This window comes from Gadus morhua, chromosome 16, assembly GCF_902167405.1.
Source record: "Gadus morhua chromosome 16, gadMor3.0, whole genome shotgun sequence".
Taxonomy (NCBI): domain Eukaryota; kingdom Metazoa; phylum Chordata; class Actinopteri; order Gadiformes; family Gadidae; genus Gadus; species Gadus morhua.
Window position 1 is genome coordinate 11,812,153 of NC_044063.1, and position 519,109 is coordinate 12,331,261.

The window sequence follows — 519,109 nt, forward strand, 5'->3', positions numbered from 1 at the left end:
CACACACACACACACGCACACACACGCACACACACACACACACGCAAACACACACACACGTACATACACAAATGTTATCTCTGGCCAAGCTTTCATTATTGCTTCATTACTGCTGTAGTTTTTCGGGGCTCCTGGGATCTTGTAATAAAGAACCCAAGCCAAAGTGAAAGGACCTATTGTGGAAAGGGTCTCCTTGTCCTTTAGTTTCCTGGATGTCGGACTCCTCCATGACATTCAATCTTCAAGAATAATTACGAAAATGATTGATTTAGGACAAGGAAGGATGTAGGAAAACCAACAAGCCCAAGGGATTTAATCTCAGAAAACTGGACAAAAGAAGAAATAAGCCTGCCAGTTTTTTTGTGGCGTTGTAAAGTTTGTGTATTTGTTGTGGTATGATTCAAAATAACTTGAACTGACTCATTGTACTAGCCAGATAATCCATTATTTTGTCTCATCCAGCATTGCAATACCCCCTTCCATTATATTCATGCTTTATAAGGCTAAACCTCACGTTTCTGTATTTGCTTTACTTTACAAAATAACTTCAGTGATCTAACAGTTTTCACCTATTTATCCAACCGATGCTTATCTGTTAACAGACTGAGAGTACATATTAATTTAATCCTACTTGGACTTTTTCTGAAGGGTTTTGTACACTTCAGAAAAATAATACGTTATTTTCTATCTTTACACAGCCTTTTCACACAGTGATAAACAATGAAGCCAAGATGGATTGTTTTACACTTGATTGGTTTTGACATTATCATAACATGTAAGTCGCACCAGAAACTAACAAAGCCCTTGTTTTCTGTATCCAGTGAAGACAGGAAAAGGGGGACACTGGAGGGAGAGTTTCAACAAGACCATTATGAACACAATCAATCCATCAATAAAACATAATTAAGCCTTGCAGTTGAATATTACGCACTAAGGAGTATGGAGAATAAAGTATGATAGATTTATATTTCCTATGCTACGAATGCATTTAGCCATTTTTTTCTTTTCCTGTTTGACATCTAACATTGTTTGCATACTCGCCGTCTCCTCGCTGTCTCGATTCATTTCTCGGTGACGAGGGATCCCCTGGGAAAACCGTTTTATCGGCCGTTTTATCTGGCATTTTATTTCTCTACTCAGAACAAGAACAAGAGATAACATCTCTGCTGGACGCTCAATATTATTTTAGCGACCGCTGTGGACTGGCAAAAAAGAGAATGCTGATATTTCTGTTGAGGTTTGTTATAATAGGGAACCACCCCACATACTGCTGGAATGTGAAAGGCCTTCAGAGTATAGAAGAGAGGAGATTTAATTTACCAATGACAGCTTAGATTTTTCCACAGCATACCTCAGCAGTCTATCTGGTCATATCCAAATGATCAAACTCTATAAGGTTAACGTTTGTGTGTGTGTGTGTGTGTGTGTGTGTGTGTGTGTGTGTGTGTGTGTGTGTGTGTGTGTGTGTGTGTGTGTGTGTGTGTGTGTGTGTGTGTGTGTGTGTGTGTGTGTGTGTGTGCATGCATCATTCATGTTGGTCATGAATCTTAAAGCAATATGAAGAAGGGACCTTTAGTGGCACACTATCACCATCCAGTGGTCAAATATAGCAAGTTTGTATAGCAGACTAATTGACATCCTTTCCTATTTGTCTTTCTTATTGTTCATTAAATCATACGATTGCAGGTGCAAATGCATTTTAATAAAACAAGCTAAAGCATGATTAAATGGTTTTGTGGGTGATTACATTGCTGTGCCAGCCCCTCAATCGTTCTCTTTCTCGCCAAGGACAGTTGCTTAACTCTCAAATGATCTGGTTTATGAGTGAGACTGTATTGCAGAGATCAGTCTTGACATACAGAGAGACATAGTAGGAATCCAATTAGCAGAGAACCATTTGGGGTCGTGTTAGAAATGCATTTAATTACATCATACACCAGTTGCTGGTTCATTTAAATCAATTCATTTAGTACGTGCTTTTACCAAAAGGTACAGACAAAGTGATTTTGTGAACCATGAAGGTATGCACAATCAGAACATGTCCCACAAGTGCTACACAACTAAGTTTCCAAAGAATATAGCTGGGGGAATGAAAAACTACCTTTTTTGTGCTGATTGCTTCTGGAAACGTACAAGTGCTTATAAGTCAGACAACTCAAGAACGCAAATGCAATCAGTGTCAAAGTAAGAGCAGATTCAGTTGCAGTTCCCGAATTACACTTTCCCCCATATCCTAGACAAGGTGTCATCATAGTTGCTCAAATACCCATCAATCATTATTGTCAGTTTGAAGATGCTCTTGGTGCCAGGTCCCTGGGGGTCTTATCAGCGGACAGAAAAAATCACTTCCCCCGTGGCAAGAGCAACTTTTTTCAAAGTAAGTACAGTTGACCTTAATGAAGGCACAGGGTTATGCCTATGTGAGCCTCAATCGTGCTTGACTCAGAAGAAGGTGGCATCCTAGTATAGAATACTCAACTAGTAGACTATGAGGCAGTCTGATTTGCTCTCCTGTTAATACTGAAAACAGCTCACTCTCCTTCTCTTGCAACTACTCACCTATTAGTATTCATTCTATATTGTAGCCTCTCTACATCAATGTGTGACTGTGTGAAATCTTTTCACATATAAGTCCATCACAGCTAATTAGCTTAGAGCTTGGCAGAATTTCCTTGTTGTGATGTTACAGATAGGTGCAATAATAGAAGAAATGCTAACTTTATCTTTAAGACTTTCCCATTCCCAATGGTCCTACGACATATTGCTTCATAACCACTTAACGTAAAATATGAGGGCAGCCTGAACACTGCATTTATGATAATAAAAAAAACATCACATTGCCTCTGCTTACATTACCTCAGCTTTGGTGAATTCTTTCGAAATAGATGATGCAAATGTAATTGCATCATCTATTTTGAAACAATTCTCCAAGGCATCTTCAATTAGGACACATGGGTTTGTCTCGATGACTTTGTTGACCTGAATTTACCACCTAACTTAATTCAATAACAAACCAATTTACTCCACAATTATAAGTCCCCCGGCCCGGGTTTCTGTTGTTTTCTCGAGGCAGCATTCACCCGATATCACAAGATGGTTCTTCTTCCCTGCTTCCTCTCTATGGTAAGAAATTACTTTGCACCAATAGACCATCCATTCCCCGCACAGAGTGGGTCTCTATGCTAATGCAATGTTTAAATCGATTTAGATAGCAGATGTGTTTAACAGGTGAAAGTTTAATGTTTTGTCAAATGCAGAGCATTTTTAATCGGTCATTTACCTGCCAAGAATTGATCTTGGCTGGTGAACAAATGGGTCCAAATGTCATAATCATGACATTTGGGAAACTCTAGTCCAACTCTAATGTACAGGATACATCTTTGCTCTTGAAATACAATTCGGAATATGGCAAAGCCTTATTGAATTTCTCCTATGTGCAAATAGTGTTTTTGTTTTTCATTATACAATCAATCTATATCTACAAGTATTTTGCTTGCTTTGTACTGATCGTGTCTGCCTGCCTCTCTACCATCCTCTCTCTTGCTGTTCCCTGAGGTGCCCTCTTCTCTCCAGTAATGTGTGTCTGCTCCTGGCTCTGGTTTCTCTGTGGCCTCCATGGGTTGGTCACAGGAGAAGGGGGGCCCTGCAAGCTGATGGCGGGGCCCGTCTCAGGAAGTGTTTATCAGAAAGGAGATATAGTGATCGGAGGTCTGTTTCCTGTGCACGTGAGGGCACCACAGCCTGAGACGGAGTTTGATAGCATCAGGTTAAATGCTACATGCTCTGTGTAAGTGGACCATTGCATGAAAACGTTTCTGACTCATATTCCAACATGTGATTCAATACTTGTATAATTGTCATATTTAATTATTTAGGTGATGTTGAATGTGTTATCTGCTCAACATTTCCCTAGAACTGTCTCAGTTTTCTTTCCCAAACTGCTGTTCTCCATCCATTCCAACCAGTTTTAACCAGCGAGCATACCGCTGGCTGCGCACCATGGTTTTTGCAGTGGAGGAGATTAACAGTGACCCTCACCTCCTACCCAACCTGACACTGGGCTATCTGGCAGCAGACACCTGCCTGGCTGAGAGCACCACGCTCTCCACAGCCTTGACCATGGTGACCGGCCTTCAGGTTTCTAGAGCCGGCGACGGATGCCAATCTGCCCCTGCTGTCCCAGTTATCATTGGGGACGCAAGGTCCTCCTCCTCCATGGTTATTGCAGACACTCTCGGGGTGTTTGATGTACCAATGGTGAGGACGATGTATTAACATTATATTAGTACCACCGGTAAAATGCTCATGGCCAGGCTAGCTCTCTCAGCTCTCTAGCAGAGTCACCTGATCTCTTTTCCTGCAGTTGTTGTCACGAAGGGGCGGTCGAAATATGAACGCCCATGATGAATATTGTAGATGTATACCTTTCAAAATGAATAATCAATCCTGCTATACGTATAGTTATCATACATTTGATTGATAGATTTAATTTATAATGTACCATTTACAGAATGTTGAGAGGGGGTGGCATGGCATGGTAGCCAGTGAAAAATTGGAAATGGAAGTGAAATCTTTTACCTTGGGTGCGACCTTGTTGTACATCACCAAATCATGTGTTATACTGATGTCAAAATGTTATAGGCTGTATTTTGCACCTGTTGAAATGTTACCACCTAAATGATCGCTTTCCCTTGTATCACAATCTATACACCCTGCCCATCTTCGGTTCATCCTCGTTTCCTTGTTTCTTTTTCATATTTCCTTAGGTGAGTTATATGGCTTCATGCGTGTGCTTGAGTAATAGTGTGAAGTACCCCCGATTCTTCCGCACAATGCCCAGCGATGCCTTGCAAGCCCGGGCAATGGCCAAGTTGTTGCAACTGTTAGGCTGGTCCTGGGTAGGCCTTGTCTCTGCAGACGATGACTTTGGCAGGTTTGCCATTCAGATACTAACGGAGGAGCTCAGGGGAACTGGAGTATGTGTTGCCTACCACCAAGTGGTTCCAAAGGTAAAGGAGGATACTTTCATTTTTCATACTTTTTTTTATACTTTCTTTTGATATTTTAATCACAAATGCAACAGGCAGACATCAGTGGGCTGTCAAGTGTTGGTGAGGGGGGGGGGGGGGTCACCCTGTCAACTTTTTGGGGCAAATTGGTAAATGGTTGGTATCTTACTGGTCTCTAATTGGCGTTTTCTCTCTCTGTCACTTTTATCTCCCCCTTTTTATTTACATAAGGGTTATGCAAAGGAGAAATTGAAAAGCATGGTGGAGACCATAAAGAGGTCCTCTGCTAAAGTGGTGGTGACATTTATCATCGGGCAGGATGCAAAGGTATACGTTTATTCAATTCACACAATTTACCTGCGATTAAAACAGATGACACTCTCAAGCACACCAAAAAGATGTGTGGGCACAATAAAGTGTGTTCTCTGTCCTCACAAGGCCTTGATGGAGGAGGTGGTTCATCAGAATATAACAGATAAACAGTGGCTTGCTAATGACGCCTGGGTGACCCTAGCCGCCGTGTCTGCTGCTCACAACATACCCTCTTTAGCCGGGACACTTGGATTCGCTCTGCGCAAGGCTGACATGCCTGGCCTGGGTTCGTTTCTCACTCATATACATCCTACAAATGCCTCACCTCATCCTGACCCGTTTAAGCCAGAACTGTGGGAAGCAGTGTTTGGATGTTCATTAAATATTAAAGGAAGAGCGAAAACTTCAAACCCTTGTTTGGGCTCGGAAGAGATAGGTATTTGGAGCTTGCTCTATTTTCATGAGTTACATACATTGGTTCCTTTAGTCTGCCCTGTGTTTATATTTTGCATGTGTCTTTGACATCGACTATCAGCTTTGGGGAAGAGTATCTATGCAGATGTGGCCCAATTGAGAGCAACCTACAATGTTTATAAGGCTGTGTATGCTATTGCTCATGCAATCAAGGATATGCTGGCCTGTTTGCCTGGAAGCGGGCTCTTAATCAATGGCCAGTGTCCTGATGTCATGAACTTTCATCCCTATGAGGTAAAATAATCCCGATCATATAAGTCAAGTTACCCACCTGATCCTTTATTTTCCAGAATATCAATAACCTCACCTTTTCCAGCTTTCTCAGTATATCGGACGTGTCAACTTCACCACACCATTGGGGGAACAGTTATACTTTGATGAAAACGGAGACCCGCCTGCCTCTTTTGACATTCTGAACTGGCACGTCACACCTCAGGGAAAAGTGGAGTTTGTCGACATCGGCTATTTTGTGTCGTCCGAAGGCTCAGGCGGCCGGTTTCACATCGACATGGACAGGGTTATCTGGGGTGGAGGACAGGGAGATAGGGTGTGTCTTTTTTTTTAATTCGAACATTGACCCTGAACGTTGAAATGTGTAATAGGGCATTTATTTATGCCTTTTAAAATGTAGGTACCTGTGTCTATATGCAGCACACCTTGTCCTGCTGGTGCAAGAAAGGCTGTGCAGAAAGGCCGACCGGAGTGCTGCTTTGACTGTGTGCGTTGTCCCGGGGGGGAAATCAGCAATGAAACAGGTACTGCAGAGAGACAACGCACACTGTGCTGGTTGTATCATTTTGCTCATGCACCATGTTAAAAAAAGCTCTTCCATGAATTATCTATCTGTAATGTATATTTGTACTTTCTACATATCCCCCACGTCTAGGATCGGTTGATTGCATTCGGTGTCCAGCGAGATTTTGGTCGGATTCAGATAATACAGTCTGCCTGCCCCAGCAGGTTGACTTTCTATCCCATAATGACATCATGGGTATAATCCTGTCAATTGTATCTGTTGCTGGAGCAATAATGACTGCAGGCACCTTGACAACGTTCTTATATTATCGAAACACACCGTTGGTAAATTCTAGTTATAGTGCCTTCCACATATTTGCATTGATTTTCAATATTTCAATATAACTGGGGCAACATTAAACTAATTTTACATACAATGCACCTCATTCATTTAGATGTGCAATATCTTACTGCTGTGACTTCACACTCCTCTCATTCCTTGCTTAAGGTACGAGCCAACAACTCTGAAGTCAGCTTCATGCTCCTGGTGTCACTGAAGCTGTGCTTCCTGTGTGCCCTGGCCTTCATTGGGCGCCCAGTGGCATGGTCCTGTGCCCTAAGACACACCCTGTTTGGGATCAGCTTTGTGCTGTGCATCTCCTGCCTGCTCAGCCGTACGGTGGTGGTCCTGGTGGCCTTTCGCTCCACGCTACCCGGGGAAAACCTCATGCGCTACTTTGGGCCGGCCCAACAGAGACTTGGCATCTCTTTCTGCACCTTGGTTCAGGTGATTTTGTTGCTAAAGGGATATTCATATAGATCCACTTTTTTAAAGAACACACAACAATTATTCCTGAACCCATTGTTGGGGGCGGCATGTGGCTCAGGAGGTAGAGCGGATTGGCTGGTAACTGGAAGGCTGCTAGTTCATCTCACGCTCACTGCTCCCGACGAGCTGGCTGTCGCCTTGCATGGTTGACACAGCCGACGGTGTATGAATTGTGCATGCATGGGGGAACGTTATTGTAAAGGGATTTGAGTGGCTACTGGTTAGAAAAGCGCTACATAAATGCAGTCCATTTACATTGTCTTCCAATTCCTAACCGATAGGTATTGATATGTGTACTGTGGCTGGTCCTGGCCCCACCACAGCCTGCAGAGAGAGGTGTTCGGGAGAATCGAGGACCCAAGATAGTCCTTGAGTGTGACGTGGGCTCTGTGGTGGGCTTTGGTCTTGTGTTGGGGTACATAGGCTTCCTGGCCTGCCTCTGTCTCCTACTGGCTTTCCTGGCTAGGAAACTACCTGACAACTTCAATGAGGCCAAGCTCATCACCTTCAGCATGCTGATCTTCTGTGCTGTCTGGGTGGCCTTCGTCCCAGCCTACATCAGCTCTCCAGGGAAGTACACTGTGGCTGTGGAGATCTTTGCCATCCTGGCTTCTAGTTATGGCCTGCTGCTTTGCATCTTCGCTCCAAAGTGCTTCATCCTCCTTCTAAGACCTGAGAGAAACACCAAGAAACACCTGATGGCCAGATAGAAGGATAACTTACTGAATGAAATACGTGATTCAATTTAAGTGTTCATTTATTTTATAGTTTAATTTGTGTCAAATTAATGAAAATACTATTAAAGGAAGTATATTGACATTTTTCCCATAATTGTTTGTGGCAATTTCTATCAGTCTTTCTCAAGAAATGAATCAGGCATATAAAGATATATTTTCAAGGTTGACGGTCACTGTTTGAGAATAAGACCAAAATGATGTCAACACATCATCATATAAATTATGTTGGAAGTAGGCTGACCCCATTGAATATCGGTTTGCATCTCCGAGTGACAAAATCCCACCGGACTATCTTTAAGGTAAGAGCAGATGGGGGAAGCTATTTTAGAGTCTACCTGCACCAGGTGTCAAGGATGGTTCGTTAACTTGCAATTGGTAATATTTGAACTGCAGCTATCACTCTGTACAGATAAATTGCATTCATAGAAAATAATCCTTGGTCCATTGAACAGGGGGTTGACAGGTTTCATTATTTGGAAACAAAGAACTTTAAACAATTTATTGATTTTCCTAAGAATCCCTAGTGAGTGATTCTGCTGTGAGACTAACCAAAATCAAGAATGTCGCTAACAATGAAGGAGAGCTGTTAAACATTTTAAATGTTTTATTTTGAACAACCACCACAACCATTGAGTTGTTGTAATGAACAATCCCCCATGGAACATAAATGTGAAGGGTTTGGCTGTGAATAACAGCTGGAATATAAACACAGGATATCTGAGGAACCAACGACGGATTTTCAATCCTCTCTTCTTATTGAAAGGATGTTCCTTTCAATAACATCCTTTCTACTGGTGGTCTAAGAGTGTTCCTCCATCCGTAAAATAATTGGACTGTCACGAGACAAGAATAAGCCGAAAAGGCGAAACCAAATATATACAAGACACCGCTGATATGCAGCCTGAACAATGTCATTTTCTAAATGAATCAATTTCTTATAGAAGGAGGTAAAGAAGGAAAGGAAAACACTTTTGGCAAGTATATATATTGTTTGAAAAATTGTTGAATAACAGACCAGGGACTTTATGATAAGATTGAGTTAGCAAATACATTTCTACAATGAATGACTGCAAAAAATATAAATAGTAAGTAATAAATATCTTTCCGATAGCAGCCCAAAAGGGGGGATGGAACTTAATCATTGCACAGATGTCTTTGACATTAGATGTTTTCGAGAGTTTTTTTCTGGCTTCAGCAAGATTATGTAACATTTGGGAGCAAAAATACAGGCTAACAGGCCATAACTCGAAGCCAGGATGGCAAAGATTTCCACAGCCACAGCATACTTCCCTGGAGAGCTGATGTAGGCTGGGATGAAGGCCACCCAGACAGCACAGAAGATCAGCATGCTGAAGGTTATGTACTTGGCCTCATTGAAGTTGTCTGGTAGTTTCCTTGCTAGGAAGGCCAAGAAGAGGCAGAGGCAGGCCAGCAGGCCAATATAACCGAGGACCAGAGCAAATCCTAGAGCTGAACCCTCGTCACATAAGAGTATAACGATAGCACTCTCTCTAGGCATCAGTTTTTGTGGAGTAGGAGGAGCCACCGTCAACCAAATTATACAAATAATAACCTGTATGGAGATAAATGTGTTTTATAATACATTAATAATTATTTCCAATGCACATTACCAATGCATACATTTATTGGATATCAACAAAGAAAAGTACAATTCTCACCTGGACCAAGGTTGAAAGGGTAATGAAGGCTCTTTGCTGTACAGGTCCAAACCATTTCATAAGATTGCTGCCTGGAAGTGTTGCCCTAAAGGCCATCAATACCACTATTGTTTTACCCAGAACACAAGAGATACAGAGGACAAAGGTGATCCCGAAAGCTGTTTGGCGAAGCATACAGGACCAGTCTGAGGGACGGCCGATGAAGGTCAGAGAACACAGGAAACACAGAGTCAAGGAGAAGAGAAGCAGGAAGCTCAGCTCAGAGTTGTTGGCTCTAACTATTGGTGAAGATATGTGACAAGAGAATATAAAGATAACCCAACAAGTGCACAAGGAGCCAAGCAGGGCAATAGTTATGAGGGTTATGCCCATGGTGTCGCTGAAGGACAGGAAGTCCACTTCTTTGGGAAAGCAGGCTGTTCTCTCAACATTGGACCAAAACTGTGGCAAGCAGAGTACACACTCTATGGAATCTGAGGAAAGGAGAAGACAGCTTTAGTTTCCAGGGCCTATGCATTTCATGGTTCATGAATCTCACTGTTATAGTTTATGAATAGAGACTTACTGGTCTGATTGCTAATCTCCCCAGCTCTACAGACCACACAGTCATGGCAGCATATAGGAAAGTTTGGTCGGATGGCCTTTCTGGTGCCTTGTAGACAAGGACTGCTGCATACTGACTCAGGAACCTGGGATATAATGGACAGAAACTGTCCAGTCAATAAAATTCCCAGCAGCACAGCCAAACACTGGCACACACAGGCGTCCCGTTGTGAGGCACAACCAACGCTAGGCTTGTGCAACGTGTGAGGAATATTATTCTTACTGTTGTCTTGTTGCCATTCCATATAATGTTCTCTTCTTGGAGCTTGAGTTTTTTCTGGTCAGCTGTTGCTGTCCCATCAAACATGCCAATGGTTACAATTTGCTCGCCATCAAATCCCAGTTGCCAATTGAGTAGATCATAAATAGCGACTGGGTCACCATTGTGATCAAACTTGGTCTCCTCACCAAACTGATTAATGTAATCCACCTCCTTAAGGTAATGAAGAAGCTAAAGAGAACCATCTGGTAACCATCAATTCATCAAAATGATAAACTAAAAGTATGCCGTGAGAATCTGTGCAGTAGCCTACCTGCCATGGCTGTATATTGGTTGCATCTGGACAAGCCTTCAGTGGAAATGGTCCAGCATCCTTCTTGCAGCTCATCATGGATTTAATCGCATGGGCAATAGCATAGACAGCTTTGTAGACATTGTAAGAAATCCTTAGTTTGGAAAAATCGGAGTAGATGTTTTTCATACTTCTCAGATCCTCTGATCCAGAACACAGAGGTTTATCATTTACAATTTGATTTCCAGAATTGGCACCTAAACGGCACCCAAAGACCTTTTCCCAGAAAGGAATCAGAAAGGGATTCTCAGAGGCATCAGGGTTTGAGGGGTGTAGACGCAGTAGAAAGTCTTGAAGGCCAGGAATGTATACTCCTCGGACGGCTAACCCTATAGTGCCTTGGAGGATTTGATGGTACTTGGGAGGGGTGGAGAGCACAGGGGCTGTGCTCCATGCCTCACTGGCCAGCCATTGTATCCCTGTTAGTCCCTGCCTGTAAACAGGGACAATAACAAATGTATTGTACCTTCAAACTGAATGCAATGGCTTACAAATTGCAGATCATGTTAGAAGATCTTATCAACCGGCATTTAATTGAAAGGGATATGTTTGCATGGTATTGTGGAGATATGCTTGTAGAAACGAGGCTTCATGCCTGAGTGCCTCATCAAACAGTGCCCCAGCATCTTGTTCCACCGCAAACACCAGGACCACCAAAGCCCCTGAGGATCGAATCCTGGAAACAATAGCGGCCAAGGCCTCTCTTGCATGGTTCTTGGGGATTATCTCTTGGAGGGCCACACAGGCACCAAACTTCTTAACCTTTTGAGAACAACCAAACATATCCGTCCAACATACCAACATTCATCACATTAAGTTGATACATTTCAGGAATGTTATAATAATATCAGCAAAATATAAAGGATATAGACAGTACTTACCTCATTAGCAAAGACAGCTGCACCACTACGACCATAAACGTCATCTCCTGCTATTACTCCTACCCACGTCCACTGGAAATGTTTGACGAGCTGAACTAGTGCATCAACCTTTTAAAGGAGAGGAAAGTATGAAACATTAGTAAAATAATGATAATAAAGACACATTTCAGGTTAGGCACAACATTATAAAGGGCAAATACTATATTCATGGAAAATAGATTAAATAAAGAAAATGTGTCACACATGAGACTCTAACCTGGAAGAGGTCACTGGGCATGGTTCTTAAGAAGGCAGGGTACTCCTTTTTGTTACTGAGACAAGCACAGCTGGAGAAATAGCTCACCTGAGAGGAGAAATGTGTAAAATAGACATCACAATCTCTCAGAATTTGTATACTAAAGTGGAGATGGGTTACATTCAAAGACAATGGTTCTGTCTGACCTGAGGCACATGGAAGGCTCCGAGGAAACGAGCTACGACTAGAGACTGGGTTGATCCGGCATCCCCTATCACCACAGGAACAGTCCCGGGACACATGTGATTATCCACCATCTCTACCTCTGAATCTTGCTCGGTTACCATCAGCTCCATGGCAGCCTTCAAGGCCTGGTAGGGTGTGCTGCATGAGTCATATATCTTATAGCCCAGAGTGACGTTTGGAAGGAGTTTTCCCTCCCTGTTGATCTCTTCAATTGCAAAGATCATACTTTGTGCCATGCGAAATATTCGCAAGCTAAAGCTAAGGGAAAAAAAGAGAGAATATTCACTGAATGTAAAGGTTATATTACGTATACCATCCAAAAATATGTACGTACGTGGAATACTCCTGTCAGAAATATTTTACAGGGGAAATATAAATCCCATCTGTCTCATGAATCTTTAACTCCTTTGAAATCAATGTGTCGAAAGATTGTTGATCTTACCTGGTGCAGTGTAGGTTTGAAGGCAGGGTGGTGAAGGAGCGATGTGGCTCCACTACCGTTTCATGAAGAGGGAACAGACCCCCTAGTGTGACGTCCCCAATCCTTTGCAGAACAGGCAGGGATAGGGACCCCGGCGTTTGTTTGCATTGCTGTTCATCCTGGTCGCAAATTACTACAGACATTCCCGACCACAGCAAATGTAAAAGCAGAAAGTCTGACCAAAAAGCAGAAGCCTTTGTCACAGCACCTTGCGGCCAATTCATTTTCAACCCAATCCAAAGAAAGGTTCTATGAGGCAAAGAAACTGTTGAAACAGTGAGGCAGTAAATCAGATCTGAAGATGGAAGTCTGGACAATCCATCAATACCAATGTCGATTCATTTAAATCTCATACATGTACGTCTATGTAAACAAATGAACTAGTCAATAGCCCTCAATATAAGATCTGTGTATCAGAAACTTTGCAAAAACAACAGAATTCACAAATGGGGCAAATGTAGGGGGGATTGTAGAGGCTCATAAATTTCTTCTAGCATATCCCAGTGAAACACCATGGACATCATATAACAACCTATGGAGATGCACGTGGGTACACCACACCTCGCGGTCAGCTCAGAGAGGCTTTATATGTGCTATCTGCCTCATACGATTGCTGGCAACGAAGGATTCATCTCCCTTGCGGACAGATCAATGGAGAGATTTAAACAGATGATTTCAATAGCGGGGCAAGGATTAAAAAAAAAGAATAGAGTAGAGTGAACGTCGGATCATAACAGAGAGGGGGGGGGGGTTGTTTTTAACTGTCAGCATGGATAGTTGTATGCTTGGTTGGGGCTCGCTTATGCCTGAGTGATGAAAAGAGGCACTAGCATGTTTTTCCATAAACACATCCAGACACATGCACAAACACACACACGCACACACACACACACACACACACACACACACACACACACACACACACACACACACACACACACACACACACACACACACACACACACACACACACACACCCACACACACACACAAACACAGACAGACACCCACAAACTGAATGTTATAAAATTCATTAAATGTTCAGAATCAGACTTTTCTTTAGCCTTTGTCACATTAGTTGGGATTAGTTAATTTAAATGCAAATTAGGCTTTTAGGATTTGTTTTTAAGAGTGAATTAGAATAATATAATACCATATCATTATATTTTATCATCATATTGTTAAATATGAATATTTGATTTCTCTGCATATACGGTCCATCCGATTCTTTCAGGGGTAAACCAATAATTAGGGATTAAGGAACAATATAATGGATTATGTGGTGAAGCTGGGGGGTTGAAGGGTTGCAAGTGTGTTGTATCAGCTCATCAAATCTTCAAGGTCATAGGTATAAATGTACTGGATTCGCCTTGCCTCATAAATAGGACTGAATTAGTGTCTGAGTGAATTAGTGGCTCATTTAGAGCAAAACCCCTGCAGGCTAGACAACAAAAAACGAACTACAGAGACTCTGGTGAAAATGAGCTTTGACATGTGTACATGTTTTGCTGCCTGAGGCCAGATTTTCCCATGCTCTCTTAATGTGTTCCCACTGGGGAGGATTGCAACCTTGTTTAGGTACAAAAAGCGCTTTCCTTTCTCTCTGAGCCCTGAGGGAGCTTAGATTCTGCATTGGCTCTGTATAGGACTGATAACAGGAGAACAATAATGCAGGTGATCACGTGGGCAATATACAATTACACATGTATATACCACATAAAAACAAGACAAAGTATTTGTTTCGAAAGCCTGAGACTCCCAAGTTCAAGTTTCTTATCACACACTTTTTATTCTAATAATAATAATAATAATAATAAATGCATTTTGTATAGCGCTTTTCAATGACCCAAAGACGCTTACAGTGTCAGAGACGTAAAAAAAATAACACGAAAAGGGTGATGACAATCAGGGGGACAAGCGGAAGACAGCACAAAAGAGAACAGAAGCAAGGTGGAGTGTGAAATAGATTGCAGTGGTACAGACAAAAAAAAGACAAAACAGGTATACAGCAACAGACAAATGGTGGCAAGGATGGATTGAAGTGTGGAAGGGGGGCAGATCAGGTCAAGGGGAGAGGGCAGGGATGAAGGGGGTTATAGCTAGGGGCGGTGATAGACTTGGGAAAATAGAGGTATGTAAACATATGCACACATACATATATCAATGGTAGGAGAAGTGATATTATAGCAATAAAGCAATAAAAAAAAGTTAGATCTTGCCTTGTCTCACCAACTTACCACTTAATCATCCATGAGACTTATAGGCCTACAATCTTCGCCTACTTTCTTATCTCCACACTGCAAGTTAATGAAGAATTTTTCCCGGGAAATATCTCAAACGTTCCTCTATTTACAATAACTAACTAAGCTTTTAACATAACGATAAGCATGCTAATGGATTTCTGTATTTACTACAGGACACTGCCAAATCCAAATAATCAAAACGGTCACAACACCCTGCAGGTACCTCAGCATGCATCAGCCTGCTCACTGATGCAGGGCTGCAGGAGAGTAACACGCTTCTGTAGCTGTTCAACTGCCTCAATTCATCAAATGCAATAAAAAATATACACATTTCACGGTTTGACAACGGTTTAAAATGTAATGGAACGACCCACAATGACCAATGAACCTATTCGATTTCTCAGAAATAGTATGATTTATGCCAGTATAGGGGACTTAATGAACACAAATCCTATGCTAAATTAAAATGTAATTCTGAAGCGGTAGAGAATAAGAGTTAGGGTAGAATGCCTTGCAACAGATTCGATAGAAGTTGGATCTGCTTCTCAGTGCTGTGCATTTGACATTCATTGATGGAAAGTTGTTCAATTCAATTTCAATTTCATATTATTGTATTTTGTGATTCTGTTTTGTTTCTTCTTTATTTGTTATTTTCATTTCTAAACACAGTCCAGTCATGCCCGTAGCCAGCTATGACCTATATCTTTTTTGAGCTAAGAGAAAATCAGAAACAAAATTGTATAAAACTTCAAAAGTGCTTGCTTGATTCAGTTTAAACTCGTAACTCTTTGTGCACCGTGTGTAACAAACGGTGGTACGTGTGCGAGCATTCCCCCCCCCCAACCAAACCAAACTGAATCCCTGCAACTGAAGCCCCTCAGCCCCTTTTTTCAGACCTTTTTTCCAACCCTGGCTACGGCCCGGAGTCCAACTGGGTTGTGAAATTGTTGTTTGCTTTAGCTTTCTGCTAAATCTTGAATACATTGCGTTTTCTACAATGCATTGTTTAACTTGGCCTTTGTTTTCTTTTACGTGTCTATTTTATTTGAACTCTATTTTATACAACATTTTATTGTATGTTTGCTCAAGATTTCTGCTAGAACTTAAATAAATTGCCCTTTCTACAATGCATGTTTTTACTTTGCCTCGTCTTCTTTGACCTTATTTTATTATTTCAATTCATTGTAAGACAATGTTTCTTTAAGAGGCACTATGAGTCTGCCTCGTGTAGGAAAAGTGCTATATAAATAAATTTGCCTTGCCTTGCTTTGAATAACCTTGGTTATTCAAGGCACGTTACCATATTTTTTGCCTTACTTCTGAATCACTGTGTTGTGTATGGCTCACTTATGTTTGGGCCTTGGGCCTGATTGGTGGCAGCAATCTTCAAGTTGGTGGTTTTTGTTATGATTGATTGATGTCTGGAATGGATTAAACCACTGACCATAATCTTTTGGTAATTGCCACACATTTGACATAGCCATCTATCAATATCTTTAATATGTGGATATGTATTTCAAATGTAGTAATGCCAATCCCCAAAAGAATCCCACCTGGCATGGATTACTCAGATTGTTATCTAATAATACGTTTTTGTTTTAAATGCAGATAAAAATGTTAGGAGAATTGTTATCTTATATGAGCAAAATCCTAAACTGTTTGGAGAACTGACGATAAATGGCAGTTAGATTGAAGAATATCGCATGATTAATCGTATTGCTTGAAAGACTTAAATTTTGTATATTTATAGAAGCATGCAACAAACCAAATTCAATATTACCACTAAAATGTGATCTTAACTGTGATATGTATGCATGTTAAACTACCACAAATCTGTGTCAATTAGTTTCATGGGTAGAAAACATTTAGATTGACAAGTAATTTACATTGAGACATTCCCTTAAGACTTAGGGATCAGCTTGCTTGTAAAGTCGACTGCATGCTGGGATGGTCCTTTGAGAGCATAGTGTAGCCTCCAGTGTTGTTTTAATCAACTGCAAATCGAAACATGCAGTCATGGGTAAAATAACCATGCAATCAAGCTTAATGGTTACTGTATATTCACTACGTAAGGATGTCATCATCCGAGAACTTCCAATTAAGCTTTCTCCCAGGTCACTGGGGCAGGAGGCAGGGTCTGGCTGGGCATGCAAAGGCAGGCCGGTGTCGTCAACACAGTGATGACACCCAGGCCTTGGGCTATGAGAAGGTGTTCACCAGGTGTGGTTTGGAGAATTCATTACTTTAGCATCTCCCAAAAGGGAGCTTGCTCTTTTCAAAAACATGTTGCAAAAATGATGCAAATTGACCTCAAATTGACCTCAGTACAAATAAAACATTCCATAAACACATTATTTATCTTTAGTTGTCAGTTCTAAAAAACTGCAACATTTATGAATATATATAGATACTAACATAGATAAAGTATAAAATAACTCAACCTAAGTATGAAATAATTAACCTAGCCAGCAGAAGGTCAATGATGAGATGAACCTAAAGGGACACAACATTTTGTTTTGTATTTTAATATAGCATCACAAATGTAGAGCTTCAGTCTTATCTGGGGTCACAAATGCTGTGAAATATAGAATTTTTGTAAGATCTTACAGACTCCTAATAAAGGGATATATTAGTAAACAAAACATGGAATTTGATTGTAAAATCATGCATATATATATATATATATATATATATATATATATATATATACATCATATCTTTGTTTGATTGTATTATAAAACAGTTCCAAATTACAGGCCATGGGTTCCTTTTCAGTGGTTTCCCTAGTATTTCTTAACCATAGTAGTTTGCTCTGATTAATAGTTTTTATATATAAGAGTATAATACTCTAAGAGTATATATTATTTAGATACTTATTTGCAAAAATATAGCTGTTACTATGGAACAATATATTAACTAAATTAAAATATAGATGATGAGATTTTCTTTAGCCTGTATGAGCTTCCTCTCAAGAGGTTGAAACATATTCATGATGTGTTTGTGTGCGTGTGTGTGTGTGTGTGTGTGTGTGTGTGTGTGTGTGTGTGTGTGTGTGTGTGTGTGTGTGTGTGTGTGTGTGTGTGTGTGTGTGTGTCTGCATGTGTGTGTGCGTGCATGTGTGTGCGTGTGTGTGTGTGTGTGTGTGTGTGTGTGTGTGTGTGTGTGTGTGTGTGTGTGTGTGTGTGTGTGCGTGTGTGTGTCAGCCACCTGGTAAATAGTTTGTTCTTTGTTTTCCTTGGGAGGCCTTTGACAGATGATCTTATATTTTTGTGATAACTCACAAATATCTGGGTTACAGCTTCTTTCGACCTGGTTTCCTCATTGCAATAATGTATTCCTATAATATTGGATTATAGTCATACAAAGGAATCATTCATATTGAATGCACAGATGTTACATTTAGGAATAAGTCTGAAACTGAACAAGATGGTTGATCCACAGGGTGGGCCTGAAAAGGCAACACCATTGGTGCTGCTTTTTCAGGGTTTTTGACATCTAATTCAGGGAAGTACAATTTACATGACAGATCTCTTCTTTATCGTCAGGTTTTGGAAACAGCATGAGCCGGCCGTACTATCCTACACGGGATATTTAAATTACGCGAAGCTTCAGAATTTTGTGGACCATTATATTTCTGTAGTGGCAGAGTTCTTCTGTCTTAGGTAAAGTGTTGCATTCAGATGTGCTGAGGGCTGGGTTAGGATTTCATGTCTATTACGGTTAAAATACATGTCAGTCCTAAAGTTCTGCAGTTATTCTTGGATGGCATTCTTGCATTTAAACTCTTAAGCAAATGAACATGGGAAACTAGCTTTTATCTGAGCTTTTATCACTAGTGACAATGCCAAATGTATCAGCCACCTCATATATCCTTTTCTACAAGGGCTACACAATAAGTCTATGACCTATGTGCGTCCTGGAGGGTATTCGTCATTCAACATTGCATCTGTTTCAAATGCTATCAGGCTGTATTTGGTGGTTAGCTCCTCCCATATACTTGGTTATCGATGTGCAGGGGGAGGGCATTCTGCAAAGGGGCGTGTCGAGGGAAAGGCCTGGTTTGATTGGCCACCCGGAGTGCCACCCCTACTAAATCTGACAGTTGATTGAATTTTAACATATCAATCAAAACCTGCATTTTCGACTAGCACAGCAAAACTTGCATGACTGATGCGCCGACAATTTTAACAACGCAACGCTTCAACGCTTTTTATATTCAAATGATCATACTAACTATCATATTCAAGGACAGAATGGCATGTGTCATTCTGTGTAATTACATTTCGGACTGGCCCTGGAATGGGACAGAATGGCATGGGTCATTCTGTGCCATTCCAGGGCCAGTCCGAATTGTAATTACTTTAGAAGGTGGGGAACAAAAACTGATCCCAGTATCAGGTGTCTTCAGTTACTACTTTAAGAATGGATCCCAGGGTTTTGATAGACAGAGGCATGCAGAGGATTTGACCTGTTTGTTATTCGCAAAAAGGTGTTTCATTGTTGAAATAAACACATTGTTGTCTTGATCTGTTTCCTTCTGTATCCATGTCTAAAAAAATTTGTAAAGGCTCGTTTGCAATCCCTTTTTTCATGTAACCTTTGTAAATGGACTTGACATACCTTATTGTATAATCAAGGAAAAGCATAATAAAATGGTGGCTCCTCGGGAATTTTAATAGGGCGCCTAGGGCCATTTCAATAAGTAAAAAGGTTTGGCAGTGCTTGAAAAACGAGCAAATGGGGTTTGGGCGCCATCTGCTGGAATTCTGAGCAGGTGCAACAATGTTACATGTTACAGCCCTAGTCACTTGATGACATTCTTTATTATACCAGTGTTTGTCTTCCATCAACACTTCTTAAGTATTGATGGAGAAAAAGTATTTGCTGCAATTAATTGAGGAAGAACAATCTATTGCAAAGGAAGATGCACTATCCCTGCATGTATATATATATATATATATATATATATATATATATATATATATATATATATATATATATATATATATATCGGTGTAGTGCCTGGCGACAAACTCAAGGTCTACATGCTGGTGCCTTGCTTGAGGACACAGGCAGGGTTATTAACCTAAGATGTAGGTATTTTGGTGTGGGAAGAAACCCATGTCAGCGCCGGGAGAACACAGAAAGCCCCCCCCCGACTCACAGTCAGTAGTGTAACCCCTTTACCACTGTGTCCACCCATAAACACAGCATACCTCAGGCATCGTTGCATCTGGCATGAAGGCCCATAATCAATCCTTTTGTGTGCTGGTATGACCTTTTCCGTCTGTCTGATTTGATTAAGCACTGAGTGATTCTCCAACCCTAAAACTCCAGGTCTGCCACATGGTTGGAATTAACCTAGAATAATATCAGTTGGATAGAATAATACATATACAGCACTACTTTGCCTGAATGTTCTTTTCTCAACCCATCAAGTTTGATTAGTTAAAAAAAGAAAAGAGACATTTGACAAGGTAAACCTTTAGTGAAAGACAATCTAGGAAATAAATATATAAAAAAATATTTTCTAAAGTATTTTCAGTCTGAATAATTGCTTTATTTCCATTGTTTATATCCAGCACACACATTTAAAAATAAGTGAAAGAAGTGCATTGGAATTGGGAGAAGGTTACTTGAAAATGTAAATGAATTAAACCCTCTCCCCGTGCAGAGATAAAGCTCTTTTGATTTGGCTCTTTCCGCTGTTCCTACGTATCTGTCCTTGATGATTTCCTAACTGACAAATGCACATGATTTACTCCTGTTAATGACTTTGAGAGCTGCAAAAGTACTTAATGCTAATGACTCATTGCACACCAAATTTGTATGTCCTCTCTAATGGTACATTAATGGCCAAGTAGTTAATATAACTAATGTTAAACATCTTGTTAGGAGGCAGTATTTAAAAAGAGGCTTCTACATGCCTCTGTAGAAGGAAGAATGTCATCAATATTATTAGATTTAACAGCTCAAAACCAGTAAAATCGACATTGCTATTGCACATTAGTATTCAACATCTGATGTTTCCGAGAGTTCTTCTCTGGTCTGAGCAAGATTTTGTAACATTTGGAAACACAAAGTACAGGCTGGCTAACAGACCATAAACTAGAAGCCAGGATTGCAATGATCTCAACTGCCACATAGTTCTTCCCTGGGGAGCTTATGTAGGCTGGGATGAAGGTCACCCAGACAGCAGAGAAGATCAGCATGCTGAAGGTGATCAGCATGCTGAAGGTGATGACGAAATATTCGTAAGCTAAATTTAATGCGTAGAAATAATCAGAATCAGGTTATTACATCAGGGTATATATAGTCTCCTAAAGCACAATGTAAACATGGCAGTCACAATTTTGGGTGTGGAGACTATAGCCTCAAACACCTCTTATGTTTAAAACTCATGTTAAAAGTAAAACATATTTGAAAGGAGAAAGATAAATCACATCCATCTCATAAATCTTCATGTTCAAATGTTTTATTTAAATTCTAGATTTGGTTATTTGTATTCGTTTTAAATAATGAATTAATATAATATAGTACCATTTAATTATATTATATCATGAGATATTTGATTTCTCTGCATTTGAAAATCCATCAGATTCTCAGCAGTATATCAGTATGTATTTTTCAAGGAATTTTACAATGGATCTCCCAGTTATGAAGTGAAGCTTGGGGCCGAAGGCTGAAAATGTGCTGCATCAGCTCATCAAGGCTTCAAGGTCATAGGTATAAATGTTCTAGAACTGGCTTGCCTCATAAATCTGAGTGATCAGTGTATGAATTAATTAGTGTCTAATTAAGAGCCAAAACCCTGCAGGCTAGACAACAAAAACCTAAATGACAGACTCTGGTGAAAATTAAATTGACAAAGGTAAGTGTTTTACTGCCTGAGGCCAAAGTTGTCCATGTTCTCTCAATGTGCTAAGTTAATGTGTGTCCCACGAGGGGCGATTGCAACCTTGTTTAGGTAAAGATTAAACTGTGCCATGATACTGTTTCCTTTCACTCTGAGTGCCGAGGGAGCAGAGACTGCATAGACTCAGTAAACCTTCATGTTGAAGTTTATTTATCGTAATCTTTATATTCTAATGATTTATATACACATCATATATGGATGGGAGAAGATAGAAAATCTGTTAAATTAAGTGATATTAGGGGCATTATTCACTCAGCCATTACAAAAATCAACACGATTTTGTTGCAACAAGATCAAGAAGAAAAACCAGAAAAAAAGAGAGCAGCCAGAAATAATGAAACAATTGTATGTATGATGTATTATTAATCATAATCGTAATTTGTATATTAGTAATTATAAACGCTGGCCATAAGAGGCAATTGCAAACTAACTTAGATTTTGCCTTGTCCCACTAACTTACCATCTGATCACAACTTCCAGATGACTTCCAGTTATTTTATTTGGTACTAGTTAATCATCTTAAATATTGTTAATTATCTGTTTTGTCGCCATCTTTCATGTAATAAAGTGACATAATGATGATTGAGCCTATGGCCCGCTGATAGAACACCTTGCATTTGCTATTAACCATAATTATTTTCTTGGTGTCCCTAAATTGTATACAAAGTTATCACCCAGAACACAATGGTTTGACAACAGTTTACTTTGAAATGGAACTAGGCAATGGCCCTATTACATTTCTATGAAATATTGCAATTATTTTAACAGGGAACCTAATGAACTTGAATCCAATGGCTTAAAGGAAAATGAAATAGGAAGTGGAAGGATAAGGATTAGGGTAAAATACCTTGCCGCAAATGGGATGAAGAAGGATCTGCTTATCAGTACCGTGCACTTGACATTCATTGATGTAAGAGTTTAATTAAATGTCCATTATTAGTGTCCTCTAATTCTCTTTTGCGATCTGATGAAACAGTGCAATCTTTTTTTTCTCAGTTTTATTTCTTTTTTCATTTAGCCTAAGAATAAACAGTCCAGTCATAATAGTCTGGGTTGTAAATAACAGATAGATATTTATAACAAATAAAAAAACGACTACACACACTTTACAACTTTTCTGTATTTCTTGCCTTACTTTTGAATCACCATCTTAAGTAGGTTGATTGCTGCTCACTTGCTCGCCTGGTCAATCCAGCAGTTGTTCACTCTATTTTTTTGAGTGTCGTGTAAACACAGTGCGTTTATATGAGACTCAAGAAAATCGAATTATTGGGTTATTCCAACTATGATTGGATTATTTAGATGCATGTATGCACCTTAAACTAAAATTGAATCAAATTGGGTTTCACATAGTCGGATTAACAAACAGACTATTTGATTGACAGTCGCATCAACAGTGCATGTTTACGGTCAATCGAATTTAAATTGGATTTTGCGTTCTGCGTATGCTCAAAATCTTTTCCGGGGGACGTGAGCCGAAAGTAGAAGGAGACGGTAGTCGTGTTGTTGTCGCTGTCGGAAAAACTGTGATTTATTTAAAAAGGTGGTGCAGAAGATGGAGGAAGGCGGTGTTGTGCCAATGTAGTTACCCCCTATAAGAAGTCTATCATCATCAACATGGTATCAGCACACACTACGCTTCGATTTCACCCAAGGCTGAATTAAAAGTAAAAAAAATTCTAAATGTTGGTCGACAACAAGGTTGTAAAGTAGTAACTTCAGGCACATCTGTCGAAATAAATGTTTTTTTCTTCCGACGTGTTAACCATCTTTATTCATTCATTGCGCCGCGGCCGAACTGACGGGGATATTCTCTTATATTATGAATCTTAAAGACTGCGTAGGGTTTTCCGACTCTGGCATTGACTCTCTGAAGTCTACAATGAACTGCGACATAGAGGAGAAAGGGATTGTTGGAGTATGCGGCCGGAGGAACTGCTCTGGCGGGATTTTGCATACGGTGACAATCCCTTTTCTCCTCCATGTCGCGGTTCAATCTGGACATCAGAGAATCAGAGAAATAACATGGACCCGAAGTGAACTGGCCAATGAATCGATTTTCTCAAAGCCATGAATAATCGGACAATTGCAGTTTTCCGATTGAGGAGCATAGTCGAACTATGGCTTTAATCGGATTAAGCTGTGCACGTAAACGTACTGACTCAGTACGTTTATATGTACAGAGTAATCTGATTAGTGTCACTTGGGCCTGGTTGGTTGCGTTGATGTTCATGTTGGTGGTTCAAGTTATGACTGATTGACTTCTGGAATGAATGAAACCAGTAGCCAATATCCTAAAACTACCTTTGGTAATCATCACATATTTGACTTATCCATATATTAACACATAATATGTTGAGACATTTTCTTGCCAATCCCCAAAAGGCATAAGCTAAATCAAAAAAAGGTTGGAGATAAATTGCGTATAATGTATTGTCAATCATTATATTGCTATAAAGACTGTGAGTTTAAACAATTGTAGACGCCTTTATTAAATCATGTATCAAAATAAATTAAAGATTACCACTAAAATGTGATGAAAACTGTGATATTTGGCCATGAATATCTGACAAATATTACAAATCTGTGTCAATTAGTTTCATGGGTAGAAATCATTTGGATGGACAAGTAATTATATTGAGACATTCCCTTAAGACTTGGGAATCGGCTTGTTTGTAAAGTCGACTGCATGCTGGGATGATCCTTTGAGAGCATAGTGTAGCCTCCAGTGTTGTTTTAATCAACTGCAAATTGAAACATGCAGTCATGTGTAACAAAACCACGCAATCAAGGTTAATTGTTACTATTTATTCACTACGGTAAAGATGTCATCATCCGAGAACTGCCAATTAAGCTTTCTCCCAGGTCACTGGGGCAGGAGGCAGGGTCTGGCTGGGCATGCAAAGGCAGGTAGATGTCGTCAACACAGTGATGACACCCAGGCCTTGGGCTATGAGAAGGTGTTCACCAGGTGTGGTTTGGAGAATGAATTAATTAAGCACCTCCCAAAGGGGGGATTGCTCTGTTCAACAACATGTTGCAAAAATGATGCAAATCGCACTCAACACCAATAACCTCAGTGGTATTAATGTTAGCATTGCATCATCAAAGATAATGAATATAGTCAATATGAAATACAATATAATAAATTAAACAATATAAACAAATATAAATACATATTTCATAACTTCAGACTTGAATAGAGTTCACAATCAAATTCCAATTTTAAAGTTCCCGTACCAACAAAAGCCGAATCAAAGATTAGTTAGTAGCATTTAGCATCAGATATGTTAATTTAGTTATTATTTTAATGATATTGTGGACAATACATCTGTAAGGCAAGGACTTCAGTAAACAGAAACGTGATGCAATAATTCTGTAATAGTTTCAACCAGGCAGTGGATAATCAGGCTACAAGGGTTTCCTTACCAATTAATTCGTGAACGGGCCATGTATGGAGCAGTCACGTGTCAAGAGTTCAAATGTCAAGTTCTTGTGGCAGAAACCTTGAGTGTTATCCAAGATATGTTTAAATATGTAAAAGACCACTTGATTAAATGTAAGAATGACCAGAATCATGCTGAAGTAGATCATGGAAATACATAAAGGGAATACAAAAACGCTTTTTATACACAATAATATACAGCACTTTTTAAGTATTGCATGAAGCTATTAAAAAATTACATTTGATTTGGTTTGTTTGTAGATTAAAAATTGTTTCCAAAATCCCCTTAGATTAAAAGGGATTTTGGAAAAATGTTTTATTGTAAATGTTTGTAGATAATGATACATGACCTCTGGTGTGGAGGGAGATGAGTGTCTTAAACCTGTGCAGATTGATCACAGGCTGGGTGAGGCTGCAACAGGTGTGCAGCCTCACACAGCCCCAGAGTCCAATCAGACCCTGGTCAGGTGAAGCTGTTTAAACCAGCCATCATCCACGCACACACTCCACACTATGTTCAAGGAAATATAGTTTAAATATGTTGTGTGTAGATTCGAATGACTTAAATTAAATAATATAATATCATATATAAATGAATGAACATGAACATTCATCAGGTAATGAGGAAACCATGAGTATGATTAGTTATACTGTTATTATAATCAGTATTGATGATATTAATATCATCAATAGTGTTGAAATATAGCCATAAAAAGGGTTACGTAAGGGTTGCGTTCAGATGTGCGCAGGGGTTGGTTAGGATTTCATGTCTAATAGCGTTAGAATACAGGTCAGTCCTCAGTTGCAGCAGTTATCTTGGATGGCATTATAGCATTTCACCTCTTAAGCAAATTAACGTGGGAAATTAGCTTAAATCTGAACAGGATGATGTATCTCGTCATTGACAGTGCCACCACTTTGACCAACTCATATGGACCGTTCTAGAAGGGCTAGAACTAGAACTCTTGAGGCTGGGCACCCCGACTATGAATGATCATTATCACATGCTCAATCAGGCTGTGCTTGGTACTAGTTTGCTCCTCCCATATACATCCGTAGGGATGTCCAGGGGGGAGGGCCTTCTGCCATAGGTGGGTCCAGGCGAAGGGCCTTATTTGATTGGCTAAATCTGTCAGTTGATAGAATTTAACCTTATCAATCAAAATCAAGGTGTTCCACTGGCAATACAAACACTATAGCAGAACTTGCCTGACTAATGCCCTACAGTTTTTAGTACTCAATGATTTTTATTCAAATTGGTAAAAGTTATCATATGCATTGAAAAAAAAGGGGATGCCTGGGTAATCTCTCTGACTTAAAAACAGAAGATGGGGAAAAAACTTATCACAGTACTGGCTGTCTTCACTATCTACTTTCCTTAGTATGGACTGCTGGGTTCTGATAGACCAAGGCATACAGAGGATTTGACTTGTTAGTCATTTCGGTAAAGGTCTTTCATTGTTTATCTTGATCTGTTTCCCTGGGTATCCCCATCGCTAAACATTTGCATCAATCCATATGTGAAATCCCCTTCCTTTTTATGTCAGGTGTGTAAACGGCCTTGACAACCAAATCACCTCATCAAGAAAAATCATATGAAATGAAATGGTGGCTCCTCCTTCATTTAGATAGTGGCCTTTGAAATGGGGTTTGGACGCCATCTGCTGGAATTCTGAGCAGATTCAACACTAATATTTTACATAGTTAGTAGCTTGTATTAATGGATTAATTATACCATGGTTTGTCTTCTCTGTACTTAAATGAGACTAACCTTGATAAAATAGCTGTGTACTTGATGTAATGCATCAATGTACTCAAGGCTGTCAGGAATAAATAAGAAGTAGCTGTTGAACTCTTATGGCACTATTGTTTGATGTTATTGATGAGTTTGTATTCAAGTTTGTTATTGTAAAGAATGAGTCATAATAGCAAGGAGAATAGTCTTTATTTGTTTCTCGTAGCAAGTATCTCTGCATGGGATCTCTACATTTAACCATCACTAGGAGTATAGGTGCATTTAATCATCACGAGCAGCAATAGAAGCAATGGGCAGCTGCAGTGCAGCGCCAAAAGAACAACTTCTATTGTGCCCCCTAGTGGAGAAATGGAAGAAAATAATCAATTGCGATTTGATTTAACAGCACCAAAAGCAGGAAAATCGACATGTTATTGCACATTGGTCTTTGACATTAGATGTTTCCGAGAGTTCTTCTCGGGTCTGAGCAAGATTATGTAACATTTGGGAGCAAAAATACAGGCTAACAGACCATAACTAGAAGCCAGGATGGCAAAGATCTCCACAGCCACAGAGTACTTCCCTGGAGAGCTGATGTAGGCTGGGATGAAGGCCACCCAGACAGCACAGAAGATCAGCATGCTGAAGGTGATGAGCTTGGCCTCATTGAAATTGTCTGGTAACTTTCTGGCTAAGAAGGCCAAGAAGAGGCAGAGGCAGGCCAGCAGGCCAATATAACCGAGGACCAGAGCAAATCCTAGAGCTGAACCCTCATCACATAAGAGTAAAACGATGGCACTCTCTCTAGGCATCAGTTTTTGTGGAGTAGGAGGAGCCACCGTCAACCAAATTATACAAATAATAACCTGAATGGAGAGACATATTTGTTCTTCAAAAACAATAAAATGGAATTTCTGTTTTCATCAAAAATCAAGCAATAGCACAAGTAGACATGACACGAAAGCCTCACCTGGACCAAGGTTGAAAGGGTAATGATGGCTCTTTGCTGTACTGGTCCAAACCATTTCATAAGATTGCTGCCCGGAAGTGAAGCCTTAAAAGCCATCAACACCACTAAAGTCTTCCCCAGAACACAAGAGATACAGAGGACAAAGGTGATCCCAAAAGCTGTGTGGCGAAGCATACAGGACCAGTCTGAGGGACGACCGATGAAGGTCAGAGAACATAGGAAACACAGATTCAAGGAGAAGAGCAGCAGGAAACTCAGCTCAGAGTTATTAGCTCTAACTATAGGAGTAGATATGTGACAAGAGAATATAAAGATAACCCAACAAGTGCACAAGGAGCCAAGCAGAGCAACAGTCGTCAGTGTTTTGCCCATGGTGTCGCTGAAGGACAGGAAGTCCACTTCTTTGGGAAAGCAGGCTGTTCTCTCAACATTGGACCAAAAAAGAGGCAAGCAGCGCAAACACTCTATGGAATCTGAGGAAAAGGATAAGACAGCATTAGTTTCCATGTAATGTTCCAGGTAGGTCACTGTGTTAATATATACATGGATACTTACTGGTCCGATTGCTAATCTCCCCAGCTCTGCAGACCACACAGTCATGGCAGCATACAGGAAAGTTTGGTCGGATGGCCTTTCTGGTGCCTGAGGGACAGGGACTGCTGCATTCTGACTGGGGAACCTTGGAGATAATGGAAGAGACACTCACAGGGTTCAAAATACACCTACAGCCACGTCACACATATCACCACACAAACACCACTTACCATTGTCTTGTTGTCATTCCAAAGAATGTTATTATCTTGCAGCTGGAGTTTTTTACGGCCAGCCGGTGCTGTCCCATCGAACATTCCAATGGTTATAAATTGCATCTCTCCATTTGATCCCAGTTGCCAATTGACCAGATCATACATAGCTACGGGGTCTCCGTTTTGGTCAAACATGGTCTCATCCCCAAACTGATTTGTGTATTCCACCTCTTTTAGGTAGTGAAGGAGCTGTTGAGAGGGGGGTAGGGGAGAAATCGAGTTCATTTGTCTTTCTAAGTGTAAAAATGGTATTCTAGAATCAATACATTCTAGATGTGCAGCCAGAATCTGTAAATCACCTGCCATGGCTGTATATTGGTTGCCTCTGAACAAGCCTGCAGTAAAAATGGCCCAGCCCCATCATTACAGCTCTTCATAGCTTTAATCGCATGTGCAATTGCGTAAACAGCCTTGTAGACATTGTAAGAAATCCTCAGCTGGGAAACGTCATTGTAAATGTTCTTTATACTTTTCAGGTCCTCTGTACCAGAACATGGAGGTTTATAATTTTCATTTTCCATTAAAGTCCTTTCACCTAGACGACACCCAAAGACCTCTTCCCAGAAAGGGATCAGAAAGGGATTCTCAGAAGCATCTGAGTTTGAGGGGTGTAGGCGAAGCAGAAAGTCCTGCAGGCCAGGGATCTGTGCTCTACGTAAAGCCAAACCTATAGTGCCCTGGAGGATGTGTTGGTACTTCTTAGGGGTAGAGAGGACAGATGCGGTGCTCCATGCCTCACTCGCCAGCCAATGGATCCCTGACAGCCCCTGCCTAACGACAGAACATATGACACATTTAGCGTTGAGCTTGTAAATACAATGCAGAACAAAGATCAGGTTAATCAGAAGCATAAGTGAAAAAGTGATTTCTACAGACAATGTGGTTGTAAAAACAATGCTTAATACCTGAGTGCTTCATCAAACAGCGCTGCAGCATCTTGTTCCACAGCAAACACCAGGACCACCAAAGCCCCTGAGGATCGAATCCTGGAAACAATAGCGGCCATCGCATCCCTTGCATGGTTCTTAGGGATGATTTCATGGAGGGCCACACAGGCACCAAACTTCTGAACCTTTAAGAGCAATGGGTCAATACAATTTTCAGAAAAGACAATCATTTTAGAAAGATAAAGACACACCTACCTCATTGTCAAAGATTGTCGCACCACCTCGGCCATATGCATCGTCACCTGCTATTACGCCCACCCATGTCCAGTCAAAATGTCTGACCAGCTGCACGAGGGCATCCACCTTGAAGCAGAGCAGCAAGTAGCAAAGAAAACATCAGCACAAGACAATAGTTAAGGTAGAAATTCTTGAATACAGCTTATTTATTTTGTATGATAGTACATTGATGCCCTCACCTGAAAGAGGTCACTAGGCATGGTCCTTAAGAAGGCAGGATACTCCATTTTGTTACTGAGACAAGCACAGCTGGAGAAATAGCTCACCTGAGAGGAGAAAAACAATTAGATATAACAGCTCTTTCCATTTGTGTTTTCAAAATGTTACCTCCAAAGAGTAGATGGTTTCAGGTGAATGGTCAGTGGGCATTTGACGTCTGACCTGAGGCACATTGAACGCTCCAAGGAATCGAGCCACAACTAGTGACTGTGTGGAGCCTCCATCTCCTATCACCACAGGAACAGTCCCGTGACACATGTGATTATCCACCATCTCTACCTCTGAATCTTGCTCGGTTCCCATCAGCTCCATGGCAGCCTTCAAGGCCTGGTAGGGGGTGCTGCATGAGTCATAAATCTTATAGCCCAGAGTGACGTTTGGAAGGAGTTTTCCCTCCCTGTTGATCTCTTCAATTGCAAAGATCATAGTCTGCATCCAGCGAAATGTTCGGAAGTTGAACCTTGAGGAAAAAAATAAACATTAGGTATTCCTATGTCCATTGCAGGTGGACAGTTTGTTTCACAATTAGGTCGCAATTTATACAGAATGAATAATGCAGGTAACAAATACTTGATGGGAAAAATAGATATCTTGTGCCTTAGGCTTGAGTTCCTGCCGGCAGAAATATTTCTGCAAAGAATCATCCTCTAAGCCTGAAGTTCTTACCTGGTGCACCTTGGGTGTGGTGGCATGGTGGTGAATAAACGATTAGGCTCCACCACCATGTCATGAAGAGAAAAGAGACCCCCTAGTGTGATATCCCCGTTTCTTTGCAGAACAGGCAGAGACATGGACCCTGGTATAAGTTTACATTGCTGAGCCTTGGTTTCTACCTGGTTAAACATAACTGACAATATCCCCCACAGCAGCACATGTAAATGTACATAGTCTGGCAAATTAACTGACGCCTTGGGCTTCATCAATGCAACTTTCAAGAAATTCATTCTCTCTACAATGCTAAAACAAGGGTTGTGCTAGACAAAGATACAGTTGAGACTGGTCTTAATATACCAGATTGGACAATGTTTTTTTAGACATTCCATCCATATTTTCAATAATGAGCTAAATCTCAACAATCAAAAAAAAAAGAACTGGAAACAAGTTCTGGATACAGAAAAAAATATCAAAGTATTAGACAATCTATTTAATCTCCCAAATTATGTACAAACATATACAAAAGAGCCAGCCCCTAAATGTTTCTAAAAAAGTGCCATAATCTTGTCATATCCTAGTCAAGCAGCTTTCCCTAAAGCCCCCTCAAATATCATAGCACAATATAAGGAGATGCACGAGTGTACACCTCGCTTCAGGGTCAGTTGAGAAGGCTTTATATGTGCTAACTGCTTCGATCGCTTGAACAAAATAGGACCCATCTCCCTTGCGGGATGATCATTGGAAAAATATATCACTCCGTTTTCCAAACAATGTGTCAGGGACAACTTTACGGAATGAACATTGGATCTTAATACAGAGAGAGGGGAGCTGTTGTTCGCTGTCAAAATACATAGTGTTATGCCTGAATGGGCCTCATGCTTTAGTGATGAACCGAGACAGAAGAGACATGTTTTGCTCACTACATAGGCAACAGCTTATGCCAGCTTAACTAACCCTCACCCTAACATCGCTGGTGTTCTGAAGTTGTTTATCAAGTCTGAATCATGATTTGATATGATATATGCATTTGGTGCCATTTGAATGCATCTTGTGACTATTCCAATCAGAATGTAATCACAGAATTTTCAGTGATCCGATTTTCTGCAAGGAGATTAACCAATGACATATTGGAAGATATTTGAAATGATACTATACAGTAAATAGCGAGAGACTCATGACCAACACTTGCAGGTATCTCACACCACCTGCAATCGCATTGGCATGATTGCATGATTTGGGATCTAGGGGTTCATCTTGCCTCTTAAATGTGGTGAAATTAGTGGCTCATTAAGATCAACACCCCTTCAGGCTAGACAACAATAAACTACAGAGACTTTTACGAAAATTATCCTTAAACATATAAGTGCATGTTTTACTGCCTGAGGCCTGTGCTTTCCATGTTCTCCTAATGTGCTCCCCACTGGTGTGATTTATGATACTCTTTCTCTCTGAGCCTTTAGGGAGCAAAAAGGCCTGATTTCTCAAGAGGGCTAGCTTCAGTGTCACTGAAAATTATCAGATCACGTAGAGTGAGCAATTAAGTCACTCAGGTAGGTGTCCTTGTGGGCCATTATTGGCAGAATGCGGTTTCCCTCTACAAAGTCAGTGAATGGGATCCGAAGCCAGCAAACGGAATGGATGCAATTACAACGAAAAGTGAAGGCTGTCAGAATTATCAAAAACGTATGAAAAATGTCAAGATTATTGATTATTCATCAATCACTTCATTTATTTATCAATGAACTACACCTAATGTTGGGGGTGATTGTAACAAATAATAACTGTAGATAGAAATAAGGTTCAATTTGAGGAAATTCAAGTTCAAATTAAGTATAAATAAATTATGAAAAAAACATGTGCATGTTATTTTACATTATTTTCAACTTATTCATTTTTACTACAGTAGTAACATACAAAAACTAACATAAGGAAGTCCCTGATTTCAGACTGGCTAAATATTGTCCACCATCATGTGTATGGGGCTGCAAAGCTTCAGCACAACAAATTCTTAATGTTTAGTTTAACATTATTTGAATAAACCAGTCTGAGTGGGGAAAATCTCACACAGTGTAGTCCTAAGCAGCACAACAGGTTAAGCCCCTCTCAGTATTGTATGTAGCTGGTTTGGGAAGTCCATGAATTGCTATACTATGTAGATGATAATGGGCTCCGTTTCTCGGATATAAATATTATTGCTATTATGTGCTATTACCACTCGGACAGATGAACATTTGAGTGAAGAGGCACAAAGTTTTAAATTATATTTGCGGTATATTTGTCGTTGTTGTAAACTAATAAGTGTTCACTTTTTTTCAAGCTACTAAAATAGTTTGCATAGATACAATTAGACTAATCTGAAATGGATAATTTGAAAATCATTAGAAAGTAATTGTTGGCGATTCATGCAAGAGAGCATTCCCAAAGGGTTTACATGAACAAAGGGTTTACAGCTACTGGCTTACACAGACAGAGTACCAGAAGCGGCCTTTTGGTGCTTGGTTCAAAGGTGATAGAAGAGGGAAGGCTGGTGTACCCACTCATGAATACCTTTTTTTGGCAGCAGAAAGAAAGAATGGTCCACAAACACACTCATTAGGGTAACGAGAAACAATATAGAGAAAAAATATGATCAATTACGAAAGCGAGAGTTTCAGGCTTTGAATGGATGGCATGGGCTCAGTAGCATCCAAACCCTGACACAGTGGTTTGTTAGAACAGAGAATAATGTTGTGTTGTTTGGAATGTGTAACTATAGAACAGAATGTGATGTGGTTCTTTGACATTTAAAAAAAGTAAATGAATTGCCATTAACATCAGAAAAAAAAAATTCATCAACATCTGCCAAGTGTTATTGTTATCAGTTGGATTCATGGATTTACACTTTAACGTGGGAGAACTAGGGAATGTAGCACTTTTTTTCTTGTTATTTCTTATACCATGTCAAAGAAAACATGTTTTACTATCCTGTACTGTCTGCTGTTTCAACTATTGGGGCTTAATACTGTACATCTCATCATTTATACTTCCAATATATTAAATATTATATATTTCTAATGATTTGAATGCTTGCTGTTCATTTTTTAAACAAAACTTAAGGTCACAGGCCATCATTTGAATGTTATCATTCTAGAATAATTGGTTATATTATTAAAAAAATACAATTATATCTAATTTATGAATTACATTATAGATGTGAAATTAAAACACAACAACAATTTACATCATTTACTGGAGTCGTAAACATTTAATTAGAAGCATGATTAAATTGAGACGTTCCCATAAGGATCAGGGATCGTCTTGTTGGCGAACTTGTTGACATGCCTTGAAATACCCCCTACAGCACACAGTGGATGCCCAAACAAGCCTGAATGTTGTGGCAGTCAAGTGTAACAAAAACATGTGCTATGGTTACTGTACTGACGAAAAGATTTCATCATTGGAGAACTGCTAATTTACCTTTCACCCATGTGACTAGGGTGGGAACCAGGGGGGCGGGCTGGGCAAGCAAAGGCAGGTAGGTGTCATAGACATAATGATGACACCTGGCCTTGAGCTAAGGGAAGGAGTTCAACAGGTGTGGTCTGGAAAATTCATTAATTTGGCATCTCCCAGGAGAAATGTTGCAATAATTAATTAGCAAGGTCCCTTGTTGTTAATTTCAAATTATTGTATGAAGCCTAATATGTGGAAAACCTTTTAATATAATGTTTATACTAATATATGGATAGAAAAGTAAAGTAAAAAATTCATGAACATTCATTTTATATTGTAGAAAAAAAACTAATTTCCATATTGCATTGTTTAAAAACAGAGATACACAGTGTTTGACAATGGTTAAAGTAATATATGTGTAATATAAATGTCTACATTTTTTATTAAATTCTAACTAAAGTACAACAAACAATTTATATAAAAAAATGAAATATAGTGGTAACAAAGTATTTCTTTCACATTTAACCATTAAGGAATTCAATATTGTCTATCGTTACAAATTTCTTTATATTCCTTTATGTATGTAATCATTTATTTCATTCTTTACTGATTTGCCTCAAGTCATTACATTTATATTAAATGTTAGTGTTGTCCATTGCTTACGTCAATGAGAGATACCCATCAGGCCTCTTTTGCAGATTTTACATATCACCAAATACTTTCATCTTGTATTCTTTTCTATTCTTTTGAATATACCTGATGGGTTTGACAATTTAAAACGTGAACGTTTATGAAAGATAATTATTAAAATGTTAGTTTGTACCATTATATTGGTGATATATATTTATAGATGTGTCATTTCAAATAAAAGAATAACATATATTTTATAAAGGATAATAATTATTCATATTTTGTCAGTCAAATCATTATCATTTAAAAGACCTTTGATGGATCTTGGAGGGATATAACTTGACTATTACAAAGTAATAACAGCAGAGGGCAACATTGCCTTACATCTGTTTGAGCTCCATCTCCAAAGGTCTCTCTCTCTCTCCACCTCTTTCTTTCTCTCTCTCTCTTTCTTTTCCCCCCACCTCCCCACCTCCCTCTCCCCCCCCCCCCTCCCACTCTCTCTCTCTCTCTCTCTCTCTCTCTCTCTCTCTCTCTCTCTCTCTCTCTCTCTCTCTCTCTCTCTCTCTCTCTCTCCCCCCCTCTCTTTCTCTGGCCTCTGGGAATATTTAACACCATCCAGTTTATACACTGATAACACATTTTAATTAGATTTTTCCTGGTACTCATTTTTTGTTATTTTTATTTCTTTATGTCTATTTAGAAAAAGGGGAATAGAAAGAGAAAAGTATAAATTGTAGCAAGTGGAAACCATATTGTATAATGTATAAAATGTGGCATAATATACACTATATATTTCTGTGGGAATGTTCATTTTGTAGTCAATATAAAAATATTATTGTAATGATAATCATATATTATATTATATTATATTACATATTCAATTATATCATTATTAGGCAAAAAGACAATTAGTAACTTTGGTTGGACGAGGTAGTCTATTGAGTTCACTAAATAACACACACACACCACAAATCTGTTTCCCGCCCAGGGACTTCAGATGTAAATTAGCTAATAGCTAACTTTGGAACTACTAATGAGCAATGCATTGTCCCTGTCAAATAAATAAATGAATAAATAAGTGCAACGTGACAAGATGTGAAAACACAATATGAAATATGAAAACACAATATTTAAGCTTTTTATTTCTCAATGTCTCTCACTGTATCATTCTAGATCAATTTCAAGTGGCTTCAAGGTCAAGATCATCCATCCTGCCATGTTCAGCCATCAGGCACCACAGTAAACAAGACTCATGATGCAACATGCATGAAAGGATGAATCCAGCAGGAGGAGTCGTGGAGAAGTGTGGGGGGCAGCTGTCCTCAGGGGGTTCTTCAGTTAGTCAGACATGTTGTGTGTAGGCCATGGGAGGGGAAGTCTCCCTTATGCTACAGGCCATATCGGTTCATCTGAAGTGTTCAAATGTCAAGTTCACCGCCCTTGTGGTTTATCCTCAACAGAGCCCTCAAGCGTTAGATGAGATACATGTCAACACGGATGCAAACAGAGTTCATTTTTAATTAGGCAAGGCTAAAAAGCGATACAAACAAACCATTAAACAGCTCCACAGCTGAAAACTAACAATAACATCCAATTAAAAATTACATGGGCCAGTAGCTTGCTAACTCAGGTGTGTTGGACTAATTGTTTATTTTTCCTCACTGTCAAAATTGTAAATATAATGCACGTATCCAAATAGAAATCTCCCCAAGAAAATATTGACAGTTTGTGGTAAAATTAAGCACATACTTGTATTGACATGTCAATATTGTTTTGCATCATTCAAGATGATGCAACAAGATCTGTTTGCAACAATACATTTTAAAAATACTTCCCATATTATTATGCATCCCAGCTCTCCTGCAGTGTTATATTTGGTATATTTTGTGCAGAACTACAGAACTTGTTCTTTTCCAATATAATTTTATAGGATGCATATTCCTTGTATGAGTTAGTGCTGAATACATTTTTTATGTTCTTTGTACTTTGTGGGACAGGATGAAGGTTTGGGGATTTCCTCAGCAAAAGTACAGTATAATTTAGCTCCAGAAATGTATGTATATTTTTGCGTTGGAAGTACAAAGACGACATGATACAATCAATAAATATATATACAGCTTTAATAAAACATTTAATCAATGAGTTAAAATACATGTTATCAACGTCAAACGTGCAGCACCTTGCAGTATGGTAGGCCTAAGGATATCCCTGTTGCGTGTTTTATTAGGGAGGAGGCTATGCAGTGTCTAGGTGAACTCTAGTGAGTCTTGAGCCTCTTGCGGAAGCTGGTGAGCGAAACTACGGTCCCGCTTCCCTCTTGAGTAAGGGCCAGATCCTGCAGATGTTGTGGAGAATAAATCTGCAGGTTCGGGCCAACACAATGATGTTCACGGTGCAGCATCACAGATTGTCCCATACCATGTACTGTTGGTGATGGAGATACCGCAATGTCACATCTTGAAGGTAGCTCATAACTTCTGACCATCAAGACAGAGATCATAGGACATATTTCCAAGGGAACTTCTGCAAGCCATTGCACTTGCCCCGGACAGGATAAGGCCAACTCCTGTTTCAACCTGGAGATGCTGGAAATACAATATATGGCATGCCTGTTTTAAGTTTTTCTTCATCATAAAAATGTTTTCTATGAAAAGATAATTGATAACATACAGATATAGTAACCCTCAATTATCAATAATCTATATCACCTACACAGATCAAATATAGGAAACATAGCTGGTCAAATGGTTGAATGCATGATGTGCACGAATAGCATCACTTCGCCTTCTATAAATAAAGAACCATTTATTTGTCAAATGAAATGTGTCGGAAATGACAGGGATGACACTATTGACATAGGGACAAGAATGGGCACCATCATTATAATTCCCCCTGAATTGCTGGGGTTGGGGTTAATTATGTTTCTTTAGATATTCAATTCAATTATCCAAAATTGCAAAATTGTATTCAAGGAATCCAACCCATTTTTAGGTTGCTTTACACTTCAAAATATAAACCAAAAGTTTCTGTCAAAAGTACTTGTTACTCAAAAGTACATGTTAACTCAAAACTATACCTGATACCCCATAGCAATATTTCTTGCACTAGGACCCTATAACAGGTAGCGTACAGCTTTTTTTTTTTTTTTTTTTTTTTCTACCTATCATCTTCTTTTTTTTTTTTTTTTTTTTGCTATTCTAGGTGTGTGTACTACATGTTCAAGTGGGTGGGGTGGGTGGGATGTTGTTTGTATGTGCATGTAAAAAAAAAAAACTATGGATATGTCTGTTAAAATGTATGCTCAGTGTATTCTGTGTTCATATACATTTCCAAATAAAAAAATTATCAAAAAAAAAAAAAGTACATGTTACTCAACAGGCTATGTGAGAGAACTTTGTAAATCATGCATTCTTGTTATATCACAATGATATTCAAATGTCTGCCACGTCCTGTTGAGACTCTCTCATCCAACCGGTCTCCCTGATTGGCTGCCAAGTGACCATGGCAACCTTCAAGGTTATAAGTTGACATTATAGAGACCAACATGTCCAGGTTGAACTGGGCTCGACTTGATGTGTAAGTGTGGTCACTTTCACATGACTTATAAACTGTCACTAGTGATGCTAGTGCTAGTTATCCTTTGGGTGGTGCGAGCAATCGAAGCACAGAGCAAGACACCCCTATGTAAGATACTGGGCAGTCCAGAGTCCCCTCTCCTGTCCAAAGAAGGAGATGTTACCATTGGAGGAGCCTTTTCTATCCACAGCAAAATCACTCAGCCACTACTGTCCTTTACAGACACACCCACACGGCTTACATGCTCAAGGTATCGTATGATTTCCCTGTATCAATTGCAAAATGACTCTAAACAGATGAATGTGGTTATATTGTGATTTAATAGAATAATCAAGCACTTTATGAATCATTTATTTTACAGTTTGAATCTGAGAGAGTTTCGATTTGCACAAACTATGATCTTTGCCATTGAGGAGATAAATAGCAGTGACTATCTTCTTCCCAATGTTTCTATTGGATATCGTATCTATGATAACTGTGGCTCCACATTATCCTCAATGCGTGCCGCCATGGCCCTCATGAACGGCGCTGACGCGACTTCGGAAAGCGCCTGCTCCGGTCAATCTGCTGTGCACGCCATCATTGGAGAGTCTGAATCATCCTCGACTATTGTTCTGTCACGCACCACCGGACCTTTCAAACTACCCGTGGTAGGTTGGCACCTCCGTTCAAATCTGTGCTTTACCGAGAACTGCTGAAACCACGTTCACACTAATCAACCTTTCCTTGCGTTTTCTTTTTGTCTCCTTCTTCAGATCAGTCACTCGGCCACGTGTGAGTGTTTGAGTAGTAGGACAGAATATCCCTCTTTCTTCCGCACCATCGCCAGCGACCTCTACCAGAGCCGGGCTCTGGCCCAGCTGGTCAAACACTTTGGCTGGAGCTGGGTGGGGGCGGTCAACAGTGACAGTGACTATGGCAACAACGGCATGGCCATCTTCCTCGCCGCCGCGCGGGAGGAAGGAGTATGTGTGGAGTACACAGAGAAGTTCCACAGGACGGAACCAGAGAAGCTCAAGAAAGTGGTGGAAGTTATTCGCAAGAGTACGGCCAGAGTGATTGTTGGCTTCTTAGCCCACGTGGAAATGAATAACCTTTTAGAGCAGCTGAGCGTCCACAATATCACAGGCTTGCAGTTCATTGGTGTGGAGGCCTGGATCACTGCTGACAGTCTGGTGACCCCCACCAGCTTCAGTGTGTTGGGAGGGTCCCTTGGTTTCGCTGTGCAGAAAGCTAATATCAGTGGCTTTTCGGATTTTGTGATTAAAGGGTTCTGGGAATCTGCCTTTCCATGCACACAGTCAAACAGTGAAATTGTAATGGATACACAATGTAAAGACAACCTTGATCTGATTGAGACAAAGGATTACAATGATGATGTGCCTGAGCTTAGATACTCTGCTAACATCTACAAGGCCATCTATGCTGTGGCTCATTCTCTGCACCGTTTACTCAAATGCAAAAACGTCAGTGGGTGCGACAAGATGATTAAAGTGCATCCCTGGCAGGTAAAGGACATTGGATGTGCAAATAGATTTTCACCCCTGACAAAAAAGAAATATCAACACAATCCATTCTCGTCTCCTAGGTAGTGGAAGCATTACAGATGGTCAATTTCACCATAAAGAACGGGGATCAGGTGTGGTTTGACAGCACAGGCGCAGCCGTGGCCCAGTATGAGGTGGTGAACTGGCAGCGTGGGGCCGATGGCTCGGTCGAGTTTAAACCGGTCGGCTACTACGACGCCTCATTACCTCCTGGAGAAAAGTTTGTCCTCAGGAACAAGGACATAATGTGGCCTGGTGGAAAGACAGAGGCAGATATATATTGTTCATATATTGTTTAGATTGTTACATATATGGATAGTATACACAGGGATGCATGTGATAAAGGTGTACACTAAATAAATAAATAGCAAATATACAGTGGCCATTAGCCACACAGAATTGCCTGGTCAAAATAATAATTTTGACTCAAAATCTCCCTACTCTTGTCTTTGAAAGTTGCCTGTGTCAGTGTGCAGTGAAAGCTGTCCCCCTGGAACTCGCAAGGTCCTCCAGAAAGGGAAGCCAGTGTGCTGCTATGACTGTATACTTTGTGCTGAGGGTGAAATCAGCAACACAACAGGTATGCATATCACACACCATGAAATACCTGTAAAGCACACGTCCTTTGTTTGTGTAACCCTATGCATAATACTGAAGTGCGCCATGGTACGGTCTATAATACATGTTTTCTTTTGATGAATCCTACCGCGTGACGAGTCACATTGTCATTGCAGATTCTAACGGTTGCACAAAGTGCCCTGAAGATTTCTGGTCAAGTGAAAACAGAGATAAATGTGTTCTGAAAACCGTTGAGTTCCTAACTTTTACAGAAGTAATGGGGATAGTACTGGTGTTTTTTTCTTTGTTTGGGGTATTTATAACTATAATTGTGGCAAACTTGTTTTTGATCAATAAGGACACGCCTTTAGTCAGGGCCAACAACTCTGAGCTGAGCTTCCTGCTGCTCTTCTCCTTGACTCTGTGTTTCCTGTGTTCTCTGACCTTCATCGGCCGTCCCTCAGACTGGTCCTGTATGCTTCGCCACACAGCGTTTGGGATCACCTTTGTCCTTTGTATCTCTTGTGTTCTGGGGAAAACTATAGTGGTGTTGATGGCCTTCAGAGCTACACTACCTAGCAGTAATGTTATGAAATGGTTTGGTCCAACTCAGCAGAGACTGAGTGTATTGGCTTTCACTCTCATACAGGTTGTAATTTGTATACTTTGGTTAACAATCAACCCTCCCTATCCCTTTAAAAATATGGAAATCTATATGGATAAGATCATTCTAGAATGTGCCCTTGGATCCCCTATAGGGTTCTGGGCTGTTTTGGGGTATATAGGACTCCTAGCTTTGTTATGTTTCATACTGGCTTTTCTGGCCAGAAAGCTGCCTGATAACTTCAATGAGGCCAAATTCATCACCTTCAGCATGTTGATATTCTGTGCAGTCTGGATCACCTTCATCCCTGCTTATGTCAGTTCTCCTGGGAAGTTCACTGTAGCTGTGGAAATATTTGCTATGCTAGCTTCAAGTTATGGTTTACTTCTATGTGTATTTGCCCCAAAATGCTTCATTATTTTATTCAAGCCAGAACTGAACACAAAGAAACACATGATGGCAAAATGTAAATAAATACCTCAATAAAGATATGACTATATATCTTAAATTAAATATTATTTCAAATTTTCTTTACTTCTCGCATTTGAATATTGTTCTTTTTTATTCTGAAATAATTGTAGAATAAATACATGAAACAGTATCAGATGTTGATTTAAATATTTATCATTAGATCCAAGATGTCCAGAAAATAGAGGCATGTTTTTTAAAGTTCAATGAAACGAACGTTCGAAGTTATTACATTGCACAAAAACTTACAGAAACAGGAACATGACATTATATCAATGTAATGTCGTTACTTTGTCAAAAGTGAATCAAAATAAGTGCATTCGACCATGACGATGCTACCAAAAAGTGCAAGATCATGCGATTACATACAATTAATCAAATTATCAAGCTGCTTCAAGTTCTACATCAGAAACAAGAGGAAGGGAGCCTCTCTCCATCTCCCTGCCATAGATTGATGCACTGGGATAACTGGCCATGGTCAATTTGAGCATTAATCAATTCACAAATGTCAGTGTGTGTGTGTGTGTGTGTGTGTGTGTGTGTGTGTGTGTGTGTGTGTGTGTGTGTGTGTGTGTGTGTGTGTGTGTGTGTGTTTGTGTGTTTGTGTATGTGTTTTTGTGTTCATCTGTGTGTTTCTCTGTGTCTCTGTGTGTGTAACCCCTGTGAACCTTAAGTAATACAGAATATGTGTATTCTACATATTTTGTGATAATTTTTGATATAGATACCGATACCGTTTCACGATAAAACATTAATCACTGATCACTGGTCTCTCAATCAGACTCCATTAACTATTAAAATCTTCGATGATCTTCAGTCAAACGCTTCACATTTCAACCGACTCGAAAACAAAATGAAAGAAAATAAAAGCACTGACAAATATGTTCAAACATACCATTGAGATATCTAAGATATCATAATAAGCCAATAAGGGCCACTAATATGGCCAAGTCACACACAGACTTGTCAAGGCAGTACTGCTTTACAATTTGGTAAACATGAACTTAAGACTACATTGTCCTCTATGTATTCGGAGTCTGGTTGAATAAAAAAAGTCAAAGTCGAATTCATTGTCAGCTTTGTCGTCAATTTATTCACATGTAACAAACATACAAAGCAATCGAAAATATATTTCTCACCATCCCACGGTGAAAGAGCTAAAGTGCACAGGCACAACAGATAGAGACAAGTAAACAATAAAGTGCACAACAGATAAAGAAATGTACTAGGCCTAATCTAAAAATAAACAATAAAATATAATAGTGCAAAGAATGTGTACACTTTCACTGAAACCTTTCCGGTGCATCTTTCCCCCCAACTGTAACTCTACTAAATCTTCAGTGACGGTGCACTATAGCGCTATCATTAAACAAATAAACCCTGAAGGGGGATGCAGTATCTTCATTAACCCTTTCTGGGTTAATTTAAAAATAATGTAGGCGCGCCGTACATTATCCTACTTATTACACAGCTTCTTACGAAATAAATCAATGATCGGACACAAAAATATAGCAACAAAAAATTATTCGATTTATTAAAATATGATTTGATTGCCTCCGCTTAAAAAAATTGTAAATTAGAAACGGTTGTAACTGTTTCCACAGCAGCGGCCGCGTAACAAAGAAAATGGCGGCCCGTTTTCCTTTAAGGGAACAGCAGGAACTTTTGGACGTCATTGAGCTCTGTTTTGGCCCCTCGCCAACCGGATGTCATCGACGTTCACAAATGTGTATAAAGCTTTAGTGTTAAACATGCATAACATTCTATTTGATGCGATTGCAGCGTGTGTCCATTGATTGGACTGCGTTCACAGCGATACTGTTCAACGTTACAATGCTGCTCCTTCTGCTTGGGATCCTAGGAGCCTTTGGGGCAGAAGATGGAGATCCACTCTGTCAGATGCTGAGGAGCCCAGAGCATTGCTTGCTGTCTAAGGAAGGAGACGTCACTATTGGAGGGGTCTTCTCCATCCATAGCCAGATCTCCAGTCCTCTGCTCTCCTTCACAGACACTCCAAATTCTCTAACCTGTTCCAGGTACTATATGGGCTTACTATATGGTCTATCCTCTTCCAGGTGCATTCTTAAAGCAACAGTTTAGATACAATTAAATAATATTTAAAAATAAAATCTTTACATTTCCTGACTGCGATAGATGCTCTGCACTCTTTACAAGACATGGTGGTGCAGCTCTGAGATCGTTTGAGAAGTCCAATATTGACTGTATGCTTTTATTGTCCCATAACTTCTGTTATGGTTTTCCTTGGTTTACAGGATTAATTTCAGAGAGTTTCGTTTTGTACAAACAATGATCTTTGCTATTGAGGAAATCAACAATAGCAGCTCTCTACTCCCTAACGTCACACTGGGCTACAAAGTGTTTGACAGCTGTGGCTCCATCATGGCATCTATGCGTGTGGCGATGGCTCTGCTTAATGGAAATGACACAGCGTATGGGAAAACCTGCTCTGAAATGTCCTCTATTCATACAGTCATAGGAGCCTCTGAATCTTCCTCCACCATTATCATGCTCAGAACATTAGGGGCGTTCCAGATACCAGTGGTAAATGTTTATAATTGATATTCATCAAACCATTGTACCATTGTATCGTAAAAAAATATTTTCCTCATTATTTTCCTTCTCATTTCCTATTTAGATCAGCCATTTTGCGACATGCGCCTGTCTGAGTGATAAAACCAAGTACCCTACTTTCTTTAGGACCATACCGAGTGACTACTACCAGAGCCGAGCACTGGCAAAGCTGGTCAAACACTTTGGTTGGACCTGGGTGGGGTCGGTCCGGAGTGACAACGACTATGGCAACAACGGCATGGTTGCCTTTGCAGACGCTGCCCGTCTGGAGGGGGTCTGCATCGAGTATTCAGAAACCATCTCCAGACTGGACACCAGAGAGAAGGTGGCCCGGGTGGTCAGTGTGATCCGCCGAGGAACCGCCAGGGTGCTGGTGGCCTTCCTCGCTCAGGGAGAGATGGACATCCTGATTGAAGAAGCGGTGAGGCAGAACCTGACAGGTCTGCAGTGGGTGGGCAGCGAGTCCTGGATCACGGCCGGCCACCTGGCCACCCAGAGAAACACCGCCATCCTGACCGGATCGCTGGGGTTCACCATTAGGAAGTCAAACATTTCAGGGTTGAAAGAGTTCTTGCTACGGGTGAGCCCGAGTCAAGACTCTCAGAGCAGCCTACTTAAAGAGTTCTGGGAGACGATGTTTGACTGCAAATTCGAAAGCGACTTGGAAAACCAGGCCAGTGACAGGCAGTGCTCTGGATCAGAGAAACTAGAAAACGTCGGTAATCCGTACACTGATGTGTCAGAGTTACGGATATCTAACAATGTGTATAAAGCAGTATATGCTGTGGCCCACACCATTCATAACATGTTAAACTGTGAAAAGACAGGGGGCAATGTCAATCCATCATGTACATGGACAAACAATTCAAAGAGAGAGCAGGTGAGATGACACAGATGTTACACAGCCACATCTATTAATATAAGCATCTGCATAAGTAAGATATATTATTTCATCATATATTTAACTTAATTTTTTTTTTTTAATTTCTGTACATTTTTTTGACGTTCACATTATTTTTTCATGTCAATGTTTAATGTAAATTGTTCTTTTAGGTATTGAAATACCTGAAGGTGGTGAACTTCCCTCTGAAGTCAGGGGAAAGGGTATATTTTGATCAGAACGGAGATCCAGCGGCCATGTATGAACTGGTGAACTGGCAGAGGAACCGAGCAGGCGAGCCAATGTTTGTTACAGTAGGGAACTACGATGCCTCATTACCAAATAAAAAGCAATTCACTATGAATGGCATTAACATCACATGGGCTGCTGAATCTAGAGAAGTAGGTCTTTAATTGTATAGATTATTAATTTATATCTTGTTTTTTCAAGTTCTCCAAAAATACATGACAAATACTTTGTATAATCCATTTTTTTAGTGCTTGTGTGCATACAAAATAAAATAATAGTTGATATAAGTGTTAGGCAAATAATCGTAGTATATACTGTATATAGCATAAATGTTTGAACAATTAAAATTACACTAATTAGTATAATAATATGACAGTAATGCTTTTTATCCATGTGAAATATATGAAGCCAGGCTGAGCAGTGTTGTTGTGGTGATGTTGCAGAGGCCTCAGTCTGTGTGCAGTGCCAGCTGTTTGAAAGGTTTCCGGCAGGCTACGATTAAAGGGAAACCTGTCTGCTGCTTCTCCTGCATTCCCTGCGCTGCCGGAGAGATCAGCAATGCCACTGGTAAGACTTCCTCGGCAGGTGACGACTTACATACAAAACACACAAATATGATTGAATATTTTCCCATCAGAATGTGTTGTATGATGCATATTCAAAATATGTACTTTACATTCATATAATTAAATATTTTCCCATAGGTTTTCAAAATGTGATTCTGGGATCTGTTAATACTAACGGGAAGGATACTGTCCCTCAAGTTTTTTGATATCTGTATTTGAAACTACATTCTTGCAGCCTGACTGTGGCCATCATTTAGCAAAATGGCTGTCCCCTACCTGCTTGTTAATGATCGGCATCTGAAATGCATGGCAAGTCAATGTATTTGTAAAATGTAATAACTCTAAAATTAGTGCTTCACTTTCAGATTCTGCAGAATGCAACAAGTGTTTGTTGCAATTCTGGTCAAATGAAGACCACAGCCTGTGTGTCCCCAAGGTGGTTGAGTTCCTGTCTTTTGAAGAAACTATGGGAGCCCTCCTCACTGCTATATCATTGTTTGGAACAAGTTTAACCTTGATCGTGTCAGTGGTCTTCTTCCACTTTCGACACACACCTCTGGTAAAAGCGAGTAACTCTGAGCTGAGCTTCCTGCTGCTCTTCTCCTTGACTCTGTGTTTCCTGTGTTCTCTGACCTTCATTGGCAGTCCCTCAGACTGGTCCTGTATGCTTCGCCACACAGCTTTCGGGATCACCTTTTCAATGTGCATGTCTTGTGTCCTGGCAAAGACTGTAGCAGTCGTGGTAGCCTTCAAGGCAAAACTGCCCAAAAATACAGTTCTTCAGTGCTCATTGCCAATACAAAGAACCAGTGTTTTTGGTTGTATCTTAGTACAGGTTATGGTGTGTGTGTTATGGTTAACTCTGGCCCCACCATTCCCATACAGAAATACTGAGCAGTCTAGCGAAAAGATCATCCTAGAATGTGCCCTAGGATCCCCTATAGGGTTCTGGGCTGTTTTGGGGTACATAGGACTCCTAGCTTTGTTATGTTTCGTACTGGCTTTTCTGGCTAGAAAGCTGCCTGATAACTTCAATGAGGCCAAATTCATCACCTTCAGCATGTTGATATTCTGTGCAGTCTGGATCACCTTCATCCCTGCTTATGTCAGTTCTCCTGGGAAGTTCACTGTAGCTGTGGAGATATTTGCAATTCTGGCCTCAAGCTTTGGATTGCTTTTTTGCATATTTGCTCCAAAACTTTATATCTTACTTCTTAAACCAGAGAGGAATACCAAAATGAATATGATGGGAAAAACCCAGCGGAAATCACTGTAACCCAATATTAAACACTAGACTTGATTGAATTAGCAGTATTAAACAATGAAAGATTATATATATATCAGTGTGATGTTAACTGTGTGCACAATGAACAGCCGTTTCAAATATTTTCAAATATATACCAGACTTATCTAAATGTTAGAATGAAATTCAAACCAATTATACCCTAAGTCTCTATTGACATCGCCATGGACTATAGATTGATTGACGGCAGTTATGTAATTGGAAAATGAGCATGGCGAATGGAATAGGCCTATCAATGGCTTCTGCTAATGCCACAACATATGTCATCATCATCATCGGTGAGGAAAACACTGACAGTCACTGACGTTTAAATTAATTCCCCAAAGTGTTGTGCCAATCAAGGAATAGAATATAAAACGCTTAGACTTGAGGGATTTGATGAACAGCTCCCTCTATAGGAGGTATACACAGAAAGCTAGCGATGCTGCAGTTAGCGAACCTGCTGCTTCTCTCTCTGCTGGCTGTCAGAGGCAAGGAATCCGTGTGTCGAACATACGGCACTAAAGAACTCTCTCAGTTTTCAAAGGAAGGGGACATCAACATAGGAGGCATTTTCTCCTTCCATCAGAATCCAGTCAGTGTCAACCCGTCTTTCCAGGTTGACCCGGGAAGCGTGCAATGTAATGGGTAAGTATTGATATTATAGAATGTAATTTATGCGGGATGACATATTGCCCTGCTTTTGCTACAGAATGAATTCACTAATGTCAGAAATAATCATCCAGGGGTACATTTTTGTAACCCTGAATGTAACAGTGAATGTCACAATCAACATTTCTCATCTCATGTATTCGTTTTGGAAATGATTCACAGACTGGATCCAGGTGAACTACAATATGCATACACCATGATGTTTGCTATAGAGGAGATCAACAACAGCTCTGAGCTGCTTCCAGGGATAACACTGGGCTATAGCATCTTTGACTCTTGCCCAAGCATCCCTCTCTCTGTCAGAGCCTCTCTCAACTTAATGAACGGATGGAATGGTATGGAAGGGGAAGGCAGCTGCAAGAAGCTAACCGTTCAGGCAGTCATTGGAGAAACCACCTCCACCTCCACTATAGGTATAGCGAGCACCATGGGGGCCTTCCATATACCTGTGGTGAGTTAGTGTGTCAAGGGTTCGAATTGAATGTACTAAAATGGTAAAACATCTATCATGAGATTTCTCTTTCTCTTTGTGTCTCTTTCTGCCTCCCTCTCTTAAAATCCTCTTCCCCTTCACTCTCTCCATCTCAGGCTGATTAAACATTGTTCTTAGATACGTTTCTTGCTTACTCACATATGTGAATGTGTAACGTGTTTTGCCAGAGGAAATAAGCATTGTTATGGTGTTGAAAATACTCATGAGGAAAATTGGCTTGTCTATCTAATATGTGTTTCAGATAAGTCATTCAGCCACCTGTGCATGCCTTAGCAACAGAAAAGAATATGAGTCCTTCTTCAGAACTATCCCCAGTGACCTTTACCAGAGCCAAGCACTGGCAAAGCTTGTGAAGCACTTCGGTTGGACCTGGGTAGGGGCGATCCGAACAAACAGCGACTATGGGAATGGTGGAATGGCTACCTTCCTGAAGGCAGCTAAAAAGGAAGGTGTATGTGTCGAGTACTCATTGCCCATTTACAGAACTGACCCAAGGAAGTGGTTCCTGAAGGTGGTAGACATCATCAAAAAGTCGTCCTCTAAGGTTATAGTTGCATTTGCTGATGGCACTGATCTAGACATCCTCATTAAAGAGCTGTACCTCCAGAATGTGACCGGACTTCAGTGGGTGGGCAGTGAGGGCTGGATAACATACCGTTACATTGCTTCCCCAGTGAACTATGCTGTGGTGCAGGGTGCTGTTGGTTTTGCTGCACACAATGCTCATGTCCCTGGACTACAGGAGTTCCTGGTCAATAGCAGGCCATCTACACAGCCATATGACCAGGGGCTGGTGGAGCTGTGGGAGAATGTGTTCAGCTGCACACTCATTCCTGGGGCCGAAGCTCCGGCCCAGGATTTAGTCACATCCTGCAGCGGGAAGGAGTCTCTGCGGGAGACACAATCCCGCTTCACAGATGTATCCGATGCTAGTCTGCTGAATAATATCTACAAGGCCACATATGCTGTAGCCCATGCATTGCACCAGTTGCTCACCTGCCAAGATGCAAAGGGTCCCTTTGAGAACAACTCATGTGCAGACAGGGGCAACATAGAACCATGGCAGGTGTGCTTTATGTACTGTTTACAATTTTCCTGTAGTGCAATTTAATGTTGAGAATCTTAAAGCACTAACGATGCAAATGCTTATCTGCAGGTGCTGCATTACCTGACGCAGGTGAACTTCACCACTAAGATCGGTGAGACTGTGTCTTTTGATGACATGGGAGACCCAGCGGCCCGCTACGCCCTGGTGAACTGGCAGATGGATGAATCCAGCTACATCCGATTTGAAACAATTGGCGACTACGATGCCTCGCAAGCTGAGGGCCAGCAGTTTAAAATGAAGCCAGCTGTCAGCGCTGTCTGGGCTGGTCAACAGACACAGGCAGGATAACTCTTAGATTGAATTACGACATGATACATCATCAATAAGTCTCATTGAATTGTAATCATTGTTTTCCATTTTAACATGACTGTTCTTGGGTTATTGTGGTGCAGGTTCCCCGATCTATATGCAGTGAGAGCTGTCTACCAGGGACTCGGAGGGCTTTCGTCAAGGGAAAAGCTATCTGCTGTTTTGATTGCATCCCCTGTGCTGACGGGGAGTTCAGCAACAGCACAAGTGAGACAGCAGGATTCCTTGCCTTTTCCTTAGCCTTCATCATGTTTCTGTTGGGCCGAATCCCTGCAAGCACTGTACTGGTGTCTCTGAGGTTGTCTCTACTGTGCAGCTTAAATATATCTATGCTTTCAGATGCAGTGAAATGTGACAAATGCCCTCCTGAGTACAAGTCCAACACGAAGAGAAATAACTGTGATTTGAAAGCTATTGAGTTTCTAACCTTCAGAGAACTCATGGGTATTTTATTAGTAACATTTTCTGTGTTTGGAGCCTGTTTGTCTATAACCATAGCACTGATATTTTACCACTACCGACTGACTCCAATAGTCAGGGCAAACAACTCTGAGCTGAGCTTCCTGCTGCTCTTCTCCTTGACTCTGTGTTTCCTGTGTTCTCTGACCTTCATCGTCCGTCCCTCAGACTGGTCCTGTATGCTTCGCCACACAGCTTTTGGGATCACCTTTGTCCTCTGTATCTCTTGTGTTCTGGGGAAAACTATAGTGGTGCTAATGGCCTTCAGGGCTACATTACCCGGTAGTAATGTTATGAAATGGTTTGGTCCAACTCAGCAGAGACTCAGTGTATTGGCTTTCACTCTCATACAGGTTTTGATTTGTATTCTTTGGTTAACAATTAATCCTCCATATCCCATTAAGAATATGGAAACCTATATGGATAAGATCATACTAGAATGTGCCCTAGGATCCCCTATAGGGTTCTGGGCTGTGTTGGGGTATATAGGACTCCTAGCTATGTTATGTTTCATACTGGCTTTTCTGGCCAGAAAGCTGCCTGATAACTTCAATGAGGCCAAATTTATCACCTTCAGCATGGTGATATTCTGTGCAGTCTGGATCACCTTCATCCCTGCTTATGTCAGTTCTCCTGGGAAGTTCACTGTAGCTGTGGAGATATTTGCAATTCTAGCTTCAAGCTATGGGTTGTTATTTTGTATTTTTCTTCCCAAGTGCTACATTATATTGCTTACACCAGAGAAAAATACAAAGAAACATTTGATGGGCCAGATAACACCAAGAACATTATAGATGACATTGCATTATATATACACACACTGTATTCAACAACATTGGAAATGTGGTTTTCTTTGAAGTTGATGTACATAAATATATATCATATATAATAACTACTGTAATTAAAGTATGACCACATTTCACATGCAAACTATATAACTATCTATAAAAGTCATGGCAACATAACGAATCTCCTTTCACCAAGCCATGAATGATGTTACTAGTAAAAATGTAAAATTAAGTTATGGGCCACTGTGTTTTTATGCTTGCAATGATAGTAATGTGCAAAAAATATTATTGAAGAAAGGATATATTATCAGTGTACATTATTAATACAATTTACATTATCTTGATGTCATATTTTTCATGTACTTGATTCCTTGTAAAAATACATGGGTAAAGTAGCGAAATAAAATAACCATGAAAAGTCTGTGCTTGTTGGGGCATAATTTCACCGACACAACTTTGAGTTACAGTAAAGTCTTTCACTCTAGATTGGCCAAAATAAAGGCTATAATACAATAAATAAATAAAAACTAGAAAAGCACTATTCTAGCGGCAGCCAGTAAAAATACATATACTATATGCTTTGAGTTGTTTCAATTGTACCACTATCATATCATCCCTGACATAGCCGTCATAATTAAAAGTAGCCAACAGTACTTGTAAAAAACAACCCCCATAAGTTCCTTATGAACATACGTCAGCCTTATGCTACACTGTTCCCTAGCGGCTTGGCTGTCCTGATTCATGGGGTCAGGTCAAATGTAGACACTACTGGAGCAGATTGCCAACCTTCCCTACATACTCTCTACAATGACTCCTGCAAGAAGAAGAGAGCTCATTCGTGACCTCACACAAATTAATGCATGTGCATGCACACACACACACACACACACACACACACACACACACACACACACACACACACACACACACACACACACACACAAAGAGACAAATGCGTTTGATTATTTTTGTTAAAGGAAAATGGATGGTTGTTGGAGAATATACTTTTTTTGTGCGTCACTCCGTCCCTTCTACCTGCCACGTGAGTTCCCGCAGTTATTTTTCACAGTGGTCTACATTCATCCCCAAGCAAACATTGCTAAAGCATCAGAGACAATATTTCACCTCTCACAAAAACTTGAATCTCTCTCCCCCGATGCTCCCAAATTTTTCTTGGGTGATTTCAATGACTGCTCATTGAGGAAAACTCTGCGCACCTACTATCAATATGTAAGCTGCAACACTAGGAAAAATAAGACTTTGGACTTGTGTTATGGCAGCATTAAAGGTGCCTACTCTGCTTCTTCCTTGCCCCCTCTGGGGGCATCCGACCACAATGTGGTACATCTCCGGCCTGTATACCAACGGCTTCTGGAGAGGGAAAAGCCCCAGAAAAGGACTGTTAAGATCTGGAATGAGGACAGCATTATGGCACTCCAGGGGTGCTTTGACTGTACCTCATGGGAGGGTTTTAAATGTCCGGACTTGAATGTACAGGTGGAGGTGATATCAGATTACATTACGTTCTGTGTGGACTCAGTACTGCCAACCAAGACTGTTAAAACGTATCCCAACAATAAACCCTGGGTATCAGGAAAGTTAAAATCACTCTCAAACAAAAAGAAACTGGCCCATATCCATAAGGACGAAATTGCTAAGAGAGATACACAAAGAGAAATTAAAAGACAGATTAAGATAGACAAGAATACTTATAAACAAAAAGTAGAGCAAAACATGGCCCTGGGTAATTCTAGGCAGGCATGGCAGTCAATCAAGGCCATGACCAGCGCCCCTCATAAGGGGAAGGGGAAAAACAACATAGCTCTTAAGGGTGGGGAAGGCCAGGATATGGCAAATAATCTAAATGTTTTATTTTCTCGTTTTGAAAAATGGATTGGAACTAACACTGACCAAAAGCAGCCTGATCTAACAAGTCTATCAATATCTCACAGACAGAAGTGTGTGCGATGTTCAAGAGAGTTAACACACGCAAGAGCCCCGGCGCAGACAACATCTGTGGCAATGTGTTAAAATTCTGTGCTGAACAACTGTCCCCAGTTCTCACAGATATTTTCCGGTCCTCTCTGGATCAGTGCATTGTTCCACTTTTATGGAAAACATAAACTATTATCCCCATCCCCATGATTCCTTCACCGACTGAGCACAACCACTACTGTAATGGCTAAAACTTGTCAATTGTTTTACCACTTCTTGTGAGTTCCGGTGTTTGCTTTGTTGAACGCGTGAAAATAGAGTCCATGAGACGTGGCTATAATGAACTTGACTTTGTTTATTTCTAACATCAGATGTAAATTAAAGCATTGAAGTTTTGTCTTTGTTTCTTTGTTTGTTGGTTCAGCTCAGTTGCGTTTCCTCGCCACGGTCCCGTCAGGTTCATGACAGGTTCACATCCAGTAGGCCCGTTCTGCTCACGGTCAATGATGGTATTCGCAGGCCGGAACTCTCCACTCTCCTTGGCCTGGCACACCTTTATGCTATAGTCAACTAGTGCCTGACCTATAGGGGGCACACACTCAGAAACAAATGACAATTTCCTAATTTGGGACAATTCAATACAAATAAGATCACTAATGATAATTTTGTCACACAAACTAAAATATCAAACTGAATACTCAAAAAAGGTCTCAAATGGCTCCTACAACTACCGTCCTATAGCATTAACTTCATTGGTAATGAAATGCTTCGAACGGATAGTAAAAAAATACATTTTACCAAGGATCAATCATCTACTAGACCCTCTGCAATTTGCTTATCAGTCCAGCAGGGGGGTTGATGATGCTATTTTAACCTTGCTACATCTTGCTTACACACAGCTGGAAGCTCCAAAAACACACATTAAAATTATATTCTTTGATTTCTCATCTGCATTTAACACCATCCACCCTAATACCCTGGCTCAGAGGCTGCAGGACGACTTTGAACTGGATGGAAGCCTGATACTCTGGCTCCTTGACTTCCTCAGTCAGAGAGTCCAACAGGTGAAGGTGGGCTCTTCTCTTTCTGATCAAATTATGACCAATATCGGCTCCCCCCAAGGGTGTGTGCTATCCCCCCTACTGTTTATACTATACACCAATAACTGCTCCAGCCCTCACCCTGGTAGGCATTTAATTAAGTTTGCTGATGATACAGCATTGGTCAGCCTCCTCCAAGGAGATGAGCAGGACCATGGCCCAGTCCTGCATGAGTTCCTTAACTGGTGTGAACAATCCCATCTCCTCCTAAACACCTCAAAGACTAAAGAGATGGCTATTGACTTTAGGAGAGACAAAGCATTTCATTCAACCATGAGTATAAGTATTTGGGGGTGGTTTTAGACCACAAGTTGAAGTGGGAGCCATACACGGAACTCATTCAGAAAAAAGGACAGCAAAGGCTTTAATTTTAAAAAAAGCTGATTTCATTTGATGCAGACCGTAAAATGGCTAAGATGTTCTACACTGCCTATGTGGAGAGTGTCTTGACCTTCTGCATAATCTGCTGGTTCGGCAGCGCAGCAGAAGCACAGAAGAGTAGGCTTAGGAAAATAGTGACCACTGCCAGCAAGCTGTTGGGTACTAATTCAAATAGTCAGGAAAACACCTACAGAGAGAGAGTTCAGAGTAAAGCAGAAATTATTTTAGCAAATTCAAAACACCCACTTTTCTCCACCTTCGAACTATTACCCTCAGGTAGCAGGTTTCGATACCCAGCCCTCTCCAAAAATAGAACAAAACAGTCAATCATTCCACAATCCATCAGCCTTTTAAACAAACATTTAAAAAGAAGTTTTTAATTGTTGGTTTAAAATGCCAACATCTTTAGATGTGTCCCTGAACTATGTGGAAAAAATGATGATTTGGGGGTTTTGTCCTGTCAGTGGTTGTTTATCTTTATTTACTTTTTTGTTGTTGTTTTTTTTATGTCGTTCATGTGTATCTGTCTTTTCACTGAGAACAATTTCCCCAAGGGGACAATACATTTCTAACTAACTAACTAACACACACACACACACACACACACACACACACACACACACACACACACACACACACACACACACACACACACACCTACACACCTACACACACACACACACACACACACACATACAGATTAGGATTATTGTCCCAATACATCATGTATCAAACTCCCTATAAAGGCCACTACTGTTTATGCTTTGTTCTTTGCTGCATGTGATGCCACCCATGTTAGTAATGCTCTCCACACAGAGGTGGTCGGAGCAGGGTTTGGCTCTTCTACAGCTTTTGCTCGTGGCGTCTTTCTCCAAGTCTGAGGAGCAAGTGTGCAGCCTGATGGGGGAGCCAGAGGAGCCCCAGCTCTTCAAGACTGGCGACGTCATCTTGGGTGGAATCTTCTCCTTCCAGAGCAACTGGAAGACTGTGGAGTTGACCTACGCGCACAGACCCCTACCACTGCAGTGCACTAGGTAATAAAAAATGTTGCATGTCTGTACATATACATTGTATTTCATCATTCAAAGTTTCACATCAAATTTAAAGTCATATGGGGTGGAACTAAATGCGTATTTGGATCCTTAACCATTTGATTCAAGTCTTAATTTCAGAGCGTTCCAGTATGCCCAGGCGATGCTATTTGCAATTGAAGAGATAAACAACAGCAGCGACCTTCTGCCCGGCATTACACTGGGATATATGATGTATGATACATGTGGTTCAATTGCCCGATCTGTGAGAGTGGCACTGGCTTTGACGGATGTTAATGAGGAAACAGCCTCCTTGTCAGATAATCCTTGTCGCGGCTCTGTCCCTGCCATTATTGGAGAGGCCTCCTCTTCCCCGTGCATGGCTATATCCACCGTCTTAGGACCTTTCTACATCCCACTGGTAAAGGGTTTCATAAAATAATCTCGAGCCTAATCATAGAAAATATTTCAAAAGCATTTACCTCCAAATTTGTATTTTTAATTCGATTTTTATAATTACTTTGTGAAATTTTAATCTATAATAATATTTTTTTTATATTGTTCCTCTCTATCCCCTAGGTTAGCCACTTTGCAACATGTGCTTGTCTTAGCAACAAAGTCCGGTATCCATCCTTCCTCAGAACCATACCCAGTGACTACTACCAGAGTAGAGCCCTAGCCCAAATGGTCAAGCACTTTGGTTGGACCTGGGTAGGGGCCATCAGATCTAGTGATGACTATGGGACTAATGGAATGGCCACATTCACAGACACAGCAACACAGCTCGGCATCTGCCTTGAGTACTCAGTCTCATTTTTCAGAACAGATCCATCAGAAAAGATACAGAGAATAATCAACATCATTAAGGGTTCCACTTCTCGGGTTATTGTCACCTTCCTGTCATACACTGATTTAGAAATACTCATTGATGAGTTTGCCCACCACAACCTCACAGGTTACCAATGGGTAGGCACTGAGGCCTGGATATCAGATTCTGTAACAGCTACGACAGAGGGTCACTACATCCTTGATGGCTCGGTTGGTCTTGCCATCCCAAAGGCCGAGGTCTCTGGGCTGAGAGAGTTCATGTTGGATGTGAAACCCCTAAACTCCTCTGGAGAGAAATTGTTCACACAGTTCTGGGAGACTGCATTTCATTGTAGCTTTAAACGGACAAAGGAAACAGCAGGAAGCCAGAAAGAGTGTACGGGTTATGAAGATCTCGCAGGATTAGAAAATAGCTTCAATGACATGTCACTGATGCCTATCTTTAACAATGTATATAAAGGAGTGTATGCAATAGCCCACAGTCTTCACAATATTCTTGGCTGTGGGCAAAAGTGTAGCAACACTGCATCACCAGATCCATTTACGGTGAGTTAAACACATAATGCTATATAATATAACTGTAACGTAAACGTTATTTGAAAAAAAAAAATCTCTTAATTAAGGAAATATATGATTAATAATAAATCAAGCATTTATTTTCAGATTTTGCAGAATATCAAAAATATTCATTTTAAAACCAAAGAGGGAGAGGAGGTTTACTTTAATGAGAATGGAGACCCAGCTGCAAAGTATGACATCATAAACTGGCAGCCCAAGAAGGATGGCAGTGTGGAGTTCGTTACTATCGGTCTCTATGATGCTTCTCTGCCTGAAGACAAACAACTCAATCTAGATAACAAGACGTTTAATTGGGCAAATAACTCAAAAAAGGTACAACTTGTTTTGGCACAATAATAAACCCAGGCCTCAGACCCCTTTATAAAATATGTTTTGCACATGCAGGTACCGGTGTCCATCTGCAGTGGAACCTGTGATTCGGGAACTCGCAAGGTCCTCCAGAAAGGAAAGCCTGTCTGCTGCTATGACTGTATACCCTGTGCAGAAGGCGAAGTCAGTAACACGACAGGTACTAGCATTGCTCTTAGTTCAATTAGGGAACCTTTTCACAAAAGTGTCAAGCAGATTAAAGACAGGGGAGGCTTATAACTTTATGTATGGACTGTTTCATAAAGGCAGTGTAGCTCGATCAGCAATTAGTGAAGCAGTCTAAATAATTAAACAGCCTAGCACTTTATGTTACCCGGCAGCTGTAAATCAAACAAGATAATGCTTTGAGACACTTCTATTTACTCATCTATGGCACATATCTTCTGCAAGTGATTTATCATGACAGTTAGATTATCTTTCCATTATGACTGTAATGTAAATATCCCAATCATGAACATCTATCGTCTAACAATCTACGTATGCATAAGATTACAATTTCATAATTGGCATTCACATTGGTCAGTAGCTTGAAAACAAACAGCCAAACTGGTTGCAGATGACTATTATATTCTTCTGTTTCCACAGACCATATGTGTTGACAACAAGTGTTTTGAAGGACAATGTGAAATGGCTTTTGAAGCTGTTTATAACCTGCATCTTGGTTCTTACCTTGCAAAGTATCAACATACTATGGGGTTTAGAATAGCATCAAAAGCTATTTTCAAGTGAATTAGAGTGGATCATTTTTTTTTTTATTGCGCCTTGATGGTTCAAAAGTGAAGGTTTTTCACACTCATTTTTATCATGGATTCTCATCACAAATCCAGAACACTTTAGAGGAAGCAATGCATATTTAGATTAAATTGTAAAGGTCCAGTGTGTAGGAACTATTGGCATCTAGCGGTGAGGTTGCAGATTACCACCAACTGAATATCCACCCCTCCCTTTACAAAGGTGGTGGGAAGGGTTACGGGGTCCTATACTTGGCGGTAATGTGTCAGTTGGTTCTACAAAAATGACTTCCTCATATAAAACAGCATCATGCTGCCGATTGTTAAGTGATGGGAATCGTTGATAGATTAAACAATTGTGTTTAGGTAAATTTAGTCCACAAAGGTATAGGTCAAAGCTTACAAGTAACATAGGGTATGATTGTCAATTTAAGATGCATAACCTCCAGTATTGTTTGTCAATTCTGGGCTTCTGTAGTAACATTCGGGTCCAAAGTTGAAGGCTCCATTGAAGATGACCTTTTCTCCGTGTAGATATAGAGGGTGCATTCTAAGGTTGCAAAAACACAACAATTCTTATTTCCATGGGATTAAACGCTAATTAAACATACTTAGCTATGATTATTATATTCCATTTGTCAATTCCGATCCTTATGCCACTTAATTCTATATACAGAACCTTTAATAATCATATGAGTGTTATGTATTTTACACAATGTTACTACTTTCCTCCAATTTGACATGAAATCTAATATTTATACCTTATTTTATTGAATTTTAGATTCTATCACTTGTGTGCGATGTCATCCTGAGTTCTGGTCCAATGAGAGAAGAGATGATTGTGAGAAAAAGGAAACTGAGTTTCTGTCATTTACTGAAATCATGGGATCAATTCTCACACTGTCTTCCTTGATAGGAGCCTGCTTGACAGCTACAGTGGCATTCATTTTCTTCAGACATAGGAATACTCCAATAGTCAAGGCCAACAACTCTGAGCTGAGCTTCCTGCTGCTCTTCTCCTTGACTTTGTGTTTCCTGTGTTCTCTGACCTTCATCGGCCGTCCCTCAGACTGGTCCTGTATGCTTCGCCACACAGCGTTTGGGATCACCTTTGTCCTCTGTATCTCTTGTGTTCTGGGGAAAACTCTTGCTGTGTTGATGGCATTTAAGGCTACACTACCAGGTAGTAATCTTATGAAATGGTTTGGACCAAGACGACAGAGAATTGTTGTTCTGGCTTTTACTTTTATACAAATTGGGATTTGTATTGTTTGGTTAACAGCCAACCCTCCTTATCCGTTTAAGAATTTAAGACATTTTAAAGATAAGATCATTCTAGAATGTGCATTAGGATCCCCTATAGGGTTCTGGGCTGTGTTGGGGTATATAGGACTCCTAGCTTTGTTATGTTTCATACTTGCTTTTCTGGCCAGAAAGCTGCCTGATAACTTCAATGAGGCCAAATTCATCACCTTCAGTATGTTGATATTCTGTGCAGTCTGGATGACCTTCATCCCTGCTTATGTCAGTTCTCCTGGGAAGTTCAGTGTGGTTGTTGAAATATTTGCCATCCTGGCCTCTAGTTTTGGGTTACTATTTTGTATTTTTTTCCCAAAATGCTACATAATATTGTTGAAACCAGAAAAAAACACAAAAAAGAACATGATGGATAAGAAGAGTTAGATTCCAAGCGCTACATTATATTGCTTACATTAGAGAAAATACAGAGAAACATTTGATGGGCCAGATAACACAAAGAACATTATAGATGACATTGCATTATACATACACACTGTATTCTACAACATTGGAAAGGTGGTTTTCTTTGAAGTGGATGTACATAAATATATATCATATATAATAACTACTGTAATTAAAGTTTGACCACATTTCACATAATGCAAACTATGTAATTATATAAAAATCATGGCAACATAACGAATCTCCTTTCACCAAGCCATGAATGATGTTACTAGTAAAATGTAAAATTAAGTTATGGGCCACTGTGTTTTTATGCTTGCAATGATACTAATGTGCAAAAATTATTATTGAAGAAAGAATATATTATCAGTGTAAATTATTAATGCAATTTACATTATCTTGATGTCATATTTTTCATGTACTTGATTCCTTGTACAAAAACATGGGTAAAGTAACGAAATAAAATAACCATGGAAACGTCTGTGCTTGTCCGGGCATAATTTCACCAACACAACTTTGAGTTACAGTAAAGTCTTTCACGCTAGATTGGCAAAAATAAAGGCTACAATAAAATAAATAAATAAAAACTAGAAAAGCCTTAATCTAGCCAGTTAAAATACATATACGGTATGCTTTGAGTTGTTTCAATTGCACAACTATCATATCATCCCCGACATAGCAGTCATAATTAAAAGTAGCCAACAGTACTTGTAAAAAACAACCCCCATAAGTTCCTTATGAACATACGTCAGCCTTATGCTACACTGTTCCCTAGCGGCTTGGCTGTCCTGATTCATGGGGTCAGGTCAAATGTAGACACTACTGGAGCAGATTGCCAACCTTCCCTACATACTCTCTACAATGACTCATACAAGAAGAAGAGAGCTCATTCATGACCTCTCTTCATGTGCATGTGCATGCACACACACACACACACACACACACACACACACACACACACACACACACAAAAACTATCACACACCCACCCCCACCCCCCCACACATACACATACACATACATACACACACACACACAAACACACACACACACACACACACACACACACACACACACACACACACACACACACACACACACACACACACACACACACAAAACACCATACAGATTAGAATTATTGTCCCAATACATCATGTATCAAACTCCCTATAAAGGCCACTACTGTGTATGCTTTGTTCTTTGCTGCATGTGATGCCACCCGTGTTAGGTATGCTCTCCACACAGAGGTGGTCAGAGCAGGGTTTGGCTCTTCTACAGCTTTTGCTCGTGGCGTCTTTCTCCAAGTCTGAGGAGCAAGTGTGCAGCCTGATGGGGGAGCCAGAGGAGCCCCAGCTCTTCAAGACTGGGGACATCATCTTGGGTGGTATTTTCTCGTTCCACAGCAACTGGAAGACTGTGGAGCCGACCTACGAGCGCAGACCCCTACCACTGCAGTGCACTAGGTAATAAAAAATGTTGCATGTCTATATACATACATATACATTGCATTTCATCATTTAAGGTTTCACATCAAATTTAAAGTCATATGATACATGCGTATTTGGATCCTTAACCATTTGATTCAAGTCTTAATTTCAGAGCGTTCCAGTATGCCCAGGCGATGCTATTTGCAATTGAAGAGATAAACAACAGCAGCGACCTTCTGCCCGGCATTACACTGGGATATATGATATATGATGCATGTGGTTCAATTGCACGATCTGTGAGAGTGGCGCTGGCTTTGACGGATGTTAATGAGGAAACAGCCTCCTTGTCTGATAAACCTTGTCGTGGCTCTGTCCCTGCCATTATGGGAGAAACCTCCTCTTCCCCCTGCATGGCTATATCCACCGTCTTAGGACCTTTCTACATCCCACTGGTAAAGGGTTTCATAAAATAATCTCGAGCCTAATCATAGAATATATTTCAAAAGCATTTGCTTCTAAATTTGTAGTTTTATGTTGATTTTTATATTCACTTTGTGTAACTTATCTATAATAACACATTTGTTATATCGTTCCTCTCTATCCCCTAGGTTAGCCACTTTGCAACATGTGCTTGTCTTAGCAACAAAGTCAAGTATCCATCATTCCTCAGAACCATACCCAGTGACTACTACCAGAGTAGAGCCCTAGCCCAAATGGTCAAGCACTTTGGTTGGACCTGGGTAGGGGCCATCAGATCTAGTGATGACTATGGGACTAATGGAATGGCCATATTCACAGACACAGCAACACAGCTCGGCATCTGCCTTGAGTACTCAGTCTCATTTTTCAGAACTGATCCAGCAGAAAAGATAAAGAGAATAATAGACATCATTAAGGGTTCCACTTCTCGGGTAATTGTCACCTTCCTGTCACACATGGATTTGGAAATACTCATTGAGGAGTTTGCCCACCACAACCTCACAGGTTACCAATGGGTAGGCACGGAGGCCTGGATATCAGATTCTGTAACTGCTACGACAGAGGGTCACTACATCCTTGATGGCTCGGTTGGTCTTGCCATCCCAAAGGCTGATGTCACTGGACTGAGAGAGTTCATGTTGCATGTGAAACCACTCAACTCCTCTGGAGAGAAATTGTTCACAAAGTTCTGGGAGACCGCTTTTCATTGTAGCTTTAAATGGACAAAAGAAACAGCAGGCAGTCAGAAAGAGTGTACTGGTTATGAAGATATCGCAGGGTTGGAAAATAGCTTCAATGACATGTCACTTATGCCTATCTTTAACAATGTATATAAAGGAGTGTATGCAATAGCGCACAGTCTTCATAATATTCTTGGCTGTGGGCAAAAGTGTAGCAACACTGCATCACCAGATCCATTCACGGTCAGTTATACACATAATGCTATATAATATAAATGTAACGTAAACGCTGTTATAAAAAAAACTTGTCTGAAGGAAATACATGATGAATAATAAATCAAGCATCTATTTTCAGATTTTGCAAAATATCAAAAAAATTAATTTTAAAACAAAAGAGGGAGAGGAGGTTTACTTTAATGAGAATGGAGACCCAGCTGCAAAGTATGACATCATAAACTGGCAACCCAAGAAGGATGGCAGTGTGGAGTTTGTTACTATCGGTCTCTATGATGCTTCTCTGCCTGAAGACAAACAACTCAATCTAGATAACAAGACGTTTAATTGGGCAAATAACTCAAAAAAGGTACAACTTGTTTTGGCACAATAATAAACCCAGGCCTCAGACCCCTTTATAAAATATGTTTTGCACATGCAGGTACCGGTGTCCATCTGCAGTGGAACCTGTGATTCGGGAACTCGCAAGGTCCTCCAGAAAGGAAAGCCTGTCTGCTGCTATGACTGTATACCGTGTGCAGAAGGCGAAATCAGTAACAGGACAGGTACTAGCATTGCTCTTAGTTCAATTAGGGAACCCTTTCACAGAAGTGTCAAAGCAGATTAAAGACAGGGGAGGCTTATAACTTTATCTATGGACTGTTTCATAAAGGCAGTGTAGCTTGATTAGCAATTAGTGAAGCAGTCTAAATAATTAAACGGCCTAGCACTTTATGTTACCCAGCAGCTGTAAATCAAACAAGATAATGCATTGAGACACTTCTATTTACTCATCTATGGCACTTATCTGCAAGTAATTTATCATGACAGTTAGATTATCCTTCCATTATGACTGTAATGTAAATATCCCAATCATGAACATCTATCGTCTAACAATCTATGCATAAGATCACAATTTCATAATTGGCATTCACATTAGTCAGTTGCTTGAAAACAAACAGCCAAACTGGTTGGAGGTGACTATTATATTCTTCTGTTTCCACAGACCATATGTGTTGACAACAAGTGTTTTGAAGGACAATGTGAAATGGCTTTTGAAGCTGTTAATAACCTGCATCTTGGTTCTTAACTTGCAAAGTATCAACATACTATGGGGGTTAGGAGAGCTTCAAAAGCCCTTTTCAAGTGAATTAGTGTTGTTAAAAAAATACTTATTGCGCTTTGATGCTTAAAAAGTGAAGTTTTTTTGCATTTATTTTTATCATGGGTTCTCATCACAATCCAGAAGACCTTAGAGAAAGCAATGCAGTTTTAGATTACATTGTAAAGGTCCAGTATGTAGGAACTATTGGCATCTAGCGGTGAGGTTGCCGATTACCACCTTCTTAATATCCACCCCTCCCTTTACAAAGATGTAGGAAGGGTTACGGGGGCCTGTACTTGGCGGTAATGTGTCAGTCGGTTCCACCAAAATGATTTCATCATCTAAGACAGTATCAAGTTGCCAAAAGTTAAGTGATGGGAATCCTTGATGGATTCCTTAATTGTATTTAGTTTAGCTGTCCGAAAAAGTATAGGTCAAAGTTTACAAGTAAGATAGGGTATGATTGTCAATTAAAGATGCGCAACTTCTAGAGTCTTTTGTCCATTCTGGGCGTCCGTAGTACAATTTGGGTCCAAAGTGGCAGGGTCCATTGAAAATGACCTTTCCTCAGTGTAGATATAGAGGGTGCATTCGAAGGTGCCAAAAACACAATTCTTATTTTCATGGGATTAAACACTAATAAAACAAACTTAGTTATGATTATTATATTCCATTTGTCAAGTCTGTTCCTAATGACACTCAATTCTATACACGGCACCTTTAATAATCATAAGATTGTTATGTATTTTACACAATGTTACTACTTTCCTTAAAATGTTCATGAAATCTAATGTTTATACCTTATTTTATTGAATTTTAGATTCTATCACTTGTGTGCGATGTCATCCTGAGTTCTGGTCCAATGAGAGAAGAGATGATTGTGAGAAAAAGGAAACTGAGTTTCTGTCATTTACTGAAATCATGGGATCAATTCTCACACTGTCTTCCTTGATAGGAGCCTGCTTGACTGCTACAGTGGCATTCATTTTCTTCAGACATAGGAATACTCCAATAGTCAAGGCCAACAACTCTGAGCTGAGCTTCCTGCTGCTCTTCTCCTTGACTCTGTGTTTCCTGTGTTCTCTGACCTTCATCGGCCGTCCATCAGACTGGTCCTGTATGCTTCGCCACACAGCGTTTGGGATCACCTTTGTCCTCTGTATCTCTTGTGTTCTGGGGAAAACTCTTGCTGTGTTGATGGCCTTTAAAGCTACACTACCCGGTAGCAATCTTATGAAATGGTTTGGACCTCGCCGACAGAGAATTGTTGTTCTGGCTTTTACTTTTATACAAGTTGGGATTTGTATTGTTTGGTTAACAGCCAACCCTCCCTATCCATTTAAGAATTTCAGACATTTTAAAGATAAGATCATTCTAGAATGTGCATTAGGATCCCCTATAGGGTTCTGGGCTGTGTTGGGGTACATAGGACTCTTAGCTTTATTATGTTTCATACTGGCTTTTCTGGCCAGAAAGCTGCCTGATAACTTCAATGAGGCCAAATTCATCACCTTCAGCATGTTGATATTCTGTGCAGTCTGGATGACCTTCATCCCTGCTTATGTCAGTTCTCCTGGGAAGTTCAGTGTTGCTGTGGAAATATTTGCTATCCTGGCCTCTAGTTTTGGGTTACTATTTTGTATTTTCTTCCCTAAATGCTACATAATATTGTTTAAACCAGAAAGAAACACAAAAAAGAACATGATGGATAAGAAGAGTTAGATTAGTAGATGTACTCGTTCATAGTTAAATAATATATATTTCATTAATGACTGTAGCATGAATGACTGGGACAAATTATATTTTTGCCATCTTTGCAGCTTGATTTGTGCTTTTCTAGCTTTATTCAAAAGAACAATAGCTATCATTTTAATTACTTATTAAAATATAATCATAAAGAGATTCAAATAACCACCCATCTTGCCTTTTTGCCAATTGCTCCCTGTTAAAAATGATACAACGAGTTTTAAAATGTTCAGTCAGTAAACTCAAAGGAAATGAAATAATGTTCTGCACAAAGATAATATGGTGCCGTCTCATTATCATCAAAGTGGATCATTTCTAATGAAAACAGAACAGAAACAAGACTGCCTCCTTCTACTGCTCTGACACACATTTTCTTCCCACACTGACATTCATATTCGTCTCAATGTAACAACACCATGTATATAAATACGGTGATCAATAGTAGAAATGCAAATGCTCCAATCACAGCAAAAACATGCAAATACTACGTCAAACTGCATCAAGAAACTATCTAGTTAAGTCCTATGTGCTATAGTTTGAGCTGAAACCTGACCTAGTTTTGAGACTTATTAGGCTCCATCACTTGGGGGCTGATAATCATAACAATAAAACAAATATAATATTGTCACATCATTTATGTTTGCGTTTCCATCATACTAACCTTAATCAACTTATGGGCATATCTGCCAGTTAACTTATCTAAAAGCATTCATAACGATTCCATTTTGCTTTCTCTGCATTACATTTTTATTAAATAAATGGGTAACGTTTGGTTTAACAAGTGTGCTCACCTGAACAAATTGTTTACCCCCTACCCCAGAAGGTTTAATACTGTCAGATTACTATATTTGATACACTCCTCTTTGATATAAATACCATTGCTGTATCAGCCTTGTTCTTTGCTGCATGTGATGCCACCCATGTTAGGTATGCTCTCCACACAGAGGTGGTCGGAGCAGGGTTTGGCTCTTCTGCAGCTTTTGCTCGTGGCGTCCTTTTCCAAGTCTGAGGAGCGAGCATGCAGCCTAATGGGGGAGCCAGAGGAGCCCCAGCTCTTCAAGACTGGAGACATCATTTTGGGTGGTATCTTCTCGTTCCACAGCAGCTGGAGGACTGTGGAGTCGTCCTACATGCACAGACCACTACCACTCCAGTGTATAAGGTAGTTTAAAATTGTATATATACATATAGATTTAACTAATTCTAAAGGACATGTTTTGATGTTATATGTAATAAATACCCTTTGGTTCAAGTCTGAATTTCAGAGCGTTCCAGTTTGCCCAGTCAATGCTGTTTGCCATTGAGGAGATAAACAACAGCACAGACCTTCTGCCTGGCATTAAACTAGGCTACAAGATGTATGATGTATGTGGTTCACTTGCGCGAGCTGTCAGAGTCGCACTTTCTTTGATCAATGGAAATGAGGAAACAGCCACCATGTCTGAGGAGCCATGCAGTGGATCTGTCCCTGCCATTATAGGAGTGACCTCATCTTCCCCCTGTATGGCTGTATCCACAGTAATTGGACCTTTTCACACCCCAATGGTGAAGTGTTTCAAAATAATCCTTGGTTGAACATTGAGATATCATGTGTCTTTTTTTACGGTTCTAGCTGTCTGAATCTTTTCATTTGTGTTAATTTCTCACTTTGTACGTTTTTCTGATCTGTAATAATGCATTTCTGATATTATTCTCTGTCCCCCCAGGTCAGCCACTTTGCAACATGTGCTTGTCTTAGCAACAAAGTCAAGTATCCATCCTTCCTCAGAACCATACCAAGTGACTACTACCAAAGTAGAGCTCTAGCCCAAATGGTCAAGCACTTTGGTTGGACCTGGGTAGGGGCTATTAGAACAAATGATGACTACGGGAACAATGGAATGGCCACATTTATAGAAATAGCCACACAGCTCGGCATCTGCCTTGAGTACTCATTGCCTTTTTTCAGGACAGATTCACCCGAACAAAAGCAGAAGATTATAGACACCATTAAGGGTTCCTCTTCCAAGGTTATTATTGGGTTCCTCTCTCATATGGATATGGATGTACTAATAGAGGAGTTTGCCCACCACAACCTCACAGGGTTCCAATGGATAGGCACTGAAAGCTGGATATCGGATTCCCAAACTGCTATTGCAAAGGGCAACTACATCCTTGAAGGCTCTATTGGCCTGGCCATCCGAAAGGCCCATGTCACTGGCCTGAGAGAGTTCATGTTGGATGTGAAACCACTCAACTTCTCTGGAAATAAATTATTCACAGAGTTCTGGGAGACAGCCTTTGGTTGCATTTTTCATCATAACAAGCAAACAGGAGAAAATCTAGAACAATGTACAGGTTTTGAAGACCTTACGGAGATAAAAAACAGCTTCCATGACATGTCACTTATGCCTATCTTTAACAATGTATATAAAGCAGTGTATGCAGTTGCCCACACTCTTCATCAAATTCTTGGCTGTGGAGACATGTGCAGCAACACTATAGCATCAGATCCGCAAGTGGTGAGTTATAAACAAATGTGATTAACTTTAAATTATTCTGTAGATTGGTGATTTAAAAAGGCACTGAATGCGAACATTGTGCTAAAATTAAGCATTTGCCATCAGATTTTGCAGCATTTAAAAAAAATTAGGTTCAAAACAAAAGAGGGAGAGGAAGTTTACTTTAATGAGAATGGAGACCCAGCTGCAAAGTATGACATCATAAACTGGCAGCCCAAGAAGGATGGCAGTGTGGAGTTTGTTACTATTGGCCTCTATGATGCGTCTCTGCCTGAAGACAAACAGCTACATCTAGATAACCTAACCTTGACCTGGGCAAATAACTCAAAACAGGTTAAGTTATTTTTTCCATTAAATAATGATCAGCACAGTCAAGTTCAGATCAGTACAGTGGAATCAACTCTGACTGTGTATTCACATGCAGGTACCTATCTCAGTCTGCAGCGGGACATGTACTTTGGGAACTCGCAAGGTCCTCCAGAAAGGAAAGCCTGTCTGCTGCTATGACTGTATACCGTGTGCAGAGGGGGAAGTCAGTAACACAACAGGTACTATAGTGTTAATCAAGATAATGTAGGGTAGTGCCATAAATATATGAATTAGTTGTCAACCATTCTTTTAGGCAGTTAATCATCACAAGAAAGTTACTATGAATTTGTTAATGGAGCATTTATACAGTAAATGCAGAGTAAGTAAAGTTGCATCCTATAACTTTGATATGTGTTTCCTTAAGGAAGTGGTTATTGCCAAGGAATGAGTGGAGTAGGCTAAGCAATACAGTGCTCAAGCCCTGTTGGTCTCTTGCACAAACAAGACCATTATTAATGCTGTGGGCCACAACTATGTTTATTTGACATGCATTCATGTGAAAAAGTCTCCATTACTAATATTACACTGATTATAATTACACAAAAATTAGATGAATACACTAAACATTCTAAGCAATATTAGAAAGTAAATAACAAGACTAGTGAGACAAAATACATTTATAAATGCTACATTTTTCCTCATCATGCTACATTCTTTCATAAAAAAATGTCTCTCAATAAATGTGATAATTGAATGTATATTTCATTTAATTTTAGATTCGATCACCTGTGTAAAATGCCATCCTGAGTTCTGGTCCAATGAGAGAAGAGATGAATGTGAGAAAAAGGAAACTGAGTTTTTGTCATATACCGAAATCATGGGGACAATTCTCACAGTGTCTTCCTTGTTAGGAGCCTGCTTGACTGCTACAGTGGCATTCATTTTCTTCAGACATAGGAATACTCCAATAGTCAAGGCCAACAACTCTGAGCTGAGCTTCCTGCTGCTCTTCTCCTTGACTCTGTGTTTCCTGTGTTCTCTGACCTTCATCGGCCGTCCCTCAGACTGGTCCTGTATGCTTCGCCACACAGCGTTTGGGATCACCTTTGTCCTCTGTATTTCTTGTGTTCTGGGGAAAACTCTTGCTGTGTTGATGGCCTTTAAGGCCACACTACCCGGCAGTAATCTTATGAAATGGTTTGGACCTCGTCGACAGAGAATCGTTGTTCTAGCTTTTACTTTTATACAAGTTGTGATTTGTATAGTTTGGTTAATAGCCAACCCTCCCTATCCGTTTAAGAATTTAAGACATTTTAAGGATAAAATCATTCTAGAATGTGCGTTAGGATCCCCTATAGGGTTCTGGGCTGTGTTGGGGTACATAGGACTCTTAGCTTTGTTATGTTTCATACTGGCTTTTCTGGCCAGAAAGCTGCCTGATAACTTCAATGAGGCCAAATTCATCACCTTCAGCATGTTGATATTCTGTGCAGTCTGGATGACCTTCATCCCTGCTTATGTCAGTTCTCCTGGGAAGTTCAGTGTGGCTGTGGAAATATTTGCTATCCTGGCCTCTAGTTTTGGGTTACTTTTTTGTATTTTTATTCCAAAATGCTACATAATATTGTTGAAACCAGAAAGAAACACAAAAAAGAATATGATGGATAAGAAGAGTTAGTTTTGCAAAAGTTTATATTCACAGTCCAAAAAATATGTTTTCCAATAAAGACTTTAGCATTCATCAGCGTAACATTTGTTCTTTGTGCCATCCTAGCCTCTTGGTTTGTTATTTTCTATCTTTATTTCAAAGTGCTATATCTATCATTTCAATAATTGATCATATGTAATTATATTAAGATTGTGACATTCAAACTAGAAGATGCATTTCCTGCAGAAAATGCGGTGGGTGCTGTAGTGCAAAGAAAGGTTGGAAATAAGTTGTAATAAAGCCACACCGTGTGTGTGTGTGTGTGTGTGTGTGTGTGTGTGTGTGTGTGTGTGTGTGTGTGTGTGTGTGTGTCCGGTGTGTGTGTGTGTGTGTGTGTGTGTGTGTGTGTGTCCGGTGTGTGTGTGTGTGTGTGTGTGTGTGTGTGTGTGTGTGTGTGTGTGTGTGTGTGTGTGTGTGGTAGTAACTTGGAAAAGTATGGTACTCACCTTATTCCTTCACATCTAGGTAATCGAGATAGGCTCAAAAAATGAAGAGGCTTATACTGTTGGACTCTATGTGGAGTCTTAGATTTTATATGACATAGCGTTTGTATAGATAACATGACGATAAAATGTTGTTTTAAAGCATTGTTTTCAGCATTTAGCTTCTACTGGAAGTACACCAGATATGTAGCAAGCACCTAGCCTCTAGCCATATGTACGGGGGTCGTCACATAGACGCCTGGTACTTAACAATCATATTTCCAATCTATTAATCATTGTAGCACCAGTATAATAAGAAAGACCGTAACTGTTTTAGTTCTACATTTTGTTTCTAGGTTTAATATTGACGTTAGGCTTCACAATGTCGGAAACGGTTAGCATTTGTTAAGGCCATCTCACCAGAAGACAATGAGACCAACTGAAAAAATAAGAAGCAGGTTTTATATTAAACAGTTGAATCATGAAAAAATTATTAATTATATTGAATATTTGCTATGATATATAACAAAATACAAGTGTGTTGATTGTATTTGTGATGCGAATAACGCCATCTAAATGACACATAACAACGTGATTGTTAACCCCCCCCCAGGAGGGATCAATACGGTCAGATTACTATATTTTTCACACTCCTCTTTGATATAAATACCAGTCCTGTATCAGCATTGTTCTTTGCTGCATGTGATGCCACCCATGTTAGTTATGCTCTCCACACAGAGGTGGTCAGAGCAGGGTTTGGCTCTTCTACAGCTTTTGCTCGTAGCGTCTTTCTCCAAGTCTGAGGAGCGAGTGTGCAGCCTGATGGGGGAGCCAGAGGAGCCCCAGCTCTTCAAGACTGGAGACATCATCTTGGGTGGAATCTTCTCCTTCCACAGCAGCTACAAGACTGTGGAGTCCACCTACATGCACAGACCACTACCACTACAGTGTATAAGGTAGTTTTAAATCATATACATATGTAGATTTACCAAATTCTAATGGCCATGTATTTGATTATATATGTAATCATAATAACCCTTTGGTTGAAGTCTGAATTTCAGAGCGATCCAGTTTGCCCAGGTGATGTTGTTTGCCATTGAGGAGATAAACAACAGCACAGACATTCTGCCTGGCATTAAACTAGGTTATAAATTGTATGATCTATGTGGTTCGATTGCACGGGCAGTTAAAGTCGCGCTGTCTTTGATTAATGGCAATGAGGAAATGGCCTCCATGTCAGAGAAACCTTGCAGTGGATCTGTCCCTGCCATTGTAGGAGTTACCTCGTCTTCTCCTTCCATGGCAATATCCACAGTTATTGGACCCTTTCACACTCCATTGGTAAAGTCTCTCCAAGTAACCTCTTTCCTGAACATACAAAATTTGGCTTTTTTTCTGCATGCTTCTAGTTCTGTTCTTTTCGCTACTTTTTTTCACCTTAGTTGCAATACTAACTTGAAAACTGCAATTCTGATAATTTTGTATCCGTCCCCCAGGTCAGCCACTATGCAACATGTGCTTGTCTTAGCAACAAAGTCAAGTATCCATCCTTCCTCAGAACCATACCCAGTGACTACTACCAAAGTAGAGCCCTAGCCCAAATGGTCAAGCACTTTGGTTGGACCTGGGTAGGGGCTATTAGAACAAATGATGACTATGGGAACAATGGAATGGCCACATTTATAGAAATAGCCTCCCAGCTCGGAATATGTCTTGAGTACTCATTGCCTTTTTTCAGGACAGATCCACCAGAACAAACAAAGAAGATTATAGAGACTATTAAGGGTTCTACTTCCAAGGTTATTATTGCGTTCCTCAATCATATGGATATGGACATACTAATTGAGGAGTTTGCCCACCACAACCTCACAGGTTTCCAATGGGTAGGCACTGAGGGATGGATATCAGATTCCCAAAATGCACAAGCGAAGGGACACTACATCCTGGATGGCTCTATTGGCCTTGCCATCCGAAAGGCCCATGTCACTGGCCTTAGAGACTTCATTTTGGATGTGAAGCCACTCAACTCCTCTGGAAATAAATTGTTCACAGAGTTCTGGGAGAAAACCTTTGGTTGTATTTTTAATCCTATAAATCAAAGAGAAGAAACGCTCAAACAGTGTACTGGTTATGAAGATCTGACACAGATAAAAAACAGCTTCCATGATATGTCACTTATGCCATACTTTAACAATGTATATAAAGCAGTGTATGCAGTTGCCCACACTCTTCATAAAATTCTTCGCTGTGGAGACACGTGTGGCAACACTATAGCATCAGATTCGCATGTGGTGAGTTATAAACAAAATGTTATTAACTGTAAATGACGACTGGTGATTTAAATAAACCCTGGATATGAACAATATGCTAAAATTAAGCATTTGTCATCAGATTTTGGAACATTTAAAAAAAATAAGGTTTGAAACAAAAGATGGAGAAGAGGTTTACTTTAATCAGTATGGAGACCCAGCTGCAAAGTATGACATCATAAATTGGCAGCCCAAGAAAGATGGCAGTGAGGAGTTTGTTACTGTTGGTCTCTTTGATGCCTCTCTGCCTGAAGAAAAACAGCTACATCTAGATAACCTAACATTGACGTGGGCAAATAATTCAAAACAGGTTAAGTTCTGTTTTTCCATTAAATATTGATCAGCACACCCCGTGAAGAATTTTTATCCATAATTGTTTGTTCAATTTCAAATACATTTGAAACTACTCTGACTGTGTTTTCACATGCAGGTACCTATTTCAGTCTGCAGTGGGACATGTGCTTTGGGAACTCGAAAGGTCCTCCAGAAAGGAAAGCCTGTCTGCTGCTATGACTGTATACCGTGTGCAGAGGGGGATGTCAGTAACACAACAGGTACTATAGTCTGGCTCAGGAGAATGTAGGATTATTGTCATGAAAATAATAATTTGTGTTTACTTTTACATTGCTGTCACATGAAAAATTGTCCATTATAAAAGATACACTTACTATAACAACATTTATTTGTATAAACATATGTATTGTTTAACATATTCAGGGATGAATAAACCGTCCATTCCAAAGAAAAGTAGAAACTAAATAAGAGAACTCGCCAAATAAGATAATTGAAAAAAATACTTATTTTATATCATCGTGCTACTCTCTTTCATAAAAAAAATATTTTAATAAATGTAATAACTCCAACTTATATTTTTTTCGAATTTTAGATTCTAACACCTGTGTGAGATGTCCTCCTGAGTTCTGGTCCAATAAGAGAAGAGACGAATGTGAGAAAAAGGAAACTGAGTTTTTGTCATACACTGAAATCATGGGGACAATTCTCACACTGTCTTCCTTAATAGGAGCCTGCTTGACTGCTACAGTGGCATTAATTTTCTTCAGACATAGGAATACTCCAATAGTCAAGGCCAACAACTCTGAGCTGAGCTTCCTGCTGCTCTTCTCCTTGACTCTGTGTTTCCTGTGTTCTCTGACCTTCATCGGCCGTCCCTCAGACTGGTCCTGTATGCTTCGCCACACAGCGTTTGGGATCACCTTTGTCCTCTGTATCTCTTGTGTTCTGGGGAAAACTCTTGCTGTGTTGATGGCCTTTAAGGCCACACTACCCGGTAGTAATCTTATGAAATGGTTTGGACCTCGTCGACAGAGAATTGTTGTTCTGGCTTTTACTTTTATACAAATTGTGATTTGTATAGTTTGGTTAATAGCCAACCCTCCTCATCCGTTTAAGAATTTAAGACATTTTAAAGATAAGATCATTCTAGAATGTGCATTAGGATCCCCTATAGGGTTCTGGGCTGTGTTGGGGTACATTGGACTCTTAGCTTTATTATGTTTCATACTGGCTTTTCTGGCCAGAAAGCTGCCTGATAACTTCAATGAGGCCAAATTCATCACCTTCAGCATGTTGATATTCTGTGCAGTCTGGATGACCTTCATCCCTGCTTATGTCAGTTCTCCTGGGAAGTTCAGTGTGGCTGTGGAAATATTTGCTATCCTGGCCTCTAGTTTTGGGTTACTTTTTTGTATTTTTATACCAAAGTGCTACATAATATTGTTGAAACCAGAAAGAAACACAAAAAAGAATATGATGGATAAGAAGAGTTAATTTTACAAAAGCTTATATTCATGGTCCAAGAAATATGTTTTCCAATAAAGTCTTTAGCATTCATCAGCGTGGCATTTGTTCTTCGTGCCATTCTGGCCTCTTGGTTTGTTATTTGCTGTCTTTATTTCAAAGTGCTGTAGCTATCCTTTCAATTATTGATCATATATTATTATATTAAGAATGTGAAATTCAAACTAGAAGATACATTTCCTGCAGAAAGTGTGGTGAGTGCTGTAGTGCAAAGTAAAGTTGGAATTATGTTGTAATAAAGCCACACACTGTGTGTGTGTGTGTGTGTGTGTGTGTGTGTGTGTGTGTGTGTGTGTGTGTGTGTGTGTGTGTGTGTGTGTGTGTGTGTGTGTGTGTGTGTGTGTTTGTGTGTTTGTGTGTGTGGTAATAACTTGGAAAAGTATGTAACCCTTCACATCTAGGTAATCGAGATAGGCTCACAAAATGAAGAGGCTATACCGTTGGACTCTATGTGGAGTCTTAGATTTCATATGACATATCGTTTGTATAGATAGCATGACGATAAAATATTGTTTTAAAGCATTGTTTTTAGCATTTAGCTTCTACTGGAACTACACCAGATATGTAGCAAGCACCTAGCCTCTAGCCATAGATACTGGGGTCGTCACATAGACGCCCGGTACTTAACAATCATGTTTCCAATCTATTAATCATTGTAGCGCCAGTGTAATAAGAAATAACGCAACTGTTTTAGCTTTACATTGTGTTTCAAGGTTTAATATTGACGTTAGGCTCCACAATGTTGGAAATGGTTAGCATTTGTGGTAGCCACCTCTCCAGAAGACAATGAGACCAACCAAAAAATATGAAGCAGGTTTAAAATTAAACAGTTGAATCATGAAAAATTATTAATTATATCGAACATTTGCTCTGATATATTACAAAATACAAGTGCATTGATTGTATTTGTGATACGAACAATGCCGTCTCAATGACATATAACTGTAGTCAAATATTGTGGTTAATAGTGCCAATGCAAAAGATCCACTAAGAACCAAAATATTACGATTTAAATACTATATTAAACTGCAGCAACTTACTACATTTCTAGTTTAGCTAGTCATCTATACTTTGGCTTGATCTAAAAAACTGACTGGGATTTCTCTGGTTTTTAGTTTCTTAGGGTAAATCATATGAGGGCTGATAATCGTGAAACATAGAAAATGCAATAGTGTTGAATGATTTGTGTTTAATTTTCAATACTGCATGGCTTGAATAACATTGATTCATTAATCACAGGAAATTTAATGGAAGACCATTAATCCATTGCGCTTTCACTGCATTACATTTTTATAAAATAAATCTTTGTTTCCCCCTCCCCCCCCCTCATATGGTCAGATTACTATATTTGATGCACTCCTCTTTGATATAAATACCAGTGCTGTATCAGCCATGTTCTTTGCTGCATGTGATGCCACCCATGTTAGGTATGCTCCCCACACAAAGGTGGTCAGAGCAGGGTTTGGCTCTTCTACAGCTTTTGCTCGTGGCGTCTTTCTCCAAGTCTGAGGAGCGAGTGTGCAGCCTGATGGGGGAGCCAGAGGAGCCCCAGCTCTTCAAGACTGGAGACATCATCTTGGGTGGAATCTTCTCCTTCCACAGCACCTTCAAGACTGTGGAGTCGACCTACGTGCACAGACCACTTCCACTACAGTGTATAAGGTAGTTTGAAATCATATACATATATAGATTTACCAAATTCTAATGAACATGTATTCGATTATATATGTAATAAAAACCCTTTGGTTGAAGTCTGAATTTCAGAGCGATCCAGTATGCCCAGGTGATGCTGTTTGCCATTGAGGAGATAAACAACAGCACAGACATTCTGCCTGGCATTAAACTAGGTTATAAATTGTATGATCTATGTGGTTCAATTGCACGGGCAGTTAAAGTCGCGCTGTCTTTGATTAATGGCAATGAGGAAATGGCCTCCATGTCAGAGAAACCTTGCAGTGGATCTGTCCCTGCCATTGTAGGAGTGACCTCGTCTTCTCCTTGCATGGCAATATCCACAGTTATTGGGCCCTTTCACACTCCATTGGTAAAGTCTTACAAAGTTACCTCTTTCCTGAACATACAAAATCTGTATATTTTTCTGTATGCTGATAGTTCTGTATTCTTTCAATTTCTTTCACCTTATCTGCAATTCTAACTTGAAAACTGAATTTGTGATGTTTTTTTTTCTGTCCCCCAGGTCAGCCACTTTGCAACATGTGCTTGTCTTAGCAACAAAGTCCGGTATCCATCCTTCCTCAGAACCATACCCAGTGACTACTACCAGAGCAGAGCCCTGGCCCAAATGGTCAAGCACTTTGGATGGACCTGGGTAGGGGCTATTAGATCAAACGATGACTATGGAAACAATGGAATGGCCATATTCATAGATACAGCAACAGAGCTCGGAATCTGTCTTGAGTACTCATTGCCTTTTATCAGAACAGATCCACCAGAACAAAAGCAGAAGATTATAGAGACCATTAAAGGTTCTACTTCTAAAGTTATTATTGCGTTTGTCAATCATATGGATATGGATGTACTAATTGAGGAGTTTGCACATCACAACCTCACAGGGTACCAATGGGTAGGCACTGAAAGCTGGATATCAGATTCCCAAAATGCACAAGCGAAGGGCCACTACATCCTGGATGGCTCCATCGGCCTTGCCATCCGAAAGGCCCATGTCACTGGCCTTAGAGAGTTCATTTTGGATGTGAAGCCACTCAACTCCTCTGGAAATAAATTGTTCATAGAGTTCTGGGAGAAAACCTTTGGTTGTATTTTTAATCATATAAATCAAACAGAAAAAACACTCAAACAGTGTACTGGTTATGAGGATCTGACACAGATAAAAAACAGCTTCCATGATATGTCACTTATGCCAATCTTTAACAATGTATATAAAGCAGTGTATGCAGTTGCCCACACTCTTCATACAATTATTGGCTGTGGAGACACATGTAGCAACACTATAGCATCAGATCCGCAAGTGGTGAGTTATAAACAAAATGTGATTAACTGTAAATTACTCGTTGATTGGAGATTTAGATAGGCCCTAAATGTGATCAATGTGCTAAAATTAATCATTTGTCGTCAGATTTTGCAGCATTTAAAAAAAATAAGGTTTAAAACAAAAGATGGAGAAGAGGTTTACTTCAATCAGTATGGAGACCCAGCTGCAAAGTATGACATCATAAATTGGCAGCCCAAGAAGGATGGCAGTGTGGAGTTTGTTACTGTTGGCCTCTTTGATGCGTCTCTGCCTGAAGAAAAACAGCTTCATATAGATAACCTAACATTGACGTGGGCAAATAACTCAAAACAGGTTAAGTTAATTTGCTCCATTAAATATTGATCAGCACAGTCTATGAATGATGTTTAAACATCATTGTATGTTCAATTTTAAATACAGTTGAAAGTCCTCTGACTGTGTTTTCACATGCAGGTACCTATTTCAGTCTGCAGTGGGACATGTGCTTTGGGAACTCGAAAGGTCCTCCAGAAAGGAAAGCCTGTCTGCTGCTATGACTGTATACCGTGTGCAGAGGGGGAAGTCAGTAACAAAACAGGTACTAAAGCCAGGCTCAAGAGAATGTAGGATTACAGCCATAAATATAATCATTTGTGTTTACTTTTACATCGCAATCATTTGACTGCAATGTATGCAGTCATATATCCATTATGAATTCATTTAGTCATAAAGGACACATTATATAATAATGTGTCCATTATGAAAGTTACACTGAATATGATGAAATATATTGGTAAAAACATATATATGGTTTACCATATATATGAATAATTGTGCATTCCAAACAAAAGTAGAAAATAAATGAGAGAACTGGCAAAACAAGATCATTAAAAAAAATGCTTAAATTATATAATGTTACTAATGCTATTTTAATAAATGTAATGATTCTACCTCATATTTTTTATTGAATTTTAGATTCAATCACCTGTGTTAGATGTCATCCTGAGTTCTGGTCCAATAAGAGAAGAGACGAATGTGAGAAAAAGGAAACTGAGTTTTTGTCATACACTGAAATCATGGGGACAATTCTCACACTGTCTTCCTTGTTAGGAGCCTGCTTGACTGCTACAGTGGCATTCATTTTCTTTAGACATAGGAATACTCCAATCGTCAAGGCCAACAATTCTGAGCTGAGCTTCCTGCTGCTCTTCTCCTTGACTCTGTGTTTCCTGTGTTCTCTGACCTTCATCGGCCGTCCCTCAGACTGGTCCTGTATTTTTCGCCACACAGCTTTTGGGATCACCTTTGTCCTCTGTATCTCTTGTGTTCTGGGGAAAACTCTTGCCGTGCTAATGGCCTTTAAGGCAACACTACCCGGAAGTAATCTAATGAAATGGTTTGGACCTCGTCGACAAAGAATCGTTGTTCTAGCTTTTACTTTTATACAGGTTGTGATTTGCATAGTTTGGGTAACAGCGAACCCTCCCTATCCGTTTAAGAATTTAAGACATTTTAAAGATAAGATCATTCTAGAATGTGCATTGGGATCCCCTATAGGTTTCTGGGCTGTGTTGGGTTATATAGGACTCCTAGCTATGTTATGTTTCATACTGGCTATTCTGGCCAGAAAGCTGCCTGATAACTTCAATGAGGCCAAATTCATCACCTTCAGCATGTTGATATTCTGTGCAGTCTGGATGACCTTCATCCCTGCTTATGTTAGTTCTCCTGGGAAGTTCAGTGTGGCTGTGGAAATATTTGCTATCCTGGCCTCTAGTTTTGGGTTACTTTTTTGTATTTTTGTTCCAAAATGCTACATAATATTGTTGAAACCAGAAAGAAACACAAAAAAGAATATGATGGAGAAGAAGAGTTAGTTTTACAGAAGTTTCTATTCATAGTCCAAAAAATAAATTTTCCAATAAAGACTTCAGCATTCATGAGTGTGACATGTGTTCTTTGTGCCATCCTGGCCTCTTGGTTTCTTATTTTCCATCTTTATTCTAAAGTGCTTTAGCTATCATAATTCATCATTTATAATCATGTTAACGTTATTACATACAAATAAACCCCCATCTTCCTTTTTTGGCCTTTACATCCTAGTAACTGTGATGAGGTGAGTTTAAAACTTTCAGTCAGTAAGTAAAACTGTAATCTATAACTAGGACTGCAAGCAGTCACCCAAGGTATTCACAGCCCATGCCCGCCAACCCCAGCGACCGGCATCTCAAACTGATTCACAGGTGCACATCATTACTCCTAGCCCCAACTACTCCTCTGAAAAGGGTGGGTCGTTGTACTACAGCCCTGTTTTTTTTTGCTCCCAAAAATGAATGCGCGCACAGACCGACACACACACACAGATAGAAATACTGACTCAAACACGCACATACACACACTCAAGACACACACAATGACCCACACTCACACAGACAAATATGGATACATACACGCACACACATACATACACACACACAAAGACACAAACACAAAGACACACACACAAACAGTGGTTTAAAGATCCCATGGCATGCTGCTTTATGGATGCTTATATATAGTTGTTAGTGTGCCCTTTTTACGGTATTTTGAAGACGTTCAAGAAATTCAGCCTTGGTGCATAATTACAGCCACTACGAGCCAGTCCCACAATGAGCTTTCAACAAATTTGCTGTTTTTAAGAGGCGGGTCAGGGTGGAGGGTGGGGTGTGGCCCTAAGCAGCTTGCGGCCACGGTACCATGGGCTAGTGTTGACAGTGGATGTATCACAATGGCTCAGATAAATAATATCATCCAGAGGCGCACACAGCTTTTGTCCGTGTTCTGTAAATATTCTAGAACACTCCGGGTGCTCCAGGCAGGAGTCCTGGAGCTCTATATCTAAATAATATCATATTATACATCGATATCTATATCATCTAATATATATTATGACCAAAAGCTGTGTGCGCCTCTAGACAATATTATGAATCTCAAACGACTGCGTCGGGTCCGCTGACGTCTCTGGTTCTTCCACTTCCACATCAATCTGACGTAGACTGAACCGCTCTATGGTAGCCTGGCTATTGCCAGACCAAGCTCAATCGTAGATTGCACGTTGGTCTGGGGAAGCTGCTGTCATTTTCTTCAGCACAAGCGGCGTGATCAATGGGCCTAATTCAAATGACTCTGTACGCAATTGGCTGCTTGCCGTCGCTTCCCTGTCGTCATTTTGTTAAACCAGCCAGTAGTGCGCCAGGGGGAAAAGCCAGCTTGGTGATTGGCTCCCGCAAAAACGTATCGGAAGCAGAAAGAAATGTATTGCTCTTCTCAAGACCCTTCTCAAATCGCAGACAGAATGGGCGGGGCTACCCAGTCTAGCGACATAGAGGAGAAAGGGATTGTCGCCCGCCGGAGCCATGCTGCCTGCTGCCGAGGTACCACCCCCTCGGATATCCATCCCTCAGTGCTCCCTCAGCGGGAAGCGGGCGGCGGGTGGTGCCTCGGTACCTGACCACGATTGCTCCGGCTGTGAGGTACGCAAGGTAGGAATGCGAGTTGCGTGATTGCCCGCTGCCGAGGATCCCCCACCTCAGAAGCGGGCAGCGGCACTCCTTCGGGGGACAATCGCGGTCAACAATCCCTTTCTCCTCCATGTCGCGGTTCATGTACTTCAGGGAGACAAAGCCTAAGTTCCTTTCCCCAAATTCCATCGCAACCATGGCTGAGATAACGCCCACTACAAGGCTTGTTGTGGAAATACCAGCGACGTCCGAGAACCCGACGTGTTATGCGCCATAACACCAACAGCAGAACGGTTATCCAAATAACAAAGAAGTGTACAACACTTGCGTTACACTGTGTGTATTCACACACACACACATGTGGTGCTCGCACGGTCGTAGCTCATTGTCTTATTGGCGGGCCAAATTCTCTGGGCGGGCAAGGCAGAGAAAGGGGAGTTTCTAGCGAACATAGGCAAGCTAGGGGAATTCATATTAATGTTAGAAAACCTCATAAAGGGACATTTTCATGCCATGGGACCTTTAATAGTAGATGCCGTTTTTTTGTGATCTTGGGCCGCCTGGATGTGAATTTGTGCATTACGCTTAAGAGCATTCACTGTAATTTGCACTGTGAAGTCATGGTATGAGATAACCACACCATACTTCATACCTCCTGTTAAGGGAGGTGGCCTCTATGTGCCTGGCAAGTTTCCAGTTCCTGCCACCTTCTGAAGCGGAATTGTGATCTATTTAGAGCATTATCGCTCAGCTTAGCATTTATTCAAATTTGCACTGTGACGCCATTTTTATCGACAGTTATTAAGGGGTATGTTCCCAATTTTTTTCCAGTCCCTTGCCTTTTCTCAAGTGTAACTAATTGATTGAATATTGAAGGATTTGGATTTCCGCATTAGGTAAGCCATCTTTTATGATGTCAAAAATCTTTGCTAAATTCAAGAACATACAAGTCACAAGTCTCGTTGTGGAAATACCAGCGACGTCAGAGAACCCGACGTGTTATGCGCCATAACACCAACAGCAGAACGGTTATCCAAATAACAAAGAAGTGTACAACACTTGCGTACAACACTTGCGTTACACAGTCCATAGATTGTGTGCATACAATCTTGGGTAATTTTGACTTTTGGTTGACTTTGAGAACATTTTTAAAGATTTGCGAAAATTCCATAGCACAAAAAATGAAACCCCAGACAGAAATTATGGGTCCAAGAATCAAAATGTTCAGCATGCAAAATAAGCCAGCTACACAGAGTTTCAGTATTGTAAATTTATTGGGAAGGCAGGGCTGATCGTTTGACTTTGACCACAAATTATAGCGCCCCCTATGGGAATTTCGGCCCAGTGAAAGGGGCACTGTCACACCAAAATTGTACCGGGGGCGAAAATTGTATCGCCTACGTAATCTGCGTTCGAAAATTCCAAACCTGCCTGGCAACAGGCGATCGCGTCGGACGTTGCCTGGCAACGGGCGATCGCGTCGGACGTTGCCTGGCAACGGACGATCGCGTCGAACGATGACGTAGGATGGTTCATGAACATTCGCGCTTATTTATTGAGCGTCACAAGACGAAATAACATCAAACAGATGAGAATTATTTTACAAATGACATTTATTAGCGTTGCTAACTTTATATTTGTATTGTATTTAATTGTTTAATCGCATCTAGCGAGTAAACTGAGTCTATTAACACAAGCTAGCTAGACTATGATACACTTTAAACACACAGTTTACTGGCTAAATTCAATACAATAAAAATATACAGATAAAAACAAGTGTTATCTGTATTATGTTATTTTGTCTTTGGCAACATGAGCGCAAATATTTTTTGAAACGTGCCTGGCAACAGACAATCGCGTCGAACGATGGCGTTATGTTTCGAACGTGGATTACGTAGGCGGTACAATTTTCGCCCCCGGTACAATTTTGGTGTGACAGCGCCCAAAATTAAAATATACAAATAATCCTGATATTGCATTCAATGCGTATCATTGCATTTCATATGCTTGTTACGAGCCAGGCCGTCTCAATGACTTATATGTATTCAAATATTGTGGTCAATAGTGCCAATGCAAATTGTCCACCAAGAACCGCAATATTAAGATTTAAATACTTGATCTGTTTGATCTGAAAACTCAATGGGATTTCTCTTGTTTTAGTTGCTTCGGGTAAATCACATAATGAAGTTGCATGAATTGTGCCTACCTGTTTCAATTGATTACCCCCCCCACCCCAGGAGGGATCAATACTGTAAGATTACTATATTTGTCACACTCCCCTTTGATATAAATACCAGTACTGTGTATGCCTCTTTCTTTCCTGCACATGATGCCACCCATGTTAGGTATGCTCTCCACACAGAGGTGGTCAGAGCAGGGTTTGGCGCTTCTACAGCTTTTGCTCGTGGCGTCTTTCTCCAAGTCTGAGGAGCGAGTGTGCAGCCTGATGGGGGAGCCAGAGGAGCCCCAGCTCTTCAAGACTGGAGACATCATCTTCGGTGGAATCTTCTCCTTCCACAGCAGCTGGACGAACATGAAGTCTACCTACGTGCACAGACCACTACCACTGCAGTGCACAAGGTACTTCAAAAGAAAACGTATAAAAATGTATATATACTTCACATTTAAATGCAAATGTATTGATCTTGGATGTCATATTATCCCTTTGGTTGAAGTCTGAATTTCAGAGCGTTCCAGTTTGCCCAGTCAATGCTGTTTGCCATTGAGGAGATAAACAACAGCACAGAGATTCTGCCTGGCATTACACTAGGCTATAAAATGTATGATGTATGTGGTTCGATTGCACGGGCAGTTAGAGTCGCCCTGTCTTTGATAAATGGCAATGAGGAAACGGCCTCCATGTCTGAGAGACCTTGCAGTGGATCTGTCCCTGCCATTATAGGAGTGACCTCGTCATCTCCTTGCATGGCAATATCCACCGTCATCGGACCTTTTCACACTCCATTGGTAAAGTCTTTCAAAATAACCTTGATCCTAAGCATAGAAAATAGTATGTCTATTTTCCTGTATTTTTCCAGAACTTTTTTTTTTCATCTGTAATTCTAACTTGAAAACTGCCTTTGTGTTTGTTTTTATGTCCCCCAGGTCAGCCACTTTGCCACATGTGCTTGTCTTAGCGACAAAATCAAGTATCCATCCTTCCTCAGAACCATACCCAGTGACTACTACCAGAGTAGAGCCCTAGCCCAAATGGTGAAGCACTTTGGATGGACCTGGGTAGGGGCTATTAGATCAAACGATGACTATGGGAACAATGGAATGGCCATATTCAAAGACACAGCAACACAGCTCGGCATCTGTCTTGAGTACTCATTGCCTTTTGTCCGGACAGATCCACCAGAACAAAAGCAGAAGATTATAGAGACTATTAAGGGTTCTACTTCCAAAGTTATTATTGCGTTCCTCAATCATATGGATATGGAAGTACTAATAGAGGAGTTTGCCCACCACAACCTCAAAGGGCACCAATGGGTAGGCACTGAGGGATGGATATCAGATTCTCAAATTGCTATTGCGAAGGGCAACTACATCCTTGAAGGCTCTATTGGCCTGGCCATCCGAAAGGCCCATGTCACTGGCCTGAGAGAGTTCATGTTGGATGTGAAGCCACTCAACTCTTCTGGAAATAAATTGTTCACAGAGTTCTGGGAGACAGCCTTTGGATGTATATTTAATAATATAAAGGCAGCGGGAGAAAACAGGGAACACTGTACTGGTCATGAAGATCTCAGAGGGATAAAAAATAGCTTCAATGACATGTCACTTATGCCTATCTTTAACAATGTATATAAAGCAGTGTATGCAGTTGCACACACTCTTCATAATATTCTTGGCTGTGAAGAAATGTGTAGCAACACTATAGCATCAGATCAGCAAGTGGTGAGTTATACACAAAACATTATATACTGTAAATGCTACTGTAGGCTGCTGATTTAATCAAGTATTAAGCATGATGAATGTGCTAAATATAAGCATTTCTCATCAGATTTTGAAGCGTTTGAAAGAGATAATGTTTGAAACCAAAGAGGGAGAGGAGGTTTACTTTAATGAGTATGGAGACCCAGCTGCAAAGTATGACATCATAAACTGGCAGCCCAAGAAGGATGGCAGTGTGGAGTTTGTAACTATCGGCCTCTATGATGCGTCCAAACCTGAAGAAAAACAATTAAATCTAGACAACCTAACCTTTACTTGGGCAAATAACTCAAAACAGGTTGTTATTTTTTCCCATTAAATAATGATTGGCACAGTCCATGAACAATGTTTGAACAACAATATTAAAATAGAGTTGATTAAATTCTGACTGTGTTTTCCACATGCAGGTACCTATTTCAGTCTGTAGTGGGACATGTGCTTTGGGAACTCGTAAGGTCCTCCAGAAAGGAAAGCCTGTCTGCTGCTATGACTGTATACCGTGTGCAGAAGGCGAAGTCAGTAACGTGACAGGTACTATAGTGTTGCTCAAGAGAATGTATGTTCAGTGGCATGATTGTATCTGTTAATCCTCACCCACTCTTTGAAACAGTTAATCATCGTAACAAAGTAACACTGAATTAATTTATCAACCTTTTACACAATTCAGTCAAGGTAGATTAAGTGAAGAGTAGGTACAGGTGTAGCTCATATGATCAAAAGCTTTATCATGAGTGCAGTGGTTCATTGATAACAAATTGGTTGAGGTAGGTAAGATACACACTGGTTGAGCCCTGTTGGTTCTTTTGCACAAACAAGACCATATTAGTGAGCCACACCTGTGTTTACTCTCACATGGCACTCATAGGAAAATGTCTCCATCATGACAGTTAGGCTGCTGTTCTCCTTTAACTTTGCCATTTGAATTTTAATATATATGGTAAACGATATACAATATATGGGAATGATAACACTTCAGAATTAAACAAAACTATAAAATACAAAATCTAAATCTGGAAAAACAACATCTTTGTAAGAAAATACTACACTTTCTCACCCTACTACGTTATTTTTTCCATTCAATGCATCTAATATTGAATAAAATAATTATACTTTCTTTCTTTATTCAATTTTAGATTCTATCACTTGTGTGCGATGTCATCCTGAGTTCTGGTCCAATGAGGGAAGAGATGAATGTGAGAAAAAGGAAACTGAGTTTTTGTCATATACCGAAATCATGGGGACAATTCTCACAGTGTCTTCCTTGTTAGGAGCCTGCTTGACTGCTACAGTGGCATTCATTTTCTTCAGACATAGGAATACTCCAATAGTCAAGGCCAACAACTCTGAGCTGAGCTTCCTGCTGCTCTTCTCCTTGACTCTGTGTTTCCTCTGTTCTCTGACCTTCATCGGCCGTCCCTCAGACTGGTCCTGTATGCTTCGCCACACAGCGTTTGGGATCACCTTTGTCCTCTGTATCTCTTGTGTTCTGGGGAAAACTCTTGCCGTGTTGATGGCCTTTAAGGCTACACTACCTGGTAGTAATCTAATGAAATGGTTTGGACCACGTCGACAAAGAATCGTTGTTTTAGCTTTTACTTTTATACAAATTGTGATTTGTATAGTTTGGCTAACATCCAACCCTCCTCATCCGTTCAAGAATTTAAGGCATTTTAAAGATAGGATAATTCTAGAATGTGCATTAGGATCCCCTATAGGGTTCTGGGCTGTGTTGGGGTACATAGGACTCTTAGCTTTATTATGTTTCATACTGGCTTTTCTGGCCAGAAAGCTGCCAGATAACTTCAATGAGGCCAAATTCATCACCTTCAGCATGTTGATATTCTGTGCAGTCTGGCTCACCTTCATCCCTGCTTATGTCAGTTCTCCTGGGAAGTTCAGTGTTGCCGTCGAAATATTTGCTATCCTGGCCTCTAGTTTTGGGTTACTATTTTGTATTTTTATTCCAAAGTGCTACATAATATTGTTGAAACCAGAACGAAACACAAAAAAGAATATGATGGATAAAAAGAGTTAGATTTGTAGATGTTCTGAATCAGAATGAAATAATAAATATTTTAATAAAGACTTTAGCATCCCTGGACGTGATTCCTTATGCCATTCAGGCCTCTTGATTTGTGCCGCTCAATTTTTAATTCAAAGGGCTCCATTAATCATTTGAATTTTGAATTCAATGCAATTATAATGGGTTTAATATGACTATCCATGGACCTATTTGTCAAATGTATAGCCTTGCCCATTGACTTCCATTGTGATTATTCTTTAAAAAGCTTAATAGTTGAAAAAGTTGAAAGAGTTGAAAAAAGTTGAATTTAAGCAAACATGTATTTCTATAATGGGATCAATAGTGGCAATTGAAATTCTCGATTGAGAACCAAATATTTCAATGTAAATAAGACATAAACTGTACAAATTAATTATATATCTAGTTTAGCTATTAATCTGTACTATAGTTCAAATATAAAACGAATTTCTCGAGATTTTAGTTTTCTTAAGGTTCATCACATTATCAAATGTTGATAATCATGAAATAGTTTATTCCCCACCCCAGAGGGATCAATACTGAAAGATTACTATATTTGTCAAACTCCCCTTTGATATAAATACCAGTGTTGCGTATGCCTTGTTCTATGCTGCATGTGATGCCACCCATGTTAGGTATGCTCTCCACACAGAGGTGGTCAGAGCAGGGTTTGGCTCTTCTACAGCTTTTGCTCGTGGCGTCTTTCTCCAAGTCTGAGGAGCGAGTGTGCAGCCTGATGGGGGAGCCAGAGGAGCCCCAGCTCTTCAAGACTGGAGACATCATCTTGGGTGGAATCTTCTCCTTCCACAGCAGCTGGAAGAACATAGAGTCTACCTATGTTCACAGTCCACTAGCATTGCAGTGCACAAGGTAGTTTAAAATCCTACATATAGAGATGGATTTATATACAATCATACTATGCATGGTTTTTATGTTATATGCCATAATAATGTTTTGGTTCAAGCCTGAATTTCAGAGCATTCCAGTTTGCCCAGGCGATGCTCTTTGCCATTGAGGAGATAAACAACAGCACAAACCTTCTGCCTGGGATTAAAGTGGGATATAAGATCTATGATGCATGTGGTTCAACTGCACGGGCAGTCAGAGTGGCGCTGTCTTTGATGAATGGCAATGAAGGTACAGCCACCATGTCTGAGAAACCTTGCATTGGATCTGTCCCTGCTATTATAGGACTACAATCCTCTTCCCCCTCTATGGCTGTAGCCACAGTCATTGGACCTTTTCACACCCCGATGGTATAGTGGTTCAAATAATCCTAGACTGAAAGTTTAAATAGCGTGTGTCTTATTTCTCATACTTATAGTGGTCTGTATATTTTCATTCGTATTTATTTTGTTCTTTGTAGGTCATTTTGATCTGTAATAGTGCATTTCTGATATTATTCTCTATCCTCCAGGTCAGTTACTTTGCAACATGTGCTTGTCTTAGCAACAAAGTCCGGTATCCATCTTTCCTCAGAACCATACCCAGTGACTACTACCAGAGTAGAGCCCTAGCCCAAATGGTCAAGCACTTTGGTTGGACCTGGGTAGGGGCAATTAGATCGAATAATGACTATGGGAACAATGGAATGGCCACATTTATAGAAATAGCCACACAGCTCGGCATCTGTCTTGAGTACTCATTGCCTTTTTTCAGGACGGATCCACCAGAACAAAAGCAGAAGATTATAGAGACTATTAAGGGTTCTACTTCCAAGGTTATTATTGGGTTCCTCTCTCATATGGATATGGATGTACTGATAGAGGAGTTTGCCCACCACAACCTCACAGGGTTCCAATGGGTAGGCACTGAAAGCTGGATATCGGATTCCCCAATTGCAATTGGTAAGGGCCACTACATCCTGGATGGCTCTATTGGCCTGGCCATCCGAAAGGCTTATGTCACTGGCCTGAGAGAGTTCATGTTGGATGTGAAGCCACTCAACAATTCTGGAAATAAATTGTTTACAGAGTTCTGGGAGACAACCTTTGGTTGTATATTTAGTAATATAAAGCAAACAGGAGAACATCTGGAACAGTGCACTGGTTATGAAGATCTCACAGAGATAAAAAACAGCTTCCATGACATGTCACTCATGTCTATCTTTAACAATGTATATAAAGGTGTGTATGCAGTTGCCCACACACTTCATAGTATTCTTGGCTGTGAAGAAAGGTGTAGCAACACTATAACATCACATCCGCAAGCGGTGAGTTACACTAAATGTTTATGTACCGTAAATTCCACTGTAGATTGGTGACTGAAAAAGCACTGAATGCGATCATTGTGCTAAAATTATGCATTTGCCATCAGATTTTGCAGCATTTAAGAAACATAAAGTTCAAAACCAAAGAGGGAGAAGAGGTTTACTTTAATGAGAATGGAGACCCAGCTGCAAAGTATGACATCATAAACTGGCAGCCCAAGAAGGATGGCAGTGTGGAGTTTGTTACTATTGGCCTCTACGATGCGTCTCTGCCTGAAGACAAACAACTACATATAGATAACCTAACATTGACGTGGGCAAATAATTCAAAACAGGTTAAGTTCTGTTTTTCCATTAAATATTGAAAAGCACACTCCGTGAACAATTTTTAACCATCATTGTTTGTTCAATTTCAAATACATTTGAAACTACTCTGACTGTGTTTTCCCATGCAGGTACCTATTTCAGTCTGTAGTGGGACATGTGCTTTGGGAACTCGAAAGGTCCTCCAGAAAGGAAAGCCTGTCTGCTGCTATGACTGTATACCGTGTGCAGAGGGGGAAGTCAGTAACACAACAGGTACTATAGCCTGGCTCAAAAGAATGTAGGATGACCGCATAACTTTACTGTGTGCTTCATGAAGGCAGTTGTTCCTGCTAAGGAATGAGTGAAGTAGGCTAAGCAATGCACTGGTCCAGCCCTGTTGGTTTTCTTGCACAAACAAGACCATTGTTAATGCTATGAGCCTCAACTGTCTTTACTCTGACATTGCTGTCATGCGAATAAGTCTCCATTATGAAGTTACACTGATTATAATGTAAATAATTATATATTATTTAAGATATTCAGGGGAAAATACACATTCAAAACAAAAGGATGTATAGTAGAATTGTGTATAAATGGAAAATAAATGAGAAAACTGGTAAACAAGGTAGTTACATTTTTCTTTCGATTTTACTCAACCTGCTTCTTTCTTTCAAAAAAAAATATGTCTCGTAATAATTCTACCTTTATTTATTGAATTTTAGATTCTATAACTTGTGTGCGATGCCATCCTGAGTTCTGGTCCAATGAGAGAAGAGATGGATGTGAGAAAAAGGAAACCGAGTTTCTGTCATTTACTGAAATCATGGGATCAATTCTCACAGTGTCTTCCTTGTTAGGAGCCTGCTTGACAGCTACAGTGGCATTCATTTTCTTCAGACATAGGAATACTCCAATAGTCAAGGCCAACAACTCTGAGCTGAGCTTCCTGCTGCTCTTCTCCTTGACTCTGTGTTTCCTATGTTCTCTGACCTTCATCGGCCGTCCCTCAGACTGGTCCTGTATGCTTCGCCACACAGCGTTTGGGATCACCTTTGTCCTCTGTATCTCTTGTGTTCTGGGGAAAACTCTTGCCGTGTTGATGGCCTTTAAGTCTACACTACCCGGTAGTAATCGAATGAAATTTTTTGGACCTCGTCGACAAAAAATTGTTGTTCTTACATTTACTTCTATACAAGTTGTGATTTGCATAGTTTGGGTAACAGCCAACCCTCCTTATCCGTTTAAGAATTTAAGACATTTTAAAGATAAGATAATTCTAGAATGTGCATTAGGATCCCCTATAGGGTTCTGGGCTGTGTTGGGGTATATAGGACTTTTAGCTTTATTATGTTTCATACTGGCTATTCTGGCCAGAAAGCTGCCTGATAACTTCAATGAGGCCAAATTCATCACCTTCAGCATGTTGATATTCTGTGCAGTCTGGATGACCTTCATCCCTGCTTATGTCAGTTCTCCTGGGAAGTTCAGTGTTGCTGTGGAAATATTTGCTATCTTGGCCTCAAGCTTTGGGTTACTATTTTGTATTTTTATACCAAAATGCTACATAATATTGTTGAAACCAGAAAGAAACACAAAAAAGAATATGATGAGTAAGAAGAGTTAGATTTGTAGATGCTCATATTCATGGTGAAATAATTCATAATAATAATTTGAATAAAAACTTTAGCATGTATGACTGTGACATGTGTTCTGTATGTCACGTGGGCCTCTTGAGTTTTTGCAACTATGTTTTTTTATTCCAAATTAATCATCATCAGTAATCATTTGAATTAGAAATTGTATACAATCATAATTGCTTTCATATAACTACTTATGGACCTATTATGGCCATGGCATAATTGTAACTAAGATAATATGAGTCTTAATACCCTTTGGTCATTAGGTTCAACTGAAACGTATAACTATTTTTGGCCTGCATAAGGCTAATATTGTGCAGTCTGATGATCATCCAGAAATATCATTGATAATTAAAATAGAAGGAGAACAAGATGGCCTCATTTCACTTCTCCCACACAGAGTTCCCAACACTGACATTAATAATCGCTCAGATATATTTTGGGAACCATGTCATCCCAATGTTTTAGACTGTGTATTAATATATTGGGATCAATAGTGGCAATGCAAATTCTTCACTCAGAGCTCAAATATATCTGTGAGTTTAGCAAGTAATCTGTACTATTTATGAATCGGAAACCTGACTCCGGTTCCTCTAGTCTCTCGTTTTTTCAGGGTATATCAAATCTGGGCTGATCATCATTAAACAAAACAAATACAATATTTTTGTGATATTTGTTTTTACTTATTCATCATACATACCTTTAGTATCGTTAATTCATATTGCCATGTAAATTCAGTGAAAGCAATCACTTTATTGATTATGCTTTTGTTGCATTAGATTTTCATTAATTAAAGTAGCAACCCTTTGTGGAACAAGTGTGCTCACTTGATAAAATTGTTTACCCCCCACTCCAGAGGGATTAATATTGTAAGATTACTATATTTGTCACACTCCCCTTTGATATAAATGACAGTGCTGCGTATGCCTTGTTCTATGCTGCATGTGATGCCACCCATATTAGGTATGCTCTCCACACAGAGGTGGTCAGAGCAGGGTTTGGCTCTTCTACAGCTTTTACTCGTGGCGTCTTTCTCCAAGTCTGAGGAGCGAGTGTGCAGTCTGATGGGGGAGCCAGAGGAGCCCCAGCTCTTCAAGACTGGAGACATCATCTTGGGTGGAATCTTCTCCTTTCACAGCAGCTGGAAGAACATAGAGTCTACCTATGTTCACAGTCCACTACCATTGCAGTGCACAAGGTAGTTTAAAATCATACACATATGGATGAATTTATACACAATTCTAATATGCATGTTTTTTATTTTATATGTAATTATATCCCTTTGTTTCAAGTCTGAATTTCAGAGCGTTCCAGTTTGCCCAGTCAATGCTGTTTGCCATTGAGGAGATAAACAACAGCACAGACCTTCTGCCTGGCATTAAACTGGGATATAAGATCTATGATGCATGTGGTTCGATTGCACGGGCAGTCAGAGTGGCGCTGTCTTTGATAAATGGCAATGAGGAAACGGCCACTACGTTTGAGAAACCTTGCAGTGGATCTGTCCCTGCCATCATGGGAGAGACCTCCTCTTCCCCCTGCATGGCAATCAACACTGTTATTGGACCTTTCCACACTCCGATGGTAAAGTGTTTAAAACATAGAAGATACCATGCTTATTTTTCGGAATACTTCTACCTCCCTCATCCGTAATTCTAAAATGAATAATGCATTTGTGATCTTTTTTTTTTCTGTCCCCAGGTCAGCCACTTTGCAACATGTGCTTGTCTAAGCAACAAAGTCAAGTATCCATCATTCCTCAGAACCATACCCAGTGACTACTACCAGAGTAGAGCCCTGGCCCAAATGGTCAAGCACTTTGGTTGGACCTGGGTAGGGGCTATTAGAACAAATGATGACTATGGGAACAATGGAATGGCCACATTTATAGAAATAGCCACACAGCTCGGAATCTGTCTTGAGTACTCATTGCCTTTTTTCAGGACGGATCCACCCGAACAAAAGCAGAAGATTATAGAGACTATTAAGGGTTCTACTTCCAAGGTTATTATTGCGTTCCTCTCTCATATGGATATGGATGAACTCATAGAGGAGTTTGCCCACCACAACCTCACAGGGTACCAATGGGTAGGCACTGAGGGATGGATATCAGATTCCCAAACTGCTATTGCCAAGGGCCACTACATCCTGGATGGCTCTATTGGCCTTGCAATCCGAAAGGCCCATGTCACTGGCCTGAGAGAGTTCATGTTGGATGTGAAGCCACTCAACTCCTCTGGAAATAAATTGTTTGTAGAGTTCTGGGAGACAACCTTCGGTTGTATTTTTAATCTTATAAAGCAAACAGGAGAAAATATTGAAACCTGTACTGGTTATGAAAATCTCACAGGGATAAAAAACAGCTTCACTGACATGTCACTTATGCCTATCTTTAACAATGTATATAAAGCAGTGTATGCAGTTGCCCACACTCTTCATAAAATCCTTGGCTGTGGAAAAATGTGTAGCAACACTATAGCAACAGATCCGCAAGTGGTGAGTTATATTAAAAATTGTATGTACCGTGTGTATGTATGTATATATATATAATAAACTGTACATGCTACTGCTCAATTCGGAAATAAAGAATATAACAAATTAAAATGAAGCTTTTCTCATCAGATTTTGCAAAATTTGAAACAGATAAGGTTCAAAACCAAAGAGGGAGAGGAGGTTTACTTCAATGAGGATGGAGACCCAGCTGCAAAGTATGACATCATAAACTGGCAGCCCAAGAAGGATGGCAGTGTGGAGTTTGTTACTATTGGTCTCTATGATGCGTCTCTGCCTGAAGACAAACAGCTTCATCTAGATAACCTAACCTTGTCTTGGGCAAATAACGCTAAACAGGTTAAGCATTATTTTTCAATAAAAAAATGATCAGCATGTTCATGAATAATGTTTCAACATCATTGAATGCATCTGAATGTGTTTTCCACACGCAGGTACCTATTTCAGTCTGTAGTGGGACATGCGCTTTGGGAACTCGCAAGGTCCTCCAGAAAGGAAAGCCTGTCTGCTGCTATGACTGTATACCGTGTGCAGAGGGGGAATTCAGTAACACAACAGGTACTATAGTGTTAATCAAGATAATGTAGGGTAGTGCCATGAAAATATGAATTAGTTGTCAGCCATTCTTTTAAACAGTAAATCAAAATAAAAAAGTAAGCTCGAATTTGGTAATGGACCCTCCTAATAAAAGTGTCAATGAAGAGTAAGTACAGGTGCACCTCATAACTTTAACATTTTTTATGAAGGCAGTGGTGGTTCATTGTAAGCAATGTCTGCAGAAGGCCCTGTAACACACAGGTCAAAACAAGACCATTATTAACACTATGAGCCACACAATTCATATGAAAATGTATCCGTCATAACAGGCTCCTTCTCTCCTTAAACATTGATGTATTAATATTATATATCATATAGCATATATGGGGATTCATTCCATACATATTTGGAACAGAACTAGAAAAAGTCAGACAAAATCTGGTCTAACAAGATATTTAATGAACAAAGATGCTAAATGTTCTCATCCTTCTGCTTTTATTAAATCAATTCATTCATATTTGTTTTGAATTTCAGATTCTATCACTTGTGCGCGATGTCATCCTGAGTTCTGGTCAAATGAGAGAAGAGACGATTGTAAGAAAAAGGAAACTGAGTTTCTCTCATTTACTGAAATCATGGGGGCAATTCTCACAGTGTCTTCCTTGTTAGGAGCCTGCTTGACTGCTACAGTGGCATTCATTTTCTTCAGACATAGGAATACTCCAATAGTCAAGGCCAACAACTCTGAGCTGAGCTTCCTGCTGCTCTTCTCCTTGACTCTGTGTTTCCTCTGTTCTCTGACCTTCATCGGCCCTCCCTCAGACTGGTCCTGTATGCTTCGCCACACAGCGTTTGGGATCACCTTTGTCCTCTGTATCTCTTGTGTTCTGGGGAAAACTCTTGCTGTGTTGATGGCCTTTAAGGCCACACTACCCGGTAGTAATCTTATGAAATGGTTTGGACCTCGTCGACAGAGACTCAGTGTTCTCGCTTTCACTGTTGTACAAGTTGTTATTTGCATACTTTGGTTAACAATCAACCCTCCCTTTCCATTTAAGAATTTTAGTCATTTTAAAGATAAGATAATTCTAGAATGTGCATTAGGATCCCCTATAGGGTTCTGGGCTGTGTTGGGGTACATAGGACTCTTAGCTTTGTTATGTTTCATACTGGCTTTTCTGGCCAGAAAGCTGCCTGATAACTTCAATGAAGCCAAATTCATCACCTTCAGCATGTTGATATTCTGTGCAGTCTGGATCACCTTCATCCCTGCTTATGTTAGTTCTCCTGGGAAGTTCAGTGTGGCTGTGGAAATATTTGCAATCCTGGCCTCTAGTTTTGGGTTACTATTTTGTATTTTTATTCCAAAATGCTACATAATCTTGTTAAAACCAGAGAAAAATACAAAAAAGAATATGATCGGGAAGAAGGGTTAATTTTATTTCACCAAATGTTATGGATGCTTTTGATGAAGTAAAGTGGTCTCTTACTCTCAAAAAGGTTTACATGAATCAATGAGTTTGTTTCAATGATAAAGGCAGTTTATCACTATTCATTCAAGGTTTTTTATTTCATAAATAATGTAACCAATAAAATGAATTATGATATATAATTTATTATCAGGTATAATATATGATATATTCAATGTTTAAGTCAATGTTTTTCTAATGAAGTCTAAAATCCTAGAAAAAAAATTAAATTATGTATGCATCTATATTTTTTCTTTTTTGTTATGTTTGGAATACTTTAAACTGTACCCATTGGACAACTTAGAATAGATGGATAATCATTTCACAAACTCTCCATAGCACAAAATGGTCTTTATTAAGTGTATTAAACCAAGTGATTATTTTGTGAGGATAATAATATTTCACACATAGACAAATGTATAATAAAGCCAGAGGCAGCAGTGATGTAATAGATTATCCATAGCATGATAAAATAGATGATAGAGCATGAGATGCATCATCTGCTGGTTAAAATATTTTTTTAAATAAAAATAAATAGGTCTGCATGGAATCTCAAAAAGTCATTTTTCAGAGGCTCTGAATAATATATCGGCAGATTGAACATCAGTATCGGACCTTTGTTATACTAAAACTATTCATGGTCCATGTAAGGCATGATTTATTTTGCAAAAAAAAATACTTTTATTTGAAACTTCTTCATGGATATCAAAGGCCTTAAAGAAGTATAAAAATTGATTGATAATAATTGACGGGTACTATTTTTCCCCAGGGTTGATTTCTCCCTGATAAACATGTCTCATTTTGTAATATTGAATAGGTAAAATAATCGATTATATATTGATTAAAAAAAAAGTATGATCCTTTCCCCTGAAGGATATTTTATGTGAATGTATATAAAAAATTCGAACAAACATTTGGAGCTCATCACATTTGTTTGTTGAACTGCTGTCTCCAGAGGCCCTCACATGATCATTAGTATCCAATCCATGCTAACCTTGTTCTATAAATGCTAGAAAAACACTGTTAAGTGAGACTAAGTGTGGATTAGTTTCGAGCAATGCAGAGCAAAGATATGTCATTGCTAAGAATGGCCTTTGTGGTACTGCTAATTGAGAGGGCATACACTGTCTGCCTGCTTCAAGGGATGGCAGAGGGGCCTGAGCTAGCCCAAAAGGGGGACTTGACAATTGGAGGCATTTTCTCATTTCGCACCAGGCAAAAATACATCATTGACACATTTGAGACCATTCCTCAGAAACGACAATGCCAGAAGTATGTAATTTGTTCTATATAGTCATTATATACATTTGATAACCTGCAACTAATGTAGAATTATTATTAAAAAAAAAACTTTCACAGCTTCATTTTCAGGGAATTTAAATTTGCTCAAACTATGATCTTTGCTATAAATGAGATCAACAAAAATCCAGGAATACTCAACGGTGTTAAGCTTGGCTATAAGATATATGATGATTGTGGAACTATGGATGTACTTAGAGCTGCACTTGCTTTGGTAAATGGACAAAGGAGTGAACTCATTGAGAAAAACTGTACTCGGAGTGAAACAGTACAAGCTATACTTGGACATTCAGGATCAAGGCCAACTATTCCAATTGCACAAACTGTTGGCCGGTTTCATGTACCTGTGGTAAGTTAAATATAACTTGATTATGTATTTGCATATGTTTCTTTCAGTACCGTGCACAACAATTTAAAATCCTCTGCAAATGCAAATTAATAATATGTTTGGACTTTTCTTACATTTAGATCAGCCACTTTGCTACCTGTGCCTGTCTAAGCAACAGAAGGACGTATCCTACCTTTTTCCGAACTATTCCTAGTGACTATTACCAGAGTAGGGCCCTGGCAAAGCTGGTGAAACACTTTGGCTGGACCTGGATTGGAGCACTAGCTGTTGATAATGAATATGGACTTAATGGTATTTCGGCATTGATACAAGCTGCAATTGAAAATGGTGTATGCGTTGAGTATTCTGAAGCCTTTTCACGAACGGTGTCATCGCATAAACTGAGCAGAATAATAGACATCATTAAACGCTCAACTTCAAAAGTGATCATGGCGTTTATGACACATCAAGAGATAAAGGTGCTGGCAGCAGAGTTGTACAAACACAATATTACAGGACTTCAGCTTGTTGGTAGTGATGCCTGGCTCACAGACCACTCTCTCACTGACATTGAGGGCCACAGGATCCTGGTGGGCTCCATCGGCTTCACCGTCAGCAGAGCTCAGATCCCGGGGTTGGGGAAGCACCTTAGGGATGTTCAACCCTCACAGTTCCCTGACAGCCAGTTTGTCAAAGATTTCTGGGAATATATGTTTAATTGCTCTCTCAATGGGATTGATTATATGAAAAGAAAACCATGCAGTGGGCTTGAAAGCTTACATGACATTGAATCACAGTTCACTGATGTATCTGAATTGAGATTTACTAACAATATATACAAGTCTGTTTATGCTGTGGCCCATGCTCTAAACAATCTATTAAAGTGTAGAGATACCCAGAGTCCATTTTCAAATGGAAGCTGTGCAGAAATAAAGTATATTCAACCATGGCAGGTGAGCAACATCCACTATGTCATATGACATATTGAATATTAAATTGCCATTTCTGGTAATTTGTTTCTGTCATTTTTCATTTTTGTAAAGGTCCTACAGCATCTGCAGGCTGTGAATTTCACGACAACAAACGGGGAAAGGGTTTATTTTGACAGTCAAGGAGACTCACCGGCGAGATATGATCTTGTTAATTTACAGATGACCAAAAAGGGAACGATGGAAGGTGTCACAGTTGGCATCTATGACGCCTCTCTTGCAGAGAACAATCAGTTTTTAATGAATAACATCTCAGTTGTTTGGGGTGATGGTCATACTGAGGTAACATTTTTTGGTTCCTGTTGTTAAGTGTTCATATCATAGCTCTGTTATGTGTTGTTACACGAGTTGTATCTATGAATGTCTGACAGGTTCCAGCGTCAGTGTGCAGTGTGAGCTGTCTACCAGGAACACACAAAGTGCTGCAGAAACAACGGCCGGTCTGTTGTTACGACTGCATACCCTGTCCCTTAGGCGAGATTAGCAATGCAACAGGTACATACAACTTGAATACATTTTTACATTCATATACAGTAACGTGAAATTTTAGGTCTTACTATAAATACGTAAATGTTAATTATTTTTCCACTTTTCAGATTCAATAGACTGCATGAAATGTCCATTAGAATATTGGCCTAATAAATATAGAGATTCCTGCATTCCCAAAGAAGTGGAATTCTTGGCCTACAATGAAACCATGGGGAGTGTCGTGGTCCTTTTTTCCCTTTTTGGCGTATTTCTGACCACCATTACAACGCTAGTCTTCTATTGCCACAGTGAAACCCCTCTAGTGCGAGCTAATAATGCTGAGCTGAGCTTCTTGCTGCTGTTCTCCTTGACTCTGTGTTTCCTGTGTTCTCTGACCTTCATCGGCCGTCCCTCAGACTGGTCCTGTATGCTTCGCCACACAGCTTTTGGGATCACCTTTGTCCTCTGTATCTCTTGTGTTCTGGGGAAGACTATAGTGGTGTTGATGGCCTTCAGGGCCACACTACCAAGCAGTAATGTTATGAAATGGTTTGGTCCAACTCAGCAGAGACTCAGTGTATTGGCTTTCACTCTCATACAGGTTGTGATTTGTATACTCTGGTTAACAATCAAGCCTCCATATCCCATTAAGAATATGGAAACCTACATGGATAAGATCATTCTAGAATGTGCCTTAGGATCCCCTATAGGATTCTGGGCTGTGTTAGGGTACATAGGACTTTTAGCTTTATTATGTTTCATACTGGCTTTTCTTGCTAGAAAGCTGCCTGATAACTTCAATGAGGCTAAATTCATCACCTTCAGCATGTTGATATTCTGTGCAGTCTGGATCACCTTCATCCCAGCTTATGTCAGTTCTCCTGGGAAGTTAACGGTAGCTGTGGAGACCTTTGCGATTTTGGCTTCAAGCTATGGGTTGCTTTTTTGCATATTTCTACCAAAATGTTACATACTTTTACTGAAGCCTCAGAAAAACACAAAAAAACATATAATGGGAAAGAATTAAAACCGTGAGATTCTTTAAGAGGATTAAAATATTGAATTTATGTGAATCTACTGATATGTGAAGTTATTATAAATGACTTATCAATATGAATAAAAACGATCAAAGTAAACTATGGTTATTAAAAACATGTATAGATAAATGGAGAGTATGTATTCATGCCACAAATTAACAACATAAGGATGCATGGAATTACATAAAATTCCATCTTTAAAATATTTAGTGAACTTTAGTTCAACTAAGTTCAACTGAGTGAACTAATTAGTAATTCATATTATCAGACATCAAAAGTCTAAAGCTAATTTCTTTGTTTAAAATGTTTAAACTCAACCATATTGAATGATCAGTTGAGATATGGCAGAGTAAATAAAAACATGATCGAACAGCTATGGATTTATATATGATTAAAACAGGAGCCTAAGCTAATTGGGATGGTTTGTATAAGGTATTAATCAGTAGGCCAAACATATTAGCATATGTATATTATAATATGAAAATTTACTACAATTGTAGTCAATTGAAAAAGTATTTATGTTGTCACACTTTAGCCCATATGGGAATTAATGAACACTTTCATGATTGTTTGACATTTCTTTACATTTCTGATTAATTAAAAAAATCTATCCATCTGGTGATATGTAGTGAATAGTAAAACTGTTGAGAATAGTCACTGAGGTAAACATGCTGAAAAGCTGTCAATAACAAACCACTGAGAAAAACACTTAATGGTAAATAGGTCACCATCTGGTGTAAATATGCCTCCATTACCCAGTGGCGGGCGTCCTTAGGGGTTGATGGGACTAGAGTCCCCAACCTCGACGCGGGGGGGGGGGGGGGACATTGTATCAGATTGCCTCATCTGCTTTCAACCAGCTGAACAACAGGTGACAGACAAGTCTGCCCAGGCATAACGATGGAGCATGAGTGGATTCTAATTATTACAATACATTAAGTAAGACATGGTTATTAAGCCAGGACACTATCCAATAATTGAATTGTCTATATTGTTTTTGATTATGGCCTTCCGGATTTCTGTGAACGCAGGCTTGTTCGAATGAGGAATGTTTGTGTTTCGTGTTTGCTTGACTTGGACAACGGGTCCATTATTACATGAGCATACAAATTAAAACTATATGATAATCTTAAAGTGAATATGAGAAAATGTCTTTGTGTTTTTTTTATGTAATTATTTGTCTTGTTTATTTTCCCTCCACTAAAACTAACCTGACACTATTAGGGGCATGCCTGAAAAATAAAGATCATAGATTATTATTAATGGTAATCATCAATTATATAATTGATCATTATATAAGAAATCTTCCATTTGGCAGTGGTAATATCCCACATGTTGGATCTTATCAAAAAAGAAACATGTAATGCAAACCATCAAAAATACCTATGCTTTGAATGAATGGTATAGTTCCATAGATATTTCTTGGTACAGTCATATCAACCAGTGGTACTTTGTGTCCAAGGTTTGATATCTGGTCACATTTTGTGATCATAGGATTCCCTTTTCATTATCCTTTGCGTTTCCTTGTTCGGGAAAAAACAAAAATTACCCTGACCTCCATCAGCCTTTCTATGATCTAGCTTAACAACTTAGTAAGAACTTTGCATTAAATTCCTGATGATTGATCAGCAATTCTACACAAACACACATCCTTTACATCCCATAGGGAGCATGCAGCAGTTGTTTCACACACCTGACTCCCAGGTGGTATGATGGGTTCAAGGGCATTGTGAAGATGACCTATGACATTGTTTTAAGCCTTCAGAGGCCTCTGCCGGAGTTGAGTCTTTATAAATATCTAGCGAGGTCTCCTAAGCCTAAAACAGCCTGTCATGCAAAGTGGCAGTATGTCGCTGCTGAAGCTAGTCCTCTTGGCTATGATTACCCGGATAGGGAAGGCGGTGTGTGTGTTGCAGGGGCGGGCACACCCACCTGAGCTCTTCAAGGCTGGAGATCTCATGCTAGGAGGCATTTTCACCTTTCGTACCGGGTTTAGAGGTAGCATACCAACCTTTCAGAGCATACCAATGTCACCGACATGCATGAAGTGAGTATTCCTTTTTGTCGTTTGAAGCAATGATTTTCCTTCGTTGAACTTGAACTTGTTTCACCCTTTTTTTTTTTTAATCGTATTCATCCTAGCAACTCTGTCTTTCTCTTTCTCCAGTATTAATCTAAGAGAATTTAAATTTGCCCAAACCATGATCTTTGCCATTGGTGAACTTAACCAAAGCCCTGACCTCCTTCCTAATCGCACTCTGGGCTACAAGATCTTTAATGCCTGTGGAATGTCCAACATCATGAAGTCAGCAATAGATTTAGCAAATGGCCAAAGAACTAAAATATATGAGGGAAACTGTACAAAGTCTGAGACAACGCAGGCTGTGCTAGGCCACTCCGCCTCTACTCCAACTATGGGATTTGCACGGATTATAGGAAGGTTCCAGATTCCTGTGGTAAATGTTTTGCATTGCAATTCTATATGAACACACATGGTCTTTGGTTAAGATATTTCTGATCCCTGTGGTGATCAACAATGTGTTGTCTTATATAACTATTGAAAGTATCTACGATGTATCGTATTTCATGAATCCTCATTGTTCCAAACTTATAATGTTGATATAATGTGTACTACAAATGTTATGACTTTGATTCTTTGACACAGATCAGCCATTTTGCAACGTGTGCCTGTCTGAGCAACAGACAGGAGTATCCATCCTTTTTCAGAACCATTACCAGTGATTACCACCAAAGTAGAGCCTTGGCAAAACTTATGAAACACTTTGGCTGGACCTGGGTTGGGGCCATAAGTAGCAGTAATGACTATGGTATTAATGGGATGACTACATTTATAGAGGCTGCACAAGAGGAGGGAGTATGCATCGAGTATTATGAAGCATTCCAGCAAACAGGGCCAATTCACGAATTAGCAAAAATTGTTGAAGTTGTCAAGCGCTCAACTTCCAAAGTGATCATGGCATTTATGACACATCGAGAGATAAAGGTGCTGGCAGCAGAGTTGTACAAACACAATATTACAGGACTTCAGCTTGTTGGCAGTGATGCCTGGCTCACAGACCACTCTCTCACTGACATTGAGGGCCACAGCATCCTGGTTGGCTCCATCGGCTTCATCGTCAGCAGAGCTCAGATCCCGGGGTTGGGGAAGCACCTTAGGGATGTTCAACCCTCACAGTTCCCTGACAGCCAGTTTGTCAAAGATTTCTGGGAATATATGTTTGACTGTTCTCTGAACGGTACCGCTAATATGCAACGAATGCCCTGTAATGGATCAGAGAGCTTACACAATATTGAATCATTCTTCACCGATGTGTCTGAACTGAGGTTCACTAACAATGTCTACAAGTCAGTTTATGCTGTGGCCCATGCTCTAAACAACCTGTTTGAATGCAAGGACGGAATGGGCCCATTCTCCAATGGGGATTGTGCAAACATCGACCACATTGAGCCTTGGCAGGTCAGTAAGTCTACAAGGGTAGTTATTATTCTATATTTATAAGGCGACAAGGAGTTTCAATAGCTTTTCATTTTCTCAAATTCTAGTTATTTTTTAACCATCATACGATACAAATGCATACATTGCTAATACAGAAGGATAACATTTATTTTGTATCCCCTCTACAGGTCTTACATTATTTACAGAACGTCAATTTCACAACGAAACAAGGTGAACAAGTATTTTTTGATGAGAATGGTGATTCTCCTGCCGTCTATGAACTCATCAATTTGAAAAATGTCACCTCTGGAGCGATGCAGATAGCCCAAATTGGTGTCTACAACTCAGCTTTGCCCAGCGATAACCAGTTTACTATGAATGGCATCCCCATTGTTTGGGGAGGCGGAATCTATAGGGTACATGCAGCTTTCTTCTCGCATTTCTGGCTAGTGGGGCAAAATGCCTTGCTACACAATATTTAGTAAGGTTGAAGGGATAGGCTATTCTACTGTCATCATCATCATCAATTAATTCATTTGTTCATCAAACCATTTCATATCTTAAATTATAGGCCATGTGACATGTATGCATGCATCCACTGAAGCTTGATTATACACAAATACATTGTTGAGGCACTATGAAATTATTTGCTTGTGGTGCTAAATTGATATATTATACGTCAGGTGCCTGCCTCGGTGTGCAGTGAGAGTTGTGTCCCAGGAACTCGCAAGGTCCTCCAGAAAGGACAGCCCGTCTGCTGCTATGACTGTATACCGTGTGCAGATGGAGAAATCAGCAATGTTACAGGTATCACTTTTAAAGCGACACATTTTTGGTTTAAATTACAGTTCATTATAACCATTTATGAACTTGGAAATAGTTAAATAGATTACGTGAATAGCTATTGATAACGGTATATGTATGAAATTGCTTATTCAATTAAACATTTTCATAGAAATGCATCAGAAATGACCATACATACATGATTTTGTACTGCAAACTCAAGCCTCCATTTTCTTCAGCACAATATCAATAATAGTGTTATTGATGTCTCTGGTTAAAAACAGATTCAGCGGAATGCCTGAAGTGTCATAAAGAATTTTGGCCCAATGGCAGAAGAGATACATGCATCATCAAAGAGATTGAATACCTTTCCTTCTCGGAGATCATGGGATTCATTTTAACATTGTTTTGCCTGTCAGGAGTGATTGTAACAGCAATTATAGCGTGGATATTTTTCCAATTCCGAGAAACTCCAATAGTAAGAGCCAACAACTCTGAGCTGAGTTTCCTACTGCTCTTCTCCCTGACTCTGTGTTTCCTGTGTTCTCTGACCTTCATCGGCCGTCCCTCAGAATGGTCCTGTATGCTTCGCCACACAGCGTTTGGGATCACCTTTGTCCTCTGTATCTCTTGTGTTCTTGGGAAGACTATAGTGGTGTTGATGGCCTTCAGGGCTAAACTACCAAGCAGCAATGTTATGAAATGGTTTGGTCCAACTCAGCAGAGACTCAGTGTATTGGCTTTCACTCTCGTACAGGTTGTGATTTGTATTCTTTGGTTAACAATCAACCCTCCCTATCCCGTAAAGAATATGGAGACTTATAGGGATAAGATCATTCTAGAATGTGCCTTAGGATCCTCTATAGGGTTCTGGGCTGTGTTAGGGTACGTAGGGCTCCTAGCTATGTTATGTTTCATAATGGCTTTTCTGGCCAGAAATCTACCAGATAATTTCAACGAGGCCAAATTCATCAACTTCAGCATGTTGATATTCTGTGCAGTCTGGATCACCTTCATCCCTGCTTATGTCAGTTCCCCTGGGAAGTTCACTGTAGCTGTGGAAATTTTCGCCATTTTAGCTTCAAGTTATGGGTTACTTGTATGCATTTTTATTCCTAAATGTGTTTTAATCTTACTACGGCCAGAGCAAAATACAAAAAAACATATGATGGGTAAGTCAACTGAAGTAAAGTACTGATTATTTGCTCTAACTTAATGTAATTATCACTTTCTTTCCAAATTGCTTGACTGTTTCTACACTACTTGAAATTCTTCATGAAATACAGAAAATACAAAAAGTCTTTTTTTTTTTTTTTTTTCTTGACTCGAACATCAAAACTCCTACTGTAAATAGTTTTGTATTGTACATGACTCCCTCTTCTGATTTCCTTCTAGAACAATGTTAAAAGAATATCATAAACAATTCTTCACCACCCTCTACTTTGAATGTCAGTTGTATGACAGCTAACTTTGTATGTACTTTTTTAATTTGTAATCTAGATCTACTCTACCTTGCGGTTTTCTACCAACAAATGTGTCATAGCCAAAATGAACAATATACTATATTAGTATTTTTACGCTTCTATTATTATTTAAAAAATATTGACAAGGTAATTAATGCCAATCTGCAAAGCGCAAAGTTTTGTAATTTTTCTATCAAAAGGTCAACAAGCTTGTCCTGATCAATATTGACCTAAATGGCAATTAAGTTCTAGAGGCCTTACGCAACACCATGTTTACGCACACCTCTGACGATGACTTATTGATCCGTTGTGCACACCTGGGTAGCAAGGACGAGGCTATAAAACACACATCATATCCTAGTGTCCTGGCTATGCCAAGGGTTAGGCTGTGAGATGACACCTCTGACACTCATCTGCTTAACACTGTACACTTGGATAGTGTCACCTGGCTCCCGGCTCAGCCTGGCATTAAGTCAGCATGAGCATGAAACAGAGATGTGGCACGCACTCTCAAATAGCTTGTATAATAAAGTGACCATTGAGGGGACGAAGAAGCTGGCGTTCACCTTTCAAAGGTGAGTTCATCGATTGCAAATTACAAGTGTAGGAACACTTGCTCTCTTGAAGGGGTTGCATTTCCCAAAGAAGATTTGATTGAATTCATCAGTGCTTAGGTTTTAATTGTTTTATTTCCTCAGCAGGTAACCATTTAAATTATTTGTTTAAACAGCAAATTGGGAAAGCAATCACACAATCTCTAGACTTGTTAAATTCATAAGATAGTGTAATTATCAAACCTTTGAAATGAAATTTCATGCAATGTAATAGGATTTTAAACATTTTATATCACAGGATTTAATACAGGACATGTTAACTTTTTTTTTTTACAAATTCTGAATCTTTAAGACGCTAACTATTATTTATTCATAATTACATTTAAATCTAATCTCAAGAAACAGTGCACCGTATATTCAATCATGTTATATTTTTTAGCAAGGAGAATGTCCAGGTGGACTCTGCATTCCTGTCCTGCGTAACTTTGAGATGCTTCACGTTGCTGGAGAACCCCTCACCTGAGGCCTGGATCGGGCCTGAACATCAACAGGTAAGGGGCATGAGACCATAGATTAATAAAAAATGTGGAAAGCCCAATGTCCTAATGTATTGAATGGAGAAAATGCTCGGATAATTCCTTCCACCTATAATTGTATTATTATTCGATATTGTATGGTCAGTTTATGGTCAAGCCTCAGAATGTGCACATGAAAGAAGACTCACAGCAGTTTTATAGAACAGCAAATTTACACTTCAAAAAGGCCAAGCTCAACTAGGCCAGATACTATCTAACAAAATAAATGACCACTCCATAAGGAGACTGTGGGCGGAATACTTATTTTGACAACGATAAGTAATGTGTTCAATAATCAAGCCCAATACAACAGATATGTAGATGTACATGAAACATGGATTATTTGAAGACATATCAGGTCATTATTCAGTATTTACGGTGATACTATCTCTGTTTTTTCTCTTTTTGTGAATCTGTGTGTATGTGTTTGTATGTTTTTACAGCACCACTTGTCAGCAATAATTTGTCCATCCAATCGGTCAAGAAAAACAACACCAAAAGGACCAAGTAAGTTGTACAACTAAACAAATGTTAATCAAACACGTCAACTAACAATTGAGCCACTTGCTCTAGAACAAACAAAACGATATACATGTATCAGTTTATTATATTATTGTTTTCATTAAATCTCACATTCTTCACAGGTGCAATCACTGTTGTTTTATTTGCTATGGAGTCAAGCGCAGTGAACAGACACCCCAATGGGATCATCTATAGGCTTGGGAAAGTACTTATATCATCTTTTCTGCTGTTGCTTGCAATCATTGTAATTCGATTAATATTAATCGTCTCAGATTTCCGATACAGCAACAACTCTTTTGTTGTGGGGCTTTTGACTCTCACGTTACACTGTTTACCTCCACCAGCCCTCCGACCCCCGGGATGGTCCTTTGTGCTGCGTCACACAGCGTTCGGGATCACCTTTGTCCTCTATATCACCTGTGGCCTGGGGAAACCAATCCATGTTTTGATTGCCTTCAGGGCCACTTGGACGGTTTTCCAATGGTTGTGTCACTCACATCAGCAGCAAGCATGTATTTTGCCACTATCTGCTGCACAGTTGATGGTTTGTGTTGTGTGGTTCTTTGTCACCCAAATGTCACCAAACAGGAATGGAAGGCAGTTGTGTTGTGAAAACATAATACGTGAAAGGGATGTCCAGTTTGCTCATGTCATTTACTGGGCCACATCGTATTTTTTATGTTTTTCATTTACCCTTTTACTGCGATCAATACAGGCTAAATTGAATGTATTTAGCGCTCCTATGCACATGCGTTTGCTAGCCTGTCTACAATATGCCAGGGTAATAACAAAGTATATCATTGTTATAAAACTCAACATGCCCCTGTGAACCTTATTTGTATATGGTATTATGATGCTACGATGATAAAGATCCTGAAACATTACATTAAATATATTAAAATGAAAAAAGAGTTGTAGGGAGACAACACTAATCGTTTCTTAAAATGTGCTAGGCTAATGCTTAATAGATGGATACAATTCTTAATTCATATTTTAGATTATTACGACAGATGGAACCGGGGTTTAAGTTAAGGCTCAGTTGATAACTTTGTTATTTTTCAACGTGGACCCTATTTTCCAATAGTTAGAGATTGGGCCAGTATTGAGCGAGCATGGTAACCCTTAAGAACAATAGCACTCAATTAATCAATAAATATTTTCAAGCCAGAGCCTAAGTCTAAAGAGCACATATATTGTAAAATCCAAAGCAATGATTCAAGTGCCCGGATCAAAAAAACGTATAATGTGTATCATTTCAAATAGCTCTACAGTTAACCAAAAAACATCCAAACATTGACATGATACATATTTTTGTCTTCTTAAAAAATATTGATTAGAGAAACAGGAAGATTTCTAGATGTTACCTTGAAGAATTAGTTAGTTGGTGTGTTTTTTTTTTAGAGATCTAGAAGTCTTGAGTGAAAACTGACAATATGTCAGGCTAATACGATCAGATTTGACCCATTTCCACCCTTCAGTTCAGCCTTGCCCTGTCACTCTATCCTGTCAACATCAAGATGTTACTTTATAAGGCCCATTACGATTTTTGTATTTTTGTGCTGTGTGGCAGTGTATACTACAGAAAACAACAAAGCCATATGCAAATAAGTTTAATATAAAGTCTAATGTACATTTTTGTAATGGGCAAAAGTTTTGTTACTTACAGTCTCAGAATGTGATGTACCCTATGTAATATGTTTTTTTCAAAGCAGAGACTCACTTCATTCAAGAACATTTAAAGATGAGTTTCAGATGATGAAAAGAATATAACAATATAAGTGTATATATTTGTTATTAAAATCAACGTGCCATAGCATACATTATTTGTTTATTGTATTTCATAGAGAAAAATAATGAAACAATATACATATATTACAATTTGATAATAATTGTTGAACATGCATTATGTAAACAATGTCTTCATTAAAACATACCACTAAATGTCTATTGATGTCAAATGCCTATAGGATGACACTTTACACATAACAATGTCAAAATAATACTTTGTCATAGCATGAAAAAAGGTTGGAAGCGCCCTTGCAAATTTACAGAGAAAATCATAAAAAGTGTTGGATGTCAAATATAAATAAATTGCCATTTACTAATGCTAAAGGTCATAAAACTAACGTAGAACATATAGTAAGCCTTTGAGATGTAACAATATTCAGTTCCTAATGGTTGTTAATGCTTACAAGCAATTACTGCCTGTTTTGCATTTGACAGAAAATGGCCAATACTCACTGTTACGCTCACAATTGTACATTAGCTCAGACAATAGAACTTGAAATTAATTTGGAATTGTGCCTGGTCTAAAGAGCAGTCAGGCATACAAATATGTCTATTGGTTGATGATTCTTCACAACAACAATACTATAAATGTTAGTGCAGGTAAGAATGGCTACAGGCTAGGAGATGGTTGCTGTGATGGGCTTGATCAGCGTTATCCTAATTACACTACTGGTAAAGGGGCAGTCAGAGGAACAGGCATGCAAACTGATAGGGCAAACAGGCTATTTGGAGTTTTCCAAAGATGGGGATCTTATTATAGGAGGAATATTCTCTTTAAATTCATCTCGAGCAATAGATAATTATGGATACCATGCATATCCCGCTCTTTTTTGCAGAAGGTAAAAGATTTTTATTCTGAAAAGCAATTAAATGTCATGCTACTTTTTCAACAGGCAGTCAAAGGCTGAATTATTCTTTATGCTGTGTGTATCCATTTGTATTGGTATTCAAATTGTTTGTATTGAATATTTTTTGGTATTGTTTCAAGGCTGAATCCCAGAGAGTTGCTGTTTGCCCGTGCCGTCATCTTCACTGTGGAGGAGATTAACACAAATTCAGCTCTTCTCGATGGAGTGACCTTGGGCTACAGGCTCTATAACGGCTGTGGGACTGAGAGCCTAGTAAGAGCAGCCCTTGAAGCTGTTACGGAAGGCGAAAGCTGCAGAAAACGAGTGCAGGCATTGATTGGCCATTCATCTTCTGGTGTTAGCAAAGCTATAAACCTTATAGTGGGAGAGCTGGATATTCCTCATGTGAGTTATATTTATATTTCAATTTAAATCTAATCTTAAGAAACAGTGCACCGTATGTTCAGTCATGTTATGTTTTTTAGCAAGGAGAATGACCAAGTGGACTCTGCATTCCCACTTGGATACATTTTGGGTTTTCTATGTTAATATTGTCTTTAGGTGTATGATTCACAATTATTTTATTTAAATATAAATGAAGTGATTAATATATAGGTAATTATTAATTATTACTTTTTATTAAACGTAATTATTAGTATACTTTTTGTTTTATTTACAGATCAGCCATCTTTCAACGTGTGCCTGTTTAAGTGATAAACGTATTTATCCAACATTTTTTAGGACTGTTCCCAGTGATCAGTTTCAAATTTCGGCTTTGGTACAGCTCATGAAACATTTTGGCTGGCAGTGGGTAGGAATAATTCACAGTGCTGAGGTATATGCATCTGATGGTGTAGCTGAGTTCATTAAGCAAGGAAAAGCTGAGGGTATCTGTGTGGAATATGTGATTTATTACAAGAGAACAGATACCAAGATAGAACATAAAGTAACAGAGCAACTGAAAGCCTCCACATCAAGCGTAGTCCTGCTATACATGTCATTAACCTACACAAGAGAGTTATTTAAAAACGTAGACGGGAATAAGTTACCTCGTAAACAATGGATAGGAAGTGAAGCTTGGATCTCACAGAGAGATTTGGCTTCCCTTGGAAGTAAGAACGTATTGCATGGGGCAATGGGGTTTGCTCTGCCTCAGTCTATTATTCCAGGTCTTTCAGAGTTTCTTCTGAGCCTGAAACTGAGTGATGAACCAGAGAGTGTTATGATCAAAGCTTTTTGGGAAAGTTTCTTTGACTGCAGCTTCTCTTCATCAAATACCACAAAGCTCTGTAGTGGGGATGAGGATCTCAGAACAATCTCCAGTGCCTACACAAACACAGAATTAAGATCTGTGAGAAATGTGTACACAGCTGTGTACTCGATTGCACATGCTCTTAATGCGTTATTGCAATGTGAAAATGGATTTAATCCCACCACAGGAAAACACTGTGTAAACAAGACTGATGTCCAGCCCAAACAGGTACAGAATGTTCGGATAAATAACTAAGTATGGTCTGAAAGTATGGTGTGAAAAGTATGGTCGTATTGTAAATGCAATTTCAATTTGCGTGAATTTATATATATATATATGTATATATACTTCCGTTTTTTTCCAATAACATATTAACATTGAATATTCTCTGCACAGGTACTGGAACACCTGAAGCTGGTCGATTTCACCGTACTGAATGGTCACAAGGTATCTTTTGATGAAAACGGAGACAATGCGGCACAGTATGACCTGTTAAATTGGCAGTACAAGGAGCAAGAATCTGTGAATGTGATTAACATTGGGCACTATGATAGCTCTTTACCTGAAGGACAGAGATTCAGGTTTACACCTAACATAACAATCGTATGGGCCCTTAACAGCACTGAGGTAAAATATAACTAAACTTAAAAAACGTTGCAGTGACTTGTTCCTCAGAATGTCTACTAGGGGAATGATTTGATATGTAAAACATACTCATAGTTGCATAACTATTGCCTCTTTTAGCCTCCAAAGTCTGTTTGCCGGGATGCATGCCCTGCCGGAAGTCGCAAGGCCGTTAATAAACAAGCGCCCGTGTGCTGCTTTGATTGCTTTAAATGCCCAGAGGGAGGCATAAGTAATGAAACAGGTAGGATGCGTGACTCTAAAGCTCACTAGGATGATGAGCCTAAATGCTAATGAAATGAGTGCTGTTCATCACTAATTGATTTTCTATACTTATTGGGTTGGGTATTTACTCTCTTTCAGATTCAACAGAATGCTTTTTGTGCACTGCTGAATTTTGGCCTAATGAGAAAAAGGACAAGTGCATTCCAAAACCGACTGAATTCCTTTCCTTCACAGAAATCATGGGGACTGTATTAACTGCGTTTTGTTGCTTTGGTGTATTTTTGTCGATTTTGATATTCATAATCTTCTTAGTTCATAAAGAAACACCTATTGTCAGGGCCAACAACTCTGAGCTGAGTTTCCTGCTGCTTCTCTCTTTAAAACTGTGTTTCCTGTGTTCTCTGACCTTCATCGGCCGTCCCTCAGACTGGTCCTGTATGCTTCGCCACACAACTTTTGGGATCACCTTTGTCCTCTGTATCTCTTGTGTTCTGGGGAAAACTATAGTGGTGCTAATGGCCTTCAGGGCTACATTACCCGGTAGTAATGTTATGAAATGGTTTGGTCCAACTCAGCAGAGACTCAGTGTATTGGCTTTCACTCTCATACAGGTTGTAATTTGTATTCTTTGGTTAACAATTAATCCTCCATTTCCAAACAGAAATGTTCAGTCCTTTAAAGATAAAGTAGTTCTAGAATGTGCCTTAGGATCCTCTATAGGGTTCTGGGCTGTGTTGGGGTATATAGGGCTCCTAGCGTTGTTATGTTTTATACTGGCTTTTCTGGCCAGAAAGCTTCCAGATAGTTTCAATGAGGCGAAGTTCATCACCTTCAGCATGGTGATATTCTGTGCTGTTTGGATCGCCTTTATCCCTGCTTACGTCAGTTCTCCTGGGAAGTTTACTGTAGCTGTGGAGATATTTGCAATTCTGGCTTCCACGTTTGGCTTGTTAACATGCATTTTTGTACCAAAATGCTACGTTATAATTTTCAAGCCAGAGCAAAATTCTAAAAAGCATATCAAGAGTAAAATGCAAAGCAAAGAAATCTAATGATTGATGTGTATATATAAACCTGATTATGTATCGAAGGATTTCAAATTATATATTAAAGATATATACGGCAAATATTGTTGTCTTTTTAAAATCTATAGATTAAAGGAACAGTTGACATCAACGATGTCAGCTGTTAGTAGATGTCTAGAAGCAGGGGCGGTTCTAGGGGGTGGGGGGGGGGGGGGGGGGGGGGGGGGCAGCAGGGGCCAGTGCTCCCGTAAAACTGAGCTTGCACCCCCCAGTCTGTCCGGACAGGGGGGGTCGATTTCTTGCGATGCCGTGGCACTGACGCACAAGGTGGAACTTGAGATATATAATATATCATACTGACTTTATTGCTGTTGGTGATGTATGATACTGAGTGGTTTGATGTCAGTGATGGAAACCCAACATTTTGTAATATTGACGATTGCTTTAACCAATGAAACATTTCAAATGTATACATTTGACAATTGCTGTAACTGAAGGAAACACTTAATACTATACTGCTGAACTAAATGGTTCAACGGGTTAAGGCAAATTATTGTATATTGTGATTTTGAATGCCGTTACTTAGTACTAAACTAAATATTTGGCGTCCCGGGTTCAATGTGCCCCTCCAACAAAACAATTGGTCTGGTCTGGCCCGGTCTGACCCCCCCATGAAAATTGCTCTAGAACCGCCCCTGTCTAGAAGTCTTCCATGTCCTTTTACAATAAAATACTTGAGTCACGTCTGAAACGTTGTTACTTTTAAATCCGATTAACATATTTTAACAGAAATAATTCTGTACACTGTATTGTAGTCCACACTTGTTGCGTATATCATTTTACAATTAACAAAACGCCTTCTAAAAATGTGTAATATGCAATCCAAAATCAACATTTTCAAAAAATTCAGATTGAAGGTTTGAATTTAAACATTGCTCTGAATCTGTTAAATAACATCTACAAATACTTTGATTGTATGGTAATAATAATATAATAAATAATAAACAAATAATTATTTTTACTGGCCCTCCCATCGTTTTTAAATCAATTTGTTTTTATTTCTTTTTGATAAATATCAAATTTAAATGTGTAAAACACATTAAAATATTGGCGGCCAATACTCACTGTAACGCCCATAAAAAATATATAATTTTGCCTGGTCTAAAGAGCAGTCAAGCATACAAATATCTCTATTGGATGATGATTCTTCCCAACAACAACAAAGATACTATATAAGTTAGCAAAGGTAAGAATGGCTACAGGCTAGGAGATGGTTGCTGTGATGGGCTTGATCAGCATTATCCTCTTTACACTGCTGATAAAGAGCAAGTCAGAGGAACAGGCATGCAGACTGATAGGGCAAACAGGCTATTTGGAGTTTTCCAAAGATGGTGATATTATTATAGGAGGAATATTCTCCCTAAATGCATCTCGAGTAACAGAGAATAATGGCTACCATGCATACCCCACTTCATTTTGCACAAGGTAAGAGATTTATGCTTAATTTTTCGGTCTAAGACTGCATGATTCTTTATGCTGTGTGTGTTAATTTGTGAATGCATCCAAAATCGTTTACATTAAATATTTTTTGCATTGTGTCAAGGCTGAATCCCAGAGAGTTGCTGTTTGCCCGTGCCGTCATCTTCACTGTGGAGGAGATCAACAAAAACCCAACCCTGCTCAATGGAGTGACGCTAGGCTACAGGCTCTATAACGGCTGTGGGAGTCAGAGCCTAGTAAGAGCAGCCCTTGAAGCTGTTACAGAAGGGGAAAGCTGCCGAAAAAGAGTCCAGGCATTGATTGGTCACTCATCTTCTGGTATTAGCAAAGCTATAAACCTTATAGTGGGAGAGCTGGACATTCCTCAAGTGAGTTTCCTTGAAGTTGCCAAATTGCAAAGTAATTTTTATTTGTGCTTTCTATGTTAAAAATGTCTTCAGTTGTATGTTTCACAATTATTTAATTTCAATATAAATATAGTAATTCATAAATAGTAAATCATTTTTTTATAATTAATATAGTCAATACAATTTTATTAAACATAATTATAAGTACACTGTCTGTTTTATTTACAGATCAGCCACCTTTCTACTTGTGCCTGTTTAAGTGATAAACGTATATATCCAACATTTTTTAGGACTGTTCCCAGTGATCAGTTTCAAATTACTGCTTTGGTACAGCTCATGAAACATTTTGGCTGGCAGTGGGTAGGAATAATTAAAAGTGCTGAGGTATATGCATCTGATGGTGTAGCTGAGTTCATTAAGCAAGGAAAAAATGAGGGTATCTGTGTGGAATATGTGATTTTCTACGGAAGGTCTAATACTAAGATAGAACATAAAGTAATAGAGCAACTGAAAGCCTCTACATCAAGCGTAGTCCTGCTATTCATGTCCTTATCTTACACGAGAGAGTTATTTAAAAAAGTAGACGGGAATAAGTTACCTCGTAAACAATGGATAGGTAGTGAAGCTTGGATCTCACAGGTAGATTTGGCTTCCCTTGGAAGTAAGAACATCTTACATGGGGCAATGGGGTTTGCCCTGCCTCAGTCTATTATTCCAGGTCTTCTTGAGTTTATACTGAGCCTGAAACTGAGTGATGAACCAGAGAGTGTTATGATCAAAGCTTTTTGGGAAGGTTTCTTTGACTGCAGCTTCACTCCATCAAATACCACAAACCTCTGTACTGGGGATGAGGATCTGAGAACAATCACTAGTGCCTACACAAACACAGAATTAAGATCGGTGAGAAATGTGTACACAGCTGTGTACTCGATTGCACATGCTATTAATGCGATATTGCAATGTGAAAATGGATTAAATCCCACCACAGGAAAACACTGTGTAAGCAAGACTGATGTCCAGCCCAAACAGGTATAGTATGCTCCGATAAATAACTAAGTATGGTCTTATTGTCCTGCTATTTTTGATGTGTAATTATATTTACACACATTTTGTATATGTTTACAATTAGAGAGTTCTCCAATAACATAATAACATTGAATATTCTCTGTGCAGGTTCTGGAACAACTGAAGCTGGTGGATTTTACCGTACTGAATGGTTACAAGGTATCTTTTGATGAAAACTGAGAAAGTGTGGCACAGTATGACTTGTTAAATTGGCAGTACAAAGATGATGACTCTGTGAATGTCATTACAATTGGCCACTATGATAGCTCTTTGCCTGAAGGACAGAGATTCAGGTTTACACAAAACACAACAATTGTATGGGCCCTTCAGAGCCTTGAGGTAAAATATATCTTAAAACTAAAAGTAAAAAAATTCTTTCAGTGACTTCATTCCTCAGAATGTCTACTACTGCTATCATTTGATTGTGCAACATACTCATATTTTTAGAACTCATGTCTCTGTTAGCCTCCAAAATCTGTTTGCCGCGATGCCTGTCCTGTTGGAAGTCGCAAGGCTGTTAATAAACAAGCGCCCTTGTGCTGCTTTGATTGCTTTGAATGCCCAGAGGGAGGCATAAGTAATGAAACAGGTAGGATACGTATTTCTAAAGCTCAATTGCATAATAAGTAGGATTGTTTTTGTTTTGTTTTCACAAATTAGCACATATCAGACACATACTCCTAAACATAGCCACACAAAATCACACGAAACAGCAGGGACAATACAACTAAATGTGTCCACAGGACAGGACAGAAAAGAAAGACAAAAAAATAATAATAATAATAATAATAACAATCCCTATGCTTCCATAGTCTGTGGGTTATCCATTATGCAATTGTGGTTTGTAATTTTATAGTCTCTATATAATTCAGTACTAAGGACCATGTAGATATGAAATCTTGCAGGATACGTATTTCTAAAGCTCACTTGCATAATATGCCTATTTGCTACTGGAATGAGTGCTGATTACCATTAATTGATTTTCTAAACATATTGGTTTGGGTATTTACTCTCTTTCAGATTCAACAGAATGCTTTGTGTGCACTATTGAATATTGGCCAAATGAAAAAAAGGACAAGTGCATTCCAAAACCAACTGAATTCCTGTCCTTCACAGAAATCATGGGGACTGTATTAACTGTGTTTTGTTGCTTTGGTGTATTTTTGTCCATTTTAATTTTCATAATTTTCTTAGTTCATAAAGAAACACCCATTGTCAGGGCCAACAACTCAGAGCTGAGTTTCCTGCTGCTTCTCTCTTTAAAACTGTGTTTCCTGTGTTCTCTGACCTTCATCGGCCGTCCCTCAGACTGGTCCTGTATGCTTCGCCACACAGCGTTTGGGATCACCTTTGTCCTCTGTATCTCTTGTGTTCTGGGGAAAACGATAGTGGTGTTGATGGCCTTCAGGGCTACACTACCAAGCAGCAAGGCTATGAAATGGTTTGGTCCAACTCAGCAGAGACTCAGTGTATTGGCTTTCACTCTCATACAGGTTGTGATTTGTATACTTTGGTTAACAATCAACCCTCCCTATCCGGTTAAGAATATGGAAACCTATATGAATAAGATCATTCTAGAATGTGCCTTAGGATCCGCTATAGGGTTTTGGGCTGTGCTGGGGTACATCGGAGTCCTAGCTATGTTATGTTTCATACTGGCTTTTCTGGCCAGAAAGCTGCCAGATAGTTTCAATGAGGCAAAGTTTATCACCTTCAGCATGGTGATATTCTGTGCAGTTTGGATCGCCTTTATCCCTGCTTATGTCAGTTCTCCTGGGAAGTTTACTGTAGCTGTGGAGATATTTGCAATTCTGGCTTCCACGTTTGGCTTGTTAATATGCATATTTGTACCAAAATGCTATATTATAATTTTCAAGCCAGAGCAAAATTCCAAAAAGCATATCAAGAGTAAGATGCAAAGCAAAGGAATCTAATGATTGATTCACATGTTCATAGGCAATATAAACCTGATTATGTTTACCATGATTTCAAATTATATATTCAACATTTATATAACATATTGTTGTCTTTTTTAAAAATCTATCGATAAAAGTAACAGTTGACATCAATGAAGTCAGCTGTATAATAAACAAATAACGTATAATAAACAAATAATTATTTTTATTTTCCCTCCCATTGTTTTCAAACCATATTGTTTTTTATTTATTTTTGATCAATATAATATTTTAATGTGTAACACACATTAAAACATGATATTTATATCTCTGCAAAATAGTAATATAACATTAGTAGAGGTTGGTAGACCAGTTATTGAGTTTTGCGGTGATGTAATCAAATTCATCCACCAATGAAATCATATGAACACACACACACAAACACAACCCCCACACCCACACACACACACACACACACACACAGGTAATAAATCCCAAAAAAATCATAACATGTCAATATATCACTATCAATATATACTGTATAGATATCAATATCAATATATATATATTTCAACATATCATATTAATTCATCTATAACATTTATGTGGTAGGATTTTAAATAAGGAGCCTAGACATGTGGGTAAGGCTAAAAAGCACACATATAAATAACTGAAATACTCAAATGTTATATAGATGTAATATTATATGATGATGTACGTATATTTAACAATTATTCATGGGGCCTGAAGTGAATTACTGTTTTAGTATATATTACACATGAAAGCTCCAAAAATAAATGAAATAACACTTTTTGCCGGGATTTATTTGTTTTTATTAGCGGTCTATTTGTTTTTATTAGCGTGACCAGACCACCGTCACACACACTACCCATTCGAAGCAATATCCAGAGTTTGAGATCTTAATCATCGGATATTGCGCAATATCCCGAGAAAGCGAACCAATCAAATTGTGCCATCTTAGGAGGTTCACGTGTAGAATATACTAAATATATTGATACATTGATGTATTGACGTGCACTTGCTGTGGAATTCTACTGCATGTATAATCCTCTCACATCTTCCCCTGTCCACGGGAATACTGGTCCAATGAGGGACGTGACGAGTGCCTCCTGAATGAAGTACCTGTCCTATCACGAGCCAATGGGAATAGCCTTGACAGTGGTGTCCCCGATGGGGGCTGTTTTGTCTCTGTCCACTGTGTCCATCTTCCTCTACCACAGAGAGACTCCTGTCATAAAGGCCAGTAACTTTGACCTCAGCTGCCTCTTGTTGTTCTCACTCTTTCTTTGCTTCCTCTGCCCCCTCACCTTCATCGGCAGGCCCACTGTTTGGACCTGCATGTTGCGACACACGGCCTTCGGGGTAACCTTTGCCCTCTGCATGTCCTGTGTTCTGGGGAAAACCATTGTGGTAGTGATGGCCTTCAAGGTCACGTTGCCTGGCAGTATAGTGTCAGGGAAGTTCGGCCCTGCCCAGCAAAGACAAATCGTTTGCTCATGCACATTGGTTCAGGTCTATGCATTCTGTGGTGGAGATTAAACCCAACTTTTCCAGATATGGTGTTCAGGTATAGCCAGGGCCGGCCCTGGGCATAGGCAGTATAGGCGAATGGGGCGCATCAATCCGCAGGGGGCCCCAATTTCTTTTTTTTTTTTTGCATATTGTATTCATCTAACTTTAACTTCAATGTCTATGTTACTTAGTACCAGTAGTTATGTCAAAATAAATATAAGACAACATAACATAACATGTAAAATAAAAGAGCGCCCTAGTTTCCGTGTCACCCCCCCCCCATAGACTCTACCTGAATCGGGAGGTTGGGAGGGACGAGTTACCTTAGTTACCCACTTGATACATCATTCTGACCGGAGAGGAAAAAGCTATCTATTTGCACATCACAATGTAAAAAAAACCTAAACACTCTGGCTCCCAGGGGAGGAAGAGAACAAAAGAAGAGGAGGAAGAACGGGAAAAGACAGAAATACAGTATCTTTAATTTGTTTATCTTTAATGTAGGCCTGGCTGGCTATAGCCAACTGGTCACTTTGTCTGGCCCTTTATATCTTTATTTCTCTGGAGCTAACTGTTCCCTATATGTAAATCCGCTTAATACGTGGCTATTGGTTTAATTTATTCACTTATCGAAGCAATATATGGTTTGATTATTTAGCAAATACAAATAATCCGCCAACAGTTGTCAGGGCATAGCGCGTTGCCAAGCAACGTGTAAACAACTTAACCGGAGTTAACTATTCATGCAGTGTTTGTTTTAAAAAAAGAAAAGGAATGGCAGCTTTTTACCTAGCTGTTCCGCTGCTCAATCCATCCAACACGCTTCAATGAAAATCAAAACATTTCAGCTATGTACATAGGTCCATAACAGTTCATAACCCACAGTAAAATGGGGGTATTATCCTTAAATGATCCAATACATTGTAGTAACCATTGTTGGAGCAGTGTTTAATTTCAAACTGATTTGGATGATGGTTTGTGGTTTGCATATCTGACATTTCCAATATCTTTCATATCATAATATATTATTGTTTTTTTTTACACTTCAGTTGAGTGCTTGTTTAATCTCTGGTTAGAACCAAACTAGATAAACCATATTTAATTGTATTTACAATAATTTGAATCTGAACTGTTATCTATTATTTTGCTTATGAATGCTTTTAGTAAACATCATGCATTTCATTGCAGTATTTTGTGCATACCTTATTGTATGAGTGATTCATTGTCACTTTTTTTGCAAGACTTTTTTTTACTGCAAAGTGTTTAATTATTAAAAGTTCTAACGTCTGCAGTATTTTATGCATACCATATTGTATTTATGATTCATTGCTTGTTACTTGGTTTGTAATACGTTTTGTGCGTTTAATTTTCTCTCTAAAATCAAAGAGTCTCAAAGACAAAGCTTTGTAGCTTCTCTGAGTTTATGAACATTGGTAGTCGAATTTACTGTGCGATCCAAAGGGGTAGGGGGCACCAGGAAAAATCTTGCCTAGGGCGCCAAATTGGTCAGGGCCGGCCCTGGGTATAGGAATAAGAAGATAATGCTAGAATGTAACACAGGTTCTGAGATTGCTTACTATGGTGTCTGAGGGTATATAGGAATCCTTGCAGTTCATGCCTAACGGCATTTACTGCGTGATTTGTAAAAATGTGACCCCACCCTTTACAAACAGAAAAAACTCATTGTACGCCCCTAAAAAAAATAGATTTAGCCTGTTCAAAAGAGCAGTCAAGCATACAAATATCTCTATTGGTTGATGTTTCTTCCCAACAAAAACAAAGATAATATAAAGGTCAGCCCAGGAGAGAATGGCTACAGGCTAGGAGATGGTTGCTGTGATGGGCTGGATCAGCATTATCCTAATTACACTACTTGTAAAGAGCAAGTCAGAGGAACAGGCATGCAAACTGATAGGGCAAACAGGCTATTTGGAGTTTTCCAAAGATGGTGATCTTATTATAGGAGGAATATTCTCTCTAAATAGATCTCGGGTATTAGATAATAATGGCTACCATGCATATCCCTCTCCATTTTGCACTAGGTAAGAGATTTATGCTGAAAAGTAGTAAAATGCCACGCAAATTTTTCCACAGGCAGCCAAAGACTGAATGTTTCTTTATGCTGCGTTTATCCATTTGTATAGGTTTCCGAATTGTTTATATATAATAATTTTTGCATTGTGTCAAGGCTGAGTCCCAGAGAGTTGCTGTTTGCCCGTGCCGTCATCTTCACTGTGGCGGAGATCAACAAAAATTCAGCTCTTCTCAATGGGGTGACCCTGGGCTACAGGCTTTATAACGGCTGTGGGACTCAAAGCCTACTAAGAGCAGCCCTTGAAGCTATCACAGAAGGCGAAAGCTGCCGAAAAAGAGTCCAGGCATTGATTGGCCATTCATCTTCTGGTATTAGCAAAGCTATAAACCTTTTAGTGGGAGAGCTGGATATTCCTCAAGTGAGTTTCCTTGAAGTATCATAATTGCAAAGTACTTTTTTATAGGTTATCTATGTTCAAATCGTCTGCAGTTGTATATTGAACAACTATTTCATTTAAATATAAATTTAGCAATTCATGATTAGTTGATATTTTTTTTAATTGAAATAATCAATAACATTTTATTAATCGTGACTATCAGTATACTGTTTGCTTTGTTCACAGATCAGCCACCTTTCAACGTGTGCCTGTTTAAGTGATAGACGTATATATCCAACATTTTTTAGGACTGTTCCCAGTGATCAGTTTCAAATTTCGGCTTTGGTACAGCTCATGAAACATTTTGGCTGGCAGTGGTTAGGAATAATTCACAGTGATGAGGTATATTCATCTGATGGTGTAGCTGAGTTCATTAAGCAAGGAAAAGCTGAGGGTATCTGTGTGGAATATGTAATTTTCTACAATAGGTTTAATACAGAGATAGAACATATTGTTACAGAGCAACTGAAATCCTCCACATCAAGCGTAGTCCTGCTATTCATGTCATTATCCCACACGAGGCAGTTATTTAAAAAAGTCGACGGGAATAAGTTGCCTCGTAAACAATGGATAGGTAGTGAAGATTGGATCTCACAGGTAGAATTGGCTTCCCTTGGAAGTAAGAACGTCTTACATGGGGCAATGGGGTTTGCTCTGCCTCAGTCTATTATTCCAGGTCTTGTTGAGTTTATACTGAGCTTGAAACCGAGTGATGAACCAGAGAGTGTTATGATCAAAGCTTTTTGGGAAAGTTTCTTTGAGTGTAGCTTCTCTCCATCAAATAGCAGAAAGCTCTGTACTGGGGATGAGGATCTGAGAACAATAACTAGTGCCTACACAAACAGAGAAGTAAGATCTGTGAGAAATGTGTACACAGCTGTGTACTCGATTGCACATGCTCTTAATTCATTATTGCAATGTGAAAATGGATTGAATCCCACCACAGGAAAACACTGTGTAAACAAGACTGATGTCCAGCCCAAACAGGTACAACGTATTCCGATGAATAACTAATTATGGTCTTATTTTCTTGCTATTTTGGACGTATATTTTTTTTTACACGCATTATATATATGTTACAATAAGAGTGTTTTACAATAACATAATAACATTGAATATACTCTGTGCAGGTACTGGAACACCTTAAGCTGGTGGATTTCACCGTACTGAATGGTCACAAGGTATCTTTTGATGAAAACGGAGACAGTGTGGCTCAGTATGACCTGTTAAATTGGCAGTACAAAGAAGATGATTCTGTCTCTGTGAACGTCATAAAAATTGGGCATTATGATAGCTCTTTTCCTGAAGGACACAGATTTAGGTTTACACCTAATACAACAATCGTATGGGCCTTTAACAGTACTGAGGTGAAATATAACTTAAAAAAAACATTTAATTGACTTTAGTCTAGTTCCATTTCGACTAGTGATTTGATTTGTTCAACTAACTCATAGTTGTGTAACTCATGGCTCTGTTAGCCTCCAAAGTCTGTTTGCCAGGATGCATGCCCTGCCGGAAGTCGCAAGGCCACTAACAAGCGAGCACCCGTGTGTTGCTTTGATTGCTTTGAATGCCCGGAGGGAGGCATAAGTAATGAGACAGGTAGGGTGCTATTTCTAAAGCTCACTTGCATAATAAGCCTAAATGTTACAGAGATAAGTGCTGTTACCATTGATACATTTTCTAAACATATTGAGTTTGGTATTAACTCTCTTTCAGATTCATCAGACTGCTTTTTGTGTACGGTTGAATTCTGGCCAAATGAAAAAAAGGACAAGTGCATTCAAAAACCAACTGAATTCCTTTCCTTCACAGAAATCATGGGGATTGTATTATCTGTGTTTTGTTGCTTTGGTGTATTTTTGTCAATTTTAATATTCATAATTTTCTTAGTTCATAAAGAGACACCTATTGTCAGGGCCAACAACTCTGAGCTGAGTTTCCTGCTGCTTCTCTCTTTAAAACTGTGTTTCCTATGTTCTCTGACCTTCATCGTCCGTCCCTCAGACTGGTCCTGTATGCTTCGCCACACAGCGTTTGGGATCACCTTTGTCCTCTGTATCTCTTGTGTTCTGGGGAAAACGATAGTGGTGTTGATGGCCTTCAGGGCTACACTACCCAGCAGTAATGTTATGAAATGGTTTGGTCCAACTCAGCAGAGACTCAGCGTATTGGCTTTCACTCTCATACAGGTTGTGATATGTTTGCTTTGGTTAACAATCAACCCTCCCTATCCCTTTAAGAATATGGAAACCTATATGGATAAGATCCTTCTAGAATGTGCCTTAGGATCCGCTATAGGGTTTTGGGCTGTGTTGGGGTACATAGGAGTCCTAGCTATGTTATGTTTCATACTGGCTTTTCTAGCCAGAAAGCTGCCAGATAGTTTCAATGAGGCGAAGTTCATCACCTTCAGCATGGTGATATTCTGTGCAGTTTGGATCACATTTATTCCTGCTTACGTCAGTTCTCCTGGGAAGTTTACTGTGGCTGTGGAGATATTTGCAATTCTGGCTTCCACCTTTGGCTTGTTAATATGCATATTTGTACCAAAATGCTATATCATTATTTTCAAGCCAGAACAAAATTCAAAAAAGCATATCAAGAGTAAGATGCAAAGCAAAGGAATCTAATGATTGATTCACATGTGTATAGGAAATATAAACCTGATTTTGTATGCTATGATTTCAAATGATATATTAAACATTTATATGAATGATAATGTTGATTAGAGGAGCAGGTGACATCATTGATGTCACCTTCAAGCATTAGTTAGTGTATTTGTAGAGGTCGAGAAGAGGTCTAGAAGCCATATCATTTCACAATCAAATACTTGAGAGCCAAGTCTGTGATGTTGTTACTTTAGTATCCTATATAAATGTAGAGCAATATAATTCAGAACACTGCATTGTAATGCACACTTGTGACATGTACAATTCAACAATAAACAACTACGCCTTACACAAATGTGTAATATTATTATTATTATTATTATACCTGGTTAAATAAAGGTTATTGATTGATTGATTTCTCTGAATCTGTTAAACATAAATGTATATTATAAACCATGGTAATTTATGAATTCCATACTATTGTCACAAAAATCTCAAATTTCTTGAATTAGTGTGGTTGCAACAGAAGCCATACTATTGCTTTCATGTTACTTATACATTGGTATTCACAGTGTTTCTGTGGATACCTTTTGTCATTCTACGAATTATGTATCATTAGGTATTCTAGAGTATCTGAGTTCATAATATCCATCTGGATCAGGGATGGGCAACTTTCATGATAAAGAGGGCCACATTTTTCATCATAACCATCGGAGGGCCACATGACTGCACACTTCAACTAAACGTGAGCTGAGAGAAGCTACACAATTTTGAATTTGGTAGATATGATTTCCTGTATTCTGGTGCATTTTGGGGATGGCCACTACCTAAAAAATCATCCAGAATCATAACCTATGTACGGTATGTTAATTGAACCAACATACATTCATTTCATGTTTTCCATGCTCAAACAGCCACATGAATGGTCAGTATTTTTATCAGTGCAAAGGGCTCACATACATCATCATTCATTGAAGTCAAAAAACTGAAAAACAGTGGCCCAACATTAAGTGCAACAACTCAATGAACTCAAACCCAACAAGCAGTTGTAGTAGTTGTAGCGGCGACTTAAGTGGATATCTTTAATGACTGATATCGCTTCTAAGCAAACTAGACGCATGGGTTTGCCTTCGAATTCTATGAATTCTTTCTTGACCAAGTTTTCTCTAACTCGATCAATTATTCTTCTTCTTTTTTTTTTTTTTTATTATGTGCGGGCCTGACTGAGTGAGGATGCGGGCCGCACTAAGTGAGGATGCGGGCCGCATGCGGCCCGCGGGCCGCCAGTTGCCCATCCCTGATCTGGATGGATTTAGCTGTTCAACAACCTCATACCCCGAGAACCAGACGTATATGCCCAGTCACACCACCATGCTGTCATACGGACTGCGGGAGTGTAGTCCCTATTTCCGGGGAAGAGTCAGCAGCCGGTGAATCTGTCTGCTGCATCTGGGAGAAGAACACATATCCATCCAGAACTTTATCAAAAAAGGGGATACCGAGCCAATCCACCAGCGGCCTAGACGATTGCCCAATTCAATTCAATTCAATTTTATTTGTATAGCCCTTAATCACCATTACAGTCTCGAAGGGCTTAACAGGCCAAATATTTATGACACTGTGCTTTACCCAGGCCCCCACAAGGGCAAGAAAAACTCCCTTGAAATTAGCAAGGAAGAAATCTTGAGAAGAAACGCATAGTAGGGGAGCCCTTCTTCCAGGGATGGTCAGGAGTGCAGACTTTTCGTGGTAGAGTTTGGTAGTCCTGAGAACAGTACATTACAATTATCCAGTCTTGATGAAGTCTTGATGAAACAAATGCATGAGTCAGTGTCTCTGCATCCGCTACAGATAACATTGGTCTGATTCTTGTAGTGTTTCTCAGATGGAAAAAGTTATACTTCTAACATGTTGGTCAAAGCAGAGTTGAGGGTCGAACAGGACACCAAGATTTTTGAGGATGCACTCTGTGGGATGGCTTCGCCATCCAACCACAGTGAGACATCGTCATATTCTCTCTGGTCCCGCTTTGAGCCGATAATTATCAACTCCGTCCTCCCAGTGTTAAGCTGTAGGCAGTTCTGTGTCATCCAGCTCTTCACCGCAGCCAGACAGGGCTCAACCCTCTGGATCTGGGCCGAGTCCCCTGAATCTACAGCAATAAAGAGCTGGGTGTCATCCGCGTTGCAATGGAAACTAATTCCAAAGCTGCGGATAACGTCGCCCAAGGGAAGCATGTAGATTGCAAAAAGTAATGGACCAAGGACCAACCCTTGTGGTACGCCAAAGCATAGTTTGCAGTGCTTCGATTCTGAACCCTCATGGAGCACAAATTGTGTTCTATCTGTGAGGTACGATTCAAGCCAGCCAAGAGCCGTACCCCCGAAACCAAAATAGTGCTCAAGATGGTGATGAACAGAGCTGTGGTTGATCGTGTCGAATGCAGCACTCAGGTCCATCAGCACAAGCATTGAGCTTGTATTTGTATCCAAAGCAAGAAGCATATCATTTACAACTCTTGTCACAGCAGTTTCAGTTGAGTGGAAATTCCTGAACCCCGACTAGAAATGTTCGGAGAGATTGTTTCACTTCAGATAATCGACGATTTGCTTTGCTACAATCCTTTCCTGTACCTTGGACAGGACGGGCAGGTTTGACATAAGCTGATAGTTCCTGACTAATTCAGGATCTAGTCCAGGCTTTTTGAGTAGCGGTTTTATCACCGCAGCCTTGAAATTGGAGGGATCAATTCCTGTGGAAAGCGAGAGATTCATAAGCGAGAGGATTGCAGTCCCCAACGTAGGGAGAAGTTCCTTGAGAATCTTGGAAGAGAGAGGATCCAACGTACAAGTTGTTGGTTTCGATGCCTTTATCACCCTTTCAAGTTCAACCAGAGTAATTGCCTTGAACTCCATGAGAGTTGCCTCAGAGTTCCCCATCCTTGGCAGGACCCCATCCTGCCCCACAGGATGTGTAGGACAAGTTGCACGGCAAGCATCAATTTCCTCTTTGTGTTCAAGGACTCTTCAGCTTCGCTTCAGGGTGCGCGTTTCTGCATTAAACCATTTTTTTCTGTTTTTTCAATGATAGTTTTTTAATTACGAGCGGAGCTACTGAATCAATGGCAGCAGACAAGGCAATGTTGAGGTCATCAGTAAGGCACTCCACAGATCCCCTATAGTTACAAAGAGGAGAAATTGTAGGGGGTAACTTATCTGCCATAGCTGAAATGGTTGCAGGGGTGATGCGGCGACAGCTGAAAGTAGCCTGCTGATCGTCGCAGGGGCAGGATGCCAGCACCTGGAAAGTGAGCAAACCGTCGGTCAAAACGAGGTCCAGCGTGTTTCCAACGATGTGGGTTGGGTGCTGGACGAGCTGTTTGAAGCCAAGCGTATCTGTAATGGACAGGAAAGCCCTTGCAAGCGCATTAGATGGGCTATTCACATGAATGTTGAAACCCCCAATCAGCACAATATTGTCTGAATATGTAGCCAGGTCAGCTGCAAAATCATAAAACTCATCAACAAAAAGTGAATACGGTCCAGGGGGACGGTATACTACAGCTAAAACAAAAGAGTCTGGAACTCGTTTCGCTTGTCAGGGAACTGAGGAGCAGAACGCGAGCACCTCAAAGGATCTGAATATACAGGTGCTGGTCATATTATTAGAATATCATGAAAAAGTTGATTTATTTCATTAATTCCATTTAGAAAGTCAAACCTGTAGAATGTATACATTCATTCCAAACAGACTGATACATTATAAGTGTTTTTTGCCAAAAAGAAGATGATTATAGCTGACAACCAATGAAAACCCTAAATTCAACATCTCAGAAAATTAGAATATGGTGAAAAGGTCAGATTTTGAAGACACCTGGTGCCACACTCTAATTAGCTAACTAACTCAAAACACCTGGAAAAGCCTTTAAATGGTCTCTCGTTTTGATTCTGTATGACACACAATCATGGGGAAGACTGCTGACTTGACAACTGTCCAAAAGATGACCATTGATACTTTAAAGAAGGAGGGCAAGACACAAAAGGTCATTGCCAAAGAGGTTGGATGTTCCCAGAGCTCTGTGTCCAAGCACATTAATAGAGAGGCGAAGGGAAGAAAAAGATGTGGTAGAAAAGAGAGTACAAGCAAGAGGGATAAACGCGCCCTGGAGAGGATTGTCAAACAAAACCGATTCAAAAATGTGGAGGAGATCCACAAAGAGTGGACTGTAGCTGGAGTCAGTGCTTCAAGAAGCACCACACACCGACGTATGCAAGATATGGGCTTCAGCTGTCGCATTCCTCGTGTAAAGCCACTCTTGAATAAGAGACAACGTCAAAAGCGTCTCGCCTGGGCTCAAGACAAAAAGGACTGGACTGCTGCTGAGTGGTCCAAAGTTATGTTTTCAGATGAAAGTAAATTTTGTATCTCCTTTGGAAATCAAGGTCCCAGAGTCTGGAGGAAGACAGGAGAGGCACAGAATCCACGTTGCCTGAAGTCCAGTGTAAAATTTCCACAGTCAGTAATGGTCTGGGGTGCCATGTCATCTGCTGCTGTTGGTCCACTGTGTTTCCTGAGGTCCAGGGTCAATGCAGCAGTCTACCAGGAAGTTTTAGAACACTTTATGCTGCCTGCCGCGGACCAACTTTATGGAGGTGACGATTTCATTTTCCAACATGACTTGGCACCTGCACACAGTGCCAAATCTACCAGTACCTGGTTTAAGGACCATGGTATCCCTCTTCTTGATTGGCCTGCAAACTCACCTGACCTTAACCCCATAAAAAACCTATGGGGTATTGTGAAGCGGAAGATGCGAGATGCCAGACCCAACAATGCTGAAGAGCTGAAGGCCACTATTAAAGCAACCTGGGCTCTCATAACACCTGAGGAGTGCAACAGACTGGTCGACTCCATGCCACGCCGTATTGCTGCAGCAATTCAGGCAAAAGGAGCTGCAACTAAGTATTGATTGCCATACATGCTGACACTTTCCATGTTCATACTTTTCAGTTGGCCCACATTTCTAAAAAATCATTTTTTGTACTAGTCGTAACTAATATTCTAATTTTCTGAGATACTGAATTTGGGATTTTCAGTAATTGTCAGTACTAATCATCCAAATTAAAAGAAATAAACATTTCAAATATATCACTCTGTGTGTAATGAATTGATATAATATGTAAGTTTCACGTTCTGAATATAATTACTGAAATAAATCAACTTTTTCATGATATTCTAATAATTTGACCAGCACCTGTATATATATTCCTCGGCTTTAATTAGGGGTCCAAGCCAACAGGTTGGATCCCTATTGTTTTTGTAGTGTTTGTTATTATTCCCCCGTAGAAGTGGGACCACAGCCCAAACCGTAAATGGTGCACACACGCCAATTGCATGACTAGATCCAGGTACGTGAGATGACGGCAGACGACCAAATCCAGACATGCCGGCCACTAGGTGGCGCTATACCAAGGAATACGCGTTTGGGGCTATAACTCCCACACCGAACCTCCCACAGTCAAAAACTTGTACCCACTTATTCACTGGAGTCTGCTGCATCTTTTGGCATAGGCCACGCCCATTTGCGTCCACAATTTTTTTTCGCAAAATCGCGAAAACCGCAAAACTGTATTTTCGCTACTCCTCCCACATTTCTTGACCAATCGACACCAAACTTTGCACACGACATCTTCAGACGCACACGCAAAGAATGCATGAAACACTTTTTTGATGCGACCTTTGACGACGAAACGGTAGCGTTTTGAATATTGGTTTATTAGCTAAATTAGACGTGGAATATCAAAAATCCAAAGAAATCCAAAGTTAGACATCGGATCGAGTCCAAATTTTACACACATGTTGGTGTTAACCTTAACGTCGTTCGATAAAAAATGCGGAAAAATTCGTCATTAGGAGGCGCAATAAACGAGGAGATTGTATATCGTCTACAAAATTTCGCCGCGAAAACGCTACACTGACTTCTCGCTACTCCTACCACAGTCAAATCCTTTGTATCCACAGGTTCAGGGTAGCGTTTTGAACACATGCTTCGCGTTGTGCCGGCGAAACGCACATTTCTTGTCGCGTTGTGCCGGCGAAATGCACACTTCTTGGACCCCTGCATAACTGCTTGCAGTTCTAGTTTAAGCTTATAATTAGATATCAGGGCTACCCCACCAACTGTCTTTACTTCTCTGGATACTTGGGCGCTAACGTAATTGATGGGAGTAGCTTTGTTTAGGGCTAAAAACTCATCTGGTTTACCCAGGTTTCACAGAGGCCCAGTATGTCGATCTTTTTATCAACAATTAGATCCTGGACCAAGAGCGCTTTAGATGAAAGCGACCTTATATTCATCAACCCTATTCTGAGTGCTTCCATTTTATTATTTTCAGAGGGAGTCCGGTTAGCACTCAAGGGGATAGCGTGATTTCAACATACTGGTCGCGGCCTTCGCCTGCGGGTTTTACACCTCTAGACAGTGCGAGGCCGCACCACCATACATATAGGTACAGCGTTATTTTCAGAGGGAGACCGGTTAACGCTCTGAAAGGGTTGGAGCAATCGATATATCATCCTGATAAACTGGTTCAGCTAAACCGTCTGCTGTTCTAGACTCTGCAACGTAAACTATCATGTTACTAGCAGGTTTGCTAAACACCTGCAACCCAGCGTGCTGTGAGTGGATGAGTCACGCCTGGCTAAGACATCCATCTATGTTTTTTGACATAATTGAGGCGCCTAACCCTGTAGGGTGAAGGCCGTCTCTCATGAGCACACCAGGGCAACCCCACAAGGAGTGCCAGTTATCTATTAAACCAAAGCCCTGCTCTAAACTATATCGTGCCAGCCAGCAATTTAGAGACAATAATCTGCTATAACGCTCATCATTACCCTTATCGGGTAGAGGGCCAGAGAGAATTAATCGATGCCAACCCAACTTTGTGGCGAAGTCACAAAGCCTAACTATGTTGCTTTTGTGACCTTGGTTTGTCTGGACCTAGCATTGTTGTTGCCGACATGAACTACAATGTTGTCGAAACTAGTGTCGGTGTTTGGTGGATCTAATCTAACTCCGTATGTGGTCTGACCGCATGCCAGCACCCTAATATTAGCTTCAAGATTGGGAGCCCTGGCCCCGGGTAGGCAAATAACTTTCGCTGGCGAGTGTAGTCTAACTTTATGTGTAACAGAGTCGCCTATGACAAGTGTTTTTACCCCCCGAAAAAGACTTGCGAAGCAGGCTGCTGTCCACCATCGCAAGTGGTGCTGCCGTCAGGGTTGCCTTGGCGGGGTCACTACTAACGAAAGCGTTAGCTCTACGAGTCCGCCTGGCGGGTCTCTTCTCTATACTTTCTGGAGTATCTGTCTTCTTTATGCTCGTTACCCTTTCATCCTCTAATTGACATATACGTCTCTCTAACAGAGCTATCTTATCTACGAGAAAGGCAGAACAAGAGCAACCGGATTCCATGCTTACCGTGGTTGATGCAGACGGACGACGAGGAAACAGCGAATAGATAATAGATACAAAAAAATTTAGAAAAAAATAGATACAAACCGAGATAGCAGATCGACGCTAAGCGTCCTGCTAACTAAACCAAACAAACCAAGCTGGCTACCCGGAAGTTGCGTCTGCGGCGTCACACGGCAGCCTCAGGTCAGCCTGTGGAGAGAGAGCACAGGTTACACAGTACACGCAGTGGCTTGAGCTTCTGAGAGGAATGCGACAGAAGATTGTACAGCCCAAAGCCCGCCAAGCTGCTGCTGACCAGATGTTGAGGGATAATGGCATTATCGAGCCATCAGAGAGTCTGTGGGTGTCACCAGTCGTAATGGCTCCTAAGAAGGAAGGGAGCTCAAGGTTTTGCATGGACTATCGACCACTGAATGACAGAACTGTGAAGGACTCCTACCCACTGCCGTGGAAAGACAAGTCCCTCGATTAGGTGGCTGGTTCAGCATGATTTTCCTCAATTGACCTCCAGAGTGGGTACTGGCAGGTGGCCATGGCCCCAGAGGATAAAGCCAAGACCGCCTTCACCACGTGACGTGGCTTGTGGCAGTTCAGCACCATGCCAATCGGGCTATGCAAATTTTAAAGACTAATGGAAACGGCCCTTGTGGGTATGCCCGCTGAATGCTGCCTCCCCAGACAGCAAAATGTAATTGGGCCAGATTTGGCCCAGGTCTTGTTTATCATTTGGCGCAGATCCGCCAAACGGGTCTGGGCCGGTCTCTTTCTTTCCAACGGCCCAATGCCGGAACAGGTTGGAATTACGGATCAGGAACAGATCTGGGCCAGAACTGGCCCCGTACAGTTACTATTGCCATGACGTGCGGTGCGGATCTGGCCCAGATCCGCGAATCATATTTTACATCTGGGGCTCATCTGGCCCTGGTCTGTGATCCATATCTGGGGCTCATCCGGCCCCGGTCTGTGATTCATATTTAGGCTATGAAGACAATTATGGCCCAAACAAATACCAACACAATTTGTAATTTTCCAAATAATATAATTTATTTAGAAAGGCAAACGCGTCAACGAAAATGAACAATAATAAAAATCAGAACAAAAATCAGAACAAAAAACATAAAACAGACACACTACGAGTCCACAGTTGCTGGGTGTGCCGATTCACCCGCAGCTTCCGGTTCATACATTTGCAGGGAGAAAGGAAAGAAACGGAGCAGCTCGGACGTCTTGGGGCAAACAAGGGAGACATCCTGAAGAAGGGCGCGCCTTAACAAACATATTCATGTGTTCTGATTGATTGTTTCGTTCGTTAAGAAAACGCTGCATAGATTTAGAAGATATGTTGAGGCGCGTTGTGCGACAGAGCAAGTTCCGGCATGTGTTCGGCCAGGCGGTGCGGAACGACCAGATCTACGACGACATCCGCGTCTCCCGGGTGACGTGGGACTCCTCCTTCTGCGCCGTCAACCCCAAGTTTGTGGCCATCATCATCGATGCCAGCGGGGGCGGAGCGTTCCTGGTGCTCCCGCTACAGAAGACGGGTCGCATAGACAAGACCTACCCAACCGTGTGCGGTCACATGGGCCCCGTGCTGGACATCGACTGGTGTCCTCACAACGACCTGGTCATCGCCAGCGGCTCTGAAGACTGCAAGGTCATGGTGTGGCAGATACCTGAGAATGGCCTGGAGGAACCTCTGTCACAGCCGGCTGTGGTCCTGGAGGGCCACTCCAAGAGGGTGGGCATCGTGACCTGGCACCCCACGGCTCGTAATGTCCTCCTTAGCGCAGGCTGTGACAACCAGGTGGTGATCTGGAACGTGGGGACGGGCGAGGCCCTGGTGCGTCTGGACGACATGCACCCCGACGTGATCTTCAGCGCCTGCTGGAGCCGCAGCGGCAGCCTGATCTGCACCGCCTGCAAGGACAAGACGGTGCGCGTCATCGACCCGCGCAAGGGGAAGATCATCGTGGAGAAGGAAAAGGCCCACGAGGGAGCTCGACCAATGAGAGCCATCTTCCTGGCAGACGGCAGCATCTTCACCACTGGATTCAGCCGCATGAGCGAGCGCCAGCTGGCTCTCTGGAGAACTGATAACATGGACGAGCCCATAAACATCCAGGAGATGGACTCCAGCAACGGCATTCTTCTGCCGTTTTACGACCCGGACACCAACATCGTGTACTTGTGCGGAAAGGGGGACAGCAGCATTCGGTACTTTGAGATCACGGACGAGTCGCCGTACGTGCACTACCTCAACACCTTCTCGTCCAAGGAGCCTCAGCGGGGGATGGGCTACATGCCCAAGAGAGGCCTCGACGTCAACAAATGTGAAATTGCTAGGTTTTATAAATTGCATGAGAGGAAGTGTGAGCCCATCATCATGACTGTGCCCCGGAAGTCCGACTTGTTCCAGGATGACCTGTACCCGGACACGGCCGGCCCGGACCCCGCCGTGGAGGCGGAGGAGTGGTGGGCCGGGAAGAACGGCAACCCCATCCTGATCTCGCTGAAGAACGGCTATGTCGCCACGAAGAACCGGGAGCTGAAGGTGTCGCCAAACCCTTCCGCTCCCCAGAAGACCCCTGGACCCCAGGCCCCACAATCCACCCCCATAAAGGGGGAGGACAAGCTGGAGGAGGTGCTGCGGGAGTTCAAGTCGCTCAGGGACCGCGTGATCCTGCAAGACCGGCGCATCGCCAAGCTGGAGGAGCAGATCGCCAAGGTGGCCATGTGATCAGCCCCCCCTCCCCCTGGGGCCGTGCCATGGTCGCGGGGCGTCGGCGGGAGACGAGACGAGGTGGGCCGAGCCAGGGCCGAAAGGGTGAAATCAATTGGGCTTCATTCCCCCACCCTCCCCCTCCCCTGGGATCAGACCAAGCTCTCATTCCAAGATGGCGTCTATCGTTTTTTTTTTTTCGTTTCTTTCCCATGACACGTCACGCTCCCTCGTTGGTCCTCAAACACGGGAGATAAAACTGTTTGATTCAGGTCCACTTTTTACTATGGATGAACACATTTGAAGAGTTGCTGTTTTTCTGTGTATGTGTATTTTTTTTTTTGTGCGGTTACGGAACATTCTGGTGCTAGTATGTATTATTATGTAGACATCAGTATTACCATACTTTTTGTTTTTCTTTGCGTTGCCAAATTTGAATTGTATGTGGTTTAAATGCACTGTTTTTACTTATTTTTGTTTCTCCCGTTGTACATTCCTGCCCTTTTCCAAACACAGAACCATTTACACGACGATTGATTTTAAAATGTCCCCTTATGCCCATTTGATTGTGTTTTTAAATAGGTAGTCCCTGCGAAATAAAAAGTGTTTCTGAAACAATTTAGCTCTTGTAGGATTTTTTTTTTTGTTTTGGAGTTTTGGATTGGAGGGGAGAGGGGGGTGGGAGCGGGACTGCCTTATAGCACTGCATCACTCTCCCTCTCTCTGGTGTAAATGTTGATGTGTACGTGTTGATGGAGCCTCTTGTCAATCCTCTTCAGTATTGGGGAAGGAAGCACTCCCTCAGCTCTTGTTTCATCCCCTGACGCCCTGATAATATTCTGTTCACACAATAAAGATTGTACACCTGGGGAAAAAAAAAAAAAAAATTAAAAAAAAATTCACGTAACCCAAAGGGGAAACGCAACTGAAGCCTACCAGGGAAAGTTCAAACTCAGACATGAGCTCACCAGACAATCAACTCTGTTAGCCTAGCATGAGCCGCATTACCCACTATGAACCTGCTCCCAAACCAACTACTAACCTGTCCTATATGATATTCCTCCAACCTGTTCAACTACTCAATGCAACAACTTATTGACGAGCCCCCATGTCACAACCCGGCTCAAGGGAAGGACAAAGGAGGAGACCACACAAGACCGGTAGTTTTACCAAATTATAATTTATTTAAACCAATTCAAAATTAAACTAATAAATGATGCGTGAATGTCAGTAGTCAGTAATGGGTGCGGTGTCTGTGTGAGTGAATGAGTGTATGGTGTGTGTAAAGCAGCATTAACTCAACCTAACTAACCCAAACCAATACCAAAACCAAAACAAACCATTCGTCAAGAGAGAGAGACCCAAGTGGCTGACTCCTGCAGCTTTTATAGCTGCAGGAGGGCAGCCAGCATGGGTGTCGACGATCAGCAATCAGCTCCTGGCAGCCTGCCAATCAGGAGGTGCCAGGAGCTGTCACACCCCCCTCCATAAAAACGACCTAGGAACCTACAAAACAGGAACACAGGTTAAACAGACGGGTGTAGTTACGGCAATGGTGCACGGGAAAGAGCATCCGCCGCTACATTACTCTGGCCTCTGATATGTCTGATATCCAGGTGATAAGGCTGCAGAAACAAAACACCAAAACAAACTCACCTAAATGCATGAATCAAAATGGCCAAACCAATTCCAATCAACCAACCAACTCTTTACCATACCAACCAACTCTTTACCATACCAACCAACTCATCTCCAAACCAACCAACTCATCTCCATACCAACCAACTCATCTCCATACCAACCAACACATCTCAAAACCAACCAACTCATCTGCTTTTAACACTAACTTGTTTTTTCATGTTCCATTTGTATTAACATCAGTTCCTTTTGTTGATCAAAGGTGAGACTCCCCCCTGGTGAAACCATCGTACTTGGTAAACCCTTACCTTCATCAGAAGCCAAAACCCCTTCCTCCATCAAAGTCGCCTTCAGGATACGTTTGATTGTGTCCTTCAGACGTGTGGCTGCAATTTCAATTCCGAAATGATCAGCAATTTTCAACAGTTGGTCCTTTGTACAGCTGTCCAGCAAGGTCTCAGAAGGAGACTGAATAAACGCTTCTACTACCGCAGCCATGCCAAAACAGCTTTGATCACTGGGATGCCACTAGAATAAGAACTTCCCCCCTAACTGCCTATCCAACCCTGAATAATCTTGACCCTAATGTTCATGCAGCTTGTGGTGGGTATTTACGCACTGTAAACCAGCCGGTTTGAAAGGCGACCTGCAAGCAGGCAACCCCCAATATCCTTCGGATGTGCCCCCGAGAGAATTGACATTGAACAATTGACACTAACCACGCCCCACAGCACTACAAAAAGGGAAAAACAACAAAAGAAAAAAAAATTCATTCATACATGGGGGCTCGTCAATAAGTTGTTGCATTGAGTAGTTGAACAGGTTGGAGGAATATCATATAGGACAGGTTAGTAGTTGGTTTGGGAGCAGGTTCATAGTGGGTAATGCGGCTCATGCTAGGCTAACAGAGTTGATTGTCTGGTGAGCTCATGTCTGAGTTTGAACTTTCCCTGGTAGGCTTCAGTTGCGTTTCCCCCTTGGGTTACGTGAATTTTTTTTTCTTTTGTTGTTTTTCCCTTTTTGTAGTGCTGTGGGATTGTCATTCGGAACTGGTCCAACAAAATGGGGCTTTTTCAAAGAGACTGATGTTCTGTCAGGGAGTTTATTCTGTTGAGTATTTTGCTCAGACAATCGGCGTAACATTTGCGCGAGGGGGCGTTCAGGTTTTCTAACAAGTTTCTTCAGTTTCTGCAAGTGGTTCTCATAAGGGAAAGCTGAAATGTTATCGCGACAACCATGCAGTCTCACATCCTGGGCCAAATGTACCAATGAATGCACATTGTACACAAGGGCGTCCTTGCCATATATTTGGCCAAAATGCGTCACAAACATACGGAGCAATGTTTCGGCATACTGCCAGTGCAGCGAGGACAAGGTTGGACTGACTAAAATGGCAATGCTGGAAAACAGCAGCATAAAATTTTGGTAAATATTTGTGTCCAAGTATGAAGGCAGAATGACAGGCCCAATGTACAACAAAAACATCCTAAATTCTGTTGCCTTCCACCTGTCAATGTCCCTCAATGTTCTGGGTTTTCTTGCAAATTCCAAAGGAATATAGCTACGCAACCCTGTTAAACCGTCAGACATCTGGTTGACAATGGAAGCAGGTAAACGGAATCTGAGAGCTCCTCTTAGCCATATGCTCAGAAGTTTCCTAACGACACCTAAACAAACGGAATGCATGTAATCCCCTGGAAACTGAGATACCATCCCTACGTTCAACCCCTGGAAAGGGTCAGGGCCCTGGTGATGTTCTTCATTATGTTTTTGGGCAAAGGATTCATCTGTCCTGAGTGGGCAAGAGTCTAAGGGAAAGGTCATTCTATTAGATAGATATTCTCCTTTCTGGGCACATTTATCACAGCCAAAATATCCGTTGTGACCCTTAATATTTTTTACAAAAGCGCGGGCAGGTGTATCACATATGACAGAATCTAACTTAAAAAATATCCTTTTGCCCTCAAAGTCAATACCACTCTCCAACTCTTTTAGCTCAGAAACAAAATCTTCCAAAAAGACTTCTGCTGGCTTTGGTTTATGTGGTCCACAGAACAATGCAATCACAACCGGTTCTTTAATTGGAAAAGTTAGTAAGCATCCTAAAATTGGCCACACCTGAATGCCACTGCTCTTGAATAATGGCAGTCCATCAATGTTAATTTGTAGTTTAAATTGGCAGCCATTTTCAAATGACTCTAACGCCTGGTGTAGTTTCGCTTTAAAGGAGGACAGGATGCCAATATAATAATAAAGGCCCTCACATTTTTTCTCTATGTTAAATGTGACCTTAGTCTTGAGGAGGGTTCGTGCATCCTTGGGGAGATCAGGGTGATGGAGTCTCAACAGACCAAGAAGAGCTGTAAGAGCTACCAGGGAAACTCCAAAAGTTAAGGCCCAGTTACGAGACTTTCAAATAGGTTGCAGGACTGATCTGTGCCGTCTGCATCTTGGTCTGAGTCAGACTCCTCCTCAGGCAGATCCATTCTAAAGGACTGCTGGTCAAAATGTGATGTGCCCACAACAATGTCCTCCTCCATCATCATTTCATTCCCAATCTCCTCCATGTCACTCTGCTCTGAGTGCAACCCAGGCTGTCCTTCCACTATACTACAACACTGGGAAGCAAAGCTTTCACTCTGCATGTCCCTAATTTGTTGAAGCCCTTGCTCAACACTTCTACGCGCTCTCCATCTAATGGCGGCACCGGAGAGGAAGGTTTCTCTTGAATCCATCGCAAGCTGTGAAAATGTGCAGAAAAAGTTAAATCCTTAACGAATGTACATGTGTGGGGCGGAGACCATGTGTCCAGACAAAAACAGTGAAAAGACAACTTACATCGTTGTTTTCAAAGGGGGGCTGGACCCGGACAAATCCTAAAGGGCACAGTACAGAGAAATTAGATACATTCAAAAGATTCACCTGAAAAACTCTTAGACCCCGTTTACATATAGGGATAGCACATATTTACATGCGGTCTGGCCTTTCAATTTCATTGGTTTTCATCACAGAAAACGATTATTTCTGAAAACTTATGCTAAAGTGGAGCAAATTCTCACTATTTTCTAGTAGCCTGGAAATCCAGACCCACATCTAGAAAGAAAGCAAATTCAAATTGTGCTCTTGCGAGAACTCTGGATGTCAAGGGTATCTCTGGAGTAAATTTTTGTATGATACCAGTTCGAATCTTGTGGTTGTGATTTTACAGCCCCTCAAATAGCTGCATCATTGAAGGAAAACTGTCAAAACAACCAAAACCATCTATTTCTGGCAAGCATACATATTTTAGATCTAATTTAACAGGGTTGAGATAAGTCAAGCCCTCTTCCACACTGTAGTGTGATGTCAGCCAATCAGTGTTCACTCCCTGCAGCCCCAGCATGGAGGAGAAAGTCATTGTTGGCGTTTGCAACTCCCTGAGCTCTGTATCTAAATAATATATACTATAATATATAAATATCTATATTATATAATATCACAGCCAAAAGCTGTTTACCTACGGATGATATTATAAATCAAAGACTGTGTCTGGTTCTCGGACCTCTCTGGTACTGCCACAACAAGTAGACTCGTAATGGGGATACCTCGGCCATGGTGGAGAAGGAATTGGGGGAATGCAACTTTGGCTTTGACTCTCTGAAGTCCAGATTGAAACGTGACATGGAGGAGAAGGCGATTATCGTTTTATGCGACAGTCGATGTACCAGAAAGCCATGTTTTCTGGCAAAAGCTAACTACAGCTCTTTATAGCTAATATTATTTTAATATGTTTTCTATTGAAATACAGTGATTGTTGCTTTATTAGTATCAATAAAATCTATTAGTTGTAATTTGCTAATTTTATAGATTATACAGCCTATTTGGTTTGTTAAATATCATTAAGACTAATAAAATACATTATGTACAAAGTTCTTAGTTAAAGAGTAGTTTATAATATAATTAATAATATTTGAAACAACTGTAAAAATTGATAATACAAATGACGTCGTGGCACAAGCGGCAGTGACCCTAGGTCTGTAATCCACATGGCGGCAGTTCAGTTCTCTCCTCTGCCATTTTTATTTTTGCTCTTTTGATCAAACTTAATAACGCAATCGGCCTCTTTCATAGGTATGATTTTGTAGAAGTATACGACCAGCCGTCCGTCGCAGCCACTTTTGCCTAAAAGAGCAAAAAAAATCTCTGATTGTGGAGAGAATTGAACTAGCAACCACTTGTACCACTATGGAGGTTAATTCCTAACACGTTACTTTATGAAAATTAACTAAACTAATTGGGTATACATTATTTGAATACACCGCAAATTACAAATAATATGTTTTATTGATACTGATTTTTTTTTTTAAAACTGTACTTCAATAAAAAAATATTAAAATAAGAGTAGCTATACAGAGCTGTAGGTAGCTATCGCCAGAGATCATGGAGTGTTTCCCATACGCCTACCCAATGTGAGGTTGGTGCGCGGGTACACTTATAAACAGCTGATTCGCCCGCTCCTCCTCTTAACGCGCCTATCAAAGGAAAACCCGAAGCAGCGGGTTATTTGGCACAGAGAAGACGATTGGCGACTGTTTTACCAAAGTTTAGTATGATATAGGCCTACTGTGCTCAAAAACACCTGCCCAAAATTATTGTTAACTCAGAAGAGATAAAGCTATCCCTTATTAACTCAACGTTATTGATATTGAACATCCCGCACCCTAAATCAGCATAGGCCTAGATAACGTTGGTAACACAGCAAACGATGCGATTCATATGAAATGCGGTTATAGTTGAGATAGGCTAAGGTATTAGACTGGGTACCTCCAGCCCGCTCTGCCGGCGATTTGAATTCGCGATTCCCGATCCGCTTTTACTGGAGGCATTCACCAAGCAGGCTTTTCACCCTGCGGCGTCCAGCGCAGTGTAGCCCTAGCTAGCGCATCAGTGTATGTTCATGAGTGCGGTTACTGCCTATTGATTTTGGTGAATAAGAAGCTCTCACTGATTCATCCATATGTTCCCATTAGTTCTGGACCTTTAAAATAACCTACGATTATCAGCTCACTGTAGCCTAGCTCATCAGCTTGTCTGACAGGTCTCCGGTTGTCAGAACGACAGTGAAACCACCGGCAAGTTATTAAACTAATGTTTAATATGATTAACAGGCTCCAACATCTGATTTTGGTGAATTACAAGCAAATCTCACTGATTCATCCATATGTTCCCATTAGTTGTGGATGTTTAAAATAACCTACGATTAACTGTAGCTACCCGGCTTGTCTGACTGGTCTCCGGTTGAGTATAAACTACCGGTAAGTTAGTAAACTTGTATGTGTAATATGATTAGAAGGCTCCAACACCATTTCACTTTTAAAATGTATTTTAATTTTAGAATGCACTTACCAATAATCGCAAAGACGTAGTGTAGTCGGCAGTCGAGTAGGCTCTGCGAAGTGTCGAGTTGCTGGGAAAAACCGTTGTCACGTCACGTGACTCGCGTCCGGCCTGCGGAGCTGCGCCGTATCTGTCCCGCACCCGCAGGATGGACTAAATTCAGTTGTGGCGCGTCCGGTCTGCGGAACTGCGCCGTATCAGGCCCGCACCCGCAGGACGGACTAAATTCAGTTGTGGCGCGTCCGGTCTGCGGAGCTGCGCCGGATCAGGCCCGCACCCGCAGGACAAACTCAATTCAGTTGTGCGCGTCCGGTCTGCGCAACTGCCCCGCGCAGCTGCCCCGGATCAGGTCCGCAACGGCCGTACGGACTGTCATAGATCAGAGCTACAGACAGGTCTGGCGCAAAGTTGGTGCAGATCTGCATAATGAGTGTGACTGCTGCGCGAATCAGCTGATTCGAGGACGGATCTGGCACAGATCTAATTGCTGTCTGGGTCGTCTACTTGGTTGATCTCCTTGTCCATGGACCATGTTTTTACTCATCAAAGACACACCTTACGAATAGAATGCAGAGTTGCCATTTATCCTTGACATGGATGCTAGCAACACAGGCCTTAGCGCTGTGTACAGCTGACCCCTGAAGTAGAGCGGGTTGTTGCTTACCACAGTCATACCTTGGATAAGCCGGAGACAAACTATTGTGTCACGCGCAAGGAACTGCTGGCAGTAATTGATGCAGTAAACCATTTCAAGCACATCCTCTACGGCCTTCCATTCACCATTCGCACTGATCATGCTGCTTTGAAGTGGCTCATTTCCCTTAAAGAGACTGAAGGACGAGTCGCCAAATGGATCGAATAACTCCATGCCAGTTCACCCTACAATTCAGAGCCGGTGAGAGTCACACAAATGCAGACAGCCTCTCCCGCCGACCTTGTGCCCCAGACTGTCACCCCTGTAACCGGGTAGAAGATCGGGAGGCAGCTAACGTACAGATGGGGGAGATGATCTGTCAAATCCCTATTGATGTTAGGGGTTTGGCTGAACTGCAAACCGAGGACCCTGACCTTAAAACGGTCATGGGGTGGCTGGGAACAGACCAACGACAGACCAATGCCTTCGAAGATGTGATTGAAAAAAAGACATTGAGACGGCTACGATAAGAATTATATTGGGGCCAGAGCAGGAGGGATGTGGAGGACTACTGCCACTACTGCGACCGCCACTTTTCAGCTTCCTTGGAACAGCCTCGGTGTTCGTCCATAGGATGATTTACAAAAAAAGGAGAGATTTTTGAATCACGTATTCACCACAAAACTTCCTTTGGACATTTGGCGCCCTATTAGCCTTCACCAGCACTCTAGATCAGAGTTATTGGGACCTGTATCTACCCCTCATCCTCATGGCATGCCGCAGTGCGGTCGAAAAACCACTGGCTGTATACCTGCATTGTTGATGTTTGGCAGGGAGCTTAGAACACCGCCAGAGCTAGCCTACATACAACCGCCCGATGCACCAGATGCAATGGCTGGCCCGGAGTAAGCCAGGCAATTACAGGACCGCCTGGAAATGGCCAACCGATTCTCAGGCAGGTGTTTGTCATGTGCACTAAGGGGCAGGACTTCCAGGCTGGGGACCTCGCCTGGGTGCATGGACCTAAGGCCGTTGACCCAAGCTGGACAGCAACTGGATTAGCCCATGCTTTGTGGTAGACAGAGTTAGCGAGGTTGTGTATAGAGTCAAACTGGCTTGCAGAGGCGGCACCGCACCGTTGTGCTGCAAAGGGATAGGATGGCACCGTACTGGGGGGAAACAGCAGCCCACCTTCCCTGTCACATCTCCCAGGATGCGGGTGAGGTCACCTCGCCACAGGAGGGCCCCACCGAGGCAGCAACAGAATGTGCCTCAGGGGAGGAGGTGATACCTCTTGGAGCTGTGGTGCCAAGGAACACGGCTGCAACAACGGGAACCCCTCTGTTGGATGGTGGAGTAAGGAGACCACAGAGGGAACGGTGTCTTCCGGGGCGCTTTGAAGAAAAAGCTCTTCCTCAGGGATGAGGTATTAGAGGGGGGGGGGGGGGGAAGCTAAGAGAGGGACGTAGGGACGCCGCGGTCACCGCTGCTGATCGCTGCCACTCTAATCAATGAAACCATTTCCACGTCTCAGCAGCGTCCCAGGAGCGGCTCACCGAGCCGCAGCGCAATCATTCCGTAGCACATCTATTTTTGACGCGAGCCGTTGCTGAACTGCGTAAATTTCACAATTTCAACAGAGCAGATCGAGCCGGGCAGGAAGTGAAAAAGTAAAAGCCATAGAGCAGCCGGTCAATTTTCAAAATAAAACACAATACTCAGCTCATGTAGCCTATCACAACTTCACATCAACTTTATTACGTCATAACCGGTGGCACCAGGTCAGCAGTCAATCAATCAAATGGTCTCAGAGGGTCGGCAACATGGATGACGAGAGACTGATTGTCGAGGTGGAGCAACATAAAATAATTTAGGAAATAAATCATCTTCTGACAATGTCAGAAAGGACAAAGCCTGGCATTTAATTGTAGTCGTTTTGGGAGTGGAAGCTGAGTACATTAGGTTTAGGATTATCGCGTGATCGCGTGATCTCGTGATCTTGCGTGAATACGGCTGGCTCGCAAGGCAGCGCTACGCTGCCATTACACGCCCGGTGGAAATGGACGCAGGGCAGAGTTCACAGCCGTACCGCAGCGCGTACGTCCCCGGTGGAAATCAGGCATAAGGGGGGCATCGATGGGGTGTGTGTTGGGGGAAGGAGTTGCCCCAGTTCAGTTTGGGACATGGGGTGAGAATAGAGGAGAAAGTGGGAAATTGAGCGACGAAGGCTGCAGTTCGGGAAAAAGCCTGTGAAGACACGCTGCTACAAGTAAGCTATCTAGCCAGTGTTCGGCTCTCACCATATTGTTTTGGCCACTCCTCCAACCGATGAACAAAAGCCCAATGAGAAAACAGGTGGCCTTGAATAGCAGAAGGAAGATGCTCAGTTCCATGTTGTTTGCCATTGTATGTTCTATATTTATAGAACATAGCCAGAACAAGGAGAGAGGAACACACTCCAACGACCGATCCAGTACATAGATCCATACCCATTGGCTCCTTGTAAGACAAGAACACAACATTCTTGGGGATGCAAAGTTTTCTCATGTTGCTAGGCCACATTCTTGGCCTAACGGCTTGTTAACGTGTGCAGTCCAAAGAATCTGGTAGTAGTGAGAGAAGGACAATAACTCATTCAAATCAAGAAAGTTAGAGATGGATCTCACAGATCATAACCCACCGTTGTTGTTGCTGACCTTGTGGTATATGAACAGCATTTAACACTTTAAAGAAATAACAGAGTCCGAGAAGACTGACGCATGAAAGATAAAAACTTTATTATTACTCGTGAGCAAGTAAGAACAAGGCGAGTTGGTTTGACAAAGATCTGAGCCGCACCCAGTCTCCCCCTCATAAATCCATTCTGCCCATACATCATCCATCTGTCATTAGCTGATCCAATACACTCTTCCCTTACGTAAAGATATACTGTACCCCTATCCCACTCTCTCCTATTTTCCCAGACCTTCTCTGGGCCCGCAACTGGGGCCTCCACCATATTTGGAACATGCTAGCTACATACTGTACATTAAACTCGTTCACCTCAGGAGCCATAATGGTGGCATCCTGCAGCAGTGCTTGGGGGAGAGTGGTACTCAATGTTTCTCCACACTTATTAGAAACACATAACTTAACATAAGTTAACTAACATATAACGTTTTTGCTGTTGTAAGGGCACCCCTCGAAAAAACATGGCATAAACATAAACATGGATGTATAGTTCTACAAATAAACGGTTGATCTGTACTGTACGGGACCAAACCATTCCTGTGATTCGCTGTATGATGGCACAATTGAAAAAAATACATTTACTGCTTAGAAGCATTTAGGAACTTATCAGTTGATTCATTGATTTTATTCTCTTGACATATTTATTAACGAATTTTTTTAGCCTTTGTATGATTTGTAGAGATAACTGACTGTAATGATGACACAAAACGGCACAAAATTTGCTATTATTTTTGCTTTAAGTTCAGTTCTCTCTACAATCGTACAAAGGCTAAAAAAAATAAGATTATAAATTTGTCAAAAGAAAAAAATCAATGAATCAACTGATAAGTTCTAAATGCTTCTAAGCAGTAAATGCTTTCGAGCATTTAGGGTGTGATTTGTAGGAAGTAAAAGCCTACATTTTTTTCAATTGTGCCTGTTGAAAAGAGCAGTCAAGCATACCGATATCTTTATTGGTCTATTCTTCCCAACCACAACAACGATACTATAAAGGTTAGCGCAGGTAAGAATGTCTACAAGCTAGGAGATGGTTGCTGTGATGGGCTGGATCAGCATTATCCTAATTACACTACTGGTAAAGGGCAAGTCAGAGGAACAGGCATGCAAACTGATAGGCCAAACAGGCTTTTTGGAGTTTTCAAAAGATGGTGATCTTATTATAGGAGGGATGTTCTCTCTAGATTCAACTCAAGTAACAGAGAATTATGGCTACCATGCATATCCTTCGATATTTTGTACTGGGTAAGATATGTATGCCAAAAATTTGTAAAATGTCTACTTTTCTACTTTTTCAAAAAGCAGTCATAGACTGAACAATGCTTTATGCTATATGTATCCATTTGTGTATGTATCCAAATAGTTGTTATTCAATATTAATTGCATTTTTCCAAGTCTAAATCCCAGGGAGTTGCTGTTTGCCCGTGCTGCTATCTTCACTGTGGAGGAAATCAACAAAAACCCAACCCTGCTCAATGGAGTGACCTTGGGCTACAGGATCTATAACGGCTGTTGGGGTGACAGTCCAATAAGAGCAGCCATAGAGGCTGTAACATCAGGGGGAAGCTGCAGTAAAAGAGTCCAGGCACTGATTGGCCATTCCTCTTCTGGTGTTAGCAAAGATATAAACCTTATAGTTGGAGTGCTAGATATCCCTCTAGTGAGACATTTGGACTATTTTGAAGTTTTTGATGTTTTGTTTCATTACTGTCTTAATGTGGTAATGTGTATGAATAACACTTGATTTCACTTTTCTTTTTTTACAGATCAGCCACCTTTCAACGTGCGCCTGTTTAAGTGATAAACGTTTATATCCAACATTTTTTAGGACTGTTCCAAGTGATGAATTTCAAATATCCGCTTTGGTTCAGCTCATGAAACATTTTGGCTGGCAGTGGGTAGGAATAATTCACAGTGCTGGGGTATATGCATCTGATGGTGCAGCTGAGTTCATTAAGCAAGGAAAGGCAGAGGGTATTTGTGTAGAATATGTTATTAGCTTTGAATTGTATGATACCAAGATAGAACATAAAGTAAAAGAGAAACTCAAAGCCTCCACATCAAGTGTAGTCCTGCTATACATGTCATTAACCTACATGAGAGTTTTTTTAAAAATGGTTAATGGGAACAATTTACCTCGTAAACAATGGATTGGTAGTGAAGCTTGGATCTCACAGGTAGACTTGGCTTCCCTTGGGAGTAAGAACGTCTTACATGGGGCAATGGGGTTTGCCCTGTCTCGGTCTATTATTCCAGGTCTTGCAGAATTTCTACTGAGCTTGAAAGTGAGTGATGAACCAGAGAGTGTTATGATCAAAGCTTTTTGGGAAAGTTTCTTTGACTGCAGCTTCTCTCCATCAAATAACACAAAGCTCTGTACTGGGGATGAGGATCTGAGAACAATCTCCAGTGCCTACACAAACACAGAATTAAGATCTGTGAGAAATGTGTACACAGCAGTGTACTCGATTGCACATGCTCTTAATGCGTTATTGCGATGTGAAAATGGATTAAATCCCATCACAGGAAAACACTGTGTAAACAAGACCGATATCGAGCCCAAACAGGTACAGTATGTTCATATATATATATGTATTGTGTACTTAAGTACGGACTAATTTACTTGCTAATTTGGAAATGTAATTGCAGGCTATATATATATATATTTTACAATTTCAGTGTTTTCAAATAACATAATAACATTGAATATTCTCTGTGCAGGTACTGGAACACCTGAAGCTGGTGGATTTCACCGTACTGAATGGTTACAAGGTATCTTTTGATGAAAACGGAGACACTGCGGCAAAGTATGACCTGTTAAATTGGCAGTACAAGGAGGATGACTCTATGAATGTCATTAACATTGGGCATTATGATAACTCTTTACCTGAAGGACAACGATTCAGCTTAACACCTAACACAGCAATTATATGGGCCCTTAACAGCACCGAGGTAAAATATAACCGAACAAAAAACATTTCAGTGACTAGTGGTATGATTTTATTTTTGCAACTTACATTACGTTTTTATTATTTTCTCATGTCTGTGTTAGCCTCCAAAGTCTGTTTGCCGGGATGCATGCCCTGCCGGAAGTCGCAAGGCCATTAATAAACATGCACCCGTGTGCTGCTTTGATTGCTTTGAATGCCCAGAGGGAGGCATAAGTAATAAGACAGGTAGGATACGTATTCCTAAAGCTCACTTGCATTCTAAGCCTAAATGTTACTGAAATGAGTGCTGTGCTCTCTTTCAGATTCGTCAGACTGCTTTTTGTGTACTATTGAATTTTGGCCAAATGACAAAAAGGACAAGTGCATTCAAAAACCAACTGAATTCCTTTCCTTTACCGAAATCTTGGGGACTGTATTAACTGTGTTTTGCTGCTTGGGTGTATTTTTGTCCATTTTAATATTCATAATTTTCTTGGTTCATAGAGAAACACCTATTGTCAGGGCTAACAACTCTGAGCTGAGTTTCCTGCTGCTTCTCTCTTTAAAACTGTGTTTCCTGTGTTCTCTGACCTTCATCGGCCGTCCCTCAGACTGGTCCTGTATGCTTCGCCACACAGCTTTTGGGGTCACCTTTGTCCTCTGTATCTCTTGTATTCTGGGGAAAACGATAGTGGTGTTGATGGCCTTCAGGGCTACACTACCTAGCAGTAATGCTATGAAATGGTTTGGTCCAACTCAGCAGAGACTCAGTGTATTGGCTTTCACTGTCATACAGGTTGTTATTTGTATTATTTGGTTAAAAATCAACCCTCCATTTCCAAACAGAAATTTTCAGTCCTTTAAAGATAGAATAGTTTTAGAATGTGCCTTAGGATCCCCTATAGGGTTTTCGGCTGTGTTAGGGTATATAGGGCTCCTAGCGTTGTTATGTTTTATACTGGCTTTTCTGGCCAGAAGGCTGCCTGATAGTTTCAATGAGGCCAAATTCATCACCTTCAGCATGGTGATATTCTGTGCTGTTTGGATCGCCTTTATCCCTGCTTATGTCAGTTCTCCTGGGAAGTCAACTGTAGCTGTGGAAATATTTGCAATTCTTGCTTCCACCTTTGGCTTGTTATTATGCATATTTGTACCAAAATGCTTTATTATTATTTTCAAGCCAGAACAAAATTCAAAAAAGCATATGAAGAGTAAGATGCAAAGCAAAGGCGTCTAAATGTTGGATTCAAATGTGTATAGGAAATATAAACTGATTATGTATACTTCGATTTCAAATGATATATTAAACATTTATATGACAGATAATGTGTTATTTTTTAAATATATAGATTGAAGGAACAGGTGGCATCAGTCATCACCTTCAAACATTAGTTAGTTTGTAGAGGTCTAGAAGTCTTCCATGTAATTCCCTAATCAAAATGTCTGAAAAATTGTCACTCTATTATCCTTCATATAACTTAATCAAAATTATTCTGTACACTTAATTGTAGTACACACTTGTTGCATTTTATAATTCAACAATTATCAACAATGCCGTATTCAAATGAGTTAAATGCAATCCAAAAATCGACATTCTTTTATTTCTCAGATTCAAAGATTTCGGAATCTGTTTACATATATGTTTATTATAGCCATATCATTTATTTGTTCCAAACTATTGTCACAAACATCTACAATTACTTCAATTAGTGTGGTTGCAGTACATAATTAGAAAATTGTGTAATTATCTACTCCCACAGTTTTTGAGGTATAAACCACTATCATGGGCATAAATTGTACTTTTAGAGCCCATGCACTGCATACATATTCATTCATGCATTTTATAATGCTATTATTTATTATTGAAAGTGAAAGAGTTGAGAGACCAAGTAATGCAGACTTTTTTATTTGTACTTTTTGTTATATAATCTGAGGCGTTTGATGAACGGAAGACAAAGGTTTTAGAAATAAATGTTTAATTAATTGATTGAGCTTCCTCCTTTTCGGGAGCGTATACATACACTTGGGCCCCCTTGACAAAATCCTCTCCCATGGAGCAGGAGTCATAAGCCCGCTTTTGGCAAACTCCAGCCTTGGTGATGGCTAGGGGTGTGCATTGGCACTGCCCTCACGATTCGATTCGATTACGATTCACCAGGTAACTATTCGATTCAATTCGATTCTACGATGCATTGCGATGCATCAAAATTCTACGGCACACAATAAGGCAAATTTTTCACCTTCCACTCCCAAAACTACTGCAATTAAATGCCAGGCTTTGTCCTTTCTGACATTGTCCTTATAAAAAGGATGATATATTTCATAAATTATTTTATGTTGCTCCACTTTGACAATCAGCCTCTCGTCGTCCATGTTGCCGGCCCTTTGAGACCCTTTGATTGATTGACTGCTGACCTGGTGCCACCGGTCATGACGTAATAATGTTGATGTGAAGTTGTGATAAACTACATAAGCTGAGTATTGTGTTTTATTTTGAAAATTGACCGGATGCTCTATGGCCCTAATGGCCCTAACCCTAACCCTAACCCTAATCTGGCACCGCATATGCCTTTGGCTATTTCGTGAAATAACCTATAGCCCAGAGAACATAGTGGCCATTGTCAGTGATAGGAAAAGGACCCAGGATAGGACCCGGGACATCACAACACAGAGGTCCAAATCACTGGCGATGGTATCCACGATGAATGGTCGACTTGGGTCTGGGTACGCCAAGACGGGGGCCTTGCCGTCCCCAGCAGGTCAATGCGGTGTTGCACTGCTCATCCCACAAGAAGGCCTGCCCCTTGTGGGTCAGGCAATTTAAGGGACTAAAAAAGGTGGCAGGTCTTGATGAAAGCGCAATAATAAGATGGCAGGCCCAAGAAGCTCTGCAGCCCTACGATGTTATGAGGGACAGGCTCACGGTGTCCCCCTCACCACTGATGATATGGCCCAGGAACGTCGTCTCTCGTCGAAGGAGGGGGCACTTTCCTTGGGGTGGAGGAAAAGACCATCTTGCAATGGCACATCTCACGTAGGCTGGCTGCCAGGGATTCCTCAAATTCTGCGGTGTGGGCAAGGAGATCATTAAGTTAAACGATGCAGCGACTCCGAGGGGCATTGGCGAGGGACATCAGCCCTTGCCCGATGGAGAAGGCTGTCTTAGGTTGAGCATTTGCAGCAGGTGCTAGCTGCCAGTACCAACTGGAACCGGTGATGTGGTCCAGGGCGTAGTCAATACGGAAAAGTTGGTGAAAGTCCATCTGGGTTACAGTGTTCAACCAGAAATAGTCCACACAGAAAACACCAGCTGTTGTCCTTGCCGAACAGAACCACCGGTGCGGCCAAAGGACTACTGGAGGGCTAGATGACCCCCGCCTCTGCGATCTCCAGGTCAGGTCTTCTGCTCAACAGCGGCCTGTTTGGCCAAGGGCAGTGGATGAGGGCAGATACGGAAAGGGTGTGCAACACTAATGTCAATCTGATTTTAAACCAAGGTGGTTGGTGTTCCTGCTCTCGTGCTGCAAAGATGTCCATTGACTGGTTCAGCAGCTCCTCCGGTTACCGTTTCTGAGTGGATGAGAGGCCTTCACTGCTCTGCTGAAGGAGCTCTTGCACTGCCTTTTGGGTCATGGTTGAAGAGCCCTGATTTGGTTTTAAATAAAGGGATGGTTACCTCAGCAGGTGAGTTGGTTACTGGATAGCTGAAGCGTTGGCGTCACTGCTGAGAATTAAGTCATTGATGGACGGGCCGGCCACATTCCCAAATGGGAGTTCGTGCAGGTAGCCTTTCCACCGCCGCGACGCTGGAGTACTACCACCCTGGGTCCAAAGCAGAGAGTGGCCACTGGAACACTCACTGTAGCCTTCAACTGGGTGTGCAGGTCAAGGCCCACTATACAAGTGTCTTGGATGTCTGCAAGCCAGAACTCGTAGCGTTTCTTTGTGCCCACCACTGTTACCCACAGAGACCCCCTCCCCTACTTCTCGGCCAACTTTCCAATCAATGTCCTGACTTTCGTGGTGGTATGTGACAAACTAGGTGCTTGAGAGCCCTCTGAGGGAAAGGCAATAATTCATTATAATAAAGAGAAAAGAAATGTGAAAGCGAGAGATGGAACTCACAGAGTCCAAGGCTTCCACTTTCTTCGGCTTACACGTTTCTTTGGTGGGCTGCTCTCAATAAACACCGACCGGGCCGCCTGAGAGGTAAACTAAGGCCACTTAGAGAGGGACCTTAGCTGAATAACCCTGGTTTAATTTTCTTTGGTGGCTGTAAGTGAACCACTTGAATTTACATCAAACCTAGATCATTGGAAAAGGCCTAATTTTGGTGCTGGTTTAGGCTTAAATGCTGCAGTGATGCAGCCAGTTTGTTTTAAACAAACATGGATGTGGATCATATTTAAGGAATGAGTGTTCATGGGTGTAATTTTACACATTTATGTATAGTTTTACACCTACACTGTTGTTTTGTTCACAGGACCATACCATTCCTTTGATTTCAGAAGGTCATTCTCAGCACGATGACTTTAATGATGACTTGCAGAAAAACTACAATATATGTTTATATATGTTTTATTATTCTTATATGTTTTATTATATTATTCTTATGTTTTATTATTATTTTAAGATTTCTCAGTTGTGCTTAATACAATGCTTAATTTCCCCTTTAAGTTGCAGTTCACTCTACAATAGTAAACACTTTTTTGTTGTTAAATAGGCCAAAAGAATAAAGTCAATGAATCAACTGATATGTTCAGGAATACTTTTGTGTCATTTGTAAAAAATGACGCTTTAAGATTTTTTTTATTTCGCCTGTTCTAAAGAGCAGGCAGGCAAATATATACAAATATTTCTATTGGTTGATGATTCTTCACAACAACAACAAAGATACTATAAAGATTAGCGCAGGTAAGAATGGCTACAGGCTAGGAGATGGTTGCTGTGATGGGCTGGATCAGCATTATCCTAATTACACTACTGGTAAAGGGCAAGTCAGAGGAACAGTCATGCAAACTAATAGGGCAAACAGGCTTTTTGGAGTTTTCCAAAGATGGCGATCTTATTATAGGAGGAATATTCTCTCTAGATTCAACTCATGTAACTGAGAATTATGGCTACCATGCACATCCTTCTGTATTTTGTACTGGGTAAGAAATGGATGCAAAGAAATAATAAAAGTCTTCTTTAGAAAATACTTTTTCTAAAGAAGTCATATACTGAATGATTATTTATGCTGTGTGTATCCAATTGTATATGTATCCAAATTGTTTTACTTGAATATTTATTACATTATTTCAAGACTGAATCCCAGGGAGTTGCTGTTTTCCCGTGCTGCCATCTTCACGGTGGAGGAAATCAACAAAAACCCAAACCTGCTCAATGGAGTGACCTTGGGCTACAGGATCTATAATGGCTGTTGGGGTGACAGCCCAATGAGAGCATCAATAGAGGCTGTAACATCAGGGGAAAGCTGCAGTAAAAGAGTCAAGGCACTAATAGGCCATTCCTCTTCTGGTGTTAGCAAAGATATAAACCTTATAGTTGGACCGCTAGATATCCCTTTGGTAAGAATTTTTTTTTTTTTTTAAAGAAAAAATATATATGTTTTGTCATAATGTGTATGGTTAACACTTATTTTCACTTTTCTTTGTTTACAGATAAGCCACCTTTCAACATGCGCCTGTTTAAGTGATAGACGTTTATATCCAACATTTTTTAGGACTGTACCAAGTGATAAATTTCAAATTTCGGCTTTGGTACAGCTCATGAAACATTTTGGCTGGCAGTGGGTAGGAATAATTCACAGTGTTGAGGTATATGCATCTGATGGTGCAGCTGAGTTCATTAAGCAAGGAAAGGCAGAGGATATATGTGTAGAATATGTTATTAGCTTTGATATGTATGATACCAAGATAGAACATAAAGTAACAGAGAAACTCAAAGCCTCCACATCAAGTGTAGTCCTGCTATACATGTCATTATTCTACATGAGAGAGCTGTTCAAATTGATAGACGGGAATAAGTTACCCCGAAAACAATGGATTGGTAGTGAAGCTTGGATCTCAAAGTTAGATTTGGCTTCCCTTGGAAGTAAGAACATCTTACATGGGGCAATGGGGTTTGCCCTGCCTCAGTCTATTATTCCAGGTCTTCTTGAGTTTATACTGAGCTTGAAACTGAGTGATGAACCAGAGAGTGTCATGATCAAAGCTTTTTGGGAAGATTTCTTTGAATGCAGCTTCTCTCCATCAAATACCACAAAGCTCTGTACTGGGGATGAGGATCTGAGAACAATCTCCAGTGCCTACACAAACACAGCATTAAGGTCTGTGAGAAATGTGTACACAGCTGTGTACTCGATTGCACATGCTCTTCATGCGTTAATGCAATGTGAAAATGGATTAAATCCCACCACAGGAAAACACTGTGTAAACAAGACTGATATCCAGCCCAAACAGGTGCCGTATTGGTCTTAGATGGTCTTATATAACCGTATTTTGGAAATGTAATTGTATTTTAGTAAATATAATATTTGTTTACAATTGCATTTTTTTCAAATAACATAATAACATTCATTATCCTCTGTGCAGATACTGGAACACATGAAGCTGGTGGATTTCACCATATTGAATGGTTACAAGGTATCTTTTGATGAAAACGGAGACAGTGTGGCACAGTATGACCTCTTAAATTGGCAGTATAAAGAGGATGACTCTGTGAATGTCATTACCATTGGGCATTATGACAACTCTTTACCTGAAGGACAGAGATTCAGGTTTAGACCTAACACAACAATCGTATGGGCCCTTAACAGCACTGAGGTAAAATGTAACTGAAGAAAAAACTTTTCAGTGACTTCATTCTTCAGAATGTCTACTAGATGTATCATTTGATTTATGCAACTAACTCATAGTTGTATTACTATTGCCTCTTTTAGCCTCCAAAGTCTGTTTGCCGGGATGCATGCCCTGCCGGAAGTCGCAAGGCCATTAACAAGCGAGCACCCGTGTGCTGCTTTGATTGCTTTGAATGCCCAGAGGGAGGCATAAGTAATGAGACTGGTAGGATACTATTTCTAAAGCTCACTTGCATAATAGGCCTAAATGTTACAGAAATAAGTGCTGATTACCATTGATAATCTTCTCAACATATTTGGTTTGGTATTAACTCTCTTTCAGATTCATCAGACTGCTTTTTGTGTGCTGTTGAATTTTGGCCAAATGACAAAAAGGACAAGTGCATTCCAAAACCAACTGAATTCCTTTCCTTCACAGAAATCATGGGGAATGTATTAACTGCGTTTTGTTGCTTTGGTGTATTTTTGTCCATTTTAATATTCATAATTTTCTTGGTTCATAGAGAAACACCGATTGTCAGGGCCAACAACTCTGAGCTGAGTTTCCTGCTGCTTCTCTCTTTAAAACTGTGTTTCCTGTGTTCTCTGACCTTCATCGGCCGTCCCTCAGACTGGTCCTGTATGCTTCGCCACACAGCTTTTGGGATCACCTTTGTCCTCTGTATCTCTTGTATTCTTGGGAAAACTATAGTGGTGTTGATGGCCTTTAAGGCTACACTACCAAGCAGTAGTGCTATGAAATGGTTTGGTCCAACTCAGCAGAGATTCAGTGTATTGGCTTTCACTCTAATACAAGTTTTAATTTGTATTCTTTGGTTAACAATTAATCCTCCATTTCCAAACAGAAATGTTCAGTCCTTTAAAGATAAAATTGTTTTAGAATGTGCCTTAGGATCCCCTATAGGGTTCTGGGCTGTGTTAGGGTATATAGGACTCTTAGCTATGTTATGTTTCATACTGGCTTTTCTGGCCAGAAAGCTGCCTGATAGTTTCAATGAGGCGAAGTTCATCACCTTCAGCATGGTGATATTCTGTGCTGTTTGGATCACCTTTATCCCTGCTTATGTCAGTTCTCCTGGAAAGGCCACTGTAGCTGTGGAGATATTTGCAATTCTGGCTTCCACCTTTGGCTTGTTATTATGCATATTTGTACCAAAATGCTATATCATTATTTTCAAGCCAGAGCAAAATTCCAAAAAGCATATGAAGAGTAAGATGCAAAGCAAAGGTATCTAATGATGGACTCACATGTGTATAGGAAATATAAACATGAAACTTGATATACTATGATTTCAAATGATACATTAAACATTCATAAGACGGATAATCTTGTTTTTGAAATATATAGATTCAAGGAACAGTTGACACCAATGATGTCACCTTCTAATAAAAGTTAGTTTGTTTGTAGAGGTCTAGAAGTCTTCCATGTAATTTCACAATCAAAAAGTCTAAAATGTTTTCTCTCTATTATCCTATATATTTCTGAACCAAGATGATTCTGCTCACTATATTGTAGAGCACCCTCGTTTCACGTATGGTTCAACAATAATCAACAATGCCTTATTGAAATGGGTTACATGCATCCAAAATCGACATTCTTTTATTTCTCAGATTCAAAGATTTATTCATAAGAGTCTCGGAATCTGTTATACATATATGTTTATTATAGCACAATGATAAATAATTTGCTCCAATCTATTGTCAAAAACATGTACAATCCCTTTAATTAGTGTGGTTGCAGTAGATAATTAGATAATTGTGTAATTATCTACTCCTACAGTTTTTGAGGCATAAACCACAGTCTAAAAGTCAGACATAAATTAGAGCAGTGCACTTAGTATAGTATAGTAGATTTTATTTGGACATGGACATGACAATGTCATTGGACGAACCAGATGCATTGTTTACAGTGTATTAGCATAAATGCTAGTTTACAATGTAGTAGGCTGAATATATTTTGATTTTTATAATAATATTGATTGACGGTTTACAAGCTATTATTTTAAGTCAAAGGTATTTATTTAATGTGTTTATTTTGGTTATAAGCCATTCTCATTATTTCCCTATTTTGTGTATCATTGTGACTTTGTTTTCTAACAGTTTACAGGATTCTATGGTCTAAAACAGTACATTAATCTATCATCCGGTGAACAGTGTATTTTGGTGAGCCGCGACCAATTGTTCTGGTCTGCATCAGGTCTGTAGGGGGCGCAGTGTGTTGCTCTTCAGATCAATTCATGTCTTGAAGAAGAGACACAGCGTCGGCTGATAATTAATTCATTTAATGATAATTTCAACCCTTTTACAGGGGTGCTACATTTTGGGGGCTCGTCCGGGATGTGTGCAGCGTGGTTCCACTTCTAGCTACAGAAGTCCCCTGCCGTCACACGTCTCTTTTAACCAACCCAGTCATCCTGAGCACTGTGGTGAACTGCTACAGTGGTAACCCGATCATCAGTGAGCAGTGGGCAGTCAATCTGAGGTATTGCTACATACCAGGAGAGCTGCTGCTACGTTCAACGGGTGAAGAGGTATCACTCCACATCGTTCACAACCACCTGGCACAGAGATGGCGTCATCGGAAGTGGAACAACTACAGGTAGAAATATTCAGAGAGCTATGTGAGCTACCCCGAGATGCTCTGGTAGAGCTATGTGACTTTTTATGTATAGCAGGAGGAGCACTTGAGCATGTGACTGGTAAAAGTCGAAGAGCTCTCATTAAGTTAGTTTCAGATCACATGCAGAGAGAGGAGCTTGAAAAGCAAGAGGATGACGGAATGACTGACTTACTCCTCTGTAAAGACAAAATGACTGAGCTCCTGGCAGCTGCCAACCTAACACAGCAACAGACACAGGAAGCAGATTTACAAGAGGAACAGAGGAAAAAGGAGCGAGAAGAGGATAGGATACGGAAAGAGATTGAGGCCTTGCAGCTACAGTTGGCTGCCACACAGAAACAGAGTGAGAAAGAAAAGTCAGACACCAGAGAAATACAAACCCCAGCCCCTAACAGCGTGTTAACTCAGAGCACACCCCACAGTTATCCCCCTACCCCATGGCACAAGGATTTTAAAATAGCTGGCCAGATCGGAGAGCCTGGGCAGAAAGATCGTCTGACCTTTTCAAGTCTGGCCCGCCAAATTGAACATGGTCGAAATAAAGGGGTACCAGAACTCGAGATAGTAGATGCAGTAATAAGGTCAATCATTCCTGGCATGGGGCTTCGTAGTTATCTAGAGGGGAAAGCTAACCTGACCCTCCCCACTCTAAGGAGAATACTCCGTTCCCACTATCAAGAGAAAAGTGCTACTGAGTTCTATAAGCAGCTGACCTCTGAAGTGCAGGGCCTCAAAGAAACGCCACAGAACTTCCTCATTCGTACCTTTGACCTGAGACAGAAGATCTTGTTTGCCTCACAGGAAGATGAGTCAGGCCTCAAATATGACCCAGGTCTAGTACAAAACATGTTCCTGCACACTGTGTTAACCGGTCTGCAAAATGACAATATAAAACGTGATCTCCAGCCCTATCTTGAACAGACTGACATCTCTGATGAACTGTTACTGGAGAGGATGAACACAGCGTGTGCCTATGAGACAGAGAGGCAGAATAAGAAGAAATTATTGGGACAGCCACGGCCTGCTACTATCCACGCAGTCCAGTCGAGCGACACTCCTGTGGAAAAGAGTGACAAGTCACCTGGTCAACAAAATTCAAACGTTAAATTGCCCCCTACAGTTGCCTTACAGCTCGAAGAGATGAGGTCCGAGATGGCTGTACTGAGAGACCTTAAAGCTGAAATGTGCCAGATCAGAGAGTCTATGCAGCAGCCCCAGTCCACGCCCCAACAACCCCAGCTGCAGCCTCAGTACCCCCTCCAACAGCAGGTCCCATACCAACCCCCACAACGTCAATTGCAGCCCCAATACACCCCCCGACAGCCCCAGTACACTACCCCACAACACCGATCACAGCCCCAATATACCCCCCAGCATTAGCCCCAGTACAACCTGTCACCAAGTCAGTCACAGCCCCAGTACAACTTCCAACAGACACAGAACCAGCCGCAGGGATATTGGTTCCCTCCTGGTCCAGGACAGAGAGGAGGAACCGCTCAATATCAACAGAGGTTCGCTCCACAACGCAGCTTTCCCCCCCCAAATCTTCGATGAATGAAGAAGTGTTTTGGTTGTCAACAGCGCGGGACTGAGGAGTACTGCACACACTGTTTTCGGTGTGGCAGCAGTGAGCATTACCTGGCGGGCTGTCGAGTAAGAGGACAACAAGAACAGTTTGGAGGTGAGCCTTTAAACGAGGACGGGTCATTCGCACGGGGCAGGGAGTGACCAGTGACATACCAATGTCCCACAACTGTGCACACTGTGGAAAACAGGGCGAAGAGATGAGACAATGTACAAAATGTAAAAAAGCCCTCTACTGTTCTAAACAATGTCAAGTTAATGATTGGACTGTGCACAGAAAAGAATGTTTCCCCCCCTCATGTATGACTGTGAACACTGCCCCCCGAAGAGAGAAACAGGCCCAGATAGCCCCGCTGGTAGGCAAAAAGTGTCTGATTGACTGTCACATCCAAGGCCAAGGGGTTCAAGCTTTGTGGGACTCAGGGTCTCAAGTGACAATAATTGATGAGCTATGGAAAGAAGTGCACCTGCCACACACAAGGCTAAGAGACATTTCTGAAATATTGGACAGAGCAGGCCCGTTGGATATTGTGGCAGCGAACGGAGAGAACATGCCCTATGTTGGATGGGTGGAGATAACTTTTAGTTTAGCTTCAGGAACACCCACCACCTCAGTTACTGTCCCCACTCTTGTAATGAAAGGTAACAAGCTGGGCCGACCAATCATTGGGTCCAATGTCATTGAGCTAATCCTAAACAGTGAATTGAAAAAGTCCAATGCTACTAACATGGAACTCCTGAGTCATACAGTGAGAACAGTATTCCCCACTCTTGAACCAGAGCAAGCCCAAGCCTTTGTACATCAAGTGAGCGTTGGACAGGGAAGGGAATATACTGTGAAGACAACAAAGGAGCGGATCAATATACCTAAACACATGTCTGTCAAAGTGGAGTGTCATGTACAGATGCCTCCCCCACATGGAGATGCTCCACTGATCTTTGAGCCCGATGTCAACCCCCACTGGGCAGAGGGACTTGAACTCTGTGACACCGTCGTCCAACTGAGTAAAGATAACAGACCCTACATTACTGTAAGTGTGCAAAACCCCACAGCCCATGACATAGTGTTGACAGGAAGAACTGTGATTGGAACTGTACAAATATTCAGACCCTGTACCCCGCTTCCATTCTAGAGGGGTTCCGCCCTCCACCTCCAGTCAGTTTGAGCCACATCAGGGTTGAAGAGAACAAAACGACTGACCTATGGGACCCGCCTGTCAGTCTGAGCCACCTGAGTGAACCAGAGAGAGAGATAGCTCACCAGATGCTGAGAGAGGAGTCTGCCTCATTTTCAAAAACAGATGATGATATCGGATTCATTGAAAAACTGCAACTCAGCATTTCCCTGAAAGACTGTGAACCTGTGGCAAAAACCTACATGTCTGTGCCCAAGCCCCTGTACAGGGAAATGAAAGATTACTTACATGACCTCATCGCACAGGGCTGGGTCAAGAAGTCGAACTCACCATATGCATCACCAGTCGTCTGTGTTCGCAAGAAAGACGGGAGTCTACGACTGTGTATTGACTTTCGTGAAGTCAACAGAAAAACTCTCCCTGACAGACAGCCTATTCCGAGAGTGCAGGACATCATGGATGGCCTAGGAGGAAACTCCTGGTTCTCACTTCTAGATCAAGGGAAAGCATATCATCAGGGCTTCATGGCCAAAGAGAGCAGACCTGTGACAGCCTTTGTTACTCCCTGGGGTCTCTATGAATGGATCAGAATTCCCTTTGGCCTGATGAACGCCCCCGCCGCCTTCCAGCGTTGCATGGAGGAATGTCTGGAAGGACTGAGAGATGAAATCTGCATCCCGTATTTAGATGACACCCTGGTATTTAGTAGATCATTTCAGAGTCACGTGGAAGATGTCAGAACAGTACTGCGGCGACTCCGGCAGTACGGCATCAAGCTGAAGCCCAGTAAATGTGAGATATTCAGGCGTGAGGTCCGCTACTTGGGGCGAATTGTGTCCGCTGATGGCAGTAAAATGGACCCTGCTGACACGCTGGCTGTGCGGGCATTAAAGGAGAAGAGACCAAGAACTGTGGGAGAGTGCAGGGCAGTAATGGGTCTCCTCAGTTATTACCGCCAGTACATCAGAGACTTCTCCCGTATTGCTGGACCCCTGTATGCCCTGCTTGAAGCGGAACCAGGAGCAGCGACACAGAAGAGCAGCAACACAAGGATGACGAGAGGAAAAGTGAAGAACAGAGGGGTACCTTCGAATAAGCCGATCACCTGGACTGATGTGCACCAACAGGTATTGGAGAGATTAATTGAATGTCTGGTTAACCCTCCTATCCTCGGGTTCCCTGACTTCAATAAGTCATTCATCTTGCATACAGATGCCTCAAACCAAGGCCTAGGTGCAGTGTTGTATCAAGAACAAGAGGAAAAGCTACGTGTCATAGCGTATGCATCAAGAACACTGACCAAGGCGGAAAATAATTACCACCTCCACTCTGGGAAACTAGAGTTCCTAGCCTTGAAGTGGGCTGTGACCGAGCGCTTCAGAGATTATTTGATGACTTGTTCTTGCACTGTGTACACGGACAACAATCCACTTACCTACGTGTTGTCCACAGCCAAGCTTAACGCTACAGGGAGTAGGTGGGTTGCTGAACTAGCAGACTTTCATCTCATCATCAAGTATCGTCCAGGCAGAGAGAACGGTGATGCTGATGGGCTGTCCAGAATGCCCTGTGACATCGAAGAGATGGTGGGGAACTGTACAGAGGAAATGTCCTCTCACTCAGTACAAGCCTCAGTGCAAGCTATAGAAACCAGAGACTCTCAAACAGCATGTTGGATGATGGCCCTAGGGTGTGTAGGGACAGAAGAGGAGCTACCCACACCCTTCTCAAGAGCAGAGATCTGTCAGGCACAGAGGGATGACCCGAACATTGGCCCCGTAATAGACTACAAACAGTCAGATCAAAGACCTGTGGGACAGCAATTAAAGTCATCCAGTGCACAGAGCAAGCGTCTACTCAGAGAGTGGAACAAACTCAGTTTGGATGACGATGGCATACTACACCGAAAGACTGTCACAAGAACACAACTATACTTGTCTTACCAGACAAGTATAAGGCAACAGTCCTGAGACAACTCCATGACGACATGGGACATCAGGGTGTGGACCGTACCACATCACTTGTGCGAGACCGTTTCTTCTGGCCACACATGCAGCGAGAGGTGGAGACCTACCTGTCCCGATGCTGTGCCTGCCTCAAACAGAAAAAGCCCTGTAGAGAAACAAGAGCCCCTCTCATCCCCATTGTCACAACACAGCCATTCGAATTAGTATCCATTGACTTTATGCATTTGGACAAATGTAAAGGTAGCTATGAATACATCCTGGTCATAGTCGACCATTACACCCGCTTTGCCCAGGCCTACGCCACAACAACGAAATCTGCTAAGTGTGTTGCTGACAAAATATTCAATGATTACACCCTTAAGTGGGGTTTTCCCCAGCGAATCCACCATGACATGGGAGGTGAATGGGAAAACCAGTTGTTTTCACAGCTACAGAAGAACAGTGGAATGATGGGCTCGAGAACAACACCGTATCATCCAGAAGGAAACGGCCAGGTTGAGAGGATGAATAGGACACTTCTACAGATGCTGAGAACGCTCACTGAGAGACAGAAGTCTAACTGGAAAGAATCACTGAACAAACTAATGTTTGCATACAACAGCACACGAAGTGAAGTTACTGGCTTCTCCCCTTTCTATCTCTTATTTGGGAGATCCCCAAGATTGCCTGTGGACTTGCTGTTTGGCTTGACCTCTCCGGAGACAGGGACTGCTGACCACAAAGAATACATGAGGAAATGGAAAGCACAGATGCAGGAGGCATACGGCATAACAACAGAAAATGCAAAGAAGAGTGGTGACAGGAACAAGCGGAACCATGACAACAACAAAGTGAGGAGTTCCGTGTTGCACGAGGGTGACAGAGTCCTCGTTAGGAATATGACACCCAGAGGAGGAACTGGGAAGCTGCGCAATCACTGGGAGGACAGTATCCACAAAGTCATCCGTCAAGTGGGAAAAAACATGCCGATATATGAAGTCATACCCGAGCAAGGGAAAGGAAGAGGAAGTCGGATTCTGCACCGCAATCTTCTGTTGCCATGCGATAGTTTGCCCCTGGAGATCCAGTTACAACCTGCTAAACAGAAGAGGAAAGTCACAGCTCAGACCAGTAACGACAAGGAAGTAATACATCAAGAGGATGATGAGAGTGATGACGAAGACTATGGATATTACTACAGGCCCATGGGTGAGCCTCTGCCTGTGATGCAACCTGTGAACACGGAAAGAGAGGATGTCAATGATGCTGAACGTCAGCAGCAAAACATACCCCAGCAGCAAGATGCTCAGGACATAGAAGATATGCTGGTGGAGGAGGAGATATTGGATCTAGAGGAAATGCATGGTCAAGAGGAGCCTGTCGTGGAAGAAAGAATGTCAGCACCACCGTCACCTGTTCCAAGTGACAACAGCGAAACAGCGGAGCACTATCAGCGACCAGTGAGAGAGAGGCGACCTCCAAGAGTCTTCACATATGACCAGCTGGGCCACCCTGTATGCCACAGTGCAGGACCTCCAGGCAACATCATGTACTGGTACCCTCCAGTGCCCCTGCCGTATGGAGCCATTCAACCGACGGGTGGATGGAGGACTACAGAGCAGCCCTTCGACTACCAGCCTGCTATCCACGGGTACTGAATGAAGAGAACCTCCAAACTCCCCCTCTCCTCATATCCTTTGCCTAAATGTCCCACACACCCACATACATTATACATAGAGTACACCCCTGGACTTTGCGAGAAGCCGAGTGCTACACCACATACTCACACTCTTGGACTTTACGTCAAGCCGAGTGCAATACACAACATGCATACATTCCTTTACATTCGTTGGACTGTTGTTGAAACAACGGAGTGCCTTTTCATACGTTTGTGGACTTTTGATTAAGCTGCTGGCTTCTGAAGAAGGTTGAGTTATTTTGATATCTTGTTTACAGTTCAAAGACAAAAGTTTGTAAAAAAAAAAAAAAAAAAAATTGTGATGTATTTCATTCTCTGATGTCGAGGACGACATCTATTTTGAAGGGGAGTGTGTAGTAGGCTGAATATATTTTGATTTTTATAATAATATTGATTGACGGTTTACAAGCTATTATTTTAAGTCAAAGGTATTTATTTAATGTGTTTATTTTGGTTATAAGCCATTCTCATTATTTCCCTATTTTGTGTATCATTGTGACTTTGTTTTCTAACAGTTTACAGGATTCTATGGTCTAAAACAGTACATTAATCTATCATCCGGTGAACAGTGTATTTTGGTGAGCCGCGACCAATTGTTCTGGTCTGCATCAGGTCTGTAGGGGGCGCAGTGTGTTGCTCTTCAGATCAATTCATGTCTTGAAGAAGAGACACAGCGTCGGCTGATAATTAATTCATTTAATGATAATTTCAACCCTTTTACAGGGGTGCTACAACAACACCTGTCCACAGGAGGCTTTTTGAAAACAACAAAAGAAACTAAACAAGACAGAAACAAGATCAAATACTGATAAAATACTGATAGTGATAATTAAAAAGAGTAAAAATGCAGTATGCAGTAGAGTACAGAGCAGCAATATAATGAGTCGAATATATATATAGGCTACGTAGAGAACAAAGGCAGCATGATCAAACAATAACCAGTTGTAAATTATTTGTGTGAGCACTGTTGATTTGATTTTAGCCGTTGTTTAAGTTCTCTGTTAAAAGTGTTGCTGTTAGTCTCTAGTTTTAGACTAGTGGGCAAGAGGTTCCATAGTTTTGCCCCCTTTGCAGAGAAGACAGACTGACCGAAAGATGTCCTGTGCATGGGAACAAGACAATCACCATTGATGGAGGCTCGTGTATTTGCCCGACGAGAGCTCTGACGTCTAATGGCCAATTCAGACAACAGTGGTGACACATGGTTATTTACACACTTGAAATACAATTGAAGATTGCTAAAATTAATAAAGTTATCAAAGGTGAAAAGGTTGTGTTTTTTTAGAATGCCGCAGTGATGCCATCTCATGGGTTTCCGGTCCATGACTTTTATTGTCTGTTTGTATATTAAAAAGATAGGTTTTAGTGCAGTAGAAGAAGCTTGTGACCATGATGTGATACAGTATGACAAATGAGAAAATATCATAGCGTGCATAAATAATTTGGCCGTTTGACATGACAAGTCCCTTCTTATGAAACGGAAACAGTTTAGATTTAGTTTTGCCTTTTTTGCAACATACTTAATTTGCGTAACAAATTTTAAATTCTGATCCAGGATGATGCCCAGATATTTTACTTCATTTACTGATTCAATTAATTCATTTTTGATCCGTACCTTGAAAACATCGGTGATAGGCCTATTACGGATAGAGAAGCACATAGAGATGGTTTTCTTCACATTAATGGTCAACTGAGACAGCTCAAGCCATTTTGAAATGCTGAGTAATGCTTGTGTCAGGTGCTCACCTGCTAAGCTGGGTGTTTTACTGGACACATGGATAACAGTGTCATCAGCATACATTTGGCAGTTGGACCCCGGACAGCAGTTTGGTAGGTCATTGATATACATAGAAAACAACAGTGGACCAAGTACAGACCCTTGCGGTACACCCATGCTGTTGGCACGCAGATGGGACCTGACTCCATTGACCCTGACACATTGCTCTCTCCCCTCCAGGTAAGATGCAAACCACTGCAGAGCTTCTGATTACATTTTGAACGATTTTAACTTGTTCATTGGAGTACTGTGGTTTACCGTGTCAAAGGCCTTTTTTAGGTCTAGGAACACTGCCCCAACAACATTTCCTTTATCCATTGAAGCTTTTATGTTTTCAAGCAAATAACAATTAGCTGTTTCAGTTGAGTATTTCTGTCTAAACCCAAACTGCTGTGGATGAAGCAGCTGGTTAGACTCTAGATGTTCCATTAGTTGCTCAGCTATAATTTTCTCCAGAACCTTTGAGACAACAGGGAGGATAGCAATAGGCCTATAATTACTCGCTATGTCCTTGTCTCCTGATTTATAAACAGGGGTAATTATTGCAGTTTTCCAGCTTTCTGGGAATATTTTGGTTTGTATAGACAGGTTAACTAAGTAAGTGATTGGCTCTAACAAGTAGCTCTGATGTTTCTTGATTAATGCAGCATGAAGATTATGAATATCTTTTGACTTGGAGTTACTCATGTTTGTGATCCCCTTTCAACTTTATCATGAGATACCAATTTAATATAAAAGGAGTCAGACTGAGCATTGTCAAATTCTTTGGTAGATGATTCCGTAGCTTTAAAATTACTCGCCAGCTCTTGTACAGACTCAATAAAAAAGCTATTAAAAACATTTGCAATGGACTCATTACTATGGATAAGAGTATCACCTACTTTCAGACTGGTTATTTTGGGGTGTTTATGCTTGCTGGAGTTGGTTAGTTTGTTTATATGTTGCCACAGTTTTGAACTATTACCATTGGCCTCTTCAATGAGTTTGGATAAGTAATTGGTCTTGGCCTTTCGTAATTCAGACACTACTTTGTTCCTCAGGCCTGTAAAGACAAGGTGGTCAGTGTTGTGTTTTGTTATTAAAGACCTTTTAAGAGCAAGATCTCGCTTTTTAATGATCTGAAGGATATCACTGTTGACCCATGGAAGAGATAATTTCTTGGGTCTGCTTTTCCAGGTTTGTGTGTATTTATCAATTAGATCACAAAGGGTTGAGACAAAGTTGTTGGCACTGTGGTTTAGATCTTGCTCTTTAATTACCTTTTCCCAATTAATTTCACTCAAGTCATGTTCAAAGTCACCAACTTTTGACTTGGGAATTGCAGTTGTTAGAATTAGATTTTCTGTTTTGTTTTGGTGTACTAGGCGTTTTTTTGTTAGCTTTCGTACCATCAGTGTCATATTATGATCTGAAAGGCCAGTTATTAGATTATATGTTTTTGTAACCCTCTCTGGCCTGTTTGTAAAAATCATATCAATAAGGGTTTCACTTTTCCTAGTGATTCGAGTAGCTCTACTAATCAGCTGTTTGTATTTAAATTTCTCCATTGTTGATTTTAGTTTTGATTTACCACTTTTATCCAGCCAGTTGATGTTAAAATCCCCAAACAACATACATTCATGACAGTTATCGACAACAGAGAGAAGATTCTTCAGTTCATTGTAGACATTTGCATCATGTGATGGCGGATTATAAAGTACAACGATATTTAATTTCATTTTAGGGGATAGCATTACATTCAATCCCAGGCACTCTAAATTCAGGTCCAGTTTAAGCTCTACACATTTAAAATGTTCCCTAATATAAATTAAAACACCCCCTCCCCTTCCCTTGGCCCTATCTCTCCTATGGCATGTGTATCCTGATATGTCAATTAGGTCAGTAGGAACATTAGGATTTAACCAGCTCTCAGAAAGGCACAAAAAGTCCAAATTAGAGTCATTAAATACATTCCGGATCTGGTCTATTTTAGGCAGTATGCTTCTGATATTGATATGTCCTCCCAATATACCTTTAGGTTTACATTCAGAATTCCAGATGATTTGGGCATGATTCTACCTTTAGAGCCCATGCACTGCATACATATTATTCATACATTTTATGTATTATTTGCTATTATTTACTATCGAATGTGAATGAGTTGAGGGACCAAGTAATGCAGGGTTTTTTATTTATACGTTACCTCCTCTTCTTTAATAATCTGAGGCATTTGATGAACAGAAGACACAGGCTTTAGAATTAAGATGTTAATTAATTTATTGAGCTTCCTCCTTTCAGGAGAGTATACCAACACTTGGGCCCCCATGACAAAATCCTCTCCCGCGGAGCATGAGTCATAAGCCTGCTTTTGGCAAAATCCAGCCTTGGTGATGGCCCCTCTCGTCAAATCGTGTGTCTCTCTGAGCCGCTGCCGTAGCTGTGAGAAATAGACCAGTGCCCAGTTCTGGTTCCGGAGGAACTGCAAGCCGATGACAGACCTCCTGGAATATCTGGGCCTCGAAGTTACATTCCCTGAACATTTCTTGCACTATTTTCTCCGCCGGGATGGCCGAGGGTTGATCAGGCACCACATATTTTGTGAAATAACCTATAGCCCAGAGAACATAGTGGCCATTGTCAGTGATAGGAAAAGGACCCAGGATATCGACTCCCACACACTCTATAATGGCCCTGACCTGGTGCTGCTGTAAGGGAGTATGTGAGTGATGTGTGGGCCCCTTACACGCGGTAAGGCTGTCACACTTGTGGACCAACAGCTCAACATTCTGACGGTAGCTCGGCCAGTAAAAGTGGCCACGGAGTTGTCTCAGGGTCTTAGAGATCCCAAAGTGGCCCGCCGCCACCATGCCGTGAACCAGCTGGAGGACCATTGGTTTAGGGGTACCAGGAGTTGTCAGACTTGGTGGCCTCCCCTTGGAGCTTACTAACTGCGGTACAGCAGACCATCGATCAGGGAGAAGTTAGCCGACTGTGAATAACAGGCCTTGCTCTCCTTGTCCAACACTGAAACAGTAAGCCGCTCTGGTTGCTGGCCAGCTGACACGAAGTCAAAGGAGCATTCGGAGCCGCAGAGATGGCATTGCTTTGTCCGTCGCCATTGGGTGATCCATTGACATCGAGTGCCGCATCTACGGGTGTCCCGCCTCTCATCTCTCGTTACACTGGCAGTGACGGCCCTCAACCTCATCACATGGCCGCTAGGACAGGGAGTCAGCCTTCCTGTGGAGTCGGCCAACCCGGTGACGATCCTCAAAGTCAATTCCTTGGAGAACCTCCAGCCAACAGACCAGCTGACCCTCTGGCTCTCCTAAACTGAGGAGCCAAGTCCAGGAAGCATGATCAGTCCCGAGCAGGAATAATTGGCCATAGAGGTAAGGGCTGGAATCTCGAAGGGCTCGTACCACAGCTAGCAACTCCCACCGGGTTATACAATAATTGAGCTCAGGTCGGCTGAGAGAGCAACTATAGTAGGACACATCCTATTCTTCCTGTTCCCACTTTTGGGACAACACAGCACAGAGGTCCAAATAACTGGCGTCAGTATCCATCATGAATGGTCGGCTTGGGTCTTGGTACGCCAAAACGGGGGCCTTGCCGTCCGCAGCAGGTCAAGGCGCTGTTGCACTGCTCATCCCACAAGAAGGCCTGCCCCTTGTGGGTCAGGCAATATGAGGGGCTAAAAAGGGTGGCAAAGCCTTGATGAAGGGCCAATAATAAGATGCCAGGCTCAAAAAGCTCTGCAGCTCTACAATGTTATGTGGGACTGGCTAACCCCTCACGGTGTCCCCCCTAGCCAGATCGGTGGCCATCCTCTCACCATGGATGATATGGCCCAGGAACGCCATCTCTCATCGAAGAAGGGGGCACTTTCCTTGGGGTGGAGGCAAAGGCCATCTTGGTGTTGGCTCCGAACACCTCACGTAGGCTGGCCGCCAGGGACCCCTCAATGTCTGCAGCATGGGCAAAGAGATCATTAAGTTAAACGATGCAGTCACTCCAGGGACACTGGTGAGGACCCTTTCCTTCAGCCCTTACCCGATGGAGAAGGATGTCTTAGATTGAGCATATGCATTGAGTGCTAGCTGCCAGTACCCACTGCAGAGGTCTAGCAAGCTGAAACATCTGGACACGGTGATGTGATCCAGGGCGTAATCAATACGGGAAAGTGGGTGAAAGTGCTTCTGGGTTACAGTGTTCAACCAGCAATAGTCCACACAGAAACACCAGCTACTGTCCTTCTTGCAGACCAGAACAACCGGTGTAGCCCAAGGACTACTGGAGGGCTAGATGACTCCCGCTCTGCGATCTCCAGGTCAGGTCATCTGCCCATCAGCGGCCTGTTTGGCCAAAGGCGGGGCAGATACAGACCGGGTGTGCATCACCAGTGTCAATCTGATGTTGAACCAAGGCGATTGGTGTGCAGACCTGCTGTCATGCTGCAAAGATGTCCATTGACTGGCTCAGCAGCTCCTCCGGTTACCGTTTCTGAGTGGATGAGAGGCCTTCACTGCGCCGCTGAAGGAGCTCTTGCACTGCCTGTTGGGTCACGGTTTCAGAGCTCTGATTTGGTCTCAGTGAAGGGATGGTCACCTCAGCAGGAGGGGGGGCCACTGGTAGAGACAGCTGAAGCATTGGCGTCAAATGGGAGTTGGTGCAGGTACCTTTCCACTGCTGCGGCGCTGGAGTTCTATCACTCTGGGTCCAAGGCGGAGAGTGGCCTCTGGCAGTCACTGTAGCCTTCAACTGAGTGTGCAGGTAAAGGCCAACTATACAAGTGTCTTGGATGTCTGCCTGACAGAACTCGTAGCGTTGCTTTGTGCCCGCCACTGTGACCCACAGAGACCCCCTCCCATTCTTTTCTGTCAGATTTCTAGTCAATGTCCTGACTTTCGTGGTGGTATGTGACCAACTTGGTGCTGGAGAGCCCTCTGAGGGAAATGCAATAATTCAATGTAATAAAGAGAAAAAAAAAGTGAGAGATGGAACTCACAGAGTCCAAGGCTTCCCATTCCTCCTGCTTACACGTTTCTTTGGTGGGCAGCCCTCAATAACCACAGACCGGACCGCCTGAGAGGCCATTTAGAGACGGACCTGGGCTGAATAACCCTTGTTTAATTTAGTTTGGTGGCTGTAAGTGCACCACCTGAATTGACATTAAACCTAGATCATTGTAAAGGCCTCATTTTGGTGCTGGTATAGGCTTAAAAATTGTTTAAGTAATCCTGCCAGTTTGTTTGAAACAAACATGGAACATCATAATTAAGGAATGAGTGTTCATGTGTGTAATTCTACACATTGATATATAGTTTTACACCTACACTGTTGTATTTTTCACAGAACCAAACCATTCCTTTGATGTCAGAAGGTCATTCTCAGCGCAATGACTTTAATGATGACTTGCACCAAAACCACAATATATGTATGTATTTTTTGTCAATTTGTAAAAAAATCGACACTTTAATGAAAAACGAGTGAATTATCCTAATTGAACCATTACCTGTTAGAGGTAAGGAACACTATTGCACTAAATATTGATAGAATAGTTACTAATGGAGTTAGTAATGACATGTTCACACTGCTTGTTAGGATTTTTTTGGTTTAGGACATCTTTTGGATAATAAACATGCACCGGGTCAAATTGACCCGGGAACACCATTGCTGTTCCTGACAAACGAACATAACAGGAGGGTTAAGAAAATTTGAGTTTTGCCTGGTCTAAATAGCAGTCAGGCATAAAAGTATCTCTATTGGTTGAGTATTCTTCACAACAACAACAAAGATAATATAAAGGTCAGCCCAGGAGAGTATGGCTACAGGCTAGGAGATGGTTGCTGTGATGGGCTGGATCAGCATTATCCTAATTACACTACTGGTAAAGGGCAAGTCAGAGGAACAGTCATGCAAACTGATAGGGCAAACAGGGTTTTTGGAGTTTTCCAAAGATGGAGATCTTATTATAGGAGGAATATTCTCTCTAGATTCAACTCAAGTAACAGAGAATTATGGCTACCATGCATATCCTTCAGTATTTTGTACTGGGTAAGAGGTGGATGCAAATTTGTTTACAATTTCGTGCTACATTTTCTAAATAGACTGAATGATTATTTATAGCGTGTGTATCCATTTGCATATGTTTCCAAATTGTTTTACTTGAATATTTATTACATTATTTCAAGACTGAATCCCAGGGAGTTGCTGTTTTCCCGTGCTGCCATCTTCACGGTGGAGGAGATCAACAAAAACCCAACCCTGCTCAATGGAGTGACCTTGGGCTACAGGATCTATAACGGCTGTGAGGGCGACAGCCCAATGAGAGCAGCCATAGAGGCTGTAACATCAGGGGAAAGCTGCAGTAAAAGAGTCAAGGCCCTGATTGGCCATTCCTCTTCTGGTGTTAGCAAAGATGTAAACCTTATAGTTGGACCGCTAGATATCCCTTTAGTAAGAAAGTATTTTTTTTTAAATTAAAAATATGTATGTTTTTGTCTTATTGTCATAATGTGTATGATTAACACTTGTTTTCACTTTTCTTTGTTTACAGATCAGCCACCTTTCAACATGCGCCTGTTTAAGTGACAGACGTTTATATCCAACATTTTTTAGGACTGTACCAAGTGATAAATTTCAAATTTCTGCTTTGGTACAGCTTATGAAACATTTTGGCTGGCAGTGGGTAGGAATAATTCACAGTGTCGAGGTATATGCATCTGATGGTGCTGCTGAGTTCATTAAGCAAGGAAAGGCAGAGGGTATATGTGTAGAATATGTCATTAGCTTTGATATGTATGATACCAAGATAGAACATAAAGTAACAGAGAAACTCAAAGCCTCCACGTCAAGCGTTGTCCTGCTATACATGTCATTATTCTACATGAGAGAGTTGTTCAAATTGATAGACGGGAATAAGTTACCTCGTAAACAATGGATTGGTAGTGAAGCTTGGATCTCACAGGTAGATTTGGCTTCCCTGGGAAGTAAGAACATCTTACATGGGGCAATGGGTTTTGCTCTACCTCAGTCTATTATTCCTGGTCTTCTTGAGTTTATTCTGAGCTTGAAGCTGAGTGATGAACCAGAGAGTGTCATGATCAAAGCTTTTTGGGAAAATTTCTTTGACTGCAGCTTCTCTCCATCAAATACCACAAAGCTCTGTACTGGGGATGAGGATCTAAGAACAATCTCCAGTGCTTACACAAACACAGCATTAAGGTCTGTGAGAAATGTGTACACAGCTGTGTACTCGATTGCACATGCTCTTAATGCGTTATTGCAATGTGAAAATGGATTAAATCCCACCACAGGAAAACACTGTGTAAACAAGAGTGATATCCAGCCCAAACAGGTGCAGTATTGGTCTTATCTAATCCTATTTTAGAAATGTAATTGTATTTAAGTGCATATAATATTAGTTTACAATTTCATTCTTTTCAAATATCCTAATAACCTTGATTATTCTCTGTGCAGATACTGGAACACATGAAGCTGGTGGATTTCACCGTACTGAATGGTTACAAGGTATCTTTTGATGAAAACGGAGACAGTGTGGCACAGTATGACCTCTTAAATTGGCAGTATAAAGAGGATGACTCTGTGAATGTCATTAACATTGGGCATTATGATAACTCTTTACCTGAAGGACAAAGATTCAGGTTTACACCTAACACAACAATTGTATGGGCCCTTAACAGCATTGAGGTAACATATAGCTGAACAAAAAACGTTTCAGTGACTACATTCCTCAGAATGTCTCTATTGGTATGACTCCATTCGTGCAACTTAGTCATAGTTGTGTAACTATTGTCTCTTTTAGCCTCCAAAGTCTGTTTGCCGGGATGCATGCCCTGCCGGAAGTCGCAAGGCCATTAACAAGCGAGCACCTGTGTGTTGCTTTGATTGCTTTGAATGCCCAGAGGGAGGCATAAGCAATGACACAGGTAGGATACTCTACTCTTAATGGTACAGAAATAAGTGCTGATTACCATTGATCGATCTACTTAACATATTAGGTTTGGTATTAACTCTCTTCCAGATTCATCAGACTGCTTTTTGTGTACTGTTGAATTTTGGCCAAATGAAAAAAAGGACAAGTGCATTCCAAAACCAACTGAATTCCTTTCCTTCACAGAAATCATGGGGATTGTATTAACTGTGTTTTGTTGCTTTGGCGTATTTTTGTCCATTTTAATATTCATAATTTTCTTGGTTAATAGAGAAACACCTATTGTCAGGGCCAACAACTCTGAGCTGAGTTTCCTGCTGCTTCTCTCTTTAAAACTGTGTTTCCTGTGCTCTCTGACCTTCATCGGCCGTCCCTCAGACTGGTCCTGTATGCTTCGCCACACAGCTTTTGGGATCACCTTTGTCCTCTGTATCTCTTGTATTCTTGGGAAAACGATAGTGGTGTTGATGGCCTTTAAGGCTACACTACCTAGCAGCAATGCTATGAAATGGTTTGGTCCAACTCAGCAGAGATTCAGTGTATTGGCTTTCACTCTAATACAGGTTTTAATTTGTATTCTTTGGTTAACAATTAATCCTCCATTTCCAAACAGAAATGTTCAGTCTTTTAAAGACAAAATTGTTTTAGAATGTGCCTTAGGATCCCCTATAGGGTTCTGGGCTGTGTTAGGTTATATAGGACTCCTAGCTATATTATGTTTCATACTGGCTTTTCTGGCCAGAAAGCTGCCTGATAGTTTCAATGAGGCAAAATTCATCACCTTCAGCATGGTGATATTCTGTGCTGTTTGGATCGCCTTTATTCCTGCTTATGTCAGTTCTCCTGGAAAGGCCACTGTAGCTGTGGAGATATTTGCAATTCTTGCGTCCAGCTTTGGCTTGTTATTGTGCATATTTGTACCAAAATGCTACATTATTATTTTCAAGCCAGAACAAAATTCAAAAAAGCATATGAAGAGTAAGATGCAAAGCAAAGGTATCTAATGATTGACTCACATGTGTATAGGAAATATAAACATGAATATACATACTATGATTTCAAATGATACATTAAATATTCATACGACAGATGATCTTGTCTTTTTAAAATATGTAGATTCAAGGAACAGTTGACACCAATGATGTCACCTACAGATATGAGTTAGTGTGTTTATAGAGGTCAAGAAGTCTTCCATGTAATTTCACAATCAAAAAGTCTGAAATGTTGTCCGTCTATTATCCTTTATATTTCTAAACCAAGATGATTCTGAACCATATATTGTAGTGCACCCTTGTTGCATGTTTAGATCAACAATAAACCACAATATCTTATGCAGATGTATTATACAATCCAAGATCTTAATTTCTTATATTTTTCAGACTGAAAGATGGATTTATTCAAAACAGTCTCTGAATCGGTTATACATATATGGTTATTATATCACCATGACTATTTATTTATTCTGTACAATAGTCACAAACGCCTAAAATGAATTTAATTGTACAGTGATAAAAATAAAAAAAGACATATATAAATGATCTTTTTTAAATATAAATATCAGTTGTAATTAGAGTGTGTGTATTTACTATATTTGTCTGTTTATATATACACCAACACCCATTGAAATACGATATAACATTTTCCTGCAAAATTACACTATCATTTTAGCAAAGGTCGGTCGACCAGATAATGACTATTACTGTTTTGTATTAATATGCAACTGCTGATGGAATTATGTGAACAAACACACACACAAAAAACCCATACACACCTGTGAATGCACACACACAGGAGAATATATATATATATTCATAGATATTATTGTATTGTGTAATTATATCAATTGATAAAAAATGTGTACGATACATTTTATCTGATAAGGAGTCTAGACCAGCCCACATGTGGTTTAGGCTACAAAGCAAAAAGAAAAATAATTGATTGTTCAAATTTTTTATTAATTGATCTAATGATATGATATATATAAATTGATATAAACACAAGTATATTGATATATTGATGTGCAATTGCTGTGGAGTCTGCATTTATAACAATCATCTCACATATTAGAGCCTTATGTGCCTTACATGTGTAACTGACTGCACACCCTCACTGTAAAAAAAAGTTGTGATATATAACAGAATTTTACTGTTTATTTTACAGATTTTGTCTGTATTTTTAAAATACCATTTAATTTACAAAAAGAGACTGTTATTTTACATGTCAAATGTAAAATAACATGAAATCACTGTAACTGTGAAAACACACAATATTCCTGTTCTTTTACAAAAAAAAACTATTAGAAATCCATATATTTATTGTTAAAATACGTTCACAAATATATCGTAATTTCACAAATATTTGTCTTTTATTTAAGGGAATAAACCGTCAAATTCAGTTTTAATACTCTAAAAAAAGTAAAAACTCATTTAAAGTTACTAAGAAATTAAAAGTAAAATAACTATTTCATTATTAATGTTACTATAATTTCTTTGTTAATTGAAAATGTGTTAATTGATATAACCACATAAACTAAATGCTTTTCATCCGTTTCCTTAACCTACCACTTCAAAGCATTACATTCTGCCAATGTTTTGGATGTATGGTTACTTGACCCAGGTTATGGAAACCTTTGATAGAGTATGGATTAATTTCAGTGAGGTTGAATGTAAGTTTTTAATCCATGTATGGTGACTTGACCAAGTTATGGATGCCTTGAATAGAAATGTTACTGTTATCAAACAAACTGTATACAAAACGTTTGATTTATGTTTCTCATCAAAACATATATAAATCATGTAGAACTCTTACAGCTTTGAGGGATGTTACATCTATAAGTTTCAGTCATTTTAAGAAGTAAGAAATAAGTTATGTTTTGTCTGGAACACTATGAACGCGTCATCAACCACGTGGTGAAGAAGAACGTTGCCATTTTGTGTTGAATGCGTGTGGACCTGGGGAGATATCTTTCAAGGTAATTAAATCTTACCAAATATGTCACTGTTAGAGTCAGTCACTCTAAAATACTCATGACTCATTCACGAATTTAGGGAATAAAGCATGTTTTTCTATCGTGTGAAAGCGTAGTTGACTTTCCTTAGAACTATGCAGTTAATTGGTGTAATTCGCTGGGGGGAGGGGGAGTTACTAACTGCATGCTTAAGCAACTCAAAATGTTGGCGCATTTTTTGGGATATATTCACTATACCACGGTGGGGAAAGTCGTTGGTAATGTCTTTATTTGTTATGCTGCTATGCCCGGTAAAACGTAAAAACGTGTGAGTATATTAATTGGGCCAGTGAGAATTTTGATGGTCCTGTCTGTAGCCGAGGGCTCTGTAGGCGTCACGTACACGCGGCAATGGCAGCTAGCGTTTAGCATTAGGCTAATATTAGCATCGCTGGGTAGCAAAGGCATTCATAGTTTAAGCGGTTTGGTCTTTACCAGCTATACCTAGCCTTCCCCAGTCATTGTAACGGACTGGGTATTATGTAATGTTGTGTTATGTGTTTTCCTCTGTTAAAATAGTTTGTTTATTTCCATTTCACGGGGTTGAGTTGTTGGGATTCCAGAGAGTTGGTGGATATGTCATAGGCTGTAGGGTCGTGATTGGCTGAGAACCAGGAAACGTTATCGTTGTTCTGGGGAGAGAGCTAGGCTAAAGTGCGATGCTAATATTGGCCTAATGCTAAACGCTAGCTCCTATTGCCGAGTTTTCGTGACGCCTACGGAGCCCTCGGCTATAGACAGACCGTCGCCGTTCTCACTGACCCAACAGTTTATTCGATGTAGTTGCTTTTGCGTTGGCTACAGCCCACAGTAGCCTGTGTATTAATTGGGAAATAAATCGCCAGAAAACCCCAGTTCCGTCTCGTGGCATTTTTACAGAGGGACGCTACAATGTAATGTTTTCATTTCATTTTGTTGTGTTAAGAATGTATTATTTTTTAAGGTCTTGATGTCTAATTACCTTAATAGAGCCATATTTAAATGAGAAATGAGGGAGATTTTTATTTAACTGTTGTATTGAAATGTTTATTTAAGGGTAAACTTGTTCTGTAGAAACTGTTTGAATCACAAAATATTTGTTTTAGTTTTTTCTGTAGGTATAGGTAATTGGTGTTGAGACAGTTGGGTTGAGACGGGCTTCTGCTTCAAGCATTGTTCCTAAGGCTCTGTAGAAATTGTGAGTATTTAAATGCTTTATTTGATTCACTTGACTTATTTAAACTTAATAGTATTAAAATGTTGCTGTCAATTTATGACAATTAATCTTAATATTTTGGTACTGTGTGATAACATTAGCCTGCAGTAATATACTTTCCTGTGTGATTTATTAGGTCCCCATTCAACAGTTTAAAAGCACCATGAACAATGAATTGCATAAACTACAATAAAGAGTAACTGTGAAGCATGTTGACCTATTCTTTTAGGAAAGCTATATGGATGTATTTGGTTGGCTGGCCTAACATTTTTCTCTCTTTCCAGTGATATGGCAGTGTAAGGGGTGTTCCGTTGCAGTAGCTAGTAGGTCTTTACTTCTTAATCATTATAAGCTCAAGCATCCACATTTTGGGCGCACCATCCACTATCCATGTACATTTAAGACTTGGAATGCCTTAATTGTACACAAAAGTAGAGTTCATTCAACACAAGTTAGTCGGACTCCAAAAGAGTTGGTTACTTTCAGCTGTCACTTATGTAGATGCAAATGTCTATCTAATGAAAGGGAATACTTTATTAATATCAACATACATCTGAGGAGAAATGAAATTGTCTCTGACATGTTTGTTGGCTGTACTTTTCAAACCAATATTTATGGAACGTTTATGTCTCATAAGAGAAGCCGACACACACCTCATAACCTAACTGATTTTATTCCTGGTATTGTGTTAACGACTACATTAGCATCACCATCATTACATGATTCTTCAGCTGATTGCCAGGATGAGGAGTTTGTGGAAGAGGAAGTTTCTGTTGCACCCCTAGGTTTGGAAGACCAATACAGACCAATTTATATATTTTAAGTATAAGATCATTAGAAAATGAAGTAATCAAATGATTGTCTTATTTTTATTTTCAGATAAATGCAGAATTTAAGCGCATTACCACCATGCCCCTGCAATCCAGATTTCTGACACAGCTGGATGTAAGATCTGACAAACTTCTAAAGCTGTTCGAAAAACGAGGAGGACAGATAGGCAAGCGTCTTGAGAGAACTTTGGCCCCCATGACTCAAGTAAGAATGAATTTTTGGGAAATAAAATACTGAATTTACAGAGAAATTTGATAGAGGAAAAAGGATTCCAAACAAATGTCTTTCTCTTCTAATCTACATGACCTAGGAAGATTACGTTGATGCAGGGCGGGAATGTGTTCTCAAGTGGCTGTGTGTACCTCAACGAAGACCCAGCAAATCTTGTCAGGGAGTTCGTGGTGAGTGAAGTTATTTTACCGATTTTGATATTTTTTTGAACACCAAAATGCGTAGTTAAAGGGGACCTATTATGCTTTTTCGACTTTTATGACCTATAAACGTTGTTATGATTGATAGTCATGTTTAACCATACTTCTCCGCCCCCCTCCTGCCAACCCAACTCCGTTGTGATTGGTTACCTTCCTTGAGGCGTGTGCGCGGGCAGATTTGACCAGGCATATGGGGGCGTGGCAGGAGTGCCTCTACGTAGATGATTTCCCGGAAATGTGAACAAGTGAATCGCAAACGTTGTCCCGAGTGTTTAGCGCTCTGCACAGCCACCCCAGACGGTCAGCAGGGAATACGTCGAAATGCATGTACGTCATTATTTGACACTTGAGTATGGTTAAACATGACTATCAATCATTATAACAACGTTCATAGGTCATAAAAGTCAAAAAAGCATAATTGGTCCCCTTTAATGAAATAGATCTAGGCTACTGTACTGATGCAAATTACGCAACACACTTCCGTTGTGTTTAGTAACATTTATATTGGTTGCTCGACCTTAAGGTCTGGTTAGTTTAATTTTTGCTTCCATTACATGACACACAGGTGAGTGATTTATCCAAGTTAAAACTTGACTATAAAATGAACCCTCTCGTGTTTTATCGGCACAACACTATATAGACATTTTAATTTGAAACATGTACAGTCTGCATTTAAGTTTAACAAAGAGAAAAGGAGAGGCTCACAGACTACCTTAAATTATTTAAAATGAAAAAATCTTTTAAATAGCACTTTCATTATAATTCCATTGTAAATATGATTTTTGTTTTTTCTGACTCCGATTTATTTGTGATTTCACTGTTCAGGCAGAAGACGAAGCCGCCATCAAAGAATCGATTGAGGACACCACGGTGGGAATATTTGTCGTGAAAAATGATGCAACCAGTGGTCCAGAGGACGTGGGGATTGTCCTGGAAGGCCTGCAGATAATGCAAGGACTGGACAACACTGCATTAGCTGCTGCCATATTGTTTGGCCTAATGTATGTATTGAACCTCAACTACCCTCCTGAGCTAAAGAACATGTTTGAAGTGCGCCAAAAAGTTGTGATGGAGCTGGACGGCACCACGCTCTCAAAGAAAGCCCAAGTTCTCAAAAACAGACTGAGTGAGCTGTTGTCCTAACCCTGCTCATTGACTTGATTCTGGACTGTACACATGCAACTTTGCGGTTCTTTGTTCTTGTTCTTGCAGTATTTACATACAGCATGTCTACTGTATTATCAAATGAATGTTTTCTCTGGAGCTCATGCGTTCCCAAAATGTGACTCGGATTTGCTGTTTTCTCTTAAAGTAATAGAGCTGCTGAATGAGCAGTTGCCATGGACTATGTTTGCTCTGTGAATGCACTTGTCTTTTGACATGCACTCATGCAGCTTTAGTTTTTCCTTCATTCTTTTGGCAGTACTTAGATTCTTGGAAGAATTACATTTTTCGTAGTATTAATGATGTTTGTCTAGGTCTACTCATTGTTTGTTGTGCGGTGATTCATTCAAAACACTGGCAGTACTTTTTTATTTTATTATTTTATTAGAATTTTATGCAAAGTAAAAAAAAACATAATGCAACCTAACATGTTTTGGGATTTCAGTGTTAAAAATGTCTAGTGTTTTCCAAAAATGTCCAAACTATTGCTATTTGAAGGTGGAGTCAGCGATTAAGGGGAATTCTTGTTGTCAAAATCAGTGAATATCTCATGATGCACTACCTGTCCGTACTTATGTGCTATAAATCTTTTGTTAGTGCTCAGCCTCTGTAAACCAAGGACCTATGGACATGCAATTTGTAGGCAGGACAAGCATTCTCCAGAGTCAGCTCTAAGTTTTACATGCCTAACACTGGCTGTGCTATTTTATTTTATTTCATTTTAATCGACCAAAGTAATGGGATTTCAGTGTTAAATGTTGTATTGGGATTTCAAGCTTTGGGATTTCAGTGTTAAATGTAGTATTTGAAAGAAATACAATAGAAAGTTGGTTATTTGTGCCTTATTTAGTCTCATACTTACTTGAGCAGTAAGTATGAGACTAAACATTTAGTCATACTTTTTCAACTTTTTTTTTACATGTTTTGAAAGATGAATCACATTATTTTCTGTCCATATACTGTTATATTACATCAAATATAAATTATTTTACAACCTTTTTCCATTAAAAACCAGCTAAGAACAGCAAATTTCTGTCCATTTAATCAGTATTATTCGTAATACAACATTTATTTACCATATTTCTAGGTAATTTCATCGTTTTAAAATGTGAATGTTTCTAATTAAACATTAAAAACAACATGAAAATAAGGCAAAATCTTGTTAAAATTACAACTTTAAACTGTTTTAAAATGTGAATGTTTCTAATTAAACATTAAAAACAACATGAAAATAAGGCAAAATCTTGTTAAAATTACAACTTTAAACTGTTTTAAAATGTGAATGTTTCTAATTAAACATTAAAAACAACATGAAAATAAGGCAAAATCTTGTTAAAATTACAACTTTAAACTGTATTTTAATTATGGAAATTAACCGTATTTTTACGAGAAAGAAATTATCTGTTATTTCACAGTATTTTTCTGGCACCCCAGCTGCCAGAATATTACCGTTTTTTTACGTTGTTTTTTTTTACAGTGTGTCCACGGGAATACTGGTCCAATGAGGGACACTCATTGACCATTGAGTTTGACCTGTCCTATCATGAGCCAATGGGAATAGCCTTGACGGTGGTGTCCCTGATCGGGGCTGTTCTGTCTCTGTCCACTGTGTCCACCTTCCTCTATCACAGAGAGACTCCTGTCATAAAGTTCAGTAACTTTGACCTCAACTGCCTCTTGTTGTTCTCACTCTTTCTTTGCTTCCTCTGCCCCCTCACCTTCATCGGCAGGCCCACTCTTTGGACCTGCATGTAGCGACACGCTGTGCACTGACACTGTCAGTGCACAACTTGAATTTACATTAAACCTAGCTCATTAGAAAATGCCTCATTACGATGCAAGTACAGGCTGAAATATTGCTGCAGTGGTGTAGTCAGTTTGTTTAAAACAAACATGGTACATTATATTTAAGGAATGGGAGTTGTTCTACACGTTGATGAATAGTTTTACACCTCTACTGTTGTACTGTTCACTGGTCCAAACCATTCTTTTGATCTCACAAGGTCATTCAAGGCATGATAACTTGTAATGATGACTTCACAAAAACAACACTTATAACTCCCATTCATTTGGCAATGCTTTGAGTTTGCTTTGTTAAAAACAGGTTTGCTTCCTATAATGCTTAATTTCGGCTTTAAGTCTCATTTAGCCTTTAGGTTTCAAATGTCAGTACCAAGGCAATATGTTTTCTCGTAATAAATGGGTAAAATTAATCAAATCGATGAATCAACTGATTAGTTCAGAAGTGTTTGTGAGTAGTAAATGCTTACAAGCATTTACTGCGTGATTTGTAAAAGTCTGACACTTTTAAAATGGTCAATACACACTGTAACACTAGAACATTTAAAATTGTACCTGGTCTGAAGAGCAGTCAGCAATACAAATATCTCTATTGGTTAAGGAATCTTCCCCACAAGAACAAAAATACTATAAAGGTTAGCGCAGGTAAGGATTGCTACAGTTTAGGAGATGGCTGCCATGATGGGCTTGATCAGCATTATCCTAATTACACTACTTGTAAAGAGCAAGTCAGAGGAACAGGCATGCAGAATGATAGGGCGAACAGGCTTTTTGGAGTTTTCCAAAGATGGTGATCTTATTATAGGAGGAATATTCTCTCTAGATTCAACTCAAGGAACCAATAATCATGGCTATCATGCATATCCCTCTCTATTTTGCACTGGGTAAGACATTTATGCAGAAAATAAGTTTAATGTCACGCTATTTCTTTTCTAAAAGCATTCTCTTTTTGCTGTGTGTATCCATTTGAGTAGGTATCCGTTTTAATTGAATATTTTCTGCATTGTGTCAAGCCTGAATCCCAGGGAGTTGCTGTTTGCCCGTGCTGTCATCTTCACTGTGGAGGAGATTAACAAAAACCCAACCCTGCTCAATGGAGTGACCTTGGGCTACAGGATCTATAACGGCTGTGGGGGCGATGGCCCGATAAGAGCAGCCATAGAGGCTGCAACATCAGGGGAAAAGTGCAGTAAAAGAGTCCAGGCACTGATTGGCCATTCCTCTTCTGGTGTTAGCAAAAATATAAACCTTTTAGTTGGAGTTCTTGATATCCCTCTCGTGAGACATTAAGACAATTTCGAGTCATGATTTCTCAGTTTTGTTTAAATTGTGGTAATGAGTATGATTAACACTTATTTTCACTTTCCTTTTTTACAGATCAGCCACCTTTCAACGTGCGCCTGTTTAAGTGATAAACGTATCCATCCAACATTTTTCAGGACTGTTCCCAGCGATCAATTTCAAATTTCGGCTTTGGTACAGCTCATGAAACATTTTGGCTGGCAGTGGGTAGGAATAATTCACAGTGCTGAGGTGTATGCATCTGATGGTGCAGCTGAGTTCATTAAGCAAGGAAAGGTAGAGGGTATCTGTGTAGAATATGCTATCAGCTTTGATTTGTATGATATCAAGAACGAACAAAAAGTAACAGAGAAACTCAAAGCCTCCACATCAAGTGTAGTCCTGCTATACATGTCATTAACCTACATGAGAGCGTTATTTAAAAAAGTAGACACAAACAATTTACCTCGTAAACAATGGATTGGTAGTGAAGCTTGGATCTCACAGGTGGATTTGGCTTCCATTGGAAGTAAGAACGTCTTACATGGGGCAATGGGGTTTGCTCTGCCTCAGTCTATTATTCCAGGTCTTGCAGATTTTCTAATGAGCTTGAAACCAAGTGATGAACCAGAGAGTGTTATGATCAAAGTGTTTTGGGAAAGTTTCTTCGACTGCAGCTTCTCTCCATCAAATACCACAAAGCTCTGTACTGGGGGGGAGGATCTGAGAACAATCTCCAGTGCCTACACAAACACAGCATTAAGGTCTGTGAGAAATGTGTACACAGCTGTGTACTCGATTGCACATGCTCTTAATGCGTTATTGCAATGTGAAAATGGATTAAATCCCACCACAGGAAAACATTGTGTAAACAACACTGATGTTCAGCCCAAACAGGTACAGTATGTTTAGTTAAATATATAAGTATGGTGTACTGAAGTACAGACTTATTTGATCCTATTTTGGAAATGAAATTTAAATTACTTGCATATATTATATTTTACAATTTCAGTGTTTTCACATAACATAATAACATTGAATATTCTCTGTGCAGGTACTGGAACACCTGAAGCTGGTGGATTTCACTGTACTTAATGGTTACAAGGTATCTTTTGATGAAAACGGAGACACTGCGGCACAATATGACCTGTTAAATTGGCAGTACAAGGAGGGTGGCTCTGTGAATGTCATTACCATTGGGCAATATGATAGCTCTTTGCCTGAAGGACACAGATTCAGGTTTACACCTAACACAACCATTGTATGGGCCCTTAACAGTACTGAGGTAACATATAACAAATATAACAAATACAGTTTCAGTGACTTTATTCCTCAGAATGTCTACTAGGTGAATGATTTGATATGTATATTATCAAGGTTGTGTAACTATTGCCTCTTTTAGCCTCCAAAGTCTGTTTGCCGGGATGCATGCCCTGCCGGAAGTCGCAAGGCCGTTAATAAACAAGCGCCCGTGTGCTGCTTTGATTGCTTTGAATGCCCAGAGGGAGGCATAAGTAATGAGACAGGTAGGATAAGTATTTTCTAAAGCTCACTTGCATGATGAGCCTAAATGTGACTGAAATGAGTGCTGTTGATCATTAATTGATTTTCTTTACATATTGGGTATGATATTAAATCTCTTTCAGATTCATCCGATTGCTTTTTGTGCACTGCTGAATTTTGGCCAAATGACAAAAAGGACAAGTGCATTCCAAAACCAACTGAATTCCTTTCCTTCCCAGAAATCATGGGGACTATATTAACAGCATTTACTTGCTTTGGTGTATTTTTGTCAATTTTAATATTCATAATTTTCTTAGTTCATAAAGAAACACCTATTGTCAGGGCCAACAACTCTGAGCTGAGTTTCCTGCTGCTTCTCTCTTTAAAACTGTGTTTCCTGTGTTCTCTGACCTTCATCGGTCGTCCCTCAGACTGGTCCTGTATGCTTCGCCACACAGCGTTTGGGATCACCTTTGTCCTCTGTATCTCTTGTGTTCTGGGGAAAACGATAGTGGTGTTGATGGCCTTCAGGGCTACACTACCAAGCAGCAATGCTATGAAATGGTTTGGTCCAACTCAGCAGAGACTCAGTGTATTGGCTTTCACTCTCATACAGGTTGTTATTTGTATTCTTTGGCTAACAATTAACCCTCCATTTCCTAACAAAAATGTTCGGTCCTTTAAGGATAAAATTGTTTTAGAATGTGCCTTAGGATCCCCTATAGGTTTCTGGGCTGTGTTAGGGTATATAGGACTCCTAGCTTTGTTATGTTTCATACTGGCTTTTCTAGCCAGAAAGCTGCCTGATAGTTTCAATGAGGCGAAGTTCATCACCTTCAGCATGGTGATATTCTGTGCTGTTTGGATCGCCTTCATCCCTGCTTATGTCAGTTCTCCAGGGAAGTTTACTGTAGCCGTGGAGATATTTGCAATTCTGGCTTCCACCTTTGGCTTGTTAATATGCATATTTGTACCAAAATGCTATATTATTATTTTCAAGCCAGAACAAAATTCAAAAAAGCATATCAAGAGTAAGATGCAAAGCAAAGGTATGTAATGATTTATTCACATTTGCATAGGAAATATAAACATGATGATGTATACTATCATTTCAAATGTTATATTTAAGCAATAGATCACGACAGGCTGTGGTATGTGCTCATTATACCACTGATAAGGGGTGTTGTGCGCGTCGGGCCGGCGACCCCCTTCACAGTGGTATAATTTGCTTTTATACAACGGTTACTATTATGGCAAAACGAAAGTCATAAACACACTATATCTAAAAAAAAAAGTCAAAATAGCTGTTTTTTTAAAGAATACAAAAAAGTAGTCCCTCCTGGCTGCCTTCAAAATGCATGACGGTCGCTATGCAACACACTTTAGCGTCTGTCCGAGAGAAGGCTCGGCTAGAGCGGTTCGCCGGCAATTTATCCTATGGAGCAGTTCACTCACCGTGTGCCCACGCTTTCGTTAGTCTCTCCATCGCCTTGCTCACTCCCGGAGTAACAACATTTACACCCTCTCCATCATTCAACATATTTTTAGGCTTCAGTGAACTGTGCTATTGCTTTTATACAACTACTTTTATACTTTGTAACCGTTTCTACTTCCAGGCGCGGAGTGATATGCAAACTTTCACAAAATGATTGGGCGTCATAGCAGTTATGTATACGCTCATTATACAACAGTTATGAACCAAACAGATCTCTTGATTTAAGCCAACCGTTGTATAATTAAGCAATAGATCACGCCAGGCTGTGGTATGTGCTCATTATACCACTGTTAAGGGGCGTTGTCCGGCCCCGACGCGCAGCGGAGGGCCGGCGACCCCCTTCACAGTGGTATAATGAGCACATGCCACTGACTGAAGTGATCTATTGCTTTTATACAACGGTTACTGTTATGGCGAAACGAAAAAAAAGAAAAAAAGAAACCAAGAAAGTCAAAATAGCCGTTTTATCAAGGAATACAAAAAAGTAGTCCCTTCTGGCTGCCGCTTTGCATCGACGTTCGCTATGCAACACACTTCAGCGTCCCTCCGAGAGAAGGCTCGGCTAGAGCGGTTCGCCGGCAATTTATCCTATGGAGCAGTTCACTCGCCGTGTGCCTAAGCTTTCGTTAGTCTCTCCATCGCCTTGCTCACTCCCGGAGTAACAACATTTACACCCTCTCCATCATCCAACATATGTTTTACTTTGTAACTGTTTCTACTTCCAGGCGCGGAGTGATATGCAAACTTTCACAAAATGATCGGGCGTCATAGCAGTTATGTATACGCTCATTATACAACAGTTGGGAACCAATCAGATCGCTGGATTTAGGTCCCCCGTTGTATAATATAATGATTTATTCACATTTGTATAGGAAATATAAACATGATTATCATTTCAAATGTTATATTAAACATATATATGATAGATATATAATGTTGTCCTTTTTTAAATGTATATTTTATAGACGAACAGGTGATATCAATGATGTCACCTCCAAATGTTAGTAAGTGTATTTGTAGAGGTCTAGAAATTTTCCATGTAATTTCACAATAAAATACCTGCAACATGTCTGAAACATTGTCATTTTATTATTCTATCTACATGTAAACCGAGATGATTCTGGACACTATAATGTAGTGCACACTTGTTGCGTCTATAATTCAACAATAAATGTCTCATAGAAATTTGTAATTTATTTTAATTTCAGATGGAAAGTCTCAGAATCTGTTGGACATATAATGCATATTATCTGGATATTATATAGATAGGAAAGATAAATATCATACTGCAATTTCTGTTTGCATATATATGTATATATATATAATGATTTAAACACACAATATGATATTAATATTTCCTCTTCCTTAACAAAGGAATAGGAGAGGAGCATAGATCAGCCATAATGTTCTCTAGCTCCAAAGTCGAAAATTGCTAGTACAAACACTGTTCCATAACCTAGAAAGCACAAGGAATTCAAAAATACAGCCCTATCCTGTGTGTGTGTGTGTGTGTGTGTGTGTGTGTGTGTGTGTGTGTGTGTGTGTGTGTGTGTGTGTGTGTGTGTGTGTGTGTGTGTGTGTGTGTGTGTGTGCGTGCGTGCGTGCGTGCGTGCGTGCGTGCGTGCGTGCGTGCGTGCGTGCGTGCGTGCGTGCGTGCGTGCGAGTGCGTGTTGGTGTGTTTGTGATAGTTGTGTTTGTATGTGTGTGTTCATATAATTCCATCAGCAGATGCATATGATTATAACACAGCAACAGAAATTCTCTGGTCAACCGACATGGGCTAATCTTATAGTGATATTCCCATGGGGTAATTGCACATCCTTTATTAAGCACCTCTCCTCCTGTATCAAGGTATAAGAGAGTGATCGCTCTCACAAAATGCTAGACAAGCATGTTTAAATCAACGAAGGCCATGTTGAACTTGTGTTTTATATTTTGGTTGAAGGCAGCCTTGGCTTGTGAATTGATTGACAGTTTTGACATGAGTACCTTATTTCAAAAGGGGGATGTGATGATTGGGGGAATTTTTCCTATTTTGAATAAACAAATCAGCAGCATGCCCACTTTTGAGAGAAAACCACTGAATGTAAAATGTGCAGGGTAAGTATTGCTATTTGCATGTATATTTCATTTAATCCTCTCATGTTATCTCTCCTAACCTTAATACTGTATATTAAGTATAATCTCTGAACTTACTACTTGTAATTGCTCTCTACTTTTCTCCTTAGATTTGATTTGCGTGCTTTTCGGTGGACTCAAGTGATGATCTTTGCAATCGAGGAAATCAACAATAGTCCAACAATACTGCCTAACATTTCTCTGGGCTATAACATCCTTAACTCATGTGCCTCACCTACCAATACACTACGTGCTGCGTTGACACTAGTGAGTAGGACAGAGGAGAATGAATCCACTTCTGCATGTCGTCCGCCTCTGACTGCCCTGATAGCAGAATCAGGATCATCGCAGTCTTTAATATTGGCTGGGACCTTCGGGCCATTTCAAGTTCCAATAGTAAGCTTGTTATGAATTATTATAAGTATGTATGTTAAAATGTTGTATGCTATTAGTCCAGGTCCATACTTTTTCTCAGATGATGAAGGTATGGTTCATATTAATCCACTTATTGTTTTCCCCCTATAGGTTAGTTACTTCTCAACGTGTGCCTGCCTGAGTAACAGAGCTAAATATCCAACCTTTTTCCGCACAATCCCCAGTGATTTCTTCCAAGCTAAAGCTTTGGCAGCGCTGGTCAAACGCTTCGGCTGGCAGTGGATCGGGGCCATTCAGTCAGACAATGATTATGGGCGAAACGGGATACTGGCCTTTAGGGAAGAGGTTGAAAAGATGGGGGTTTGTATTTCATTCGTGGGAACGGTCCTGCGCACATACAAAAGCGATAAGATCCTTGCTGTCGTCAAAATGATCAAACGCTCAACTGTAAAAGTGATCCTGGCTTTTGTTCCTGAGGGCGACCTTTACCCCCTGATGAAAGAGATTGTTAGGCATAACATCACCGGCATTCAGTGGATAGCGAGCGAGGCCTGGATTACAGCGGCGCGTCCCTCCACACCTGAAATGTATCACTCTTTTGGCGGCTCGATAGGATTCGTGGTCCGAAAGATGTCCATTCCAAAGTTGGGACCTTTCCTAATGGACCTTAGCCCTTACACAGGCCGAAGTTCTGCCTTTGTGAATGATTTCTGGGAGGTGGTGGTGGGATGTAGTCCCCCCTCAGTGGGTGCACTCTCTGTGAATCCCACAGAGAAAAGTAAAAAATGCCATGGAAATGAATCATTAAGGGCGTCGCAGAATGCCTTCTTCGATGTCACGCAGCTTAGAGTGTCCTACAATGTTTACAAGGCTGTGTACGCTGTCGCTTACGCCCTCCACTATGTTTTATTTTGCCAACCAGTCGGAAAGAAACGAGTCAAGCCATGTTTAGACGTATCACAAATTCTGCCCAAAGAGGTGAGTGATTCGTTTGACGAATTAAAAACAATTTAAATATCAATGCCATTATGGGTAACTTAAATAAGACAAAAGATAGCCCATGCTTATTTTTAGTCCAACCCTTTTGCTTCCAGGTCAGTGAACGTCTACAGGGTATTCATTTTACCGACATGTTTGGAGACACTGTGTTTTTCGACCAGAATGGGGACCCCCCTGCGTCGTACGACATTATTAACTGGCAGATGAGGGAAGGGAAGGTTCAACACGTGACAGTGGGAAACTTTACCTCCACTTCTCACAATGCATATGAACTCAAAATCCAGGAAGAGCAAATTGTCTGGAGAACTGGAAAGATGGTGATTGTGAAATTGATCCAGTTTCCATGCAGTCACGCTGTGATTGTATGAGGAATCAAATGTCAAACGTGTTCACCATGAACTTCACAAGAACCCATATGCTTTCTTTTTTTTTCTCTTCTCACCTTTTAGGTTCCAGATTCAGTGTGCTCAAATGTGTGTCCAGCGGGTACCAGGAAGGCTCAAATTAAGGGACAGAGTATCTGCTGTTTTGACTGCATACCATGTGCAGAAGGGGCCATAGCTAATTCAACAGGTATACTCATGGAGCGAAGGCTCGTCGTAATGAATATCGTTCCTAATGCTGATCTCAGACAATGAAAGTTACCATTCGTTCAACAGCTTCATGGTATTATGTGTTGAGCCAGATATCCCCAATATATATAGATGAATTTTGCTGTTGGAATTGTTGCATTTACAACAATCATCTCACATATTAGAGCTGTATTTGCCTTACAGGTGCAACTGACTGCACACCCTGTCTACGGGAATACTGGTCCAATCAGGGACGTGACGAGTGCCTTCTGAAAACCATTGAGTACCTGTCCTATCACGAGCCAATGGGAATAGCCTTGACAGTGGTGTCCCTGATGGGGGCTGTTCTGTCTCTGTCCACTGTGTCCATCTTCCTCTACCACAGAGAGACTCCTGTCATAAAGGCCAGTAACTTTGACCTCAGCTGCCTCTTGTTGTTCTCACTCTTTCTTTGCTTCCTCTGCCCCCTCACCTTCATCGGCAGGCCCACTGTTTGGACCTGCATGTTGCGACACACGGCCTTCGGGGTAACCTTTGCCCTCTGCATGTCTTGTGTTCTGGGGAAAACCATTGTGGTAGTGATGGCCTTCAAGGCCACGTTGCCTGGCAGTATAGTGTCAGGGAAGTTTGGCCCTGCCCAGCAAAGACTAATCGTTTGCTCATGCACATTGGTTCAGGTCGTTGTATGCATTTTATGGCTGAGATTCAACCCACCTTTTCCAGATATGGTGTTCAGGTATAGCAATACAAAGATAGTGCTAGAATGCAACCCCGGTTCTGAGACTGCATACTATGCTGTTTTAGGTTATATAGGAATCCTTGCTGCAATATGTTTGGTTCTTGCATTTCTGGCAAGGAAACTGCCTGATAACTTCAATGAGGCAAAGTTCATCACCTTCAGCATGTTGATATTCTGTGCCGTCTGGATCACCTTCATCCCTGCTTATATCAGCTCTCCAGGAAAGTTCACTGTAGCTGTAGAGATCTTTGCTATTTTGTCTTCTGCCTTTGGCTTGTTGATCAGTATTTTTGCACCTAAATGTTACATAATATTAATTAAACCCGAGCAAAATACAAAGAAACATGTCATAGGGAAAACTGTAAACAATAAAGTCTGAATTGTAAGTAAATACAATATATGAATTCCCCTGTTGGCTCCTTTTTTTATTCCCATGAGCAGTTTTTTATGGTATAGGAAGGAATCGAAACATGTTTTTTTGATAATTTATTAGTATGGGCTGATGTATAATGGTAAGCTTAATTGGGACATAGCAAATTAGAGCTGAGGAACATTTGAAAAAAACAGTTAATAAGTATCTAAAGGGTGTAGTTTTAATTAAATATGAATATAATATAGTGTATGCAGCACATTTTTCAATGCACGACCCGTACAAAGACAGATATGACATTCAAAATTGACAAAAAATAAAAAAAATAAAATATCATCTATTTAGGCCTATGTATTTATTTTGAAATATACGCATCCTTATGTTTATGCCTTCATTTCCTCATAATATTTTTCTTGCTGTTTTTTGCTGGCTTGAAAATGATAATGTAGCACTTTGGAGCAAAAATACAAAACAGAAGACCATAAGCAGAAGCCAGAATCGCAAAAATATGCACAGCCACGGTGTATTTACCGGCAGTGCTCACGTAGACGGGAATGAAAGTGATCCACACCGCAAAGAAAATGAGCATGCTGAACGTAATGAATTTAGCTTCATTAAAATTGTCAGGTAACTCACGGGCCAAAAACGCCATGAAGAAGCACAGGCATGCTAACAGGCCGATGTAGCCGAGAACACACCAGAAGCCGACCTCCGAGCCGGTAGCACACTCGATAATGATGGTGTTCCTGAGGTAGCCTGTGTTGCTATTGGTGAAAGGCGGATAGGTGAGCAGCCAGATAAGACAGATCGAGCCCTGAATAGAGGAAAGATGGGACAGTGTCATTGATACTGTTGATCTAGTCTATTTCATCTATTGATTAATTTACATTTGATTTTAATTTAACGCTATTTTTACCTGGACCACCGTGCACACAAGCACACTTGCTCTTTGCTGACTGGGTCCGAACCACTTCATAACACCACTTCCTGGCAATGTGGCCCTGAAAGCCATTAGGACCACTACTGTCTTAGCCAGGAGGCAGGAGATGCAGAGAGCAAAGCTGATGCCGAATGCTGGGTACCGAATTCGGCACAGCAAATCAGAGGGTTCACCAATGAACAAAAGCCCAATAAGGAAACAGGTGGCCATGAATAGCAGAAGGAAGAAGCTCAGTTCCATGTTGTTTGCCCGGACAACAGGTGTGGCCCTGTGTTTATAGAACATAACCAGAACAAGGAGAGATAAACAAGCTCCAAGAACTGATCCAGCACATAGAACAATACCCATCGGCTCCTGGTAAGACAAGAACTCAACATTCTTTTGGTGGCAAAGGTTTCTCATGTCGTTAGGCCACATGTCTTCTGGGCACCGTGTGCAGTCCAAAGAATCTGGTAGAAGAGAGAGAAGGACAAAAACTCATTCTTATAAACAGAAAAAAAAATTAAAGTGATAGATGGGACTCAAAGAACATAAACCCACCGGTGTTGTTGCTGACCTCCCCTTCAGCGCAGGTGACACAGTCAAAACAGCAGACAGGCTTCCCCTTCCTCCTGGCTACACGCTTCCCTGGTGGGCAGCTCTCACTGCACACAGACCGGACCGCCTGAGAGGCAAAACAAGGCCGCTCAGAGAGGGCCCTGGACTGGATACACCTGGTTTATTTTTTTTTGGTGGCTGGCAAGGGTACCACTTGAATTTACTTTAAACCTAGCTCATTAGAAAGGGCCTCTTTATGATGCCGGTACAGGCTAAACAATTGCTGTGGTGCTACAGAAAGTTCAGTGTAAATAAACATGATACATTATTTTTAAAGAAAACCAATCTTTATTATTGTCTTCATTTTTGATTTTTGTAGACTTGTGAAATGATCGTTGAAGGTGGAATAATACAATATCCAATAGATATAAAACCAACAGCAGCAGATTGCCGAATGCATTTATTAAATGAACACAGAACATTCTGGGAGGAAGAGGGGGCCTGGGGGGGATTTGACGAGAACACACCTGTTGTCCAACAGGCCACTGAATGGCAGATTCATTCACCACAAGGCTGAGCTCTGGAGACAGGGAGGCATCGTAAAAGCCCACCTTCAGCAGCCGCAGAGAGCCATCCTGCTCCCTTCGCCAGTTCATGAGGTCATACGAAGCGATGGGGTCACCGTTATGATCAAAGTCCACATTTTCACCCAATATGGAGAACTTAGTATTCTTCATGTAGTGGAACAGCTAAATTTAGGGATCAAAAATATTTATTACATTGATTCAAATATTTTTTGATAATAAATAATCTATGTATTTCTTAAAAAATATAACATTACATTTTAACTGCTTCACATACAAATCATATCAATGAAAGTAGGTGTCAACACACCTGCCACGGCTCTAGACTTTGAGGTTTTCCACAGGTGCCGTTCACAAAGGGCCCCTGCCCCGCCTCACAGTCACTCATTCTCTGCAGTGCATGGGCCACCAAATACACAGCCTTGTACACGTTATACGACACCCTGAGCTGGCTCACATCTGAGAAGGCAGAGTACACGTCGTTTAAATCCTCCATTCCAGTGCAAGGCTTTCGATCCAGATGGTTGACCATGTGAGAATGTGTGTTCACAGAGCCGTTCAGTCTGCAGTTAAGTGACTCTTCCCAGAACTCTGTGAGGAACGCCGAGTCTTGGAGGTTAGACCGTCGAAGCCTGGACAGATGCTGCTTCAACCCTGGAATTTCCTCGGCTCTGCGAATACCAAAGCCCAAGGTGCCGCTCAAGAGGTCGCCAAACTCCTCCCAGAGGGACTTAACTGTGGCCCAGGCCTCGCCCGCGATCCACTGGATGCCTGTGATGTTTCGCTGTCGAATGGCTCTCATGATGCTTTGCACTTCTGTCTCACTGCAGAAGTTGATTATGACCTTTGAAGATGACCCCTGTTAAAACAATAATAAATTATATATAAAAAGAGTCTGGCCACAGAGTATCAAAGGAGGAGTACGAGAAGTATTTGACAAAAACTTGAACTTCAGAAAGGACATTTTAATTGCTGTTATTCAAATGTCTTCCTCAAATTGAATGATTACAAAACAGCAATATTGCATAACTTGTTCATTTGAGGAGTGTAAATAACTAGTTTGTTGTACAGTGTTTTATTCCATCACAAATGTAAACGTATGAAACCTTTATACTGTTATCCTATCGATCCTCTGAATGATATTTACCTGAATGATATCAAGGAGCTTATCCAGAGGCTTCTGACTCAGAACTACGGGAAAGTGGTGAACATAGGCAGCACACACGCCATACAATGAGGACTCCTGGAGAAAGAGCTGTACGGCAAAGCGTGCATAGTCAGACTCCTGGCCAAGGACCCCCACCCAGGTCCAGCCGAAGTGGCTGACCAAGCGGGCCAGGGCTCTGACCTGGAAGGCATCGCTGGGCATGGTGCGAATGAACATGGGAAACTCTGTCTGCTCGCTCAGACAGCTGCAGGAGGCAAAGTAGCTCACCTAGTTGAGGGACAAACAGAGGATTACTTGTCATTCAGAAGTTTGCCTGTTTTACTTCAAATCAATTATGTATTTTTTGTCTTATTTTCTGAAATGTAAATAATAAATATTAAATTAATTTTAACGTGTAAATGTTTAGCACAATATATACAAAGCTATTGTTCAAATATATTGGGATAGTATACAATTAATATGATAAATATGATGAGTTATCTGACAAATACGACAAAAGGAACTTTGTTCCATAAATTCTCACCAGGGGGATCTGAAAGGGGCCCAGACTTCTAAGCAGAGCCATCGACACACCAGAGGATGCATCTCCTATGATTACAGGAGACGGGGACCTGGTGACATCGGCACAACCTAACACTGGAGACCTGGAGCCTAAACTGATCAGATCCCCCTTGTCAGAAAGCTCCCCGACTGCCTCCAGACTCCCATTCCCGGTGGCTGGGGGGCCCGGCTGTCCATTCACTAGAAGCAGGGAGGCCTTCAGAGACACGGGGACCTCGTTACAGCTGTCTCTGATGTGGAACCCCAGCCTCAGCTCAGGCAGCAAGTCACTGCGCTGGTTGATCTCCCTGATAGCAAAGGTCATGGTCTGCATCCAACGCATGGCGCGTGCACTGAAACTAATCATTTTGTTAACGTTAATTAGATGCACACTCGACAGGTAAAACAAATCATGCATGCATAGGGAAACAGACAATTTTAGATGCTCGAAATGTTGGCTTACAACTTGTATGAGCCAGGTTCTGGTTTGGATGTGTACAGTGGAAGAGAAGACACACGGGTGTAGTGTAGAGGAAAGACACCCCCTACCACAACATCTCCGCCTTGGTAAAAACTGTTTGACTCTTCTTCTCCGATGTAAGCACAGTCAGTGAAGAGGGCAGCTGAACTTACATTGAGGTCATTGAAAAGGAATATTACTGATAGAAGAAGAATCATGGCAGCAATGCGAGCCATAACTGCTACTAAATATTCATAAAGATTATTAGTCTAGTATATATTTAAACACATAGATTATTCAAAAGACTACTTGGCTTCCACATGAGCAGGATGTAAATGGCAATCGTATTCCAAGTATTCATTTATATACCTCTGACTTGTGAATATTAACATTAGAGAACCGCCCAGTTATGAGAATGTGGGTTGTTTTGTTTTTTTTATACAGAAAAAGCCCCTCTGTATTTATTATTCTTCATCAATCAAAGGTTGTATTAAATTCCATCTTCCCAATTGTGGGCCATCAAAACTGTGATAAAAATGTAAAACTTTTTATTTATTTTTTAAATCACTCTTAAATTATATTCCCTTATTATGATTTCTCCATCTTTCATTCCATAATATATGATTTATTATGAATTATTACAGATTTCCCGAGTGACAGTGAAAGGTGGCCCAACCATGGGGATTTGCAGGTGTCCTTCGGCAAAGATTCCCAAGGAGGTGAATGCTAAGAACATCGAGCAGTTCAGAACCATCTCGCTGCTCAGCATTGAGGGGAAGATATTCTTCACCATCCTATCCCATCGGTTGACAGAGTTCCTCCAGAAGAACAACACCTGTGTACAGAAGGCTGGAATCCCCAAGGTTCCAGGATGACTCGAACATACAGGTGTGGTCAAGAAAAGGAAAAGGAGACCTAGCAGTGCTGTGGCTCGACCTCACTAATGATTATGGATCCATTCCCCATAAAATGGGGGAAACTGCACTGGATCGGCACCATGTCCCAGGTAAAATCAGGGACCTTATCTTGGACTATTTCAAGAGTTCTAAGCTCAGAGTCACCTCTGGGACAGTCACATCCGCGTGGCATCGGCTGGAGATTGGGATCGTCCAGAGTCCGCCAGCCCCCCATCAGAGCCTTCATGGACGACCTGACAGTAACTACGACGTCAGTGCCGGGTTGCCGATGGATCCTTCAGGGCTTGGAGAAGATCATCACATGGGCTCTGATGTGTTTCAAGCCTGTAAAATCGAGGCCCCTGGTGCTCAAGAGAGGGAAAGTGACTGACAAGTTCTGATTCTCTCTGGACGGCACCCCGATTAAATAGGTCACCAAGAAACCCATCTGAGCCTCTGAAAGACCTTTGGTTGCATCCTGAAGGACGCTGCATCCATCAAGGCTACAAATCGGGAGCTGGAGGAGTGGCTGACATCAGTTGACAAGTCGCGTCTGCCTTGTAAATTCAAGGCCTGGATGTATCAGTAGGTGTTCTCTCCATGATTCTGTGGCCCCTACTTGTGTACGAGATCACAATAACCTCAGTAAAGGGCTTTGAGAGGAGGATCATCTGTTACATCCGTAAATGTCTGGGCCTGCCACGAAGCCTGAGTAGCATCGCTCCGTACGTGCAGAACAACAAAATGAAGCTCCCCATTAGCAGCCTGAATGAGGAGTTTATGGTTACCCGTGCAAGAGAGGTGCTGCAGTACAGGGAATCCAGTGACCCGACAGTCTCCCAGGCTTGCATTGTAGTCAGGACTGTGAGGAAGTTGAGGGCGCAGGAAGCAGTCGAGCAGGCTGAGTCACGCTTGCGTCACAGCGTGCTGGTCGGCCCAGTTGAATCTGGATGAGCAGGGCTTGGTAGCGTTTGAACCACGCGCAACGACAAAGCTCTGGGCAAAGACAGCCGCTGATTTGTCCCAGAGCAGGTAAGAGCTGGTGTGGAGGAACTGCGTGCTAGCCAGATGGTGGGAATGCGACAGCAAGGCCCATGGACAAGATGGGAACAAGCAGTGGACTGCAAGATCCCCTGGTCCAAGCTTTGGCAAGCTGAGCCTTACCGGATCAAGTTCCTGTTTCCGTCTATGACATCTTACCAAGCCTATCCAACCTCTTCTGCTGGGGCAAGGTTGACATACCATCATGTCCTTTGTGCCTCAGAAGATGAACGCCAGAGCATATTCTTAGCTGATGCCCAATAGCCATGGGAGAAGGACGTTACACTTGACGCCACGACCAGGTGCTATGGCGATATCAGAAGCCATCATCACGTGCATTACTCCGAACAAAACTCTCCGACCAGCAAGGCAGGCGATTGCTTTCGTCCGAGCAGGAGAGAGGCCTTAGCCCCGGCCAAGGGGGGTAGTGGGATTCCTTGAAACCGTGAAAGCCGACCTGGGGAAGCAACTCAGATTCCCAGAGCAAATCATGGAATCCAAATAGTTCTGTTCTCAGATTCTATCAAACAGGTGGTCCTACTGGAGTTGACAAGCATGTCACAGGTCACCATTTTGGCCAATTTGACCGCGGTAAAGTACCTTGACCAATAATAAAACAAAGTTATTAATCCGTGCTGTCTGGATCATATCATCAGGGATGATATCATTATCCAAGACAAATTCCCTCTTAGGAAAGTTCAAGCAACAACCTTTGAAAACAACAAATCCTTATTAGAGCCAGAAAATTGTTACTTGGCAAAAACGAATTTTTATAAAATACACAAATATGTATTATTTTTCATCAGAATTCTTGACACCTATGAAAGAGGTTTCGGGTCACATCTGATTTTTTTTGTTAGTTTTCAGTTGATATTCGGAATTCTGTGATTAAAGTCAGAATTCTGCTGGTGGCCCGAATCCTCTGTCTTTTGTTGGTCAGCACGTGGTTCCAGTCCTGTATGTCGTAAAGTGACCGTCTGACCTTGGTTCCTTACAGGTAATTTTCCCATTCTTGTGACTTTAAACTCTTTTTTTTTTATTCGCAGAATTGTGAGATAAAGTTAGAATTCTGACATTAAGACACGTGGCCCTAATCCTCTTCCATGGACACCCACACATCAAACATATATTTATCATTTTATTTGTTCATTCAGAATTAAAATTAAAACAAATATAAAGATAAATTACATAAATTGTAGGTGATCTTTAATGATTTATTTTCAAATCATATTTCACGTAAGAAAACCCAGAATAATCATAAGAATTATGATTATGAAATATTTATGAATAAATGTGTGATTATACAAAAAAAATCGGTATATTTTTACTTTAATCCATTTTTGATGAACATCAATTGGAAAGATGTTATTTAAGCTCTGATTAAAGAGGAATAAAAAATGGTATTTTTCTGCATAAAAAAACAAAACCACCCACATTGGCATAACTGGGCGGTTTTGTTTACATTCACAAGTCAGAAACATATAAATGAATATGTTAAATATAATTGCATTTTAATTGTGTTCATGTTAAAGCCAAGTCTATCGAAGGAACACATGTTTAAATATAAACAAGACTATAGTAATATTTCTAAATATCAAGCAGCAGTGATGGCTCCCATTGCTGTCAAGATTTGTCTTCTATCAGTCATGTTCCTCTTGAAGCTGCCCTCTTCACAGACTGCGCCTTCATATTCGAAGAAGAATCAAACTGTTTTTACGAAGACGGTGATGTGGTGCTAGGGGGCGTCGTTCCTATACACAACACCCTTGTGTCTTCTCTTCCAAAGTACGCATCCAAACCAGAACCTGGTTACCACAAGTAGCAAGTCAACATTTCGAGCATCTAACGTCAGTGTTTTCCTGGTGAAAATGTTTTACTTGTCGAGTGTGCATCTAATTACCAATCACAAAATGATTAGTTTCAGTGCCCGTGACCTGTGTTGGATGCAGAACATGACCTTTGATATTAGGGAGATCAACCAGCGCAATGACTTGCTGCCTGCGCTTAAGCTGGGGTTCCATATCAGAGGCAGCTGCGACGAGGTCCCCATGTCTCTGAAGGCCTCCCTGCTTCTGGTGGATGGACAGCCGGGCCCCCCAGCCAACGGGAATGGGAGTCTGAATGCCGTCGGGGAGCATTCCGGCAAGGGAGATCTCATCAGTTTAGGCTCCAGGTCTCCAGTGTTAGGTTGTGCCGCTGTCACCAGCTCCCCGACTCCTTTACTCATATTGGTCACATAACTTGTCGTATTTATCATATTAATATCACACTATGTCAACTAATTTGTACAATAGTTTTGGATGCATGTTATGTGCAAAACAATTACACGTTGAAATTCGTTAAATATGACTTATATAAGTCATATTTAAGTCATTCATCATTTGAAATAAGTCATTCATCATTTGAAATACAACAGGGAAACTTTTTATGGAGAAGTAATCCTCTGTTTGTCCCTCCACTAGGTGAGCTACTTTGCCTCCTGCAGCTGTCTGAGTGAGCAGACAGAGTTTCCCATGTTCATGCGCACCATGCCCAGCGATCAGAGGTGTCAAGTAACTAAGTACAAATACTTTGTTACCTTACTTAGGTAGAAATTTTGGGTATCTATACTTTACTGGAGTAATAATTTTTCAGCCTACTTTTTACTTCTACATTTTCACGCACTTATCTGTACTTTCTACTCCTTACTTTTTAAAAATGGCCTTGTTACTCCCATTTAATTTCGGCTTGTTTTTATTCCGCCAGCGTTCAAAAAAACCTATCCAGATAATTTGCGCCATCGGATAGAGTGAATTTGATTGGTTGGATGAGAATAGAAACATATACCATTCTGACACCTTATTGGTTTATACGCGATCCATGGCACCTGCGCATGACCAGAGCCCGTCTACATTCTCTGACATGACATAAATCGCGCCACATTCCAGCTATGAAATAGCAGACGATGAGCGAAATGTCCCAACCAAGCACCAGTGAGGAGGTTGGTAGCCAAGAAGACCAGCCAACCCTTCTACATCCCTGGCCGTACCTGGAAGAATTTTTTGAGATGGTTGGATGCAAAAACAACTCAGTTCTTACTCGTTACATCTTAAATTCCTGCAGCTAAGCTTGGAACATAGCCTACTAGCTGCAGTATGTTCCAATAAAGGCTTTTGATAACATGCCTCTGAAGTTTGACTTTTTGCACCATTCCAATACTTACAGGGAACTAGTCATCATATCTTCCGCTCCATGAAACACATGTTAATGCTCAGTAGTACACATATTCTTTAATGTATTTGCATTGTACTAATATGCATTCATTTTCAATGGGTAGCCTATAAATGTGTCTGAAACAGGTGCATCCCAATTTTTTCAACATTAACATTAAAGTCATTAGATGGCCTTTAGAAAAATGTTTTTTGGGGCGAAGTGGCTGTGTGTGTCACTAATTCACAGATGGGATAAATGCAGTGACCAAATTCCTTGTATGTGTGAGCATACTTGGCAAAAAAAGCTGATTGTAATTCTATAGGCCCCTGTGGCACGGCCTACGCTTTTGTCCTTAATGGCATTTTTTTCCCCTTGCATTACTTTACTTTAATACTTTAAGTAGTTTTGAAACCAGTACTTTTATACTTTTACTTAAGTAAAAAGCTTGAGTTGATACTTCAACTTCTACAGAAGTATTTTTAAACGCTAGTATCTATACTTCTACTTGAGTAATGAATGTGAATACTTTTGACACCTCTGCCAGCGATGCCTTCCAGGTCAGAGCCCTGGTCCGCTTGGTTAGCCATTCGGCTGGAACTGGGTGGGGGTCATTGGCGAGGAGTCTGACTATGCACGCTTTGCCATACAGCTCTTTCTCCAGGAGTCCTTAATGTAACACTTTATTGGATTAGCAGATTAAGAATTCTTTATACAACAATATTCTGGGCCAGATTACTAGGTTTGACTACTGGAGCAAGATGGATAATTAATGAGACGACGCAGTTTAGTTTGACGACTTATTATTCACTAGCGCATTAGCTATTAGCATATGTTTAGCTTCACACGTTTATGAGTCAGACCACAGTTAAACTCACCGAAGGTATTTTCACAAGAGAACTGCGTCGCTCTGACGGTTCATGTTTGTATCTGGGTTCGGTTATCTGTCTAAAGGAATAGCGCAGTGGCTTGTTCTGGCTCGGAGCATAAACGCATGCGTTCCTCTCCGTCTCATCGCCCTACGTGCGCAACTCACGGCACTCTCACGCGACCAACTCCTCCCGCAAACAACTAAGAGTTCACACTTCAAAATAATAGTAACTTATATTTAACTTCAATCGAAAACCAACGTAACCTTTTTCATACACTTCAAACTAAATAGTTACATCAATACAGAGTTTTTGACCAAGTATATGACTTCAATAGCTCTCCAATTAATGCCTTTGTAGCCCAAATATTGACAGGGTTACATTTGTATAGTGTGTGTGTGTGTGTGTGTGTGTGTGTGTGTGTGTGTGTGTGTGTGTGTGTGTGTGTGTGTGTGTGTGTGTGTGTGTGTGTGTGTGTGTGTGTGTGTGTGCTGCTGTTCACTATGATCCTGTGGTTCTGAGTCAGCAGCGTCTGGATAAGCTAGATATCATTCAGGTAGATGTGATCGATAGCGCAACTGATTGAAAGTTATGCATTTTTGCTATTTTGTATTAAATTTAAGCAAGACATTTCAACAACACTAAATAAAATCTCCTTCCTGGAGTTCAAGTTTGTGGCAAATACTTCTCAAGCTACTATTTTGCTACAATTCGGCCGGACTTGCATATTTATTGTGTTTATAGGGGTCATCTTCAAAGGTCATCCTTAACTTCTGCACTGTATAGTATAGTAGTCAGTATAGTGCAAATCATCATGACAGCCATTTGGCAGCGGAACAACACAGGCATCCATTGGATCGCGGGTGATGCCTGGGCCACAGCCAAGTCACTCTAGGAGGAGTTTGGCGACCTCTTGAGCGGCACCTTGGGCTTCGGTATTCACAGAGCCCAGGTTATTCCGGGGTTGAAGCAGTATCTGTCCAGGCTTCGACCATCCAACATCCAAAACCCGGCTTTCCTCACCGAGCTCTGGCAGGAGACACTCAACTGCAGACTGAACGGCTCTGTCAACACACATTCTCACATGGTCAACCATCTGGATCGAAAGCCTTGCAGTGGCATGGAGGATTTAAACGACGTGTACTCTGCCTTCTCAGATGTGAGCCAGCTCAGACGGAGCTTCAGCGGCAGTATGGCAACTCAGCTTGAGGAGTACAATCCCTTTCTCCTCTATGTCGTGGTTCAATCTGGACTGCAGAGAGTCAAAGCCAAAGTTCCATTCGCTCAATTCTTCTTAACCATGGCCGAGATAACCCTCACCACGAGTCATTACTTGTTGTGGAAGTACCACAGACGTCTGACGCAATCTTTAGGATTCATAATATCATCCGAGGAGCACATAGCTTTTGGTCATGATATTAGATATTATATTATATAGATACCTACATATTATATTATTATTATTATTATTATTATAATATTATATTACATTATATAGATAAAGTGCTCCGGGAGTCCACAAGCGGTGCATTCTGAAGGGACTGAAACAGGAGTAATAGCGGTAGTTGAGATTTTTTTTGCTCTCTGAAACTCATATACTGATGTTTACTTGTTGGGAAAAATTAATTATTTCCCAATTATTTTTCTTGTTGCCCCCAAAAAAATAATTAAGATACTCTGGTTCCATGCATTCCTATATGATAATCAATAAAACAATCAACAAGTAAATTATTATAAATTTGTGGATCTCGTCAAGTTTTTTCCAATGTGTGCCGCAGCTGATCAGTAAAAGAAAAAGTTATTCAAAATCTGGATGAGTGCATCGCATACACCTGGAGAGGGCGAAATGCATGTAAAAGGAAGTGAGTCTTAACTCGCACAATTCACATTAGGTCAACATATATATATTATGCAGCATTATGACTGTGTAAGTTAGCAAGTATCTAAATGGTAAATTTTTTACATCATATACATATTGATGAAAATCTGCAGAACTTTTTAATGCAAGACATAAAAAAGACGGATAAAACATCAAAGATTGTCAGTGTATCATCTATTTATTTATTTATTGGAAAATATACACATCCTTTATGTTTATGTCATCATTTACGCATCATATTTTTCTTGCTGTTTTTTTCTGGCTTGAAAATGATAATGTAGCACTTTGGAGCAAAAATACAAAACAGTACACCATAAGCAGAAGCCAGAATTGCAAAAATATGCACAGCAACGGTGTATTTACCGGCGGTGCTAACGTAGACGGGAATGAAAGTGATCCACACTGCAAAGAAAATTAGCATGCTGAACGTAATGAATTTAGCTTCATTGAAATTGTCAGGCAACTCACGGGCCAAAAACGCCATGAAAAAACACAGGCATGCTAACAGGCCGATGTAGCCGAGAACACACCAGAAGCCGACCTCCGAGCCGGTAGCACACTCAATGATGATGGTGTTCCTGAGGTAGCCTGTGTTGCAATTGGTGAAAGGTGGGTAGGTGAGCAGCCAGATAACACAGATCAAGCCCTGAATAGTGGAAAGATGGGAAAGTGTCATTGTAACTGTTGAACTAAGCTATTTCATTTATTGATTGATTCATTCATTGTGGGATTACCACTGAATGCTAATTTTACCTGGACCAGCGTGCAAAGAAGAACACTTGCTCTTTGCTGATTGGGTCCGAACAACTTCATAACACCACTTCCTGGCAGTGTGGCCCTGAAAGCCATTAGGACCACTACTGTCTTAGCTAGGAGGCAGGAGATGCATAGAGCAAAGCTGATGCCGAACGCTGGGTACCGGATACGGCACAGCCAATCAGAGGGCTCACCGATGAACAAAAGCCCAATGAGGAAACAGGTGGCCAGGAATAACAGAAGGAAGAAGCTCAGTTCCATGTTGTTTGCCCGGACAACAGGTGTGGCCCTGTGTTTATAGAACATAGCAAGAACAAGGAGAGAGGAACTCGTTCCAAGAACTGATCCAGTACATAGAACAATACCCATTGGCTCCTTGTAAGACAAGAACTCAACATTCTTTGGGAGGCAAAGGTTTCTCATGTCGTTAGGCCACATGTCTTCTGGGCACCGTGTGCAGTCCAAAGAATCTGGTAGTAGAGAGAAAATGACAATAACTCATGCTAATAAACATAAGGAAAAAAATGAAAGTGAGAGATGGATCTTACAGAACGTAACCCACCGGTGTTGTTGCTGACCTCCCCTTCAGCGCAGGTGACACAGTCAAAACAGCAGACAGGCTTCCCCTTCCTCCTGGCTACACGCTTCCCTGGTGGGCAGCTCTCACTGCACACAGACCGGACCGCCTGAGAGGCAAAACAAGGCCGCTCAGAGAGGGACCTGGACTGGATAACACTAGTTTATTTTTCTTTGGTGGCTGTAAATATGCCACTTAAATTACCACCGACTTAACCATATATATGAGGCTATTAAGGTTAAAGACAATTGCTGTGATGATGCAGCCAGTTTGTTGAAAAAAAAAAACATGATACATTATATATAAACAAAGCAGATCTTTATTATTGACTTCATGTTTGATTTTTGTAGACTCTTGAAATGATCTTTGAAGGTGGACAAATAAAAGATCCAAAAGCTTTAAAATAAAAATCAGCAGATTTCCTAATGCATTTATTAAATGAACACAGAACAGTCTGAGAGGAAGAGGAAGCCTGGGCGGGATTTGACGAGAACACACCTGTTGCCAAACAGGCCACTGAATTGCAGAATCATTCACCACCAGGCTGAGCTCTGGAGACAGGGAGGCATCGTAAAAGCCCACCTTCAGCAGCCGCAGAGAGCCATCCTGCTCCCGTCTCCAGTTCATGAGGTCATACGAAGCGATGGGGTCACCGTTATGATCAAAGTCCACTTTTTCACCCAATATGGAGAACTTAGTATTCTTCATGTAGTGGAACAGCTAAAGGGAGGGATGACAAATATAGATGTTATTTATTCTAACATTTACAAATAATGAATAATGCATTTATTTGATGAATAAAGTATAACATAAAATTGCAACAGCTCCATATACAAATCATATCAATGGAAGTAGGTGTCAACACACCTGCCACGGCTCTAGACTTTGAGGTTTTCCACAGGTGCCGTTCACAAAGGGCCCCTGCCCCGCCTCACAGTCACTCATTTTCTGCAGTGCATGGGCCACCAAATACACAGCCTTGTACACGTTATACGACACCCTAAGCTGGCTCACATCTGAGAAGGCAGAGTACACGTCGTTTAAATCCTCCATACCACTGCAAGGCTTTCGATCCAGGTGGTTGACCATGTGAGAATGTGTGTTCACAGAGCCGTTCAGTCTGCAGTTGAGTGTCTCCTCCCAGAGCTCTGTGAGGAAAGACGAGTCTTGGATGTTGGACGGTCGAAGCCTGGACAGATGCTGCCTCAACCCCGGAATTACCTCGGCTCTGCGAATACCGAAGCCCAAGGTGCCGCTCAAGAGGTCGCCAAACTCCTCCCAGAGCGACTTGGCTGTGGCCCAGGCCTCACTCGCGATCCACTGGATGCCTGTGATATTCCTCTGTCGAATGGCTCTCATGATGCTTTGCACTTCTGACTCACTGTTGAAGTTAATTATGACCTTTGAAGATGACCCCTGTTAATACATTGAATAGAAAGTTTCTGTTGAAAATTGTGAGATAGTCCGACCAAAGACTAGCATTAAAAGAGTAGCCTAAAGAAGAATTCAATACAAACTTGAAGTCCAGAAAACAACTTTTTATTTAGAGTTCCTCAAATTACTTGCTAGACTGGATTAGAAAATAAATTACTTAAAAAAAATACCTGACTTGCTCCATTGAGTAACCGAATCAACCCAAATGTTTTTAACACTTCCATTTTAAATTCAGTATCATTCATCTTTAATCAAGGTTTATTTTGTATTTTTTTCTACAATGAATTCAAATATATTAAAACATCGGTCCTACATCTACCTGAATGATATCCAGAAGCTCATCCAGAGGCTGCTGACTCAGAACCACAGGGTAGAGATGAACATAGGCAGCACACACGCCATAAAGGGACGACTCGTGGAGAAAAAGCTGTATGGCGAAGCGGGCATAGTCAGACTCCAGGCCAATGACCCCCACCCAGGTCCAGCCGAAGTGGCTGACCAAGCGGGCCAGGGCTCTGACCTGGAAGGCATCGCTAGGCATGGTGCGCATGAACATTGGAAACTCTGTCTGCTCGCTCAGACAGCTGCAGGAGGCAAAGTAGCTCACCTGGAGGGACAAACAGTGGATTACTTCTCCATAAAAAGTTTCAGAAATGTACAAGCCTATAAATAATTATTTGACCATATTTCATATTGTTTTTGTTTCATGTTAATGTTTTCAAGAAAATATGAATCCTGCACAACTTTTCGAAATAAATATGGACATAGTTAAATATACGTATATATATCTGGTATATCTGGTCAAATAAAAAGTTATTTATATATATATATATATGATTTAAAAAATATAGTTCATAAAGTCTCACCAGGGGGATCTGAAAGGGGCCCAAACTTCTAAGCAAAGCCATCGACACACCAGAGGATGCATCTCCTATGATAACAGGAGACGGGGACCTGGTGACATCGGCACAACCTAACACTGGAGACCTGAAGCCTGAACTGATCAGATCACCCTTGCCAGAATGCTCCCCGACTGCCTCCAGACTCACATTCCTGATGGCTGGGGGGCCTGGCTGTCCATTCACCAGAAGCAGGGAGGCCTTCAGAGACACAGGGACGTCGTTGCAGCTGTCTCTGATGTGAAAACCCAGCCTCAACGCAGGCAGCAAGTCACTGCGCTGGTTGATCTCCCTGATAGCAAAAGTCATGGTCTGCATCCAACGCAGGGCCCGTGCACTGAAACTAAACATTTTGTTAACGTTAATCAGATGCCCACTTAACAGGTAAAACATATCATAAATGCCCAGGAAAACATTGACGTTAGATGCTCAAAATGTTGACTTACTACTTGTGTGAACCAGGTTCTGGTTTGGATGTGTACGTTGGAAGAGAAGACACACGGGTGTAGTGTAGAGGAAAGATGCCCCCTAACACCACATCTCCGTCTTCGTAAAAACTGTTTGATTCTTCTTCTCCGATGGAAGTACACTCTGTGAAGAGGGCAGCTGAACTTACAACAAGGTCGTTCAAGAGGAACATGACTGATAGAAGAAGAATCTTGGCAGCAATGGGAGCCATCACTGCTGCTTGATATTTATAAATATTACTATAGTCTTGTATACATTTAAACATATGTTTTATTTAAGAAACAACTTGGCTTCTAAATGAGCACAATTTAAATGGCAATTATATTTCAAGTGTTCATTTATATACTTCTGACTTGTGAATATAAACATTATAGAACCGCCCAGTTATGACAATGTGGGTTGTTTTGTTTTTTTATACCGAGAAGTACCCTTTTTTTTTCTTCTTCAATCAAAGCTTCATTAAATACAATCTTTCCAATTGATTGTCATCAAAAATTAATATATATGATCTATGATTTAAAATTGATTATAAAATAGGACCTACCGTGACATGGTGTAAATATATGTTTATATCTATTTTTGAATAAACTATTATTTATTTTTTATAAATATATGTTTCATTCAAGTTGGTGTCCACGGAAGAGGATTGGGGCCATGTGTTATAATTTTTTCGAGCTCTGACTTTAATCTCAGAATTCTGATTTTAATCTCAGAATTCACAATTTATAGTCAGAAGAATGGGAAGATTACCTGTAATGAACCAAGGTCATTGAGTCAATTTTCCACATGGAGGACTGGAACCACGTGCTGACCAACAGAAGATAGAAGAGGAAGAGGATTAGGGACACACGCATTATTTTTTCCAGAATTTTAGGATTTATGACTTTAATCTCAGAGTTCTGACTTTTAACTCAGAACTCCAAATGATCACATGTCGCCAGAATCCTCTTTCATAGTTGTCGAAGAAAGAAAGCCATTCTGATAAAAACTAATATAAATTATTCATTTGATAAGAAAATGTTTGAAAAAGTAATTATTTTTTGGCTTCAATTAAGATTTGTTTTGTTTTTAAATATTTTTGTTTGCTCGAACCTTTTAAAGACGGAATTTGTGTCGGATGAATGATATCATTCCTGTTAATATGATCAAGACGGCACAGATTAGTAACATACCTTGTCAAGGTACTTTACCGCTGTCAAGTTGGCCACAATTGTGAGCTCTGACCTGCTTCCTTGTTCGTTGAAAACACACTATCCATTATTTCAGATTTTTTGTTTGAGAGTGAAACATTGTGTTGCTTAGTTGAATGACCGAACATGTGGCTGTGCATTTTTATGAAATTCTTGCTTCTGCTTATGGTCTCCTGTTTGTATTTTTGCTCCAAAGTGCTACATTATCATTTTAAAGCCAGCAACAAAAATATGATGCGTAATTTAGCACATAAACATAAGGATGTGTATATTTTCCAATAAATAAATAGATGATACTTAGCCAAACTTTCATGTCTGTCTGTCTTTTGTATGTCTTGCATGAAAAAAGTTCTGCAGACTTTATATACAATTTATCTTAAATAAAAATGGTACAATTTTGAAAGTTAATAACTTACACAGTCATAATACTGCCTAATTATGTACCCCTAATGTGAATTGTTGTCTGCGAGTGACAACTCACTTGCTTTGACATGCATGTCGCCATTTGCAGGTGTATGCTATGTATTTTGAGGAGCAGCTGCAGTGCAAATTTGACAAAAAAAACGTAACGAGATCCACAAATTTATATTGACCCACTTTTTGATTGTGTCATTGATTATGATATAGAAATGCATGGATTTTGGGTCATTTATTATTATGGGCTGATGATTAAATAAACAGCAACTATATAATTGTAAGCATCACGGCACATTGGCAAATTATAGTAGAGGAATATGTGAAAAAAAAAATCTTGCATACCCAAACGTGATGATTTAAAGGTTGCATTTATTATTAAATATAAAGATAATTTAAAGTACGAAGAAATTTTTAATGCAGGACACATAAAAAGACAGATTTGACAAAAACATGACAAAGTATCATCTATTAATGTATTTATTATAAATATATGTATCCTTATGTTTATGTCCTCATTTATGCATCATATTTTTCTTGTTGTTTTTTTCTGGATTTAAAATTATAATGTAGCACTTTGGAGCAAAAATACAAAAGAGAAGACCATAAGCAGAAGCCAGAATCGCAAAAATGTGCACAGCCACAGTGTATTTACCGGCGGTGCTCATGTAGACGGGAATGAAAGTGATCCACACCGCAAAGAAAATGAGCATGCTGAACGTAATGAATTTAGCTTCATTGAAATTGTCAGGCAATTCACGGGCCAAAAACGCCATGAAGAAGCACAGGCATGCTAGGAGGCCGATGTAGCCCAGAACACACCAGAAGCCGACCTCCGAGCCGGTAGCACACTCGATAATGATGGTGTTTCTGAGGTAGCCTGTGTTGCTATTGGTGAAAGGTGGGTTTGTGCGCAGCCAGATAAGGCAGATCGAGCCCTGAATAGTGGAAAGAAGGGACAGTGTCATTTCTTCTGTTGAACTTGATTATTTCATCTATGGATTCATTTACTTTTGTTGTTTGATTACCACTGAACGCTATTATTACCTGGACCACCGTGCACAAAAGCACACTTGCTCTTTGCTGATTGGGTCCGAACCACTTCATAACACCACTTCCTGGCAGTGTGGCCCTGAAAGCCATTAGGACCACTGATGTCTTAGCCAGGAGGCAGGAGATGCATAGAGCAAAGCTGATGCCGAATGCTGGGTACCGGGTACGACACAGCCAATCAGAGGGCTCACCAATGAACAAAAGCCCAATGAGAAAACAGGTTGCCAGGAATAGCAGAAGGAAGAAGCTCAGTTCCATGTTGTTAGCCCGTACAACGGGTGTGGCCTTGTGTTTAAAGAACAAAGCCAGAACAAGGAGAGAGAAAAATGCTCCAAGGACCGATCCAGCACATAGAACCATACCCATTGGCTCATTGTAAGACAAGAACTCAACATTCTTTGGGAGGCAAAGGTTTCTCATGTCGTTAGGCCACATGTCGTCTGGGCACCGTGTGCAGTCCAAAGAATCTGGTAATAGAGAGAGAACGACAATAACTCATTCTAATAAACAGAAAAAAACTGGAAAATATGAAAATGATCTTACAGAACCTAACCCACCGGTGTTGTTGCTGACCTCCCCATCAGCACAGGTGACACAGTCAAAACAGCAGACAGGCTTCCCCTTCCTCCTGGCAACACGCTTCCCTGGTGGGCAGCTCTCACTGCACACAGACCGGATCGCCTGAGAGGGAAAACAAGGCCACTCAGAAAGGGACCTGGCTGGATAACCCTAGTTTCATTTCGTTTGGTGGCTGTAAATGTACCACTTAATAATAAGCATGTATATGATGCTATCAAGGTTTAAGAAAGTTGTGTTGATGCAGCCAGTTTGATTAAAAAAAACATGATACAAACATTATATATAAAGAAAGCAAATCTTTATTATTGACTTCATTTTGGATTTTTGTAGACTCTTAAATTGATCTTTGAAGGTGGACAAATAAAACTTCCATAAGTTTAAAATCAAAATCAACAGATTGCCCAATACATTTATTAAATGAACACAGAACAGTCTGAGAGGAAGAGGGAGCCTGGGGGGGATTTGACAAGAACACACCTGTTGCCCAACAGGCCACTGAATGGCAGAATCATTCACCACCAGGCTGAGCTCTGGAGACAGGGAGGCATCGTAAAAGCCCACCTTCAGCAGCCGCAGAGAGCCATCCTGCTCCCTTCGCCAGTTTATGAGGTCATACAAAGCGATGGGGTCACCGTTATGATCGAAGTCCACTTTTTCACCCAATATGGAGAACTTAGTAATCTTCATGTAGTGGAACAGCTAAAGGGAGGGATGACAAATATAGATTTTATTTATTCTAACATTTAAAAATAATGAATAATGCATGTATTTGATGAATAAAGTATAACATAAAATTGCAACAGCTCCATAAAGAAGTCATATCAATGAAAGTAGGTATCAACACACCTGCCACGGCTCTAGACTTTGAGGTTTTCCACAGGTGCCGTTCACAAAAGGCCCCTGCCCCACCACACAGTCACTCATTCTCTGCAGTGCATGGGCCACCAAATACACAGCCTTGTACACGTTATACGACACCCTGAGCTGGCTCACATCTGAGAAGGCAGAGTACACGTCGTTTAAATCCTCCATGCCACTGCAAGGCTTTCGATCCAGATGATTGTCAATGTAATGATAATGTGTGTTCACAGATCCGTTCAGTCTGCAGTTAAGTGACTCTTCCCAGAACTCTGTGAGGAATGCCGAGTCTTGGATGTTGGACCGTCGAAGGCTGGACAGATGCTGCTTCAACCCTGGAATTACCTCGGCTCTGCGAATACCGAAGCCCAAGGTGCCGCTCAAGAGGTCGCCAAACTCCTCCCAGAGTGAATTGGCTGTGGCCCAGGCCTCGCCCGCGATCCACTGGATGCCTGTGATGTTCCGCTGTCGAATGGCTCTCATGATGCTTTGCACTTCCGTCTCAATGCAGAAGTTGATTATGACCTTTGAAGATGACCCCTGTTAAAACAATAATAAATAATATATAAAAAGAGTCAGGCCAAAGAGAAGTACGAGAAGTATTTGACAAAAACTTGGACTTCAGAAAGCACATTTTATATAGTATTTTTCAAATGTTTTGCTCAAATTGATTAACAAACAGCCATAATGCAAAACTTGTTTGTTTTAGGAGTCTTAATAACTCAGGTTGTACAGTCTTTGATTCCATCACAAAAGTAAACGTATTAAACCTTAATTCTGTTATCTTATCAATCCTAAATGTACCTGAATGACATCCAGTAGCTTATCCAGAGGCTTCTGACTCAGAACTACAGGAAAATGGTGAACATAGGCAGCACACACGCCATACAGTGACGACTCCTGGAGAAAGAGCTGTACGGCAAAGTATGCATAGTCAGACTCCTCGCCAATTACCCCCACCCAGGTCCAGCCGAAGTGGCTGACCAAGCGGGCCAGGGCTCTGACCTGGAAGGCATCGCTGGGCATGGTGCGCATGAACATTGGGAACTCTGTCTGCTCGCTCAGACAGCTGCAGGAGGCAAAGTAGCTCACCTATTGGAGGGACAAACAGAGGATTACTTCTCCATCAAAAGTTTGTCTGTTAACTGTTTTACGTGTTTTACTCTTTGCAAAAAATATACAAAGCTACTGTACAAATACATTGAAATAGTAAGATATTAATATGATAAATACAGTTAAGTTATCTGACATTTATGACGAATAAAGGAACATAATTCCATAAAGTCTCACCAGGGGGATCTGAAAGGGGCCCAGACTTCTCAGTAGAGCCATCGACACACCAGAGGATGCATCTCCTATGATAACAGGAGACGGGGACCTGGTGACATCGGCACAACCCAACACTGGAGACCTGGAGTCTAAACTGATCAGATCCCCCTTTCCAGAAAGCTCCCTGACTGACATACTCCCATTCCCGGTGGCTGGGGGGCCCGGCTGTCCATTCACCAGAAGCAGGGAGGCCTTCAGAGACACGGGGACCTCGTTACAGCTGTCTTTGATGTGGAACCCCAGCCTCAGCGCAGGCAGCAGGTCATTGCGCTGGTTGATCTCCCTGATAGCAAAGGTCATGGTCTGCATCCAACGCAGGGCGCGGGCACTGAAACTAAACATTTTGTTATCGTTAATTAGATGCACACTCGACAGGTAAAACAAATCATGCATGCATAGGAAAACAGAAATGTTAGATGCTCGAAACGTTGGCTTACAACTTGTATGAGCCAGGTTCTGGTTTGGATGTGTAAGGTGGAAGAGAAGACACACGGGTGTAGTGTAGAGGAAAGACACCCCCTAACACCACATCTCCGTCTTGGTAAAAACTGTTTGACTCTACTTCTCCGATGTAAGCACAGTCTGTGAACAGGGCAGCTGAAATTACATTGAGGTCATTGAAAAGGAACATTACTGATAGAAGACGAATCTTTGCAGCAATGCGAGCCATAACAGCTACTAAATATTCAAAAAGATTTTGATAGGCCAGTATATATTTAAACATATAGATTATTCAAAAGACTCCTTTACTTCCACATGAGCAGGATGTTAATGGCAATCATATTCCAAGTATTCATTTATATACCGCTGACTTTTGAATATAAACATTAGAGAACCGCCCAACCCACATTGTTATGACAATGTGTTTTTCTTTTTTTTTCTTATACAGAAAAAGCCCCTCTGTATTCATTATTCTTCTTCAATCAAAGCTTGTATTAAATTACATCTCCCCAATTGCTGGTCATCAAAAATGTTTTCAAATGAAAAACATTCTTATTTATTTTGTATAATCACTCTTTGAATTATATTCCCTTACTATGATTATCCCATGTTTTATTACATGATATATGATTTCAAATAAATTATCACAGAGCCCCTGAAGTGACAGTGAAAGGTAGCCCAACATGGAGATATGCAGAAGGTGTCCTTCTGAAAAGATTCCCAAGGCGGAGAATGCTAAGAACATCGAGCAGTTCAGAACAATCTCTCTGCTCAGCGTTGAGGGGAAGATATTCTTCGCCATCCTATCTCGTCGGTTGACAGAGTATCTCCTGAAGAACGACACTGTCAGGCGGGCTCTTGAAGGAGGACTCAGATGCAGATAGGCGAACGGACAATCCAAACTTTATTAGGACTTCCTGTCCTCTCGTCAAAAATGAGCGATCAAAAACTTAACAAAACACTAGAAACAATAATCACGCTTACGTGGCAAAAACGAGAAACTAGAACTCAGGTCAGAATCTTGGTTCAGGTTGTGGCTAGGACAAGGCTGGGTCAGGAGCTGGAGGAACATGGACGGTGACGAACGTAATACTCTGGCAACAAGGACAAGGGAAGACAAAGCCTATATACACATGAGGAGGGGAGACACAGGTGGAAACAATCAGGAATCAGGGAAGTCACCAGGCCGGTGACCAGGTGTGACAGACACCTCTGTACAGAAGGGGGAATCCCCAAGGTTCCAGGATGCCTCAAACATACAGGTGTGGTCACGCAGTTGATCAGAGAGGCAAAAGAAGGGAAAGGAGACCTAGCAGTGCTTTGCCTCGACCTCACCAATTCTTATGGATCCATTCCCCATAAGCTGGAGGAAACAGCACTGGATCAGCCGCATTAACCAGGTACAATCACAGATCTGAGAGTCACCTCTGGGACAGTCACATCCAAGTGTCATCGGCTTGAGAACGGGATCATCACTGGATGTACTATTTCAGTGATCCTCTTTGCCTTGGCCATGAACATGCTGGTCAAGTCAGCCAAGGTCGAGTGCAGAGGTCCCCTAAACAAGTCTGGAGTCCGCCAGCCCCCAATCAGAGCCTTTATGGACGACCTGAAAGTAACTACGACTTCAGCACCGGGCAGCTGATGGGTCCTTCAGGGTATGGAGAAGATCATCACTTGGGCTTGGATGTGTTTCAAGCCTGTAAAATCTAGTTCCCTGGTGCTCAAGTGAGGGAAAGTGGCTAACAAATTCCGCTTCTCTTTGGATGCCACCCAGATTCAATAGGTCACGATAAACCCATCAGAGCCTTGGAAAGACTTTTGATTGCATTCTGAAGGACACTGCATCCATCAAGGCCACAAATCGGTAGCTGGAGGCGTGGCTGACAGCAGTTGGCAAGTCGGGACTCCCTGGTAAATTCAAGGTCTAGATTTACCAGCACTTTGTTCTCCCCAGGATTCTGTGGCAGGGAAGGGCTTTGACAGGAGGATCAGCTGTTACCTCTGTAGATGGCTGGGCCTAAAACGAAGCCTGAGTAGCATTGCTCTGTAAGTGCAGAACCCCCCCCCCCCCCCCCCCCCGCTCGAAGATAGTCTTGCCCGGGGCGCAACTGGACGTAGAACCGCCACTGGAAGCACCCCATTAGCAACCTTAATAAGAAGTTTATGGTTACCCGTGCAAGAGAGGTGCTGCAGTACAGGGAATCCAGTGACCCGAACGTCTCCCAGGTTGGCATTGTAGTCAGGACAGGGAGGAAGTTGAGGGTGCAGGAAGCAGTCGTCATGCTTGCGGGACAGCGTGCTGGTCGGCCAAGTTACATCTGGATGAGCAGGGCTTGGTAGTTCCAACCACGCGCTACGAAAAAGCCCTGAGCAAAGACAGACACCGATTGGTCCAAGAGGAGGTGAGAGCTGGTGTGGAGGAACTGCGTGCTAGCCAGATGGAGGGGATGCGACAGCAAGGCCCATGGATAAGTTCCTGATTGCTTCCGTCTATGACGTCTAACCCAGCCCATCCAACCTCTTCTGCTGAGGCAAGGTTCACACACCATCATGTTCTTTGTGCCTCAGAAGAAGAACACTAGAGCATATTCTCAGCGGATGCCAAAAAGCCGTGGGAGGACGTTACACTTGGCACCGCAACCAGGTGCTAAAGGCGATAGCAGAAGCCATCTTCACCAGCACTACTCAGAACAAGCCTCTCCGACCAGCAAAGCAGGCGATTGCTTTACTTCCGAGGAGGGGAGAAGCCTAAGCCCCAGCCGATGGGGCCAGTCGAACTCCTTGGAACCGCGAAGGCTGACCTATGGTAGCAGATTCCCAGAGACCTGACATAGTTCTGTTCTCAGATTCAATCAAACAGGTGGTCCTACTGGAGTTGACTGTTCCCTTGGAGCGCATGGACGAAGCCAATCAGAGGAAGCTTGCCAGGTCCCCCAACTTAGTGGAGGAGTGCCGCAGACGGGGTTGGTGTGCCAGCTGTGTTCCAATAGAGGTGGGCTGTGGAGGCTACGCAGCGCGATCTCTCTGCAAAGCATCAAGCCTGCTTGGAATCAAAGGTGCACGCCAGATAAAGGCATTCAAAACAACCACTGAGGCAGATAAGGCCTTAAGATGGCTGTGGATCAAGAGGGGAAAGCCGATGGTACATGCTACCAAGAGACGAAGTGGGACTTGGGACTTGATCAATCGCGGCTGGGTCGCCTGGGTGAGGGTGTATGATGTTGAAATACCCAAAACAACCTATCACTGATGTGTCTAAGTGCATCAATAGATGCATATTCAACTACTGTACATCAATATGTTATTTAATATTCAATGATTCAAATAAGAATCTGAATGTTTCACTCTCAAACAACCAATCTGAAATAATTAATTGTGTCTTTTCAACGAACAAGAGAGAAAGTCACAGCTCGCATATTTGGCCAACTTGACTGAGGTAAAGTACCTTGACAAATAATAAAACAAAAATGGTATGTTATTAGTCTGTGCCGTCTGGATCAAATCCTCAGGGATGATGTCATTCATCCAACACAAATTCCCTCTAAAGAATGTTCAAGCAACAACATTTGAAAACAAAACTTATAATTATTGAAGCAAACTTGGCAAAACATTTTTTAATAAAATAAACAATAGATATATTATTTTTCATTAGAATCGCATTGTTTCTTTGACACCTATGAAAAAGGATGAGGGTGACATGTGATTCCTTTTATTGAGTTTTTAGTTTAAAGTCAGAATTCTGAAATTAAAGTCAGAATTCGGAAAATGTAATTGCATGTGGCCCTAATCCTCTTCCTCTTCTATCTTCTGTTGGTCAGCATGTGATTCCAGTCCTGTATGTCGTAAAGTGACTCACTGACCTTGGTTCCTTACAAGTAATATTCCCAGTCTTCTGACTTAAAACTCAAAACAAAAATGTACACAATGTCACTGTAGCTGCTCTTTAATAATGTATTTGCAATTATATTTCATGTAAGAAAACACAGAATGATCATAATTAGGAAATATTTATGAATGCGTGATAATACAAAAAAATATATATTTTTATTTTATTTTTTGAAGACTATCAGTTGGAAAGATGTTATTTAATTAAGCTTTGATTGAAGAAGAGAAGCGTATTTTTCAGTATAAAAAAAACCAAAACAACCCACATTGTCATAACTGGGCGGTTCTCTAATGTTTATATTCACATGCCAGAAGTATATAAATGGATACTTAAAATATAATTGCCATTTAATTGTGCTCAGGTAGATGCCAAGAGGTCTCTTGAGTAAAACGCATGATTAAATATATACAAGACTATATTAATATTTATAAATATCAAGCAGCAGTGATGGCTCCAATTGCTGCCAAGATTCTTTTTCTATCAGTAATGTTCCTTTTCAATAACCTCAATGTAAGTTCAGCTGCCATCTTCAAAGACTGTGCTTACATAGGAGAAAAAGATTCAAACAGTTTTTACGAAGACGGAGATGTGGTGGTAGGGGGCGTCTTTCCTCTGCACAACACCCGTGTGTCTTCTCTTCCAACGTTCGCATCCAAACCAGAACCTGGTTCCCACAAGTAGTAGGTCAACATTTCGAGCATCCAACATCAGTGTTTTCCTATGCATGCATAATATGTTTTACTTGTCGGGTGTGCATCTAATTTACATTAACTAAATGTTTAGTTTCAGTGCCCGTGCCCTGCGTTGGATGCAGACCATGACCTTTGCTATCAGGGAGATCAACCAGCGCAGTGACTTGCTGCCTAAGCTGAGGCTGGGGTTCCACATCAGAGACAGCTGTGACGAAGTCCCTGTGTCTCTGAAGGCCTCCCTGCTTCTAGTGAATGGACAGCCCGGCCACGCAGCAATCGGGAATGTGAGTCTGGAGGCAGTCGGGGAGCATCATGGCAAGGGTGATCTGATCAGTTTAGGCTCCAGGTCTCCAGTGTTAGGTTGTGCCGATGTCACCAGGTCCCCGTCTCCTGTAATCATAGGAGATGCATCCTCTGGTGTGTCGATGGCTCTTCTTAGAAGTCTGGGCCCCTTTCAGATCCCCCTGGTGAGACTTTATGAACTATGTTCCTTTACTCATATTTGTCACATAACTCGTCCTATTTATCATATTAATATTCTACTATTCATCATACTATCATACTTCTCAATTAATTTGTACAATCGTTTTGTATGCATATTGTGCAAAACAATATTTAGTTAAATATGGTAAAATATCTCAGATTCAATTTAAAATGTACATTTCAGAAAATAAGACATAAAAATACATAAATGATTTAAAATAAAACGGAAAAACTTTTGATGGAGAAGTAATCCTCTGTTTGTCCCTCCACTAGGTGAGCTACTTTGCCTCCTGCAGCTGTCTGAGCGAGCAGACAGAGTTTCCCATGTTCATGCGCACCATGCCCAGCGATGCCTTCCAGGTCAGTGCCCTGGCCCGCTTGGTCAGCCACTTCGGCTGGACCTGGGTGGGGGTCATTGGCGAGGAGTCTGACTATGCACGCTTTGCCGTACAGCTCTTTCTTCAGGAGTCGTCACTGTACGGCGTGTGTGCTGCCTATGTTCACCACTATCCCGTGGTTCTGAGTCAGCAGCCACTGGATAAGCTACTGGATATCATTCAGGTAGATATTGGATCGATAGGCAATGATGGATTACCGCATGGGCAAAGTTGGCACATGTCCAGGGCCCTGGCCAATGGTGGGGGCCGTTGATATATATATTATTTTTTTTATTCAAATTGCCAAAACTTTGGTCATGAAAGGATTTGAATGTTTTTGATTTGCAAAATGAATACATCACATTTAAAAAATAAATTACTTGGCGTGACGTCAAATTGGTGGTGTTGGTCAATGGTCAAATTCACAGTGAAAATGGAGAAACGTGTGCTTAGCCGGTCTGCATAGCGTAAACGAAAGAAAGAAAAGTACACTAAAGATACTGCCCTGGTACAACATATACCGTCCATTTTTTAACTCGTTAAATCGTTAAAGGAAGTAATGAGATGCTTTTAAAGTCATGATATTTACCTGACAGATTCCATGTTCTGCCGTTAAGACGAGTGGCTGGAACTATGCATGCCCGCAGCCGCGGGGTTAGATAATCTCTCTCTCTCTCTCTCTCTCTCTCTCTCTCTCTCTCTCTCTCTCTCTCTCTCTCTCTCCTGGCTGCGCACTGCATTATAATGTGTGTGATTGTTGATTGCATGAGTTATAATACTGTATGTGACCAAATTCGGTGTGCTAGTGCGTGTATTTGCGTGTTGGTAGGGGTCAATGGCTGGTTTTTGTCCAGGGCCCGTGGTCATGTTAATCCGTCCTTGTCGATAGGGCAACTGATTAAAAGTTATTCTGTTTTGTTATTTTGTTTATAATTTAAGCAAAACATTTGAACAACACTAAATTAAATGTCCTTTCTGGACTTTAAGTTTGTGTCAAATACTTCTCATGCTACTCTTTTACTACAATTTTGCCAGACATATATTTATTGTGTTAACAGGGGTCATCTTCAAAGGTCATCCTTAACTTCTGCAGTGAGTCAGAAGTGCAAAGCATCATGGGAGCCATTCGACAGCGGAACATAACAGGCATCCAGTGGATCGCGAGTGAGGCCTGGGCCACTGCCAAGTCGCTCTGGATGGAGTTTGGCGACCTCTTGAGCGGCACCTTGGGCTTCGGTATTCGCAGAGCCGAGGTAATTCCAGGGTTGAAGCAGCATCTGTCCAGGCTTCGACCGTCCAACATCCAAGACTCAGCTTTCCTCACAGAGCTCTGGGAGGAGACACTCAACTGCAGACTGAACGGCTCTGTGAACACACATTCTCACATGGTCAACCATCTGGATCGAAAGCCTTGCAGTGGCATGGAGGATTTAAACGATGTGTACTCTGCCTTCTCAGATGTGAGCCAGCTCAGGGTGTCGTATAACGTGTACAAGGCTGTGTATTTGGTGGCCCATGCACTGCAGAGAATGAGTGACTGTGAGGCGGGGCAGGGGCCCTTTGTGAACCGCTCCTGTGGAAACCCTCAAAGTCTAGAGCCGTGGCAGGTGTGTTGACACCTACTTCCATTGATATGATTTGTATACGTAGCTGTTGTAAATAAAACATGACATCTATATTTGTCATCCCTTCCTTTAGCTTTTCCACTACATGAAGAATACTAAGTTCTCCATATTGGGTGAAAAAGTGGACTTTGATCGTAACGGTGACCCCATCGCTTCGTATGACCTCATAAACTGGCGAAGGGATCAGGATGGCTCTCTGCGGCTGCTGAAGGTGGGCTTTTACGACGCCTCCCTGTCTCCAGAGCTCAGCCTGATGGTGAATGAATCTGCCATTCAGTGGCCTGTTGGGCAACAGGTGTGTTCTCGTCAAATCGCCCCCAGGCCCCCTCTTCCTCTCAGACTGTTCTGTGTTCATTTATTAAATGGATTAGGTAATCTGCTGATGTTGGTTTTATATCTAATGGATATTTTGTTATTCCACCTTCAACGATCATTTCACGAGTCTACAAAAATCAAAAATAAAGACAATAATAAAGATTTGTTTTCCTTAAATATAATCTATCATGTTTATTTCATCAAACTGTCGGCAGCACTGCAGCGATTGTTCATCATAATGCCTTTTCTAACGAGCTAGGTTTAATGAAAATTAAAGTGAAAGTACACTTGCCAGCCACCAAACAAAAATAAATCAGTTGTATCCAGCCCAGGTCCCTCTCTGAGTGGCCTTGTTTTGCCTCTCAGGCGGTCCGGTCTGTGTGCAGTGAGAGCTGCCCATCAGGGAAGCGTGTAGCCAGGAGGAAGGGGAAGCCTGCCTGCTGTTTTGACTGTGTCACCTGTGCTGAAGGGGAGGTCAGCAACAAAACCGGTGGGTTATGTTCTGTGAGATAAATTTCTCACTTTCACCTTTTTTTCTGTTTATTAGAATGAATTATTGCCCTTCTCTCTCTAATACCAGATTCTTTGGACTGCACACGGTGCCCAGAAGACATGTGGCCTAACGACATGAGAAACCTTTGCCTCCCAAAGAATGTTGAGTTCTTGTCTTACAAGGAGCCAATGGGTATGGTTCTATGCGCTGGATCGGTCCTTGGCGCATGTTCCTCTCTCCTTGTTCTGGCTTTGTTCTATAAACACAAAGACACACCCGTTGTCCGGGCAAATAACATGGAACTGAGCTTTTTCCTTCTGCTATTCCTGGCCACTTGTTTTCTCATTGGGCTTTTGTTCATGGGTGAGCCCTCTGATTGGCTGTGCCGTGTGCGGTACCCAGCATTCGGCATCAGCTTTGCTCTATGCATCTCCTGCCTCCTGGCTAAGACATTAGTGGTCCTAATGGCTTTCAGGGCCACACTGCCAGGAAGTGGTGTTATGAAGTGGTTTGGACCCAATCAGCAAAGAGCAAGTGTGCTTTTGTGCACGGTGGTCCAGGTAATCGTAGCGTTCAGTGGTAATCAAACAACAAATGTAAATTAATCAGTGATGAAATAGACTATTTCAACAGAAGAAATTACACTATCCCATCTTTCCACTATTCAGGGCTCGATCTGTCTTATCTGGCTACTCACCTACCCACCTTTCACCAATAGCAACACAGGCTACCTCAGGAACACCATCATTATCGAGTGTGCTACCGGCTCGGAGGTCGGCTTCTGGTGTGTTCTCGGCTACATCGGCCTCCTGGCATGCCTGTGCTTCTTCATGGCGTTTTTGGCCCGTGAGTTGCCTGACAATTTCAATGAAGCTAAATTCATTACGTTCAGCATGCTCATTTTCTTTGCGGTGTGGATTACTTTCATTCCCGTCTACGTGAGCACCGCCGGTAAACACACCGTGGCTGTGCACACTTTTGCGATTCTGGCTTCTGCTTATGGTCTTCTGTTTTTTATTTTTGCTCCAAAGTGCTACATTATCATTTTAAAGCCAGCAAAAAACAGTAAGAAAAATATGATGCGTAAATGAGGACGTAAACATAAGGACACGGATATTAATAATAAATACATAAATAGATGATACTTTGCCAATTTTTTTACCAAATCTGTCTTTGTATTGGTCTTGCATTAAAAACGTTTGCATACTTTATATTATCTTTATCTTTTATTTAATTAAAAATGCAACCTTTGAATACAAATTAACTCATTCTCTCATAGGGTATGTGAGACATAATGATTGTGTGAGCGCATAGATTCTTTTTTTCACATATTCCTCTCCGATAATTTGCTATAGTGCTGTGATGCTTACAATTATACAGTCGCTGTTTATTTAATCATCAGCCCATACTATTAATGGCCCAAAATCCATGCATTCCTAAATCATAATCAATAAACAATCAAAAGCTGAATTAATAAAAATGTGTGGATCTCGTTACGTTTTTTTTGTCAATTGTTTACTGCAGCTGCTCCGTAAAATAAAAAGTTCAGCAAAATCTGGATGCGTGCATAGCATATACCTGCCATTGGCGACATGCATCTACAAAGTAAGTGAGTGTTCACTCGCAGACGACAATTCACATTAGGTGTACATAATTAGGCAGCATGATGACTGTGTAAGTTATGAAGTATCTAAATGGTACCATTTTTATTTAATATAAATATTATATAAAGTCTACAGAACTTTTTCATGCAAGACACACAAAAGACGGACAGACGTCAAAGATTGGCAAAGTATCATCATTTATTTATTCATTGGAAAATGTACACATCCTTATGCTCATGTACTATATTACTCATCATATTTTGTTGCTGTTTTTGGCTGGCTTTAAAATGATAATGTAGCACTTTGGAGCAAAAATACAAAAGGGAAGACCATGAGCAGAAGACAGAATTGCAAAAATATGTACAGCCACATATCCAATGATTCAACTAAGAATCACAATGTTTCACAATCAAACACAAAATCTGAAATAATGATTGTGTGTTCTCAATGAACAAGGAAGCAAGTCAGAACTCAAAATTTGGCCAGCTTGACATCGGTAAAGTACCTTGACGAATCATGAAAAAATATTGGTATGTTATTATTCTGTGCCGTGTGGATTATATCATCAGGGATGATATCATTCGTCCAACACAAAATCCATCTTGAAAAGGTTCAAGCAAAAACATTTGAAAACAAAACAAATCTTTATTGAAGTCAAAAAATAATCACTTGCCAAAACATTTTCTAATAAAAGAAACAATATATTTTCTTTTTAGCAGAATTGCATTCTTTCTTTGACATCTACGAAAGAGGATAAGGGCCACATGTGATTCTTTTTTTTTTAGTTCTGAGTTAAAAGTCAGAACTCTGAGATTAAAGTCAGAATCCTCAAATTCTGGGGAAAAATAATGCATTTGTCCCTAATCCTCATCCTCTTCTGTCTTCTGTTGGTCAGCATGCGGTTCCAATCCTGTATGTGGCTAAGTGACTCACTGACCTTGGACCCGTACAGGTCATTTCCCCATTTGTCTGACTTTAAACTCTGAAATCAGAGATTACAGTCAGAATTCAGAAAATAAATTCAGAAATACTAAAAAAATGTCAGAAATAATCACAGGTGGCCCTAATCCTCTTCCGTGGACAGCCACAAATTAAACATATATTAATACATATTTTTATTTGTTTATTGAGAATAAGATACAGACATATATTTACACCATGTCACTGTAGGTGCTCTTTAATATTTCATTTAAAATCATATATCATGTATATTCATTTTTGATGACCATCAATTGGAAAGATGTTATTTAATGAAGCTTTGATTGAAGAAGAAGAAAAAATAGTATTTTTCTGTATAAAAAACAACAACAACACATTGTCATAACTGGGCGGTTCTAAATTTTTTATATTCACAAGTCAGAAGTATATAAATGAATACTTTAAATATAATTGCCATTTACATTGTACTCATGTAGAAGCCAAGTTGTCTCTTGAATAAAACATATTTTAAATCCATACAAGTCTATAGTAATATTTATGAATATCAAGCCGTAGTGATGGCTCCCATTGCTGCCAAGATACTTTTTCTATCGGTAATTTTCCTCTTTAAAGTCCTCATTGTAAGTTCAGCTGCCCTATTCACAGACTGTGCTTTCTTCGGAGAAGAAGAGACAAACAGTTTTTACCAAGACGGAGATGTGGTGTTAGGGGGCGTCTTTCCTCTACACTACACCCGTGTGTCTTCTCTTCCAACGTACACATCCAAACCAGAACCTGGTTCCCACAAGTAGTAAGTAAACATTCAGAGCATCTAACATCAGTGTTTTCAAATGCATGTTTATATGTTTTACTTGTCAAGTTTGCATCTAATTAACATTAACTGAATGTTTAGTTTCAGTGCCCGTGCCCTGCGTTGGATGCAGACCATGACCTTTGCTATCAGGGAGATCAACCAGCGCAGTGACTTGCTGCCTGAGCTGAGGCTGGGGTTCCACATCAGAGACAGCTGCGACGACGTCCCCGTGTCTCTGAAGGCCTCCCTGCTTCTAGTGAATGGCCAGCCAGGCCCCCCAGCCACCGGGAATGGGAGTCTGGCGCTAGTCGGGGAGATTTCTGGCAAGGGAGATCTGATCAGTTTAGGCTCCAGGTCTCCAGTGTTAGGTTGTGCCGATGTCACCAGGTCCCCGTCTCCTGTTATCATAGGAGATGCATCCTCTGGTGTGTCGATGGCTCTGCTTAGAAGTCTGGGCCCCTTTCAGATCCCCCTGGTGAGACTTTATAAACTATGTTCCTTTACTCATATTTGTCACATAACTTTTCATATTTATCATATTAATATCATGTGATGTAAACTAATTCGTACAATAGTTTTGCGTGCATATATTGGGCAAAACATTTACGTCCCGAAATTCGATATTATGGTGATATATCTCAGACTTCGATTTAAAATGTACATTTCAAAATATAAGACTTACAAAGAGATTCATGATTCTTCATAAGACAGGAAAACTTTTGATGGAGAGGTAATCCTCTGTTTGTCCCTCCACTAGGTGAGCTACTTTGCCTCCTGCAGCTGTCTGAGCGAGCAGACAGAGTTTCCCATGTTCATGCGCACCATGCCCAGCGATGCCTTCCAGGTCAGAGCCCTGGCCCGCTTGGTCAGCCACTTCGGCTGGACCTGGGTGGGGGTAATTGGCCAGGAGTCTGACTATGCACGCTTTGCCATACAGCTCTTTCTCCAGGAGTCGTCACTGTATGGCGTGTGTGCTGCCTATGTTCACCACTATCCCCTGGTTCTGAGTCAGCAGCCTCTGGATAAGCTACTGGATATCATTCAGGTAGATGTAGGATCGATAGGGCAACTGATTAAAAGTTCTGCGTTTTTGTTAGTTGGTATTCAATTTGAGCAAAACATTTGAACAACACTAAATAAAATGCAATTTCTGGAGTTCAAGTTTGTGTCGAATACTTCTCATGCTATTCTTTTGACACAATTTGGCCAGACATATTAATTTGTTGTTTTTACAGGAGTCATCTTCAAAGGTCATCCTTAACTTCTGCGGTGAGTCAGAAGTCCAAAGCATCATGAGAGCCATTCGACAGCGGAACATCACAGGCATCCAGTGGATCGCGGGCGAGGCCTGGGCCACATCCAAGTCACTCTGGGAGGAGTTTGGCGACCTCTTGAGCGGCACCTTGGGCTTCGGTATTCGCAGAGCCGAGGTAATTCCGGGGTTGAAGCAGCATCTGTCCAGGCTTCGACCGTCAAATATCCAAGACTCAGCTTTCCTCACAGAGCTCTGGGAAGAGACATTCAACTGCAGACTGAACGGCTCTGTAAACACACATTCTCACATGGTCAACCATCTGGATCGAAAGCCTTGCAGTGGCATGGAGGATTTAAACGACGTGTACTCTGCCTTCTCAGATGTGAGCCAGCTCAGGGTGTCGTATAACGTGTACAAGGCTGTGTATTTGGTGGCCCATGCACTGCAGAGAATGAGTGATTGTGAGGCGGGGCAGGGGCCCTTTGTGAACGGCTCCTGTGGAAACCCTCAAAGTCTAGAGCCGTGGCAGGTGTGTTGACACCTACTTTCATTGATATGATTTGTAAACATAGTTGTAGTGATTTTGTTTTGTATTTGATAAATCAAATACATAAATTAATCAATATTGTTTAATAATAAAATCTATATTTGTCATCCCTCCCTTTAGCTGTTCCACTACATGAAGAATACTAAGTTCTCCATATTGGGTGAAAAAGTGGACTTTGATCTTAACGGTGACCCCATCGCTTCGTATGACCTCATGAACTGGCGAAGGGAGCTGGATGGCTCTCTGCGGCTGCTGAAGGTGGGCTTTTACGACGCCTCCCTGTCTCCAGAGCTCAGCCTGGTGGTGAATGCATCTGCCATTCAGTGGCCTGTTGGACAACAGGTGTGTTCTCGTCAAATCCCCCCCAGGCCCCCTCTTCCTCTCAGACTGTTCTGTGTTCATTTAATGAATGGATTAGGCAATCTGCTGATGTTGATTTTGCATCTATTGGATCCTTTATTTGTCCACCTTCAACAATCATTTCGCAAGTCTAAAAAAAGAAAAAATGAAGTCAATAATAAAGATTTGTTTTCCTTAAATATAAAGTATCATGTTTTTTTTCACCAAACTGTCTCCACCACGGCAGCAATTGTTTAGCCTGTACCTGCATCATAATGAGGCCTTTTTCTAACAAGCTTGGTTTAATTTAAGTGGTACACATGCCAGCCACCAAACAAAAAGAAACCAGGTGAACCCAGCCCAGGTCCCTCTCTCAATGGCCTTGTTTTGCCTCTCAGGCAGTCCGGTCTGTGTGCAGTGAGAGCTGCCCACCAGGGAGGCGTGTAGCCAGGAGGAAGGGGAAGCCTGTCTGCTGTTTTGACTGTGTCACCTGTGCTGAAGGGGAGGTCAGCAACAACACCGGTGGGCTATGTTCTGTGAGATCCATCTCTAACTTTCATGTTTTTTTCTGTTTATTAGAATGGGTTATTTTCTATCTCTCTCTATCACCAGATTCTTTGGACTGCACACGGTGCCCAGAAGACATGTGGCCTAACGACATGAGAAACCTTTGCCTCCCAAAGAATGTTGAGTTCTTGTCTTACAAGGAGCCAATGGGTGTGGTTCTATGTGCTGGATCGGTTCTTGGAGCTTGTACCTCTCTCCTTGTTCTGGCTATGTTCTATAAACACAGGGCCACGCCTGTTGTCCGGGCAAACAACATGGAACTGAGCTTTTTCCTTCTGCTATTCCTGGCCACCTGTTTTCTCATTGGGCTTTTGTTCATCGGTGAGCCCTCTGATTGGCTGTGCCGAATTCGGTACCCAGCGTTCGGAATCAGCTTTGCCCTATGCATCTCCTGCCTTCTGGCTAAGACATTAGTGGTCCTAATGGCTTTCAGGGCCACACTGCCAGGAAGTGGTGTTATGAAGTGGTTCGGACCCAATCAGCAAAGAGCAAGTGTGCTTTTGTGCACGGTGGTCCAGGTAAAAATAGCTTAATTAAAATGGAATGTAAATTAATCAATAGATGAAATAGCCAAGTTCAACAGTAACAATGACACCGTCCCATCTTTCCACTATTCAGGGCTTGATCTGTATTATCTGGCTGCTCACCTACCCACCTTTCACCAATAGTAACACAGGCTACCTCAGGAACACCATCATCATTGAGTGTGCTACCGGCTCCGAGGTCGGCTTCTGGTGTGTTCTGGGATACATCGGCCTCCTAGCATGCCTTTGCTTCTTCATGGCGTTTTTGGCCCGTGAGTTGCCTGACAATTTCAATGAAGCTAAATTCATTACGTTCAGCATGCTCATTTTCTTTGCGGTGTGGATCACTTTCATTCCCGTCTACGTTAGCACCGCCGGTAAATACACTGTGGCTGTGCACATTTTTGCGATTCTGGCTTCTGCTTATGGTCTTCTGTTTTGTATTTTTGTTCCAAAGTGCTACATTATCATTTTAAAGCCAGAAAAAAACAGCAAGAAAAATATGATGCGTAAATGAGGACATAAATGTGTATGCGTATATTTTAAAATAAATAGAAAAATAGATTATACTTTGCCAATTTCTCCGTCCAACCAGTCTTTGTATGGGGCCTGAATTAAAACATTCTTCATACTTAATAAAATGTAACCTTTAAATACTAATTCATTCATTATGTCTCACAGGGTACTTGAGACATAATGAATGTGTGACCTCCTAGAAAAAAGTATCTTCACATATTCCTCTAATAATATTTGCTATAGTGACTGATGCTTAGCATTATACAGCAGCTGTTTATTTAATCGTCAGCCCATACTAATAAATGGCCCAAAAAAAGGCTTTCGATACTCTGATTCCGTGCAATCCAATGTCATAATCAATAAAATCATCAACAAGTAAATTAGCATGAATTTGTGGATCTTTTAAAGTTTTGTCGTACGTGTACCGCAGCTGTTCCGTAAAATAAAAAATTCGGCAAAATCTGAAACCGTACATATAGCATACACCTGCAGAGGGCGACATGCATCTAAAAGGAAATGAGTTGTAAGTCGCACAATTCACATTAGGTGTACATAATTAGGCAGCATTATGACTATATGAGTTATTAAGTATTTAAATGGTATCATTTTTATATAATATAAATAATAAATGAAGTCTACAGAACGGAAGACAGACAAAAGACAGATGAGACATCAAGGATTGGCATCATATAATCTATCCATTTATTCATTGGAAAATATACACATCCTTATGTTTATGGTGTCATTTATGCATCATATTTTTCTTGCTGTTTTTTGCTGGCTTGAAAATGATAATGTAGCACTTTGGAGCAAAAATACACACCAGGAGACCATATGCAGAAGCCAGAATCGCAAAAATGTGCACAGCCACGGTGTATTTACCGGCGGTGCTAACGTAGACGGGGATGAAAGTGATCCACACTGCAAAGAAAATGAGCATGCTGAACGTAATGAATTTAGCTTCATTGAAATTGTCAGGCAACTCACGGGCCAAATACGCCATGAAGAAGCACAGGCATGCCAGGAGGCCGATATAGCCAAGAACACACCAGAAGCCGACCTCCGAGCCGGTAGCACACTCGATAATGATGGTGTTCCTGAGGTAGCCTGTGTTGCTATTGGTGAAAGGTGGGTAGGTGAGAAGCCAGATAAGACAGATCAAGCCCTGAATAGTGGAAAGATGGGACAGTGTCATTCTTACGTTTGAGCTAGGCTATTTCATTTATTGAATCATTTATTTTTTGTTGGATTACCACTGAATGCTATTTTTACCTGGATTACGGTGCACAGAAGCACACTTGCTCTTTGCTGATTGGGTCCGAACCACTTCATAACACCACTTCCTGGCAGTGTGGCCCTGAAAGCCATTAGGACCACTACTGTCTTAGCCAGGAGGCAGGAGATGCATAGAGCAAAGCTGATGCCGAAAGCTGGGTACCGAATACGGCACAGCCAATCAGAGGGCTCTCCAATGAACAAAAGCCCAATGAGGAAACAGGTGGCCAGGAACAGCAGAAGGAAAAAGCTCAGTTCCATGTTGTTCGCCCGGACAACGGGTGTGGCCCTGTGTTTATAGAACATTGCCAAAACAAGGAGAGAGGAACAAGCTCCAAGAACTGATCCAGTACATAGAACAATACCCATTGGCTCCTTGTAAGACAAGAACTCAACATACTTTGGGAGGCAAAGGTTTCTCATGTTGTTAGGCCACATGACGTCTGGGCACCTTGTGCAGTCCAAAGAATCTGGTAGTAGAGAAAACGACAATAGCTTATTCTAATAAACAGAAACAAACATTAAAATATGAGAATGATCTTACAGAACGTAACCCACCGGTGTTGTTGCTGACCTCCCCTTCAGCGCAGGTGACACAGTCAAAACAGCAGACAGGCTTCCCCTTCCTCCTGGCTACACGCTTCCCTGGTGGGCAGCTCTCACTGCACACAGACCGGACCGCCTGAGAGGCAAAACAAGGCCACTTAGAGAGGGACCTTGGCTGGGTACAACTGATTTATATTTGTTTGGTGGCTGTAAATGTACCACTTAAATCTACATTGGCATTTATTTGATGCTATCAAGGTTTAAGAGAATTGCTGTGATGTTGCAGGCAGTTTGTTGAAAAAAACATGATGCATTATATATAAAGGATACAAATCTTTATTATTGACTTCATTTTTGATTTTTGGAGACTCTTGAAACGATCGTTGAAGGTGGACAAATAAAACATCCAAAAGCTTTAAAATCAAAATCAGCAGATTGCCAAATGCATTTATTAAATGAACACAGAACAGTCTGAGAGGAAGAGGGGGCCTGGAGGGGATTTGACGAGAACACACCTGTTGCCCAACTGGCCACTGAATGGCAGATTCATTCACCACAAGGCTGAGCTCTGGAGACAGGGAGGCGTCGTAAAAGCCCACCTTCAGCAGCCGCAGAGAGCCATCCTGCTCCCTTCGCCAGTTCATGAGGTCATACGAAGCGATGGGGTCACCGTTACGATCAAAGTCCACTTTTTCACCCAATATGGAGAACTTAGTATTCTTCATGTAGTGGAACAGCTAAAGGGAGGGATGACAAATATAGATTTTATTTTTTATTTACAGCAGCTACGTATTCAAATCATATCAATGAAAGTCGGTGTCAACACACCTGCCACGGCTCTAGACTTTGAGGTTTTCCACAGGTGCCGTTCACAAAGGGCCCCTGCCCCGCCTCACAGTCACTCATTCTCTGCAGTGCATGGGCCACCAAATACACAGCCTTGTACACGTTATACGACACCCTGAGCTGGCTCACATCTGAGAAGGCAGAGTACACGTCGTTTAAATCCTCCATGCCAGTGCAAGGCTTTCGATCCAGATGGTTGACCATGTGAGAATGTGTGTTCACAGAGCCGTTCAGTCTGCAGTTGAGTGTCTCCTCCCAGAGCTCTGTGAGGAAAGCCGATTCTTGGATGTTGGACGGTCGAAGCCTGGACAGATGCTGCTTCAACCCTGGAATTTCCTCGGCTCTGCGAATACCGAAGCCCAAGGTGCCGCTCAAGAGGTCGCCAAACTCCTCCCAGAGTGACTTGGCTGTGGCCCAGGCCTCGCCCGCGATCCACTGGATGCCTGTGATGTTTCGCTGTCGAATGGCTCTCATGATGCTTTGCACTTCTGACTCACTGCAGAAGTTAATTATTACCTTTGAAGATGACCCCTGTTAATAAAATGAATACAAAGTCAGTAATCGTGAGATAGTCTGTCCAAAGAGTAGCATTAAGTAGCCTAAAGAAGAATTCAAGACAAACTTGAAGTCCAGAAGAGGATATTTTATTTAGAGTTCCTGAAATTACTTGCTAAAGTAGATTAGAAAATAAATTACTTAAAAATACCTGACTGGTTCCATTGAGTAATCGAGTCAACCAAAATGTTCTTGAAACGTCCATTTTAAATTCAGTATCCCTAATCTTTAATCTCTTAAACTCGAGGTTCCCCAGATTTGGGAAGACCGTGATCACTCTCGCAGCAAAAGGCATACAACACTGCCCTTATTATGTAGAAATAGCAATATCAAATTAAAAATGAGAAACTCTGCTACAAGCACATATTAGTCATTTTTACACACACCAAACACAATTCAAACCCAAAGCATATTAATTAGACAAATTAGAAAAGGCTGGAGCTTAAGAGGTTAATAAAGTGTTAAATTAAGGTTTTCTTTGTATTTTATTCTATCCTGAATTCAAAAATATTAAAACCTTTAATCAGGTAACCTATCGATCCTACATCTACCTGAATGATATCCAGTAGCTCATCCAGAGGTTGCTGACTCAGAACCACAGGATAGAGATGAACATAGGCAGCACACACGCCATGCAGGGACGACTCGTGGAGAAAAAGCTGTATGGCGAAGCGGGCATAGTCAGACTCCAGTCCAATGACCCCCACCCAGGTCCAGCCGAAGTGGCTGACCAAGTGGGCCAGGGCTCTGACCTGGAAGGCATCGCTGGGCATGGTGCGCATGAACATGGGAAACTCTGTCTGCTCACTCAGGCAGCTGCAGGAGGCAAAGTAGCTCACCTAGTGGAGGGACAAACAGAGGATTACTTCTTCATTAAAATTGTACAAGCCTTTAAATAAGTATTTGACCATATTTCATATATTTTTTCATGTTAATGTTTTGTACAATTTGTAAAACCTACACATCTTTTGGAAATAAATATTGACATAGTTAAAAATACATACATTTATCTGGTATATCTGGTCCAATAAAAAGTAATATATGTGACTTTAAGAACATTGTTCAAAAAGGCTCACCAGGGGGATCTGAAAGGGGCCCAGACTTCTCAGTAGAGCCATCGACACACCAGAGGATGCATCTCCTATGATTACAGGAGACGGGGACCTGGTGACATCGGCACAACCTAACACTGGAGACCTGGAGCCTAAACTGATCAGATCACCCTTGCCAGAAAGCTCCCCTACTGACAGACTCCCATTCCTGATGGCTGTGGGGCCTGGCTGTCCATTCACCAAAAGCAGGGAGGCCTTCAGAGACACGGGGACCTCGTTACAGCTGTCTCTGATGTGGAACCCCAGCCTCAGCTCAGGCAGCAAGTCACGTCGCTGGTTGATCTCCCTGATAGCAAAGGTCATGGTCTGCATCCAACGCAGGGCGCGGGCACTGAAACTAAACATTTAGGTAATTCTTAGTTATTCAGATGCCCACTCAACAAATAAAACATATTATACTGTAAATGCATAGGGAAACACTAATTTTAGATGCTCAAAATGTTGCCTTACTACTTGTGGGAACCAGGTTCTGGTTTGGATGTGTACGTTGGAAGAGAAGACACACGGGTGTAGTGCAGAGGAAAGACGCCCCCTAACACCACATCTCCGTCTTCGTAAAAACTGTTTGTCTCTTCTTCTCCGATGAAAGCACAGTCTGTGAGGAGGGCACATGAACTTACATTGAGGTTGTTCAAGAGAAACATTACAAGAATAATATTGGCAGCAATGAGAGCCATCACTGATGCTAAATATTTATTAATATAACTTTAGTCTGGCATAGAATTAAACATATAATTTATTCTAGAGACTACCTGGCTTGGGTGGGGGCTTGAGTATTTATATACTTGTGGCGTGTGAATATTGACAGGGGACCGCCCATTTCTGACATTGTGTATTTTTTTTAACCACCTCTGTATTTTTGTTATTCTGTATCCAACGCTGCATTAAATTAGGTTTTACCGATTGATGGTCAGGTTATTATGTTATTCTCATTATGATTATTTTATGATTAATTTAAAGCATTATCACAAATGTTTCAACATATATTTATGAATATTGTTTTAGAATTATTCTGTACACAAAAAATGTTATCTTCAGAATTAGATACAAACAAATAGATGCACCATGTTACTTTAGGGTCCCTTATTTATTCAATTATTACCCATATCCATTTTTGTCACCCACACATAAAGTATGGGTGACAAAAAAAGGAAACTGTTTCTGATAAAAAAATAAATATTGCTTATTTCATAAAAACTTTAAAAATAATGTAATACTTTTGCAAAGTAAGATATTTTGGGGTTCAATAAAGGTTAGTTAAGGTTTCATAGGCAGTTGCTCGCACTTTCCAGACGGAATTAGTGTTTCATATATTTACATAAATCGGGTTTTGAATGTTCAGTGAAACATTGAATCTGAATGTTCCACTCTAAATAACATTTCAACAAACAACCCAGTATGTCAAAGCAAAAAAAAAGTTTGTGCCCACTTGACTGATGTAAATACCCTTGACGCAGACTAAATAAAACAAATAAATAAATTAAAAATTAGCTATCGGGTTTCATAAAAGGTCACAGTGGATGTATAACGTCGTCTTAGGACTCTATAGGAACAAATATTCTCTCAGGCTTAATGACGTCATCAACCTCCTTAAAGTAGAAATCCTATTTTGTTTTAATAATGTTTGATAGTTATGTCATCAACTCTGTCTAATACGTAGAATAGACTCAAATATATATATATCATTCTTAATTTCTTCATTGAAATAAAGCATTTTATACTATTGTATGCTTAAAAATTATATATAATTTAACCACAAACTTTTAAGCACGAGGATCATTCATCTCTATCAACCAATTGGACGTGACCAAAACACCCACTCAAGAGATGGTGTCATGAGATAAAAGGTGGGGCGTGTGATACATATATGATGACTTCTGCCTCTCTCTTTTATCCACTAGGAGAAGGGTGGGTGTTTAAACGACATGACTCTCTTATTTTTAATATTGGTTAAACCTCTGTTTGTCTTAATCCATGGTGCATGTGCAGACCCTGCGCCTCTGGTGAAAGTCTGCTCATTGCAGAGCAGTTTTGAGCCAGGGTTTGTTGCTGCAGGTGACTACATTATTGGGGGCATCTTTCCACTTCACTACAACCAGGAGATGCCAGACCTCAATTCCACCTACAGACCACCAGCCGTTAAGTGCAATGGGCAAGTTTAGTAGGTTAACAATAGTCTTATTTTATCACAGAAGAATCTAAAAGCACGAAATGTGTAATTTTGCATGCAAAATATAAAAATAAGCGATCTAATTGATATGGAGAATAGGAAAAACATCTTCCCTGATTAAAGGGATTGTGAGCATTTGTAATGTCATCACATCCATTAGTCATTTGTGTGTGTGTTGTGTTTGTACACATGCAGGTTTGATCCAAGGGCTTTCCGCTGGGCGCAGACCATGAGGCTGGCAGTGGAGGAGATAAACCAGAGCAAGAAGCTGTTATCCAATCACACGCTCGGCTACAAGATCTTCGACTCGTGTGCGTATCCACTGACAGGCCAACGGGCGGCCCTGGCGATGATGAACGGGCTGGCGGAAGCCGAGTCCCCCATGTGCCACGGTGCCTCGCCACTGCTGGCTATCATTGGGGAGTCAGGCTCTGCCCAGTCAATCGTGGTGTCTCGAATACTCCAGCCTTTCAGAATCCCAATGGTAAAGATGACTTGGGTTACGTTTACATTCAGTCAATTAGCAGGTGTTTTGTAGACAGAGCGACTCAAATTTCGGCTGATCACAATCAGAATACTCAACCAAAACGATGAACAATGATAAATAACAGAATTAACAAAGGAAATGCTGTGAAAGTTATAAATGCGTGCCATTGTTTTTTTTTTTTTACCAATTCTGTCCTAGATCAGTTACTTCTCATCGTGTGCATGTCTCAGTGACAGGAGAAAATATCCTACTTTTTTCAGAGTGATTCCAAATGATGACTATCAGGTAACAATGCCACAAAATGTCACACATATTATTATGTACAGCAAAACAAGACATGTGTAGTGCTTTCCAGCCACGGTGCTGAGGTGTGTGTGTGAGGTGCATGCAATATGTTGATTGCTAGTAATCAGTGTTAGCACCAAGCAGGGTGATCTGCACATGCACCTCATACAACCTCATACAAGTCCATTACAACATAACATAGGAAATATAAGTGGGCAAGCTGGTTTGCTAGCAGTGTTAGCAGTTCAATTGTTATCATGTTGTTATTACTGTTGTGTTACTGATGTGTAATAATAAAAATTACTTATGTAAATCGCTTTGGATTAAAGCGTCTGTTAAATGCCCTAAATGTAAATGTTAATGTATGTTCTAAGTCTAAACACAAATATCAGAACATGTGTGGATAAAATATGTACAATGCAATGCAATCGACCCCTTGTTTAATTAAACAACAATATTCCAATACAACACAAAGACAGCTGAATGGATCAAACTGCCCCCTGTGACTAGGTCAAGGCCATCGCCCAGCTGCTGCTGAGGTTCCACTGGACCTGGGTGGGCTTGGTGCGAGGGGACCACGAGTATGGACGCTTTGCTGTACAAGGTCTTCTCAGGGAGTTGAAGGGCACAGGCGTGTGTGTCGCCTACCAGGAGATGATCCCTTTGCTCTACAACCGCCAGAGGGCTCTTGAGATTATGCAGGTAGAGGCAAACGTATAGGATAAGTATACATTTGTAATCAGCAGATTTGAACCCTTAGGGGCTGGTTTCCGTGATCAAGTTGTTATGTTTAATGTTGTTAATGTTTAATGTCTTAATGTGCTATGCAAACAAACTTTTTCCTCCTTGTATTGTGCTCTGGTTTTCACTAGCACTCTCTTTCTCTTTTGTTTTTTGTTGAAAGGTGATGCAAGACTCTGGGGCAAAGGTGGTGGTAGTGTTTTCTGCCGAAGGAGAGATGACTCCCTTCCTGAAGGACTACATGATGCTGAACATCACAGGAATCCAATGGGTGGCCAGCGAGGCCTGGGTCACCGCCTCTGTGTTCGCTGGCAGGGAGTTCTACCCCTACCTCGGGGGCACCATTGGCTTCGGCATCAGGCAGGGCCACATCCGGGGGCTCAGAAGCTACCTGGAGACGGTAGACCCTCAGACATACCCCTCTAATACCCTGGTCCAAGAGCTCTGGGGTGCTCTTTACGGTTGCTCTCCTTCTCACTCCTTCTACTCCCCACTGGCCCCCTGCTCAGGGCAGGAGTCCCTTTTGGCGCAGCACTCGGGCTACATGAATACGTCGAGCCCCAGAGTCGCCTACAACGTCTACAAGGCCGTGTATGCCATCGCCCATTCCCTGAACAACCTTCTCGGCTGTCAAGAACATAGCGGGCCCTTCTACAACAAGTCATGTGCTCAAAGAAACAACATACAACCCTGGCAGGTACATCAAAACGTTGTTTTTGTACTACTGGTTTCACTCAAATAAAGAATGCTCATGTTGTCTGTTTGTGCCCCAAGCTCCAGCACTATCTCCAGGAAGTAGCGTTTAACATCGGCGGAGAGGAGGTGAACTTTGACCTAAAGGGAGACTCGATACCTTACTACGACATAATCAACTGGCAGAGAGGCCCTGGGGGAAATATTGAATTTGTCAACATTGGGTTGTTTGATGGAACAAAGGCTGCCGGGATGGAGCTTGTGATCGAGGAGGAGAAGATAGTTTGGGCAGGCCACCAGAGCGAGGCAAGCTGCTCACACTGTGTATTTACCCACATCAGATGCCAACTGTTGAAGATATGTAGGTTGAGGTGGAGGTAAGTCAGGATGCTCTAGATTTGACCTTGGATTTCATTTCTAGGTCAAAATGGACAGCTACATCCAGTCATTCATCTGGAATGACCATGTTACTTATTGTACAGTCCAGGGCTATAGCAGATAGAATGCTGTCCTATCAAAACCCACTTATTATTATTATAAGCATGTTCTGAAAATACATCGATATTATAGACTTTAACTTCAGACTTCTCTTTTCTTCTGCTTCTACAACACAGGCTGTGTGTCCTTTATGCTTAGCTTCAACTTTGAGCTTAATGGTAGGGTGCAAGCGATTAGATTATTCATTTTTTCTCTAGGTGCTGGTGTCTATATGCAGTGCCAGCTGCCATCCAGGATCTCGGAAGGCTGTCCGGCGTGGTGAGCCTGTGTGCTGCTTTGACTGTGTACCATGTGACACTGGGAAAATTAGCAATCAGACAGGTGAAACCTTTATGTTAAATAGGGCAGTATTGTATTGAGCAGTCTTCTGTTACATGACGACTTCTGTCTAAATGAAATGACAAAATAAAATGATTATCCCATAGATGCCATAGACTGCACGGTTTGTCCTGAGGATTTCTGGTCCAATACCGATAGAACGTTATGCATCCCAAAGAAAGTTGAGTTCCTAACCTACGACTCCTTGGGCATAGCCCTGACGGCGATCGCCGTGGTGGGTGCCTGCATCACAATAGCTGTCCTGGCAGTGTTCCTCCACAACAGGAACACAGCCATCGTCCGTCTCAACAACTCTGAGCTTAGCTTCTTCATCCTACTGTCCCTAACGCTGTGCTTTCTGTGCGCACTGGTGTTCATTGGCGAGCCCACACCCTGGTCCTGCATGCTGCGTCACACAGCCTTCAGCATCACCTTCTCCCTGTGCATCTCTTGCATCCTGGGCAAGACCCTGGTGGTGCTGGCCGTCTTCACCTCCACCAGGCCTGGGAACAACCTCATGAAGTGGTTGGGGCCCATGCAGCAGAGGGCTATCATCTCAACGTGCACTCTGCTCCAGGTGATCATCTGTGCAGCATGGCTTATAGATGCACCACCATTCCCATCCAGGAACACACTTTATGAGCATTCCAAGATAGTTCTTGAATGCAGTGTGGGGTCCAGCCTTGCCTTTTGGTGTGTTCTGGGCTACATCGGTCTCCTGGCCTGCATGTGTTTCATACTGGCCTTTCTGGCTCGCAAGTTACCCGGGAACTTCAACGAGGCCAAGTACATCACCTTCAGCATGCTGATCTTCTGTGCTGTTTGGTTGGCCTTCATCCCGGCCTACATCAGCTCTCCTGGAAAGTATGCAGATGCTGTGGAGACCTTTGCTATTCTGGCCTCCAGTTTTGGTTTGCTGTTCTGCTTGTTTGCGCCAAAGTGTTTCATAATTTTATTGCAGCCGGAAAAGAATACCAAGCAACACCTGATGGGGAAGAAGTGACGTGCAATCTGTTAACTGTCGTAGAATTTAAGAAGGTTGGTATATTCAGGATCATAAAGGGGGATTTTTCTGTCCAACACTATAGGCTCCAGTGGCTATAACAAATAAACGACCAGAGATATGAGGTGTGACAATTATTGAAAGAGTGCAATGACTTAGTCCAGTTTGTAATAAATGGATTATAGAGATAATATAGAGTTGTCTTGTAGGATTTGGACTAAATACCGACATTTTATGATCTTTTCATTTCAACAATTGTTATAGATTGATCAGTTTGACCAATACATATGTAAAAAACGATTTATAGATTGTGTTGCAAATTGACACCTTTTTTACTTTGTATTGGTGTAAGTTCTTTAGTACCCGCTCCTGAAACATCTTCATGAATGCTACATTGAGATGAGTCACATTGATAGAAAGGATTCTTTAATCTCTGCAGAATAAAGCATTGTGATTGTCTACATAATAATGACATACATGTTAATGCTATAAAATAAGATGAATAAAGGATTTTTTGTATGTCGCTATGTTTACATCGTAAAGACTTATTTGTTGAAAAATGTTTTGGTTACTGAAATACTTTCACCATGCAGTTTGTGCAGATTAGCGATAAACAAAAGCAACAGCAGCTTTCAAAGAACTGCTATAATGCTATGCAAACAAGATACAAGATTCTTATGTACCGATATTACTACCCCTTTCATCACGATTGTTAGCACATGATTGCTATCAATCCATGATAATTTAGTTGATATTTCAGGAAGTGAAACATTGTGTGCATTATCAGGCCTGGTTTATCGGGGAGATTTAATCATTCGCTTCTTGACATTGTTCTCAGGTCTCACTAAAATTATAAAACATTTAGGCACAAATATACAGAACAACAACCCAAAACTGGAGGCCAAGATGGCAAATATCTCAACGGCCACAGTGAATTTCCCCGGGGAGCTGACGTGAGCCGGGATGAACGAGAGCCACACAGCACAGAAGATGATCATGCTGAAGGTGATGAGTTTGGCCTCGTTGAAGGTGTCGGGCAGCTTGCGGCCAAGGTAGGCGAGGAGCAGGCAGAGGGACGCCAGCAGGCCGATGTAGCCCAGCACCAGGTAGAACCCAGCAGGCCACAGCTCCCTGCACTCCACCACGATCTGGTCACAAGACAGAAGAATGTCAGGGATCCAGGTTTTACCATGATCAGATCATTCCTGAACAAGCTAGACTTTCTGAACAAGCCAATAATCAATGCTTTTTTGCATTGCTATTACGTTTGATTAAATAGTTATAGTATTATACTATTATTTTCAATATATTCATGGTTAACCTTTCCAGTTGAGGCTTGGTACATTGGATTCCTGAATGGGAATGGGGGTGCTGCTGAGAGCCAACCAGCACAGAGACAAACCTGAGTGGAGATCAAGGAAATACCATGAACTTACAATGTCTGAACGCGAGTAAAGATGAACTGTGTTTGAAATCCCAACAGCCCACCGCCTACCTGAGGTGCAGTAGTGCACAAGATGAGAGTCCTTTGTTGGGCGGGGCCAAAGAGCTTCATAGCACCAGAACCTGGCCCAGTGGACCGGAAGGCCAGCAGAACCACAATAGTCTTGACCAATAGACAGGAGAGACATAAAACAAAACTGACACCGAAAGCGGCCTGGCGCAGTCTACACGTCCATGTGGACGGCTTGCCGATGAAGGGAAGGGAGCAAAGGAAACACAGCTTTAGTGACACCAGCAACAGGAAGCTGATCTCAGAGTTGTTTGCCCTGACGATGGGCGTGGCACGGAAGTGATGGAAGACAGTAGTGATGACGGTTGTCATGACGACCCCCAGCAGGGTGAGCGTGATCAGGATGATGCCCATGGTGTCGTACACGGACAGGAAGTCGTCCACTCCGGCCACACACTCCACCTTTCTCTTGTCAGACCAGTAGTACTCTGGACATTTTGTACACTCTGTAGAATCTGTATGTGGAAAACAAGTGCTGACGCTGAATTATCTTAAAGAAGTAAACACAACCAGTGGAATAACTATATGAGTTTATTCATGAACCCTGTTATCCCATGAATTTCTTTTAATAAAAAGGACATCTGTGTACCAGTTTGGTTGCTTATCTCTCCTTCTGCACATGGTAAGCAGTCAAAGCAACACTGAGGTTCTCCTGGGCGTCTAGCCTGCCTGCTTCCAGGCGGGCAGGGATCAGTGCAAAGAGACACGGGAACCTAAAAACAAATAAAACACAGCATTGTATATTTCTATAATCTTTAATTGATAGAACAGAGTTCACGGGAATGATGTGTTCCATTACCGACCTGTGATAGGCCTCCTGTCCATACAATTTTACTCTGATTCAGCTGCAGCTGCTGACGAATTGGAACCGAACCATCATAGCTTCCTACCTTAACAAATCTTAATTTATAGGGAAACATATTTGGAGATCCAAATAGACCAAATGGGAAAAAAAAATATTATTATATGCATTATATGTTTATAGCCATGAAGAAATGTTGAATCAACATCATCTTTTCAATATCTTTCCAATATTGAAGTTTATTTATTCCGTTAATTCATTCCATTATTAAGTTTCAATTTCTCATGAGAAATTTTGGTTACCTAATCTTTCCCTTGCTATCCTTCTGCCGGTTGATAATGTCATATAGGGGCACAGGCTCTCCATTTTCATCAAAATGTACTTTTTCACCAAACTGGTTGGTGAAATTAACCCTCTTTAGGTAGCTCAATAGCTGCATTATAAAAAAAAAAGGATATAGTCATCAATAAGTAAAACTGCCCCTATAAATTAGGGATTTGTGACTTTAAGAACAATATATACATGCATATTACTGTTTTCTGCACCTCTATTGGTTTTGATGCATTTTTCTTACACCCAGCTTCAGCGGTGGTGGCTCCAACATAACCACATTCAAGTAAATCGTGCAGTGCATGGGCGATGGCATACACAGCCTTATAAACGTTATAGGATATTCTGACTTTGGACAGCTCTGTGTAACTGCTTTGCAAATTGCTGAGATCCTCTGAGCCGGTGCACACAGGCCTCTCAGGTGAATCTGTAGTGTTTTCCTGGGCTGAAAACTTAAACGCCGTCCTTCCACCCACATACGTTTTAAGAGTTGAGGAGCGAGACTTGGTGTTCAGCCTTGACCCATGTTGATCATACTGCTCTATTACTCTTTCAAAGTCGTTGGCATTCATATTGGAAGGATCTGCCGTGAACTCCAACCTACAGTCGAACACTTCCTCCCATAGCATGTTGTGAAACTCAAAACCAGGCTCTGCCTTAGGCCGCACCTTCAGCAAAAACTCTCTCAGACCAGGTATGTAAACTCCTGGGAAGGAGAAGCCCAGTGTGCCTTGCAGGAGGAGGTGAAACTGGGGGGCAGTTAGCATGTTAGCGGTAACCCAGGATTCACTGGCTACCCATTGGATTCCAGAAACGTTCCTGGCCGCAAGCTAGTTGAAAATGATATACATTTGTCCAATACATAGAAAATTGGCAGAATGTGTTCCTTGGGTCAAAAATATGCCTTTATATTTTCTGAGGGCATAGACAGGACAACTCACCTCTGAGAACAGCTCTTGAAGCTGCACCTCCGAAGCAAAGACCACCACCACTTTAGCATTTGAGCTTTGGAGGGTGTCGGCCATTGCTCCAATCTCACCCAAGGTAGGGGATTGTGGGATAGTAAGATGGTATGCAAGGCAGCCTCCCAGTTGTATGAACTGATTAGAGAATGCTTGGATTCCATAACGACTGTAGTCATCCTTAAAAGCCAGAGACACACAGGTGAGGTGACATGAGCATGAGTTGAGTATGTTGAGTTATTAGTTGTAATACTTGTAAAGATTTGTCTTACCAGGGTCCCTACAGTGCCCACCCAGTTCCATCCAAAGAATTTAACAAGCTCAACCAGACCCCTGACTTGAAACAGATCACTGGGCACTGTGCGCAGGAAAGATGGGTAGGTGTGCTTGTCAGTGAGACAGGCACAGGTGGCAAAATAACTAACCTGAAGGCAAAATTGTAAAAATATAAAATTTTATGTTTAAATATATGCATAAACTCTTTTTATAACGGGTCGAGTATCTGGATTCACAGCGTTAGGTTATAGTCACCAGGGGGATGCTGAAGGGGCCCAGAATGTGTGCTATAGCACCAGTAGGGGATGAAGAGGCAAGGCCAACCACAGCCGTGATTGGAGATCCAGTAAGACACCTTCCTGAATCTGTGGTGCTTTTTGTTATTGTTACATTTCCCCTCATAGACTTTCTGTCATCATCAGGGAAGTGAGGTTTTTCCCATTCTTTATTACCTTCATTAGCTATCGTCCTTGACATCCTTTGAATGTTCTTTGTTTTCCCTTCTAAATTATTTATATTTATCCTATCTTCACCCAATGTGTTTTGCCCTTTCGTACTGTGAGTGAGTAAAGACAAAAGAGCTCTGAGGCTGGTGTGGATGTGATCACAGCTGTCCATAATGTGGTAGCCAAGCGTAACGCCAGGGAGCAGAGCTGGGTTCCGGTTAATTTCCTCCACTGCAAAGATCATTGTCATCATCCACCGGAAGGCTCTGTCGTCAAAACTAAAAAAGCAGCACACCCAACAGCAACAGGAATAAGAACATAATAAGATAGTGATCAACAATCAACTCATCAACACATATTTGCAACCTGTAAAACATATACAAAAAAATGTATAGACTCCAATAATGCAAACTAGCAACAATTTATGAATTCATATTTGTTCATATTAGCTTCGAGTTGATCAAGAAAATGAATACATATATTCTGCATTACCGGTCTGCTTACCCATTGCAAGGTCCGTTCTGAGGTTTGCTATTGTAGGTGTCACGGGAGTTTGAGACAAGGTAATGCACAGGGAACAACCCACCAATGATCACATCTCCCTCTGAGCGAAGGGCCAGCAGCTCGCTGTTTCCCAGAATCACACATTCAGACAAGAGCGATACTCCAACATCTCTAACTCCCTCTGTCCTCTGATCAGACAGTGGACCCACCGTATGTTCCACCTCCTCCAGAGCTCTTGACCCGCAACTCAGCTTGGACCAACCTGTTTCAAACAGGTGAGAGATCATCAAAATGTGAAGGCTAGGTAGGAGCCAGACAGGTTGCCGAAGGAGAACCACCAGCAGAGGATGTAGCGGCCGAACTGGTTCCATAATGGCACTATAGTGGCTGATAACTAACAAAATAAATAAATAAAATGAACAAAACCAACAAAAGAATATTCAAAAATCTCAATGCATCTCAATTACACATGTGGTAGGTTGGATGTGATGAATATGGTTTGTAAGAATTAAGGTGTACAAGAATGAACAGTTAATTTGCGGTTTCTGTATGTCAGAACAGAGGAAGACGCTTAAAACCTATCCTTGTAAAAGGATGGTGAACTGGCATATATAAAACTGACCAACCTTCTATAATCAGCTGAGGCTTGTCTGGACCAATCAGAATGAAGAGACAACTTAAGAAGTGTAGGACAAATCCAAATATGGACAAATAAGCCTATGAATGGTCCAAATTCTACTGCAGCTTTTATGAATATCATTTTCCTGTTGTCGTTTTAATAATATCAATAGAAAGGTGACTAAAATTTGGCCAAATGCAAAACTTTTCTTTTTTATTACACTTTGCACCACTATGCTTTAGTCTCGTGGACTGAACACTGCACTGCACATGAGGAAACAGCAGATCCAACGGCAATACATACTCACCATAATCACCTAATAATCATAACGTTTTCATCTTCCTGCTCAGGTTACCTGAATAAGTAAGGAATGTAAACAATGGTCCTTGTGATAAAACATTTTCCTAGCACAAGTACTTGTATGCCAATTCACAGTAATGTTGTCCAGATAATATGTAATGAACGATAAACGTTTGGAATAAACAAATTTATTCCAAACTTTGACAAATTATATTGGCAGCAGATGTTTAAGGGAAGCCAAGAGATGTTATGATGGTTTGATCACCTTGACTGGTATTACCCATAAGGGATATTACCTCCATCTTGTGGTCATAATACAGTTTACCCAGCATTATTGATTCAGAGAGAAGCCATGGCTGACTGCAAACAGTGCATTCTTGGCACAGACTTGTCCAGATAACCTTAATGAGACCAAGTTTATCACCCTCACCATGCTGATCTTCTGTTTGGATAACTTTCATTCCAGTTTGTGTCAACTCCTCTGGGTAATATGCAGATGGTGAAGAAGTATCTGCAAATGTAATATCTAATCTGTTAGATTGGTCTGTTAGGAGCCAAATTAGGACCAAAGTGTTATTTAATTCTGCTTAAACCTGAGAGAAACTTTAAGAAGCCCTAAATGGAAAAAGGTGTCTATCAGAGGATATGGACTACGTTACATTTGTTATTTTTGTGATGCTCAGTTTGACCAACAGATCTGTCTAAAGAGAAAAATATATACAGAATATATATTGTGTTCAAATGTCTCTCAGCATTAGATACACCTGTTGCCTGGTAATTTCCGCAAGAAAACACAAAATCCCATATGGTCATGCTGTCATAGATTTGGAGGATTTTCTAATGAGACCTATAGGTCTCATATGCACCTGGGGCCGTATTCACAAAGGATCTTAGGGCTAAAAGTAGGTCCTCACTGGCGAATTTAGGAGTAACTCCGAAAAATAATGGGCGTGTCACTCTTAAATTTAGGACTGCTAACTTTTTTCACTAAGAGCAATTCACAAAGTATTTTAGGCCTAAAAGTAGCACCTAAGTCTAGGAGAGCTTCAAAGTCCTCAAGAGGACTCCTAACTCAGTAAGACCTATTCACAAAGAATCGTAAAATGGCTGCGATAAGAAATGTTTAGGGTATTAAACTTGTTGTGGAGTTAGTGCGCGATGCAATAACATCACCTGTAGCAGCCCTTGACATCGAAATAACCGGAGAGTCTCTGACGGGTGCAACCTTATATTGTAGAAACCTTTTGTTGATATAGCACCGTGAAACTAGAAAAAGTAACACAAAATGGTTGCACTTATACACAAATATATTAACATCAGTGCAGTACAATTTCCATGTTCACAAATAAAAGAATGACAGAAAACATATTTCAGCACAACAAAGAAAACTTAAACGTTTGCATTATTTGCTTCACTTACATAAAGACACCAAAATTAACATAATCACACTAAAGGCATACAATAAACCAACATATCTCGCTCCGCTTGCCAAGGGTGCAAGACGAGGGTAAATTGAGAGGGAAAAGTTGCATTCACCGGACATTCATGGGTCAGCCGTTAGCTTGCTTCATACGCTATTCACAGACATAAAACGGCATAGAAATGCGACCGGTGTAAGATGAACTATAAAACTTACACACAACCCGTACCCGCGTAAAGATTTATGCGCGTAACGCAGCTAAAATGTTGCTTGACCATTTTGTGTCAAAAATGGTCCTACGCAGCTACGCGCCTACGCTCCTACGCGCCTAGATGAGTCCATGTCCATGCAAGTGAACGGAGCGTTCCCTCTTCGTCATAACTATCAAACAAAACATCCTTCACATTCACCGAGCGAACATTACGAAAGTAAAATGCACATTTCTCGCTAAAAATGTTTCCATAAACGCATTTAATGGCGTAACTATGTTACTATTTCCACCCAGAATATAGAAAGTTGTCGGCCGTGGCTGCGCTGGAGTCCGAAGTAGGAAACCCAAACGCCGCCGTGTTTGGGTGATAGAGTTTAGATCGGGTTAGATTAAATAATCTCGGATATAAATAACAATAATCGGGTTAAATAACTTCACATGGTGTGTCTGGTGTGTTTCCAGCGCTTCGTAGTGTTGATTAGCAGATATATAGTCCACCAAGACGTTGAGGTTGCTTAGTAACCAGAGACTCAGTCCATGCAAGTGAACGGAGCGTTCCCTCTTCGTCATAACTATCAAAGCAAACATCCTTCACATTCACTGAGCGAACATTATGAAAGTAAAATGCACATTTCTCGCTAAAAATGTTTCCATAAAAGCATTTAATGGCGTAACTATGTTACTATTTCCACACAGAATAAAGAAAGATGTCGGCCGTATGCTTCTGTCCAAGCTCACTACTCTCTGCCAGTGACGTTGGGTCAAGCTCAACGCTGATTGGCCAACGCGGCTAATCGTCATGCGTATGAGCGTAAAAAGTTCAATTTTTTGAACTCCTCGCGTACGCGCGTATATGTACCCGCGTAAATATACGCGGCTCATACGCGGCTAAAATTTTGCTTTAGCGCATGTAACGCGTGTACGCAGCTCATACGCGCGTAAACCAATGGTTCCCTATGGAAAAATTGCCGATTTTATACGCGTCGTACGCGGGATACGCGTTTGGTGTGTTCGTACCTTAAGACATTAACTTCTGTTTTCGACGCGACTACGCGCGAAACACGTATCGCCGTGAATGCTGCTGTGCGCCTCTAAAGGGTACCGGGTGAAACGTAAACAAAAAGTTCCGGGGCGCAATACAGGTGGATACACAATAGGTCTGTTGCCCCCCCACCAAATCATGTACTGATGAACACTGGGAGAATCATACAAGATTTCTTGACCATACAAAAAGACCGAACTAAAGAGACTAAATGTATGAACAGGTCTCGTATGAAAACTAATTAAACATTTACCCACTTTCAAGGATTACTACAAGTTTTTGAATGGGCCTCTCAATAATTGAGGGTTTGAACGCTGGGCCCTTTTTCTTTGTCAGTGTCTTATCTCCCATTTGGACCTTGACTCGCAGAAAAAAACCATCAGTTCCTTCTGTGGTTTCTACCACACGCCCCAGTCGCCATTGGCTTCTTGGTAGCATGTCCTCCTTGATGATGACTATGTCATTGACTTTTACGTTCCGGAGTGGTACATGCCACTTCTGCCTTGTGGAAGACTCCATTAAGTACTCCTTTTTCCACCGGCTCCAGAACTGTTCCGTGAGGTACTGCACTCTGCGACACCTCTTTGCAGCATACATATCCTGCTTCACAAACTTTCCAGGCGGTGGTAACGCAACCTTGGACTTCATCAATATGAGGTGGTTGGGAGTCAGAGGCTCTGGTGCCATGGGGTCATTTATTCCATCCACAGTTAAAGGACGACCATTAACGATGGCCATAGCTTCATAGAACAGTGTTCTGAGAGATGCCTCATCCAAACTTCCTGAACACTGAGTAATTGTGGCGTTTAGCACCCCGCGAATGGTCCGGATCTGTCGCTCCCAGACTCCGCCCGCGTGACTTGCAGAGGGGGCATTAAAGATGAACTTGCACTGTTTGTCAGCCAAGAAGGCTTCCAATATCTTGGTGTCACATTGTTTGAGAGCTTCTCTGAACTCATTTCTAGCTCCTACAGTTTGTGCCATGGTCACAGTGTAATTGGCAAACGGCTCCTCTTAGACTGATGAAGCACCTTAAGGCGTTGATAAAGGAGTCAGTGGAAAGATCTTCAAGCATTTCGATATGGACTGCACGTGAAGATAGACATGTGAGGAGGAGTCCATATCGTTTGTACTCTTTGCGGCCCCTCTTGATAATGAATGGACCAAAACAGTCCATGCCAGTGTATGTGAAAGGGGGTGAGACTTCAACACGTTCTTTGGGAAGCTCAGACATACACTGCTATTCAGTTTTGCGTCTGAGTTGTATCAACTTGGCGACTGCTTTGCTCCCACCAATCGTCCAAAATCCATTGGCTCTCAGTTCCATTAGGGTTTGACTGCGGCCCTGATGACAAATCATGGCATGATAATGTGACAGAACTAACTTGGTTATGGGGCTGTCCTTAGGAAGAATGACTGGGTGCTTTAGTTCATGACTGAGACTTGATTTGGTCAACCTTCCACCAACTCGAAGAAGTCCCTGATCTAGAATGGGGTTGAGGCGTTTAAGAGGACTTGAGCTAAGGAGGCTATCTCCATTTCGCATTAACTTCAGCTCTTTAGGGAAAGCTTGCTGCTGGACGAGGGCGATCACCATCTCAGTGGCCTTCCTTCGTTCGTCACAAGGTCGCCATGTTGACCTGCTTTACACCTTAATCGTTTGATCCTTGCAACCACCTTTATGAGAGTTGACCAACTGGAAAGCTGGCAGAGACGACTCAGAACATCGTTTTGTTCAATTGTGTGGGTTGTGAACGATTCAACTGCTTTGACTTCTGGATCACCAACTAACAGCTGGTGAAGAGTTTGGTGATGTGTGAACTTCTGGTTCCCATAAAAACTTGGGTCCTGACAGCCAGGTTGTTGACGAGATATCTGATGCACGAAGACCTCTAGAAGCGTGGTCGGCTGGATTTTGTGTCGTATCGACATAATGCCACTGACTTTGGTCTGTAGTATCTCTTATCAGTTGAACGCGGTTAGCAACGAACACGTGAAACCTTCATGCCTCGTTGTTGATGTAGGCCAGTACTACCTGGGAATCGGTCCAGAAGAACTCTTTGCCAATCTGCATTTCAAGTTTGGTTTTCAACATCACGCTCATCCTAGCTGCAGTGACTGCAGCTGACAGCTCCAGTCTTGGAATGCTCAAAAGCTTTGTGGGCGCGACCCTCGCTTTTGCTATTACGAGGCAACAATGGACTTTATCTTCATCATTTTTGTATCTTAGGTATGAACATGCACCATATCCCACATTGCTGGCGTCGGAGAAGTGGTGTAGCTCCACCTTGACAACTTTACCAAAGTCTGGAGGATGGTAACATCTGGGTATGGTGATTTCTTTCAACATTTGTGGCCCATTTTTCCACTCCTCCCACCGTGGGGCTAACATTTCAGGAAGCAGATCATCCCATCCAATGCCACGGCGACATAACTCCTGCAGGATACACTTGCCACTGAGAACAAAGGGAGCTGAAATACTACGGCGGGTTGGTGACTGGTCCTTTGTGACCACGTTGAAGCCGAAGGTGTCATTCTCAATTGACCACTGGATGCCAAGTACATGTCCATCTGGTGTCATGTCAGGTTTAAGGTTGAGGGGACCAGTGGTTGTTGCCCTTTCTGAAGGGTCTATACATGAGAGCACGTCACTTTGATTTGAGTTGAACTTGTGCAGATGTAAGCCTCCACTCTTGCACAGCTCTTGAGCTTCAACAATAACATTTTGGGCCTCTTCAACTGATGAAACACTGGTTAAACCATCATCCACATAGAAGTTATTTTCTATAAAGGCTGATGCTGCAGGGTAATCAACTTTGTGTTGCTGTGCCAGATACTTAAGGGCGAAGTTTGCGCATCCTGGGGAGGAGCCAGCGCCAAAGAGGTGGACTGCCATCCTATACTCTTTGGGTTCCGTATCCAACTGACCACCCTCCCACCATAGGAACCTTAAGTAGTTGCGGAATTCAGGTGAGACAGAGGATTGATGAAACATCTTTTGAATGTCACAGGTCACGGCCACTGCTTCCTTTCTGAAACGACAGAGTACTCCCACCAAGGAGTTGGTTAAATCAGGACCTGTCAGTAGAGTGTCGTTAAGGGAGATGTCACGGAACTAAGCTGAACAGTCAAAAACAACTCTGAGTTTGTCTGGCTTTCTAGGGTGGTACACCCCATGGTGCGGGATGTACCATACAATATCTCCCTCAGAAGCTACAGGGGCTGGTTCAGCGTCACCTTTGCTGATGGTTTCTTCCATAAAGGCTTTGTAGTGATCAAAGTACTGCGTGTGGATCTTTAACTTCTTCTTGAGGTGTTCTAGCCGAATTGCAGCCAGTCTGTTATTATTTGGTAGCGCAGGGGGATTGTTGTCTTTGAAAGGAAGGGGCATCTCATAGTGTCCATCTTCTCTTTGCCTTATAGTGTCACAAAGGAGTTGTACAAAGCGAACATCATCTTGAGACACAAACTTGTCCTCATAGCTCCGTTCACTGAAATCTAACTCCAAGGCATTGAGCACATCGGTGACTGGTGGCATTGGCATTTCTTTAGCTGCAACTCTGTGCACAAAGCTTTGGCCGTCTCGTCTGTCGAGGTGTGGGTTGGCTGACACTATGATGCTCCAGCCGAGGGCGGTTCTTTGGGCAAAGGGTTCGATTTCGGTACCTGTAATGACCTCTAAAGGAGCTAGTGCAGATGGGCAGTCTTAGCCGATTAATAGTCCCACTTCACAGTGTTGCAGTGGCTGTAGCTTGTTTGCTAGGCGTTTGAGGTGAGGCCACTGAAGTGCTGTTTCCCTTGTAGGGATGTGAGATTTATCGACTGGGATGAAATCTTGAGTGTAGGCTTGCTTTAGCTGCACATAGGTCTCGGAGTTAAATTCACGAACACGTAAGCCGCATGTAGCCTTACTTGCTATAACTGTGTCCACAGATGTCCTCGTACTGAGCTTGAGTTGGATCGGTTGAGTGCTCATGTCAAGTTCAGACACTAGATCTTCTAAGATAAAAGTCGTGTCACTTTGTGTGTCGAGAAGCGCATACGTTAGGATTTCCTTTTGGGGGTCTGTTGCAGCGGACACAAGGACAGGGACAATGCTAGATGTGGCGGAACTATACCTTGTCAGTGCATGTGCCATAACCTTACGAACTTCCTTGGTTGCGCCATCTCCTGATGCTGCTAAGCTGCTCCTTGAGTTTCCTACAGGCACTTGGTCTCTATTTATGTGTAGACAGGTTGGATGACGTTGGCTACATATGTTAGAGGTGTGACGTCCTTTGCAGTCTTTACTTACGTGACCTTTCCTTAGGCATCCAAAACAAAGACGATCTTCCTGAATGAAAGCCTTCTTTTCATCAGCAGTTCTTGCTGCAAAGGTTGGGCACTTAACAATACCATGACTTTCATCTTCACAGACTGAACAAGGTGGCCTTGGATGTGAGGCTGAGGTTTCTGGTGGGCCAGAGATGAAGGACTTTGTTTGAGCGTGTGTGTTTAGGGCTTTTGCTCTCTTGGGATATCTCTCGTCTTCAAATTTGTTGTTCATCAGGAAGGGGGAGGCAATGGGGTTGCAAGCTATTCTGGCTTCCTTCTGCATGAACTCTGTGAAACCAGCAAAGGTTGGATACTCTTGAGATTTGTCTAACTCGTTCCCTACAATGAGACTCCATCTATGTGCCATGGACTTTTTGAGGAGCTTATGATTTTCTTCACAATCGTTGAGGATGGCTAAGCCTTTAACGTGGGGAGTGGCTTCGGCGCAACTTTGCAGAAAATCTGCAAACTCTCTGAGCGCTGCGGGGTCATTTGCAGCTACCTTTGGCCATTTTGTGAGTTTGTCCCTAAAAGCCCTTTGGATGATGAATGGATTTCCGTATCTGTCCTGTAGCACGTTCCAAATGCCCTTATATGCGTCTTCAGTGTTTCGGTAGAAGAATCCCTCAACTGCTCTGCGTGCCTCCCCTGCAAGATAACTCTTTAGGTATAGCATTTTTTCACACACAGGGAGGGGCTTCTGGCCGATAAGTGCCATAGAGGATGTCTTCCAATCCAAGTACTCTAAAGGGTCACCGGTAAACGTGGAGGGTTCTGGTACAGGCAGACGATTAAGAATAAGTGAGCTTGCAAGCGCTTGGGTTAGACTCACCTCCTCTTGATTTCTCAACATCTCAGGGGATCTTTGCTGAGATTGAAATGGCAGGGCTCTTGGATTTAGTGGAGTTTGAAGATCAGTATTTAAATTTTAGGTAGTCGGGCAGTATTATGCTGTCGACCTCTTGATTGCAACTTTCAACATTGTCAAAGGCATTGTATGCTTTGACTCTTGCTGCTGCTACCTTTACTTCCTTTGACGCTTGTAGCCGTTGTAGCTTTGTTTTCTCCTCCTCTAGTCTTAATTTAACCTCTGCCTCTTTAAGCTTCCATAAAACGGCATAGAAATGCGACCGGTGTAAGACACATGAACTATACAACTTACACACAAAATGTTTCAATATGAACCCAACATTTATCTAACCAAAATACAGGCTTTAAGACATATTAACTTACGTTTTCGACGCGACTACGCGCGAAACACGCATCGCCGTAAATGCTGCTGTGCGCCTCTAAAAGGGTACCGGGTGAAACGTAAACAAAAGGTTCCGGGGCGCAATACAGGTGGATACACAATAGGTCCGTTACATCCCCGACTAACAGGAATAATCAGATTAGTCCCGAAATAAAATGTTTGGCCACACTACGTTATTTAACAGCAGGGGAAATGCAACTTTGCAATGCCGACGATTTAAAAATATCGCAACCATAAGTCATCCGTGCCATAAACTTTCCTTTGGACATTCAACAATTACACAGGATAAAAGCCAACTTCATGGCAATTGCAGGTATGCCCGGAGTGGTCGGTGCTATTGACGGGACGCACATAAAAATAATTGCGCCATCAATAGACGAGGACGTGTTCGTCAATATGAAGAAAGTGCATATTTTAACATAGCCTAATGGATGTTGTTGCAAAGTGGCATGGAGCTTCAGCTACCCATGATTCGCGCATTTTAATGGAGAGCGTACCAGTTGGGTGTCACTTGCTGAGTGACAGTGGCTATCCATGCAAGACGTGGCTCTTGACACCCTACCTCAATCCACAACCGGGAGCACAGTTAAAGTAGGCTATAACATGTAAGTGATTACGCAGATTACGCTTAGTCCTATGCGTAAAACACATTGTATTGGCTCTTTGACGCCTTTTATTTGTTGAATCCATATTTATTATTGTTTACTGTTTTCCTCCATATATGCTAGAGCACACAAACATACAGGAAATGTTGTGGAGAGAGGAATTGGGCAGATGAAACGTCGGTTTCATGTCCTCCACGCCGAAATACGCCTCACCCCAGAGAGGGCAAGCACAGTCATCACTGTATGTGCCTTCTACACAACCTCTGCAAGCGGAGGAATATTCCACAGACGATGATGATGATGATGATGATGATGATGATGATGATGATGATGGCGATCAACATGACAATGAATTTGGCCGTGTGGAACCGAGTGGACTGGCAATTAGGGATCACTTTGAATACACATTTTAGGTAAACACCTTGGCACAAATCAGTCAACAATTGTGTGGTTCACAACATTTCTGTTTTAGCGCGAGTTAGGAGGACTCCTAGCGGTAAGATAAAATGCTTTATGAATACGGCCCCTGATGCATATTGTAACGACCGGTGTTCGCAACGTGTTCCTCTTCCGGGTTCGTGCCGGGGATTCTGGGGGATTCTGGGAGCGCATGTTGTTGCGGTTATTGTTGCTGTTATTGTTGTTGTTCTGGGTCCGTTGCTAGTTGTTGGTGTTGTTGATGATCAGTGGGGTTAATGGGTTGGGATTGTTCATTGTTGTGTGTTGTTCTGTTGTGTGTCGTTGTTGCCACCATCACCGAGAATGACTTGTGTGTTAGTTAGGTGTGCTGTTCTATGTACGTGTTTTGGAGTTAAATAAAGAGGGTGTTTCTGTAGTCGAGCGGTGTATGAGGCACAACACCCCTATTTGACCAAAAGCCTGACTCCCTGTTTTTCCTGGTCGGCGCTACATTGGTGTCAGAAGTGGGATGCTTCCGGCTCCACAACGGGGTGGTCCACCGCAGCTGGCAGGACCCTAGGGGTAAGAACAACATTCTGCAGCTGTTGGTGCCCCGTGCGCTTCGTCCCCAGGTGCTGCAGCTGGTCCACGGCTCGGTGGGAGCGGGGCACTACGGGAACGCCAAGACCCTGCATCGCCTGCGGGGGCAGTTCTACTGGCCGGGCTGTCAACGGGACGTGGAGCTGCATGTCCACTGCTGCGACACCTGTACGGCGCAGAAAGGGCCTGCCCAGCGTTCCCACGCCCCGCTCCAGCAGTACCTGGTGGGAGCACCGATGGAACGGGTGGGGGTCGACGTCCTGGGGCCGTTTCCAGTCACCGACTCCGGCAACCGCTACGTCCTCGTGGCCATGGACTACTTAACCAAATGGCCAGAGGCATATGCGGTGTCGGATCAGAGCGCTGCCACTACCGCGGAGAGGCTGGTGGAGGAGATGTTTGCCCGTTTCGGGGTCCCTGCCGAGCTCCACAGCGACCAGGGGCGGAACTTTGAGTCCCAGGTCTTCGGGGAGGTCTGCCGGCGGCTGGGGGTTCACAAGACCAGCACGACGCCGCTCCATCCCCAGAGTGACGGGTTGGTGGAGCAGTTTAACTGCACCCTGGCCACCCAGCTCGCCATCCTCACCAGCCAGCACCAGCGGGACTGGGACCGCCACCTGCCCCTGGTCCTGTGGTCCTATCGGACAGCAGTGCAGGAGTCCAGTCACTGCACGCCGGCTGCCCTCATGTTCGGGCGGGAGCTCCGGGGACACCAAGTCCACTGGTGTTCGGGTCCCCTCCCGAGCCTGAGATCGCTGGAGGTGCGGCTATGGACTATTTCCGCAGGCTGAGGGATCGCCTGCTGGTGGTCCACGACTACACCCGCCAGGCTCAGGCTGCCTCAGGGGTGAGGCAGAAGAGGGGCTATGACACTCGCTGCCTCGCAGGGTGTGGGTGTACTGTCCCGTCAGAAAGAGGGGGGTCTGCCCTAAACTGCGGAGCCACTGGCAAGGACCGGGGGAAATCCTCGACAGGGTGTCCGAGGTGGTGTACCGGCTGCGGATGCCGGGCGACCGGGGGCGTGTGGTAGTGTTGCAACAGGACAGACTCTCGCCGTACCGCCCCCTCGCCCCGGTTGTTGCTGGTGAGGGAGGCGGAACTCCTCGTGGTTCCCCTGCCGGCTCCCCTGTCCCTGCCGGCTCCTCGGCTGGGGCCGTTGGCCCTGCGGCTGTCGCCCCTAGGGAGGCTCAGCGGCCGAACCGGCGGCGCCGGGCCCCTGAACACCTTAAGGACTATGTGTCGAGTGATGGGGTCGTCGGGGACGACTGACCCCTCAGATGGGTGCTGTGTAACGACCGGTGTTCGCAACGTGTTCGTTCTCTCCCGGGTTCGTGCCGGCGTGTCGTAGCACCGTGTCGGCGCTACAATATCAATAGGTGTTATCGATATATTGGAGATCTGGGGCCGTATTCACAAAGCATTTTATCTTACCGCTAGGAGTGCTCCTAACTCGCGCTAAAACATTTTATATAGGAGTTTTTTCTTAAAAGTTATTCACAAAGCCGCTGAGACCTACTCTTACTAAGGATGAATCACTAAGAATGAACAAAGAGTGACGCGCCGTTGCTATGGATTACGTCAATTCTCGTGCACGAGTTTAGAAGCGGTCAGTTTGGTGATTGGTTGTTCAGACGAGCCCACTAAATCACCGAAAAACAAGGAAATAGACTAGGCTAGAAATGAATTCCTATTAAGTAGGGATGCACGATATATCGGCAGTGATATCGTTATCGGCCGATGTTAGTCAATTTTTAACATATCGGCATCGGCCTGATAAGTAAAACTGGTCCGATATTAACAGCCAATATTTATTTCCGTCTAGTTGCCGTTGTGTGTGTTTTTTGCCCATGCGCAGCTTGTTTGGTCATGTGACATTGTCAGTGACGCAGCCAGAGACGCACGGAGAGGCAACGGAAAAGAATCAATGTCGGCGGTTTGGATGTTTTTTACGGTCTCAAATGAAGGTACTCGAATTGCAATATGCAGTACTTGCAAAGCCGAAGTAATGCGCGGAGGATGCCGTGTCAAATCATTATGTACATTATCATAGAGAAATACAGTTTCTGTTGTGTTTTACTTGGCGTGCCGTAATCCCATTGATCCGTAATCCCATTGAACGGTTCTCCGGATCAACAATAGGGCTAGAACCGAGTGAAAAGACTACAACCAACCTCCCTTGATATATTTGATTTAGCCTATTTCACAGATTTGAGTTGAAATTTACTTAAACTTGAAACACTTTTTGTAATTTATTAGACAAGTGTCTGGTTACCATGAATAATGGCAAATTTGATTTAAGTTATAAAACCTTGTCAAGATATTTTGATTTGTGATCGTTATTGTGATTTATGATCCAAACTTTTTCATAGATGCAACTTGTAAAAGTAGCCTAAAACTAACGCTGTTATTAACTTGTGTTTGTTATGGATGCCCTGTAACTAAACAATGCATTTCGAAGTTTTGGTAAATAAAGAAAGAAATAACCTTTTCATATTCACAGTGTTTACATGTTCTTCAGTATACAAAATCATCATAGAAACCTGTTTTTATACCAATATCGATATCGGTAAATATCGGTTATCGGCCGTAACAGCAATTTTAATATCGGATATCGGTATCGTTCAAAATTTTCATATCGGTGCATCCCTACTATTAAAGGTTGGGTATGGAATTCGCTTTTTTGGCCATTTCTGCAAAATTACTTGAAATCGTTATCATAACCCACTTACAGCCATGAGTAACCCAAGTACTGACATGAAAATTAAACAAGTCAATCATCTGTGGAACGGGCAGGGCTCGAAAAACTCCAGCCAATGATTTCCAGAGCCACCGAGTTGCATTGGACAGTAAGTACGTCAATCAAACGGTCGTACTGCACTCCCCCTCCCCGCGCGCGACCCCTTCGTGCACGTACTCAAACCTCGTGACCCAGAGCAAGCTTCTGTTTGTTGTTATCCTGCGGTAGCTACTGGAGCTAGCTAACTAGCAAATGAAGCGCTCTCGCGCATCTGTGTTCGCTCGTGCATGATTGCGCGTCCATGTACTTGGAATGGGTGGAGTCAGAGTCAGCGTTGAAGGAGAGGGGACCATTTGGCTCGAAAAACTCTAGGACCATTTGAGTTGTGTATTTTCAAAATCTGCTGGCATTTCGCAAATCCCATACCCAACCTTTAAGTAGTTATAGTGCAGTTAGCAGAATACATGCATGATGATCATTTTGTGCAGACCACGATAATGAAGTTTTAGCCTGCACGTTCAAGAGAGAAAGCAAACAATAAAAAAACGTAAAATTTAAAAGAAAAGAAATGTTATGAACTTCACAAGTGTTGCTGATTTGTGCCCAGGTGTTTACCTAAAATGTGTTTTCAAAGTGATCCCTAAATGCCAGTCCACTCGGTTCCACACGGCCAAATTCATTGTCATGTTGATCGACATCATCATCATCATAATCATCATCATCATCGTCTGGCTGTGGAATGTTCCTCCGCTTGCAGAGGTTGTGTAGAATGGCACATACAGTGATTACTGTGCTTGCCCTCTCTGGGGTGAGGCGTATTTCGCCGTGGAGGACATGAAACCGACGTTTCATCTGCCCAATATTTCTCTCTACAACATTTCGTGTATGTTTGTGTGCTCTAGCATATATGGAGGAAATCAGTAAACAATAATAAATATGGATTCAAAAAATAAAAGGCGTCAAAGAGCCAATAAGATGTGTTTTACGCATAGGACTAAGCGTAATCTGCTTAATCACTTACATGTCATACTTTAACCGGTTGTGGATTGAGGTAGGGTGTCTAGAGCCACGTCTTGCATGGATAGTCACTGTCACCCAGCAAGTGACACCCAACTGGTAGCCTACATCTCAAAATGCCGCCTCAGACCGCTCACCATTAAAATGCGCGAATCATGGGTAGCTGAAGATCCAGGCCCCTTTGCAACAACATCCAGTAGGCTATGTTAAAATTTGCATCGAAAACAACCTGCGTGTTGATGGAATGCACTTTCTTCCTATTGACGAACACGTCCTCGTCTTTTGATGGCGCAATTATTTTTATGTGCGTCCCGTCAATAGCACCCACAACACAGGGCATATGCAATTGCCATGAGGTTGGCATTGATCCTGTGTAATTTTTGAATGTCCAAAGGAAAGTTTATGGCATGGCTGACTGATGGTTGCGATATTTTTAAATCGTCGGCATTGCAAAGTTGCATTTTCCCTGTTGCTAAATAACGTAGTGTGGCCAAACATTTTATTTCGGGACTAATCAGATTATTCCTGTTAGTCGGGGATGTTATTGCATCGCGCACTAACTCCACAACAAGTTTAATACCCTAACATTTCGTCTCGCAGGCATTTTACGATTCTTTGTGAATAGGTCTTACTGAGTCAGGAGTCCTCTTGAGGACTTTTAAGCTCTCCTAGACTTAGGTGCTACTTTTAGGCCTAAAATACTTTGTGAATTGCTCTTAGTGAAAAAGGTTAGAAGTCCTAAATTTAAGAGTGACACGCCCATTAATTTTAGGAGTTGCTCCTAAATTCGCCAGTTAGGACCTACTTTTAGCCCTAAGGTCCTTTGTGAATACGGCCCCAGGTGTTTAAATGTGGTGTATTAATGAAAAGACACAAATACACTTAAGCAAAGGATGAATTATATATTTTATACACTGAAAATAAGATTGTATGTCATAGTGTACAAATATAAAATGTGTGTAAAAAGTCTACACACAAAAAAAAAAAAGCCATGGAAAACATAAATATAGCATTATTAATGGCCTTTAGACAAAACAAAAATACAGTAATAGTAATAGAAAAGTATTGCTTTGAAAAATCTTTTGATATAGTGAGTCGGTAATATGGCAGTACCAAATCAATGACGGAGGGTGCCCCTGGTACAAGAGCCAGGAGGGGTCCTCTACCGGCTCCTAAAACTCTTCCACCAGCACCATCTGGTCTCACATCCAAGGACGGACCAGCTTCCAGAGGAACCAGTAGTGCGAGGCAGGAAGCCTTGGTAGATATTATTACAACACATCCAATTGAAATGTAAAAGCATTGACAATATTTGATTAGTATTTTGAATGCCAATACCACAAAAACCTACACTTTTATGTATGTTTATGTAAAGTAAATATATGTATATATATATATTTACTTTGTATGATTCTGAAGTTTATGTTGAGTACAATATATATTTAATTAAAAAAATGACTAATATATTTTATGTTTTACCCATTAAATGTTTCTTGGTGTTTTTTTCTGGCCTGAACAAAATTATAAAGCATTTTGGAAAGAATATACAGATAATCAATCCAAAACTAGAGGCTAATATTGCAAAGACTTCCACAGCTACAGTGAACTTCCCAGGGGAACTGATGTAAGCTGGGATAAAAGTGATCCAAACAGCACAGAATATAAGCATACTAAATGTGATTAGCTTAGCTTCATTAAAATTGTCAGGTAGTTTTCGTGCTAAAACAGCTAACACAAAACAAAATACAGCAAGGAGCCCGATGTACCCAAGCACAGCCCAGAAACCTAATGCTGAGCCTAATGCACATTCTAGAATGATTATCTCCTTGTAGGTAGTCAGGTTTCTAATAGAGAAGGGAGGCTTCTGAACCAACCATATAATACATATCAAAACTTGAACAAATGTAAAAGATACTACAGTCATTCTTTGCTGGGCAGGGCCAAACCATTTGGCTACATTGCTTCCTGGTTGTGTAGCTTTAAATGCCATCAACACCACTATAGTCTTGCCTAGAACACAAGCGATACAGAGGACAAAGGTGATCCCAAAAGCTGTGTGGCGAAGCATACAGGACCAGTCTGAGGGACGGCCAATGAAGGTCAGAGAACACAGGAAACACAGAGTCAAGGAGAAGAGCAGCAGGAAGCTCAGCTCAGAGTTGTTGGCCCTAACTACTGGAGTATATCTGTGCTGGAAGAACACTATGGCTGTAACGATGGTCAAACAGGCTCCTGCTATAGAGAATGCTGCCAAAATAATTCCCCAGACCTCATGAAAGGAAAGAAACTCAACAAGCTTGCGACGACAGAAGTTCTTCTCTGCATTGGGCCAGAACTCATTGGGACAAGGGGAACAGTCAGATGAATCTGGAGAAAGACATACAATTAGGATAAATGTGTATTATGTTATGTTGTACATTCAGAATTAGGATTATTAAGATTGGTTGTACCAGTAGTATTGCTTATCTCTCCTTCAGCACATGGTACACAGTCATAGCAGCAAACCGGCTCCCCCTTCTGGAGAACCTTGCGTGTTCCTGGTGGACAGCTGTCACTGCATACGGACACAGGCACCTGATTCACACGTAGACAAACAGCTTTACATGCAGTTTGAAAGCAGTTGTATTGAAGGGATCAAAGAATATGTTGTCCTCCCTGCCTGTATGCCACCAGCCCAACTGATTTCCCTTTTGATATTGAACTTCTGGCCAGGAGAAAGGGACTCATCATAATGTCCCACGGTTACAAACTCCAGACCACCGTTTTCATTTCTCTTCCAGTTAATCAGCTCATAGAAGGCCACAGGGTCACCATTGGCATCAAATGAGACGTGGTAACCATTACGAGAGAAATTCACCCTTTTCAACTGATCAAGGACCTGTGTAGATGAAAATAGAGTGAAAACACAACAATTGTATGATTAAGATATTGACTGAAAATAAAAAGGTGCCATTTTGAACTTAACTTTCTTCAAGGGTTTTCTTTAATAATATGAATAGATGTAAATGACCTGCACTGGCTCAATTTTCATGAATTGGTCACATAGTATTGCTGAGTTTATCTTCTTACACACAATATTGTGTATAGCGTGTGCTATTGCGTAAACAGCTTTGTACACCATGTTTGTGATTCTGAGCTGAGAGGTGTCAGTGAATGGGTTTTGGAGGTTCTGTATATCTTCAGTTCCATCACACACTTTGTCCAGTTGGCCAGTTCCTTCAAAAAGTGAATCAGGAGTATATGTTCTGACATGAAAACGCATAATTTAAAAAACATAATTTTGTTTTAAAATAATATTTTGGATTATAAAAATGAATAACAACAGTTAAAATGATTTACTATATAAATAAATAAATTGATGTAATTATGCTTTGTATTAACATTTTCAAGTTTATTATTATTGTATTTCCAAGATTTCTCACGTTCATTTTCTAGCAGACAGTTGAATGCACCCTCCCAGAACTCCGAAAGCACATGTGAGGCAGCCACCTTAGCAGGAGAAAGATCTAGAAGGTATTCTCTAAAACCTGGTATGGTAGATTGCGGAATAGCAAATCCAATTGCTCCTTCACACAAACGATATCTCAGAACCTCTGGATCGGTTACCCAGGCTTCACTGCCAATCCATTGGCGAGGAGGAGAGGGATGTACCGTCAGCTCTTCCAGCAGAACCAGCAAGTCTCCTGGGGATGTAAATGCCACGATAACCGTGGCTGTGGACCTGTAGAGATTTCAATACATAAATTAGGCTGATACAAAAAATAAACATATTGAGTGTTATTGTATTATTAAAAAATATCTATATGATTAACTATGCCTTTTTATAATAGTATGGCTGAAACTAAGGTTTTATAAACATTATATGCCTTTTAAATTGTCTTGGTTGGCATATTGACATTGGTTTATATTAACTGAACACGATCAGAATAATGAATGCATGAACCTGCGAATCACTTCAGCCACCTGTTGAATCTTGCTCTGTGGATCATTTCTATTGAATGATTCAGAGTATTCCACACATATACCCTCGTTCTGCGCTGCTTGTAAAAAGGACGCCATCCCATTGTTACCATAGTCTGAGTTAGACTGAACAGTGCCAATCCAAGTCCAACCAAAATGTTTCACGAGTTTGGCAAGAGCAAGAGCCTGGAACTGGTCACTGGGGATGGTTCTAAAAAAGGTTGGGTATTGTGTCTTGTCAGACAAACACGCACAGGTAGCGAAGTGACTAACCTTAGGAAATAAATTTGACAATATGATGCATTTTGACAAAATAGGTGCATGAAAAGAAAATTATGCAAAATAAAAAGTAAATACTTGTGGAATGTCAAAGGGCCCGATGATTCGTGATATGCTGATTGATTGCGTTGATCCAGAATCACCAATAACTGCCAACACCCTCCCCGATTGCGAACACACTTTAGTGTTTTTATGCATAGACAGAGGGTCATTTGTAAACTGGAACGCCACCTGCACAGCCATGGGTGGTGAGGAGCACGAATCATGTATTTTATAACCAAGTGTGACCCCCGGCAGAAGATCTGAGCTGTTGTTGATCTCATCGATGGCAAAGGCCATTGCACGCGAGAAGCGCAGTTCCCGGGTGTCCATGCTGTGAACAAATAAACATCTTGAGGATATACAAAATATATACATTCCTTCGGGTACATTGAATTGGCTTTCAAAGTTAAAATATAGAGAAGTTCTTATTCTTATTCTCCGACCATCTCACCTTCCTATGCATTTCAGAGGCTCTGGAAGGCTGCTGTAGTTTTTCTTCACTGTTTTCATGTAGTAATGCATGGGGAAAACCCCCCCAATAATGTAATCCCCTCTCTGTGTAAATGCAGGGAGCTGAGGGGTACCCCGAAGCCAACAATCAACAGAATCAGTGGCATTCTCAGTATAAGATGAAGCCTCTGTTCTCATAATTAGACCACCCCCAGATTTATACAAAGAAAGCAAAATACATAACAAAAATAAACCCAAAGTCAAACCTGGTGTTAGAAAAACTGCAACCAAGCCACCCATCCTTAAAATGAGCATGCAAGTGTTCACTGGGTGTTACAACTAGGCTATATAAGTGATCAGATAGGTGCTGCCCTCTTTTTGCATTACGTCAGATTCTGCACACAGGAGAGAACCCAACTGCTACCACCACTGGCGATCTTAGCCCTTTGGGGGCTCCAGGCGAACAGTAATTTTTTGGCCGCTGCATCTACCGGTCTAATGTACCTTATAACGCATAATGTGATAGTCCGTACAAGGGATAAGCAAAAGTCACTATCCTTCTTTCATGCAACTGTTAATTATTAATTTACCTTAGGTTTCCAGTAGGTCACAGCAGGGGGTTGGACAGGGCATTGCGGTCTATTTTTTGTCACATGCAAAGTGAGAATAGCATACAAAACTAGAAAATGCATTTCCTGTAGAAAATGTGGTGAGTGCTGTAGTTCAAAGTGAGGTTGAAAATATTTTTTAATAAAGCCACATAGACTAAGACATAAAGAAACGTTAAATGGCATAAATCAAGTGAAGGGATTTGAAAAAAAGTTCAAAAGTCTAAATGGAATAAACAATGTAAACATGCACACCATTTAAGAAAATGTAAATGGTTGGAAACAAATAAAGTGACAGCTGAATGAAAAGCGCAAAGCATTGTTAAAAATGCAGAAATGTAAAATTAATTGAACTGAAGAATCTGAGGCTATACGTTTACATGATGACACTCTGAACAGAAGACTCAAAAGTGGCTTCCCGTCTTCACTTTTTATTCCACGTTTAGACAAGCGTTTTCGGGAGGAAATCTGCGTGCATACGGTGACGCAAAAGTGTGTGGAATTCGATTGGGTATGCATGCCAGGCGGCTAGGTGGTGCTGTGATACACTATCACACAACACCGCCATGTCTGAGCGCATGCGTAGAATCTTCCTTCTTCTCTTATCTGCTCAGCGAAAACCAAAACATAATTACAGATCCTTCACTGTTCAGTAATACTATCTGTACATATCCTGTACATTTCGTGGAAAGACTTTATTAGAGTTTATTAGGGCTGCCAGAGCAGGTTGAACATCCGACGCATGGAAATAATCCAACATGTTTGTTTATTTCCCTGTACTGGCGCATGTATGTGACGTAAACAGGTAAGCAACATTTAGTTTCGCTTACGAGTTTTGCATCTTGGCAGTGTAGACGGAAACGCTACGGCGGAGCGTATTCAAGTTTTCCACTATGGAGGGTGATTTCAGATTTTTGCATTTTTAGGCCCCAAAAACGCCGTCACCGTCTAAACAATAACATATTTTGTCGTTTTTACCCGCAAGCGTCCTTGTGTAAATGGGGCCTGATAGGTAAAATGTATTGCCCTGCACTGCTGGTGTGTTTGTGCGTGTGTGTGTGTGTGTGTGTGTGTGTGTGTGTGTGTGTGTGTGTCTTTAAGAGAATAGCGATAGATAGAGCGGGGAAAACAGCCCAATCTGGCAACACTGCCTGAACGTCCTCAAAACGTAGCCCAATCCAGCGGGAAAAAACGCCCAATCTGGCAACACTTCTTAACTTCCTCACGCTCAAACGTCAACGTAAATCAATGAGACCAACTGAAAACGAAGCCGGTATGAAACTAAAATGATGATTCTTAAAGGAGCATTTCACCGGTGGAGGCATGTTTGAAATATATGTTTGAGTCCTATATGTAGTCGAATAATAAAAAAAAAAATCTAAATTGGTGCCGTTGTAAGTACCATATCGGCTCGGCTTCCAGATCGGCTCGGGTCCGTCGTCTGCTGATTACATCACACAATATCATTGGCTGTACGCTTGAATGGGCGTACATTGTGATTGGCTGTACGTCGGACAGTTGTGATTGGCTGTTTTGTGCTGTAGCTCTGGCTGTAGTCATAGCAACCACGAGGCAACAGCGAGCACATGTGTGAGCGCGAGTAGGTCTATGTCTAGTTTCGGTTTGTGTTGCCAGATTGGGCATATGTCCTGTTTTTCCAGCCTAACGTGATTCAAAGTAGCCAAATCAGGCTGAAAATGTGCCCAATCTGGCAACACGGACGGCTTATCTTAACAGCAAAGATGATTTCGAGGGATGTTTTGTTTTTAGAAGAAAACTATCCATACAGATAGGTTGGGAATGGTCTATGTTCAAAATGAAAGATCATTACAGGCTCTTTAATTTAAGCCATAAAAAACCTTATTGCTGTAGATAGCTATTGTGTGACGTAATCAGCAGACGACGGACCCCGAGCCGATCTGGAAGCCGAGCCGATATGGTACTTACACCGTCTTGACTGAGAAAAGGCAGAAAGTGACTTTTCGGCGCTTGTGGATTGAAGACAACAACTCCCACCATGCACCACAATGCACAGCTTCGCTGGCCACTCCCGCTGATCTAGATCTCCGCCTATCGGACACCTCGCTGTTCCAACTACCAAGCTGATACTGTAAACGGGGAGAAACGGGATTTTAGGTTCTGAAGCTTCACATTATGCACCAGGAAATGCTTAACGTCATGTGAGCGCCCGCTGTACCGTATTGGTCCGAATATAAACACAAACCCCATTGTAAGACGACCTATATTTGGAAAAAAGATTTGAAGACCAGATCTTGTTTTTATAAATGAATAAATTGTATTCATTGAAATAATATACGAAAATAAAAAGGCATAGAATATAACACTGCATTGCCACTAAACAGTAGTGCAAATAGGCCGTACTGATGTGTACACCAAAGACTATTGCTGACACTCCTCTGCCCCGCTGTGTTCGCTCTGGCTGTGGTCGCTCCGCACTGTTTCGGCCCGTGGCAAAGCGAGTCATCCTCGCTGCTGTCCAAGGCATTTTGAGACGCAGCATTTATTTAATGCTCATATGACCTAGTGCTGAAAAAAAGTTATATGAAAAAGTGTGAGGGGAGCGGTGGTGCGCTAAACTTGTTCTGTGAGCAGCTAGATGTGAAACGATCGATTTTCGACTGTGCGCGCATGCACTGGTGTAATTGAGCTGCGCTGCTATATATCTTTTTTTTTTTATCAATGTAGCGAGTTGCGAGTCTAGTGCAGGCTGAGTTTTTTTTTTTTCCAGCACCCCCTGCTGAGAACACGTTGCCGTGGCTATGCCTCTTACACTTCCTATTTACTTCTACGCAAAAATCGTCATATTGCGTCATCTTAAACAGGAAGTGTTGGAGATCAATACGGATCTCTCCAGTCTCTCCAGAAAATAAGGGAATGATGCACGACCATTCAAAAATATGAGTGGGTTTCTATCGATACAAAGCTTAATGGAAATGGCTGAAGTTTCCCTTTAAATTTGCTAAATGGTTTGAACGAAGATAAACGGTTGAAAATGTATTTAGTAAGGTTGTTTTCCTCCCATTGACTCGCATGTTAAAAAAAACATAGTATTTTAAAAGTAGAATATTTTAAAAAGTATAAATTATTTTTTATACCTTTCCAAGCTATTCTAAGCGATTTAAAGCTATTCTGAACATAGAAACAAAGAAAGAAAGAAAGAAAGAAAGAAAGAAAGAAAGAAACCTAAGAAAAACAATAGTTGAGACTGCATGCAGCACTCACCTAACAGAAAGATTAGTTATGGTGACACATAGGTATTACACTATTAACCTAAGATGTCATAATTTACCTTAGGTTTCCAGTAGGTCACAGCAGGGGGTTGGACAGGGCATTTTGGTCTATTTTGTTTCACCTGCAAAAATAAGAAAAAGCATACAAAACATTAAGATAAATTATGGGGACACATATTACAATGACTGTTACCTTAGATGTCATCATTTAACTGTTCAGTCTCACTGTTTATTTGCCTCTTCTGTCTCTGAGCTTGTTTCGTCTCCTCTCCCCTGTTTGTCCTCATCTGTTCTCTCTCTCTCTCTCTCTCTCAGTTTGTCCTCATCTCTTTTCCCTCTCCCTCTCAGTTTGTCCTCATATGTTCTCTCTCTCCCTCTCTCTAACAGTTTGTCCTCATGTGTTCTCTCTCTCTCTCTCTCTCTCCCTCTCTCTCTCTCAAAACTTGAATTACCGGTGAGAGCAAATGCTGTAGACGGCTGCACTTGTTCTGCCGATGATCCCACTGCCACCGCGGTGCCTGTAAAACAGCTTGATAGCTTTGAAATAAACTCCTGCCTTAGGTCTTTCATCTTCTTTTTATGTAACCTGCTTTCATACGTTCGATTAATTTCTCACTCGATTTATCTCTTCTCTCTCACCGCTATTTACTGTTTTTAGCGTAACAAGCAATTGTCCATGTATTGCAGAATGAAGGGAGGTGCACACGGAATGATTGTCAAAAGATGAGTAATTAGACATCCCGATGCTACTATTGTGAAGAGAATTTTATAAAAACATTAAATATGAGCACAAAATATAAAGAGGGCCTTTTGGGGGCCCCAAAAGGCCTTCTATGGGGCCGGGAATCCAGGCAAACCTGTTTTGCGTAATAGTACGGCCCGCCTCTGGCTACCGCTAGATTTGAATCATTCAAAAGCCAGAATTAACCATTGGTGGGGGTATAATAAGAATTTCAAGTTCAACATTCTCATCAGGCTGCCATTTCCACAAGGAAAATGTAATATGCATAAAACTTTGTATCCATGCACCATTCCTCATGATGATCAACTTTCTAGGTGCATCCCATTCGGTCAGACCATTAAGATAAAATGCAATGGCCACAACTCAACCAAATGCCCAAACACAAAAGTTTGCGGATATATTACATTTGACTGAAATGTATGCATATCCTCAACGTTAGCTATCATTTTGCAACAAAATCACAAACGCTCAGCTGTCAAAGACTATTAAGAGGAGATTCCCTAGCATACCCATGCCAAATTGTATACCAATGCATTTGTTTGAAGTTCGCCTATTCAAGCCCCTGCTGGGCCTTAAAGGGGTACACACATCATTTCTCAAAATACTTTTTTGACGGTTGATTCTAAAACTGTGTTCTTTAGAGATATGTTTAATGATTATTTGGCTATTTTTCTTCCGGCAAACAAGCTTTAAAGTTGTGCCGATGCCATTTTACGTACCTACATACTTCAATATATCCTCCACGTATGGAATAATGCTCCTTCTTTCTCATAATGAATTCTGACCTGCCCTTGCTAATGGCCATGTCCATGTAGCTCAGTGATGAGCTTAGGCTCAGGAGGTTTTGGTTTCAAGTCTGCCTATATCTAATATGTTGCATTATGAAGTGTATAATGCCACTGTATTTTCCTTTAGGGATTTTACCTCTACCTTGTGGACAGAATACAGTTTACCAAGCATAATCATTTCAGACTGAGGCCATGGCTACAAACACTGCATTCTTGGCACGGGATCTACCAGATAACTTTAATGAGGCAAAGATTATCACCCTCCGCAAGCTGGTCTTCTTTAATGTTTGGATAGCCCCAAATGTCCAAATTCCTCCCAGTATTAGACACACCGGATGCATAGCCGCGTGTGTTGCGTTTACCTGTGACTTAAGTTGATACAATTGTTGGATGGAGATTTCTTCTTAATTAAATTAATGAACAGTTTGCCAGCAGGCTATTTTTCTACAGTTGTAGAGCCAATTGCCCCTTCTTACGTTGGCCGATATAGAGCACTCAAAAAATCTTTAACATTGAACTCAGATAGATTTTTTCCCAGCATAAAACCCGACGTAAAACGTTGACTGCCTCAGATTGATCAGCAAACCAGGCTTTTACCTCTCCTCCTTGCTCGTATCAGGTTCAGGTGGCTATCTTTTCCAACCCTCCACATACATTTGTTGCCTCCTAGAGGCAACATTTGTTGCCTCTAGGAGGCAACAAATGTACTGGGAATGAAAATTTGAAATTGGCTACTACAACCGAAAAATAAGTATGAATAACTAAAAGCTAAATGTTCAATATGGTTACAGATTATAGAACCGTCACCTTATCTTAGTGGTGAGGTTTTGCGTGTCCCAGTGAACCTGAGAGCTGTGTAGTCTGGAGCCTTGTGCTGCTGGTAGGGTCTTCCATGGCAGAGTTCTCAGTTGAGGGGCCAGACTAAGAATGGTTCACAAAGACCCCATGACAAAACAGGGGAGAGGAGGAGAGACCCTGCCCGGAGGAAGCCCGGGGCCCCCGCCTGGAGCCAGGCCCAGACGGAGGGATCGTCGGCGAGCGCCTGATAACCAGTTTGCCACATCGCTCGTCCGGGCACCGCCCGAACAAGCGACGTGGCAACCCCTGATCTAAAACAGAGTGGTCAACTGTTGTTAGACTTCTGTGCTAGCGATGGATTGTCCATCAAACACCATGTTCAAACATAAGGATGCTCATAAGTGTACTTGCTACCAGAGTTCCCTAGGCCAAAGATCGATGATCGATTTTGTGATCTTGTCATCCAATCTAAGTTTGCATGTTTTGGACACTTAGGTGAAGAGAGGGGCGGAACTGTCAACTGACCACCATCTGGTAGTGAGTTAGATCAAGGAATTGGGGAAGACTCTGAGCCGACCTGGTTAGCCCAAATGGGTAGTGCGGGTGAATTGGGAACGTCTGGAGGAGGCCCCCTTCCTACAGATCTTCAACTCACACCTCTGGAAAAGCTTTTCAGGCATCCCTGTGGAGGTTGGGGGCATTGAGCCGGAATGGGCGATGTCCAAAACCTCCATTGCTGAAGCTGTGAGCTGTGGCCTCAAGATCTTAGGTTCCTCAAGGAGTGGAAACCCTCAGACACCGTGGTGGACACCGGTGGTCAGGGAAGCCTTCCGACTGAAGAACCAGCCTTCCGGAATATGTTATCCCGGAGGACTTCTGATGCAGTTGCAGGGTACCGACAGGCTCGAAGTGCTGCAGGCGCTGCCATAGTAGGGAGGAGGTAGTCGAACGCTGGAAAGAGCACTTTGAGGAACTCAAATCCAACTACCACGCCTGCTATGATTGAGGCAGAGCTTGAGGCTGATGGCGGTTCGTCGTCAATTTCGCTGGTGGAGGTCACTGAGGTTGTCAAACATCTCAGCAGTGGCTCTGGATGTTGAGGGGCTGTCTTGGTTGACACGCCTATTCAACATTGCCTTGTAGTCTGGTACAGTGCCAAAGGACTGGAAAACCGGGGTGTCGGTGCCCCTGTTCAAAAAAGGGAGCCCAGAGAGTGTGTGCCAATTACCGGTGTATCACACTACTCAGCCTCCCTGGTAAAGTCTACTCCAAGGTGCTGGAAAGGACCTCTGATAGAAGAGGAACCGGGTCCCTTGGGAGAAACTGTGGGAGGTGCTGAGGGAATATGGGGTGAGGGTTTCACTCCTCAGGGCCATCCAATTTCTGTACTCTCAAAGCGAGAGCTGTGTCCGCATTCTCGGCAGAAAATCTGTTTCGTTCCCAGTGTGTGTTGGCCTCCGCCAGGGCTGTAGCCAGGCTATTGCCAGACCAAGCTCAATCGTAGATTGCACGTTGGTCTGGAGAGGCTGCTGGAATTTTCTTCGGCACAAGAGGCTCAATCAACAGGAGTAGTTCAAATGTCTATGTACGGAATTGGATATTCCCTCAACCAATCAGACCAACGATCCAGATGCATGCACATACTATGCAGAGTGATGGGAAAACTCCAGGCAGGTGTCAACAAATTGGATTGTTTTGTAGCACAATAGGTGGGTAATTGCAAACCTTTTTTGCAGGTTGTACGAAATGTATATGAAAGTGGAGGGTATATACAGTCACTCGAGCATTATTTTTGTTAGAGCTAAGTAGCCTATGAACATCGCCGACAGGTTAGCAGGCATAGGGTTGACAGTTGTGCGAGAGCCGGAAATCTGAACAAACTTGCAATCGCTGCGTTACTGTTCTCTCACACCTTGAGCATAATTTGACCGCGTACTGGAGATGGAAGGATGAGTAAATCGCTGGCAGAACGGGCTTGGGGTATCCAGTCTAGCTTGCCGTCGCTTCCCTGTCGTCATTGTGTTAAACCAGCCATTAGCGAGCCAGGGGGAAAAACCAGCTTAGTGATTGGCTCCAGTAAAAGCAGATTTAACGGTACCCAGTCTACCAGGGCTGCAGTTGTCACCAATCCAGTTTGTGATATTCAAGGATAGGATATCGAAGCATAGTCGTGATGGGGAGGGGTTGCAGTTCGGTGGTCTAAGAATCTCAACACTGCTTTTTGCAGATGATGTGGCATCATCGGCCTGTGACCTTCAGCACTCACTGGATCGGCTAGCAGTCGAGTGTGGGTTCTCCCAAGTAGGATGGTGAACTCTGACGCAACTCTTTTGGAGTTTAAGGCAATTTCTTTGGTGGAACTTGATAAGGTGATAAAGGCCTCAAAGCCAACAACTTGTATGTTGGATCCTCTCCCTTCCAGGGTTCTTAAGGAACTTCTTCCAACGGTGGGGCCTGTTATCCTCTCGCTTATGAATCTTTCGTTTTCAACAGGAATTGTTCCCTCCAATTTCAAGGCTGCGGTGTTAAAACCGCTACTCAAAAAGCCTGGCCTAGATCCTGAACTAATCAGGAACTATCGGCCTATATCGAATCTGCCCTTCCTGTCCAAGGTACAGGAAAGTATTGTAGCGAAGCAAATTGTTGATTATCTGACCAGGAATAATCTCTTCGAACCTTTCCAGTCGGGGTTCAGGAATTTCCACTCAACTGAAACTGCTATTACAAGAGTTGTAAATGACATCCTTTTAGCTTTGGATAAAAATACAAGCACAATGCTTGTGCTGTTGGATCTGAGCGCTGCGTTTGATACGATTGACCACAGCACTCTTCTTCACCGTCTTGAACACTATGTTGGTTTCGGGGGTATGGCTCTTGGTTGGCTTGAATCATACCTCACCGATAGAACCCAATTTGTGCTTCATGAGGGTGCAGAATCAAAGTGCGATAAATTGCGCTTTGGCGTACCACAAGGGTCGGTTCTTGGTCCATTACTTTTTGCAATTTATATGCTTCCCCTGGGTGACTTTATCCGCGGCTTCGGAATTAGTTTCCATTGCTATGCGGATGACACCCAGCTCTACATTCCTGTAGATTCCGGGGACTCGGGCCAGATTCAAAGGGTTGAGTCCTGTCTAGCTGCTGTGAAGGGCTGGATGTCACAGAACTTCCTACAGCTTAATACTGGGAAGACAGAGCTGATGATTATCGGCTCGAATCGGGACCGGGAAAAGTTTGAGGATGTCTCTCTGTGGTTGGATGGCTTCGCCATCCCACAGAGTGCATCCGTCAAAAATCTTGGTGTCCTGTTTGACCCTCACCTATGCTTTGACCAACATATAAGAAGTATAACTAGAATTGCCTTTTTCCATCTGAGAAACATTGCAAGAATCAGACCAATGTTATCCGCAGTGGATGCGGAGACACTGATTCATGCATTTGTTTCGTCAAGACTGGACTATTGCAATGCATTGTTCTCGGGATTACAGTCTACAGCTGGTACACAATGCGGCAGCTAGACTGCTGACCAGAACGAGAAAGTTTGATCATATTACACCTATTCTCGCCTCTCTACACTGGCTACCAATAACTTTCAGATCAGACTTTAAGGTGCTATTGTTAACCTATAAAGCCTTGCATGGATTATCTCCATCGTACCTGAAGGACCTGATCATTCCTTATAGTCCTTCTCGGTCCCTCCGGTCTTCGGGAGCTGGCCTTCTTTCACTGCCGAAGGTTAAAAAGAAATCGGTTGGACAGAGAGCGTTTGCCTATCGAGCCCCTTTTTTATGGAATAGGCTGCCAGCGATCAGGGAAGCTGACTCTGTGGAGCTATTCAAAGGGAAGCTCAAAACGCACCTCTACAATCTTGAATTTGGAGTGTGAAAACAACTGATGCGAGAGTGAAGACTACTCTGTTTGCTTGTGCTTTTCTTATTACATTATATATTCCCACTATGTACTTTTCCGTTCTAATTCACTATTCTGTCAGTTGTAGCGTGCTGCGGGTGCTGGACTGGATGCCTGGACTGTCCTCATGGATAACCGGCCAGAACCCCATCACCATTTTAATATAATGTGCATGTATTTACCTGTATGTCAATTGTGGCACCCATTGCACTCCTGACCATCCCTGGAAGAAGGGATCCCCTACACTGCGTTTCTTCTCAAGATTTCTTCCTTGCTGATTCAAGGGAGTTTTTTTCTTGCCCGTGTGGGGGCATGGGTAAAGGGGGGTGTCACAAATATTTGGCCTGTTAAGCCCTTTGAGACTGTAATGGTGATTAAGGGCTATACAAATAAAATTGAATTGAATTGAATTGAAGCGGCTTGGATGAGAATGAGCACCGCTAAATCTGAGGCCATGACTCTCAGCAGGAAACCGGTGGATTGCCTTCTCTGGGTACGAAATTAGTCCTTAGCCCAAATGAAGGAGTTCAAGTACCTCTGGGTCTTGTTCGTGAGTGAGGGTACGATGGAGCATGAGATTTGCCGGAGAATTGGGGCAGTAGGGGCGGTATTGTGTTCACTTTACCGCACCGTTGTGACGAAAAGAGTGCTGAGCTGCAAGGCAAAGCTCTCGGTCTACCGGTCGGTCTTCGTTCCTACCCTCACCTATTGTCACGAAGGATGTGTGATGACCGAAAGGACGAGATTGCGGATACATGAGGCTGAGATGCGTTTTCTTATGAGGGTGGCTGGAATCTCCGTTAGGGATAGGTTGAGATGCTCACCATCCGTGAGGAACTTAGATTGGAGCCACTGCTCCTCTGTTTAGAAAGGAGTCAATGGAGGTGGTTGGGGCATCTGTTAAGGATACCCACTAGGTGCCTCCCTAGGTGGGTGTTCCCGGCACGACCAGAAATCATTAATCATTATCAATCGACTGATAAGGGACCCAAGAGGCGACTGTCGTTGGAACAAAAGAAGAATGGACCAGAAAAGAGATCAGACACGAGTGAAAGGGGAACTATGCAACTTTTTTGGCTTGATTTACCTTAATATAACAGGCTAAGAGTCATTGCGATGGTTCTATTATACATTTTTGTTCGATTGTTCGTTGTTTCGACTCCCCCTTGCGCATCTTGGCGGAGAAAAGGAATATGTATCTGCCGGGGACCCGCCGCCCACTCTCGTGGGAGTCTCTTGTCTCGCGAAGTAACGAATTGCTTTACGGCACAGACCCCCAAACACGGAACCGGCTCGATATAAACACAACTAACTAAGGGATTGTTACATTCATCATAGATCAGCCGACTAAAAAGAGACAGAGAAACCCAATGTCGGAGGAACAGAAGAAGAGAAAAGGGAGACTGACCGACAGAGAGGCCAGATACGAGTAAACGTTGGGCAAGCTTTTCAGGAATAGCGTGAACTGAAAGAAAAAGAAGACTGCAAATCAGACGCCGACTTGGCCGTGATGCTTTTGAAATTGAAAGTACCCTTGGGTGAACTTTGTCTTTGTGGTATTCTTGATGTTGATAGTCACTGTACAAATGTGTTTGCTCAACCATTTTGTTGTGAGCCATGTAAAAATTGTTTTCTTAACCGTTTTGTTGTGAGCCCTGTATGTTTCTAGCTTGCTTGGTTGCAACCATATAAACACCTTTGTTTCCATGGGTGTTTTGCTGTTCGTCTGTCTCGTCCCCCAGATACAGACTGAATCCCCGAATCCAGGTTCTTGTTCATTCAGATTATTATGTTGGCCAACACTCTTACACTGATTGTTCTGTTCAACCTAAGATAAAACAATTATAATCTAGGATATAAATTCTCCCCGTCAACTATAAAAAAGGATGGATTTATGTTTATTGCAATACAAATACACCATTTTAAAAATGTATAACCTTGCCTACACTTTATGAACATCTACTTCGGACATGGCTCCACGCATTCGCCGGCTACTTTGAAAACAAATGCACATGGCTCGCGTAGAAGTGCATGGTGAAGGGTCGTCAACGAGTTGTTACGACAGTGTTGTAAAATATCTACTACGAAGCTGTAGGGGGCGCTGTTTAGAGAAATGTGCGTGCCAAAACCAAGAAAACAGCGAAGAAATGCCCGAAGTTGCATAGTGGACCTTTAATAGGAATTCATTTCTAGCCTAGGCTATTTCCTTGTTTTTCGGTGATTCAGTGGGCTCGTCTGAACAACCAATCACCGAACTGACCGCTTCTAAATTCGTGCACGAGAATTGACGTAATCCATAGCAACGGCGCGTCACTCTTAGTTCACTCTTTGTGATTTATCCTTAGTACAGCGGCTTTGTGAATAACTTTTAAGAAAAAACTCCTACGTAAAATGTTTTAGCGCGAGTTAGGAGCACTCCTAGCGGTAAGATAAAATGCTTTGTGAATACGGCCCCAGGTGTTTACATTTGGTGCATAAATGAAAAGAGGCAAGGACACTTGCAAAGGATGAATCGTACATTACACATAAGAATACAAGTGTTCGTAATATTGTACAAATTACCTCATCAATTAAACAAAACAACCATGGCCGACACAATTATAGCATTATTTATGGAATTAAATCATAATGAAGATTATATTGAAAAGTATAAATTGAAATGTGAATGTAGAACATTATTGCATTGCAGTAATTGAGTATTTTCCATGCATATTCAACAAAGACCTACACTAAACATATAATGTGTATGATTCTGAAGGTTACGTTGACTTTTCTACATTTCATTTTTTCATGAGAAAAATAAGAATAACACTTTCTATTTTTTACCCATTAAATGTCTCTTTGTGTTTTTCTCTGGCCTAAACAAAATAATTAAACATTTTGGAAAGAATATACAGATAATCAATCCATAGCTAGAGGCCAAAATGGCAAAGACCTCTACTGCTACAGTGAACTTCCCGGGGGAACTAATGTAAGCTGGGATAAAAGTGATCCAAACAGCACAGAATATAAGCATACTAAATGTGATTAGCTTAGCTTCATTAAAATTGTCAGGTAGTTTTCGGGCTAGAACAGCTAATACAAAACAAAATACGGCAAGGAGCCCGATGTACCCAAGCACAGCCCAGAAACCAAATGCTGAGCCTAATGCACATTCTAAAATGATTATCTCCTTGTAGGTAGTCAGGTTTTTGATAGAGAAGGGAGGCTTCTGAACCAACCAAATAATGCATATCAAAACTTGGACAAATGTAAAAGATACTACAGTCATTCTTTGCTGTGTTAAGCCAAAGCATTTGGCTACATTGCTACCTGGGATTGTAGCTTTAAATGCCATCAACACCACTATTGTCTTGCCCAGAACACAAGAGATACTGAGGACAAAGGTGATCCCAAAAGCTGTGTGGCGAAGCATACAGGACCAGTCTGAGGGACGGCCGATGAAGGTCAGAGAACACAGGAAACACAGAGTCAAGGAGAAGAGCAGCAGGAAGCTTAGCTCAGAGTTGTTCGCTTTAACTACTGGAGTATATCTGTGGTTGAATAACACTATGGCTGTAATGATGGTCAAACAGGCTCCTGCGATAGAGAATGCTGCCAAAATAATTCCTAAGATCTCATTAAAGGAAAGGAACTCAACAAACTTGGGACGACAGAAGTTCTTCTCTGCATTGGGCCAGAACTCATTTGGACATGGGAAACAGTCAGATGAATCTGGGGGAAAATATATAATCAGTTTTTACTATTATTACATTTTTTACATCAGTTCATTCAGAATTATGATTATTAACATTGGTTGTACCGGTAGTATTGCTTATCTTTCCTTCAGCACATGGTACACAGTTATAGCAGCAAACCGGCTTTCCCTTCTGGAGAACCTTGCGTGTTCCTGTTGGACAGCTGTCACTGCATATGGACACAGGCACCTGATGCACACATAGACAAACAGCTTTACATACAGTTTGGAAGTAGTTGTATTGAAGGAATCAAATAATATGTTGTCCTCCCTGCCTTTATGCCACCATCTGCCCAACTGATTTCCCTTTTGATATTGAACTTCTGGCCAGGAGAAAGGGACTCATCATAATGTCCCACGGTTACAAACTCCAGACCACCGTTCTTAATTTTCTGCCAGTTAATCAGCTCATAGAAGGCCACAGGGTCACCATTGGCATCAAATGAGACATGGTAACCATTACGAGAGAAATTCACCCTTTTCAATTGAGCAAGGACCTGTAAAGAAGAAAAAAGAGTAAAAAAAAAAAGAAGATTTCAATGATTAAGATATTGACATAAGTATATTTTACATAAAAAGGTGGCACTTTGAACTTATTGAAGGATTTGCTTCAATAATAAGAATAATTGTTATTCACCTGGATTGGCTCAATTTTCATGAATTGATTACATTCTATTTTGGAGTTTATCTTCTTACACACCAAAAAGTGTATAGCGTGTGCTATTGCGTAAACAGCTTTGTACACCATGTTTGTGATTCTGAGCTGAGAGGTGTCAGTGTATGGGTTTTGGAGCATCTGTATATCTTCAGTACCATCACACACTCTGTCTGCTGAGCCAGTGCCTTCAAAATGACAAACAGGAGTACATGTTTTGATAATGAAAACACCAAAAAATCTAAAAAAGTATAATGATGTCAAATAAGTATTTTGTTAGCCAACTAATACTGTAATTTCGTAATTTCAAAAATGATTGATTTTTACAGATTTGTTATAATAACGAAAAATAGTTCATAAAAATGATTAATTTTTATTCATTATTATTTATTATTATTAGTATTATGATATCAGTAGCATCACACTTATTCAACACTATTTCTAAGATTTCTCACTTTTTTCTAGCAAACAGTTGAATGCACCCTCCCAGAACTCTGAAAGCACGCTTGAAGCAGCCACCTTGGCAGGAGGAAGATCTAGAAGGAATTCTTTGAAACCTGGTATGTTAGATTGTGGAATAGCAAATCCAATCGCTCCTGCACATAGGTGAAATCTCTGAACCTCTGAATGGGTTACCCAGGCTTCACTGCCAATCCATTGGCGAGGAGGAGAGGGATGTACGGTAAGCTCCTCAAGCAGAACCCACAAGTCACCTGGGGATGTAAATGCCACAACAACCGTGGCTGTGGACCTGTAGAGATTTATGAATATAAATTATTTTGTATGGTTAACACTAAGGTTGTATAAACATTATATAACATTAATTTATCTTGGTTCACATATTGACATTGTATTTTATAAACTGGACATAATCAGAATAATTCATGTATGAACCTGCGAATCACTTCAGCCACCTGTTGAGTCTTGCTCTGTGGATCATATCTAGTGATTGATTCAGAGTATTCCACACATATACCCTCTTTTTGCGCTGCTCGTAAAAAGGACGCCATCCCATTGTTGCCATAGTCTGAGTTAGACTGAACAGTGCCAATCCAAGTCCACCCAAAATGTTTTACAAGTTTGGCAAGAGCCTCTGCCTGGAAATGGTCACTGGGGATGGTTCTAAAAAAGTTTGGGTATTGCGTCTTGTCAGACAAACACGCACAGGTAGCGAAGTGACTAACCTAAGGAAACAAATTAACATTACGATGCATTTTTACAAAAGAGGGGCACAGAAATGGCTGAGTTCTGCATAATAAATTTAATACTTGTAGAATGTCAAAGGGCCCGATGATTTGTGATATGCTGATGGTTTGCGTTGATCCAGAATCACCAATAACAGCCAACACCTTTCCCGATTGCGAACACACTTTACTGTTAATATACAAAGGTGGGGCATTTGTAAACTGGAAAGCCACCTGCACGGCCATGGGGGTTGAGGCACAAGAATCATAGATATTATAACCAAGCGCGACCCCCGGCAGAAGATCTGTGCTGTTGTTGATCTCATCGATGGCAAAGGCCATTGCACGAGAGAAGCGCAGTTCCCGGGTGTCCATGCTGTAAACAAATATAACATTTTAAAGATACATAATAAATATACTTTCCTTAGGGTACATTGAATTGTATTTCAATGTTAAATAAACACAAACCCCCTTTATTTCCTTCTTTGCCGAACTCACCTTCCTGTGCATTTGAGAGTCTCCGGGAGGCTGCTGTATTTTTTCTTGACTGTTTTCATGTAGTAATGCATTTGGAATACACCCCCAATAATGTAATCCCCTCTCTGTGTAAATGCAGGTAGCTGAGGGGTACCCCGAAGCCAACAATCAACAGAATTAGTGGCATTCTCTGCCTTAGCAGTAGCCTCTTTTCTCATTGTTAGACCACCCATAGATTTATACAAAGAAAGGGCAAAACATAAAGAAAATAAACCCACGGTCAAGCTTGGTGTCGGAAAAACTGCAACCAAGCCACCCATCCTTGAAATGAGCATGTAAGTGCTCACTAGGTGTTACAACTAGGCTATATCAATTGTCAGATAGGTGCTGCCCTCTTTTTGAATTACGTCAAATTCTGCACACGGGAGTAATCCCAACTGCTACCACTAGAATTATTCAAAAGCCAGAATTAACCATAGGTGGCGGTATAATAAGAATTGAATAAGCATTCTCAACAGGCCACCATCTCCACAAGGAAAATGCAATATGCATGAAACTTTGTATCCATGCACCATTCCTAATGATGAACAACTATCAAGGTATAACCGATATGGTCAGACCATTTAGATGAAATGCAATGGCCACAACTCAACCAAACGCCCAAACACAAACTGATTTGGTGCCAGAGGTGGTAAAAGCTGCACAATTGGCACACATGTAGCAGTTGACTGTGGGACTATATGGTCTTTAATTTATAGCAATAACACCAAAGACGGCAGAGGTATACAATTTTACTGAAATATATGCATATCCTTGACTTTTAAACAGCTATATTTTTGAAACAAAACACATAGGCTCAGCTGTCGAAGACTACTAAGAGGAGATTCCATAATATACCCACGCCAAATTTCAAACCAATGCATTTGTATGAAGTTCGCCTATCCAAGCTGAGTCCTGTTTCTAATGCAGGCTCGGCCTTAAAGGGGTACACACATCATTTATCAAAGGTAAGATAAAGATTCTGAAACCGTATTCTATAGAAATATGGTCAATGATAGTTTTGATAGTTTCCTTCCGGCAAGCAACTTTTAAAGGTGTACGAATGCCATTTTACCGTACCTACATAGTTCAATATATCCTCAACGTATGGAATAATGCTCCTTCTCAAAATAAATCTGACCTGCCCTTGCTAATGGCTATGTCCGTGTAGCTCAGTGATTAGCTTAGTCTCAGGAGGTAGTGGCTTCAAATCTGCTCAGATCATAGAAACAGCGATTATAGAAAGCTCAAATTAGTTATGTTGGTTTCCTTCCTGAATGCAAGTTGCAGTAAAGAAAGTGGAAGTGCAAAGTGGTCTTCTAGCGCTCCGCGCAGATCGAGACCTTATATTAACAAGATCACTTGAGTGACGCGTAGGCTATATAAATCATGTGACAGCCTACGCATGGCCTCTTTGACCTTCTTGCTGTTAACATGGCATTTTTTTTTGGTTTATAGCTCCACAGATCCGTTTATCGAACCTGCAAGCAATAATTGCTTGGAGGTCCAATGCAGGTATACACATTTTGTGTTGCTTGGTGTTTGTCGTCCTGCCTGTGCCCTCTAAGCCTGTGTTTGTCAAACTATCCTACCTCTCTTTCCTTCCTGTCTAGAGGTTTCGGACATCCTTGCCTTGTGCTGGCTCCCTCACCGTGTTTGATGTGTTAGCTCAATCCTCCTAACACTAGATATTCCAGTTCCGTGCAGTGGTTAGCCCACAGCTCTTGCCTGTTTTCTTTCTAGCCTAATTTCTTAAGTATTTAAAACACAGCTAGCTGGGAGTCTACAGGATCCTTAGCTAGCTGCAGAGATATTGCTGGAGGTTCCGGATGTGTTCTGTGGCCGAGCCACAGTTCTCGCTTGGATTACCTGGCTACACACACAAACCAGGTGAGCAGGCTACCAGAAGGCTGGCAAGCCTGACTGGCTAGCATTTGTTTGTCTGGTTGTGGTTGTGAAATTGGTCTGCTAAAAGTTATAGCGCGTCCTGTGGCCTAGTCAGAGCTCTCACCCAGATTCCCTGGTTGGCCGCCTATTGTTTTGACTTTGAACATTTCGGGCGTGTTCTTCTTGTGGAGCTCAGCTTCAGGTTGAGGATGGCCATCATTTGTGCCCCAAGTTTCTGGGGGTGGGTCATCTTAGGGTAGCCCTGTCTGACCCATTTCTGAACTGTGGCATTTTACCACTCTGTGAGAGTGGTAAACCGCTGTTTCTGTCACGACTCAGAACGGGAATCAATTGCAGATCAAAAAAAGGGTTTTCACAAACAGTCCAGCAGGCGAATCAGACTCCAGGTACAGGCAGGGTTCGTAAACATGCAGGAAGGCAGACAGATGCAGACGGACAGGAACAGGCAAGAGATTCAAAACCGATAGGCAGAAGACTTAGTCCAAAACAGGCAGGGTTCAAAACCAGAACAGTAAACTATACCTTCTCTTTAAAGAGCTTCACGCTAGTGTCACTCACGTGGCAGTCAGGTAGCAAATAGTACATACCGTGACGATCTGACAAAGTGAACAGAAAGGGCGGAGTTTAAATACTCCACCAATCAAGGCAAAATGAGAGGCAGGTGGACAGAGAAAAATGGAGGGAAACAAACAAAGGCAGGAAGTTGCCCAAATAAGGACATGGGTGCTACTCCGGGCACATGACCAACACATGGCTACAAACATAAACAAAGTCCAGAAATATCACACTCAAACAGGTAGGGGGAGACATAAACAACCGTCCATACGAGAATCCTGACAGTTTCCCCCGTAAACAGCGGTAGAAGCGCAGAGGCAGGCAACATGGAGAGCGCAGTAGCCCTGAACTCAAAAGGGTGAAGGAGAAGGCTCCCTCTCGCAAGGAGATGGACAGCTGAAATCGTTGGTGCGGGCTCCACCTACCCCACCTCAGGCGGCTCTCTGGGATTCTGAGGGGGAGGACGCCATGTCTACAAGAGCTTCAAACTCTATGTTTTTTGGCCGAGCCTGTGGGCATTCAGGCTGAGGATGGCTCAGCTGGCTCCATGTGCAATGCAGGGGAGCATGGCCTGGTTCACATACCCCCTGTAGACCAGTGCATTGCCTCGCTTGCCCTCTCACCTCTCAGGCAGCTGGTGTTAGCCAAGAGATGGGCAGCCTCCACATCGTCGGTCCCAGCGGGTACAAGGGCACAACAGCACCTGGACTACTGGGCAGCCCATTCCCAAGATACATGGGTTTTGAACTTGATGTCCCAGGGTTACAGGTTGCAGTTCCGCTGCCGGCCACCACCATCACCAACAGGGGTCAGGGTGACCTCGGTCGCAGAACTCGTGAGGGCCTTGTGTTTGTCACAGTAGACCTCTTGGACAAACTGGCCAACACAATAGTTCCACCACATACACAGATCGATGGATTTTACTCAAAGTATTATTTTCTGGTGCCAAAGATGGCCAATTCTCTCAGGCCTATACTAGACCTGAGGAGGTCAAACAAGCATCCGAAGGTCCACCCGTTTTGGATGCTTCGTACAATCGACGTCTTTCAGGTTATCACTCAAGGAGAGCCCTCAGTGGAGAGGGCAGACCATTAATGTCCTAGAACTCTTGTCTACTTGGCGCTGAAGCACTTCTTGTTTTTTCTCAGGAGCATGGTGATGGTTGATATGAAACACCTCAGCTGTGTTTCATATATTATCCATCAAGGAGGGACCCGGTCACTGGAGTCCCTGAGGGAAGCCCAGGGACTGTGGATATGGGCTCATCCTTCGTTGACCTCCTTGAGGGCGATGCACCTCCCAGGCAGAGCAAACTCTGTGGCAGATTACCTCTCACGCCAGAGTTATACCGCAGGTAGTGCAGATTATTTGGGATAGATCTGTGGAGGCCCAGGTAGATCTGTTTGCCTCAGAATGTAAAACTCACCGTCCTCTATGGTTCTCCTTGGCAGAGACCAGTGCTCCGCTGGGGATAAACGCTCTCGCCTGGCCGAGGTGTCTCCTTTATGCATTCCCTCTGATCCCCCTGATAATGCTCACGCTTCACAGGGGGAGCTTGTCAGGCCAGAGGATCCTCATAATGGCCCCCAAGTAGCCAGCGACGATATGGTTCTCTGCGAAAATGTGTTCAGGATTCACTAGTGTGTATAGTTTCCTTCTGGAAATTGAGTTGCTGAGATTAGCCGACTATGAGTCGTTACTAGGATCAACTCTATCGCATGTGTGCTTGTGGAAAATGGGAAATGGGGAGACAAGAGTGCCGATGCCAAGCGCCACACCTTAATAGGGGAATAAGAGAAGCCACTGCATCACGACCTGCCTCATCTGACATCTCTGGACCAGTTACCATAGAACAACTTATGGACGCTATCATGTGCCTGAAAAACGGCAAAGCTCCTGGGATAGACTTGGTCCACACAGAATTCCTCAAGCACTTGGGGTTCCATGCTCTTAACTGGCTACGCCTGTTCCTCCCAAACTGCCTGTCAACCCTAACCATCCCTGCTATCTGGAGAAAGGCCCATGTGGCTGCTATCCTCAAACCCAAGAAATCTGCTGAAGATCCGAAGAGCTACAGGCAAATCTCATTGCTCTGTAAACCATACAAGTTGATGGAGAGAATAATCCTGGCGCGTATCAATGACATCGTGGAGGCAAACCTCCCACAAGCCCAGGCAGGATTCCGCAAAGCAAGATCAACGACAGATCAAATAGTCAGATTAGTCAACGACATAGAAGGAGCGTTTCAGAAGAAAGCGAAGGTTGGAGTTGCCTACATCGACCTCACAGCTGCCGATGACACCGTGTGGCACCCTGGTCTTTATTTTAAGCTACTACAAATGATCCCTGACGTGAAGCTTGTGAAGTTTATTATGCTTATGCTCCAGAACCGATCATTCTATGTTACGACCTCAAGCGGTGAGCGAAGTAGAAATCGCCAGCTCCGAAATGGCTTACCACAGGGATCTGTGCTTGCTCCCATTCTCTTTAACATCTACACTGCGGACTATCCCGCCTCCTCTTCACTAAAGTACCTCTATGCGGACGACAGCGCAATTGCAGCCCAAGCCAAAACATACGAGGAGATCAAGAGTATCCTAGAGGCTGACATCTCTACTCTCTGTAACTACTTCCGCCTCTGGCACCTGAAAGTAAGCGAGTCAAAGACTGTCTGTTCGGTCTACCACCTGTCAACCCGACTTGCCAAAAAGGAGCTAGAAGTGAGAATGGAGGGCAAGAAGTTAAGATTCGACCCTGCACCTGTCTACCTGGGTGTCACCCTTGATCGCAGCTTAACCTTTGGGCCTCACCTGAAGAACGCTGCAAACAAAACACCCAAGCGCGTCAACCTAATAAGGAAACTCTGCGGCCTAGACTGGGGAGCCAGTTTTAAAACACTGCGCACATCAGTCCTCGCACTTGTGTACTCCACTGCTGAGTATGCCGCAGCGGCCTGGTCTCACAGTGTCCACACCAAATCAGTCGATGTTGTCCTCAACGAAGCTATGTATATACATAGTTTATTGTTGTCATTACACATGTTACAAAGCAACAGAGCAACGAAATTCCCAGTAGCATTCCGTCCAAGAAACATAGAAGACAGTGTGGGGAGACAGGACGGAGAGACTGTCAGGCGCTTGTTCAACAAGAACCATGCGGCCCGCATTATAAGAAAGTTTCAAAAGCTAAACAAGAGGGTAACGAGGGGGAAAAAAAATTGTCAATACCCCAAACTATGCTCCTTTAAGGGGGGCACAGTGTAGGGATTAGCAAAAAAAAACACCTCAACACATAAGCATCACATCAAAAACATCACAAACGCATTTGGGAGGGGGGAAGGGAGTCGGGGAGGGGAAGTGTCACAACTCATACACCAGGAGGCGGACGCAGCCAACAGGCACATCACATCACTCACGGCATACTGTGCTGCAACGAGGGAAGGGGAGGGGGAGGGAGTCCAGTAGGCGGTGAGTCCAGGGGGTGTGTGTGCAATCAGTCTTGTGTGCGTGTGTGTGTGAGCTCAAGGACTCCATCTCCAATGGACCCAACAGTGTCTCTCCCGTCTGATGCTGGTGACGAGGACACGGCCGTCGCCGTGGAGACGACCTCGAAGAGTTCCGACCAGAGACAAAGTTCACAAGAGGTGGAGGATGGGGGGAAGGGTGGCAGGGCATCCGTCTGCATAACAACCAGGGAGAGGAGAGATATCAGCCTTCCAAGGCCGAAGTGGGGGAGCCGAATGAAGATAACGATTGCTTTGGGTCAGGCCGACTCTGCAATTTTAGCCAACCTTAGAGTCTCTCTGATACTCTCTGTAGTCTTCCATTTCCAGAATCCAAAAACCAAAAAGCCGAATTAGCCGAAAATTCGTGGTCCGTTTAAACCCGGTCCAACTTCACCAGAATGGTATCCAATTTGCGATTTAGTTCGCCCAACGCATGAGTCTGTGTGTCGGCCATCCGGCACAATCCAGCAATGTTGGATTGCAATCCAATAATGACGGGCAGCTTCTCAAAAGCCGAATATGCTGCCATCACCTTACTAACTTTGCGATTGAACAGGAACCCGCAACCTCCGAACAGCAGGAATCCTGTTATCATCCCAATTATGTAGACGTCTTCAACATCCTCGACGGAAAGTATGGCGAGACACAAGGGCCTCCACTCCTTCCAGGAGTCCATCATGTATCCCGCTGCGAACGTTCCGTCAGGGCAGGCGGGCTCTCCTTGGCCCTGTTTTCTCGTCGAGAAAATTTGATCAATAGCGTTGAGAGACCAGCCGATCAGATCCATAATTCAGGTTTCGGGTAGAATGCAGCGAAGAGGCAGCACAGAACAGAGACAGAGACAGAGACAGAGACAAAGAGCAGGGGAGAGATAAGGGCCGGGAGCGAGCAGAGGGAGCAGAGAGAGATGCGACCGCCTTCGTTGGAGGCAGAGTAAGAAGAGGTGCATGTGCATCATCTATGGCACCATGAAACCAACTCCAAGAGAGATGCTACCTGTACTATCCGGAGTCCATCCACCAAAAGTAAGGCGCGACTTCCAGATCCTCAAGCTTGCGGAGAAGGCACTCCAGCCTGGCGGAAATAACATCATCCCAGCACCGCAGAACACACCCCAAAGGATCACGAGGCAACACTTTGCCACTAGAGCAGCGGATCTCTTAAGGTCTGGCCCTGTCTCTGAGACATGGATGGACATGAGGTGGCAAGATGAATGGAAGGACGCAAACACCAACCTGCACGCCTTCGTCGCCACCCCTTCACCAACACCACCTGGACATACTCTCCCGCGGAAGGCATGGGTTCGGCTCAACCGCCTCCGAACAGGCTGGGGGAGAACCCAGTCCTTCCAGAAAATGACCGGATCAAGCCCCTCAGACACCTGTTAATGTGGGGCTACCCAGACGGTCTCACACATAATCAACGAGTGCCCGACCTTTGGCGCCCCACATGGCCGTAGAGGCCTGGTGCAGCTGGACGGAGAGACACTGAACTGGCTGCTGAATGTAGCAATCCCTGTGTGATAGTTCCAAAGGAAATTACACGAAAGAAGAAGGATTCACTCTGCTAGAAAGGAGACTGGTGTATGCATCCATTTAATGGATGCATATGGCAAGTGCTTCTTTGCAATTGAAAGTTTTGTCTGTCCTAGAAGCAATATCTTATAAAAGAATGCCATGACTATCAATGGGTGTTTCGAATGTATTGCAAATCAAGTTTTTTGATTTGGTGTATAATTGAAAAGACACAAATACATTTGTAAAGGATGAATTTTATATTGCATGAAAATACAAGGGTTTGTAATAGCATACAAATTACCACATCAAACAAAACAAAACAACCATGGCGACTCAAATATAGCATTATTATGGACTTCAATATAAGATTAGAACATAAAATGATAATAAATTATCAATTAAAATGCAAATGTATAACATTATTGTAAGTACAGTAGATGAGTCTTTTCCATGCCTATTCAACCAAGACCTACGCTAAAATATAATTTGTATGATTCTGAAGGTTACGTTGACTTCTCTACATTTTATTTTCTCATGAAAAAATTAAGTTCTAATTTTTAGAAAATACTATTTTTTACCCATTAAATGTTTCTTAGTGTTTTTCTCTGCCCTAAGCAAAATAATAAAGCATTTTGGAAAGAATATACAGGTAATCAATCCAAAACTAGAGGCCAATATTGCAAAGACCTCCACAGCTACAGTGAACTTCCCTGGGGAACTGATGTAAGCTGGGATAAAAGTGATCCAAACAGCACAGAATATTAGCATACTAAATGTGATTAGCTTAGCTTCATTAAAATTGTCAGGTAGTTTTCGGGCTAGAACAGCTAATACAAAACAAAATATGGCAAGGAGCCCAATGTACCCAAGCACAGCCCAGAAACCTAATACTGAGCCTAATGCACATTCTAGAATGATTTTCTCATTGTAGGTGGTCAGGTTTCTAATAGAGAAAGGAGGCTTCAGTACCAACCAAATAATGCATATCAGAACTTGAACAAATGTAAAAGATACCACAGTCATTCTTTGCTGTGCAGGGCCAAACCATTTTGCTACTTTGCTTCCTGGTTGTGTAGCTTTAAATGCCATCAACACCACCATAGTCTTCCCCAGAACACAAGAGATACAGAGGACAAAGGTTATACCAAACGCTGTGTGGCGAAGCATACAGGACCAGTCTGAGGGACGGCCGATGAAGGTCAGAGAACATAGGAAACACAGAGTCAAGGAGAAGAGCAGCAGGAAGCTCAGCTCCGAGTTGTTAGCTCTAACTACAGGGGTAAATCTGTGCTGGAAGAACACTATTGCTGTAATGATTGTCAAACAGGCTCCTGCTATAGAGAATGCTGACAAAATAATTCCCCAGACCTCATGAAAGGAAAGAAATTCAACAAGCTTGGGACGACAGAAGTTCTTCTCCGCATTGGACCAGAACTCATTGGGACAAGGGGAACAGTCAGATGAATCTGGAGAAAGACATAAAAGTTTGTATTATTCTTAGAATATTTTGTTATTCATCATTTCATTAAACATAAGGATTATTAACATTGGTTGTACCAGTAGAATTGCTTATTTCTCCTTCAGCACATGGTACGCAGTCATAGCAGCAAAACGGCTTTCCCTCCTGGAGAACCTTGCGTGTTCCTGGTGGACAGCTGTCACTGCACACGGACACAGGCACCTGATTCACAATTAGACACAGCTTTACATGCAGTTTGGAAGCAGTTGTATTGAAGGAATCAAATAATATGTTGTCCTCCCTGCCTGTATGCCACCATCTGCCCAACTGATTTCCCTTTTGATATTGAACTTCTGGCCAGGAGAAAGGGACTCATCATAATGTCCCACGGTTACAAACTCCAGACCACCGTTCTCATGTCTCTTGCAGTTAATCAGCTCATAGAAGGCCACAGGGTCACCATTGGTATCAAATGAGACCTGGTAACCATTACGAGAGAAATTCACCCTTTTCAACTGATCAAGGACCTGCGTAGAAGAAAAAGAGTGAAAACACTATGATTAAGATATTGACTGTAAATAAAAAGGTACCATTTTGACCTTAACTTCTTGAAGGGTTTGCTTTAATAATGACCTGCACTGGTTTTATTTTCATGAATTTGTCACATAGTATTGCTGAGTTTATCTTCTTACACACAATATTGTGAATAGCGTGTGCTATTGCGTAAACAGCTTTGTACACCATGTTTGTGATTCTGAGCTGAGAGGTGTCAGTGTATGGGTTTTGGAGCTTCCGTATATCTTCAGTTCCATCACACACTTTGTCCGCAGGGCCAGTGCCTTCAAAAAGAGAATCGAAGAGTAGATGTCATAATATTTTTGATTACAACAATGAATAATGACACTTAAAAATAATGTATCATGTAAATAAATAAATATAATTTAATTATCATTAACATATTCAATTTTATTAACTATTGCAAGATTTCTCACGTTCGTTTTCTAGCAGACAGTTGAATGCACCCTCCCAGAATTCCGAAAGCACGTGTGAAGCAGCCACCTTAGCAGGAGAAAGATCTAGAAGGTATTCTCTAAAGCCTGGTATGTTAGATTGTGGAATAGCAAATCCGATCGCTCCTACAAGTAGGTGAAATCTCAGAACCTCTGGATTGGATACCCAGGCCTCACTGCCGATCCATTGGCGAGGAGGTGAGGGATGTATGGTCAGCTCTTCCAGCAGAACCCGCAAGTCTCCTGGGGATGTAAATGCCACGACAACCGTGGCTGTGGACCTGTAGAGATTTCCATACATATGTTAGGCATGTAAAAAAAATAAACATATTTAGTATTATTGCATTACTATATAAAAAATATGTCATTTATTTTTTTTATAATAGTATGGTTTCATACAATTTATATGCTTAGGTTTTATAAACATTATATGCCTTAAATAATCTTGGTCGGCATATTGACATTGGTTTATATTAACTGAACACAATCAGAATAATTAATGCATGAACCTGCGAATCACTTCAGCCACCTGTTGAATCTTGCTCTGTGGATCGGTACGATAGAAAGATTCAGAGTATTCCACACAAATACCCTCTTTCTGCGCTGCTCGTAAAAAGGACGCCATCCCATTGTTACCATAGTCTGATCTAGACCGGACAGCGCCGATCCAAGTCCAACCAAAATGTTTCACAAGTTTGGCAAGAGCCTCTGCCTGGAGCTGGTCACTGGGGATGGTTCTAAAAAAGGTTGGGTATTGTGTCTTGTCAGACAAACACGCACAGGTAGCGAAGTGACTAATCTAAGGAAAGAAATGAACTTTATGATGCATTTTGAGAGACGAGGGGCATTAAAATAAATTATTCAGAATAAATAGTAAATACTTGTGGAATATCAAAAGGCCCGATGACTCGTGATAAGCTGATTGATTGCGTTGATCCAGAATCACCAATAACAGCCAACACCCTTCCCGAATGCGAACACACTTTAGTCTTTTTATCCATAGACAGAGGGTCATTTGTAAACTGGAACGCCACCTGCACAGCCATGGGTGGTGAGGAGCACGAATCATGGATTTTATAACCAAGTGTTACCCCCGGCAGAAGATCTGAGCTGTTGTTGATCTCGTCGATGGCAAAGGCCATTACACGTGAGAAGCGCAGTTCCTGGGTGTCCATGCTGCAAGCAAATAAAACATTTGAAAGATCTACAAAAAATATACTTTCATTCGGGTACATTGAATTGTACTTGAATAAACACCGACCCCCTTCATTTTCTTCTTTGACTAACTCACCTTCCTGTGCATTTGAGAGGCTCTGGATGGCTATGGTCGTTTTTCTTCACTGTTTTCATGGAGTTATGCATTTGGAATACTCCCCCAATAATGTAATCCCCTCTCTGTGTAAATGCAGGTAGCTGAGGGGTACCCCAAAGCCAACAATTAACAGAATCAGTGGCATTCTCAGCATTAGATGAAGCCTCTGTTCTCATAATTAGACCAGCCACAGATTCATACAAAGAAAGCACAAAACATATTGAAAAAAAACACACGGTCAAGCTTGGTGTTAGAAAAACTACAACCAAGCTACCCATCCTTAAAATGAGCATTTAAGTTCTCACTATGTGTTACAACTAGACTATATAAATGATGAGATAGGTGCTGCCCTCTCTTTGCATTACGTCAGATTCTGCACACAGGAGTAATCCCAACTGCTACCGCTAGATTTGAATCATTCAAAAAAACAGAATTAACCTGAGGTGGTGGTATAATAAGCATTTGAAGTTCAACATTCTCAACAGGCCGTCATTTCCACAAGAAAAATGCAATATGCATGAAACTTTGTATCCACGCACCATTCGTCATGATGAACTACTTTTAAGGTGCAATCCATTTGGTCAGACCATTAAGATGCAATGCAATGGCCACAACTCAAAGCTGCAGACTTGGCACACATGTACCATTAGACTATGGGACTATGTGAGAATATGGGAATATGATCTTTAATTTATAGAAATAAGGCCAAAGACAGCTGAGATATCTTTCCAACGCAGGCTTGGCTTTAAAGGGGTATAGTACATACATCATTTTTCAAAAGTCTGTTTTGACAGTGGATTTTGAAACATTATACTTTAGAAATATGGTTATTAGAGTTTCCGCGCAAGCGTTCTGCCGGCTCAACCTCTTGTTGTAATTAAACCCATAGCAATAATGAGGAAACCCCTGTCCATGATATAACAAATTTCTGAGAGCATAATTTTTTTTTTTGCCTATATTGTTACAACGTATAACATTTTGGTTCAACTATTACGATGAAGAAAGCATAATAATTTCCTCCTTACGTTTTGACGCAAGCATAATAACTTTTCTACTTATAAGCCATTTTCCCACAATTTTGCCGCATTTGTATATCAGGAGATTTGACCCTGAGGGTGATGTATTTATCCCGCCTCTTGCGAACTTAGACCCTTCTACTGATGTTTAAATTAGATTGATGTCCGCGGATAAAGCATCCGCGGACATCATGCTTTATCCACGGACATCAATGTAATTTAGACATCAGTAGAAGGGTCTAAGTTCGCAAGAGGCGGGATAAATACGCCGCTGTATAGTTTGTTTTGATTTGACCAATAGACAAAATGGAGGCAGAATGGGCAGAGCTCTTCGCAATCATCTTAAATGTTGCTAAAATTATGAATCATATATTCCTTTTCATCCACAAAATCGGAAGCATCGATCGATGAAAAATTAGAGCCTGAGTTAGAGACAAATAGAAGAAATGATGAAGAAGAAATGTGTCGCGAACGACTGATTTACCGGAGAAAGAGAGCGTATTTTTTGCTTTAGTTTTTACATATAACATATATATTAACACAAATAAGACTACATACACCAATAAGACATAAACGCAAATAAGTGCGTGCGTGTACCGCAGGCACGCACATACACATCGCATACACACACACACACGCACAAACATACACACAAGTGCTGCACAGACGTTTCAAGACAAAGGCAGCGCAGGACACCGCATACACACATACCGCACACACATGCACACACGCACGCACACGCACGCATTGCAAGACAACGGCAAGATCGATCCCGTATCCCGCAATCTCTTGCGGTTGATATTCCCCCCTCCCTGCTTTCATCTGTTTTAACGTCGACAAACTCTCACACTTTGTTGCTCAAATGTGATATTACTCTTCTCCTTGAGCCTCCCGAAATGTCTTTACACTTTGTTGCTCAAACTTAATATTACTATCCTCCTTGAGCCTCCCGAAATGTCGATATTGATATCCCCCCTCCCCCTGCGGACTGTTTTATTTGTTTTATTTTTGTCATGTTTTGTGTGTATACTATGTGTGACTGTAGGCTACTGCTGCCTGTCTTGGCCAGGAGATGTTTAATCTCAATGATGATTATTAGTTGCCATGCATTGGTGGTTGTGCACATATTTGGAGCAACATCCTCACCAGGTTGCGCTAACTTTGCTCTTCAGCCGTGTGCAAGGGACAATGCTGGCAAGTTCAAGACAGAAACAATTACAACAGTGCTCACAAACTTTTATGTGGACGATTGCCTCAAATCTGTGGAGTGTGAAGAAGAAGCTCTCACACTTGCTAAGGACCTCACATCGTTATGCGCTACAGGAGGCTTTAAGCTCAACAAGTGGGTCAGCAACAGCAGAGCTTTAATACTCTCAATACCAGAGGAGGATCGAGCTAAGGAGGTCAAGGATCTGGATTTTAAACAAGACTCTTTGCGTGTCGAAAGAGCACTAGGTGTACAATGGTGCCTTGAGACAGACACATTCAGATTCAAGATCCAGCTCCCAGAAAAAACGCTCACTCGGCGTGGGATTCCATCAGTAGTGAGTTGTGTTTATGATCCGCTGGGTATGGTGGCCCCTGTTATCCTCCCTGCTAGACAGATCTTGCAGGAGCTCTGCAGGTTGAAACTTGGATGGGACGAGAAGATTCCTGAAAATCTTGAACAAACATGGTCAAATTGGTTGAGAGACTTGGGCCTTCTATCAGACTACAAGGTTAGAAGAAGTTTTAAACCTGATGGTTTTGCACACCCAGTCTCATCGCAGCTTCATCTCTTTGCTGATGCTAGCGAAAATGGATATAGCACTGTCTCTTACCTGCGAATGATGAACCAGCACCATCAAGTTCACTGTGCCTTCCTCATGGGCAAAGCTAGAGTCGTTCCACTGAAACCTGTGACCATCCCCAGAATGGAACTCACAGCAGCCACTATAGCTGTACGGATGGATCGCATGATGAGAGAGGAGATTGAACTCCCTCTTGAACCATCAGGCTTGGACTGACAGCACATCGGTACTAAAATACATAAAGAACGAAACTTCCAGATTCCACACCTTTGTGGCAAACCGTGTAGCCACCATCAGAGCTGCGTCACAATTGGAGCAATGAAGGTATACAAACAGCGGTCTGAATCCTGCCGATTGTGCTTCCAGAGGTGTCTCAGTCCATAACTTCCTGAAAACTGAAACTTGGATATCCGGCCCAGACTTCCTCCGTCACAATGAGTCTGAGTGGCCCAAACCTCCGGAACTCTCACTGTCGGACATCCTGAGATAAAGGTGGTTGCAGTATATGTTACTGCCATTGAAGGAAACGACACCATCAACAGGATTATCTTGCGATATTCCAAGTGGCACCATCTCAAAAAATCGCCTGGATACTGGCACTAAGTACGGCAGTTGCAAAGAAAAAAGGACTGCTTGGAAATAAAATGGAGGACAAATCTAAAGCACAATCTCGCACAGTGGAAAACCTCCAGGAAGCTGTAGTGGCTATCCTTCAGTTTTGTCAGCAAATATGTTTTGCAGAGTAGATGACTGCTTTAAGTAAAGGAAACATGGTGAAAAAAGTAGCCATCTGCACAAACTTGCACCAATTCTCCAAAATCAGCTGATAAGAGTTGGCAGGTTGAACAGGTCTGCTATGCTGTCAGAAGCCAAGCACCAAGTTATCCTGCCAAAGGACCATCACATAACACAAGTCATCATCAGACATTTTCATGAGGACCTTGAGCACAGTGGCAGAAGCCATACTCTTTTACGTTTGAGGCAGAAGTATTGGATACCTGGAGCTATCTCAGACATTCGAAAGGTAATCACTAAATGTGTTCCCTGCAGGATGACAGGTGCCATTAAAGGTGAACAATTCATGGCTGACTTACCAAAGGAAAGAGTTACTCCAGGTGATCCCCCATTTACTAATGTGGGTGTGGATTTCTTTGGAACGTTTGAGATAAAGCGTGGTAGGGCTGCTGTAAAGCAATATGGAGTGGTCTTCACATGTTTGAATATCAGAGCCATTCACATAGAGGTTGCACAAACTCTAAACACTGACTTATGCATCAATGCAATCACAAGGTTCATCGCAAGGAGAGGCCCAATCCAAGTCATGAGATCAGATAATGGAACCAACCTGGTCAGATCAGGGGCCGTATTCACAGGATCTAAGGGCTAAAAGTAGGTCCTAACTTGCGAATTTAGGAGTAACTCCTAAAAATAATGGGCGTGTCACTCTTAAATTTAGGACTCACTAGGAGCAATTCGCAAAGTATTTTAGGCCTAAAAGTAGCACCTAAGTCTAGGAGAGCTTAAAACTCCTCAAGAGGACTCCTAACTCAGTAAGACCTATTCACAAAGAATCGTAAAATGGTTGCGAGACAAAATGTTTTGTAGACAATGGAAGACTGTGAGTTGATGAAGAGATAGAGGCTAAATCGTGAGGGTATTAAACTTGTTGTGGAGTTAGTGCGGGATGCAATAACATCCCAGACTAACAGGAATAATCTGATTAGCCCCGAAATAAAATGTTTGGCCACACCACGTTATTTAGCAACAGGGGAAATGCAACTTTGAAATGCCAACGATTTAAAAATATCGCAACCATCAGTCAGCCGTGCCATAAACCAAACTATCAACGCGCTCACTAGACCACATATCATCCAACAGTTTATCCGGTTTCCTTTGGACATTCAACAATTACACAGGATCAAAGCCAACTTCATGGCAATTGCAGTTATGCCCGGTGTGGACGGTGCTAATAAAAATAATTGCGCCATCAAAAGATGAGGACGTGTTCGTCAATAGGAAGGAAGTGCATTCCATCAACACGCAGGTTGTTTTTGATGCAAATTTTAACATAGCCTACTGGAAGTTGTTGCAAAGTGGCCTGGAGCTACCCATGATTCGCGCATTTTAATGGAGAGCGGTCTGAGGCAGCTTTTTGAGATGTACCAGTTGTCACTTGCTGGGTGACAGTGGCTATCCCTGCAAGACGTGGCTCTTGACACCGTACCTCAATCCACATCCGGGAGCACAGTTAAAGTATAGCATGTATGTGATTACGCAGATTACGCTTAGTCCTATGCGTAAAACACATCGTATTTGCTCTTTGGCGCCTTGTATTTGTTGAATCTTTGGGTTTCTTAACGTAATCCCTGGTTCTTTGATAACAGAGTGAGGTGTTTCACTATGGGAATCGCCTAGGCCTGACCTACTACTGGAAGCTCCAATTGCACCACATCTGTCCTTGACAGACAGGTCGGACTGTGCAACAGGGTCCCGCCCCCTGCACTTATACAGTCGACCCGCCATCCTCAAATCATTCTATACCGGTTTCTTTCCGTGTAAATGCAAGGAGGGACGTGTTGGTGAAACACCTCACTCTGTTATCAAAGAACCAGGGATTACGTTAAGTAACCCAAAGTTATTTTTCTGTGAGTGGCCCAGGACACGAACAGCTGATCCCCTTTCCAAAAAGCAGCTGACCGACTCACATATACATGTAGGGCCCGTACCGGGCATAATGTATTGAGTCTCTGCTCCTCCGCAGAGGAGAACGGAGGCGGGTGAAACGCCGACAGTTCCACCGTGAGACACCTATAGGTCGACTCAACCAACTTAGGCACAAAAGCCGGATTGGGCCGCAGACAGACCTTGGAGATCCCCGGAGCAAACTGCAAGCATGAAGGACGGATAGACAATGCCTGTAAATCACTCACACGCTTAGCTGTGGTTAAAGCTAAGAGCAACACCACCTTCAGCGACATAAACTTCATCCCCACCACCTCCAACGGCTCAAAAGGGTGATGAGACAGGGCATCCAGCACCACCGATAAATCCCACAAAGGGACCAGGGGCCTGGAAACTGGGAGCTTGCGACGCGCCCCCTTCATGAAGCGACAAACCAAGGGATGCTGCCCTGCAGGCTTATCCCCAAAGCCAACATGACAAGCTGAGATGGCCGCCAAGTACACTTTAATCGTGGAAAAGGCCTTACCCTTTTCCAATAATCCCTGTAGGAAACACATTAGGTCCACCACGGAACACTGATATGGAATGGCGTGCCTCGAGTCGCACCAGTCCTCAAAAACCCGCCACTTGCCACTGTAGAGCCGGCGAGTGGAAAGGGCCCTTGCATTCTGAATGGTGTCAATGACCTGTGCAGGCAGGCCTGCCGCATTCAAGTTCCACCTCTCACGGGCCAAGCCCAGAGCGCTACGCGGTCCGGGTGCGGATGGTAAATCTCCCCGCCCGCTTGGGAGAGGAGATCCCTGCGCAGGGGAAGGGGCCATGGGTCGCCCGCCTGGAGTTGCACTATTTCTGCCACCCATTGTTTGGATGGCCACTGCGGTGCTATCAGGATTAGCGACAGACTCTGTTCTCTCACCCTGGCTAGGTTGGGGGAGATCAGGCTGAGTGGGGGGAAGGAATATAGCAGCACGTTTGGCCACGGATGGGCCAGCGCATCTACCCCTAGGGGAGCCCTTACGTCTGACAGGGAGAAAAACAACGGGCACTGAGTGTTTTCCAGCGAGGCGAAGAGATCTACGGCTGCCAAGCCGTATCTCCGGCATATTTGTCCCACAACCTGTGGATGAAGAGTCCATTCCCCGTACAGGGGGTTTCCTCTGGACATAAGATCTGCTCCTCTGTTCAGGACCCCCGGTACATGCGTCGCCCGAAGGGACAGGAGTCTGGTGCTGCTCCACAAGATAATTTCTCGAGCTAACTCGTGTAGTTTCAGTGAACGCGTGCCACCCTGCCGGTTGACGTATGCCACTACAGTGGAATTGTCTGTCTTTACCAAGACATGGCGGCTGGGATAAATTGCAGGAAGTGTTTTAGAGCACTTAGAACACTGCCCAAAGTTCTAGGAGGTTTATGTGAGCCTGAGCTAGATCGCGACTCCAGGCGCCGTTCACTGCTCTGCCCATCATTGTCGCACCCCACCCTGACGACACCGCCCCCAGCGGGACGCCCGCTGTCAGAACCTCGCGCACCGACCACGGGCGGAGAGCGTTAACACACGCTGGTGTTACTTTCACCTTGCGATTCAGGTAGCGACGGGAGCACAGACGTAGTGCTGCGACCCAGCGCTGAAAATCTCTCATCATCAGAAGACCCAAATGCACTACTGATATCACTGAAGCCATAAGGCCAAGCAGGCGTAGGCATAACCTGCACGATACGGTCTCTCCCCGCCTGAAGAGGGAGAGACACTGCGTGAGAGACGTTAGTCTCCTCTCTGATAGTGTGACGCGATAAGAGAGAGAGTCTATGTGGAGAACCAAATATTCTGCACATTGTGCGGGGTCCACACGGCTCTTTTCCCAATTTATGCTGAATCCCAGAGTCCTCAGATGATTTACCACCGTAGTAGAATCTCTGAGTGCCTGTTCGCGTGAACTGGAACATATCAGATAATCGTCCAGATAAGAGAATATTCTGATGCCGCTGTTTCTTAGCGGTGACATTGCTGCCTCCACACACCTGCTGAACACTCTCGGGGCCAACGATAGCCAGAACGGGACCACTTGGTATTCGTAATCCCTGTTCTGAAAAGCGAACCGGAGACATTTCCGGTGTGCGGGATAGATGGCAATGTGAAAATATGCGTCCGACAGATCGATCGTTACAAACCAATCCCCTGGACGGATGAACGACAGAGCACTTTGTGTGTCAACATCCTGAACGTGTATTTGCGCAGGTGTCTGTTAAACACGAGATCTAATATGGGGCAAAGGGACGAGCTCCCTCTCTTCGGAATGAGAAAATAACGGGAGTAAAAACCCTGTTGGGCTTGCTCGTTCGGGACAGCCCTGATCGCTTGTTTTTGAAGCAGGGACGATATTTCGTCCTCTAGGATTCGTGCCGAATCCCCACTGGCCATAGAAACCAACACGCCGTTGAATCTGGGTGGTTTCATGGCAAACTGCAGTCTGTAACCCTGGGAAACCGTAGACAGGATCCACGGGTGAACTGCGCATGCGCGCCACTGTTCCACTCGCGCAGCGAGCGGGCTCATGTGATCGCGCCCCAACGACGTCACCCTCGGGACGTAAGGGGAGAGGTCTGCCCTCACAGGAGAAGCGTGAGCTCCCCCCATGGGAATGTAGGGACCAAGATATTGTTTTATTTTGTTTTGTTTTGTGCATCTGAGAGGCGGCAGTAGCTCAGGAGGTAGAGCGGGTTGGCTGGTAACCTGAAGGTTGTTGGTTCGATCCCCGGCTCCTCCTAGCTGAGTGTCGAGGTGTCCTTGAGCAAGGCACCTAACCCTGACTGTTGGCTGCCGACGAGCTGGCTGTCGCCTTGCATGGTTGACTCCGCCGTCGGTGTGTGAATGTGTGCGTGAATGGTGAATGTGAGGCAATACTGTAAAGCGCTTTGAGTGGCCGATGGTTAGAAAAGCGCTATATAAATGCAGTCCATTTACATTTACATTTCACCCTTGGCTCTGGGCCTGGTTGCGAAAATGCAGGGTTTATTGTGTTCACCTTTAAAACGAGTGAAAATAACTTGTGACACTGGGAAAATGCTTGGTGGCACTGTGTCAATCGTTGCCCCTGAACGTGAGGCGAGAGAGACTGAGAAAGGGCCCCTGGAGAACTTGAACACTCTGGGCTTTGCTCTACCCCCCCAAGCTTTTTTTCTTTATGGGAGGGGGAGAGAGAGAAGCTGGGATTGCTAGGTCGCACGCTTCTTCTTCCCATCCCTGGGGTGGAAAGAGCGGTTCCTGGCTGCCGCAGCAGCGAAGGAGTGTTTGCCCCATGGCCTTGGGTTCTCTGACCTAGGCTGTTGGTCGGCCTGTGGGCCAGCTGCGTGGGCTGGTCTGTAGGCTTTCTGAGGCCTGGTTCCCCCTTGTTTTCCCCTTTCTGCCGCTGCGGCGGCCGCAAAGCCTGACCTCGCTGGCTGGGGTGGGCGGGGAGCCTGTTTTCGGGGGAAGGCAGAGATCGAAGGCCTCTCCTTCCTGTTTCCTGAGAGTGCAGCATCCATGACCTCGGCTTTATGCGCGTCACTCAGTCCGGAGAGACTGAGCCATAATGCTCTCTCACCCGAGACTGCGAGTCCCATGACTCGGCCACAGCCCTGAACTGCGCCCCGTGAGGAGCGTAGGACCAGATCATTGACGATGCAAATTTCATCCCAGAGGGCAGGGTTGGGTGACCCAGAGTCTAGCTGGCGACCCATTTCCTCTAGGATTTCAGCCTGATATGCAGACAGTAGTGTCATGGCATTGAGCGAGCATACCGACTGCGCTGCATATTTATACATCCTCTGGTAAGTGGAAGCGGTGAGGCGGTCCATCTTACCAAGCAGGGAGATGCCTGAAGAGGCGGAGAGAGAGCGACGGTTTGGGTGGAGGTGGTAAGCCACTGAAGGCTCCACAGCTGGGGGTTCGGCCAGCCCCAGCTCACCCATCCCGTGGATCTCCAGCTTTGAGCAGCCCTTGGTGGGAAGCTTGCTGTTAAATGGGCTGGACCAGTAGCGGCTCATTTCCTTCATGCAGATGGGAACTGCTGGTAAGAGCTTCTTAGAAGGCGGCTGGGCTGGTGGGAGCCTCTTGCCGTCGTATAGGTCTCTCTCTGCCCCTTCAGCATCCGGGGCTGCAGGCCATTGAATGCCTAGTTTTGCAGCGGCCCGTTTGCACACCTCGTACAGGTTACCATCTACCGGTTGTACAGCGTCAGAGGCGCTAGGGGGTCTGGACAGTTGGACCAGAAAAGTGGAGTCGTCCTCCTCCTCCTCAATTCCGTCCATGTCGAGGAGGTCAAAGTTGGCGTCGCCGTCGCCCTCTGCGTCCTCAGCGCCCGGTTCCACCTCGAGAAGTAAATCATCGAATAGCGGGGGCACGAGCGGGGATGCCGCCTCCATCATGTCCGCCCAGCTCGTTGTCGCGTGGGACTGATGGGTGCTCGTTGAGGCAATAACGGGGGCACCCGCCAGGCAGGGATCCTGGTTGGTAGCCACCGTCACCCTTAGCCTCCTTTCCAGAATTTTCTCCGGCATCGATGTGCAGTGAGCGCATGAATGCGGGTCCGCTAGCGAAGCTTGAGCGTGTTTAATGCCCATGCACGCTGTGCACATGGGGTGGGGGTCCCGGCCTGATATGGAGGCCCCACATGACGCGGGGCACAGGCGGGAAACAGCCTCCCTAGCCTTCGGCTCCGACCCTTTGGCGGGGGTGGCGGGCGAAGGCATACCGCAGAGTTCACTCGCCGTGATGCGTTCGTTATACTCCGGGTGTTTTGGCTCAGCCAACAAGCTAATGTGTACTGTGCCGCGGTAAGCACGCCTTGACGCGTTAGCCGATAAGCTACACCGTAAACCAGTGACACCTGTAAACAAATACAGAGTAACCGGAGAAGTAGCTCGCCTTTATGCGGACACTGCCCAGCGGGTGTAGTAATAGATAGCTTCTTACGAAGTTATTACTCAGCCGAACCAGGTTAAAAGCCTACGACTGCGTTCGACGACGGAATCCTTGACGGCCCGTCTGTGAACTGTTAAGCAGTTTAAAGCTAACCTAGATAAGCTGAGGGAGCTTGAGTAGCTTTCTCACGGGAAGGGATCGAGAATGATTTGAGGAGGGCGGGTCGACTGTATAAGTGCAGGGGGCGGGACCCTGCACAGTCCGACCTGTCTGTCAAGGACAGACGTGGGTTCAATTGGAGCTTCCAGTAGTAGATCACGCCTAGGCGATTCCCACAGTGAAACACCGAACAAAGTTAGAAAAAGAACCATATTTATTATTGTTTACTGTTTTCCTCCATATATGCTAGAGCACACAAACATACACGAAATGTTGTGGAGAGAGGAATTGGGCTGATGAAACGTCGGTTTCATGTCCTCCACGGCAAAATACGCCTCACACCAGAGAGGGCAAGCACAGTCATCACTGTATGTGCCATTCTACACAACCTCTGCAAGCGGAGAAACATTCCACAGCCAGACGATGATGATGATGATGACGACGGTGAAGAGGACAATGACCACGATGATGATGATGGCGATCAACATGACAATGAATTTGGCCGTGTGGAACCGAGTGGACTGGCATTAAGGGATCCCTTTGTGAATACACATTTTAGGTAAACACCTTGGCACAAATCAGTCAACACTTGTGTAGTTCGTAACATTTATTTTCTTTTAATTTTTCAATTTTAATTTTTTTTATTGTTTGCTTTCTCTCTCTCTCTCACTAGTCATCATGCGTGTATTCTGCTAACTGCACTATAACTACTTAATAGGAATTCCTTTCTAGCCTAGGCTATTTCCTTGTTTTTCGGTGATTTAGTGGGCTCGTCTGAACAAACAATCACCGCACTGACCGCTTCTATACTCGTGCACGGGAATCTACGTAATCCATAGCAACGGCGCGTCACTCTTAGTTCACTTTTAGTGATTCATCCTTAGTAAGAGTAGGTCTCAGCGGCTTTGTGAATAACTTTTAAGAAAAAACTCCTACGTAAAATGTTTTAGCGCTAGTTAGGAGCACTCCTAGCGGTAAGATAAAATGCTTTGTGAATACGGCCCCAGAATTTGTACTGCAAGAGGCTGTTCAAAGCCCCAGACAACACTCAAATACAAAACACTCTACTCAGTAAAGGCATCTGCTGGTTGTTTAACCCACCTTCAGGATCACACCACGGAGGCATCTGGGAGAGACAAATTAGAACCATCAGACGGATTCTCAGTGCACTGATGCACCAACAAACCCTGGATGAAGAAGGTCTCAACACCTTGCTCTGTGAAGTGGAAGCAATTGTAAATGACAGACCTATCACGGAAGCATCAAATGACCCCTTGGATCTGGAACCACTTACACCAAACCATCTCTTACTGCTTAAGACAAAGCCCTTCTTACCTCCAGGAACGTTCAGTCCAGATGACTGCTATGACAGACGGAGATGGCATCAAGTTCAGTACATGGCAGATCTATTCTGGAAGAGATGGACCAAAGAATACCTACCAGAACTCAAAGAACGTCAAAAGTGGAACAAAACAACAAGAAACTTGGTCAAAGGAGACATTGTGCTCATCATTGATGAAACGGCCCCAAGGAATTCATGGATAATGGGGCAAGTTGTGGAAACCCTGCCAGATTCCAGAGGACATGTGCGGCAAGTGCAAGTTCGGACAAAGACCAACATCCTCTGCAGGCCCATCACCAAGCTTGCCCTGCTCCTTGAGGCTCCAGTTGAAGCCTGAGACCCCCACACACACACACATTTTTTCTTATTGACTATTTTTCCATGGACAATCTTTTTTGATATATTCTTTATATCATCCGTCGAAGAATCAATGTATGTTCTATATCTTTAAAGTACTGTTGTTTTTGGAAATTGTATAATATAAAATAAGTTTTGCTCCATTTGTTTAATTTAATAATTGTCAGTACAATTAGGGGCCGGAATGTTGAAGCCAAATGGTTGATTTCATGATGTATTGAATATTTTGAATTATTATTATATGAATTTTGAGTTGTTTGTTTGTTGATTTATTGTTATTTAAATTATTTATATTACTGCCAACTGGTGGAGGAATAGCACGGTGCATAAATGAACGCCGCCCCTAATTGGATAGGTGAGGACGGCTTCCAATCTATTTCAGCTGGGCCGAATAGAGCTAACAAGGTTCCCTGGCCAAACTGATATGCGCCGGTAGGCGTGCCGAATTGACCACAACAGTTTTCCTTTGATTTAGAGTAATTTATTCCTCTTCTGACAAACAATTTGCTTTTCTTACCGGAGTGGGGCAAAATCGCAATGTGGCCAATTCGGCGCGTCTAGCAGCGCATATATCGGAACCCTTAAGAAACGGGCAGCAAAATCGCAATGTGATCAATTTGGTGCGTCTTGCAGCACATATCCGGGAACCCTTAAGAAACAAAAGTATTGCACTTTTACTTAGAGACTATGGATATGGGCAAATCCAATGTGGCCTCCTTGAGGGTTATGCACCGCCCAAGCAGAGCAAACTCTGTGGCAGATTACCTCTCACGCCAGAGGCGACCCCCTGGGGAATGGAGGGTGCACCCGCAGGTAGTGCAGATTATTGGGATCAGTCTGTGGAGGCCCAGGTAGATCTGTTTGCCTCAGAATGCACAACTCACCATCCTCTATGGTTCTCCTTGGCAGAGACCAGTGCTCTGCTGTGCTCTGCTGGGTCTAAACGCTCTTGCCGTCTCCTTTATGCATTCCCTTAGATCCCCCTGTTAATGCTCACACTTTACAGGGTGAGTTTGTCAGGCCACAGGGTCCTCCTAGTGCCCCCAAGTAGCCAGCGAGGATATGGTTCTCCACACTCCTCAGTCAGTAGAATGGAGAACCGTGGCAGCTCCCAGTGAGGATGGACCTCCTGTTCCAGCTGGAGGGGGAGGTTTGGCATCCGTCTCCGAGCCTCCTTCAACTCGTGGCATGGCCATTAACAGAGGGATCGGTCACTCTTGACTGATCTCGGGCCCTCAATTTGTGAGACCTTGCGGAATACAAGAGCTCCTTCCACGAGAGTGGTGTACGGTAACTGCTGGGCTACGTTCTCTACATAGTGCGGGGGCAGGGAACTAGACCCAGTCTCCTGCCCTTTAAAGGACATACGGCGGTAACTGCAGTATCTTTATGATGCAGACCGGGCTGCCTAAATCATGAAGGTGTACGTGGCGGCCATAGCTTTTAACCATGGCCATATTGGTGGCAGGCCAGTCGGGGCGCATTACTGGGTGGCACAGTTTCTGCATGGTGTCAGAAGACTACACCCTCCTAGGATGAGGCATGCTGCAGCATTGGATCTACCATTGGTCCTGCAGGCCCTGGGAGAGTCACCCTTTGAGCCTATGGCAGGGGTGACTTTGAGAAATGCGTCAATGGAAACTGCTTTTCTTTTAGCAATTACTACAGCGAAGCGCGTGAGAGAATTTCACACGCTACGTAACAATCCTACGTGTCTTCGATGGAAGGCAGACAGCTGGGGTGGTGCATTGGCCGAATATTGCCTTCCTTGAGTCCAGAGGGTGGGGGGGGGGGTCTAGTGCTGGTCAACAGGAAGCAGAGACCTTTTATCCATACATCTGCTTAAAGATAATGCTGGCACCTCTGACACACGTGTTCAGGTCTCACTCTGCTAGAAAGGAGACAAGCAAACAAGAGCTATTTTGCAATTGAAAGTCTCGTCTGTCCTAGGAGCAATATCTTAATGAGGAGTTTCAATTTTATGTATGAATGAAAAGACACAAATTGACTTGTAAAGGAGGAATTTTATATTATACATAAAAATACAAGTGTTCGTAATAGTGTACAAATTACCACGTCATTTAAACAAACAAAGACTCAAACATAGCATTATTTATGGCCGTTAATTATAATAAAGATTATAATGAAAATGATCAATTGAAATGTAAATATATAACATTATTGTAAGTACAGTAGATGAGTCTTTTCCATGCCAATCAACAAAGACCTACACTAAATAAATAATTTGCATGATTCTGAAAGTTACGTTGACTTCTGCATTTTACTTTTTCATGAAAAACAATAAATAATAATTTCTATTTTTTACCCATTAAATGTTTCTTTGTGTTTTTCTCTGGCCTAAACAAAATAATAAAACATTTTGGAAAGAATATACAGATAATCAATCCAAAACTAGAGGCCAAAATGGCAAACACCTCCACAGCTACAGTGAACTTCCCAGGGGAACTGATATAAGCTGGGATAAAAGTTATCCAAACAGCACAGAATATAAACATACTAAATGTGATTAGCTTAGCTTCATTAAAATTGTCAGGTAGTTTTCGGGCTAAAACAGCTAACACAAAACAAAATACGGCAAGGAGCCCGATGTACCCAAGCACAGCCCAGAAACCTAATGCTGAGCCTAATGCACATTCTAGAATTATTTTCTCCTTGTAGACTGTCAGATTTCTATTAGAGTAAGGAGGCTGCAGAACCAGCCAAATAATGCATATCAAAACTTGAACAAATGTAAAAGATACCACAGTCATTCTCTGTTGTGCTAAGCCGAACCATTTGGCTACATTGCTACCTGGGATTGTAGCTTTAAACGCCATCAACACCACTATAGTTTTCCCCAGAACACAAGAGATACAGAGGACAAAGGTGATCCCAAAGGCTGTGTGGCGAAGCATACAGGACCAGTCTGAGGGACGGCCGATGAATGTCAGAGAACACAGGAAACACAGAGTCAAGGAGAAGAGCAGCAGGAAGCTCAGCTCAGAGTTGTTAGCTTTCACTACAGGGGTAAATCTGTGCTTGAATAACACTATGGCTGTAATGATGGTCAAACAGGCTCCTGCTATTGAGCATGCTGACAAAATAATTCCCAAGATCTCATGAAAGGAAAGGAACTCAAGAAGCTTGGGACGACAGAAGTTCTTCTCTGCATTGGGCCAGAACTCATTGGGACAAGGGGAACAATCAGATGAATCTGGGGAAAGATATATAATCAGTCTTTACAATTATTATAATATTATATTTTTCATAATTTCATGCAGAATTTGGAATAAGATTGTTTGTACCAGTAGAATTGCTTATCTCTCCTTCAGCACATGGTACACAGTCATAGCAGCAATACGGCTTTCCCTCCTGGAGAACCTTGCGTTTTCCCGGTGGACAGCTGTCACTGCACACGGACACAGGCACCTGATTCACACATAGACAAACAGCTTTACATGCATTTTGGAAGCAGTTGTATTGAAGGAATCAATGAATAAGGTGTTCTCCCTACCTGTACGCCACCATCTGCCCAACTGATTTCCCTTTTGATATCTAACTTCTGACCAGGAGAAAGGGAATCATCATAATGTCCCACGGTTACGAACTCCAGACCACCGTTCTCATTTCTCTTCCAGTTAATCAGCTCATAGAAGGCCACAGGGTCACCATTGGCATCAAATGAGACGTGGTAACCATTACGAGAGAAATTCACCCTTTTCAACTGATCAAGGACCTGTGTAGAAGAAAAAAGAGTGACAACAGAACAATTAGATCTTTAAGAAATTGACTTAAGTATATTGTACATAGAAGGTGCCACTTTGAACTTTACCTTCTTCAAGGATTTGTTTCAATCATAAGAATAATTGTTATTCACCTGATTTGGCTCAATTTTCATGAATTGATCACATTGTATTTTGGAGTTTATCTTCTTACACACCAAGTAGTGTATAGCGTGTGCTATTGCGTGAACAGCTTTGTACACCAAGGTGCCACTTTGAACTTTACCTTCTTCAAGGATTTGTTTCAATAATAAGAATAATTGTTATTCACCTGATTTGGCTCAATTTTCATGAATTGATCACATTGTATTTTGAAGTTTATCTTCTTACACACCAAGTAGTGTATAGCGTGTGCTATTGCGTAAACAGCTTTGTACACCATGTTTGTGATTCTGAGCTGAGAGGTGTCAGTGAATGGGTTTTTGAGCTTCTGTATATCTTCAGTTCCATCACACACCCTGTCCGCTGAACCAGCACCTTCAAAAAGAGAAACAGGAGTAAATGTTTTGATGATTGATGAAAACACAAAAACATCTAATAAAGTATAATAATATGAAATAAGTATTTTGTTAGCCGGTTAAGCTAATAATGTAATTACTTCTCAAAAGAAGATTCTGTTGTCATAATTTGTTTAGGAATTACCCATTTGTTATAATAAGGAATAATAGTTAATACAAATTAATAATTATAATAATAATCATTCATTATTGTAAGCATTATGATATCAGCACCATTAAAGTAAGTCAATACTATTTCTAAGATTTCTCACTTTTTTCTAGCAGACAGTCGAATGCTCCCTCCCAGAACTCAGAAAGCACGTTTGAAGCAGCCACCTTAGCAGGAGAAAGATCTAGAAGGAATTCCCTAAAACCTGGTATGTTAGATTGCGGAATAGCAAATCCAATCGCTCCTGCACATATGTTAAATCTCTGAACCTCCAAATGGGTTACCCAGGCCTCACTGCCGATCCATTGGCGAGGAAGAGAAGGATGTAAGGTCAGCTCCTCAAGCAGAACCCACATGTCACCAGGAGCTGTAAATGCCACGACAACCTTGGCTGTCGACCTGTAGAGATTTCTAAACATAAATTATATTGTATGATTGTTGCTAAGGTTTTTTAAACATTATATGCCATTAAGCCATCTTGGTTTGTACATTGACATTGTATTTTATAAACTGGACATAATCAGAATAATTAATGTATGAACCTGCGAATCACTTCAGCCACCTGTTGAATCTTGCTCTGTGGATCATATCTATTGATTGTTTCAGAGTATTCCACACATATACCCTCTTTGTGCGCTGCTCGTAAAAAGGACGCCATACCATTGTTGCCATAGTCTGTTCTAGACCGGACAGCACCGATCCAAGTCCAACCAAAATGTTTCACAAGTTTGGCAAGAGCCTCTGCCTGAAACTGGTCACTGGGGACGGTTCGAAAAAAGGTTGGGTATTGCGTCTTGTCAGACAAACATGCACAGGTAGCGAAGTAACTAACCTTGGGAAAAAAATTAACATTACGATGCACTTTTACAAAAGAGAGGCACAGAAATGGCATGAGTTCTGCATAATAAATTAATTACTTGTGGAATGTCAAAGGGCCCGATGATTCGTGATATGCTGATGGTTTGCGTTGATCCAGAATCACCAATAACAGCCAACACCCTTCCCGATTGCGAACACACTTTACTGTTTTTATGCAAAGGTGGGGCATTTGTAAACTGGAAAGCCACCTGCACGGCCATGGGGGTTGAGGCACAAGAATCATGGATTTTATAACCAAGCGCGACCCCCGGCAGAAGATCTGTGCTGTTGTTAATCTCGTCTATGGCAAAGGCCATTGCACGAGAGAAGCGCAGTTCCCGGTAGTCCATGCTGTAAACAAATAGAACATTTTCAAGATACAAAAGAAATACTTTCATCAGGGTATATTTAATTTGGTTTCAAAATTAAAAAAAACACCAAACCCCTTTATTTTCTTCTTTGACTAACTCACCTTCCTGTGCATTTGAGAGGCTCTGGAGGGCTGGGGTAGTTTTTCTTCACTGTTTTCATGTAGTAATGTATTTGAAATATGCCCCCAATAATGTAATCCCCTCTCTGTGTAAATGCAGCTTGCTGAGGGATACCCCGAAGCCAACAATCAACAGAATCAGTAGCATTGTCTGTATTAGCAGTAGCCTCTGTACTCATTATTAGACCACCCGCAGATTTATATATAGAAAGCACAAAACATAGCAAAAAAAAAAACAAGGTCAAGCTTGTTGTAAGAAAAACTGCAACCAAGCCACCCATCCTTAAAATGAGGATGCTAGTGCTCACTAGGTGTTACAATTAGAATATATAAATGATCAGATAGGTGCTGCCCTCTTTTTGCATTACGTCAGATTCTGCACACAGGAGTAATCCCAACTGCTACCACTAGATTTGAATCATTCAAAAACAGAATGATCCATAGGTAGTGGTATTAGAAGCCTTTGAAGTTCAACATTCTCAACAGGCTGCTATTTCCACATGGAAAATACAATGTGCATGAAACTTTGTATCCATGCACCATTCCTCACGATGGACAACTTTCAAGGTGTAACCCATTTAGTCAGACCATTTCGATGAAATGCAATTGCCACAACTCAACCAAACGATTGAGGTGGTAAATGCTGCAAACTTGGCATTCATGTACCATTACACTGTGGGACTATACTGTATGGTCTTTAGTTTATATCAATAAGGCCAAAGAGAGCAGTGATATCGTTCCAACACAGGCTGGTCCTTAAAGGGGTACACACATCATTTTTCAAAAGTCTGTTTTGAAGGTGGATTTTGGAAACTGTATTTTTAGAAATACGGTTAGTTATTATATTGATAATGGGGGGCTCCGCAGCCGGTGCTCTGCAGCCATTGCTCCGAGGCCTGAGCTCCACGGCCTGAGCTCCATGGCCTGAGCTCCATGGCCTGAGCTCCGCGGTATTGGGAACTCCCTCTCTGTGATCATCCTTGCTCAGTCTCAAATGTTGCAGCCAGAGCATGAAGGGAGAGAGCTTGGGGACACAAACGATGCGGCACTTCAGGCCTTTGGTCTGATGTCTGGGGAGCTTGGCCGCTTGATGTCCATCCTTGTAGTGACACGACGTCAGGTGTGGCTTGAGCAGGTGCCTATGTCTGATGATTGTAGGAAGATGCTATGGAAACTTCCTGATGCGCCAGGCTAGTTGTTTGGGCCAGAGGCAGAAAGGGCTTTGGAACGCAAGAAGCAATCATAGCAGGCTTCAAAGGCCTGTGGACCCCAGAGTAGGAGCATGGGACCCCCTGCTCAGCGCCCCGGAAAACATGGCACATGGGACCCACAACGCTCCCGTCACCTAAACCCACCGCTGCAGCCCTGGCAACAGAGCAGCCAGGTTGCTGTAGGCAGCTGGTGTTAGCCCGGAGACGAGTAGCCTCCATTTTGCCGGTCCCAGCGGGTAAAAGGGCACAACCACCACCTCCCCCAAGCCCCTGTATTACCCTCGTGGCACACTCTGTGGTGGAAAGGTTTTCAGAGCAGCACCTGAATACTTGGCAGCCCATTCCCAAGCTACATGGGTTTTGAACATGATGTCCCAGGGTTACAGGTTGCAGTTCCGCCGTCGGCCACCAGCACCCACAGGGGTCAGGGTGACCTCGGTCGCAGACCTCGTCAGGGCCTTGCGTTTGTAAAAGGAGACAGCCACCCTCTTGGACAAAAAAGCCATCACAGTGGTTAAACCACATACACAGAGTGATGGGTTATACTCAACGTATTTTCTGTTTTTTATGTGCAACCTCCTCAAGCCTATACTAGACTTGACCAACTGTCTTGGATGCATCGTAAAATCTACGTACTTCAGGTTATCACTCCAAGAGAGTGGTTTACCTCCATAGATCTCCGGCCCGCGATGCTTACTTTTACATTCCCCTTCACCCTGAACGCAGAAAGTTTCTCTACTTTGCCTTTCAATGCAAACCAGTTTGCAGTCCTTCAATCGGCATGTCCCTGGCTCCTCGCATGATTTCAAGATGCATGAGGTCAACCTTGCCATCACTGTGCCTGACAAAATTCCCCCTTGTATCGACGACTGGCTTATTTGTGCCCCCTCGCTCTGGAAGGCAGAGTAAACGACATCCAGGGTCCTCCCTGATTTCTAGGACATGCTGGACATGTCTGTAAACTGGGAAAATACCTTGTTACACCCAATACCGCAGACCACCTTTATCGGCTTGTGTCTGGACTGCTTCTGTGTTGATGCAGGCAGCAGGCCTGCCCGACTGTGGAATGGGTGGAGAGGATACAAGGCCTACTACAATCTGTCAACCTTGGGGCAAGTTTGACCATCCAGACATGGTTCATGCTGCCTGGGGAAGCTAACAGCGGCCTCAGCAATCGCACAAGTAGGCCTGCTGCATCTACGGCCTCAACATGGAGCCTCGTCTACACAGATGGGTCATGATCGGGGACACTCGCAAGTGACCTGTGGAGTGAGAGCAGATTTCTGCTGCATGGTGTTCATCTCGGCTCAGTCCCAGCGAGGCAAGAGGCGTTGACAACAGATGCCTCATCCCAAGGTTTGGGGGCGGTATGGCAAAGGAGGTCAGTCCAGGGGGTTTGGTGCCCTCAGTGGAGAGGGCAGCACATCGATGGCCTAGAACTCCGGACTGTCTACTTGGCGCTGAAGCACTTCTTGCCTTGTCTCAGGAGCAAGCATGTGGTCGTCCGCACAGACAACAACTCAGCGGTGTTTCATATCAACCATCAAGGAGGGACCAGGTCACTGGAGTCCCTGAGGGGAGCTTAGGGACTATGGATTTGGGCACAATCCCTGGTTGGCCTCCTTGAGGGCGATGCACCTCCCAGGCAGAGCAAACTCTCTGGCAGATTACCTCCCATGCCAGAGGCAACCCCCTGGGGATTGGAGGCTGCACCCGCAGGTAGTGCAGATGATTTAGGATCTGTAAGGGGAGGCCCAGGTAAATCTGTTCGCCTCAGAATGCACAACTCACCATCCCCCATGGTTCTTCTTGGCAGAGACCAGTGCTACGCTTGGGATAGACGCTCTCGCCAACATCTGGCTGAGGGGTCTCCTTTATGCATTCCCTCGGATCCCCCTGATAATGTTCACATTTCACAGGGGGAGTTTGTCAGGCCACAGGGTACTCCTAGTAGCCCCCAAGTGGCCAGCGAGTATATGGTTCTCTGCACTCCTCAGTTTGGAGGACGGAGGACTGGGCAGCTCCCAGTGAGGATGGACCTCTTGTCTTAGCTGGAGGGGAAGGTTTGGCATCCGTCTCATAGCCTCCTTGAACTCTTGGTATGGCCATTGACAGGGATCGGTCACTCTTGATTGACCTCGGGCCCTTAATTTGTGAGGCCTTGCGGAATGCAAGAGCTCCTTCCACGAGAGTGGAACTCCTGGGCTGCATTCACTACATGGTACGGGGACAGGGAGTTAGACCCAGTCCCCTGCCCTTTACAGGACATAACGTGTTAGCTGCAGTATCTTTTTGATGCAGGCCAGGCTGCCTCTAACCTTGAAGGTGTACGTGGCGGCCAATGTTGCCATGTATAAACCATGGCAACATTGGTGGCAGGCCAGTCGGGCGCAATACTGGGTGGCACAGTTTCTGCATGGTGCCAGGAGCGAATGCTGGCACCTCTGACACACCATTTAGGTTAACATTTCCTTAATTAACCTAAAACATATTGTCCAGCAACATAAGTGTTAAAGTACATTCAATAATATCCAACGAACAATACCACTCATTTCCACATAACAATTAAACATTGTAATTTAAATTTTTGCTATTCAACTGCATATAAAATAGAAAATAAAAACCTGAGGGCTTAATAAAAAACCTACGCTCCTTTAAAATTAAGAGCTGAACTTAACAATAAAAAAATGATATGACTGTGCTAAACTTATCGCTCTTGCTCAGTGTGAGAAATGAGCTCTAGCTTCTCCTGCCAGGGCTTTAAATCTGGGCTGGAGTGGTGTCAGGGCCATTCTCATGCACATCTGTAGGTGCTCATCAGTGAGCTTGTTACGATATTCATTTTTTATTATGTTCATTGTGGAGAAAGCGGCCTCACAGCTGTATGTTGAGCCACACATGGTCAGGATGTGCAGGGCTACCTTCCTCAGACCTGGGTAGGCTGTCTCAGATACCAGTTGGAGCCAGAAATTGGCCGGGTCAGTTCTTTGGAAATGCTCTTTCAGCGCCACATCTGCTTGCAGATCTACCAGTTGCATTTGTAGAGGCCCAGCGTTTGCCCACCTGAAGAGCTGTTTGACTTCCTGTGTGAATCCCCTCATATCTGTAATCAGGAATGGGTTCTGGATGAACAGGGTGAGCTGCTGTCCAAAGCTGAAGCTGTCAAAACGCTTGCTGAAGTTGACAATCAGCTTGTCAACAAAGTCAACAAAAGGAGTCTGATCTCTCTCACCCTGGACCTCCTTCACTGTTGGGAAGTTTGCACACTCTCCCTGCAGGTCTTCTTTGAAAACCTCAAGTTTCCTCTGGAAGGAGCGGACAGCTGTCATGAGGTCACCAATTGAACTGTCCTTGCCCTGTAGCTTCAGGTTCAGTCCATTCAGATGAGAAGTGATATCAACCAAAAAAGCCACAATGTGCATCTTCCTCTCATCTTCTAAAAAAAGAGAAAAGGGTTTTGCTTTCTGGCTCTTCAGCTGTGCCAAGAAAGCTGAGATCTCTTTTCGAATGGACCAAAAGCGCTCCAGCACCCTGCCTTTGCTGAGCCATCTAACATCATTGTGGAGCAGGAGCTCATCATAATCGGCATCAACTTCTCGGAGGAATTCCCTTAGCATGCGATGTTGATAGGATGAAGATGCCCGGAGAAAGTTGATCATTCTCATCATTGTGGTCATCACCTCAGCATACTCATCTGACAGGGCAGCACACAGGACTGATTGATGTATGATGCAATGGTAAGAGATGAGGTCGGGATTGTCCTCTTTCATTCTTGCCACTGCTCCTTTCTCTCTCCCTACCATGGCAGGAGCTCCATCTGTGGTTATTGAAACCACTTGTTTGGGGTCTATTCGCCTCTTCCTCAGCATCTCCTTTATGGCCAAGTAGATATCCTCTCCTCTTGTGCTGGTCTTCAGGGCTGTTAATCCTAACAGGTCTTCTTGGAACATCTTCTTGTCCTTGTTCAGGAACCTGAATGATGAATGAAATGAAATAATGGTGTATTAAATGAATGATCGAATGAATGAATGGAATGATTTAATTAAATGAATTACATTAATTAAATGAAGGAATGGATGAACTGACACAATTGAACAACTCACCTCACACAAACAAGCAGCTGAGCATTGTCAGTCACATCAGTAGACTCATCTGCTGCCAAACTCACACAGGGTGCTTTTTGAATGGCCTCATACAGCTGTGCTAGCACATCCTGGGATAATGCTTCACTCCTTCTTGTGGCTGTTCGTGCTGACAGAGGTATTTGCTTGATTTTCTCACACATGTCCTGTTTTGTTTTCCCTCGAGCAAAGTTTCAGCCACGGCACTCATGCACTCCTTCACAACCTCTGCATCGGTGAAAGCTTTTTTATTCTGACCCAAAATCCATGCTACTCGGAATGAACACTCGTTTGCTCGTTGTTAGGCAGTGAATGAATAAGTCAACATGTTTGTAGATCGGGCATATTGGGCTTTAAGATCCTTAATTTTTTGTGCACGCACTTCGGATTTGAGAGGGTAATTTATGTCGAATTCTTTGTGCTTCGTTTCGTAGTGGCGTTTTACATTGCTGCTTTTGACGAGCGCCACCGTCTCGGAGCAGATCAGGCACACAGGCTTAGAGCTGCATGCAGGCAGAATGAACATAAATAAGTCTGTCCACTCCTCTTTAAAAGCTCTGTTCTCACAATCTACCTTTCTCTTCTTAGAGCACGCCATCGTTCTCTTGAACTGCATTGAAGCTTTCTCTCTCAACTGAAGGCACTCTTTTCTTCTGCCAATTTTGCAGCGCTTGCGTGCACCAGTCGCACAGCTCGTAGGGCAGACTATCATCTGATTGGCTACTGGCATTATAAGGTTTAAACAAAAACATAGCCTAGCATAATGTTATAGTTAATTGAATGTATTTAACAGGTTTATAAAAGTCACCCAAACATTAGTTGTTAAAATCTCTTGGTCAAAATGATATATATAAAAAAAAAAAAAGATATCGCATTATTAACATTATTGTTGCAATTGTGTCTCGGTCCGGAGAGGACGTCAGTTGGGTCCGGACCCCGACCGCGGTCCACCTATTGCCGACCCCCGGTCTAATGGATTGTGCACTAAACTGCAAACTAGACATCCAACAGCATGACATATTACATTATATTATAAAGTGAAATACTACTTGATGATAAGTTTCAGCTTCCTCCTAAGGTTACCAATATAATTTGTCAAAATCAATAAAATAATTTGTGCCATTTTGCCAAAGAGATTTTGTGTACACGCCTGCCACGAATGTAAACAATAGTTCTTCCTATTTTGTCCTTGTGATAAGACATTTTGTTGAGTATTTTAATTGTGATTCACTGTTATGTTAATGATCCGTACTGACCGATGCAGATCGGTCAGTTTTAGGTCAACTTTCAGGGAAGCCAAGAGATGTAATGATGGTTTATCATCCATACCGGTATTGTCCATTAAGAATACTGCCTCCACCTTGTGGACATAATACAGTATACCCAGCATGAACAATTGCGACTGAATCAATGGCTGACTGCACAAACTCATACAGCTTATGCAAACCATATTTTGGTGTATGTTGTTGTGACATATTAATCCTACGGCCATATATTAACAAGTCGGTTGACATTGGAAAGGCTTGGAATACAGTTACATCATTGGGATGAAAAAAACATAACTATATTATTCTTCTATTTTGTCATCTACAATGGGAGGTTTAAAAATTCAAACTATGACTTAAGTTGACAAAGGGGTGGATCTTGTGCCTTCTATAAATTTAGGTTGCTTTGGGCAGAGCACTTGTTGAAATAGGCCATAGGGAGAGTGACGAGATGACGGCCTTGCTAGTCAGATACATTGTATGTTTATGCTTAGTGATGTTGCTCTCTCTTTCATTATGTCCTGTCTCGTCCGTTTATTCTTCCTCTTGTCAGTTGCAGGAACCGTTTAGTCTTAATGGCATTTATAAACAGGGAGACATTGTGCTGGGGGGTCTATTTGAGACCCATTATACCTCCATCTTCCCCAAATCCTTTTTCACCTCCAAACCACAGCAGCCCATCTGCCAGGAGTGAGAATAAGTATATGTTTAACTGTTATAATGATTGTCATTATGACAATAGGAATAAATTCCTATGATTTTAAAATGACTATGATTAGTATTATGATTATGATTTTAGCTGTGAAGCATAATTATTATCAATATTGTGATTATTTTTTAATTGTTATTACTTTATGTGTTTTGTAATTATTGTTGCTGGTAGTTTTGACATTCAAGGGTTCAGGTATTCCCAGACCATGCTGTTTGCAATAGATGAGATCAATCGGAGCGACAGTCTTCTGCCAAACGTGACACTGGGATACAGACTCCATGATAACTGTGTCTCACTTGGAGTTGCCTTTCGAGCTGCCTTTTCATTGGCCAGTGGCAAAGAGGTGATGTTTGACCAGGCCGCAAGCTGTAGAGGAACCCCTGTGGTAGGGATTGTGGGTGACTCCAGGTCAACTAATACTATTGCCATTTCCAGTGTTTTAGGTTTGTTCAAAATGCCCATGGTAAGTTTTCAACCTTTGCTCCAATCCCATTACTATTTTGTTTTTCGATCATGTTATGAATATAAATGTGTTGTATTGTTGAAGTGAACACCTTATGTATGCCCTGTATGTTTTCGCAGGTGAGTTACTTTGCCACATGTTCCTGCCTCAGTGACAGGCAACGATTCCCATCTTTTTTTAGAACTATCCCAAGTGATGCGTTTCAGGTGAACCAAAAGAGAGAGAGCTTTAAGTTGTCATAATTTAATAAATGATGATATTACACAGCGTTCTCATAATTTTGTCATGCATGTGTAGAATCTTTATTGATTACTTAACCCAACCAGGTGCGAGCTATGCTCCAGATTCTGAAGCGGTTTGGCTGGACCTGGATTGGCCTGCTTGTCAGTGATGATGACTATGGTCTCAATGTAGCCCGATCCTTCCAGTCAGAGCTGGCCCAGTCTGGTGAAGGCTGTCTGGCTTATCTAGAGGTTCTGCCGTGGGGAAACAACCCTGGTGAACTTCAAAGGATTGTTGGCATAATGAAGAAATCAACTTCTCGTGTGGTCATTGTTTTCGCACATGAGAATCACATGTTGAACCTCTTGGGAGAGGTTAGGACGCAATTCTTTATTGCCAGAAAAATGTACCTTACTTTGCTCTACCAACCACAATTAGCAACTATCCAATGACAATCATCATAAAAAATACAAATTAGTTGGCATTGTGCCATATTAAAGTTTACAAATGTTCAACAGTTGTTCTTAAAAACACAGCAGTGTAACTATCTAAAGAATAAGTTACATTTTGATGATGAATAATGAACAAAAACACAAAATTTAGCTAAAAGAGTGATAAGCAATATTTACCATTGCTTTACCATATTTACAAAATACGTGTTGACACAATACATAGTTAGGCCTATCACACAGCGAAGAAGCTTTTAACTTTTACTCCTTTCAATACACAGGTGGTAAGGCAGAACGTTACAGGCCTCCAGTGGATGGCCAGTGAAGCCTGGACTGCCACCACTGTGCTCCAGATCCCCAGCTACATGCCTTTCCTTGCAGGCACTCTGGGTATTGCCATCCGCCGGGGAGAGATACCAGGACTTAGGGACTTCCTACTGAGAATACGCCCTGACAATGACACACTCAGCAGCAAGGACAATAACATAGTAAATATATATATTTTACTCAAAAAATAATGTTATAATGTAATATATTACGTTATATTCTTTGGTGTGCTATTTTATATTGTTAACAAAAAAATATTAAACCAATAAACGCAAGGTTAGCCGTAAAATTGTTTCCATATGTTCATCATTTTATCATGTCATTATATTTCCAATAAACTGTTTACAATGTACATAACCCAGCCATTATGTTCAGTTATTTTTCCAAATAAACTAGGAGATCAACATGTTTCAACATTGAGCAATGAGTAGCACTCTTCAGTCCCTCAAATGACTAAACATGTTTCTTAGGTGCAGCAGTTTTGGGAGGAGACGTTCCAGTGTAGATTCCCGCCTTCACCACCCAAATGGACCGATGAAGGGGGGAGACTGTGCACAGGTCAGGAGAACCTGGCAACAGTAAAGACAGAGTTCCTGGATGTTTCAAACCTCAGGCCAGAATATAATGTGTACAAGGCGGTATATGCCATGGCACATGCCCTCCATGACATGCTGAAGTGTGTTCCAGGGAGTGGACCTTTTGTCGGACAAACCTGTGCCAGTTTACAGAGACTAGAGCCATGGCAGGTTTGGTGAAATTTTGTGCCACTATGTAACCAGAGATTTCCCATCGTCAAAAATTCTTTATTCTTATTTTTGTTAACAATGATCTGAATCATAATCTAGTAACTGATTATTAGTAATAATAAACGAAAAACAATAGTTTTTACACATATTTGAGCTGACCTTTTTTACAATTCCAAACTGGCACCAAAAGCTATAATTTGTATCTTTATAGTTCATAGTTTAACAATATAATTTGTGATTTATTTCCAGCTAGTTTATTACTTGGATAGGATCAACTTTACCACATCTTTTGGTGATCAAGTATCATTTGATGAGAATGGGGACGCATTACCGATCTATGATGTAATGAACTGGCTTTGGCTCCCAGACGGTAGCACATTCGTTCAGAATGTTGGTGTTGTCAAGGAGACCGCCGCCAAAGGTGGAGAAACCACACTCAAAGAAGACATCATATTCTGGAATTTCGTTCCCAAAAAGGTCTGGTCTGCCAAGCAAACTATTATCTATCTAACAACTGTTGAAATAGTCAAATTAAGGGCTTTCTAAATGAATTGTAAATGTTATATTTAATCTTCAGCCACCTCGATCAGTGTGTAGTGAGAGCTGTCCCCCAGGCACCCGCATGGCCAGGAGGAAGAATGAGCCTGACTGCTGCTTCGACTGCATCCCTTGTTCAGAAGGAGAAATTAGCAATATGACAGGTTGGTGTACCATGTAACATCTAATAATGTCATTTATCCTATGGGAAAATGTAACCTTTCTCCAGTTTACATTTATGCCGTATTTTTCATAGACTCAACAGAATGCCTGAGTTGTCCAGAAGACTTCTGGTCAAGCCCTCAGCGTGACGTTTGTGTGCCACAAATGATAGAGTTCCTCTCCTACGATGACCCCTTGGGCATGTCCTTAACAACGGCCTCTTTGATAGGAACACTCAACTGTGCAATTGTGCTAGGAATCTTCACACATCATCGGACCACACCAGTGGTTAGAGCCAACAACTCAGAGCTCAGCTTCCTCATTCTGCTGTCACTCAAACTATGCTTCTTGTGCTCCTTGCTTTTTATTGGTCAACCAAGGCTGTGGACGTGTCAATTGAGGCATGCAGCCTTTGGGATCAGCTTTGTGCTGTGTGTTTCTTGTATCCTGGTGAAGACCATGGTTGTTCTGGCGGTATTTAAGGCCTCCAAACCAGTTGGTGGCAGTAGTCTGAAGTGGTTTGGGGCAGTTCAACAGAGAGGGACTGTTGTATTTCTGACATTAATTCAAGCGGCAATATGCACAACCTGGCTTGTGTCGTCCTCACCAGCACCTCATAAAAACACACAATATCACAATGACAGGATAGTAGTTGAGTGTGTAGTGGGGTCCAGAGTTGGATTCGGAGTATTACTGGGCTATATTGGATTACTGGCTATTCTCAGCTTCTTGCTTGCATTCTTGGCACGCAATCTGCCAGATAACTTCAATGAGGCCAAGTTTATCACCTTCAGCATGCTAGTCTTTTGTGCTGTTTGGATAGCCTTTATCCCCGCTTATATCAACTCCCCTGGTAAATCTGCAGATGCTGTGGAGGTGTTTGCCATTCTAGCTTCTAGTTTTGGGCTGTTATGGGCCTTATTCGGACCAAAGTGTTTCATAATCCTGCTTAGACCTGAAAGAAACACTAAGAAAGCTATAATGGGACGAGGTGTCCCGAAATAATATAAACGATAGCCTTCTTTTGAATCAATTGATTACGTGAATGTTTGAAGGAAAATGTAGACTACTTTACCTGCATTCTATGAAACATTTTATTTTCTCCCCCAGTTAAAACAGTAACATAATAAAGTAATTATATGTCAAAATTATTCGTTGTGCTGATTTTACCAAAGAGCATTTTGTCACAAATGTAAACAATAGTTGTTTTGCCCTTGTGATTAAAGTAAGTCAATACTATTTCTAAGATTTCTCACTTTTTTCTTGGAGACAGTTGAATGCACCCTCCCAGAACTCAGAAAGCACGTTTGAAGCAGCCACCTTAGCAGGAGAAAGATCTAGAAGGAATTCCCTAAAACCTGGTATGTTGGATGCGGAATAGCAAATCCAATCGCTCCTGCACATATGTTAAATCTCTGAACCTCCAAATGGGTTACCCAGGCCTCACTGCCGATCCATTGGCGAGGAAGAGAAGGATGTAAGGTCAGCTCCTCAAGCAGAACCCACGTGTCACCAGGAGCTGTAAATGCCACGACAACCTTGGCTGTCGACCTGTAGAGATTTCTAAACATAAATTATGTTGTATGGTTGTTGCTAAGGTTTTTTAAACATTATATGCCATTAAGCCATCTTGGTTTGTACATTGACATTGTATTTTATGAACTGGACATAATCAGAATAATTAATGTATGAACCTGCGATTCACTTCAGCCACCTATTGAATCTTGCTCTGTGGATCATATAGATTGTTTCAGAGTATTCCACACATATACCCTCTTTGTGCGCTGCTCGTAAAAAGGACGCCATACCATTGTTTCCATAGTCTGTTCTAGACCGGACAGCACCGATCCAAGTCCAACCAAAATGTTTCACAAGTTTGGCAAGAGCCTCTGCCTGAAACTTGTCACTGGGGACGGTTCGAAAAAAGGTTGGGTATTGCGTCTTTTCAGACAAACATGCACAGGTAGCGAAGTAACTAACCTTGGGAAAAAAATTAACATTACGATGCACTTTTACAAAAGAGAGGCACAGAAATGGCATGAGTTCTGCATAATAAATTAAATACTTGTGGAATGTCAAAGGGCCCGATGATTCGTGATATGCTGATGGTTTGCGTTGATCCAGAATCACCAATAACAGCCAACACCCTTCCCGATTGCGAACACACTTCACTGTTATTATACAAAGGTGGGGCATTTGTAAACTGGAAAGCCACCTGCACGGCCATGGGGGTTGAGGCACAAGAATCATGTATTTTATAACCAAGCGCGACCCCCGGAAGAAGATCTGTGCTGTTGTTGATCTCATCGATGGCAAAGGCCATTGCACGAGAGAAGCGCAGTTTCACCAAACACCAAACCCCTTTATTTTCTTCTTTGACTAACTCACCTTCCTGTGCATTTGAGAGGCTCTGGAGGGCTGGGGTAGTTTTTCTTCACTGTTTTCATGTAGTAATGTATTTGGAATGTGCCCCCAATAATGTAATCCCCTCTCTGTGTAAATGCAGCTTGCTGAGGGATACCCCGAAGCCAACAATCAACAGAATCAGTAGCATTGTTTGTATTAGCAGTAGCCTCTGTACTCATTATTAGACCACCCGCAGATTTATATATAGAAAGCACAAAACATAGCAAAAAAAAAACAAGGTCAAGCTTCTTGTAAGAAAAACTGCAACCAAGCCACCCATCCTTGAAATGAGGATGCTAGTGCTCACTAGTTGTTACAATTGGAATATATAAATGATCAGATAGGTGCTGCCCTCTTTTTGCATTACGTCAGATTCTGCGCACAGGAGTAATCCCAACTGCTACTAGATTTGAATCATTCAAAAACAGAATGATCCATAGGTAGTGGTATTAGAAGCCTTTGAAGTTCAACATTCTCAACAGGCTGCTATTTCCACATGGAAAATACAATGTGCATGAAACTTTGTATCCATGCACCATTCCTCACGATGGACAAATTTCAAGGTGCAACCCATTTAGTCAGACCATTTAATGAAATGCAATTGCCACAACTCACAAAGTAAAAGCTGCAGACTTGGCATTCATGTACCATTACACTGTGGGACTATACTGTATGGTCTTTAATTTATATCAATAAGGCCAAAGAGAGCAGCGATATCGTTCCAACACAGGCTGGTCCTTAAAGGGGTACACACATCATTTTTCAAAAGTCTGTTTTGAAGGTGGATTTTGAAACTGTATTTTTAGAAATACGGATAGTTATTATATTGATAATTTCCTTCCGATAAGCATGTTTTCAATGAGTACCAATACCATTTTACTGTACCTACAAAGTTCAATAAATCCATCATATTTGGATGTCAAGACCAATTACAATCCACTACTCAATCGAGTGAAGTCCATTTTTTTTTAATACTTTATTTTTTAGAATCACCACGTGTCTGTGCATTCAAATGTACACATGAAACAATGAGACAAAAAACACAACAACAACATTGACAACAAACTAGACACGCACATAAAGCAACATAAACAAACAAGCAAAACAAACAAACAAACAACTACATTCACAACAAACTAGACACGCACATAAAGCAACATACACAAACAAGCAAAATCAACAAACAAACTAAAAAAAAAAAAAAAAGAAAAAAAAGCAAGCAACGAGACAAGAGACACATAAAACAGATAGAGAAATATAATTAATAAAAAAAAATAAAAAAATAAAAATAAAAAAAATAGACGAGTAGGATAATCACAGATATAGCATTATGATTAAGTTTATTATAGTAGGTTGACCACTTGGCCCATCTTAACTCATATACTTTGAGGTTTCCCCTCATTTTATATGTTATATACTCCATTTTGTGTACCTGCTGAGTGGTGTCCCTCCATTTTTCTATTGTGGGCGGGTTTTTTTGGAGCCAGTGTCTGGAGATTTGTTTTAAAGCGGTTATACGCAGCACTCTAAGCAAGTAGTTGTCTTTTTCCTCATGGGGTGTGTCTATGGTCTTTCCCAGCAGTATATAGTCTGTATTTAGTTCAACAGCACATCCTACAATGTGACAGATTTCTTTCTGTACCTTTTCCCAAAATATCTGCAATACAGGACATGACCAGAATATATGTTGTACGTTAGCGTATGATTCTCCACATTCCCTCCAGCAGTTTGTTGTGATTTTATTATTGTATTTAGCTTGCTGCACTGGTGTTATAAAGAATCGTGATTGTATTGTCCACGCATATTCTCTCCAATATGGCGATACAGTAGTTGTGTGAACATTCTGATTCATTTCCCTCCAGCTCTCCTCTGATATGCCTAAATTCAATTCTTCTTCCCATTTCAGTTTTACTTTTGTGTCTTGATGTTCACAGTTATTTTCCAGAATAGTATATACTGCCGAAATTTGATTTGGGACTTTGATTTTATCATAATTCTTTATCAAAAATTTTACTAATGGATGTATGTCTCTGCTGGTCTTGTTTTTAATTTCACTATTTTGAATATAGCTTCTTATTTGTAGAAATCGGAAGAAGTGGGAATGTGGCAAATCATACTCCTTGCTTAAAGATTCAAATGATTTGATCCCCTTTTCATTCAAGCACTGTCCAAAAATGATCAGTCCCTTTTGTGCCCAGATATCAAAGGCTTCATCAATTTTATTAGGCACGAATTCGGGATCTTCTTTTATCTCTCTCAGAGCCACCAAGTCTGTCTTTATTTCAACAGTGTTTTTAATTCTGGCCCAGATTTCCAAAGTATTTCTGATTGATGAATTGTCTTTTACTGGTGCTTTTCGTTGGTATTTTGCACAAAAGGGAATAGTTTTTAATGGACCCGGACACATAAACATCTCTATTGTTCTCCACTTTGCTTCTGAATTATGATTTAACCAGGTTCGTATGTGCTGCATTTGTGCTGCCATATAATAGTATTTCAGGTTTGGGAGAGCAAGTCCTCCCTTCTCCTTTGCCATTTTCAAGGTTTTCATTTTAACCCTCGGTTTTTTATCATCCCATATAAATTTACCAATCATTGTATCCCAAATTTTAAAGGTATTTGTGCATAAATATAGTGGTATTGTCTGGAATAAAAACAAAAAACGGGGTAGTACATTCATTCGGACTGCATCTATTCTTCTACCCAAAGAGCATATAGCTGATCTCCACCTATTCATATCCTGTCTAATATGTGCCTCCAAACATTTATAATTCAGCTGGTACAATAGTTTGTTATTCTGTGGTAGTACAGTTCCCAGGTATTTAATTCTGTCCTTATCCCACTGCCATAGATAATTACTCTTTAAATCGCTGTTTACTGGATCTCCTATAACCATTGCTTCACACTTCTGTATATTTAGTTTATATCCGGATACCTTACCATAGTTATCAATGACGCGCATTAGAGCTGGTAGTGATTGTTCTAAGTTTGTGAGATATAAAACCACGTCATCGGCATATAAAGCTAATTTATGAGTTTGCTCTGCTATTTTAACGCCCTCTATTTCATTAGTTTCTCTAATATATGCTGCCAGGGGTTCCATACAGATTGCAAAAATTAAAGGGGATAGGGGATCTCCTTGTCTTGTTCCTCGTTGTAGCTCGAAACTGTCAGACAGAGTCCCATTGACTCTGATCTGTGCTTTTGAACTACTGTACATAGCTCGAAGCCATTTGATGAAGTTATCATGAAAGCCGAATTTACTGCAAGTTTCAAATATAAAGGGCCATGACACCCTATCAAAAGCCTTCTCGGCATCCAGAGTGAGAATCAGCGTTTGGGTATTAATTTCCTTTGAGAAGTCTATTATATTCAATGTTCGTCTTACACTGTCTGCTAAATATCTATCTGGAATGAAGCCAGTCTGGTCCGGATCTATGATAAGTGGGATAATCTTTGTTAATCTATTTTCTATAATGCTACTTAGTAGCTTCTGGTCCATATTTAATAAGGTTATTGGTCTATAGGATCCACAACTTGTAGGGTCTTTCCCTTCTTTATGTATGACTGTGACTATGGAGTTACACCACGTATTTGCCCATTGACTGTGATCTAATGCCCAATTGAAGGCTTTCTCCAAAACTGGCAATAACTCTTTACTAAATTCAGAAAAAAATTCTCCTGTAAATCCATCATTTCCTGGGCATTTTCCCCGTCTCAACTTTTTTATCACCACCATGATCTCTTCTGGGGTAATCGGTACGATCAAGTTTGCATTTTCTTCTTCAGTTACTTGTGGTAAGCTTATTCCAGATAGGTATTCTTTAACTTCATTTTGCCGACATAAATTATTGTCTGAACTATACAGTTGTGCATAATAGTTTGCAAATTCTCGTGCAATATCACTCTTGCCTTTAACAATTGCTCCCCTTGTTTGATTTTTAATTGCTACTATATTTGATTTTTCCTGTTGTTTTTTTAATTTATAGGCTAAGTTTCTCATTGCTTTTGCCCCACTGTCATAGTATTTCTGTTTTGTAAAAATCAGAGCTTTTTCTGCTTCCATAGTCAATAGCCTATCCAGTTCATTTCTAAACTTATTTAGAGATTTCAAATCAGAGCTACATCCTGTCTCCTTATGCTTAAATTCAAATGTCTTAATTGATCGCTCTAGTTCCTTTGTTCTTTTCTCCCTTTCTTTCTTTTTATGTGAGGCAAAAGATATAATTTCCCCTCTCAGAACAGCTTTCATTCCCTCCCACAATATAATTGGGTCTACTTCCCCAGTGTCATTGATCTCTAAGTAGTTTTTGATGGCTGATTTTATTTTAGTCTTAAAGTCATCTATTTGCAGTAGGGAGTTATTTAACCTCCATGTTTTCTGGCCACTCTCTAAGTCAAGGTTTAGTTTTAGAGATATCAGTGCGTGATCAGACAGCATAATTTCACCTATGTGGCATTCTGTGACCATTGATATGTGGTTCTTAAACATGAAGAAGTAATCCAGCCTTGAATATTTACAAGATACTTTTGAAAAAAAGGTGTAGTCTCTCTCTTTCGGGTGGAGGGCTCTCCATACATCTGTCAACCCTATTTCCTTTACGGCTCCTCTCATTATTTTAGCTGCCTGATTTGAACTATGTTGTCTGGCACTTTGTGTGTCCTTACTTGGGTCCATTATGAGGTTAAAGTCTCCTGCTGCAATAGTGACTCCTTGACTTTCCAGTACTATTCTTTCAACAACCTTTTTAATTAAATCTGGACCTTCTTCCGGAGGGTTGTAAATATTCATAAGTGAAACCATAACATCTTCAATCATTCCCATGACCATTACGTATCTACCTTCTTTATCAGCAATTACTTTCTTCAATATTAAACGTATTTGTGGCATTATCAAGACAGCAACCCCTCTTCTACACGATCTATGTGAGGAGTAATATACCTGGGCCTTTGTAAGTTTCTTAAGCTTTTCATGTTCTGATTTCACTAGGTGTGTCTCCTGTAGAAAAATGATATCCCCTTTTTCTTTTTTAAGTTTTTCTAATAGTTTCTTACGCTTAATTGGGTTGTTGATACCATTCACATTATATGAGATTACATTTAAAACTTTCATATATTCAGAGAGGGGTTTGAAAAGTGCAATTCATTATCCTTTTTTACATCTTCCTTGTTATTGGTTGATACATCCTTGGTCCTACTATTTTTCAACTCATTGTGATTAACCATACAAAATGAAAACAAAATACAAAACACATAAATCCCATTAACAAAACACACAACAAAAACCTGACTTCTAAAGGTAGCAGTCTCTACAAGACTGCCTGTAGATTGATGATTCCCAAAGAAAATATAGGAATCTGGGGTCTCCACTATGCTTTGCCCCAGTTGAAAAAGTAACAGCAGCTTAATCAACACAAGCTGCATCATTTATATCACTGTGAGTACCCGCTCCCCCCCCCCCCCCCCCCCATAACATACTTCCCCGTGTCTTACTTTAATGTTCAACGTTTGCGTGTTCCTCTCAACTCCTTCAGCAGGTCTTCAGCAGTCTTATATTCTCCTCTCTGCCTCCTGCGCTCTTCGAACGATATTGCAGCAGGTGCGTCTCCGGCTTGTGCCCTGGCTCCCTGGTCTCCTTGTAGATGTTGAACTCCGCTGGTAATGCCCCCTGCGTGAAGAGCTGCCGCGGCCTCCCTCGCTGAGTTGTACGTCTGCGACCCCTCGTTGTGAAAAACTTTTAGCTTTGATGGGTAGATAATATGTGATTTCACCCCTTTCTCTCGTAGCTCTTTCCTTATTGGGGCATACAGGCTTCTCTCTTTTTGGATTTTAGAAGAATAGTCTTGATCGAAGAAGATCCGGCTGTCCTCATAACTTATTGTCCTCTTGGCCCACGCCGTGTGAATGACTCTTTGACGTGTGTCCCATGTCAGAAATTTGGCAATAATTGAGCGTGGAGCCGATCCATTTTGTGTTGGTTTCCTCTGAAACGCTCGGTGTGCGGCGACAATGTCAAGTTCTGCCGCTGGTATCTCCAGTTTTTCCGATATCAGTAACTTTAAGAACTTTACCATGTCGCTTCCCTCTACTCCCTCTTTCACCTGGTGGATCCTAATGTTGTTCTGTCTGGATTTGTTTTCCAAGTATTCCATTTTTTCCACCATGTGTTTTTCTTGCTGCAGCAGGTGGGTTAATGCTCTGGCGTTAATCATCTCATTCTCCTCCAACTTATTCACTCTTTGTTCAACAGCCAAGATATTTTCGTTTGCGCTGTTAATCGCTGTTTGCATCTCTCTCATCTCTGTTCTTAAATTCTGGAGTTCTTCTTTCGTTTCATCTGATCTTTGCTGGAAGTCCAACCTGAAGTCCTTAATTTGTGCAGCAATATCATCTTTTATACTCAGCATCAGTCTTTCCAAACTTTTACCGGCGTCTTTCTCCACGTTCTCCATTCTGATTGTTTGCTGTTGTCCGCGTTTGTCCTTTCTCTCTTTAGTTTTCGCCACCTCTGTGAACGTACCGGAGCGCAAGTCCATTCCACCTTCTTCCAAATAAGCAACTGCTAATTTCTCATGGGGAAAGTTCAAGCAAATTTCGAAAATAACATAGCTTTAGGGGGGTTATGTCGGAGAGAATTGTCACAGCCGCATAATCCGCGTCTGCTCAACCGGAAGTCCCCCGGTGAAGTCCGTTTTTATCCACCACCGGGTGGATCCAGCTCCGCCGCAGGGGCTCCGCAGCCGGTGCTCTGCAGCCATTGCTCTGCAGCCTGAGCTCCGCGGCCTGAGCTCCACGGCCTGAGCTCCATGGCCTGAGCTCCGCGGTATTGGGAACTCCCTCTCTGTGATCATCCTTGCTCAGTCTCAAATGTTGCAGCCAGAGCATGAAGGGAGAGAGCTTGGGGACACAAACGATGCGGCACTTCAGGCCTTTGGTCTGATGTCTGGGGAGCTTGGCCGCTTGATGTCCATCCTTGTAGTGACACAACGTCAGGTGTGGCTTGAGCAGGTGCCTATGACTGATGATTGTAGGAAGATGGTATGGAAACTTCCTGATGCGCCAGGCTAGTTGTTTGGGCCAGAGGCAGAAAGGGCTTTGGAACGCAAGAAGCAATCAAAGCAGGCTTCAAAGGCCTGTGGACCCCAGAGTAGGAGCATGGGACCCCCTGCTCAGCGCCCCGGAAAACATGGCACATGGGACCCACAACGCTCCCGTCACCTAAACCCACCGCTGCAGCCCTGGCAACAGAGCAGCCAGGTTGCTGTAGGCAGCTGGTGTTAGCCCGGAGACGAGTAGCCTCCATTTTGCCGGTCCCAGCGGGTAAAAGGGCACAACCACCACCTCCCCCAAGCCCCTGTATTACCCTCGTGGCACACTCTGTGGTGGAAAGTTTTTCAGAGCAGCACCTGAATACTTGGCAGCCCATTCCCAAGCTACATGGGTTTTGAACATGATGTCCCAGGGTTACAGGTTGCAGTTCCGCCGTCGGCCACCAGCACCAACAGGGGTCAGGGTGACCTCGGTCGCAGACCTCGTCAGGGCCTTGCGTTTGTCAAAGGAGACAGCCACCCTCTTGGACAAAAAAAACATCACAGTGGTTAAACCACATACACAGAGTGATGGGTTATACTCAACGTATTTTCTGTTTTTTATGTGCAACCTCCTCAAGCCTATACTAGACTTGACCAACAGTCTTGGATGCATCGTACAATCTACGTACTTCAGGTTATCACTCCAAGAGAGTGGTTTACCTCCATAGATCTCCGCGATGCTTACTTTTACATTCCCCTTCACCCTGAACGCAGAAAGTTTATCTGCTTTGCCTTTCAATGCAAACCTGTTTGCAGTCCTTTAATCGGCATGTCCCTGGCTCCTCGCATGATTTCAAGATGCATGAGGTCAACCTTGCCATCACTGTGCCTGACAAAATTCCCCCTTGTATCGACGACTGGCTTATTTGTGCCCCCTCGCTCTGGAAGGCAGAGTAAACGACATCCAGGGTCCTCGCTGATTTCTAGGACATGCTGGACATGTCTGTAAACTGGGAAAATACCTTGTTACACCCAATACCGCAGACCACCTTTATCGGCTTGTGTCTGGACTGCTTCTGTGTTGATGCAGGCCTGCCCGACTGTGGAATGGGTGGAGAGGATACAAGGCCTACTACAGTCTGTCAACCTTGGGGCAAGTTTGACCATCCAGACATGGTTCATGCTGCCTGGGGAAGCTAACAGCGGCCTCAGCAATCACACAATTAGGCCTGCTGCATCTACGGCCTCAACATGGAGCCTCGTCTACACAGATGGGTCATGATCGGGGTCACTCGCAAGTGACCTGTGGAGGGAGAGCAGATTTCTGCTGCATGGTGTTCCTCTCCGCTCAGTCCCAGCGAGGCAAGAGGCGTTGACAACAGATGCCTCATCCCAAGGTTTGGGGGCGGTATGGCAAAGGAGGTCAGTCCAGGGGGTTTGGTGCCCTCAGTGGAGAGGGCAGCACATCCATGGCCTAGAACTCCGGACTGTCTACTTGGCGCTGAAGCACTTCTTGCCTTGTCTCAGGAGCAAGCATGTGGTCGTCCGCACAGACAACAACTCAGCGGTGTTTCATATCAACCATCAAGGAGGGACCAGGTCACTGGAGTCCCTGAGGGGAGCTTAGGGACTATGGATTTGGGCACATCCTCGGTTGGCCTCCTTGAGGGCGATGCACCTACCAGGCAGAGCAAACTCTGTGGCAGATTACCTCCCATGCCAGAGGCAACCCCCTGGGGATTGGAGGCTGCACCCGCAGGTAGTGCAGATGATTTAGGATCTGTAAGGGGAGGCCCAGGTAAATCTGTTCGCCTCAGAATGCACAACTCACCATCCCCCATGGTTCTTCTTGGCAGAGACCAGTGCTACGCTTGGGATAGACGCTCTCACCAACATCTGGCTGAGGGGTCTCCTTTATGCATTCCCTCGGATCCCCCTGATAATGTTCGAATTTCAGTTTGTCAGGCCACAGGGTACTCCTAGTAGCCCCCAAGTGGCCAGCGAGTATATATTTCTCTGCACTCCTCAGTCTCGAGGACGGAGGACTGGGCAGCTCCCAGTGAGGATGGACCTCTTGTCTTAGCTGGAGGGGAAGGTTTGGCATCCGTCTCATAGCCTCCTTGAACTCGTGGTATGGCCATTGACAGGGATAGGTCACTCTTGATTGACCTCGGGCGCTTAATTTGTGAGGCCTTGCGGAATGTAAGAGCTCCTTCCACGAGAGTGGAACTGCTGGGCTGCATTCACTACATGGTACGGGGACAGGGAGTTAGACCCAGTCCCCTGCCCTTTACAGGACATACTGCGGTAGCTGCAGTATCTATTTGATGCAGGCCAGGCTGCCTCTAACCTTGAAGATGTACGTGGCGGCCAACGTTGCCATATATAAACCATGGCAACATTGGTGGCAGGCCAGTCGGGCGCAATACTGGGTGGCAGTTTCTGCATGGTGCCAGGAGCGAATGCCTGCACCTCTGACACACCATTTAGGTTAACATTTCCTTACTTTGAATTGAAGAGATTCTGGAGAGTGGGTGAAAATGTGTTCAGGACTCATTCTGCTAGAAAAGACACTGGTATATGCATCAATTTAATGGATGAATAGGGGAAGTGCTTCTTTGCAATTGAAAGCCTCGTCCGTCCTAGAAGCAATATCTGATAAAGGAATTGCCATGCCTTTCAATGGGTGTTAACAATGTATTGCCTATTTGGTGTATGAATGAAAAAAACACAAATACAGTTGTAAAGGATGAATTTTATATGATGCAAGAAAATACACATGCTCGTAATAGTGTACAAATGACCACATCAAATTAACAAAACTGCCATGGCCGACTCAAATATAGCATTATTTATGGCCTTAAATTATAATAAAGATTATAATGAAAATGATTAATTGAAATGTAAATGCATAACATTATTATTAAGTATAGTAGTTCAGTCATTTACATGGCAATTAAACAAAGAACTACACTAAACATACAATATGTATGATTCTGAAGTTTACGTTGACTTATCTACACTTAAGAATAATACTTTCTATTTTTTACCCATTAAATGTTTCTTGGTGTTTTTCTCAGGCCTAAACAAAATAATAAAACATTTTGGAAAGAATATACAGATAATCAATCCAAAACTAGAGGCCAAAATGGCAAACACCTCCACAGCTACAGTGAACTTCCCAGGGGAACTGATATAAGCTGGGATAAAAGTTATCCAAACAGCACAGAATATAAGCATACTAAATGTGATTAGCTTAGCTTCATTAAAATTGTCAGGTAGTTTTCGGGCTAAAACAGCTAATACAAAACAAAATACGGCAAGGAGCCCAATGTACCCAAGCACAGCCCAGAAACCTAATGCTGAGCCTAATGCACATTCTAGAATTATTATCTCCTTGTAGATGGTCAGATTTCTATTAGAGTAAGGAGGCTTCAGAACAAGCCAAACAATGCATATCAGAACTTGAACAAATGTAAAAGACACTACAGTCATTCTCTGCTGTGTTAAGCCAAACCATTTTGCTACATTGCTACCTGGGATTGTAGCTTTAAATGCCATCAACACCACGATAGTTTTCCCCAGAACACAAGAGATACAGAGGACGAAGGTTATCCCAAAAGCTGTGTGGCGAAGCATACAGGACCAGTCTGAGGGACGGCCGATGAAGGTCAGAGAACACAGGAAACACAGAGTCAAGGAGAATAGCAGCAGGAAGCTCAGCTCAGAGTTGTTAGCTTTAACTACAGGGGTAAATCTGTGCTTGAACAACACTATGGCTGTAATGATGGTCAAACAGGCTCCTGCTATAGAGAATGCTGACAAAATAATTCCAAGGATCTCGTGAAAGGAAAGGAACTCAACAAGCTTGGGACGACAGAAGTTCTTCTCTGCATTGGGCCAGAACTCATTGGGACATGGGGAACAGTCAGATGAATCTGGGAAAAGATATATAATCAGTTTTTACTATTATTATAACATTTTGTTTTTTAGGAATGTTAACATTGGTTGTACCAGTAGAATTGCTTATCTCTCCTTCAGCACATGGTACACAGTCATAGCAGCAAACCGGCTTCCCCTTCTGGAGAACCTTGCGTGTTCCCGGTGGACAGCTGTCACTGCATACGGACACTGGCACCTGATTCACACATAGACAAACAGCTTTACATGCAGTTTGGAAGCAGTTGTGTTGAAGGAATCAAAGAATATGTTGTCCTCCCTGCCTGTATGCCACCATCTGCCCAACTGATTTCACTTTTGATATTGAACTTCTGCCCAGGAGAAAGGGACTCATCATAATGTCCCACGGTTACAAACTCCAGACCACCGTTCTCATTTATCTGCCAGTTAATCAGCTCATAGAAGGCCACAGGGTCACCATTGCCATCAAATGAGACGTGGTAACCATTACGAGAGAAATTCACCCTTTTCAACTGATCAAGGACCTGTACAGGTGAAAAATTTGTGAAAACAGAACAATTAGATAATTAAGATAGAAGTATGTTGTACATAAAAAGGCGGCACTTTGAACTTTACCTTTTTCAAGGATTTGCTTCAATAAAAAGCATAATTGTTACTCACCTGAATTGGCTCAATTTTCATGAATTGATCACATTGTATTTTGGAGTTTATCTTCTTACACACCAAGTAGTGTATAGCGTGTGCTATTGCGTAAACAGCTTTGTACACCATGTTTGTGATTCTGAGCTGAGAGGTGTCAGTGAATGGGTTTTTGAGCTTCTGTATATTTTCAGTTCCATCACACACCCTGTCCACTGAACCAGCGCCTTCAAAAAGAGAAACAGGAGTAAATGTTTTGATGATTAATGAAAACACAAAAACATCTAAAAAAGTATAATAATATGAAATAAGTATTTTGTTAGCTGGTTAAGCTAATAATGTAATTACTTCTCAAAAGAAGATTCTGTTGTCATAATTTGTTTAGGAATTACCCATTTGTTATAATAAGGAATAATAGTTGATACAAATGAATAATTATAATAATAATCATTCATTATTGTAAGCATTATGATGTCAGCACCATTAAAGTAAGTCAATACTATTTCAAAGATTTCTCACTTTTTTCTAGCAGACAGTTGAATGCACCCTCCCAGAACTCAGAAAGCACGTTTGAATCAGCCACCTTAGCAGGAGAAAGATCTAGAAGGAATTCCCTAAAACCTGGTATGTTAGATTGTGGAATAGCAAATCCAATCGCTCCTGCACAAATGTTAAATCTCTGAACCTCCAAATGGGTTACCCAGGCCTCACTGCCGATCCATTGGCGAGGAAGAGAAGGATGTAAGGTCAGCTCCTCAAGCAGAACCCACATGTCACCAGAACCTGCAAATGCCACGACAACCTTGGCTGTCGACCTGTACAGATTTCTTAACATAAATTATGTTGTATGGTTGATGCTAAGGTTTTTTAAACATTATATGCCATCAAGCCATCTTGGTTTGTACATTGACATTTATCAACTGGACATAATCAGAATAATTAATGTATGAACCTGCGAATCACTTCAGCCACCTGTTGAATCTTGCTCTGTGGATCATATCTATTGATTGTTTCAGAGTATTCCACACATATACCCTGTTTGTGCGCTGCTCGTAAAAAGGACGCCATACCATTGTTGCCATAGTCTGTTCTAGACCGGACAGCACCGATCCAAGTCCAACCAAAATGTTTCACAAGTTTGGCAAGAGCCTCTGCCTGAAACTGGTCACTGGGGACGGTTCGAAAAAAGGTTGGGTATTGCGTCTTGTCAGACAAACATGCACAGGTAGCGAAGTAACTAACCTTTGGGAAAAAAAAAACATTACGATGCACTTTTACAAAAGAGGGGCACAGAAATGGCATGAGTTCTGCATAATAAATTAAATACTTGTGGAATGTCAAAGGGCCCGATGATTCGTGATATGCTGATGGTTTGCGTTGATCCAGAATCACCAATAACAGCCAACACCCTTCCTGATTGCGAACACACTTTACTGTTATTATACAAAGGTGGGGCATTTGTAAACTGGAAAGCCACCTGCACGGCCATAGGGGTTGAGGCACAAGAATCATGGATTTTATAACCAAGCGCGACCCCCGGCAGAAGATCTGTGCTGTTGTTAATCTCGTCGATGGCAAAGGCCATTGCACGAGAGAAGCGCAGTTCCCGGTAGTCCATGCTGTAAACAAATAGAACATTTTCAAGATACAAAAAAAATACTTTCATCAGGGTATATTTAATTTGGTTTCAAAATTAAAACAAACACCAAACCCCTTTATTTTCTCCTTTGACTAACTCACCTTCCTGTGCATTTGAGAGGCTCTGGAGGGCTGGGGTAGTTTTTCTTCACTGTTTTCATGTAGTAATGTATTTGGAATATGCCCCCAATAATGTAATCCCCTCTCTGTGTAAATGCAGGTTGCTGAGGGATACCCCGAAGCCAACAATCAACAGAATCAGTGGCATTGTCTGTATTAGCAGTTGCCTCTGTACTCATTATTAGACCACCCGCAGATTTATATATAGAAAGCACAAAACATAGCAAAAAAAAAAACAAGGTCAAGCTTCTTGTAAGAAAAACTGCAACCAAGTCACCCATCCTTAAAATGAGGATGCTAGTGCTCTAGGTGTTACAATTAGAATATATAAATGATCAGATAGGTGCTGCCCTCTTTTTGCATTACGTCAGATTCTGCACACAGGAGTAATCCCAACTGCTACCACTAGATTTGAATCATTCAAAAACAGAATGATCCATAGGTGGTGGTATAACAAGCCTTTGAAGTTCAACATTCTCAACAGGCTGCTATTTCCACATGGAAAATACAATGTGCATGAAACTTTGTATCCATGCACTAGGGATGGGCGTGAGGAATTGATTACTCGAGTATTCCTCGTTACAAATGAACTTTGTTGGTGGACAGGCAAACTCGATTTTGCATATACACAAACAAACAAAGTTTTCTGAAGCAAATGTATCCTTTCTGTGCGGCGCCACTAACGCATGCCGTGGGCACAAAGCACATGAAATGCATCACATTTCTGTGTGGCGCGTGCCGTGCCGTGTTTAGGCACGCCAGAATTCAAAAAGTTAAGAGATGGCGGTAAAGCAAAGCTCAGCGAAGAATTGAAATACTTTAAAGGAATAGGAGATCATAAGGTGAAATGTAAAATATGCCAAGCGAAATCGAGCTACCAGAGTAGGCCAAGTATGCGGCAACATATGCTCCTGAAACACAACGGTGAGTTCGGGAAAGCAGACCCGCAGCAACCAAGTGTGTCGGCTATTTTCACCGCCGCAAGACGCAGCTGTAATCCCGGCGAGAGAAGATCACAACGCTGAATATTTCCATAGTCCATTTGCTGCCGTTTTATTTGCAGCTTTAAATTATTTGCAACGGATAGGCTACTTTTTTCGTTTTTTTTTTTTTTAACCGTTACAGGCCTTGGTTCGACGTGATTTAAATTGTGAGACGCATATATATTTTTGTAAGGAAAATGTGTTTTGAACGTTTGCAAAAATAAATAATGAATACTCTGAAAACTCTGACTGTTATGATGGAGAATAAGCATTACATGTTTGGTTGGTAATATTGCCGGTCATCAGTAGGCCTATTCCTGCTGCAGATGCGTTGCATTCTAAAAATAGATTCGATTAAACGAGTACTCGATTGATCCTCGAGGAATTCCTTCGATCACTCGAGTTTGGAATTTACTACTCGTGCCCATCCCATGCACCATTCCGCACGATGAACAACTTTCAAGGTGCAACCCATTTAGTCAGACCATTTGGATGAAATGCAATCGTCACAACTCAACCAAACGGTTGAGGTGGTAAAAGCTGCAGACTTGGCACTCATGTACCATTACACTGTGGGACTATACTGTATGGTCAAAGGCCAAAGACAGCAGCGATATCGTTCCAACACAGGCTGGTCCTTAAAGGGGTACGCACATCATTTTTCAAAAGTCTGTTTTGAAGGTGGATTTTGAAACTGTATTTTTAGAAATATGGTTAGTTATTATATTGATAATTTCCTTCCGATAAGCATGTTTTCAATGAGTACCAATACCATTTTACCGTACCTACAAAGTTCAATAAATCCATCATATTTGGAATTCTGCTCCTTCTCAAAATAAATTCTGACCTGCCCTTGCTAATGGCTATATCCATGTAGCTCAGTGATGAGCTTAGTCTCAGGAGGATGTGGCTTCAAGTCTGCCTATATTTAATATGTGACATTATGAAGTACATCATGCCACGGTATTGTCCTTCAGGTATATTACCTCCACCCAGTGTTGTAATTGAGTCACTATGCCTTGAGTCCAAGTCCATGTTCGGTCTCCGGTGTTACAGTCCTAGTCAAGACTAATTAGAATCCACTACTCAATGGAGTGAAATACGAGTCAAGTTTATCCACCACCGGGTGGATCCAGCTCCGCCGCAGGGGCTCCGCAGCTGGTGCTCGGAAGGATAATTTCCTTCCGATAAGCATGTTTAATGAGTACCAATACCATTTTACTGTACCTACAAAGTTCAATAAATCCATCATATTTGGATGTCAAGACCAATTACAATCCACTACTCAATCGAGTGAAGTCCATTTTTATCCACCACCGGGTGGATCCAGCTCCGCCGCAGGGGCTCCGCAGCCGGTGCTCTGCAGCCATTGCTCTGCAGCCTGAGCTCCGCGGCCTGAGCTCCACGGCCTGAGCTCCATGGCCTGAGCTCCGCGGTATTGGGAACTCCCTCTCTGTGATCATCCTTGCTCAGTCTCAAATGTTGCAGCCAGAGCATGAAGGGAGAGAGCTTGGGGACACAAACGATGCGGCACTTCAGGCCTTTGGTCTGATGTCTGGGGAGCTTGGCCGCTTGATGTCCATCCTTGTAGTGACACGACGTCAGGTGTGGCTTGAGCAGGTGCCTATGACTGATGATTGTAGGAAGATGCTATGGAAACTTCCTGATGCGCCAGGCTAGTTGTTTGGGCCAGAGGCAGAAAGGGCTTTGGAACGCAAGAAGCAATCAAAGCAGGCTTCAAAGGCCTGTGGACCCCAGAGTAGGAGCATGGGACCCCCTGCTCAGCGCCCCGGAAAACATGGCACATGGGACCCACAACGCTCCCGTCACCTAAACCCACCGCTGCAGCCCTGGCAACAGAGCAGCCAGGTTGCTGTAGGCAGCTGGTGTTAGCCCGGAGACGGGTAGCCTCCATTTTGCCGGTCCCAGCGGGTAAAAGGGCACAACCACCACCTCCCCCAAGCCCCTGTATTACCCTCGTGGCACACTCTGTGGTGGAAAGGTTTTCAGAGCAGCACCTGGAATACTGGGCAGCCGATTCCCAAGCTACATGGGTTTTGAACACGATGTCCCAGGGTTACAGGTTGCAGTTCCGCCGTCGGCCACCAGCACCAACAGGGGTCAGGGTGACCTCGGTCGCAGACCTCGTCAGGGCCTTGCGTTTGTCATAGGAGATAGCCACCCTCTTGGACAAAAAAGCCATCACAGTGGTTAAACCACATACATAGAGTGATGGGTTATACTCAACGTATCTGTTTATTATGTACAACCTTGAGGGGAGAACTCAATTTCAAAATTCAGATGAGCAATTCCACCATGAAAAGTTTTCGCATTTCCATCACAGGTGTCAAGTTGTGGAACAATCTGAGCGAAGTACATAAGCAATGGCCAAGCATCATTGTTTTTAAAAGAATGTACAAAAATTTAGTGTCCACAGGATATAGTGAACTGCACTAAGAGTCAGTAGGTTTGTGTATATGTATGTATAGGTATACTGTATATACACGCTGTTGTGTCACATTCATACTGTTTCTTGTTAAATGTTTGTTGTAGATATATATATATATGTACATACTTACATATGTATATTTATTTATATAACATACAATTTTTATATTCATTTATTATTATTATTGTTATTATCATTATTATTATTATTATTATTAAACATACAGAGTAAGTAATAAGAGGGGTGGGAGTACATACGTTTTTACTTCTTCTCACTCCTTTTCGGATTTGTTTACATTAATGTTTATTTTTATTTCTTGTTTCTTTTTGCTTTTTATTTTTACCAAAATACCTTGTTACACCCAATACCGCAGACCACCTTTATCGGCGTGTGTCTGGACTGTGTCTGTGTTGATGCAGGCCTGCCCGACTGTGGAATGGGTGGAGAGGATACAAGGCCTACTACAGTCTGTCAACCTTGGGGCAAGTTTGACCATCCAGACATGGTTCAGGCTGCTGGGGAAGCTAACAGCGGCCTCAGCAATCACACAATTAGGCCTGCTGCATCTACGGCCTCAACATGGAGCCTCGTCTACACAGATGGGTCATGATCGGGGTCACTCGCAAGTGACCTGTGGCGGGAGAGCAGATTTCTGCTGCATGGTGTTCCTCTCTGCTCAGTCCCAGCGAGGCAAGAGGCGTTGACAACAGAAACCTCATCCCAAGGTTTGGGGGCGGTATGGCAAAGGAGGTCAGTCCAGGGGGTTTGGTGCCCACAGTGGAGAGGGCAGCACATCGATGGCCTAGAACTCCGGACTGTCTACTTGGCGCTGAAGCACTTCTTGCCTTGTCTCAGGAGCAAGCATGTGGTCGTCCGCACAGACAACAACTCAGCGGTGTTTCATATCAACCATCAAGGAGGGACCAGGTCACTGGAGTCCCTGAGGGGAGCTCAGGGACTATGGATTTGGGCACATCCTCGGTTGGCCTCCTTGAGGACGATGCACCTCCCAGAGAGAGCAAACTCTGTGGCAGATTACCTCCCACGCTAGAGGCAACCCCCTGGGGATTGGAGGCTGCACCCGCAGGTAGTGCAGATGATTTAGGATCTGTAAGGGGAGGCCCAGGTAGATCTGTTCGCCTCAGAATGCACAACTCACCATCCCCCATGGCTCTTCTTGGCAGAGACCAGTGCTACGCTTGGGATAGACACTCTCGCCAACATCTGGCTGAGGGGTCTCCTTTATGCATTCCCTCAGATCCCCCTGATAATGTTCACATTTCACAGGGGGAGTTTGTCAGGCCACAGGGTACTCCTAGTAGCCCCCAAGTGGCCAGCGAGGATATGGTTCTCTGCACTCCTCAGTCTGGAGGACGGAGAACTGGGCAGCTCCCAGTGAGGATGGACCTCTTGTCTTAGCTGGAGGGGAAGGTTTGGCATCCGTCTCATAGCCTCCTTGAACTCGTGGTATGGCCATTGACAGGGATCGGTCACTCTTGATTGACCTCGGGCCCTTAATTTGTGAGGCCTTGCGGAATGCAAGAGCTCCTTCCACGAGAGTGGAACTGCTGAGCTGCATTCACTACATGGTACGGGGACAGGGAGTTAGACCCAGTCCCCTGCCCTTTACAGGACATACTGCTTAGCTGCAGTATCTTTTTGATGCAGGCCAGGCTGCCTCTAACCTTGAAGGTGTACGTGGCGGCCAATGTTGCCATATATAAACCATGGCAACATTGGTGGCAGGCCAGTCGGGCGCAATACTGGGTGGCACAGTTTCTGCATGGTGCCAGGAGCGAATGCTGGCACCTCTGACACACCATTTAGGTTAACATTTCCTTACTTTGAATTGAAGAGATGGTATTCTGGAGAGTGGGTGAAAATGTGTTCAGGACTCATTCTGCTAGAAAACACACTGGTATATGCATCAATTTAATGGATAAATAGGGAAAGTGCTTCTTAGCAATTGAAAGCCTCGTCTGTCCTAGAAGCAATATCTTATAAAGGAAATGCCATGCTAATCAATAGGTGTTAACAATGAATTGCCAATCAGGTGTTTATATTTGGTGTATAAATGAAAAAAACACAAATGCAGTTGTAAAGGATGAATTTTATATTAAGCATGAAAATACACATGCTCGTAATAGTGTACAAATGACCACATCAAATTAACAAAAATGCCATGGCCGACTCAAATATAGCATTATTTATGGACTTAAATCAAAATAAAGATTATAATGAAAATGATTCATTGAAATGTAAATGTATACAATTATTATTAAGTACAGTAGTTCAGTCATTTACATGGCAATTAAACAAAGAACTACACTAAACATATAATATGTATGATTCTGAGGTTAACGTTGACTTATCTACACTCAATATTTTTTTTTTTTCCACAATGTCTTGTTTTTTTAAACGATTTATGATGATGATATGCTCTGTAAGGTGACCTTGGGTGTCTTGAAAGGCGCCTCTAAATTAAATGTATTATTATCATTATTATTGAGAATAATACTTTCTATTTTTTACCCATTAAATGTTTCTTGGTGTTTTTCTCAGGCCTAAACAAAATAATAAAACATTTTGGAAAGAATATACAGATAATCAATCCAAAACTAGAGGCCAAAATGGCAAACACCTCCACAGCTACAGTGAACTTCCCAGGGGAACTGATATAAGCTGGGATAAAAGTTATCCAAACAGCACAGAATATAAGCATACTAAATGTGATTAGTTTAGCCTCATTAAAATTGTCAGGTAGTTTCCGGGCTAAAACAGCTAATACAAAACAAAATACGGCAAGGAGCCCAATGTACCCAAGCACAGCCCAGAAACCTATTGCTGAGCCTAATGCACATTCTAGAATTATTATCTCCTTGTAGATGGTCAGATTTCTATTAGAGTAAGGAGGCTTCAGGACAAGCCAAACAATGCATATCAGAACTTGAACAAATGTAAAAGATACTACAGTCATTCTCTGCTGTGTTAAGCCAAACCATTTTGCTACATTGCTACCTGGGATTGTAGCTTTAAATGCCATCAACACCACGATCGTTTTCCCCAGAACACAAGAGATACAGAGGACGAAGGTGATCCCAAAAGCTGTGTGGCGAAGCATACAGGACCAGTCTGAGGGACGGCCGATGAAGGTCAGAGAACACAGGAAACACAGAGTCAAGGAGAATAGCAGCAGGAAGCTCAGCTCAGAGTTGTTAGCTTTAACTACAGGGGTAAATCTGTGCTTGAACAACACTATGGCTGTAATGATGGTCAAACAGGCTCCTGCTATAGAGAATGCTGACAAAATAATTCCAAGGATCTCGTGAAAGGAAAGGAACTCAACAAGCTTGGGACGACAGAAGTTCTTCTCTGCATTGGGCCAGAACTCATTGGGACATGGGGAACAGTCAGATGAATCTGGGAAAAGATATATAATCAGTTTTTACTATTACAATAACATTTCGTTTTTTAGGAATGTTAACATTGGTTGTACCAGTAGAATTGCTTATCTCTCCTTCAGCACATGGTACACAGTCATAGCAGCAAACCGGCTTCCCCTTCTGGAGAACCTTGCGTGTTCCCGGTGGACAGCTGTCACTGCATACGGACACAGGCACCTGATTCATACGTAGACAAACAGCTTTACATGCAGTTTGGAAGCAGTTGTGTTGAAGGAATCAAATAATGTGTTGTTCTCCCTGCCTGTATGCCACCATCTGCCCAACTGATTTCACTTTTGATATTGAACTTCTGGCCAGGAGAAAGGGACTCATCATAATGTCCCACGGTTACAAACTCCAGACCACCGTTCTCATTTATCTGCCAGTTAATCAGCTCATAGAAGGCCACAGGGTCACCATTGGCATCAAATGAGACGTGGTAACCATTACGAGAGAAATTCACCCTTTTCAACTGATCAAGGACCTGTACAGGTGAAAAATGAGTGAAAACAGAACAATTAGAGAATGAAGATAGAAGTATATTGTACACAAAAAGGCGGCACTTTGAACTTTACCATTTTCAAGGATTTGCTTCAATGAAAAGCTTAATTGTACTTCACCTGAATTGGCTCAATTTTCATGAATTGATCACAATGTATTTTGGAGTTTATCTTCTTACACACCAAGTAGTGTATAGCGTGTGCTATTGCGTAAACAGCTTTGTACACCATGTTTGTGATTCTGAGCTGAGAGGTGTCAGTGTATGGATTTTGGAGCTTCTGTATATCTTCAGTTCCATCACAAACTTTGTCCACTGAGCCAGCTCCTGTAAAGAGAGAATCAGGAGCAGATGTTTTGATAACGAAAACACCAAAATAGCAAAAAAAGTGTAATTATATTAAATAAGTAATTGGTTCGCTAATTATGTAATTTCTTATTTTTTCATTGAAGAAGTACACATTTGTTATAATAATGAATAATTAATAAGATGAATAATTATAATTATTATTCATTATTATTATGAAATTGGCATAACAGTAATCCAACACTATTTCCAAGATTTCTCACGTTTTTCTAGCAGACAGTTGAATGCACCCTCCCAGAACTCCGTGAGCACGTGTGAAGCAGCCACCTTAGCAGGTGAAAGATCTAGAAGGAATTCTCTAAAACCTGGTATGTTAGATTTCGGAATAGCATATCCAATCGCTCCTGCAAGCAGGTGAAATCTCTGAACCTCCGAATGGGTTACCCAGGCTTCACTGCCGATCCACTGGCGAGGAGGAGAGGGATGTACCGTCAGCTCTTCCAGCAGAACCCGCAAGTCTTCTGGAGCTGTAAATGCCACGACAACCATGGCTGTAGATCTGTAGAGATTTATAAATATAACTACATATTTATATATGATATATTATATTGCTTGGTTGATACTAAGGTTTTATAAACATTATATGCCTACAAGTTATCTTGGTTTTAATATTGACATTGTATTTTATAAACTGGACATAATCAGAATAATTCATGTATGAACCTGCGAATCACTTCAGCCACCTGTTGAATCTTGCTTTGCAGATCATTTCTATTAAACGATTCAGAGTATTCCACACATATACCCTCCTTCTGCGCTGCTCGTAAAAAGGAGGCCATCCCATTGTTGCCATAGTCTGAGTTAGACTGAACAGTGCCAATCCAAGTCCACCCAAAACGTTTCACGAGTTTGGCAAGAGCGAGAGCCTGGAAATGGTCACTAGGGATGGTTCTAAAAAAGGTTGGGTATTGCGTCTTGTCAGACAAACACGCACAGGTAGCGAAGGGACTAACCTTAGGAAAAAATTAAACATTACGATGCATTTTTACAAAATAGAAGCCCAATAATGGCAGAGTTCTGCAGAATAAATTAAATACTTGTGGAATGTCCAAGGGCCCAAGGATTCGAGATATGCTGATGGATGACGTTGATCCAGAATCACCAATAACTGCCAACACCCTTCCTGATTGCGAACACACTTTACTGCTTTTATACAAAGGTGGGGCATTTGTAAACTGAAACGCCACCTGCACGGCCATGGGGGTTGAGGCACAAGAATCATGTATTTTGTAACCAAGTGCGACCCCCGGCAGAAGATCTGAGCTGTTGTTGATCTCGTTGATGGCAAAGGCCATTGCACGCGAGAAGCGCAGTTCCCGGGTTTCCATGCTGTAAACAAAAATATAAAAAATATGTATACTTTCATGACGGTATATTTAATTTGCTTTCAAAGTTGAAATATAGATCAACCCCCTTTATTTTCTTCTCTGACTAACTCACCTTCCTGTGCATTTGAGAGGCTCTGGAGGGCTGGGGTAGTTTTTCTTCACTGTTTTCATGTAGTAATGCATTTGGAATACACCCCCAATTATGTAATCCCCTTTCTGTGTAAATGCAGGTAGCTGAGGAATACCCCGAAGCCAACAATCAACAGAATTGGTGTCATTCTCTGCATTAGATGAAGCCTCTGTTCTCATTATTAGACCTCCCACAGATTTATACATAGAAATCATAAAACATAACAAAAAAAAAAAAAAGGTCAAGCTTTGTGTCAGAAAAACTGCAACCAAGCCACCCATCCTTAAAATGTAAGTGCTCACTAGGTGTTACATCTAGGCTATATAAATGATGAGATGGGTGCTGCCCTCTTTTAGCATTACGTCAGATTCTGCACACAGGAGAAATCCAAAATGCTACCACTTGATTTGAATCATTCACATTTTAAAATGCCAAAATCTTCAGAGTTCCTCTCGTACAATGACCCCTTGGTATATCTTTAACAATGGCCTCGTTAGTAGATACACTCATCTGCCCAATTGTGTTGGGAATATTTACAGATCACCGTACGCCAGTGGTTAGTGCAAACAACTCAGAGCTTTGCTTCCTCATTCTGCTTATTCTGCTGCACTTAAACTATGCTTATTGTGCTTATTGTGTCGACTTGTTAGTTGAGGCTAACATCCTTTGGGATCAGCTTTGTTCTGTGTTTCTCATGTGTCCTGGTGAAGAAAATTGTTTTTCTGGCAGAACTGTTACAGTATCACAATGACAGGTTGGTCCATTTTTCCAGAGTTGTATTCTGAGTATTAATTGGCTATATTGGCTTACAGGGTATTCCTAGCTTCTTGCTTGCATTATTGGCACGGAATCTACCAGATAACTTCAATTAGGCCTAGTTTATCACCTTCAGCATGTTGGACTTCTGAGCTGTTTGGATAGCCATTATCCCTGCTGGTATCAACTCTTGGAAAATATGCAGAACAGTTGACAGAAGCTAGTTCTGGGCCAGCAGCTATATCAATGATGGCTATCTTCTGATTCTGATGACGCGTTGTTAGAAATATTGACTGCAGCAGGTGCAGGTGGAATATCATCAGTTTGAGCCGGATTAGCTTCATGCAGCTGAACATTTTTCAATATGAAGATGCTTGTTGGCGAAGTATATCTTTAAGCTACGAGCTACACTTACGTAACATGTGGATGTGGATAGTTTTATCTGTCTGTGTTCCTCCCCAAAAGTGGAGGCGTGCATCTCAGCTGACAAATGCTTTAATACGCCCTCATGAAACATCTTCTACTAAATTCTACTTTATCATGAACGCTACACATTGAGCTGACACATTGATAGAAAGGATTCTTTAATCTCGGCAGAATTAAACATTATGATATAGATATGATGTAACATTTGATTCAAGTTATATCCCAAAGAATTGTGAAACAAAACATTTTCATTATTGAAATACTTTCACTGTGCAGTTTGTGCAGATTCAAATAAACCTAAGCAACAGCAGCTGTCAGAGAAACAAACTGCTGTATTGCTATACAGACAGGATTAAAATGCTTACTTAAAAAATATGGCTAGCCCTCTCACGATGATCATTCATGATTATTTAGTTGATATTGCAGTAAATTAAAACTAACTTCTGAATAATTAAACAAGTTTGTTTTATCTGGGAGATTTAATCATTCGCTTCTTGATATTCTTCTCAGGTTGCGCTAAAATAATAAAACATTTAGGCACAAATATACATAACAACAACCCAAAACTGGAGGCCAAGATGGCAAATATCTCCACGGCCACGGTGAATTTCCCTGGGGAGCTGACGTGAGCCGGGATGAACGAGAGCCACACAGCACAGAAGATGATCATGCTGAAGGTGATGAGTTTGGCCTCGTTGAAGGTGTCGGGCAGCTTGCGGCCAAGGTAGGCGAGGAGCAGGCAGAGGGACGCCAGCAGGCCGATGTAGCCCAGCACCAGGTAGAACCCAGCAGGCCACAGCTCCCTGCACTCCACCACGATCTGGTCACAAGACAGAAGAATGTTAGCAATCCAGGTTTTACCATGATCAGATCATTCCGGAACAGACTCGCTAGACTTTCTGAACATGCTAATATTTTCCAAGCAATGCAAATTAAAAATGTTTTTTAATTGCAATTGTGTTTTATTTTATAGTTATAGTATGGTCATTGTATATTTAGTATTTACCTTCCCAGTTGAGGCTTGGTACATTGGATTCCTGAATGGGAATGGGGGTGCTGCTGAGAGCCAACCAGCACAGAGACAAACCTGGAGATCAAGCAAAGGCATTTTAACAAGCAAGTAAAGATGAATGGCCAGCTCTGTTCAAAATCTTAACGGCCCACCGCCTACCTGAGGTGCAGTAGTGCACAAGATGAGAGTCCTTTGTTGGGCGGGGCCAAAGAGCTTCATAGCTCCAGAACCTGGCCCAGTGGACCGGAAGGCCAGCAGAACCACAATAGTCTTGACCAACAGACAGGAGAGACATAAAACAAAACTGACACCGAAAGCGGCCTGGCGCAGTCTACACGTCCATGTGGACGGCTTGCCGATGAAGGCCAGGGAGCAGAGGAAACACAGCTTTAGTGACACCAGCAACAGGAAGCTGATCTCAGAGTTGTTTGCCCTGACGATGGGCGTGGTGCGGAAGTGATGGAAGACAGTAGTGATGACGGTTGTCATGACGACCCCCAGCAGGGTGAGCGTGATCAGGATGATGCCCATGGTGTCGTACACGGACAGGAAGTCGTCCACTCCGGCCACACACTCCACCTTCCTCTTGTCAGACCAGTAGTACTCTGGACATTTTGTACACTCTGTAGAATCTGTGTGTGGAAAACAAGTAAAAGTAACCATTTGATTTATGTTTATATACATTTATAACCTAAGTGTCCATAGGTTATTGGCAGGTACTCAACCTTTGATTTATAATGATTAAAATGTGGATGATGAAGACTATTATTATGCTTTAAAATGTTGATTATTGCATGTACATTATCTTCTTCGCCTGTCTATGACCAATTATAGATTACAAATGAAAATAATTGATAAACAGCACATCTGTGTACCAGTTTGGTTGCTTATCTCTCCTTCTGCACATGGTAAGCAGTCAAAGCAACACTGAGGTTCTCCTGGGCGTCTAGCCTGCCTGCTTCCAGGCGGGCAGGGATCACTGCAAAGAGACACGGGAACCTAAAAACAAATAAAACATAGCATTATTCTTTGTATATATTTTTTTAATGATACAGTTTAGTTCATGGGAATGATGGGGTTCATTACCGACCTGTGATAGGCCTCCTGTCCATACAATTTTACTCTGATTCAGCTGCAGCTGCTGATCCATTGGAACCGAACCATCATAGCTTCCCACCTTTACAAATCTTAAATAATAATGAAAAAATAATAATTTGTTTCTTTTTATTGTCAATTTATTAATTATTGGATTTTGTTTAAATTTGACATAGTATCCTTAAGTTACCTAATCTTTCCCTTGCTGTCCTTTTGCCAGTTGATAATGTCATATAGGGGCACAGGCTCTCCATTGTCATCAAAATGTACTTTTTCACCAAACTGGTTGGTGAAATTAACCATCTTCAGGTAGCCCAATAGCTGCATTACCCGCAAAAACAGGATATAGTTAACAATCGCTATCTAATTAGGAACTTGTGACTTTATGGCCAGTATATACATGCATATTACTGTTTTCTGCACCTCTATTGGTTTTGATGCATTTTTCTTACACCCAGCTTCAGCGGTGGTGGCTCCAACAGAACCACATTCCAGTAAATCATGCAGTGCATGGGCGATGGCATACACAGCCTTGTAAACGTTATAGGATATTCTGACTTTGGACAGCTCTGTGTAACTGTTGTGCACATTGCTGAGATCCTCTGAGCCTGTGCACACAGGCCTCTCAGGTGCACCTGTAGTGTTTTCCTGGGCTGAAAACAGGAAAGTCCTCTTTTCCCCCTCATATGTTTTAAGATGTGTGTTCAGCTTAGACTCATGTTGATCATATTGCTCGATTACTCTTTCAAAGTCGTTGGCATTTATATTGGAAGGATCTGCCGTGAACTCCAACCTACAGTCGAACACTTCCTCCCATAGCATGTTGTGAAACTCAAAACCAGGCTCTGCCTTAGGCCGCACCTTCAACAAAAACTCTCTCAGACCAGGTATGTAAACTCCTGGGAAGGAGAAGCCCAATGTGCCTTGCAGGAGGAGGTGAAACTGGGGGGCAGTTAGCATGTTAGCGGTAACCCAGGCTTCACTGGCTACCCATTGGATTCCAGTCACATTCCTGGCCACAAGCTGGTGGGTTGGAAAGGGAACACAGTAGTATATTATGTAGAATATGGCATCCTTTGTCTGCTGGGCTCCAATCATTACACTCTTGTGTTCACTTGGGTCATGGGCAGGATGACTCACCTCTGAGAACAGCTCCAGAAGTTGCCCCTCTGTAGCGAAGGCCACCACCACTTTAGCCTTTGAGCTCTGGAGGGTGTCGGCCATGGCTCCAATCTCAACAAAGGTGGGGGATTGTGGGATAGTAAGATGGTATGCAAGGCAGCCTCCCAGTTGTCTAAACTGATGAGAGAACGCTTGGATTCCATAACGACTGTAGTCATCCTGATGAATCAGAAACACCCAGGTAGTGTCAGCATGAATGTTGAATGTTGGGTTAGTTGGGTTTGAGTTAATAGTTGTAACAATTTTTACAATTAATCTCACCGGGGTCCCTACAGTGCCCACCCAGTTCCATCCAAAGAATTTAACAAGCTCAACCAGACCCCTGACCTGAAACAGATCACTGGGCACTGTGCGCAAGAAAGATGGGTAGGTGTGTTTGTCTGTGAGACAGACACAGGTGGCAAAATAACTAACCTGAAAAAATATAACTTTTTATTTTCAAATATGCGTCATTGTGGGTCGAGTATCTGGATTCACAGCGTGAGGTTATAGTCACCAGAGGGATGCTGAAGGGGCCCAGAATGTGTGCTATAGCACCAGTAGGGGATGAAGAGGCAAGGCCAATCACAGCCGTGATTGGAGATCCAGTAAGACACGTTCCTGAATCTGTGGTGCTTTTTGTTATTGTTACATTTCCCCTCATAGACATTCTGTCATCATCAGGGAAGTAAAGGTTTCCCCATTCTTTATTACCTCCATTACCTATCGTCCTCGACATCTTTTTCATGTTCCTAATTTTCTCAAAATTATTCAGATTTTTCCTATCTTCACCCAATGTGTTTTGCCTATTCGTACTGTGAGTGAGTAAAGACAAAAGAGCTTTGAGGCTGGTGTGGATGTGATCACAGCTGTCCATGATGTGGTAGCCAAGTGTGACGCCAGGGAGCAGAGCTGGGTTACGGTTAATTTCCTCCACTGCAAAGATCATTGTCATCATCCACCGGAAGGCTCTGTCGTCAAAACTGAAAAAGCAGCACACCCAAAACAACATGAAAAAGAACACACTAAGATAGTGATCAACAATCAACCCCTTATTGCAACCTGTAGAACATATAGAACCAAATGTTTAGAAAATCTTGAATAATGCAAACAAGTTGTGCAGAAAATGCTTCGTAAAAGATTATTTAAAACATCACACTTTTCAAATACTTTCCAAGAAATACTAATTTGTGTTAGTGTATTTATTGATGTTCTATTATTTATAAAAAAAATATGTATACATACATATATTCAGCATTATTGTTCTGCTTACCCATTGCAAGGTAGGTTCTGGGGTTTGCTATTGTAGGTGTTCTGGGAGTTGGGGACAAGGTAATGCACAGGGAACAACCCACCAATGATCACATCGCCCTCTGAGCGAAGGGCCAGAAGCTGGCTGTTTCCCAGAATCACACATTCAGACAAGAGCGATACTCCAACATCTCTTACTCCCTCTGTCCTCAGATCAGACTGTGGACCCATCATATGTTCCACCTCCTCCAGAGCTCTTGTGCCGAAACTCAGCTCGCAACCACCTGTTTGAAACAGGTGAGAGATCATCAAAATGTTGAGGCTTGGTAGGAGCCAGAGAGTTTGCCGGAGGAGAACCATCAGCGGTCGATGCAGCGGCCAAACTGGTTCCATAATGGCACAATGTAGTTGCTGATAAATACCCCCCAAAAAATGTAAATGCAATCAACAAAATAAACAAAAAAATCATTAAAAGTCCCAAAGCACCTCAAATAAGCATTTATAAAGTTTGAAACTGACAAATATGAGTTGGGATGAGAAAAAATGTAAGTGCAATATTTAATTTGCCGTTCCTACATGTCGGAACAGAGGACTATGGAAGAAACATATGTTTGGAAAGGGTGGAGACCTGGCATATATAATTCTGAGGAACCTTCTATAATCAGCTGATACTTACATGGACCAATCAGAAGGGGGGGAAATGAAACAAATGTAAGTCTAAGGTCAGGACATGATGTGCCAATGACTGTAGTCTAAATTATTCTGCCGTTGTTTGAATTTCTCTGTTGTTGGTTTGAAATTAACTATGAAAGGGGTAATAATATGAAGCCCCTTGCATAACCGTTTATAGCTTTTACAACTATGCCTTAGTCTAATGGATTGTGCACTAAACTGCAAACTAGACATCCAACAGCATGACATATTACATTATATTATCAAGTGAAATACTACTTGATGATACGTTTCAGCTTCCTCCTAAGGTTACCAATATAATTTGACAAAATCAATAAAATAATTTGTGCCAATTTTGCCAAAGAGATTTTGTGTACACGCCTGCCACGAATGTAAACAATAGGTCTTCCTATTTTGTCCTTGTGATAAGACATTTTTTTGAGTATTTTATTTGTGATTCACTGTTATGTTAATGATCCGTACTGACCGATGCAGATCGGTCAGTTTTAGGTCAACTTTAAGGGAAGCCAAGAGATGTTATGATGGTTTATCATCCAGACCGGTATTGTCCATTAGGAATACTGCCTCCACCTTGTGGACATAATACAGTATACCCAGCATGAACAATTGCGACTGAATCAATGGCTGACAGCACAAACTCATACAGCTTATGCAAACCATATTTTGGTGTATGTTGTTGTGACATTTTAATCCTACGGCCAAATATTAACAAGTCGGTTGACATTGGAAAGGCTTGGAATACAGTTACATCATTGGGGATGAAAAAAACATAACTATATTATTCTTCTATTTTGTCATCTACAATGGGAGGTTAAAAAATTCAAACTATGACTTAAGTTGACAAAGGGGTGGATCTTGTGCCTTCTATAAATTTAGGTTGCTTTGGGCAGAGCACTTGTTGAAATAGGCCATAGGGAGAGTGACGAGATGACGGCCTTGCTAGTCAGATACATTGTATGTTTATGCTTAGTGATGTTGCTCTCTCTTTCATTATGTCCTGTCTCGTCCGTTTATTCTTCCTCTTGTCAGTTGCAGGAACCGTTTAGTCTTAATGGCATTTATAAACAGGGAGACATTGTGCTGGGGGGTCTATTTGAGACCCATTATACCTCCATCTTCCCCAAATCCTTTTTCACCTCCAAACCACAGCAGCCCATCTGCCAGGAGTGAGAATAAGTATATGTTTAACTGTTATAATGATTGTCATTATGACAATAGGAATAAATTCCTATGATTTTAAAATGACTATGATTAGAATTATGATTATGATTTTAGCTGTGAAGCATAATTATTATCAATATTGTGATTATTTTTAAATTGTTATTACTTTATGTGTTTTGTAATTATTGTTGCTGGTAGTTTTGACATTCAAGGGTTCAGGTTTTCCCAGACCATGCTGTTTGCAATAGATGAGATCAACCGGAGCGACAGTCTTCTGCCAAACGTGACACTGGGATACAGACTCCATGATAACTGTGCCTCACTCGGAGTTGCCTTTCGAGCTGCCTTTTCATTGGCCAGTGGCAAAGAGGTGATGTTTGACCAGGCCGCAAGCTGTAGAGGAACCCCTGTGGTAGGGATTGTGGGTGACTCCATGTCCACTAATACTATTGCCATTTCCAGTGTTTTAGGTTTGTTCAAAATGCCCATGGTAAGTTTTCAACCTTTGCTCCAATCACATTACTATTTTGTTTTTCGATCATGTTATGAATATAAATGTGTTGTATTGTTGAAGTGAACACCTTATGTATGCCCTGTATGTTTTCGCAGGTGAGTTACTTTGCCACATGTTCCTGCCTCAGTGACAGGCAACGATTCCCATCTTTTTTTAGAACTATCCCAAGTGATGCGTTTCAGGTGAACCAAAAGAGAGAGAGCATTAAGTTGTCATAATTTAATAAATGATGATATTACACAGCGTTCTCATAATTTTGTCATGCATATGTAGAATCTTCATTGATTATTTTAACCCAACCAGGTGCGAGCTATGCTCCAGATTCTGAAGCAGTTTGGCTGGACCTGGATTGGCCTGCTGGTCAGTGATGATGACTATGGTCTCAATGTAGCCCGATCCTTCCAGTCAGAGCTGGCCCAGTCTGGTGAAGGCTGTCTGGCTTATCTAGAGGTTCTGCCGTGGGGAAACAACCCTGGTGAACTTCAAAGGATTGTTGGCATAATGAAGAATTCAACTTCTCGTGTGGTCATTGTTTTCGCACATGAGAATCACTTGTTGAACCTCTTGGGAGAGGTTAGGACGCAATTCTTTATTGCCAGAAAAATGTACCTTACTTTGCTCTACCAACCACAATTAGCAACTATCCAATGACAATCATCATAAAAAATACAAATTAGTTGGCATTGTGCCATAGCCCCATATTACAGTTTACAAATGTTCAACAGTTGTTCTTAAAAACACAGCAGTGTAACTATCTAAAGAATAAGTTAACATTTTGATGATGAATAATGAACAAAAACACAAAATTTAGCTAAAAGAGTGATAAGCAATATTTGCCCTACAAAATACGTGTTGACACAATACATAGTTAGGCCTATCACACAGGGAAGAAGCTTTTATCTTTTACTCCTTCCAATACACAGGTGGTAAGGCAGAACGTTACAGGCCTCCAGTGGATGGCCAGTGAAGCCTGGACTGCCACCACTGTGCTCCAGATCCCCAGCTACATGCCTTTTCTTGCAGGCACTCTGGGTATTGCCATCCGCCGGGGAGAGATACCAGGACTCAGGGACTTCCTACTGAGAATACGCCCTGACAATGACACACTCAGCAGCAAGGGCAATAACATAGTGAATATATTTATTTTACTCAAAAAAGAAAAGTGTTGTTATGATGTAATATATTACGTTATATTCTTTGGTGTGCTATTTTATGTTGTTAACAAAAAAATATTAAACCAATAAACGCAAGGTTAGCTGTAAAATTGTTTCCATAGGTTCATCATTTTATCATGTCATTATATTTCCAATAAACTATTTACAATGTACATAACACAGCCATTATGTTCAGTTATTTTTCCAAATAAACTAGGAGATCAACATGTTTCAACATTGAGCAATGAGTAGCACTCTTCAGTCCCTCAAATGACTTAACATGTTTCTTAGGTGCATCAGTTTTGGGAGGAGACGTTCCAGTGTAGATTCCCGCCTTCACCACCCAAATGGACCGATGAAGGGGGGAGACTGTGCACAGGTCAGGAGAACCTGGCAACAGTAAAGACAGAGTTCCTGGATGTTTCAAACCTCAGGCCAGAATATAATGTGTACAAGGCAGTATATGCCATGGCACATGCCCTCCATGACATGCTGAAGTGTGTTCCAGGGAGTGGACCTTTTGTCGGACAAACCTGTGCCAGTTTATAGAGACTAGAGCCATGGCAGGTTTGGTGAAATTTTGTGCCACTATGTAACCTGAGATTTCCCATCATCAAAAAATTCTTTATTCTTATTTTTGTTAACAATGATCTGAATCATAATCTAGTAACTGATTATTAGTAATAATAAATTAAAAACAATAGTTTTTACACATATTTGAGCTGACCTTTTTTACAATTCCAAACTGGCACCAAAAGCTATAATTTGTATCTTTATAGTTCATAGTTTCACAATATAATATGTGATTTATTTCCAGCTAGTTTATTACTTGGATAGGATCAACTTTACCACACCTTTTGGTGATCAAGTATCATTTGATGAGAATGGGGACGGATTACCGATCTATGATGTAATGAACTGGCTTTGGCTCCCAGACGGTAGCACATTCGTTCAGAATGTTGGTGTTGTCAAGGAGACCGCCGCCAAAGGTGGAGAAACCACACTCAAAGAAGACATCATATTCTGGAATTTCGTTCCCAAAAAGGTCTGGTCTGCCAAGCAAACTATTATCTATCTAACAACTGTTGAAATAGTCAAATTAAGGGCTTTCTAAATTAATTGTAAATGTTATATTTAATCTTCAGCCACCTCGATCAGTGTGTAGTGAGAGTTGTCCCCCAGGCACCCGCATGGCCAGGAGGAAGAATAAGCCTGACTGCTGCTTCGACTGCATCCCTTGTTCAGAAGGAGAAATTAGCAATATGACAGGTTGGTGTACCATGTAACATCTAATAATGTCATTTATCCTATGGGAAAATGTAACCTTTCTCCAGTTTACATTTATGCCGTATTTTTCATAGACTCAACAGAATGCCTGAGTTGTCCAGAAGACTTCTGGTCAAGCCCTCAGCGTGACGTTTGTGTGCCAAAAATGATAGAGTTCCTCTCCTACGATGACCCCTTGGGCATGTCCTTAACAACGGCCTCTTTGATAGGAACACTCAACTGTGCAATTGTGCTAGGAATCTTCACACATCATCGGACCACACCAGTGGTTAGAGCCAACAACTCAGAGCTCAGCTTCCTCATTCTGCTGTCACTCAAACTATGCTTCTTGTGCTCCTTGCTTTTTATTGGTCAACCAAGGCTGTGGACGTGTCAATTGAGGCATGCAGCCTTTGGGATCAGCTTTGTGCTGTGTGTTTCTTGTATCCTGGTGAAGACCATGGTTGTTCTGGCGGTATTTAAGGCCTCCAAACCAGCTGGTGGCAGTAGTCTGAAGTGGTTTGGGGCAGTTCAACAGAGAGGGACTGTTGTATTTCTGACATTAATTCAAGCGGCAATATGCACAACCTGGCTTGTGTCGTCCTCACCGGCACCTCATAAAAACACACAATATCACAATGACAGGATAGTAGTTGAGTGTGTAGTGGGGTCCAGAGTTGGATTCGGAGTATTACTGGGCTATATTGGATTACTGGCTATTCTCAGCTTCCTGCTTGCATTCTTGGCACGCAATCTGCCAGATAACTTCAATGAGGCCAAGTTTATCACCTTCAGCATGCTAGTCTTTTGTGCTGTTTGGATAGCCTTTATCCCCGCTTATATCAACTCCCCTGGTAAATCTGCAGATGCTGTGGAGGTATTTGCCATTCTAGCTTCTAGTTTTGGGCTGTTAGGGGCCTTATTCGGACCAAAGTGTTTTATAATCCTGCTTAGACCTGAAAGAAACACTAAGAAAGCTATAATGGGACGAGGTGTCCCGAAATAATATAAACGATAGCCTTCTTTTGAATCAATTGATTATGTGAATGTTTGAAGGAAAATGTAGACTACTTTACCTGCGTTCTATGAAACATTTTATTTTCTCCCCCAGTTAAAACAGTAACATAATAAAGTAATTATATGTCAAAATTATTCGTTGTGCTGATTTTACCAAAGAGCATTTTGTCACAAATGTAAACAATAGTTGTTTTGCCCTTGTTATAAGACGTATTATAAAGTATTTGAATGGCATTTCACAGTTATGTTAATGATCGGTCAGTTTTAGGCAAATTATTAGGGAAGCCAAGATATGTAATGATGATTTGATCATCCAGACCATTATTTTCCTTTGGATACCACCTCCACCTTGTGGACATAATATAGTATACCTAGCATGAAAAATTCGGACTGAATCAATGGCTGACTGTAAAAATACCACATACAAGCCATATTTTGGTCTATGTTGTGATATTTTTTATCCTACTGCGGGAGACTCACATGACGATTTCTAACCCTCCATTGGAATGGCCTGGAATACGGTTTGTTTAATGTGCACGAAAAAAATTATCGATATATCATTCTTCTATTTTGTCATCTACAATGGGAGGTTAAAAAGCTCAAACGACGACTTAAGTTGACAAAGGGGTGGATCTTATGGCTTCTATAAAGTTAGGTTGCTTTGGGCAGAGCACTTGTTGAAATAGGCCATAGGGAGAGTGATGAGATGACGGCCTTCCTAGTCAGATACATTGTATGTTTATGCTTAGTGATGTTGCTCTCTCTATCGTTATGGCCTGCCTCGTCCCTTCTTTCTTCCTCTTGTCAGTTGCAGGAACCTTTTAGTCTTAATGGCATGTATAAACAGGGAGACATTGTGCTGGGGGGTCTATTTGAAACCCATTATACCTCTATCTTCCCCAAATCCTTTTTCACCTCCAAACCACAGCAGCCCATCTGCCAGGGGTGAGAATAAGTAAATGTTTAACTGTTGTTGAAATTGTTTCCGTTATGACAATATTAATAGATTGCTATGACTTTTTAATGACTATGATTATAATTATAATTATGCTATTAGCTGTGCAGTATAATGTTGATCAAGATTATGGTTAATAGTCGGATATTGTTATTCTTTTATGAGTATTATGATAATGGTTGCTGGTAGTTTTGACATTCAAGGGTTCAGGCATTCCCAGACCATGCTGTTTGCAGTAGATGAGATCAACAGGAGTGACAGTCTTCTGCCAAACGTGACACTGGGATACAGACTGCATGATAACTGTGCCTCACTCGGAGTTGCCTTCCGAGCTGCCTTTTCATTGGCCAGTGGCAAGGAGGAGAAGTTTGACCAGGCCGCAAGCTGTAGAGGAACCCCTGTGGTAGGGATTGTGGGTGACTCCAGCTCCACAAATACTATTGCCATCTCCAGTGTTTTTGGTTTGTTCAAAATGCCCATGGTAAGTTTTCAACCTTCTCCATCTCGCATTACTTTTTTGACATGCATTAATGTCATAAATATATCATTGTTTTATCAGTGGAGGGAACACCTTATGTATGCTCTGTATGTTTTCGCAGGTGAGTTACTTTGCCACATGTTCCTGTCTCAGTGACAGGCAACGATTCCCATCTTTTTTTAGAACTATCCCAAGTGATGCGTTTCAGGTGAACCTAAAGAGAGATGTTTTAGTCATTATTATTTAATTAAAGATGATATTACATAGCTTTCCATAATTAAGACACACATTTACAGGATATTTCATCTTTACTTGAACCCAACCAGGTGCGAGCTATGCTCCAGATTCTGAAGCGGTTTGGCTGGACCTGGTTTGGCCTGCTGATCAGTGATGATGACTACGGTCTCAACGCCGCCCGTTCCTTCCAGTCAGAGCTGGCCCAGTCTGGTGAAGGCTGTCTGGATTATCTAGAGGTTTTGCCGTGGGGAAACGACCTCGGTGAACTTCAAAGGATCGTTGACATAATGAAGAAATCCACTTCCCGTGTGGTCATTGTTTTTGCACATGAGAATCACATGTTTAACCTCATGGGAGAGGTTAGGACACAATTATTTATGGACAGAAAAATATACCTTGCTTTGCTCTACCAACCACAATTAGAAACTATTCAATGTTAATCGTCATAAAGAAATACTAATTAGTTGGTATTGTGCCATATTGCAGTTTAAAAAAATACCAAATGTTCAACAGTTGATCTTAAAACAACTGCAGTATAATTATTTAAAGAATGTGTTAAATGTATACATAAAATGAACAAAAATGCATGCAATTTTAATATGAGCTAAAAGGATTAACAGCAATATTTACTCAATAAAATATGTGTTGACACAATGCATAGTTAACACAAAGCTAAGAAGCTTGCATGTTTTATTCATTCCAATCCACAGGTGGTAAGGCAGAATGTTACAGGCCTACAGTGGATGGCCAGTGAAGCCTGGTCTACATCCATTGTACCTCAGACTCCCAGCTACATGCCTTTTCTTGCAGGCACTCTGGGCATTGCCATCCGCCGGGGAGAGATACCAGGACTGAGGGACTTTCTACTGACAATACGCCCTAACAATAAGACACTCAGCAGCAAGGACAATAACTTTGTGAATATATTTTTTTCCTCAAATAATACAAATAATCATGTCCTAATATGTTGTACTATTTAATGCAAAAAATGTAGATTAAAACACAATAGCCAAAAAATAGATTTTTCTCATAAGAATTTTACCATAGGTTCTTCATTTTAGCATATTGATTATTATATTTTAAATGAACGGTTATGGTGTTAACTTTTATGTTCAGTTATTTTACAAAATACACTGGTAGATCAGTATATTTAAGCATTGAGCAATGAGTAGCACTCTTCAGTCCCTCAAATAACTAAACATGTTTCTTAGGTGCAGCAGTTTTGGGAGGCGACGTTCCAGTGTAGATTCCCGCCTTCACCGCCCAAATGGATCGATGAAGGGGGGAAACTGTGCACAGGGCAGGAGAACCTGGCAACTGCAGAGACAGAGTTCCTGGAGGTGTCAAACCTCAGGCCAGAATATAATGTGTACAAGGCGGTATATGCCATGGCTAATGCCCTCCATGACATGCTGAGGTGTGTTCCAGGAAGGGGACCTTTTGTCGGGCAAACCTGCGCCAGTTTACAGAGACTAGAGCCATGGCAGGTTTGGTGAAATTTTGTGTCTATGTAACAAACAGAGATTCCCCAACTTCAAGATAAATGCTTTACTCCTACTCTTGTTATTATTGATTGATATGATTTGAATAATAATCTAGTAAATGAATAAAAATTAATCAATGCATAACAATTGACATATTATAAAATTACAAAATGAATATTTGAGCTGACCTTTTTAAAATTCCAACCGTTGGTCCAAAAGTTATTATTTGTATCTTTATATTTCATAGTTCAACAATGTAATTTATTATTTATTTTTTCTCCTCTACATTTCTAGCTAGTTTATTACTTGGATAGGATCAACTTTACCACACCTTTTGGGGATCAAGTGTCATTTGATGAGAATGGGGACGCTTTACCCATCTATGATGTAATGAACTGGCTTTGGCTCCCAGACGGTAGCACAGTAGTTCAGAATGTTGGAGTTGTCAAGGAGACCGCTGCCACAGGTGGAGAAACCACACTCAAAGAAGACATCATCTACTGGAATTTTGTGCCCAAAAAGGTCTGGTCTGCCAAGCCAACTATTTTCAACTGTTGATCTAGTCAAGTTAAGAGCTTTCCAAATTAATTATTTGTAACCGTTTATATTTAATTTTCAGCCACCTCGATCAGTGTGTAGTGAGAGCTGTCCCCCAGGCACCCGCATGGCCAGGAGGAAGAATGAGCCTGACTGCTGCTTCGACTGCATCCCTTGTTCAGATGGAGAAATTAACAATAGGACAGGTTGGTGTACCATGTAACATCTAATAATGTAATTGATCCTATGGGTAAATTAAACCTTTCTCCAGTTACAATTTTAACTTTATTTTTCACAGATTCGACAGAGTGCCTGAGTTGTCCAGAAGACTTCTGGTCAAGCCCTCAGCGTGACGTTTGTGTGCCAAAAATGATAGAGTTCCTCTCGTACAATGACCCCTTGGGCATATCCTTAACAACGGCCTCTTTGATAGGAACACTCAACTGTGCAATTGTGTTAGGAATCTTCATACATCATCGGACCACACCAGTGGTTAGGGCCAACAACTCAGAGCTCAGCTTCCTCATTCTGCTGTCACTCAAACTATGCTTCTTGTGCGCCTTGCTTTTCATTGGTCAACCAAGGCTCTGGACTTGTCAATTGAGGCATGCAGCCTTTGGGATCAGCTTTGTTCTGTGTGTCTCTTGTATCCTGGTGAAGACCATGGTTGTTCTGGCGGTATTCAAGGCCTCCAAACCAGCTGGTGGGAATAGTCTGAAGTGGTTTGGGGCAGTTCAACAGAGAGGGACTGTTGTATTTCTGACTTTAATCCAAGCAGCAATATGCACAACCTGGCTTGTGTCTTCCTCACCAGCTCCGAATAGAAACACACAATATCACAATGACAGAATAGTAGTTGAGTGTGTAGTGGGGTCCAGAGTTGGATTTGGAGTATTACTGGGCTATATTGGATTACTGGCTATTCTCAGCTTCTTGCTTGCATTCTTGGCACGCAATCTGCCAGATAACTTCAATGAGGCCAAGTTTATCACCTTCAGCATGCTAGTCTTTTGTGCTGTTTGGATAGCCTTTATCCCCGCTTATATTAACTCCCCTGGTAAATCTGCAGATGCTGTGGAGGTATTTGCCATTTTAGCTTCCAGTTTTGGGCTGTTAGGGGCCCTATTTGGACCAAAGTGTTTTATAATTCTGCTTAGACCTGAGAGAAACACAAAGAAGGCTATAATGGGACGGGGTGTCCCAAAAGAATAGAGCCAGCTTTATATTCATTTAATTTTCGGTATAATCGATTGATTACGTGAATGTTTGTCACGTTATTTAGACTACTTAACTGCATTCTATGATCATTTCATTTTGAAATCATCTGGATATATGATCACAAACAAATCTGTAAAAAATATGATGCATCATTGTGTCACACATTGTTATGTGTCTTTTTTCACTAGTAATAGGTGTATGGTAGGCCATGATCTTATCAACTTGTAGCATGTTTGTTTTGCATGGTTTTTTTTAGTCACCTGGGACTGAGGAGATGTTCACTATAAAAGTTTATAAATTTAAACATGTAAGTTTGTGTCCAAAAATGTATTTTGGGTCTGGAGAGCAGCCATTGACTCTACCTTTTAAAACAGCAAAGTGTATCACTGTGATGTCACGGAGCTACAAAAGGCAGAGATAGGAACTAACATTCCTAACACTAGCATTTTTCTGTAAGTCACAGCAAAGTCACTCTTCTTGAGCCTCGATTACAACATAATCCAATCTAAATAAAGAAACTTTTCTTAAACATGGTGATTTATTAAAATTTTCATTAGACATCTTAAATTAAGCTCAAAGTAGACGACTCAATCATCTCAAGTTACCAAGTTACCAATTTTACCCATAAGACATTACACGGCTCAGCCCGACACGACTACTGTGAGTGTGTGTGTGTGTGTGTGTGTGTGTGTGTGTGTGTGTGTGTGTGTGTGTGTGTCATTACTTGTAGTAACTTGGAAAAGTTTGTTATTGCGTTATTCTTTCACATCTAGTTAATCGAGAAGCTCGCGAAATGATAAGACTTTTATCATTGGACCGTTGTGTTGATAGCATGACGTGAAAAATATCGTTTTTAAGTAAGCTAGCATTTAGCTTCTACAAATAGTACACTGGATATTTAGGAAGCTCCTAGCCTCTAGCCATATAAAAAGGGGGTCCCAAAACACGAATGCCCGATATAACAAACATATTTTCAATAGACTAATCATTTCAGCACCAGTGAAACAAGAGATACCATAGGGTTTATGCTTTACTTTGTGTTTCCTAGTTAAATATTGACATTGTTAGGATCCGCGACCTCCAATATGCTTTGCTATTGTGATAGCCACCTTAGGCTAAAACGGGTAGAATTCTCCCTGCCTTTTAGTGTTACCCATTGGCCGTGAAATAATTAGCGGGGGGGAGGGCTATTGCCAGTCAAGAGGGATAAGAGAGTTATCCATACATCTGTTCAAAGGAAACACTGGCACCTCTGACTGACCTTTAAGGTAAACATTACCTTACTATGAATCGAGGAGGGAATTGCCATGACAATCAATAGTTGTATATTGACACGAATACACTTGTAAAGGATACATTTTATATTATACACTGAAAATAAAAGTGTATTTAAAAGTGTACAAATCACCACATAGCGGAGAGTGGGGTAATTTGTGCCAAGGGACAAGTAGTGCCACCCCTGTTTTCTAGAAAACCATAGAAGAAGTTGGTCATGTGACCACATATTTCTGAAGGGGCATCCATTTCACTCATCCTGCAAAGAAGGGAGACACATGGCTTGAGAGGTAAGCACATTTAGGTTCAAATTTTTTTTTTGATTGCTGTGTTTGAACAATTATAGACAACTTTGAAAACAGTTCACACATGTTTTAGTGCTTTAGTAAGCTACAGCATGAGTCCATACAGTCTAGCATGATGCTTGCTCAAAACAGCTGGGGGATGCATTTTTTTCAAAATGGTGGGTCTGGGGTAATTTGTGCCAAAGGGCCTGGGTTAAGTTGTGCCAGTGGCACAAGTTACCTCAACTTATGATTTTTTTTACTATATATTACTTCATTCTATTTTATTGTTATTGTTCATTGTAATCTTACATTTGATCACTAAAACTATGTGATATTCTTAGACCATCATGCCACGCAAATACAAATGGAAGACAGACAGGGTTTCTACTCCTCTTGAGGAGTTGGAAAGAGCAGTGAAAGAGGTGCAAGAGGAGAATACCATACGTCAGGTTGGAAAGGAGATTAAAATCTGCAGGATGACCATAAAAAGATGCGTGATGAATCTGCTCACTTGGGTTATGTGTCTCCCGAAGTCATTCTTCAATTTCCAAAAGCCACAGAAAGAAAGAACAGAATTGTAAAAAAGAAAGTGAAAACTAGAATCATGATCGACACACCTGAGAAGATAGAGTTGGAGAAGGCTCACAAAGAAAAAGAAGATAAAAAGGCTGAACAGGAAAAGAAAAAGAATGAAAGAGAGAAGAAAATAACCAAGAAGAAAATAACGTGTACAGTAACTCAGAAGAAAACTCCACCACCAATGATGAGGCAGAAGATGGCCTGGAGAAGACGCACAGCAGAGAATAGAAACGGGCTGAAAAGAAGAAAATGAGTGGAAATAAGAAGGGGGGCCTGAAAGGGTCAAAACAAACCAAACCCAAAAAGAAAGCGCTCTCCTGTAGCTCAGAAGAGAGTGACTTTCCAATCCCACTTAGTGATGCCACTGATTAAGAGAGTTCAGATTTCCAGAGTGATGAAGATGATGGTGAAAAGGATCTGTCTGCTGGTGACTTTGTCATTGTGAAGTTTGCAGGTAAAAAATCCACATCCTATAACTATGTTGGATTGGTGGAGAATGTTGAAGGTGACAAGATCAGTGCAAGTTTCTGAAGCAAAGTTGTAAGAGGTCTTTTCATGGAAAGCCCTTCTTCACATTTAGAGAGAATGATAAAGGAGTCATCCCTAGAGGTGATGTGCTCAAGTAGGCCTTTGATGTCGTAAACTATCTTTATGTAAACCACACACACCACAAAACTTGGTGGTACAGCCAGAAAGGAGCAGAAGTTCATGTTTCCCTGCTGCATTGACAAGTAGGATGTTGAGTTGTAAGCCCAGTAGGCTGGATCTGTGAAGTGTAAGACTCAATTAGGTGTTCATGTGACGGTATAGGCATTGCTATAGAAAAGTGGCCTTTGATGTTGTTAAAACTTTAAATAAAAGTTAAACAAGTAATATGTATTGAATTTGTCTTGCTTTTATGTAGAATTATCATTTGTGATATTAAAATGATCCTTTTTACTGAAATTATCAATGGCCCAATTTCCCCCAGTGTATTCTCTCTAATGGCACAACTGACCCCGTACCAGGGGCAAGTTGTGCCACAAAACCACTTTTTCTTCTAAAGCTGTATTTCTCAAACTGTTTGTTTAAGATCCAAAGTAATTGTTCCCAGGGATGCACAACATCCTAAACTATATGTAGATATCTTAGTTGGAGGCATTACTGTTATCCCCTTGCTTTAAGGGCACTTTAAGTCAAACTTGGCACTACTTACCCCACTCTCCCCTAATGTAAAAAGACAACCATGGCCCACTCAAATATAGCATAATTTATGGACTTTAATCGTGACAAAAATTATAATAAAAATGAGGGTTAATGTACGACATGATTGAAATTACACTAGATTAGTCTTTTACTTGCCAATGCCAAAAATACCAACACTAAATATATACTTTGTATGATTCTAAAGGTTACATTGATTTTCTACATTTTACTTTTTACCCATTAAATGTTTCTTGGTGTTTTTCTCTGGCCTAAACAAAATAATAAAACATTTTGGAAAGAATATACAGAAAATCAATCCAAAACTTGAGGCTAATATTGCAAAGACCTCCACAGCTACAGTGAACTTCCCAGGGGAACTGATATAAGCTGGGATAAAAGTGATCCAAACAGCAGAGAATATGAGCATACTAAATGTGATAAGCTTAGCTTCATTAAAATTGTCAGGTAGTTTTCGTGCTAAAACAGCTAACACAAAACAAAATACAGCAAGGAGCCCAATGTACCCAAGCACAGCCCAGAAACCTAATGCTGAGCCTAATGCACATTCTAGAATGATTTTATCCTTATAAGTGGTCAGGTTTCTAACAGAGAAAGGAGGCTTCAAAACCAACCAAATAGTGCATATCAAAACTTGAACAAATGTAAAAGATACTACAGTCATTCTCTGTTGTTTAGAGCCAAACCATTTGGCTACACTGCTCCCTGGTATTGTAGCTTTGAATGCCATTAACACCACTATAGTCTTGCCCAGAACACAAGAGATGCAGAGGACAAAGGTGATCCCAAAAGCTGTGTGGCGAAGCATACAGGACCAGTCTGAGGGACGGCCGATGAAGGTCAGAGAACACAGGAAACACAGAGTCAAGGAGAAGAGCAGCAGGAAGCTCAGCTCAGAGTTGTTAGCTTTCACTACAGGGGTAAATCTGTGCTTGAATAACACTATGGCTGTAATGATGGTCAAACAGGCTCCTACTATAGAGAATGCTGCCAAAATAATTCCCAAGATCTCATTAAAGGAAAGGAACTCAACAAGCTTGGGACGACAGAAGTTCTTCTCGGCATTGGGCCAGGACTCCTTGGGACATGGGGAACAGTCAGACGAATCTGGAGAAAGATGTATAGTATGTTTTTATTGTTATTTTCTTATACATAATTTCATTTAGAACTAGGCATGTCACCGCATGCCTAGTGTTTGTGGAAAAGGTTTGTGGTTAAACAATGATGTCTCATTTTTGCCCCATTCACTTTCAATATTAAATAAGATTAATATTAATATCATTGCATCAAAAAAAATGTAATCATAGGAATGGCATATTAAACTGATATATGCACAGTTCTTTGCAATGGGCGTGGTTTTTAAACCTGCAACACTGGAGGGGGAGATAATAATCAAAAAATGAGGCGGATGAACAATAATACGAAAAAGAATTATAAGAAACATGATTACAATACTGTGGCTGGCTTTGCAAGCACACTTATCAGGATTAGTTGGTTATACCGGTAGTATTGCTTATCTCTCCTTCAGCACATGGTACACAGTCATAGCAGCATATCGGCTTTCCCTTCTGGAGAACCTTGCGTGTTCCCGGTCGACAGCTATCACTGCACACGGACACAGGCACCTAATAAACACATAGACAAAAAGCTTTCCATGCAGTTTGGAAGCAGTTGTATTAAAGGGATCAAATAATATGGTGTCCTCCCTGCCTGTATGCCACCATCTGCCCAACTGATTTCCCTTTTGATATTGAACTTCTGGCCAGGAGAAAGGGACTCATCATAATGTCCCACTGTTACGAACTCCAGACCACCGTCCTCATTTCTCTTCCAGTTAATCAGCTCATAGAAGGCCACAGGGTCACCATTGGCATCAAATGAGACGTGGTAACCATTACGAGAGAAATTCACCCTTTTCAACTGATCAAGGACCTGTGTAGAAGAAAAAAGAGCGAAAACACAACAATTGTGTGACTAAGGTATTGACAGTCAATAAAAAGCTGGCACCATTTTCAAGGGTTTGCTTTAACAATATTAATTATTGTTTTTAACCTGCACTGGCTCTACTTTCATGAATTGGTCACATTGCATTTTGGAGTTCATCTTCTTGCACACAATATTGTGGATAGCGTGTGCTACTGCATAAACAGCTTTGTACACCATGTTTGTAATTCTGAGCTGAGAAGTGTCAGTGAATGGGTTCTGGAGCTTTTGTATATCTTCAGTTCCATCACACACCCTGTTCACTGAGCCAGCGCCTACAGAAAGAGAAATAGAAAATGATCACTACAGATGTTGTAATGATGAAAAAATTATAATGGATAATGAATAATTATTATTATTAGTAGTATTAAAAGATCATTAGCATGAAAGTATTTCAACACTTTTTCCAAGATTTCTCACGTTTTTTTAGCAGACAGTTGAATGCACCCTCCCAGAACTCAGAAAGCACGTGTGAAGCAGCCACCTTAGCAGGGGAAAGATCTAGAAGGTATTCTCTAAAACCTGGTATGTTAGATTGCGGAATAGCAAATCCAATAGCTCCTGCACAAAGGGGATATCTTAGAACCTCCGGATGGGTTACCCAGGCCTCACTGCCAATCCATTGGCGAGGAGGAGAAGGATGCACGGTCAGCTCCTCAAGCAGAACCCACAAGTCTCCTGGGGATGTAAATGCCACGACAACCATGGCTGTGGACCTATAGAGATTTCCAAATATAAATAAGGGCTATATACAAAACATTTTTTGTATTATTTTCTTAGTATAATAAAAAACATGATGAATTATGCTTTTAATTATAGTCTGGTTGAAACTAAGGTTTTAAAAACATTCTTGGCATTTAAGTTATCTTGGTTTGCATATTGTCATTGTTTTTTATAAATGGACAGATTCTGAATAATTAATGTATAAACCTGCGAATCACTTCAGCCACCTGTTGAATCTTGCTCTTTGGATCATATCTAGTGATTGATTCTGAGTATTCCACACAAATACCCTCTTTTTGCGCTGCTTGTAAAAAGGACGCCATCCCATTGTTGCCATAGTCTGATCTAGACCGGACAACGCCAATCCAAGTCCAACCAAAATTTTTTACAAGTTTGGCAAGCGCATCGGCCTGGAACTGATCACTTGGGATGGTTCTAAAAAAGGTTGGGTATTGTTTCTTGTCAGACAAACATGCACATGTAGCAAAGTGACTAACCTAAGGGAAAAAAATTAACATTACGATGCATTTTTACAAAATAGAGTCACAGAAATGGCAGAATTCTGCATGATAAAATAAATACTTGTGGAATTTCAAAAGGACCGATGATTCTTGAAAGGCTGATGGATGATGTGGATCCAGAATCACCAATAACAGCCAACACCCTTCCCGATTGCGAACACACTTTACTGTTTTTATACAAAGGCGGGTCATTAGTAAACTGGAAGGCCCCCTGCACGGCCATAGGCGCAGACGAGCACGAATCATGGATTTTATAACCAAGCGCAACCCCCGGCAGAAGATCTTTGCTGTTATTGATTTCGTCGATGGCAAAGGTCATTGCACGCGAGAAGCGCAGTTCCCGGGTGTCCATGCTGTAAAGAAATAAAACATTTTAAAGATACACAAAAATATACTTTCATTAGGGTGTGTTTGCTGTTTAAGATATACATCACAATTAAAATACACAGCAACTTACTGTAATTCTTATCAGACCAACTCACCTTCCTGTGCATTTTAGAGGCTCTGGAAGGCTGGTGTAGTTTTTCTCCACTGTTTTCAAGTAGTAATGCATGTGGAAAGAACCCCCGATAATGTAATCCCCTTTCTGTGTAAATGCAGGTAGCTTAGGGGTACCCTGGAGCAAACAATCAACAGAATCAGTGGCATTGTCAGTATTAGATGAAGCCTCTACTCTCATTATTAGACCACCCACAGATTTATACAAAGAAAGCGCAAAACATAACGAAAATAAAACCAAAGTCAAGGTTGGTGTAAAGAATACTGCAACCAAGACAGCCATCCTTAAAATGAGCAGGCAAGTGCTTACGGGGTATTACAACTAGGCTATATAAATGATCAAATAGATGCTGCCCTCTTTCTGCATTACGTCAGATTCTGCACACAGGAGAATCCCAACTGCTACCAATGGATGTGAATCATTCAGTTGTTTGTTATTAATGGATGTTTTGCGTTTCTACAGTTTAGACATGATGCATTTTCAATGACAAATGTTTTGCATGTTTTATTTTAATGAATAAAAAGATTAAAGACACGTTATATTATCCTCTTGGCCCTGTCACACATTTTAAAACATATCATTTTTGCCACTTCACCCTTTCGTTCTGATGAGTAGCCTGTATTTGGTGAAACTCATGCACAAACACCTTCTTTGAAATACATATGTATGATTTCATACTAGAGTAAATAAAAGAATTGTTGTCTACATTGTTATATATTTGTTATATCCTTCACTGCCTCTATTATGTAGAATAGCAGAGGGGAACCCTCAGGGCCTTCTACGCCTTCAGAGAAGGCCTTAAAAATTTCTGAACCAAAGAATATGAGTATTAATTAAAATATGTATAGATTAAAAAAGAAAATCTAACTGATTTAATTTAATACAATACATTAAATACATTTTCTCTCATCTATGTTCTGAAGTTAAGTTTACTGTCAAGTTCACATCCGCAATGAAAGGGTTACTGTCCTGAAACATTATCCAACGTTATCCAATCAGAATAGTCCGTCTCTATCGAAGCCCGGTTAGCTTGCTCATTAATTGGTTAGGACTTCACGAATCTCGGGGAAGGCCAAACTATGTGTTTTGGTTTGGAGAGTGATGGTAAAATTGACCAATCAAGGTTTGATTTTTAGTGGACGGGACAAAAACAAAAGATCGTAGGCCTTCGTGAAGTCCGAACAGCGGGCGGGGCAGAGTGGTGAGATCGATGGCGGAAGACTAGAGCAACGTTGTGGCTATCTTGATACCATCGCCTTTTTCAAGGCGGCCTTTTTCAAGGCGGCCTTTTTCAAGGCGGCCTTTTTCAAGGCGGCCTTTTTCAAGGCGGCCTTTTTCAAGGCGGCCTTTTTCAAGGCGGCCTTTTTCAAGGCGGCCTTTCACAGAAAAACTTCAAATTAATAAAAAACGGAAGACCAACTCCAGAACAGGAATCAAAAGAAAAGGTTAAGACAGTGGAAAGGTTTTTCAAAACAGAAAATTATCGGAGATATCCATGGATGACAGGCTGTAACAAACAGGCTCTACTGCTGGAGTCTACCTTTTACAACTGACAAGTCATCCACTTGGGTCAGCGGCGGATTTGTCAGCCCTACAAATCGGACAAAGTCAGCCCAACGACATCAAGATTCTGCGGCACACCTGGAAGCGACGGTCAGTTTGAAAACTGACCTCCGCCTCTTCCCTTGACATTCACTGTCTGACAAACACACACCCTGTGCCGTGTTCCAATACCCGTACTGTCCGTACTTACTAGCCAAATTTTGAGTACGCAGTACGTTCCAATTCAGATCCGGCGTAAAGAAGTATACCTCAAGGACCCGGATGTCGTACTCAAAACGGGCCAATCGTGAAGTGTGGATCGAAGGACACTTTCCGTACTCAACGGCAGCCATCTTAACTACGTAGCGGAAGAGGGCGGAGCCAGGCTGAGCCAAAGTCGGCGCATTTTCCACATAGCCTGCATTAATAGTCATTTTGTAGTTTTTTGTAGTTTTTATAGCTGCTAGGCGTAAAGGGTTCACCGTTCAAAGCGGGATGTTTATTGCGGGGGAGGAGCCGCGGCGGCAGTCGGGATAGTAATTTCCGGTTAGTGCACCACGGAGTACTCGAACATTCATTGGGGATTTATCTACTTGTGAATTGTGCATTTTTGGCATGTAATACGTTTAAAGGTGACATATTATAGCTTTTTTTTAAAGAAGTTAGATTGGTCTATGGGCTATACAAAACATGTTAAATGAAGTTCTTTGCACAAAATCACTCTCACATAAAGAGACTTAATCAGCTCTATTTTTGCCAGTTGCAGTCCCTGTCAGATTGAGCTGTTTTGGGCTCTGTCACTTTTATGCAAATTAGCTGTGGCTGGCCACACCCCATCCATCATACGTTAGTTTGGTCATTATCACCCGTGAAAACGCTGAAAGCCATGGCAGCTAACAGTCAACGGCAGCAAACGCAACCGTATATATTTGACCCTGAGTCGGACCCAGAGCCAGAGGAGGAAGAGGAGCCACCTGCACAACCGCGACTGCAGCAAGCAGTTTCTGAATGGTTAGTCAACTTTTTTAATCGACTTATTTGTTGTTCAACATCACCATCTCTCTTTAGTTGTCAGCTTACTGTACGATGTAGCCTATAACTATGTAGCCTAACGTTCCTTATATTTTGAAACATGCCATTTCTATACAATATTTTCTTGCATTTTAAACATTACAAAACTCACATTTGTATCATATAGGTGCACTTGTGTAAGATGTGTTGGGCAATGCCAACTGAGGCGGAGAGTGTATGCTGTCAGGAGATTCCACAGGTAGCATTCCTTCGCTACATGTATTTAGCACTAGTTACCAACTATGCGACCATGATAGCACTCATTTATTTACGTATGCTAGCCACTGTCCTACCATTGCACAAAGTTATTTACTGGTACGCTAGCACAGCACTCACCTTACATCATAACTTATAGGTCACACGACGTATGGAGCAGCTGGAGGGAATGCCCCAATGCGTGATCGACCATCCAGGGTTGTATCCAGTGTGCCTAAATGTTTATTCTCTACAAACAGCGTGCAATGTCTACAGAGCTGACCATGGGCCTTTACGGCTACGGGGAATAGAGCAGTACGTTTAATTTCTTATGTTTTTTGTTCCCTAGTATGTACAGTGTGACATATATGGCAACATACTGCATTTTTCAGCAAACAGACTTTAGTCTTACTTTACTTGTGTTCATACAGTAGGTCACTAGCCTTACACTCCAATACATAGAATTGGACAATGCCCCAATACTGATTGCTTTCTTTCTTATGTATGATTACTATCTGCAAATGCAGCTAGTAGCAAACATGCTCACACAACACATTTAGAAATACATAAAAATATTTATTACACAAAGCAAAAATGGAAATAAAACAGATCTTTTCAGCCACCAGGAAATGTGACAATTGTACTTTGTCTGACAGAACTATTTCACTTACTAACCAATACAATATTACTTTTAGTCGTTACAGGTATCTTGCCTACAGAAACTTTGTGAGTTGGTGTTGGGGATTCCTTGGACGCAAAATAAGGGTTGTCATCCCGTCGTGTGTGGTCCAGCGTGTTCGTCGACAGTTTCCTGACAGCCAAGGACAATATGTGGGTTTCAGACTGCCTCCCCTGGATTGAAGCGAGACACATAGCTGGCGATCACCTCCTCCTTCTCTGGATGTTCGAACTCAGAACACAGGTCCGGAGGGATGTGGATTTTCAGAAGGTCATCCCTGTATGCTGCTGGGTCTTCAAAGACTGGCCCCATGATGAAGCCCATCAATACTTCCACATATTCTGTGCAATATTTGACAATCACAAACAATTATGTAAATATGTATCGTTTCTCAATTATTTAATTGTTAATTTTTTACTTATTTATTGTTTTATTTGGCGTGAAGATACTGAAGTGCAATAGTATGCAAAATGTACAGGTCTTATTGTTGAATACTAAACATTTTTTTATAACTTACCAAATGTTGTCTCGGTATTGATGGCTTTCACCCTGCACTCTCCCTTCCTTGCCTTTGGAGGGTCCAGCCTGCGTAGGGCTAAATGCATCCTGTAGAGAGGTTTTCCAGAGGATGAGGTGGCCTGGTCTCGATCAGCATTCTCATTGTAATGTAGAGCAGCCAGGTAGAGTCTTGTACAGTAAAGATAGGTTCAAGTTCAAGCTTATTATTATAGCCATTTCAACAATATAAAAATACAGTTGATAGGAATGTGTTTTGTTATGCTCAGATATATCACCCAGCAATAATAACAACACAACATAACAAGACAAAAAGCCAAAAACGGCACATAAATAACACATGAATGGTAAGTACAGTACTGCAAAAAGGGCAAAGTGAGGTAGACCATAAAGACTAAAAATGGGTCATTCCTGCCTGACTAACCCCACATTTCCTCAGCTGACGGAGGAAGTATAGTCTCTGATGGGTTTTGGTAATAATGAGACTAATGTTCAGGTTCCATGATAGGGACTGGTGGATAGTGGTGCCTAAGAAACGGAAGGAGGAGACCCACTCCACGACTTGGCCATTAATGGAGATTGGAAGGTGCTGGCCTGCCTTTTCCCCTAAAGTCAACTGTGAGTTCTTTGGTTTTGGTTGTATTGAGGATTAGAACATTCTGTGTGATGAAAGTTTCCTTTACCTGCAAAGCATCCCAAGGAATGGAAACACTACATTTTTAGGAGCAAATTGCAAGATGACGCTGTGAAACGACTCTAATGATGAGGTCTGGAAGTGGGGGCTAAGTTTGGCAATGTCCTTGAGGACCCTATTGCTACTCAGCACCTTCTCCAGCTCATAGAACGCTGGAGTTCCTAAAACAGACAAAAATAATTATTAAACCGGGAAAAAACAGTTGCCACTGAAGAAATTAGTTGAATCCATAGACTGACTATTTTTCAATGCTAACTATAAATGAGTTATGCCATGTGTTTGCAGTGTTTGAATCCTAAATGTGACAAAGATACCTGCTGTCAGCCATTTTTTCTTGTCACGGCTTTTGCGAACTGGATGTAGACAGGCTGGAAAAATGGGGTCATCGTGCGTGTGGACATCCCGGATATGATTGAGGATGGAGGTCCATTTCGCCACTCTCTCTGGTCCTGTTGTGGAGGTTGCTGCAGTCCAGTACATGTGATTCCTTATGGCCCGCAACCACATCTTAAGCATCTGACATTCTTTTTTTTTTCCTGCTCTTATCCAGTTTCTTTGAAATTCCTAAAATTCAAATTGAGAGGTGTCAAAGACACCTCACATTTAGCCCTACGCAGGCTGGACCCAACCCACTGAATGTCTTGGCATGAACCATTTAGAGGTGTGTTGATAATATGTAAAATAACACTCAAAAAATATACCTTTCTCCATGTGCCAGACGTCATAGTGCTGGTTGATGCCAGTTTCCCTCAAGAACTTCTGTATTTGCGGGTGTCGGTCTGTCACTATGCAGTCAAGGGTCACCCTGCGCTCCTCCAACAATGCAAGGCTTCTCTTCAGGCCCTCCTTTTCCATGTGGTAGCTGCCGCCTACCTCGTTGCTCTATGAAAACAATCAGATGCATAAGTAAATGCTCCCTAAGGGGTTAGTTACTAAGCACTACTTAGCAGTATTTATTTATTGTTACACTAATGTCTCTGTTGCAATATAGCTTGAATGTTATTCTCCCTTATAAGTGGCTTTGGATAAAAGCGCCTGCTAAATGACTGAATGTAAATGTAAAAGGTGCCACATGGACAAATTTGTAAGTTGTAGTGTAAAAAAGCAACTTACAGTTTGATCAATTTCCACTCACCTGAACCAACTGGACATCTATCACATTGTTGGTTTTCAGGTCCATCACTGTGTAGCTACCAAATTTTGCAGAGTGGCCTATGAAAACATTGTATCATTTTAAAAGTAACCCTCCTATGGTATTTTATCATATACTAATTTCTGTGCATTATTCAAATACCTGGAGAGTCGGCTCTCATGTCGCCACCAATTATGGTATTTTCCCCACTAAGGCGCAGAAGCATGTCATCCTGAGAAGCCTTCCATTTGTTGATAATGGCAGGTTCAACATATGTACGTGCGTGCCGACGAAAGGTGTCGTACAGAAACACTTGCATGTGCATAGCCCGGAAGACCTGAATGTGGACATAGATGACAAAAAGGGTTGTTGTAAACATTCCTGTAATTGTGTCTGGAGCTGTTAATTCTTATAGGTATTGTTTAGCACTTCATGCTTTATTCAACAATTATGACCAAATTCACTTACCCTTTGCATTTTGAAAAATGAGGCTCCACTGACATAGACTGCCACAGAGAGCTGAAGATTGCCGGCTGGCGTGTTATTGAGGAGTGGTTGACTGTCCCAAGTCCGGCGGTACTCACAATGGGGGCACTGCTGCACCACCGAGATGAATGTCCCGAGCCGTCTTGATTGAATGGTGCATGGGCGCTGGCACATAGGGCACATCCTGAACAGCTCCATAAGGCAGGTCTCATAAACAATGTATTTCTTCACCTCATGGATTGGAGTTGTTGCCACATCTCTGTAAATAAATAGAATTCATGATATAAGCCATGATGCATAGCACGAAAACTTGTACACACACAAAGAAATTTGAGTTACTCACGAAAGGTCTGAAATGATAGTATTGCTAGGATCATAGGTGCTATCCAGCCCTTGACATGTAACTATTGATGAGCTGTCCTCAAGATCAAGTTCATCCTCCTCCTCCACCTCCTTCAGACGAGGTCCCTTTACAGGTGTTGAAGTTAGGACAGGCGTCAGGGCAGTGAGGGGAACAGTGGACGTGCCAACACAACAGTCTTTCCTGGACACAGTAGCCTGGACACCTTGTACATAAATGTTGAATATAAACAAATCGATTAATTGTTACATCCCTTCTGCAGTACAAATTCAAGCATTAACTGGTGCAATAGCTAGATGGTGAACCTGATCAAAACATTTGTGAGAGATCAATCTATGTACTTTCACTTTTGAAATGAGGCTGAAGAGTCCGTAGAGATAGCTGTGTACCAACAGTGTGTTTTATTATCTCTGGAGGATCTGTTTGACAACCAATTTCTCTTGTTGCCGGACGCAGAAGTGACTGTACTGAAGCCTGAAGGAGGAAAAAGAAGGGGGTGGAGAAATGGGTTACATTTTGAAACCTTACTTCAGATGAAGCACAACATTTATGACCCACTTGTAATACGAAGTTTTCATTCAACAGCTACAAAGCCTAGAGACTGATAACAGGATAAGTCTTGAGATTCATCTTTTGTTAGAGTATAGGCACTGATCAGTTGTTTCACCTCAACTATAAATTGTGTACTTTTGGGAGATATCCGCGGTAGGGCTACAACAGCAAACCAAGGGCATACTGGCCGCATCCATTGTGGATAATTTTCAGTCTCGACAAGGTGTAAACAAATAGAAAATCACCACAATGTTTTTCAAGGTAATTTCCAACCCTGCTAGACAGCATTTTAACAAGGATTACTTTCAGAAATTATCAAGGTTTAAAATGAATCGATCATCGGTGCACTGCTTTGCTCTATGGAATGGAGAGAAACATTCTAACCAGGTGGAGCACTAACGTTAGCTTTGGCTAAATTGCAATATAAGAACATGCTAGTTCATGCTTAACTGCGACAGAAACACGACAACATGTAACAATACAAAATCAGTACCACCAGGCATTACTTTCAGAAATGTTCAAGGTATAGCTAGTTCGAAAATCAATCCAACACACAGTGGTGCACGGTTCTGCTTTATGGAATGGAGAGAAACATTCTTAGCAGACGCAGGTCTAGCAGTAGCTGCTAACGTAAGCTTTAGCTAAACTGCAAAATAAGAACATACTAGTTCATGCTTAACTGCTCAGAAAAACGTTTTTTTTAAGTACTTACATCTCCATCTGCTGACTCCACACGGATAGTAGGTACAGAAACCTCTGTCACACGAAGTTTGCTGGCGAATCCAGCTCTGTACTGTCCAAGATTCTCAAAGCAGTCTTCTGTAAAATGGTTTGCACAAACCACAAGATTCTTGCCTATTGTTGCAGGGACATGACCATCAAAAATGAAATCGAGCCACGCAGTTCTTCGATTTCCCTTGGTTGGGAGAGAATGAAATGATTTGTGTGGCTGTTTGCAGCCAACTACACAACACTTCATGTGGGACATTTTGCTAGCCATCGCAATCTTGTGCTCCAGTCTCGTACGAAAAACGGCTGATCAAAGATGGCGGATCTCCAACTAATTTAGAGGGTGTGGACTTGAAAGGTGGGAGTGGTTCCATGCCAATTTCCCTAACCCGACGTCACATTGGGAGAGCCAACCAAACAGCTCACAGCAGCCTTGTGTTTCTTGCCAAAAAAGTATCTGTACCGACTTAGAAAACGGATGGATGTTTTTTTTTCGCGCTTGGAGTGTTTATACGAACAGTAGAGACCCAAATATGATCACAAAAGCCCGCAAAAAGTGATTTTTTGCATAATATGTCTCCTTTAAGAGTGACTTGAAACTCAATATATGATTCTGGCTAAATACGTTTATATTCAAAATCAAAGAATTAGAGGAAGAGCCTTTTTTGTCAATGTGTTTTGTTAATTTGGTTATGAAACTGATTTCTAGAAAGTATTTATTTTAAAATAGTAGTGCACTGTGTTGGAAACTTCAGTTCCTTTTAATTGATCTTCCTTTGTATAATCCTTCTGTAAATAAGATTTTTTTTTATTCATGCGGCTGCTTGTCACAGCCTCACTTTAAAAAAGAGATTCTTAGTCGCAAAGGGACTTTACTCCACACTGTTAAGTGTGTACTAATGCATGAAGTTCTTTCTACCCTGTTCTTAATTCAACTCCTTTCCAAATTACATCTTTACTACTACTACTACAATTTATAATAATTATTATTTGTAGTAGAAATATCATTCTTTGAAGTGGAAGTTCCAGAATGGTGGGTAAGGGAGGATAACTCATAGATGGGCATTAGAGGCGGCAGGGGGAACCACCACTGCAAGGCCTGGAAAAACCTATCCAAGAACAGTTGAAACTGTTTTCTACCTTGCTACGGAAATAGCCAGGGGTGTTCTCTGCCCATGAAGACGACTTTGGTTGCACCAGGGCATTTCAACACTAGATCCCCACTGACACAGCATCCCCCATCCATGTGAAGTATAGGCCTGTTCCCCCTACATTGTACCCTGAGCTGCTACAAAGTACGTTGTACCATGGCATGATTCAAGAGAGTTCGATTCCCTGGGCCGCCACAATAATTATTGTAGGAAAGAAAGAAGGATCATCATCATCATCAGTTAATGCTGCGACTCATAAAGACCCCTCCCCTCTAAACAGGATCGAGGAATCTCTGACGGGCCACCAACAGGCAGTATGGTACATTACATTGGACCTAGCAAGCGGGTCCTAGCAGGTTGAGGAGAAGACCGCGTTTTCCACCTGACTAGGTCTGTATGAGCTCTCCCGGATGCCTTTCGAATTGTGCAACGCCCTTGCAGCATTCCAGAGGCTTATTCAGCGTTGGCTGGGAGACAAGGTACGTGACCACTTGCTTATTTATTTGGAAGAGTCTACTCACCTGACATTAAAACACACCTGCAACATCTTGGGCAGGTTTTCAAAGTTCTCCTTAGCCACAGCCTCAAACTACAGCAAAGGTACTGTCAATTCTTCTGACAGCAGATGAAATACCTCAGACAGGTGGCCAAGGGGTCTACACAGACCAAGAGAAGACGAGAGCTGTCCAAGACTGGCCAGTCCAACGTCAAACAAGTTTGCTCCTTTTTGGGCTTTGTGGGATATTACAGGTCTTTTATTGCTTCCTTCTCCAAAGTTGCCGTTCTCCTACAGAGCCTCCTCCATGGGTAATTTGGCTGCTCTACGACGCCTGTGACGTGAACAATGAATGCCAGACCGCCTTTCAGTATCTGAAATGCATTGCTCAGTGCACCCATTTTGACCTATGCTGATTGGTATTGACCAAATGCTATGACCAGAACTACAGCTCTTTCAACTAGGAACTGCTGGGAATGAAGTGGGCCATAAAAGAGAAGTGTAAAGACACTCTCTGGGGTCTTCTCTGTCAAAAATCCCCTGGTACACCTAGACACTGCCCGACTCAGCGCAACAAAACAGAGGTGGGTGGTTCAGCTGACGAACTTTCCTTTGACGTCAAATATCGGTCAGGAAGCGCCAACCGGAATGCAGATCTGTTGTCCAGGCTACCAGGAGTGTGGGGGTCAAACCAATTTGGGTGCCATTTGTGGCCACCCATGATGACCACCAAATAACCAGGGAGATCAGCGGGAGAGGCACGGGCTAGAATGGTAACAACAGGACCCTGACATCCAACCACTCTGCCTCTGGGTGGAAGCAGATACGCCACCCACTGGCCAAAAGAAACGTTCACTCTCCACAGATGCACCAACTGCTGAAAGAGTGGGACCACCTGAAGTTGGATGGGGGCCACCAAGAACGTTAAAAAACCAGACACCAGAGTGATGGGGCGCCAACTTGTCTACCCATCCAGTTGCACTTATGACATCTGGAAGGAGTATCAACAGCGGTAGGGCATACCGGTGTGGAGAAGGTCCTGACCATTCTCGTGCCATTCGTGCAACTCTCCATAAATCCAATGCAGTTACCCTCTTGAACTCATAGGGCTAGGTAACCTCTCCTTGGAAAGACCTGCAGAGGCCTTTCCGTACATCTTGGTAATCAGACTTGTTTTCGCGTTATGACCTAGCAGTACCAACCCAGGAACAGATACACATGCTAATGTATCTAGTGCCGACAGACATTGCTTTTCCTTGTTCTAGCTTTGTGTTCTATCCAGGCTCTCTTGTCCCTCCCCCCCCATTGCCAGTCATGAGAGGAAGCAGAGAGACCCCTTATCAACAAATTAGCTTAAAGGAAACGCAGGGGCCTCTGACTGAACTTTTAAGCAAACATTACCTTGAATGAAAGACATTCTTTCTGGAGAGGGGGTGAAACCGTTCTGGAAACTTTGGGGAGGGCTCAATCTGCAAGAAAGGAAACTGCTGTATGCATCCACCAAATAGGTATTTTCAACAATTGCCATGTGCTTATTTGCATTAGAAGTCTAATCTGTCGAGCAAACTTTAAATCTCATTAACAAATTGCCATTATTTTCAATAAGTCTTATCGATATATTGCAAATCACTTAAATTTGAATGTGGTTTATTAATGAAAATGCAAGTATATGCAATAGTGTACAAATTAGCCATGACACATCAATTATAAGTTAAAGGTCTTTAATGATAAATCCTACTTTCATCATAGCAAATAATAGCTTTTGCAGGCAGTCACAATTCTATACAGAGTACCCAATTGATGACGGAGGCGGAACCTGGTAGAAGAGCCAGTTGGGGTCTTCTACCGGACCTCCAATCACAATGCCACAAAGACCTACACTAAATAAAAACTTTGAATGTTTGTAAAAGTTTCTAACATTTATTTATTTATTGAGAAAATTATGAATACTTTTTAATTTTTACCCATTAAATGTTTCTTGGTGTTTTTCTCTGGCCTGAATATAATAATAAAACATTTTGGAAGGAATATACAGAAAATTAATCCAAAACTAGAAGCCAATATTGCAAAGACCTCCACAGCTACAGTGAACTTCCCTGGAGAACTGATATAAGCTGGGATAAAAGAGATCCAAACAGCACAGAATATGAGCATACTAAATGTGATAAGCTTAGCTTCATTAAAATTGTCAGGTAGTTTTCGGGCTAAAACAGCTAACACAAAACAAAATACAGCAAGGAGCCCAATGTACCCAAGCACAGCCCAGAAACCTAATGCTGAGCCTAATGCACATTCTAGAATGATTTTCTCATTGTAGGTGGTCAGGTTTCTAATGGAGAAAGGAGGCTTCAGAATCAACCAAATAATGCATATCAGAACTTGAACAAATGTGAAAGATATTACAGTCATTCTCTGTTGTTTACAGCCAAACCATTTGGCTACATTGCTACCTGGAATTGTAGCTTTAAATGCCATTAACACTACTATAGTCTTGCCCAGAACACAAGAGATACAGAGGACAAAGGTGATCCCAAAAGCTGTGTGGCGAAGCATGCAGGACCAGTCTGAGGGACGGCCAATGAAGGTCAGAGAACACAGGAAACACAGAGTCAAGGAGAAGAGCAGCAGGAAGCTCAGCTCAGAGTTGTTAGCTCTAACTACTGGAGTATATCTGTGCTTGAATAACACTACGGCTGTTACGATGGTCAAACAGGCTCCTGCTATAGAGAATGCTGACAAAATAATTCCCAAGATCTCATTAAAGGAAAGAAACTCAACAAGCTTGGGACGACAGAAGTTCTTCTCTGCATTGGGCCAGAACTCCTTGGGACATGGGGAACAGTCAGAGGAATCTGGAGAAAGATTTATAATACGTTTTATTGTTATTTTGTTATGCATAATTCATTTAGAACTAGACATGTCGCCCCATGTAGATTTCTTGACGAAAATGTATTTGGTTGCTTGAAACACCTCTTCATGTGCGCACTATTCCATGAGCATGCTAAAATGCTAATGCTATCAAGGCTTATGAGCGAGGACGCCAACTTTGAAGTCCATGGGCTGATTTGAATCAGACTTGTGTTAATTAAACAATGATGTCTAATTTTTGCCCCATTCACTTCAAAAATTAAATAAATGTAATATTAATATCGATGAAAAAATAAAATGTATAAAAAATGTAATCATAGGAATGGCATATTAAACTGAAATATATGCATTTTTTGCAATGGCCATGGTTGTTAAACCTGCAACACTGCAGTATGGAGATAATAATCGAAAATGAGGCAGAAGAAAAATACGAAAAATAATTATAAGTCACATAATTACAATACTGTGGCTTGCTTTGCAAGCACACTTATTAGGATTAGATGGTTATACCGGTAGTATTGCTTATCTCTCCTTCAGCACATGGTGCACAGTCATAGCAGCATATCGGCTTTCCCTTCTGGAGAACCTTGCGTGTTCCCGGTCGACAGCTGTCACTGCATACGGACACAGGCACCTGATGCACACATAGACAAACAGCTTTGCATAAAATTTGGAAGCAGTTGTGTTGAAGGAATCAAAGAATATGTTGTCCTCCCTGCCTGTATGCCACCATCTGCCCAACTGATTTCCCTTTCGATATTGAACTTCTGGCCAGGAGAAAGGGACTCATCATAATGTCCCACGGTTACAAACTCCAGACCACCGTTCTCATTTCTCTTCCAGTTAATCAGCTCATAGAAGGCCACAGGGTCACCATTGGCATCAAATGAGACGTGGTAACCATTACGAGTGAAATTCACCCGTTTCAACTGATCAAGGACCTGCGTGGAAGAAAAAGTGTGAAAACACAATTGTATGATTAAGGTATTGACAGTCAATAAAAAGCTGGCACCCTCTTCAAGGGTTTGCTTTAACAATATTAATTATTGTTTTTAACCTGCACTGGCTCTATTTTCATGAATTGGTCACATTGTATTTTGGAGTTTATCTCCTTACAGACAATATTGTGTATAGCGTGTGCTACTGCATAAACAGCTTTGTACACCATGTTTGTGATTCTGAGCTGAGAGGTGTCAGTGAATGGGTTCTGGAGCTTTTGTATATCTTCAGTTCCATCACACACTCTGTTCACTGAGCCAGTGCCTACAAAAAGAGAAACATTATCACAACAGATGTTGTAAGAATGAAAAAAATATAATGGATGATGAATAATTATTATTATAATTATTAGTAGTATTAAAACATCATTAGCATGAAAGTATTTCAACACTATTTCCAAGATTTCTCACGTTTTTCTAGGAGACAGTTAAATGCACCCTCCCAGAACTCTGTGAGCACGTGTGAAGCAGCCACCTTAGCAGGAGAAAGATCGAGAAGGTATTCTCTAAAGCCTGGTATGTTAGATTGCGGAATAGCAAATCCAATAGCTCCTGCACAAAGGGGAAATCTTAGAACCTCCGGATGGGTTACCCAGGCTTCACTGCCAATCCATTGGCGAGGAGGAGAGGGATGTACGGTCAGCTCCTCAAGCAGAACCCACAAGTCTCCTGGAGCTGTAAATGCCACGACAACCATGGCTGTGGACCTATAGAGATTTCCCAACTTAAATAAGGGCTATATATAAAATATTTTTTGTATTATTTTATTGTTATAATAAAATATATCATGACAAATAATGCTTTTAATCATAGTCTGGTTGTTACTAAGGTTTTATAAACATTCTTGGCATTTAAGTTATCTTGGTTTGCATATTGACATTATTTTTTTTATAAATGGACAGAATCTGAATAATGAATGCATAAACCTGCGAATCACTTCAGCCACCTGTTGAATCTTGCTCTGTGGATCATATTTAGTGATTGATTCTGAGTATTCCACACAAATACCCTCTTTCTGCGCTGCTTGTAAAAAGGACGCCATCCCATTGTTGCCATAGTCTGATCTAGACCGGACAACGCCAATCCAAGTCCAACCAAAATTTTTCACAAGTTTGGCAAGCGCATCGGCCTGGAACTGATCACTGGGGATGGTTCTAAAAAAGGTTGGGTATTGTGTCTTGTCAGACAAACATGCACATGTAGCAAAGTGACTAACCTAAGGGAGTAAATTCAACATTACGATGCATTTTTACAAAATAGAGGCACAGAAATGGCAGAGTTCTGCATAATGACATAAATACTTGTGAAATTCCAAAAGGCCCGATGATTCTTGAAAGGCTGATAGATGTCGTTGATCCAGTATCACCAATAACAGCCAACACCCTTCCCATTGGCGAACACTTTTTACTGTTTTTATACAAAAACGGGTCATTAGTAAACTGGAAGGCCCCCTGCACGGCCATGGGCGCAGAGGAGCACGAATCATGGATTTTGTAACCAAGCGCCACCCCCGGCAGAAGATCTGTGCTGTTATTGATCTCGTCGATGGCAAAGGCCATTGCACGCGAGAAGCGCAGTTCCCGGGTGTCCATGCTGTAAAGAAATAAAACATTTTATAGATACACAAAAAATATACTTTCTTTGGGGTGTGTTTGCTATTTAAGATATACGTCAGAATTAAAATAAACAGCAACTTACTGTAATTCTTATCAGACCAACTCACCTTCCTGTGCATTTTAGAGGCTCTGGAAGGCTGGTGTAGTTTTTCTCCACTGTTTTCAAGTAGTAATGCATGTGGAAAGAACCCCCAATAATGTAATCCCCTTTCTGTGTAAATGCAGGTATCTTAGGGGTACCCTGGAGCAAACAATCAACAGAGTCAGTGGCATTCTCAGCATCAGATGAAGCCTTTACTCTCATTATTATTAAACCACCCACAGATTTATAGAAAGAAAGCGCAAAACATAACGAAAATAAACCTAAAGTCAAGGTTGGTGTATAGAATACTGCAACCAAGACAGCCATCCTTAAAATGAGCATGCAAGTGCTTACGGGGTGTTTAATCTAGGTTATATATATGATCAGATAGATGCTGCCCTCTTCCTGTATTACGTCAGATTCTGTACACAGGAGAAGCGTTTCTACAGGTAGACATGATGCATGTTCTAGGACAAATGTTTTGTATATTTTATCTTATGAATTAAAAGTTTAAATACACATTATATTATCCCCTTGGCCCTGGAACATATTTAAAAAAACTGATATTGTTTTTTCTAGTTCACCCTTTTCATCTGATCAATAACCTGTATTTGTTGCATACATGCACATACCTAACGCTTTTTTTTAAATACATATGTATGGTTCGATACTACAGTAAATAATATAAATGTTGTTTACGTTGTTATACATTTGTTATATCCTTCACTAGCTCTATGCTATAGAATAGGTCACATTCATTAGGGATTTATATACTTTTTGTGCATTGTGCATTTTGGCATCTAATACCTTTTAGAGTGGCTTGAAACTCAATAGATGAATCTCGCTAAACACTTTTATGAATCTATCATATGCAAAATCAAAGAATTGGGGCAGAGCCTTTTATGTGAATGTTTTTTTGTTAAAGATCCCATGCCATTCTATTTTATGATGCTTTAATATAGGTATTAGTGGGCCACAAACACAGTATTCAAAGACGTCCCCGAAATTCAGCCGTGGTGCAGAGTTACAGTCACTCCGAAACAGTCGCACATTGAGCTTCCCCCAAACGCGCTGTTTCGGTGGGCGTGTCAAGGCAGGTCAAGGAGGGGGGTGGGGGTGTGGCCCTGAGCAGCTTGTAGCCACTGACAGTACCATGCGCTCTGTTTACGGTGGATGTATCGCAATGGCTCTTAGAAACCCATATTATACATAGATATCTATATCATATTATATATAATATATATTATCACGGCCAAAAGCTGTGTGAGCCTCCAGACGATAGGTTATTATGAATCTCAAACGACCGCGTCTACTTCAGATTGATGTGGAAGTGGAAGAACCAGAGACGTCGGAGAACCCGACGAAGTCCTTTATGATTCATTATATCGTCTGGACGCGCACACAGCTTTTGGCCGTGATAATATGTATTATTTGATATAGATATCTATGTATTATATGATATTATTTAGATATAGAGCAGAGCTCCAGGACTGTAACGCAAGTGTTGTACACGTCCTTGTTATTTGGATAACCGTTCTGCTGTTGTTGGTGTGATGGCGCATAACACGTAGGACTCTCGTCTCTGGTATTTCTACAACGAGACTCGTAGTGGGGGTTATCTCAGCCATGGTTGAGAATGAATTGGGGGAAAGGAACTTTGGCTTTGACTCCCTGAAGTAGGCTACATGAACCACGACATGGAGGAGAAAGGGATTGTTGGCCGCGAATGTATCCCGCTTGAGCCCTGCTTCCCGCCGCCTCGGCAGCGGTCAGCGCTAATCACCGCCTCGGCAGCGGTCAGCGCTAATCACCGCATCCTGAAGCCGAGGCGGTGGTCCATCGGCAGCGAGGCTCCGGCGGGAGACGACCGCGGTCAACAATCCCTTTCTCCTCCATGTCGTGGTTCATGACTTCAGGGAGTCAAAGCCAAAGTTCCTTTCCCCCAATTCATTCTCAACCATGGCTGAGATAACCCCCACTACGGGTCTAGTTGTAGAAATACCATAGATGAGAGTCCGACGTGTTATGCGCCATCACACCAACAGCAGAACGGTTATCCAAATAACAAGGAAGTGTACAACACTTGCGTTACAGTCCTGGAGCTCTATATCTAAATAATATCATATAATACATAGATATCTATATCAAATAATACATATTATCACGGTCAAAAGCTGTGTGCACGTCCAGACGATATAATGAATCACAAAGGACTTTGTCGGGTTCTCCGACTTCTCTGGTTCTTCCACTTCCACATCAATCTGTAGTAGACAGAACCCTGCGCTGCCTGCTGCCTGCTGCCGGCGCGAGGCACCACCGCCCGGCTGCCCGCTGCCGGGCGGTGGTGCTTCGCGGCGGTGGTGCCTCGAGGCAACCTGCGGCAGGCAGCATGTCGCAGTTCATGTAGTTCGATGTCGTTCTGCCATTGCATTCAAAATTCTGTAACTAGCCTGTTACTACGAACTAAGCAACTACCGTACACGTATTAGCATTTAGCACTAGCTCAATCACGACTCCTTCAGAATTCTTGTGGGTGGTTACGAACCAACCAAGTTGGCAGGGCCATGAATAATAATTTGACAACGCTACGTCACAGTGTCACCTTATCCAGATCGGCTCATTTCCTTTGCCTTTTTCCTTTCATTGCCTATTGCATTCAGCAGACAAACTGCATAGATTTCAAACTTACCACAGCTCACAAACTTATTCAGACCTATGTTATTTAACAAACAATAGGAAAAATGTGATTTTAATGGCATGGGCTCTTTAACCTGGTTATGAAACTGACTCCTAGAAAGTGTTTATTTTAAAATAGTAGTGCGCTTTGCTTGATACTTGGAGTTCCTTTGAATTTAGCTTCCTTTGTATAATCCTTCTGTGACAATTTTTTTTTAATTCATGCTGCTGCATGTCACGGCCTTCCCTTAAAAAAATATTCTTAGTCGCAAAAGGACTTTACTCCACACTGTTAAGTTTGTACTAATGCATGAAGTTATTTCTACCCTGTTCTTATGCAGGTTTTACCTGAATAAGACTCCTTTCCCAAATTACTTCTTTACTACTACTACTACCAACAACATCTTGGGCAGGTTTTCAAACGTCTCCTAAGCCACAGCCTCAAACTACAGCCAAGGAACTGTCAGTTCTTCCTAAATTAGATAACATACCTCGGATAGGTGGCTAAGGGGTCTACACAGATCTAGGGAATACGAGAGCTGTTCATGACTGGCCAGTCCCTACCAACGTCAAACAAGTTTGCTCCTTTCTGGGCTTTGTGGGATATTACGGGACATATATTGCTTCCTTCTCCAAAGTTGCCGTTCCCCTACAGAGCCTCCTCCTTCAGTCTTTTGGCCGCTTTACGATGCCTGTGACACGAACAACGGAATGCCAGACCGCCTTTCAGTATTTGACATGCATTGCTCAGTGCACCCATTCTTACCTTTGCTGATTTGTATACGAATACCAGCCTGGGCTTTGGTGCGGTCTTGTTGCGGTCCGTGTTACAGGGTGGCAAGGAGTTGGTGATAGCATACGTGCCACAGCCTGGTATAGACCAAATGCAATGACCAGAACTTCAGCTCCTTCAAGTTGGAACTGCCAGGAATGAAGTGGGCCATAACAGAGAAGTTTAAAGACTCTCTCTGGAGTGCAACGTTTACAGTCTTCACCGTCGAAAATCCCCTGGTACGCCAGACACTGCCCGACTCAGTGAAACAGAACAGAGGTGGTCGGCTCAGCCGACTAAATTTCCTTTGATATCAAATATCGGTCAGGAAGTGCCAACCAGAATGCAGATCTATTGTCCAGGCTCCCAGGAGTGTAGGAGTCTAACCAATTTGGGAGCCATCTGTGGCCACCCATGATGACCCTCGAATAACCAGGGAGATCAGTGTGAGAGGCACTGGCTAGAATGGCAACAACAGGACTCCGACATCCAACCGCTCCGCCTCTGGGACGAAGCAGATACGCCACCCACTGGCCAAAAGAAACGTTCACTCTCTCCATAAATGGGCCAACTGCCGCAAGAGTGGGACCACCTGAAGTTGGATGGGGGCCACCAAGAACGTTGAAGGAACCAGACACCGGAGTGATGGGGCGCCAACTTGTCAACCCTAACCCACATCTGGAAGGAGTATCAACAGCTGCAGGGCATACCAGTGGTCCTGACCATTCTCGTGCCATTCGTGCAACTTTACAGTAAATCCAATGCAGTTACCCTCTTGAACTCATAGGGCTAGAATACCTCTCCTTGGAAAGACCTGCAGAGGCCTTTCGGTACATCTTGGTAATCAGACTTGATTTCACATTATGCCCTAGAAGTACCAACCCAGGACATGACGGCCAAGACCACAGTAAAAGTTTTGTAGACAACACTAATTCTGCCCCAAAAGTATGCAAACAGTCATAATAGAATCATCGCAAATAAAGGTTTTTTCAGGGAATGTTGACTACTTTACATTTGTGCTGTTTAGTTTGACCACCAGATCTGTACAAAAAGAGATGAAAATATAAATATTGTGTTCGAAAATTTCTCTCTGCATTAGATAAACCTGGTATGTATCTTGTGCTAACAGACATGTAGCTTTGCTACATTTCTGCCCCCCCATTGCCAGTAGGGATGGGCAAAATGATTATTTTCCGGGAACTAGTTCTTTCATCCCCCCACATCCCCCGGGTGTGGGGATACTCATAAATCCCCGGCTGAGCGCCGCGGTGTTGGAGTTTACCCCGGTAGACGAGAGGGTCGCCTCCCTGCGGCTAAGGGTTGTAGGGGGGAAAACTCTGACTGTTGTTTGTGCGTATGCACCAAACAGCAGCTCAGAGTACTCGGCCTTCTTGGAGACCCTGAATGGAGTCCTGTATGGGGCTCCAGTAGGGGACTCCGTAGTTCTGCTGGGAGACTTCAACGCCCACGTGGGCAACGATGGAGACACCTGGAGAGGCGTGGTGGGGAGGAACGGCCTCCCTGATCTAAACCCGAGCAGTCGTTTGTTATTGGACTTCTGTGCTAGTCATGGATTATCCATAACAAACACCATGTTCGAACATAAGGGTGCTCATAAGTGTACCTGGTACCAGAGGACCCTAGGCCGAAGATCGATGATCGATTTCGTGATCGTGTCATCTGATCTGAGGCCGCATGTTTTGGACACTCGGGTAAAGAGAGGGGCGGAACTGTCAACCGACCACCATCTGGTTGTGAGTTGGATCAGGGAATGGGGGAAATTTCCGGATAGACTTGGTAAGCCCAAACGAGTAGTGCGGGTGAACTGGGAACGTCTGGAGGAGGCCCCCGTCCTAGGTATCTTCAACTCACACCTCCGGCGGAGCTTTTCTGGCATTCCTGTGGAGGTTGGGGACATTGAGCCGGAGTGGGCGGTGTTCAAAGCCTCCATTGCTGAAGCTGCGGTGGCTAGCTGTGGCCTCAGGGTCTTAGGCTCCTCAAGGGGCGGTAACCCTCGGACACCGTGGTGGACACCGGTGGTCAGGGAAGCCGTCCGATTGAAGAAGGAGGCCTTCCGGGATATGGTATCCTGGAGGACTCCTGACTCGGTTGCAGGGTACTGACAGGCTCGAAGGGCTGCAGCGGCTGCCGTGTCGGAGGCTAAGCAGCGGGTGTGGGAGAAGTTCGGAGAGGCCATGGAGAAGGACTTTCGGTCGGCACCAAAGTGTTTCGGGAAGACTATCCGGCACCTCAGGAGGGGGAAACGGGGAACCATCCAAGCTGTGTACAGTAAGGATGGGACTCTGTTGACCTCAACTGAGGAGGTCGTCGGACGTTGGAAGGAACACTTTGAGGAACTCCTCAATCCGAATAACACGCCCTCTATGTTGGAGGCAGAGCTCGAGGTTGATGGTGTTTCGTCGTCAATTTCCCTGGTGGAGGTCACTGAGGTAGTCAAACATCTCCGCAGTGGCAAAGCCCCAGGGATTGATGAGATCCAGCCAGAAATGCTAAAGGCTCTGGGTGGTGAGGGGCTGTCATGGTTGACACGCCTATTCAACATTGCGTGGGAGTCGGGTACAGTGCCAAAGGAGTGGCAAACCGGGGTGGTGGTTCCCCTGTTCAAAAAGGGGGACCAGAGAGTGTGTGCCAATTACCGGGGTGTCACACTTCTCAGCCTCCCTGGTAAAGTCTACTCCAAGGTGCTGGGAAGTGGTGGGGAGGGGTTGCAGTTCGGTGGTCTGAGGATCTCGTCACTGCTTTTTGCAGATGATGTGGTCCTCATTGGATCATCGGCCTGTGACCTTCAGCACTCACTGGATCGGCTGGCGGCCGAGTGTGAAGCGGCTGGGATGAGGATCAGCACCGCTAAATCTGAGGCCATGACTCTTAGCAGGAAACCGGTGGGTTGCTTACTCCGGGTAGGAAATGAGTCCTTAGCCCAAGTGAAGGAGTTCAAGTACCTCGGGGTCTTGTTCGCGAGTGAGGGTACTATGGAGCGTGAGATTGGCCGGAGAATCGGAGCAGCGGGGACGATGGCGTTCGCTTTACCGCACCGTTGTAACGAAAAGAGAGCTGAGCCGCAAGGCAAAGCTCTCGATCTACCGGTCGATCTTCGTTCCTATCCTCACCTATGGTCATGAGGGCTGGGTGATGACCGAAAGGACGAGATCGCGGGTACAAGTGGCCGAGATGAGTTTTCTCAGAAGGGTGGCTGGCGTCTCCCTTAGGGATAGGGTGAGAAGCTCAGCCATCCGTGAGGAACTCGGATTAGAGCCGCTGCTCCTTTACTTAGAAAGGAGTCAGCTGAGGTGGTTCGGGCATCTGGTAAGGATGCCCACTGGGCGCCTTCCTTGGGAGGTGTTTCAGGCACGTCCAGTGGGGAGGAGACCTCAGGGAAGATCCAGGACTAGGTGGAGAGATTAAATCTCAACACTGGCCTGGGAACGCCTCGGGATCCCCCCGTCAGCTGGTCAATGTGGCCCGGGAAAGGGAAGTCTGGGGCCCCCTGCTTGAGCTGCTCCCCCCGCGACCCGACCCCGGATAAGCGGATGACGATGAGGATGAGGATAGTTCTTTCAGTTCAGTTCACTATAACGATTTGTTTGTTTGATTCGTTCGTTTTGATTCGTTCGTTACGTCAGATTGCGTCATTTGACAGGGAATCTCACAGGTGTCTGCCCCCCCCGCAAGACGGCCCTGAGCATAATTTCAGCGACTTCTGGGCTCTACCCCCCGTGAAAATCGACAAGATATACTATATAGTATAACCCAACTCATCCCTAATTGCCAGTCAAGAGAGGAAGCAGAGACCCCTTTCGATAAGTCAGCTTAAAGGGAACGCAGGGACCTGACTGAACTGAATGAAAGACATTCGTTCTGGAGAGAGGGTGAAACTGTTATGGAAAACTTTGTGCAGGGCTCAATCAGCAAGAAAGGAAACTGCTGTATGCATCCATTAAATAGGTATTTTCAACAACTTTTGTGTGCTTCTTTGCATTAGAAGTCTCATCTGTCAAAGAAGCTAATTCTCATTTACATATTGTCAAGATAATCAATAGATGTTATCGATATATTGCAAATCAGACGTTTAAATTTGGTTTATTAATGAAAATGCAATTGTATGTAATAGTGTAAAAATAAGACATGACACATCATTCATAAGTTAAAGGTCATAATGGTTTTTAATCATATAATGAAGTTTAATCATAGCAAATCATAGCTTTTGCAGGCAGTCACAATTATATACATAGTGAGTAGGGTATTAGACACTACCCAATTAATGACAGAGGAGGACCCTGGTACAAGAGCCAGTTTGGGTCTTCTACCGGACCTCGAATCACAATGCCAAAAAGACCTACACTAAATAAAAACTTTGTATGATTCTGAAAGTTACGCTGACTTTTCTAAATTATTAATTTATGTTTAGAAAATTAGAAATGCATTTTATCGTTTACCCATTAAATGTTTCTTGGTGTTTTTCTCTGGCCTGAATAAAATAATAAAACACTTTGGAAAGAATATACAGAAAATTAATCCAAAACTAGAGGCCAATATTGCAAAAACCTCTACAGCCACAGTAAACTTCCCAGGAGAACTGGTATAAGCTGGGATAAAAGTGATCCAAACAGCACAGAATATAAGCATGCTAAATGTGATAAGCTTAGCTTCATTAAAATTGTCAGGTAGTTTTCGGGCTAAAACAGCTAACACAAAACAAAATACAGCAAGGAGCCCGACGTACCCAAGCACAGCCCAGAAACCTAATGCTGAGCCTAATGCACATTCTAGAATGATTTTCTCATTGTAGGTGGTCAGGTTTCTAATGGAGAAAGGAGGCTTCAGTACCAACCAAATAATGCATATCAGAACTTGAACAAATGTAAAAGATACTACAGTCATTCTCTGTTGTTTAGAGCCAAACCATTTTACTACATTGCTACCTGGTATTGTAGCTTTGAATGCCATCAACACTACTATAGTCTTGCCAAGAACACAAGAGATACAGAGGACAAAGGTGATCCCAAAAGCTGTGTGGCGAAGCATACAGGACCAGTCTGAGGGACGGCCGATAAAGGTCAGAGAACACAGGAAACACAGAGTCAAGGAGAAGAGCAGCAGGAAGCTCAGCTCAGAGTTGTTAGCTTTAACTACAGGGGTAAATCTGTGCTTGAATAACACTATGGCTGTAATGATGGTCAAACAGGCTCCTGCTATGGAGAATGCTGCCAAAATAATTCCCAATACCTCATGAAAGGAAAGAAACTCAACAAGCTTGGGAATACAGATGGTCTTCTCTGCATTGGGCCAGAACTCCTTGGGACAAAGGGAACAGTCAGATGAATCTGGGGAAAGATATATATTCACTATTATTATAATATTTTGTAACTCATCATTTCGTTTAGAATTAGGATCAAGAACATTGGTTGTACCGGTTGTATTACTTGTCTCTCCTTCAGCACATGGTACACAGTCATAGCAGCAAACCGGCTTTCCCTTCTGGAGAACCTTGCGTGTTCCCGGTGGACAGCTGTCACTGCACACGGACACAGGCACCTGATTCACACATAGACAATGACTTTACATACAGTTTGGAAGCAGTTGTATTGAAGAAATCAAAGAATATGTTCTCTTCCCTGCCTGTATGCCACCATCTGCCCAACTGATTTCCCTTTCGATATTGAACTTCTGGCCAGGAGAAAGGGACTCATCATAATGTCCCACGGTTACAAACTCCAGACCACCGTTCTCATTTCCCTTCCAGTTAATCAGCTCATAGAAGGCAACAGGGTCACCATTGGCATCAAATGAGACGTGGTAACCATTACGAGAGAAATTCACCCTCTTTAACTGATCAAGGACCTGCGTAGATGAAAAAATGAGTGAAAACAACAATTATATGGTTAAGATATTGACTGTAATAACTTTACCGCCTGCAAGCGATTTCTTTAATATAACAAATAATTGTTATTAACCTGCACTGGCTCAATTGTTAAGAATTTGTCACATTGTATTTTGGAGTTTATCTTCTTACACAACAAGTAGTGTATAGCGTGTGCTATTGCGTAAACAGCTTTGTACACCATGTTTGTGATTCTGAGCTGAGAGGTGTCAGTGAATGAGTTTTGGAGCTTCTGTAAATCTTCAGTTCCATCACACACTCTGCCTGCTGAGCCAGCGCCTAGAAAAAGTGAAACAGGAGCATATGTTGTGATAATGAAAAGACAAAAAAATAATAATAATTATTATAATAACATAAAATAAGCAGTTCAATTGCCATGTAAGGCAATAATGTAATTTCTTCTCAAAAGATGATTTTGTTTTGTTAAAATATTGAATCATTACAGTTTATAATAATGAATAATTATGATAATAATCATTTGTGGTTGTATTAAGCTATATTACAGTATTTCCACACTATTTCCAAGGTTCCTTACGTTTTTCTAGCAGACAATTGAATGCACCCTCCCAGAACTCAGAAAGCACGTGTGAAGCAGCCACCTTAGCAGGAGAAAGATCTAGAAGGTATTCTCTAAAGCCTGGTATTTTAGATTGCGGAATAGCAAATCCAATGGCTCCTTCACACAACCGAAATCTCAGAACCTCCGGATGGGTTACCCAGGCCTCACTGCCAATCCATTGGCGAGGAGGAGAGGGATGGAGAGTCAGCTCCTCAAGCAGAACCCACAAGTCTCCTGGAGCTGTAAATGCCACGACAACCCTGGCTGTGGACCTGTAGAGATTTTCAAACATAAATAAGGCATACAGTATATACAAATATATTTATATTTATAAAATAATATATATTTTTTTATTATAGTATGGTTGACACTAAGGTTTTATAATGATTATATGCCTTTAAGCTATCTTGGTTTGCATATTAACATGTTTTGAATAATTAATGTATGAACCTGCGAATCACTTCAGCCACCTGTTGAATCTTGTTCTGTGGATCATATCTAGTGATTGATTCAGAGTATTCCACACATATACCCTCTTTCTGCGCTGCTCGTAAAAAGGACGCCATCCCATTGTTACCATAGTCTGAGTTAGACTGAACAGTGCCAATCCAACTCCAACCAAAATGTTTCACGAGTTTTGCAAGAGCAAGAGCCTGGAAATGGTCACTGGGGATGGTTCTAAAAAAGGTTGGGTATTGCGTTTTGTCAGACAAACATGCGCATGTAGCGAAGGGACTAACCTAAGGAAGGAATTAAAGATTAAAATGTATCTTTACAAAAGAGAGGGATAAAAGTTCTCCATAATAAAATAAATACTTGTGGAATATCAAAGGGCCCGATGATTCGTGATATGCTGATGGATTGAGTTGATCCAGAATCACCAATAACTGCCAACACCCTTCCCGATTGCGAACACACTTTAGTGTTTTTATACATAGACAGAGGGTCATTTGTAAACTGGAACGCCGACTGCACGGCCATAGGTGGTGAGGAGCACGAATCATGTATTTTATAACCAAGCGTGACCCCCGGCAGAAGATCTGAGCTGTTGTTGATCTCGTCGATGGCAAAGGCCATTGCACGCGAGAAGCGCAGTTCCCGGGTGTCCATGCTGTGAAAAAAAATAACATTTAAAGATTCACCAAAAATAAACCTTTATTAGGCTCTCAATGATATAAAATACAATTAAAATAAACAGCAACCACTTATATTTATTCTTTGACTTACTCACCTTCCTGTGCATTTGAGAGGCTCTGGAAGGCTGCTGTAGTTTTTCTTCACTGTTTTCAAGTAGTAATGCATGGGGAATACACCCCCAATAATGTAATCCCCTCTCTTTGTAAATGCAGGTAGCTGAGGGGTACCCTGGAGCAAACAATCAACAGAATCAGTGGCAGTCTCTGCATTAGATGAAGCCTCTGTTGTCATTACTAGACCACCCAGAGATTTATACAAAGAAAGCGCAAAACATAACGAAAATAAACCCAAAGTCAACCTTGGTGTGAGAAAAACTGCAATCAAGATACCCATCCTTAAAATGAGCATGTAAGTGCTTACAGGGTGTTACAACTAGGCTATATAAAGGATCAGATAGATGCTGCCCTCTTTTTGCATTACGTCAGATTCTGTACAAAGTGGCAATCCTAACCGCTGCCAATAGAATAAATCATTCACATTTTAATCATTCAGTTGTTTAATATTCATGGATGAGTTTCTAAAGTTACACATGGTGCATGTTCTATGAAAAATGGTTTTCAAATTTTAATATCATCAATAAAAAGATTAAAAACACATTATATTATCCCCTTGGCCCTGTCGCAAATGGTGAAACACTGATCTCATTTTTGCCAGTTCACCCTTTTCATCTCATCAATAAGCTCTATATTCTGAAACACATTTAGACACCTATAACTCATTTTTTAAGTAGTATGAAGAGAGCTTCTCATACTAGAGTTAATAATTTAATTCTGTAAAATATAATACAATAATATAAATGTTTGTAATATCCTACACTGGCTCTATTTGATAGAATAGGTGATTTATCTGGTGATATATCTATTCAGGAAAAAAAATATGGTACTTTATTGCCATGTAAAACGTTGTATTAGTGATTTATTGAATAAATCTTGCTAAACGTTTTTATACCCAAAATGAAAGAATTAGAGTCAGAGTCCGTTTATGTCAGTGTTTTGTGTTTACCTGGTTACGAAACTTAATCCTACACACTGCAGCTTTATTGAGTATGTTTTGTGGTGAGGTAGCCTACCGGGATACAAAGAAACACAATAGAGAACTATAGAGACAAAGTATTCCCACTTTAGTTAGTGGGATTATTCAGTAATTGGATTATAGCCTAAAATGGTGTAATCTATTTTCAGTGTTATTATTGTTACTTTGTTTCATCTGCTTGTTGATTGGAGGCCAGATATATCAAATGTACTGAAGCATTAAATGACATATACCGTAAGAGAGTCAGCATCTGTTGGAGAGTCTATATAAACTGTTGTAATATGAAGAAGCCGCCTCATCCGTATCACGTAGTCCTACGTTGATAATGACGAAGAGTTCTGTAATTGTCATGTTTGGGCAAACCCTTTCTGTGGGATTGATTGTGCTCTGTCTTTCTATTGCTTTGCAAGAGTCTGCAGATGGCCTTCTACAGAGACCTGGTCCTACAGGGCCAAAGAACGGTGGTAAGGTTGGGATTGGGAATTTATCTGATGTAGGGAATGCTACTAATTCGGTTAAATGTATGCTTCGAGGCAATCCTCGGCCCACTGCATTCACACTGGAAGGGGACTTCCTTATTGGAGGTGTTTTTTCAATACATTACTCCATGAAAACAGTGATGCATAACTACACCAGCCTACCAGAGCCTCTACAATGTACAGGGAGGTGAGTTAGAGGGGAAAAATGTGTGCAAAGGTAAAATACTCTGAATCCATCTTTCGCACTGATCCACAGAGCAAGATTCAACAAGTTGCTGACGTTATCCGCAGGTTCATGAATTTAATTAATCAAATTATGGCAAAGAGTACATTCATATTCAGAAGTATTTTCTTGAAATATTTTTTTCTCCATGAACATCACATATTTAAACAGCACATTATGTAAATGGTTCCCTATTTAAGTATGATATTAAAGTAATTATACTGACCTATTTTCTAAGGTCTACAGCCTTGACTATCGTGGCATTCACAGCATTAGGAGATATGAGAATTCTGTTGGAAGAGTTGGCCAGCAAGCCCTTGCCCTCCCGCCAATGGATAGGCAGTGAATCTTGGGTAACTAATCATGAAATGCTGAGGTTTGGGGCCATTGGATTTGGTATTCCACAATCTGTTATACCTGGCTTTAGAGAGTACCTTCTGGATATTTCCCCTACAAACGTAGCTGCATCTCAGCTGCTTACTGAATTCTGGGAGGGTGCATTCAACTGCCAGCTAGAAAAAAGTGAGAGGATAGAAATTCTTCCAACACATCTTTCATGTGATTTACTAGTTTGACTTGACTTGACACAGATATAGAACAAACAGAAACATAAAAAAATTGAAAATCTACATTAGGAAATAATAATACAAAAAAGTTTGAATACATATAAATATAGTATAATCATAATATATACTATATGTTTATTGTCACTACATTACATACATTTTCTGTTAAAGATAAAACCCGCAACTTTCTGTTTGTCATATAACCTTTGCCTCTGTTTATAGAGGCTGGCTCAGCACAAAGAGTGTGTGATGGAACTGAAGATCTACAGAAGCTCCAAAGCCTGTACACTGATACTTCCCAGCTCAGAATCACAAACATGGTGTACAAAGCTGTTTACGCAATAGCACAAGCTATACACAATTTGGTGTGTAAGAAAATAAACTCAACAATACAATGTGACCAATTCATCAAAATAGAGCCATAGCAGGTATATGTAATGAATAAAAAAGAAAGTGACACGTTGAAAATGTAATTATTTGTGCTATATATGTCATGACCACTGTTTTACTCTGTTTACATATATGCAGGTCTTTCAACAGTTGAAGAGGGTGAATTTCACTCGTCATGGTTACCACATATCATTTGATGCCAATGGTGACCCTGTGGCCTTCTATGAGCTGATTAACTGGAAGACAAATGAGAACGGTGGTCTGGAGTTTGTAACAGTGGAACACTATGATGACTCGCTTCCTTTAGGACAGAAGTTCAATATGATAAAGAACATCAGCTGGTTAGATGGTGGTGGACAGGCAGGAATAACTATGTATACTTCATTTAATTACATTTATTGTCTTCTTGCTGTATGCAAAACGATATGTTTATTTGTACATCAGGTGCCTGTGTCCGTATGCAGTGACAGCTGTCCAACGGGAACGCGTAAGGTTCTCCAGAAGGGGAAGCCGGTTTGCTGCTATGACTGTGTACCATGTGCTGAAGGAGAGATAAGCAATACTACAGGTATAGCACATTTTATTCATGATAATGTTGACAATTTTCTCCTCTCCTGATTCAATATTTGTGGTTATTTCCAGATTCATCTGACTGTTTGCCTTGCCTCAATGAGTCCTGGCCAAATGAAGAGAAAAACGTATGTCTTCCTAAGCCTGTTGAGTTTCTCTCCATGCATGAGGTCCTGGGAATTATTTTGGCAGCATTCTCAGTTGTAGGAGCCTGTTTAACCATTTTTACAGCTATAGTGTTCTTCCAGCACAGAGCATCTGCTATTGTTAGGGCCAACAACTCTGAGCTGAGCTTCCTGCTTCTCTTCTCCTTGACTTTATGTTTCCTGTGTTCTCTGACTTTCATTGGTCCACCGTCAGACTGGTCCTGTATGCTTCGCCACACAGCTTTTGGGATCACATTTGTCCTCTGTATCTCTTGTGTTCTGGGCAAAACTCTGGTTGTGTTAATGGCCTTCAGAGCTACACTGCCAGGTGATAATGTTATGAAATGGTTTGGGCCTGTACAGCAGAGAATGACTGTAGTAACCTTTACATTTGTTCAAGTTCTCCCATAAAGACTCGATCACCGATAAGTATGAACAGGATTTAATTAAATGACGACATGAGAATATTTTGCATGGTAAATCTTTGGCATGAGCCCCGTCACTGATCCAGGATGACGTGCGGACTCGGCGTATCCTGCCAGGACTAGCAGGGGCGGAGCCTTCCCCTGGAAGTTGGTGATTGGCGGCCAAATGTGGTTCAACAACTTTGTGTTGAACCACCGATGTGGTCAACAAACTCACGAGTACCCGAGCTGTGCCACCGACGTGGTCACGCACACATCGGTGTTGCTGCAGCAAATATTGTGTACTTCCGTGTTGTACAACCGACGTGGTCACTGAACTCCGAGTGCCCTGCACTTGAGCGTTTGATATTATGCCACCGGCGTGGTAATTAAATTCATATGTGTTATGGTTAAACGATGCTGAACCCAAGAGCAGACGGAGACGAAGTTGAATTGATGAAAAAAGGGTTTACCGACGAGGCGAGGAGGCAGGTAGTGGATGAGGTAGCCGGGGAAGGAGCGAGGCAGGCGAGCTGGAGCGAAGGATCCGGATAACTGCAGGCAGAGGAAAACAGAGTATGGTTGTGGTCAAATACAACAAGAGACGAAAGAGCGAGAGCGAGGTAACACGAATACTTGAGCCAGGCGTGTATCATTACCACAGTATTGCGTAGTACGATCTGGCACCGACAGCAGGGAATCCAAGGGTTTATGAAGGGGAGTTGATTGGAGATGAAGACCAGGTGAGCATGATTGCAGAATAGGTCTGTGTTGAGTTCTGTGTTGTACCACACCGACGTGTGCAACGAACTCACGAGTGCCTGAGTTGTGCCCACCGACGTGGTCAACGCACTCACCGGGGTTACTGCAGTCAAACCATGAGTATTAGATAACGTGCCACCGACGTGGTCATACTCACGAGTGCCCGAGTTGTTACCACTGCGCTGTGGTCAACGCACTCACCGGGGTTGCCGCTGCGAACCTTGAGTTTTTTGATGTTGTGCCACCGACTTGACAACAAACTCAAGTATTTTCTAGATGATCAACCGACGTGGTCACACTCGCCGGGGTTGCTGCAGGTTAACCTTGAGTTAAATAGCCGAATTTTGTTTTATGAGTTTAGTAGGCCTACCAGTAGTTGCAAATAGTGTTACCTTTGACAACGAAAATTATGACTAAATGTCGTCAACAACAAACCTTTATCGCGTGAGGAACACAAGACGCAACGTAAATGCTGGTCATGTGACAAAAACTATAATTAAGTACATATCAGAAAAAAAAAGAGACTAAAAAGTGTTTTACAAAATGAGACTGCTAAAATGTCTCTTCATTTTCGTTGACCTAAACTAGGCGATAAAAACTGTTATAACGTTATTTTGTTCATCTGGAACTTCAACTTTTTAAGACATCAATTTTCAACCGTTTACCTTATTTAACAAATCTACACACTTGTATCTCGATAATATCTAAACGGAATTTCGATATCACTAGAAAAGAGTATGAACGTGACTAAAACTAATAAAAACTAAAGTGACAGCTTGACACAAAGACTAGACTAAAACTAGAATGGAAACAGGCCGCCAAAAACAGCTATAGTTGCAAACGGGTTAAACCTGCCTTAACCGACGTTAGAGAGCATCGTGTGCGCTTGAAGAAAGAACGATAGTTATGTTATTATAACTCTAGTTCTATGATTGTAGGCGTAGCCGTCTAGGCTTCGCCTTATGGGCTTGTCCCGTGCGCGCGGCTGCGCGCGCTGAAAATTCAAACTATGCACCTATCAGCGTGGGCACCGCCCACATTTCCCACGGTATCGTGTCTATATAACGCGGTGTATACCGTCGCTCATCCTCCACGCTTTTCTTTCAGCATTTGGAGGGTACAGCAGGTGGGAAACTAGACGGCTACGCCTACAATCATAGAACTAGAGTTATAATAACATAACTATCGTTACGCCGTCTAGGCTTCGCCTTATGGGCTAAGGTGAAGCTGCGAGCGGAGCCCGATCAATGTACTCCTGCTGGACCCCAGTCAAAACGACCTAAGTCACCAGAGCACATTAAGACTCAAAAGCCAAGGAAGTGTAAAGCACAACAGCTTTATAAAAACTAATTCCTCCTAGATCAAGCAAGGCAATGATCAAGGGAGAAAAAAGTGAGTCTGTAAAGACTCCGGCTCTATTCCGTGCTTCATGGAACCCATGAAAAGGAAAAGAAAACCAGAGCAACACGGTTTCCATTAGGTCCGCTACCACCGGGGGCGGAGCTACGGAATTCGGCTCTCCAATAATGGGACTCTCTCGGCCGTTTCTTATTTGAAGAAAACGGCGGGAGTGCCTCACTGGTAAACAAAACCACCAGACAATTGGCGAGCCAATAGAAAAACCCCCTAGCCTGTTTTTCATTTGAAAAAAGGTGGGAGAGTAAGAGACTGGTAATCAAGACCAACTCGCCAGCCGGCGAGAGGAAATCCAACCACGCCGCTTTAAAGAACATGTCTATATTCTTAAGCCGTAAAAGGGGTCCCGGACTCTAGCACAGAGTTGCCGAGTGAGCCCCTGGACATGTCTAACATGTAAAAACGGACAAAGGGGCCGGGGGAAGACCAAGACGCAGCCGCGCAGATGTCTTCCACCGAAACGCCCTTGAGTATGGCCGTTGAAGCGGCCACGCTCCGTGTGGAGTGAGCTTTAACGCCCAACGGTGGCGCCAAGCCCTGCCGAGAGTAGGCTAGGCAAACACCCTCACATACCCAGCGAGAAAACCGCTGCTTAGAGAGAGCGCGGCCCCTGCTAGCGTCGCTATAACACACAAACAACTGTTGTGTGGAGCGGAACGCTGCCGAGCGATTCACGTACATAGCCAAAGCCCGAACCGGGCACAGGAGATGCAACTCCGCCTCCGCCTCACTAGAATGAGGCGGGGGGTGAAAAGCCTTAAGCACAATATCCCTCGACCGAAAAGAACTATTAATGTTCTTCGGGAGGAACACAGGATTAGGTCTGAGCAACGCGAAGGAGTTGTCCTCGTTTAGCAACAAGCAACTCGGGCTGACAGACAGAGCGGTTAGCTCACCGGCCCGCTTGGCAGAAACCAAGGCCAACAAGGGCGCCGTCTTAAATGACAGGGCATCCAAAGGGGCCTGGGAGAGAGGCTCGAAAGGATCCCTGGACAATCCGCGCAACACGGTGGGGAGATCCCAGCGTGGTGTAAGCACGCGTGAAACAGGCCTAACCCGTCTAGCCCCACGCAAGAATCTCTTGACCAGTGGATGGCTGAAGATCGGTCCACCATCACAGCCTGCATGGCCAGCCGAAACGGCTTCCGCATAGACCTTGATAGTGGAGAAGGCCAAACCTTTTTCCAATAAGTTTTGCAGAAACGAAAGCACGCTTCCCACCTCGCATTGAGATGGGACAGCGTGGTTCGTCTCACACCAATTAGAGAAGGCGCACCACTTCGCCGCATAGAGGGAGGAAGTAGAAGGCGCACGAGCACTCTGAATAGTGTTGATAACCGTCTCAGGCAAACCTTTGCCCTGCAGGATCAACCTCTCAGGAGCCAAACCAACAGCCGTCCCGAGACATCGGGCGGGTGGTGCACCGTCCCGTGGGCCTGTGAAAGCGCATCCGGCCTGAATGGTACTGGCCAAGGCGCCGACCGCGAGAGCGCGGCAAGCTCTGGAAACCACAGAGCTGAACGGTTCTCCGGGGCCACTAATATCAGGGACAGTCTCTCCTGTCTGACCCGTTCCAGAAGAGGAAGGATCAGCTGGAGCGGGGGAAACGCATACAAGAGAGCCCGCGGCCAAGGTGTGTGTGCCAACGCATCTACCCCCAACGGGGGAAGATCCCGAGGGCTGAGGGAGAACCACCACCTGCAGTGCGTGTTCTCCCGGGACGCGAAGCGGTCCACCTGCGCTGTCCCGAACCTCTGCCAGATCAGTCTGACAATGTCGGGATGTAACCGCCACTCGTCTCGGCGGGGACCGCCTCGAGACATGAGGTCCGCCCCAAAGTTCTGGGCGCCCGCGATATGCAGGGCTCTCAGACTGCGGAGATACTGATGAACCCAAAGCCAGAGCTCGACCGCCTTTCGGTGGAGAGCAGGGGAGCGGACTCCTCCCTGTCTGTTGATGTACGCCGCCGCCGACACGCTGTCTGTCCTGATCAGAACGTGGCGGCCGCGCACCAGGTGAAAGAAATGCAACAGCACTTTCCTCACAGCGTCGAGCTCCAACACATTTATGTGTGCTGTAGGGGGCGTGCGCCACTCGTCTCCGACCGAGTGAGAGAGGCACGTTCCTCCCCAACCCGTCAACGAGGCGTCCGTGAAGACCACTACGTAGGACGCCACCCTGCCCAGTGGAACACCCTTGAGAAGTGCGGAGGGTCCTTTCCAATATTCCAGGTCTGGCGACACCGAACGGGGGACGAGGAGCACCCTGAGCTCGTGTCGCCTGGGGTCCAAACGTTGGCGAGCAAACCACCGCTGGAGTCTGCGCATAAAAAGCAGACCCAGGGGGACAGGGGGCAGCTGCCATCAGCCCCAACAGGCGCATGGTGGACAGTGCGGTCACGTTTCTGCGAACGTGAAAACGGGAGAGCGCCGACAGGATGGCGTCTCGCCGAGGAGGCGAAAGCATCGCAGTCATGGTGGCTGAGTCTAGGCAAAGCCCCAAGTAGACTGTCTGCCGGCTGGGGAGCGGGGAGCTCTTCTCCCAGTTGATGGCAAAACCCAGGAAGGAGAGATGGTTTATCACCAACATGGTGTCCCTTCTCGCGGTCTCTTCTGAGTTGCTCAGAATAAGCAGATCGTCTAGGTAGAAGAGAATCCTCTTTCCCTGACGTCTGAGCGGTTCCAACGCCGTCTCCACACACTTCGAGAAGGTGCGCGGAGCCAGGGAATAGCCGAACGGCAGACACTGGTACTCGTACGCCATCCCCATAAAGGCAAAGCGGAGAAACTTCCTGTGCGCCTGCCGAACAGGGACGTGGAAGTAAGCATCCTTGAGATCCAGGGATGTGAACCAATCGTCCTCTCTCACACACCGGAACAATGCTCCGACCGTGAGCATTCTGAACTTCCTCGTGGCAACGAATCTGTTGAACACGCGAAGATCCAGAATAGGTCTCATTTCCCCTGACTTCTTGGAAACCAGGAAGTGGCGGGAATAAAAACCTAGGTGAGACTCGTGGGGGGGAACGACAGTGATGGCCCCCTTTACCAAGAGACGTGCCACCTCTGCTGCCAGAGCCGTGCTCGCAGCCGGGTCCCGTAGCGTGGTCTCCACCAACCCCATAAAGGGTGGGGGACGACGCTTGAACTGTATGGGATGGCCCCATCTCAACGTGGTGTCCAACCACGATGGCAGAACGCACCGCTCTTGCCAACACGCATAGCGGTTGGAGAGAGGGCGAGCCAACAGCTGAGGAAGACCGTCCAGGAATAACCCGTATTCCTCTGCCCCTACCGCCTTCACACTGCGTGTGAACCAAGGGGGGCTTCCCACGAAAGGGAGGAGGCTCAGCGAGCGTAGGAGACGTACCACAACTAGCAGTTGTAAAAACAACGAGCTGTCTAGACGTCGCGCTCGTGCCCGCTGAACAGGGAGCGAGCCGTCCGGCCGCAGCACCTGTGCGCATGCGCTGTCCGCAGGCTGTAGCCACAGCGCGCGGACCCATCTCCTCACCTATAATGTGGGGAACCAGGAGACCGTGCAACGAGTCTCTGATCCGTCCACGAGGCTCCAAGGGACGCCGCTTCTTAGAAGCAGGTGAACCAGAGGCCATGTGAACACGCCGTCCGACCGCCACCCTACAGCCACCGGGCTGAGAGGGGGAAAGAGGCAACATGGAGGAGCGCACCACAAGCGTAGGACGCAGGTGGCCTGGGGAATATCGCTCTTTAGGTACCATGTCCTGCCGTTCGGCCGAACGGTCTTTACTCTTTTCTTTAATAGGGAAAGAAAAAGTAGGAGCAAGCGTCAGGAACTTCCCGGTCCGTGGCGCTGCTGCTCTCCCCGTGCGCGGCGGCTGCGGCTGCTGCACCGGGGCTGGAGTCGGAGGCGGCCCCATGGAACGCTGGGACCGGCCTAGACCCCGCTTCCTCTCAGCCTGCTGGCGGGAGGAGCCCGTGAGAATCGTCCCAAACCGGGAACGATTCTCACGGACTGACTGCTGGTGCGCGAGCACCTCGGAGAACCTGGGACCAAATAGTCCATCCGGCGCTAGTGGACCCTGGACGAGGCTGGCCCGCTCTCGTTCCGGCACCGCAGTGTGGGAGAGCCATATGACCCTTTGAATCATGGTAGCCCACGCCATATGCTGGCCGGCCGAAACGGCTATCGGCTGGCATAACTGAAGGATGGCGCTGGAGAAGCGGGAAACCGCCAGCCATCTCGCGGCTTCCTCCGGGCCGTAGGCCTCCCTGTCAGCCGACAAGGAGACCATGGCAGAGGAGAGCAGGGCGATGTTGTTGACCGCCGCCGCGGATTGAGAGGCACAAACGAACACCCTGTCCGTTAGGCCGACAATCTGCTTCTGGAGGCGGTCGGGGGGCAGCGGCTTTTCGTTAAGGAGCCATCCGGCGCCCGGACAGAGAAGCGCTGCCAGGGGAGGCTCCAGACGAGGGATCCCCCTCGCCTGAGTATCGGCCCACCCCTCCAAGTTGGTGACATCCGTGTAGGATCTTACCGGAGCCTTCAGGGTCGAAGGGTCCTCACCGGCAGCAATAAACAAGTGCTGCAAAGGCGGGAACAAGGGGCACTGGGTAACCCGCCGGGAAAAAGATGGGGTGCGAAAGCGCTCGCCCTGCATATCGTCAGATACGGGGGCGAGAGGCGGGGCCGGCATGGGAATCCCTTTGATGGCCGCCGCCTCACCCATGATCTCCCGGAAGAGATCGGTCATCCGGCGCGGACCCTCGTGTTGTATGACGGTGGCGGTTGTAATCTGAGAGCGGGAAAAACCGGACGCCGAGTCGCCGAAGACGTCGTCCAGGGAGGCGTCGATGATGCCATCGTCGACGTCAGGTCCGAATAGGTCGATGGCGTCAGCCATTCCCACCGCAGGGGAAAAGAAGAGATGCCTGGAGAGGATCCCCTCTTCAGGGAGCTCCCGGCAGGCGACACAGGAGACGGGGGCCGCCATAGCAGCCGCGGCGTGGTCGGCGCCGAGGCACCAAAAGCACGACAAGTGCCCGTCACCCGGTGCCAGGGAGGCGGGACAGGAGGCGCATAGGAGTCCTGAAAAGGACCTAGCTCTAGGAGCGCTCTCAGGTGGCCCTGAAAAGGGCCGTTTGTCCGCGGCCTCGCCCGAGCCGCTGCCACCGGCTTGGGAGATCCGTGTTGAAGTTCTCATCTTCTTAATAGTAGTTCTCAATTTCTCGCTGATAAGCACAAGTGCTGAAAGAAAAGGGAGGATGAGCGACGGTATACACCGCGTTATATAGACACGATACCGTGGGAAATGTGGGCGGTGCCCACGCTGATAGGTGCATAGTTTGAATTTTCAGCGCGCGCAGGCGTGCGCACGGGACAAGCCCATAAGGCGAAGCCTAGACGGCGTAGCCTACATGAAATAGAACCTTGGATTCAAACGGATGTAGGATTCGTAAACTGTGGAAGACCACCTTCCCAGCCGTTTGATGGACGCGTCCGGCAACCCTTGTTCAGCGGCTGTGGTTGCCGCTCCAATCCTGAAGGAGTGGCCAGTGTGAAGGGGAGATGGTAGGCCGCACCCTTCTACCACCTTCGCGAGATGGACTCTGAACCACTCTTAAGTCATTGGCAGGCCGTTAATAAACGGAGGTGATTCGGGGGACGTGCGTTGCCGAAGCTTGAGATACCGGAGCATGGAAGCGTAAGGACAGAGAGAGTTGTTGATTCTTGAAATGATAATAGTAACACCTGCCCCTAGGCTATCGCTTTTAGACCGTTTTAAGAAGATGGAAAAATGCCTTGCAGAGAAGGTGACATCAGCGAAAGCCAGGCCCCGTGTAGGGAAAAAGCAAAAGTCTGAGTAGCAGACGTGTATTCCCCTGGACGCATGACCCCGTAGAACGCTGTCTCGAGTAATATGTTAAAATAAGGATGGAATCTCCCAGCTCTGAGAGAGCACACTAATCTATTCAAAATATCGAAAGTGATAGGAGAGCGTTTGTCTGGTACTGTTGGCCCCGATTTATACATGCCCTTCAATAGGAGACGGATTGCGGGAGCTGAAAATAGACTAGGAGAGCCGGGAACTTGGCATCTTGCATAAAATTGAATGCCAGCTAAGTACCCGCGAATCGTAGACAATTTATGTCTACGAGATTCGGAGCAGTGGACGATAAAATTGCAGACGACAGGGACCGACACTGGAAGAACTGATACGTGCATGGAAATGCAGAATAAATTAAACATGGACCACGCGTAGCTATAAGCTTTAAGGGTGGATGGCGCTAGAGCTTTTGCCATAAAAATACTCGCGGAGTCTAGCAGCGAATTTAACCCGTTGCCTAATCCAGCCGGAGTTCGTGGAAGGGTGGGCTGATTATTGGGTCCGTTTCGCAGCGGGGCATAGACGTCTGAATTCCTGAAAACGGAAATGAGAGAGAGAATCAGCAAGACCATTATGGTGACCATTATGGGTATATGCTCAGCATTAATAATGAAATTGAGAGTGACGGACTGTCAGGTGAGACGTCTGAGCATAGACATGATATTCGGGCATGCAGATCGCTTTTTATTGATGATAGCCACCACAGCTTCGCTATCGCAAAACATGGTTAGAATTTTTACGCCGCCATGCTTGGCCCCACAGAACGCTAGCTGCCACGATAGGGTAAAGCTCAAACAGCGCAGACGACTCTGACCCGAGGGCGAATGTGCGGAATTCGACTGGCCATCTCTCAGCGAACCATTGCCCTTGGAAGAAACCCCCGAACCCGACCGAGGGGGCCGCATCGGTGAATAGTTCGAGAGAATCAGATGATTCGGGCGTGTCGTTGTAGAAGAAGGAAATGCCATTCCAGTTAGCGATGAGGAACGACCAGAATTTGAGATCGGACCTGCAGCCTTCGTTGAGGTGCATTAAGTCATTCAGTTTTGGGACCGAATGTGCCAGATCTAGGAGGCGAGAGATAAACGAGCGCCCTTGTGGTATGATACGCATGGCGAAATTGAGATGGCCTAGGAATGAGAGCACGTTTAGTAACTCCAGCGGACGTTATGAACGCATCGAGAAAGATCTGATCCTCTTTAGTTTCTCGTCCAGGAGGGATGCTTGCATCCTATCTGAGTCTAAGCGAATCCCTAAGAACTCGATTGCGGTAACTGGCCCCTCTGTTTTCTCTTTAGATAAGGGAAAACCGATCTCACTGAACACTCCCTTAAGAGTATCCAGGACGCTGGTTTGGTTGGATGGAAAGTCAATGAGCAAGAAATCGTCCAGCAGATGTAGAACGAATGGCAACCAAAATATTTTTAGCATGATCCAGCAAAGGGCCTCGGATAGCAAATTTAAGAGGTGGGGGTTGCTCCTACACCCGAATGTTAGCCTAACTGCAAAGTAGAATTTGGACTGCCATTTCACACCGAACAGCGGCCAATCGGACCGATGAATGGGCATTATTTTAAAAGCATCCGTAATGTCGGCTTTAACGAGCCAGGCTCCCTGGCCTGCGATTTTTACGTGATAGCGTGGTCGATAGTGGCATAGTACAACGAAAATGGTTCTGGTAGGATACATTCGTTAACGCTAGCGATAGAGTCAGAATAAGTAGAGGACATGTCGAATATTAGACGTTTTTTCCCCGAATATCTCCGGGTAGAGACTCCGAGAGAATTTATTCTAAAGAAAGAAAAGGGGGGAGAACTAAATGGGCCGATAACGTAGTTTTTGAGGAGCTCTTTAGCCAGAAGAGCAGACACTATTTCCGGTTCTGCCAGAGCTGGCTGGAGATTTTTTGCCACGTATTTAGTAGACAACGGAGAAAGGACTCCCACCCGGAACCCTTGTGAAAGGCCCGTGATGAGATGGTCAACAAAACCGGGGTCGGGGTGAGATGAAAGGAATGATGCTGGAGAAGCAATGATGATTGGGGTAGTTGGGTGAGATTTTAGAATCCCTTGGAGGGATGGCCCCTGCCTTGGTTTGCCGGCGGGGGCAGGTGGATTTCGAGTGCAGGTCCCTGCAAATACTGCAGATGTGGGAGAATTTACAGTTGTGGAAAGAACAGACAGATTCATTAAAGTTATAACAGATGGGCCTCCCATTAAACGAAAAGATAGCCCGTCCGAGACGATCGCTCGGTTGTCTTACGTGTACGTCGCCGTGGACGAGTGATGTTTTGGAGGCATGGACGGGGGCGGTAATAGCGGCCTTGAGACATAGCACAGTTGTGTGCCCGTGGGAACTAAAGATAGCGCAAGAAAGTGACTGATGGCCACCGAAGTGGTAGAGCAGGAGCTCGGTGTCCGTAGTGGACCAATCAATCCTCACATTGAGCATAGCAATACATTGAGCCGACTTGGCAGAGAACGCTTTGTGATATTCGTAAAATAAGGTTCCCCCGTAGCGCTGGTTGAGGTCGGCAATAATAGCAAGGTAAGAGTCGAGTTCTATGCTCCTATCAGGATAAACTTGGCACATGATGTCTCTGTAGATACCGAAAGTGATGACAAACTTGCGCGCAAGTCTGGGATCTGAAGTTTTTAAAAGAACGGACACGTCACCGCAATCAACTCATTGGCGCTCAATGGCGGGGGGGGGGGGGGGGGTAACAGTAAACCTGGAGATTGACATCTCTGCCCTGGAGTATGTTATTTTTTATGGTCTGGGAAACCGTTGCCGCGGCATGCGTAATAAAACTCCTACCCTGAAGCTGGGCTGGTAGAGCTGTAGAGAGAGTATACATTACAGGGGCTAACGCAGGGGCTGCAGTAGCCATGGTAGCAAGGCACGTGCCAGGTGCGTAGCCTTTGAAGGCGGAGGGAACAGAGCCGGATGGTTGATCCGAACATGAGCTGTTTAGAGTGTTAACCTCCAAACTTAACAATGCACCATCAAGACACTGATTCGAGAACTCCTACGCTATATGGCAGGAGATGGAGGGATAGCGTCCTCATCAGAATCCAACGTTACGACCTCTGGGTGGGTATAACCCGACATTGTAACTGAGCGACGAGAGATACGAGAATCGAAGTCGAAAGCACAGTAAAGCAGCAGCATGCATCGAACGAAGACCTGAGCAGCAAGAACATATGTTAGACTACTCTTTATAGAGCAGGTGCGGGCAGGTGATTGGTAGTTGGTGATTGGTGGCCAGCTGCCCGTGATTTGAGTCCTCCTGGTAGAACTACCAGCAAGCTTAACATTTCTGATATGTACTTTGTGGTGATTTTAAATCCCCCTTTCTCTATTAGAAACCTTACCACTTACTTTCTGGGCTGTGCTTGGGTACATCGGGCTGTTTTAGCTGTTTTAGCCCGAAAACTACCTGACAATTTTAATGAAGCTATACTAATAACATTTAGTATGCTCATATTCTGTGCTGTTTGGATCACTTTTATTCCAGTTTATATCAGTTCCCCTGGGAAGTTCACTGTAGCTGTGGAGATCTTTGCTATTTCATGTATTTTGCTTCCTAAGTGCTTTATAATTGTATTCAGACGGGATCAAAACACAAAAAAACATTTAATGGGTAAAAATAATTCAATGGGTTTATAACTTTTAATCCTGTCAATTTATGTCTTCACTGTTGCAATACATTCCTCATTTAGTATTGATTTATTTGACTAACAATGATTATGATTTCTAAATAAAATAAACTCCTTATAGACTCCTTTTCCAAATTACTTCTTTACTACTACTACTACCAACAACATCTTGGGCAGGTTTTCAAACGTCTCCTAAGCCACAGCCTCAAACTACAGCCAAGGAACTGTCAGTTCTTCCTAAATTAGACATACCCCGGATAGGTGGCTAAGGGGTCTACACAGATCTAGGGAATACGAGAGCTGTTCATGACTGGCCAGTCCCTACCAACGTCAAAAAAGTTTGCTCCTTTCTGGGCTTTGTGGGATATTACGGGACATATATTGCTTCCTTCTCCAAAGTTGCCGTTCCCCTACAGAGCCTCCTCCTTCAGTCTTTTGGCCGCTCTACGACGCCTGTGACACGAACAACGGAATGCCAGACCGCCTTTCAGTATTTGACATGCATTGCTCAGTGCACCCATTCTTACCTTTGCTGATTTGTATACGAATACCAGCCTGGACGGCTTTGGTGCGGTCTTGTTGCGGTCCGTGTTACAGGGTGGCAAGGAGATGGTGATAGCATACGTGCCACAGCCTGGTATAGACCAAATGCAATGACCAGAACTACAGCTCCTTCAAGTTGGAACTGCCAGGAATGAAGTGGGCCATAACAGAGAAGTTTAAAGACTCTCTCTGGGGTGCAACGTTTACAGTCTTCACCGTCGAAAATTCCCTGGTACGCCAGACACTGCCCGACTCAGTGAAACAGAACAGAGGTGGTCGGCTCAGCCGACTAAATTTCCTTTGATATCAAATATCGGTCAGGAAGTGCCAACCAGAATGCAGATCTATTGTCCAGGCTCCCAGGAATGTAGGAGTCCAACCAATTTGGGAGCCATCTGTGGCCACCCATGATGACCCTCGAATAACCAGGGAGATCAGTGTGAGAGGCACTGGCTCCGACATCCAACCGCTCCGCCTCTGGGACGAAGCAGATACGCCACCCACTGGCCAAAAGAAACGTTCACTCTCTCCACAAATGGGCCAACTGCCGCAAGAGTGGGACCACCTGAAGTTGGATGGGGGCCACCAAGAACGTTGAAGGAACCAGACACCGGAGTGATGGGGCGCCAACTTGTCAACCCTAACCCACATCTGGAAGGAGTATCAACAGCTGCAGGGCATACCGGTGGTCCTGACCATTCTCGTGCCATTCGTGCAACTTTACAGTAAATCCAATGCAGTTACCCTCTTGAACTCATAGGGCTAGAATACCTCTCCTTGGAAAGACCTGCAGAGGCCTTTCCGTACATCTTGGTAATCAGACTTGATTTCACATTATGCCCTAGAAGTACCAACCCAGGACATGACGGCCAAGACCACGGTAAAAGTTTTGTAGACAACACTAATTCTGCCCCAAAAGTATGCAAACAGTCATAATAGAATCATCGCAAATAAAGGTTTTTTCAGGGAATGTTGACTACTTTACATTTGTGCTGTTTAGTTTGACCACCAGATCTGTACAAAAAGAGATGAAAATATAAATATTGTGTTCGAAAATTTCTCTCTGCATTAGATAAACCTGGTATGTATCTTGTGCTAACAGACATGTAGCTTTGCTACATTTCTGCCCCCCCATTGCCAGTAGGGATGGGCAAAATGATTCTTTTCCGGGAACTAGTTCTTTCAGTTCAGTTCACTATAACGATTTGTTTGTTTGATTCGTTCGTTTTGAGTCGTTCGTTACGTCAGATTGCGTCATTTGACAGGGAATCTCACAGGTGTCTGCCCCCCCCGCAAGACGGCCCTGAGCATAATTTCAGCGACTTCTAGGCTCTACCCCCCGTGAAAATCGACAAGATATACTATATAGTACAACCAAACGTCCCACCAATATATATACCACTTGCTTACTCTCTATATGTCATTCATGGTTTTATATTTATAATTTTATTTTACTTTACATTTAATTCTTCATTATTCAGGCATTACAGAACTTTCATGGTCATAAATAAAAAATACGAACTTTCTTTGTTTGTTCTTGAATTGACGTAGAATGGAGCAAAGACATCTGGGATTGGGAAATGCGTTTATCCAATAAACAGATGGAGGTCAAGTCTATTTTCGGAAATGTAGGGGGATATATGAGCAGAATTCGACGGTACCGCCTTGTCATTGGTTTACCCAGGTGCCATGGCAACACCATTGCTACCTCTCATTGGCTGAATCTTTGAGAACGTTGTCGACTCAATCAATATAAGTCGCGGGGAGAAAAAAGAATCAAAGAACCAGTTCTTCTTGTTTTGGGGAACCAGTTCTTGTTGTTCACGTTCGGGATTCGTTCGTTGTGAACGAATCGGTCGCGACCGACTCATCCCTAATTGCCAGTCAAGAGAGGAAGCAGAGAACCCTTTCCATAAGTCAGCTTAAAGGGAACGCAGGGACCTGACTGAACTGAATGAAAGACATTCGTTCTGGAGAGGGGGTGAAACTGTTATGGAAAACTTTGTGCAGGGCTCAATCAACAAGAAAGGAAACTGCTGTATGCATCCATTAAATAGGTATTTTCAACAACTTTTGTGTGTTTCTTTGCATTAGAAGTCTCATCTGTCGAAGAAGCTAATTCTCATTAACATATTGCCATGATAATCAATAGATGTTATCGATATATTGCATATCAGACGTTTAAATTTGGTTTATTAATGAAAATGCAATTGTATGTGATAGTGTAAAAAAAGTCATGACACATCATTCATAAGGTAAAGGTCATAATGGTTTTTAATCATGTAATGAAGTTTAATCATAGCAAATCATAGCTTTTGCAGGCAGTCACAGAGTAGGGTATTAGACACTACCCAATTAATGACAGAGGAGGACCCTGGTACAAGAGCCAGTTTGGGTCTTCTACCGGACCTCGAATCACAATAACCAAAAGACCTACACTTAATAAAAACTTTGTATGATTCTGAAAGTTACGCTGACTTTTCTAAATTATTACTTTATATTTAGAAAATTAGAAACGCATTTTATCGTTTACCCATTAAATGTTTCTTAGTGTTTTTCTCTGGCCTGAATAAAATAATAAAACACTTTGGAAAGAATATACAGAAAATTAATCCAAAACTAGAGGCCAATATTGCAAAAACCTCTACAGCCACAGTAAACTTCCCAGGAGAACTGGTATAAGCTGGGATAAAAGTGATCCAAACAGCACAGAATATAAGCATGCTAAATGTGATAAGCTTAGCTTCATTAAAATTGTCAGGTAGTTTTCGGGCTAAAACAGCTAACACAAAACAAAATACAGCAAGGAGCCCGACGTACCCAAGCACAGCCCAGAAACCTAATGCTGAGCCTAATGCACATTCTAGAATGATTTTCTCATTGTAGGTGGTCAGGTTTCTAATGGAGAAAGGAGGCTTCAGTACCAACCAAATAATGCATATCAGAACTTGAACAAATGTAAAAGATACTACAGTCATTCTCTGTTGTTTAGAGCCAAACCATTTTACTACATTGCTACCTGGTATTGTAGCTTTGAATGCCATCAACACCACGATAGTTTTCCCCAGAACACAAGAGATACAGAGGACAAAGGTGATCCCAAAAGCTGTGTGGCGAAGCATACAGGACCAGTCTGAGGGACGGCCGATGAAGGTCAGAGAACACAGGAAACACAGAGTCAAGGAGAAGAGCAGCAGGAAGCTCAGCTCAGAGTTGTTAGCTTTAACTACAGGGGTAAATCTGTGCTTGAATAACACTATGGCTGTAATGATGGTCAAACAGGCTCCTGCTATGGAGAATGCTGCCAAAATAATTCCCAATACCTCATGAAAGGAAAGAAACTCAACAAGCTTGGGAATACAGATGGTCTTCTCTGCATTGGGCCAGAACTCCCTGGGACAAAGGGAACAGTCAGATGAATCTGGGGAAAGATATATATTCACTATTATTATAATATTTTGTAACTCATCATTTTGTTTAGAATTAGGATCAAGAACATTGGTTGTACCGGTGGTATTGCTTATCTTTCCTTCAGCACATGGTACGCAGTCATAGCAGCAAACCGGCTTTCCCTTCTGGAGAACCTTGCGTGTTCCCGGTGGACAGCTGTCACTGCACACGGACACAGGCACCTGATTCACACGTAGACAATGACTTTGCATACAGTTTGGAAGCAGTTGTATTGAAGAAATCAAAGAATATGTTCTCTTCCCTGCCTGTATGCCACCATCTGCCCAACTGATTTCCCTTTCGATATTGAACTTCTGGCCAGGAGAAAGGGACTCATCATAATGTCCCACGGTTACAAACTCCAGACCACCGTTCTCATTTCCCTTCCAGTTAATCAGCTCATAGAAGGCAACAGGGTCACCATTGGCATCAAATGAGACGTGGTAACCATTACGAGAGAAATTCACCCTTTTTAACTGATCAAGGACCTGCGTAGATGAAAAAATTAGTGAAAACAACAATTATATGGTTAAGATATTGACTGTAAATAGAAAGACATTTTGAACTTTACCGCCTGCAAGCGATTTCTTAATATAACAAATAATTGTTATTAACCTGCACTGGCTCAATTGTTGAGAATTTGTCACATTGTATTTTGGAGTTTATCTTCTTACACAACAAGTAGTGTATAGCGTGTGCTATTGCGTAAACAGCTTTGTACACCATGTTTGTGATTCTGAGCTGAGAGGTGTCAGTGAATGAGTTTTGGAGCTTCTGTAAATCTTCAGTTCCATCACACACTCTGCCTGCTGAGCCAGCGCCTAGAAAAAGAGAAACAGGAGCATATGTTGTGATAATAAAAACACAAAACTTAATAATTATTATTATAATAACATAAAATAAGCAGTTCAATCGCCATGTAAGGCAATAATGTAATTTCTTCTCAAAAGATGATTTTGTTATCAACTTTTTTGTAGAATTATATTTTTAATTAAAATATTGAATCATTACAGTTTATAATAATGAATAATTATGATAATAATAATTTGTGGTTGTATTAAGCTATAATACAGTATTTCAACACTATTTCCAAGGTTCCTTACGTTTTTCTAGCAGACAGTTGAATGCACCCTCCCAAAACTCAGAAAGCATGTGTGAAGCAGCCACCTTAGCAGGAGAAAGATCTAGAAGGTATTCTCTAAAGCCTGGTATTTTAGATTGCGGAATAGCAAATCCAATGGCTCCTTCACACAACCGAAATCTCAGAACCTCCGGATGGGTTACCCAGGCCTCACTGCCAATCCATTGGCGAGGAGGAGAGGGATGGACAGTCAGCTCCTCAAGCAGAACCCACAAGTCTCCTGGAGCTGTAAATGCCACGACAACCCTGGCTGTGGACCTGTAGAGATTTTCAAACATAAATAAGGCATATATAAAAATATATTTATATTTATAAAATAATATATATATTTTTATTATAGTATGGTTGATACTAAGGTTTTATAATGATTATATGCCTTTAAGCTATCTTGGTTTGCATATTAACATGTTTTGAATAATTAATGTATGAACCTGCGAATCACTTCAGCCACCTGTTGAATCTTGTTCTGTGGATCATATCTAGTGATTGATTCAGAGTATTCCACACATATACCCTCTTTCTGCGCTGCTCGTAAAAAGGACGCCATCCCATTGTTACCATAGTCTGAGTTAGACTGAACAGTGCCAATCCAACTCCAACCAAAATGTTTCACGAGTTTTGCAAGAGCAAGAGCCTGGAAATGGTCACTGGGGATGGTTCTAAAAAAGGTTGGGTATTGCGTTTTGTCAGACAAACATGCGCATGTAGCGAAGGGACTAACCTAAGGAAGGAATTAAACATTAAAATGTATCTTTACAAAAGAGAGGGATAAAAGTTCTCCATAATAAAATAAATACTTGTGGAATATCAAAGGGCCCGATGATTCGTGATATGCTGATGGATTGAGTTGATCCAGAATCACCAATAACTGCCAACACCCTTCCCGATTGCGAACACACTTTAGTGTTTTTATACATAGACAGAGGGTCATTTGTAAACTGGAACGCCGACTGCACGGCCATAGGTGATGAGAAGCACGAATCATGTATTTTATAACCAAGCGTGACCCCCGGCAGAAGATCTGAGCTGTTGTTGATCTCGTCGATGGCAAAGGCCATTGCACGAGAGAAGCGCAGTTCCCGGGTGTTCATGCTGTGAACAAAAATAACGTTTAAAGATTCACCAAAAATAAACCTTTATTAGGCTCTCAATGATATAAAATACAATTAAAATAAACAGCAACCACTTATATTTATTCTTTGACTTACTCACCTTCCTGTGCATTTGAGAGGCTCTGGAAGGCTGATGTAGTTTTTCTTCACTGTTTTCAAGTAGTAATGCATGGGGAATACACCCCCAATAATGTAATCCCCTCTCTTTGTAAATGCAGGTAGCTGAGGGGTACCCTGGAGCAAGCAATCAAAAGAATCAGTGGCAGTCTCTGCATTAGATGAAGCCTCTGTTGTCATTACTAGACCACCCAGAGATTTATACAAAGAAAGCGCAAAACATAACGAAAATAAACCCAACGTCAACCTCGGTGTGAGAAAAACTGCAATCAAGATACCCATCCTTAAAATGAGCATGTAAGTGTTTACAGGGTGTTACAACTAGGCTATATAAAGGGTCAGATAGATGCTGCCCTCTTTTTGCATTACGTCAGATTCTGTACAAAGTAGCAATCCTAACAGCTGCCAATAGAATAAATCATTCACATTTTAATCATTCAGTTGTTTGATATTCATGGATGAGTTTCTAAAGTTACACATGGTGCATGTTCTATGAAAAATGGTTTTCAAATTTTAATCATCAATAAAAAGATTAAAAACACATATTATCCCCTTGGCCCTGTCGCAAATGGTAAAACACTAATCTCATTTTTGCCAGTTAACCCTTTTCATCTGATCAATAAGCTCTATATTCTTAAGAAGTATGAAGAGAGCTTCTCATACTAGAGTTAATAATTTAATTCTGTAAAATATAATACAATAATATAAATGTTTGTAATATCCTACACTGGCTCTATTTGATAGATTAGGTGATTTATTTGGTGATATATCTATTCAGGAAAAAAAAATTGGTACTTTATTGGCATGTAAAACGTTGTATTAGTGATTTATTGAATAAATCTTGCTAAACGTTTTTATACCCAAAATGAAAGAATTAGAGTCAGAGTCTGTTTATGTCAGTGTTTTGTGTTTACCTGGTTACGAAACTTAATCCTACACACTGCAGCTTTATTGAGTATGTTTTGTGTTGAGGTAGCCTACCGGGATACAAAGAAACACAATAGAGAACTATAGAGTCAAAGTATTCCCACTTTAGTTAGTGGGATTATTCAGTAATTGGATTATAGCCTAAAATGGTGTAATCTATTTTCAGTGTTATTATTATTGTTACATTGTTTCATCTGCTTGTTGATTGGAGGCCAGATATATCAAATGTACTGAAGCATTAAATGACATATACCGTAAGAGAGTCAGCATCTGTTGGAGAGTCTATATAAACTGTTGTAATATGAAGAAGCCGCCTCATCCGTATCACGTAGCCCTACGTTGATAATGACGAAGAGTTCTGTAATTGTCATGTTTGGGCAAACCCTTTCTGTGGGATTGATTGTGCTCTGTCTTTCTATTGCTTTGCAAGAGTCTGCAGATGGCCTTCTACAGAGACCTGGTCCTACAGGGCCAGAGAACGGTGGTAAGGTTGGGATTGGGGATTTATCTGATGTAGGGAATGCTACTAATTCGGTTAAATGTATGCTTCGAGGCAATCCTCGGCCCACTGCATTCACACTGGAAGGGGACTTCCTTATTGGAGGTGTTTTTTCAATACATTACTCCATGAAAACAGTGATGCATAACTACACCAGCCTACCAGAGCCTCTAGAATGTACAGGGAGGTGAGTTAGAGGGGAAAAATGTGTGCAAAGGTAAAAATTAATTAAGATTTACAGTAAAAAAAAATCTATGTTATCCTAATCTGCAGCATCATCAACCTTGATATAAATTGTCCGTAATATGTGATGAAATGCATTTACCAATCTCTTGCAGCATTAACATGCGTGAATTGCAGTTTTCAAGTGCTATGATCTTCGCAGTTGAAGAAATTAACAACAGCTCTGAGCTTCTGCCGGGCATTACACTCGGTTACCAAATCCATGACTCCTGTGCCTCGGTACCCGTAGCTGTCCAGGTGGCGTTTCAGGTCACAAACGGCTTGCAGCAGTTGTATGACTCAAGCAAAGGGTGTTCACGATCTGGTAGGGTAACGGCTGTAGTTGGTGAGTCTGGATCCACGCCAAGTATCAGCATGTCACGTATATTCGGGCCCTTCGATATACCACAAGTAATGTTTCTAACAATACAGAATATTTGAATATACCAAGTGCCTTGTGTGGCGTTTTTTTCTTTAAATGCATTGTGCTTGATTTTCTCTTTCAGGTTAGCCACTTCGCTACATGTGCGTGTTTGTCTGACAAGACACAATACCCAACCTTTTTTCGAACCATCCCCAGTGACCAGTTCCAGGCAGAGGCTCTTGCCAAACTCGTTAAACAATTCGGTTGGACTTGGATCGGCGCTGTCCGGTCTAGATCAGACTATGGTAACAATGGGATGGCGTCCTTTTTACGAGCAGCGCAGAAAGAGGGTATATGTGTGGAATACTCTGAATCCATCTTTCGCACTGATCCACAAAGCAAGATTCAACAAGTTGCTGACGTTATCCGCAGGTTCATGAATTTAATTAATCAAATTATGGCAAAGAGAGTACATTCATATTCAGAAGTATTTTCTTGAAATATTTTTTTCTCCATGAACATCACATATTTAAACAGCACATTATGTAAATGGTTCCCTATTTAAGTATGATATTAAAGTAATTATACTGACATATTTTCTAAGGTCTACAGCCTTGACTATCGTGGCATTCACAGCATTAGGAGATATGAGAATTCTGTTGGAGGAGTTGGCCAGCAAGCCCTTTCCCTCCCGCCAATGGATAGGCAGTGAATCTTGGGTAACTAATCATGAAATGCTGAGGTTTGGTTTTTGTGCTGGGGCCATTGGATTTGGTATTCCACAATCTGTTATACCTGGCTTTAGAGAGTACCTTCTGGATATTTCCCCTACCAACGTAGCTGCATCTCAGCTGCTTACTGAATTCTGGGAGGGTGCATTCAACTGCCAGCTAGAAAAAAGTGAGAGGATAGAAATTCTTCCAACACATCGTGCATGTGATTTACTAGTTTGACTTGACTTGACACAGATATAGAACAAACAGAAACATAAAAAAATTGAAAATCTACATTAGGAAATAATAATACAAAAAAGTTTGAATACATATAAATATAGTATAATCATAATATATACTATATGTTTATTATCACTACATTACATACATTTTCTGTTAAAGATAAAACCCGCAACTTTCTGTTTGTCATATAACCTTTGCCTCTGTTTATAGAGGCTGGCTCAGCACAAAGAGTGTGTGATGGAACTGAAGATCTACAGAAGCTCCAAAGCCTGTACACTGATACTTCCCAGCTCAGAATCACAAACATGGTGTACAAAGCTGTTTACGCAATAGCACAAGCTATACACAATTTGGTGTGTAAGAAAATAAACTCAACAATACAATGTGACCAATTCATCAAAATAGAGCCAAAGCAGGTATATGTAATGAATAAAAAAGAAAGTGACACGTTGAAAATGTAATTATTTGTGCTATATATGTCATGACCACTGTTTTACTCTGTTCACATATATGCAGGTCTTTCAACAGTTGAAGAGGGTGAATTTCACTCGTCATGGTTACCACATATCATTTGATGCCAATGGTGACCCTGTGGCCTTCTATGAGCTGATTAACTGGAAGACAAATGAGAACGGTGGTCTGGAGTTTGTAACAGTGGGACACTATGATGACTCGCTTCCTTTAGGACAGAAGTTCAATATGATAAAGAACATCAGCTGGTTAGATGGTGGTGGACAGGCAGGAATAACTATGTATACTTCATTTAATTACATTTATTGTCTTCTTGCTGTATGCAAAACGATATGTTTATTTGTACATCAGGTGCCTGTGTCCGTATGCAGTGACAGCTGTCCAACGGGAACGCGTAAGGTTCTCCAGAAGGGGAAGCCGGTTTGCTGCTATGACTGTGTACCATGTGCTGAAGGAGAGATAAGCAATACTACAGGTATAGCACATTTTATTCATGATAATGTTGACAATTTTCTCCTCTCCTGATTCAATATTTGTGGTTATTTCCAGATTCATCTGACTGTTTGCCTTGCCTCAATGAGTCCTGGCCAAATGAAGAGAAAAACGTATGTCTTCCTAAGCCTGTTGAGTTTCTCTCCATGCATGAGGTCCTGGGAATTATTTTGGCAGCATTCTCAGTTGTAGGAGCCTGTTTAACCATTTTTACAGCTATAGTGTTCTTCCAGCACAGAGCATCTGCTATTGTTAGGGCCAACAACTCTGAGCTGAGCTTCCTGCTTCTCTTCTCCTTGACTTTATGTTTCCTGTGTTCTCTGACTTTCATTGGTCCACCGTCAGACTGGTCCTGTATGCTTCGCCACACAGCTTTTGGGATCACATTTGTCCTCTGTATCTCTTGTGTTCTGGGCAAAACTCTGGTTGTGTTAATGGCCTTCAGAGCTACACTGCCAGGTGATAATGTTATGAAATGGTTTGGGCCTGTACAGCAGAGAATGACTGTAGTAACCTTTACATTTGTTCAAGTTCTGATATGTACTTTGTGGTTGATTTTAAATCCCCCTTTCTCTATTAGAAACCTTACCACTTACAAGGAGAAAATAATTCTAGAATGTGCATTAGGCTCAGCATTAGGTTTCTGGGCTGTGCTTGGGTACATCGGGCTCCTTGCTGTTTTTTGTTTTGTTTTAGCTGTTTTAGCCCGAAAACTACCTGACAATTTTAATGAAGCTAAGCTAATAACATTTAGTATGCTCATATTCTGTGCTGTTTGGATCACTTTTATTCCAGCTTATATCAGTTCCCCTGGGAAGTTCACTGTAGCTGTGGAGATCTTTGCTATTTTGGCCTCTAGCTTTGGATTGATTTCATGTATTTTCCTTCCTAAGTGCTTTATAATTTTATTCAGACCGGATCAAAACACAAAAAAACATATAATGGGTAAAAATAATTCAATTGGTTCATAACTTTTGCATAACTTTTTATCATGTCAATTGATGTCTTCACTGTTGCAATACATTCCTCATTTAGTATTTGATTTATTTGACCAACAATGATTATGATTTCTAAATAAAATAAACACACTGCATTGAGATCGCACATGTGCATGGCTTATTACAACATAGTCACCAATTTAAAAAACTGCAAAGACTTCATACCTTGAAAAGCATCTTGCAGTAGTGGCGTGTGACCTTTTGAGTCGTAGATCAATAAATTGTAATGGTAACAGTTTACAATAATGTGCAGTCATGAGACTGTGTATTAGAGCTTACAACATAAGCTCCAATACATGCTTACTAATACATACCTTACAAGAAATACTATTTTGTTATTTAGCCTGAAAAACCATTGTTGAAAGTTAGATAGCGATTATGATTAAAGATTATTCCACTAGAGAGCCGTTTGTATGTTCCGGGCTACTAAAACTTGGCAACATTGCGGTCGCTGTAGTAAGTCGAGAACCTGCTTACTAAGAAGATATAAAGGGCCCATGCTGAAGTAAATAAAACAAAATGCTCCTTATTTTCATCATCAGACTCGCTGCTGTGGGTCAGGTTGCTACGGGTCCAGTTGTTGATATGCAAGTACTGTGGCCACTATCGTTTAGTAACATAATGCTTGGATTATGCTGTTTAGGCACATAATTATTTTGGAAATCCCTCATCTACCATTTATTCAGTCTTATCGTATGGGGTTAAAACCTCAATAGTTACAACTAACATGTGGATATGTGAATAATGACAAGTAAAGGACTATTCTTAAATGCAAAAACCTAAAAATTGGTACCCACAGACGGGTAGAATGAAGCCCACTCTACAGTGAAATGAGTGCTGGTTATTACTATAAATTAGATAATTGAAACGGGCGATATGTTCATAGTGTTTTTAAGTGTAGCCTACCATTATTGAGAGTTGCGCAATTTAAAGAGAAATTACGTATAATGCAGGACAAGTGTTTCAGCGATAGAACATCAAGAGAGTGTGTCTTGTCCATAATGAACGTATTGCGGGCGTCCATCACTACCAGGTCTATTACGTTTCTCGCGTACCCTAATTCAAATACTTTATTTAAGCATTTGACCGTTTTGAAATGTGAGCTGCTCTCCTGACTTTTATTAAGATGTAAAAGTCCCCTAGTGTGAGCTTGGCATTACACACCTTTTCTTACAGTGTATTGCAGGATGAGGATGGGGTACAGCAAGACACAACAACACACAGTGGCACAGGCTAGGCTATAGCAAGACTGATCAATAACATAGAAGAGCATAGCCAACTGAATATCAGCAGTGATTTATACATATGTGTTACTACCATCTAGTGGTACTGACGAGTTAATTATGCTTGTGGCTGTTATTTCAATACAGAACAAAAAAGAGATGGAATATATTTTGAAACATTTATGGAATGCCACCAACCATACAGTCCAGGCCCGCCCATAAAGCTTTCGCCATGTCCTGATAGGCATTTTAAACAATAAATAATGATGCAACTGGCAAAGGGGATGGCATTAGACTGTTTATAGAGTGAAATGTTTCAGAAATCATTTATTTTGCAAGAGAAAATTGAGATTGGAGGGCTGTCATGAGAGCCCATAAAGAATCACATTTGCTTTTATGTATATGTTTATTTTTGCTCTCTTTCTCCTCTCACATGTCTTCAACAGGTCCCTTCTTGTGTAGATTACAGAGACAATTTAATCTGAATGGCATGCACAAATTTGGGGATGTCGTTTTGGGGGGGATCTTTGAGATGAATTTTTTCAGTGCTTTTTCTGAACATTTTACTTCAGAGCCAAAAGATCCCATCTGCTATGGGTATGTTTACGATAGTGATTAGAAATGTTGTTATAAAATGACATGGAACAAGTTTGTTAATATAGAACAGATATTGAAGAATTGTACTTTTTAGTTTTAATCTTGTAGGTTTCAGACAGGCCCAGACCATGGCCTTTGCTGTTGATGAAATTAACAGAAACTCTAAACTGCTTCCTAATATATCGTTGGGATACAGTCTATATGATAGCTGCGGCAAACTAGGGATCTCATTTCGTGCAGCTCTGTCTATGACCAGTGGCAGAGGAGAGCCGTTTCAATTGAATGAGATTTGTAACGGGAATCCTCCTCTGCTAGGAATCGTGGGAGATACTTCCTCAACACGTACTATAGCTGTTTCTAGCATAGTAAGCTTGTACAGTCTACCAATGGTAAGTTATCACCTATTTGACAATCGGACAAGGCATCTGGTTGATGATTGCCATTACTTTATGAAGGCTAAGGCCAAATAAATCTGAATGAAATTGATGCAGATGGATCATAACTAATATATAATATATATACTATTTGACAGGTGAGTTATTTTGCCACATGTTCCTGTCTGAGTGACAGGAGCCGGTTCCCATCTTTCTTTAGAACTATTCCTAGCGATGCATTTCAGGTAGGGAGCTTTCATTACCACAGAAACAATATTTGTACTCTGTTGGCACTTTTTGCAACATAAATGATCTGCATGCAACTCAAAGCTTAAAACGTTTATTGATGCCTTGACGCTACGCAAGCTTTTACATGTTAATTTATCCAACCAGGTGCGGGCTATGCTCAGAATTCTCAGGCGGTTTAACTGGACTTGGGTTGGCCTTTTGATCAGTGATGAAGACTACGGACGCCACGCCGCACGCTTATTCCAGTCAGACCTGGCCCAGTCTGGTGGAGGCTGTCTGGCTTATCTAGAGGTTCTGCCGTGGGTGAACGATGTGTCTGAACTGCAGAGGATCGTTAGCATAATGAAGAAATCGACATCCAATGTGGTCATTGTTTTTGCGCATCGAAGCGACATGCTTAATCTCATGGAAGAGGTTGGTTATTCAAGAAATAGTGATCTAGTGCAGATGTTTTTTCTTTTCATGTTTGACAATGCTTGTAATATAATTCGTTAGATGTTTCTCTAGACACAAAATTGAAATAAAAAAAATCTTAATGCATATATTTTGTGTAATATATTATATATTCCCAGGTAGTGAAGCAGAATGTAACAGGCCTACAATGGATTGCTAGCGAAGCCTGGAGTGCAGCCAAAGTGCTCCATACTCCCAGCTACATGCCTTTTCTTGCAGGCACTCTGGGCATTGCCATCCGCCGGGGGGAAATACCAGGACTCAGGGACTTCCTACTGACCATACGCCATGACAATGACACACTCAGCAGCCAGGACAACAACTTAGTGCGGGTTTCTCCTAATAGACTCGGATTTTGATACGCCTTGTTTGAACGCCTTCAATAGACATATGATCTCAATACTGCTTATGCTTGCTTATTAATCCCCCTTCATTAGGTGAAGAAGTTCTGGGAGCACATATTTCGGTGTAAGTTTGTTTCTGCTGGAATGGAGGTGGAAGGTCACACTCAAGAAAGACAATGTACAGGGAATGAGGCTCTAACGAATAAAGAGACTGAATTTCTTGATCTGTCTAACCTCAGGCCAGAGTACAATGTGTACAAGGCAGTATATGCCCTGGCACATGCCCTACATGACCTTCTGCAGTGTGTTCCAGGGAGTGGGCCTTTTAAAGGTCAAAGCTGTGCCAGTTTACAGGGACTAGAGCCATGGCAGGTATGATTTCAGTACAATATAATTGTACAGACCTTATTTCGCTGTGATTTATTTTCTGATTAAATCTTCATTTGAGAAAATCAATAGTTCAAAATGTTTGCATTGATTAAATGTTTGTTTCAATTTCGTTTACGTTTTTTGTATACAGATTTTATATTACTTGCAAAGGGTCAATTTCACTACAGACTTTGGTGATCAAGTCTCTTTTGATGAGAATGGGGATGCATTACCAATCTATGATGTGATGAACTGGAGGTGGCTCCCAGATGGAAGCACAGAGGTTAACAATGTGGGAGAGGTCAAAGAATTGGCTTCAAAAATCATTGACCTTATCCTTGATGAAGACAAAATCTTTTGGAATTTTGAATCACAAAAGGTCTGCTTACCTTTTGTCAGGGACATGTTTCAATAATTAAATAGAATAATTTGATTAATTATTTATTTATTTTAATGTAATTAACTTTTTCTCCCTTAGCCTCCTGAATCTGTGTGTAGTAAGAGCTGCAACCCAGGCACACGCATGGCCAGAAAGAAGGGTGAACCTCTCTGCTGCTTCGACTGCATCCCTTGTTCAGAAGGAAAAGTTAGCAATGGGACAGGTTTGTTTGAAACACATATATTTATACAATGCACATATTATGTCAAAATGAATTACCAAAATGTATAATAACTTCCTTCCTGTAATCCGTTAGATTCAACCGAATGTACCAGCTGTCAAGAGTCTTTTTGGTCCAACATCCAGCGTGATCACTGTATTCCCAAAAGCATGGAATTTCTTTCCTATGTGGAACCCCTGGGAATCTCCTTGACAACTGCCTCATTATCTGGCACACTTTTATGCACTATTGTTTTGGGAATCTTCACCCGGCATCGGACCACGCCAGTGGTTAGGGCCAACAACTCAGAGCTTAGCTTCCTCATTCTACTGTCACTCAAACTATGCTTCTTGTGCTCTTTGCTTTTCATTGGTCAACCAAGGCTGTGGACTTGTCAGTTTAGGCATGTAGCCTTTGGAATCAGCTTTGTGCTGTGTATCTCGTGTATCCTTGTGAAGACCATGGTAGTTCTGGCGGTATTCAAGTCCTCCAAACCAGGTGGTGGTGGTAGTCTGAAGTGGTTTGGGGCAGTTCAACAGAGAGGGACTGTCATATTTCTGACTTTAATACAAGCAACAGTTTGTATAACATGGCTTGTGTCTTCCTCACCAGCTCCTCATGAAAACACAGAGTACTACAATGACAGGATAGTCGTTGAGTGTGTAGTGGGGTCCACAGTAGGATTTGGAGTATTACTGGGCTACATTGGCTTACTGGCTATTCTCAGCTTCTTACTAGCATTCTTGGCACGGAATCTACCAGATAACTTCAATGAGGCCAAGTTCATCACCTTCAGCACTCTGGTCTTTTGTGCTGTTTGGATAGCCTTTATCCCCGCTTATATCAACTCCCCTGGAAAATATGCCGATGCTGTGGAGGTATTTGCCATTCTATCTTCTAGTTTTGGGCTGTTACTGGCCCTATTTGGACCAAAATGTTATATAATTCTCCTTCAGCCTGAGAAAAACACTAAGAAAGCTTTATTGGGACGAGGCACACCCAGATCATAAAAACATTTAAATGATTTGTCATTGTTGTTTTAATAAATAAATTTAACCACTGAGGTTCTGTTGAATTTAGACAACATTGCCTGCATTCTATGACGATTCCTTGATTAGCCAAATTGTAGCCATTTTTAATGACAATCAGACATAAATCTGTAATGCATAGTTTGACTACCATATTTGTCAAAATAGGGAAGAAATAAATTCACATTTTATTCATCATTTTTCATGATTCTTTGATTTTTTACCATAAAACACAATCCTGTTTTACTTGGTCATTTCTTAAGAGAGGTTAGACTCTCAATATCCAACCCCAGGTTTCCATCCACTTCTGGCCCTCACTCTCAGACATTAATATATCGAATAATGTATCCAATACAACCCAGACCTGGACTACATACTTTTTGTATTTTTTTTAACCAAATGCTGCTAGACCAACGACTTCTTTGATATCAATTAGTAGTCAGGTAGTGAAGCAGAGTACTACCATACAACTAAGAAGAGTTTTTTTCTTTCTGAAAGTAACACCAGCTGTTACCCGATGTTATGACCGCATTATGAGGGGCCGCCTGGGACAGAATTCATACTTGGTCTTACACACACTATTATAATCTCGCATATGCACCACTATACTCATACACACACACTATTAAACTCCTTTTACATGTAAGTATGAGAGTGTATAGTCGTGTATGTGAGAGAGTATAGTAGTGTATGTAAGAGAGTATAGTAGTGTATGTAAGAGAGTATAGTAGTGTATGTAAGAGAGTATAGTAGTGTATGTGAGAGTATAGTAGTGTATGTAAGAGAGTATAGTAGTATGTGTAAGAGAGTATAGTAGTGTGTGTAAGAGAGTATAGTAGTGTATGTAAGAGAGTATAGTAGTGTATGTAAGAGAGTATAGTAGTGTATGTAAGAGAGTATAGTAGTGTATGTAAGAGAGTATAGTAGTGTATGTAAGAGAGTGTAGTAGTGTATGTAAGAGAGTATAGTAGTATGTGTAAGAGAGTATAGTAGTGTATGTAAGAGAGTATAGTAGTATGTGTAAGAGAGTATAGCAGTGTATGTAAGAGAGTATAGTAGTATGTGTAAGAGAGTTTGAATGAAACGGAAGTGAGTTTGAATGAAACGGAAGTGAGTTTGAATGAAACGGAAGTGAGTTTGAATGAAACGGAAGGGTTTCCTCATTACCATTTATCTCCACAAACAAAAAGTGACCGTGGAAAATAAAGTAAATAAGAAGAAATACCACTGACATCTTTTTGCCACGGTTGTTTCTGCTGCTTGATTTAATTGTTCCTTTTTAACCGTACGTCCACACCAGGAGCGACCAGACGCTTTGGTCGCTCACAAAGTTTCGCTGCGAATATTTCTGTTCGCTTTGGTCGCTCAAGTCGCTCATGACATACAATTCAATTATGCAGACGCATTTAAAGGAGCCGTATGCTTTTAGTACAGACAGCCATATCAAAGAGTGAACTCTCATACACTTTGGCCATATTGCCGAGACGGTTTAGCTTGTTGGATAAAGTGCTTCGACAACAAGTAGGACAGTGATTCCCCCCAATATAAAAAAACTCCTAAAATGTAGGCTAATTACAACCGAGAACAAAAACCCCTGCGTGCTGTAGTAGGCTAGTTAAAATATGTTTCACTGATCTGCATCTGCAAATCATGATCTGCACTCATTCGTCGCACTCAAAACAAATATTAGACATTGGCGCACATGGCTAATTTGCATACGTGCACGGGACTGGTTGGCTCCGCAAGGCAAATAACGGAACATATCTATCTATCTATCTAGGCCTATCTGTCTATCTATCTATCAACGCGTGTCTAGTTTTAATGTGATGTATTGTGTGTGTGTCCAGTCAGACTTGTTCTGTGTGGTCTTGCAGGCTACTGTCCTGTGTGGGCCGAACCACCTAAATGGATTCCCGACGATTTGTGTAGTTTGGTATTAATAAAGACTTGACTAGGCTATCTATCTATCTAGACTATTTAATTAACAATTATTCACCTCAGGCTCCGTGAATAGTGAGGAATAGAGGGATAAACGACAAGAGATATATCCCTTGTCATTTATCCCTCGTCTTGTCGATTAGTTTGTTTATGTGACGATTTCAAAAACTTTTTGGGTTTTGTTTAAAGCATGCTACACGCGATTAGTTGGTTAGATTGGTGGCATGTAGAGCAAATGAAAATGATTCCCGCTTAAATATGAACGTTCTAGATGTATAAATAATCCCGCTTATCATCACTTGGTATCCAAACCACTATGGCGTTTCGATCTCTGAACTGAAAAAGGGTTAGGTCGTACAACACCGGGTGCCCAGTTACAGCCGCGATCAATACCAAGTATGATTAATACTGAAGCGCGTCATAGTTATTTGCATAAAGTTAAAAAGTTTTCAACTTTTTTTGGACGCTCTGGTCGCTCAACTTTGGCCGCTGGTAGCGTTGGTCGCTTTGGTCGCTTTGGTCGCTCTTGCCCATAGAAAGTGAATGACTTCCGGCGATTTGGTCGCTAAACTCGCTTCTGGTGTGGACGTAGGCCTACTGTACGTCTTGAGTTGGTGGTGCTAGCTTTACTTTCAAAGCAGCAAGCCCATTAGATAATATAGGCGGGGACCAATGTGGGCCAGTGCCACTATGATTGACAGGCGGCCCACCCCATCAGGAACCGAGGAATCAAACTCACTTCCGTTTCATTCAAACTCACGTCTGTTTCATTCAAACTCACTTCCGTTTCATTCAAACTCACTTCCGTTTCATTCAAACTCACTTCCATTTCATTCAAACTCACTTCCGTTTCATTCAAACTACTAAACTCCTTTTACATGTAAGTATGAGAGTGTATAGTCATGTATGTGAGATAGTATAGTAGTGTATGTGAGAGAGAATAGTAGTGTATGTGAGAGAGAATAGTAGTGTATGTGAGGGAGTATATAAGTGTATGTGAGAGAGTATAATAGTGTATGTGAGAGAGTATAATAGTGTATGTGAGAGAGTATAATAGTGTGTGTAAGACCAAGTATGAATTCTGTCCCAGGCGGCCCCTCATACCGCATGGCTCATGCACAACATAACAAATTGGGAGACAGGCAGTGAATACGTTTCTATATATTTATTCAAAATATAGGCCCTAACAAGGAAATTAAGTTTCAGTGTGGATGGCAGCTTAACTATGTGTAGTGTGTTATGGACTGGTGTAGTGAGAATGTGCAACAAAACCAAAATAAAGAAGACAAGGGTTTGGCAGCAGCAGCTGCTGTCACCCAGGCAGCGAGAGACAGAAAGGCTGGATGTCTTCCTCCTTTTATAGGCCAATCAGGCCAATCAGGTGCACCTGCTGCAAAAAAGGCCAAAGTGGGAAAACAGCACCTCCAGCATGGTAAGAGTTATCAGGGGGACGTAGCACCGACCAATGAGAATTTGGTCAAACAAGTGCATTTCGACCAACCAATTGACCAACAGAGCCATACTCGACAGCCGGTAAAAAAAAGAATATGCATTATGAGAAAAATTACCTATGTAACATCTAAGAGCCAGATGATGCTCGACATGCTCATACTTGGCGTGGATCCAAACTCATTACTACAGCCCTTATCATACAAGAGTGTGAACACTGTTTCTTAAAACTGCTGCAAGCTGTGTGCGAGCTGTAACGTCACCTGGAAAACTACAGGTACCGAGGCACAGGATTAAGAGGTTTGGTTACCGGTTGTAATGCCAGAGAGAAGGTCCAGCAGTTGTAGATTTATCACAGAAACAGCACATTTCACATGTGTCCATGCTGCATTTGGTGCACTTTTATGCACCATTGTTTTGGGAATCTTCACCCATCATCGTCACCAATGAGTTCTGGCCAAATGAAGAGAAAAACGTATGTCTTCCTAAGCCTGTTGAGTTTCTCTCCATGCATGAGGTCCTGGGAATTATTTTGGCAGCATTCTCAGTTGTAGGAGCCTGTTTAACCATTGTTACAGCTATAGTCTTCTTCCAGCACAGAGCATCTGCTATTGTTAGGCCCAACAACTCTGAGCTGAGCTTCCTGCTTCTCTTCTCCTTGGCTTTATGTTTCCTGTGTTCTCTGACTTTCATTGGTCCACCTTCAGACTGGTCCTGTATGTTTCGCCACACAGCTTTTGGGATCAAATTTGTCCTCTGTATCTCTTGTGTTCTGGGCAAAACTCTGGTTGCGTTAATGGACTTCAGAGCTACACTGCCAGGTGATAATGTTATGAAATGGTTTGGGCCTGTACAGCAGAGAATGACTGAATTAAACTTTACATTTGTTCAAGTTCTCCCATAAAGACTCGATCACCGATAAGTATGAACAGGATTTAATTAAATGACGACATGAGAATATTTTGCATGGTAAATCTTTGGCATGAGCCCCGTCACTGATCCAGGATGACGTGCGGACTCGGCGTATCCTGCCAGGACTAGCAGGGGCGGAGCCTTCCCCTGGAAGTTGGTGATTGGCGGCCAAATGTGGTTCAACAACTTTGTGTTGAACCACCGATGTGGTCAACAAACTCACGAGTACCCGAGCTGTGCCACCGACGTGGTCACGCACTCATCGGTGTTGCTGCAGCAAATATTGTGTACTTCCGTGTTGTACAACCGACGTGGTCACTGAACTCCGAGTGCCCTGCACTTGAGCGTTTGATATTATGCCACCGGCGTGGTAATTAAATTCACATGTGTTATGGTTAAACGATGCTGAACCCAAGAGCAGACGGAGACGAAGTTGAATTGATGAAAAAAGGGTTTATTGTACGAGGCGAGGAGGCAGGTAGTGGATGAGGTTGCCGGGGAAGGAGCGAGGCAGGCGAGCTGGAGCGAAGGATCCGGATAACTGCAGGCAGAGGAAAACAGAGTTGGGTTGTGGTCAAAAACAACAAGAGACGAAAGAGCGAGAGCGAGGTAACACGAATACTTGAGCCAGGCGTGTATCATTACCACAGTATTGCGTAGTACGATCTGGCACCGACAGCAGGGAATCCAAGGGTTTATGAAGGGGAGTTGATTGGAGATGAAGACCAGGTGAGCATGATTGCAGAAAAGGTCTGTGTTGAGTTCTGTGTTGTACCACACCGACGTGTGCAACGAACTCACGAGTGCCTGAGTTGTGCCCACCGACGTGGTCAACGCACTCACCGGGGTTACTGCAGTCAAACCATGAGTATTAGATAACGTGCCACCGACGTGGTCATACTCACGAGTGCCCGAGTTGTTACCACTGCGCTGTGGTCAACGCACTCACCGGGGTTGCCGCTGCGAACCTTGAGTTTTTTGATGTTGTGCCACCGACTTGACAACAAACTCAAGAGTGTTTTCTAGATGATCAACCGACGTGGTCACACTCGCCGGGGTTGCTGCAGGTTAACCTTGAGTTAAATAGCCGAATTTTGTTTTATGAGTTTAGTAGGCCTACCAGTAGTTGCAAATAGTGTTACCTTTGACAACGAAAATTATGACTAAATGTCGTCAACAACAAACCTTTATCGCGTGAGGAACACAAGACGCAACGTAAATGCTGGTCATGTGACAAAAACTATAATTAAGTACATATCAGAATAAAAAAGAGACTAAAAAGTGTTTTACAAAATGAGACTGCTAAAATGTCTCTTCATTTTCGTTGACCTAAACTAGGCGATAAAAACTGTTATAACGTTATTTTGTTCATCTGGAACTTCAACTTTTTAAGACATAACTACATCAATTTTCAACCGTTTACCTTATTTAACAAATCTACACACTTGTATCTCGATAATATCTAAACGGAATTTCGATATCACTAGAAAAGAGTATGAACGTGACTAAAACTAATAAAAACTAAAGTGACAGCTTGACACAAAGACTAGACTAAAACTAGAATGGAAACAGGCCGCCAAAAACAGCTATAGTTGCAAACGGGTTAAACCTGCCTTAACCGACGTTAGAGAGCATCGTGTGCGCTTGAAGAAAGAACCTTGGATTCAAACGGATGTAGGATTCGTAAACTGTGGAAGACCACCTTCCCAGCCGTTTGATGGACGCGTCTGGCAACCCTTGTTCAGCGGCTGTGGTTGCCGCTCCAATCCTGAAGGAGTGGCCAGTGTGAAGTAGGGCTTTGACTTTTGGCCAAAAATCATATTCGAAGTTCGTTTGTTTATTAATATTAGTATTCGAATATATTCGAATATTTATTAATAATATTTTGACCATTAAATGCCTTCAGTAATACCTGGGCTGAATCCGAGTACTTAGTACATACTATTTATGTTCAGTGTCTACTACAGCTATGCGTAGAACGCCTAGAACGGTCTACAGCTATGCGTAGAACGCCTCTGAACTCTTCCGAACACCGCCGTAACTCCACCGGATGTTTGGAGATGACGTGTCTCCCCTCAGATGCCGGCAAAATTACCTTGATAAGTTACCTGTTTTCCATCTTGTCATCGTTGCTATTAAATTAAAAATGTCTTTTTACTTAATTACTTACTTTACTTTTTTACTCTTTTTAATGTCTCTTTTTTTCGCCGCTTTCTATGACGTCTTTCTAAGCCGCTGTTGGTAGTGTCGGGTCAGCCATCTCTTCTTCGTTCGTTACCACACCAGTAGTCTGGTAACGACCTACCGTTGTATACTGTGGCGGTAGTACGCATTCGGAAACGTTTTCCGTGCTACACAATGCACACTGAGCATTCGGACGCGCTATATTTGTGGCGTACTACAAAATGCATACTATAAGTATGAGTATTCGGATTCAGCCCTTGATTGGGCTTTGCGAGGTTTGTTTACCGGCGTTGCTATGGTTACCGGTCTTGCGTGTTCCAACTGTTTATTATGTTTCTAATAAATCGCTGTCTAATCAATACTTCATTCACTGCCTCTTCCGTGGTCATTACAATATTATGAATAGACTGCATGGGTTCTCCGACGTCTCTCCCTCTTGGCCTGCCCATAACAGGTTCGAATATTAAGGGCTGCCTAATTCGTTCGAATTATTTTTATTTTTTTTGATATTCGAATTATATTCGAATCACGAAGTTCGAAGTCAAAGCCTTAGTGTGAAGGGGAGATGGTAGGCCGCACCCTTCTACCACCTTCGCAAGATGGACTCTGAACCACTCTTAAGTCATTGGCAGGCCGTTAATAAACAGAGGTGATTCGGGGGACGTGCGTTGCCGAAGCTTGAGATACCGGAGCATGGAAGCGTAAGGACAGAGAGAGTTGTTGATTCTTGAAATGATAATAGTAACACCTGCCCCTAGGCTATCGCTTTTAGACCGTTTTAAGAAGATGGAAAAATGCCTTGCAGAGAAGGTGACATCAGCGAAAGCCAGGCCCCGTGTAGGGAAAAAGCAAAAGTCTGAGTAGCAGACGTGTATTCCCCTGGACGCATGACCCCGTAGAACGCTGTCTCGAGTAATATGTTAAAATAAGGATGGAATCTCCCAGCTCTGAGAGAGCACACTAATCTATTCAAAATATCGAAAGTGATAGGAGAGCGTTTGTCTGGTACTGTTGGCCCCGATTTATACATGCCCTTCAATAGGAGACGGATTGCGGGAGCTGAAAATAGACTAGGAGAGCCGGGAACTTGGCATCTTGCATAAAATTGAATGCCAGCTAAGTACCCGCGAATCGTAGACAATTTATGTCTACGAGATTCGGAGCAGTGGACGATAAAATTGCAGACGACAGGGACCGACACTGGAAGAACTGATACGTGCATGGAAATGCAGAATAAATTAAACATGGACCACGCGTAGCTATAAGCTTTAAGGGTGGATGGCGCTAGAGCTTTTGCCATAAAAATACTCGCGGAGTCTAGCAGCGAATTTAACCCGTTGCCTAATCCAGCCGGAGTTCGTGGAAGGGTGGGCTGATTATTGGGTCCGTTTCGCAGCGGGGCATAGACGTCTGAATTCCTGAAAACGGAAATGAGAGAGAGAATCAGCAAGACCATTATGGTGACCATTATGGGTATATGCTCAGCATTAATAATGAAATTGAGAGTGACGGACTGTCAGGTGAGACGTCTGAGCATAGACATGATATTCGGGCATGCAGATCGCTTTTTATTGATGATAGCCACCACAGCTTCGCTATCGCAAAACATGGTTAGAATTTTTACGCCGCCATGCTTGGCCCCACAGAACGCTAGCTGCCACGATAGGGTAAAGCTCAAACAGCGCAGACGACTCTGACCCGAGGGCGAATGTGCGGAATTCGACTGGCCATCTCTCAGCGAACCATTGCCCTTGGAAGAAACCCCCGAACCCGACCGAGGGGGCCGCATCGGTGAATAGTTCGAGAGAATCAGATGATTCGGGCATGTCGTTGTAGAAGAAGGAAATGCCATTCCAGTTAGCGATGAGGAACGACCAGAATTTGAGATCGGACCTGCAGCCTTCGTTGAGGTGCATTAAGTCATTCAGTTTTGGGACTGAATGTGCCAGATCTAGGAGGCGAGAGATAAATGAGCGCCCTTGTGGTATGATACGCATGGCGAAATTGAGATGGCCTAGGAATGAGAGCACGTTTAGTAACTCCAGCAGACGTTATGAACGCATCGAGAAAGATCTGATCCTCTTTAGTTTCTCGTCCGGGAGGGATGCTTGCATCCTATCTGAGTCTAAGCGAATCCCTAAGAACTCGATTGCGGTAACTGGCCCCTCTGTTTTCTCTTTAGATAAGGGAAAACTGATCTCACTGAACACTCCCTTAAGAGTATCCAGGACGCTGGTTTGGTTGGATGGAAAGTCAATGAGCAAGAAATCGTCCAGCAGATGTAGAACGAATGGCAACCAAAATATTTTTAGCATGATCCAGCAAAGGGCCTCGGATAGCAAATTTAAGAGGTGGGGGTTGCTCCTACACCCGAATGTTAGCCTAACTGCAAAGTAGAATTTGGACTGCCATTTCACACCGAACAGCGGCCAATCGGACCGATGAATGGGCATTATTTTAAAAGCATCCGTAATGTCGGCTTTAACGAGCCAGGCTCCCTAGCCTGCGATTTTTACGTGATAGCGTGGTCGATAGTGGCATAGTACAACGAAAATGGTTCTGGTGGGATACATTCGTTAACGCTAGCGATAGAGTCAGAATGAGTAGAGGACATGTCGAATATTAGACGTTTTTTCCCCGAATATCTCCGGGTAGAGACTCCGAGAGAATTTATTCTAAAGAAAGAAAAGGGGGGAGAACTAAATGGGCCGATAACGTAGTTTTTGAGGAGCTCTTTAGCCAGAAGAGCAGACACTATTTCCGGTTCTGCCAGAGCTGACTGGAGTTTTTTTGCCACGTATTTAGTAGACAACGGAGAAAGGACTCCCACCCGGAACCCTTGTGAAAGGCCCGTGATGAGATGGTCAACAAAACCGGGGTCGGGGTGAGATGAAAGGAATGATGCTGGAGAAGCAATGATGATTGGGGTAGTTGGGTGAGATTTTAGAATCCCTTGGAGGGATGGCCCCTGCCTTGGTTTGCCGGCGGGGGCAGGTGGATTTCGAGTGCAGGTCCCTGCAAATACTGCAGATGTGGGAGAATTTACAGTTGTGGAAAGAACAGACAGATTCATTAAAGTTATAACAGATGGGCCTCCCATTAAACGAAAAGATAGCCCGTCCGAGACGATCGCTCGGTTGTCTTACGTGTACGTCGCCGTGGACGAGTGATGTTTTGGAGGCATGGACGGGGGCGGTAATAGCGGCCTTAAGACATAGCACCGTTGTGTGCCCGTGGGAACTACAGATAGCGCAAGAAAGTGACTGATGGCCACCGAAGTGGTAGAGCAGGAGCTCGGTGTCCGTAGTGGACCAATCAATCCTCACATTGAGCATAGCAATACATTGAGCCGACTTGGCAGAGAACGCTTTGTGATATTCGTAAAATAAGGTTCCCCCGTAGCGCTGGTTGAGGTCGGCAATAATAGCAAGGTAAGAGTCGAGTTCTATGCTCCTGTCAGGATAAACTTGGCACATGATGTCTCTGTAGATACCGAAAGTGATGACAAACTTGCGCGCAAGTCTGGGATCTGAAGTTTTTAAAAGAACGGACACAACTCATTGGCGCTCAATGGCGGGGGAGGGTAACAGTAAACCTGGAGATTGACATCTCTGCCCTGGAGTATGTTATTTTTTATGGTCTGGGAAACCGTTGCTGCGGCATGCGTAATAAAACTCCTACCCTGAAGCTGGGCTGGTAGAGCTGTAGAGAGAGTATACATTACGGGGGCTAACGCAGGGGCTGCAGTAGCCATGGTAGCAAGGCACGTGCCAGGTGCGTAGCCTTTGAAGGCGGAGGGAACAGAGCCGGATGGTTGATCCGAACATGAGCTGTTTAGAGTGTTAACCTCCAAACTTAACAATGCACCATCAAGACACTGATTCGAGAACTCCTACGCGATATGGCAGGAGATGGAGGGATAGCGTCCTCATCAGAATCCAACGTTACGACCTCTGGGTGGGTATAACCCGACATTGTAACTGAGCGACGAGAGATACGAGAATCGAAGTCGAAAGCACAGTAAAGCAGCAGCATGCATCGAACGAAGACCTGAGCAGCAAGAACATATGTTAGACTACTCTTTATAAAGCAGGTGCGGGCAGGTGATTGGTAGTTGGTGATTGGTGGCCAGCTGCCCGTGATTTGAGTCCTCCTGGTAGAACTACCAGCAAGCTTAACATTTCTGATATGTACTTTGTGGTGATTTTAAATCCCCCTTTCTCTATTAGAAACCTTACCACTTACTTTCTGGGCTGTGCTTGGGTACATCGGGCTCCTTGCTGTGTTTTGTTTTGTTTTAGCTGTTTTAGCCCGAAAACTACCTGACAATTTTAATGAAGCTATACTAATAACATTTAGTATGCTCATATTCTGTGCTGTTTGGATCACTTTTATTCCAGTTTATATCAGTTCCCCTGGGAAGTTCACTGTAGCTGTGGAGATCTTTGCTATTTCATGTATTTTGCTTCCTAAGTGCTTTATAATTGTATTCAGACGGGATCAAAACACAAAAAAACATTTAATGGGTAAAAATAATTCAATGGGTTTATAACTTATAATCCTGTCAATTGATGTCTTCACTGTTGCAATACATTCCTCATTTAGTATTGATTTATTTGACTAACAATGATTATGATTTCTAAATAAAATAAACACACTGCATTGAGATCGCACATGTGCATGGCTTATTACAACAGAGTCACCAATTAAAAAAACTGCAAAGACCTCATACCTTGAAAAGCATCTTGCACTAGTGGCGTGTGACTTTTTGAGTCGTAGATCAATAACTTGTAATGGTAACAGTTTACAATAATGTGCAGTCATGAAACTGTGTATTAGAGCTTACAACATAAGCTTCAATACATGCTTACTAATACATAGCTTACAAGAAATACTATCTCGTTATTTAGCCTGAAAAACCATTGTTGAAAGTTAGATAGCGATTATGATTAAAGATTATTCCACTAGAGAGCCGTATGTATGTTCCGGGCTACTAAAACTTGGCAACATTGCGGTCGCTGTAGTAAGTCGAGAACCTGCTTACTAAGAAGATATAAAGGGCCCATGCTGAAGTAAATAAAACAAAATGCTCCTTATTTTCATCATCAGACTCGCTGCTGTGGGTCAGGTTGCTACGGGTCCAGTTGTTGATATGCAAGTACTGTGGCCACTATCGTTTAGTAACATAATGCTTGGATTATGCTGTTTAGGGTCATAATTATTTTGGAAATCCCTCATCTACCATTTATTCAGTCTTACCCTATGGGGTTAATGCCTCAATAGTTCCAACTAAGATGCGGATGTGTGAATAATGACAAGTAAAGGACTATTCTTAAATGCAAAAACCTAAAAATTGAAACCAACAGACGGGAAGAGTGAAGCCCACTCTACAGTGAAATGAATGCTGGTTATTACAATAAATTAGATAATTGAAACGGGCGATATGTTCATAGTGTTTTTAAGTGTAGCCTACCATTATTGAGAGTTGCACAATTCAAAGAGAAATTACGTATAATGCAGGACAAGTGTTTCAGCGATAGAACATCAAGAGAGTGTGTCTTGTCCATAATGAACGTATTGCGGGGGCCCATCACTACCAGGTCTAGTTATTATCACGTTTCTCGCGTACCCTACTTCAAATACTTTATTTAAGCATTTGACCGTTTTGAAATGTGAGCTGCTCTCCTGACTTTTATTAAGATGTAAAAGTCCTCTAGTGTGAGCTTGGCATTGCACACCTTTTCTTACGGTGTGTTGCAGGATGAGGATGGGGTACAACAAGACACAACAACACAGAGTGGCACAGGCTAGGCTATAGCAAGACTGATTAATAACATAGAAGAGCATAGCCAACTGAATATCGGCAGTGATTTATACATGTGTTACTACCATCTAGTGGTAATGACGAGTTAATTATGCTTGTGGCTGTTATTTCAATACAGATCAAAAAAGAGATGGTATATATTTTGAAACATTTATGGAATGCCACCAACCATACAGTCCAGGCCCGCCCATAAAGCTTTTGCCAAGTCCTGATAGGCATTTGAAACAATAAATGATGATGCAACTGGCAAAGGGGATGGCATTAGAGTGTTTATAGAGTGAAATGTTTCAGAAATAATTTATTTTGCAAGAGAAAATTATGATTGGAGGGCTGTCATGAGAGCCCATAAAGAATCACATTTGCTTTTATGTATATGCTTATTTTTGCTCTCTTTCTCCTCTCACATGTCTTCAACAGGGCCCTTCTTGTGTAGATTACAGAGACAATTTAATCTGAATGGCATGCACAAATACGGGGATGTCGTTTTGGGGGGGATCTTTGAGATCAATTTTTTCAGTGCTTTTTCTGAACATTTTACTTCAGAGCCAAAAGATCCCATCTGCTATGGGTATGTTTACGATAGTGATTAGCAATTTTGTTATAAAATGACATGGAACAAGTTTGTTAACATACATCAGATATTGAAGAATTTTACTTTTTAGTTTTGATCTTGTAGGTTTCAGACAGGCCCAGACCATGGCCTTTGCTGTTGATGAAATTAACAGAAACTCTAAACTGCTTCCTAATATATCGTTGGGATACAGTCTATATGATAGCTGCGGCAAACTAGGGATCTCATTCCGTGCAGCTCTGTCTATGACCAGTGGCAGAGGAGAGCCGTTTCAATTGAATGAGATTTGTAACGGGAATCCTCCTCTGCTAGGAATCGTGGGAGATACTTCCTCAACACGTACTATAGCTGTTTCTAGCATAGTAAGCTTGTACAGTCTACCAATGGTAAGTTATCACCTATTTGACAATCGGACAGCATCTGGTTGATGATTGCCATTACTTTATAAAGGCTAAGGCCAAATAAATCTGAATGAAATTGATGCAGATGGATCAAAACTAATATATAATATATATACTATTTGACAGGTGAGTTTTTTTGCCACATGTTCCTGTCTGAGTGACAGGAGCCGGTTCCCATCTTTCTTTAGAACTATTCCTAGCGATGCATTTCAGGTAGGGAGCTTTCATTACCACAGAAACAATATTTGTACTCTTTTTGCACTTTTTGCAACATAAATGATTTGCATGCATCTCAAGGCTTAAAACGTTTATTGATGCCTTGATGCCTTGACACTACGGAAGCTATTACATGTTAATTTATCCAACCAGGTGCGGGCTATGCTCAGAATTCTCAGGCGGTTTAACTGGACTTGGGTTGGCCTTTTGATCAGTGATGAAGACTACGGACGCCACGCCGCACGCTTATTCCAGTCAGACCTGGCACAGTCTGGTGGAGGCTGTCTGGCTTATCTAGAGGTTCTGCCGTGGGTGAACGATGTGGCTGAACTGCAGAGGATCGTTAGCATAATGAAGAAATCAACATCCAATGTGGTCATTGTTTTTGCGCATCCAAGCAACATGCTTAATCTCATGGAAGAGGTTGGTTATTCAAGAAATAGTGATCTAGTGCAGATGTTTTTTCTTTTCATGTTTGACATTGCTTGTAATATAATTAATTAGATGTTTCTCTAGATACAAAATTGAAATAAAAAAAATCTTAATGCATATATTTTGAGTAATGTATATTATATATTCCCAGGTAGTGAAGCAGAATGTAACAGGCCTACAATGGATTGCTAGCGAAGCCTGGAGCGCAGCCAAAGTGCTCCATACTCCCAGCTACATGCCTTTTCTTGCAGGCACTCTGGGCATTGCCATCCGCCGGGGAGAGATACCAGGACTAAGGGACTTCCTACTGACCATAAGCCCTGACAATGACACACTCAGCAGCCAGGACAACAACTTAGTGCGGGTTTCTCCTAATAGACTCAGATTTTGATATGCCTTGTTTGAAAACCTTCAATAGACATGTGATCTCAATACTGTTTATGCTTGCTTATTAATCCCCCTTCATCAGGTGAAGAAGTTTTGGGAGCACATATTTCAGTGTAAGTTTGTTTCTGCTGGAATGGAGGTGGAAGGTCAGACTCAAGAAAGACGATGTACAGGGAATGAGGTTCTAAGGAATATTGAGACGGAATTTCTTGATCTGTCTAACCTCAGGCCAGAGTACAATGTGTACAAGGCAGTATATGCCCTGGCACATGCCCTACATGACCTCCTGCAGTGTGTTCCAGGGAGTGGGCCTTTTAAAGGTCAAAGCTGTGCCAGTTTACAGGGACTAGAGCCATGGCAGGTATGATTTCAGTTCAATATAATTGTATGGCCTTATTTCGCTGTGATTTATTTTCTGATTAAATCTTCATTTGAGAAAATCAATAGTTCAAAATGTTTGCATTGATTAAATGTTTGTTTCAATTTAGTTTACGTTTTTTGCATACAGATTTTATATTACTTGCAAAGGGTCAATTTCACTACAGACTTTGGTGATCAAGTCTCATTTGATGAGAATGGGGATGCTTTACCAATCTATGATGTGATGAACTGGAGGTGGCTCCCAGATGGAAGCACAGAGGTTAACAATGTGGGAGAGGTCAAAGAATTGGCTTCAAAAATCATTGACCTTATCCTTGATGAAGACAAAATCTTTTGGAATTTTGAATCACAAAAGGTCTGTTTACCTTTTGTCAGGGACATGTTTCAATAATTAAATAGAATAATTCGATTAATAATATATTTATTTTAATGTAATTAACTTTTTCTCCCTTAGCCTCCTGAATCTGTGTGTAGTAAGAGTTGCAACCCAGGCACCCGCATGGCCAGAAAGAAGGGTGAACCTCTCTGCTGCTTCGACTGCATCCCTTGTTCAGAAGGAAAAGTTAGCAATGGGACAGGTTTGTTTGAAACACATATATTTATACAATGCACATATTATGTCAAAATTAATTACCAAAATGTATAATAACTTCCTTCCTGTAATCCGTTAGATTCAACCAAATGTACCAGCTGTCAAGAGTATTTTTGGTCCAACATCCAGCGTGATCACTGTATTCCCAAAAGCATGGAATTTCTTTCCTATGTGGAACCCCTGGGAATCTCCTTGACGACTGCCTCATTATCTGGCACACTTTTATGCACTATTGTTTTGGGAATCTTCACCCGCCATCGGACCACGCCAGTGGTTAGGGCCAACAACTCAGAGCTTAGCTTCCTCATTCTGCTGTCACTCAAACTATGCTTCTTGTGCTCTTTGCTTTTCATTGGTCAACCAAGGCTGTGGACTTGTCAGTTTAGGCATGTAGCCTTTGGAATCAGCTTTGTGCTGTGTATCTCGTGTATCCTTGTGAAGACCATGGTGGTTCTGGCGGTATTCAAGTCCTCCAAACCAGGTGGTGGTGGTAGTCTGAAGTGGTTTGGGGCAGTTCAACAGAGAGGGACTGTCATATTTCTGACTTTAATACAAGCAGCAGTTTGTATAACATGGCTTGTGTCTTCCTCACCAGCTCCTCATGAAAACACAGAGTACTACAATGACAGGATAGTAGTTGAGTGTGTAGTGGGGTCCACAGTAGGATTTGGAGTATTACTGGGCTACATTGGCTTACTGGCTATTCTCAGCTTCTTACTAGCATTCTTGGCACGGAATCTACCAGATAACTTCAATGAGGCCAAGTTTATCACCTTCAGCACTCTGGTCTTTTGTGCTGTTTGGATAGCCTTTATCCCCGCTTATATCAACTCCCCTGGAAAATATGCCGATGCTGTGGAGGTATTTGCCATTCTATCTTCTAGTTTTGGGCTGTTACTGGCCCTATTTGGACCAAAATGTTATATAATTCTCCTTCAGCCTGAGAAAAACACTAAGAAAGCTTTATTGAGACGAGGCACACCCAGATCATAAAAACATTTAAATGATTTGTCATTGTTGTTTTAATAAATACATTTAACCAGTGAAGTTCTGTTGAATTTAGACAACATTACCAGCATTCTATGACGATTCCTTGCTTAGCTCAATTGTAGCCATTTTAAAAGTCAATCAGACATAAATCTGTAATGACTAGTTTGACCAACATATTTGTCAAAATAGGTAAGAAATAAATTCACATTTTATTCAACATTTTTCATGATTCTTTCATTTTTTACCATAAAACACAATCCTGTTTGCTTGGTCGTTTCTTAAGAGAGGTTAGACCATCAATATCCAACCCCAGGCTTCCATCCACTTCTGGCCCTCACTCTCAGGCATGAATATAGTGAATTTTAACCAAATGCTGCTAGACCAACGACTTCTTTGATATCAATTAGTAGTCAGGTAGTGAGTACTACCATACAACTAAGGGCCCGTGTCCACCAAAAGCGTTTTTAAAAGACGGAGCGCCGGTCTGCAATGCATTCTCTATGGCAGGACGCGCAAGCAGCGCGCCTTTTAAAAAGCCGCGTGGAGCGTTTAAACGCTCCACGCGCCTCGCGCTTTTAGACGCGCGCCCCCGTTGAAAAAAGTTGAACTTTTGAAGAAAACTTTTGAACGACCAAATTAAAATCGAGGAGGAGGCAAGGCTAAAAGTATAAACGGAACTCAAACTGAAACAAACTGAAACATGTCGGACGAAAGCTTGATAACAGCTGTGAGTGAGTGTCCGGTCCTGTACGACCTCACGTTAAAGGCGTATCACGACCAAACTAAACGCAACCAGGCCTGGCGAGACATTTCAGCGATGCTGGGCGTTACAGGTGAGAATTATTAATTCATTATTTATATTATTATCATGTTTATTAATGATATTATCGCATTTAACTATTAGCCGTTAGGTACAAACTGCCACCCGTATTGGCAGTTAGTATTAACGTTTATTTGGCAGTTAGTATTAACGTTACTGATAGGTAGGCTTGATATTAACCTTGTAGGTTGTGTGAATTGCTAATTGTAGAGACATAATCTTGTATGAACAGCTGAAGTGTCCCGCAAGAAATGGAAATACTTGCGGGATAAATATTTGAGGGAGAGGAAGGCAGAGAGGGACAGGAAGAAAAGTGGGGCCGGTGCCACCTCTTTCAAGAGGTGGAAGTATATGGTGATCATGGGCTTCCTGGGGCGCCATGTGAAGGAGAGGGTGACGTCTAGTAATATGGAGCAGGGAGATTATAGCCAGGAAATAGCACCGGAGATCTTGGCCCTGCTAGCGCCCAGTATGTTTCCCCAACGAGAGGTAGGCCTATAACAAAAGCTAGTAGCCTAAAACATATGCTAAAAACATACCCTAACATTCTAGTGTTCTTAAGGTTTTTGTTAGGTGAAGCCAGATGTAGAGATATTTATAAGAATTCACCATTTTAATTTGCACATTTTAAACAAACAAATGTATGCTTTCTTTCACAGGTGGTGGCTCAAAGTGAAGAGGAGATATCTCCTCCCTCTCCCAGCCTATCAGAGTCCGCTGTGGACACCTCTCCTCCATCTCCTCCCACTACCTCTACGGTCACACCGCTGCGTCCTGTACCTCCACCACCACGCAGGAGTTCCAGCAATCAATCCTGTCCTCCATCTAGAAAGAAAAGGAGAATACACTGGCTGTGGACGAGGATGAGCATTTTATGCTCAGCCTCGTCCCATCATTGAGGAGGCTGTCGACCCAAAGAAGGGCCCAGGCGCGCATGAGGATGCAGCAGGTCCTTTACGATGTGGAGTTTGGAGAGTAATTAATTTGTAATAATTTTCTATTTAGATTTAGTTTTAAGATTTAAATGTAAATAAAATTTGTAAAAAGGCTTTTGGTGGACACGGGCCCTAAGAAGTGTTTTTTTCTTTCTGAAAGTAACATCAGCTATTACCCGATGTTATGACCGCATGGCTCAAGGACGACATAACAAATTGGGAGACACACAGTGAACAAGTTTCTATATATTTATTCAAAATATAGGCCCTAACAAGGAAATTAAGTATCAGTGTGGATGGCAGCTTAACTATGTGTAGTGTGTTATGGACTGGTGTAGTGAGAATGTGCAACAAAACCAAAATAAAGAAGACAAGGGTTTGGCAGCAGCTGCTGCTGTCACACAGGCAGCGAGAGACAGAAAGGCTGGATGTCTTCCTCCTTTTATAGGCCAATCAGGCCAATCAGGTGCACCTGCTGCAAAAAAGGCCCATGTGGGAAAACAGCGCCTCCACCATGGTAAGAGTTACCAGGGGGACGTAGCACCGACCAATGAGAATTTGGTCAAACAAGCGCATTTCGACCAACCAATTGACCAACAGAGCCATACTCGACAACCGGTAAAAAAAATAATATACATTATTAGAATATGTAACATCTAAGAGCCAGATGATGCACAAAATGCTCATACTTGGCGTGGATCCAAACTCATTACTACAGCCCTTATCATACAAGAGTGTGAACACTGTTTCTTAAAACTGCTGCAAGCTGTGTGCGAGCTGTAACGTCACCTGGAAAACTACAGGTACCGAGGCACAGGATTAAGAGGTTAGGTTACTGGTTGTAATGCCAGGCAGAAGGTCCATCAGTTGTAGATTTATCACAGAAACAGCACATTTCACATGAGTCCATGCTGTAAAGAGGATAATATATGCATGCATTACATATTACGTCAAGTTTAGATTGACCTTGCTGCAGCAGCGGAAAGTATTTTAGAGATATCTTGTATTTTTATCATATATAGTATTACATAGAGCAGAGCCAACTGAATAACTGCACACCAATATATATTTGCTTTACGAAAATCTAGTGGTAGTGATGAGTTCATTCTGTTTTTCAAGCCATCAACCCCGTCTGCGCCCGCCCATCCGCCTGCGGCTCCATCAATTGGCCCTTGCCAAAGGTCAGGCCGTGGAAACAAGGTCTGTGAGATGGTGGGTGTCTGGGTTGTGGTCCTTGGCGCAGATTCCTGGGCGGGGGCTGGTGGTGCTTCTGCACCACGACAGACTCTCTCCGTACCGCCCCGTTACCCCAGGTGTTAATGGGGAATGGGGCGGCGTGGGGCAGTACCCCACGCGCTGCAACGGTTGGCTTTCCTGCCGTTGACCTTCCAGGAGGGCCCCGACGGCCTGTCTGCCATTACCGGAAACCTGAACACGTGAGGGACTATGTGTTGGTTGAAGGGGCTGTCGGGGACGACTCACCACTCAGGTTGGGGCTTTTGGCGATCACGCTATTGCCAGTGTTTCGGGGTGCCGCAAGGACAAATGGGACGGTTCAGGGTATTCAACTGTTAAAATAAACTGTTGAAATAAAACACTGTCTGTTTAATGGAAAGATGTCACCTCTGCAAAAGGTGGGGTTGGTTTTATCAACACCTGCACCGAGGAACTTACGTCTGTGGGGTATATTGTGCTTTTTTCCATTGTTCTGTGAAAATAAAGGCAACTCCCGTAGTCGTATGGTGTATGAGGCATGGGAGTCCTAGTACAATAATAACCCTGGGCTTGCATCTGGTTATTCCCTTGCTGCTCGCCACGTATTCGTAACATAGTCCAGGACCTCCCCCGAAACGTTTGCCAAGCACTGATAGGCATTTACAATCTTAAAAATGTTGGTAACTGGCAAGGGGGCTGGCATTAGACTATTATAAAGTCGAGAAATAATTTATATTGCAAAAGCATAGGTCACATTGAAGGGCTGTCATGAGAGCCCATAAAGAATCACACTTTCTTGTATCTGCATGTTTATTTTTATTGTCTTTCTCTTCCCATATGTCTTCAACAGGTCCTTTTTCTTGTAGATTACGGAAACAATTTAATCTGAATGGAATGCACAAGTCTGGTGACGTTATTCTTGGAGGAATCTTTGAGATCAACTTTTTCACTACATCTTCTGAACATTTTACTTCAGAGCCCAAAGATCCTATCTGCTATGGGTGAGCATGTCTAGGATTGTGATAATCAAGGCTTTTTAACTTATCTGAAAATGCTTTTTATACACAACAGACTTTGTATTATTATTGTTTTTTAGCTTTGATCTTATAGGGTTCAGACAGGCCCAGACCATGGCCTTTGCTGTTGATGAAATCAACAGAAACTCCAAACTGCTTCCCAATATTTTGTTGGGATACAGTCTATATGATAGCTGTGTCAAACTAGGGATCTCGTTCCGTGCAGCTCTGTCTATGACCAGTGGCAGAGGAGAGCCGTTTCAATTAAATGAGAGCTGTTATGGGAATCCTCCTGTGCTAGGAATCGTGGGAGATACTTCCTCAACCCGTACTATAGCTGTTTCTAGCATAGTAAGCTTGTACAGGCTACCAATGGTAAGTTATCACCTATTTTCCAACAAAGGACATAGTAAAATAACTGCTAGATAAATTGATTCAGATGCATCATAATTTATGTTAGAAAAAATGTTTCACAGGTGAGTTATTATGCCACATGTTCCTGTCTGAGTGACAGGAAACGGTTCCCATCTTTCTTTAGAACTATTCCGAGTGATGCATTTCAGGTAGAGAGCTTTCATTACCACATACACAATATTTGTAACAATGAAGCTTTAGCATCATAAATTATTTGCACGCAACTCAAGGCTTTCAAAGTTCAATTAGATATTGAAACATGAAGTAAAATATTCCCCCTTGATGCTCCGCAATCTATGACATATTTATTTATTCAACCAGGTGCGAGCTATGCTCCAAATTCTCAGACAGTTTAACTGGACTTGGTTTGGACTATTGGTCATTGATGAAGACTATGGACGCCATGCTGCCCGTTTATTCCAGTCAGACCTGGCCCAGTCTGGTGGAAGCTGCCTGGCTTATCTAGAGGTTCTGCCCCAGGGAAACGATATGGCTGAGATTCAGAGGATCGTTGGCATAATGAAGAAATCCACATCCCGTGTGGTTATTGTTTTTGCACATCCAAGCAACATGCTTGATCTAATGGAAGAGGTTAGTTATTTTGGTATAATAGGAATATGTGATGTTTCTTTTTGTATGTTTAACAAAGGCAGTAAGATAATTACTGATATTCAAAGTGTTAAAAACAAATGCTTTGGTAAATGCATTATTCAAATGAACACTGATGAATATAATTTGTTAATCAAAACCACAGGTGGTAAAGCAGAATGTAACAGGCCTACAGTGGATGGCGAGTGAAGCCTGGATTGAAGACAAAGTGCTCCGTACCCCCAGCTACATGCCTTTCCTTGCAGGCACTCTGGGCATTGCTATCCGTCGGGGGGAAATACCAGGACTCAGGGACTTCCTACTGAGAATACGCCCTGACAATGACACACTCAGCAGCCAGGACCATAATTTAGTGCGGATTTCACCTAACCTTTTATGTCTTGTAGGAACAATTTTCAATATATATGTTATCTCAATGCTACTAATGTTTTCTTATGACCCCTTCCTATTTATCAATTCCCCTTCATTAGGTGAAGCAGTTTTGGGAGCACGTATTTCAGTGCAAGTTTGTAATCCCTGGTATGGAGTTTGAAGGGCAGACTCTAGAAAGACTATGTACAGGGAATGAAAGTCTAAGGAATATAGAGACTGAATTCCTGGATCTGTCTAACCTCAGGCCAGAGTATAATGTGTACAAGGCAGTTTATGCCCTGGCACATGCCCTACATGACATTATGCAGTGTGTTCCAGGGAGTGGGCCTTTCCAAGGTCAAAGTTGTGCCAGTTTACAGGGACTAGAGCCATGGCAGGTCGGTTTTCAGTTCAATTTGCTGTGATTGATTATTAGACTTAATGTCGATTTGATAAATCCATAATTCAACCAGTTTTTATTGGTTCGTTTTTACTGGTTATACCGTTTTTGTGTCCTACCATACAGATTTTATATTACTTGCAAAAGGTCAATTTCACTACAGACTTTGGTGACCAAGTGTCATTTGATGAGAATGGGGATGCTTTACCAATCTATGATGTGTTGAACTGGAGGTGGCCCCCAGATGGAAGAGCAGAGGTTAAAAATGTGGGAGATGTCAAAGAAATGGCCTCAAAAATCGTTCATCTTATCCTTGATGAAGACAAAATCTTTTGGAATTTCGAACCAAAAAAGGTGTGCTTCAACACTACATATTGCTGGTGACCTGTTTCATTTATATGATGACAATAAGAAATATCTTTAAATGTAATCAACTTGTTTCCTCCTTAGCCACCCAAGTCAGTGTGCAGTGAAAGCTGTCCCCCTGGCACCCGCATGGCCCGAAAGAAAGGTGAACCTGTCTGCTGCTTCGACTGCATCCCTTGTTCAGAAGGAGAAATTAGCAATGAAACTGGTTTGTTTGAAATAAATATATTCATGCAATGCACGTCTCTAATCAAAATAAATGACCAAAGCCAATAATTACTTGTTGTTCTGAATACATTCCTGTTTGTTAGATTCAACCGAATGTACCAGCTGTCCAGGGAATTTTTGGTCCAACCTCCAACGTAATCACTGCGTCCCGAAAAGTATGGAATTCCTTTCCTATGTGGAACCCCTGGGAATCTCCTTGACCACTGCCTCATTATTTGGTGCACTTTTATGCACCATTGTTTTGGGAATCTTCACCCATCATCGTACCACGCCAGTGGTTAGGGCCAACAACTCAGAGCTTAGCTTCCTCATTCTGCTGTCACTCAAACTATGCTTCTTGTGCTCCTTGTTTTTCATTGGTCAACCAAGGCTCTGGACTTGTCAATTGAGGCATGCAGCCTTTGGGATCAGCTTTGTTCTGTGTGTCTCATGTATCCTGGTGAAGACCATGGTCGTTCTGGCAGTATTCAAGGCCTCCAAACCAGGTGGTGGCGGTAGTCTGAAGTGGTTTGGGTTAATGCAACAGAGAGGGACTGTTGTATTTCTGACTTTAATACAAGCAGCAGTTTGTACAACATGGCTTGTGTCTTCCTCACCAGCCCCTCATGAAAACAAAGGTTACTACAATGATAGGATAGTGGTTGAGTGTGTAGTGGGGTCCACAGTAGGATTTGGAGTATTACTGGGCTATATTGGCTTACTGGCTGTTCTCAGTTTCTTGCTTGCATTCTTGGCACGAAATCTACCAGATAACTTCAATGAAGCCAAGTTCATCACCTTCAGCACTCTGGTCTTCTGTGCTGTTTGGATAGCCTTTATCCCCGCTTATATCAACTCCCCTGGAAAATATGCCGATGCTGTGGAGGTATTTGCCATTCTATCTTCTAGTTTTGGCCTGTTACTTGCCTTATTTGGACCAAAGTGTTATATAATTCTCCTTAAGCCTGAGAAAAACACAAAAAAGGCTTTAATGGGACGAGTCACACCAAGATCATAGAAAAAGTGCAATTAATTGTTGTCCTTTGTTGTTTTTTAATTAATTGATTTAGTCAGTGAGTTTGTCAATCATTTATCGATGAACTGCATTCTATGATTAGTTAATTAAAGAGCTTTGCCATTTAAAGTGTAATTCAGTTATACATCTATAATGCTTACTTTGAATAACATATATAAAACAGAATAAATCTTGCATTCAATATTATGACGACACTTTATTTTTTACCTAACTGTGCAAGCCTAATTTGACTCATTTTTCTTTAGAGACAGGTTTGAGCTCCAGTATACAACCCCCAAGTTCCATCCACTTCTCGCTTCCAGTCCAATGCATATACATTTAGAACACAATGCATTCAATGAAAATGTAACCAATACCTGGGCTCATATCATATCTTAAACAGCCAAAGATATATGTATTGATGTTATTTGTCCAGTTAAGGTTAAATAGCAAATATTTCAAAAATGAAATTGGTGAATGGTGTGGATGAATGAATAGACACAAGGAACCTTTATTTCTGAATGGATGTGTTTTCTAAAATAAACAGAAAATATTTTAATCTCTAATAATATAAAATACTTTTGTACATTTAAAAGTCAAAAGCTAATTAATTCATAAACAAAATAGCCTCTCATTTCAAGTGGTGTTTTTTTCTGGCCCTATCAAATTGCTGAAATATTTAAAAACTGATTTGAAAACAAGAGGCCAATATGGAAAAGATCTCCACAGCTACCGGGAACTTCTGAAGGGCAATTTACTGATTAACGGCATTACAAGCCGTTAGAAAATCAGAGTTTTCCTGTGCTTTAGTGACATCACATGTGGGAGTGTCCACCGAGATGTATGCTGGATAAAAGAAAGCGAGATTCAGAATCAAAGATAAAATACATATCAGAAGATTAACAAATGTAAAAAGTACTACAGTCATTTTCTGCTGTGCAGGCCCAAACCAATACATACAATTATAACATGGTAGGGATAGCGCTGAAGCATTAACAAACCATTAATATAACTTTGAAGATAACAATAACTGCTATATTATAGGACCTCTTTTAAACCGCCAGGTCTGATGTGGATTTGCCATTACAAGCCTGGTGAAAAGAACGACTCTCTGAGGGCATCTCATGTGCGAGTGTTGGATAGAAGTGCATACAAGCCTATTGAGGGGAAGGTACCAACTGGTAAACTGATCTATTCATCATAAATTAGGACATGGCTGGTTATTGCTTATCAACATCACAATCAGTTAAATATCTGCAAATGTATACCGTATTAATATAATGTTTTGTTAATGATTAGTTCATCACTAAAGGCATATAACTGACTTATGATTTTACATTATTATAGTATTTTCAATGAACAGTGATTTATACATTAAGATGGTAAATTATAGCATTAAAGTTAAATAGGGTTTAGGATTAAAGATTATAAAGGGTTTGGCTTTTGTAGAAACATGGTGGGCTCCTTGGAAGAGCTCACTGTGTGATATAAAGGGAACGTTCTGGTAATGAAAAGACAACAATTCTTATTAAAATGGGATCAAACACTAATTAAATCCTGCATATTATATTCCGTTTCAGCCAAGTCCGTTCTGCTAGATGCCACTAAATTCTACACATTGCACTTTAAAGAAAATAAATAATCATAATCAAGCAAAACTTAAGCTTTGAAGTAATTCATAATCTCCTTTGCCGTGAAGACACGTGGGGGTACATGGAGTATCTGATTTCCTTACTTGCAAAGCAAATCATACCCTAATAGTTTAAATAGTGGATACTTATGGTTTCTCCTGTATCCCTTACGTTCAGATAAGGAAGGCTGGGATATAGTATGACAGGGTAGGTTAGACTAGGGCAGGGTTGTGTAGGCTACTCTAAATGTATAGCAGGAGAGGCTATGGCAGGGCGTAAAGTATGCTAATCTAGCATAGGAGAGGGAAGCAACCCTCAGGTACCCTTTGCCACAAATCTTGGGATGAGAGACACCTGTGTGATTCTCCATCCTACCTCAATCGGCTAATGTGTGCTGCGCCTTAACTTTATGAAGATCGTGATTTGACGGTTTTGAGATATGAGTTGTTCGCCTCGGACTGAATTGTATATATAAAATGAAAGTCCTGTTGTGTAAGCTTGGCCTTAATAACAAAACCCTGTTTCATTTTTTTAATGTTATTTCGGATGGTATGGTGTAGGATGAGGATGGGGTACAACAGGACGAAACAACACAGAGCTAACATAAAAGAGCATAGTCAAATTAATTACAGCACAGCATTTTACATAAAGTATGTGTCTCTACCATCTAGTTATAGTGACAAGGTAAATATGTTTGTGGCCATTAATTCCATGCAAATCAAAAAACAGCTGCTATTATTTTGAATAACAAAAGGGATTCCACCATTAATGTCCATTTCTAACGTAACATTGGAGGTTAAACAAATTGCCTATATTAAATATCCTTTATTTAGCATTCATTCAGTCCAGCTCCTCCCCAAAAGTTGTGTCCAGTCTTGATAGGCATTTATAATCTTGAACAGTGACGTAAATGTCAAAGGGGATGGCATTAGACTGTTTATAAAGTTAAGTGTTTGAGAAATAATTTACTTTGCAAAAGGTTTGGGTGAGATTTGAGGGCAGTCATGAGAGCTCATAAAGAATCACAGTTGCTCATATGTGTATGTTCATTTTTGTTCTCTTTCTCTTCCCATACGTCTTCAACCGGTTCACTATTTTGTAGATTACAGAGACAATTTAATCTGAATGGAATGCACAAATTTGGGGATGTTATTCTGGGAGGGATATTTGAGATCAATTTTTTCTCTGCATTTTCTGAACATTTTACTTCAGAGCCAAACGATCCCATCTGCTATGGGTAAGCATGTCTATAATCGTTCTGATCAAGGGAATTTAACTGTTCATAAATGTTCTTTATATACAACAGTTTTTGGATTATTATTGTATTTTAGCTTTGATCTTGTAGGTTTCAGACAGGCCCAGACCATGGCCTTTGCTGTGGATGAAATAAACAGAAACTCCCAACTGCTACCTAATATATCGTTGGGATACAGTCTTTATGATAGCTGCGGCAAACTAGGGATCTCATTCCGTGCAGCTCTTTCTATGACCAGTGGGAGAGGAGAGCCGTTTCAATTAAATCAGAGCTGTTACCGGAATCCTCCTGTGCTAGGAATTGTGGGAGATTCTTCCTCAACACGTACTATTGCTGTTTCTAGCATGGTAAGCTTGTACAGGGTACCAATGGTAAGTTGTCACCTCATTTGTTCAATCAAGTAAGGGCTCTGGTTTATTAGTTGCCATTCATATTAAAATTACCAATTGAAAATACACAATTTAAAGGACAAGGCTAAATCATTTCTAAATAATTGACGCAGATGGATCCTAACAATGATTAATCTTTTCATCTGACAGGTGAGTTATTTTGCCACATGTTCCTGTCTGAGTGACAGGAGCCGGTTCCCATCTTTCTTTAGAACTATTCCAAGTGATGCCTTTCAGGTAGAGAGCTTTCATTACTATATAAACAATATTTTAAACAATGAAGGTAGGCAGCAAAAATTATCTGCGCGCAACTCAATGCTTTGAAAGTTTAATTAGATATTAAAACATAGAGGACAATATTCCACAAGTTAAACAAAAAAACTGTCTTTCAACCAGGTGCGAGCAATGCTCCAAATTCTCAGGCGGTTCAACTGGACTTGGTTTGGCCTGTTGATCAGTGATGACGACTACGGACGCCACGCCGCCCGATCCTTCCAGGCTGACCTGGCCCAGTCTGGTGGAGGCTGTCTGGCTTATTTAGAGGTTGTGCCATGGGTGAATGATGTGGCTGAACTGCGGAGGATTGTTAGCATTATGAAGAAATCCACATCCCGTGTGGTTATTGTTTTTGCACATCAAAGCAACATGCTTAATCTCATGGAAGAGGTTAGTTATTTTGTTCATAATTCTTGTAAATTGATATTGTGAAGATCAAAGTGAAAAACGCTTCAAGTAGATGCATTGCTCTAATTAAATTGATATTGTGTACAATTCCAACTACAGGTAGTAAAGCAGAATGTAACAGGCCTACAGTGGATGGCCAGTGAGGCCTGGACTGCAGCCAAAGTACTCCATACTCCCAGCTACATGCCTTTTCTTGCAGGCACTCTGGGCATTGCCATCCGCCGAGGGGAGATACCAGGACTGAGGGACTTCCTACTGAGGATACGCCCTGACAATGACACACTCAGCAGCCAGGACAACAACTTAGTGCGGGTTTCAGTTAGAAATACTTTTCAATATAGATGTGATCGCAATGCTACCTATATTTCTTATGAATCATCCTTATTTATAAATCCCTGTTTATTAGGTGAAGCTATTTTGGGAGCACATATTCCAGTGTCAATTTTATTCCCCTGGAATAGAGGTGAAAGAGAAAGAAAGACTATGTACAGGGAATGAGGTCCTAAGGAACATAGACACTGAATTCCTGGATCTGTCTAACCTCAGGCCAGAGTATAATGTGTACAAGGCAGTATATGCCCTGGCACATGCCCTACATGACATTCTGCAGTGTGTTCCAGGGAGTGGACCTTTCAAAGGTCAAAGCTGTGCCAGTTTACAGGGACTAGAGCCATGGCAGGTCTGGTTTTAGTTCAATTCAATTTTGTTACTTTATTTCGCTTTGATTTATTTGTAAACTCAATGTAGATCTCAAAAGTCAATATTTCAATATTTTCTCTTTTAATCATTTCAATTTGATACCGTTTTTTGGTCTCCTGCAATACAGATCATATATTACTTGCAAAGGGTCAATTTCACAACAGAGTTTGGTGACCAAGTGTCATTTGATGAGAATGGAGATGCTTTGCCAATATATGATGTGATGAACTGGAGTTTGTTCCCGGATGGAAGCACAGAGGTTAAACATGTTGGAGAGGTCAAAGAATTGGCTTCGAAAATAGTTGACCTCAGCCTTGATGAAGACAAAATCTTTTGGAATTTTGAACACAAAAAGGTAATCTTACAAGCTACTCAATTTCAGTGACAATGTTTCATTTAATTTAATAGGAAATATTTTTTAATTGAATAAACTTGTTCTCCCCTTAGCCTCCCAGGTCACTGTGTAGTGAGAGCTGTCCTCCAGGCACTCGCATGGCCAGAAAGAAGGGTGAACCTGTATGCTGCTTTGACTGCGTCCCTTGTTCAGAAGGGAAATTTAGCAATGAAACTGGTAAGTTTGCAATAAAGATATTTATACATTGGAAAACTACTGTCATTGGCAATAAACAAAAACTAATTATTACTTCCTGTTGTTCGTTAGATTCAACAGAATGTACCATCTGTCCAAAAGATTTCTGGTCCAACCTCCAGAATGATCATTGTGTACCGAAACGCATGGAATTTCTGTCCTACGTGGAACCCCTTGGAATCTCCTTGACCACTGCTTCATTATTTGGAGCACTTTTATGCACTATTGTTTTGGGAATCTTCACTCATCATCGGACCACGCCAGTGGTTAGGGCCAACAACTCAGAGCTTAGCTTCATCCTTCTGCTGTCACTGAAACTATGCTTCTTGTGCTCTTTATTTTTCATTGGTCAACCAAGGCTGTGGACTTGTCAATTGAGGCATGCAGCCTTTGGGATCAGCTTTGTTCTGTGTGTCTCATGTATCCTGGTGAAAACCATGGTTGTTCTGGCGGTATTCAAGGCCTCCAAACCAGGTGGTGGTGGTAGTCTGAAGTGGTTTGGGGCAGTTCAACAGAGAGGGACTGTTGTATTTCTGACTTTAATACAAGCAGCAGTTTGTACAACATGGCTTGTGTCTTCCTCACCAGCTCCTCATGAAAACAAAGGGTACTACAATGACAGGATAGTAGTTGAGTGTGTAGTGGGGTCCACAGTAGGATTTGGAGTATTACTAGGCTATATTGGCTTACTGGCTGTTCTCAGCTTCTTCCTTGCATTCTTGGCACGGAATCTACCAGATAACTTCAATGAGGCCAAGTTTATCACGTTCAGCACACTGGTCTTTTGTGCTGTTTGGATAGCCTTTATCCCAGCTTATATTAACTCCCCTGGAAAATATGCTGATGCTGTGGAGGTATTTGCCATTCTATCTTCTAGTTTTGGCCTGTTACTTGCCTTATTTGGACCAAAGTGTTATATAATTCTCCTTAAGCCTGAGAAAAACACAAAAAAGGCTTTAATGGGACGAGTCACACCAAGATCATAGAAAAAGTGCAATTAATAGTTGTCATTGTTTTTATTTAATTAATTGATTTAGTCAGTGAGTTTGTCTATCATTTAGTCATGAACTGCATTCTATGATTACTGAATTTAAGACCTTTGCCATTTAAAGTGTAATTCAGTTATACATCTGTAATGCTTAGTTTGAACAACATATATTTTAAAAGAGAAAAAGTATTGTGCTCAACATTATGACAACACTTTTTTTTACCAAACTGTGCAAGCCTAGTTTTACTTATTTTTCTTTAGAGACGGGTTTGAGCTCCAATATACAACCCCCCGAGTTCCATCCACTTCTTGCTTCCACTCCCATGCATATACATTTAGAACACAACTCATTCAATGAAAATGTAACCCAGACCTGGACTCATATCCTATTTTAAACTGCCAAAGAGATATCTTTTGATGTTCTCTTTCCAGGTTAGGTTAAATTATCAAGAATTTCAAAAATGAAAATGAAAACGGTGAATGGTTTGCATGAATGAAAAGACACAAGGAACCTTAATTTCTGAATGGATGCGTTTTCTAAAATACATTGAAAATATTTTATTCTATACAAAGATAAAATACATATATGTATTTAAAAAAAGTCTAAAGCTAATTAATCCATCAACAAAATAGCCTCTCATTGTAAGTGTTGTTTTTTTCTGTCCTCATCAAAATGATAAAATATGTACAAACAAATACAGTTAACGATTTAAAAACAAGAAAATGTAACCCATTTTCTTGTTTTTAAAGGCCAATATGGAAAAGATCTCAACAGCTACAAATTTCCGAAGGGCAACTAACTGATAACATTACAAGCCATTTGAAAATCAGAGTTTTCTTGTGCTTTAGTGACATCACCTGTGGGAGTGTCCACCCAGATGGATGCTGGATAAATCAGTCTACCAGCCCACCCAGTTGGCCCCTGGTGGCATTATACCACCCTTTTAATGTATAGAGAAAGGGGGATTCAGAAGAACAAAGATAAAATACATATCAGAACATGAACAAGTATGAAAGATAATACAGTCCTTTTCTGCAGTGCATACCCAAACCATTACATACAATTATATCATGGCAGTGTAGTGCTGAAGCATTAACAAAACATTAATATAACTTTGTAGATGACAATAACTGCTATGTTATAGGGCCCCTATTAAACCGCCAGGTCTGATGTGGATTTGCCATTACAAGCCTGGTCGAAAAAACGACTCTAAGGGCATCTCAGGTGCGAGTGTTGGATAGAAGTGCCTAAAAGCCCATCCAGTTGATTGTACTAACTAGAAAACTGATCTATTTATCATAAATTGGGACATGGCTGGTTATTGCTAATCAACATCACAATTAGTTAAATATCTGCAAATGTATACCGTATTAATGTTTTGTTAATGATTAGATCATCACTAATGGTGTATAACTGACTTATGATTGTACATTATTATAGAGTCTTACCAATGAACAATTATTTATTCTTTAAGACTTTAAGTTATAGCATTCAAGTTGAATAGGGTTTAGGATTAAACAATAAAAAGGGTTTGGCTTTTGTAAAACATGATAGGCTCCTTGGAAGAGCTCAGTGTGTGATATAAAGGGATCGTTCTAAGGTAATGAAAACACAACAATTCTTATTTCAATGGGATTAAACACTAATTAAATCATACATATTATATTCCATTCCAGCCAAGTCTCTTCTGCTAGATGCCACAAAATTCTACACACTGCAGCTTAAAGAAAATGAAGAATTATACTCAATCAATACTAAAGCATTGAAGTGATTCATAATCTCCTCTACGGTGAAGACACGTGTGAATACTTGGAGAATGTCAGATTTAATTACTTGCAAAGTGAATCAGACCCTAATAGCGGATATAGTGGATACTTATGGTTTCTCCTGTATCTCTTACTTTCAGATAAGAAAGGCTGGGGTATAGTATGACAGGGTAGGTTAGACTAGGGCAGGGTTGTGTAGGCTAGTCTAAATGTATAGCAGGAGAGGCTCTGGCAGGGCGTAAAGTATGCTAATCTAGCATAGGAGAGGGAAGCGACACTCGGGTACCGCTGTTCACAAATCGTGTGATGAGAGACCCCTGTGTGATTCTCCATCCTACCTAAACGGCTAATGCTTGCTGCACCTTAACTTTATGACGATTGTGATTTGACAGTTGTGAGATATGAGCTGTTCGCCTCTGCCTGAATTGTATAAAAAAAAAAAAAATCCTGTTTTGTAAGCTTGGTTTTAATCATGAAACCTTGTTTCATTTGTTTAATGTTTTTTCTGATGGTGTGCTATAGGATTATGATGGGATACAACAGGACACAACAACACAGAGTGGGGAAGGGGGGGGGGGGGCTAGGACATTGACAATTACTAACATAAAAGAGCATAGCCAACTGAATAACAGCACAGCATTTTACATAAAGGATGTGTTGCTACCATCTAGTGGTAGTGTAGTGCTATATAAATAAAGTTGCCTAGTGTCAAAATAAATGTTTGTGGCCATTAATTCTATAGAGATCAAAAAACTGTTGGGATATATTTTGAATAACAAATGGATGTCAATAAGAATGTCAATTGCAAAGTAACAAAGGAGTAGGGTTAAGGAGTAGGTGCTGTTAAAGGCCCACTATGCAACTTTTTTAGCCAAAATTACATTAAGTATGCAGGTTGAGAGTTATGCTGATGGTTCTGCATCCATTTCTGGGTTGATTGGTGGGTGTGTCATTTCCCCATGTCGCCTCTCCAGTGAAAAAGCGCATATGCAACTTGATCTGTTCGGACCGACACAATCCGGATGTGACGCAGCGGAAGTATCCTCGAAAATGTAGTCAGATTGTAGTTTCGAAAATGCTTTACGGCACAGACACACACCCAAACATGGCACCGGCTAGATATAAACAGCCAGTTGCGAGGCAATTGTTGTCCGAGGTAGGAACCCAAACGCCGCCGTGTTTGGGTGCATGATAGAGTTTAGATCGGGTTAGATTAAATAATCTCGGATATAAATAACAATCTCATCTCATCGTCATCCGTTTATCCGGGGTCGGGTCGCGGGGGGAGCAGCTCAAGCAGGGGGCTCCAGACTTCCCTTTCCCCGGCCACATTGACCAGCTCTGACGGGGGGATCCCGAGGCGTTCCCAGGCCAGTGTTGAGATATAATCTCTCCACCTAGTCCTGGGTCTTCCCCGAGGTCTCCTCCCCAATGGACGTGCCTGAAACACCTCCAAAGGGAGGCGCCCAGTAGGCATCCTTGCCAGATGCCCGAACCACCTCAGCTGACTCCTTTCTAAGTAAAGGAGCAGCGGCTCTAATCCGAGTTCCTCACGGATGACTGAGCTTCTCACCCTATCCCGAGACGCCAGCCACCCTTCTGAGAAAACTCATCTCGGCCGTTTTACCCGCGATCTCGTCCTTTCGGTCATCACCCAACCCTCATGACCATAGGTGAGGATAGGAACGAAGATCGACCGGTAGATCGAGAGCTTTGCCTTGCGGCTCAGCTCTCTTTTCGTAACAACGGTGCGGTAAAGCGAACGCAATACCGCCCCCGCTGCTCTGATTCTCCGGCCAATCTCACGCTCCATAGTACCCTCACTCGCGAACAAGACCCCGAGGTACTTGAACTCCTTCACTTGGGCTAAGGACTCATAAATAACGATAATCGGGTTAAATAACTTCACATGGTGTGTCTGGTGTGTTTCCAGCATTCGTAGTGTTGATCAGCAGAGAAATAGTCCGCCAAGACGTTGAGGTTGCTTAGCAGCCAGAGACTCTGTCCATGCAAGTGAACGAGCGTTCACTCTTCGTCATAACTATCAAACCAAACATCCTTCACATTCACCGAGCGAACATTCTGAAAGTAAAATGCACATTTCTCGCTAAAAATGTTTCCATAAACGCATTTAATGGCGTAACTATGTTACTATTTCCACCCAGAAAAAAGAAAGATGTCGGCCGTATGCTTCTGTGCAAGGGTCACTACTATGGTCACTACAGTAACGAATTGCTTTACGGCACAGACCCACAAACACGGAACCGGCTCGATATAAACACAAGTAACTAATGGATTGTTATATTCATCATAGATCAGCCGACTAAAAAGAGACAGAGAAACCCAATGTCGGAGGAACAGAAGAAGAGAAAAGGGAGACAGACCGACAGAGAGGCCAGACACGAGTAAACGTTGGGCAAGCTTTTCAGGAATAGCGTGAACTGAAAGAAAAAGAAGACTGCAAATCAGACGCCGACTCGGCCGTGTTGCTTTTGAAATTGAAAGTACCCTTGGGTGAACTTTGTCTGCGTAATATTCTTGATTCTGATAGTCTCTGTACACATGTGTTTGCTCAACCATTTTTTTGAGCCCTGTAAAAATTGTTTTCTCGACCGTTTTGTTGTGAGCCCTGTTTGTTTCTAGCTTGCTTGGTTGCAACCATATAAACACCTTTGTTTCCATGGGTGTGTTGCTGTTCGTCTGTCTCGTCCCCCAGATACAGACTGAATCCCCGAATCCAGGTTCTTGTTTATTTCGATTATTATGTTGGCCAAACCTCTTACACTGATTGTTCTGTTCAACCTAAGATAAAATAATTATAACCTAGGGTATAAATTCTCCCCGTCAACTATAAAAAATGATGGATTTATGTTTATTGCAATGCAAATACACCATTTTAAAAATGTATAACCTTGCCTACACTTTATGAACATCTATTTTGGACATGGCTCCGCGCATTCGCCGGCTTCTTTGAAAACAAATGCACATGGCTCGCGTAGAAGAGCATGGGGAAGGGACGTCAACGAGTTGTTACGACAGTGTTGTGAAATATCTACTACGAAGCTTTAGGGGGCGCTGTGTAGAGAAATGTGCGTGCCAAAACCAAGAAAACAGCGAAGACATGCCCGAAGTTGCATAGTGGGCCTTTAAGGAGTAGGGTGCGCCGAGAGGATGGTCGCACTGACAATGGCTCCGCATGCACTACAAAAAAAAAAAAAAAAAAAAAGCTACAGAGATATAGGATGTTTTTTAATTTGTTGTATGTTAATGTTACATTTTATATGGTTTATTGTCATATTGTTTTAGAGTTTTATGTTATTTTTGTTATATGTATGACGTCTACTGCGTAGATGAATGATGCTTGCCAAGTCGTAAGAATTTTGCTGTGCTGAAGCAATTTGGTACATGCAACAATAAACACACTTTGACTTTGACTTTGACTTGACTTTGACAATGGAGGTTAAACAAATTGCCTATATTAAAAATCCTTTATTACAACATTAATGCAGTCCAGCTCCACCACCGAATGTTTTGTCCAGTCTCGATAGGCAATTATAATCTTGAACAGTGACGTAAATATCAAAGGGGATGGCATTAGACTGTTTATAAAGTTAAGTGTTTGAGATATAATTTACTTTGCAAAAGGTTTGGGTGAGATTGGAGGGCAGCCATGAGAGCTCATAAAGAATCACACTTGCTCATATGTATATGTTTATTTTTGTTTTCTTTCTCTTCCCATACGTCTTCAACCAGTTCACTATTTTGTAGATTACAGAGACAATTTAATCTGAATGGAATGCAAAAATTTGGGGATGTTATTCTGGGAGGGATCTTTGAGATCAACTTTTTCTCTGCATTTTCTGAACATTTTACTTCAGAGCCAAACGATCCCATCTGCTATGGGTAAGCATGTCTAGAAATGTGCTGATCAAGGGTATTTAACTTTTCATGAATGTTCTTTATATACAACAGTTTTTGGATTATTATTGTATTATTAGCTTTGATCTTGTAGGTTTCAGACAGGCCCAGACCATGGCCTTTGCTGTTGATGAAATAAACAGAAACTCCCAACTGCTACCTAATATATCGTTGGGATACAGTCTTTATGATAGCTGCGGCAAACTAGGGATCTCATTCCGTGCAGCTCTTTCTATGACCAGTGGGAGAGGAGAGCCGTTTCAATTAAATCAGAGCTGTTACCGGAATCCTCCTGTGCTAGGAATTGTGGGAGATTCTTCCTCAACACGTACTATTGCTGTTTCTAGCATGGTAAGCTTGTACAGGGTACCAATGGTAAGTTTTCACCTCATTTGTTCAATCAAGTAAGGGCTCTGGTTTATTAGTTGCCATTCATATTAAAATTACTAATTGGAAAAAAATTAAAGGACAAGGCTAAATCATTTCTAAATAATTGACGCAGATGGATCCTAACAATGATTAATCTTTTCATCTGACAGGTGAGTTATTTTGCCACATGTTCCTGTCTGAGTGACAGGAGCCGGTTCCCATCTTTCTTTAGAACTATTCCAAGTGATGCATTTCAGGTAGAGCTTTCATTACTACAAATACAATATTTTAAACAATGAAGTCTAGCAAAAAAAATTTATCTGCATGCAACTCAATGCTTTGTAATTTGAATTAGATATCTAAACATAGAGGAAAATATTCCACAAGTCAAATAAAAAAACTGTCAATCAACCAGGTGCGAGCAATGCTCCAAATTCTCAGGCGGTTTAACTGGACTTGGTTTGGCCTGTTGATCAGTGATGAAGACTACGGTCGCCACGCCGCCCGATCCTTCCAGGCTGACCTGGCCGAGTCTGGTGGAGGCTGTCTGGCTTATCTAGAGGTTCTGCCATGGGTGAATGATGTGGCTGAACTGCGGAGGATTGTTAGCATTATGAAGAAATCCACATCCCGTGTGGTTATTGTTTTTGCACATCAAAGCAACATGCTTAATCTCATGGAAGAGGTTAGTTATTTTGTTCACAATTCTTTACATTCATATTGAGTGAAGATCCAAGTGAAAAACTATTTAAGTAAATGCATTACTGAAATTCAATTGACATTGTGTACAATTCCAACTACAGGTAGTAAAGCAGAATGTAACAGGCCTACAGTGGATGGCCAGTGAGGCCTGGACTGCAGCCAAAGTACTCCATACTCCCAGCTACATGCCTTTTCTTGCAGGCACTCTGGGCATTGCCATTCGCCGAGGGGAAATAACAGGACTCAGGGAATTCCTACTGAGGATACGCCCTGACAATGACACACTCAGCAGCCAGGACAACAACAACTTAGTGCGGGTTTCAGTTAGAAACACTTTTCAATATATATGTGATTTCAATGCTACCTATATTTCTTATGTATCATCCTTTTTTATGAATCCCTGTTCATTAGGTGAAGCTATTTTGGGAGCACATATTCCAGTGTAAATTTGATTCCCCTGGAATAGAGGTGGGAGAGAAGGAAAGACTATGCACAGGGAATGAGGTTCTAAGGAATGTAGAGACTGAATTCCTGGATCTGTCTAACCTCAGGCCAGAGTATAATGTGTACAAGGCAGTATATGCCCTGGCACATGCTCTACAGGACATGATGCAGTGTGTTCCAGGGAGTGGGCCTTTCAAAGGTCAAAGCTGTGCCAGTTTACAGGGACTAGAGCCATGGCAGGTCAAGTTCTAGTTCAATTTAATTGTATTACTTTATTCTGCTTTGATTTATTTGTAAATTGAATGTAGATCTCAAAAGTCAATAGTTTAACCTTTTCTCTTTAAAGTTTCTTGCTCTCCTACAATACAGATCATATATTACTTGCAAAGGGTCAATTTCAGCACAGAGTTTGGTGACCAAGTGTCATTTGATGAGAATGGAGATGCTTTGCCAATCTATGATGTAATGAACTGGAGGTGGCTCCCAGATGGAAGAACAGAGGTTAAAAATGTGGGAGAGGTCAAAGAATTGGCTTCAAAAATAGTTGATCTCATCCTTGATGAAGATAAAATCTTTTGGAATTTTGAATCCAAAAAGGTCATCTTACAAGCTACTCAATGTCAGTGACAATGTTTCATTTATCGTCAAAGGAAATATTTTTTAATTCAATAAACTTGTTCCCCCCTCAGCCTCCCAGGTCACTGTGTAGTGAGATCTGTCCTCCAGGCACCCGCATGGCCAGAAAGAAGGGTGAACCTGTATGCTGCTTCGACTGCATCCCTTGTTCAGAAGGAAAAGTTAGCAATGAAACTGGTTTGTTGGCAAAAAATATATTTATACCTTGCCCATCTACTGTCAAAAGCAATAAACCCCAACTTACTATTACTTCCTGTTGTTCATTAGATTCAACCGAATGTACCAACTGTCCAAAAGATTTCTGGTCCAACCTCCGGAAGGATCACTGTGTACCCAAACGCATGGAATTTATTTCCTACGTTGAACCCCTTGGAATCTCACTGACCACTGCCTCATTATTTGGAGCACTTTTATGCACCATTGTTTTGGGAATCTTCACTCATCATCGGACCACGCCAGTGGTTAGGGCCAACAACTCAGAGCTTAGCTTCCTCATTCTGCTGTCACTCAAACTGTGCTTCTTGTGCTCATTACTTTTCATTGGTCAACCAAGGCTGTGGACTTGTCAGTTGAGGCATGCAGCATTTGGCATCAGCTTTGTGCTGTGTGTCTCATGTATCCTGGTGAAGACCATGGTTGTTCTGGCGGTTTTCAAGGCCTCCAAACCAGGTGGCGGTAGTCTGAAATGGTTTGGGGCAATGCAACAGAGAGTGACTGTTGTATTTCTGACTTTAATACAAGCAGCAATTTGTACAACATGGCTTGTATCTTCCTCACCAACTCCTCACGACAACACAGAGTATTACAATGACAGGATAGTAGTTGAGTGTGTAGTGGGGTCCACTGTAGGATTTGGATTATTACTAGGCTATATTGGCTTATTGGCTATTCTCAGCTTCCTACTTGCATTCTTGGCACGGAATCTACCAGATAACTTCAATGAGGCCAAATATATCACCTTCAGCATGTTAGTCTTTTGTGCTGTTTGGACAGCCTTTATCCCAGCATATATCAACTCCCCTGGTAAATATGCAGATGCTGTAGAGGTATTTGCCATTTTAGCTTCTAGTTTCGGGCTGTTACTGGCACTATTTGGACCAAAATGTTATATAATTTTATTTAAGCCTGAGGAAAACACAAAAAAGGCTTTACTGGGACGAGGCACACCAAAATCATAAAAAAGTGAAATGATTGAGTAAAATGTTTATGGGTTTAGTCAGCTTATTGAAAATGCTAATTCCATTTTGTATGCATTTGTCATTCTAGTTTTTTACCTGCAGTCTATGGTAACTATAAATATATAGCCATTGTAAATTGAATAAAGTTATATACATGTAATCATTGTTTTAATTTTCATATTGGTCAAATGAGAAATAAATCTTGTATTCAACATTGTGATTCCACCTTTTTTATTTGACCAAACTATGCAAGCCTTAAAACACTCAAACTAAATGTTGGTTATGTAGCACCTTTCAAACCACAATGCAGCCCAAAGTGCTTCAAAGAGAGGGTCTATAACAAATCTACAAAACAGAGGTAAACGATTGCAGCAATACTCTTAAAAAATAAATAAATTTCAATAAAATGAAAAAAGCACAGATGATAAAAAACTATTAAACCAATGAATAAGAGGTAAAAGAAAGGCTAAAAAATGTCTTAAAGGTCCCATGACATGCAATCAGGTGTGGTGTGATTAGCCGTTACAATCTGTTTTGAAAATCTGTCTCTTATGACATCACAGGTGGGCGTGTCCACCTAGATGTGTGCTGGATGGTGGCATGTCATGGGACCTTTAAAGTTAAAGGACCTTAAAAAGTCCATAGAGGTGGTTATCTCTGTAAAGGGCTAACGACTGAAGGTGCACGGTCTGTGCACAGACTCTCTGGGCTTTTGCTCAAAACATTATGATCTCGTCTTGGTCTTGTCTTCGTTCAGCTATAGGATGTTGTTTGAAATTGATACATTAATGTAATATAAACATTGCACTTACCAATTAATGGGGTCTTACCTATAGGGAACTACAGACGATAATAACAGATGAAAATAACTTTAGAAGGGTCAGTAACAAGTGTCTAATCATTGCCGTTTTTAAGTCGTTAGTTAAGAGCTGTGAACACACATTTGTTTACAATAATTAAGCATTCCTCGGAAAGGCAGCAAGAAACTTGCTAGGCCTATATATAAAAATGAGTTTGGGGTCAAGTGAGCACGTAGGTTTTAATTCAGAGACCGCCGTTCTAATCACCTATGTATTAACCACAGTTTTAACTGATAATTCTTTAGAGACTCATCAGAGCCCCAATATCCTAGCCCCAGGGTTACATTCACTTCTTGCCTTCAATCGCATGGATGTAAATAGAACTCAATACATGCAATGCAATGAACGTGTAACACACAAATGGACCATTACTCAGTAAGATGAAATAGCCAAAGAAATCTCTTGTTATTTGGCCAGTTAAGGTAAAATGACCAAAAAAAAAGCATCATGGAATGCTTTTTATGCCAACAAATAACTTGCAATGAGGTTTAAGGGGTGGTGCAAGAATGAAACAAATGGAACCTTTCTTTGAATAGCTGTATAATTTTTAATAAAACTGCAAATAGTTGTGTCGCATAAATAAGGCATTTTAATGTAACAAACTAAACAACTAAGGACATAAGTCTACATATGTAACGCAATAAAAATTAGTATTTTATTATATTATATCCGTACTACATTTTAATTAAAAAGCTCATAAATGAAATGACAAAAAAGCATCTTGAGTTATTTTTTACCCATTACATTTTTCTTGGTGTTTTTCTCTGGCCGAAACAAAATTATGAAACATTTAGGAACAAATATACAGATAATCAATCCAAAACTAGAGGCCAATATGGCAAAAATCTCAACAGCTACAGTGAACTTCCCAGGGGAACTGATGTAAGCTGGGATAAAAGTAGTCCAAACAGCACAGAATATTAGCATACTAAATGTGATTAGCTTAGCTTCATTAAAATTGTCAGGTAGTTTTCGGGCTAAAACAGCTAATACAAAACAAAATACAGCAAGGAGCCCGATGTACCCAAGCACAGCCCAGAAACCTAATGATGAGCCTAATGCACATTCTAGAATGATTTTCTCCTTGTAGATAGTCAGGTTTCTCATAGAGAAGGGAGGCTTCAAAACCAACCAAATAGTGCAGATCAAAACTTGAACAAATGTAAAAGACACTACAGTCATTCTCTGCTGTGTAGGGCCAAACCATTTTGCTACATTGCGTCCTGGTTGTGTAGCTTTAAATGCCATTAACACCACTATGGTCTTGCCCAGAACACAAGAGATACAGAGGACAAATGTGATCCCAAAAGCTGTGTGGCGAAGCATACACGACCAGTCTGAAGGTGGACCAATGAAAGTCAGAGAACACAGGAAACATAAAGTCAAGGAGAAGAGCAGCAGGAAGCTCAGCTCAGAGTTGTTGGCCCTAACAATAGCAGATGCTCTGTGCTGGAAGAACACTATGGCTGTAAGAATGGTTAAACAGGCTCCTACAACTGAGCATACTGCCAAAATAATTCCCAGAACCTCATGCATAGAGAGAAACTCAACAGGCTTAGGAAGACATAATTTTTTCCCTTCATTTGGCCAGAACTCATTGGGACAAGGGAAACAATCTGAAGAATCTGGAAAGAATAACACAAAACATTGAATCAGGCGAGGTTTTTGGCACTTTTTCAGCATCATCGTGAATGAAATCTTTGATACCTGAAGTATTACTAATCTCTCCTTCAGCACATGGTACACAATCATAGCAGCAATCCGGCTTTCCCTTCTGGAGAACCTTACGCGTTCCTGGTGGACAGCTGTCACTGCATACAGACACAGGCACCTGATAACATAAACATATCGTTTTTTATACAGCAAGAAGACAATAAATATAATTAAAGGAAGTATATGTAGTTATTCCTGCCTGTCCACCACCATCTGACCAGCTGATATTCTTTATCATATTGAACTTCTGTCCAATAGGAAGCGAGTCATCATAGTGTCCCACTTTTACAAACTCCAGACCCCCATTCTCATTTCTCTTCCAGTTAATCAGCTCATAGAAGGCCACAGGGTCACCATTGGCATCAAATGAGACATGGTAACCATGACGAGAGAAATTCACCCTTTTCAACTGATCTAAAACCTGTACTGTGAAAAAAATTGTAAATATCTGTATCACTATAGCAGACAACATTGTTTTATTTTTTATCTATGTATATTCAATGACCTGCAGTGGCTCGATCTTCAAGAATGGATCACATTGCACTGTGGAGTTTATCTTGTTACACAGAATATTGTGTACAGCATGTGCTATTGAGTAAACAGCTTTGTACACCATGTTTGTGATTCTGAGCTGAGAGGTGTCAGTGTATGGGCTTTGGAGCTTCTGTATATCTTCAGTTCCATCACACACTCTATCCGCTGAGCCAGCCTCTACAAACCGAGACATAGGTTTGAGGTGACAAAATATATGTTAGGGTTTACAGTTTTTTTGTTTTGTTTTAATAGATACAATTTCCTAAAAGCTTTTGTCTTTATATTTGGTTTCAAGAAAAAAATATATCAGGTCTAGTTGTTTAATGGTATGAAGAATGAATATAATCTCACTTTTTTCTAGCTGGCAGTTGAATGCACCCTCCCACAATTCAGTAAGCAGTTTAGACGCAGCTACTTTGGCATTGGAAAGATCTAATAAGTATTCTCGAAATCCAGGTATAACAGATTGTGGAATACCAAATCCAATTGCCCCAGCACAAAAGTCAAACTTCAGAAATTCAGGAGCAGTTCCCCATGATTCAGTGCCTATCCATTGTCTGGGAGGAAAGGGCTTGCGGGCCAACTCCTCCAGCAGAATCTTCATATCTCCTGATGCTGTGAATGCCACGATAATCATGGCTGTAGACCTTAGAAAATATGGCACGAAATTACTTTAAGGTCATAGCAAAAAAGAAAAATATGGAATGTTTACAGAAAACAAATATCAACAATTCATAAATTTAAAAAAAAATATATAAAATATAATAATTATACTTTCATTCAAAATGTCTACATTTCAATTTAAATTTTTGTCTATTTCATTAACATTGATGTTGTTATGATTACAATATGAATAATCAACCCATAAACCTGCGGATAACGTCAGCAACTTGTTGAATCTTGTTCTGTGGATCAGTACGATAGAAAGATTCAGAGTATTCAACACATATACCCTCTTCGTACGCTGCTCGTAGAAAGGACGCCATCCCATTGTTACCATAGTCTGATCTAGACCGGACAGCGCCAATCCAAGTCCAACCAAAATGTTTCACGAGTTTGGCAAGAGCCTCTGCCTGGAACTGGTCACTGGGGATGGTTCGAAAAAATGTTGGGAATTGCCTCTTGTCAGACAAACATGCGCATGTAGCAAAGTGACTCACCTGAAGGAGTAAAAAACATAACAATGCTTTTTAAGAAAAACACGCCACACAAGTTACGAGTTATATAACAATTCTGCATTGTTAAAAAAATTACTTGTGGAATGTCAAAGGGCCCGATGATTCGCGAAATGCTCATAGTTGGCGTGGATCCAGACTCACCAACTACAGCCGTTACCCTACCAGATCGTGAACACACTTTGTTTGAGTCATACAACTGCTGCAGGCCATTTGCAAGCTGAAATGCCACCTGGACAGCTACGGGTACCGAGGCACAGGAGTCATGGATTTGGTAACCGAGTGTAATGCCCGGCAGAAGCTCCGAGCTGTTGTTAATTTCTTCGATGGCGAAGACCATAGCACGCGCAAAGCGCAATTCACGCGTGTCCATGCTGCAAAGAGATGGGCACATACATTCATGACATTTAGCTGTTAAACGTTTAAATCAATGTTAATGCAGCTGCAGATTTTCTTTACTGATCTGATAACACATTATTTATTTTTTGATAATATTTATATAATAAAAATGTGTGTTCCACAACAAATCCATTTTTACCAGTGCACAATTGTTCCCCTCTAACTCACCTCCCTGTACATTCTAGAGGCTCTGGTAGGCTGGTGTAGTTATGATTCACTGTTTTGATGTAGTTATGTATCGAAAAAACACCTCCAATAAGGTAGTCCCCTTCCAGTGTGAATGCAGTGGGCCGAGGATTGCCTCGAAGCATACATTTAACAGAATTAGTAGCATTCCCTGCATCAGATAAATCCCCAATCCCAACCTTACCACCGTTCTCTGGCCCCGTAGGACCAGGTCTCTGTAGAAGGCCATCTGCAGACTCTTGCAAAGCAATAGAAAGACAGAGCACAATCAATCCCAGAGAAAGGGTTGGCCCAAACATAACAACTACAGAACTCTTCATCCTTATCAACGTAGGGCTACGTGATACGAATGAGTCGGCTCCTTCATTACAACAGTTTATATAGACTCAACATTAGCTGCTGACTCTTTGTTACAGTATACGTCATTTACTGCTTCAGTACATTTTGTTTCTGGAACCAATCAAAAAGCAGATGAAACAAAATAACGATTATAATAACTATGAATATAAATTACAAAGCTGACGCTTTTACAAAGACTTACAATATGCAAAATATGCATATTCAACCATGAAGCAACACATTATCCTATAGCGCGCATCAATATAACGCAACCTCCAATATAACGCAGTACTTGATGGAACCCATTTTTTGAGGCAAGATATAATTTGAAATGTTTCCCTGTGCAATTTAGTTGATTTTACTCAGAGTAAACTCAAATGCATCATAAGACAACAAAGAATATTTTTTGTAAGGTCTACTATATGAAGACATAATGGTCAAGTTGGTTGCACAATTCTTTCATTTAGTTGTGTAGTTCCTGAAATGAAATTATGACGCTTGATGTGGTTGTTTCTGCATACACTGTAATTAAAACAAAATTAATATGCAGGTTATTTTTCTAAGGTAAAAAAATGTGAAATAATTTGATTCTTGCTATAACGCAATCACGGAAATAACACAGTGATTCAGGGTTAGTTATATAATATATATATTATATATATCCATTGTAATGTTTTCCATTGATGTTTTATGTTTATTTGTGTTTGCTAAAAAACATGTTGCAGTGTTGCTACCTTCTTCATTCCACTTTTTCCGACTGGCAATTGGCTTCTTGCAGTAATAATTCAGTAAAGGAGGTGCTCAGCCAGTGCATGTGTTTTATCTATTGGTTTACTATTAAGATGGCACGTTGACAGCTCAAAAACAAAGCTGTGTGTTTAGTTTGAATCACTTAGGGAATGCAGGCAAGAATTGTATGTTTATTGACAAATGTTTCTGTAAACATGACATTGTTCATTCTTATGTGGCAACATGAATTCAGTGTAATACTAAAGATACTTTGCCGTTATTATCGTAATGCAGACCAGGTCTGCCCCCAAAAATGTCTGCCCAGTCCTGACAGGCACAATTCTTAAAATATTATTTAATGAGGTAAAGGGGATGGATTTTGACTGTTTATAAAGATGTGTTTGAGAAAGGTGGCCTCAGACTGGAGGGTAATCATGAAAGCTCATAAAGAATCCCACTTGCTCATATGTGTATGTTTGTTTGTGCTCTCATTGTCTTCCCATATGTCTTCAACAGGACCCTTCTATTGTAAAATACAGAGAAATTTCAATCTGAATGGAATGCACAAGTTTGGGGATGTTATTCTGGGAGGAATCTTTGAGATGAACTTTTTCACTGCATTTTCTGAACTTTATTTTACTTCAGAGCCGAATGATCCCATCTGCCATGGGTGAGTCTATCTAGAATGGTGTTGATCAAGGCTATTCACCATCCAATTACACGTAATACTTTTTCTTATACACAGATATTGTGCCATTATTATTATTGTTTTTCAGCTTTGATATTCTAGGTTTCAGACAGGCCCAGACCATGGCCTTTGCGGTTGACGAAATTAACAGGAACTCCAAACTGCTTCCTAACATATCGTTGGGATACAGTCTTTATGATAGCTGCAGCAAACTAGGGATCTCTTCCCGTGCAGCTCTGTCTATGACCACTGGCAGAGGAGAGCCGTTTCAATTAAATGAGAGCTGTTACGGTTATCCTCCTGTGTTAGCAATTGTGGGGGATTCTTCCTCAACGCGTACTATTGCCATTTCTAGTATAGTAAGCTTATACAGGCTACCAATGGTAAGTCAAATTTCCGAAAAAACTTCTGGTTGATCATTGTCATTACCTACAAACTGATGAGTTGGAAATAATCAACATTATTAGGTTGAAATAATCAACAAGAAGGTCAAATTATAAATATGGGCCATGATAATAGATGATATTTTTGCTTTCATAGGTCAGTTATTTTGCCACATGTTCCTGTCTGAGTGATAGGAGGCAGTTCCCATCATTCTTTAGAACAATTCCAAGTGATGCATTTCAGGTAGATTTATTTACCACAGAAACATTATTTGTCTGCATGAATTGTTGTAGTGTACATGCCTTGTTGGAAATGTAATAAATTAAAATGTTTCCTATAATGGTTGAACCAGGTGCGAGCTATGCTCCAGATTCTGAGGAGGTTTGGCTGGACTTGGGTTGGCCTGCTGATCAGTGATGACGACTACGGACGCCACGCCGCCCGATCCTTCCAGTCAGACCTGGCCCAGTCTGGTGGAGGCTGTCTGGCTTATCTAGAGGTTCTGCCACAGGGAAACGATGAAGAGGAGCTGCAAAGAATCGTTGGCATAATGATGAAATCCACATCCCGTGTGGTTATTGTTTTCGCACATGAGAGCAACATGCTTAATCTCATGGAAGAGGTTCATTAATACAATTTTTTCCATGAATGATTATGCTTGGGGATTGGTGAAATTCATAGTGAAAGGTACAAATATTATTCAGTAGATGAATTAATTGAATTAACACATACAATCAAATTTACAGGTGGTAAAACAGAATGTAACAGGACTACAGTGGATGGCCAGTGAAGCCTGGAGCGCAGCCAAAGTGCTCCATACCCCCAGCTACATGCCTTTCCTAGCAGGCACTCTGGGCATTGCCATCCGCCGGGGAGAGGTACCAGGACTCAGGGACTTCCTACTGACCCTACGCCCTGACAATGAGACACTTGGCAGCCAGGACAGCACCTTAGTGCGGTTTCAACCTTACAAATATTCTGAATATTTAAAAAATCAAATATATTTTCTAATGGATTTAATTATTTTGATTTTTAATGCATTTATAAATGTATGTATGTTTGTATATTTTTTAGATATATTTTCCAATATATATATATGTGAATTCAACACCATTTGAATCCTCCTCCTTCAGGTGAAGCAGTTCTGGGAGAACGTATTTCAGTGTAAGTTTACATCCTCTCACGGAGAATTATTGGATGGGTCTACTTCGGAAAGAATATGTACAGGGAATGAGGTGCTAAGGAATATAGAGACTGAATTCCTGGATCTGTCTAACCTCAGGCCAGAGTATAATGTGTACAAGGCTGTATATGCCCTGGCACATGCCCTTCAGGACATGCTGAAGTGTGTTCCAGGGAGAGGGCCTTTCAAAGGTCAAGGCTGTGCCAATATAAAAAGAATAGCTCCATGGCAGGTATGATTTCCTTTAAACTTTATTTCTTTACTTTTTGTTGCTTTGATGTTATGAAATCAATAGTATTCCATGATTTTCTCTTACTGTTTTTATCACCTACCATACAGCTGTTATATTATTTGGAAAGGGTCAATTTCACAACAACCTTTGGTGATCAAGTGTCATTTGATGAGAATGGGGATGCTTTACCCATCTATGATGTGATGAACTGGATGTGGCACCCAGATGGAAGCACAGAGGTTAAAAATATGGGAGAGGTCAAAGAATTGGCCTCTAAAGTCGATCATCTTATCCTTGATGCAGAGAAAATCTTTTGGAATTTTGAATCAAAAAAGGTCTGTTATCTGGCTATTTTCTGTGACATGCTTCATCATTATATTGTTGTAAAATATTCATACTGCACTTAAATTAATCTTTCCTTAGCCGCCCTGGTCAGTATGTAGCGAGAGCTGTCCCCCAGGCACCCGCATGGCCAGGAAGAAAGGTGAACCTGTCTGCTGCTTCGACTGCATCCCTTGTTCAGAAGGAAAAGTTAGCAATGAGACAGGTTTGTTTTCAAACCATATACAGTATATACAGTACAGTATCTATTGGACACATATTGCAATAACCAACAATATGGTTATTCCCCTAGATTCAACAGAATGTTTCAACTGTCCAGAGGATTATTGGTCCAACCCCAAACATGATCACTGCATTCCCAAAAGCATGGAATTTCTCTCCTACGTTGAACCCCTGGGCATCTCTCTGACCACAGCTTCAATATCTGGTGCACTTTTATGCACTGTTGTTATTGGAGTCTTCACCTATCATCGTACCACGCCAGTGGTTAGGGCCAACAACTCAGAGCTTAGCTTCCTCATTCTGCTGTCACTCAAACTATGCTTCCTCTGCTCCTTGCTTTTCATTGGTCAACCAAGGCTCTGGACTTGTAAGTTGAGGCATGCAGCGTTTGGGATCATTTTTGTTCTGTGTGTCTCGTGTATCCTGGTGAAGACCATGGTAGTTCTGGCAGTATTCAAGGCCTCCAAACCAGGTGGTGGTGGTAGTCTGAAGTGGTTTGGGGCAATGCAACAGAGAGGGACTGTTGTATTTCTGACTTTAATCCAAGCAGCAATTTGTACAACCTGGCTTGTGACTTCCTCACCGACTCCTCATAAAAACACACAGTATCACAATGACAAGATCATTGTTGAATGTCTAGTAGGGTCTACGGTAGGATTTGGAATATTACTGAGCTATATAGGCTTACTGGCTATACTCAGCTTTATGCTTGCATTCCTTGCACGCAATCTACCAGATAACTTCAATGAGGCCAAGTTTATCACCTTCAGCATGCTTGTATTCTGTGCTGTTTGGATAGCCTTTATTCCAGCTTATATCAACTCCCCTGGTAAATATGCAGATGCTGTAGAGGTATTTGCCATTCTAGCTTCCAGTTTTGGGCTGTTGCTGGCCCTTTTTGGACCAAAGTGTTTTATAATTCTTCTAAAGCCTGAGAAAAACACCAAGAAAGCTTTAATGGGTCGAGGCACACCAAGATCATAGAAAAGTGCAATGATTGAGTTAAATGTTTTTAGAATTAGTCTGTTGATTGAAAAATGTTAACTAAATTACCTAGATTAAATGAAAAGCTTTATCCATTAAGGATATAGCTTTATCCATTAAGGATATAAATAAAACAAATAAATTGTTTATTCAACATTGCTATGTCCCCTTTTTGTGCAGTCATGCAAACTTGATGTTGTTTGTGCAGGGACGGGTTGAAGGCTAAACCCCCAATATCCTACCCAAAACAATTCTCAAAACAAAAGTATTTTCTTTATATTAATTTATAATTTCAAACACAAAATTATATTAACCAAAAAAATCATGGACAATATGGACATCTTCTAATTTTCCTGCCGTCTCATCAAAATAACTTCTTGGCTGCCGCTTCCTGTTGACCTTTGTACATGATGTAGCAGAAGAACAGGACGGACTGGATGACTACTTCATATCTGGTTAAACTAAGGTTTCTCAAATGGGGTGGTACTGCCCCCCAGTGGGCATTTTTGGCGCACTGAGACAAAAAATCCAAAAGTTAAAAAGGTTTGTTTAGGATTTCTTAATGTCAAAAAATTATGTTATTTATCACATGACCTGCAGGGGATATCTTCTGTTTTGGTTGAAATGTGTAAATCATGTGTATATGAACCGCTGTTAGTCGCTTTGGATAAAAGCGTCTGCTTAAGGCCATAGGCCTACATTATCGAAAAAGAACATCAGCACGAAACTGGTCAATCGGGATGGTTTACAAAAAGTTGACATTGTTAGAAACATTGTGGTATGTCAAAGAGCTCGATCAAAGCAAATGCAGATAGTTGCTGTGAAACTCCAGACTCACCAACTGCAGTCACGCTACTATGATCGTTTGTTTGAGACATACAAATGCTGTAAGCCTTTTGCGAGATGAAACGCCGCCTGGAGAGATGCATATATTTTTGGAGTGAAACCAGTCAGCCAGATCAAATCGGGAAGGGTGGACTATTGCTACCATACTGCGAGAGAGGGCATGGTAGACCAGAAGAGGGCAGATCAAATAGGGCAAGCTGATATATGATATATGAGCAGAAGGGTCAACTACTAGGGTAGCATTGGAGAGGGTAGGGTAGGGCAAGGCAGGGCCAGCCGATCACAGACATCCCGTAGAAGAGCAGGGGAACCAGAATACCATCAAACATCTCATCTCATCTCATTTTCGTCCGCTTATCCGGGGTCGGGTCGCGGGGGGAGCAGCTCAAGCAGGGGGCCCCAGACTTCCCTTTCCCGGGCCACATTGACCAGCTCTGACGGGGGGATCCCGAGGCGTTCCCAGGCCAGTGTCAGTGCCACCTAGTCCTGGGTCTTCCCCGAGGTCTCCTCCCCACTGGACGTGCCTGAAACACCTCCCAAGGAAGGCGCCCAGTGGGCATCCTTACCAGATGCCCGAACCACCTCAGCTGACTCCTTTCTAAGTAAAGGAGCAGCGGCTCTAATCCGAGTTCCTCACGGATGGCTGAGCTTCTCACCCTATCCCTAATGGAGACGCCAGCCACCCTTCTGAGAAAACTCATCTCGGCCGCTTGTACCCGCGATCTCATCCTTTCGGTCATCACCCAGCCCTCATGACCATAGGTGAGGATAGGAACGAAGATCGACCGGTAGATCGAGAGCTTTGCCTTGCGGCTCAGCTCTCTTTTCGTTACAACGGTGCGGTAAAGCAAACGCAATACTGCCCCCGCTGCTCCGATTCTCCGGCCAATCTCACGCTCCATAGTACCCTCACTCACGAACAAGACCCCGAGGTACTTGAACTCCTTCACTTGGGCTAAGGACTCATTTCCTACCCGGAGTAAGCAATCCATCGGTTTCCTGCTAAGAGTCATGGCCTCAGATTTAGCGGTGCTGATCCTCATCCCAGCCGCTTCACGCTCGGCCGCCAGCCGATCCAGTGAGTGCTGAAGGTCACAGGCCGATGATCCCATGAAGACCACATCACCTGCAAAAAGCAGTGACGAGATCCTCAGACCACCGAACTGCAACCCCTCCCCACCACGACTACGCCTCGACATCCTGTCCATGTATATCACAAACAGGATTGGTGACAAGGCGCAGCCCTGGCGGAGACCAGCACCCACTGAGAACGAAACTGACCTGCCGAGGACGCGAACACAGCTCTCGCTTTGGGAGCACAGGGATTGGATGGCCCTGAGGATAGACCCCCTTACCCCATACTCCCGCAGCACCTCCCACAGTTTCTCCCGGGGGACCCGGTCATACGCCTTCTCCAGATCCACAAAACACATGTAGACCGGATGGGCATACTCCCAGGCCCCCTCCAGGATCCTTGCGAGAGTGAAGAGCTGGTCCGTAGTTCCACGTCCGGGGCGAAAACCGCATTGTTCCTCTTCAATCTGAGGTTCGACGATCGGCCGAACCCTCCTTTCCAGCACCTTGGAGTAGACTTTACCAGGGAGGCTGAGAAGTGTGATACCCCGGTAATTGGCACACACTCTCTGGTCCCCCTTTTTGAACAGGGGAACCACCACCCCGGTTTGCCACTCCTTTGGCACTGTACCCGACTCCCACGCGATGTTGAATAGGCGTGTCAACCATGACAGCCCCTCAACACCCAGAGCCTTTAGCATTTCTGGCTGGATCTCATCAATCCCTGGGGCTTTGCCACTGCGGAGATGTTTGACTACCTCAGTGACCTCCACCAGGGAAATTGACGACGAAACACCATCAACCTCGAGCTGTGCCTCCAACATAGAGGGCGTGTTATTCGGATTCAGGAGTTCCTCAAAGTGTTCCTTCCAACGTCCGACGACCTCCTCAGTTGAGGTCAACAGAGTCCCATCCTTACTGTACACAGCTTGGATGGTTCCCCGTTTCCCCCTCCTGAGGTGCCGGATAGTCTTCCAGAAACACTTTGGTGCCGACCGAAAGTCCTTCTCCATGGCCTCTCCGAACTTCTCCCACACCCGCTGCTTAGCCTCCGACGCGGCAGCAGCTGCAGCCCTTCGGGCCTGTCGGTACCCTGCAACCGAGTCAGGAGTCCTCCAGGATATCATATCCCGGAAGGCCTCCTTCTTCAATCGGACGGCTTCCCTGACCACCGGTGTCCACCACGGTGTCCGAGGGTTACCGCCCCTTGAGGAGCCTAAGACCCTGAGGCCACAGCTAGCCACCGCAGCTTCAGCAATGGAGGCTTTGAACACCGCCCACTCCGGCTCAATGCCCCCAACCTCCACAGGAATGCCGGAAAAACTCCGCCGGAGGTGTGAGTTGAAGATACCTAGGACAGGGGCCTCCTCCAGACGTTCCCAGTTCACCCGCACTACTCGTTTGGGCTTACCAGGTCTATCTGGAAATTTCCCCCATTCCCTGATCCTACTCACAACCAGATGGTGGTCGGTTGACAGTTCCGCCCAAAACATGCGGCCTCAGATCAGATGACACAATCACAAAATCGATCATTGATCTTCGGCCTAGGGTACTCTGGTACCAGGTACACTTATGAGCACCCTTATGTTCGAACATGGTGTTTGTTATGTATAATCCATGACTAGCACAGAAGTCCAATAACAAACGACCGCTCGGGTTTAGATCAGGGAGGCCGTTCCTCCCCACCACGCCTCTCCAGGTGTCTCCATCGTTGCCCACGTGGGCGTTGAAGTCACCCAGCAGAACTACGGAGTCCCCTACTGGAGCCCCATACAGGACTCCATTCAGGGTCTCCAAGAAGGCCGAGTACTCTGAGCTGCTGTTTGGTGCATATGCACAAACAACAGTCAGAGTTTCCCCCCCTACAACCCTTAGGCGCAGGGAGGCGACCCTCTCGTCTACCGGGGTAAACTCCAACACCGCGGCGCTCAGCCGGGGATTTATGAGTATCCCCACACCCGCCCGGCGCCTCACGCCCTTGGCAACTCCGGAGAAGAATAGAGTCCAACCCTTATCCAGGAGTACGGTACCAGAGCTGAGACTGTGCGTGGAGGTAAGCCCAACCAGATCTAACTGATAGCGCTCCACCTCCCTCACAAGCTCCGGTTCCTTTCCCCACAGCGAGGTGACGTTCCACGTCCCCAGAGCCAGCTTCTGCCGCCCGGGTCTGGTCCGTCGAGACCCCTGACCTTCGCTGCCACCCATGTGGCTGCGCACCCGACCCCAACGGGTCTTCCCACGGTTGGTGGGCCCATGAGATGAAGAGAGGGGGGGTGCCACGTAGTTTGTTCGGGCTGTGCCCGACCGGGCTCCGTGGCAAACCCGGCCACCAGGCGCTCGCCATCGAGCCCTCCGTCTGGGCCTGGCTCCAGACGGGGGCCCCGGGCTTCCTCCGGGCCGGGTCACATCTCCTCTTTTTTCGATATTCATTGAGGATTTTTGAACCATTCTTAGTCTGGCCCCTCACCTGAGCCCAATCTGCCATGAGAGACCCTACCAGGAGCACAAGGCTCCAGACAACACAGCCCTCAGGTTCACAGGGACACGCAAACCTCTCCACCACGATAAGGTGACGGTTCCAGGAGTCACCATCTAACATTACATACCGAATAACAAACTACCATCTAGTGGACAGCTCACAAATGTTTATGACCATTACATTCTGGGATAAAGGTATTCATCTTAAATTGCTCATGGAATTCATGGTTCATGGTTAATGACTCAAGTGGGTCTGTAAACATGACATTGTTCATTCGTATTTGGCAACATAGATGCAGGGCAATATACATATACTGTACATATATTTTTGCTGTTATTATACTCTATAATATAATGCAGTCTGGTTCCAACCCACAAAATTCTTAATCAATGTCATTGTTAGCTTTTGAAGACTGGACAGCAAAAAGTCTCCATATTCCCAGCTACATGCCTTTTCTTGCAGGCACTCTGGGTATTGTCATGCACCACGGGAATCATTGCAGTTTCAAGTCGTTAGGGGAGGTGCATTTGAACTAGGAGTGGTCGACAATAATTAGGCGTTCCTCAGGCAGCAAGAAACTGGGAGGTTTTGGGTCAAAAGAGCGCTTTAATTCAGAGGCCACCTTTCTAATCGCCTATCAATTAACCACAGTTTTGCCTAACGTTTCTTTAGAGGCTCATCAGAATCCCGATATCTTAGCCCCAGGGTCCCCTCACTTCTGCCCTTCAGTCCCATGTGTGTAAATATAAAACAATGCATGCAATGCAACGAACGTGTTACCCAGATCTTTAACCATATTTGGATGAAAAAGCAAAAGACAAATGTCTTCTTATTCATTTATTTGTGTGATCAAATGCATTTCAAACCAACAGATGACTTGCATACAATTTATTTGAATGTGAATATACTACACAACTGAGTACATAAGTCTGTCTTTGTAATGCAACAAAGTTCTAAACACAGCATTATTTATTTATCTTTATTTTGACTTCACTACAGTTTAAGTCAAAAGTTCACGAATCGAATCAACAAAAACCCTCAGAAATTATTTTTTACCCATTACATTTTTCTTGGTGTTTTTCTCTGGCCTAAACAAAATTATAAAACATTTAGGAACAAAAATACAGAACATTAATCCGAAACTAGAGGCCAATATGGCAAAAATCTCCACAGCTACAGTGAACTTTCCAGGGGAACTGATGTAAGCTGGGATGAAAGTGATCCAAACAGCGCAGAATATTAACATACTAAATGTGATTAGCTTGGCTTCATTAAAATTGTCAGGTAGTTTTCGGGCTAAAACAGCTAACACAAAGCAAAATACAGCAAGGAGCCCGATGTACCCTAGCACAGCCCAGAAACCGATTGCTGAGCCTAATGCACATTCTAGAATGATTTTATCCTTGTAGGTGGTCAGGTTTCTAATAGAGAAAGGGGGATTTAAAATTAACCACAAAATACATATCAGAACTTGAACAAATGTAAAACATACTACAGTCATTCTCTGCTGTGCAGGCCCAAACCATTTCATAACATTATCACCTGGCAGTGTAGCTCGGAAGGCCATTAACACAACCAGGGTTTTCCCCAGAACACAAGAGATACAGAGGACAAAGGTAATCCCAAAAGCTGTGTGGCGAAGCATACACGACCAGTCTGAAGGTGGACCAATGAAAGTCAGAGAACACAGGAAACATAAAGTCAAGGAGAAGAGCAGCAGGAAGCTAAGCTCAGAGTTGTTGGCCCTAACAATAGCAGATGCTCTGTGCTGGAAGAACACAATGGCTGTAATAATGGTTAAACAGGCTCCTACAACTGAGAATGCTGCCAAAATAATTCCAAGGACCTCATGCATGGAGAGAAACTCAACAGGCTTAGGAAGACATACGTTTTTCTCTTCATTTGGCCAGAACTCATTGGGACAAGGGAAACAATCTGATGAATCTGGAAAGAATAACACAAAATTGCATCAGAAGAGGCTTTTGGCACTTTTTCAGCATCATCGTGAATAAATTGTTTGATACCTGTAGTATTGCTAATCTCTCCTTCAGCACATGGTATACAGTCATAGCAGCAAACCGGTTTCCCCTTCTGGAGAACCTTACGCGTTCCTGGTGGACAGCTGTCACTGCATACAGACACAGGCACCTGTTTCACAAATATACATACAGATACAGCTTTACACCTAGCAAGAAGTCAAGACATTTTCTTCAATTAATTTAAGTATAAATAGTTATTCCTGCCTGTACACCACCATCTAACCAGCTGATGTTCTTTATCATATTGAACTTCTGTCCAATAGGAAGTGAGTCATCGTAATGTCCCACTGTTACAAACTCCAGGCCACCGTTCTCATTTGTCTTCCAGTTAATCAGCTCATAGAAGGCCACAGGGTCACCATTGGCATTAAATGAGACATGGTAACCATTACGAGAGAAATTCACCCTTTTCAACTGATCTAAAACCTGGAAAGTATAGTATTGAAAAGAATGGTCAATATCTATATCAATACAGCACACATATTTTTTTTATAATATGTATATATATGTAACAACCTGCAATGGCTCTATCTTCATGAATTGATCACATTGTATAGTGGAGTTTATCTTCTTACACACAATATTGTGTATAGCGTGTGCTATTGAGTAAACAGCTTTGTAAACCATGTTTGTGACTCTAAGCTGAGAGGTGTCAGTGTATGGGCTTTTGAGCTTCTGTATATCTTCAGTTCCATCGCACACACTGTCCGCTGAGCCAGCCTCTAAAAACCGAGACACAGGTTTGAGGTGACAGAATATATTTCAGGGTTTTCATGTTATGCAGCAACTGTGATTCAGTCTCAAAATAATCATGCAACATAAAAAAAACCTATACAAGCTTCTTTTTTTTTTTACTATTTTTTATAATTATTTTTTATAAAGTACATAACATTTTTCTTAAATCTTTTGTGCTTGTGTATTTTTTACAACTCTAATTGTTTAATGGTATGACAAATTTTTCGATCTCGGTCAGCCATGTCAAAAGAGTGAGTCATTGGACGAATATCTAAAATCTCACTTTTTTCTAGCTGGCAGTTGAATGCACCCTCCCACAATTCAGTAAGCAACTGAGACGCAGCTGCTTTGGCAGGGGAAAGATCTAAAAGGTATTCTCTAAATCCAGGTACCACAGATTGTGGAATACCAAATCCAATTGCCCCAGCACAAAAGTGAAACTTCAGAAATTCAGGAGCAGTTCCCCATGATTCAGTGCCTATCCATTGTCTGGGAGGAAAGGGCTTGCGGGCCAACTCCTCCAGCAGAATCTTCATATCTCCTGATGCTGTGAATGCCACGACAATAATGGCTGTAGACCTTAGAAAATATGGCATGAATTTACTTTACGGTCATAGCAAAAAAGAGAAACATTGACATAATCATCTGCCTAAACATGGGATGTTTATAGAGAACAAATATTAATTACTCATTCTCAAAATATTAATAAATCTACATATTATTTTTCATTTTAAATCAGTTTTGTCTATTTCATTAACATTAATGTTATTATGACTACAATTTGAATAATTAGCTCATAAACCTGCGGATAACATCAGCAACTTGTTGAATCTTGCTCTGTGGATCAGTACGATAGAAAGATTCAGAGTATTCAACACATATACCCTCTTTGTGCGCTGCTCGTAGAAAGGACGCCATACCATTGTTGCCATAGTCTGAGTTAGACTGAACAGTGCCAATCCAAGTCCAACCAAAATGTTTCACGAGTTTGGCAAGAGCATCAGCCTGAAACTGATCACTTGGGATGGTTCTAAAAAATGTTGGGTATTGCGTCTTGTCAGACAAACATGCGCAGGTAGCAAAGTGACTAACCTGAAGGAGAAAAAAAACATGACAATGCTTTTTAAAGAAAAAAGCGCCAAACAAGTAACTGGTTATATATAAATGTTGCATTGTTAGAAATATTACTTGTGGAATGTCAAAGGGCCCGATGATTTGCGACATGCTCATACTTGGCGTGGATCCAGACTCACCAACTATAGCGGTTACCTTACCAGATCGTGAACAACCTGTGTTTGAGTCATACAACTGCTGCAGGCCGTTTGCGAGCTGAAATGCCACCTGGACAGCTACGGGTACCGAGGCACAGGAGTCATGGATTTGGTAACCGAGTGTAATGCCCGGCAGAAGCTCCGAGCTGTTGTTAATTTCTTCGATGGCGAAGACCATAGCACGCGAAAAGCGCAATTCACGCGTGTCCATGCTGCAAAGAGAAGGGCACATACATTCATGACATTTAGAAGATAGTTTAAATTAAAGTTGATGCAGCTGTTTTTTCTGATTATTATTATTTTTATTTATTGATCTGATATAACACATTACAAATATGTCGATCAAAATGTGTGTTCCACAACAAATCCATTTTTACCTGTGCACTAATTATTCCCCTCTAACTCACCTCCCTGTACATTCTAGAGGCTCTGGTAGGCTGGTGTAGTTATGCTTCACTGTTTTCATGTAGTAATGTATCGAAAAAACACCTCCAATAAGGAAGTCCCCTTCCAGTGTGAATGCAGTGGGCCGAGGATTGCCTCGAAGCATACATTTAAGAGAATTAGTAGCATTCCCTGCATCGGATACATCCCCAATCTTACCACCATTCTCTAGCCCCGTAGGACCAGATCTTTGTAGAAGGCCATCTGGAGACTCTTGCAAAGCAAGAGCAAGACAGAGCACAACCAATCCCAGAGAGAGGGTTTGCCTAAACATAACAATTACAGAACTCATCCTTATGGACATATGGCTATGAGGCGACTCCTACATATTACAACAGTTTTTATAGACTCTCAAATAGCTGCTGACTCTTTTTAACAGTATACGTCATTTACTGCTTCAGTACATTTTGTTTCTGGAACCAATCAACAAGCAGATGCAACAAAAGAACAATGATGATAACAATTGTAATCAATAATTATGTATACTTTATTAAGCTGAATCTTTTGTCCGAAGGGATTAGCAATAAGTGCATTCGACCATGAAGCTACACTTTACCTTCACTATAACGTGCATTAACATAATGCAACCTCCAATATAATGCAGTGCTTGCTTGGACCCCAATTTTGAGGAAAGATATTTTAAATGTTTCTCTCCACTATTTACTTGATTTGTTGAGAGTAAATGCAACAGCAGTATGACACTGCAGAGCATAACATATTTTTGGTTTAGGTCTACGAAATGAAGACCCAATGGTCAAGTTAGAAGTCCATTTGAAAAGAAAAATAATAATTGTCCACAATACAATTACGCTGCTAGATGTGATTGTTTCTGCATGCACACTGTAATAAAAAATAAATAAAATGCAGATTGTTTTGTGGGCAAGCCAACGTGAGATACTTGATTCTTGCTGTAACCAAAGGTTAAAGTTTACAACAAAAAAATGTAAGAATCATAATTATAATTATTATTATCATTGTTCTTTTGTTTCATCTGTTTATAATATGATCAAATAAGCTAACTGATTCAAGTGCTAATATTTCAATATAATAAAACATGTCCCAGGGTCCGACCAGATTTGTTTTCAGTCTGCAAGCGAAGAGCTGAAGATCCATTGATGAGATGAACAACTTCCTGTATTCAATCCATTTAAAGAAAATCTGTATTGAAAGTGCTGATTTTAAAATATGTGTACATTTTGGCTGGTCTATACTATATATATTTGTTATAATAATATGTTAAGAACATCTCCATGTGTTTAACATGTCCATATAAGCGGCAGTGTGTATGATTTATTGACTTGTTCTAGCAGGGAGGTTGCAGATTTCAACCAACTGAATAAAAAAAATAAAAAAGCATAACTGCTTCTTATAAGAGAAAAATAGTCTCACTTTGTGCCTTGATTTGCTCATGTTTACCATTGCAATGTTTTGTGTTTATTTGTGTTTGCTGAATAAAGACATGGCAGGGTTGCTGACTTTTTCTTCTCACTTTTTCCCACTGGCCATTGCCTTCTTTCAGTAATACTTCTGTAAACAGGAGTTGCTTGCACTCTTCGCTCAGCCACTGCATGTGTATTTATCTATTGTTTTACCGTTTACATATAAGGTGGTCCGTGACCATCTAGTGGATGCATCACAAATATCAAGTGTTGTGACGTTAACGGCTCTAAAACAAAGCTGTTGTTGAGTTTGTATCACTTAAAGAATTCATCCAAGAATTGTCAATGCAAAGGCACAAAAATGTTTAATAACTGAGGTATGACATTTCTGAACATGACATTGTTCATTCTTATTGGGCAACATACATCAGGGCAATAAAAAAGTATACTTTGCTGTTATTGTCTTAAGGCAGTCCAGGTCCTCCCCCAGAAATGTCTGCCAGTCCTTAGAAGGAACAACAGTCCTACAAATATTTAAATAGGCAAAGGGGATGGCATTTGACTGTTTATAAAGTTAAGCATCTGAGAATTAACGTTGCTTGAGAAAGGAGGTGTCAGTTTGGAGGGCAGTCATGAAAGCGCATAAAGAATCACAATTGCTCATATGTGTATGTTTGTTTGTGTTCTATATCTCTTCCCTTATGTCTTCAACAGGTCCCTTCTATTGTACATTACAGAGAAATTTTAATCTGGATGGAATGCACAAGTTTGGGGATGTTATTCTTGGTGCAATCTTTGAGATGAACTTTTTCACTGCATTTTCTGAACTGTATTTTACTTCAGAGCCGAATGATCCCATCTGCCATGGGTGAGTCTGTCTAAGATGGTGTTGATCAAGCCTATTTACAATCCAATCACACAGAATACTTTTGCTTATACAAAGATATTGGACTATTATTATTATTCTTTTTCAGCTTTGATATTCTAGGTTTCAGACAAGCCCAGACCATGGCCTTTGCTGTTGATGAAATTAACAGGAACTCCAAACTTCTTCCTAACATATCATTGGGATACAGTCTTTATGATAGCTGCAGCGATCTAGGAATCTCATTCCGTGCAGCTCTGTCTATGACCAGTGGCAGAGGAGAGCCGTTTCAATTAAATGAGAGCTGTTATGGTTATCCTCCTGTGTTAGCTATTGTGGGAGATTCTTCCTCAACGCGTTCTATTGCCATTTCTAGTATAGTAAGCTTGTACAGGCTACCAATGGTAAGTCAAATTTCAGGAAAGCTTGTGGTTGATTAATGTTGTTGCCTTTTAAATTATGAATCTGAAATAATCAACATAAAGGTCAAACTATAAATACAGGCCATGATAATAATTTATATTTTTTCTTTAAAAGGTCAGTTATTTTTCCACTTGTTCGTGTCTGAGTGACAGGATGCAGTTCCCGTCATTCTTTAGAACTATTCCAAGTGACGCATTTCAGGTATTTTTAATTACCACAGGAACATTATTTGTCTGCATGAATTGCCTTGTTGAAATTTGAATAAACGATAGAAGCAAATGTTCCACTTAAATCTTCTAAAATGTATTTCTTTAAAAATTGTTGAACCAGGTGCGAGCTATGCTCCAGATTCTGAGGAGGTTTGGCTGGACCTGGATTGGCCTGCTGATCAGTGATGACGACTACGGACGCCACGCCGCCCATTCATTCCAGTCAGACCTTGCCCAGTCTGGTGGAGGCTGCCTGGCTTATCTAGAGGTTCTGCCATGGGAAAAGAATGTAGCTGCACTGCAGAGGATCGTTGGAATAATGAAGAAATCAACATCCCGTGTGGTTATTGTTTTCGCACCTGAGAGCAACATGCTTAATCTCATGGAAGAGGTTAATTTTTCGCCATGAATGACAATGCTCTTAGACAAGTGAATTCATAGTGAAAGGAATAAATATGATACAGTGATGCATTATTGGAATTAAAACTGATAATCAAATTCACAGGTGGTGAAGCAGAATTTAACAGGACTACAGTGGATGGCAAGTGAAGCCTGGACTGCAGCCAAAGTGCTCCATACTCCCAGCTACATGCCTTTCCTAGCAGGCACTCTGGGCATTGCCATCCGCCGGGGAGAAATACCAGGCCTCAGGAACTTTCTACTGACAATACGCCCTGAAACAATTGGCAGCCAGGACAGTCCATTAGTACGGTTTACACCTTACAATGATTCAGAATCTTTTTACACATTTGATATATTGTCTCATGATTTTTAATAAATGTTTTAATACATTTTATTTAATTATTCATGTTTTAAATATTTTGTGTAAATATTTTCCAATGTATTTTCATTTTTGCTATTGGTGCAACACTATTTGTGCTTGATTTGAATCCCCCTCCTTTAGGTCAAGAGGTTCTGGGAGAACGTATTTCAATGTAAGTTTACATCCCCTCAAGGAGAGTTATTGGATGGGTCCGCTTCGGAAAGTCTATGTACAGGGAATGAGGTTCTTGGGAACATAGAGACTGAATTCCTGGACCTGTCTAACCTCAGGTCAGAATATAATGTGTACAAGGCCGTATATGCCCTGGCACATGCCCTTCAGGACATGCTACAATGTGTTCCAGGGAGCGGGCCTTTCAAAGGTCAAAGCTGTGCCAATTTACAAAGAATAGCCCCATGGCAGGTATGATTTCCTCTCAATGTATTTCTTTATTTTGCTGTGATTTTTATAAATCCTGAGACTTGACATTCACATACTCTTTTTGTCCCCGACAATACAGCTTTTATATTACCTGGGAAGGGTCAATTTCACTACAAATTTTGGTGATCAAGTGTCATTTGATGAGAATGGGGATGCTTTACCAATCTATGATGTGATGAACTGGATGTGGCACCCAGATGGAAGCACCGAGGTTAAAAATATGGGAGAGGTCAAAGAATTGGCGTCTAAAGTCGATCATCTTATCCTTGATGAAGATAAAATCTTTTGGAATTTTGAATCAAAAAAGGTCTGATATCTGGCGGTTTTCTGTGACATTCTTCGTTCATTATATTGTTGTAAAATATTCTTACTGCAATTAAATGATTCTTTCCTAAGCCACCCAAGTCAGTGTGTAGTGAGAGGTGTCCCCCAGGCACCCGCATGGCCAGGAAGAAAGGTGAACCTGTCTGCTGCTTCGACTGCATCCCTTGTTCAGAAGGAAAAGTTAGCAATGGGACAGGTAACCACAAACAGTACACATCTATTGGACAAATATTGAAATAACGAACTAAACAATAACTTTATATTGATCGTTAGATTCAACAGAATGTATCAGCTGTCCAGATGATTTTTGGTCCAGCCCCCAACATGATCACTGCGTTCCTAAAAGCATGGAATTTCTCTCCTACCTGGAACCCCTGGGCATCTCCCTGACCACGGCTTCATTATCTGGTGCACTTTTATGCACTGTTGTTATTGGAGTCTTCACCTATCACCGTACCACGCCAGTGGTTAGGGCCAACAACTCAGAGCTCAGCTTCCTCCTTCTGCTGTCACTCAAACTATGCTTCTTGTGCTCATTACTTTTCATTGGTCAACCAAGGCTGTGGACTTGTAAGTTGAGGCATGCAGCATTCGGGATCAGCTTTGTGCTGTGTGTCTCGTGTATCCTGGTGAAGACCATGGTAGTTCTGGCGGTATTCAAGACCTCCAAACCAGGTGGTAGCGGTAGTCTGAAGTGGTTTGGGGCAATGCAACAGAGAGGGACTGTTGTATTTCTGACTTTAATCCAAGCAGCAATTTGTACAACCTGGCTTGTGTCTTCCTCACCAACACCTCATAAAAACACACAGTATCACAATGACAAGATCATTGTTGAGTGTCTTGTAGGATCCACAGTAGGATTTGGAATATTACTGGGCTATATAGGCTTACTGGCTGTAATCAGCTTTATGCTTGCATTCTTGGCACGCAATCTACCAGATAACTTCAATGAGGCCAAGTTTATCACCTTCAGCATGATTGTTTTCTGTGCTGTTTGGATAGCCTTCATCCCAGCTTATATTAACTCCCCTGGTAAATATGCAGATGCTGTAGAGGTATTTGCCATTCTAGCTTCCAGTTTTGGGCTGTTACTGGCCCTTTTTGGACCAAAGTGTTTTATAATTCTTCTTAAGCCTGAGAAAAACACTAAGAAAGCTTTAATGGGACGAGGCAAACCGAGATCATAAAAAAGTGCAATGATTTAGTAAAATGTTTACAGATTTTGTAAATTTAGGTCAAATGTTAACTGCATTACCTAGATTAAATGTTAATGCTTTACAGATCTATTCATGGTAGATTGACCAACGTAATGCGAATAAAAAACGTTGATTCAACTTTGTCATGATCCTATTTTTTGTGAAGTTATGCAGAGCTCTTGTTGTTTGTGCAGGGATGGGTTAAAGGCTAAACCCCCAATACCCTATCCCATGTTCTACCTACTTCATATCTGGTTAACCTAGGGTTTCTCAAATGGGGGGGTACTGCCTCCCGGTGGGCATTTGTGGGATAGAGTGGCTCACTGAGAGATAAATACTTAAAAGGGGGGTTTTAAGAGTTAAATGTGTTTCTTTGTTGAAGAATTCTTATCGTCATCAAATTCTGGTATTTATCACATTACCTGCAGGGAATAATCTGTTTTGATTCAAATGGTTTGGACGGAAACAGCAACACAGTACAGGCCAGGATCGGATGAACATTAATGAAACATATTTCTATGTTTTTATTGGCTGTTCAAGCTTGTCAGCCTGAGTTTTTGGGAGTTGTCTCAAAATCAGATTCATAAAAAGCGTAAGTTGGTTAGTTTCTATTATTGTTGTTATTTACTCTCTTTGCTTCAGCCGGCTGGACGTAAAGAAAAAACATATTCTTCCCTACGGAGGCTTTCCATACACATTTGTATTCATTTTCTTACATCAATATTCAATCTTTTTCACATTCAACAGTTTTAATTGCTCTATTGATTGCAACTTTCCTCTGGTGATGACATTGTTTTGAAATTCTGCATACTGTGAAACTTCTTCATCAACTCAAAAAATCTCTCCCCCTATAACTTAGATAATATTGGCAGAGGCTGTCCTACGGGCTCAAGGACAGCCAAAAGCCAAAAAGAGAAACGGAGTGTGAACTCGCAAGATCAGGATAGTCCAGGATGATCCATATTTGGCACATTGAGGCCGGGAATGGACTTGTATTCCCAAAACTATTTCATATTCAATCGTTAAAAACTTTTGAATGAACTAGGATTTTCAACAATGCCCTTGGAAATTCATAATGTAAAAATTAAAAAGTCACTGAGTTCCTAACCAAGCGAATGAAATGCATAATGGCATTGTGTAAAACCCTATTTGTGTGCTGTTCATAGAAACAACGCTATGTCATCGTATGAAATCTTAGGTATGTAGCAACTTAAGGAAAAAAAGAATATGACGATTAATTTACAGAAATAAATCCTAGACACTGGTTATAAAACAAAGGATGGGATTGTCAAAAAAGTACTTGTGGAATGTCAAAGGGCCCGATAAAAGCGACATGCAGATAGATGTTGTAGATCAAGACTCACCAACTACAGCAGTTACCCTACCAGATCATGAACTTATTTTGAGTCATATAACTGCTATAGGCCATTTGCCCCATAAAACGCCACCTGGACAGCTACGGATACCAATGCAGAAAATTCATGGATTTAGAAACCAACCTTAATGCTAGGCAAAAGGTCAGGGATGTTGATTTCTTTGATGGCGAAGACCATAGCGTGGGAAAGACACAATTCATACGTGTTCATGCTGCAAAGAAATGGGATTATGCATCCATTATATTTTACAGTTAGAGCAGCTGATATAAAGTAAAAAAACTCAAGGAGCCTGATTTACCCAAGCACAGCCCAGAAACATATTGTTGAACCTAATGCACCTTCTAGAATGATTTACCCCTTTCACTAGTCATTCTGTAGGTCAGGCCCAAACCATTTCATGACATTATTACCTGGCAAGTTAAGTTCCGAATTGGTGACCCTAACAATAGCAGATGCTCTGTGCTTGAGGAACACTATGTCTGTTACAATATTCAAACAGACTCCTCCAACTGAGAATACAGCCAAAACAATTGTCCCTGTATCTCCTGCATGGAGAGAAACTCAACAGGCTTAGAAAGACATGAGATACTCTCTTTATTGGCCCAGAACTCACAGGGACAAGGCAAAGATCATCATGAATAAAATGTGTTAAGGTACGGCCACACTGAGCTCATTACGCACGTAAGATTACACGCGTTACGCGCCTAACCTGACGCTTGATCAATGTGTGTCACAAAAATGGTTCAACGCACCTGAAGTATTGCTTATTTCTCCATTGGGACATGGTACACAGTCATAGCAACAAAACATAGAAAAAACTTGAATTCCTGGTGGAATCTTTTCACTGCATAGGAACAGAGACAGCTGCTGCACACAGCCAAACTAGTAACTCCTGTCTGTGCAGGAGTAAACAGCTTTAAACACCATGTTTTTGACCTGTGTGTACATTTAGGCTGGTTTAAATACACCAGGTTGCCAGTTTATGTCCTAGGTGTTCCTAGAAATACATTTATTATGAAATAAGATAACTTCTTTGATGTATATATGTCCATGTGTTTAACATGCTCGTTATGGTGCAGTGTGTAGGATTTAGTGGCTTCTAGTGGAGAGCATGCAAATTACAATCATCTGAATAAAATAATAGAACAATTTATATTTATAAATTAAAATGAATGTAATAAAATATGAATCAGTAGATTATATTAACTTTTTGCTTTGATTCCCTTCTGTTATTTTATAGTAATGCTTCCATTTACGTTTTGTGTTCATTTGTGATAAACACATAGCGTTGCTGACATTGGAGGAAGTGCTTGCACTCTTTCCTCAGCCACTGCATGTCTATTTATCTATTGTTTCACCAGTTGCTATGAGGTGGTCTGGGAAAATCTGGTGGACATATCACAAATAACAAATGTTTGTGACATTTACTGCTCAAAACATCGATTTGAGTTATTGCTTTAGTATGAATCACTTAGGGAATGTAGCTAAGAATTGCTAATGCAAAGTTACAATGATGGATAATGATGTTTAATGAATGAGGTTTGTCTGTAAACATGATATTGTTCGTTTGAACGCGGTATCATTACGACAGGGCAATAATAGATATACTTTGCTGTTATTATCTCAATACAGTCAAGGTACGCCCCATAAATGTCTGCCACTCCTTAAAAGATATTATTAAAAAATATTTAAATGGGCAAAGGGGATGGCATTTGAATGTTTATAAAGTTCAGTGTCTGAGAAATAACGTAGTTTGAGGAGGGTAGGGTCAGATTGGAGGGCAGTCATGAAAGCTCATAAAGAATCACACCTGCTCATATGTGTATGTTTGGTTGTGTTCTCTTTCTCTTCCCTCATGTCTTCAACAGTTCCCTTCTATTGTACATTACAGAGAAATTTTAATCTGAATGGAATGCACAAGTTTGGGGATGTAATTTTGGGAGGAATCTTTGAGATTCACTTTTTCACTGCATTTTCTAAACTGCATTTTACTTCAGAGCCGAATGATCCCATCTGCCATGGGTGAGTCCGTCTAGGATGGTGTTGATCAAGGGTAATAACCATCCACTGACATGGAATACTTTTGCTAACACACAGATTTTGTATTATTACTATTATTATTATTGTTTTTCAGCTTTGATGTTCTAGGTTTCAGACAGGCCCAGACCATGGCCTTTGCTGTTGATGAAATTAACAGAAACTCCAAACTGCTTCCTAACATATCGTTGGGATACAGTCTTTATGATAGCTGCAGCGATCTAGGGATCTCATTCCGTGCAGCTCTGTCTATGACCAGTGGCAGAGGAGAGCCGTTTCAATTAAATGAGAGCTGTTACGGTTATCCTCCTGTATTGGGTATTGTGGGAGATTCTTCCTCAACGCGTACTATTGCAATTTCTAGTATCCTAAGCTTGTACAGTCTACCAATGGTAAGTCATATTTCAGAAAACCATATGGTTGAGGATCGTCATTACCTTATCAATTATTAATGGAAAATATTCAACATTAGGGTCAAATTACAAGTGTCGGCCTTGACAATAAGTATATCTTTGCCTTTTAGGTCAGTTATTTTGCCACTTGTTCCTGTCTGAGTGACAGGAGGCAGTTCCCATCATTTTTTAGAACTATTCCAAGTGACGCATTTCAGGTAGTTTAATTACAACAGGAACATTATTTGCCTGCATGAATTAAGCATGGATGAATTTTGAATACATTATTGAAACAAATATCCTCCTAAATGTTAAAACAAATATTGTTCTTGTTGTATCAGGTGCGAGCTATGCTCCAGATTCTGAGGAGGTTTGGCTGGACTTGGGTTGGCCTACTGATCAGTGATGACGACTACGGTCGCCACACCGCCCATTCATTCCAGTCAGACCTGGCCCAGTCTGGTGGAGGCTGTCTGGCTTATCTAGAGGTTCTGCCCTGGGGAAACGATGTTGCTGAAATACAGAGGATTGTCGGCATAATGAAGAAATCCACATCCCGTGTGGTTACTATTTTTGCACATCAAAGCAACATGCTTAATCTCATGGAAGAGGTTTGTTTTGTTTTTTTAATAGGGGTCTAGAATGTTTTTGGATGACAATTCTGTTCAAAGTGAAAGCTAAATTATGTTTCAGTAGATAACATTAATGGATTCAGCACTGATTATGGATTGAGCACTATATCATATTTTAAGCATTCCAATCCACAGGTGGTAAGGCAGAATGTTACAGGCCTTCAATGGATGGCCAGTGAAGCCTGGTCTACAGCCATTGTTCTTCAGACCCCCAGCTACATGCCTTTTCTTGCAGGCACTCTGGGCATTGCCATCCGCCGGGGAGAGATACCAGGCCTCAGGGACTTTCTACTGAGAATACGCCCTGACAAGGACACACTCAGCAACCAGGACAACAATTTAGTGCGGATTTCACATGACACACTGATTCGGAATCACAAGAAAATATCGTGAAGGAATACATATGTTTGCTAATCACCTTATTTATGAATTTCCCTTCATTAGGTCAAGCAGTTTTGGGAGCACATATTTCAGTGCAAATTTGTATCCCCTGGCTTGGAATTTGAAAGGCAGACTCAAGAAAGACTGTGTACAGGGAATGAGGTTTTAAGGAATATAGAGAATGAATTCCTGGATCTTTCTAACCTCAGGCCAGAGTACAATGTGTACAAGGCGGTATATGCCCTGGCACATGCCCTACATGACCTTCTGCAGTATGTTCCAGGAAGTGGGCTATTCAAAGGTCAAAGCTCAGCCAGTCTACAGGGACTAGAGTCATGGCAGGTCTGTTTTCAGGCTCATTCAAGTATAAAATAAAATAAACATTCCTGTTTTTAACATTAACCTTTTTCCACCTACCATACAGCTTTTACATCACTTGCAAAGAGTCAATTTCACAACTGATTTTGGTGATCACGTGTCATTTGATGAGAATGGTGATGCTTTACCAATCTATGATGTGATGAACTGGAGGTGGCTCCCAGATGGAGGTACAGAGGTTACAAATGTGGGAGAGGTTAAAGAAATTACCTCCAAAATCGATAATCTCATTCTTGAGGAAGACAAAATATTTTGGAATTTTGAATCTAAAAAGGTCTTCTTAAACGCTACCTATCGTCCATGATATCATACTTTTAAATGTAAATTATTTTTAAATGCAATCAACTTGTTACCCCCTTAGCCTCCAAAGTCAGTGTGTAGTGAGAGCTGTCCCCCAGGTACCCGCATGGGCAGGAAGAAGGGCGAACCGGTCTGCTGCTTTGACTGCATTCCTTGTTCAGAAGGAATGGTTAGCAATGAGACAGGTTTGTTTGCAATACACATTTTTATGCAATTCACATCTATTTTGTATATTTTGACAAATGCAACCACCAACCATTTGAATATATTTAATAATTACTCTTGTTTGTTAGATTCAACGGAATGTACCAGCTGTCATGAGGATTTTTGGTCCAACTCCAAACATGATCATTGTGAACCAAAAAGCATGGAATTTCTGTCTTATACGGAACCCCTTGGAATCTCCCTGACCACTGCCTCATTATTTGGAGCACTTTTATGCACTATTGTTTTGGGAATCTTCACCCATCATCGTACAACGCCAGTGGTTAGGGCCAACAACTCAGAGCTTAGCTTCCTCATTCTGCTGTCACTCAAATTATGCTTCTTGTGCTCATTACTTTTCATTGGTCACCCAAGGCTGTCGACCTGTCAGTTGAGGCATGCAGCGTTTGGGATCAGCTTTGTGCTTTGTGTCTCGTGTATCCTGGTAAAGACCATGGTAGTTCTGGCGGTTTTCAAGGCTTCCAAACCAGGTGGTGGTGGCATTCTTAAGTGGTTTGGGGTAATGCAACAGAGAGGGACTGTTTTATTTCTTACTTTAATACAAGCAGCAATTTGCACAACCTGGCTTGTGTCTTCCTCACCAACTCCTCGTAAAAACACACAGTACCACAATGACAAGATAATAGTTGAGTGTGAAGTGGGGTCGAAAATTGGATTTGGATTATTATTAAGCTATATTGGCTTACTGGCTATTCTCAGTTTCTTGCTTGCTTTCTTTGCACGGAATCTACCAGATAACTTCAACGAGGCCAAGTTTATCACCTTCAGCATGTTGGTCTTCTGTGCTGTTTGGATAGCCTTCATTCCAGCTTATATCAACTCTCCTGGAAAATATGCAGATGCTGTAGAGGTATTTGCCATTCTAGCTTCCAGTTTTGGGCTGTTACTGGCACTATTTGGACCAAAGTGTTACATAATTATCCTTAAGCCTGAGAAAAACACAAAACAAGCTTTAATGGGACGAGGCTCACCAAGATCATGAAAATGTGGTTACCTGGTTATCTTTTTAAAGGAATATATTTAGTCAGTAAGTAGAATTTACACAATACCTACTCCATAATCTGTTATCTCTAAATTAATGATCGTGGTTGCTCAGCAAGCCAGACTATTGTTATCATGTGTCTTAATATTATAGATTTATTATTATTTCTCTTTTGCCTAATTAACTGTAATTATCTGCCCCTAGAGTTTGAGGCATTAAAAACAAAACCAATTTCAAAAAATGTGCAGATATCAGTGTAGTGCATGTCTCCTTTTAGACTAAGAACAATGCAAACCTTTTTAAAATGTATTTATAATATTGCAACATTTTATCGCAATTTCTGAAACTGGATGTCTGGGCATTATTTGACATGCTGAATATTAGGTCTGCGAGATAGAGTGAGCTGTACCTTGAAAGTTTTAGAAACCTTGAAAGTATCATTAAAAATGACCTGTAAACCCAAATGACCCAAAATCTGGAACACATACTCCTTATTATTGCCCAACCTTGGTATTATTTAATTGAATTAGCAACCATTATTTAATGGAAAGTCCATTTCAGATTAGCCTGGGGACTAATAACTTGATGAGCCCATCAGGGACACCACCCTTAAGTATTGTGGACATTTTGAGTCGATAGTTATAAAAAAATGATGGCTTTGGTGAAAAAACACTGACTTCAACCATTCTGACGGTAAAAAGCTCAGAATTCTCAAAGTTGGTACATGTATAGAAACCGTGCATAAGCAGGTCTCCAAAAAGTAAAGTCTTTATTTGGGGACAGGATGCACCCAAACTCGGGATCATACAAAAAATATCAGCCCATTAATTCAATCAGTCACAAGTCTGATTCAAAATGCCCCACTTTGCGTGCTTGTTCATTAGCCTTGCCAGCCTTTTAGCATGCCCACAGAATATTGCGCACAAGACAAGTTGGCTCATGCAACCACGCACATTTTCTTCAAAAAATGCATATGTGGTGACATGTCTGGTTTAAAATTCTATTTTCAAATCTTTACAGATCAATCATAAGAACAACTGTTATTTTAAAGATCTGAAATGATAAGTTTGACCAAAATCTGCAGACAGAAAAAATAAATCTTGTTTTCAACATCTTGATGACAGTTCTTATTGGTCTCCATACTTTGAGAGCCTAATATTCCTATGTTTCCTTAGATTGGTATGAGCCCAAATATCCAAGCCCCCATTTTCCATCCGCCTATCCTTCACTCTGCATATCAACAGAACACTGAAAACAAATCAATTAGACTGAGCTGCCAAGGCAAATTTTTATCAAAATGTTTGTATTTGATCAAATTAATATCAAATACAAACGGATATATATTAGCCAAATACAGATTTCACTTTGTTTGGTAGTATTGTCATCCAAATTGGGGACTCTTTGACCAAGAACGGACTCAGAAGGGCTCCTGAGGAAACCCCTTGAACCCAGCAGTGTTAACAGACAGCCACCTCCCAGCACTAGCCCTTTAACCAATGACAGTAAAATTCGTTGGTAGTGCCCAGCGGAGGAAGCACAGCATAGTGCAAGAGCAGCAGCTTGCACCTAGCGGCTAGCACAGCAGTCCAAGGCCCCATGCTCCGAGAAGGAGCTGGTGATTATGCCCTGCCATCTTGGTGGAGGGTGGCCCTACATAGGGCTGTTCCAGGACCTCAGTTGAGCTTTCAACAGGGTCAAGCCTCCTCCCAGAACGTCTAGAAGCCATGCAATGGCCAGACCCAGCAACACCTACGTCAGTCAAGGCACCAGGCCTCCAGTCTCAGAGATGGAGGGGGAGGGCGGTTGGCTTGTCAGGATGGGGTGTTGTGGGGACAGTGGGAGTTTGGGGTTGTTTTTGCTAGGTATGGTATTTTTTTCAGAGTTCAGTTTATAGTATTTTTATACTTTTTTTGGAGAGGGGTATTCGAAGTATGTGTCGTTGATGGCTGGTTTAAACTGCTATACCTGGGTCAAGTCAGACTGATTAGACTCTCTGGCTGGGTGGGGCTCAACACAAGTAGTTTTTGAGCCAATCAAGGCACACAGGATAAATGGCATATTTCCACACACACTCAGGACGATAGATATGACAAAGTATTCAACACCTTCTATGCATGCAACAAACCTTCCAACTCTGCAATAAACCTGTTTTTCGGCAACATCTACCTTGGTGACAGAAAAAAAAAAAAAGCAAAGGTGTAAAGCCACCTAGGTAGGTAGCCGGGTCAATTTATACAATATCCAAAAAGGTATGTGGACCAAATAAAACAATTCAAGAATTCCTCATCCCTATCAACAAAAGCCTCTGTGATAGAGATGAGGCAGCTCCTATATAGACTTATAACTGTTTATACACACTCTCAGATAGATCCTGACTCTTAAGGGCTACGTAATTTACTGCTTCAGCACATTTTATGTGTCTGGAATCCCCTCCCCGACCAAACAAAATAACAATGAAAGATAATCTACTTCCTGTGTCCAATACATTTGTCATGGGTGTTCACAAGAATGCTTTTAAAATGTGTGAAGATATTTGCAGATCTATATACACTGGGTGGCCCATTTATTTCTAGACGTCTCTAGTTATAAATTACTCATTACCTACACTGTGGTAGGTAACTGAGTAGCTCTAACTGAGTAGCTCTAGACTCTTTAAAAAATGTATATCATTAAAAAAACAATACAAACCAAAAAAACAATTAGCCTGTTTTAGTGCAGAAAAACAACATGAAATTGAATTATACAAGATAACGAAAAAAGCCTTTCAGATTTTTAATTCATTAATTCATTTTTTAATTTTCGGATGTTTAGAATTGTTATAGTAATTATGTTTATTATTTAGTCATAGTATCGTGATGCTGTATAATTCCCGCCCCAAAATGTCTGCCTTGTAGTGATAGGGTCAGTAAAAAAATAAAATAAAAATAAGGGGAGGGCATTTGAGTGTTCATAAAGCTGTGTTCTAGAAAATCATTTGTTTGAGAAAGGTGGGTTCAGGTTGGAGGGCAGTCATGAGAGCTCATAATGAATCACATTTGTTCATATGTGTATGTTTGTTTGTGTTCTCTTTCTCTTCCCATATGTCTTCAACAGGACCCTTCAATTGTACATCCAAGAGAAAATTAAATCGAGATGGAATGCACAAGTTTGGGGATGTTATTCTAGGAGGGATCTTTCCGATAAACTATTACACTGCATCTTCTGAACAGTATTTTACTTCAGAGCCAAAAGATCCAATCTGTTATGGGTGAGTATATTGAGGATTGTTGATTAAGGCATTTTAACTGTTGAAAATCGTATGTTTAACAATGTTGTTTATATACTGTTTATTTTTTAATGATCCCATTTGCCATGGGTGAGTCCGTCTAGGATGGTGTTGCTCAAGGCTATTTACTATCTGATGTTACGTAATACTTTGCTTATACACTGATTTTGTTTTATTATTATTTTTCAGCTTTGATATTCAAGGTTTCAGACAGGCCCAGACCATGGCCTTTGCTGTGGATGAAATTAACAGAAACTCCAAACTGCTTCCTAATATATCGTTGGGATACAGCCTATATGATAGCTGTGTCAAACTAGGGATCTCATTCCGTGCAGCTCTGTCTATGACCAGTGGCAGAGGAGAGCCGTTTCAATTAAATGAGAGCTGTTACGGGTATCCTCCGCTGTTGGGTATTGTGGGAGAATCTACTTCAACGCATACTATTGCCATTTCTAGTATCCTAAGCTTGTACAGTCTACCAATGGTAAGTCAAATTTTTGAAAAAGCTTCTGGTTGATGATGTCATAACCTGTTCAATTATGAATCAGAAATATTCAACATGAAAGTTTAGAAGTATCGGCCATGACAATAAATTATATCTTTGCTTTCAAAGGTCAGTTATTTTGCCACATGTTCTTGTCTGAGTGACAGGAAGCAGTTCCCATCATTCTTTAGAACTATTCCAAGTGACGCATTTCAGGTACTTTTATTACCACATGAACATTATTCGTCTACATGTAACGCTAATGAAATAAATGTTTCTCCTAAATGTTCCAAAATGTATGTTTCAAAAAATTGTTGAAACAGGTGCGAGCTATGCTCCAGATTCTGAGGAGGTTTGGCTGGACTTGGGTTGGTCTTGTGATCAGTGATGACGACTACGGTCGCCACACGGCCCAATCATTCCAGTCAGACCTGGCCAAGTCTGGTGGAGGCTGTCTGGCTTATCTAGAGGTTCTGCCCTGGGGACACGAAGTTGCTGAAATAAAGAAGATTGTTGGCAGAATAAAGAAATCCACATCCCGTGTGGTTACTGTTTTTGCACATACAAGCAACATGCTTGATCTCATGGAAGAGGTTATTGATTTAGTTATCGATAGTTATAGGAATCTAGTGCATATTTTTCAATGCTAGAATAAAATTAGGGAAAAAACTATATATAAATATCTTGTTAATGTATATACTTTGTACAATGTAATCAACAGGTTGTAAAACAAAATGTGACTGGCCTACAGTGGATTGCCAGTGAAGCCTGGAGTACAGCCAAAGTGCTCCATACTCCCAGCTACATGCCTTTCCTTGCAGGCACTCTGGGCATTGCCATCCGCCGGGGAGAGATACCAGGACTCAGGGACTTCCTACTGACCATACGCCCTGACAATGACACACTCAGCACCCAGGACAACACCTTAGTGCGGGTTTCACCTAACAGACTGAGTCTTTTATCTGCCTTGTAGAAACAATCAATATAAATGTGATCTCAAGGTAGCTCATGTTTGCTCATTAGTCCCCCTTATTTATAACTTCCTATTCATTAGGTGAAGCAGTTTTGGGAGCAGATATTTCGGTGTAAATTTGTATCTGGTTGGATGGAGATGGAAGGTCAGATTCAAGAACGACTATGTACAGGGAATGAGCTTCTAAGGAATAAAGATACTGAATTCTTGGACCTGTCTAACCTCAGGCCAGAGTATAATGTGTACAAAGCTGTGTATGCCCTGGCACATGCCCTACATGAACATCTGCAGTGTGTTCCAGGGAGTGGGCCTTTCAAAGGGCAAAGCTGTGCTCGTTTGCAGGGACTAGAGCCATGGCAGGTCTGTTTTCTATTGAATTCCATTGTATTATTTATTTTCCTGGGATTTATTAAAATGTAGATTTCTGAGCTCAATAGTGCAATACTGATCTTTTCACTCTTTATACTTATTTCCTGCCTTTTAGCTTGTCTATTATTTGCAAAGAGTCAATTTCACTACAGATTTTGGGGATCAAGTGTCATTTGATGAGAATGGGGATGTTTTACCAATCTATGATGTGATGAACTGGAGGTGGCTCCCAGATGGAAGCACAGAGGTTACAAATGTGGGAGACGTTAAAGAAATGGCTGCAAAAGTCATTGATCTTAACCTTGATGAAGACAAAATCTTTTGGAATTTTGAATCGAAAAAGGTCTGCTTTCAAACTGTTCATTGTCAGTGATATGTGATGATGTGATGCATACATCACAATAGGAATTAGGTTTTCATGTGATCAACTTGTTCCCATTAGCCTCCCAGGTCAGTGTGTAGTGAGAGCTGTCCCCCAGGCACTCGCATAGCCATAAAGAAAGGTGAACCTGTCTGCTGCTTCGACTGCATCCCCTGTTCAGATGGAAAAATAAGCAACGGGACAGGTTTGTTTGCAATGTATATATTTATAAAGTGTACATCTTTTTGAAAAAGCCCTGACAAAAAGTATGAATAACTTCTGATTGTTTGTTAGATTCAACGGAATGTACAAGCTGTCCAGAGGATTTTTGGTCCAACATCCAGCGGGATCAATGTGGCCCCAAAAGCAAGGAATTTCTTTCCTATATGGAACCCCTGGGAATCTCCTTTACAACAGCATCATTATTCGGAGCACTCTTATGCACCATTGTTTTGGGAATCTTCACCCGGCATCGGACCACACCAGTGGTTAGGGCCAATAACTCAGAGCTTAGCTTCCTCATTCTGTTGTCACTCAAATTATGCTTTTTGTGCTCCTTGTTTTTCATTGGTAAACCAAGGCTGTGGACTTGCCAGTTGAGGCATGCAGCATTTGGGATCAGCTTTGTTCTGTGTGTTTCGTGTATCCTGGTGAAGACCATGGTAGTTCTGGCAGTATTCAAGGCCTCCAAACCAGGTGGTGACGGTAGTCTGAAGTGGTTTGGAGTAATGCAACAGAGAGGGACTGTTGTATTTCTGACTTTAATACAAGCAGCAGTTTGTATAACATGGCTTGTGTCTTCCTCACCAGCTCCTCATGAAAACACAGAGTACTATAGCGACAGGATAGTAGTTGAGTGTCTAGTAGGGTCCACAGTAGGATTTGGAGTATTACTGGGCTATATTGGCTTACTAGCTATTCTCAGTTTCCTGCTTGCATTCTTGGCACGAAATCTACCAGATAACTTCAATGAGGCCAAGTTTATCACCTTCAGCACGCTGGTCTTCTGTGCTGTTTGGATAGCCTTCATCCCAGCTTATATTAACTCCCCTGGTAAATATGCCGATGCTGTAGAAGTATTTGCCATTCTAGCTTCTAGTTTTGTGCTGTTACTGGCCCTATTTGGACCAAAGTGTTACATTATTCTCCTTAAGCCTGAGAAAAACACAAAAAAAGCTTTAATGGGACGAGGCTCACCGAGATCATAGAAACAGTGCATTGATTTGTCATGGTTGTTTTTAATAAATTCATTGAGTCAGTGAGATGTATAGAATTTAGACAACATTGCCTGCATTTTATAACTTAATATCCTCTATCAAATTGTAGCAATTTTAAATATAAATCAGATAGTTTGTCCAACATATATATTAATATCAGGAATAAATAAATAGACATTTTATTTGGTTTTAATGGCTCTTTTTTCTCATAAGACAATGCAATTATACTTGATGTTTCATTAGGTTAGATAGAATATCACAATAATGCTCTGCAAACTCACGCTAACTTGAGCGAATATCACCCTTTTCGCCTTGGCCTACCTGCATGTGAAAACGAAATGCTTTTCTTGCATCAAGCTCCATGAACAATGAAGTCCACACAAACACTAAAAACGACATAAACTGGCCGCAATGTGAATATGCTGCAAATTCCAATAATAATCGCGCCAGTGAAAAGACGAATGAAATACTCAACCTATATAGTCTAGTGAAGACGAGTTTGTGCTCTGTCCTTGCACCAAACCATTCAATGTATTATGAGGATTAAATTATACTGGAGCTTTACTTTTTAATTCAAGTGTTAAAAAGTGGAACTAATGACTGTTCGCGAATGAGGGGATTATGATAAGTGGGTGTGTTGGTGGCGTTAGTTTCCCTGTTCAATAACTAAAATAGGCTATAACCCTTTTCATAGAAAGTTGATAACCAAAAATAAACTGTTGCGTTAGACCTTCATGTTATCAAAAACAACTATATTCACATGCCGCATCTCAAGTAAATATTGGCTCATAGCACTGACTGCTATCGAGATGAAGTCAATGCATATAACAGATAATTATAGGTCTATGATTGGAAGTTTATCAATATGATGCAGTAAGAACACTGTTAAGAAATGTGGTGACTATGACAAAGAAAGCTGAATATGATTGGTTAAATGAATATATCGGCTGGCGAGGGGCATACAAAAATCAACCTCAAATGAATGTCGCTATAGGGCAGAACGGAAATTGCATTGTTAATTTACATGTTGCAAATTTTAATGTAATTATGTCTATTATTCTGTCATTCATGCCGTTCTTATCGTATTGCAATCCAGTTCCTTCCCCCAAATGTCTGCCTAGTTTTGATAGGCTGAACAATGAAAATGAATAAAAAATTGGCAAAGGGTTGGCATTTTAAAGTTGTGTTGGAGAAATGTTGGTTCTGAATAGAGGGCATTCATGAGAGCTCATAAGGAATCACATTTTTTCATATGTGTATGTTTGTTTCTGTTCTCTTTCTCTTCCCATACGTCTTCAACAGGTCCCTTCTCATGGACATCCCAGAGACAATTTAATCTGATTAGAATCCACAAATTCGGGGATGTTATTCTAGGAGGGATCTTCAATATGAACTTTTACACAAATTCTTCTGAACTATATTTTACTTCAGAGACAAAAGATCCAATCTGTTATGGGTGAGTATATCGAGGAGTGATGATAAAGGTATTTTAACTGTTTAAAATTGTATGTGTAACAATGTTGTTAATAGACAGTTTTTTGTTTTTTTTAAGCTCTGCTGCTGAAGCGTTGAGACGGGCCCAGACTATGGCCTTTGCTGTTAATGAAATGAACAGAAACTCCAAACTGCTTCCTAATGTATCTTTAGGATACTGTCATGGTCCGCTTCTGATTTTCCCATTCACCTGCCTGCCAAGCTGATCTCACCTAATTAGCTCAACCACCTTCACCTGTGCTTCCTCTATATCAATCCTCTCTCTCTACTCAGTCTCTGCCAGATCGTCTCTCGTTACTCACAGAGCTGTCCCGCAACTCCAGAACTGTTTCTCCGACGCTGATCCTGCCCGCTTCCGTTTCCCTCGCCTGCCTGCCTGCCCTCCTGATATCAACCCCACGCCTGCTCGACTACCCGCCCGCCGACGGTACCCCCAGTCTACCTGATTGCCTGCCGGTCCACGAACTCTTGCCTGTCCCTGTTTACTCTGGCTGCCCGATCCAGATCATCTGTGCAATCAATAACCTTTGGACTGCCCTGTCACCATTGTCAGTCTGTGCACTTGGGTTCTGCCTTTTCATTTTTGGGGAGTTCTCATGACTTTAATCAAGTAAATTTAAGAGGCAAATATTGTACTCTTTCCTCCGCTACATTTCTATCCATAACCGTGATTACCCGTTACTTCTTCTAAAAAATAATTAAAAGGATAAAAGAAAAATCTTGGAAACCCTCAATTTGTTGTTTCCCTCTCAAACGTGATTGGATTGTGCAGGTGCCACTGATTAGGACAGCCTTCAGCCTATTAGCAATCACCATTCGCGATCCACCAAAGTCAACTCTATGGTCAGATTTAGATGAGAGACGATTGTTGATTTGATTGATGAAAAAACAGAGAAGCTCACTCATACATACAATTGATAGCTGGATTTTCTTTTCTGATATTACATATTTATGTAGGCTGAGCAATTGTTTTAATGTTCTTGAGTATACTGTTATACTGTATACTATTGTGCTATTGCCTTGGGGGCAAGTGAGAAATGTTAAATAAAGCAACATGGTAAAAAGATGAAAATAAATCCATAACTCCATGTAGGACGTTTCTATACATAAATGTAAGCACTGTGGCAGTAGTAATGCAGTATTTAGAAAATGTACTCTTGTACTCTTGATACTCAAGTACTTTTAAAAACAATTACTTCAGTACTTTTACTTAAGTAGACATCTGACTGTAGTACTTTTACTTATACTCGAGTAAAATTTAGCAAGGGGTATCTGTACTTTTACTCAAGTAAGGAAGCTGTGTACTCTGTCCGCCCCTGATGACCAGTGGCAGAGGAGAGACGTTTCAATTAAATGAGAGCAGTTACGGGAATCCTCCTGTGCTAGGAATTGTGGGAGATACTTCCTCAACACGTACTATCGCTATTTCTAGCATAGTAAGCTTGTACAGAGTACCAATGGAAAGTTGTCACACATTTTCCAATGAGAGAAGGCTTCTGGTTGATGATTCCCTAAAATAACTTATGATATGTAATCATGTCAATGGACAAGACCAAATCAATTTTAATTAATTTCAGGCAGATGAATCATAACAATTATTTCTGTCTTTACGTTGGATAGGTGAGTTATTTTGCCCTATGTTCCTGTCTGAGTCACTTTAGAACTATTCCACATGATGCCTTTCATGTAGAGCGCTTTCCTTATTTTAGTGCTTATTTTAGTGCTCATGAAGCATCATGCATTATCTGCATTCATGTCACAGCTTTGCAATGTGAATAAGATGTTCATATATGTAGGGAAATGTTCCTATTAGATGTTTCAAAAGCTATTCATTTTATTCTACCAGGTACGAGCTATGCTCTAAATTCTCAAGTGGTTTAACTGGACTGAGGGCACACTCACAGTAGGCAAGTTTGCCTGTTCCGTGCTGCAGGAAGATTCACCACGATTCCCCCCCTCCCCACTCCCGGGCACAGGGCCGCGGCCCTAGTGTGAGTGGCCCCTTATTTTGGCCTGTTAATCAGTGATGACGACTACGGACTAAATGCTGCCCAATCCTTCCAGTCAGGCCTGGCCCAGTCTGGGGAAGGCTGTCTGGCTTATCTAGAGGTTCTGCCTCGGGGAAAAGATGAAAACGAGCTGCAGCTTGAAAGTTTTCGAAACCTTGAATGTATAATGAAAAATGACCTGTAAACCCAAATGACCCAAAATCTGGAACACATACTACTTATTATTGCCTAACCTTGGTATTATTTAATTCAGACTCTGATCAAAGGTAAAGAGTTACCGCAAATTCATGCGTGAATGCAAATTAATGTCCATAATTCAATAGAAAGTCCACTTCAGAGCACCCCGGGGACTCATAACTTGATGATCAAGGGATACCACCCTTAGGATTTTTTGGAAAGTTTGAGTCGAAAGTTATAAAAAAAATCATGGCTTTGGGGAACAATCACTGACTTCAACAGTTCAGAATTCTCAAAGTTGGTACACATATATAAACCGTGCATAAGCAGGTCTCAATTAAAGTATCTGTTTGGTGACAGGACGCACCAAAACTTGGAATCATACAAAAAATCTCAGCCCAATTATTCAATCAATCACATGTCCGATTCAAAATGGCCTAGGGACTTGGCGTGCCTGTTCATTAGCCTTGCCAGCCTGTTAGCATGCCCACAGAATATTGCACACAAGATGAGTTGGCTCATGCAACCACACACATTTTCTTAAAAAAATGCATATGTGGCTAGCCAGCCTCCACCCACCTAATTACTTCCTCTCAATTTAAATTTCTGCGGTATGTTACTGGGTTTTCTCCGTCCAAATTTTGTGCGTCCAATCAGCGAACAGAGGGAGTGGCTGAGAACAATGATGATAAAGTCAGCTCTCGTTGACAGACATTTTCACGCACAGTGTTTGGTTTGTTTACAGCCTGCGCGCAACGTGTTTCCCGGCCAATCGTTAGTAATTGGTTATGGCAGATCCAGAGTGGCACTGGGCAGATCCAATAGTTTTAAACTTCAACAGACACCTGCCTTCAAGTGAGTTAACGTTTGTCAATTGAGTAGGTCCAGACTCTCTGTGCAAATGAAATGAAGTACGAGAGTCTGGTAGAACCAGGCTAATATGTGGAGACATGAATAGTTTAAAATTCTATTTAAAGATCTTTCCAGATCCATAATAAGAACAGCAGTTATTTTGACCAACATCTGTCGAAAGAAAGAATAAATCTTGTTTTCAACATCGTAATGAGATGTCTTATTTTTCTCTATATTTTGAAAGCCTAATTTTCTTACGTTTCGTTAAAGTGGTATGAGCCCCAATACCCTTGCCCCCGATTTCTATCCGCTTATCCTTCACTCTGCATATCAATAGAACATTGAAATCAAATCAATTGCACTGAGCTGCCACAGCTTATTTTTATCAAAATGTTGATATTTGATAAAATTAATATCAAATACAAACGGATATACATTAGCCAAATACCATTTTTGATTACACTTTGATTGGTAGTCCTTCACCCAACTTGGGGACTCTTTGACCCAGAACGGACTCAGAAGGGCTCCCGAGGAAACCCCTGGAAACCAGCAGTGTTAACAGACAGCCAGCACCAGCCCTTTCACAGACGACAGTAAAAGTCATTAGTAGTGCCCAGCGGAGGAAGTAGAGCATAGTGCAAGAGCAGCAGCCTGCAGCTAGCGGCTAGCACAGCAGTCCGAGAAGGAGCTGGTGAATATGCCCTGTCATCTTGGTGAAGGGTGTCCCTACAGCCCTAGGGCTGTTCCAGGACCTCAGTTGAGCTTTCAACAGGGTCAAGCCTCCACCCAGACCGTCCTGAAGCCATGCAATGGCCAGACCCAGCAACACCTACGTCAGTCAAGGCACGAGGCTGCCAGTCTCAGAGAAGGAGGGCGAGGGCGTTTGGCTTGTCAGGCTGGGGAGTTGTGGGGACAGTGGCAGTTTGGGGTCGTCTTTGCTAGGTATGGTACCCTTTTCAGAGTTCAGTTTATAGTATTTTTATACTTTTTTTGGAGAGGGGTATTCGAAGTATTGGTTGTTGATGGCTGGTTTAAACTGCTATGCCAGGGCCAAGTCCGACTGATTAGACTCTCTGGCTGGGTGAGATTCCACACCTGTAGTTCTTGAGGCAATCAAGGCACAGAGGATAAATCGCATGGTTCCACGCACACACAGGGCAATAGATATGACATGTAAGTATTCAGCACCTGCTTTGCATGCAACAAACCTTCCAACTCAGCAATACACCTGTATTTCGAGAACATCTACCTGTGGCTTGGTGACAGAAAAAAAGCAAAGGTGTAAAGCCACCTAGGTAGGAAGCCGGGTCAATTTATACAATATCCAAAAAGGTATGTGTCCCAAATAAAACAATTCAAGAATTCCTCATCCTTATCAACAAAAGCCTATAGGATAGAGATGAGGCAGCTCCTATATAGACTTATATAACTGTTTCTACGGACTCTCCCATAGATGTTGACTCTTAAGGGCGACGTCATTTACTGCTTCAGTCCATTTTATGTGTCTGGAATCCCCTTCCCAACCATACAAAATAACAATGAAAGATAATCTACTTCCTGTGTCCAATACATTTGTCATGGGTGTTCACAAAAATGCTTTTAAAATGTGTGAAAATTTTGGCAGATCTATATACTGGGTGGCCCGTTGATATCTAGATGTGACAAGATATAAATTACTCATTACATACACTGTGGTAGGTAACTGGGTAGCTCTATATATAAAGACAGTCTTTAAAAAATACACACGAAAAAATTGCCTGTTTTAGTGCAGAAAAACAACATGAAATAAAACCATATGGATGGAAACTATTTCGGATGTTTAGAATTGTTATAATAATTATGTGTATTATTTAGTCATAGTATCGTGATGCAGTATAATTTCCAACCCAAAATGTCTGCCTTTTCGTGATAGGCTCAGTAAAAATAAAAAATTAAATAAGGGGAGGGCATTTAACTGGTAAAACACATAAAGCTGTGTTCTAGAAAATCATTTGTTTGAGAAAGGTGGGTTCAGATTGGAGGGCAGTCATGAGAGCTCATAATGAATCACATTTGTTCATATGTGTATGCTTGTTTGTGTTCTCTTTCTCTTCCCATCTGTCTTTAACAGGACCCTTCAATTGTACATCCCAGAGAAAATTGAATCTGGATGGAATGCATAAGTTTGGGGACGTTATTCTAGGAGGCATCTTTGCTATAAACTATTACACTGCATCTTCTGAACTGTATTTTACTTCAGAGCCGGATGATCCCATATGCCATGGGTGAGTCTGTCTAGGATGGTGTTGATCAAGAGTATTTACTATCCAATGAAGTGTAATACACTGATTGTTCCATTATTATTATTTTTCAGCTTTGATATTCGAGGTTTCAGACAGGCCCAGACCATGGCCTTTGCTGTTGATGAAATTAACAGAAACTCCAAACTGCTTCCTAATATATCGTTGGGATACAGTCTATACGATAGCTGTTTCAAACTAGGGATCTCATTCCGTGCAGCTCTGTCTATGACCAGTGGCAGAGGAGAGCCGTTTAAATTAAATGAGAGCTGTTACGGGAATCCTCCTGTTTTGGGTATTGTGGGAGATTCTTCCTCAACGCGTACTATTGCCATTTCTAGTATCCTAAGCTTGTACAGTCTACCAATGGTAAGTCAAATTTTAGAAAAAGCTTATTGTTGTTGATTGTCATTACCTGTTCAATTATAAATATGAATTATTGAACATGAATGGTTAAAAATATGTTGTATGTTAAATGAAAATGAAAATGAATGATATTTTTGCTTTCAAAGGTCAGTTATTTTGCCACATGTTCCTGTCTGAGTGACAGGAGGCAGTTCCCTTCATTCTTTAGAACAATTCCAAGTGACGCATTTCAGGTACTTTTATTACCTGACATTATTTGTCTACATGTAATGCTAATGAAATAAATGTTTCTCCTAAATGTTCCAAAATGTATTTCTCAAAAAATTGTTGAACCAGGTGCGAGCTATGCTCCAGATTCTGAGGAGGTTTGGCTGGACCTGGGTTGGTCTTGTGATCAGTGATGACGACTACGGTCGCCACACGGCCCAATCATTCCAGTCAGACCTGGCCAAGTCTGGTGGAGGCTGTCTGGCTTATCTAGAGGTTCTGCCCTGGGGACACAATGTTGCTGAAATACAGAGGATTGTCGACAGAATGAAGAAATCCACATCCCGTGTGGTTACTGTTTTTGCACATACAAGCAACATGCTTGATCTCATGGAAGAGGTTATTGATTTAGTTATCGATAGTTATAGGAAAGTAGTGCAGATTTTTCAATGCTAGAATAAAATTAGGGAAAAAACTTCAATGTTTCTCTCTCTCATATATATATATATATATATATATGTTGATGTATATACTTTGTACTATGTAATCAACAGGTTGTAAAACAAAATGTGACCGGCCTACAATGGATTGCCAGTGAAGCCTGGAGTACAGCTAAAGTTCTCCATACTCCCACCTACATGCATTTTCTTGCAGGCACTCTGGGTATTGCCATTCGCCGGGGGGAATTACCAGGTCTCAGGGACTTCCTACTGACCATACGCCCCGACAATGACACACTCAGCACCCAGGACAACACCTTAGTGCGGGTTTCTCCTAATAGACTCAGATTTTGATATGCCTTGTAGAAACAATCAATGTAAATGTGATCTCAAGGCAGCTCATGTTTGCTCATTAGTCCCCCTTATTTATGACTTCCTATTCATTAGGTGAAGCAGTTTTGGGAGCACATATTTCGGTGTAAATTTGTATCTGGTTGGACGGAGATGGAAGGTCAGACTCAAGAACGTCTATGTACAGGGAATGAGGTTCTAAGGAATAAAGAGACTGAATTCTTGGACCTGTCTAACCTCAGGCCAGAGTATAATGTGTACAAAGCTGTATATGCCCTGGCACATGCCCTACATGAACATCTGCAGTGTGTTCCAGGGAGTGGGCCTTTCAAAGGGCAAAGCTGTGCCCGTTTGCAGGGACTAGAGCCATGGCAGGTCTGTTTTCTATTGAATTCCATTATAGTATTTATTTTCCTGTGTTTTATTAAAATGTAGTTTTCTGAGCTCAATAGTGCAATCCTGATGTTTTCACTCTTTATACTTCTTTCATGCCTTTTAGCTTGTTTATTATTTGCAAAGAGTCAATTTCACTACAGATTTTGGGGATCAAGTGTCATTTGATGAGAACGGGGATGTTTTACCAATCTATGATGTGATGAACTGGAGGTGGCTCCCAGATGGAATCACAGAGGTTACAAATGTGGGAGACGTTAAAGAAATGGCTTCAAAACGCATTGATCTTAACCTTGATGAAGACAAAATCTTTTGGAATTTTGAATCAAAAAAGGTCTGCTTTCAAACTATTAATTGCCATTGATATGTTTCATACATCATAATAGGAATTAGGTTTTAATGTAATCAACTTGTACCCCTTTAGCCTCCCAGGTCAGTGTGTAGTGAGAGCTGTCCCCCAGGCACTCGCATGGCCATAAAGAAAGGTGAACCTGTCTGCTGCTTTGACTGCATCCCCTGTTCAGATGGAAAAATAAGCAACGGGACAGGTTTGTTTGCAATGTATATATTTATTAGCTGTACAACTTCTTGAAAAAGCCCTGACAAAAAGTATGAATGACTTCTGATTGTTTGTTAGATTCAACCGAATGTACAAGCTGTCCAGATGATTTTTGGTCCAACATCCAGCGGGATCAATGTGTCCCCAAAAGCAAGGAATTTCTTTCCTATGTTGAACCCCTGGGAATCTCCTTCACAACAGCATCATTATTGGGAGCACTCTTATGCACCATTGTTTTGGGAATCTTTACCCATCATCGGACCACGCCAGTGGTTAGGGCCAACAACTCAGAGCTTAGCTTCCTCATTCTGCTGTCACTCAAACTATGCTTTTTGTGCTCCTTGTTTTTCATTGGTAAACCAATGCTGTGGACTTGCCAGTTGAGGCATGCAGCATTTGGGATCAGCTTTGTTCTGTGTGTTTCGTGTATCCTGGTGAAGACCATGGTAGTTCTGGCAGTGTTCAAGGCCTCCAAACCAGGTGGTGACCGTGGTCTGAAGTGGTTTGGAGTAATGCAACAGAGAGGGACTGTTGTATTTCTGACTTTAATACAAGCAGCAGTTTGTATAACATGGCTTGTGTCTTCCTCACCAGCTCCTAATGAAAACACAAAGTACTACAGCGACAGGATAGTAGTTGAGTGTCTAGTGGGGTCCACAGTAGGATTTGGAGTATTACTCGGCTATATTGGCTTACTGGCTATTCTCAGTTTCCTGCTTGCATTCTTGGCACGAAATCTACCAGATAACTTCAATGAGGCCAAGTTTATCACCTTCAGCACGCTGGTCTTCTGTGCTGTTTGGATAGCCTTTATCCCAGCTTATATTAACTCCCCTGGTAAATATGCCGATGCTGTAGAAGTATTTGCCATTCTAGCTTCTAGTTTTGTGCTGTTACTGGCCCTATTTGGACCAAAGTGTTACATTATTCTCCTTAAGCCTGAGAAAAACACAAAAAAAGCTTTAATGGGACGAGGCTCACCAAGATCATAGAAACAGTGCATTGATTTGTCATGGTTGTTTTTAATAAATTCATTGAGTCAGTGAGATATATAGAATTTAGAGAACATTGCCTGCATTTTATAATAACTTAATATCCTCGATCAAATTGTAGCAATTTTAAATGTTAATCAGATAGTTTGTCCAACATACATATTAATATCGTGAATAAATAAATATACATTTTATTTGGTTTTAATGGTTATTTTTTCTCATAAGACAATGCAATAATACTTGATGTTTCATTACAGATAGGGAAGATAGAATATCACAATAGTGTTCTGCAAACTCACACTAACTTAAGCGAATCTCACCCTTTTCGCCTTGGCCTACCTGCATGTGAAAACGAAATGCTTTTCTCGCATCATGTTTCATGAACAATAAAGTCCACACGAACATTAAAAATTACATAAACTGGCTGCAATGTAAATATGCGGCAAATTCCAATAATAATCGCGCCAGTGATAAGATGAATGAAATACTCCTATATAGTCTAGTGAAGACGAGTTTGTGATCTGTCCTTGCACCAAACCATTCAATGTATTAAGAGGATTAAATTATACTGGAGTTTTACTTTTTAATTCAAGTGTTAAAAAGTGGAACTAATGACTGTTCGCGAATGAGGGGGATTATGATAAGTGGGTGTGTTGGTGGCGTTCAATAACTAAAATAGGCTATAACCCTTTTCATAGAAAGTTGATAACCAAAAATAAACTGTTGCGATAGACCTTCATGTTATCAAAAACGACTATATTCACATGCCGCATCTCAAGTAAATATTGGCTAATAGCACTGACTGCTATCGGGATGAAGTCAATGCATATAACAGATAGTGATAATTATAGGTCTATGATTGAAGTTTACCAATATGATGCAGCAAGAACACTGTTAAGAAATGTCGTGACTATGACAAAGAAAGCTGAATATGATATATATCCGCTGGCGAGCGGCATAGATTTGAGGTGGATTTGTTTATGCCGCTCGAGAACGGAATTTCGATATCACTGGAAAAAGTATGAACGTGACTAAACTAATAAAAACAAAAATGACGAATCGTTCCGTATGGGCAGAACGGAAATTGCATTGTTAGTTTACAGACTACAACGAAATGTTATTTTAATGTGTGAAAAATCGCAAAAGAAAAATTGTGTTCAATTTAAAAGAACAGTACAAAGCAAGTCTAGATTCAGTGCTCTATATCACCACAGACATTGCAGCTAATTATAGTTAATTAATATGTCCTTTTGATGTTGAGAATTGTAATGCAATTATGTATATTATTCTGTCATTCATGCTGTTCTTATCATCATGCAATCGAGTTCCTTCCCCCAAATGTCTGCCTAGTTTTGATAGGTTGAATAATGAAAAAAAAGAATAATTGGCAAACGGGATGGGATTGATAAAATTGTGTTTGAGAAACGTTGGTTCTGAATAGAGGGCAGTCATGAGAGCTCATAAAGAATCACACTTTCTCGTATGTGTTGGTTTGTTTCTGTTCACTTTCTCTTCCCATACGTCGTCAACAGGTCCCTTCTCATGTACATCCCAGAGACAACTTACTCTGAATAGAATGCACAAATTTGGGGTTGTAATTCTAGGAGGGATCTTTAACATGACCTTTTACACAAAATCTTCCGAACTATATTTTACTTCAGAGACAAAGGATCCAATCTGTTATGGGTGAGTATATCGAGGAGTGTTGATGAAGGCATTTTAACTGTTAATTGTATGTGTAACAATGTTGTTTATAGACAGATTTTTTTTAAGCTTTGCTGCCGATGCGTTCAGACGGGCCCAGACTATGGCCTTTGCTGTTAATGAAATTAACAGAAACTACAAACTGCTTCCTAATGTATCTTTAGGATACAATCTATAATATCTGTGGCAACCTAGAGATCTCATTATGTGCTGCTCTGTCTATGACCAGTGGCAGAGGAGAGCCGTTTCAAATAAATGAGCAGTTACGGGAATCCTCCTGTGCTAGGAATTGTGGGAGATACTTCCTCAACACGTACCATCGCTATTTGTGGCATAGTAAGCTTGTACAGAGTACCAATGGTAAGTTGTCGCACATTTCCCAATGAGAGAAGGCTTCTGGTTGATGATTGCCTTTACTTTCACTTGTCACAAACGCCTTGGCTCGAAGGCGTTGCACATAGGGAGACAGACACCCACGGTTAAATCGGTTACAATAATCTGTATTTATTCACAGGTATTTCCATTACTCAACATAGAAGGTAAAGTGCAATGCACAGCGCAGAAAAGACATCGTGAACCATTGCATCCAGCCCTCAAACCTCGTCTATCATTGAGAGAGAGAGGGGCCACAGGACACCGCCTATAACCCAGGCAGCCATGAACACGGCTGGCTCCAATTCCCTCATTAGGACAGGAACAATCTAGCTTCTCCTGCAGGCCAAAGGGAACAGTACCAGACACAAACAATAATATACAACAATATCCCTATACCCTACATGGAGAGGGAGGAATAGGCCTAGTGCTCAAGACAGGGCATCACTCATGATAAGTAATCATGTCAATGGACAAGACCAAATCAATTTTAATTAATTTCAGGCAGATGGATCATAAGCATTATTTCTCCCATAAAGACTCGATCACCGATAAGTATGAACAGGATTTATTTAAATAACGACATGGGAATATTTTGCATGGTATATCTTTGGCATGAGCCCCGTCACTGATCCACGGTGACGTGCGGACTCGGCGTATCCTGCCAGGACTAGCAGGGGCGGAGCCTTCCCCTGGACAAGTAGACTGAGGCCGACCTGGTGGTGGGGTGGATGGAGGTGCGTCGAACGAAGACCTGAGCAGCAAAAACGTGTTAGACTACTCTTTATAGAGCAGGGGAGCAGGTGATCGGTAGCTGGTGATTGGCGGCCAGCCGCGCGTGATTTTGAGTCCTCATTGAGGAACTACCAGCAAGCTTAACATTTCTCCCATAAAGACTCGATCACCGATAAGTATGAACAGGATTTATTTAAATAACGACATGGGAATATTTTGCATGGTAAATCTTTGGCATGAGCCCCGTCACTGATCCAGGGAGACGTGCGGACTCGGCGTATCCTGCCAGGACTAGCAGGGGCGGAGCCTTCCCCAAAAGAGAGGACGTAGGCCTACGCCGGAAATAGGTGATAACTCGGCATGTCCTGCCGGGACTGGCAGGGGCGGAGCCGACCCCAAAAATATGGACGCATGAACGCATGAACCCGAGAACGCATGAACCCGAGAACGCTGTGAGAAACACCGTCTCGAGTAATATGTTAAAATAAGGATGAAATCTCCCAGCTCTGAGAGAGCACACTAATCTATTTGAAATATCGAGAGAGTTGGAGTGGCCTACACGCGTAAATAATTGTAATACACCAACAATGTTAACTGTCATACATAAACGAGCAAATGAAAAATTAAATACCAATGCGACTGAAGCCATTAACAATAAGACTATAAATAATATAAAATGATACCATAATGTACCTGTTCTTTGTCTTTGGATCTTTTATATATAAATAAAAGAATAAATTGATCGATATGTGAATCGCATCGCGAGCAGAGGAACGTGAGAGTTAGTGAGCAGCAGCTGAACCAATCTAAAAGTCCCGTCGTCAATAAAAACCTTAGTGATATTCAGTTACCACAGTGCCTAAAACCCATCAACTTCATTCATTTTAAAGTGAAGGGAAAAACTTCAGACACAAGAAGTTAACCGAACAGTGCACTAGGCCCTCTCGAATGCCAGGCCGAAACAACATGTCTCGCTACGACTCCTTTCAGCTGCCCACCCCTCCTTCTCCAGCAAAAAGTAATAACAGAAAACGGCTAATAAAACGCTTGAGGTGGCGTTATGAAGAGAAAACGTACACATTTTTTAGTACACGGTATAAAGATAATTATGAACCTTTGATTGCGAACGTAGAGTTCTGTGTTGTACCACACCGACATGTGCAACGAACTCACCGAATTCAACCGGATGTAAAATCCGTATGCTGTGGAAGACCACCTTCCCAGCCGTTTTGACGCTGCTTTGTTATCGCAAAACATGGTTATACGTTAACGCCGCCATGCTTTGCCCCACAGAACACTAGCTGCTACGATAGGGTAAAGCTTGAACAGCGCAGACGACTCTGACCCGAGGGCAAACGTGCCAGCTTCGACTGGCCATCTCAGCAAACCATTGCCCTTGGAAGAAACCCCCTAACCCGACCGAGGGAGCCGCATCCTAAACTGGATTGGTAGAGCTGTGAGAGAGAATACGCTGCGGGGGCTAACGCGGGGACTGCAGTAGCCATGGTAGCAGGGCACGTGCCAGGTGCGTAGCCTGTGAAGGCGGAGGAAGCCGAGCCTGATGGTTGCTGGAAGTAGAAAGGCGCCGTGGCGACTGACGACTGCGGGTTGGGGGCCTGGACCCATCCGGGAGTTCCGCATGGTGTTTCGACGGCGTCCATCCTGGCGCCAATGCTTTGCACCAACTCGGCGAGGGTTTGTAGAACCAGGCGGATGTCCGTGTTGGGAACTTGTTGGTGGTGTTGTTGAGGGGACCGAAATGAACGGCTTTCTGCGCTCACTTGCCCGGACCAGAAGTAGTAGGCCGACCAGCACGAATCCAAAGTTATGACCTCTTGGTGTGTATTAACCGACGTAGCAACTAAGTGACGAGAAATGCGAGATAATCAGAAGCACAGTAAAGCAGCAGCATGCGTCGAACGAAGACCTGAGCAGCAAAAACGTGTTAGACTACTCTTTATAGAGCAGGTGTAGGCAGGTGATTGGTAGCTGGTGATTGGTGATTGGCGGCCAGCCGCGCGTGATTTTGAGTCCTCATGGTAGAACTACCAGCAAGCTTAACATTTCTGTCTTTACGTTGGACAGGTGAGTTATTTGCCCTATGCTCCTGTCTGAGTTAAAGAAGGATGTTCTTTAGAACTATTCCAAATGATGCCTTTCAGGTAGAGCGCTTTCCTTACCCCATGAATTATTTTAGCGCTCATGAAGCATCGTACATTATCTGCATGCATGTCATGGCTTTGCAATGTGAATAAGATATTTATACATGTAGGGAAATGTTCCTACTAGATTTTTCACAAGCTATTCATTTTATTCTACCAGGTAAGAGCTATGCTCTAAATTCTCAGGCGGTTTACTGGACTTGTATTGGGGCCTGCCCGTAATTCCGACGCCTCATTGTTCCGACGTCTCAATGTTCCGAAATATTTCCCATTAGATCGACATGCCACTATTCCGACGATTCAATGTTCCGAAAACGAAACCCATTGGTCCGAAGGTCCGTTAGTCCGACTTTTCAAAAAGGAGGCGCATTAGGCCGACGGTTCAATATGCCGAATAGGAAAAAGAGTTTTATACCTCGCTCGCTCCTTCTCTCTCTCTCACTCTCACTGTGTGTGTGTGTGTGTGTGTGTGTGTGTGTGTGTGTGTGTGTGCCCGTGTTGAGAATTATTAGACCTCCGCTCTCTGTCCATGGTGCTGCAACACCGTGTCGAAATGAAGTGAAGCGTTGTCTTTTTGCCCTCCAAAATTCATCATGAACTTGATATGTAGGCCTAGGTTGTATTTTGGAGACAGAGAGAGAGAGAGAGTGAGAGAGAGGGGGAGCGAGCGAGGTATAAAACTATTTTTCCTATTTGGCATATTGAACCGTCGGCCTAATGCGCCTCCTTTTCGAAAAGTCGGACTAACGGACCTTCGGACCAATGGGTTTCGTTTTCGGAACATTGAACCGTCGGAATAGTGGCATGTCGATCTAATGGGAAATATTTCGGAACATTGAGACGTCGGAACAATGAGGCGTCGGAATTACGGCATGGCACCCTTGTATTGGCCTGTTACCAGTGATTACGACTACGGACTAAATGCTGCCCGATCCTTCCAGTCAGGCCTGCCCCAGTCTGGGGAAGGCTGTCTGGCTTATCTAGAGGTTCTGCCTTGGGAAAAAGATGAAAACGAGCTGCAGCTTGAAAGTTTTAGAAACCTTGAATGTATAAGGAAAAATGACCTGTAAACCCAAATTACACAAAATCTGGAACGCATACTCCTTATTATTGCCCAACCTTTGCATTATATAATTTTTAGATACTGATCAAAAGTAAAGAGTTAAGGCAGATTCATGCGTAAATGCAAATTAACGTCCATTATTCAATGGAAAGTCCACTTCTGAGTACCCCGGGGACTCATAACTTGATGAACCCATCAGGGACACCACCCTTAGGTATTGTGGAAAGTTTGAGTCAATAGTTATTTAAAAATGATGACTTTGGGGAACAATCACTGACTTCAACCATTCTGACAGTAAACGGTTCAGAATTCTCAAAGTTGGTACACGAATAGACACCGTGCATAAGCAGGTCTCCAAAAAGTAAAGTATCTGTTTGGTGACAGGACGCACCAAAACTCGGAATCATACAAAGAATATCAGCCCGATTATTCAATCAATCACAAGTCAGATTCAAAATGGCGTAGGGACGTGGCGTGCTTGTTCATCAGCCTTGCCAGCCTGTTAGCATGCCCACAGAATATTGCGCACAAGATGAGTTGGCTCATGCAACCACGCACATTTTCTTAAAAAAATGCATATGTGGCTAGCCTGGCTCCACCCACCTAAGTTCTTCCGCTCAATTTTAATTTCTCTAATAATTTCTCAGTATTAAGTCTGGGTCTGCGGTATGTTAATGGATTTTCTCCGTCCAAATTTGTGTGTCCAATCAGCGAACAAAGGGAGTGGCTGAGAACAATGATGTTAAAGTCAGCTCTCGTTGACAGACATTTTCACACACAGTGTTTCGTTTTTTTACTGCCTGCGCGCAACGTGTTTCCCGGCCAAACGTTAGTAATTGGT

The 519,109-nt window shown here is 41.8% G+C and overlaps 51 protein-coding genes, 1 long non-coding RNA gene and 5 pseudogenes across 55 annotated transcripts; 38 read left to right on the forward strand and 19 right to left on the reverse strand.

The window, feature by feature from the left end:
* Window positions 1-8,069, forward strand: part of LOC115561124 (uncharacterized) — a 13,481-nt pseudogene extending 5,412 nt beyond the window's left edge.
* A 1,165-nt stretch (window positions 8,070-9,234) lies between these two features.
* Window positions 9,235-12,936, reverse strand: LOC115561125 (extracellular calcium-sensing receptor-like). Its single transcript, XM_030380946.1, has 10 exons — window positions 12,755-12,936; window positions 12,273-12,570; window positions 12,088-12,174; window positions 11,832-11,939; window positions 11,546-11,712; window positions 10,912-11,383; window positions 10,602-10,829; window positions 10,341-10,464; window positions 9,776-10,248; window positions 9,235-9,669 (listed from the first exon to the last, which is right to left on the reverse strand). The coding sequence occupies exons 1-10, from the start codon at window positions 12,934-12,936 to the stop codon at window positions 9,235-9,237; spliced, it is 2,574 nt and encodes an 857-aa protein (XP_030236806.1).
* Window positions 12,937-27,401: 14,465 nt separating this feature from the next.
* LOC115560868 (extracellular calcium-sensing receptor-like) lies at window positions 27,402-31,612 on the reverse strand. The gene is made up of 10 exons (XM_030380488.1): window positions 30,978-31,612; window positions 30,474-30,771; window positions 30,272-30,358; window positions 30,051-30,158; window positions 29,814-29,980; window positions 29,208-29,679; window positions 28,867-29,097; window positions 28,658-28,781; window positions 28,103-28,575; window positions 27,402-27,998 (listed from the first exon to the last, which is right to left on the reverse strand). Exons 1-10 carry the CDS (start codon window positions 31,253-31,255, stop codon window positions 27,564-27,566), a joined length of 2,673 nt encoding a protein of 890 aa, XP_030236348.1. The 5' UTR covers window positions 31,256-31,612; the 3' UTR covers window positions 27,402-27,563.
* Window positions 31,613-38,967: 7,355 nt separating this feature from the next.
* On the forward strand, window positions 38,968-41,789 carry LOC115560869 (extracellular calcium-sensing receptor-like). The gene is made up of 5 exons (XM_030380489.1): window positions 38,968-39,256; window positions 39,362-40,114; window positions 40,195-40,422; window positions 40,610-40,733; window positions 40,888-41,789. The coding sequence occupies exons 1-5, from the start codon at window positions 39,002-39,004 to the stop codon at window positions 41,787-41,789; spliced, it is 2,262 nt and encodes a 753-aa protein (XP_030236349.1). The 5' UTR covers window positions 38,968-39,001.
* Window positions 41,790-43,649: 1,860 nt separating this feature from the next.
* LOC115560857 (extracellular calcium-sensing receptor-like) lies at window positions 43,650-47,346 on the forward strand. Of its 2 annotated transcripts, XM_030380477.1 has the most exons (7): window positions 43,671-43,819; window positions 44,057-44,345; window positions 44,440-44,942; window positions 44,982-45,255; window positions 45,429-45,656; window positions 45,948-46,071; window positions 46,436-47,346. In XM_030380477.1, exons 1-7 carry the CDS (start codon window positions 43,683-43,685, stop codon window positions 47,344-47,346), a joined length of 2,466 nt encoding a protein of 821 aa, XP_030236337.1. In that variant the 5' UTR covers window positions 43,671-43,682. The 2 variants fall into 2 exon arrangements, with proteins under 2 accessions (XP_030236336.1, XP_030236337.1); XM_030380476.1 differs by having other exon boundaries at window positions 43,650-43,819; window positions 44,440-45,255.
* Window positions 47,347-47,771: 425 nt separating this feature from the next.
* LOC115560867 (extracellular calcium-sensing receptor-like) lies at window positions 47,772-51,535 on the forward strand. Its single transcript, XM_030380487.1, has 5 exons — window positions 47,772-48,000; window positions 48,187-48,475; window positions 48,759-49,583; window positions 49,674-49,904; window positions 50,018-51,535. The coding sequence occupies exons 1-5, from the start codon at window positions 47,795-47,797 to the stop codon at window positions 51,185-51,187; spliced, it is 2,721 nt and encodes a 906-aa protein (XP_030236347.1). The 5' UTR covers window positions 47,772-47,794; the 3' UTR covers window positions 51,188-51,535.
* Window positions 51,536-55,482: 3,947 nt separating this feature from the next.
* On the forward strand, window positions 55,483-59,818 carry LOC115560859 (extracellular calcium-sensing receptor-like). Its single transcript, XM_030380480.1, has 6 exons — window positions 55,483-55,631; window positions 55,758-56,049; window positions 56,208-57,002; window positions 57,120-57,347; window positions 57,420-57,543; window positions 58,917-59,818. Exons 1-6 carry the CDS (start codon window positions 55,498-55,500, stop codon window positions 59,816-59,818), a joined length of 2,475 nt encoding a protein of 824 aa, XP_030236340.1. The 5' UTR covers window positions 55,483-55,497.
* Window positions 59,819-61,168: 1,350 nt separating this feature from the next.
* On the forward strand, window positions 61,169-65,466 carry LOC115560855 (extracellular calcium-sensing receptor-like). The gene is made up of 6 exons (XM_030380475.1): window positions 61,169-61,302; window positions 61,427-61,718; window positions 61,875-62,669; window positions 62,782-63,009; window positions 63,082-63,205; window positions 64,565-65,466. The coding sequence occupies exons 1-6, from the start codon at window positions 61,169-61,171 to the stop codon at window positions 65,464-65,466; spliced, it is 2,475 nt and encodes an 824-aa protein (XP_030236335.1).
* A 986-nt stretch (window positions 65,467-66,452) lies between these two features.
* On the forward strand, window positions 66,453-69,599 carry LOC115561126 (extracellular calcium-sensing receptor-like). Its single transcript, XM_030380947.1, is given in 7 exon segments — window positions 66,453-66,652; window positions 66,744-67,035; window positions 67,197-67,991; window positions 68,097-68,324; window positions 68,416-68,539; window positions 69,077-69,550; window positions 69,553-69,599. Coding segments are annotated over 7 exon segments (2,094 nt in total). The 5' UTR covers window positions 66,453-66,518.
* Window positions 69,600-71,237: 1,638 nt separating this feature from the next.
* On the forward strand, window positions 71,238-74,148 carry LOC115561127 (extracellular calcium-sensing receptor-like). Its single transcript, XM_030380948.1, is given in 7 exon segments — window positions 71,238-71,386; window positions 71,480-71,771; window positions 71,927-72,721; window positions 72,822-73,049; window positions 73,170-73,293; window positions 73,626-74,099; window positions 74,102-74,148. Coding segments are annotated over 7 exon segments (2,094 nt in total). The 5' UTR covers window positions 71,238-71,252.
* Window positions 74,149-76,025: 1,877 nt separating this feature from the next.
* LOC115560861 (extracellular calcium-sensing receptor-like) lies at window positions 76,026-79,405 on the forward strand. Its single transcript, XM_030380482.1, has 6 exons — window positions 76,026-76,219; window positions 76,310-76,601; window positions 76,755-77,549; window positions 77,655-77,882; window positions 78,003-78,126; window positions 78,504-79,405. The coding sequence occupies exons 1-6, from the start codon at window positions 76,086-76,088 to the stop codon at window positions 79,403-79,405; spliced, it is 2,475 nt and encodes an 824-aa protein (XP_030236342.1). The 5' UTR covers window positions 76,026-76,085.
* Window positions 79,406-83,414: 4,009 nt separating this feature from the next.
* Window positions 83,415-86,999, forward strand: LOC115560860 (extracellular calcium-sensing receptor-like). Its single transcript, XM_030380481.1, has 6 exons — window positions 83,415-83,608; window positions 83,704-83,995; window positions 84,134-84,928; window positions 85,035-85,262; window positions 85,372-85,495; window positions 86,098-86,999. The coding sequence occupies exons 1-6, from the start codon at window positions 83,475-83,477 to the stop codon at window positions 86,997-86,999; spliced, it is 2,475 nt and encodes an 824-aa protein (XP_030236341.1). The 5' UTR covers window positions 83,415-83,474.
* Window positions 87,000-87,681: 682 nt separating this feature from the next.
* LOC115560858 (extracellular calcium-sensing receptor-like) lies at window positions 87,682-91,144 on the forward strand. The gene is made up of 6 exons (XM_030380478.1): window positions 87,682-87,875; window positions 87,970-88,261; window positions 88,423-89,217; window positions 89,322-89,549; window positions 89,670-89,793; window positions 90,243-91,144. The coding sequence occupies exons 1-6, from the start codon at window positions 87,742-87,744 to the stop codon at window positions 91,142-91,144; spliced, it is 2,475 nt and encodes an 824-aa protein (XP_030236338.1). The 5' UTR covers window positions 87,682-87,741.
* Window positions 91,145-92,206: 1,062 nt separating this feature from the next.
* On the forward strand, window positions 92,207-95,262 carry LOC115561128 (extracellular calcium-sensing receptor-like). The gene is given in 7 exon segments (XM_030380949.1): window positions 92,207-92,355; window positions 92,450-92,741; window positions 92,859-93,653; window positions 93,780-94,007; window positions 94,103-94,226; window positions 94,740-95,216; window positions 95,219-95,262. Coding segments are annotated over 7 exon segments (2,094 nt in total). The 5' UTR covers window positions 92,207-92,221.
* A 2,488-nt stretch (window positions 95,263-97,750) lies between these two features.
* On the forward strand, window positions 97,751-99,495 carry LOC115561129 (extracellular calcium-sensing receptor-like; annotated as a pseudogene).
* Window positions 99,496-101,969: 2,474 nt separating this feature from the next.
* LOC115560862 (extracellular calcium-sensing receptor-like) lies at window positions 101,970-105,233 on the forward strand. The gene is made up of 5 exons (XM_030380483.1): window positions 101,970-102,251; window positions 102,461-103,243; window positions 103,411-103,668; window positions 103,936-104,059; window positions 104,320-105,233. The coding sequence occupies exons 1-5, from the start codon at window positions 101,997-101,999 to the stop codon at window positions 105,231-105,233; spliced, it is 2,334 nt and encodes a 777-aa protein (XP_030236343.1). The 5' UTR covers window positions 101,970-101,996.
* A 4,292-nt stretch (window positions 105,234-109,525) lies between these two features.
* Window positions 109,526-111,306, forward strand: LOC115561130 (vomeronasal type-2 receptor 1-like). Its single transcript, XM_030380950.1, has 2 exons — window positions 109,526-109,537; window positions 110,465-111,306. The coding sequence occupies exons 1-2, from the start codon at window positions 109,526-109,528 to the stop codon at window positions 111,290-111,292; spliced, it is 840 nt and encodes a 279-aa protein (XP_030236810.1). The 3' UTR covers window positions 111,293-111,306.
* Window positions 111,307-114,181: 2,875 nt separating this feature from the next.
* Window positions 114,182-116,284, forward strand: LOC115561131 (vomeronasal type-2 receptor 1-like). Its single transcript, XM_030380951.1, has 3 exons — window positions 114,182-114,240; window positions 114,515-114,647; window positions 114,987-116,284. The coding sequence occupies exons 1-3, from the start codon at window positions 114,182-114,184 to the stop codon at window positions 115,791-115,793; spliced, it is 999 nt and encodes a 332-aa protein (XP_030236811.1). The 3' UTR covers window positions 115,794-116,284.
* Window positions 116,285-116,868: 584 nt separating this feature from the next.
* On the forward strand, window positions 116,869-117,757 carry LOC115560864 (extracellular calcium-sensing receptor-like). Its single transcript, XM_030380485.1, has one exon. It carries the CDS (start codon window positions 116,945-116,947, stop codon window positions 117,755-117,757), a length of 813 nt encoding a protein of 270 aa, XP_030236345.1. The 5' UTR covers window positions 116,869-116,944.
* Window positions 117,758-118,909: 1,152 nt separating this feature from the next.
* Window positions 118,910-124,355, forward strand: LOC115561133 (extracellular calcium-sensing receptor-like). Its single transcript, XM_030380953.1, has 5 exons — window positions 118,910-119,167; window positions 121,909-122,709; window positions 122,853-123,089; window positions 123,201-123,324; window positions 123,442-124,355. The coding sequence occupies exons 1-5, from the start codon at window positions 118,910-118,912 to the stop codon at window positions 124,353-124,355; spliced, it is 2,334 nt and encodes a 777-aa protein (XP_030236813.1).
* Window positions 124,356-132,958: 8,603 nt separating this feature from the next.
* On the forward strand, window positions 132,959-134,746 carry LOC115560863 (coronin-1C-A-like). Its single transcript, XM_030380484.1, has one exon. It carries the CDS (start codon window positions 133,151-133,153, stop codon window positions 134,546-134,548), a length of 1,398 nt encoding a protein of 465 aa, XP_030236344.1. The 5' UTR covers window positions 132,959-133,150; the 3' UTR covers window positions 134,549-134,746.
* An 8,590-nt stretch (window positions 134,747-143,336) lies between these two features.
* On the forward strand, window positions 143,337-147,713 carry LOC115561134 (vomeronasal type-2 receptor 1-like). The gene is made up of 2 exons (XM_030380954.1): window positions 143,337-143,534; window positions 146,672-147,713. The coding sequence occupies exons 1-2, from the start codon at window positions 143,337-143,339 to the stop codon at window positions 147,521-147,523; spliced, it is 1,050 nt and encodes a 349-aa protein (XP_030236814.1). The 3' UTR covers window positions 147,524-147,713.
* Window positions 147,714-147,792: 79 nt separating this feature from the next.
* LOC115560865 (vomeronasal type-2 receptor 26-like) lies at window positions 147,793-149,114 on the forward strand. The gene is made up of 2 exons (XM_030380486.1): window positions 147,793-147,857; window positions 147,958-149,114. Exon 2 carries the CDS (start codon window positions 148,458-148,460, stop codon window positions 149,070-149,072), a length of 615 nt encoding a protein of 204 aa, XP_030236346.1. The 5' UTR covers window positions 147,793-147,857; window positions 147,958-148,457; the 3' UTR covers window positions 149,073-149,114.
* A 4,840-nt stretch (window positions 149,115-153,954) lies between these two features.
* Window positions 153,955-155,933, forward strand: LOC115561135 (extracellular calcium-sensing receptor-like). The gene is made up of 4 exons (XM_030380955.1): window positions 153,955-154,299; window positions 154,432-154,662; window positions 154,779-154,902; window positions 155,020-155,933. The coding sequence occupies exons 1-4, from the start codon at window positions 153,955-153,957 to the stop codon at window positions 155,931-155,933; spliced, it is 1,614 nt and encodes a 537-aa protein (XP_030236815.1).
* A 16,397-nt stretch (window positions 155,934-172,330) lies between these two features.
* On the forward strand, window positions 172,331-174,402 carry LOC115561136 (extracellular calcium-sensing receptor-like). Its single transcript, XM_030380957.1, has 4 exons — window positions 172,331-172,801; window positions 172,924-173,154; window positions 173,270-173,393; window positions 173,489-174,402. Exons 1-4 carry the CDS (start codon window positions 172,331-172,333, stop codon window positions 174,400-174,402), a joined length of 1,740 nt encoding a protein of 579 aa, XP_030236817.1.
* A 1,555-nt stretch (window positions 174,403-175,957) lies between these two features.
* On the forward strand, window positions 175,958-181,693 carry LOC115560870 (uncharacterized). Of its 3 annotated transcripts, none has more exons than XR_003979849.1 (7): window positions 175,958-177,298; window positions 177,491-177,582; window positions 177,885-177,923; window positions 178,305-178,385; window positions 178,480-178,635; window positions 178,742-178,832; window positions 179,688-181,693. It is a non-coding gene; the product is annotated as an uncharacterized LOC115560870 (long non-coding RNA). The 3 variants fall into 3 exon arrangements; XR_003979850.1 differs by having other exon boundaries at window positions 175,958-176,369; window positions 177,885-177,927; XR_003979848.1 differs by having other exon boundaries at window positions 175,958-176,369.
* Window positions 181,694-182,495: 802 nt separating this feature from the next.
* LOC115561137 (extracellular calcium-sensing receptor-like) lies at window positions 182,496-185,667 on the forward strand. Its single transcript, XM_030380958.1, has 5 exons — window positions 182,496-182,567; window positions 183,204-184,004; window positions 184,162-184,392; window positions 184,510-184,633; window positions 184,754-185,667. The coding sequence occupies exons 1-5, from the start codon at window positions 182,496-182,498 to the stop codon at window positions 185,665-185,667; spliced, it is 2,142 nt and encodes a 713-aa protein (XP_030236818.1).
* Window positions 185,668-188,116: 2,449 nt separating this feature from the next.
* olfcn1 (olfactory receptor C family, n1) lies at window positions 188,117-191,287 on the forward strand. Its single transcript, XM_030380959.1, has 6 exons — window positions 188,117-188,205; window positions 188,334-188,619; window positions 188,749-189,321; window positions 189,693-189,815; window positions 190,047-190,170; window positions 190,374-191,287. The coding sequence occupies exons 1-6, from the start codon at window positions 188,117-188,119 to the stop codon at window positions 191,285-191,287; spliced, it is 2,109 nt and encodes a 702-aa protein (XP_030236819.1).
* Window positions 191,288-191,645: 358 nt separating this feature from the next.
* Window positions 191,646-195,743, reverse strand: LOC115560853 (extracellular calcium-sensing receptor-like). Its single transcript, XM_030380473.1, has 9 exons — window positions 195,511-195,743; window positions 195,210-195,406; window positions 195,031-195,137; window positions 194,487-194,774; window positions 193,650-194,198; window positions 193,283-193,504; window positions 192,759-192,882; window positions 192,195-192,667; window positions 191,646-192,092 (listed from the first exon to the last, which is right to left on the reverse strand). Exons 1-9 carry the CDS (start codon window positions 195,741-195,743, stop codon window positions 191,670-191,672), a joined length of 2,616 nt encoding a protein of 871 aa, XP_030236333.1. The 3' UTR covers window positions 191,646-191,669.
* A 441-nt stretch (window positions 195,744-196,184) lies between these two features.
* LOC115561139 (uncharacterized) lies at window positions 196,185-199,910 on the forward strand (annotated as a pseudogene).
* A 3,694-nt stretch (window positions 199,911-203,604) lies between these two features.
* Window positions 203,605-207,726, reverse strand: LOC115560852 (extracellular calcium-sensing receptor-like). The gene is made up of 8 exons (XM_030380472.1): window positions 207,497-207,726; window positions 207,015-207,390; window positions 206,468-206,755; window positions 205,582-206,130; window positions 205,213-205,434; window positions 204,700-204,823; window positions 204,135-204,607; window positions 203,605-204,027 (listed from the first exon to the last, which is right to left on the reverse strand). The coding sequence occupies exons 1-8, from the start codon at window positions 207,724-207,726 to the stop codon at window positions 203,605-203,607; spliced, it is 2,685 nt and encodes an 894-aa protein (XP_030236332.1).
* A 1,908-nt stretch (window positions 207,727-209,634) lies between these two features.
* Window positions 209,635-232,983, reverse strand: LOC115561140 (uncharacterized). Its single transcript, XM_030380960.1, has 23 exons — window positions 232,808-232,983; window positions 232,636-232,756; window positions 232,111-232,398; window positions 230,987-231,535; window positions 230,674-230,895; window positions 230,171-230,294; window positions 229,610-230,082; window positions 229,090-229,502; window positions 225,911-226,052; window positions 225,356-225,474; window positions 224,722-225,028; window positions 218,726-218,844; window positions 218,085-218,205; window positions 214,364-214,502; window positions 213,379-213,535; window positions 213,076-213,272; window positions 212,900-213,027; window positions 212,414-212,701; window positions 211,598-212,149; window positions 211,229-211,450; window positions 210,730-210,853; window positions 210,167-210,639; window positions 209,635-210,057 (listed from the first exon to the last, which is right to left on the reverse strand). Exons 1-23 carry the CDS (start codon window positions 232,981-232,983, stop codon window positions 209,635-209,637), a joined length of 5,877 nt encoding a protein of 1,958 aa, XP_030236820.1.
* A 1,603-nt stretch (window positions 232,984-234,586) lies between these two features.
* LOC115560854 (extracellular calcium-sensing receptor-like) lies at window positions 234,587-239,236 on the forward strand. Its single transcript, XM_030380474.1, has 8 exons — window positions 234,587-234,823; window positions 235,037-235,325; window positions 235,527-235,613; window positions 236,124-236,315; window positions 236,518-237,051; window positions 237,129-237,353; window positions 237,743-237,866; window positions 237,971-239,236. The coding sequence occupies exons 1-8, from the start codon at window positions 234,597-234,599 to the stop codon at window positions 238,864-238,866; spliced, it is 2,574 nt and encodes an 857-aa protein (XP_030236334.1). The 5' UTR covers window positions 234,587-234,596; the 3' UTR covers window positions 238,867-239,236.
* Window positions 239,237-239,660: 424 nt separating this feature from the next.
* On the reverse strand, window positions 239,661-243,448 carry LOC115561141 (extracellular calcium-sensing receptor-like). The gene is made up of 12 exons (XM_030380961.1): window positions 243,283-243,448; window positions 243,005-243,114; window positions 242,746-242,898; window positions 242,453-242,653; window positions 242,106-242,260; window positions 241,738-241,976; window positions 241,484-241,634; window positions 241,183-241,279; window positions 240,969-241,092; window positions 240,362-240,834; window positions 240,188-240,268; window positions 239,661-240,014 (listed from the first exon to the last, which is right to left on the reverse strand). The coding sequence occupies exons 1-12, from the start codon at window positions 243,446-243,448 to the stop codon at window positions 239,661-239,663; spliced, it is 2,304 nt and encodes a 767-aa protein (XP_030236821.1).
* Window positions 243,449-259,683: 16,235 nt separating this feature from the next.
* On the reverse strand, window positions 259,684-263,021 carry LOC115561418 (extracellular calcium-sensing receptor-like). Its single transcript, XM_030381456.1, has 8 exons — window positions 262,948-263,021; window positions 262,533-262,827; window positions 262,159-262,448; window positions 261,638-261,936; window positions 261,226-261,431; window positions 260,875-261,093; window positions 260,666-260,789; window positions 259,684-260,582 (listed from the first exon to the last, which is right to left on the reverse strand). Exons 1-8 carry the CDS (start codon window positions 263,016-263,018, stop codon window positions 259,684-259,686), a joined length of 2,403 nt encoding a protein of 800 aa, XP_030237316.1. The 5' UTR covers window positions 263,019-263,021.
* A 7,149-nt stretch (window positions 263,022-270,170) lies between these two features.
* Window positions 270,171-278,992, reverse strand: LOC115561145 (extracellular calcium-sensing receptor-like). The gene is given in 8 exon segments (XM_030380965.1): window positions 270,171-270,321; window positions 276,196-276,269; window positions 276,272-276,756; window positions 276,845-276,968; window positions 277,054-277,275; window positions 277,914-278,184; window positions 278,328-278,617; window positions 278,702-278,992. Coding segments are annotated over 8 exon segments (1,908 nt in total).
* Window positions 278,993-287,341: 8,349 nt separating this feature from the next.
* Window positions 287,342-290,262, reverse strand: LOC115528898 (extracellular calcium-sensing receptor-like). The gene is given in 8 exon segments (XM_030337291.1): window positions 287,342-287,512; window positions 287,515-288,084; window positions 288,176-288,299; window positions 288,383-288,604; window positions 288,711-288,932; window positions 289,071-289,368; window positions 289,597-289,886; window positions 289,969-290,262. Coding segments are annotated over 8 exon segments (2,112 nt in total). The 3' UTR covers window positions 287,342-287,420.
* An 11,793-nt stretch (window positions 290,263-302,055) lies between these two features.
* LOC115561146 (extracellular calcium-sensing receptor-like) lies at window positions 302,056-308,518 on the reverse strand. The gene is given in 12 exon segments (XM_030380967.1): window positions 302,056-302,072; window positions 303,411-303,432; window positions 303,895-303,998; window positions 305,240-305,287; window positions 305,290-305,859; window positions 305,951-306,074; window positions 306,160-306,381; window positions 306,699-306,904; window positions 307,197-307,492; window positions 307,636-307,925; window positions 308,011-308,302; window positions 308,424-308,518. Coding segments are annotated over 12 exon segments (2,250 nt in total). The 5' UTR covers window positions 308,483-308,518.
* Window positions 308,519-315,493: 6,975 nt separating this feature from the next.
* Window positions 315,494-319,661, forward strand: LOC115561737 (extracellular calcium-sensing receptor-like). Its single transcript, XM_030381957.1, has 10 exons — window positions 315,494-315,728; window positions 315,922-316,213; window positions 316,333-316,419; window positions 316,540-316,809; window positions 317,166-317,372; window positions 317,682-317,957; window positions 318,207-318,378; window positions 318,435-318,439; window positions 318,535-318,658; window positions 318,751-319,661. The coding sequence occupies exons 1-10, from the start codon at window positions 315,535-315,537 to the stop codon at window positions 319,659-319,661; spliced, it is 2,538 nt and encodes an 845-aa protein (XP_030237817.1). The 5' UTR covers window positions 315,494-315,534.
* Window positions 319,662-331,132: 11,471 nt separating this feature from the next.
* On the reverse strand, window positions 331,133-334,527 carry LOC115561740 (extracellular calcium-sensing receptor-like). Its single transcript, XM_030381960.1, has 8 exons — window positions 334,394-334,527; window positions 333,981-334,272; window positions 333,606-333,895; window positions 333,173-333,468; window positions 332,675-332,880; window positions 332,317-332,538; window positions 332,108-332,231; window positions 331,133-332,031 (listed from the first exon to the last, which is right to left on the reverse strand). The coding sequence occupies exons 1-8, from the start codon at window positions 334,450-334,452 to the stop codon at window positions 331,133-331,135; spliced, it is 2,388 nt and encodes a 795-aa protein (XP_030237820.1). The 5' UTR covers window positions 334,453-334,527.
* Window positions 334,528-336,675: 2,148 nt separating this feature from the next.
* LOC115561149 (extracellular calcium-sensing receptor-like) lies at window positions 336,676-343,968 on the reverse strand. The gene is given in 12 exon segments (XM_030380970.1): window positions 336,676-337,024; window positions 337,476-337,579; window positions 339,003-339,107; window positions 340,663-340,691; window positions 340,694-341,263; window positions 341,340-341,463; window positions 341,549-341,770; window positions 341,907-342,112; window positions 342,355-342,650; window positions 342,815-343,104; window positions 343,189-343,480; window positions 343,592-343,968. Coding segments are annotated over 12 exon segments (2,886 nt in total). The 5' UTR covers window positions 343,891-343,968.
* Window positions 343,969-345,257: 1,289 nt separating this feature from the next.
* Window positions 345,258-349,541, reverse strand: olfcu1 (olfactory receptor C family, u1). Its single transcript, XM_030380971.1, has 13 exons — window positions 349,333-349,541; window positions 348,852-349,042; window positions 348,577-348,686; window positions 348,342-348,494; window positions 348,039-348,239; window positions 347,660-347,921; window positions 347,322-347,527; window positions 347,089-347,219; window positions 346,894-346,990; window positions 346,679-346,802; window positions 345,963-346,435; window positions 345,798-345,878; window positions 345,258-345,611 (listed from the first exon to the last, which is right to left on the reverse strand). The coding sequence occupies exons 1-13, from the start codon at window positions 349,539-349,541 to the stop codon at window positions 345,258-345,260; spliced, it is 2,592 nt and encodes an 863-aa protein (XP_030236831.1).
* Window positions 349,542-350,934: 1,393 nt separating this feature from the next.
* Window positions 350,935-355,104, forward strand: LOC115561736 (extracellular calcium-sensing receptor-like; annotated as a pseudogene).
* Window positions 355,105-355,875: 771 nt separating this feature from the next.
* LOC115561738 (extracellular calcium-sensing receptor-like) lies at window positions 355,876-360,018 on the forward strand. The gene is made up of 9 exons (XM_030381958.1): window positions 355,876-356,060; window positions 356,260-356,551; window positions 356,670-356,756; window positions 356,875-357,144; window positions 357,496-357,702; window positions 357,997-358,272; window positions 358,564-358,791; window positions 358,889-359,012; window positions 359,105-360,018. Exons 1-9 carry the CDS (start codon window positions 355,951-355,953, stop codon window positions 360,016-360,018), a joined length of 2,508 nt encoding a protein of 835 aa, XP_030237818.1. The 5' UTR covers window positions 355,876-355,950.
* A 3,558-nt stretch (window positions 360,019-363,576) lies between these two features.
* LOC115561742 (extracellular calcium-sensing receptor-like) lies at window positions 363,577-367,163 on the reverse strand. The gene is made up of 8 exons (XM_030381962.1): window positions 367,078-367,163; window positions 366,657-366,948; window positions 366,282-366,571; window positions 365,772-366,067; window positions 365,421-365,614; window positions 365,079-365,300; window positions 364,870-364,993; window positions 363,577-364,475 (listed from the first exon to the last, which is right to left on the reverse strand). The coding sequence occupies exons 1-8, from the start codon at window positions 367,146-367,148 to the stop codon at window positions 363,577-363,579; spliced, it is 2,388 nt and encodes a 795-aa protein (XP_030237822.1). The 5' UTR covers window positions 367,149-367,163.
* An 11,488-nt stretch (window positions 367,164-378,651) lies between these two features.
* LOC115561739 (extracellular calcium-sensing receptor-like) lies at window positions 378,652-382,439 on the reverse strand. Its single transcript, XM_030381959.1, has 8 exons — window positions 382,288-382,439; window positions 381,866-382,157; window positions 381,491-381,780; window positions 380,976-381,271; window positions 380,624-380,829; window positions 380,286-380,507; window positions 380,077-380,200; window positions 378,652-379,550 (listed from the first exon to the last, which is right to left on the reverse strand). The coding sequence occupies exons 1-8, from the start codon at window positions 382,356-382,358 to the stop codon at window positions 378,652-378,654; spliced, it is 2,400 nt and encodes a 799-aa protein (XP_030237819.1). The 5' UTR covers window positions 382,359-382,439.
* A 7,717-nt stretch (window positions 382,440-390,156) lies between these two features.
* Window positions 390,157-393,536, reverse strand: LOC115561741 (extracellular calcium-sensing receptor-like). Its single transcript, XM_030381961.1, has 8 exons — window positions 393,403-393,536; window positions 392,988-393,282; window positions 392,622-392,911; window positions 392,148-392,443; window positions 391,686-391,879; window positions 391,351-391,572; window positions 391,143-391,266; window positions 390,157-391,055 (listed from the first exon to the last, which is right to left on the reverse strand). Exons 1-8 carry the CDS (start codon window positions 393,471-393,473, stop codon window positions 390,157-390,159), a joined length of 2,391 nt encoding a protein of 796 aa, XP_030237821.1. The 5' UTR covers window positions 393,474-393,536.
* Window positions 393,537-395,084: 1,548 nt separating this feature from the next.
* Window positions 395,085-408,891, forward strand: LOC115561151 (extracellular calcium-sensing receptor-like; annotated as a pseudogene).
* Window positions 408,892-412,068: 3,177 nt separating this feature from the next.
* Window positions 412,069-415,313, reverse strand: LOC115561152 (extracellular calcium-sensing receptor-like). The gene is given in 10 exon segments (XM_030380972.1): window positions 412,069-412,107; window positions 412,245-412,273; window positions 412,276-412,845; window positions 412,933-413,056; window positions 413,141-413,362; window positions 413,490-413,695; window positions 413,978-414,273; window positions 414,447-414,736; window positions 414,813-415,107; window positions 415,228-415,313. Coding segments are annotated over 10 exon segments (2,142 nt in total). The 5' UTR covers window positions 415,299-415,313.
* A 1,470-nt stretch (window positions 415,314-416,783) lies between these two features.
* Window positions 416,784-420,012, forward strand: LOC115561795 (extracellular calcium-sensing receptor-like). The gene is given in 9 exon segments (XM_030382029.1): window positions 416,784-416,857; window positions 417,009-417,303; window positions 417,399-417,688; window positions 417,861-418,156; window positions 418,423-418,628; window positions 418,729-418,950; window positions 419,035-419,158; window positions 419,233-419,802; window positions 419,805-420,012. Coding segments are annotated over 9 exon segments (2,154 nt in total). The 5' UTR covers window positions 416,784-416,798; the 3' UTR covers window positions 419,897-420,012.
* A 1,817-nt stretch (window positions 420,013-421,829) lies between these two features.
* LOC115561154 (extracellular calcium-sensing receptor-like) lies at window positions 421,830-441,689 on the forward strand. The gene is made up of 15 exons (XM_030380973.1): window positions 421,830-421,993; window positions 422,088-422,382; window positions 422,526-422,612; window positions 422,761-423,030; window positions 423,189-423,395; window positions 423,507-423,785; window positions 423,934-424,161; window positions 424,261-424,384; window positions 424,478-424,671; window positions 438,815-438,901; window positions 439,488-439,700; window positions 439,812-440,084; window positions 440,232-440,459; window positions 440,559-440,682; window positions 440,776-441,689. Exons 1-15 carry the CDS (start codon window positions 421,830-421,832, stop codon window positions 441,687-441,689), a joined length of 3,687 nt encoding a protein of 1,228 aa, XP_030236833.1.
* A 3,762-nt stretch (window positions 441,690-445,451) lies between these two features.
* On the forward strand, window positions 445,452-455,267 carry LOC115561155 (extracellular calcium-sensing receptor-like). Its single transcript, XM_030380974.1, has 15 exons — window positions 445,452-445,657; window positions 445,753-446,047; window positions 446,149-446,235; window positions 446,408-446,677; window positions 446,841-447,047; window positions 447,166-447,444; window positions 447,573-447,800; window positions 447,897-448,020; window positions 448,124-448,317; window positions 452,460-452,546; window positions 453,093-453,305; window positions 453,406-453,672; window positions 453,820-454,047; window positions 454,140-454,263; window positions 454,354-455,267. Exons 1-15 carry the CDS (start codon window positions 445,494-445,496, stop codon window positions 455,265-455,267), a joined length of 3,681 nt encoding a protein of 1,226 aa, XP_030236834.1. The 5' UTR covers window positions 445,452-445,493.
* Window positions 455,268-460,706: 5,439 nt separating this feature from the next.
* LOC115561156 (extracellular calcium-sensing receptor-like) lies at window positions 460,707-474,253 on the forward strand. Its single transcript, XM_030380975.1, has 15 exons — window positions 460,707-460,939; window positions 461,035-461,329; window positions 461,494-461,580; window positions 461,739-462,008; window positions 462,127-462,336; window positions 462,437-462,709; window positions 462,839-463,066; window positions 463,159-463,282; window positions 463,373-463,566; window positions 471,447-471,533; window positions 472,037-472,243; window positions 472,424-472,705; window positions 472,813-473,040; window positions 473,129-473,252; window positions 473,340-474,253. Exons 1-15 carry the CDS (start codon window positions 460,707-460,709, stop codon window positions 474,251-474,253), a joined length of 3,756 nt encoding a protein of 1,251 aa, XP_030236835.1.
* LOC115561794 (extracellular calcium-sensing receptor-like) lies at window positions 465,870-468,939 on the reverse strand. Its single transcript, XM_030382028.1, has 7 exons — window positions 468,645-468,939; window positions 468,261-468,550; window positions 467,742-468,037; window positions 467,362-467,555; window positions 467,056-467,277; window positions 466,851-466,974; window positions 465,870-466,768 (listed from the first exon to the last, which is right to left on the reverse strand). The coding sequence occupies exons 1-7, from the start codon at window positions 468,936-468,938 to the stop codon at window positions 465,870-465,872; spliced, it is 2,319 nt and encodes a 772-aa protein (XP_030237888.1). The 5' UTR covers window position 468,939.
* Window positions 474,254-479,845: 5,592 nt separating the features above from the next.
* Window positions 479,846-483,178, reverse strand: LOC115561429 (extracellular calcium-sensing receptor-like). The gene is given in 9 exon segments (XM_030381475.1): window positions 479,846-480,024; window positions 480,027-480,596; window positions 480,677-480,800; window positions 480,896-481,117; window positions 481,208-481,413; window positions 481,710-482,005; window positions 482,229-482,518; window positions 482,615-482,909; window positions 483,105-483,178. Coding segments are annotated over 9 exon segments (2,154 nt in total). The 5' UTR covers window positions 483,164-483,178; the 3' UTR covers window positions 479,846-479,932.
* A 1,965-nt stretch (window positions 483,179-485,143) lies between these two features.
* LOC115561157 (extracellular calcium-sensing receptor-like) lies at window positions 485,144-495,444 on the forward strand. The gene is made up of 15 exons (XM_030380977.1): window positions 485,144-485,388; window positions 485,495-485,789; window positions 485,923-486,009; window positions 486,139-486,408; window positions 486,523-486,723; window positions 486,922-487,203; window positions 487,301-487,528; window positions 487,618-487,741; window positions 487,819-488,012; window positions 492,678-492,764; window positions 493,314-493,520; window positions 493,623-493,901; window positions 493,984-494,211; window positions 494,299-494,422; window positions 494,531-495,444. Exons 1-15 carry the CDS (start codon window positions 485,153-485,155, stop codon window positions 495,442-495,444), a joined length of 3,756 nt encoding a protein of 1,251 aa, XP_030236837.1. The 5' UTR covers window positions 485,144-485,152.
* Window positions 495,445-498,581: 3,137 nt separating this feature from the next.
* LOC115561158 (extracellular calcium-sensing receptor-like) lies at window positions 498,582-512,232 on the forward strand. The gene is made up of 15 exons (XM_030380978.1): window positions 498,582-498,691; window positions 498,899-499,193; window positions 499,323-499,409; window positions 499,517-499,786; window positions 499,915-500,121; window positions 500,248-500,526; window positions 500,651-500,878; window positions 500,978-501,101; window positions 501,191-501,384; window positions 509,437-509,523; window positions 510,052-510,264; window positions 510,391-510,663; window positions 510,788-511,015; window positions 511,106-511,229; window positions 511,319-512,232. Exons 1-15 carry the CDS (start codon window positions 498,582-498,584, stop codon window positions 512,230-512,232), a joined length of 3,633 nt encoding a protein of 1,210 aa, XP_030236838.1.
* The last annotated feature ends 6,877 nt before the right edge of the window (window positions 512,233-519,109 follow it).

What these genes read in the sequence shown, in the direction of transcription:
- LOC115561125 (XM_030380946.1), bottom strand. Translation starts at nt 12,936, where the DNA reads ATGTCTGTAGTAATTTGCGACCAGGATGAACAGCAATGCAAACAAACG. An exon ending in CAGCTGTCTTTGCTAATGAG is followed by an intron (nt 11,713 to 11,831) that starts GTAAGTACTGTC and finishes TGTTCTCAAAAG; the next exon opens with GTTAAGAAGTTTGGTGCCTG. An exon ending in GGAGATTAGCAATCAGACCA is followed by an intron (nt 10,249 to 10,340) that starts GTAAGTCTCTAT and finishes TCCTTTCCTCAG; the next exon opens with ATTCCATAGAGTGTGTACTC.
- LOC115560868 (XM_030380488.1), bottom strand. Translation starts at nt 31,255, where the DNA reads ATGAATTTCTTGAAAGTTGCATTGATGAAGCCCAAGGCGTCAGTTAAT. An exon ending in CCACACCCAAGGTGCACCAG is followed by an intron (nt 30,772 to 30,977) that starts GTAAGAACTTCA and finishes TTTTTCCTCAAG; the next exon opens with GTTCAACTTCCGAACATTTC. An exon ending in CCCTTTCAACCTTGGTCCAG is followed by an intron (nt 27,999 to 28,102) that starts GTGAGGCTTTCG and finishes CTCTCCATTCAG; the next exon opens with GTTATTATTTGTATAATTTG.
- LOC115560869 (XM_030380489.1), top strand. Translation starts at nt 39,002, where the DNA reads ATGATCTTTGCCATTGAGGAGATAAATAGCAGTGACTATCTTCTTCCC. An exon ending in GACCTTTCAAACTACCCGTG is followed by an intron (nt 39,257 to 39,361) that starts GTAGGTTGGCAC and finishes CTCCTTCTTCAG; the next exon opens with ATCAGTCACTCGGCCACGTG. An exon ending in GGCCTGGTGGAAAGACAGAG is followed by an intron (nt 40,423 to 40,609) that starts GCAGATATATAT and finishes TGTCTTTGAAAG; the next exon opens with TTGCCTGTGTCAGTGTGCAG.
- LOC115560857 (XM_030380476.1), top strand. Translation starts at nt 43,683, where the DNA reads ATGCTGAGGAGCCCAGAGCATTGCTTGCTGTCTAAGGAAGGAGACGTC. An exon ending in ACAATTCAAAGAGAGAGCAG is followed by an intron (nt 45,256 to 45,428) that starts GTGAGATGACAC and finishes TTGTTCTTTTAG; the next exon opens with GTATTGAAATACCTGAAGGT. An exon ending in AGAGATCAGCAATGCCACTG is followed by an intron (nt 46,072 to 46,435) that starts GTAAGACTTCCT and finishes CTTCACTTTCAG; the next exon opens with ATTCTGCAGAATGCAACAAG.
- LOC115560867 (XM_030380487.1), top strand. Translation starts at nt 47,795, where the DNA reads ATGCTGCAGTTAGCGAACCTGCTGCTTCTCTCTCTGCTGGCTGTCAGA. An exon ending in GGAAGCGTGCAATGTAATGG is followed by an intron (nt 48,001 to 48,186) that starts GTAAGTATTGAT and finishes AATGATTCACAG; the next exon opens with ACTGGATCCAGGTGAACTAC. An exon ending in GCAACATAGAACCATGGCAG is followed by an intron (nt 49,584 to 49,673) that starts GTGTGCTTTATG and finishes GCTTATCTGCAG; the next exon opens with GTGCTGCATTACCTGACGCA.
- LOC115560859 (XM_030380480.1), top strand. Translation starts at nt 55,498, where the DNA reads ATGGGGGAGCCAGAGGAGCCCCAGCTCTTCAAGACTGGCGACGTCATC. An exon ending in GGGCAAATAACTCAAAAAAG is followed by an intron (nt 57,348 to 57,419) that starts GTACAACTTGTT and finishes TTGCACATGCAG; the next exon opens with GTACCGGTGTCCATCTGCAG. An exon ending in CGAAGTCAGTAACACGACAG is followed by an intron (nt 57,544 to 58,916) that starts GTACTAGCATTG and finishes ATTGAATTTTAG; the next exon opens with ATTCTATCACTTGTGTGCGA.
- LOC115560855 (XM_030380475.1), top strand. Translation starts at nt 61,169, where the DNA reads ATGGGGGAGCCAGAGGAGCCCCAGCTCTTCAAGACTGGGGACATCATC. An exon ending in CTACCACTGCAGTGCACTAG is followed by an intron (nt 61,303 to 61,426) that starts GTAATAAAAAAT and finishes ATTTGATTCAAG; the next exon opens with TCTTAATTTCAGAGCGTTCC. An exon ending in GGGCAAATAACTCAAAAAAG is followed by an intron (nt 63,010 to 63,081) that starts GTACAACTTGTT and finishes TTGCACATGCAG; the next exon opens with GTACCGGTGTCCATCTGCAG.
- LOC115560861 (XM_030380482.1), top strand. Translation starts at nt 76,086, where the DNA reads ATGGGGGAGCCAGAGGAGCCCCAGCTCTTCAAGACTGGAGACATCATC. An exon ending in GGCCCTTTCACACTCCATTG is followed by an intron (nt 76,602 to 76,754) that starts GTAAAGTCTTAC and finishes TCTGTCCCCCAG; the next exon opens with GTCAGCCACTTTGCAACATG. An exon ending in GGAAGTCAGTAACAAAACAG is followed by an intron (nt 78,127 to 78,503) that starts GTACTAAAGCCA and finishes ATTGAATTTTAG; the next exon opens with ATTCAATCACCTGTGTTAGA.
- LOC115560860 (XM_030380481.1), top strand. Translation starts at nt 83,475, where the DNA reads ATGGGGGAGCCAGAGGAGCCCCAGCTCTTCAAGACTGGAGACATCATC. An exon ending in TAGCATCAGATCAGCAAGTG is followed by an intron (nt 84,929 to 85,034) that starts GTGAGTTATACA and finishes ATTTCTCATCAG; the next exon opens with ATTTTGAAGCGTTTGAAAGA. An exon ending in GGGCAAATAACTCAAAACAG is followed by an intron (nt 85,263 to 85,371) that starts GTTGTTATTTTT and finishes TTCCACATGCAG; the next exon opens with GTACCTATTTCAGTCTGTAG.
- LOC115560858 (XM_030380478.1), top strand. Translation starts at nt 87,742, where the DNA reads ATGGGGGAGCCAGAGGAGCCCCAGCTCTTCAAGACTGGAGACATCATC. An exon ending in GACCTTTTCACACCCCGATG is followed by an intron (nt 88,262 to 88,422) that starts GTATAGTGGTTC and finishes TCTATCCTCCAG; the next exon opens with GTCAGTTACTTTGCAACATG. An exon ending in GGGCAAATAATTCAAAACAG is followed by an intron (nt 89,550 to 89,669) that starts GTTAAGTTCTGT and finishes TTTCCCATGCAG; the next exon opens with GTACCTATTTCAGTCTGTAG.
- LOC115560862 (XM_030380483.1), top strand. Translation starts at nt 101,997, where the DNA reads ATGATCTTTGCCATTGGTGAACTTAACCAAAGCCCTGACCTCCTTCCT. An exon ending in CATTCTCCAATGGGGATTGT is followed by an intron (nt 103,244 to 103,410) that starts GCAAACATCGAC and finishes CTAATACAGAAG; the next exon opens with GATAACATTTATTTTGTATC. An exon ending in GGGGAGGCGGAATCTATAGG is followed by an intron (nt 103,669 to 103,935) that starts GTACATGCAGCT and finishes ATTATACGTCAG; the next exon opens with GTGCCTGCCTCGGTGTGCAG.
- LOC115561131 (XM_030380951.1), top strand. Translation starts at nt 114,182, where the DNA reads ATGGTTGCTGTGATGGGCTTGATCAGCATTATCCTCTTTACACTGCTG. An exon ending in ACACTGCTGATAAAGAGCAA is followed by an intron (nt 114,241 to 114,514) that starts GTCAGAGGAACA and finishes CATTGTGTCAAG; the next exon opens with GCTGAATCCCAGAGAGTTGC. An exon ending in GCTGTGGGAGTCAGAGCCTA is followed by an intron (nt 114,648 to 114,986) that starts GTAAGAGCAGCC and finishes TTTTATTTACAG; the next exon opens with ATCAGCCACCTTTCTACTTG.
- LOC115560864 (XM_030380485.1), top strand. Translation starts at nt 116,945, where the DNA reads ATGGGGACTGTATTAACTGTGTTTTGTTGCTTTGGTGTATTTTTGTCC.
- LOC115561133 (XM_030380953.1), top strand. Translation starts at nt 118,910, where the DNA reads ATGGGGGCTGTTTTGTCTCTGTCCACTGTGTCCATCTTCCTCTACCAC. An exon ending in CTGATGTCCAGCCCAAACAG is followed by an intron (nt 122,710 to 122,852) that starts GTACAACGTATT and finishes TACTCTGTGCAG; the next exon opens with GTACTGGAACACCTTAAGCT. An exon ending in GGGCCTTTAACAGTACTGAG is followed by an intron (nt 123,090 to 123,200) that starts GTGAAATATAAC and finishes TGGCTCTGTTAG; the next exon opens with CCTCCAAAGTCTGTTTGCCA.
- LOC115560863 (XM_030380484.1), top strand. Translation starts at nt 133,151, where the DNA reads ATGTTGAGGCGCGTTGTGCGACAGAGCAAGTTCCGGCATGTGTTCGGC.
- LOC115561134 (XM_030380954.1), top strand. Translation starts at nt 143,337, where the DNA reads ATGGCACCGTACTGGGGGGAAACAGCAGCCCACCTTCCCTGTCACATC. An exon ending in CCCCTCTGTTGGATGGTGGA is followed by an intron (nt 143,535 to 146,671) that starts GTAAGGAGACCA and finishes CTTTTTTTACAG; the next exon opens with ATCAGCCACCTTTCAACGTG.
- LOC115560865 (XM_030380486.1), top strand. Translation starts at nt 148,458, where the DNA reads ATGCTTCGCCACACAGCTTTTGGGGTCACCTTTGTCCTCTGTATCTCT.
- LOC115561135 (XM_030380955.1), top strand. Translation starts at nt 153,955, where the DNA reads ATGGGGTTTGCCCTGCCTCAGTCTATTATTCCAGGTCTTCTTGAGTTT. An exon ending in CTGATATCCAGCCCAAACAG is followed by an intron (nt 154,300 to 154,431) that starts GTGCCGTATTGG and finishes TCCTCTGTGCAG; the next exon opens with ATACTGGAACACATGAAGCT. An exon ending in GGGCCCTTAACAGCACTGAG is followed by an intron (nt 154,663 to 154,778) that starts GTAAAATGTAAC and finishes TGCCTCTTTTAG; the next exon opens with CCTCCAAAGTCTGTTTGCCG.
- LOC115561136 (XM_030380957.1), top strand. Translation starts at nt 172,331, where the DNA reads ATGAGAGAGTTGTTCAAATTGATAGACGGGAATAAGTTACCTCGTAAA. An exon ending in GTGATATCCAGCCCAAACAG is followed by an intron (nt 172,802 to 172,923) that starts GTGCAGTATTGG and finishes TTCTCTGTGCAG; the next exon opens with ATACTGGAACACATGAAGCT. An exon ending in GGGCCCTTAACAGCATTGAG is followed by an intron (nt 173,155 to 173,269) that starts GTAACATATAGC and finishes TGTCTCTTTTAG; the next exon opens with CCTCCAAAGTCTGTTTGCCG.
- LOC115561137 (XM_030380958.1), top strand. Translation starts at nt 182,496, where the DNA reads ATGGCTGCCATGATGGGCTTGATCAGCATTATCCTAATTACACTACTT. An exon ending in CTGATGTTCAGCCCAAACAG is followed by an intron (nt 184,005 to 184,161) that starts GTACAGTATGTT and finishes TTCTCTGTGCAG; the next exon opens with GTACTGGAACACCTGAAGCT. An exon ending in GGGCCCTTAACAGTACTGAG is followed by an intron (nt 184,393 to 184,509) that starts GTAACATATAAC and finishes TGCCTCTTTTAG; the next exon opens with CCTCCAAAGTCTGTTTGCCG.
- olfcn1 (XM_030380959.1), top strand. Translation starts at nt 188,117, where the DNA reads ATGATTGGGGGAATTTTTCCTATTTTGAATAAACAAATCAGCAGCATG. An exon ending in CTGAATGTAAAATGTGCAGG is followed by an intron (nt 188,206 to 188,333) that starts GTAAGTATTGCT and finishes TTTTCTCCTTAG; the next exon opens with ATTTGATTTGCGTGCTTTTC. An exon ending in GGCCATAGCTAATTCAACAG is followed by an intron (nt 190,171 to 190,373) that starts GTATACTCATGG and finishes TTTGCCTTACAG; the next exon opens with GTGCAACTGACTGCACACCC.
- LOC115560853 (XM_030380473.1), bottom strand. Translation starts at nt 195,743, where the DNA reads ATGGCTCGCATTGCTGCCATGATTCTTCTTCTATCAGTAATATTCCTT. An exon ending in CCCAGCCACCGGGAATGGGA is followed by an intron (nt 195,138 to 195,209) that starts GTCTGGAGGCAG and finishes CTCCAGTGTTAG; the next exon opens with GTTGTGCCGATGTCACCAGG. An exon ending in AGTGGCCTGTTGGACAACAG is followed by an intron (nt 192,883 to 193,282) that starts GTGTGTTCTCGT and finishes TTTGCCTCTCAG; the next exon opens with GCGGTCCGGTCTGTGTGCAG.
- LOC115560852 (XM_030380472.1), bottom strand. Translation starts at nt 207,726, where the DNA reads ATGGCTCCCATTGCTGCCAAGATTCTTCTTCTATCAGTCATGTTCCTC. An exon ending in CCAGAACCTGGTTCACACAA is followed by an intron (nt 207,391 to 207,496) that starts GTAGTAAGTCAA and finishes CAAAATGTTTAG; the next exon opens with TTTCAGTGCACGGGCCCTGC. An exon ending in AGTGGCCTGTTTGGCAACAG is followed by an intron (nt 204,824 to 205,212) that starts GTGTGTTCTCGT and finishes TTTGCCTCTCAG; the next exon opens with GCGGTCCGGTCTGTGTGCAG.
- LOC115561140 (XM_030380960.1), bottom strand. Translation starts at nt 232,983, where the DNA reads ATGCAGACCATGACCTTTGCTATCAGGGAGATCAACCAGCGACGTGAC. An exon ending in TAGTTTCTCGTTTTTGCCAC is followed by an intron (nt 213,536 to 214,363) that starts GTAAGCGTGATT and finishes ATGTAATTTCAG; the next exon opens with CTGCCCTGTTCACAGACTGT. An exon ending in CCAGAACCTGGCTCATACAA is followed by an intron (nt 213,273 to 213,378) that starts GTTGTAAGCCAA and finishes CAAAATGTTTAG; the next exon opens with TTTCAGTGCCCGCGCCCTGC.
- LOC115560854 (XM_030380474.1), top strand. Translation starts at nt 234,597, where the DNA reads ATGACTCTCTTATTTTTAATATTGGTTAAACCTCTGTTTGTCTTAATC. An exon ending in CCAGCCGTTAAGTGCAATGG is followed by an intron (nt 234,824 to 235,036) that starts GCAAGTTTAGTA and finishes GTACACATGCAG; the next exon opens with GTTTGATCCAAGGGCTTTCC. An exon ending in ACAACATACAACCCTGGCAG is followed by an intron (nt 237,052 to 237,128) that starts GTACATCAAAAC and finishes TTGTGCCCCAAG; the next exon opens with CTCCAGCACTATCTCCAGGA.
- LOC115561141 (XM_030380961.1), bottom strand. Translation starts at nt 243,448, where the DNA reads ATGATGACAATGATCTTTGCAGTGGAGGAAATTAACCGGAACCCAGCT. An exon ending in GTGTTCGACTGTAGGTTGGA is followed by an intron (nt 241,977 to 242,105) that starts GTTCACGGCAGA and finishes TGTGGGTGGAAG; the next exon opens with GACGGCGTTTAAGTTTTCAG. An exon ending in TGTGCACTACTGCACCTCAG is followed by an intron (nt 240,269 to 240,361) that starts GTAGGCGGTGGG and finishes ATCTCCACTCAG; the next exon opens with GTTTGTCTCTGTGCTGGTTG.
- LOC115561418 (XM_030381456.1), bottom strand. Translation starts at nt 263,018, where the DNA reads ATGCATTACTACATGAAAACAGTGAAGAAAAACTACAGCAGCCTTCCA. An exon ending in GTTGGGCTGGTGGCATACAG is followed by an intron (nt 260,790 to 260,874) that starts GCAGGGAGGACA and finishes CGTGTGAATCAG; the next exon opens with GTGCCTGTGTCCGTATGCAG. An exon ending in AGAGATAAGCAATACTACTG is followed by an intron (nt 260,583 to 260,665) that starts GTACAACCAATC and finishes GTCTTTCTCCAG; the next exon opens with ATTCATCTGACTGTTCCCCT.
- LOC115561737 (XM_030381957.1), top strand. Translation starts at nt 315,535, where the DNA reads ATGTTGCTCTCTCTTTCATTATGTCCTGTCTCGTCCGTTTATTCTTCC. An exon ending in GTTTGTTCAAAATGCCCATG is followed by an intron (nt 316,214 to 316,332) that starts GTAAGTTTTCAA and finishes ATGTTTTCGCAG; the next exon opens with GTGAGTTACTTTGCCACATG. An exon ending in TGTTGAACCTCTTGGGAGAG is followed by an intron (nt 316,810 to 317,165) that starts GTTAGGACGCAA and finishes TTCAATACACAG; the next exon opens with GTGGTAAGGCAGAACGTTAC.
- LOC115561740 (XM_030381960.1), bottom strand. Translation starts at nt 334,452, where the DNA reads ATGAAAACAGTGAAGAAAAACTACCCCAGCCCTCCAGAGCCTCTCAAA. An exon ending in CCTCTCAAATGCACAGGAAG is followed by an intron (nt 334,273 to 334,393) that starts GTGAGTTAGTCA and finishes ATTTGTTTACAG; the next exon opens with CATGGACTACCGGGAACTGC. An exon ending in GTGGCTGAAGTGATTCGCAG is followed by an intron (nt 333,469 to 333,605) that starts GTTCATACATTA and finishes AAATCTGTACAG; the next exon opens with GTCGACAGCCAAGGTTGTCG.
- olfcu1 (XM_030380971.1), bottom strand. Translation starts at nt 349,541, where the DNA reads ATGGGTCCACAGTCTGATCTGAGGACAGAGGGAGTAAGAGATGTTGGA. An exon ending in GGCAGATCCTTCCAATATAA is followed by an intron (nt 347,528 to 347,659) that starts ATGCCAACGACT and finishes CTACAGGTGCAC; the next exon opens with CTGAGAGGCCTGTGTGCACA. An exon ending in GGACAGGAGGCCTATCACAG is followed by an intron (nt 346,803 to 346,893) that starts GTCGGTAATGAA and finishes ATTTGTTTTTAG; the next exon opens with GTTCCCGTGTCTCTTTGCAG.
- LOC115561738 (XM_030381958.1), top strand. Translation starts at nt 355,951, where the DNA reads ATGTATAAACAGGGAGACATTGTGCTGGGGGGTCTATTTGAAACCCAT. An exon ending in CAGCAGCCCATCTGCCAGGG is followed by an intron (nt 356,061 to 356,259) that starts GTGAGAATAAGT and finishes GGTTGCTGGTAG; the next exon opens with TTTTGACATTCAAGGGTTCA. An exon ending in GCAGCAAGGACAATAACTTT is followed by an intron (nt 357,703 to 357,996) that starts GTGAATATATTT and finishes CATGTTTCTTAG; the next exon opens with GTGCAGCAGTTTTGGGAGGC.
- LOC115561742 (XM_030381962.1), bottom strand. Translation starts at nt 367,148, where the DNA reads ATGCATTACTACTTGAAAACAGTGGAGAAAAACTACACCAGCCTTCCA. An exon ending in CAACTGTCTGCTAAAAAAAC is followed by an intron (nt 365,615 to 365,771) that starts GTGAGAAATCTT and finishes GCGCTGGCTCAG; the next exon opens with TGAACAGGGTGTGTGATGGA. An exon ending in TGAAAGTAGAGCCAGTGCAG is followed by an intron (nt 365,301 to 365,420) that starts GTTAAAAACAAT and finishes TCTTCTACACAG; the next exon opens with GTCCTTGATCAGTTGAAAAG.
- LOC115561739 (XM_030381959.1), bottom strand. Translation starts at nt 382,358, where the DNA reads ATGCATTACTACTTGAAAACAGTGGAGAAAAACTACACCAGCCTTCCA. An exon ending in CCTCTAAAATGCACAGGAAG is followed by an intron (nt 382,158 to 382,287) that starts GTGAGTTGGTCT and finishes ATTTCTTTACAG; the next exon opens with CATGGACACCCGGGAACTGC. An exon ending in AGAGATAAGCAATACTACCG is followed by an intron (nt 379,551 to 380,076) that starts GTATAACCATCT and finishes ATCTTTCTCCAG; the next exon opens with ATTCCTCTGACTGTTCCCCA.
- LOC115561741 (XM_030381961.1), bottom strand. Translation starts at nt 393,473, where the DNA reads ATGCATTACTACTTGAAAACAGTGAAGAAAAACTACAGCAGCCTTCCA. An exon ending in GGCCCTTTGATATTCCACAA is followed by an intron (nt 392,912 to 392,987) that starts GTATTTATTTTA and finishes TTCCTTCCTTAG; the next exon opens with GTTAGTCCCTTCGCTACATG. An exon ending in GTGGCTGAAGTGATTCGCAG is followed by an intron (nt 392,444 to 392,621) that starts GTTCATACATTA and finishes AAATCTCTACAG; the next exon opens with GTCCACAGCCAGGGTTGTCG.
- LOC115561154 (XM_030380973.1), top strand. Translation starts at nt 421,830, where the DNA reads ATGTCTTCAACAGGTCCCTTCTTGTGTAGATTACAGAGACAATTTAAT. An exon ending in AGGGACTAGAGCCATGGCAG is followed by an intron (nt 423,786 to 423,933) that starts GTATGATTTCAG and finishes TTTTGTATACAG; the next exon opens with ATTTTATATTACTTGCAAAG. An exon ending in GGCATCGGACCACGCCAGTG is followed by an intron (nt 424,672 to 438,814) that starts GTTAGGGCCAAC and finishes ACTATTTGACAG; the next exon opens with GTGAGTTTTTTTGCCACATG.
- LOC115561155 (XM_030380974.1), top strand. Translation starts at nt 445,494, where the DNA reads ATGTCTTCAACAGGTCCTTTTTCTTGTAGATTACGGAAACAATTTAAT. An exon ending in GGAATTTCGAACCAAAAAAG is followed by an intron (nt 447,801 to 447,896) that starts GTGTGCTTCAAC and finishes TTTCCTCCTTAG; the next exon opens with CCACCCAAGTCAGTGTGCAG. An exon ending in GAAATTTAGCAATGAAACTG is followed by an intron (nt 454,264 to 454,353) that starts GTAAGTTTGCAA and finishes GTTGTTCGTTAG; the next exon opens with ATTCAACAGAATGTACCATC.
- LOC115561156 (XM_030380975.1), top strand. Translation starts at nt 460,707, where the DNA reads ATGAGAGCTCATAAAGAATCACACTTGCTCATATGTATATGTTTATTT. An exon ending in AAAAGTTAGCAATGAAACTG is followed by an intron (nt 463,283 to 463,372) that starts GTTTGTTGGCAA and finishes GTTGTTCATTAG; the next exon opens with ATTCAACCGAATGTACCAAC. An exon ending in AAAAGTTAGCAATGAGACAG is followed by an intron (nt 473,253 to 473,339) that starts GTTTGTTTTCAA and finishes TTATTCCCCTAG; the next exon opens with ATTCAACAGAATGTTTCAAC.
- LOC115561794 (XM_030382028.1), bottom strand. Translation starts at nt 468,938, where the DNA reads ATGGACACGCGTGAATTGCGCTTTGCGCGTGCTATGGTCTTCGCCATC. An exon ending in TGAAGATCGAGCCACTGCAG is followed by an intron (nt 467,278 to 467,361) that starts GTCATTGAATAT and finishes TTCACAGTACAG; the next exon opens with GTTTTAGATCAGTTGAAAAG. An exon ending in AGAGATTAGTAATACTTCAG is followed by an intron (nt 466,769 to 466,850) that starts GTATCAAAGATT and finishes TATTCTTTCCAG; the next exon opens with ATTCTTCAGATTGTTTCCCT.
- LOC115561157 (XM_030380977.1), top strand. Translation starts at nt 485,153, where the DNA reads ATGAAAGCGCATAAAGAATCACAATTGCTCATATGTGTATGTTTGTTT. An exon ending in TTCCAAGTGACGCATTTCAG is followed by an intron (nt 492,765 to 493,313) that starts GTAGTTTAATTA and finishes TCCAATCCACAG; the next exon opens with GTGGTAAGGCAGAATGTTAC. An exon ending in GCAACCAGGACAACAATTTA is followed by an intron (nt 493,521 to 493,622) that starts GTGCGGATTTCA and finishes TCCCTTCATTAG; the next exon opens with GTCAAGCAGTTTTGGGAGCA.
- LOC115561158 (XM_030380978.1), top strand. Translation starts at nt 498,582, where the DNA reads ATGCACAAGTTTGGGGATGTTATTCTAGGAGGGATCTTTCCGATAAAC. An exon ending in TTCCAAGTGACGCATTTCAG is followed by an intron (nt 499,410 to 499,516) that starts GTACTTTTATTA and finishes TTGTTGAAACAG; the next exon opens with GTGCGAGCTATGCTCCAGAT. An exon ending in AGGGACTAGAGCCATGGCAG is followed by an intron (nt 510,664 to 510,787) that starts GTCTGTTTTCTA and finishes CATGCCTTTTAG; the next exon opens with CTTGTTTATTATTTGCAAAG.